The following is a 518,364-nucleotide window of genomic DNA, read 5'->3' on the forward strand; positions in this document are numbered from 1 at the left end:
TCTACCTTCATGACGTCATGAATACACCCCTTTTTGCCCGTCTGTATCCCGCCTATTTTTCTTTTCTGTTTCCCCATACAAATTAAGGAAGCTGAAGTCTTGAAGATAAGGAGGTCAAACATATGGTGAATTTTGGCATGCGTCTTATTATGGCAGTGCTATTATAAAGTGATCAGGTTAACTAAGCAGTATTTTTGAAAGAGGAATTTAGAGAAACAACTACATGTATTATTCACAGCTCTTGGTTCTTGTGGATTTTTCAGCTGTAAACTCCACTTCAAAAACTCCTCTATATGAGGATCATATGATCCAATTTGAAATTGGTACAATGAACCCACTATGCATTATGATGGGCTGAAGAACTCAATAGCTGTAAAACAAGATTTTGAAGGCAATTTTTGTTTTTGTCATCTTAGCATCAACTGTTAATCCCTTGTAAAATATTAGCATGCAATAATAAAAATGTAATGTATAAAACTTTTACAGGCTTTTGTGGTCATGACGTGTAGTATGAATGATTAATTTTAATTTCATGTTTAGAAATCTGCGTTGATTTCCTTTTATGAGTAGTGAAAGCACTGAGATAGGACTTTTTTTTTTTTACAGTGCAGATATTGAGATCAGAATTAAAAAAAAAGAATGCAAGCTGGGAGAAGGTTTCATTTATTGGAGTACATTTTCCCTGATACATTGAAATCAAATTCTCATCTTTTAGAAGATGATTACAAACATCATAAAAGAAATCCCACTTTTCACCTGTCTCATCCACCAAACGTGCTGTCTGGCAACCCATCTAAATGGAACTGCCAATCTTGGCTGTGTTAGGCAAGCCTTTTGACGTCTGTCGTGGGATTATGATGGGGCCGAGGAAGCTGCACTGATAAACTCAAATGGAAGCTTTTGGCAGCTCAGCTTCTTGGAAAGGTTTAGACTGCAGGTTCAAAATAATAGCCCTTGTCTCTTCACATAGTCTTGTTATTGGAGATATTTAGTGCTCAGACTGGGCTTTGGGGCTAGTATCCAGGACGTGATAATGTTTCTTCGCACATCAGTGAACACTGTATTGATTGTGAGCTGACATGGCTTGGACACACTTTATGGTACTCTAGTAGGCTGCCTTCAACAATGAATCACGCCATGTCTTAACATGCACCACATTATCTAAGGCAACCGTAAGAGTAATCTCTTCTGTCTTAAAGTCCCCTGCCCTTAATACACCCCTTGAAAATATCTCTAGCTCTCCTGAAGTAAGGCAAGCATAGAAGAAATGAGACAAACTTCTCAGGCATAGTCTTTTGTAATGCTCTTATCAAATCTTGGATTATTGAGGGACCATCACCAAAGAGTTTCAATGAACCTTCTTTTCCTGGGGCAATGAGTTAAAATTTCTGATACCAGGTCAATAAAGTGTAGACCCTTCTTAAGGAAAGAAATGGATGTAACCATCAATGATGGAATAAGAAACCTTGTTCCTCCCAAGCCTTCCTAGCCAATACTCGAACCTCTTTGAACAGATAATCCCTAAACAGAACTTTGATCATGTCCAGCCAATATACAAAAAGCCTGAAAATCTTCAGATTCTCCTCTACCAAAGTCACAGTTGAAATTCTTACACTAAAAAAAAAACAATGCACACACCATTCTACAATTGTTCAACTGTGAATTAAAGCTAAATGGTCTGTCTTCTATATCAACCACCCTGGTCAAAAGCTTGGCAGAGACAATTTTAATAGCATTTGTAATGGCAAAATTATAACACTTCTGGCAGACTGGAATAGTTTGTTAGTCAATAGCCAAATAGGAAGATTCCTGTCCAGAAACTATGATTATAGTTTAGATTAGGAACAACATATAGTGTTTAGGATCACTCATCTTTGTGTTGCCCTCTTAGAAGCATGTGATACCCCAGATCAGTTGATTTGTTTGTTCATGATAGGCTTCTCTTGGGGAATCCTCCTAGCCTGTGTTCCAAGCCATGTCTTGAACTTTTATTTCTGGCTGCACCGTACTTTTAGTATCACTGTCAAAGCCTCATCTTGATCATTTCTGCTACCCCCAGTAAAAGTAGATAGGCCCAGGTGTTTTTAAAGGGAGAACATGGGATGATAACACAATAGCAATAAAGATGATCAGAAACAATCCTATACTCTGTGGAGTATAGTGCTGGTCCTGAGACGAAATAGTATTTCATGTGTGTGATCAATACAGCTAGGATTGTCTACCTGGTGTACAAGTCATCCCAAATGAAATGGATGATCTATCTGAAATTAACAAGCACTTTCTTTATATGTGTAAATGTTAAGATCAGCAGTTGGTTGGCACATGGAAAGTCCATATTTTGAGCACAATGCCTGAGAACCACCATGCAATGACAGGAAGAAAAGTGTCTAAAAGGAGCTTTTTGCTCCTTGACATCATGGTGGCCATATTCAAGTAAGAATAATTTCTTCCCAGCCCATGGCAATGTATCTTTTCAGTCTTCATTGTCCCTGAGTTCTTATGTATGGGATGCTCTCTAGGGGCCCCATGATGATGGGAGACAATTTGGATCCCAGAGCTGCATGACAGAACACATTTGGGGTGTTAATGCCTGCAGAGCAGCAAGCACCAGTAAAAACCTCCATGCATGGCTTGAACCACAGGACTTCTGTTAAATATTCTGAGCTAACTCCAATGTTAGTTTTGCCTAGGACAAACCCACTGAAATAAATGAGACTGCTTAATTTCACTTAAGTCCCATTGATTTCCGCGGGTCTGTTCCAAGATCCAGCCCTCTGACAAGAGCACTGTGCATTATCTGGCAATTTATTTTTCAATTTTTTATACAATTTCCAAATGTGGTTTATGATGCAGTGAGAGCAATACATGTTAAGAGGCAAATTTATCTTGCATATCATTGCACATATCCAAACAGAATCTTTGTTAAATCTTTAAAATATGCATTTCTCTTAAGTCTTTAGCCTTCCTTTAGAAAGCCAAAATACACCTCCAGATACCAATAACTAGTAACAAGCTATAGGGCATGGCTACCATTTTCCAATGTCTTGTTTGTGAGTTTTCCCAAGCACATTTGCCTAGTTGCTCAGTGCTGCATAATAATATATATTATTTTATAATGCATTACCTGATATCAACCAAAGCAACCTCTATAGTCTCTCGCTCTCCAGTACACCACTTTTCTCTCATATCATAGGAAAAAATGTAAGGAATAATAGTGAAACAAGAGGCTTCTAATCTAGATGTTGTTCTTGGTGTGAACAAAGCCCTTTGAGTCTGCCAGAGGGATGAGCTTAGGGCCAATTATTCAGGATCGGGTTCCTCAGCATCTGGATTCAGACACTCCACGTCAGATTACCTAGGAGACAAATTTTACTTCTGATACTGAAGTGTGGGCTTTTGTTGGTTTAAGAAAAATGACTCATTTACTCTTCTTATTTTTATCATTTCATTTTTTTTTTAAAAAAGGTCACTCCTGAAAGCTGTTGCTGTAATAAATGTATAAGCCAGCATACTTTTTTTCCTGCAATCATTCCTTTAAACAAGACAAAATGTCTATTTTGCCCCTGTCCTGAGCAGTCTCTTGTGAAGAGCAGACAGGGTGTTAAATAGTCTAATAACAACAAAAAGCTGCGTTCCAAATAGTTGAACTTTCTCATGTTCCCCAGACTACTACATCAGTGTTCCCTTCCCAGGTTCTGTGCAGCCTCACAGCAGTCTAATGTCTCTTGAGGAAGCTGTGGTCACTGTTTGGTTTATCAGGTGGAATTGCAGGCAGACCAGGGTGCCTGAGGCAAGGCTTCAAAGTATCCTTTACTGGAAAATATATATGGACATTCTTCTATGCTTCATGGCAACAATCACAAAGACTGGAGCGATTCTTGCCCCACTTTTCACAATCAGAGAAAATGCACAGCACACTGATCTTCAAAGATCTACCATGTCAGAGAAAGTAGTAAGTTTATTTCTTGTAAGAGCTGTTCTCTGGTTGTATTTTCTTTTCTTTTCTTTTTTTGGAAAATCCCTCCACCCACCCACCCACCCAAATACTGACCAAATAAAGATGGGACCTGGTTTATCCTCATAGCAGAACAGGAGAGTTTACCATGCAAAGACGAAGAGCCATTGGTAGCTAATCTTCAAACTGCAGAACCATGGACAACCTCTCTTAGAAAGCAGCCAGGCGATAATAGCATTATTACATGTTGGTTTTAGTTGGGTTGTTTTTAAATGCCATAAATAAGCAACTTAAGATTCATTTCCCCCCTTAAAATTGGAAAGTGGCGAGGAGGAAGGAAATCTCTACTGGAATAAATAAATAAATAAATAAACCATAGTTTAAAAATACATACTAAAAAGGGAGAATAAGGAAAAACCCACAAATATACACTGATGACATGCAAAAAGATTAAAAGACAGCAATTTTGAGTTTTCCCATCCAAAGCAAAAGTAACATCAAAAATAAAATAAAGGGAATTGCAGAAGAAAGCTCAGATTCATTTTGGTTTGCAAGTTATCACATTTTGGAAGCATTGTTACTATGGTATTTTGTATACCAGCAAAAGGCACCACAGGATGAACACAGCCCAAACTATACAAGGCTGATTATGGGGTATGATGGCGGAAGGTAGTTACCTTCAATAGCATACATGTTTGTTCATAAATAATGAACCTAAATATTGCCATTGCAAGCCTTTTCTCTTCTTTTTATACCCCATCATTTTTTTTTCCTGTTTGAGGGCCTTTCCAGACAATAAAAAGGGTCCTTCTTCCTCTTCAGGCTAACAAGCACCAGCCTGGATCCAACACTAGCAATGCAATGTCCTGTCCAAGGACCATGGAAGGAAAGCAGCAGGAGGAGCTCAGGGGTGTGTGTGTTAAATACAGGGATAGAGCTGGGTTTGTGTGTGTGTGGGTCACATGCATGCAAGTGGATTTCCCCCCTTCTTTAGAGAAAATTAAAGAGGGCTGCCTTTGAGGGCTCCAACACTGGAGCCAAATACAAACAGAATGGAACAAATGTTAAAGGGGACATTACAAAAATTGTAATTTGGACACCGCTGTTCATGTATTGGGAAGGGCTGGTTACCAATTTTGAGGATGTTTGCCAATTCAAAAAGGAAGATTTTGGGCTTGAATAGTACAGAGGAAGAGTATTCAGCTTCTCACATACTTAGATTCAACTAAATAAAAACATTTTTGCAGCCCACTGATTTCAATGGAAGAGTTAACCAAGTGTTTTAATCTGTCCCATGGATGTCAATGGTGCTTAAAGTCTTCAGTTCTGGCTGGATTGTTCTCTCAGGGGGAAAATAGAGCTGGGAAAAGTTTATTTCTCAGATGACAATTCTCAATTGATTCTGGGAGCTGTAGTCCCCAAAGACAAATTTCCTAGTCTCTGTGAAAAAAAAGTTATTGGTCTGGTCACAGTGGAAGCATATGTACCGATCACCACTGGCATCCACAGATACTAGCCAATACATGTCCATGACACTTGTAAAGCTACAGTACACATGGCACTTCAAATCCCTCCAGCTGGAGGAGAGTGGAAGTAGAAACTTTTCCAAGATGAAAATCTTGTGGTTTTGCAATGGATGTATTAGGCGGGGCAAAAAGGTATTTGCACTCTCACAACAGTTTAGCTATACCCTAACATTTGCTGTTATGATAAATTATGCACCATAAATGATCATCTGGAAAGGCCCTGAGTTAATAAAAAGAATATATATATATATATATATATATATATATATATATATATTACAAGAAACGAACTTGCAAAGAAAAGTGAATTCCTCTTTGGGGACAAATGTAAAACAGAAGGGAAAGCCCCCAAATAATAATAATAATAATAATAATAATAATAATAATAATAATAAAAAATCAGAATGGCTTAATGTAATGCATCCTTGTTTTATGGCATTGATCGAGTTTCTTCTTTTTGCAAATATATTACTATACTCTTAAATTTATTATAAATTGGTAGGTGTCTATATCAGTATTCTTAAAAGAAACAAAATCTTCTAGAGAGTATTGGGAGGAAATGAAAGCATAAAGTAATTCAAGCTTGCTTTTGAATTAATAGTGTAACTTTGTAGCTCTTAATACTCAGAAATCAAATATTCCTAATAGGCTTTGCAGAGCAAATTTCATAAGATGTGGGGGAAAGCAATAGACACTGGAATCTGAGTGCTTACCTCTACATAATTAATGTCTGCAGAGGAATAATAAAACGAATGAAAAAGAGGAGGAGAAGAAAACAGAAGAAACATTTAAAAACTTGTGTTTGCTAGTATTCAGTACATAAAATTCCTAAGGAATAGTGTTTTTTTCCCTCCTAGTTAACCTTGTCCTGAAATATATACAGGTTATTTGTTGCTGCCACTGCTATGATATTTTCTGTAGGATGCCAAGCTGTATGCAGAATCTTTTTGCTAAAGTCCAAACTGTCCACGCTAATTTCATCTTTTCTCCGTTTGCCTCCTACACAAACTTTGCGGGGTTTCAGGATGGCACGGGGTTTGCTGTTCTCCCTTGAGGCCTCCAGGGTCACATCACGCTTCGTGTTGCGATCAAACATTCTGAAGAAATTGTTGTAGGAACCTGTCATGATGACACTGAAAAGTGAACAAAGAGTTTGAGTGAAAATCATACCAGATGGTGTACTTGGTGAAATTTAAAGCCATTTCTCTTTCTCCAAAATCTGTTCTTTCCTCCTACTGCCACACATAATTTTACAAAGGCTTAGAGAAACACTTAAGAGAAACACAACTGACAGGAAAACAGGAACAAGGAGGCATCTTAGCTGTATATGATAGAACTTCAATCTCATCCATCCCAATCTGCTCCAGGTGGTAGATCTGCACAGCTAAAAAGTCTCACTTCTGACCACCAAACATATATGGTCAGCTAAGTCAGCACTGACAGCACTAATCAAAAGGTGGCCCAATTATTAGGCAGGGTGAGATTGTCACCTCTGGGGGTATTTACTGGGAGCAAGGTGCTGAAGGAGAAGGCTGTATATTACACAGCTTGCCTGGTACCCTTTAAGCCTTCTTGCTGCCTTCTACCCTTGAATAGCCACTTGAAAGAAAGAAGATTGCACATGGAAACAGGCTGCAAGTTCCTACAAAGTCACTTACTAACATGGCATCTTTCTGTTGTGCTCAGTGATATCTAGGTAACAGTGATAACATGCAAGGAAGGATTTTAATCATCCTGAATGCTATTAGGGCATTTTTATGTGTCCAAAGAACTGAGAGCACTGTCCTCTCTTCATGATACTCCCTGTTGTACTTGCCATGTTGGCGTTTTCAGCCAATAGTTTGCCACCTTTGGTCCTCTAGGTACTTTGGATTTCTAAACCTGGAAGTTCCAGATCTAAAAGTTGAATTCCAAGGCCATGATCCTGTTGGCTGGTTTAATTTTGCCAGTGTAGGTGGTTGTGGCAGCATATGTAATGGCAGAGCAGCAGGCACAAAATGTTTGGAAGTGCTGCGATGATGGGTGGAAATGGCAGTGAAAATTGTCTGCATCACCACAGAAGCCAGCATTTCTGGTCCCCAAGGTGCTGAGGGGGCTGGCCGGCCAGTTTTCTTTAAGTAATGCGATGGCATTCTCTACTTTCTATCTTCCCACCCACACCCTCATATTGCTGATGTGACAAATGAATACATCAAAAATATTTTGAAGGACAGAGAACATCTGGAAGACCAACAGCTGAAAATCATTGTTCTGGGCCATTAGAGGAGTTGCCTACTGGACCTGCCATAGAACTGTTGACAGTTGTGTTCCTGTCTCTTCCAATAAATAGATTTCAGGTTTCATTTAGCTTCATGTTTAAAAACAAATGAAATAACAGGTAAGACAGTGTAAACACTTGTGGGAACTATCAGCTAAAAAGAAAATTTTCCATATAACCATTGATGATGCTCCTCACCTGTCAGACCCATTCCACACACATTCAAATTTATCAAAAATGCAGTCGTTCTCGTAGAGGGAACACAGCTTGCTTCGGAGGTAATCATGAACCTTAGAGAGAGGTAAATAATATTCAGTGGGAATTATGGACAGCATTCAGTTAGTAACATAAGTGTGCAGAAATATTGGTGCATGTAACCACATTTAAATGGGGTACAGGGAGCTGTTCTGTATCCCATCCAAACCACCCAGCAATTTACTGGTAGGGAGAGGAGGCAGGAGGGAAACAATTTACAATGAAGATGCAGCTGCTCTGGGCTCCCAGGAGAAGGAAAAGGGGGGCACCATCTTTTCCATCTGTGACGGCACTGTCTTTTCTTCCCTCCTCCAAGCTGAGATCAGCTGCCTCTTCCTCATCTGAATTGCCTTCTCCTCCCTCCCTTCTTCCTGGTAGGTAGCAGCAGTGGACCCTCCTGGGCTTTGAAAATTGCTAGAGTAGCAAAAGATACAAAACTGCACAAGGGTAGTGCTACACACCAGCACTCCACCTGCTCAGCCTGTATCTTAAAGCTTGATTTCAAAGCCCGTTAGACCAAAGCAGAATTGAATCTAGTTCTCTGCACAGTAGCATCTTACAAATTTACAGCTCTTGCTGTACAATGGATATACTGAGTGGTTCAGTGTTCACCCAGGAGCATGAATCACAGAAATGAGGCTGATGGCTATAATACTAGAGAAGATCAGAGCTTTCTTCCATGAAGTAAAGCCATCCCATTAGCTAAGTGGTTGAAAAGCCTAGAAAAGGGCAGTGAGCAAAGGAAGATTACCTGAAGATCTTATTTAATGGTGAAGATTCACAGATGGCAGAAGCCATCTTTGGCCAAGATGACCACTTGAAGCTGTGAAGTGTTATTACTGGGAGATCATAGAATCATAGAGTTGGAAGAGACCACAAGGGCCATCCAGTCTAACACCCTGCCATGCAGGAACTCTCTATCAAAGCATCACCAACAGATGGCCATCCAGCCTCTGTTTAAAGACTTCCAAGGAGGGAGATTCCACCACTCTCTGAAGGAGTGTGTTCCACTGTAGAACAGCCCTTACTCTCAGGACGTTCCTCCTAATGTTGAGGTGGAATCTCTTTTCCTGGAGCTTGCATCCATTGTCCCAGGTCCTAGTCTCTGCAGCAGTAGAAAACAAGCTTGCTCCCTCCTCAATATAACATCCCTTCAAATATTTAAACAGGGCTATCATATCACCTCTTAACCTTCTCTTCTCCAGGCTAAACATCCCCAGCTCCCTAAGGCATTCCTCATAGGGCATGGTTTCCAGACCCTTCACTATTTTAGTCGCCCTCCTTTGGACACGCTCCAGTTTCTCAACATTCTTTTTTAATTGTGGTGCCCAGAACTGGACACAATTTTCCAGGTGGGGCCTGACCAAATTGGAGAGTATACTTATATGAAGGATTCAGGAGGGCAAAGGTGAAGGGATACCAGCAAAAAATGAGAGAGAAGGAGGCCAACTTGCAGTACTGGAAACCATGGGGCAGAGTTGTGCCTGTGTACCATGCACAGCTTTTCCAAGCTACTGCCTAAAAAGATACTGGATATATCCTTATACAATGTCAGAAATAGCAGTTGCACTGGCTTATACCTTGGGTTGAACCAGCTTAAAACACCAAAAGGATTCTAGCCCCAGAATCTATTCACTCTACCATGTAAACGACAGTTTTCAGTACAAAGCATGAGGGTGTGAATATTTTTTTTAACAGTCATCTGAACACCCACACCTAAGAAAAAGCCAAATCTTCCACTTCAAAGTACTTTATATTTGTAAGCTTTAGACCCCGCATCCCACTGATTATTCCAATAACTTGGAGAATGAAGTACCTGGTATGTCTCAATAGGCCTGTTCTCCATGTTAAGGTCCCAAACCTTGACAGTGAGATAGTCTCTGGTCATGATGAATCTCCCACTGTGACTGAACTTAACATCAGAAATTGAAGAGATGATCTCAGAAAAAAATGACCTGTTACTTGGGTCTTCAGGCTCTTCAAAAACTGCAATACACAAAAAGATAAGCAACATACAATTTATTTATGTATTATTTCAAGGTTTTATATTTTGTTCTTCTCCCACAATGAGATTCAAGTTGAGTCACGGCAAAAGTTAACATGGTTTAGACCAAGCATTCATATGTGGACATATTTAATGGCAAATTTTGACATTTAGGACAGCATTATATATTATACTGTAACTGTCATTTTATAGAAAGAAACAGAACATAAGCCCTGTAGGCACAAAAGAAATAAAAATGAAAGTAGGTCTGCAACCCTATATATATTTAGCTGAGAGTAAACTGCACTGAATTAAATGGAACTTATTTCTATGTAAAAACATATAGAATTATGCTGCAAGTTCCACTGAAATGAATGGAATGTGCATATTTAAATGCTAAAGTGCCATCATAGAATCATAGAGTTGGAAGAGACCACAAGGGCCATCCAGTCCAACCCCATTCTGCCATGCAGGGACTCTCATACCTGACAGATAGCCATCCAGCCTCTGTTTAATGACCTCCAAGGAAGGAGACTCCACCACACTCCGAGGGAGGCTATTCCACTATCAAACAACACTTACTGTCAGGAAGTTCCTCCTAATGTTAAGGTGGAATCTCTTTTCTTGTTGCTTGCTTCCATTGTTCTGTGTTCTAGTCTCTGGAGCAGCAGAAAACAAGCACTTAGGTCCTCTGGGAGGTTGCAGACAGTCTACTTTTTAAAGGTTGCAGCAAATTCTTCCAAGAGGGCCTAAGTGCAGAAGAAGGGGGTCCCGGGCATAGGTTGGACCCAAGCCATTGAGGATTTTAAAGGGGATAACCAATAGCTTGTATTGGGCCCAGAAACTAATGGGCAGCCAGTGAAGTGATCTTAAGATTGGTGTTATATGGTCTCTTCTGGATGTACCTGAGACCAATCTGGCTGCCACATTCGGTACTAGTTGAAGTTTCCGGACCAAGCATGAGGGTAGCCCCATGTAGAGTGCATTACAGAAATCAAGACGGGAGGTTACCAGTGCATACGCCATGGTTTCAAGATCCCTAACTTCCAGGAAAGGGCGCAGCTGGCGTATCAGCCGAAGCTGATAACAGGCACTCCTGACGGTCGCATTTACCTGATTTGTCATTTGGAGTGATTGATCTAGGAGCACCCCAAATTGCGAACACAGTCCTTGAAGGAGAATGTGACCCCATCTAGGACTGGAGGTTGTATCCCTATACGTCGGTTCGGGGCTGCTACCGTGAGTATCTCTGTTTTGTCTGGATTCAGTTTCAATCTGTTTTCCCTCATCCAGTCCTTAAGTTGAAGAATTTTTTTCAGTGTTTCCTTCTTTACTTCCCTGATCTCCTTTCCAAGGCATCCACTCTCATCTGCTGTTTCTCTGTCATGGAAATGTCCTCCTGTATATTGGCTTCTGCTTTATCTTGTACATCATTTACAGAACTTATGTCATGCTCTTAGGACAGAGAGGTCATATCAAGGTGATGTGAACACTATAAGCTGATTCACTATGTTCTGGTGAGATCAGTTGAGCGAATGACTTGAGAATGTGAATGAAAACACTCAGTCTTGGAAAGAAGTCACCATTCATTTTAACCAAGAGCCACCAAGCCATCAATGAGTGGAATAAGAAGCACTTGTATCAACTCTGACAGCGGTCTAAGAGACAGAAAGCTTTATGGGCCAATCAATACATTGGGCTAGCTAATGGAAGTCAATACAGAGCAATACAGAGCAGCCACAGTAATCTGGTTTACTTTGTGTATAAATAAATCAGGATGTGTATTGCCCCTGAAAATGGATTAATGAAGCACTGTAGGCAAGGCTCTGTTTTTAAATTATTTCTCAAAGATCCACCAAATGGACACATGGCTTTATCTGAATCCTGTATGTATCCAGGTAGCTGTTGTTTTAGATAAAATGGAAAGCATACTACAATTTATTTGACAGAAAATGTTACCTACCTCTTTGGTTACTGTATTATATATGATATATATAATGAGAGATTTCATATGATATTACGATCATTGGTAACATTGTGAAAATAATAGTAATCATCATCTCAATGCAAATATAAATTCTTGCAAATGTTTTATCACAGTAAAGCTTAAAAAACATCCTCTATTGGCTGCATATCTTTAGGTATGACATGAGTTTTTAAACATCCACTGTACACTGCATCATCTCCACAAAAGAGACATGAATCACTGAATCATAGAGCTGGAAGGGGGGGTCTCATAGGTCATCAAGTCCAACTCTCTACTCAATGCACTATCGAAACCCCACTTTTCCTTGCAGAATTTGAACTCATTACAGGAATCATCTAATGCATATTAGTATAATGTGAAGTTAGGGCAAAACAAGTTGATGCGTAAGGAAAATTGCCAGACTTTAATAATCTCAGGAACAGCCATTACTAGCAGTTGTAAGAAATTGCCTTATGCAGACTTGGAAAAGTGACTGTTGACTCTGACTCCTAGATCCCCTACCCAACAAGGTTGGGGATTCTGTGAGACGCAGTCCTAAAAAGTTACCATTCATGCTTTGGCATCAATGCTATACATTTGCTTTTAGAAGGGTAATGACCTACACAATAAACATACTGGCATCAAGAAAATTTTGAAAAACCCCCAAACAAAACATAATTCTGAAATTGGTAGTCAAAGTTCATGTCTGAAAAACTAAGAAAACTCAACTAAAGCAGGATTTCCTTCCTCAGCACAAACATTTGGTTAGTCTTATTACCTTCTGAATAACTGAATGCTGAGCTATGAATTCCTAAATTTTGTGCTACTGTGCATGCAGTAGAAACAGAGGGTGAAAATTTTTGAAATGCCAAGATAAATGATCTCTCAACAAATCTGAAATGGCATTCCTCACAGCAGTTTCCAGCTTGCGGTCCTTTAGCTGCCAGCAGGAAATCTGATGACTTGTGGGTTTTTCAAGAGTAAAATAAAAACATCAACAGCAGAAAAAAACCAAGATCTGAGGTGGCTTGTGCAAAGAATCTAACTTCCATGAGAGCCTGTCGGGTCTGTAATAATTATAGGCTCAGGCACAGCAGGGGGCAGGATTTGGGAGGAATTTTTAATAGCTGTATCATTTCTGTGAGTTCTCTTAGGTGTTAGCTTGAGTCAAGTTTGGCAGCACTAAAATGACATGCAAAAGCACAGGGCTGATAGCAAGGGAAAGAGAAAATTTGCAATCACCACCTAAATGTCAAAACTTAAATCATGGGAAAAAATTTAGGTGATGTGGACACTATGTGTAGCATGGGTGATCTCCAGAGGGTTTTAAAAATATATATTTACTTTAAAACAACCAATGCAGTGGCTTTATATCTGAATAGGGCTCAAGCAATGTTGTGGTGGTGGCTGTAATCTTCTCCCTGCTCTATTTTTCTGATCTAAATCCCCCTCAAAGCTGCTGTTAGCCCTAAAGCTGGTATTACTTTCCAGTAAAAAAAGATGCAAGTACCGACTCATCTTTCAGTCATGCGTATTGAATGCGTAACACACACACACACGCTTGTATAAATGTCATTCTTTGTGTATAGGCATGTAATGCAAATTAGAAAAAATAAGATAAAAGAAAGGGATATTTATATATAGGGCACAGGATTATATACTGAGGAAAGGTTACTCGATGAAAGTGAAATTCAAATAATAGGTCCACTCTTTGTAAATGGCTCCACTTGCCAGAATGCCATTTCTCACTCTGCCCAGCAGGCCAGGACAAGGATTATATGTACAGACAGTAGGATTTAGAAGTGGGCTTGAATCTAGATTACCCTGAATTGAACCTACATCCGAATTCTGTTGCAAAAGCACCCTCTTCACAATATGTTTACCCAAGATCATGTTAAACCAATCCCTGCTTTGTGCTTTGTTCTTCAAGCGACAAAGATGAAAGAACTTCCTCCCCACATTTTCTGTCTTCATTATTTGCAATTACTACCAATGTAAAGTGAAAATTGGAAACACGGAAACCTGTGAACAGCCTAGTTATCAAAGACCAGATGGTGCTCTTTCTCTCTCAATCTCACTCTCTCTAAAAATAAACCTCTTACTATTGGAGACTTGAGAAGTGCCTTGACAACTAGTGTACAGGAAGCTTTAAATTCCATCATCACCTATTAATGGCCTGTTCCAACTGGCAGGATGGTATCTTTGAGCAGACATCAATTCCAAATCGAGACAGCAAGTTTGGGTCCCAATAAAAATAGCTACTAAGTAGCAGTAGCTACTTCAAATGGAAGAGATAAAAGGACCCCCCCCACACACACACACACTTTGTGGATAAGCGTGGATAATCACCAGAGTCTTCGCACAATATATTAATTGGGTCAATTGAGTAAAGTTGAGTAAATTACTTGGATAAACTCCACATAGGAAAGTAGGGGCATGAGAGACATGCTGGATCAGATCAAGGGCCAATCAGGTGCTCAGAGAGTTCCTTATGGAAACCCACCAGCAGGACAAGAGTGAAGCTACACTCTCCCACTCATGCTCCCCAGCAGCTAATCTATGAGGACTAGGGGCATACTGTTATAAAACAGTATGCAAGCATTTGTATTCTTCAACAGGATGTCTGATAACTTCTCTCTTTTACAGGAGAGGTGATTGAGCTCTCAAAATCTTCCCCAGAAAGTGAGAAGATTTTCAGAATTCAACATTCTTACTTGTGAAAATAAGCAAAGATGTTCATATCTAGGCTAATCAGGGCACATTTAAAATGGGGAAGAAGAGGGGACCACTATTCCAGTGCTAGTCTGAAGGACAGTCCTTCCTATCACAGTGAAAGGAATAAATAGCTCTTTCCCATATTTTCTTCAGAGTCTTCTGAAACTATCCCATAGGTCTATATAGTTTTATAAACACACAGTTCAAGTGCTTTGAGAAGCCATATATTATGTTCCTATTTATTTGCTAACCAGACTTTTCTCTTCTTGTAGTGTTTATGGCCTCATCATAAAGGCACAAAAGTCTTGTCCTTCATAGTCTTTCAGGAAGTATATGACAGGGCTGAGTATCTCAGAGAAATAAGGCTCATCCCTCTGCTAAGATGACATTTCATTCTCTCTATATGTAGGCATGGCTGACAATTCCCTCAATAATGGGACAAAACCTGGCAATTTTACTGCAGCGCAAAAGAGATAGCAATTTTTCATTTCAGATGGGTGGTAAGCAGCAGTTTCCCCCCAGAGAAATTGCACCGCTCCTAACATAGTGGAATGCAAAACAATATGAGCGTGCAAAAATCCTATGAATTTGCCAAAGAGGGTAGGCAATAAAACCCTGGCTTTCCAAGGAGTATTTTTCTCCCTGGAGGGAGTGGGGGGCGGGGGGCTGGAACTTTTCCAGCAGTTTAATTCCTGCAGCAAACGTATCCAGAGATGTGACCTTGATACTGCAGTACAAGAAAACTGGCTACATGTTTCCTTGCTGCTCCCTCTGCAACAGCCACCTGCCAAGAATGAAACAGTTCTGAAAAGAGTGACTTTTGTCTAGGAGAAACAGAATGGGACATGCAAGGCTAAATAGCACAGGACAGGCAAGGTTGAGCAATGGAGTTACTTTCAGGTATACAGGCAGTGGATTAAGTGTGCTTACTATTTTATGTTGTTCAGCTTCCTGTCAAAGCTACAATAGTATAGAGAGCTTCAGTAAATACTACAGCACAATATATTTCACTCATATCCAGCTGTGACATTTTATAGACAGTGTACTGGTGTGTGTTAAGCTACCATCTGCATTTCCATTAAATGCAAACTGTTATTAAATATTTCCTCTGGATAAATTCCAGGCCAGAGTTGCTTTTTTGCTTTGAATCCTGATGAACTGCCTTCATTCTGACTTGCATGTGTGCTGAACCACAATTGACTGAGGGCCAATGCTTCTGAATGATAGGGAAAAATCAATATCAGACGTCAAGGGAGAGGTCAAATTGAACGTGTTTTCACAATTGGCTTGTATGCGCTCTAAAGGACACTGCAGCAGCAGAACAAAGAAAGATACCAAGCCAAGGTCTTTGGTGCTGAAAAGCAAAGGAAATTAATCTAGCTTCCTTCTTAATACTTATACCTGTAGTATGAATCCAAACTGGACCCTGGTGGGGTACAATAATCAGTACTAGAAGCAGGGAGAGAAAAAGTAATAAAGGAAATCCAATAAACTCTAGTGCTAGATATCAGGGTGTATTCAAACACTTGGAATCATAAAATAATTGGCTTCTATGACATTTTCCACTAAGTGAAAGAGATAAGACTGAAAACATCATTTTTGTAACTTGTTTATTAGGGGTTAAGGGATTGCTCCATAACTTCACACTACTGCAGTGTTCTAGATGACAGAATCTGGTGTTTTCTATGGAAATATTACCTTCAGAATTAAAAACTCTTAAAACAAACTTTTTATTTCTCACTTGCACTAGAACAAAATAAAACTAAATAAATAAACAGAATACAAGAGTATTTAGGCAAATGCTTCCTATCTGAACCAACTATTATGAAGTCATTATGAAAGTGTTCATGTCTGCATAGTAAAATCATTAATGCTCTTGTAAGAGTCAATGAAAGAGAGATATCATCCCACTTCAGGAAACAGAACTAAGATAACGTAATGGAGGGGTCTAGCTGCAGAAATAGTAAAAAAAGGATAGTGAAAAAGAGGAGAAAACTAGATTTGTAGAGGTGTATTGTGTTCAGCTAAGGTGGGACAACCAATAGTTACAGGAACAAGAGGTGCCTAGTATCAGGCTTCCATGCTTGCTCTACCGTTTAATTTGCACAGCTGCTACATTTGGATGAAGTGTTTTCCTGTAAACTAGAATGAAAATCTTGTAATATTCTCTTCTTGGGCACAATAGAGTGATAAGAAGATGCAGTCTCAAGGCTTTCTAGTGCTCATTCTTGTAACAACAAGCCATGGTTGGTCTTTGTGTGAAACAAACCTGTAAATGTCTGTGCTTGCTTGGACATGTGAGCTGCCGAATAGTGGATAACTGCCTTAGGGCTCAGAAAACAGGGCAAATGAGGAGCAGTTTGTTTAAAGTAAATAACACCTCATTTCAAGATATAATGCAGTCATTCCTTGCAAGCAGTTATGGCTTGTTTATATCAAATAATCACTCTAATTAGATTAGACTGGGGGCAATTCACCAGAAGGAAGTTCACTAGCAGACAAGATCCTAAAGGGTGAAGATATACTGTATAACTGAACACTAACGTTAGAATCATCTAACCCACTGTATTCTCCATCACCAAGTATGGATGTGAGAGCTGGACAGTGAAGGAAACTGATAAGAAGAAAATCAACTCATTTTAGATGCGGTGTTGAGAAAGAGTGCTAAAGATACTTTAGACAGCCAAAAAGATAAACAAATAGATCCTAAAATGGATCAAACATTAACTTTTCCTGGAAGCTGTCGTACTTCAGCCACACCATGAAAAGACATGACTCATGTCTTGGATTTCTCAGTGGCTTTCGATACCATCAACCATTGTATCCTTCTGGAACACGTGAGAGAGTTACATATTGGGGTCGCTGCATTACAGTGGTTCCAGTCCTATCTCTCGGGAAGATTCCAGATGGTGATGATTGGGGACAGTTGTTCCTCTAAAAGGGAGCTTAAATTTGGCATTCCTCAGGGCACCATCCTGTTCCCAATGATATTTAACATCTACATGAAACTGCTGAGAGAGATCATCCGGAGACATGGGTTGCGGTGTTATCAGTATGCTGATGACATCCAACTATATCTCTCCATGCCCTGGACCTTAGCGTCAACTAAGGAAGGCATCTCCCTTCTGAATGAATGTCTTGGGGCAGTAATGGGCTGGATGAGGAAAAACAGATTAAAACTGAATCCAGGTAAAACGGAGGTGCTCGTTGTAGGAGGTCCAAATCCAGTTATGGAGGTTTGTCAACCAGTCCTGGACTGGGTCACACTTCCCCTAAAAGACTATGCTCGCAGTTTGGGGGTGCTCCTGGATCCTTCACTCCAGATGTCAGCCCAGATAAATGTGATGGCCAGGAGTGCCTGTTATCAGCTTTAGACTTGAAAACTATGGTGTACGCGCTGGTAATCTTCACTTTTGCAATGCGCTCTACATAGGACTGCCCTTGTACCAAGTCCAGAAACTTCAACTAATCCAAAATATGGCAGCCAGAATGGTTACTGGAAGATCTAGAAGTGACCATATCACATTTATATTAAAATCTCTTCACTGACTGCCTATTAATTTCCAGGCATAGTACAAGGTATTGGTCATAACCTTTAAAGCCCTTCATGGCTTGGCTCCAATGTACTTATGGGATCACCTTGTTCCCTGCACATTAAGGTCCTCTAGTAAAAACTTACTGCAGCCAGCCAAAACTAGGCTGGCCGCAGTTACTCAGAGAACCTTTTCCTCAGCCACTCCAAAGTTATGGAATAGCCTGCTGGAAGAGATCCGATATATTACCAGTCTTGAAAGCTTTAATAAGGCAATCAATGTGTATGTCTTCCGGCAGGGTTTTCCAGCCTAACATTCCAACAATTGCCTATCAATTTAATTAATTACTTAGTAACTGCCCATTGCCTTTGCTCTGTTTTCAATAATCTTTTTTTAAATAATTGTTAATAATTTAATTGTATTTTATTGTGAATTGGAAGGTTGGGAGGGTTTAGGATATAATTGACAATGCTTTTTGTATGTTTACTGTATTTTAAGGATGTTTTATTGTTAGCCACTTCGATCTTTTTGGAGAAGCGGGATACAAATAAATAAATAATAATATAATTAGAATAATTATTAAAGAGAATAATGTTAGGGAAAGTAAAATGGAGGAAGACTGAATGTCAGATGGCTAGACTCAATGATGGAGTTTCCCAGCAGACAATGGATCTCTAATTAAACAGACACAAATCCTCTTGCATATCCTCCCACCCTGAGGCCTTGCCATTCAGCAAGAGAACAATCCACAGATTAACATGGAAATTACTCTTCCCAACCCAGGGTTACACAGTATGTGTATGTGTGTGTGTGTGTGCGCGCACACACACACCTCACTTCCATCCCAGCATTCTCTGAAGATGCCTGCCACAGATGCTGGCAAAATGTCAGGAACAAACTCTTCTAGAACACAGTCCGAAAAACCCACAAAAAAATCTTTTTTGTGGCAGTGTTGTAAACGACTGGGAAGTTGTTAACTAGAAAAGTTATGAAGATGTTGCACAGCACAACTGCATCATCATGTGCAGAATTCTGCACTATTTGTGCCCTCACATCATTTTGGACGTATGGCTATCTGAAGGCCAACGTATCATAGGTTTTTCTCAGCAAGATTTGTTCAGAAAGGATTTGCCACTGCCTTCCTCTGAGGCTGAGACTGTGTGACTTACCCATGGCCACCCAGTGGGTTTCCATGTCCAAGCAGGGATTCAAACCCTGGTCTCCTAGATTCTTAGTCCAGCACTCATACCACTACATTACACTGGCTCTGAACTTTGCACAGACCCAGTTCAAACACCCATATTTGATCATGTGAGAGCCTTTAAGTATTTATAATCACTTATCTTTGTTCTTATAAAAGCAGTATCTGTACAACATTTGATTTACAAAATAAAAAGCATAGTAGTAATAATTAGTTGCCAAGTCCCACAGTGGAAAACTTCTAAAGCTGCTGAGAGATGAAAACTGGATTTCACCAAAATTTTGCAAGTGAAAATATAGCTGAATTCAAAACTAATTTTTTAAAGTAATTTTATCCGCTTTGGCCATGAGAAAATCGAACCATTTATAACCACTGTATATTTCTCTTTTATCACATTTCAAAGTAATGGGGTGGCCACGTTTCCTATGAATTAAAGCAAGTGTCCATCAATGCTTATGGCATTCTCCCCCTCTTTCCACACCCAGGGATTTCTCATGTACTTTGAACTTTCCATTTGACATTAAACAATCCCTATAAAATATCAGTGAATCCAGTGAACCACATATTAAAGGATGCTCTGGGTGTCGCTCATTCCAGGAGAAGGGCAGGGTTTTGTTTTATAGACAGGATGAGACACTAGATCAATGTAAAAAAATATGTTAGTTAAGAAAATGGAAGAGTGTTTTAGCATTTGATACTGCCAAGCACAATGGAAAGAGGAAATTTTCTATTAAGGTCCTCAGGTATAGCTTACACATGAAAAAAGTAGGAAACTAATGAAGAAGGATGCTTTTCCTTCTTTCTTTTGACAGGAAAGAACCTATTGTACAAAATAACACAAAATCCATGTCATTCATTCCTCCCTCTTTTATTTTTCAGCACATGGTAGAACCCAAGAATACTCACATTTGGAGTGCCTGTCACACAGGGCAGAGGCTCGCATGTCACACAGTCTTATTGTTCCCTTGCTGCTGCTGTAGACGAAGGTGTTGCAATGGTGTGGGTGGAATTCTGCAGCTGTTATCACTTCTGTCAGCTCCTCCATGTTTGCTGGTTTTATATCTACAATATCTGGCACAAGTGAATTAAGGCAAAGCAAGCAGTACATAGTAGATTTTCCTCAACACTAAAATCCAGACTAGAGTAGGAGAGGAACAATGTCCAATCTGGACTCAGAAGCCATGACATGAAATCTTCTGCAGTCACTATTTCTTACGAGTTTTAACATTTGGACTAATCTATCTCACATGAGTATTAAGATAAAACATTATAAGTGAGAAATGAAATCTAGCACGTTTAGTCTGCCCTCTGAACCCAGCTAGTATTTCACACAAGGCTGAAGTTCTTTACACTTTCCCAGATCCTTGTTCAACTTCATGTTAGAAACAAGCACATTTCAGCACTTTATATGGAAATGATTCTGTTGCCTTTCACTTAAATATTGTATAAGAGTCATTTTATAAATGCCTGCTTTTTATTATGGGAAAACTTTAAAAATGACTTGCACTGGGCATAACCCTTTACAGAAATGAACATTTAAATGCAAAACCCTTGGTCACACATCTTGTATGTGGCCTCTTCCTATTCCCAGAAAAAGAAACACATTTTCCACCATTGCCCATCCCTCAGAAACTATCTCAAAAGCTATTCTTTAAAGTACAGATTTCATACATGAGCCCAGTTAACACAAACTGGTTATTTCTTCATCATTTTTGGAAAAGAAGGATTCTTCATGTTTTGCTCATAACCAGGAGAGGAAGAGGACTGTAAAAAGGAAGCAGGGTTCCACCCTTTCAATGTAGGTACATGAAATGGATAGGGATTTCAACTTGACAGTGAATTCTCATTCTATCACATTAATTAACAGAAAGTACATGGAACACCGTGCAGACTCTCTTCTGGCAATGTAACTTTGAACTGCAATATCACACATACTATTTAGCCTCTACCACTGTGAGCACCTCACACATTCTCCTGCTTCATCATCCCGTAGTAATGATGGATGTTGGTTTAAAAGTGCTTTTCTTTAACTACCATCAACCATGTGCTTAGGCATTGACTCAGAATTATTCCTAACTCATTAGTCAACTAGGTTGACCCCTGGCCGATGGCTGGCTGATGCACAATAGATTTTTCTATTTTAGAAAACAAAATCAGTTGGTAACAACAGGGGAAATAGACTGAGGAAAATAAACAAATCAGTCATATGATATGAAAGGAAGAGGAATGCAATTGGAAATACCAGTCATTTTCCTTCATGAAAATTAGGAGTTAGTAGTTCCTTGCATTCCTTGCATCTTACTTGGCTTACTTTAAATTTTATGCTTGTATAACCCAGCATATGTAGACAAACATTTCCACAGATCCTCAGTAGGGTTACATTCTGGTAACTGTGCATCTCCATTGTAAGGAGGCCAAGGAAGCCCAAACACTAGTACCTTATGTTTGAAACGGAGATTGCATCTATGCTTGTTGCAATGATAACTAGGAGTAGAGAGGGAACTTCCTTAATTGCCTGCCTTGTTTATCTCTCTATGCTCCTTTGGTCAGGGTAATTTTTCTGAAACTATCTCCTCCCCTTCCCTCCTAGAAAGTTAAAATGGGAGTTTTACAGTTCTTTGTTCTTCTTCTCCATGCTTCTCATAGAGGCGAGTATCTCTCTGTATATCCCCCACCCCTACATGGGGGATCAGCTTTATGAATTCTTCTACCAGGTATAGATAACTATCTCTATGGACTATACGGCTTATGTCCAGATGATCTGAAGAACTGTATCTCCTCATATGAACCTGCCATATGAACCGTATCTCCTCATATGAACCTGCCAGAAGACTAAGATCTTTCAGAGAAGGCTTTCTATTGGTCCCACCACCATTGTAGACTTGCTTGGGGAGGACACGAGAGAGAGCCTTCTCAATGGTTGCAAATGCCCTTCCATGGGCAACTATGCTGGCCTCTTCTCTGATTGCATTTTGTTGGCAAGCCAAGCAGGCGTTTGATATATAATCATATTAACTCCCAAAAAACAGTGATTTACACAAAAAAAATATTTGCCCAAAATCGTTTTTCTTCAAACCCCCAATTTTTTTTATTATTGATGCTACTGATCAAAAATGTCCTGCTGTTTTTTGCTGTTGCATCAGGGTGAAAAAAATTCATGGGAGCTGACACTGTTTCAACAGCATATCTTGTGTCAAGGAGGGGAACAGCTGTGAATATTCTTTACTAGTAGATCTGTACCTGTAGGGGTGGTGAATCTACTCCCCTGGCCGCTGCTCTGGGTTTTATGGAAACCATCCAAATATTGAACCCTGTTCCCAAGAGACATTTGCCACAGGAAGAGTCTCTGTACAACTTGGAGCAGCTGCAGGAGGAAGGGCTATAAAACAGAGAAAGCATTTGCTTTCCCCATTGACTGACCATCCCTATTCTTTATATACCTCGGTGGTCCCTAAAGTTTTTTGGGCTACCACCTTCTTTCCTCTTGGGTGAGAATCCTACCATCCCCCAAAGGCTGTTTCATGAGATGAGGTCTTCTGTTTTTGCAGCAGCCAGCCAGCCAGCCAGTGACTACCTGAGCTGTACCCAGCTTACCAGTGCCTCTTCATCCTTCTCCTCCTCTCAGCAGCAGTGGTCCATGCCTAGTCCTTCCTCCCACCCACATTGGCCTTAAGGCAAAAGGAAGGCAACCTGGCTGGCTGCTAGGATGCTGCTCCCAGACTGCCAGGTGCAAAGGGAGCAGTAACTGAGTAGTTGGTTGAGCAGCGACTAAGAAGTCTCTCACCCATGCTGACCTTGCAGCAAAGGCCAGAGCAAGCAAGAGGCTTCTCTGTTACTGCTTGACTGGCTATTGAGTCACTGCTCCCTTTGCACTTGGTCACCTTCAGAGCAGCAACTAAGCAGATGGCTGAGCAGCAACCAAGAAGCCTTTCACCCATTCAAGCCTTGTGGGAAAAGCTGGTGTAAGAGGATTCTCAGTCCCTGCTTGACCAGCTGCTTGGATGCTGCTTCCAAGGCACCTGGGTGCAAAGGGAGATGCTTCTCCTCAGCAAGGAAATAATCTCAGTCCTTTATCACTTGGGTGGAAAGTGGTATAGCCAGCTTTCTACTTCTGTACCTGGTGAGGAAGGACTCTTAAACCAAGAGAGATGGAGGACTCTTTTGAATAATTGATCCTGGATACTCATCCCTCCTTTGTTTCTTCTTTTACTTCTTCTCTCAGCCTGTCTAATGAAAGAAAGCAGGAACAGTAGTACAACTGCCAGTCAAGTCCCGGCAAAGCTCACAAAGCTTAAGCAGTGTCCTAAATGTGAAAGCCCCCTTTTGCCACTGTTTCTCCCCCACTGCCACATATTCTAACTCCTCATCCCCACCATGGTCCTAAAGGCTGCTGGTTCCCATTGTCTTACTTGTGCAGTAAGACTTTGACTGAAAGCCCCCTTTTTCTTCACTGCCCCTTTTCTGACCCCTTTCCCCACACCGGGTCATGCCACACACTTTGGAAATCACTGTTATACCTCCTTTGGGCAGGCAACATTCTGGTTGATTCCGCTGGTTATGATTACACTTTTCCATTATCCACACATTTTTCTTTTTTTCACATCTATTTGTTCACTACAGGAACTTGGTGAATTCTCTTAATTGTAGTGCATTTCCATACATGTTTATGCATCATTTTCAATGGGCCAATTCCATAGAGGGCATGTTTACCCTGAGAACACTAGATCACATCTGATCTTGGAAGCTAAGTAGGGTTAGGCCTTGTTAGTACTTGGAAGGGAGACCACCAGGGAATACCAAATACTAGGAAATGGCATTCCACCTCTCATTATTCCTTGCTTAAGAAAGCCCTAAGAAATTTATGGGGTTATCATAAATTGACAGATGAGCTGAAGGCATGTACTCTATTTTTACTTTAAAATAGAAGCCTTATCTTTCTTTTCAGCCAGGGAGAAGGATATTTCAAGACTTCGTGTTATTCCAGTTACTTCAGAGACATCTCAAAGTTCACAGTTCCATAGAGACATCTAAAAGCTCCCTCCTACCTTTCCATTTTTCACACCTCCAGCAAAATTGTCTAGCTGTGAGCACATCTAGCAGTATTATTTATACTGAATCCATACATCTCAAGAGGGTAGCTCATATGTACAGAAAAAGGTAAAAAGCAGGACAATGAAAGATACTGAGCTAAATTGCTAAATTTTTAACACACTTACACAGACATTAAAATCTGGCCAGCATTTTATCAACACTCAGATTTTATGGAAATATGTGATAGACAGTTTGAGATTCAAGGCAAAAATCACCAGAGACAAAAACCTAGCAGTATAACCATGATGCAATGTGGTGCTTCCAGGCCATATTGTTTTCAAATAAATAAACTGAAACAGAAAAATCTAGCTGAGATTTTCTTTAATAAAAGATCTCACAGAAATAATTGTGTCCACACTAATTAAATGGTACCTTATGCTTCTTCACCTATTTTAGGTCATCAGATAAAGTAAAAGTATACTAAGAAATGACAATACCTTTCCATGTTGGTGTGACTGTGTGCTTCTGTGGGGCAAGAGGCTATGCTGATGGCAGCAGTGCTGCTGGTAGGGTCTTCCACATCAGACAGCCTTTTGTTGAGGAACCAGTCTAAATCTGCCAAATAGTTAATGGGTGGTGGCAGCAGCAGCAGCAGTGTGTGTGTGGTAGAGGATCTCTCAGAGACAACAGCAGTGGCAGCATAGCTAACAGTTGTTAACAGTGCACAGAGGGAGGCATTGAAAAACCTTGTTTTGAAGATAATTTACCATGAAAACTCTTTTCATGGGAATCCAAAATGCAATAAGAGATAGTGTCAGAATAAGAAACATCCAGGTTGGATGGCACTTAATGGGCTATTAGGGAAGAACAGACGGCAGCTATAAGTAGTGCTGTGACTAATGACACAACTGGCCTCAAACCAAAAGGACGTTCAGCTACTGATGTGCTCAGAGGTAAAAGGAAAGTAAAGGTGCACAACATATATCATAGGAACACAGAATGTGAAAAACATGAGGATAAACATGGGAAAACATGAAATGGAATGTACTGTATAAACATTGCAATATTTTGGATGAGCCAGCTAAAGTGTCCAGGAATGGGACATTCTGAGTCAGATAATTACACTCAGGAAATGAAAATCTAGAGGAGACTGGGTGGCATTATCAGTGACGAGAGATATAGCAAAAGTAGTCAAAGGATACAATGCAAGGCCTGACTGAATCATATCAATAAGACTTCAAGGAAAGCCCATCAACATAACCTTAATCCAGGTTTATGCTCAAATACAGAGGCAGAAGAAGAAAGTGAAAGATTCTATGCAGGAGGAGGAAATTGTTAATCATATGCTATAGGATTTGTTAATCATAGGCTATTGGAATGGAAAACAGGAAACAGAGCAGAATCAATAACTGTAGGAAAATTTGGCCTAGGATCAAGTACATGGACCTCATTTGATGGCAAATACAGAAATCCACTACACTACATCGCTGGAAGCAGAAGATGGGAGAAGCTCAATTTTTTCTGCAAAAACAAGACCAGGAGCAGATTGTGGCACAGGCAATAAACTCCTAATATCAACAATTAGAGCACACCTGAAGAAGAACACTAAACCAACCATCCTGCTGAAATGCTATCTGAAGAACACCCCCATAGACTGTAAAGATAATGTGAAAAACACAATTGCATCATTAGGGCTAATTGTCCAGGAGGCTGAAGACAGAAGCCAGGGACACTGTCAAGTAGGAATGGAAAAAGAAACTATCTGTATCCAAAAAGAAAGAAAGTCTCAATGGATGACAGATGAAACTCTTGAAGCAGACAGATGAGAAGCAGAAGTAAAAGGAGACAGAAATAGAGTTAGAACCCAGAATGCAACTGTTCAATGGCTTGTGCACAGGGACACAGAGAACTACTATAATAAGCCATGCAGAGAAATAGGTGACAACAAAAAAGGATGAACAAGAGATCTCTTCCACAAGATCAAGGGGAAATTTAAACCAAGATGGGGATCCTCTATGATCAACAGGGACACACATTACATGACCATGCTGAAATAAAAAGCTGATGGAATCAAACACTGAAGAACTATATAAAAGAGATGAATGGGTAACGGATTCATTCAAGGAAGAACCATATGAAGACAAACCTCCAGTTTGAGAAAGTGAAGTGGAAGCTGCACTCTGACCACTTGGGAGAAATAAATCACCAGGAACAGATGACAAACCAAAAGAGCTGTTTCAGTCTACCAAGGCAGAAACTACTTTAGTTCTAAATAAAATCTGTCAACATATGTGGAAAGCAATGGTCCACAGACTGGAAATGCCAAATGCACATTCCATTCCCCAAGAAAGAGGACGCCAAGAATTGCAGTAACCAGAGGACCAATGCATTAATTTCCCATGCAAGCAAAGTAATGCTCAACATTCCACAACAAATGCTTTTATCATATATAGAATGATAAATGTTAGATATCCAAGCTGGGTTCAGGAAAGGAAGAGGCACCAGGAATCATATTGCAAACATATGTTGGATAATGAAGCGTATTTCAAAAGAAAATCAGCCTGTGCGTTATAGATTATAGCAAAGCCTTTGTATAGATAATGAAAAATTGTGGATCGCTCTTATAGAAATGGGTGTGCCACAACATTTGACGTGAAACCTATATGTAAGGGAAAAGGCTACTGTTAGGACAGACTATGGAATAACAGAATGGTTTCCAATTGGCAAAAGGTACTAGGCAGGGCTACATTTTATCACCCTATCTGTTTAACTTGCATGCTGGACATATCATATGTAAAGCAAAATTAGTATCAGAGGAAGGTAGCATGAAAATTGGAAGAAGAAACATTAACAATTTAAGATATGAAAATGACACCATGTTACTATAAATAACAATGACATGAAACAATTACTGAAGAAAGTCAAGAAAGAGTGCAAAGGAAGGTTTACAGCTGAACATTAAGAAAACAGAAACAATCACTGAATCACAGAGTTGGAAGAGGCCACAAGAGCCATCGTCCAACCCCCTGCCATGCAGAAAGACACTGTAAAATCAAGCCTGAATTCTTCTTATAAGCCAAGATGACTAAACTGAGAGTGCAGCCATATCATGAGAATATATGATGCACTAGGAAAAACAAGACAAAGAGGAAGATAACACTCCAGATGGATAGACTTAGTCAAGAAAGCCATGGCCCTGAATCTGCATGACCTTAGCAAGGCTGTTGATGACAGGATGACATGTAGGTCTCTCATTAATTTGGTTGCTATAAGTCTAAATCGACTTGATTTGGGTCAAAGCTAACAAAATGAAATTGAACACGGAGAAATGTAAGGTACTGCACTTAGGGCAGAAAAACGAAATGCATAGATATAGGATGGGGGACGCCTGGCTGAATGAAACTAAGTGTGAAAGGGATCTAGGAGTCCAAGTAGACCACAAGTGTTATTTATTTATTTAGCGCTATAGATTTGTTGAACACGAGTCAACAGTGCGATGCGGCAGCTAAAAAGGCCAATGCAATTTTAGGTTTCATCAATAAAAGTAGAATCATAGAATCATAGAGTTGGAAGAGACCGCAAGGGCCATCCAATCCAATCCCCTGTCATGTAGGAAATCTCAATCAAAGCATCCCCAAAAGAGGGCCATCCAGCCTCTGTTTAAAGACCTATAGTGTCTAGTTCAAGACAAGTAATAGTGCCACTCTATTCTACTCTGGTTAGGCCCCACCTGGAACACTGTGTCTAGTTCTGGGCACCACAATTCAAAAAGGATGTTGAGAAACTGGAGCATGTCCAAAGAAGGGTGACTAAGTGAAGGGCCTGGATACCATGCCCTATGAGGAACGACTTAGGGAGCTGGGGATGTGTAGCCTGGAGAAGAGAAGGTTAAGAGGCGATATGATAGCCCTGTTTATATATTTGAAGGGATGTCATATTGGGAGCAAGCTGGTTTTCTGCTGCTCCAGAGACTAGGACCTGGAGCAATGGATGCAAGCTACAGGAAAAGCGATTCCACCTCAACATTAGAAGGAACTTCCTGACAGTAAGGGCTATTCGACAGTGGAACACACTCCCTCAGAGTGTAGTGGAGTCTCCTTCCTTGGAGGTCTTTAAGCAGAGGCTAGATGGCCATCTGTCAGGGATGCTTTGACTGAGAGTTCCTGCATGGCAGGAGATTGGACTGGATGGCCCTTATGGTCTCTTCCAACTCTATGATTCTATGATGTTAGTTAACAACAATGAATATTGAGAAACAAAACCTGCTTTTTGCCCTATGTTACCTATTTAGTTTCAGGCAAGATAAAAGACAATCATTTTGTTTCTCCTTCCTCCTTTGAGTCAAAGTGAAAATGCTAAAAAACATTCAAAGCACCATGATATAAGGAACCTTTAGTATTAATCATTTGGGGGCAATGGAAACTGAGGTTTTTCCTCGTTATCTTGAATGACACAATTCAAAGAAATAATTCTATGATTCATGGCATCATAGACATTGCAGCATTTTTCAGTTAGCAATACCATTTAGAGCAAAGGTTCCGATTTGAGCAGATGATCTTTTGATGATTGGCTCTGTTGGTCATGCTTTCAGATGGCAGCCAGTAGTGTCAAGCAGTTTTAGATTTCACACTATGGAAAAACTCAGCATGGGACAATTCTATTGGCTTTGTGAGACCTTACTTTGGACAAGGGGAAGAGAGAGAGCAAAGCACAGAGGTTTTGTTGCCCCATATGGACAACAAATTAAGTTCCTGCTGTTAACAAGAGTGAATGGGAGGGTGGGAACATCCCATTCCTGGAGGGATTACTGATGATATGTAGCTGTGTGAAACAGACTTTCCTTAATGTTATATGAAGGTGGAATTGAATAGTTGACTCTAATTCCCTTCTCATCTTCTCACAAATGAAAACTCTGTTTGAGAGAGATAAGGTAGCCAATTCACTGGGCATGTTCCCTGCGGAAGACTGAATGAACAAGTGACTTTACAAATTCTAGACTCGATTTCCTTATTGATAAATTAAAAATTAACAAATCATTGGATTTGATGGTATCCACATGAATGTTTATATAACTCACATCTGAAATTGTTAAGAAAACTATGTGATGTGCTTCTAAGATTAGCTTTAGTACTCGAGGATTGGAAACCAGCCAGTGCAACACCATTTTATTTTATTTTATTTCATTTTAAAAAAGAGGACCAAGTAAATTACAAGCCAGTTGGTTTACCATCTGTCCCAGATAAATTGGTGGAAATTCTGATTAAACATATATATAAGAATAAAAAGACAGCTCCTGCAGAATAATAATTAACATGGTTACTGCAAAGGCAAGTCCTGTCTAACTAATTAAACTTTGCTGTTGCTTTTAGCTTGTTGTAAATAAGCTTTAATGATTGCTGTTTCTATATTTTTTTATATCCTGTACAATTCAACTCTTTTTTGAAAGAGGAATGTGAAAGTATATTATTATTACATTATAATAAAAAGTATATAATAGCCTTTTAAAGATTTTTGGGAGTATCAACCAAAGATTAGAAAGTTACCATTAAAAGTATTTTATTTTTGGTTCTAACACACACACACCTCCTCAAAGTAGCTAGTTTCAATTAGAAGCTAGGTCTGTCAATCCAAAGTACAGTACTGAACCAATAGAACTTATATAAATGTTGATTTACCAAGTAGTTATTGATTCAGTGGAGCTTCTCTAGCTGAGACTAATCTTTGGATTTAGGCCACTGTCATACATTTTAAAAAGTAACATTATAAAGTACTTCCTTGTTAAGCAAAGGCAACACAAAATGATACCTTTTAAAACAAAAACTGAAAACTGCTACAATAAATAAACTGAAGATATGAAACCATACCTATAAGTGTAACTAAAACAATTACACCACAATGAAGTGATAGTCTATATTACATTACAATCATGATACACTCATTATGTCCCATTTATGGTGGTGGTGGTGGAATTAATTACAACTAACTTTCTATTCTAACTACCAGAAGTTATTTCCAAGCTGTAATACCACTTAGCCTGTGGCTACAGCTGATGCAGTACACTATGGCCTAAATCAAATTGTTAGAACCACCAAAAGTATACCCACTGAATCAATGTAACTTTCATAAGTGTTGACTTACAATTCAGAAAATGATTCAATGGGTCTTCTCTAATTGGAGCTTCTAATTAGATTCAGGTCATTATATACATGGACTTAAAAAAAGCTTTTTAAAAGTAGAAAGTGAGCATTCATGGAGTAAGAGGACTGACAAGTGACTGAAATGTAAGGAGCAGAAAGCAGGAATAACTGAACACTTCTCATAATGGAGGAAGAACATCTTAATTGGGGCCAAGGGCTTATCCACTACAGAATTGTAGCAGTTTAATATCACTTTAAATGCCATTCTTCCATCACTTGCCTTTCTTCCAGGCTGGGATTCAAGGCAATTTAGAAAAAGACAGAGAATATAGTGGACCCTTGTTATACACTGGGATTAGGTTCCAAGATCCCCCATGGATAACAAAATTCATGGATGCTCAAGTCCCATTAAATATAATGACATAGCACAATGGTGTCCCTTATATAAAATGGAAAATCAAGGTTTGATATTTGAAAGTTATACTTTTTAAAAACATTTTCAAACCATGGATGATTGAATCCGTGTATAAAAAATCCATGGATAAGAAGGGCCGACTGTACAATGTTGGACTATAACTCTTCTGAACAGGGTTCAAACTGCTCATGTAAACCTGCTGGGTGACCAGCCTAAGAGAATGGGAGTGACAAGCCCCCCTGAAGAAACTTGCCAAGAAAACCCCATGATAAATTCACCTTAAGTTGGAAATGACTTGAAGGCACACAGCAACAACAACATTAAATAGCAGAATTAAAACCAATTAAAATCTTACTTTAAAACAGTTCCTGATATGGATCCTACTGAATCTTGGGATTTGTAGCATGGTGAAGTATTGAGAAATCTCTGGTACAGGCCACTACCCCTACCACTAGCACACTCTTTTAAACTACTACACTCAAAATCCATAGAAGAAAGTTTAAGCACTTAAAGCAAACTATGGAGCTCAGGATTTTATAAGGTGGAGCCATGGCAGCTGAACTAGTGCCAAGGTGTTGTAACTGCAATGTGAATACACCACAGTTCTATTAAATTTGTTCATACATGGCTCAGTGTTAGGAATGAGCAGTGAAAAGTCTAGGTTTATGAGAGGAACTGAATTATTCAGTCAGGGGAAGGCAACGGCAAACCTCCTCTTAACAAATCTTGCCAAGAAAAGCCCCTTGATAGGTTCGCCTTAGGGTCACCCTAAGTTGGAAATGACTTGAAGGCACCTAACAACAATAAACAACAAAGGTACATCAGACGTTCAAGTGGATCTTTCCAAAACAGATCAATGGATAAGAGAATGACAAATGTAAAGTAAATGGTGTAAAATGATGCACACAAGACCTCTGACTTTGTACATATACTGGCACAGTTTGAGCTGGCAGTGTGGGATATTGGGGTCATGATGGTAGCTCAATAAGAAACCAGCCTGGTGTGCTGCAGCTTTAGAAAAAGGCAAATTTCTTATTACGGATCTTTAGGAGGGGCACTGAAAATAAAACTGCCAATATCATAAAGACTTTAAACCATCTATATTGTGAACAGCTGTGTTTGCTGCATTCAACAGGTACTGTACATAGAAAAGGGGCTAAAAAGAAAAGCAAAATTTCAGTTGACTTGGGCAGCATCTACACTGCTTTAACTGCCATGGCTAATGCTATGGGATTCTGGGGAGGTAGTTTTATGAGATATTTAGCTTTTTCTGTCAGAAAGCTCTGGTGCCACAACAAACTACAAATCCCAGGATTCTATAGGATGCAGCCATGACAGTTAAAAGTAGTGTCAAACTGCATTAATCCATCTCCTATAGTCATGTCCTCTGGGGACATTTACTTCAACCGGCCAGGACTAGACTGGCAATTGTCACCCAGAAGACTTTTTCATCGGCCGCCCCAGAGTGTGGAATGTCCTCCCAGGAGAGATTCAATGTTAAACATACTGTCTGAATTTAAAAGAGCATTAAAGACCTCTCTCTTCCAGCAGACCTACCTAGTTGATTTTAAACATGAATTTAAAATTCAGATATTTTAATTTATACTGGACAATTTTAGTGTGTCCTCTGTTTATGTGTTTTAACAGTATTTTTACAGTGTTTAAATGATTTTATGTGTTTTAATCTATTTTGTACCCTGCCTCAACCCTTGGGGAGAGATGGGTAAGAAATAAAAAATATTATTATATTATTAATTCTGTTCTGTGGTAGCAGCCCATGTCAAATTCCCCAAAAAGACAGGTCATATCACTGGTGCCTTTTAATTTGTGGAGGGGGGAGTGCAAAAAGGGAGACATGCTTGAGGTTTTAAAATTATGCCTGCTATAGAGTAAGTGGATAAAGACATTCCTTCTCGTGTAATATTACAACCTGGGGTTATCCAGTGAGCATGAATAGGGGGAAGCTCAGTAAAGACATGAGGGGGTATTTCTTCACACAGCACATAATCGAATTATGCAATCTGCTGCTAGAAGACATGGTGATGGTTACAAGCTCAGATAGTGTTAAAAAGAGATGGGACAAATTCACAATAAATAAGGGTATTGGTGGGGGTTAGTCAGGATGGCTATAGGGTACTTCCAGTATCAGAGGAACAACAGAGGAAGCTGCTTTTCTCCCTCACATCACATTTATAGACTTCTGGTAGAAATCTGCCTGGCCAATACGGAAATCAGAATGCTAGAGTAGGTAGACTTTTGCGCTGTTCCAGCATGCATCTATGTTTTATTTTTATCTAGTTTGTATCAGTCGGGTCACTGTAGTAATGCAAATGGTCCCTTATGCCATGATGAAAGGCAATGTAGCATTGTGGTTAATAGTACAATCTTGAATATGTTTTCTTCATATATAAAGCCTCAGTGATCTCAACAGATCATTGAGCTCAATGGGACATGCCACCATGTGAGTGTGCATAAACTGCAGCCTAGCTTTAAACAATTCACTTTTTCTTAGTCCCCTAGATAAAAAATTGGGATAACTCTGACCTATATTAAGATGCTGTCTGAGGAGTAGTAGTGAGATTATGACTGTAAAATGCTTTGTATGCTCAAAGAACGTTATTAAATGGAAACCATTTTAAACACACTCTATATCGGATACCTATATGGCCAAGACCCGAATGAGCACTGGCACACACAGCAATCTTATCCAGAAAATTCAGCTTCTGCTCACACAGCAAGGTCCTGAATGACTCATTACATGTGCAATGAAAATGTCAAATTGCTTGTTCTGTGGTTTATCCCATGAGCAGTGTGACTCAAGAGGATGTTGGCCAGCAACTATAAAAGCGCAGAATGGTTTGGCACATGGATCTCTGGGTGCATCTACACTGTAGAAATAATGCAATTTGACGCCACTTTAACTGTCATGGCTTTATGCTGGGATTTATATTTTTGTGAGGAACAAGCAGAGTGCTGTGGCAGAGAAGGTTAAAGACCTTGTAAAACTATAAAGACCTGGATTCCATAGCATGGAGCAACAATACTTAAAGTGGTGTCAAACTGCTTTATTTCTACAGTGTAGATCAGGGGTAGGCAACCTTTTTGAGCCAGGGGCCGGGTTGCTGTCCCTCAGACAACTGGGGGGCCGAACTCAAAATGGTGCCCGGAGCGGCGCGGAAGCTGCGGCAGGGGCGGCAATCGGCGGCAGGACCGGGCTGGGGCCAGTCCCAAGGCCTTGCCGGGCCAGATCCGGCCCGTGGGCCATAGGTTGCCAACCCCCTGGTGTAGATGCACCCACTGTCATTATATTACTGCTACAAGTGAGGAAACACTTCATGCAGTGTTGATTGTGACTATGAGGAAGGTAGCAGTGTGAGCAATAAGAGCTTGCTTAGCTGTAACCACTCTGGAATGGCTTAGGCAGGAGATGAGTAGTTGTGACTTCCCATTTCTCTCCTCTAGTGGTTCTCTTAGTGGTCATCTGTGAGCTTACAAATATGGGATACTCCTGTGCCTGCACAAAACCTTTAAAATTTTTCAGATCTGACCTAGCATCTTTTGGTAGGAACCCAAGCCCTTTGTGTAGGAGATCTAGCTTGTTCTTCTCCTGAATCTAAGATCTTAAAATTTATTTAATTCAAGGGAACTAAGCAGACACGTATGGATTGTTGATCGCAAATTGGATACCACCATCTGTTATTACGCAGACATGCATCATCTCTTAGGGAAAGAGAGAAGTCACATATTTTGCACACAAAAGACCCCTAGGTTCAAGCACCAACATATCTATTTATGTCTGGAAATTCTGGAGAGCTGCTTCCAGTGACTGTGGACAATGCTGAGCCAGAAATGTCAATGGTTCAGCTCCGCTCTATGCAGCTTCCAAGGCCTCCTCTTCCCTACATTTTAATAGAGCATATAGTTACTCAGGTTGGTTGACTGGTTGCAAGACAAGAATTAAATTGCTTTACTACAAACAGAAGTTAAGTGCTGCCATAGCTAAAGAAACACAGTCTGGGAGGGCCATTTATTTATGTGGATGGCCCTATTTAAAAAGAAATAGGGCACAAGAGAAAGGGGAGTAGGCTGCCCCTTCCATCATCAGAACCCCGCTCTAGGTTTCATATTTTACATCTTCTCTCATGCACCTGGCCAATTAGATACTTATACTGTATTTAGAATGCAATCTTTGCTTAAGTTTTAAAAACTTTGTATTATCCATTGTTTTAACTGGTATTGTGAGCCATCTTGTGTTAGGAGAACAGCAAGATATAAACTAAACTGTAGCAAATGATCTTTCCCCACTTCTATCATATTTCAACATTGGAGGTTAGTTATTAACTGTAAATAACAAATTATTCTTAGATATCAATAACAGATATGCCAAACATGAAGTGTACAGGATTGCAGCCATACAACTGATTCCCTCATTGCCTGTGTGAACACATTGTTTTGATGGAGTGCTTAACTGACTGTATAACAATAAACACACACATAAGAGATGACAATGCATCTTGTGAGAACTGCAGGCCTGTATTCAGGCAAAAGTAGCCCACCTGTTGTTGTGTGCCTTCAAGTCATTTCTGACTTATGGCAACTCTAAGGTGAATCTATCATGGGATTTTCTTGGGCTGAGAGTGTTTGACTCACCCATGATCACCCAATGGGTTTCTATGGCTGAGTGGGGAATGGACCACTAATTTCCAGAGTCGAAGTCCAGCGCTCAAACCACTACACCACACTGACTACCCTTGATGAATCATCTGCTTTTGCTATCTTCCTAAAACATCTCAAATATTTTGGGACCTCAGATTGTGTGGCCTAAGGTTCATCTAGCTTCTATCCTGTTACTCATGTCTACTGTATGTTTGGAGATGCAAACACACAGATATTTCAAAATATCTGCATGGACTATGGCAAGCACAGGTAAATCATGTACTGTGTGAAGCAGTTCTATGTTGTCTGTAACTTGGTTGGGTGAAGAATCAGGGAAAGAAAAATGAGAGATTGTACCTCTTCTCCAGCAATAGCTACCTCTAAAGAAAAATATTACATTGTTCTTCTCTCCGTAATCCTTAGATATTAAAACAGGATTAAAGGGGCTTTCAAAATCAACTTATTTGCAGAAGGAACTGTGTTTTCTACTTCACAGAACCAAAGGAAACAACAATCCAGGTGAAGTAGGTATGTGCATAGCACCTCCACTTCTTAAAGTAACTGGATCTTTAACTGAGCCTCCATATTTTGTATTATGCAAATACCACATGTTGATACTCTTGTTATTAAAAGTGCTTGACTTTAAAAACCATCACAGAAGAAAAAAAGCAAAGTATAACAAACTATTACACAGTGTTAAAAAACAGAGATATGGAACAAGACATGAGAAAACATACGATGATAAAATGGTCGCAAAACATTGGAGAAAGCATATAATTGAAGCATTGGGAAGAAACCTGGAGGAACATAAATAAGTTCATGTTCTGTCAAAATTATAAGGAAAATTTTATAAAGATGATGTATCGTTGGTATCTCTCACCTACAAAATTAAACAGCTTATATAAAACTGGCAACTCAAATCGCTGGAAATGCTCAGATCCACAGGCAGACCTTTTCCATGTATGGTGGAAATGTAAGCAAGCTACAAAAATTTGGATTATTATACATAAAAAGATGATGGAAATCTTACAAATTAAAATCTCCCTTACACCTCAATTTTTCCTACCAAACATGACATAGGAAATAAAGAAAAAACAACATAACTGCATTTTATTATATATGATAACCACGGCAAGACTCCTCTTTGCAAAAGACTGGAAAAAAATAGCACTTCTCCGATTGAAGATTGGATAATAAAAATATGGGAAGCTATGGACATGAACATTTTATCTGCTATGATCAGAGGGAAATCAAAAAAGGAAATTGAAGAGGAATGGTGTGTAGTTCAATCTTATTGGAAATCACTGGAGGAGGCCTAATTATTATTTATTTTACTTCTACTGTTAAATATTATGATTATTTTAAGGCTGAAAGTTTATAAAGAAATATAACCTGTGTTGAGATTAGACGATAAAAGATAATGCATAAAATGTTTCTTTCTCTACTCTATAAGCCCACTATATGAGCTATGGTTATACTTATGTATATACTAAAAGATCTTAATCAAGATTTGGAAGGATGAAATAGTAGAAAAAGTGGAGAAATTTAATAATCTCTTTAACTTTTTAGCTAAATACTAAAGACTACAAAAGGATAAAGAATTGGAACTGCTTTCTTCTTTAATAAAGAAGACTTTATTAATAGAACTTTATGCTATCAATTGTTTAATATAAAAACATAATAAAACAGCATAAAGTAAATAAAAACAGTAAAGACTATGATATAACAAAACGTACAGAAAACCGGAAATATTTTTCTAAAGAAAAAGGATAGTTGTGAGATACTAGGAAGTTTATCCTAACTAAATAAGCTATACACAAATGAAATATGTATACATGTATTGTTATGTGTTTGTTCTAACTTTCCCCCCTATATTTTGTATGTATATGTGTTTATAATAAAAAAATTTAAAAAGTGCTTAACTTTGGCAGGACAATATCCAGCATATAATAGTTATCACAGTGTTTTCCCATTTTGTAAAGAAAAAGTGAGTGCCAGTTTTTTAACTGTTCACTGTCCTTTCTTGGACACAATTCAACTGGGCATATATATACTGTATACACACAAAACACTCCAGCCAGGCAGCTGTTTTAGCGAAGGGATCGGAGTTGTCACATGCTGACATGTTCCATCTTTGACTCACTGTCAGACCAGAAGGCCTCCGTCATTTAGAATATACTCAACTGGCAAAAGATAGGCTGCTACAAACCTTGTGTGTGTATGTGCCTTCAAGTCACCTGTCGTCTTATGGTGACACCATGAATTGCATAGGATTTTTTTAGGCAAGTAATCCTCAGAAGTGGTTTTGCCAGATCCTTTCTCTGAAATATAATCTACAGCACCTGACATTCATTAGCCAGAATGAAATGATGAAAAGCTCTGAAAGGATAGACAGCCAAACTGGTTTGGCATATCACAGCAAACATGACAAAATGAAATATGAAGGTCAAAGTAATGCTATATAATGGGTAACAAACCTCAAGCAATAAGTTAAGTGATAGACTAATACATAAACCTGGGTCCTTTGGGTCAGTGTTGTTTGTATGTATGTTATGTCCCATTGTTATATAAGACATATAACTTATATGTCTTCAAGTTGATTTCAACTTATGGCAACTCTATCATAGGAGTTTCTTGCATGATTTAGTCAGAGAGGGTTTACCATTGTCTTCCTCTGAGGCTGAGAGAGTCTGCTCAAGGTTTCCATGGTGTTTATCACACTATACTCTTATAGTGCTACTATTCCACTTTAACTGCTCTAGCTGCCTCCTGTTGCATTCTGGGAGAACTTCTCTGCCTGAGAATTCTAAATACCCCTCCTTAAAACTGAAAATCCCAGAATGCAACAGGAGGCAGCTAGAGCAGTTAAAGTGGAATAGTAGCACTATAAGAGTATAGTGTGATAAACACCCATGACTGAGTAGGCATTCAAATCCTGGACTCCTGCAGCCTTATCTCACAAGAAAGAAAGGTGGAAATAGAGCTGGAGAACAGCAGCTTTCTTCATGACTTCCACATAACACAATAGCACTTCAGTTCTTCCCACAGGAGATGGTTGTAAAAGCATGTCTTCTGTCAAATGGATTTTTCCAGCTCCAAAAATAATGCACTTTTACAACCGTCTCCTGTGGGAAGAGAATTGAAGCACTACAGTGTCATAGTGTAAGGAATGGAGAAAGCTGCTACTCTCTGGCTCCATTTCCGCTTTGTTTTCTCATGCGATAAGGTTTTTGGAATCTTGTCCAATTTTCAAACCATGATACTACACTGTCTCAGTTTTGACATTGACCTGGTACACACGGACAGGAAGCAGCGTGGCGGCACCGATTCTAGGATTATGGAGCGCACAGCAACCACACGCTCTGGAACCCTAGTCTGTATGGACACCGGCATCATGGCAGCCTCCTGTCCACAGGAGGGCTGCCATGATGATGACACTGCCATACAGCGACCAGAAGTCGCTGGCAGGAAGTGGCATCATGGCGGCGCCCCTTCCTGCTAGCAATGCCGCAAAAAAGAAGCAGCTTCTTTTTTGTGGTGCATCGGTGCCTTGCAGTTGCTACGGCAACACTGAGAAGATGAAGATCCACAACATACCAGACAAACAAATCATCATCCACTGGCCAGAAAGGAGAAAAGGAAGGGGGAAGGAATGCACAGACTTCTTATTATCAGACAAGTACTTATGAACACATCTAGGACTGGATTTTTTGAAGTTTTGTTTCTGTGCTTTCAAATCTTCAGTGGATGGTAAACAAACCTTCATTTATCTATTTACTTGAGGGGAATAGAGATCAGCATGAAGCATTTTGGTGATGTTTTAGGCATACCCACTATAAGAAAATTATTGTCACTGGTCCTATTATTATTCTTGTTGTGGTTTTTTAAGGTGATTGGCATCATCTCATTTGTATGCCTGTTTCAGCAGCCTGTCACACATCTGTAGCATATAATGAAAGCTAGCTATTAATATTTCTTCTCCACATGCTCCTCAATGGCACCTGTCTTTTCAATTACACCTTGCTATTCCAGGCCCCCCCCCCCCCCACAATATTGTTCCTACAAGCAAAATCCAACAGCTTATCAACCAAGCTGGAATGCACCACCTTGCAAGAACAACCAGCTGAGCAGCCATCAGATTTCTGGCTACCTAAGGAAGTGAAGGCCTGACTGGTCAGTAAAAAGGACATGTAAGTGCCCCAAAAATAAATTGACATTTTAAATGTAGGACCATTTAAACAGTACAAAACAATAGAAAAGAAATACTTCTAAAAATCACTTGGCTTCAATTCCAGTTTTAAACCTTGTTATAAATGCATGAGGAAGGCTGCAGCCAAAGGGGTTTGGCAGCTAAATCCTTAGTCATACAATTTCCTTCTCTGCCATAGAGATCATCGAAGAATAGCCTCTCCAAAGGCTTCTCCTATCCTTCCTTATGTGGCTTTGCTTTATCCATTCTTCTGGCCCCAGATCCTAACTCTCAACCAAGCTTCTCTAACTTCCTCCTCCTCCTCTTTCTCCCCCCACTCTTCTCTCTCTTCCTCAATGCATATGTTATCTTTCTATCCTTTCATCCCTCTTTTTTCCTCCTTCAAGCATGCTGCATTGTTGGCAGAAAATAGCCAATAAAATAAAATCATTCAGTGGACTTCAGTGGAACATGCTTCAACTAAATATGCACAGGATTGTAGGCTAAGCTGAAGGACCATAAGGCATTATTTGGATACATGTCTTGTTGAAAGCAACAGCACCTATCAGTCTGGAGTGTCAGAGCAGGGCAAATTTACTGGATAAGCAACTAAAAATAGCTTTCTATTTTGTTTGCATACCACCCTGAGATCTTGTGATACAGGGCAGGATGGAAATATTCTGACAGTAGAATAATAAAGAATATACTTGGGCATAGAGTATTTAACCTGAAATGTTCACAGCAGACAAGAAGCTGCCTCCCTGTGGCATTTCCTCCAACATAGCACTGGAAACTGTTTGAAAATGGAGTATTGGCTGATTATCACTCTTGAAACTGTGGTGAAGCCTAAGAATTCTTATAATCCTTGACCCAGAGAAAGACTTATATGTAAGCAGTAGAGGACAGCATGCAGCCCACAGCATGAGATTCCTCCTGGCTGTTTTTATTCTGCTCCCACTGACAAATTCTGCCACCACATACAAGAAACAAACATGTCTAGATGGGAGGGGATCATTGCCCTACACACTGACAGGGCTCTATGTATATGTACAGTATAATATAAAATATAATATAAATATATAAATATAATATAAAATTAAATATGATACATGAGGCACTCTGGTATCCTCTTGCTCCATAGAGAGGTGTTGCATTTCAACAGTGGTAAAGCCCTTGATGGGTGGTTTAAGAACTCAAACCAGTGCTTGCTCTAGCACCTCCTCCTCTTCTTAAGCCTTAAGCATAATCTGCTTCACCTTTAGCAAACATCTTGGCTGCCAAAGTTCCCAGCTGTCAAATTCTGTAACAATCCATACCTAAAATCGAAATGTTCCCAGTTGTATTTTAAGGCCTCAGAAATTCCCCACTTTTTGTTGTTGTTAATTGCCCTCGAGGTAATTTCGACCCATGGCAACCCTGCTGATGAGTCATCTCCAAGACTCCAAGTCCTAACTGCTCTGCCCAACTCCTGCAAACTCATACTCATGCAACAGTACTAGACACTGCACAGCCTTACATCGAATCCAACCACCACGAAAGCAGGAAAAAACAACTGCTGAGCCAACAACACCTCAACCAGAGACAGTAACTTCTTCAGAAGTCAAGACAGCAGGTACCAGTTGTACAGCCCTATGTCAAGAACCAGGTAAAGTGCGATCATGCCATCCAATATGCCTGGCCAAGGTGTTCCCAAATGGGCACCCTGAAGCCTCCAGAAATATGTACATTGTCTTAGACATACAAAGTGATACTTCATTAGCAGCTCCAGAATTCTTTGACCTCTTTGATGTCCAGACTCAAGAGAAAGAATATGTCATGACAACTTGCACAGGAAATCAAGTTATGGTGGGGAGGAGCACCTCAGGTTTCATAATAGAGACATTGCACAGTGGCGAAAGATTTGAGCTGCCTATTCTAATGGAGTGTAAGTCCATCCCCAGGAACAAGGACCAGATTCCAACCAAATCGATTGCTCTTCACCATCCTCACTTAAAATAAATAGCTCACAAGATTCCAGAGTTAGATCCTGAAGCAGAAATCCTATTACTAATAGGTACAGACTGTCCAGATTTATTGCATATCAAGCGGCAAATGACAGGCCCAGCGGGAGCACCTTTCGCTCAAGAGATGTCTTTAGGTTGGGCCATCATAGGTCCAGTTTGTTTGAATCGCAAAAGAATACCAACAAGAATAAAGACCTTTGCGACAACACTAGTGGACAGAGGTCATCCCTCTCAGCCGGAGGAATGTTCTGCTCACATCCGTATACACCAACTGGACACCACTAACTTCGAGTCTACACTCTTCCGGTCCACCTTACGTGATGAACAACTCACCCCATCCATTAAAGACAAGCAGTTCCTGAGCATCATGGAACAGCACTGCCAGCAAGACGACAAAAATAACTGGATTGCCCCATTACCTTTTCGCATACCCACAGACCTCAACCCTGCCGACCAGGGATCCAGAGCCATTCCAGCAGGCAACCTTCAAGATTCAAGCTGGCTACACGGTCCTTCATTTTTGCTAGATCCAGACTAATTTGATAAACCAATATCGGACTTGGTATTTCTTTGCAATGACAATGTTATTTAGAGACTTGAACTTTAATATGTGTTTATTGAAATATAAAGCATACCAATGTTAGTATTTAAAGTTAATATAAAGTTAGATAGAAAAACTCATTAAGAGTTTTGGTGGGGAGTGTCATGCCTCCAGAGCATCTTTGATGCTCATGAGACATATATTTAGTTGAGATTATATTAGCTTTTATATGTATTAGTTTAGAAGGGAAAATACATATCTATAGCTTTAAGAAAGGCAAGGATTGTGGGAAATCCCAGGGTCTTATGCTGTCTCCCTCTAGCTAAGTTTTAGTGTGTAGTGAGATTTCAGCCAAGTCAGACCTGGAGAGAGTATTTTCCTTTGACAAAAAGATAAGTCCACAAAGGAAAAAAGATAAGTCCACAAAAGAAGAAAGATAGTCCTCAGAAGAAGAAAGATAGAATCCACCAAGAAGAGAACAAGGTATTTAGGAAGGACTATTAAAAAAAAGGAGATCAGTTTCATGTTTGTGTTTATAACCAGTAAAGATTTTGAAACTTAAGAAATTTGTGGACAAGTCTTTTGTTCTGGCTGTGATCCCGAGAGCCAGAGGCCTTACTACACCCAAAGTCCATAGCATCGCTCTTGGGACAAAACAATCCAAGAGAGGAAGGCATGCGGCCTTCCTCTCTTTCAACTTCCCTCTACCTTTCCTAGCATTATTGTTTTTTCCAATGAATCATGCCTTCTCATGAGGTGTCCAAATTATGACAACCTGAGTTTTGTCATCTTGGCCTCCAAGGAGATTTCTGGCTTAATCTGCTCCAGGACCCATTTGTTTGTCTTTTTCGCTATCCATGGAATCCTTAGCACTTTTTACTCTCTTTCAAAACCAGAAGAGTTTCCCACTCAAATTTTCCAGGGCAGCTGCCAGAGGGAAACCACCTACATGTCCAGACAGTGGAGATTATCACACGGAGGAGGCAAGGTTCTCCCTTGGTTAAATTGTGTAAATCACACAATCAGGGTGAAGGTGATCACACCCCCGCGAGCTTATCCCATTCTTCTCCAGTCCTTAAGCAGTAATGGATCAGTCATTTGGTATTAATGGGAGTTTCCATTAATATCAAATGACAGGTCCATTACTGTTTACAGACGGAAGAAAAATGGGATAAGTGTGCAGCTGAGTGATAATCTCCCCTCCCCCCCGATCACACGATTAATATGATTTAACAATGGAATAAGGATGCTTTCCTCTCGTGTGATAATCTGTAAATGAAGAAGGTAGTCCTTCCTCACATACCATGTTGGGACAATGCAATAACAACTACCCTTGGGGAATGAGAAATCCCCCTTTTCTATCTCTTCACAATATTTTCCCACTTCCCACTTTTGTTTGCCATGTGGCTCTTTCAGGAATAACTGGTAGAAACATTACAGGTTCCCTCAACAGGTCAGAATTCTTGTATAGGTGCATCCAGTAGTACAAAATGTCTCACGCTCAGACTCCTGTATTTCACAACAACGGAACCAAGCTGGGCAAAACCACTGTGTGAATTTTTCCCATCCAGTTGTCATCATAGAGGAAAAGGACCTCCTGTTTACCTGATTCCAATATTCAGATATGTACTAGAGAGAGGTGGGAAGAAGCCAGGAAGAAACCTCTTCTGCTACTAGAATTATATGAGAATGGGATCTATGCCTGTCATCATCCTAGCAGCTTATTGGTTCAGAATCATGTGTAGAAAGGCTTATGTAGTAGATTGCCAAGCTATAATTACACACAGCTCATCATCCCTGATATTAATAGTACATGGCCAATTGAAAAACAATTTCATGATGTAGCTGTTCTTTAGCGACTATCATAAACTTTTCAAGAAACCACTTGTCAAGACATCGCCATATACGAGTGATTAATATTTGCCCAGCTTCTAGTCTCTACATGTGTGTTAATGCTTTGAAATGCAAAGCAAAAACACTAGCTACTCCCTGCATCTAGATAATTCACAGAGTCTCTTAAAATGCCATACTTTCTCATGTTCTTCCTATATTTCTTGGTATAAACTAATATAACAAATATACTTGGCTTCTGAGAAGAATGACTTATTATTCAGTGGTGACATACAGATATAATAAATAAATTATAATCTAGGGAGAATCATATCAAGAAAAACAGACAGTAACCAAGGTCCTGAAACCTTGGCCTGAGACAGATGGGTGGGAAGCGGTGTGGCGGTGCGGATTCTAGAGTTTGGGAGCGCGCACCAACCACACGCTCCCAAATCCTAGTCAGTATGGATGCCATCATCATGGCGGCCTTCCATCCACACGGGGGGCGCCATGATGATGAAAGCATGGCGGCACGTCCATACGCTGGGGCACTGCGCTTGCGTCTTTGACACACCACAATGTGCTAATGGCGCAATGATGGTGTTGTCCGCACACACCAAGAAGAACCCGTTTTTTCCTGGTTCTTTTTGGTGTGGCGGGAGCCCATGAGATTTGGCTGCTGTGGGCTCCCTCAGGAGCTAAAACGGATGGCTCCAGCCCGCCCTTTTGGGGCTGTCTTTCAAGCCCCCTTATCATGTATAACATCCACAGACTAAACCTCACTTTTGGGTAAATATTTGTGAGCAGGCTAAAGGGTGATGTAGGACCAGGGCAAGTACTTACAAATTGTTTTTTATGCTTTAGAACACAACAAACCAACCATTCTAGAGATGCAAGCTTGAGGTTCAGCAAGCTGGTTCTTCATAAGAGCAGCCTCTTCTGCTTGGATGATAACTCCAGCCAGGTTCATGAAGGAAAGGATACTAAAACTTTGATTGGTTATTTCAAAGTTCCATAAGTTTATCCTCAAATCATCTGCTGACATGTAGGTTTCATAGTCACTGTTCACAGATATGGAGTTGATGTGATATGTGTGTGCATTTGCGAATACTCTCCTGGGAGTTGCCTCCACCATTAAATCCATGGGCCTTAGCACAGGTACCTAGCAAAGACAAGAAAGAAAAGCACTTAGTCAAACAGGGAATAATTCACTATAAAATCCATCCTATAAAAGAAAATATTACACAATGTATTGCATTGCAACCATTTGATTCTAAACTGCATGTACAGCTCTTGATTCCTGTACTTTTTAGGTTTAGTTGCTGTGTACGGTCTTCCTATAGTTATTCAGTCTGTACCGTAATCACCACTGTTAGGTGGCACAAAATAACTTGGCTCTAACATTTGAAATCTTGCTTTGTTCATCAACATGTAGGGAATAAAAAAGGCTACTGTAGAATAGGGTTAGTTTAGAGACAGTAAGTGGACATAGGTTAAGCACTTCTCCCCCTGCTTCTTGATTCAAATCTTTTCCTTTCCAAATATGTTTTTTACAAAAGGTCAGCCAAACCATTGCAACTTCAAGGGTCTATCACAAAACTTGGTGCATAATATTTAGTGAATTGCTTTGTCTTCAGTAAGAGAGGAGAACATACAGCAAATAATATATTATTGGTGGACATATGGCATTACCAGAAGGAGTTTCTAGCATGGAGATAAAATAAAAGCTGAACAGCAGGAAAATTGGAACATTGCTTTCAGTAGTAATTTCAAGATGCTTTATATTTATTTATTTACCCAGTTATTCTTAAAAAGCTCAATTCAGCAAGCAAATTTATTTATTAAAAATAAAAGATCTAAAGAGTTTTATTGGAAGAAAGAGATTGCTGCTCCACATCTGGGTTGTTTTGCTAGAATATGGACACCATGGTCATGATGAAACTAATTTATGATGTAAGGCCTAGAACAAAACAGTGGTCTGAAAATCCACTTCTTGAAAGGGTTTTTCTGACTGTATTTTTAAATAGAGATGGTTGTTGTATGTATTTTTATTACAGAGAAAACAAGAATACTAAAGATTCTTGAAAAAATCAAAACTAAAATGCATGCCTTTATAGGCTGGTAAAACTGGTTTATCATTTTAAAAAAAACCCCACACTGATGTGTCTGACCTGCCTTATTTTTAGGTTTTCATTCCTTGCTTATTACTGTTTTATTTATTATATTACAGTGCACCCTTGCCTTATGCGGAGGGGTCCGGAACGGATCCCTGCATAAGGCAAGGGTGCACTGTAATATAATAAATAAAACAGTAATAGTACATATGTTCGAGTCCCATTGAAAATAATGTAGCTCGTGCATGACGTGTGGTGCGCTGTGAGCGTCATTGAGACGCCCATCACAAAAAAGGCTCATACGTATGATGCGGGTGCACTGTAGTTCATTGTATTTGTATTATTATTCACCATCTTCTCCATTTAGTAGAAAGAAAGGATACAAATTGAACCAACCAACACATATTGGGTAAGATCACTGATGAACACAGACTCCAATGCAATCTTTTCTACAAATTTCAAAATTCTTGGGCAGAGATTACAAACCAAGATCCTTTTACATGCCAGCGCAAGCACCAAAATATTTATTTGAAATCTAGTCACAAGGAAATTGCATCTACCTTGACTGGCCTCTTTTCAGTGAGGAATGGGATATCCAAAGTACTAGATCTGTGCAAGTACTTTTGAAAGATTTGTTATTTTTGGATTATTTTGATTTTCAAACTGCTTTTAAGTACAAGGAAGCTCTATGCAAAGCACAAAATCCTTGGAAGAGAGAGAAAAGGCTACAGACCTTTGCCCAAGCAAATTAATCTTGGATCAGAGAATATTTCTAAATAATCTCTTATTAAAAATAAGATTTAGTATGGATGGCTTCTATCCCCTTGTCACCACACTTCAATGCATCTCATGAAATAAAAGAAGTGGGGGGATAAAGAGCAGAACGGAAAGGAGGTGGACAAAATACTAAGACATAACGGCATTTTATCTTCTTAAGAATAATATAGCAAGATATTCAATAGTAAAATATTGATTAAAGAGATCTGTTCAGTGCTAGAAGACATGAAGAGCAGTATAAATAATATCTTCAAATATATAACACCATAAGACCACTTAATATAACAGAAAGGTGTCAGCCAATGGTGGCCAATGCCAGCAAAGTATTTCCTCCAGCCACTTCCTTACTGTGCATTATTGTCAGTATGCCACCCAGGGAGATTTCTCATGGATGTGGAGGTGGGGACAGGATTCTGAGAGCCAGGATCAAGTGGCACTAGAACATAGGAACTGCCAGCTCAGACTCTGAGATTAATGTGATGAGCCTGCTGTCTAATTCACCCTGACGTATTCAATGATGCTTCGTTTGCTGTTGAAGGACTTGGCACAGGCATCTGGGGACATGGCCTAGCATTTTGCCCAGAGACTACAGGGATCAAACACTTATTCAGACTGTCAGAAACATGACGGCTTTCAAAAGGTAAGGGGTTCAATGGTCACGCACGATTCCCCTGAAAACAAAGAAACGAACACAATTAAAGACTTAAGCATAAGGTTTTACTTAGCTCGGTGAAGTTATGTAGGAAAAGCACAAGTACCACCTTACAAACAACTCTGCTGTTGTGTGCCTTCAAGTTGCGTCCGATGTATGGTGGCCCTAAGGTGAATTTATCATGGGTTTTTCTTGGCAAGTTTTGTTCAGAGGTAGTTTGCCTTTGTCTTCCTCTGTGGCTGAGAGTGACATACTAAGGTTCAGTGGGTTTCCATGGCTGAGCAGGGATCTGAACCCTGGTCTCAAGTCATAGTCCCAACACTCAACCACAACACTATGTTGGCTAGTAATCTGTACCCTTTCTCCCCAGCAATAAAGACATCATTACACTATGACTATAACATAATAAGGGATAAATCCACTCTTTCTGCATTATAAGTAACTTTTTAGTTACTTTTACGGTTATGGGGACATGGAATTGTAGATTAGAAATATCACACGGTTTAAGTGCCCGCTCATTCTGTAGCTTGTCCTCTGTTGTCAGACACTGATGATCGGTGGGGACTGTGCTTTGTGTATCACGCCAGCAGTTTGTACTATTCAGGGTAGCTATTTAGTTGAGAACAGGAAAGCAAAGAATTTTTTTAAAATGTAATCATAAAAATAACTACTTATCTTTGACTTGACTGTAGTACTAACTGCAACTATCATATATACTTGACTATAAGTCGGCCTCATGTATAAGTCGAGGGTAGGTTTTGGGGTCAAAAGTATAGATTTTGTCATGACCCATGGATAGGTTGAGGGTAAACCTTGGAGGCTCCTTCAGTGTGTGTATGTGTGCATGAGGCAAAAGAGACTCTGCACCCCCCTAACCCTAGTACGGACTGAGTCCATACAAAATGGCGGCTCCCCTTCCACATGGGGGCCGCCATGACGACGTCACGACCGCGCCGCCTCTATACAGGGCGGCGCAGACATGACGTCGTCAGTCCACGCCAGGGCGCTTAGTGCGCCCTTTCCGCGGACCAGGAAGGAGCTCCGTCTTGGAGCTTCTTCCTGGTTTGCAGCGCCGCTTTGCGTCGCTGGGCGCAGCCTTCAGACGGCTGCGCCCAGTGAAGCAAGGGAGAAAGGGGCCAAGCGGCCCCTTTCTCCTCCTCCCCGCTGCCGTGGGGTGTCCTTGGGGCTTGAAGCCCCAAAGGACACCCCTTTTCAGGCTGTGGGGAAGCGGCGTTTTGCTGCTTCCCTGCAGCCTGAAAAGCGGCGGATCGGGGCCTCAGCGGCTGCCGTTCTGGCAGCTGAGGCCCCGATACACCGATACAGCGGTCTGTAACCCGACATAGTGCAGTGTATTTGGTACGTATTTGGGAGACATATGGTTTCTCAAAGACAACTGAAACTAATATCAGGACAGTTTAAGCACCCAAAGAGAAAAGAACACATTCACCAGGGCAGCTGAAAGAGAATAATAATTTTAAATGGTTACTGGTTTTTCTGAGTAACACTGAGTACTACAGCTAGTAAATAATAAAGCCTGCTCACTTCTACAAACATATCTGCCTCTTTAATGCCCTAAATTCAATTGTTAGTTCCAACTAGAATGTACCTACTGAATCAAGGAATTCATAAAACTCAGCTTCCCATGGATTCAACTCTCTCTGATTGGGTCTAACAACTGGATTTAAGCCCATATCTCCTTTGGCTCCTAAGATCATTCACAAATTTCCAGTATGAAGAGGTATGCTTTGGGAGGGGGAGGGAATGTGATATGTGAACAGGTATCATTTAAAAAGAAAAACTATATACCAGGAAAAGAGCACATATTGCTGTTCAATATGCTCCAACTATCCTGATTTTGCATGGACAGTTCTGATTAATCCTCTGCTACCTCACTTTTTCAGTTGCTTTTAAAATGTCTGTTTCTCCTCTTCCTTCTTTCTCCCCAGCTTACTGCCAATGATGCAAACCTTGTTCAATGAGGAAATAGTTTGCACTGAGTTTAAGTTAGTGGAGGGGAAGGGAAAGAGGAGGCAGAATCTTGCCCTTCCCAGTAGGCTTGGCCAAAGGCAAATTGCTTCAGCCTCCACGAGCTTGCATGCTCTTCCTCATTAATAGCTTTTGCCATCTTGACTACAATCTGATTCTGCTTAGCTACATGTGCCCTGGTTTTTGTCTGTGAAATGTTGGAGGGTATGTTTTCTGTTCTGTGCACTCAGATCCTTCAGTTCATCCATTTACTGCTCTTCTCTTTTAACACTGGAGTGGATAGCATATGAAGTGGCTTTCAGATCCATAGTATTTGTATCTTTCCAATGAGTCACAAGTCAAATGGGTGTTTATTGGATAGCAATTAAAAATTACTTAGCATACAGCTTTTATCATTAGGCTTCTACTTAAGACAACTACTGCCTACCAGTACGGTCATGACAATCTTAACCGATACAGACAACTCCTTAAATACATCCCTTATTCAATTACTGAAGTCACCTGGGGCTATATCTAGTATTCTATATGCCCATTATTAAAGGGTAATTCAGTGTAACAAGCCAAATCAAGAATCTACAAAGGCTGTCAAGTAAAATAAACCAACTAACAAATTATATTAATTTGTGTTTTCAGAAGGGGCCAAAATGCCAATCATTTTTCATTTTTAAATATATATGTTGTCTTCCTTTTTCAAGGTGACAAAAAATAACACAGTGTAAAGAAAAGGAATGTTTTTGTGCAAATGGCTTGCAGGTGATGACTGCATGGCTACAAACACAGGATGCATTCCCTTTCTTCTTTGTCTAGTGAAGATTTATCTCTTTCCAAATTTAATGCAACACTAATTCTCTTTTGAGCAGCACAACAGCAACAAAATAAATAAATAAATAAACAATTAGAAAGTTAAAAAAAAAGAAGGGGTAGGAAGATTTACATCAATTAGGGTAACAGCTGTTGTTTTATGACCTTTCTTCCGAGTTTTAACTCTGCTTCCTTTATGGGGCTATGTCAATTATTAATTATTTAAAAAAAAAAAAAAAACAGACAGAGGAAACTTCTGGTAGCTAAATGCAGATTCTACATCTGACCCAATCTATATAAATCAAATTAGTTTTGTCTGTTACCATTACTATATGAAAATTGATGACTGTATGTTTTCCAGTGAAGTTTTGCCCCAGGCTGTAAAATGTCTCAAGTGCATGCAATGTGCTAAAAGGGAAATGCTGACTCAGAAGAAGCTGATGAATCTTCAGCATGGAGTTGTGGTATAACAGTTCAAAACTGCACAGTCACTGTGGACACATGACAGGAAGATGATGAAACACTAGCAGGGGGATCAGAATCCTAGCCTGTATTTGTGTATATAAGGAAGAATGCTCCAGTACATTGTGCGTTAGGTGGATGTTGGTTGGTGGTGGAGAATTATGTTGGGTGGTATAAATATTGCTGTATCGTGCTTGTAAATATTTTGCTGCAACTAAGATTAAAAGCCTCTTTGGGAGAACCTCAGCAGTTATGAGTGAAACATTGTTCAGAAGCAGGAGTTTCTGTTTCCAGTTACTTCCAGACTCAGCAGTGGTGTTTGCTTTCCTGGCTGGCAGTCTTCTGCATATGAACTCAGTTTCCCCCAGCGCTAACAATGTACACCAAATCTGGGGAGTGGAATACATGAAATTCACTTTGGGGGAGCACCTCAATTATTTTTTTCATTGGATTTTCACCGTATTTGGAAGGTATATCTGGGATGGTCTGACTTAAAAATCCAGGCAATTTGGAATGAATGAAATTTAGTTTTGGAGGAGCCTGAGGGTGTACCACAATCATTTCCCCCCATTTGATGAGAATGCCTGGGATGGTTCGACTTGTAAGCTGTATAAGCTCCTTACTTTGGAAGACCTAGGAGGCACCTTAGTTATTTTTTGATTCATACAGAATTCTATGTTTGGTTACTGACTGGAAGAGTTATACTCTCACAAGGGCAACTGAGATTGATGTGAAACATAAGGAATATTTGAGCACCTCCAGAGCAGTTGAAACCGAACAGTCACTAAAACAGTTAACATTTCTAACTAAAAATGTAAAATACTCCTGTCATCATGAGGATTAAAACCTAAAAGGCAGAAAGCCAGCAAATTTTGAAAGTGGCTACTAGTATCTTCCTATTCATGAGACTTCTTTTCAAGCTACCCAGTTTTATGTGCTGTCATTTACTTCTAAAAGTATTTTTAGAGGTAGTGACAACATGTGAGTGAGCACATGTTTTTAACAATGCAGCAGTAGATGCAGAAATTGATCTGTGTGCCACCAGATGCCATTGATCAAGCTCCCCTTGAGCTTTATTTTGACCCCATTAACTTTAGTGGAAAATGCCATCTATAGCCATGAAGCTACTATTTAGTATGCCTAAGTGAACCTCAGAAAATGGTTCAGCGTGCTCAGCAGTAGCTGATACCCCCCTCCTATTGCACTCAACTGAATCATTTTAATATAATCACAAGTAAAATGTCACCTGTCTACACAAAATGTCTCTTTTCTAAGTGTGGGAAGAAATGTGGTGGGATAGTAACTGCCAAATCCAGGCGGCACTCCTGGTGCTAAGCCTTTCCTTTCTCTTCATCTTGGCTACCAACCATAAGAATAACTGACCAGAACTGCCTGGGGATTAATATTTTGCAGAAAGCATATTCATCAAAGACTATTATCAAGGTAGGCTTACAATCTTTTATGCTGTCTGTTACCACTCCCTGGTTATTCTCACGTTCTCCCTCTTTTAAAACTGTCATACTCAGTCTAGTGCTATTTCTTCTGCTCTTTGTATTTAAGAAGACTACTATAATGAGTGGGGATTAAATTATTTAATACAGGGCCTAAATCTAAAGGCAGCGGATCCTGTCTGACCCTGGAAGCTAATCAGAGTCTGCCCTGGTTAGTACTTGGAGAGGAGACTTCCAGTTAATATCAGGTGCTGTAAACTATGGCCCGGTACATACCGCCATGAAAGGGCGAGTTGGAGGCAGCTGATTTTCCTGCAGACGGACGCCGCAGCAGCCAAAAAGCACGGCATCCCTCTGCTCCAAAAAGAACCCGGAAAAAACGGGTTCTTCTTGGGATGCAATGCGCATGTCACTCATGACATAAGCGACACACAGTTATGTCTATACACTGCATGTCACTTACGTCATGATGGTGGCCCCTGTATGGACAGGAGGCCACCACTATGCCGCCCCTGTGACGTCCTACTAGGGTTAGGGATCGTGTGGTTGGTGCATGGTCCCTAACCCTAGAATCGCTGCCTGGATGCCACTTCTTGCTGTTGTGTACCGGGCCTAAATTTCAGGCTGTATCTATACTGAAGAAATAATGCAGTTGGACACCATTTTAAGTGCTATAGCTCTATCTTATGGAATATTGGGACTTGTAGTTTTGTGACTCAGCAGCGAGCTTTGGTAGAGAAGGCTAAATACCTGGTAAAACTACAAATCCCAGGGTTCCAAAAGATGGAGCAACAGCACTTTAAGTGATGTCAAATTACATTATATCTACAGTGGATGCACCCTCAGAGGAAGGAACTGGCAAAACCAACTCTGAGTACTCCTTGCCTAAGAAAACCCTATGAAATTCATGGGACTGCCACAGATTAGCAGGCAACATGAAGGTATATGTACACAAACAGTACTTTGTAGGTTGATAAATATTTTTTAAAATACACAACAATTTGTGGAGATCCCCCCCCCCCCCATTTACAAATCTTTCAAAGAGTATGACAAAGGGGGAGAAATGAGGTCAAAAGCAGACTGGGTAATTTTTGTGCAAAACAGCAAGAGAAGGGTTTGCTTATCACTCTTGCTCACATGGAACTAGACACCTGAGCTGGCTTGCTAGACTGAATCTTCCAAGATACCCTTTTCAGACAGCAGCCCCAGTGACCACGGACACAATAAGGATGGCAAAACTGAGCAGAAGAGGGAGTGTTGTTTGCTTTAATGAATGTGCTTAGCAGTTCTTGACAGACCTACCAGCAGGAGTCCTGTTGAGCTTTTCAATTACCATTTCACTAAGGAGCATGCTCTTGGCACATGGAACTGCTAAAGCACCAGAGCACATGCAGATATTCAGAGCCCACCTACACCTAATAAAATAAAACTGACTGCACAAGAGGAGGAGAAGAGAAAAAGCAGCATTTCACTGTTCTGCCCTGAACCAGCCTCCTTCAACTCAAAGCCTAATAAGATATTCTGAAAGGTGGCTGAAAAGGGGAAGAAGGAAAAACTGACATCATAGCTCTCGTTGCACACTGCCAGTCCATGCTCACAATGGGTCTATTTACAGTATGGTGAAGTGAAGACAGGAGATGGTGAGGATGTCTTTGCGTAATTCATGAGCATGAGCATTGCATGAATATTGCAATATTACGGAAGGGGCAGGAAAGATGCTCACAGTCATTTCATACTTCAACTGGTGTACTTTCAAAGCAAATAGTGTATATGAAATGTACTGATACAGCACCATTTATTAAATGTATGATTATCAGTCACAATTTTGCTTACAAAATATATGTTATGTGGTCTTGTCCTGTGTATTTTCTACAGGTGAAGCTGTGAAGTAGGCATGCTTCCTAAGTGAGGTAACCAGTGTGCTCTTTATAGCTAGGAACTTCTGTTTTTTGAGATCATGGCATCAATAGCATAGCACTGTATGTGCACACTGTCCAGTCCAGTGAATTAATGGATAATTATTTAAAGAACAACAGGTATGTAGTAAATTTGTAGTCAATTGGGGTGGGTTATTTTCCTAACTTTAACCCCCCTCCTTTTGTTCAAAGGTTGACTGTCAGCTTTTCTAGAAGTAAATACCATATATACTTGTGTACAAGTTGACCTCATGTATAAGTCGAGGAAAGGTTTCAAGGCCAAAATCCTGGGTTTTGATGTGATCAGTGGATAAATCGAGGTTAAAACTTAGGGGGCTATAAGGAAGGATGGAAAGGGGGAAATACCAACTGATTTCCAGGTGCTGGAGAAGAGGTTTTAACATCGGATTCGGAAAGGAAGCAAGTGTATTTAAATGGAGTGTGGTTTCCATAGGAAGCCAAGTCTTGCAAAATGGACTGGAGAGATGGTTTTAAATGGAGAGGGTTTTTTTTAAATAGGAAGCCAGGTCTTGCAAAAGGGACCAGAGAGAGAAGCAAGTGGATTTAAATGGGGAGATTTTTCCATGGGAAGCCAGGTCTTGCAAAACAGACCAGAGAAAGAAGCAATTGGATTTAAATGTAGAAGTTTTTCCATAGAAAGCCAGGCCTTGCAAAATGGACCAGAGAAAGAAGCAAGTAGATTTGAATGGGGAGATTTTTCCATGGGAAGCCAGGTCTTGAAAAAGGGAGCAGAAAGAGAAGAAACTGGATTTAAATGGAGAGGTTTTTCCATGGGAAGGTAGGTTTTGCAAAATGGAGCAAGAGAGAAGTAAGTGGATTTAAATGAGGAGTTATTCCGATAGGAAGCAAAGGCTTGCAAAACAGACTGGAGGAGGAAGGAGTTGGTGTTCAATGGAGATTGGGGCATCAGGCTTGCTTGCTTTAGGACCCTTCTAAGCACTACTGGTTTATTGACCTTTACATACTGTAAGTCTACCCAAGATTTTAGGGGCATTTTCACAATACAGCCTACACACAATAGAGCCTACATTGGCACAGACACACAGAGCCTTTCTTAAAGCAGTATAATATAGTACCTCCAAATGAATGTAAGATAGGTCTCAACTCATGCTAGTATATCGTTTATAACAAGGATGGGTCCCAAATATCTCTGTTTTCCTTTGCAGGCCCTTCTAAAATGGAGAGAGGATGTGTCACAATGTCACTTCCTGTTGTCACATTAAGAAGGACTACAGAGGAAATTTTGGCTTGCCATGAAGAAGTAGACTGTAGCAGGTCTGGGAGGAAATTGGCTCCTGACCTCCACACAGTTGTCCACCCCAATTTAGAAAGCTATATAATTTAGAATGTCATCTGCCAAATGCAATCAACATATTTAGGCACCCTAGTTGCTTTGCGCTGTAACTGCGTACAGTGAGACAATGAGCTTGTGTCTGGAAGAACGTATAAGGTACAGGTTCAAATATTAACTGTGTGTATGCTGGAGGGGGAAATATGACAATATCTCTCCCACAATCTTCTTTACACTTGTTGTTTTTGTTGTGTGCCCTCAAGACATTTCCAGTTTATGGCGATCCTAAGGCTAACCTATCACAAGGTTTTCTGGCACTGAAAGTTTGTGACCCGTTCAAGATCACCCAGTGGGTTTCCATAGCAAAGTGGGAATTGAACTCTGGTTTCCAGAGTCATGGTCCAATGCTCACACCACTACACCATGCTGGCTCACTTCACATCCATGCCACCCACAAATGAATGCATATAGTTGTCTGACTGAAAATGCGTTTATTCTCTGCAGAAGCTTACACATTAGAAATAGAGTTGACAGACTGAAAAACAAGATAGCTCCTATATCTCTATTGGTTAAGTAGAAGAGGGAATTTCATCAGGTATTGCTTGCTGCCTGGTTGCATGACAAGCAACACCTGCTGAAATCTCCACTGTACCATTAAAGGTGCAGGAACCCTCTCCAGTTTTCAACCTGGCAACCGTAGTTAGGAGGAAGGTAAAACTTTTAATGCAGAAACCATTTCACAAATACGATCTGAGGCTAAATCGTTATGAAGAATCCTGTACCATATATGTCTCCCATAGCTGGAGCACGTCTATCCAGCTGCAAGCCACAGTGCTGACCCACATTTGTCTCCAAGGCAGGCAGAATTTATGCTCCTCCGTATTAAAGAGAATATTGCATTCTGATTCCCTCTTCCACAGACTGCATATTGCAAGCAATTACAGCTGAGGCATTGTACTTCTCTTCTTTGACCCCCTGCAGTGTTTCAGAGCCTCTCAGACATCAACTGAAGTCCTCAGATTTCTTGAAGAGAAGCTTTCACTAAAAACTCTTCACTGTCATGAATTTTCAAAAGGGCCCTTTTCTTTTGGTTTGATGTTCTCAGCCCCTTGTGTTCCCTTACTCTTTTGACGGCTCTGAAGCCTTCCCACACAGATGTTCAGTAGCACAGGCTAATCTCCAAGCCCTGCAGTTCAGGCTATTGAGCATAAAAGCTGGCTAAATGTATGTGTGTGTGAGAAAGATACAATGATGCTGACAGCCACAAAAATGTCAGAAGAGCCATAATTTGTTTGATTCAGTTCATCTTAAAGGGAAGTTGAAATAATCCCTGCAATGAACTTCTTTATATTAAGTGTAAAAGATGATCAATAATTATATTAGATTATTAATAAGGGAAGGTCTTTGGCAGGCAGAGAATGTGGCATATCAGTTTGTAGGCAGCAAACTACAATATATAATGCAGTTACAGTGGGCCCTCCACATTCGCTGAGGTTAGGAGAACAACTGAAAATTTTAAAAAATGTGGTTTTTTTTAAACTGAGAGAACACCTTTCTAGGAATTGCTAGGTCACAAGTCTGTGGTCAAAATCTGGCAGACATTGACTATAAAATCATGCCAGAAGACCTACAAATGCCCAGAAAAACGATTTCTCTTAGAATCTCCAGATCCTCCAATGTCACTCTATTGTCAACTTCTGGCAGAGTTAAGCTGGAGGACTTAGGGGCTGTACAGAGTGACCATTAAGGCTAGCCTGGGAACAAAGTCGGGGTGGGGACTCCACCCTCAGGCCAGCTTGATGCCGTGCACGCATGGTGCTCCTCTGGTGCTGTGTCTACATGAAAAGTAAAGGCAAGATTAGGGCCACGGTATATAATTGCTGTAGCCCTGATCTGGTGCTAAAAGGATAAATAATCAGATCAGTGATCAGTCCATTGAGGACAAAGCTACAAATGTGGAAGGCCAACTGTAGAATGATGAATTGCTATCTGTGTGTGAACACAGGGTTAAGCCCCAATATTAGGCTTTAAGAAGGTCCATTTTCCAAGTAGCCCAGCTCTGGGATCAAGGAAAGGAGGCCAAGTGTCAACTAGCAGAGCCAAAAACTGCCCAAAATAGGAAGGGGCCAGATTTTTGAGAAGCAAACAGGGACTGGAATGGTGAAAGCAGGTTCAAGTTCATAACCCAAGGCAGGGTGCACAGGCTTAGGTATTGTTGGTGCCTCAGGGGCTAATGTAAGGACACTGGTTTTGAGAAGTGTCAAGGTTAGTTGACTAACTCTGGTTCTGCCAAATCCTCAGTAGGCCATAGCATCTCTTACGCTTTTTAAGTTGGTTTTGGATTGTTTTTGAGACCTTTTTTGCTGTTTTGGGCGCGTTGCAGATGGGCCCCTTGAGGCGCCGTCATTACGCGCAAGGGGCGGCACTTCCTGACGCGCCTTGCCCCTCGTTCATGAGTGCGTCAAATGGCGGCGCCCTATACAGATGGGCACCGCCATTTTGACGTCGCGGACGTGCAGCATCCGGACATCACACACCGGAAGTGGCGCTGCGAGTGCGAGCCTCTCACTTTGTGGCGCCTCTTCCAGGGCCCAGGAAGAAGCGCCATTTTGGCACTTCTTTGTTGCTGCTCCTGGGAACCGCGCGGTTTGGCTGCTGCGGTTCCCGGACGCAGCAACTGGCAGCAGTGCGAGACCACCCGTTTTGGGCGGTCTGTAACGCGCCTTGGTGTACCCTGGAAAAACCTCCTTTGAGGCCAGAAGGCAAAGACCTTTTTATTTAACCTGGTCTTTGGTCTCTACCTAGACACAGGAGAAGGATCTTGTTCTCTGGGGTAACAAGACTGGACTAAACAGCAACCTCGGAAGCTATGGATTTATAGGACCTGTGGAACAGAGAACTGCCCTAGGAGCCAGGCTAGACTGCGCCCTTGAAACACAAGGGTCACTCCATCTAATTTACAGTGGAAAGATGGGACATGGTGTTAGCAGGGGAGGGGGACTCACTCTACAGAAGTGAAAAGTTGTGCCTTCTCACTTCAACCCCGAGCAGCTAGTGGCAATGAGGTATTGCCCTCAATTCAATACCCAAATGCTCCTGGGTGGTTCCTGGAGGAAAGAAGACAAAATGAGGGTATCATGATGTATTATGCATTTGTTGCATGGCAAGCAATCACTGCTGTATGCTTACCCTTTGGGACTGGTGCATCATCTAAGCAAAGCCTTGTCATCTTCTGCCAAGTGAGACTGGTACTTCAGCTCACAACCACCTACCCATATTTGCCACTTAGTGCTACTGGCAAAGGGGCACACCTTTCCCTCACCATGTTGTTATTGTGTGCCTTTACAGGGTTTTCTTGGCAAGTTGGCCATTGCCATCCTCTGAAGCTGAGAGACTGTGACTTGCCCAAAGTCACCCAGTGGGATTCAAACGCTAGTCTTTACAGTCACAGTCCAGTGCTGAAACCACTACACCACACTGGCTCCCTCATCAACATAAACCACCAGTGAATGATGGCCAATTTTATTGGAATTATTACTACTGCAATTGATGTCTTAGGAACTTGGATTAAATGGATATGGAAAGAGACTATTATTTCACATAAGAAGTTTCGAGTTCACTCTGTACTATTTGCCTCCCTGCATTAACCACTTTTGATCATTTCATGATGAGTTCAAAATGATCTGCCAGCAGGGACAGCCACTGAAGTGCTTCACAATGTGAAGGATTCAGTCAACCTATACCTTCTGCAAATACCACAGGCATAGCTCTTATGTTGCTTAAAGGAAACATGATGCACTTGCCTTAGACTGAATCTTTAGGCAATTTGAGCCATTGCCCCAATTAGTGCACTGCACTAACACCCAACAGATTGCATACCCACTGCCATAGCACCTCACAGACTGATACTGATACTATGTCTTAGATGCTCCTCAGATGCTTGGGACTGGAATGTGGAATCATTCTTACTTTCAGTGTCATTTACATCAGTTCATTTGCTGTTAGAAGTGCTTTTTGTTTAATTGCTGTTGTTCTGTGCTTTCTACTTGCCTCTGACCTATGGCAACACTATTACAGTATTTTCTTGGAAACCACTGGTCTCAAAGTACCAGAACCTGCCTGATAAAATAAATAGGACAATAATTGTATTAGTTTTTAAGGAGTCATTTAATCAAAAAGTTGAAAGGGACCTCAGATGTCATGGAGTCCAGCTAACATCTCAATGCAGGATTTGCAAGCCAGTCACAGTATCTCTGAACAACTTCTATCACTGACCTTGCCATAAATGGGGGGAAAACAGACACAAGTTGCTTACACCCACATTGTTCCTGCTTAGAATCATAGAGTTGGAAGAGACCACAAGGGCCATCCAGTCCAACCCTCTGCCATGCAGGAAATCACATTCAACGCATCCCCGACAGGTGAAGAATACAGTGGTTAACTCAGACCAATGCCCTAATCTAATGGTTCTCAATTTTTTTACCCTTGTAACCCAATTTATATCTACACATGAACATCATGCCTCCCCTTGATGCTCTATATGAATAAAATATTTTGTTTAGAGTGCATATTTTCATTCACACTTTCATATATGTTCATATTTTAGCATTTTATGAAGAAATAACTTCCCCCACCACTATCAGAGGTGGCTGCTCCTAGCACTATCTCTACCTTTCTCTTCCCCTGTAGGACAGTGAAAGTTTGAGAAGTAAAGGAGGAGAGTTATTTTACATTGGTTTAGCCAGCAATAGGGCAGAGGTGTTGCAGAACTGGCCTTTCCTTGTGAAGATGGTCAACACTCGAATTGGGGCTTTAGTCCTGTGCCATGAAGATTGGTTGTGGTGAGGACAGGGGGAAACCAGTGCAGTTGCTCCATGTAGACATGCCCTCAGTGCAGTATGGATTAAATTAAGATTTTAAATTAAATCCTTGTTGCCGCCTCTCTGGACATTGTTTCTCACATTCCTACTACAAGGGACTGAAAATAAAAATAGAAGCCTGAAAAATTATACTGGTGTACGGGTGGAGGGGGATCATCTGTAACTTTGGAAGCACAACTTCTTTGAAAGTGAAGATGTTTCAGCTAAACATGTGTAAATTCTATTTACAAAGACCTGGTAAAGAGAAATTCTCTTTCTGGTGCTTCAAAACTATCTGGAATGCTTCTTTACCACCAGGGAGACCTGGTGGAGAAGTGGTTGAATGCCAGTACTGCAGCTACAACGTTGTTAATTTGATCCTAAAAGAGGGTTCCAAGGTCCACTCAGCTTTCCATCCTTTCATAGGTCAGTAAAATGAGTACCCAGCTTGTTAGGGGCAATTGGCTTACACATTGTAAACTGCTTAGGGAGTACTAGTTCACTGATAAGCATTATTGAAATGTACTTGCTATTCTTATTTACTCTTTCCTTGAAAACAGACTGACATGGTTACTCAGGAATTTGTCTTCATCTCAACCTTTATTCTAGAGTCTTGAAAAAATAGAATCAGTACTCCTTGCAAGAGTATTAAGAAAACTCAATCTACTTTCCAACATAAAAAAATTAGGGAGATAAATCCAATTGTTAATCCCAACTAGAGCAAAACCAATGTATCAATCCAAATTTGGTAAGTCAATACTTATATAAATTTTACTGATTCGATAGGTCTAATCCAGTTGAGGCAATGGGATTTATCCTCTAAGGTGGTATTCAGACCAGCACAAAGCGCCGGCCTAGATATGTGCTAGGTTTGCCTCGGGGCATCCTTTCCAGACGCCCTGCAACCCTAGCATGTAACTGCAGTGTTATAATGGCGGCACCCTGTCTACATGGGTGCCGCCATTATGACATCATGGCCGCGCCACAGCCAAATGGCACAGCGTGGATGTGACGTCCTGATGCCGCTGCAGGGCGCTTGTAGAGCCCTTTCAGCGGTGCCAGAAGGAGCTCCATTTTGGAGCTCCTTCCGCCACGCATATCGCTGGTGTGGCCTTTAAGCAGCTGCACCAGCGATACAGAGAGAAAGGGGCTGAGTGGCCCCTTTCTCCCTTTCCCCACCGCTGTCGGGGTGTCCTTGGGGCATGAAGCCCCAAGGACTCCCCTTTCCAGGCTGTGGGGAAGCGGCATTTTGCCGCTTCCCTGAGGCCAGGAAAAGTGGTGGATCGGGGCCTCCGGGGCTCTCGCTATGGCAGCTGAGGCCCTGATCTGTCGAGGAAAGGGGCGGGTGCAAGTCACCACAAAGGGGCGGTCTGTATCCCACCTAAGATATGCTTTCTGAAATTCTGAAGTTCTTTTAAACACACATAGGAGCAAGGCAATAAAAACATATCTTATGACTTCCAAATTAGTATTACTTGCGCAGGTTTGAGTGTTGGACTATGACTCTGAAGACCAGGGTTTGATTTCCAATTTGGCCATGAAACCCACTGGGTGACCTTGGGCAAGTCACATGCTCTCAGCCTCAGAGAAAACCAATGGCAAACCTCCTCTGAACAAATGTTGCCAAGAAAACACTGTGATAGGTTTGCATCGGGGTCTCCATAAGCCAGAAACAACACAACAACTACCTGTGCTTACAGACTAGTATTGCCAGACAAAAGACAATGTGCAGTAATTCTATCTTTTTTTTTATCTTTGCAGGCTGCATTTGTTAAGGAGAAAGTTAGATATACACGGGAGGATTGCAAATTGTAGATGGACTACCATCTCCATCACCACCACTGGGTAAACATCCATGAGCAAGATCAAATCTGGCAGCTTCCGTGACCCTCTTGAGTCTCAAGACAAAAGTCTAAATATAATAACATATGTTTTACTTTAAAATATAAAAAGAGAAACAAGCTAATCTTAGCTAGAAAAGAAAGAAAAAATTTTCAGCCATGCAAATGAGCCAGGGATCAAGCAGGAACATCAAGGAAAAGGAAAAGTGGAATGACCTCATCAACACCCCTGAAAGCTCATTCAGACATACCCTACCTTCTTCCTGCTCCTCACATCTTATATTCTACCACTTGAAATAGTTTGGGGCAATGTTTTTTTTTCACATTCTAAAATTTCTGCAGCACTGCAGTAACTGGAGCCAGCTTAATGCCTCCCGCTTCCCGACAGCTATAGATTTATGGTCTGCTTAGCAATTCAGTCCCTAAAAGACATGATCTTCCAAGTGATCTCACTAATACATTTCTCCCATCCAAAAAGAGCCAGAAGACAGAAACTCATCTGCCAGATTGATAGTTTCCACTCGTTTCACTAATCAGGGAGAATTATGCAAAAGCACAATTGTGTTATCAAATGCAAAGTCATAGCAATCTAATTCCACTTGATAATTCCGTTGAGCACATTGTTTTTACAGTATGCCTAGACACAGATACCGACAGTGTAATTGCTGTAGAAAATCAGATGAATAGGAGAAAAATTCCAGGAGGTCAGTTCTGGTCAAGGAAGGTCCAAGCTGAGTTTAGAAGTATTAAATGGATGAATAATGAGCCTGTAGTGTGTGTGTATGTGTGGGGAATCCAGCTCACCACAAAAAGGTGTGTGTGTGTTGGGAAGGGGATAAAAGACTCTTTTTTGTATGTCCCCCCCCCCCCCCCCAGTTCAACAAGAATTTCACTGTCATAGCTCTTATTCGAGCTGGTACAATATATTCCTTTCTTTTGTAAAATGAGTGAGTGGATGGAAAATATCAGTTAGTAAAATCATGCCTTTGAAAAAAGTCAACTGCAGTCCTTCTGTTGTAAACTATGGGCATCACCTCCTCTCCATCCCTTTATAACCCCACCAACATTAATCTGCAGACTTTACTATTCCAATGAAAGCCTCAAAAACATAACTACAGAGCATATAAAATAATTGCGCGCGTGCACGCACATACACACACACACATATAAACTGCAAACAATATGGCAAAATAAATGCACAAATGTTCACGCTGAGGTTGCTTATGTGAATTCCCCAGACAGCCAGGAGTGGGGATTAGTATGCTTTTTAAAGTACATACAGAGAAGGGTCAAGGAGTCCCTCTTTGTTCCACCTGGATTCCACTGCATTTTGTAAGGGATGTGAGGTGGGGATGGCGGGGCGTTACCATAACTAAGGGGCTGTGTACATTCCCATTTAGACTCTTCAAAATGATAAAACAACACCAACTCCTCTATCTCTAAACCAATCCCTTGACCTTTGGAATAAGTAAATCTGCTACAGTTCAGAAGCTGTACGTAAGATGAAAATTTAGAAGATAATTTCTCCTATTGCTTTCAACAATAATTTTAAACAACTTCAGTGAAAATTGTAGAAATTAAAGAGGTCCTAGGTTTACTGTTTTTCTGGGTCAAAATATCACAACTGGCCATTACTCTATTAAAAACAACACATTCTGCTTCTAGTCCTACCTTGTTTCACATATTACCTCAATCTCTCATGTTTTAAAGATTTTTTAAACTGAATTCTCCCCCCTCCCCTGAAACATTTATTGATAATGTTTGGTGAGCATGACTCTCAACCTACAGGCTCCCCTCACATATATTTCCTACCTGGGCTTCCCCATAAGGATTTTTGAATGGGGTTGTATTATCTTCTTTCTAGTAATTATTATTCTATCCTACTGGATTCTCTTAAGCAGCTATGTTTCCAATCCACTATTTTGCATTTACATTTTATTTTATTATATTTTAGCAGCAGGACTGAAAAACCCATTGACATCATATCTGGTAGTTATTTCAGTTCATTACTTTCTTCCAAAAGTTGTCCCTTTGGCAGTGGAACTACATTCAAAATCTCAAACGCAATTCCAGCTCATGTAAATGCTTAATAATTCTTACAAAAGTATTCCACAATCATTTATACATACTGATTTTCCCAATAAACAAGCCATTGATTGTACTTCTTCAGTCACAGAGAGTCTGATCATCTGTTATGTAAATGACAAACTGAAGTGAAAACAACTGTTGACTTTTGAAATGTATGAGCTACATCAGTTAGTCCAAAACCATCACATTGCATAGAGTAGATCTTAGCAGGAATCTGAGATATTCCAGGTTAGCCAAAGTATGTCTATCTGTAGGGACTGCATTTCTACATGAGATCAGTTGAGCATGCAAATGCTGCCCATTGAACTTTTTGAGAACCATTTTAAGTGTTTAGTACAAATGGAGGAAACCTCCCTCCCCCTTTTAATTACCTTTGTTGCAACGGTCTGATGATGATCTGATCATTCAAAATTGATTAGTTCTGCCACATGAGTTTTATGGCACTTCATTCTTTTAAAAAGCCAACTGTTTCAAATTACCCTATCTGTCATTAAAATGATAATGTTACCAAGAATGTGTGTATCAGTGTGTGTTTTTGTGGTAATTGTCTATGCTGCAGAATAAATCCTCATCTGACAAAAAAGACAAAGCATGATTCTTGCAGTATAACTCCTTTTACTACTAACACTATTAACATCCACTTCATGGGTGTGGTTGAAATATAAAGACTCTATAAAGGATATAAATACTACAGAAAGCACCTGATGTACAGATCCCACAAATTTAAGAATATAACGCAGGAGTAGGCAACTGCAAAGGGAGAGCACATTCTCTTCCCTTTCAGCCCTAGCAGACCACACTGTTGTACAAAACAGAAACTTCAAGTGATGTGACATCACTCCCATTTTCATTTTCCGTCAATTTTCTATCAGTCTTAGGGATTTTCTTTTTTTTGGGGGGGGGGGGGCAGGGGAAGACAGGTCAGGGGTAAAAATGCAGATTTTTTTTTAATAAGTGAAGGGGTCTGGAAGCTTATGTACCCCTAGTCCCAACCAAGTTCCATCCTTAGTGTCTCCAATTAAGTTTAAGAAATACTCCTGTCTGAACCTCTAGAGAACCAGTCTGTGTACACAACACTGAATGGCAGTTCCTTAAGTTCCCAAAAAGAGACAAGAAAATTTTGTGCTGAAGGAAATAAAATCCCTATAGTGTGGATCCTTCCCATCCAAGGGGATTCGGTTCAAGGGTTTCTTGCAGATGGGGGGAAAAACATGGAAGCTCAAGCCACATACAGTATTATTCAATAGGCAGGTGTGTGTGTGTGTGCACACTCATGTGTGCGCATGTCCATGTCAGCACATCCACAAGTGTGTGTCACCACTGGGGTGTGGAGAGCCACGGATGAGTGTGGCGAGCCATGGACAGCAGACCCATAGTAATAATTTCAGAGAAATGAACTAGCAAAACCAATTCTGAATATTCCTTGTTTAAGAAAACTATGAAATTCTGCCATAAGACAACAAACAACAAAAGCACATACACAGTGCTTCAGTACTCTGAAAAAATTATTGTTTGTACCATGTCTGAACACCATGAGATCTTTTGAACTCGTAAACTGTGGAGGTATTAAAACTCAGTTTGGAGATACGGGGGAAAACTTTGGAAACTTCCTCTCCTATTGCCAAGGGAATACCCATCTCTTGTACTTAAGCAAAGCAGGCAATGGGTTATGTTGTATTGCAAAGAACATCTATTACTTGTTCACTCATCTCACATGTCTCTCCAGATTACTTGGTGTTGTATTTTCACTGCATTACTATAACCTACTTTCCATTTCTTCCCTTGCATCCCAGAGGATTCCACTGGCAGGAGGATGGCTTTCTGGCATATTTTAAGACAAGGAGAGCAAAGGAATAACAAGGAGAATAAAAACACAATCCCCCTCCCCTCGTATGGCCTCCTTTGTACAGATACACTAGCATGGTGATTCCTTAGACAGCTACTGCCTGGCACCAGAAAAAATGGAGATTATGAATTTACTCTTCTGAAATGTGGAAAGAAGACAAGCATGGATACAGTCACACCCTCCTTATCCATGGTTCAAAAGTTCTACAGTGCGGACTATACATTTAACAGATATGTCTGCCTCAAATTAAGACCATTTAAGATTTCTGTCCCAAATCAAGATAAAAAGAAAAATGCACCACACGAATCAGAGATAATCTGCTTAGATTGCAGCCCTTATTTAAAAAGCAGAAAATATTTGTGAAATAGCACTACAAATGAAGAAGAGGAAGGGGCTTCATGTTGCACTTTATGAAATCTGTTTATAAATCCAGGATTCTACTGCAGTTTACAGGATGAAGAACAACTGATGACAATGTAGGAAGAGGGAGTAAAATGTAGGTAGAATAAAGTCAGTCCTCCATATTAACATTCATGGATTTAATTAATTGTGAGTTAGACCATGCTCCCCCTTGCACAGCTCAGAAGGGTGCACATGCACTCTCGGCGGGAGAGGGTAAAAGCTGAGAATGGGAGCGCTTTGGAAGGGTGTGTGCACACTCCTCCTCCTCCTCCTCCTCCTCCTCCTCTATCCTGGGCTTTCCCCCATATTTGCTTTTTTCACATTTGTGAGAGTCTTTGCCCCTAACCTCCATGAATGGCAAGGACAGACTGTAATATACACAAGGCCAGTATTAGCATCCGACATCCTTGGGTAGCTGCCAGAGGGCCAGTACTCCAGCAGGGGCCACTGCTCATACCTGCCTTGGGCCTCTCATTCAAAATAAATTTTGGTCTGGTGCTCTGAACAAGGTGCACAGGTGGGACTACCAAAAACTTGAAAATATTACTTTTTTTGGACTACAATTTTGTAAAAATGTTTCCAAGCCAGCATGGCCTTTAAAGCTCTCCAATGTAAAACCCAAGAAGAACAACAAATGATCAAAATAAGCTGAATCACAATGAAGTATAGGTTATCATGATGAGAGTAGTGGCAAGTCCTGGGCTGTGTAATGTTAGCATACCCTAAATCCCTCCTATTGGACAATGTTGACCTGTAGAATATAAACATGTGCAGGAGTCACACTAACCTGAGGATGTGCAGAAGACCCAGATATAAGGAAATGGGTTTGCTGAGCACCTTGCACCCTCACAGGCCTTTTGCATTACTTCCTGCAATGGTGACAAAGGGAGTCCCATCACAAAGCAATCAGAGACCATACCTTTCAACTCACCTCATGACATGTTCCCATTTATCCTTCCTGCATAGTCATTGAGGGATTGCCTCAAATCTAATCAATGTTTTGTTGCCCTGGAGCTAAAGCTGTCCACTCCAGATCCCTTTTGTCAAATCTCTGAGAAAGTCATCAAGGCTTCTTTCACAATGAATATCACACCAAACAAGGGTATGAGATAGTATATAAACATCCCCCAGCCCTAGCCATGTTATTCCACTCTCTCTGTGTAACCCTCAGCCACTGTCTCAGCTACTCTGTTTTCTGTGGACCTCTCTTCAGGATTGATAATTTACCCACCCAACTACTTTCCTCTGATGGTAGCAGAATGGGTCTTTTTGATCCCACTGCTCCCACCAATATGTCATGGGGTGGCAACTATCCCACCAGTTTGCTGCCTAATTTGTGACACAACACTCAAACTAATTTCTCACCTCTAGTGTCTCCAACACTATAACTCTCTTCAGATGCCAGCCCTCTAGCATCATTGGATAACTACACACCTACTCTCTGATATGCCCAAACGTTTCTCTTTCTTGGTAGTGTTTTGAATATGTTTCTTTAACCACTTCAGACAACTGCTTGTTGAACAAACAAAAGGAGTTTGTTTACATATCAGGTTGATACAGTATCTTTCTCAGTGAATGGCATTCAAGACGGATACAATGTATAAATACTTTAGTAGTTACACAGTTTAACAATTTCTTTTGCTTATCTTTCTAATTGTTTCTTTATAGCCTTAAAAATGTTCCTATACAGTCTAGGTTCTCACAGAACCTTTATCTATCTTCTGTATCTTTTAACCCTTCTGGTTATATGTGACTCCACTAGTCACCAAGCACTATATCTCCCGCAGGAAAATACCACAACAATTTAATTAAGAATTTTCCTCGTCCCTATGTTGGGTGCCTAAAAACCCTTTCCAACTGCCCCTTTCCACAGCAGCCTATCCTAGCCTTAGCGGCCCTGAAACCCTCAGGGTACAATCAACATCTTTCCCTATCCTAGGTACATAAACTTCCTTCTAATTGCACCTCATAGTAGTCTCCCTCAGCCTGGATGCTAAACCCCTCAGGGTAAAATAAAACTCCTAATTAACTCCAAATATTGCTCTGTCCCTCTATTTATACTCACTCCTGGGAGCAGCCCCCACCCTTTCCTGGCTTAGCTCCCAAGGGCTGTTGCCAGCGTTCTAATCTGCCTGTGGTCTCTCCACAATTGCCTTTTTAAACTCCTGATTCCTCTCTATCCAACTGTTCACACCTTTCTTTCTGATAGCCTTGCATGGTTCTTAAGGTTGCACTGTTTTTTGTATGTTTGCTTGAACACCTGCATATTTCTAAATAAAACACTTCTATTTACTGAAACCGCAGTGCTCTCTGCAGCTAGTACTGGTATACACAGGTGAAAAGATCCCTGAAGTTATCATCTTGCAGGCCTCCTGTTGAGCTATAACTCCCTAGCGATTTCAAAGAGACGCTGGCTCTGCTGGTGGGGACCCCCAATGTCCTTCCACCTTTGAGAGTAACAGTACTCCCCTCTCTAGTATGGCCATGAGGGAAAGGGTTTTGTTTGTTTGTTATTGTGTGTAACATGTTTTCTTCTGTTATAACCAGGATTAGCCACAGCATGTTGTTTCATGCAGATTCAATACATGGTGGTTAATCTTGACTATGATTTGTTTGAAACACACCATTCAAGACTTTGGCTAGCACACTGCAGTTAAGAATGAGACAATTTAGGTTCTTAACACAACAATAAATTGTAGTTGATGGAAGTGAAAGCTTTCATTCCTCTATTTTCTCTCATTCTTATGAAAGCGCAAGGGGACTGTGTGAACCAAGGCTGGGATTCACTATCATCATGATAAACCATGCTAATCCTGCTCAAGACTGCAGGGATGTGTTGGGAGCTTTAGCCTGGTACTCTTCCCAATAATACTGAGCATGATGATTGGGGATAAGAAGGTTAACACCTTCCCACTGCAGTGACCTTAAGTGGTATCTCTGCAAATGGCAATTCTGAGGCAGCAAGCCTATGGTCCCAATTGTCTTGGTATTGCTAACCACAATCTTGTGAAAAGAAGGTGAAAAGTAGGACAATCATTTTTTTTTTCAAATTTTGAGGTAAATATTTGGGAGTTACAGTTTATTATTTCAAAACAACTATGAAAATGTCTAGAAAAAATCAAAAGAAAATGGGGAAAATTAAATTTATCCCTTTGGGATGGTATTGAGGTAATAAAGGCAATTGTGTTCTCAAGACTTTTATTTCTCTTTCAAATGATCCATATTATAAGAAAGGCTACTTCACAGGAAGCCTTTTTTAAAAAAAGAATGGGTTAAAAATGGGAGATGTTTGTGATATAAAGATCTTTTGCATTTTGAGCAAGATAACTAAAGGCTTAAATCAATATTGGCCCAGTACAGATGGGCCGAAAAGGACACCCTCATCACGTGCGAGGGGAGGTGCTTCTAGACACTCCTCCCCCCTTGCCCGTGACGAGGGTCTCCTTGCTGCGCGGCGCTGAATAGACAGCACACATAGCGATGACGTCACTGCTGCATGGCCTTCAGATGGAGCTGTGCAGCAGCGACGTGCTTGAGCCGCCGCCAGCTAGTTCTGGTGCAAAAAGGAGCCACTTTTTAGCACTCCTTTTTTCTCACGTAGCCACATCATACAATTTGGTTGCTACGCGGAAAAGAGAGGCGGCTCCTGTTCACCTCTTTCTGGCGGTCTGTACCCCGCCATAGATGATTCTTAAGAAAGGTAAAATTCTTAGTCGGTTTGCTTATATGTAACTTATGGGCAGATTTAATAAAGAACAGAGAAATACAGCCATAGAGGTTAGAGAAAATGAGTTTTATTCAGAGTTGTGTAAGGACAATGACCACATAACTAAAGAAGTGCATAAATGGTTTCTGGAACTTGAGACAAAAGATGAGCCTGTAAAAGAGTGCTTTGTGCAGTAATTTAAAAGCAAATCAATAGTCGGCTCTCAATATCAATGGGGGTTTAATTCTTGCTCCTCCTGGTGGGTATGAAATATTTCAGGATCTCAAGTCTATATGTCTGTGTATGGTGACAGACTTGGCTTTGGTGTGGTTTCTGGACTCTTAGGACACATGTATCATTTAAACAGCATACCTCCAAAGTGACTCGAAGCAGCTTTATTTTGGCCTATCTGTATCAGGCCTTTGTGAAAGAAGTTGTAGCATAAACTCTTGTAGACTTGATATTCCAGATTTAATACGGCTATGGCTCTGAATTCTACCCCCATGCAATTTTACTGTGTGCCATGACAGCCTAGGCTGTAAACACTCAGAAAAGGAAGGAAGAAATTTGCACAGAGAAGCAAATTACAGTAATGAGAAACACTAATATAATCTGAAGGAAGGGAAAATCCATACCACTAGTGGCCCATTGCTCTAAATTGCACTTTAGAGAAGTTGCTTTTTGGACTCCCACAATCTCCCAGACAGAAAGTACACTTCCAAGCTTTGTCCTAGGACAGGCAAGTCTTCTGTTCTCCTTAGGATCAGAATTCAAAAACACATATTATTTTTCTAGGATTGGTATTCAAAATACTCTACCAAAGTCCTTGCAAGGCAATTTCAAGAAGTAATATGTCTGAACAGATGATCTTTGATCCTTGACTTGAATTCCAGGTCTGTACCTGGCCTTCCTACTTTTGTATCTTACATCTGTAATTGTGTGTCACATGTTTTTCTTCTGTTATAACCAGCATTTTCATTAAAAGATTTATGATCCACAAAAAAAATTTTTCCACTGATGCTCCGATGAGATGAGAAAGTAACAGCACTAACACAACTAATATCCTGTTTCTGCTTTGAGCCAGTGTTACATATTTCAAATATATTTTAAAAAGATAATCCTTTCTGATAGAAAAGCTCACAATAAGACACTGCTTAGACATTCAACAAAAGTTTGTTTAAAAAAAAAATAGCAGCAGCATCACATTGCTTACTATAAATTGGGCAAAATCTTCAGTCAGAGCTGAGAGCCTTACCTGAACAAAACTGGATTGAAATTTTTATTGGGACTCTAGCCTTTTAATAACCAATCTTGTCAAGGATGCAATCAGTACTGGAGAGACTCTATAGTTCAGTGGCAGAATAGGGGTAGGGGGCCGGTTTGAAGGTATATCGGCCAGAATACACGGAGCTGGTCTAGACCTCCCCTGTGCTACATACCTTTCATTCACGCAGGTATTGAATTCCCTGTCTATTTCTCCACTGCCTCCCTGGCCTCTACCTTTTTTTTCCTTTATTTATGTAGATAGATTGTAAGCCTATAGAAAGATTTCTGTTTGTGTTCTGAATTAAAGACATTGAATTAAATGCATCTGAGGAAGTAGACTGAAGTCTACGAATGTTCATGCTGCCATTTCTTTCTTAGTCTCAAAGGTGCTACAAGATCTTTCTACATACCGATTCTACAGACTAACATGGCTATATCTTTGAATTCTACCACACTGAATTAAAGGCATTGTTGTTTGTAAAATATGTAAATAACGTTGGCTCTCCGTATCCATGGATTCAACCATCCACAACTTGAAAATATTCAAAAACAGAACCTCCCCCCAAAACCCCAAACCTTGAATTTGCCATTTTATACAAGGGGCACCAATTTATTGTGCCATTGTATATCATGGGACTTGAGTATTCACAGATTTTGGTATCCATGTGGGATCCTGGAACGAAACCCTAGTGGATATCAAGGCCCCACTGTAGTAGTAGTAGTACAGTGGGTCCTTCCTTTATGCAGGGGATTCGCATAAGGGGAATTCCGTGTAGGCTTGAGCCCCATTCAAAAAAATGGGGCTCATGCTCACAGTGCAGCGCGGCATGGCATATGCACCATTACGTTTACTGGGGCATGCCAAGCCTTCTTTCGGCATGGCTTTCAGCATATGCTGAAAACCGTGTAAGTCGTGCCCGCATCTAACACAGGTGTACTGTACCAACAACCACAACAGTAACTGTTGTTGTTACAGACCGACAGACTAATAATCTGACTCTGGGCCAACTAGGATTCTTAGATTTCAGGCTCATCATGGTAAACAAACTGCAGGTGAGATGTCTGTGGTTTGTTTACCCACTGGAAGTGGGAGCAACTGGCCAGCGTGTTGTTTTCGTACAAGAAACCACAGTATTTTAGGATTCTGGTTTAGTGTGGTGTCTTGGAGGACTCAGAATGAAACGACTGTTGTCATCATCCCATCTTTCCCCCAAAAATAGGAGTTTACAAATTATAAAGTAGTTTACAAATTAAAGTTCAATATAGTTAAAACTTACAAAAGGTCTACAATATAATGGAATTAAGCAACATTTTAAAATAGCTGAAATATATACTTAAAAATAAAAAGCAGTTTTCAAACACAGTACAGTTTAAACTGTAACATGAGTACATCATCCTTTAAAAAACCCTCTCTTTATAAATCCCCAGTTCTCAGAAACATGTCAGAACTAAAAAAACATTTGCCAGTTGGTGGAAGGACTGTTACGAAAGGGACATCCCAGCCTCTCTAGGATGGAAGTTCCAAAGCTTAGGGGCAGCCACCAAAAAGGCCTTCTGACACATCCCTTGTAAAAGTGGTAGTGCTGAGAGAAGCACTTTGAATTTTGCCCAAAAAACACCAGCAGCTAGTAGAGCTGTTGCAGTAGGGGAGTTGTATATACCCTGTACCTTATTGTTGTTGATGTTAAGTGCCTTGAGTCAACTGCAACTCATGGCAAACCTCGAGGTGAGACATTTCCAAGCCCCTCTATCCTCCACTGCTCTGCTTAGGTCCCACAAATTCAGGCCTGTGATCTTCCTGATTGAGAGGCTATACAGATTGCCCCTAAGGGGTGGCATGCAACCATCCCTTTCCTGGCCGAATCAGGGCTGTAGCAACCTCACTCTTACAAGTACTGGACTTATCTGTTGCAAATGTCCATGTTGTGGTTTTCCTCTGTTCTGTTGAACTAGATTTCAGAGGCAGTAGCTTTTTGTCTAGCTAATGAAATTTAAATTTTATTTCCTGGACTGAATTTGTCAGTACCCACATGGCCAGAAGAATGAGGGACCCATCTGTATGGACACGCTTTCATACCATCTAAACTGAGGACAACAGCAACATCTAGACAAAATGCAGGGCTGTGACTGACATCAACATTTCTTTCTTTCTTTCTCCTGTATCATTTAAATACCTTTGCTTGAGGAAGAAGCCAGTGGAGCTTCAAAAGCTTGCAATGTGTATAATGTATATTGTGGTTGGCCCCATAAAGATACCACTGTTTTGTGGATTTTGGATGATACTGTACTTAGGGAACAAAGAGGCAGGCAATCCTGATCTTTATGACACAGTCCAATCCCTGTGTTTTCATAACCTGGCACAGATCACCAACAGTGCCACTTATGCTACCTCAAAAGTTGGAAGACAGACAGGATTGACTGTGAGTCATGTTTATACCTCATATCTTGCTGCTTTCCCTAATATTTGTTATTTGATATTCAAATATCTCATGCCAAGAAGCAACTAATGTGGACTGTAATGTAAGTGGATTCCATTTACTAAAAATCAACTGAATTTATGGATTTAGTTGTCACAGAAACAGTGAACTTCAAACCAACTAACCTTTGGTAGGATAGGATCATTTTATATATACATTAATATATTCACTCAGCTGTCACTTTCAGAAAACACAATTTGCTATCAAAATAAAAAAGCATGGGGGGGGCTGCTAACAATTTTATTACTTTCAAAATCTGATTTTCTGCTACTAAACCTAGAAGTTATTTCATTCCCATATTTCCTCCCCCCACCGATTTTTGTTGTTGTTGGTTCATCAAAGGAAACAGAAAGTATCTTGCTGTGCAGAACACCTCAGGGGTACATTTGCAAGCCTTCTCTTCTAACTGGAAGAGTAGTTAAAAATGAGGGGGGAAATACTTCTATCTGTGCTTTTGTTGAATGCAGGATCAAAGTCAAAACATCTCTCCTTTAAAGAGACTGTAAATTCTAGATATTATTTGTGCTAATTATTTCTTGCAAATATTATCTAGTATACATTAAACCACATGCACAGAGTCACTTTAGAGATCATAACCATGCTAAATTTAGCTCTAGCACAAACCCAAAATCAAAGGTTTTAGGATAGTTTTACAAAGAAAACATGCAAAAGGTCCTGTTGGCACATTACAGGGGTAAAAAGCAAAGTAGCATAATACTATTATTAGCATGCACTGCCCACCTTTTCCATTAATCCTTTACTCCTGCCTTGCATTGTTGTTGTTATGTGTCTTCAAGTCAACTCTGTTCCAGCGTTGTCTTGGTAAGACTGATTCAGAGGAGGCTTGCCATTGCCTTAGGCAAGAGAGAATATGGTTTATCCAAGGTCACCCAGGGGCTGAGCAGATGGGCCAGGATGGTCTGGATATTCTGGCCCCAGTTCTCATCCAGATCAGTCCCCAGGTCAGCTTTGGAATTGGTGGGTGTTTACACACCTGTCCCTGTGCCAACCTGGGACTAACTACTGGCACATGCTCCTTACTTTGCTATGCCATTGCTGGTAATGAGAAACCTCCCATCATGCATCTGGTGTGGAAATTGGGTGCTTGGCTGCATCCATGATGTCAGGCACCCCACTTCCACATCAGACAAGGTGATGGGGGGCTTCTCAGCACCAGTAATGGTGTTGCAAGGCAAGGAGCACGGAGGGCCATATAAACAGCTGGTCAGGCAGGACTAGGCCTGATCCTGGCCCCATGGTTTTGGTCAGCATCATCTGAACTGGACAATGTAAGGAACTCTGACTTTTTGGCCTATGCAGACAACCCCCAGTGGGTATCCATAGCTGAACGGGGATTTGAATCCTGGTGTCCTGGAGTCTTATTCTAAGTCCAACACTCAAAGTATTACACTATGCTGGTTATCATATGCTCTAGTTATAGAAAACATGTCTTGCTTCTCTGTTCTTCTCTTGCTTCTTTTTCTTCCATTCCTCTTTAATTTGTAAAGCCCTTGGGGAAGAGGCTTGTCATTTTCTACTCTGTAAAGCACCATGTACACTTGGAGAGTAACAACTGCTTGTACTGTGGAATTTCTTTTTCTACCTTGTCAAAGATCTTATGTTAAGCCACAAAAAGCAAACTTATTTCAGTAGCAAGCCCAAACTTAAACCCAGACTGAAATGGGTCTAGATTGCAATTCTGAAACGTGAAAAGCTACAGTAATTAAAAGAGGGTCTAATATTGTTGTTGATCTCTGTGGAACATCAGCTCCTTGAAATGCCAGCAGGTCTGTGTGGAAAGGCAGCAGAGAGACAGCAAAACACACTTAAGTATCTGTTTTTCCTGTATGCCATACAGTAACAGAAAACAATTTGCTTGAAGGCATCTTATTGTTATTATTTTTTTACATATAGGTGACATTACCTGTGCCACATAATGAGCACCATCCAACCTGGCATTTAGTAAGCATATTGCTTTTTCAAAATGCTTTAATGGAAGCAGTTACGTATTCCCTTAGGGTTGGCTGCTATAAATACCAGAAAATTGTAGCAACTTACTTACTATACAATCTATGCTAAGAGAGGGAAAATGCAGACAGTTAATGCCAGTCTGATTGTGTTGGAATTGTTTGATCTGTAAATGGATTAAATGTATTACTAAAGCTTTAAAATTTGAGAGGGATGCTATATTTGTCTGTGCAGCAAAAACAACCAAGAGCTAGCCAGTTTATTATGACATTCGCTAAAATCCACTTTATTAAATGCCTAAAGTGTTTCTTTCAGTTAGCAGGTATCAAGGAATTCAATTCTGTCACCTATGGCCTGAATCACAAAAATGATTTCTTATTCTATTGAGGTGTTAATTAACTGAGCAATCCTAGGATGTTTGTTTTATCATTAATTACTGTTGTTGTGAATGGCCACTGCACTTATTTTGCATCCATTAAATTTTAATGTAACTGTCAGCTTGTATGTGTGTATGTGTGTCTGGGGGGGGGGGGGTTGTGTTCACATTTGTTTTCCATCTGTCCTTACTTTTTCTTCAACATCCTGTTACTGAAGCATATTTTCCTTTGTATTTGATGAAGTAGATAAAATACAATCACACCTCTGGAAATGTGTAGTGGGTCCCAGGTCAGCACAGGGACAAGTGTAAATGTCTGGTCCCTGCACAACCTGGGGCTGACCTGAGTCATTTTGAGTTTGACTTCAAGATTACACAACTCTTTGTTTTAAAGATCTTAAAATTTATCTCCAAAAATTCCTTTAGAAAAAGTGCATGGCACTGAATACTAAAAAAAAAAGGACAATTGGTCAGAAACCGAATAACTGTGCCTCCACTTGTTTTTTAATATGAGTGTTTCCTCACTAGCTATTTCCTGTAGAATTGATAGAATTTACTTATTCAGTTCCTACAGAGAAATTAGATAATGTTTCTGCCAAATGGCTGCACATCAAAGCTTTTTCTTTGTCCTCCTAGCTTTTAAATTGACTGATTTATGACAATTCTGATTTTCAGTACAAATGCAACACCAACATTTTACATGTAAGCTGGTAAACCACCACTGCCACATCTAGTAGGAGAGATGGTCAATGAAGCATTGGTTACACAGTTGGTACCGAAGCCCTGCTTTTCTGCATGGCTAACCCTGAATTTTCTGGTTGCATTGTCACAGATCCCTGAAATATGCAGACAAGAAACACAAAAATGGATGTCATGGAGGTCTAGCAACACAAGGTCACAGAGCAGAGACAACCTATCAATGGGCCAAGTGGATCTTAGTTGAAGGGTAAACTGGGCTTAATGAGGGGAGGAAAATGGAAGCAAGTATCCTATGGTCTTAATCCCACCCCCTCTTCCCTGCACGTCAGGATCCTTTGAGCTGTTAGGGGATCTGCTCAGCTCCTCCTTTTTCTCTAGGGTTGCCATAAGTCAGGACCTCCAAACCGGGACAAATGTAGGACAAATGTAGGGCAACATTTTCAAATGTAGGGCACGGTTTTTAAAAAATGGAGGACACGCAAAAAATTGAGGGTTTTTTTAAAATGTTAATATAAATGCATGTTTTTTAGGCATGATCAAAATGGAGGACATTTTTGGCATTATTCCTAGACAGATGGCAGAAATGGACTTGCCCTCAGGTTCACTGTACTTCTCAGAAGTGTGTACTTGGTCAAGGGACTGTGGTTTTTCTTCACTGCGCATGAGTTTGTAAAAATCACAGCAAGTTACATTGGCCGTGCCTCAGAGGCTTGTTGATATCAATATCACCATCATCATCATCATCATCACTATAATTGTCCAGGAAAGGCAGACTTGTTAGCATTCAAAGTGCCATAAATACACAGAAAATGCACTTGCATATATTTAATAATAAAAAATAATGCTGAAAAAATAAAAAACAAGGCAGAGGTGTATATATTTAATAATAAAAATTAATGTAATAAAATAAAAAACAAGCAATAATAAAAATTAATGAAATAAAATCAAACTGTGAGCGTGGTGTAATGATTTGAGTGTTGGACTATGACTGTGGAGGTCAGGGTTTGAATCCTGGCTCAGCCATGTGATGTAAGCGCAGTGGGTGACCGTGGGCAAGTCACACTCTCTCAGTCACAGAGGATGGCAATGGCAAATCCCCTCAGAAAAAAACTTGCCCAGAAAACCCCATGACAGGGTTGCTGTCTGCAAAGAGGTCTCATAGTGGGTGATTTCTGCAGAGCAGCCATAGGGTGAATCCACACTGTAGAAACAATGCACTTTGACACCACTTTAAACTGCCATGGCTGAGTGCTAGGGAATCCTGGCGTCTGTAGTTTCTTGTGGCACCAGAGAAAAAGAGAAGGCCAAGCAGCCCACAAATCTACAAAATCCCAGAATGCCATAGCACTGAGCCATGGCAAAGCAGTGTCAGGCTGGATGGTTTCTGCAGAGCAGAGGCAGCCATAGGATATAGCTATACCAGTGGTCCCCAGACTGTGCCCTTTAAGGGATTTGAGACTTCAGCTCCCAGAATCCCAGACTGTTGCCTTCTGGGAGTGAAGTCCAAAAATCTCTTAAAAGGCATAGTTTGGGGACGACCACTGATCTCCACTGTAGGAACAATGCAGTTTGACACCACTTTAAAACTGAGTGCTGGGGGACCCAGAGATTTGCAGTTTTTGTGGTGGCACCAGAGAGAGGAGGCTAAGCAGCCCACAGATCCACAAAATCTCAGAATGCCATATACCACAGTTAAAGCGGCATCAGACTGCATTAATTGTTCAAGGTAGATGCAAACTCCCTGCTTGCTGGAGGGAAAAAACCAAACACTCCTGCAACATCTCTGGCAGAATAAGCAAGCTGCCCAGAAGGATGGCAGGGGCTTTGGGGGGCGGGGGGGGGGGGAGTGATGAGCTAAAAAGGTGGGCTAAAACACCTCCCCTCTTACTTTTTGACAGCCTCTATAGATCCAGGGATGGGGACTCCGCCTCCTTGCCTCCACTGTACTCATAAAGGACCCCACTGATGTCTAACAGCAGCCCTTTAATGCCCGCCAGGGCTTTTGCCCACTCAGCCATAACCCTGAATGGAAGCAAGAGCTGAGCAGGGCTATGGAGACACATGCTCAGAGCTTCCCTGCTCGCAATGGCCTCTGGGAAATGTAGTCCTCCAGGGACCAAAAACTCCAGTCCTCCTGAGGAGACTCTGGCCCTAGTGAACTCTGCGACCTAAATAATAATAATAATAATAATAATAATAATTTATTTATACCCTGGCTCTCCAATGAGATCAAGGCTGCTTACAACAATATTAAAAACACTAAAATAATAACCACAAAGGAGGACAAGGCAATGCAAAATGAATGCACCACATTCCCAAATAAAAGCTCAAAACACTCCTATAAATAAATAATCATGCTTTTTAGTCAAAAAATTAATGAAATAAAATAAAACAAGCAATAATAAAAATTAATAAAATTAAAAAATTAAAATTAAAAAGCAATAATAAAAATTAATAAAATAAAATAAGTATTTTATATTTTTAAAAATAATTTAAAACCCCCCAAAAACCAAGGCAGACCTAATGGACACTGACTCAGCTTTCCTCCTCCTCCTCAAGGCTATGGAATCCTGGGAACTGTAGCTCTGAGGACCATTCAGCCCCCTTTTGTCAAGAGAGCTCTGGTGCCACAAGAAACTACAATTCCCAGAATCCCATAGCACTGAGCCATGGATGTTTAAGGGGGGGGTCAAACTATTTCTGCAGCCTTTTGCTACCCCAAAGCCCTTCCTATTTACAAGCAAGGCAAAATCTTTTCCTTCCAAGTCATTGAAAACCAACCCAAATGGAGGGCTGATTGCTTCTTTCCCATTGGTCAGCTTCGGGAGAAATTTGCATATTACAAGTAAAGGTGTTTAGGGCCTCAAAAACGATCCTGTGATCAAGAATTACAAGAATACTGAGTGCTATACATTTAAAAGATGAGGCATTTAGACTCCCAGTGAAACAGGAACAATTTAGGGCCTTTTTTTTTCCTCACTGTAACCTGGAAAGTAAGGCCTCTTGCAGGGTATATATACCAAGTGGGCTGGCAATAGCTCTGAGTGGCAGGTCTCCTGAAGACCTGCTCTCTAGGTTATCCCAGGCAGGGAGGCGGGGAGGGTGGCACACAGCCACGGGGAGGGGTGGAGCTGCCTCCAGGGCCTTGCTGGGGGGGGGGGGAGTCCCGGGGCGGGGCCAAACCGGGGCGGGACCGTGTGGCCCTGCCCCAAACTGGGAAAGTCCCGCCCCCAGGTGGGATATGGCAACCCTATTTTTCTCACATGACCTTTCACTCCTACACAAGGACACACCACTATTGAGGTTTGATGCTGGAAGAGTAGCTGACTCTGCAGCCAACACAGCACAGAAGGTGATGTTTTAATTCCCCAACACGCATTTCACAATAAACCACAACACTTAGTTGAGATCATCCACTGTTATTGCCTTTAATTCCATTTGAAGATATTACCACTATAAGTAGGATGTTACAGTGGACCCTTCCCATCCGCAGGGATTTGACTCCAGGGTCTCCTGCAGGTAGGAAAAAATGCAGAAGGTCACATCCCATATTATTCAATGGTGGTGACATGCACATGGAAGTGCCACCACTGAATAATATGGGTGTGGCAATCTGTGGGTGGATAAAGCCGTGGACTGCCAGAGCACTGATAGGAAGTCCACTGCAGTATAGGCCATGTATGCTGTGCTAATTGGACACAAAATATGTGTCCACAAAAAATCTACAGAATTATGTTTGTTGGTTTTTTTATTCCACCTTTGCACCGGTGTGTGACACCATTCTCCATATGTCAATGTTAGCTGCTGCCAATGGAAAATTAATGTAATTTCACATGCCATAGACCTGCACTGGTCCAATGGTTAGAGTGCTGTAACAGCCAAAAGGATTGAGCCATGAGAACTTTTCCCAATATATAACATCTGTTTATTCAGGGAAAGTTCACCTTGGTGAATAGGAAAGATCTTTTTGACAGTGATAAATCACTGACCTCACAGGCATGAAATATCCCAGTATTCTGTTGCTCAGTTCCTCTTCCAAGTCTTTGACCTTCACAGTTCTGCCACTTCTGTATAATTTAATGGCTTTTAAAATAATGCTAAGAAAGGGGAATGATTATATGGAGAAACCTGAACATATACCCTGAACGGAGGCACCAAAAGCCCTTGCTGCCTTTTAATAGAATAAGCTCACATCAAAAACTGATTCTCTAGCATGCATAAGCCCAGACCCTAAGTAAATGGGAGCATGGGGGGGGGGGAGCTAAAGGCAACTCTTTTGAACTGCGCTTCACAAAATGATGATCTGTGGACTGGTGCCACTTGGTGAGCTGTTGACTGCTAGTCTGTGGCAGGTTTCCAACAAAGAAACAATTGTAGTCATTGGGCACAAATATGGTGCCAGTCCCTGGCACAATGAGGGAAGAGAAATCTGCTAGTCCTTCACATGAGACAGCTTAAGAAACACTCCTCTAGTCTACGGAAATGGATTCATATTTTTGTACTTTTCTCTTTTGGAAGAAGCTTGATTAGTTTCAGCTTCATATGTTTGAATGTTGAACTAATATTAGAGATGAAATTTTTAAATTTCAGAATGGCTAGATGGATGATCCACAGTGTGGTGGTACTGCTGTCAGAAGGGTGAGGAGGTTCATGGGCAGTTGTCAAATAGGAAACTCTCCACACAAGCCTTGTGTATGTGTAGATAGTATGCATATAACTGGTCTATATTCATTATTAGGTGAAATCATCATTAATCACACTAGACTACACTTCTTTTATGTCTCAAATTCTCTCTCATTGGTTCACAAAAACAGAATTTGTTTTAAGGAACAGAAAAAAGGTAAAAAGGAAAAAGAAGGCAAGACTTGGAGCCACTGAAGAACTTTTTGAAAACTCAGCAGTCCAAAACAGTCAGATAATGCCAGTAAACAGTAGTAAAGATAAACATTATTACTGTGTATTTGTTTTGCAGCAATATAGTACACAGAGCTAACTGGGATGTCATAAATTTCGTTTTTGTTCAGCTACATCCACTTGACCACAGCTTGTTAATATCTGGAATAAATTCACAAAACGTGAGATATTCCCTGCAAGGCGAATAAACAGTGTTGCCCTTAGAATGTGATCCTGCTGAAAAATCTCTTTGAAATCTTAATCTTGTCTGTTGTTGTTTTTTTTTTTTAGTTACATCACTATTTGTAAGAACTGTATAAATCTACTATTGATAGTAAAAGAGGTAAAAATGGTAAGGGATGCGGTGGCTCAAGTGGTTAACACACTGACTCTGTTGATTGAAACAAAGTACTTTAGCAAGATGTTTACTGCTAATCAAGTGGGAAAGGAAAATATAAAGAATTGTCTACAAAAATGTCAAATTCCAGAGCTAGATGAAGAGCAAATAGAAACCTTAAACAGGTAGATAACACAAGAAGAACTAAATGAGGCTATCCAAAGTACAAAAATGGACAAAGCCCCAGGACCGGACGGCTTCACTGCCAGATTTTATAGGACATTTCAAAACGAAATTAATAAGCCTTTGTTAGAAGTAATGAATGCAATCAGTGGGGACAACTACCTCCGACTTGGGAAGAAGCCAACGTGGTACTGATACCCAAGGAAGGACGAGATCAACAAATGCTTCAGAACTATCGACCGATGTCACTGCTCAATGCAGATTACAAACTCTTTGTGAATATAATGGCTAATAGATTGAAAAAGGTTTTGCAACATATCATTCGGGAAGATCAGTGTGGTTTTCTCCCAAAGAGACATTTAAATTAAAACTTGTGAATTATTTTGGATGTTAATGAACATTTTGATTGCCATAATGAGAGAAAACTGGCACTGATCTTCCTCGATTTGGAGAAGGCATTCGACAGCCTTGAATGGTCCACGATAATCAAAACACTAGAGTCTATTAAAGCAGGCACTAGATTTATGAATTGGGTAAAAGCAATTTATACTAAACAATCGGCTAGAGTCATAATCAACCAATAAAGAACTAATTGCATCCCTTTGTATCATGGTACCAGACAGGGCTGTCCTTTGTCACCATTGTTGTTTATTTTAGTTTTAGAGATGTTATTAATTAATTTGAGAAATGATAATGAAATAATGGGGGTTAAATTCAAGGGGGAATGTCTGAAAATAAGAGCGTATGAGGACAACATAGTAATTATGCTACAAGATCCAATAGTAAGCATCACAAAGCTGATAGAACAACTAAAAAAGTTTGAAAAGATCTCTGGTTTAAAAATTAATATAGAGAAATCGGACATGATCACAAAAAACATGAACAAAGAGGAGCAGGATAGCTTGAAGCAGATGTCGGGTTTCAGTTTAAAGGACAAGGTCAGATATCTGGGAATCATTTTGACAAATAAAAACTCAAATTTATACAAGAATAATTACCAAACAAAGTGGACAGAAATTAGGAAAGACTTTTAAAAATGGCAAGAATTGAAACTTTCTTTATTAGGCAGAATTGCCGCAGTCAAAATGACAGTTATACCTAAGTTATTAATTTTGTTTCAGGGCATACCGATAATTAAATATGATTTTTTTTTAAAGAATGGCAAAAACAATTGGCAGATTTTGTTTGGGCAGGGAAAGATGAGCAGGTTGGCAGTTCGAGTCTCGGGTGCTGCATGATGGGGTGATCGCCCATCACTAGTCCCAGCTTCTGCCAACCTAGCAGTTTGAAAGCACACAACTGCAAGTAGATAAATAGCTACCAGTCTAGTGGGAAGATAAATAGGTACCACTCTGGTGGGATGCATCTGAAAAAAAGAAGCTCTCAGCATGAGCTTTTGTAGATTTTAGCCTACTTCCTTAGATACACCCAAGAAAGTAGGCTCAAGTCTACAAAATATCATGCTAACAGCTTCTTTCTTTCAGTTACTCTCAAAGATGATACAAGATTCCTCTGTATATTTATCTTAGGCATATGATTTATGATTACTCTCAAAGCACTTCTGCCTAAACATGAATGCGGAGACAGCATGGTTCTTGCCAGTTCCAGTTCATTTCATACAAGCCGTAGAACTTTGTCTCATTAAGATTCATCTTTCTACCACATTTAATGATATCCCAAGTCTGCTACTGAGGTAACTGCCTCACCTTTCCTTATAGCACAGCTGCCCCTGGATCTGGGTCTGAAATGCATGGAATGGACTGCTGTTAACAAGCTAACTGCTGTAACCAGCAGAGCACTTTACACATTGTTTTACATTTTACACAGCTGTGTAAGGTGTGTCTGATAATCTTCGTGTCAAATAAGTAAGCAGTAAGACTTAGCAGTAAGGCATATTGTGTTCAATGGTTAGTTCCTCCCATGTCAGTGTGCATTGAACAATTAATTGAAATGGTCACCATCACAATCTGTGATTTCTGGGCTTTATGCGACTAGGATCAAGCAGGAACCTCTGCCATATGATGAATCTCCACTTGGATCTAGATGAAACAAAGACTCCAGTTCTGAATCACTGTGTTGTGGTCTTGTCTTTTGTGCATTACATTCCTCCCTCCCTCCCTCTCTAATGCAGTAAGATGAAGAGAGAGGCCACTTTCTGGTAATAAACTTTCCATAATGCTCTTTAAAAAACCAAAACTAGACCTGCTTTGTATCAACACACTGGTTAAAACAGACAGAATCTTTGGGAAATTATTTAATAGGTCTCTGAATGACAGTGAGAAAATGCAGCTGTCCAAATGCCAAATTCAAAATGACAGCAAACAAACACATAATAAAGTAAAAACGTTTTCTCACTGTTGAACAATGTGCCTACTAGCAAGAAGGGACAATGCAATATGGAAAACATTTGTTTCTTAGTGAAAATTAATTAGCTGTCTGGAGTTATTAAAAGCCCTCGCTGGCCTGGCTGGCAATGAAAGCAGGAGCTATAAATGTGGGCCAGAGTAATCACAGTACCACAAACAAAACTGCTCAATATTAATATTGCACACCCCTATGTTAGACTAATATGTCAAGCAAATAAATGAAGTTAAACCAGCCATTGTGTACAAGAGGAGACAACAAGATGAAGAAACACATTTCAAGTCAGCCTAGGAAATGTAACTACATTCTTTATAAAATACATATTCTAGCACAAAGCCTCATTTCCCTGTGGCGGTGAAAGGATGTATAGCCGTTTCTCTGCACAGGAGATATATGTAATAAACAGACCCAAACAGATAGTGGTTAGGATTTAGGCCCTAATCAAACATGTGCCTAAAACACTGCACACATATTTCCCTACAAGAAGTACCGTTTTTAACCAGAGTTCCTTCTGGGGACATGGGAGAAATCACTTTGTTGAATGAGACTGAAAGAAAAGTTATACAATACATAATAGTGCTGGTCACTTAATTCTAATGCACCTCCAGCAGACCCCTGATAAATATACACATGCTACCTTAATGACCCTGGAGTCAGTATAAATTGCAGCTAAAACAGCCTGAAGGCTTACTAATATATTGCCACTTTAAGTTAAGAGTTAGAGGCTCAAACAGGCAGCCTAATGCTCTTTCAGGGTTCTTGTAGTACCAGCTAGATGATAAATCCCATTACTACTGACACAACCTTCTGTTCAGATGAGAACTACTGACTGCATATGCATAGCCAAGCCTTTTTACAGTCAGGCTTGGGAAATTGTTTTTCTTTCCATCTGAGCATCTTACTGCAGATATATAATAATGACACTGCAAAATATGAGTGTGTAAACTGCAGTGCAAGTATTTTACCACATTAATACCTCAAGCAGGCAGTGCCGCAAATAGATAATCTCTACACAAGAAACCTGTTATATGGAAAAACCCCTCTGCTTGGAGCCAGTTAGAAATGCTCAGCAGACATACCTCCATACCCTCCAGTTAGCTGACCTCCAATCAGAAAGGGAAATAAATGGTGGTAACTAAAATATGTGACTAAAGCTAACTGAGGATTCAAAACAGACAATTTGTTTTACAACTGTATTGTCTAGTTTTATATTTTTGTTATTCCTTTCTTCCCTCTCTCTCTCTGTGCAGACATATATTTTACATTTTACACCTTTGGCAGGATCCACTACTTTTGATTGTTTTACTTGTAAAGTGCCAGGTACACTGATGGTACTATATAAACAACATCAACAGTAATATCTTGTTGGTATAAGCTTCACTGATTGCTCTATTCATCACAATGAAAAATAATCACAGGTGTTTCTGGAGGACTGCCTTAAGTAAGAACAAAGTTTTGGTCCTCAATATGGTGCCATCCAACATAATTTTATGGCTGCCACATGGACAGTTAATATTATGGCATCTATGTATATGTAAAGAAACAGAGAATTTCAGACAGCAATTTTGGGATGCGTGCAGAACTACTGTGTGATGATATCTACAGCAATACATATGTTAAAGTATATTTTAAAAATCTGCCCTCCCCTTCCACAAAAAGCAGGAGCAATGAATATGGAAAATTGTATTTGTCTTACCCGTAGTGTGGTAATTGTAGAGGGATCTCGCAGCCTTCCTTCTTCATCTTTGAGATTGTAGCCCTCTGGTCTTTTGTCTCGTTCACTAACTTTCCATAGTTTCACAGTTTTGTCTGGGAGAAAACAGGAACAGGCAATTGAAAAGTTCTCTAAGACACTGAATTATACTCATTTATGAATTTAATATTGAATGATATTCACCAGTTACTTATCAGTTACATATCTCATACAAATGTAAAGTTGCAGCTGATAGTACAGAAAGTCATTGTGGCTGTGTGCACCAAAGAAATCCATGGCTATAAGGAGAGTGTGTGAGAGAGAGACTTCTATTCAAACCTCTACCTACTGGCTCATAGTATCAAACTCAGCTCTCACACAGTTGGATGCCAGTGTCTCTGCAGGGAGCATAAGCAGGTTGAGTTCTTGTTCAGACTAATAACCAAACCTGGCCTAGAACTGATTATGGGTCAAAGGGTATCACACCTTATTACACCTTCAGGAACTGCTAAGGGATTCTATGGGCCCATACAAGCAGACTAAAATAAAGCTGCTTCGGGTCACTTTGGAGGTATGCTTTTTAAATAATGCATGCATCCTAAGAAGCCAGAAGCTGTGCCAAAGCCACACTCCAGTCCTATATTCCATAGGCAGAGTATGCATAGCTCCTTGCCCTGTAGCAGTGCCTCTATGAATGTGACAAGAAAGCCTTACTTGAAACAATACCACTTCATTTCTCAGAACAGGCAGCCCTTCTCCAAAATGCACTGTGCACATTGAAAGAGCCAACATTTTGAAGGGTGGCTGGTTCTGAAAGTTAATCAACTTTTGCATATCCCCAGGCTGGAGACCTCTTACCATCAGCACTTTAATGGAGAAATGGAAATCTAGTCTTATGAATATCTGTTCATATAATCTATTCTGTGCTAATCTGTAATGGGGGCTGGGGGAATGCTCTTATTTCAACAACAAACTTAGCTTCTCAGGATGCTGCAGGTTAAGTTCCCCCTTATCCAAAATGCTTGCGACCAGAAGTCTTTTGAATTTTTGAATTTTTTTATTTTGGAATATTTGCCTATACATAATAATATATCTTGGAGATGGAACCCAAGTCTAAACATAAAATTCATTTATGTCTTGTATAAACTTTGTACACATAGCCTGAAGGTAATTTTATACACAGTATTTTTAATAACTTTGTGCATGAAACAAAGTTGGTGTACACTGAACATCAGAAAGAAAAGGTGCCACTACTTGAGCCATGTGAACAATTTTCAATTTTAGAAGTTTTCAGATTTGGGAATTCCAGATAAGCGAAACTCAACCTGTACTTGCTGAAGTCCAAAAAAGAACCACAGTTTTTCTGAGACACTGCTCATCCATTCTGCGTCTTTTGCTCTCTTGAGTACTACTAATGTTAGCTATTATGTCTCAGGAATCAAGGGACAAATCCCTCCTGTTTCAGATGTGAAATTCCAAGTCTAGTTTCCATGCCCTAGATGAGTGGCCCTGTCTCTAGCTAGCTATCCTTCTTCACTCAAGAAGAATAGACAGTCACAGATAAGACCAGAATCTTTGTTTCTGACTGTAGTGTATTGGTGTGAGAAAGCCTCCTTGGCTGGGGCAGTTCCCTTCTCTGGCTAGAGCTGAACGCACCCACACAGCCCGCAGCCCTGCCTGTCATCCCTCAGGTCACCAGTTCAAGCCCTGAATGGAACTCTTAATACAACAGTGATTATAATCTACAGTCTGAACTATCCTTCTGTCAAATGATGGGAATGATAATGTTACTAAAGTTGTCTTCCATGAGCAGTTTCTGAACCTGTATGATGGATGGTTTGGAAAGTTCAAATTCCTCAAAGAAGCAGAAAGCCTTAAAATGGGAATTTTATACTCACTGAGAAAAATAATAAATTCTCCCTCCCTCCCTCCCTCCCCATTGTCCCTGAACCACACAAGATGCCAACAGAATTCAAAGACATAACCGTGTTAGTCTGGATCGGTATGCAAAGGGATATGGTGGCATCACTGAGACTAACTGAAGACTGCTGACATTAGCTGCTATATCTGAGGAATGGAGAAATCCTTCTTGTCACAGATGAAATTCCAAGTCTAGTTTTCGTGACCTAGAAGAGGGAGCCTATTCAAAAAGTAGGAATGGGAACACTTCAATCTTCCTGCAAATTCCACCATAGACATCAGGACAGCAGTCCCTGACCAAAAAAGAAACTTCAAGAGAAGACTAGAAAGAGAAACCAAAGGACTGGGATATATTCACAACCTAGATTGAACAGGGACAATTGTTTCTTGGCACACTAAACTTATTAGTTAATACTCCAGCCATGTGAGGGCTCTCTTGCTCATTTTATCACATTGCCTATCTGGTTCAAAGCCAGCAACAAACTATATTCCACTCCCTCCACTATTCATATGGGTATCTACTCATCTTGGCTTTAGGCAATATCTCTCCTCCCACCCTGTCCTCCAATGGCCATTGTTAAAATTGAACTTGCCACCCCATCACTGTACCCACAGGCTTTGCATTTCTATTACTATTCACATACACAGCCTGCTCGTTCATGGGTATAAATGTCTGTCCCTAGGCACTTCATTCCATGCATCTGATGAAGTAGTCTACAAAAGCTTATGCTGCAAACTTGTTCCTCTCAATTAGTCCCAAATGTGCTACAAGACCCCTTTGTATACAACATGCCATTGTAGATATTTTTCCTTTCTCTACATTTAAACGTAATCAATTTTGTCTATTTCAACATAGGAAATGGTGACCGTACACACTTATTTGGCCAAACTGAGGTTTTAAATTATTTACTCTCTGATCCAGCAATGACTGATTATTCTAATTTAGTGCACATGCATTTTCTCTAAAGGAACATTTTAATAGAGTGTGGTATTTGATTTAGTTATAAACATAGTCTTGTGTAAAATAAAAGGTGTAAGCACAAAGAAAACATATCTGGTTTCTTACAAAACGACATGGCACTTATAAAACCTGCTGCCATTTGGAAAAGAAGGAATAATATTCATAACTATTCAATCTATGTATCATACCTCTGAATATTTCAACTAGATTTTGAAATCATACACTACAAAGCTAGATTCCAATGTCTGCTTTGGAAGGATTCTGATTGTAATCGAGATCCCAAAATTGAACAACCTACACATTGCATATGTCAACCTTAATTAAATTTACTTTGGTCCAGGCAAAGGGAACAGCTTCGATAAGGAAACTAGCATGTGTGCCATTCCATAAAAGCAATTTAGAGTTACATGAGAGCTAACAGCTTTAGCTGAGTTTTGATTGCAACAGATAACAATGCAGGTGCAAAGGGTGACAAAGTACAACCCAGAAAGGAGTCCAATCATGTCTGTAATTTACTCAAAAGTCAGTTTTCCTTGCCTCCTCCTTGTAACGAAAAAAAAAAAAAACCTGACATTTTATCATTGACAGTGAATGTACGCTAAATTCCACAATTGCCAGCTTGCCTGGCAGGTGGATATTTCCATTGGCTTCATCATTTTGCTGTCATCCCATTTATCCTGTGCCATGAAGTCCTTCAGGGAAAGAGCCTCAGGAACATGTGGCTTTTATTCTGAATAATGGTGTTTTCTTTTCCCCTTCCTGGCAGGTGTTCTATCAGCAGTTTGTCACTGCACCCACCAGCTTTTAAAGACCATCTTATTCATCTTCATTCATACATAACCCCCCTTCCCATGGCCCTTGCTTTCTGGGGATTCCTTTGACTTCCATTAATATTGTTGTATCAACTCATTTTGATGTTGGGGCCTTGCCATATCTTATGCTGTTTTGGGAATACTGTAGGAAAATTTGGAGACCAATGGTAGAACATGAAACATTTTGAGGGTTTTTTTAGCATATGAAAACACTTTCTACAATAAAAAAAATTCCTGTTAATAAAAGAAAAACTATTTAAAAACCCAATTAACCAAACATTAAGCTACATAATTAATCTTCATTGTGTTTCAGGGAGTCTTCCCCTCACATGATCTTAATAACTCTCAGAATTTTTATTACAATGATCAATAGGGTAAATTCTGAAACACAAAGTCAGTTGACTAAGAAAGATAATTAGACCTTCCTCTTTCCCCTGTACTAATTAAGTCACATCCATCTTAAGGCTTCATTCATCCGAATAACATAACTGGATTTTCATTATATTTATCTGAAACATAACATGAAGCATAAGCTTACAGAAAACTGAAATAAATTAGGAATATTTCTACCCTCCATGTTATAACAATGCAGTGCAATTCTGCCATTGGCTTCCTCATAACAATCATGAGGTCTAAAAATGTTTCTGATAATTGGGGTCACTGCATTTTGTGTCCTTAACCTGCTGTCATGGTAAGATTTGTACAAGAGAAGCACGCAATTAAGTTCTACTGATGGATTCTCCCATGCTTGGGATCTAACTGATCAACATGTTTGTGACCAATTCTTCTAACAATTTCCTCCTGAGTTTGTTTTTTTAGAGTTTGTGTCTTATCTTACAGAAATGCCTCTAGTTCATCTAATGCATTTTTATATGACTTTTTCTGTTAAATATGCTAATGTGTACAGACCCACAGCACAATTCCCTGTAATTCTGTAATCTCTAATAATCACACAGACATCCAGTACACAAGCCACATTGGAAAAAGCAAATAAGTAAATAAATGGTAGCAAATGGCATATCCAAAATTGCTGTTCATCTTCACTGCTGTACATTAAAATATTTTATAAACTGATAGGTCCTCCCCACACCTCCTACGAGGAAAAGGGGCAACTGAAACTTTATGATCTCCTTTCACTATGGTCCCTTCTGGCAGACACACCATCCAGATTTTGTTCTTTGAAGTTCATTTGCACTGCCCTGGATCCAACCAGTGGCACCACAACTCAGCCCACATCATGAATAGAAAAGGTTAGCCTCACTGTAAGATGACAATATTTCTTTTGATTTAATACAAATGTAAAAAATGCATGTTTTTACATTGGAGATAGGAAGTCACAGAAGAACTGCAGAGCGAAAGGAAAAAAAATAAAGACAAAGAAATGAAAAATTCTTGGTGTATTTTGCCTTAGGTCATACATTTTCAAACTCTTTTAGTCTCCCCCTTGCAACTCAGAAAGATTCCTGCATATACAAATTGCCTAGGAGTCTTGCACAGCTTCATTTAAAACTACATTAGTTTAAATAATGTATTTTTCTCTTCTCATTTCAATGTAACTATTCACCAGAGGTTACATGGCATTTTTCTGGCATGATAAACCAAATTTTTTCAAACTCAGGTATAAACAGTATTATTTATATTATTCTGAATAATATAGTACATAAAGTACATAAAGTATGACAAATTGTGAAATATGCTTCTTCAGCACACTAATCATCACTGACACAATAACACCAATTTTCAAGTTATATGACTGAATAAAAAAAAAAAACCAATTCCAAGGAGCACAGAACTGGGTGGAAAGACAGTTTGCCTTTATTTGATTCAATTCCCACCCTACCCCACCCCCAGAAGGACAGATAATGTACAGAAAGTAAAAATGCTAGGAAATGTCTCACACAGTATTATTCATTTACCAGAGATTTCTAAATTCTTCTGAAAATTGCTATGATCTATCACAGAGCTCTGTGTAGGTATATGGCTGAGACCCTGTGGATTGATGTAGAAACACCAGCGCAGGTAGCAGGCACAGCAAGTGGCAGTCAGTGCAGCAGCAGAAGTAAAAAGAGTGTGGCACAGCCAAGGAGCAGCAGGGTGAGCTACCTTGGTTTCCTTTCAGTGACATAGCTGCATGTTCCCATGTAGACAATCTCCATCACACCACAGATCCGGGGTGGGTTGTTGCAGCTAAAAGCATGGTGGCAATACTGCCTTGGACTCCGAAACTGTCTTTCACTTCAAGAATCCACCTAGAGAACAGGCAGTGGACAGACAGGCTGCTTGGGAACTAGGAGCTTCCTCTCTGGATGAAGGTGGCTTTCTCTGCTTTCTCCTCTGCCAACAACTCCCTGCTTGCCTTATTATGCAACCCTGGAAAATGTGCACCTGAACCAGTGTAGTGCACCATCAGGATTCTAGCATGAATCATGCAGGCTTCTTCACACTGACAGTAAACATTCAGTTAGTAAGATTGTGCATAAGCACAGCAGACAGTGTCAGGGGTTGGGGGGCTAGCCCATACATTTGTGCTGTCTCTTTCTTTCATTTAGTACCCATGATCTCTGATGCCCAAATAAAGTTTTAGTTAATCTAGTTCTATGACCAGCATGCCTTATTTTACATAACCATCATGGGTGATGAAGGTATATTGGTCAACACATTGTCAAATGTCTGTGGCCCCACAGTAGATCAGGAGGCAATTGGGGGTGACAGAGGTCAAAAGTTAGGCAGAAGTGCATTTAGCACATGTATCATTCACCTCTGTGGTAGAGAGGACTGCAGATAGACAAGGTAGAATGCTGGGGGAAATGACAGCTTTTCAACACTGTGAAGACTGGGAGAAAGTTTCAAGCACAAAGGTATTTCTATAGCAAAAGCATGTTATGAGTGGGAATTATGTCAAACCTGCTTTCTGCCTCCATCATCAAATTGCCCTAGAGGGCAGAATTACATGTGACAAAGAAACACAGGGTTTCTGTGGAGAATGTTTCCTCATTCTCAATCTCAGTATCATAAAGAGCTTTTGAGGCCTAAGGTTACCAGGTTTGGCTTTCTCTCACCACAGAACAGTGGCCAATAAAATACAGTGTGAAGATGCCTGATACAATTTAGGACACATTGCAAACGGAGAACCTGACATAAGACTTATACCAAGGGTTGTAGACTTAGGTCATTTTTTTAAAATTCAGTCACTGCTGTGGTCTCCTTTGCTTACAACATCTGTGTGCCTCTGTTGCTGCATTTAAAAAAGAGATAAGAAATGTACTTACCTTTCCTATAGAGGGATTACAAATACAATTATTACAGCCCAGCAAATCATTGACGGATCTTTGTCTAGCAATCAAAGAGTTATTTCTTATTATTGCAACATACCATTGGTGGAGAGAAGAAAGTAGGCTGCATTTTGCTGGGGAAGCCATCGTATTTTATTGATCTTCTCCTCTATCTCTAAGCTCTTCAGGTAATCGAACTCAGGTTCATGGCTCTGGAATGTGCTGTAAACATTATATTCTCCCCTGCGATGGGGCTGATTTTTGCTCTGCAGGCAGTGGAAAAGAAACAATAAAGAAGTTCTTAAAAGAGCCAGAGCTAGCAAATTTTCAATTGATTCTTTTGTTCTCTGAGGATTGTTAAAAGACAGGGAAATGTCTGATTATGGTGACACATTACAGTTTAGATATCAAAGCAGACATAAGAGATCTTTCCTGCACAATGCATTCTCCTTGTGTGTCAGTTTATCTGTACGCTGGTGATAGGAAGCAAGAGGCGCACCTTTTTTTATTTTGTTTTGTTTCATTTTAGGAGTGAATGAAGGCTTCCTTATCATTTATCTCCAGGACAAATTGGCAAGACCGAAAAAAGCAGCTCAGATCAAGGGACAGATACTACAGGCTTGGCTTAGACACAGAATCAGATGTATACTGACCAATAAAACAGGGGCAGGTGGCTTCCCCAGGTCCTGTGACTACACATGCCCCTTTTCAGACCTTCTGCATCCTAAAACAATTCTGGGGGGTGATTACTTCTAGGGGACAGAAGACTGAAGATAATGCCAGCTTCTTGTACTGAACCCCATAAAGTTGGAGATGAGAATTTCATACATAGGGAAAGCGTATAACAGGAAGCATGGGGCTTCAATTTTTGATACATTAAATGTGGCTGTACAAAAATGCCTTTCACAGGAGGCTAGGCTGGCTCTTTCTCTGCACTCTTTTCTCTGGCAAGACAAAGACCTTTTTATTCAAACAGGATTTTAATGATTCATTGGTGGCAGGGAGCCTTTTGGTGGGAGATGCACTGCATTTGAAACTTTATTGTTATGTTTTTACATGCTTTTATACTTTAAAAAAATTAATGGTGTTTAATATGATGGTTATTTAATTGTGTTTTAATTTTCACATTACAGGCATAACTCAGTTGACAAAGCTGCTGACAAATAAGCTCCTTTTTATTAAGTCTTTTTACAGAAGCTCAGCCAAGCCCCTCCTAGCAGGAAGTTTTTTGTTTTTGCAGCATTGGTATTAGGAGGAGGGAGGGTGAATGAGGGCTGGAAAAAAACCAGACTTTCAGTGTTAGGTTGCAGCAGTGTGTCTGCAGTAAGCCATGCAGTAAAGCTTGACATGGGTAAGAATGGAATTCTACTGTAGGTGATCCTGCCTTTGAAAACTGCTCAGAAACTTCAGCTGGCCCAAAGAGCTGCAGTCGGGTTGTTAACTGGAGCTGGTCACAGGGAACACACAACTCCCTTATTGCTGCAAAGTGTTTGTTTTGACCTATAAAGCCCTATATGACTTGAGAACAGGGTATCTGAAGGACTGGGCTTCCTTTATTTGAGCCAGCATGGCATAATGGTTTGGGTGTTGGCCTATGAGTCTAGAGACCAGGGTTCAATTTCCTGCTTGGCTATGAAAACCAATTGGGAAAGTCACATGCTCTCAACCTCAGGGGAAGACAATGGCAAACCTCTGAACAAATCTTGCCAATACAGGGTCTCCTTGGGGTTGCAATAAGTCAGAAATGACTTGAAGGCACACAACAATAACAATCTCCCTTTACAAGCTTGCTAGAACACTGAGATCACCACCTGCTCAGGTTTGTTTGGTGCAAACAAGAAAAAGGGCCTTTTAGGTGGCTGCTCCCAGAGAGGCCAGGATGGCCCCAACCCTGCTCTTTTTTGAGCAGCAGGGGAAAACATTTTTGTGCCATCATGCTTTTTAAATTAATAAGGATTGGACCTTTAGATGCTGTGCAATTCCAGTGAAGTGAAGTCGAAGGCTTTCATAGCCAGCATCCATAGTTTTTTGTGGGTTTTTCGGGCTATGTGGCCATGTTCTAGAAGACTTTTTTCCTGACCTTGCGCCAGCATCTGTGGCTGGCATCTTCAGAAAATGCTTGCCTGGAAAGAACTTGGGTATATATATTGTGTGACCTGGAAAGGCAGGAGTGATTTGCATGTGTATTGTTTTGTTGCTAATGGCAGACCTCAGGGTGGGAGGGTCTGCAAAAGAGGATTAGTGTCTGCTTGATAGTGCTCATTGTCTGCTGGGAGATTTCTCATTTGCATTTGTTGAATCTTGATCTTACTATTTAGGACTGGTAGCCAAACCTTGTTTACTTTAAGGGTTTCCTCTTTTCTGTTGAAATTGTCCAGGTGTTTGTGGATTTCAATGGCTACAGGAAGCCACTGAAATCCACAAACACCTGGACAATTTCAACAGGAAAGAGGAAACCCTTAAAGTAAACAAGGTTTGGCTACCAGTCCTGAAAGATAGCAAGACAAAGACTCAACAAATGCAAATGAGAAATCTCCCAGCAGACAATGAGCACTATCAAGCAGACACTTATCCTCTTTTGCAGACCCTGCCACCCTGAGGTCTGCCATTAGCAACAAAACAATACACATGCAAATCACTCCTGCCTTTCCAGGTCACACAGTATACTGTATATACCCAAGTCCTTTCCAGGCAAGCATTTTCTGAAGATGCCAGCCACAGATGCTGGCACAACGTCAGGAAGAAACTCTTCTATGGCCACATAGCCTGAAAAGCCCACAAAAAGTAATTCCAGTGAAGGTTTGTATATAGTTTTTAATACATTTTATTTTTAATGTGTAATTGTTTTGGTTTTTTAAATTCTTTGTTTTTAAACTTGTGCTATTAGAGTCCCAGAATCTTTAGTAATGTCTTTTGTGCTAATGTTACTCATAAATTGTAATTCCAAATATAATGGTAATAATTGTGACATAAACACCCAGCAAAATTAATATTATACCTTTAAATTACAATATCATAATCACATCCTAAATGTATTTACATGAATATAGTTTAATGTGGTTAAAGTGAAAATTTGGTAAGATGTTATGTCTTTAAAAAAAGTTTTAAAAGATTTTTTTAAAATTATTTTAAAATATTTTTTAATTTTTAAAAAAGTGACCTCCCCCCGCCCCACCTCACTGGGCCTTGTCCTAATCACACCATCTCTCCAGCATTTTAAAGAGACATGATGAACGCTACAGCTCATTTCGGCCAAAAGGCAGATTTTGGGAGCAGTGGTGTCAACCCCACCCCCCCTTAGGGTGTAACCTAGTGTAGTCCACATAACCTGCACCCACTAGTGATGCCCTGCTGAGCATGTTTGAAGAGCAAAACAGAAAAAAAGGGGGGAGATGCAGATTAGCCTGCCTCAACAGCTACCCTGTCATACTGAAAAACTATAGAATTATAAGTTTTGCCACCACAATAGAAATAATAAGAGTGAAGGATGTTGAAAAAAAGAAACAACCAATTCATTTTCTACACTGTAGAAATAATGTGATTTGACACAACTTAGAAGTCGCTCCATCCTATGGAATCCTGTGATTTGTAGTTTTACAAGGTCACTAGCCTTCTTTGCTTCACAAAACTACAAATTCCAGCATTCTGTAGAATGGAGCCATGGCAGATAAAGTGGTGTGTGGGTTGGAACCCTCGAGGGCCACTGCCAGGTGATACTGTATTAGGACTCAGTATAAGGCACTTTCCTATCTTCCTGTATTTAGAATGATCCCTGAGATAATCAGGGTAAAAAGCATCAATGTTTCACAGACACATATTATAAAACTACAGTGCGCCTGCGTCATATGCGGGCACGTTTTATGCGGTTTCCAGCATATACTGGAAGCCACGCCAGAAGGAAGGGATCCGTGCACCTGAATAAAACAATGGCACACTGTGGTGTGTGCCCCGCGCGCCACTGCCGCACAGCCGCGGGCATGTATCCACGTTTTTTCTCTTACGCGAGGGGAGGGGGGTCTGAACAGATCCCACACATAAGGGAAGGGACGACTGTATGAATAGACTCCCAGCCTGTTGTTTAAAGACTTTCTGTTTTGAACATCTGTCTGTAGAGGAAGGTCTTAGCCTGTCGGCAGAAGGACAGCAAGAAGGGGGTCATTCTGTTCCTCCTGGGAAGGGGGTTTCAGAGTCTAGGGACAGCCACTGAGAAGGTTCTGTCTCGTGTCCCCACCAACTGTACTGGTGATAGTGTTGGGACTTAGAGAAGGGCCTCTCCTGAAGATCTCAGAGCCAGATACAATCTACCAAATAACCAGAACCTAAGCCATATAGGGCTTTATAAGTCAAAACCAGCACTTTGAACTTTGCCTGGAATCAAACTGGCAGCCAGTGTCATGACCATATGCTGTCCTTACCCCCAGAAATATCTTCTTTTTTCAAATGTGAAAAATCTGTCCAGGTTGATTTTTAAAATATCTGGGGATTTTTAAAATATCCACTGTTGCCTTGCCTTCTGCTAACCGCAACTGCCGCTCCCCCCCCCAACTTCCTCACTGCCTTTACACCAGCTCCATTTAGAGGAGGGATGGAAGATGTCCCAGCAGAGTATTGAGAGGGAGAGAGAGACTGTGGCTACACAACAGAAATAATCCAGGTCAACACCATTTTAACAGCCATGGTTCAGTTGAATGGAATTCTGGGATCTGAAGTTTGTTATGGCACCAGAGCTCTCTGACAGAAAAGGCTAAATGTCTCCCAAAATGACAGTTCCCAGAATTCCATAGCATTGAGCTATGGCAGTTAAAGTTCTGTCAACTTGGATTATTTCTGCTGTGCGGATGTGATAGAGGGGGAAGATGAACTAGCCAAGAGAGGCAGTTGAGGGGAAAAGGCAGCTTGGTGGAGAAGGTAAGGTGGCTGTCAGAAGAACTGGGAAAGGGGGAAGGAAGGAAGGAAGGAAGGAAGGAAGGAAGGAAGGAAGGAAGGAAGGAAGGAGGCTAAACTGTTGTTATTTAAATACAATGATGATTAGGAACATTAGCATTTATCACAGCTAATATAGTAAGGGTGTTTAAATTGAAATTTGTCATCTCAATCAATAGTTTCAAATAGCCAGTTGGTAAACTTTTTTGCTTTTCAAAATATGGTAGCCCTGGGATAGAATATTATATGAGAACCAGACTCTGTGTGCTTACTGGTTCTTCTCTGTCTGTGCCTTGTTGGCAGTGCAAAGATTGTACTTTGAGTATGCATATTAAAAGTGTACATATGGCAGGCATGGACACATGAGTATACCACCTATATGTCCAAGCTGTGTATGAGCCAGCCCTTAAATGCTCTGACAGCAAACAGGATGTATTTTTTTCCACTGTTGTATATAAATATATATTTTTAAGAATTAAGAAAAATATATGATTTGTGGGCAACTGTACTAACAGAAAGAAATTATAATTATATACTACACTCCAAATATGATGATAATACGTAAAGGCTTAGCCTTTTTGTAAAACTTTTCTTTTTAACAAACTGGCATAAATCAAGACCATCGCCACTAGTGCTCTGCATCAGTATATCCCATAATAAAATCTATGCAAAGCCAAGCCAATCTGAGGCAAGGAAGCCCTGCTAAAGATGAAACTAACCAGACTTTAAAAATACTATTTGGCTGAGCAAATATAAAGCAGTTGGTTTTCTCTGAATTTATGATGCTTCAGCAGTATTTCGGTTACATTGGATTCTGAGCCTGCAATAACTGTTAAAGGAAGCAAAAGGATGCAGAAAAAAACGACATTTGCGGGGTGCTTTTGGAGATAGAAACTGGCCTATTGATGTTAATGGCCTTTTTTGCAATTTTTAGTTTGCAAGGAGAGAAGCAGGGTGAAGAGTGACACACAAAGATTAGGAAGCAGCAGGAAGCGTCTTTTAAAAGGATAAAAATGGGCATTTTTGCATTCACCAGCACTTACCTCCTGCTCACGTTGAAATATTACAACGCGACCCCCCTTGTCCCCTGTCGCTAGTAATTCTCCTGTGTGGTTGAATTCTACCGTAGAGATAATATCAGCTGAAAAGAAAAAGACAAAGGCAATTTAAGTTAACTGCAGACTGGCTTTGCACTAGCATCTAAAGGCCTCATTGCCTATATGGTTACAGGAACAACAACTGTCAGAGCTTTGCCTCCCCAGTGGAATTTCTATGGAGCACTTAGATTTTCTATTGTACTTGAATATCATTAAGGGAATTCACAGACATCATTAGCAAGAAACAGTCAAGACTTAAAACTCCATACTAGCACTTTTCAACAGTTGAACCTTGTGATCCATTTTTTGCCACCCACATAAGCATCTAGAATATTAACATTGGCTAAGAGGCTGAAGGAGTGGTGTGAGGACAGCACTTTTCCTCACACCAGACAGCACTTTACAGACACTACTTTAGTAGTGCTAGCCAGTAAGGTTCCATTTTCATGTCCCCATGGAATCTATGGGAAGAGTAGCTTTGCTACCACGGAACAGGAATTGCTTGGCTGCAAATGGATAGGTGTTTTTTTTTTCTGTAGAAAGGATAACTCTACTACTACAAAGAAGGAGAGAACAGCTTTAAAATAATACTTTGAAAAGAAAGCAAAGACCCGAAAACAGCAGGGCAGTGCTGACAATGAAGGAGAAACCCTACTGATGTTCTGCATTATTTTGCTTGCTTTTTAAAGGACTATGTGGGACACTCCTATAACTTCAGAGACAGAATTACATAAACACTTTTGAAAGTTGTCCCACTGATATTGGAAAAACCCAGGGAATTATCATGTGTACTATCCAATAGAGCATCCAAGACATGTACAGCTATGCACAATCACAATCAACATGAGGGCTGGAGGTCAAGCTCAGGTTTTGAGCATTTTAATACTACTGTTTGACAGGATACTATCCCTCCACAAAAGAGATATGTTCTAAAGAAGTCCACATCCTTCATCACAACTGAGCAAACCCTGCAGTATCCTGTGCTTGTCTAGAAAGATGTGATGTCTCCTCCAGCAATTATCTCTTCTACTTCAGAGTTTACAAGCATGAAACAAGTTAGAATACTATGCCCATTTAACAATGCCTCATATTTAGATTGTTAGGAAACAGTAACAGGTAAATGCAGCAACAGACAACATGATCTTTACTGCTTTGCATTCCACAACCATACAACTTCAATGCATTTCAAAATTCAGGCTGTAAAATATAATCAACCTAGGCAAAACCACAGAAAGTGAACATGGATATGCAATCTTATAATGCAAATTAAAACTAATGGGAACAACACAAACATTACCACTATACAGTCAAACCTCTGTATCGTCGGGGAATCCATTCCAACCCCACCCCACCCCCTGGATTAAAAAAAAACAAAACACAGGATCTCAAGTCCTGTTCTTCCTAATAGTGGTGCAATGTACATATATCTGCTAGTGTGGCCGTGTGCACATGTGACCACTAGTGACAATGGGGCTTTCCCCATTCCAACAATGAATGAAGAATCATTTCAGCTATTCTGCAAGAGAGATCAATTTTGATCTCCTGTTTTCTGGCGGAAAAGGGCATCAGACATCAGTGGAGGAAACAGAACCAACCAACTACCTACCAAAGTCTGTTGTAGGAATGTTGTTGGGTTGTTGGCTGGTTGGCTTGGCCTTATTGTCACTGGATTCATGTGTCAAGGAACATAAGTGCTAGTTAACAAAAAAAAGTGCGGGAATGTTGCATCTAATTTTCATCTTTCCCACCACCACCACCACCACCACTGTTACTGTGCCCTCAACCCCAGTCTAGAAACAATCAGTGTAAACTGATGGCTCCCATGTCAGTGGGGTGCTCTGCTCTGGGTTTCAGTCTGAATTTAAATGGGCCTATCTCACATGCCAAACCTGTTTTGGGACACCAGAGAGAGATCCTTTAAAGTTTAGACCAGTGATTCCCAAAGTGGGTGGTATACCCCCAGGAGCCTTGAAAAGATCCAGGGGGGCAGTGAGGGGAAAGGGGGCAGCAGGGCAGGTGATCAGTCAAATTATTAGTGAGCACAAAAGACAATGGGAACCAGCAACCTTTAGGACCATGGTGGGGATGAAGGTTGCATAAAAATTCTTTTCAGGGTCCCTTAAAACCACCATGATGGCTCACTGATTGCTTCATGTTGTGGTGTCTACTGCTCTTCACCTGCCAGCGTGAGCTCATTCCCTTAGCCATGTCTTTCACTAGTAGGGGCAGGAAACATGTGAGCCTTGGGTGCAGGGCATCATTTCTGTGGCTTGGAGTAGCACTATTTTGGGACAGACTGACTGATTGGAGTGAGGGGTTAGAGCAGGTGGAGAGAGAGAAGTGGTGCCAAAAAGGAGCTTTCAAATTTGGGACCCTGGTTAAGCTTTATGAATCATACCAGGACTTGGGTGGCTGGTTGCAGCTACACTGCTGCTCCTGCTTTCTTTCATAGGATAGGCTGAGAGAAAGGTTTAGCAGTGTGTGTGTGTGTGGGGGGGGGGGGAGAATACTTAAAGCTGTGTGGGGAAGATAGTCTCTGGGGAAGGAGGGGGAAGAGTATCTAAAGTTGGTTCTTGGAAAGACTCCTTCGCCTTGGAGTGGCTCCTGTAGTTAAAACATCTCCCTGCCCATACCAGTCTCTAGTCCAGACCATGTAGCTTAGAATCATAGAATCACAGAGTTGGAAGAGACCGCAAGGGCCATCCAGTCCAACCCCCTGTCATGCAGGAAATCTCAATCAAAGTATCCCTGACAAATGGCCATCCAACCTCTGTTTAAAAACCTCTAAGGAAGGAGACTCCACTACACTCCGAGGGAGTGTGTTCCACTGTCAAACAGCCCTTATTGTCAGGAAGTTCTTCCTAATATTGAGGTGGAATCTCTTTTCCTGTAGCTTGCATCCATTGTTCCGGGTCCTAGTCTCTGTAGCAACAGAAAACAAGCTAGCTCCCTCCTCAGTATGACATCCCTTCAAGTATTTAAACAGGGCTATCATATCACCTCTTAACCTTCTCTTCTCCAGGCTAAACATCCCCGAGCTCCCTAAGTCGTTCATCATAGGACATGGTTTCCAGACCCTTCACCATTTTGGTCACCCGCCTTTGGACACACTCCAGTTTCTCAACATCCTTTTTAAATTGTAGTGTCCAGAACTGGACACAATATTCCAGGTGTATATATAATGTATATACCCCCCCCCCCCTCTCTCTCTCTCTCTCTCTCTATATATATATATATATATATATGTATGTATATATATGTGTGCATGTGTGTGTGTGTGTATAGCACTGGCTGTACTGCTCTCCACTCCATCAAAGAAGGATTGAGAGTTCTTCCCAGTTTCTCCCTTTTGTCAGGAGCAACACCAAGCTGCTGGCTCAGCACCTCCTCTGACAAGAGATCCACTGGCTGAAAATGAATGGGAATGAAAAGGTAGCAGTGAGTGAAGCTGCCCAGGACCTGGTACCAATCCCTGGAAGGGGGCCTGAACTGAGGAAACCTTTAGGGTAGGAAAAGAGGAGGCTGAACAGACAAGGGGAACAAAGAGACTTCCATCTAAGGCTCCCCCAAGATCTGAAGCCAGTTCTGACACTCTTAGGAAGTTTCTACAGATTGAGTCTTCCTTACCAGGAGTTCTAAAATCCAAAATACTCCAAAAAACCCAACTTTTTTCACTGGCTGAGACAGTGACACTTTTGCTTCCTGATGATTCAGTGTAAACAACCTTTGTTCCATGCACAAAATTATTACAAATAATTGTGTAAATTTACCTTCAGGCTATGTGTATGAGGTGCATATGAATTTTGTATTTAGCCTTGAGTCCCAACTCCAAGATATCTCATTATGTACATTATGTACATACAAGTATTCCAAACATGTCTTGTCCCAAACATTTTGGATAAGGGACACTCCACCTCTGCCACACTCTTGAAAAAGCGATGTACTTAGAAATCCTAACAAGGTTTAGTCAGAAATTAAATCCATTTGAGTTTAATGGAAACTGAGCCCTAGGGTGATGCCCAAATCCTCCACATTCCAAAGGGCCTCAATTTTATTCTTGTAATTTGTACAAATATATTTTAAAAGCATTTTAACATTTACAGTTCCAAAAGTGCTATTCTGTTTTGACCACCCCCCAAATTCAATTTTATACTGAACAGCCTATTAGTAAATATTGTATTACTATTAATAATTCCTCAATTAAAAGTAAAATGCATTTATTAGAATAAACATATATTTGAGGAAGGGCATGGTTAACTTCCAAATGCTTGACTTTCAATAGGTGAGGTAGAGAGGTATTTATGCTGCATCCAGGTAAACAGGTAACCTGCTGATGAGTGGATTTTTCAAAGCTATTCTTAGGGGGGAAATGTCAGAGGTTAATTCCTTTGCAATTATTCCCTTCTTGTCTTCAGCAATTGCATCTCAGTGCAGTTTTCAGTGAAGGCAAGTATGAACAAGAAAGAAAATGGCTTCCAGCACAGCAATATTACTAGCTAAGAGCTTCTTCTTTTTTTAATGGAAGTGTTTACACATTTTTAGCTTTCGGCATTCATGTTCATTTTCTAAGAGACAAGGTTTTATGGAGTTATAATTTGTGTTCAGATTGTGACTCCCATATACTTTCTCAGTTTCTTCACATGATTTTGGTACTGCTTTTAAAAAGAATTCAGGAATGTATGGAATTGATTTGATCAATCATGTCAAACAGAACTGAGTAGATGGTGAATGACTGGCTACAAAAGGAGTACCTTTGTTAACTCTGAAGAAAGTTGCCATTTAGGAGGGCAGGAAGGAAGCAGATGTCTCACCCCATGCATGTTTCAATCAAGATGGTTTTGACTCAACCCTAAACTATACTTTACCTAAACAAACCAGTACAGACATTAGACCCATGTGTTTCCCTCTAATGCTGTCTTCTACTGGTTTGGTGTTGCCCCAAGGAGACAGGAAGCATCATTCTCCAGTTTTAAATCTTTTGCAGCATCAATTTCATCTACGGCTAGTTCCTGCCATCCTATTCCTTTATACAGCAGCAAGAAACTTTTTTTTTAACATATAACCAAAATGCATTGGATAATGGATAGAGATTTTATAGCATCTTTGAGACCAACTGAAAAAGAAAGAAAGAAGTTTGCAGCATGAGCTTTTGTAGACTTTATTCTACTTCTTCAGATGCTTATGGTGGAGTGGAAGCCAGGGACAGACAGGAGTGCAGGAGTTTAACTGAAGAAAACTTAAAAGGAATGTTGGCTACTGCAGACCCAGTCAGCATGACTAGAACCCATGAGCTCTACACGGTACTCTGGCACATTACAGATGGGCCCTTCTGGCGCCCCCGTCACGTGCTAGGGGTTGGTCGAGGACCTAGCGTCCACACCGGCCTCACCCCTAGCACGTGACGGGCGTAATAATGGCAGCACCCTATATACATGGGCGCCGCCATTATTACGTGCCGGACACATAGCATCCGCACGTCGCGCCCTGGATATGACGTTGTGAGTGCGCGCCTCGTGGCGTCACATCCGGGGCACAAGAAGAAGTGCCATTCGGTGCTTCTTTTTAGCTGTGCTGGGAAGCTTCGCGGTCTGGCCGCTGGGGCTTCTCGGCGCAGCTAATGTTGGCGCAGGGAGAGCGCTCCTTTTCGGTGCTCTGTAACGCGCCGTAGTTTGCAAAGGGCTCCCTACACATAGGTCCTTAGGAACGACATCCCATTGTTGGCACTTGTTGGATAATGGAGCACACCAAAGAATTTGAGGAGAAATTCAGCCAGTGCTTTATGGATCACAGCAAAGTCTTTGATTGTGATGAAGAATTGTTGATCGCTTTTAAAGAAATTATCCTGATATTTAACCTGTACTCAGGACAAGAGGCTAAACTCAAGGCAGAATACAGACAAATGGGATGGTTTCCAGTTGGCAAGCAGGCCTGGTAAGGGTGCACCCTATCTGTTTAATTTGTACAATGAAAACAATTTATGGAAAGAATGATTAGGCTGGTTACTTCAGCTCAGACCCAGAAAAACCCATAGGAGTGAAGAAAAACAACCACCAAAAGGGAAAGGTTTTTTTTAACCATACATCAAAGGAGTCACAGATAGAACAGGGAAACTGATGAGGAAGCACAACCTCCAAATGATGTACAAACTGACCAAGAAAATCCAGCAAAGGACAGGAGAGACCCAGTACGCAGGAGTTTAAGGCATATCATGCAGCTACGGACAAGTCTACATCACACTACTAAACAGTGTTCAAACACGAATCAAAGAACATGAGAGACACTGCAGACTGGGTCAGCCAGAAAAATCAGCAGTAGCAGAACACATTATAAGCCATAAAATGCTGTTTCAAAACACTGAAATTCTGGACTATGTGAACAACTATCAGGTCAGAATGCACAGGGAAGCCATTGAAATCCACAATTATCTAGACAGCTTCAACAGGCCCTTAAAGTAAACAAAGTTTGGCTATCAATCCTGAAAAACACCAAAATCAAGACCCAGCAAGTGCAAATGAAAACCACCCAGGGTCAGGGGTTTTCCCAGTAGACGATGGATCACTAATTACATAGGCAACCTGAAGCCTTGCCATTCAACAATAGACCAACACACAGATTAACATGTAAATCACTTCCTCTCAAACAAGGTCACACAGTATATATACCCCACTCAGCTCCACGCCAGCATTCTCTGAAGATGCCAGCCACAGATGCTGGTGAAATGTCAGGAATAAACACTTCCAGAATATGGCCAGATAGCCTGAAAAACCCACAAAAAACTATGGATGCCTGCCGTGAATGCCTTCAACTTCATATGATTAGATTCTTTGGAAGGAGGCAAAAAAATTGGAGGAAGGAACATAAACAATTTAAGATACCATGCCAATTGCAGAAAATAGCTTGGAACAATTACTTTAAAATGTCAAGGAAGTTAAGTACCAAGGCAGATTTACAACTGAACATTAAGAAGACAAAAACAATGACAAAAGATTACTTAAACAACTTTAAAGTAAATGGTGAAGACATAGAACTAGTGCAAGATTTTCTACAGCTTGGCTGAATCATTAATCAGAATTGAGAGTCAAGAAATCAGAAGAATAGGGCTTGGATGGCCAGCTATGAAGTTCCTAAACTGTCAAGATATACAGTGGAACCTCGCCATACGCGGGGGATCCGTTCCGGATCCCGCCGCGTATAGCGATTTCCGCCTATGCTCGAGCCCCATTGTAAACAATGGGGCTTGTGCGCGGCGGCACGGGTGCGTGCGGGGCACAACGGGCGCGTGCCCATTCAATTGAATGGGACACGTAGCCCGTTCTGCCCCCCGCGCGCGCCGCGGCTTAAGCACATATGCTCAAGGCCGCATATGGCGAGGTTCCACTGTATAACTGAATACTAAATTTAGGATTGGCCATACCATCGTATTTCCAATTTCTATGTATTGTTGTGAAAGCTAGACAATGAAGCAAGTTGATAGGAAGAAAATAATCTCACCGGAAATAGAGTGCTAGGTATGAGTTCCACAGATACCGTGGTTTGCTAAAAAGACCAATAAATGAGTTCTAAAGCAAATTGAGACTTAACTCTCCCTAGAAGCTAAGATGATAAACTGAGACTGTTGTACTTTAATGCTTAGTAAAGTAAAAGGTAGTATGAAGAGAGGAAAAGTACATTCCAGACTGACAGATTTACAGTGCACCCTTTTCTTATGCAGGGGATCCGTTCCAGACCCCCCCCCCCCCCCGGTAAAGAAAAAATGTGTATGCTGGAGCCCATTAGAAGTAATTACTTCTTCCGGGCGTGCTGAGGCTTCTTCCGGTGCAGGCTTCCAGCATATGCTGGAAGCCATGTATGGCGTGCCCACGTATCACCTGGGTGCACTGTAAATCATGAAAGCTATGGCCCTGAGTCTGCTGAGAAGGAGCCCTGGTGGCGCAGTGGTTAAATGCCTGTACTGCAGCCGCTCACTCAAAACCACAAGGTTGCGAGTTCAAGACCAGCAAAAGGGCTCAAGCTTGATTCAGGTTTGCATCCTCCCGAGGTCGCTAAAATGAGTACCCAGACTGTTGGGGGCAAATTAACTTACAGTTGTAAACTGCTTAGACACTGCTTAGGCGGTAAAGCGGAATATAAATGAGGCTTGTTTGTTTGTTTGTTGATAGGGTGACTTGGAGGACTTTTATTTATAGTGTCACCATAACGCGAAGGAGCTGAGCAGATAGGCCAGGATAGCATGGGCTTGGTCCATGCTATCCTGGCCCAGGTGTTCACCCAGGTTGCTCTCCAAGTCAGCGTAGGGATAGGTGGGTGAAAAATCCTCACTCCAGCCTGGAGTAGGAGTAGTTGTAGGCTGTAGGAAAAGAGGAAGAGCACATGCTCCTTACCTTGCCATGCCGTCACTCCATCACCTGATGTGGAAATGGGCTGCACCCCGTTACTGTATCTGATGTTGCTACAGCGGGCTTCTCAGTAGGAGAAATGGCATGGCAATGTAAGTAGTGTAGTGGGCCATTTAAATAGGCAGGTAAACCAGGGGTCAAACTGACCCAAAGTAAAGGTTGTTTATCCTGGGATTGGGCTGGATCCACTAGATCTGTGTCTGGTCTGCCAGGATCCAAACTGTGCAGCCAACCCTGAAGTCAACATAATGGCAATCAACAAGCATGAAATAATCAAACAAACAAACTGAATGTATCAACACCACATAGTTATACCAGCTTGATACCACTTTAACTGCCATAGCTCCATCCTATGGCATCCTGGGGTTTTGTGGTTGTTTTTTTTTTTTACTTCCTTATTATAGAGATCTAGTGCTGTAGTTCAGTCCATCAGAGCTTCCTAGCAGAAATTTCTTAAAATCTCACCAAACTAAAAATCCTTTTTTCAGATTTTTTAAAAATCCATTCCTTAGGGTGAAGATATCCATTCCTTAGGATGTAACCATAGTAATGATGGTGGTATCAGACTGCTCTACATTGTAACAGTCTACTGTAGACACACTCAAAACCTTTGTGCTCTGAAGAAATTACCTTGTGCCATGTCTATCAAGAAACATCTCACAAGATGTGCACTGTTTTTCTGCATTTTAAGCCCAATGTACCTGTATTTTGCAATAATGCATTTTAGAAATCCATGGTGCAAAAACAGAAAGGAAGAGAACAGAACTGCTTGCTCTCACAAGCAGTCTCAACTATCAGAATTTTGTTGTAGAGAGCAAGTGGATGCTACAAGAGATACAGAACTGCTGCCACTGCATGTTGCTTTCTTTCTTTCTCTCCCTCTCTCCCTCCCTCTGGATATTTGCACATGGATGGCTCTTCATGCTAGCAGTGAAAAGGCATAGTGCAGGTATTTTTTCCTCCTTGGCTGATTTTTCACAGTAAGAAAAAGAAAGACGGAAGAAAGTGAGGGAAAAAGAAGGAGGTGTTACAAGTGAAAGATGATGATATCTGAATTATACAAGCCAATGAATGAGGCAGGGGCAACAGCAAGATAACTGCTGACATATAATGCCTTATAGAATATTATGGAACCCCTCTCAATAACATCTAGTAGCAGAACACAATGTGTGACACATAATTGTCACGCTGGGTATTGGCCTACCCCGTCTCATAATTTGGGAGTCAAAATTTAGGTGAAACCCATTTATGAAAGTCCAATGAAGATATTTCACCTATTAAATTGTGGTATTATAAGGAAAAGATATGAAGCAGTGGCAAATCCATGTCCCTCAAATTAACCTCTGGGGATTTTATCACACAAGGCTTGGTCTCACTTCAGTCTTGCCACAATCATGTTATTCAAAGAGAATGGAAACAAAACAGTTTTGGAGCTTTTATTATCCCAATCTCTTAAATAGCATGAATTTTGTGCCATTGCAGGAGCAACTTAGCACACCTTGAAGTAGTGAGGTGGCCACACAATTAGCTCAATGAAAAGATGTGCTCTAACAATGCTTCAGAGACACAGCAGCAAAATGGTGAAGGCAACATAGTGCAATAGATCTTGCTACGACTGTAGTTTAAAACCCACATATGATAAAGTCCTGGGCCACTACCTATTGGGGGAAATAAAGCTTCTCCTGCTGCTAAAACTGCCCCCCCCCCCCCAAAATGGCAAAATATCCTCTAAGTGCTGCTGATCAATATAACGAGGGGAAAGATTCACCTCTGGGGGGAATAGTAGGGGTGCCTCTCAAAGATTCCCTGGAGGCCAGCATGGCACCCTAATGCTTCATGGTTGCCCACTCTGAGATCATTAGTTTACCAGATGGTGACATGCTACTATAGCAAATTATACTTGACTAATGGTAATCTGTAGTCATTTCTTGCATAGCTTTCCTTTATGTCTATTGTTCTATAATTTGAAAGAAACCCTTGAACTCCATGGATCCATCCACTTTCTATGCAAGAATCCTGTCCCCTACTTAATTCCCCCCACCCACCCAGTGTCTGCTGGACCATGAAAATCCAGATGGCATCCAGCAGGTGAATAATGAGTTCCATGCTGCCTCAATTAATATTTGCACAATTTTCTCCATATTGTCCTGTCTCTTCAGCACTAAGCATATTTACCAAGACATGAATGCTTTCTGAAGTTTGTCTTAACTAATTTCTAGCATTTGCTTTCTATGAATAGATTTAGGAAGACAATTTCATTGTTGACAGTTCTGTGACAACAGCTAAGAGGCCCACAAGGTCTGCAGTAGAATTGATACACACCTTTCTGAATAAGTACATATGGAGTGCCTAGGAAGGAACTTGTTGCATGATAAAAAAGCATTTTAAAGCAAAAACTATTGAATTTCATCACACTATAGGTTACTGTTCATCATGCAGAGCAGGTTCTGCAAAATTTCTACTATCTGCTAAAAAAACTTGCACTTGCTGGTATGATAAATTATCTAAAGAGCTAAATTTCAGTTCAGTTCCACTAACATAAAACAAAGAAGTGGAATCAGCTATAATGTTGTCTCAAGAAATAGAGAGAAGGCACATGTCCTTTTTAGCTAGTGCATCATCATTAGGAGCAAATAAGCATATCATTTGCCAGGTCACACAGAAGATAATTAAGACCTAATTACTACTGATAAAGTACTTAGTCCATAATACAAAAGGGGAGTCAAGGTTCAGCAAATTACTGATAGTCACAAAGAACATGGCAAGAAATAAGGAAGAGCTTCACATGCTCTAAGCCCCAGAGGCAGTCAATGGCAAACCTTCTCTGAACAAATCTTGCCAAGAAAATCCCATAATAGGGTCGCCATAGGGTTGCGATAAGTCAGAAATGACTTGAAGGCACACAACAACAACAACAAGCTTTTTATGTCAAGTCAGTTACCAACAAAGGTATATGCTGGTTAATCTGAATAACTATATGCTCAATATGATCCACAATTTATTTAAATAAAATTCACCTTCATTTCAATCATTCTGTAAAGTGTCTTGAACAGATATTCTGAGGGTACCAAATAGGAACTTTTTTCCTTCACTGAATGGTTAATGTTATGTCAAAATTCTTGACAATTCTGTAAAGAGAAAGTGTCTGCCACACATATAACACAGCTTTGAAATAAAAACAATACCAGAGGATGTTTTAATGTGGATGGGAATACCCTATATACAATGTTTGCATGGGGTGTGTGGGTCCGCTCTAATTGCACACAAGGAAAGGGGAGGCACTCCATCATAGAGTCATAGAATCACAGAGCTAGAAGACCAACCCCCTGCCAAGCAGGAACGCGCACCCCCCCCCGACAGATGGCCATCCAGCCTCTGTTTAAAGACCTCCAAAGAAGGAGACTCCACCACTCTCTGAGGCAGCATATTCCACTATTGAACAGCTCTGACCATCAGGAAGTTCCTCCTAAGATTTAGGGGGAATCTCTTTTCCTCTAGTTTGAATCTACTGCCCCCTTTGCCCTAGTCCAGTGATGGCGAACCTATGGCACGCGTCCCAGAGGTGGCATTCAGAGCCCTCTCTGTGGGCACACATGTTGTCGCCCTAGCACAGAGTTTGCCAGAGTTTCTCACTAGAAAGCCAGAGGGACGTGGCACTTAGCAATAAACAAGTGGTGTCCAGGTTGCAGTTTGGGCACTTGGTCTGTAAGACAAGCCTCTTCCCTCTTCGATATGACATCCCTTCAAATATTTAAACATGACTACCATGTCCTTTCTTATTCTTTTCATAAGGCTAAACACTCCCAGTTCTCCAAGCTGCTCTTCATAGGGCACGGCTTCCAGACCTTCGTGTCCCATCTTGGGTCACATCTTTCCTGTTACATTTGGAAAGAATGGATGGGAGAGACCAGGTGACTGATGTTTTCCTTGAGAAGATGCATACTCATGCACATAGGGTTATGGGGGGCAGAGGTGGATTTGATGCAGTAGAGAGGGAAGAAAATTAGGAACATCAGAGTTACTTGACCCCTCTAGCCCAGTAATATCAACACTGCTCAGCAGTGTCTTCTTACCAGTTCAGACAGGTTTTTCCCTCCAGCTCTATCTAGGAGATGCCAGGGACTGAATCTGAAGCCCACATGAAAACAAAACACTCTCTTTTCTTCTTTTTATTATGGGAAACATTCTGTCTTCCTCTAAGTGATATCTGCAAATGATTAAAATGCATACAAGCCACTGTGGAGGCTAACCTGTTTTTCAGGTTAACTTGTGACACTCTTAAGCATTATAGCCTGATCCTGTTGCCTGCTATTTCAAACCCTCCTTCATTTAAAAGCCAATGCACTATGATATTAATTTGAATTCCACACAGATTTATATTTGCATGATCTATAATTCATGACTCTTCTCTGTAAGATTCCAGCCGCAGTTTTGTGGCAACAGAGGGGAAAGAATAAGAAATGTCCTTCTTTTCCTTACCCCTCCCCTTTTCCTTGCTTTCCTACACATTCAATGCCTGGAGTGCACAGATTTCAACGAAAACAGTTTCCATGGTGATCCTTCCTTCTCCAAATGGAAGATGATACCAGCTCTGCTGTTCTTTCCTTTCTGAAGTAAATTAATGTTCTTTATTGCTCTCATGCTAAATATGTTGAAGACTGGATTTGATTTCTTCAGGAGCAATATATTTTTATCAGGAGAAAAAATGGAAAGTAAAAAGTAGTCATAGAAATCAACATGAACAAAAATATATTTTTAGTTCAGGCAGATAATAGACCAAGGTTGGCTAACCTAGAAAATGCCTTGGTGTGGCAATATTGTTGGGGCTACATTTGGATTTTTGTGGAGGGATCTTGGGTTGTGGAAACATTCCCTACTCATTTTATTTCACTTACAAATGGAACTGAACTGAAATGAGGAGTATAGTCTGTGACTATTTTCCCTCCTTATTCATGAAAACCTTTCACCAATTTTCCCCAAGGCTACTGGAAAAAAGGAGAGATGTCATATGCATCTCTCACACAGGGTCACTATATTCAAGTTTCCTAAGTCTGAGTGGTTCCATTTATATATTACAGTGGGTACATTCACTGGGGTTAGGAACACAGGATCCTGTAGAAGTAGAAAAACCACAAATTAAAAAAAAAATTTTTTTTTTAAATTTGTGGTTTTTCCACTTCCACAGGGTCCTGCAACCCTAACCCCAGTGAATGTGCCCTCTGGGCACATCTTTTTAATCTGAGAGAATACCTCTCTAGGAATGTTTATGTCCTCCAGTATAACTATATGGTCAATTTCCACTGGAGGATAACCAAAGAATTGAGTTGGAGGACCTACAAACATCTAGAGAAGAGTTTTCTTTAGGAAACTCTACATCCACCTGTGCAACTTCTGGCAAGTGGAGCACAGAGTAATACTGGAGGACCTAGAGATTCCTAAAGATCTAAATAATCAAATCAACAAAAGTCAAAGCCGGAAACGTGGAGGGCTAACTGTATACACATTTTTAATAAGAATGAAAGAAAGAGTTCCACATGACAGCTGCACTGTTACTCTAACAAAGTAACTCTCAATTCACTTATCAAGTAATTTATTCTTCCTTTTCTTATACAGGCAATGTCTTTATCAAATTCCTTCCTGTATGTATATCATGGTTATTATAGGCCTTCACATGGACTCTGGCTTATGATAACCCTATCACAATGTTTACTTGGTAATTTTTCCAGTATTCAGAGGAAGTTTGCCAATGCCTTCCTCTGAGGTTGAGAAAGTGTGATTTGTTCAAGGTCGCCCAGTGGATTTCCATTGCCTAGAGGGGTGTCAGACTTTGATCTTCCACAGCCCTAGTCCAGCTTAATCCACTGCAGCATGCTGGCTCCCTATTTCATGTAAATTAGTGTTTACTCTTCCTGGTCAGACTTGACACTTTCTGGGGCAGTTTATCTCAGACTTTAATACTGGAGCTACTCTTCAAGTTGGACTTTCCTCTTCAGAAAGCTAGTACAGTTGACCCTCCTTATCCACGGGTTTTTATTCACAGATTCAAGCATCCACAGCTTGAAAATGCTAAAAAAAAAGTATAAATTTCAAATAGCAAACCTTGATTTTCCATTTTATATTGGAGACACAATTTTCCTTTTCCATTATATTAAATGGGACTTGGACATCCACAGGTTTTGTTATTCACAGGGGGTCTTGGAACCAAACCCCAGTGAATAACAAGGGCCCACTGTACTGCAAATGTAGCTTCTAGCTAGACAGATGAGTTGTCAGTAATACTTCTTATTCATCTACTACTACTACTTCTGCTATTCACCTTAGGTAATGACTCCAAATCTTCATAAAATAAATTGAGAAGTGCCATTTTAAAACAATCCTTCAGTGAACTGTGCTGCCAAATTATGAAGTGTTTAGATCATTTGGATTCCAAGCTATGAGTTGTCAAATCCAATTTAATGCTGATAAATTTGAAATAACAATTCAGTGCAAATGGTAACTCTTACCTGCCAAACTCACCATTTAGAAAAAGGCCAAGGAAAGATTTATTGAAGGAATAAGGATGCTACACACTGACTAGACTGAGGTACTGTACAATAATTCCCCTTGTCCCACGCCTCCTGTGTGGTTCTAATAAAGGCAACCAATAGGATACTGTGTGGCTCCAGCAACTAAGGAAAAGAACTTAAATTAATGACTAAACCTTTATGTTATGATGGATAAAGTAAATATGCAGAGGTAAAGGGAAAAGTACAGGGGATGAGGGGAGGGATAGGCACAACAATTGGTGCTGCTCAAATCTCACCACTGAACTCCACAATTGAAAGGTTCAGAGCATATATACCTCTGCTCCCTGATTGTTTCTTACAGACTACATGTGATTATAGAATCCCCAAATAATAAGACGGCTAGCAATATAAAAAGTAAAACAAAGCCTTTTTGCTTTTGATTCAAATTCCAGAAAGTAAAATACTGTATATACTCGACTATAAGTCGAGAAATTTTTGCCCCAAAATAGTCTCCAGAATCCTTGGGTAGACTTATGCAAGGGGCAATAGGTCTTTCACCAAGCTTCTCCCCAGCTGGGCTGCCTCCACAAGGGGCAGCCCAGTTGGGGAGAACCCGGGAAGGGCGCACGTTCGCCCTGGAGTTTGCTGGGCTCCCTCCTCAGAGGAAGCCCAGCAAGGGACAGGCTTCCCAGAGTGAGCCTTCACCCTGGAGACCTCTCCTTCGCTGGGTTGCCTCCTCGGAGGAAGCCCAGCGAAGGACAGGCTTCCCAGGGTGAGCCTTCGCCCTGGAGACCTCTCCTTCATTGGGCTCCCTTCTCAGAGGAAGCCCAGCGAAGGACAGGCTTCCCAGGGTGAGGCTTCACCCTGGAGACCTCTCCCTCGCTGGGCTTCCTCCGCAGGGGAAAGCCCAGCTGGGGACAGGCTTGCAAGGGCGCGCGTTTACCAGCAGCCTCTCCCCAGCTGGACTCCCCCTTAAGTCGGACCCTCGACCTATCGACGGGTCATATAAAAACCCACATTTTTGGCCCCAAAAGTGGACCTCGACTTATACACAAGGTTGACTTATACACGAGTATATATGGTAACTGTCTTGCAGCCAAATATCTTTGCTGAGCTCATGAAACTATCAGTTTTAAAAATAAAGTAACATAAAAATTAAAACATTATTATTCAAAGGATATATATTCATTCACACACAAATTCTCTCTCTCTCTCTCTCTCTCTCTCTCTCTCACACACACACACACACACTTTTAAAATAAAATCTGATATGTACTGAATGTGAGGCATGTGGAACATTGGCCCCAACTCAAACTGTTTGAAAACTGTATTCATGGTTTTGTAGACAGATCATAGAAATAATAACTGTGAGTTTACCAGTCTAGTGACTTGATCTTTAGAAACAGACTGACACTCCAAATGAGAAAACATGATTCACCATAATTATACTAACTGTTTGAAGACCAGTTTTTCAAAACAAGCAAAATTTATCATCTGACAGCATTATGGAAGATCTAGGTTTAAAAGACATATTATTTCGCTCACCTATCCCAAGTACTGTGATACTCAGTTATTTGTGATCATACAAAGGAAAGCCATAGAAATGCCATTTTTGGAAAGATCTCAATCTCATAGTTTAACCCCAATTGAATAAAAGTCATCCCTTTCTATCTCTCTGGATGTAACCACACTCTAGAATTGAAGTCAGATACCACTTTAACTGTCATGATTCTATTCTACAGAATCCTGGGATTTGTAGTTTGATGAGGTATTCACCCTGGTCTGTCAGAGAGCTCTGGTCCCTCACCAAACTAAATTATCCAAGGAACAGAGTGATAGGTGTTAAAGTGTTGTCAAACTGCTTTAATTCAGCAGTGTGGGTACAACCTCTTTCTTCCCTCCCCTCCCCTCCCCCACACTTGCATGGGTATCATGTTTTTTGAGCATCCTGCATGCTCTGATCTTTTAATAGATGAAATTCTTGCTAGTCAAAATGATTACTTGCATTAAGATTGCAGTTTAAATGAAACTATACTTTACACACTACCTCTGATCATTAAAGTCAGCCCAAATGTAAAGATCTCATAACCTTTCAGATATTGTTAAGAAGAACAAAACTTGCAAAGGGAGGAGCAATTCTAAGTGTCAGCTGGTCTCAGAGGGACTCAACAGCATCTGATGAAGAATCTGTTGTTTATATGCATTTGGCCCAGGCTGTTAGGTCAGGGTTAGCAGGATTACTTATTCTTCCCATAAAAGTTAATTTACTGAATTCAGTTTCAGGGTTAATATGCCAGCATGGCCCGATCTGACTCCTGCCCATAATTCCAATTTCCTCAGAAGAAGAATGGCATAGTTCCAAAAGCCCTGTGTGCCATAATTAGGTTAAAAAGTATTAGGAAAGGAGGTAGGACTTCTAATGTTTCAATGCAAGGGTCATGCCCAGATTATCTGAAGCAATCAATCTTCTATCATACTGTGTGGTCCACAGTAGGGGAGGGGGCTACAGAGGTTAAATCAGGATCTAATGGCATGCAAAATCACACATGATTGATCTGTATTGATTTTCCCCTGCTGAGGGGAATGATAGGCTAGCAAACAGAAATCAATTCCACTGCATTAAACTCAGTACGCATCTGGTCTCATCAGCAAAAATGGCTAGAAACATTATTGCCCCTTCACCAAGATGAGTGTGTATATTCATATCATTCTACTTGCTTCTGCTACTGAATCTTCTTATTTCAGCTGGTGAAAGTTTAAAGAATGTTCATGTTAATACTAAATGTAACATTACACAATGAAGAATCTGAAACAGTAAACGCCTGAACGCTGTGAAGAAGGAAGGTGTGAATGAAAATAGTTTTGCATATTTGAAAGTACCTGACAAAATTCCAAACTAGACAGAAAATTTTACTTGAGATTCTACCCCATTTGCTTCTTGGAACACACTGATCACTGCCCACATGACTTGACTACTGTTACCATTATTGTAAATGGAGAACTGCATAACAGGCAGGTTACAAATATGAAAGTTATCATCAAGTGTTGCACTACAAACTGCTGTAACTTGTTATTCAAATATTTGGTTAGAGGATCACATACTCTCCAATTTCACCAGTTCAGTAGAAGAATTACAGATTAATCATCTGTCATCACACTTTCTCAATTGCTTCGAAACCATCTCAATTTCAATCTCCCTTCCCCGCCCTTTTTCCCATATCCGCAGCTTACTTCAACTGCTGCAAACTGAGTTCAAACTGCAAAAGCAGTTAACTCAGCAGGGGGGAGGGGAACTGAGGGGGCAGAATCTTGTCCTTCCCAGCAGTTTCAGGCAAAAGCAAACTGCTGCAACTTTGCCTAGCTTGTGTGTATTTCCTTATTAAAACCTTTTGCCATATCAACCAAACTCTGATGCTGCTTGGCCAAGACAATGGGACCAGGCCCTGTGTATGCTGGATTTTACTTAATTTTTGAGTGAAAAATATGCACACTGGACCACATTTATAAAAAGTATATAATTAAGAACAAATCTTGGTATTGCAAAATACACATGGAGAAACCCCGAATTTTCCCCCAGTGTAAATTTACATGCAAAGCTAGGCACTATCCAAACCCAGATAGAATTTCCAGTGGTCATGGAAGAGAGGAGTGTCACCACCCAGTGTAACTCCTCTATAACAAATAAAACTGCATAAATTATTTTTTTTTAAAAAAAATCTAATATTGTTATTGTTATGTGCCTTCTGATTTCTGGTAGTCCTGAGGCAAACCTATTATGGCAAGATTCATTCAGAGGAGGTATGCCACTACCTTTTTCTAAGGCTGAGAGAGTGATTTGTCCAAAGATCACACTGTGCGTTTCATAGCCATGGGGTAATTCAAATCCTGGTCTCCCAGAGCTACTCCAATGTGCATACTTACTCAGAAGACAGTCTTCCTGCTTTCAGTGGTGGTTATCCCTTGTGCCCTAATATTTACTGTATTGTTGCCTGAACTGATTTAGCACATGGAACAGTTCCTAAAAATGAGAGCATGAGAAAGCTAAAATAACCAATAGCAAGTGAGATAGGAAAATGTGTATAGAAAAACAAAAACAAAAACCAGCACTTAAACTGGGAGTGGGAACCAGACAATTTGTGAAACACAAGTGGCTGAAGGAAGTCCCTTCATGTGGCTCTTTAACTTCCCACATCTCAAAAGAATTTTCCCAATTACCTATTTTTTTAACATCCTCAACTAAAAAAGCAAAACTTTCCCCATCCAAAATATCTCTAGAGGGTGAGGTTTTCCCCTTAAATACTGTTTGCTGAGTGGAGTCCAACATAGGGAAAAAATAAATTAAAATGTGACTGTAGTAACACTATGGGTTGCTGGAAATGGCAGTGGGAGCAGCCCCCTTGGGATCTGGAGGTGTCAAAACTGGTCCTACAAGTTTTGGTGTATGCCCACTCCAAATGCAAGGAATCTTGTCATTGGATAACTGACCCTGGCCTGTTAATTTGAGAATTTAGACTGTCTGATTTATAATTTCTTAGCTTACACAAAGGTATATCTTTTCTGTTAAGTAAAATGCAAGCCCTCTTTTCTTCTTCTACACACTTTTTGCCCTAGAGAGGGATTAGCACATCACAATATGAATATTTGTCCATTGGTTCCTGGACTGGAGGGCCAAATTTTCCAAGAGTTCAAGCTTTGATTTAGGCCACATGATGAGCAAACTTTCAAATATCTGGGACACTCAGCTGAGTCTTTAACAGATCCCTGGAATAGAATTTCATCTCCATTCATTTCTAGCTTTCCCCCTGTGACCAGATGAGCTTTTTGTCCCACCAGCTCACATCAGAATGTAAAGCATGTGTCTCCAGGCCATACATATGTCCTTTCTAAAAAGAGATCAAAAGGTCAACAAGCTAAGGGTTGAAATTACAGCATTCATTTTTTATTAAGTCTCTTGTTCTCCTGGCATCCCCTCCTCCCCTTTGTCAGGAAATGATGGAGGCCTACATTATCAACTAGCAATTTGATGGGCAAATGGTGGCCATCAAAGTCCCACATTGCTTTCAAGTTTTTATCTGTAATGAAATGGCATTAACTTTCACAGCTACAGCACATAAGATGTTCTCTTTTGAATAAGCAATCATTTTTAATTGGCCATTTTTAAATGGATTTTCTTGATACTGTAAAACATCCAGCACGGTAGTGGAAATTAACAAATGTCCTAAGTCTCCATTTGAATGAAATCTGGAATGGGTCTGCATGCATGTGAGCTGCACACTTCTTATGAAAGAAACATAAAACATCTAATAACTAAGAAATATTAGTTATTTTGTTTTCAATTTGAATCAGTTTTATTCTGCAGAGTCTAGGAAATCATCCCAATAGCTGCCTCATGGAAGGGAGTGAGGGATGGAAGTGTTCAGACCTCTGCAAAGAGATTTCTAAAAGAAAGATGGGCCAAACTCAATCTATGAAAGTTTTTACATTATCCACAGCACGTTGTTTAGTGACAAGAGCTTTTAAACTCATTCAAGAAGGCTTCTGATTACTCTACTGACAGCTCAGTTTAATGTACCAATTTTTCTAGCTAGTCATTGTAGCATAAATGTGTTAAGACTCCCTGTGCAAGGCTAAAATGCACACAGTATTGGCCTTTGAGAAGAAACATGCTGAAGAAATACTAATACTAATATAATGAGCCTGACTGTTGGCTGATCTATGCACTACTGCTGATACTGATTGGCAGATGTTATTTATTTATTTGTTTATTTTGATTTATATCACACCTTTCCCCCAAAATGGGATTCAGGTTCTCCAAGGTTTCAGGCAGGAATCTTTTCAGACCTGTCCAGAAATGCCATGGAACCTTTTACAGAACTGGAAACTTTGGCAAGCAAAGCAAACCATTAGGCTAAGGAGCCTGCCCATCTAAAAAGAAGAAAGCATGTTATCTGTGATTGTTTTACACACATGCATTTTGTTGAATATATCCAGACTGGGAAAGCACAGGTTGGCAGCCTATTACATACCTATAGCCAAATAAAACCACATACCATTCTCACAATTGTGATGTCCATATTGCCATCTTTTAAATACTTATCTTATGTCTCTGTTGTTAATAACAGTCTGAGACACAGAAATTAAGCAGAGCTTTTTCATATAACACATACTGGAAGAAAAATATTTGCCACCACCAACAGAAGCTTTCCTTCCCTAACTGGAGGGAGGGTTGGGTAAGAAGGGAGGGTTATATCTCACTATCGTTCACTGTGTAATCCCAATAAATATTCCCTAGCTGTGCAATCTAAATCCTGTGAAGGACAATTCTAGCAATGAACAAATAATTCAAAGAGGGACTCAATAAGAAGACTGGAGGATATGGCTTCTGGCAATTGCCCACCCCTACAGTGCAATCATTCATTCTGCTGCACATATATGTCAAAGGCTACATCAGCATACAACATTTTGACTGCCATGGTTCAATGCTATGGAAATCTGGAATTTACAGATTTGTGAGGTATTTAGTCTTCTCTATCAGAGAACTCTGGTGCCAGAACAAACTACAAATCCCAGGCTTCCACAGCATTGAGACATGACAGTTAACATGTTGTCAAACTACATTACTTCTGTAGTGCAGATGCAGCCTCTGTTTAGACTTATCATCCTGTGAACCAGAAGCAGACACAATATGATGAGCAATGTTTTTAAAATCTCATGAAAAGCATACTCATCACATTTACCAAACTGCTATAATGCTGAACACAGAATATTAAAGAATGTGTTTTCTTGATAAAATGTATCCAGAGACTTTCTCACTGTATGTATGCTTAGCATAATTAGGAAATATGTTCTTCGTAATGCAATAAATCTGAAACAAATGATTAATCACACAATTATGAAAATCCATTTTATATCACTTTCAGTTTGTAATTTCCACTGTTACATTTCTTTCTCTCTCATGCATATCCACACAAATTAGAGGAAATCTGTTTGGCAAGTGATGAAGTATCACATTAGTTCTTCAGTATTCAAACTGGCTCTTATTTATCAGAACATTCTGATTTGCTTCACTGTATTGGTAAGCTAAAAGAAGGATTTATTGATCCATTTCATTTCTGCATGGTTTTCAGCAATCCATACATGGCAGAAATGTGATAAGATTTGCTTTTTGTTGGCTATTGTTATTATCATCAGAGTTCAATAGTTTGTGAAAGTCATTGGCAATGGCAAGGCAAGCAGAGGGCAGGAAGACTTTTCCAATTATCCAAGCAAGGATCACATGTTTAGGGCATGAATGGAACTTATCCAGGATTTGGCTGCAGTGTATGGATGACTGGGCACATTCTTTTTGCAGTAATTTCAAAACCCTGTATATTTAAACCAGCAATTATTTTTCACACTGAAGAACAATGTAAAATGATTTACAGTCAAGAAATCTTTTAAGAAACACAACATTTACTACTGAATTCCAGATGCTGTGAGAAAGGGCTGGCACTGGAGAAGCTCTATCCATTCATCCATAGTGTCCTCAATGTGCCTTCCTGATGTTTTAGAGGTGCCACATCTTGCAACAGGAGGGAGAGCAAACAGATGTCTATGAATTAAGCTGTCTGGGGCCTGTTCTGTTATGCCACAGTGACCTTGAGCGAACTGTTCCAGTTAGTATTTTCAGGTCTTAGCATCCAGTTAGGCACCTTGATAAATACAGTCCCTTATATTTTTCTCTCCGTTTGTTCTTTCAGCCCTAAGAGAACTCCTGTGTCTTTAAGAGTTGTATCACTGGCTAAACATCAAGAGTGATGGTGTCTCCAGCGTGAAAATTTCATGGTAAGAAAGCTTCTTGCACCTTGCCAAATTACTGCCTGTTGTGCTGCTATGTAAGCCCAAGAACTTTTATTTTTAAAGGTGGCAATCCTACTGATAAGTGAATTCAATTTCAAAATAGATCCTTTCTCTGTGGAGAGAAATTGTTACTTTTATGCCTTCTTGCCTCAGTAAACAAGATTAAAAAGTGAAGACTGGAATGACCGGCAATAAGCACCAGCTTGGGAGTGGCGTGGGGGTGTGGCGTTTAGATGACATACAGCACCATGATGCACCCAAGCCAGTGTCACGTTGCCTGCCCACCCAGACAGCGGGCAGCATTGAGGCACTCTGGCAGTGCAGTGTTTATACACGGCATGCTGCAGGAGCACCACAAAGTTGCTGTAGTGGCAGAAAATGGCACCCTTTTTCCGGCTCAGAAAGGAGTGGCATTTTCCACCTCTTTTTGAGCCAGCAAGTAACCAGATCAGGGCCACGGTGTGTGGTTTCCACGGCCCCAATCCAGCACTCAAAGGGGCAACATCACACCACCATCTGTTTTGGCCCTTCATCTGCAAGTTACAAAGGGCAGTAAAAGAAAAGATTTTGTTTTTAGCTCTGCTGGTGTCACCATCATAGGTCATTAAACAAGCAAAAATGATTCCAACACACAAGATTAAAAAATGTTCCAGGTGTAGTAGAAGATAAGTCTTAGCAACATGCATAGAAGACAACAAAGAAGGGGATAATCTAACTCCCTTAATAATAATAATAATAATAATAATTTGTTTTATTTATATACCGCTATTCCAAAGATCATAGCGGTGAACAGCAAGTAAGCTAATTAGCAAGTAAGCTAATTTGCCCCCAACAATCTGGGTACTCATTTTAGCGACCTCGGAAGGATGCAAGCCTGAGTCGAGCTTGGGCCCTTTTGCTGGTCTTGAACTCGCAACCTTGTGGTTTTGAGTGAATGGCTGGAGTACAGGCATTTAACCACTGCGCCACCACTGCTTAGGAAGGTGTCTTATAATGAATGGGGCTGCCACTGACCAAAAGGAACAGTCTCATGTCACCACCCACCACATTACACCTCTGTTTAAGGTAGATCATGGTGCACAGGGCTTCTGAAAGCAACAACAAATTTACAAGGCTACTAAATTGAAAGTCTATCTGAACTTCAAATGTTCTGAACTCCAATTATTTAGGGCTTTTTGAACTGATCATGGAACCCAAAGTGGGTGCAAATGAAAAACTGAAAGCAAGCACAAATTAAAAAGGAGCTATGAAAGGATCTGTGAAAAAGGATTGGTATACAGAGGATAAAAAAAGAGAGAGAACACTAGAAATCCTGGCTGGAGCATTTTGTATTAGCTGCTGTTTCTAGACACATTTCAAGGGTAGTTCCACACAAAGTGTACTACTGTAATCTAAAGTGAGCATGGTTAAATCTTTAACAGTGGCCCAATCTGCTTTCTCTAGGGAGAGCTGATGTCATTTTTTTATCTCACCAAAATCAACGAGAAAAGTCCATGAATTCATTTGCACTTTTTAAATTTTTTCCAGAGCAGCATTTTTAGAACTTGGAGACTGATGCATCATGACAAAGAAGTTATGCTTATCAAAGCATAACATCTTCCATTATGCTTATCAAAGCAGAATTTTACTCTATGACCTATAAAAGCAATTCCTGGTTAGCGTTATGCTATCCTGGGCTGATAATGCTGTTCATAGGGACAAAAATCATGGGTTTTATTGGGACGAATAAAGCATCATTAAAAAGGTAAGCTTTTGAATTTTTCTCAAGTCTTCACTAAGCTTGATGTCAGAAAAATTGGGTTGGAGGTTGTTGGCTAAAAACATCTGCTCTATGATTAGGGATGTAACCCTGAAGGTACCAAAACCTTTCTCATCTTGGCAGCTAAGCAGGATCATACCTGTTAGTACTTGGAAGGAATATCATCAGGGAATACCTAGTGCTGTAGGCTGCATTTCAGAGGGAGGCAATGGCAAGCCACTTCTGAGAATTCTCTGCCTAAGAAAACTCTATGGAAATTGATGGGGTCATCGTAAGATGGCAGGCAACTTGAAATACTTGCCATTTTTTCTTGTGTCTTCTCCTTCAAAAAATGGCCAACTGCTGGCAGGCAAAGATTAAAAACTGTTTCTAATGCTCTACATTATACTAGCTACACGGATAACTAGTGCATGTAGCTAGTCTTTCTAGTGAATCTGGGTCTTCAACAGAGAACTTTCTCATTGCTCTTTTTACCTGATTCTTTGAACTAGACATAGCACAAGCCCCTCTCTATGCAAGGTATATGCTTTGCCGCTAAGCTATGACTGAGCACAGGCAACGCTCCTGTCATTTCTGTGGTGAGCATGCATGAATTACATTAACTTTAACAACTAAGAGCATAAGCTATCAGCTACAAGTTAATTGATATGCTGTCCTTTGACACACCACCCGTTTCACAACCTCATCCTCCAGAAAGAAAACTGGGAATTATACCATTCCTCTTTATGTGGTGATCATTAGGATAACTAAAAAAATGGTGTCTAAATGCTTTGAACACCTTTGAAAAGCCCTGTATAAATAAACTCTAGCTGCCCAAGACCCCCTTTCAGATTAGCCTTGATAAACCTATTAATATGCAGGTGTGAAGTGACATTTTCATGCAACAGAGTTTTTAATTACTGAAAGTACAACTTAAAGGAGACAGGACTTTATATTTTCTTATAACAATGAGACATAACAAGATCTTTAATTTCTGCTATTTGCACAGCATCTGCAGTGGAAGAGATTCTATAATTTATTTGCTCTATAAAACTGCACCTAATATAGATGAAATTGATCTCTAAAGGTCACATCTTATGAGCCTAGGGATTTTTGTGCTGGCCAGCTATAACTCCTGGTTTATAATACTTTGTTTAGCTAACGCATAAAAACTTAAGCACATGTACCACAGCAAAGGCAATCTATAGTTGTCACAGTTTTTATTTATTACTACAAGGTTTAGTGGTTGCCACAGAGGGTGCATTTGGCTATCCAAGTGAAGCCATCTGGTAGCCTATCAGGCAAACCTATTGATTTTCTAAATGTTTTAATGAATCGTACCCAAATGTCAGCTAAGTGAATGAGTTAAAATTTGGAAGCAGCAAGCTTCCTCTCATGCCCAGCAGCTGTTTTTAACATTTCATTGCTATCATTTTACGATTTTGCCATCTTGTTCTCTACATTATCATATTAGACTTTGATGCATATGCCATGTGCTTTTAAAGACAAATGCAGGCATTTACATGATGCATTTTCTTTTAAATTAAACTGCATACAGTATTTGCAGTAGATCCAGGAAAAATGGACACCCACTGAGGACTATATATGGAATTATATTATAATGTAATTACTGCTGCTGCTGTTGCTGTTGTCTCATTCTAGGTAATGAATATCATGCTAGTGGCTCATTCATCCTGGCCACAAGCTTCTGAGGAAGGTTTGTATATAGTGCTGTAATGCTCATTATAGCATTACAGTGAGAAAAAGAAGGTTGAACAATGTTGACTTACTGAATGGGTGACCAAGGCTGACATTCCCAGATTTAATGTCATGAATCATGAATATAGCTGCCTTGAGTCCTTATACTGGGAGGAAGGTGAGACAACAACAACAATATAATCAGAAATACCTCTGATGAAATAATCAAGACCTGGTTCTTAGGTTTTCTTTCATGATCTATTTAGTTTTTCCACACAAAGGAAGGAACTGGATGTATTTGTTATCTCAGCTTTCATTTGTCCCATCTTCCCCTTCAATTTTATTCCTCAAGAATGCTTCAGTTACATTTCCCCACTCCAGAGTACCTTTGATGTCATCTCTTGTATCCAAATTTGGTAATAAAATATCTGAAAATCTATTGCCTTTATCACACTAGATGAATCCCACTCAGAAATGGGATTTGAAAATAGAAAAAAAAACCACAAATGCAGGAGGTTTTTCAGATGACGTTTCTCCAAACAGAAATAGCGTGAAAATAAAGCAAATGGAAAGTGGACAAAAATGACACTTTTTTTATTTTGGGGAAGTTCCCGAAAATAAAAAGGTGTCATTTTTGTCCACTTTCCATTCACTTTATTTTGCCTTATTTCTGTTTGGGAGAAACATGTCTGAAAATCAGCCTGCATTTGTGGGGGTTTTTCTACTTCTAAAATCTCTATGTCTCCCAGGCAAGACAAGATAAAGATATTAAGTGCCACTGTTTTCAGTGGAGCCTACTTCAGATAAATGCATTCAAGATCATAGCCCTACAATACAGTCTTATTGAAGCCCGTGGGGCTTATATCTGAGCAGGCAGGTATATGACAGAATGGCACTGCAAATTTTGGAAACCCAGGAGACATATATGTCTTTCAGGAGGCATGTGGCCTGTTCAGGCCAAAGATCCTGTAGCTATAGAGAATGGATGCTGAAAGACAGCTCCATGTCACAGATGATTTACAGCAATTCCATCAATATTTTTTTGTTTCTATGCTATGTTATTCCTTGAAAATTATAGTCTGACCCCTATATTACAAGGGATACATTCCCAGACTTACTGTGGATAATGAGAACCACAGATAATGGCAAAACGTATATTTCTGCTGGAAGCTGACCATAGAGTCATCCTAGAGGACCTCAGATGGCTATAGAGGTAGTCTTTCCAGGCATCTGGAGGTCCACTAGCCTGACTCTATGGTCAACCTCCAGTGGCCATTGACCATAGAGTCATGCAGGAGAACTTCCAGATGCCTAGAAAGATATTTTTTCCTAATGTGGGTAAGTGAAACCACAGTTTGCAATGCTTCAGATATGCAAGTCAGACTGTAATTACCTCTTCAGTACAACAGTTTCATCCCGTATTTTCATCCTAGCAAGAGAATGCAGAATGGACCAAACATGGTGGTCTCAAACCTCAGAAATTTTAATATTTGTTTTGCATCAAGGAGCTAAGCAGGATCATGTTTGCACAATACAGTGAGAACTGTAGTCTATCATCCAGTTGGCATTTTTATTTAGTCACTGGATAATTTGAAGGCCACAATTTCTGTTCTAAAATCCCCAGTAAATCTGGAGAAACAGACAGAAACCAGAGACATGAGTGAAGAAAAGCCAGTAATGTATTTCAGTGAATCAGCAACCTATTATTTCTATACTCACTAAAATAAATGAAAATAATGTGTTGAACTTCTTTGAAAGAAGGCAGACACCTTTTCAAAACTGCAAATACTAGTTGAGCAATCACAAGAGTAATCTATATTTATATAATGCTAATTTATAAGGATTTGTGTAATACCACAAATCTATATTTAGGGATAAGTAAGTCTAAAGCTACAGACAGACAGACATCAGATTTTGCTCTGAATTTAATCAGCTAAAGGCAGCTTAGCCAACTTCTGGAATGACATCGAGTAGAAGAATGTTTTTTAAAGGGATTTTATTTATTTTTGACTAAAACATCTGCAACTTTGTGCCATCTGGCAACCTTTTGAAAGCTTAAGAGCTCTTTTATCTCTTTTATTTTCTAAAATGAACACATTTACAGTATATTTCACAGGCTCCTCAAAAATAAAATAACAGGGTGGCAAAAGCTTTGCATTATTGCCAAACAAGAACACCAGGCTTATAGCTCACAAACAAACCAAGGATCTAAAACCATCCACAAACTTGGATCATTATGGAAGCAAAAAACTAGGAGTCACTATACAAAATTACAGGTTAAAAATCCCTGTGGCTAAAAAATATGAAAATCATACAAAAATGTAAGATTAAAAAAGAATTAAATGGGCTATAGAATTAAAAGCATATAAAAATTGATATAAAAGTAAAGACAAATCATAGAATTTTAGAGCTGAAGAGACCACAAAGGCCATCCAGTACAACCTCCTGCCATGCAAGGAGCCACAAAGTACTCCCAACAGATGGCTATCCAGCCGCAAAGACTCTACCATGTTCTGAAGCAGTGTATTCCATTGTCGAACAGTTCCTACCATCAAGAGGTTTTCCCCCAGGTTTAGGGGGAATCTATTTTCTTGTAGTTTGAATGCACAGCTCTGTGCTCCAGACTCTGCAGCAGCAGAAAACAAACTTGCTCCATCCTCAATAAATCATCCCTTCAAATATTTCAACCTGGCTATTCTGTCACTTCTTAGCCTTCTCTTCCCAAGGCTAAACATATCCAGCTCCCTAAGCTTCTCCTCATATGAACATGGTTTCCAGATCTTGTACCATTTTGATTGCCCTCCTCTGGACACACTTCAGCTTGTCCACATCCTTTTTGAATTGGGGTGCCCAGAATTGGACACAATATTCCAGGTGTCAGGAGTGCCATCATTCAGCTTGCCTGCCATGGTTTTAAATGTTAACCTAAAAGTGTGCAGCTGTTCACGCACTTTGGAATTTCTTCCCAAGGAAAGCTAGGATAGCTCCTTTATTGTCCTTTTTAACTACAGTGGGCCCTTGGTATCTGCTGGGGTTTGGTTCCAGGACCCCCCGGGGATACCAAAATCCATGGATGCTCAGGTCCTATTAAATATAATGGCACAATAAAATGGTATCCCTTATATAAAAGGGCAAAATCAAGGTTTGCCTATGGGAATATAGGCGGGATACAAACCGCCGCTTTGCGGCGCTTCCCCACCGCCGCCGTTTGCTTCACGCGGGAGCTGCAGCAGCCAAACCGCGCGGCTCCCGTGCGGAGCAAAAAAGAAGCTCCAAAATGGAACTTCTTTTGGAGTCGCGTTTGCGACGTAGCGAGGCGCCAGGGGCGCACTCGCTACGTCACAAAGGACGCGACGCGTACGGACGCTCAGTGTCCGATACGTCAAGATGGCTGCGCCCGTATGAACAGGGCGCCGCCATCTTGTACGTATTCAATACGTATTAGGGTTAGGGGGGTGCGGAAGCACCGCCCCTTCCTAACCCTAGTACGTATTGATGACGTACTATTTGGCGGTTTGTATCCCGCCTTATATATTTTTAAAGTATTTTCAAGCTGTGGATGCTTTAATCCGTGGATAAAAAACTGGATAAGGAGGGCTGACCATACAGGTATATCTGTTTTTATTGCATTTTCTGCCTTTTTATAAGCTGCTTTGAGTCCCAGGAGTTTATCGCACCGGGATGGATTGGGAATGGAATAAAAGGGGCTGGGAATGAGTGCGGAACAAGTGGGGGATGCATTTTACCGCACACAAAAGTCCCCGTTCCGTTCCCCATCCAACCCACAGGAGGCATTTTTTGAGAACAGTTACAGTTCTCAAAAATCGCCGCCTATGAGACGGATGGGGAATGGAACGGGGACTTTTGTGTGTGGTAAAATGCTTCCCCCACTCGTTCCGGCCCCATCCCGGCCCCTTTTGTAATGCATAAGGCCCATTCCAGGGGCCTGTGCGATAAACTCCCCAGTATGGGAGAAAGGCAGGATATAAATAAAGTGAAAGATGGATGGAAAGAATAAAAGTACAGTAGTTTACCAAACATATATCTAGATACATTACAGGTAGATACCTAAGTAAACATCTAAATATTTTATCTATTTAAACATTATAGAAATAGAAATCTTTGGATCCTTATTTTGTTGATGGTTATTTTAGCTACTTGGGATGGTGAAAGGAGCCAAAGGGAAGCAACTAGTATTGTGTGTTTATCTCATCACTCCTTCCTTTCATTTATGTTTATAGACTTTTCAGCCATGGCCCGGTCACTCTACTTGCTTTAACAAACCTGATTCCTAAGCTCCCTGACATTTTACTTTCTTGATTAATTAATGTCTCCCCACCTAGCAATTTGCCTGCTGTATTATCTCTTTCTTACCTCTAGCTCTCCATGGCACGTTTACAAAGTCACAATCAGAGCAGAAGTAGGCTGGCACAAATTGGAAACAGAGTATTTTCACCCCCTCAAAGCACAAACACAGCCAAAAGAGCCAGGAGGAAACCATATCCCTGGCTGTACATAGGCTACCATTGGGACATCTGAACAAGTTTTTACTAGGGACAGGATGGGGTGGGATGGAATAATCTCTTTAATTAATGTATGTTCCTCATCATGTGCAAATACATGCAAATTCTTTACAATGACATAATTAAAACATACTAGACAGTAAAGTTTTAAATCTCTGCCTGTAAAATGTTTCTGTTCTCTCAGCAAAGTAATCTAGCACTTCCCATTCTAAAGAAATAAGGTATATCTTTTAAAAGATATATCTTTTAGTATTCTTAATAATGTATAATCTTAATTATATATTTATCACATCTTTTATCTTTATTGTAATTTATTATATTTTTAAAAGTTATAATAATATGTATTCTAAAAGTTTTTTAAAAAGACTTAAACTGATCCAGAAAATACAAAAACAAACATACAGGCACTTCAGTTATTTTTGAAGTGTGTAAGACTCTAATGCAGCATTGCTATATTGCTTCACAGAGGAATCATATAAATCTTTTTTCAACCATATCTCAAAATGAGAGGTCATGGGTCACATTGGTGTTAAGATCTGCAGACTACGATAACAAGAATCCATCTTAAACAACCAGGGAATCCTAATATTTACACAGTTAACAATATCTAGAGTTAGTGGACCATATTTACACCTCAGCACCATCTTGGAGTTGCAGGAGCAGTGGGGGAACAAGGGGAAGATGATATTATCAAGTCCAAAAGGTGGAATCATTTGATAACACTGAGAGCCCTGAAATGGCTGGGATACAAACTGTTTATCACTTGCAAAAGGTCATTCATACCAGTGTAAACAGCCACTTCTCTGGTTGGCCATGGCAAAAAATAGTCACTCACCTCTGTGCAATTTTTTTTCTTTTTTCTTTCTTTCTTTATTTGCTGGAAGAGGGCTGCTTATTTTTGACCAACAACATATAATGAAAGGTATGGTTGGTATAATACATCCCAGTTTTGGCTAGTAGACAGGGTATTAATAAAGCTAATAACGAAACAATTGTATTTGTAAGTAAATGGGCTAATAAATAAGCTATGTGATCTAATCTTTTTTTTTTTTTTTTTTTTTTTTTTTGTGGACTTGAATTTTAAGACTGATAAAGTTCATACTTTACATATTATTTGTAGATTTACTGTATTTCCCAGCCAAACATTACCTTCCCAAATAGCTAATTGGGCACCTTTGATAGTCTAGAATAGGGGTGGTCATCTTGTGGTCCTCCAAAAGTTGCTGGATTTGAACTCCCATGATCTCTTACTACTGGCTTTGCTGGCTATGACTGCAGGGAAATGAAATCCAACAAAAATCTAGCAGTCCACTAGTTTCAAATGAATGTTATCATTTCAAAAAACTGGCAAATTTCAGAATTTTGAGGCTGGGCAAAAGTGTTGCAGACAGCCCTCTTCCCTTTTTCACTCATCAACAGTATAGTCTGAAACATGCTTTGGACTTTTCACAGAATCAGAAAGAGAGGAAATATGAGTTTCATGTGCTTTTCCTATTCCCAAGAGTTAAAACCTCAACACCAAGTGGCTTTGAGTGGGGAGACATGGAAAGAGGAAGCACAGATCATTTAAGCCACTTTGGCTCAGAAACTCAGAAGCATCTCTCTAAAGAATCTTCTTACCCAACAGTCCTTTGTTCAATGCCACTCTCTCATTTACATTCCCACCTCAGAACTGTCAAAGAACCCCCAAATTGCCCACTGCAAAGAGTTAGAGAGTGTGAATGAAGTCTTCTATTACTGAGATAGCAGAAGTAGAAGAACAGGAAAGCCTTTCTAATACTCCTTGTTATGGTTCAGACTCAGGGGTCCTTGGGGCCCCCAATAATCCAGGTAGATGTCAGATTATCATGTTCATGCCTCATAACAGTGTTTCTGATCTCACATCCAGTCATGCCAGAAGTATTGTATTATGGTTAAAGTGTGATGGATGGTGATATGGGTAGGGTTTCCTACTGTCCCCATCCTTCCCCATGCAGCTCAATTTCAGGATTTCCTGGGATTATTTTTTAAACTCACCTCCTGCCCTCGTTTTCAAAAGATCATGCTGGTCCTTAAGGATTGAACTGAGAAAGGACATACATTGTTTGGATATTTTTTTAAAAAGATTTGCAAACCTTTTGGCCAATCCAGACGAGCCCTCAGGGGAGTTATATCTAGCTTGTCCCCTAAATTCAAAAGACATTTGGGTCACAAATTAATTTTCTAATATGGATGTTAAATTATACATCTCACTATATTGGAACACAATGTAGTGTTACCTGCCCAGCTTTTAAAACATGATATGCAAAGAGGCAGGAGTTACATATTAATTTTTGGATTCTTGATTAAACGCCAAGGGCAACATTCTTTAATCTTTTTTTTACTGGACCAGCTGTATGGTGACCTACTTTCTGTATAACTGGAGTAAGGGGTTTGTTCCATTTAAACATACGTTGTACCTCAGAAACCCTGAGCTTAAACTGTCAATCCTACAAATCCAAAGTGTTCATTTGAATTCCATTTTTAGCTAATCTCAGTACTATGGATTACATGTACATATCCCACCCACGCAACAGGATGGCTTGCTTCTGGATCATTATTTATTATTTGCAAGTATCATACCTAAAATTGCATGATACTGGGGTGGAGAAGGGAGTGATATAAAGTGATTCTTTGCTTTGCTGGTGAAAATATAGACAAATTCAGAATATAATAAATGTCCAAATCTAGAGTCATGTACTTATTAGATTACTTTTTAAACAAAAGTCAGAGAGGATTTAATTAAGTTCATTCTCAGAAGGAATTAAAGAGCTTTGCTGGAAGCTTCACTGCTGGTGTTGGGAGATGCAGCTCTGAATCTAAAGATAGAGCTTCTCTCAGACATTATTAGTACTGAAGCACTGGAGCAAAATGGTTAGATAAACCTAAAAGCAGATCCTTGTTTGCTGACCACAGATCAAGAATTATTCCCTGCTCTAGTTGCCTGTGGTGATGCCCTACTGGTATCTGTGTGCAAACCACACCAAAGTTAATTATCATGTACTAGGAATATGCATTATGTATTCTCAAATTTCCTAATTCCAAAGGGATGGGAGAGAGGAAAGAAAATGATGCTATTAAACTGTGTGACTGCAGAATAGTTGCTATGTGTATCTAATATAAGCCTCTGATAAGTTTTAAATTGTTGTTGTGTGTCTTTCCAGCTTAACTCTAAGGCTTTTTACGTTTTCTCTTGGTATGTTTTGTTCAGGAGGGGGTGGCTTTTGCCTTCCTCTGAAGCTGAGTTTGACTTGCCCAAGGTCATCCAATGGGTTTCCATGTCCAAGAAGGGACATGTACCCTGATCTCCCAGTGTCCAGTTCTCAAACCATTACACCAGGCTGGCTCTCAAATTTTAAAATATCTCCTTTAAAGACAGCAGCAGGTAAATATGTGCAGTTAAACAGTCCGTATCTTACATAAAATGTTTGACAGCAAATCGGGTTTCAAAGACTGTCTTCATTTGATCACATACAATTATGATTAAAGCAGAAGCTCAAGTGAGTTTAAATCAGGAAAGGTGAGATTTTCCATTCCCCTTTAATGGTGGTATCAGTTTTTAAATACGACAAATGTTAAGCGCAGCTTCATGATCTCTTCCAAAACCTATGTTCTCCACTCTAAAATAAAGTCTCCCCCAATGCAAAAATATCTGTCCATGAGACAGAATATTAAAAATACCATATTATATCCCCCTGTAGGCTAAGAAAGTTGAAATCAAGGTGTTATGAGGCCTGCTTCCACAGATGGATGGGCTAGGAAATGCTCTATTGCCTTTCTTAGCAATATGGAATTTCATCTAGATAGTCTGGAAAGCTATATTTCAAGTAATCCCTTTCCATTACGGACTGCAATGTTTGAGAAGCAGCCAGTTATAGACTGAGTCTCCCTTATTAGACATGCTTGGAACCAGAAGTGTTTTGGATTTTGGATTTTTACTTTTATTTTGTAATACTTGTATTTGCACTAGGCTCAAGCCACCAACACTATCACCACACAACACAAGGCCATCTCTGCTTCCCTCCTTTCCTTTCCCACCTTTTGGGCCTGCTGGGGGAAGCAGGGGAATATAAGAATAAGGTGGCAATGCTACACCCGTACAGTAGCATCTGGAGCCTGCAGGGTGGCATGAAGCTCCCGCCAGTTCCAGACTTCTTGCAGAGTTTCCTGCTTCATCACCACTGCTACATTTTAAGCTAGTCATCAGCCTGTGATGAAGGAGAAATTTAGGATTTTACTGCTTCAACTGGCCCAGCCAGCCAGTTTAGTGCCTTTAATCCAGGATTTTCCAGGTTTTCCAAGACAAATAGCATCCCTAGTTGGGAGCCACATCTAAATACAAAAAACATATATGTTTCATGTACACCTTCGACACATAGCCTGAAGGTAACTGAATTCAAAATTCTGGATAAGATTCAACTTGTACTATTTCTTGTTGGAATGTTGGAAAATTGTACTGATTGTTATGGAAAAGTGATTTCTATTGCTTTATGGAAGGAGGGAAACAAAATGTAGATAAAAAGGTATAAAGATAGAAAGGTTTGTGTCAAAATCCTTCTAACATGGCCCTTAAAAGTACTGTTTGAAAGCAACAAGAAACAATAACTTATTATGCAAAAGAAATAACTTTCTCATACTCATTATATTGAATTTGAAAAAGACCATCAAAATTACTTCACAATTTCCTGGGAGTGTTGATCATATATTTTGGAATTTTTGTCAGCATTTATAAACTGTATTTGTACAGGCTTGAGTTTATAATGAGTTCTTCCAGACTATGGCCCGTTACAGACCGCCCAAAAGGGGCGGTCTTGGGCCGTTGCCGGTTGCAGCGTGGAGGAGCTGCAGCAGCCAAACCGCGCGACTCCTCCGCGCTGCAAAAAAGGAGCGCGGAAATCGTGCTCCTTCCGGCAACCCGGAAGAGACGTCGCAAGTGCCAAACCGCGCACTCACTACGTCTCTTCTGGGTTGGGATGTGCGGAAGCAGAGCGTCCGCTACATCAAGGTGGCAGCGCCCATCTGTATAGGGCGCCGCCATTTTGACGTATCGATTACGCACGAGGGGCAAGGCGCGTCTGGAAGCACCGCCCCTCATGCGTAATCGCAGCACGATGACGGCGCCTCTTGCTCCCGTCTGTAACGCATCTATGTTATGAGTAGAGTATCTTTACAGTTTAATGCTAATGCTGTGAGTACATGGATATATTCCTGCATCTCTGTGACTGTTAACCATTGTTTACCAGTTGTCTGCAGTGGCTGTTTGAACATATTCTGTATTTTTTGCTAGTATTCATAGAATCATAGAGTTGGAAGAGACCACAAGAGGCATCCAGTCCAACCCCCTGCCATGCAGGAAATCACAGTCAAAGCATCCCTGACAGATGGCCATCCAGCCTCTGTTTAAAGACCTCTAAGGAAGGAGACTCCACCACTCTCCGAGGGAGTGTGTTCCACTGTCGGACAGCCCTTACTGTCAGGAAGTTCCTCCTAATGTTGAGGTGGAACCTCTTTTCCTGGAGCTTGCATCCATTGCTCCGGATCCTAGTCTCTGGAGCAGCAGAAAACAAGCTAGCTCCCTCCTCAATATGACATCCCTTCAAATATTTAAACAGGGCTATCATATCACCCCTTAACCTTCTTTTCTCCAGGCTAAACATCCCCAGCTCCCTAAGTCGTTCGTCATCGGGCATAGTTCCAGACCCTTCACCATTTTGGTCGCTCTCCTTTGGACATGCTCCAGTTTCTCAACATCCTTTTTAAATTGTGATGCCAAGAACTGGACACAATATTCCAGGTGGAGCCTGACCAGAATAGAATAGAGTAGCACTATTACTTCCCTTGATCTAGATATTATACTTCTGTTGATGCAGCCTAAAATCGCATTGGCCTTGTTAGCTGCCGCATCGGACTGTTGACTCATGTTCAATTTGTGGTCTTCTTGGACTCTCAGATCCCTTTCACATGTAGTTTCATTCAGCCAGGTGTCCCCCATCCTATATCTGTGCATTTCATTTTTCCGCCCTAAGTGCAGTACCTTACATTTCTCCGTGTTGAAATTCATTTTGTTAGCTTTGGCTCAGCTTTCTAATCTATTAAGGTCATTCTGAATTTTGATCTTGTCCTCAGGGGTATTCAGGTAGAACTAAGTTTACCATGCATTTCTACTAGTTTATTACATGTTTCTATAGTCTGTGTTATGAGTAGCAATAATTGCATTTAAGACCTTCATTTCTGTGAATCTGTACCATTATGTATTTACTATCTGTGTGGGCTGTATTTAATATTGCTGAACTTGTTTGAAGTTGTTGTTCTTGTTTATTTGTTTAGCCTTTATCTGAACAAGCCTGTAGGCTGGTTACTCATATGAGGAATTATTCTATAGTTTTATATACATGTTAAATACATTACATACAATTTCCATTATTTGTTCTAGGCATTTTCATTAGTTATGGCCCTGATTAGTATGAGTTCCCTATTGTTCTTGGGGTGCTTTTGAAAATGTAACTTTGTTACACTAAAATAACACAAAAAAACCCCATACCTAGTTGTAGTTAGATCATGTTGAATGCAGTCCTTCCAAGCTCTAACTCAGAGAGACCCATTTCAGAAACTGGTACTTCAATTAAAAAAATATGTAAGAAGTGGGGAAAGGAGCTTTTACCAATTTCAGCTACAGAAGGGCATATCCTTTGATTTGGGAAGGCTTCAGAGGAGCTTGGAATCCATTAAATCCTATGGAAAACTTCCAGTGGGACTTATTCCCTCAGAGAATTGTCATCTGCCTCTAGTCTATCCAGGTGATAAATTCACTTGGTTGCTCTTGTGAAAAGACTCTTAAAGGACCTGTATTTCTTCTTGATAATTATTAAACTATCATTTCATCCCTAGCTCCCAGGAAAGACAAATGGCTGAAGTATGTTCTGAATTAATCTCACCTCAATGTCACTGAAACATTGCAGAGATTAATCTCAATAGCAGTGACCTTATTTATATACTAAAGTGTGGTATATGGTTTCAGCACTAGTCTACAGCTCTTTAGACTAGGTTCTGAATCCCCACTCAGCCATGGAAACCCACTTAGTGACCTTGGACAGGTCACACCCTCTCTCCCCATCAGAGGAAGGCAAAGACAAACCCCTCTGAACAAATCTTGCCAAGAAGACTCTGTGCCTTGGGGACATCATAAATCAGAAACAATTTGAATGCATACAACAACAACAAATATATAATACAACTTCCCTACTAAACATTTTCCTCATTGTACTTTTCTGACATTTCCCCTTCCAGAATGGAAAGACCACCCAGTAAAAAAACTGTGCCACATTTCCTTTAAAAAATAATCCCCTTTTATTTGGATTTGTTTCTTGTTGCTTTCAAACCTTACCAGCCATTTTCCTATGACTTCCATTACAAAGGAGGTACTCGGAATAAAATGCAACCTTGACGGATTGGCCTGCAGATAACATCAACCGGTAAAGCAAGCTGCAGTGGCTAAAAGGTTATTCTCTTATGTCTCAAACCTTAAAACCTCCATTGCTAATATTGTTGGACTAATCCAATAGACCAGGCTTCATCAATGAATAAGAAGACTGAAAACAGCAAGTGAAATGCTTATTTGATACTCATTCATGCCTCTTTGCACCAGCAGAGTGTGAGTGGATACATCTCAAAGGTTATGATTAAATGTCTTGAGAACCTGGAAGTTGATGATAAGGTATTTTTTCCTCTGCTAGTAGAAGCAGAATGCATTCTCTTGAAAGGGGGCAGTAAGTTTCTTAGAAGAGGCAGCTTATTCCTAGTTTCATTTAATGTCAGTTGCATTTTGGCACTTAGCCAATTGAGGTGCATGACCAAGGTATTATTAATCAGATTAAAACATTTAAAACTCAGCAATACACCCACACAGTTTTCTGGAACAGCTGATGGAACATCAGTGTATCAGATGGCATTTCCTTCCTATATGTAGTCTACCTGGTTACAGATCTGAACTTTGAACAGCAATTTTCTTTCAATTTCCAGCACCAGACCTTTAAAGTAATCCAAAAAAATTTAGAAGCTTTGTTCCTATTGGAGGCTTCTGAAAGACAAAACTCACTATTATCATCAGAATAATCTCACTTGTGCTGAAGAAACACAGCCAGCTCCAAACAAAGGGCCTTTGTTCACGGAAATGAATTCCATTCTGAATACAGTAAAGCCAATTTTTCTTATTAATAAGCTTGCAAAAAGTAAATCATTTTCAAAGGGCCAAAAGGGAAAAGAAACAAAAGATGCAGAGGAAGTCACCTAGAACTACTATGCAATAAATCTTGCCACAACTATTATCTGTTTTAACTAAAGCTCATTGCTCTGGAAAAGATGTCAGAACCCACTTTTAATCTACATCTCAAAGATACTTCAGGTGGTTACAATAAAGCCTGCTGTGCAGGAATCAGCCTACATGTTTCAGAACTATGTCACTTTCAACAATATCCCTTCCATGTACTTTGATCTCACTGTATAGCACATATACCTGCACACGGGTCTATTCCCAAGCATGAGAGAAAGTACACAAAGCACAGGCAAGACTTTCTTTGCATGCCAGCATCAATGCATTTGAAGAAAGCTCTTCAATATGTTACCCACATTCTCTCAGCTATTATGGCTGGCTTGTAAGTAAATTCTGCCAAATTTCTAAGTAGTTTACACATTCAAAAGGCACAGATGGCAAGAGTGCTTAGTTTCTTGGAAATAAGATTGATACCATCATGTTTCAAATTCCATTTATGTAGGTGTTGTCTTTTGTCAGAAAATTTCAGGAGGGGCCTGAATTAGATAGGCTACAATCTTTGCATGCATCTGATGTGACTGTACAGTGTACACAAAGATTTTTGTATATTGTTTTACTAATATGGAGGCGAGTGTAGAACACTGCATAAGGAATTTGCAGTCATGATATGTACAATGAGCACTTCACAGGGTTGTTTTTTTTAAGAACATGCAGAAGAAAATACATGCAAATGAACTGAGAGAGGTGAAAGTTACAATAAATTGTACAGTACATGCCCCAATTCCAGTAATTCTTCATTAAACTCAAATTTAGAAGGAGTGGAATTCAGGGCAGAGTGAACCCACAGCCTAAAAAAGGAAGAAGTGGGAAACCTTTTTAGCAACTGCACAGGAGTGTTCTTTAAAATCATCTTACAATGGATTGCTTGTGCTTCCCTAGATTCTCCCACCATTGTTTTGAAACTGCCAACTTGTTTCTTAATGGCCATCTCATTTAGGACTATGGAATCTTCCTGGTCTTTAGAGAGGCAGTATTTTATTGCACTGAACTTCAGTTAAAATCATGGTTTACAAGTAGAAAGAGTTTTCTTCCAGTTGTGTAGACTAACTTTGACCTCTGCATCTGAAATATATTTTTATCTACATAGAAGACTGGAAAGACTGCCCAATGAAGAAATTGATACTGTTCATCTATGAGAAAAGCACTGTTGCAGAAAGAGAGATGCATCTTTGAAGCAGGTCATTCCCTCCCACGGCAGCATTGGGGGCAAGCTGCCCAGGGTCAGTGGCATGTTCTCTTCCACCATGTATTCTCACCGACATTCATGGGTGAAAGTTGTTCATCTGGGTCCCTGGTTGGATTGCCAGATAAACATTGTTCCTGGCCTGAACCATGATGCCAACCAACAGGTTTATGTCATCAGAGAGCTTTGGAAAGTTACTTTTTACACTACCAGAGTGTCCTACCCAGCAAAATCACTTGTAGCCATGCTGGCTGGCCATACTAGGAGCTGCAGTTCCACTCAAAACCACCATTTCCAAGCTCTGATATTATATTATGGTCCTCAGTCTTTGGTCTGCCAGATGTTTTGGACTTCAGATGTGAACCACTGTCATACCAATCAAGATGGAACCACTTTCCTAACAACCAAGATGGAAAGTAAAAACAGTGCAATTGTGAACATGGGAACAAAACTTGTCCCATTTCCAAATCAAAGTCATACGTGTGGAAGCACAAGGCCAATCAATATAAAAACTGTTGTGAAATTAGATAAGGTTTATATTTTTATATACAGTCAGCCCTCTGTATCCATGGATTCCTTATTCACGAATTCAATCATTCACAGCTTGAAAATACTCAAATATAATATATACATAAATTCCCAAAAGCAAACTTTGATTTTGCCATTTTGTATAAGAGACACCATTTCACTATGCCATTCTATTTAATGGGACCTGGATTTTGACGTTTCCATGCCAGGTGTCAACTCATATGAAAAGAGGTAATAGGGGGTCAGGAGCAATGGCCAAAAAGGTATGCTGGCCATCCTGGCTTTGCCATGTCATCTGCCCCTCCTGCCCCAGACTTTTTCCCCCAGGAAGAAGTCCAGGTCAGAGCAGCCAGCAAGGTTGCATGCACACCCCTCCTGCTCCTCCGGTACTGGGTTTTCGATGTGAGAGGAGCCCGGGGCAAGGGCATGTTGGCCCCTTCTGCTCCTCTGGTTTTGGGCTTTCTCCATGGGAGGAACCCAGGGCCAGAGCAGCCAGCAAGGACATGTGCATGCCCCTCTGGTCCCAGACTTTCTCCCTAAGAGGAAGCTAGGGGTCAGCGCAGATGGCAAGGGTGTGCATGTGCCCCTCCTGCCCCCAAGGGGAAGAAGGGCCCAACCAGGTCCAACCCCTCATCTGGATGTCACTCAGTGAGGTGTGCACCCCTCTAGTGATACGTGTCCATGGGGATTCCTGGAACCAAACCTCAGAGGATACCAAGGATGTCACCATAATATAATGTGAAATTAGATTCTGTAGAACTGCACAGTCATGATGTGTGTATGTTGCACGTGTGACAAAGCCAGGACATCTGGTGATAAATGTCCTTGAAATGGCCAGACACTTACTTGTGTATTGCACACTGTACCTGTAACTCTGTATGATATAATGTCTAATGCCATGTACTGTAAGTTTGCATCAGCCAAGTGGATATGAGGCTGAACCTAATGTAAACAAGTGTGGGTTATAGTTGTGGAGTCATGGGAAGTCAGTGCAGTTGGTGTTTGTTAGTCAAAGAGAGTTCTAGTTTTGCTCTGTGTTGCTGTGAGCAGCTAAGGAGGAAGTCCTAGTGTTTGCTTCCATCCTAGAAGTCTGTTCTGCGTCTGTAAATAGCATCTCTTTATCCTATGTAAATTCATCTTTCACCTGGAACTGTCTGGTTTTGCTTCCTGATTTCTAAGCGTATCTCAAGGTCTGGCATAGATACTGAAAATCACATTCACACTCAGCATGACAAAGGGCCCACTGTAGATGTTCGCTCATCAAAAGAAAGAGATACTGTATTATTCAGCATCTCACAAAAGGTAAAAACATAAATAAGGACCCAGCATGTTTCTTAGTTTAGCTGAGTTCTGAAGGATCTATTGTATATTGATCCCAGGTTTGTTTGTTTGTTTAAAAAAAATCCCTAGTGATCTTAGACATTATGAAGAACACATGGGGAATAGGATTTTATTAGGCATTCTGTATTATTACAGTTCAGAAAATAAGGTACCATTCTATGAATGAAATAGGGGAAAGATTCCTCAACCATTTCAACCTGAACAGAACACATGCAATAAAACACAATGTATGTATAAGGTAAGGTATCCAAGGTTCTTGAAACATAACTTTCTTATACCAAGGGAAAATAAAATGGCTGTAGATTTTTTCTTATGCTAGACATTATACAGAATACCAAAAGAATCCATGCAAACATTCCAAACTGATTCTAGTAAAGTGCACTTGCCATTGAAATTCACCTGCAGATATTACTAATTTGGTTTTATTCATTATTTTATTCATTTTTTCAAAAATAGAGTGTGTTAACTCCTAAAAGACTCCTGTAATAGCAAAGATAAAGTTAATCCAGTAATGTTTTTATAGAGTAAACCCCAGAACAGAAACACATTACTTTCCTCTGATGGAATTTTTAAATCAGCATAAGAAATTAAACAGCATTACTGTGCTGATTATAGGGACTTAGGCAAACACAATGGTTTGTGGGTGATGGCCATTATTTGCTCTGCTATTTGTATGCTAGGAATAGTGTTTAACTGTGCAATGGGAGTTACTATGAAGGTTAGCAGGGCCAGGAATGGATGGCACCGTACAATTGGTATTTCACTCTTAATTCTTGTGATCGGTTTAAATGTGCATGCTCACTGAACAAAGGTGTATACAATTCCTTGAATGATGCATTATTGGAACAGTAGTGTAAATGGGCCAGGGAACAGGTGTGTGGTGTCAAAATCAACTTCTCATAAGCTAAAAAAATGTCTGGCTTGGCTCACATTGTCCCTGGACGCTTTAGCCTAGGCTTACTTGTACAAATGCTAATCAGCAAGGGCACTCTAAAAGGCTTGCTACCCAGTCACCATGACAGCCCCACTGGCAATAAACTAGCAAATTCAGAGTCCCAGGAGCCTAGTGAAAGCACACTGAACATTCAATGTTCCTCAAAGGTAGGGCACCTTGAAATTGAAAAAACCTCCTCAAGCTTGCTATTGCATCATGTGCTAATCCATTATAAGAAAAAGAATGACAGATGCATTGTAAATTAGTGTTTGGATTTATAGAGGTCATAGTTTTTGAGGTGGGACAGTGACAGCACTACTGACTGCAGAAGGTATTGTATTCAGATATTTCAGATACTACTGCTCCCTGCTGCAGAACGGCACCGAAAACAACTGCAACATAAAAACTAGCAAATTCTCTCCTTGGGCAAAAGTAGCAGGGACAAAAGGTGAAAAATGTAAATGAAATTCATGTTTTACCACAGGGGTGAGCAAAGGTTGACCCCCAAGAATATTTTTATTGCCTCTGACACCTCCAGAATCCCCCAAACCAGCCTTTTTTGCTGCTCCTTTTAAATAGGTTTCAAGGCATTCCTGTACCTTTTAACATCAAAGAATGCCCATTTTGAAAACCAAGAGTGGGCATCCAGCCACTTTACATTTGGTTATTATTTTTCAGTTCTCCGTGATGCTTCATGAGTGTCCTGAGGCATTAAAATGGCACCTAGACCTGGTGTGCACAAAGGGTGGTGCTAAGTAACTAGAGCTAGTGCCTATCAATCCCCTCTGGTGGAATAACATTTGCACATAATATACATTTGTATAAATGAATACAAACACCAGCAGTGTCATAGCTGCAGAACCTTTTGAAAAACAATTTGCTATAGTTACAGTTCTATGACTATATCCCCCAAAACAGAAAGTTACCCATAGCTACATGGTTAAAGTAACTCTCCATTGCATCAGACGAAGCAGATTCAGGAGATTATCACATGAGGCTAAAAAGTAGCACTTTAACAGTATAAAAGCATTTTGGCCAGTATTTATCACCTGATATCATGACTGTCCTGCTGCCCCTTTGCATTCATTTCTTTACTGTTTTGCACCTTTTCCTTGATGAGATGTAATAACTATTGTTTCAAATGTCGGTATATTCTTCATGTGCTACCAAAAAACACAACTGCTGCACTATAGAAGTCTTATGTGATAATCTCCTAAATTCACAAAAGTTTATGCCACAACCTTCTTTCTCTCAGTTAGTCTCTAAGGTGCTACAATATCCTTTGCATACTGATCCAGACTAACATGGCTATGTCTTTGAATTCTCTGCTGCTAGTTGTTTAAAATTCAAAAGCCCGAATGATATGACCCACTGGCTTCTAGTACACAACACACTCTTCTCCCACCCACCTTGCTGCCAACTTATTTCCCACAATTGAGCATGAGGCAGAAGCATGAGGCACAGCATGAACTAGCGTTTGGACTACATGATACTCCTCCTTCATTAGTGTGGCCACACCCTGTAACTATAATGGTAATTAAAAGTTAAAGTTACATTTCAAAAGGAAGAAAGTTATCCTCTGTTGAACACTGATTGTAACATAACTAGGGCCAGTTACAAACTGGCACTTGGGACGTCCGCAGGACGTCCCATTTTAAAAAAGGGGCGTCTCTTCTAGACGCCCCTGGGTCTAATACGGACTCTGTCCGTACAATATGGCGCCGGCCGTTCCACACAGCCGGCGCCATCTTTACGTATCGAACGCTGTGCGTCCGAACGTGTCGCGGCGCCTGTGACGTCGCAAATGCTCCCCTGGCGCCTCGCGACGTCACAGAGGCGCCGCAGAAAGAAGCTCCATTTTGGAGCTTCTTTTTTGCTCCATAAGGGAGCCACGCGGTGTGGCTGCGACGGCTCCCTTACGGAGCAAACGGCAGCGGCGGCAGACCACCTCAAAGCGGCAGTCTATAACCCGCCCCAGTTATGGCTTACTCACTTCAAAAGGGGAAATAATTACAACTAAGTAGTTATATGTTTCCTAGTTCAGAGCAGGTATGAGAAACAACCACTGTGCTCTATTACATTTACTTCCTGAAGAACCCCATGGTTTCTTTGCCCATGTTCCAAGTTTAGTGTGACATGCTATTTGTGCGCATGGTTGAAATACTGAATTATTACTGCAGGTATTCTCACAATGCAGTTGAGGGATGTTTCTCTGAAACTAGTCTTTATTTCTCCACCAGCAAAATAAAACTTTATTAGATGAACTGATTCAGTGGGCCAGCATCTATTTAAATGGGCCTTTTGTATTCACGCCTGACTCGTCCTTCCAAATACTTCACTCCTTTGTCATATTTACTCACCCAGGATTTTCAGAGTCTGCAAATGTCAGAATGTATCAACAAGCCTTTGTGCCAGCTTCCCACGTGATCTAGAAAATGAAATGTTTCTGGCACTTCCTTATAAGCCATTCCAGGGACAGACACATGGACATGAATTATGAAGGAGCTATGGAAAGCTTCCCCATTTCAAGGGTATGCTACTCTTATCTCATTACTTACAGTGTCTGATTTGAAACGAATGGCAAAGCCTTTTTGTATTTATCACTATAAGTTATTTATAGAGCATGTTTAAAGTGCAAATCCTTTATGTGACTCTGTGTATAATTTACAACACCACTCTGAGTGGGCTCTTCCCATTATTTAACCAATGGGAAATTCAGGGTTTCAATAAAAAGAATAAGGGCAGATCATGATATTTGCCAAAATAGGAAGCATGTAAGTTGCACTTTCTGGCATGATCCAAGGAATAACTCATGCACATTCAGGAGCTTCAATTGGCCTATTTTTATTTGGGGGAAAATTATTTCCTCAAATCAATTTTATCTCCCAGCCACATTGACAGCCAGACATTATGAGCCCAATTATGTGAGTGGGTTATTGTGAAGCTAAATCAGAAGAAAGAGCCATGCATGCCACCCTTATGAGAACAGCAGGATGTAAATACAATGAACAAACAGCCCATTCTACTGGGTCAGACCCAATTTCCACCAGCAGCTGCTGATGGGGTGAAGGTGCTGCTGCCTCCCAGCAGCCCATTCCAGGACTGGCATGGCTGCTGGGTGGGCAAGAAATGGCAACATCCTTTCTCTGTTGCCCAATAGCTGTGCCAGTCCCAGAAGGGGCTAGTGCATGGCAGCAGCACCCATCCCCATCAGTGGTGGAGCCAATGGGCAGCAGGGGTGCCCTGGCTGGCAAAGGAGGGCAGCTGGGTGGTATTTTGGGATGAATGGGAGTGTTCACTCCCCTCTGAGGTGTCACTCAGTGTGGTCCACATCTCTTTAGTGATGCCTTTGGCCCTAGGGCCATTACTTTATTGATGACTCAGATGATGGGGGGACGAGGGAATCCTTATCAAGTTTGCAGATGACACAAAATTGGCAGGGGTGGCTAACACATTTGAAAATTTGAACAGAATTAAAAAGGACATAGATAAACTAGAAAATTGGACAGAAATTAATACAATTAAATTTCAATAGAGAAAAATGCAGAATTCTACTTTTAGACCACAAAACCCCCCAAATGCATACGTATATAACCAAGGATATACAGTATTGCTAAGTGAGAGCCAGTGTGGCATAGTGGTTTGAGTGATGGACTATAACTCTGGAGACTCGAGTTTGAATTCCTGTGACCTCATAAACCCACTGGGTGACCTTGGGCAAGTCACATTCTCTCAGCCTTACAGGCTTAGTGGAAAACTTTCCCTTAAGAATCTTGCAAGAAAATTCCATGATAGGTTTGCCTCAGGGTTGCCATTAAGTTGGAAACATCTTGAAGGCACACAACAATAACAACATAGATCAAGGGAAGTAATAGTGCCACTCTATTCTGCTGAGTGTCAGGCCTCATCTGGAATCCTATGTCCAGTTCTGGGCTCCACAATTCAAGGAGGACATTGACAATCTAGAGTGTGTCCAAAGGAGGGTGAGTAAGATGGTGAAGGATCTGGAAACCATGCCTTATGAGGAGGAGTGACTTAGGGAGCTGGGTATAGAGAAAAGAAGAGAAAGTTAAGAAATGATAGCCCTGTTTACATATTAGAAGGGATGTCATACTGAGGATAGAACAAGCCTGTTTACGGCTGCTCCAGAGAATAAGACACAGAACAATGGATGCAAGCTACAGGAAAAGATTCCATCTAAACTTCAAGAGGAACTTCCTGACAGTAAGAGCTGTTCAACAGTGAAACACACTCCCTCAGAATGTGGTGGAGTCTCCTTCTTTGGAGGTTTTCAAACAGAGGCTTGATGGCCATCTGTTGGGGTTGTTTTGATAGTATGTTCCTGCATGGCAGAAGGTTGGACTATATATGATTCTATATAGCTAAGTAGTACTACATGTGAAAAGGACCTAGGGGTTACTGTTGATTGTAACTTGAACATTTCTGTGTGACACTACAGAAAAGAAGGTGAATGCTATTTTAGCCTGCATTAATAGAATCATAGGCGTGTTCCAGATGCGTAAAAAGTACGTAATAGGTACATACTAGGGTTAGGAAAGGGCGTCCGGAAAGGACGCCCTAACCCTAGTACGTACCTAGTATGTACAAAATGGCGGCACCCATTCTACATGGGCACCGCCATTGGGACGTCACGACTGTGCCACCTCCAAACAGAGCGCCGCGGAAGTGACGTCCTGATGCTGCGTGAGGGCGCCTGGGGCGCCCTTTCTGCGGCGCCGGAAGGAGCTCTGAAACAGAGCTCCTTCTAGGTTTGTGTGGCTGGGTGCAGCCTTTACACAGCTGCGCCAGCAACACAAATGAGAAAGGGGCCGAGAGGCCCCTTTCTCTTCGTCCCTGCCACTGCTGCGCTGTGGCAGCTGAGGCCCCGATCCGGCAGGGAAAGGGGCGGGTACAGGCTGCCCCAAAAGGGCGGTCTGTAAACCACCATAGTTTCCAGGCTGAAGCAAGTTATAGTCCCACTATATTCTCCATTGGACAGGCCTAATCTGGAGTACAGCATTCAACTCTGAGCATCTTGTTTTAAATAGGATATAGACAAGCTGATCCAAATTCAGATAAGGGCAACAAGGATGACAAGAGACATGGAGAACAAAATGCCTGAGGAAAGGTAGAAGCAGCTGGGTGTGTTCAACCTGGTGAAGAGAAAACTGTGGGTGACATGACTGTACTGGTGACAATTAGTTTCTGGGCAAAGTACAAAGTGTTGTACAAGATCAACTCCTTCCATACAATCTGCTTTGTACACTCAGGTCCTCTGGGAAATGTTTGCTCCAACTGACTAGGACTAAACTGGCAATGGTTTCTTATAGTCTCTTATGAGTCTATTTTAACAGCTTTATAGTATTGTATTTTAACTGTAAGTTTTGTTTTTCATTGTCTATTGTATGTTAATGTGCTGTACTCCACCTCGAGTAACGAGTAAAGTTGGGAGAGAAATAAAATTTATTATTATTAGTAGTAGTAGTAGTAGTACAGTGGACCTTTGTTATATGCTGGGGTTTGGTTCCAAGATCCCCTGTGGATAACAAAATCCATGGATGCTCAAGTCCCATTAAATATAATGACATAGCAAAATAGTGTCCCTTATAAAAAATGGAAAATCAAGGTTTGATATTTGAAATTTATACTTTTTTTGAACATTTTCAAACCATGGACCAGGTTGCTTCAAGGCAAGCCGAAGACATTTTGCAGCCTGAGGCAAATGGCACACTTCCTATTATGGAGGTTCATAATAACTAAACCCAATCATGTTGCTTTGACAAATGAGGGAGAAAATCCCATAGGCTTCCCTGCCTCCCCACACCTTGCCATTGCTGGCATTCAAAATATTAGTAGAACAAAGAACAAAGAACAAAGTTAATCACTAACAATTTGTAGTTGTTATATTATATATAAAACCTACTGCATCAGTAGCTGTTTACTTTACCTAATAGAACCAAGCATAGAACTGGCAGTCAACAGACTAACTGGTCAGTTAAACTGGAGTGCTGGCAAGTGAAAATTTAAGAAAGAAAAAATCTTAAAAGACTTACAGATGAAGCAACAATAGAATAATTCCTTCTAGTCAACTGATGCTATACAAAACTGTTCCAAGCCTGCAAAACTGCATATGGCAGCTGATGCTCGGATGCTCTAAGGGACCCACCCAAAAACTAATTATGGATAGATGTATTAGACTATCTTCTGTTGATTCTTAGTTGCCTGCTTTATCTTAAGATCTAAAACTCAAGGGTCTGCTGCAAAGTGAGGCATCCTATCAGCATTTTCAGAAATCTTGCTTTCTTCTATCAGGGTATTATGATAGCTGTCAAACAAAGGATCATATGGAAACACTGCTTGGCCTGCGATAAGCACCCAATTATTACTGTGCACAGTTTCCTCATGTCTGAAGCTTCATACTCTTGGCACTCAAGCATGTAGGAGAGAAGATAAAATTTAATTAATAATTTTGACAGCCAGGCCAATAGCCTATTAAATGGCTGTTCCTTGCTGTTTTCTACCATGACCTTATGGCTTGTAAACATTACAGACCTTGACTGGTCATGAGCCCATCCTGAGCTTTAATTTATGGCACAGGTTGCAAGACATAATTAGCTACACTTAAAGGAGGTTTCTCCATAGCCCCCACTGAAAGCTTCATATGCTTTGCATAAAGAGATTCTCCTTTAGCTATGCCCTGTGCACAAAATATAAAATGTAATTTCCCAAGGGTTAAGGCCATGTCAGAGAAGAAAGGTAGACAAGTATTTTCTCTGTACTTCCAAAGCTTATAATTTGTTTCAATATAATGTTGGTCAGTGGCAACAAACGATAGGAATCTACAGCATAGGGAGAAAATCATAACACTTCTCATCCAATTATTACTGTTCTTGCACTCAAGAGAAGGTAAATTCTGAAAACTCTGAATAGTAATGAGAACACAAAAAGAAAGGTGCCTTAGATGTTGTCAGACCTCCAGATAAGCCAAGGAATAGATAATGTTGCAGTTCTAAGCACACAGCTAAGAAAATAAATTTCATTGTAATACTGTATCTATTTCCAGTAATGAGCTTAGCCAGTGACTTTATCAATACATTCAAATTAAAATGAGGACTAATTATGTATCTTCCAATAAGACAAACAAAACAATAAGTGCTATATAAATGCTGCTTCTTCTTATATTACTGAAGCACTTTAAAAAAGAATTGTACAGTTACCTCAAAAAAAGCCACACAGTTAATCTAATTAAAGTTCAGTAGTAATAGATTTGTCAATTTAATGAAGAACTGCAGTGAATAATTAACAATGAATAATGGTACATACCTTATAACCACTGAAACATGCTATTTTGTTTTAAGCACCATGTGATTAAAAGATGAACAGGGATGTGGAATACCATTATTAGAATTTTTGCTTTTATAGTTGCTTTTGGTAGGTTCAAAGCTTACAAAACTCCCCCCCCCCACACAATACCACTTCCAGAGCCTTCAGTTGTAGTTCCAAAAAAGCAACTCTTCCAAGCTTTAGATAAGATTCTGTATTAGGCAGGATATTAATGGGATTCAAGAACAATGTAGATCTACCAAGGAACTCTGCTTTCTCAGAAGCCTGTTAAGATTTCCTCAACAAAATGTTGAGCAATGCCAGGCAAACGCCACAGAAAGACAATCTGCCCAACAGAGCTGATATCTCCCTAGCAATACACAGCTACAAAGGGAGAGGCTGTGTAGGTTTTTGAACACATATTCAGTTCAAGTGGGGTAAATGTGAAGCACTGGTAACTGCTCTGCCTGAACTAAGAATGTACCCTATAAAATTTCCCAAAATCTCCTACAAGAAACAGGAATCATTTATATGCTGTACTACCACAGGAAACAGGTTTGCAAAAGAAGTTCAATCAGCACTGAGCACTGTAAAAATATCACAAATGCACTAATGTCTTAGGTAAGCTATTTATCTCCAACATAAGACTTCACTGCAATAAAAATTCTTTCCCGAATATCCGGGGCTCATTTAATTTTTGCCCTTTTTAAATATAAACTATATTATTTCTTATATCAGTGATGGATACAATAATGACACATAGTACAATAAAATCACTATAGATTTCCTTCAATGAGTCAAGAGGCAGTATACTGTTTTCACTTTCACATGGGTAACAAACACGCTAAAAGGGACATAAGACATCTGGCCCATGTTTGACTAGGCAAATGATCTCCACTCTGTGATCTCTGTTGGAAGTCTGAAATAAACCCAGAGGTTGCTGTATGAATTCTAACAACGATGGGGAGAAATGAATAATTTTTTTAGCAGCAGAGACTAGCCAGTTTACACACAGCTATTTTACACAGTGGAACCAAGGAGCTGGAAATGCATCATGCCAGCTGGAACAGGTAGAGAGGACAAGCTGATGAAATATTCCTTGACACTTCTTTTCAAATACAGCCTAGTCTGGCTTACGGCACTGCACTTGAGTACATCTATCCTATTTTTATTTTAAAATGCCCTTTATATTTCAGAAACCTGATTATTCCAGAACACTAGTGATTCAAGGACTTGGTCCATTTGTTTTATTCAAAAAGATTGCAAGGAGATAGACTGATATGGGATTTGTTAAACTAATATGGGTTGAGCTCCAAATGAGTCATTCACAAGTAAGGGAAGCAGCCAAAATATAATTTATTTCCCAGATCAGCTTCTTTTGCTCCCAAAAGAAGCAAATTTTTGTTCAGCATTAAACAGGGTTGCTCATAAATGGTTTCTTTCTATCGTTTTAGGGGCAAAACAGACCAACTAAAAACACCAGCATTGGGGGTGTAGTGGGGGTATAGCGATTGCATGCCGCACACCCTGTCTCCTCCCTGATGCAGGTGTCACACCTTGCACCCAACCACACAGCGGACGGGTGTCACGGTGCTACTTTGGCACATCATTTAAACACGCTCCACCAAAGAAACACCAAAAAGCTGCCGCTGCAACAAAAGCAGCTTTTTGCCAACTCTAAAAGGAGCTGCATTTTGCTGTTCTTTTTAGAGCCAGCAAAGTGCCGGATCGTGGCAGAGTGTGCAGTTGCCACAGCCCCAAACCAGTGCTAAAAGGGGTGGCAGGAAGCCGCTCTTTTGGGGTCATTTGTCAATCCCCTTAGAGCTCTAATCAATTTGTGTTTTGAGACAAATGGGCTGTTCTGTAAATTAGTTCTTGATAAGTTATCTTTTTGCAAATGCTTTATTGTAATAAGACAGCCATACTTAACAGGCAGTGTGATCTACTTCTGAAGAAATCTGCGTACAAGTGAGGTGCATGGGTGCTGGACCAACTTTGTCTGCTTTCCTGTTTAAGTTATTTAAACCCTGATTTTTCAAACTAATTTTCCAAAGCAACCTATTCATCAGGGAGCTGCATCTTTTGTAGTAGGGAAACAGGCTTGTAAATCGTTCATCCTTATAATAATGTCATCATATGAAATAAGAAATATTATCCATATTTTAAACAAGGGGAACTAAATGAAAACCAGTGTAATGAAAAACATGTTCTTCTTTGACAATTTAGATTGAAAAGAAAGCCAACAAATTCTATTTTACTCTTCACTGTGTGCCATTCCTCCTGCCTTATAATTCTTGCCATCAGTCACTAATCCATCAGACACCAGATGTACACCAATGGCAATGGATCAAATCTTTCTTCTAGTCCCACCTCTGCTAGTCGAAAGTCAGGAGCAAGACAAAAATCAGGGAGATTATATATATATATATATATATATATATCCATCCATCCATCCAGCTGGCTAACCAGCTCCTCTCTTCTGCCTCAGGCAATGCTGCAACATAGGTACATGGCCTCAGGTGCTGTCAGGTAGGTAATTGGATGTGATTGGACTTGGGAAAATGGTTGTTCTTCTAAAGAAGGCAGTGGCCTTTCTCTCCAGGCATTGGCACTATTAGGAATGTAAAATCATCACCCCTCATCAAGAGGATAAAGGATAAAGAGACAGAATGGCACAGTATTGCAACGTGTGTGTGTAGTAATGGCTGGATGGCTAAATACCACTGGTAAGTGGGGGGCATTGGTCAGGTTTACTCAAGGGAGGAATGAATGGATGTGTGTACCCAGAGAGAAATCAAGCTCACCCACAGAGAAAAAATGTAAATAACTTACAAGGCCACAAGCAATGCCTTTGCAAATCAGCTTTCCCAAGCCAGGTCCTAGGGGTCTTAGCCTGAGGCAGGAGGAGATTAGCAGACATCTGAATAGTTGAGAGACCACTCTGTCCAATAACTTAGCTAGACATCCCCATCAAGTATCACTTTTCATGTCCTTCCCAAGAATCCAAAAGGGAAGATACCAGTTTATCAAAGACCTCACTGAAATGAGGGACGTCAAAATGAATTTCTTACAAGGGTTAATGCATTAAGTTTTCAGGGCCAGAAAGCATGGGAGTCTGTGCTGGGTGAATACTGGTGGTTTTGCCCTATATACAAATCAAAACAATGCCAAAAGAAGGCCTGTGATTACGGAAGTTATTACATTTTCAGCATCATGGAATACCACACCAATACCATTGGATATTTCAAGATCCCCCATATGTAACGCACATAAAGGCTGTTATTTCCAGAACAAAATGAATGAGATACTCAGAAGACTATGGGAATACATGTTTGTAAAAAGCAAGTAAGTGGTATTCTATACCTTGCAGTGTATGTATGACAAATTTCTTCAGAGAAAATTAAAGAAAACTTAAGCATTTTAGAATGCATTCATGAAAACACATCCTAATTTCCACACAAATTAGAAACTACAACAGTGGGGAAAAGGCAGGGAGCATTATCCTCAAGGCACATTGCAAAACTCTATAGGCTCAGAATTCCTGATTGCTGTTGCTCCATTTGTCTGCAGATACTAATTTCTTAATACTCTTCCTCCAAAGCAAGGCAACTGCAACTGCAATCCCCTTTTCAGGAGGCTATGCACATCCTAGAAAGAGGGCTGGCAAAACAATATTTGCAGGCAGCCTGTTTAGGGAAAAGGGTCCACTTAATTTTAACAGCACCCCATTCTGCATACTCACTGGCACCAAACAGAAGATGTTATTTTCTGAGACGCAGCAACCTAATATGTGTACAAGAAGGAGATTTAAACCATTCCATCAAACAAAGGAATTTAAAAATATGAACGACATAGAATCAAAGTATTACCTCCCCAAGGTAATATTCAGGGCCAGAGCACATTAATTACTCATAATTAACAAGAAACCTGTTGAAAGCGAATGTTCGACAAAGAGGAAACATTTTCAGGAGTAGCCATGCTGGTCACAAAGTACAATAACATTCAAAATGCACAAAACATTGATACCCTTATCCAGCAAAGCAAAATGCACAAAATACATGATGCAAGCTTTTGCCTAACAAAGGGGGTTGTGACCTCACATGGAAAGGAGACATCTTGCATCTCAGAAGAAGTACCATTTTGTATTGCTAGTGAGATTCAAAACTTATCTCCTGGACTTTGGAATGCTTTGTTCCCAGTGCCACATGACCAGAAGGAGGAGGGGACTGCCTGCATAGATTTCCCTCCATGCCATCTAAACACCAAACAACACAACAACATCATCTTGACAAAATGCAGGCCTGTGAACTAATATGGTTATTTTTAAAAAAATAAAATAAAAATCCTCCTCTGTGATTTTTAACACCTTTGCTTGATGAAAGTGCCAGTGGAGCATCAAAAGCATGTATCATTTAATTTGTGCGTTTTGGTTGTCAAAATAAAGATATCACTGTTTCGTGGATTTTGGATGTTATTGTTCCACAAAAAGTTCATCTGTCCTGGTGTGTTACATTTAGGATGATATTATACAACAGTAAAGATACTGCATTGTTAGATGTCACTACAATGGCAGTGCATAACTGCCATAGTCATGTCTCATTACGCCACTCCCCCCAAATCTTTCTTTTCATCCTGGCAGTGTCCCAAATGTAGCATCTGCAAGGCACTGTAGACTGGGAAATTGGGAAATGATACCTATAATGCTCTCTCAGTTAGGAGAGCTGGAGAGACCCCTCAGGTTCTGTTGCAGGTGTTTGTCTCAATGCGCCCCATGACTGGAAGAGTGCTACCAAAGTCATTTTAGAATCATAGAATCATAGAGTTGAAAGAGACCACTAAGGCCATCCAGACCAACCCCCTGCCATGCAGGAAATCCAAATCAAACCATCCCCGACAGATGGCCATCCAGCCTCTGTTTGAAAACCTCTAAGGAAGGAGACTCCACTACACTCCGAGGAAGTTTGTTCCACTGTCGAACAGCCCTTACTGTCAGGAAGGTCCTCCTAATGTTGACCTGGAATCTCTTTTACTGCAGCTTGCATCCATTGTTCCGGGTTATGTTCTCTGGAGCAGCAGAAAATAAGCTTGCTCCCTCCTCAACATGACATCCCTTCAAATATTTAAACAGGGCTATCATATCACCTCTTAACTTTCTCTTCTCCAGGCTAAACATCCCCAGCTCCCTAAGTCGTTCCTCATAGGAGATGGTTTCCAGACCCTTCACCATTTTAGTCGCCCTCCTTTGGACACGCTCCAGTTTCTCAATGTCCTTTCTGAATTGTGGCGCCCAGAACTGGACACAATATTCCAGTTGGGGCCTGACCAAAGCAGAATAGAGTGGCACTATTACTTCCCTGGATCTAGATACTATACTTCTATTGATGCAGCCTAAAATTGCATTGGCCTTTTTAGCCGCCACATCGCACTGTTCACTCATGTTCAACTTGTGGTCTACTTGGACTCCTAGATCCCTTTCACACGTAGTTTCATTCAGCCAAGTGTCCCCAATCCTATATTTGTGCATTTTATTTTTCCGCCCTAAGTGCAATACCTTACATTTCTCCGTGTTGAATTTCATTTTGTTAGCTTTGGCCCAGCTTTCTAGTCTATTCAGGTCATTTTGAATTTTGATCCTGTCCTCTGGGGTATTAGCTGTTCCTTCTAATTTGGTGTCATCTGCAAATTTGATAAGTATGCTCCCAATTCTGTCATCAAGGTCATTGATAAAGATGTTGAATAGCACTGGGCCCAGGACAGAGCCCTGTGGGACCCCACTGGTCACTTCTCTCCAGGATGAAAAGGAGCCATTGTTGTGCACCCTTTGGGTTCAGCCGGTCAACCAATTACAAATCCATGTAACAGTTACCTTGTCTAGTCCACATTTTACAAGCTTGTTTGCAAGAATGTCATGGGAAACCTTGTCAAAGGCCTTACTGAAATCAAGATATACTATATCCACAGCATTCCCTTCATCTAACAAGCTGGTAATTTTATCAAAGAAAGAGATTAGATTTGTCTGGCATGACTTGTTTCTCTGAAACCCATGTTGACTTTTTGTGATTATGGCATTGCCATAGTCTTCTGGGTTTTCTCCTGTTTTCCAGGAGTTTTCAAAGATTATTGCCAATGGCTCCAATATTACATTTGCCAGTTCTTTTAATACCCTTGGATGTAGTTCATCTGGTCCTGGAGACTTAAATTCTTTTAGATTAACAAGGTATTCCTCTACTATCTCTTTACTTATTCTGTGCTGAAATTCCCCTATTCTGTCCTCTGCTCCATTATCCTCAGGTTGAGCTCTGTTTTCCTTTTCTGAGAAGACTGAGGCAAAGAAGGTATTGAGTAATTCTGCCTTTTCTCTGTCCCCTGTTAGCATTTTGCCATCTTCTCGCTGCAGTGGCCCTACCATTTCCTTCTTCTTACTTTTGCTGCGGACATATCCAAAAAAGCCCTTTTTTTTGTTCTTAACCTCTCTAGCAAGTCTGAGTTCATTCTGTGCTTTAGCTTTTCTGACTTTACCCCTACACATGCCTGCTATTTCTTTGAATTCCTTTTTCGTGATTTCCCCCCTTTTCCATTTCTTATACATGCTCCGTTTAAAACTTACCTCAGTTGAAAGTTCCTTAGTCATCCATCCTGGTTTCTTGAGACACCTCCCATTTTTCTTTCTCACTGAAACTGTTTGAAATTGTGCCTTCAGTATCTCCCTTTTGAGAAAGTCTCATCTGTCCTGAACTCCTTTATCTTTTAGTATTTCTGACCGTGTGGTCACCCTCAATATTTCTCTAAGTTTACTGAAATTCGCTCTCCTAAAGTCTAGAATATGTGTCTGACTATGCCTGACTTCTCCTTTCCACTGTATTACAAACTCCAGGAGAATATGGTCACTTCCACCTAATGATCCCACCACTTGCACCCCTTTAACCAAGTCATCCTTGTTGGTTAGGATCAGATCACCCTGATGTGCAGCATCTCACAAACCCTTCAACTGGGGCACTGACAGGCTGAAAAGGTAGGTTTGGGGATCATGTTCAGTTATTAATGACTATAAATGTGAGACCCCAACAGCTACAAGATTGCAAATCTGGTATGATCTTCTAATTACTGAACAGGATGCCAGCCACAGATTGTCACTTCCCACACCACAGCCAGAGACCTGGATTTGGGGCACAAATATACATAACATGATCATACCAACCCATATGGTAAGTAGTTCTAAGCCAGAGATAGGTAACCTTTTGTCCTACAGATGTTTTGGACCATAACACTCATTGACCCTAGCCGCCAGCAATGCTAACTGATGTTTTTGTACTGGGTCATTTCCTTTCTCCTGTATTATGGGACAGACCGAAGAGAATTTATCATCAGGTAGCTATTTTCAGTCCCATCCCAGCAAATTATGAGGCTAACTTTATCTCTTGCTCATAACACTGCTGCTTCAGAGCTCTTTACACTAAGACTATTTAAATATGAATTTTTCTGAAGATTAGGATGACATAGGAGAAGATTCTACCAAAGACAGCTAAAGGGGGATTTTTGGAGGGCAGGGAATTCATAAAGGAACCAGGAAAATCTGGCAAGATAATTAGATCTGTGAAACAGTGCATAGAGCTGTAAATAACCTTCACAGCATATAAAGCTAGTAGAATTAAAACCGTGCTGTAAGTTGTATGTGTATAATCTTCCATGAAGCAAGGGAAAAGATTTTTAAAATCCACACAATATCATTATTATCGTGCAATAGAAATATTATACAAATATTAGAATTTCAGAAGAAATAATTTTATTCCAGTAAGATAAAGGAAGCATATTCAAAAGAAATCTCCATCAAAAGAAATAAACGACTTTAAAAATGCTCCATATTTTATCACCACCTATTACCCCCAGGCAGAAGCAGGCAGCACCCAGACATTGCAATGGGAAGCCTCTCTGGGCTGTAATAGGAACAAGGGGATTAGTTAATTCAAAATGGAAAATGTGAGCTGTTCCATGGGTGACAAGCACTTGCCTGAGCTTCTCTCTGAAGGGGTAAGAGTAAAAATGCTAATTAACCTCAGATGTTGGAATGATGCCCTAAAAGAAACGTGACTCAGAATAGGTTGCAAATCATAAGATAATAATAAAAAAGCCACAGTGCTCAGGGGACATTAAACGATTACAGAGAGTTGTTATTTGGCTGATTTTCACACTTCATTAGCATATGTATAATTTAACGAGTGAACATGCCGAGGATTGGCAAGACATAAGAGACCCCTTCTTGAAATGTGAACTGTAAATTGAGGTGGCCACACTTAAGAGATTTTAATCATGGTGGAAAAAGTAACGAGATCAATTATACTAGATAGCAACTGAAAGAAGTAAGCTTTATTCTAGTCAAACAGGTCAAGTTTTCAACCAGGACATGATTTGAAAAGACATTATTCCTAATCATTACTAGTAGGTTTGGGACAAATCAATATGAATACACAACATACAGTATGTTTCATAGTATATCATGGTACATTTATAATGAACAAACAGCTAAAGGAACCCCATGCCAGTCTAAGCATCATCCACTCAAGAACACTCTAAACAGCAGTAAAAGTCTTCTTTACTGGGTTGGGTTGGACAATCAATCCACTCCACCAATGAAAAAGGACACCACTATTGTGATGTCTAAATGTATCAATCCGAAGGGAACAGTACAACAATAACTGGGCCAGGGACCACACTACTCCCCTGTTAAAGCAGCTCCTTTGGCTCTCAATTTGTTCCTGTGCACAATTCAAAGTGCTGGCGATGACCTATAAAGCCCTGTATGGTTCAGGTCCAGATCATCTGGCAAATCGTTTCTCCCTATATGAGCTGGCCTGGACTCTGAGACCATCAAGAGAGGACCTTCTCTCAGTTCCACCACCATCACAAGGACAGCAGGTGGGGATGCAGGAGAGGGCCTTCTCAGTGGCTGCCCCTAGACTCTGGAATTCCATTTCCAAGGAGGAAAGAATAGCCCCCTCCTTGCTGTCCTTCCATCAGAAGGGAAGAACCTTTTTATTCCAACAGGCTTTTAAAATGGGAAGGTTTTAAAGTATGGGTTAGAGAACTGGCCTTTTTATAGCTTTTTAATCTTCTTCATTGCATTTTATTCTTTTAACTAGAGACTTCAAGTGTTTTACTATTGTGACTAATTTAATTTTACTCTAATGTTCACTTTTTGTGTATTTTATAGCTATATTGCTCTTTCAAATCGTAAACAGCCTTGAGTTTCTGTGACAAATTAAAAGAGGTAGGGGGATAGTACTTCAAACAGTGGGTGTGGGGGGGGGGGGATAACAGAAATAATTATATGCGGTTTTCTCTAGAACTGCTTTGGCTTCTTGCTGGTTAAAAATTTATCTCATTCCTTTCTCTGCTATTCAGTGTTCTCTTGTACCTTCTCTTCCTTTGTTTTGTTCTCAGTAAACAACTCCACAAAGACCACCATGCCCACCATCTGGTGGTTTGGCTGTTGCCACCATAGGGTTCCAGCAGTGACCCATGCTGCTGCACTGGCACAACATACTGAGGTATCACACTTGATTAATGTGACACCACAGATGCTTAAAAAACGTAGGAACAACAACAACAAAAAGACACACCAACATTCAACATCTAAATATCTAAACAGAAGTGTGGTGCTCTCTTTATGAAAGCTAGAAATTCATAAGACATTATCACATCTACCAATTAGTGCAAAAATCTTTGACCTGCCATTCATCAGAAATAAATCCTTTGCTATAATCATGTTAGCTATCTTCTGTGCTGCAGTGGGCCCTTGGTATCTTCTGGGACTTGGTTCAGGACCTCATGTGGATATTAAAATCCGTGGATGTTGAAGTCCCATTATATACAATGGCAGAATAAAATTGTGTCCTTATACAAAATGGCCAAATCAAGGTTGGCTATTGTAATATTTTAAGTATTTTCAAGCCATGGATGCTTGAATACGTGGATTAAAAAATCCACGGATAAAGAGGGCTGACTGTACCCTCCTCTCTAAAATAAAGTATATTTATCAGTATAACAACTGTATTTCCTTCAGGTGCTAACAATCCAACACATGCTGCTACTATTTTACAGCTTTCTTTGTCTGTAAATACAATGAGATTATTTTCAGACTTTTAGCATGGTACAGGTAAGTGCCCCTTTCCATTAACATGCACCTATTTGTAGGAAGAATGCAACAGCAGTGGAATACTCGTTGTTGTGTCAGGGTTGGGTTGGCCAGAACACAGACTAGCCTCACCCAAAGGAAGGTATGTGTTGGCAGTGAGAGCATGATCATTACTAAGAGAATGCATGTTATTAATCTAAGATGTACCACGGGATTCCAGGTGGCTAGGGCCCAGGTTCAATGGTCACTAAAATAGAATAAAAGCAATAGGAAAAGAATGATTATTCAGCAATTGCAAAGAAATATGACATGCTGAATAGAGATCGTGGTTGGGTGAGGAGCTGACAACTCATCTGATGGGTAAAACTTCCTCTGTGAATTCTAACAAGGGATTTCTCCTTCCCCCTAATATGAATCACTCTATTTCCTTTCAGTTATTCTTCATGTTTTCTCTTCATTTTAATCCCATTTTCACTTTTCTTTTGCTCCAATAGTGCCCCTGGGCTAATCTATACATAAGTACACTATGTGAATCTTTATGCATTTTTGCACATTTGCATTGATGGTTAATTCACTTTCCTGCACAAATTCACATCCATTTGTATCTATTCACCTTCCCTCTGCTTAAACTGTGCAGACATCTACATGCATGAGCAGATAGATGGCCACACATGCAATAATGTGCATTTCTGCAAATTTCTGTGGATATTCAGGTAAAAACCACCAATACTTTTTCCGCTATCTTTAAGGGGTTTTTTTGGGGGGAGGGGGTAAAAAACCTAAACTCCCATGAATCATGTGTGGCTGGATCACATTCTATTCAAGTGAAGGAGGAGTATTTTAAATGTGTAGATTGGTCCCTGACTTCTATTGTCTTTCCCCCATTTCTATTACGCACCTGTACAAATATTTCCTAGGGCCCCAAAACCAGGCACTAGGAATCCATTTATACTCTTCTCCATTGACAATGTACCAGATTTCACTTCCTAGATATGTGTTCAGTGTTTCCTCTCAGTTTTTATCTCTAGTGCTCTTTTAACTGTCAAGCACGTTCACTCTTCTCTTCTTTAGCCCTTCAAGTGACTTTTCTCATATCAGTTATATTACATAACTTCTGCATCAGGACCACATTGAATTCTAGCATATCTTGCTTTATTGGAGACCTCTGTGGCCTCTTTCACCAATTTGTAAAGATTTGTGATTTGGCTATTCTCTCTCATCATGTATTCCTGCATTGGAGCATATGCAGAAGAAAAGGAAGAAGAGCTTTAATGAAGCCAATCACAAGGCTTTTTCTGCTGGTTTGTCCTCATCCTCTATTCCTGAAATATGGGTGGGGAGGCACAGCCAGAAGTCTACCTTAAACAGCTATAGCCTGACTAGACCTTCTGTGCCAGTAACTCTGGGTTTACCCAGTGCACTAACTCTACATGCCAAGGGGCTGGCTTGCATATGGATGTCCATCTGGAACAAGTTCAGCATACGAATTTGGAATGGGAAGTGCTCACAAAGCATTATCAAATCCTCTCTGCACTTATTATATTTCATCCTATGACAAGCCCAACCCAGTTTTTAATACAACATCTTATTCCTGTCTATAACTGCTTTCACTGACTGCCATTCCAGGGAAGCCATGCTTCCTCTGCCTTTGATCTGTTAATTGGCTTTCACCCTCTGATCCTTTCCTGCCTCTTCAACATGCAAATTGGATGTTTCAGGCAGCCTAATTTGCCCAAACTTTTTACACTCTGCTGCCTCATCTTCTACAATCCCCTCCGGTCCACCTCCTTAGTGGCCCCTTACCTCTTTTAATTTGTCACAGGAACTGAAAAAGCCTCAGGGCACCACTGATTAGTTTGGCCTTGTTGCCTTTCTTTATTTTCAGTAGGTGGGTCATATTCCCTCCAGTGACTCTGAGAATTTTAGGACCCCTTTCAGGGATTGTAGACAAGCAATTTTGCTCCAAAGCAGCAACCAATGCTGATGGGGAAGGGAGGGTTGACTACTCTCATTTTCAAAGTCTTCAAGCTTTCAGTTGTTGTTGGGGAAGGGGAAAGTTTTACAGAATCTCCATTCCTTACGCCCATGATTTCTACAGCACAAATTAAACTCACCAGATGTAATGAGTAGAAACGAGTACCAGTTCAATCAAGACTTTAAGCAGTGGAAATGGTCACAGGGCAATGCCAGAACATGCCACTCAGCAGTTTTGCAGACAGCAAGCAACGTAGCATCAGGTTATGACAATCTTTGTATTCCCCTAAAAGCAGAACCACCTCCCTTGTGCTCTCCAGAACACTGTTCACTATACACTATGACACAAGATGATGGACCTAAGCCTGGTTTACTACACATGTTGATAAATAGAAAATTAGAAGACCAGGGAGAAGGATTTTAGCTTAGCTTGATCTCTCTGGAGTCCATGCTATGCCAGTTTTAAAATTTCAGGTAGCTTTTCTCTTCTTTTCCTTTCTTTTTAAAACAGGCATTTACAATGTGGTTCTCCTACCCAAAGATTTAAATCTCTAGATTATTCTAATTCTCCTTCCATGCTGCATTGTTGGATCAGACTTTATTTAGCGATCAAGCAAGTTCATCCAGATTGAATGAGAGGAGGCATAGAGACCATGGAGCTGGCAACCAACTGACCCCTTGAGCCCACAGCCTAACCTACCCTGTTGTACCAAGAGTGATTTTCATACAGCTGGTACAGAGAGAAATGATTCCTCTTCTTACCAGCACCATAAGGATATATTCAGCTAGGAATATTTGTTTTTGTAAGTTAGGAAGTCAAATTTTAAGCAGATGATAATGGATTTGTTTCTCTGTCAGAGCGAATGACCTTTAAATGCCTATCTAAATGCCTGCAGGTCTTTACATGAAGAGACTCATGAGACATAATAAAATGGAAGTTTTTCGTAGCCAATATCATTCCATTTAAATGAAAAAAAGGAAAACATACCAAAGCAATGAGGGAGGTGTTTCAAATCAGCAAAGGTTCACATACCAATGGCATGAACTCCCAAAATATGTTTAACAGGAAGGTTAATTGCACCTGCAGGCTACATGAATATCAACACAGAATTTTAACTTGGATAAGTTGCAAAGCCCTGTTCACGGTGCATTAGCATCCAAGGTCATGAAAGAAATCTTGCTCCTGGCAACATAAGGCTGAGCAAGCTAAATACTAGTTTTCAGACCTTGGGACAGCAAACAAGAAGGAAGAGGAAGATGGTGTCTGGCTATTTTACAATCAACTGCAGTTCCATCATCACATGATCTGAATTATAGATTAAATATGTGAGGAGGAGGAATATGCAAATCCTGCCTCCATTTTTAGTAAACGTTCTTTGCTCTCTTTATGTGGAGATGTGCTTTCTCGTATTTAAGAGAGCCAAAGGAAAGAAATCTCTTTGCTTTCTGAAAAGATTTTCCAGCATTCTGAATTGTGCAGCGGGCCTCCATGGACAGAGAAGCTTTTCCCCTTCAGAAAGATGCTCTTCATGTGAGGAGAAAAAGGAAAACCCATGAGGAAGGGGCAGGACTTGTATACAAGGTTTTATCTGTTGGCCAAATGGGGACATATATTTTTCTGCATTTAAAACAGAAATGAAGAGGTATCAGAGAGTATTCACAAACAAAAATATGGTTCCACAGATAAAGCAAGGCTCTTCCAAAATCATATCATATACAGTCAGCCCACTTCATACATGGTCTTCCCTTCTGCAGCTTTCAGCATGCTCTACATGAATGGCACACACGCTGCATATTGTTTTCAATGGGGCACGAGGATACGCAGTTTTCCCCCACATAAGAGAAAGGAGGATTATATACATATACATACATTAAATTGCGTAAATCCTAAGCAATCTACAAAAATTCATTTGCACCAATAATCTGCAGCTCTAGTTTCTCAATATTTTAACAGATGTTGTATTTATGAACTACATGAAGATCTAGGGCTTACAAATAATTCTCTCCCATCCCAACATATACCCTAGATGTTTCTTTATATGATTAACTGACCACAGGCCATTTGTTTTACAACAAAGGTGGTCAATGATCCATACACTCTGATTTATTCAAGCCCCATGCACAGTAATGGTTGATGCCTCCCTAGTACTGTTCATTAACATCCAAAAGCCGATTGGAGGGATGCAGATTATGAGAGCAGTCCTCCATTGCTCTACATGATAGTTCATTATGTACAAAAGCACTGACTGGTAGAAAAACGAAACTCTTGAGGAAAAGGAGAAATATGGAATATGATAAAGTTCAGTTTCAGGAGTAAAAGGGTAGAACATTCCCATCCCAGTACTGTACTGGCATTCTGATTAACATGAGGATGTTTATAACTGAAAATGTAATAGTTATGAAAGTGACTTTTTACAGGCTGAAGAGCATGGGCTTAATTTGCATCATTAAGAAGATCAATTAATTTGGGTGGCTTTATATATTTGTATGTCATGCAAAGTTAAAATAAAATGAAATTTAAAAAAAAAAGATCAATCAATCATTAAAAAAACTCACTGTGACAAATGTAATTCTTCATTTCCAGCCCTCTAAAGTAGAACAGATTAAGGGCGGGTCTATACTAGCCAAAATACTTCAGGTTGCTCTTAGAACATTCTGGCACTGAAGCTGCCTTGGATTCCCCCAATTTCCACCATACTCCAGAGTGATGCTGGGTGCCTATCTACATACATGTCTCCACTGTGTCACCCAGTGATACCACCGCTGGCACAAGCATTTCCCTCTGAGATCGAAAATGAGATAGCCAGAGGCAATCATATGGCTGAGTGCTTTGTTGTGACCTCAGAAGGAGCGACTCATGCCAGAAGTGGTGGCACCCAGCTGCACAGCCAGATGCTATGTAAACAGCTGCCCAGCATCACTCTGGAGTACTCCAGATTTATCTGAAAATCCAGAGCAAAATATAAATCTTTTTTAATGCAGTTTAAGGAAGAGATGACCTGCATTTGATGCAGAACTGGTCTCATGTCATGAAAACAGTCAACAATTGAATTGGGGCTTCCACAATGTGTTGCGAAGACTGGTCACCATGAGGACGGGGAGAAAACAGTTCATTTGGCTCATGTAGATGTACCCTTTAAAACACTCTTTATTGTGTCTCTCAGAGTGCCACCACTTGCAAAATCTCTATTAACAGCCACAGATGAGACATACAAGAGTTCAAGTTTACAGTTTGACATTATAGAAAAAGACTTGCTCACTTTCCAGAGTTTTCTTTCTATGTATGTATGTGACTTTGAGTCTCCTGTTAATTTATGGTGGCCCCATGAACTTGATAGAGTTTTCTTAGGCAAGGCATCCTCAAAGGTGGTTTTGACAGTTCCTTCCTCTGAAATATAGATGACAGCACCTGGTATTTATTGGTAGCATTTAAACTCCCTAAAAATCAGGTCAGAGTGTTTTTGTGTCTAAGGCTGCATCTGCACTGCAGAAATAATCCAGGTTGAGATCACTTTAGGTGCCATACTCAATGCTATGGAATTCTGGGACTTGTAGCTTGTTGTGGCATCAGAGTGCTTGGATAACGAGAGCTAAATATAATTATTTCTGCAGTGCAGATCCTAGGTCAAGGAGCAAAAAATACCAACATTTCTGCAGACCAAAACACAACAACAAACAAACGAACAAAAACAATCTCCTCTAAAAGCAATTCTCATTTCCAATTATTTTATTCAAGAATAAATCAGGCATAAGTTCAGAAATGGTTAGTTGCTTTAAAAAAGAAAATAAAACATAATTGACTGGCTATGAGTTCACGTATCAAAATCCTAAAATTAATCACTCACTCCATATTGTGATTTAGTCCTTCCGTGATTATTTACCAGCCTCACAGAAACAAAGCAAGATCTCAAAAAGCAGAAGCAAAGGTGGGAGCTGGTGAGTGTCACAGACTATTACTGAAACTGGCCAGTGCCTGTGATGCCCTGGTCACAGGCCTTTAAAGAGATTACTTCACATACCCACTTACCATAAAACTGAATCATGAGGTGTGACAGTCAAAGAGAAGAGTCAGCCAAGTCCATGTCATTTAAAAATGCAGGTTTTGATGCCTAGTCATGTTCTTTTCTGAGAGATATTTATGCGAGAAATGGGGTGGGGCAGAAGGTTGTGGGGTGGTGGTTGTCAAAAACAGTTAAGAAAGCTAAATCTGAAGTTGTGAAGCAAGAGGATTTGGAAGTAAACTAAACTATGTAACTTACATTAAATGGAATTTGAACTTAGCCCATTTGTAAAAAAAAAAGTTATATAAAGTGAGGTATGGTTCTATGTTGTTGTTGGTCTTATGTGCCTTCAAGTCATTTCCAACCTATGGTGACTCTAAGGTGAACCAAAAATCAGGGTTTGTTTCTGGAGCTGAGAAGGTGTTGAGAAGGTCATCCAGTGGGTTTCCATGGCCCAGAGGAGATTCAAACCCCAATCTACAGAGTCCTAGTCCAGTGCACAAACCAATACACCATGCTGGCTCTCATGGTTCTATAACTAGCATTACATATTTGTAATGAGAACAAGTGTAGTGGTTTAAGTACTGGACTAGGACTTCAGGAAAATAGAGTCCAAATCCATGCTCAGCTACAGAAACCCACTGTATGACACTAGGTAAGTCACAGTCTTCCAACCACCTAAGAGGAAGACAATACCTCCCCTGAATAAATATTGTCAAGAAAATCCTGTGATAGGTTTGCCTTAGGGTTGTCATCAGCTGGAAAGAATTTAAAGGCACACAACAATATGTTCCACATTTCTTCAATATGCAAATAGTACAAAGTGATGATACACTGGTGCTCACATGAAATTGTCTGGAGAATGTATAAAATCTTATGTTTTATTATAAGGAATTATACAACTGCAATGCAATAACTTCCACTATGAGGAATTATAGATCAATTTTGCTACAATCTCTAAATTAGTCTTGCCTGATTAGTTCCATGAAGCACCTTGAAATGTTAAGAGGGACATTTGCTTCATGCAAAACTGAACAGTGATTTCCCCACTGTAAGTTTTTCTTAAACTTAAATGAAGACTTGGAACAAAAATGGGGAGAAATCCTTGTTTCATTTTGACCTTCCAGGCTTCTTTGTGACTTTAGAAGGGCAGGGGACCTAACCTGAAGGCTTCAGACAAACCTAGAACCAACTGTCTTACTAACATCCATCACAAATAATTAAAACTAGGGCAAGGCCTATGGAAAGGATGTAACAGTATAAGCAACCACAGCAAGAGTAATAAATTATGCACAAATCATTTTCACTCAGAATTTCAATAGCCTCAGGTGATGCAAATAGGCACTTCTGAACTTTTCCTGAAGCTATGGGACCAGAACATATGGTTGAGATTAATTTCCAAGAGGAAGCTTAATTCCAAAGCCTGCACAGATTTGATCAATGAGTTTATGAGTAGGTTTGCATAAACAGGAAGAACAATGTCAGAAAATTCTCTATATTTCTGTTCTATAGAAAGGAAGGAAAGGAAAAAAACAGACTTCAGGGTGAAAAATGAAGCTGTGGCACTTTTGTGGCTGAGCAAATTAATTTATTGGAAACATTATTCACCTTTTCCAAATCACTTCTGTTCTCTCTCTATTCTGTGTAACTACTTAGCTTTCAAAATAAGATTTTAATAAGGGTTAATGGAAAAAAAGAGTGAGCTCTGCTGTTCCGGGAATAAATTCAGAGTAATAATATTCAAAGTTAAAATGATAATCCAGATTTAGATTGGTGCACATGAGAGTTGATGCCAAGCCTCTAAGCCATATGTTTCCATTTGATTTGACAAATATTCCTTTGGATTTCCAACCAATTCTGACTTAGATGCATTTGTTTCCTTTCATTCATTAGCAGCTACAGTAGGTTAGTAGGTAGGCTGAGACACAGGCCTTTTCATGATAGGAATATTCAGCAAGTCAATAAATTAAAGTCTTGTTGTTTTATTTCAGGCATTCACACTGGTGTTTACTCACTGAAGGCATTCACACACATTTGTAATGCAGGCCAACACATCCTAAAAATGTTCTTGTTCTATTATCTCAGCTAGCCAGCCTTTGCACAAATCATTATTCTATTGTTTTCCTAATTAAACTGATGCTAGGAGGCTTTACTCAGGAGATTATAGATCTTCTTTCCTGTTGTTGGGGGGGGGGGGGTATGTACCAAATCAAGTACCATAACATCACTGAACTGTTTCTGTAGGTCCATAGGATTTTCCCATTGAGCTCTATAAGATGTTTGGAATCTTCCAGAACTAAGGCCAATTCACAAGGTAAATGCATCTGCTGAAGGTTCACAGGATTCTCCCACTGTGCACTTTAAGACATTTTGGAAACCATCAAGTCTGTAGAGGCAGTGTGCTGGCTTTCCACCACATATGAAGACATTTGCCACAATCACATGCGTGAATTGTTTTAAAACACATTCCTTAATCTCTCCAGGACTAGGAAGTATTAAAAACAGAAAAATGCCTCTAGACTATGTGTGGGTAAATTTTGCTGGGTGTGGGAATCAAATTTTCACCTTGTGCACTTGATACAGGCTGCAGCAGGCCTAAAAATAGCAAGGAAGTGGGGAGGGATTGAAAGAGAGAAAAAAGTCAAAGTGGAAATTGGTTGTATGGCCACTTCAAGTTTTGATTTTTGGATTGTTAGGGTGTAGGGGTGGATTTGCCATTCCTGCTAATCTGTTTAATTCCCAGACAACTGCTCCTGGAGGCCTCCGAGACTGGCAAAATCATACCCTCCATTTTTCTCAGCACAGGTAGAGAGGAGGCTTAAAAGATGCCAAAAAGGCCTTTGGTGACAAATTGGCCACAGTGCATCCAAGCCCTGTTCTAGGCTTACATAACAAAGGAATTTATCACACAACATTGTGATACCACAACTGTACTATGCTAGTTCTGTCTTTACTTGGAGGTATTGTACTTGCTGTGGTTCTCCTGGCGTTGCACTATGCTGTACTGCTGATAGGTCATTTGGGTATCAATTCTTTTCCCACTTGAAATCATCTCTTAATGAAACTATTTTCTTAATCTATCCTATGTTGACGGGGTTTAGAAACCACTTTGGGTGCAAATCTCTTATTCCACTTCATTGTAATATTGGGAGCATTGTGGTTATGGTGTAGGGTGTGTGGTTTCGGTGCTCCTTCCTTGAAGATCCACCAGAGATGACTTCTGGTGATTGGGTGGGGCAGACACTGAGAGTCTCAAGCATTCTCAAGGGCATTGCTGTACGTTTTGGTCTCCATTCTCTGGAACACTATTTTACTTTTTAAAAAAATAAAACAAGAGGCTTACTAACACAGTTCCGATGTAATCTTATTAAGGATTAATGTTCAGAGAAACCACAGGGTTCAGGAAAAGTTTAATGAGCAAATAAAGAGTAAATGAACAAAAGTTTAAAAAGTAATATATAAAAGTGAATCTAGGAAAGTGTATGGGTTTACAGGAAAAAGCATAGAAAAAATGGTGGAACTGGCATAGTGTGTGTTCAACTTCCTGATGTAATGAAGGTGGTTCCATAAGAGTATAATAATGTAATTGTGCAATTTTGCAATTATGGTTTCCTTTCTTTAAAACACACACAAACACAACACTGATAACAGAGTATGAAGTAGGGTAAACAGGGTGGTGTACCATCATATTTCTAGTGTTAAAAACATGAGAACTAATGTCACTGAAGTGCAAATAGGGGTGAAAGAGTTCATTACCATTCTGCAAACTTGCCAACGGCAAGAAGAAATTATTTTCAAATGGGGAGCAACCTGAAAACAACTGACTAGTATGGTAAGCACCACAAATAAGTAAGAAAAGCCATCTATGTGGTTTACTGCAACAGAGCCTGGGTTAGAACCATGGAGATTAGAGCTCAAACCTCTTAGCTCACAATTGCTTTCTCTCTCTTGGTCTAAAACCTATTTTACAGGTCAACTGTGGATCTGTACAGACCGGCACTTTGTGCCAGCCTGTATGCGTAGGGAGGACTGAGCATCCGCATGCTCAAAGTCCTTACCACGCTGCCTGGCCACCATTATGGCACGCACCGTGATGATGCACACTGGCTGCAGCAGCCGAACGGCACTGCGCAGAAGGGGCTGCCCCTATGTACAGACTAAGAAAGGCTTTGGGGCATCATGTACACTGCCCTGAATTCCTTTGAAAAAGAGTAGGTTAAGAATGAAATAAATAATAATATATAGTTCTGATTTTAACCATATACCCTTTCATCAATTTGCTACTAAATGAGATACGCACTAAGTAGAGTCTATAAAAGGTAATTTGGTAAATAATGAATACATTCCTGGAAGTAATGTAGAAGGAATAATCTATTGAAATTTATAGAATATATTAGTTCTTATGAATTATTCAGCAGCCTTTACTGCAGATGCCTTCACGCAGCTCAGCACTAAAATCACAACTGAAACACATTCCCAGCTAGCACTGCAGTCCATCTCCTACTAGAGTGCTGCAGCTGCTGCAATGCTAAACAGAAATTTCATGCTGCAGTAGTTGAAGCAGGATTTTCTCCTGAATCAAGGGAAAGAAAGCCCCAAAATGGCACTGACTAAATAACAAGAACGGCAGTTCTGGGCACTGTGCTGAGGCCACACAGTGAGCACAAGATTACTAGGCTATCACTTTGGATGTAAAAGACTGCTGCCAATACATGCATGCACACATGCATGCACATGCCCCATTCTACTTCAAACCTCTGTTCTATCACCACATTTTATTACAGGTTTGGGCTAGCAGAAGAGACAGACTGTCCTTGAGTTGTGACAGTTACCTCTGGCTATCTTTCACTACATGTCTGGCTGTTTTCCACTAGATCTGTGCTGGGAGCTTTACTGGATAAGTTATCATATAGCAAAACAGCAACCACTTTGGGTACAAAATCCCCCAAAAATAAAGGAAATGGGAGAGAGACAGACTAATTCAGTTTTATCATGATTGCTTCATTACATGAGACAGTGTTTTCTTTGGCAATGATTATAACATATATGAGATTGTAGTCACAAGCCCATCTTTCTATCAGTTATATACCGTATACAGTTTGCACTGTCAGCAAATCTGTCTGATCAAAATTGAATTCAGATTGAGTTCACCTGACCTGGAATCAAGATGGGATCAATCACATCTTTCACTTGGATAGGTCAAGCAGCAGCACCAACCCATGGAAAGATGAGAGAGTATATAGCTACAACAGTTCTTTAGGCACAGACTGGAAAAGATTCAGCATCACAACCTACCTGCACATCTCCACTGTTTTGTACTCCATCATCTTGCTTGAATATGTAAGTATAATCTCTCAAGGCCAAGAAATATATAAATAAAACAGGACATAACATTTTCAGACCGTCTCTTTCAAAACCCACAAAGGTCCTTAATGGGTGTAACAATTGGTAATGGCATGGACAAGCTTCATTTCTGAAACGTGTAGGTGCTTCAATTTCCTACATATATTCAGTGTATACCAGGCAGTGGTGAGGATCCACCTGGCTTGGCTAGCATGTTACTGGTAATGAGAATGTATCCTCAAACAAATCCATAGTCTGTGCAACATGCAGAGAGGATACCATGTACCTCTTCAAAAAACTAGCTGATGCAGTAATAGTTTGCTAAAAGTGAAATGTTTGTAAACTTACATAATACAGTATATAATTTCTGTCAGTTATAGAGCTCAAGTTGTAGACTGACAACATAGGGCCCAAACAGACAGGCCAAAATAAAGCTGCTTCGGGTCACTTTGGATGTATGCTGTTTAAATGATTATGCGTCCTAAGAGGCTGGAATCCGCACCAAAGCCATGCTCCAGTCCTAGGGACTGGAGCTCCGCTTTGGCATTAAAAGGTACTGATCCTCTGAGTCTATGACTTTGTTCAGTTTCAGTGAGAGAGATTCTAAAGGAGGAAGATTCAACATATAAAGAATACTGCCTGTGCAGTTTTTGTACTTTTAACCCTTAAAGGAAGGCAGATCATACTGTCAGTTTATGTATGCTCTAAGTGACTGATGGACTGGACAAGCTTTGAAACTTTGCAACTCTTCAGCAGGACAACAACATCTAAGCAAAGTACACATTCTGACAAGCTACACTGCTACTGAAGCAACAAAAAGACGACAAAATAAACCAATTATCATTTCTATAGCTAAAAGAGAGATAGGAAGAATCTTCATGATCTAAATAAAAGTTTGCAACTAAGACTTACCAGTGTAAATAAACTACAGTGGAAGATTACAAAAATGAATCATACATTTTTCTAATAACCATGAGGAACACAGGCAATTTTGACCTTACTGCACACTGATTTTAACATTTGCCCTAAATTAAGATTTTAAATTGCTTTAATTCTGTTAGTTTAATGCAATTTTAAACTCTACTGTTGTATGTTTTAACTATAAGTATTTTCATTGTATTTTTCTGTCTTTTATAAGCTGCCTTGACAAGGTGTCTGGGAAAAAGATGGAGTGGAAACAAAGTGATGGATGGGCATAATAATGCTAATCACATATCAGGTACAATCTCTGTCTTGCCATAATCCTGCAACTATCCCCAAAATTCTTCCAGTAGCATGTGATTTCTGCCTAGAATCAAGAAAAATAATGTGACTATACTCAGGACTCAAGGCAGACACTTTCATGGCACAAACTAGCATGATAGACATTCTAGCCTAAGGACACAGGCAGAAGTTGTCTATGCCATAGAACCAGCCATGAGAAATGATACCTATGATCTTATGCTCCATTGCTGAATTTGAGAATGACTGTCCACCCTACCCCCATCCCCACAGTCTAGCATTTTAACTCTGCCTCTTGGCTAAGTCGGCCAGAGATCTGATTGATACTATTGAGGGAAACCTGGATAAGTCAGGCCACTGGAGAAGGCTTGAACCTGACCTAATTGACAGCATACCTCTGAAAGACATAAACAGGGACCTCTCCGGTCAGCTGGGCACCCTGTCAGTTCATGTGGTACTGAGCAAGATGGAACAGTGACTTGTTAGAGGCTAGGTTTCTGTTCTCATCCAGTGCTTCTCATAGCCTCTTGATTACAAATGAGAGAGAAGTTTTGTATGCCGGTTGCTAATAAAGGGTAAAATGATACATTTCAAACTAAGGATAAATTAGCACCCATTGTTATTTAACATATTTCCTACAGCATTCTTATTGTTTATCCTGTTTGGCTGCTTGGATGGCAAAGGAACACAAGAATAATCTCCAAGAGAATCATTTGTCAGCCCTTATATCATTTTTTTAAAAAAAAATCTTGCTAGGTTTCACAAGAAAGACTTGAAGATGGCAGCCGAAAAGAGGAGCAGATGTGTAAACCATTCCTATACACAGCCCAACCCTATGCAAGTGCAAACCATTGAATTCAGCTTGATTTACTTTCTGATATGTATGTTTATGACTGTAGCCTTAACTGATATATATGGGTGTTTGTGTATATGCATGCAAATTATGTTCGCATACATTTGAAAATAAGTTGAGCCAAAGGTGCATGAAATTCCTTATGACAAGCTTTTTATTTTGAATGGTGATGAATGATTTTAAATGGAAGATCATTACATGAATGAATGATGATGAGCTAGCTGCATTGAATGAGAAACTAGAAATTTGCATTACCTGAGACTCATGGTGCTAGGTACCAAGGCAGGTGCTACAAATAGAACTCAATTAATTCTGTTGCTGACTGCAGTTAACATAGTAGAATATGAATGCATGCTCCATTTCCCAAGGGAAGATGTTAACTTCTTCTTATAACTGCTGGCAAATCTGGAGAAAGCTCTTGAATGTGTAAATGTTGATTACACAAACTTGGCTTAAGAAGTTAACACTAGATAAAGTCATAGAGCTGGAAGACACCACAAGGGCTATCCAGACCACCCCCATTCTGTCATGCAGGAATACACAATCAAAGTACTTCTGACAGATGGCTATCCATCCTCTGTTTAAAAACCTCCAAAAAAAGGGACTCGCCATACTCTGAGGCAGCGTATTCCACTGTTAAACAGTTCTTACCATCAGGAAGTTCTTCCTAATGTTGAGGTGGAAAAGCTTTTCCTCTAGTTCGAATACACTGCTTCATGTCCTAATCTCTGAAGCAAAGAAAACGAGCTTGCTTCTTCTTCCATATGATATCCTTTCAGATATTTAAACATGGCTATCATATCACTTCTTAACCTTCTCTCTCCTAGGCTAAACATATCCAGCTTCCTAAGCCACTCCTCAAAAAGCATGGTTTCCAGCCCTTTAACCATTTTGGTCACCCTCCTCTGGACACGCTTCAGTTTGTCAATATCCTTTGTCAATATTTCCTAAAACACCAATGTAATCAAAATAGGATTGCCTTTAGTGTTCAAGATCATTTTCTTTTTTTGTAGTAAATAAAATCTTTAAATTTATGTTGCTAATTTTTTTTATTAAAGCATATTTGTTCTACCAGCATTCCCAGTGAAAATACTCAAGGTGGGCCACAGTCATAAAGCTGAAAAATATTGAATTGGATCAAGACTTTGTTATTCTTAGAATACACTCACTGAAATCAGTTGGAAACTAGTTTAGTTATTACTAACTTTCCCGACTCAGCCATGAAAACCCACAGAGTGACCTTTGGCAAGTCTCACACGCTCAGCCTCATAGGAAGGCAATGACATCCCCACCCCATTCCCAGCGCAAGATACATGCCAAGAAAACCCAATGAGAGGGGCACCTTAGGGTTGCCATAAGTTGGAAACGACCTGAAGGCACACAACAGCAACCTACATTGTACTGATTTTGATGGGTATGCTGTTAACATGAATCCCACTCATTAAATATAAAGTAGGAATAAAGCAGTCAAAAGAGTGAAGGAAAACAAGAAATTCAGGAGCTAATGGGCAATAAAAATTAAATGAAACCAATAGGCCACCTAACAGCGAGACAAGTGGTAAGGTAAATAAAACAGGTATCCTTGTGGGTACCATCTAGATACCCCTGTTAAAAGAGCTTTGTCTTGTCTCCCTCCCTCCTGGCCATATTAACATTATGGAGAAGAGAAAGGAGACAGCAAATTGTTGAGCCTGGTTAGGTCCATATGGAAGGAAGTGGTCTTTGCTGTGGCCTCACCATGGGTGGGAGTCCTGCAGTCCACAAGCTACTTGTGGCCACCTCACATCCTTTTTTATGATCACCAGGCTCTGGGCCTGCCTGAAGCTCCCCTGCAAGATCGTATGTGTTTGTGGGTGGAAAATGCTATTTCTATTCTTTAAAGCTTCTAGGATCAATCATTTTGCATTAAAACAAGGTGCTGGAAGCTTCTACAGCTTGTCCTTTCACAGGACAAAATGTGGGTTTTATAAAACTGGAAGTAACCATTTCCAGTTTTGTCTTATGGTCCCTCCCCCAGTTTTTGGGGGGTGGAGGTGGTAGTGGTGTCTGTTTCTCCAGACCTTGCCTGCTCCTTTCTTAAAGATGTAAAACTAGCACTTGAGTTAATTTTGGAAGAAAACTGGTGACTGGAGTGCCTGACCTAACAGGAGAGTGTTTTTTTTTTTTTTTAATCTGTTTTTTCCCCTTATGTCCTTTAATTTCCACAACACTGTCATATTGGGAAATATTATAGTGTATGCTGTTATAACTGGGAATAACATTTCAGGGTCTAGAAAACTTATTTGCCACTCCTAGCTCCAATATCCAATATGGAACAATACCTGAGTCAGCAGGTTGTCATTGATTTATGGACAATACTTGCTCTCCCCAATTTAGGATCATGTCTTGTTCATGTCAAATGATTTGCAATACATCCCCCAATCCACCCTCCCCAAAGCTTTGGCTACTTTGTGTTTAAAAGAAATTGCTACAATGGCAAACTGAGCATGGCTTGTTCTGTGTTTCCATTGATCACAAGCACTTGGCTAATCACTTCCTGTAATTAAATTCTTTGAAGCAATAATGTTAATCTTCTTAGTGCACGTAAAAAGCTGACCCACAGCTTGAACTATAAGACTTGCAGTTGTTTATAGGCATGCATTTTTGAGCTCAACACTTTCGTTCTACACCAGAAGCAATTAATATAATCAAAATTTCTTTCCTTTGTCAGAGAGACGTTAATGGTGATATTTTGTACTGATCAAATAGATTTGGGAGGAGGGGAGGAGAGGGACTTTTGTCCCCAATGGCAGCATGCGTGCACGCGCGCCACCGTTGGGGACAATTTCCCCGGATTTGCCATGCGTGTATGCTCAAATCCGCGTATAAGGAGGGCCATCTGTAGTTTACATTCATAAGCCTTGCACGGTATTCACCATGCAGAAGCTAATGGGAATTGTGATTGTCATGGGTATAGTGGACATGGGAAAGACTTGAAGTTGGCTGTCACTTTGTGTCTGTGAGCAATTAGATTAATAACTGGCAGTGTCATAGGTATCATTTCTGAGGAAGTAAACTAAAGTCTATGGTAGCTCATGCTGCTGACTTCATCCTTTCTGTTGCTCTCAAAGGTGCTACAAGCTCTACATGCTGATTCTACTAACTAACATGACTATATCTTTGAATTCTCTCACCATTTTGGTTGCCCTCCTCTGGACACGCTCCAGCTTGTCAACATCCTTCTTGAATTGAGGTGCCCAGAACTGGACACAGTTTTCCAGGTGACACACTGATTGCAGTGATGTGATAAAATGGGGCTGGGAGAATTCAGCAAGTAATTTTGAAAAAAGAACTAATATACTTCTGGAATGCAAAGGATGAATGTGCCACAAGATTACTGTAATTCTGTCCTTAGCTATTCTGAAGTACATTCAGCGATGCCAGATCTACCTCTGAGGCTCATACCCTTTTATGTAAACATTTGCAGTCCTCCTTAACCTAGCTTTATTATCTCACAAACAAAGGCACAGCACTGAAGAACCAGCTGCCCTAACTTTTAAAGGAAAAAAAATGTGCGGAAGAACAGAACTCACTAAAAGAGCCACCCTGCCTATTCCCATTTCCCTGGTCTCAGGAGGGAAGAATAACCAACTGCTGCCTCAAAAGCCTTCTCAGTGGGGTGGGGCAAAAAAGACCAACAGAAGTCCACTGACTAGCACTAAAGAGCTAGAAGGCAGAAGCTGTAAGACAGCAGAAGGTCTGCAAACTTCGTTGGAGCTGAGTTGGAAAGAAATGAAGCACTGTGAGTCGAAGGCTTTCATGGCCGGCATCCATAGTTTTTTGTGGGTTTTTCAGGCTATGTGGCCATGTTCTAGAAGAGTTTCTTCCTGACGTTTTGCCAGCTGGCATCTTCAAGATGCCAGCCACAGATGCTGGCGAAATGTCAGGCAGAAAATCTTCTAGAACATGGCCACATATCCCGAAAAACCCACAAAAAAATGAAGCACTGTAGCTAAGGATGTGTTTAAAAGCTTGTCTGAGGTTTTGTTTTCAGTTATTCTGGTTGCTCACATTGAGAGGATATTTTCAAGAGCTGTATGCTGAGAAGGACTTAGGACTTGTCTATACAAGTGGGAAAACCTATACTCACACCACAGCCTCTCCTTACCAGGCACACAATGTTTCTGTGGATTCTCAGGCAATGCGGGGCTTTTTTCTGAAACTCTGGAGAAAACAGAACTGCCTCTTACTCTACATTTGTCTGGAAACACTGGAGTGGTATTGCAGACATAGCTGTGACGCAGGAAATAAACCACACTGCAGGTTTCATGATCATCATATGACTGTCATTCTCTTCTGGGTTACTCCAATCTCATCACAGTGATTGTGGCATTCTTGGGTTTGCCACAGAATGGGGAGCTGTGCGTTCAGTAGGGACTTTCCTGATGATGTAGACAAGACCTTGGAGTTAGCTGGGAGATGAACCCCTATATAAAAGGAAAAGCCAGTTAAGTTGGCAAGGTTAAGAGAGGTTTATTGTTGTTTTGTTTACTCCTTGGGACTCTAAATTTCCCAGTCTATCCCTTTCTGGGCTACTCATCCTGCAACTATTTACCAGGATCCTACATGGTCCTTGTCATGCAGCCACTTAACTGTGTATCACAGAAATTCATCCTGCAGCTATTTTCATGGGTGCATTTTCCAATTTCCGATACTGTATGAGGACTCTCTAAACTTCAAATAAACACTCTTCTCTCTATGTGAGTGGCTCTGGCCTTGATTGAAAGGGAAGCAAGTTTGATGTACCCCTTTCTTTGGAGGCTATAGCCTCCATGACAAACTGTTTACTCATTATTTGTTAAGAGGAACACAAAAATCCCACTGAGAAATAGGCAACAGTTTAAACTAATACAACAGAAGATAAAAGAAAATGTACACTCCTACACACACACATGCACACACATAAACACTCCAGCAACAACAACAAAAAAGCTTTCCTCAAGAAAGAGAATAACCATTTCGAGTGTGCAAACGGATCTTGCAGCATCTTTGAGACTAACTATATGAAAGACGTCGTAGTCAGGAGAACGTTGATATCCATTGTGGTGTGGTCCAGGACCCTTCGTGGATGTCAAAATCCATGGCTGCTCAAGTCACATTATATACAATGGCATAGTAAAATGGGGTAATACAGTATGTAAAATAGTAAAATCAAAATTTGCTTTTGGGAATTTATATATTTTTGGAATATTTTCAAGCTGTGGATAGCTGAATCTGTGAATAAAGAATTGGTGAAAATCCATGCAAAGTGAACGGATGACCATAAGGTTTCATAGACTTGGTCTAGTTCTTCATTGTAGTTTGTGTACGATATTTGTTGATAATGTTTTATCACACAAAGGTGCTACAAGGTCCCTTTGCATACCCCTTTTGCATACTGATGGTCATGTCTCTGAATTCTATACCCTTCTAGAGTACCAAAACCTTTGGTACTCTAGAAGGCAAGAGAGCAAGCTAAGTAATAAGACAGCAAGTTGATAACCAATAATCAGACCACTGCTTTCTGCAGTTGATCATATCAGGTGGTTATGAGGGCCATCTGTCCTGGCAGTAATCACACTACACCAGAAAAAAAAGAGACTGGTCTCCATGTGCTTACTGATGGTCAACATTTATTCTTTAAAAAGCCCATTTCAGGCTGTACATAAATTGATTGGTCATCTTCAGGGGCATTAATTAAAAACAGCAGAAATTTCTGGAAATTAGTGGACTAATAAGCAATCATTCTGCTGTTCATTTGGCCCCTGAAGAAGGCCAATCAATTTATGTATAGGCTGAAACACATTGTGCTTTTTAAAGAATAAACTTTGATGATCAATGAGAAGTGGAGACGAGTCTTCTTTTTCTTCTGATTCACAATACACTCAGCCCTCTATATCCACAGATTCTTTATCCACAAATTCAACCATCTGTGGCTTGAAAATATTAAAAATATATATTAATCCCAAAAAGCAAACCTTGATTTTACCATTTTATATAGGGGACAGCATTTTATTATGCCATTGTATTTAATGGGACTTGGGCATCCATAGATTTTGGTATTCATGGGGGCCAGATCCTACAACTAAATTGCAGTAGATACCATGGGCATGCTGTGCATTCTTTCCAGTAACTATTCCTGCTCCCAGTAATCACACTACAAATACGTCCCAAAGAAGCATCTCAGTAATGATAAAAGCTGAAGTTCTTTCCAGCTTCATTATGCTTCCATATCTGCTCTCCAAGCTTAAAAAACAACTGGATGGGAAATTGCTATAACAGATAGCAAAGGGTTAGTGGAGGAGGAGCTATTTCTTTCTTTCTTGTAATCAAAATTGCCCTTAAAACTACTACTTTACCTATCCATGTGGGGCAATGAATCTTTCTCTCCCAGAGCTAGTCTACACCTAACTGTACTATGCAAATATGCACAGCAATTCACAGACAGTAATTGTCTTCACTTTCCTGTACAAATTTTCTTCTATCTGCATCTGTTCACCCTCCCTTTGCCAAAAATGTGCAGCCAAATCCATGTGAAGTGAATGGATGACCATACATGCAATAAAGCATATTTCTGAGGATTTATGCAGCTACTCCAGTAAAAACCATGAAGCCTTTTTCTGCAAAGTTTAACAAATTTTTTTGTGGGGAATCACAAAAAGCTCAAACTCCTGCAGTTGGTGCATGGCCAGATCACATTGTATTCATCTGGAATGAGGAATGTTTTAAACATACAGACTAGCCCCCAGGCTACTTCCCATTTTGGAAGAAGGAGGAGGAGACTACTACACTCACCAGCCCTTTGGCTGTCAGTCTCTTAAATTAGAGCTGAAACAAACAAAAATGTCATAAACACCGAATAATTTTAATGAAAACGCATCTTTGTAACAACCATATAATAAAGCTGAGTTGTTTTTATTAATTAACCCAGAGAGGACACCTGGAGAATTGCTGCATTTTAAAATCAATAAAATTAATAGGAAGTGATAGGTTTGAGCCCAGAGGCACAATCATTAACATGTAGAACTGGATACTGGCACAAGCCAAAGCCTGGGTACAAAGCTAATGAATGGAAATGACTGAATGAACTATTTAACAAACAGAACCATCTATACTTGCAGAGGTTTCTTGTCCAGCATGCTAAGCAGAAAATGTTTGTAATGTCTTCTACCTATCTAATGAATGAGTCTGTAGCTATGTGAAATATTCACCAATTCACATTTTTTTTAAAAAAAATACCTCGCATTAGTTCCAGGAATTTGCACACATTTCAGACAGAAAAGATACTTGAATGCAAATATCTGTTCTTGGGAATTTAAATTTATAAGGTAAAGCTAGAGGTACTGTGAGTACTAGAAACAAAGCATTAATACAAGATTTAGATCTCAGGTGAGATGGCTAATAATCACTCAACCTTATCTTCTGGATATGGTGAAAGGGATTAAGAATGCTGCCTCACCAAGTGAATCAATTTAAAACAGAACAAGCAGATGGTAAATTCCTAGACAGGAATAAACTTCTGCAGCTTCTCTTATTGTTGGTACATACACTAGAGTTCCATTTTTGAATGTCAGTGGGATGGAGTTGGAGATCAAGTTTACCAAAAAACACAAAGGTTTTTCTATTTCCCAATACATAAAGTAAATACTGTATCAGGGTTATTCACATAAGCCAAATAAAACATTCTTCCCTATCCACTGGACAAGCAGCATGGACAATGCAGGGCTCAACCCCCATTCTGGTGTGAACAGTTTGGATGATGTCTGGTCAGTTCAGCACTGAACCCACTGTATACATCCCTGACACTGATTCTTTTAAAAGTCATCTTTTGCTCTGGATCTTGAAAAGATCTGGAGTAGGTGAGATGCACCAGTGGAAACAGCTCCAGGCAAAACAGTGGGATTCATTGTAAACATTGTAATGTGGGGCACATGTTTACAATGCGTTCTGTATGCCACCTGGTGCTCCCATCGCTGGTGCAAGCCACTTACCCCCAGAGTATCCTAGCCCTTGTAGACCCAGCTATAGATCACAGACATAATTCTTCAATTACTTTCTTCTTGAAGGCAGGAAGGAAGGAACAATTTTTAGAAATTTGTTCCTGCTGAAAGAGCATCTACTAAATTTCTTCCTTCAAAAAGAAATGCTATATAGAAATATTTATTGCACTGATAATGCTGTTTTCTCCACAAAATAATGATGTATGAATTTTGCACAAAGTCAATCCCAAATAATGAAGTTCTTCATGAGTTCAGGACTTTCCTTGTTAGTGTTTCCCAATAAACCTGTTTTTCAACCATTTTCCAAATATTTTCAAATATTCTTTCCATCCTTAATACAAACAAGCTTTTTACCAATCAGTAATATATCTCAATAGGGATACATTTATGAGGCATTTATATACATTTATTAAACAAGATGTTACTCAATGTCATGTAGTTGTGAGTCCAATTAAAAACTCACCAAACAGTGGCGGGATACAGACGGGCAAAAAGGGGTGTGTTCATGACGTCATGAAGGTATAGCCTTCAGACGGCCCTTACCTGAATGCCGCCATGAACACGCCGCCCGCACGCCCCAAGCAGGAAGAAGCGGCATTAAAAAGGCGCTGCTTTTCCCCGCTTCTTTACTATATACTGCGCAACTGCGCAGCTCCGTCTATAAGCTGCTGCACCGGTACGCCAGAATTGTTACGCCACTAATTTAAGTTGCCCATTTAAAAGCTCCGTGTCTGCTGCGTCGCATAATGAGTTGGGGTCCTGGAACATGCGCAGTTTGCACCGAGGCTCTAATTAGAGCGTCAGATGCCATGCAGATGTGGAAGCTGCAGCACAGCTGCACTCTATTTTAATGCTCGTAACCCTAACCCTAACCCTAACCCTAACCCCTAACCCTAGAGCAACATGTACACATGCGCTGCTAGAATTGGGGAAAGTTTGGAATTTAAAGTGAACCCCTACACACATTCCTGTGCCATTTTCACCTAACAATAAAAAACCCCTAAAACTTTAAATATTTACATATGTACAAGGGAGGTGATGGGGGACGGCAGGGGGACAGCGGTGGCAGCGGCGACAGCTGTGGCTGTGCATTGCAGATTCAGCAAGAGTGTGGGGACCAAAGGAGAGGAGGCATCCATGATGCTGGTGACACTACCAACGTGCAAGCGGACAAGGATGCCAACACCAGCTGATCACCAGCTGGCAGGAGACCACCATTGTTCTTGGGCAGGGTGAGGGAAAAAGTTTAAAGGGGCCTGGGCGCTTTAAATGTGCACATAGGCTTTCTGCCGCCGGTGCTGAGCGCCGCAGCTGCGCAGCTGCGCATCCGCCAGCCAGCAAAAGAAAAAAAAGCCCCGTTTTTGGCCGCCCGCCCGTGCAGAAGCTGCCTCGCTCTTTGCAGCATCCTCCGAGGCGGTGGTATGGAAACTGCGGGTCAGAAACGGCCCCAGGTGAGGCGTCTTCACTGCCCCCCTTGTGGAAGCCCCATACACCTGAGCCACACCCCCGGGGCAGGCGGTCTGGAGGCTCCTTATTCAGCAGAATACACCTCCAAGACGTCTTCCCCTGCCCGTCTGTACCCCGCCAGTGATACCTTTACTGGCCAACCAAAATGCACAATATACATGTTGCAACATGTATATTTGAAACATGCAACATGTATATTGTGCATTTTGGTTGGCCAATAAAGGTACCACAGGATCCATACAGACAGGCCAAAATAAAGCTGCTTCAGGTCACTTTGGAAGTATGTTGTTTAAATGACACATTCATCTTAAGAGGCCAGAAGCTGCGCCAAAGCTGCACTCCAGTCCTTAGGACTGGAGCATGGCTTTGGCATGGCTTCTGGCCTCTTAGGACATATGCATCATTTAAACAGCATACTTCCAAAGTGACCTGAAACAGCTTTATTTTGGCCTGTCTGTATGGGCCCACTGTTTGGTGGATTTTGGATTGGATTTACTAAATGGCCCAGCCACAGAATGACTGCCCCTCACATCATGTATCAGCCCACCGCTCTGTCCTCACTGTATATTTTTTATTGTATTTTTAATAGATGTTTTAATTGTAACTTGTTTAATCCTGTTTTAAGGGGGGGAATTTGGGACATAAATTTGTAAATGTGGATTTTAACGTGTTGTAAGCCGCTTTGATTGTCTTGTCACAGAAAAGCGGGATATAAATAAAAGTTTTATTATTTATTATTTATTTATTAAATGGCTAACACGGCTACCCCTAGATGTTATGTGATTGTGAGGGTAAGAGATCTCTAACAGTCCCCCGGCCCCCTAGAATTCTAAGAAGGTTTGGGCATGTGATATAAATAGCTGTAAAATTAGTGTCACCATGGTAAAATTATCCATATTTATACACACACTGCATTTGGGACAATTTAAAAAATGGCAGAATGAGATTATCCTCATGGATCCATCCTTAAATATCAGAATCGGAACAACTGTAATGGGTGATTTGTGGCAGACTGTTTCTGGAACTTGGGTTCACATTCTTCTGTGGCTCTAAACCAGGGGAGGCAACTGTCGGGAGGATATGTGCCTGTTGTGTGCCTTCAAGTCATTTCTGACACAGCAACCCTAAGGTGAACTACCATGGGGTGGTTTTTTTTTTGGGGGGGGGGGGTGGGCAAGATTTGTTCAGAGGAGGTTTGCTACTGCCTTCTTCTGAGTCTGAGAGCACGTGACTTGCCCAAGTTGACCCAATGGGTTTCATGGTTGAGTGGGTACTGAACGCTGGTCTCCAGAGTCATAGTCCTATGCTCAAATCACTATGCTACATTGATTCTGTGGAGGCTAGGGAGGCACATTACTCCCCTAGGAGAACCTGGTGGGCTAACCCCCCCCCCCCCACACACACACACACAAATGCCACCAATGTCTCATAATCCCTTCCAGGATCTGCTGGGGCATTTTCACCAGATTTTTAGGCTCCACTGGGTCATTTTCAGCCCAGGGGAGGCCTTTCTTCAAAACAGGAAGTGACTGGAATTAGCTTCCAGCTTACTTCTAGTTTTAATCAGGGACTTTCTTCGGTCTAAATGGTTCCAGAGGGCCAAAATGTGGCATGAATGTCCCCTAGAGAATATTTGGAACAAAACCTTCTTTTAAAACATTTTTTTAAAGGAACAGTTTTGACTCCTGGGGGCCATATGCAGCCTTTGGGCTGCACTTTGTCCATCTAAAATGTGCAACAAAAGAGCAAAATAATCTACAACATGGTGAATGCTTCACTGAAACAAGGGGATGGGATGTTTTGCCTTCCATGTAAACTGATGACTCATACGTAATCAATGCAGCTGCACAATGTACTCTCCTTCATCTCTGGCAGTTTCTCAAATGAGATAACCTTCCACTGAATATTAAAATGTGACAAAAAAGACAGAGGACATTTGGAAACATCACATTTTAAAAAATAAAACACAGCTGAAATGATGCCTCCTTTCAAGTGAAAACAAAAAAAAACCCTCATTTTTGTAATAAAAGATCATGACATCATTTATACTTATCATTTATACAAAGATTATTGTTATTATTGTAAGATTGTTGCATGCAGTTACTAGTGGCAATGTCATGTTAATAAAAGTTTCTGTGCATTGCTTTGTACTCTTTGCATTGCCACCCTGACCACTTGAATATGGCAGCTCTGTCCTTTTTAAATGTACACCTGCTTTGGGGCATTTATATCCAGCTTTGGTGTTAGGGTTAGGATGGATCGCATCTTTAAAAAAGCTCTGGTGTCAGGGCATTTTTATGTAAGGTTGAAGGTGTGCATTTTCTGGGCTAAGTCTGAACATTCTGGATTCTTTTTGCTCCAGTTTTTAGCTCTGCAGCATTGCTTTGATACGGTTTCTGCCCAGTTTGGAGATGTGCATCATCTAAATGCCCTGCCTCCAAAGTGGTTTGAAATCACTTTATTTGGCCCATGTGTTTCACCCCACATTTTCAATAAGTAAGAAACCTTAATTTGTTTGTAATATAAGGGCTCATGTTTGGAGATCTGGAGAAAACACAATAAATCTTCTTAATTTGTTTGTAATGAGATTGTTTTTTAGCTCAGAATATTCTCTTTCACTCTGGTCAGACAATTTTATAATGTTGTCTGGTTTGTTTTTTAGAAACCATATATGATCTCGAACCAACTGCACTGGCTTTCAATCTACTTCCCAACTCAGTTCAAAGTTCTGACCTACAAGGCTGAAACATGGTTTCAGGTCAGGATATCTGAAAGACTGCCTCCTCCTACATAAACCCACCCAATCTTTACCAGTCCTCTGACATGTTCCATCACTCCAAGAAGCTAGGCTGGTGAGTATGCAAGACAGGGCTTTTTCTTAACTTTAGAACTCTCTCCCAAGGGAAAGCAGGCTGGCTTCATCTCCACTGAGCTTCTGGCAAGTAGCCAAAGTATGGTTTTTGATCTTCAAAACTGGTTTTTAACACTTTAAAAATATAAATCTATTTTTAAATATTTCAAATCTATTATACTGTACATTTCTTTAGGAGGTGTGATGAAAATCAATTCATGTAAACAAAGAAATAAACAAATAGGATGATTCAGAACTCACATCAGCCATGAATTTAGTAGATGGTGGTAAGCAAACTACAACTGTTTCAGTTTCAAATTCTCATTTGGAATTCTATGGGGCTGCTGTGTGTCTGTAATATATGGCATACAATGGAAAAAATATTCTAAAGCTAAACACAAAAACTGTTTACATTATGTTTTTATCTAGGTATCTCCTCGATGTTATTCTTCCTCAGTGCTAATTGGTATAATTACAATCCTTAGCAGTGCACTTTGGCCTCATTGCCCATTTGCTATAAATATTCTTGCTAGTGTTGCCTGATAGAAGTTAAATTCTGAAATGTGGATAAACCAGCATGGCCTCTGAAAATATAAAAGCTTGAGTATCAAGAACGGCAGCTCTGTTTCAAAGTACCGAGTCAGCTGCTTGAGAGAGTATCTTCTATTTAAGCAACAAAATGTATATCCCCTCCTTTATCAAAGAAACATTTTTAAACAAAATACTGTATTATTCTGGGGCTATTCTTAGATTTCCACATGCATTTCAATTCTCTGACAATTTCACAATATGATTTTCTCTGTGAGCCAAGTATCACACTTCCTCCTATCTGGTCTGGTTTAACATGGTCTGCTGGTCCTCCCATTCTCCCTCTGCCTTGGCACACATGACGCTCTGCATATCCTATCAACACCTTTCTTGTTTTCTCAGTACCGCTGAGATCTGCAAATCAGCCAGCCCTGAGAGTCTGAATTAAGTAACTATTTGGATTAGTCTGCTTTCCACACCTAATCATTCTATTTCATGGCTTTAAACACCTTTTCCCTATCATATTATATTATCTGCTTTTGACTTTTAATCCCTAGCAGAGTCTACCCAACACAAGAGACAATCTTACACGATCAACCCAGTCTTTATAGACCACATTAAAAAATATTATTTGTTCAGATTCCTAGATATTTCTCTCTGTCTTAAGACTAGGATAGCTGATGTTCATGAACAGGGAACAATCCCAATATCATCCAAGAAAAAAATCCCACACGCCACCAGCTGTTCTGAAGATATGATTCACAGATCTAACATACAGTGACATTTCATGGTCTCATTATGTGGTTCTTCCTTTTAATACAGAATAGCAGCATTATTGTACCCGCCTTTGAAACTAGCAGATCTAAGAGGGCATAGAAATAAAGAACAATTGCCCCAACCCAATTCATATTTCAGTCTTATTCAGACACCAAGTACAAGATGCATATCCTTTAGTACTAAATGCGCTCCATTGCAGGATGTTAGATACTATGCAGCAGCCGTATTTAGATTTAATAAGGGCAAGCTGCGCTGAATTAAAATGTGAATATGAATAGTACAATCAGTACCTTAAGTCTTCCATGTATACGGATATCCTGTTCATCTCATTTCAAAATGTTCTCACAGTAACCATTCCAATGTGGTGAGATTTTAAAATCTATAATTGAGTCACCAAAAGCAACACTATTAGGGTTTGATGCTAAGAAGAAAAGGAACAGCTGTGACTTCCTGCATTCAACATGCTACACAGTGTATGTTTTTATTAAGCAGTCCCATCCTATCCCCTTGCAGCACAAAATATACAGTCTCTGCAGTACAAATATGAGAATGGTTTGCAGCTTTCTTCTGCAGATAGTAATTTGTCTCAGAGCTTTTAAAGGAGAAGTGCTTGTTACATATACCAATGGTAGATTTCTTAATGAGATAGGCAAGCCATCCCACCCTATTTCTTCAAATACATGTTTCAACTATGTTCTTCTCCCGGGTGACAGAAAAATGAAGAAGAAATTAGGGCAGAACACTATTCTTCCTCATTCTCCCTCTATTGATCTTTTAAAATCATAAGTGGGTCATTTTTCAAAAGACTACAAATCCCTCAAGGACCCCATTATGGGTTTTTTAACAAAAAAAATCAGTTAACAAACTCTAGCATTTGTCCAGGACATAGCCAATATTAGTACAATTCTAACAAAATAAATCCCCACATAAAAGAACTTGGTATCATCTTAAACGGTCCTATTTTGTAAAGTGGAACAAAGTCTCACTGAGATCCCTAGGCATTACAGATGTGTGCCTTAAAATAAATATGCTGAGATGCTTAATCTGACCAAATCCAGCGAATCTGGACAAAGAGGGTATTTTTCTGCAACCAGAAAGTCAATATACAATATAGAGCATTTCTTTGGGAACAAAAAAAATTAAGTAAATAAAATAAGGGCCTGCTGTCTATCTCAAGAGGCTGTTGTTGCCAGGAGGGGGTCTTGCTTTCTTTTTAAACAGTCTATGGATGGTATTAAGAGACCACTCTCTCTGCCACATGTTGTTTCTTTTTGTTAAGATTTCACAAGAATGTCTCATTTTTCTTGAAGGCTTTCATGAATTCCTACCCTGTGCTCTTCACCAGCCAGGAATCAAAATGATTGAACAGCCATTGAGCTCTCCGTGGTGCTGAAACATGAGTTCCCAAGATTCAACTAGAAATTTAGTTTTTCGGTCATGAAATAGACTTAGAATGAGGGCTTATGTTACAGCAATTATCCTAAAAGGTTTAATAAAAATCAGCTGAATATATATTGGTAAAGAACCAGCTTCAGGACAGCCTGTTAATGGACTGCTTCTCATGGACATAAAGATAAAATGACTGTATCTGTGATGGGATTCACATGCACACACACACACCCCTGACATGTTATCCACTTGGGGTATGAGAGGATCCATGCATGTGACCTGACCAATTTCTATAATTATGTTAAACATTTTATATGATGGAAAGATAAAAGGATATGGTATATTGATGTACACATTATGCATACATGTTGTAGCAGCCATGCAATATTTCTACATTTCCACTGTATGAAAACTAATATCTGAAGCCTACTAAAATAAGAGATGTCCATTTAAGTGCTTGAGTCAACTTATTTTAGTGCATTCTAATAAGCCATTACATTAGAAATGAAAGCATGGACCTGGCATTTCCTGGCATCCACAAGATAACAATATTGCACATAGGAAGTGAAATATTTGTTATGTTCTTATGAATTTATTTAACCAAGCATTTATTTTGACTAACAATGATGTTTTTCTATGCAATCACATACATGAGGGATATCACATGAAAGCAGTAAGTGGCTGATTAGCATGTGGAAGCATGCCCTAGTTTTCACCATATGACACTTTAGAAATGGAACCTATTATGTAACAAACCTCTAAAGGCAAACATCCAGTGAGTTTCCTTCCTTCATAAAATAATGCTATAAAATAAAGCTGATTTAATTGAAATACTTATTTCCCATGTGAAGCTTTATGCCATGTGGGAGCAATTTGTCTAGCGAAACCATTCTTTGGGCTAGTAATTAGGTATGGCAAACACCATCAAAAAATGATGACTACTTAGTTTTGCGCACATGAGGTCAACTGCCATTCTTATTATGGACAAATTTTCATTTTTCATTTTGAAAAGCTACTGCATCTTACTACTTTCTTTTTGTTGACAGATATTCTTCCACCAGTTCTTTTATATCAGTGGAATGCCCCTACGATGATATAGAAAAGTAGATTCTTATTTCTTTACAGTGATATACTATAGGCAGTTGAGGCATTTATACAGAATCCATTACTCCCAACACATTATTTTCCAAAGAAAACAATCCCATGTACAGTGGGTGGTAGAAGGAGGAAGATATGGGAAACATGAACAGATCTCTCCCATTCCTTGTAATGGAACTATAACACAGCAAACCCTTGGGGCTGAGGGGGGGGGGGGGGAGAAGAAGGAAAGCAGAGGGTTCTTCCATCAAGCCCTATGGGGAACCCTGCCTGTGGAGGTACTGCACCTGCATAGACAGATCACACCAATTTTATTTCTTTATCTGTAATGAATTTCTATGGCTTTGGGCTTTAGAAGCACAGAATACCATCTGTGACAGCAGATTGCTGCAGGATTTAGCTAATAATAGCTGCTGGTATATACTTCTTATTTCCAAATGAGGAGCATGAGTGAGGAACAGACAAGCAGATGGGTGGAAATAATGTACTGGATGACTTGCTGCCAATAAGATGATGTACACCCATCCCATCATAAAAAACAAAATGAAAAATACCATATAAAAATCAAAAGCAGCACCTCTCTGGAATTAATCATACCTTTCAGCTACCAAGAAGTTGCTTTTATAAAAAGAACTGAAGACCTATTTGCACCTTATGATTCCAACCAAATACTGTACAACAAATCCAAAATCCACAAAACAACAATACCTTTACTGTGCCAATCAAAAAGCACAAAATACATCATACAAGCTTTAAAGGCTTCACTGGCCTCTTTCATCAGGCAAATATGCTAAAACTCCTACAGAAGAAGAAAAGGGGTGATGTTAGAGTCACAGGCCTACATTTGTCTCAGACATTACTTCTGCTGTCAGTTAAGATGATCTGGAGGGATATCGATGCTGGCAGAGATCTCTCCCCTTCTTGACCATGTGGAGATCGCGGACAAAAAGCAGTAAAACACAGGCAATAGACGTTTGGCTGTTGTACAGGTAAAACTTGCCAACTGTAGTTCAAGTGACATGTTTTACCCAAATATTACTTAAAAGTTTTTCCAGATATAACAGTACAGAGACTGTACTGGGAAAGTCAATTTTCTCTGCTTAAGAAGTAATTAGCCTCACATGGGACAGAGACTGCTTGGATCTCAATGGAAGTTATTTTGCTGCTGCTAATAGTTTGGAAATTTTATTACTTGTGTTTTACTGCCCTTTGTCCCTAGTCCCCACATAGCCAAGAAGGGGAGTGGCATCTGCCTGCATTGAGGTCCCCCTAGGCCATCTTAACTGACAACAAAAGAACATCTTAAGACAAAATGTAGTCCTGTGACTCTAACATAGGCATTTTTTTCTTCTTCTCCTGTATGATTTTTAACATTATTGCCACATAAAGAAGCCAATAAAGCTTTGAAAACTTGCATGGTGTTTTTTCTGCATTTTGGTTAGCCAATAAAAGCTTTTTATTGGCTCTTTTGTGGATCTTTTGTTTTATATTCCTGCATGGCTAACATGGTTACTCCTCCATATGCAACCAAATAACATAAGACACCTGGACAGAATCTTAGAAGGTCAGTTGCTTCTGCATGACAAAAAGGCATGTCACAGCCACAGGCTGGTTGTTCACTCATAGTTGAAGCTTACTGTAATGTACATATCCACCCTCTGAAATTAAAGTTGCCATTAGAGGATTAAGTCTGTAGATGTTATTGAACAAAGCAATAAAAGAGGCAAGTAAGGCCTTTTGATGGGAAAAGTTAATCAGCAAGAATGCAGGCGCTCCTAATCTAGTCCAAGGCGCGTTACAGACCGCCGAAAAGTGGCAGCCTGCACCCACCCCTTTCCCTGCCGGATCAGGACCTCAGCGGCCACAGCAGCAGCTGCTGAGGCCCTGATCGGCCACTTTCCAGGCCGCGGGGAAGCGGCAAAAGGCCGCTTCCCTGAGGCCTGGAAAGGGGTGTCCTTGGGGCTTCCAGCCCCAAGGACACCCCGCGGCGGCGGGGAGGAGGAGAAAGGGGCCGCTTGGCCCCTTTCTCTTCTGCGTCGCTGGGCGCAGCCATCTAAACACATGTCTCCATTGAAAAGAACAGGACTTAAGGTTCCTGCCATGGCTAGTCACGAGGAGGATTCAGAGGATGACGAGGAGGACTTGACCCCTCAGGTGCAGGGGGGGCCTGAGGCTGAAGCAGGTCCCAGCTCTGCTCTCCCAGAGTTGGCTCAGCCAGGCCCTAGCCCTGTTGTATCACCTCCAGTGGATCCTGTGGCTCAGCAGCCCAGCCTTCCCCTAGCAGAGGTTCCAGACATGGAAGACATAGAGGAGCAAGATCCTGAGGTACCTACCTTCAGCCAAAGAAGGACTGAAAGGGCGGGCCTTCGGTGTTCCCGAAGCTTAGCCGAGAAATGTTCATTTATCACCCATCAGCTGCGATAAGGAGCTGGCCTGATATAAACACCTGGCAGATGCCGAGCTTCTTTGTCAGAGTCTATCTGCATTCCTTTGGTGAAAGCTGCTCTTTCTGACTCCCTCGGACTTTGTTGCTGGACTCCTTGCTTCCTTGACCTCAGACAGACCTAGACCTCTTGACCTTGGACTGGACTCTGGAACCCTGGACTGGCTTTTGGTTTTGTTCCATTGGACACTGGACTGGTATTTTCATTTCAGAACAGTTTCTTTGCTGCTATAAAGCCTTGCTTTTGTTTACCTTTGCCTGGCACATTCTTATCAGCTGTCCATTGGCAGCTTTCCCGGACAGTCCCACGGTTTTGGCTATCCATGGCGGGGAGGGGGTCTGGAACGGATCCCCCATGGATAGCAAGGGACTGCTGTACTGTATCTGTACTGTAAAACCCAGATCATAAAGCCCTTCTTAACAAAATGGAGAAAGTAAAAGTAACTTTTTAACATACAGTATTAATAGTTTTTTGTGGCTTTTTCGGGCTATGTGGCCGTTTTCTAGAACTATTTGTTCCTGATATTTTGCCAGCATCTCTAGCTGACATCTTCAGAGATTTCTGAAGATGCCAGCCACAGATGCTGATGAAAATCAGGAAAACTCTTCTAGAACATGGCCACATAGCCCAAAAAACCACAAAAAACTATGGATGCCAGCCATGAAAGCCTTCGACTTCACATACAATATTAAAATTCTTGGATGAGTATTTTAAACAAAGCCAAAAGTGACAGCAACCTACAATATGAAATAAATGCAGGTATGAGTAATCTGAGGAGGATCATACTACTATGATACAGATGCCATCTGTAATATCAATCAACTGTATACAAATCAAGATGAACAAGTACTTATTAATTACTCTAGTTAATTTATTTTAAAATTTAGAATTGCATAATTGTTAAAAATACAAACTATATTGAGCACGCTATTGGAGACAAAAGTCCCTCCCCCTACTTCCCTCCCTCTCTTCTTCCTTCCTTCCTTCCTGCCTTCCTTCCTTCCCTTATCCCGCTCTCCTTCCCTCCCTTTCTGCTTACCTGCTTTCTCCGAGGCTTCTGCCCCGGTTTGGCTGTGGGGGCAGAGTCTGACGGGGCCAGGACCAGAGTCGAGGCTTGAGTCTTATGGATTTTTGTATCCGCGGGGAGTCCGGAACGGATCACCCACGTATACCAAGGGCCTACCATACCATTAACATTTTAAAATATGGCATTTGTGAAAATATGATACAACAAAGGCTTGCCCCAAGACACTGTGGACTTTGGCTGGAATGTTGTTGGTGAATTACAATTAGAATAGACCTCTGTAATCAGATGTTGAAAGGTGAGTTAACACTAACTCAATGGGTTTCCTCTAGTCAGAGGTAACGATAGCATTTAGACCTTTGTAACTATGAAGTAAAAAAAGCCTTTTATAGACAGAATTCACATTTTCAAAGAAATCAAACTTCACTCAGCTATTTTCTAAATATCCATTTCTTTTCTTGATGGATATTGATTAAACTGTATTTTTGAAGGCAAACTTCAGTAAAGGAACTTGCCTTGTCACGATGCAGCTGCAAAACAACCTGGGCATAAGAAACAGTATGTTAGACTTAGGTCCTGCCTACTTGAAACCAAAACTAACTCTACTGAAACAAGTCATGGCAAGTTCCTCACTTGTGGCAACTTACTATTAACTGTTCTGGCAGCTGGTTTTGCCTGTCCAAACAAAAAAAAATGACAAGACAAAGTTGAGGCGACAAATGCTTGCATCACTAACAATAATGCATGATGCATTTTGATGGCTAGCTCTTTTGTCCATTTGGGAAATCAGTATGGAAGGCAACTTGCAGCAGGGTTTTTTGTTTTGTTTTCTGCCATGTATTTGCTTTTCCAACTAACAGTCTGATTCTGCTATCATTCTGGGGCACAAATTCCCAGCAGAGCAAACAAATATAGGGCCTGGTAAAAGGTCAGTTTTCTACTCTTCCAGGTCACAAGCAAGTTCATGAATACAACAGCTACATTCTCCCCTTGCACAGAACTGCATACATTACAATCACAGGCCAAAAGATTTATCACGGTGCTAGTTTCAGTCACACAGTCACTAGCTAAAGCTGTAGAAAACAAGATTTGTAACAGACGTTTCACTACAATGGCCTGAACATACACCACTGGCCATGAAGCAGTATGGGTGACAGCTAGAGTAAAGCCTGATGTACTGTGCACTTTACAGTTGTGCACTTTACTCTAGAAAAGCAAAGTAGGCCATAGTGTGCCTTCCCAGTAGGGTTGTATTAGGTCCTACTAGCTTGTTAGAAGCATGATGTATTGGTTTGAGTGTTGGGCTAAGACTCTGGGGAGACCAGGATTCAAACCCCTGCTTGGCCACGGAAACCCACTGACTGATATTGGGGAAGTCACACTCTTTCAGCCTCAGAGGAAGACAAGGCAACACCCCACTCCCGAACAAACCTTGCCAAGTAAACCTCATGATAAACCTATCACAGGGTTTTCTTGCCAAGGTTTATTCAGAAGGGGGCTGCCTTTGCCTTCATTCACCTAGTGTTAGTCATAAGTCAGAAACTATTTGAAGGCACATGACAACAACAAGCTTGTTTGAAAGAAAACACCAACCTGGGTCTCCAGGACAGAGCCAGAAACAACATTCTGCCTAGAAGGTTATTTGGAAAGAGACAAAAAGGCATATTGTAAACTGTTCACCTGTAATTCTTCCTTAACAAAATATAAAATTGGAATGACTAACCTGGCACTTGCAACTTTGTTGTGCCAGTAAGAAAGCTGCCTAAATTAGCAAGAGCATAATTTGTCACATAGCTAAGATCTTTCAAACAATTAACTATTGCCAGTAGAATTCTCTGGGTACATGGGCTGATGCTATGATGTCCTCCACACATGTACACATACATGTGCATGTGTGTGAGTGAGTGCACATGTGCACACACAAACATACTAACATGCATAATGTCCAAGTGCCCAACACCCGTGTAATTCAATCATATGTGTGTTTACTCAGAATTAAGCTCATTTTTGTTCATCAGAGTAGTATCTAAAGAATTACAAATGTTTCCTTGATTCAAAGGAAGTGGTCATCATTATTTAGACAGGAACACTCTATGGGATTTTGGCTGTTGCCAAACCAATAAGACCCTGAGTATGTGCATTATTTACATTCTCCAGCTGAGAGACCTTCCAAATTGCTCTTCAAGACCAAAGATAATAACAAGCAGACATCTGGCATTCCATTTCTTTGCTAGCCAGAAATGTCCAGTAGGGAACAGGCCATAAAAAAGCACTGCTCTGTAATTAAAGGTTCTGCCAGTCTATTGCATTCTCCAGTAAGTCAGGTTAAGAAGCATACAGAGCATCATATTCATCCTGCCCTTGTCTTATATCTTCAATGCAGGTACATATCTGCAATACTAAATTTGCTTCCACCAGTAGCATGACAAAATTCTAACTTGGGCTTGAATGTACAGTCGTTCCTCCCAATTCATGGGGGATCATTCTGGACTCCCCCCCCCCAACATGCAAATCCGAAAAATCACATATATCCAAATCCCATTGATTTGAATGGTGGTGCACGCCATTTTGTCCTTCCTTGTTTGCTGTCTGTGAATGATGAGATTGCAGACTCCAAGTCTGCTAATCAGAAGGGACGACTGTATTTGAAATTTTAGTGCAAGTATACCTTAAAGACACAAGATCCTGTTTCATCTTGGAAGCTAAGCAGGGTCAGCCCTGATTAGTACTTGGATGGCCAATGAACCCCAAGTGCTGTATTTGAGAAGAAGGAAATGGCAAAATCACCTATGAAATTCATGGGGTCACCATAAGTCAACAGGCGACTTGAAGGCAAATCGAAACACACATGTCCATGCTAGAATCTTGACAGGTCTAAGGCTATAGAATCCCAAGAACTGGTATATTAGTATAACAAGAGCCATCAGATCTGACCATGAAGATCTAAGTCTCAACTTATATCACCTTGGATAACTGGAACACACTCTTTGTCCAATATGCTCTATTTCTAAAGATTGTTCAGAAACATCCAGTGCTTGAGAACTGTGCTGTAAGGCTGTTGACCAGGATGTAACAGGAAACATGGAAACTGCAGGTGAAGCTAGTCAGTTGATATAAAGGCACAACTGATACTGCTGACAATGAGCTATACAATCTCTAAATGGGTTGGGATTTAGTTACCTGAAAAAATACTTTATATTTATGCCTGAATTTTGAGATTTTCCAGGGAAGCCCTCTCTGTTCCGCCAACTTCTGATGCACATTTAGCAAAAATGCAACTGAAGACCTTCTGTGGAACTCCTTGCCAAGAAAGCACATAGAGTTTCCTGTTGATATCCTTCTTGCTGCTAAAATCTAGCAGGAGAAACTCCTTTTTAAACTGAGAAGGCTTTACTGCCCTGAGATGATTCACTCTTTACTCTCAGTGTTGCATTTTAATATGCATTTTAATGTACATTTTAACATGTTTTAAACTGGCTATCTTATTTAATTGTTACACTGATCTATATTACTGTTTTTCATATTCATCGTTATGTTAATTGATATTTACTCTCATTATTTTACTAAACTTTGTGAGCCACCCTGAGAACAATATATGCAAAGGTGGGATACAAATTTAACAAATACTTTGGATGAAACTTTTAGAAGCATGATTGATTTGCAACTAGATACTGGATCATTACTGTGATTTTAACAAGCTTAATAGTTCAAACATAACTGTATTTGTTATCATGTTGGCAAAAGAAAGTTTTTGGGTTACTGTTCCTTGGAAATGTTACTTTGCTGTCATCTACTAATGAACCTATCTGTTTAACAGACTAAACTAAACAAGGTAGGCTGTTTCACATTCCAAATATTTCCCATTCTTAATTATACACACTTCCTAAATAATTATCTACCTCTACCAAATGAACTATCTAATGATACTTTGCCATCAACATCTCTATCAGTTATCTAATACTGAATCATCAATCTATGATTTTCTGTGCTTGTCAAAATACCTTGTAGGATTCTTTACTGCCTATAGTCGATGAGACAATTTAATGTTGTCAGTATGAAAACTAATGTAAAACTATGCTGTAAGAAGAGAAAGACATGCCCATTTTAATTGATGGCAATATTCCTTCCACATCTCCAGTGTGATGATTATTTTAAAGAGATGTTGCAAATAATATCAACCCTTCCCTTACATTCTGTACCTAACCATGTGTATGATGCAAGATGTTACTGTATTCAATACAATAAATTTATATTTTTGTTGAGCTGTCCAACCATATATAAATTCATGCACTTCCAATATCTGAAACTGTTATTCCACTGACAAACTAGACATCAGGGAGATAAATGTATTTATCTCCATTAACATTTTATTGTTATTCAGAGACTACAGACACAGACCAAACTAAGCATAGGAAAGTTGCAGTAATATGTTCAGAGATTCAGAAGGCTCCATTAATAGCTGAGCTTTATGACTGTAGAGAGGCCAGCCCAAATGCTGTAAAACAAAAATCAAATTGAGAAGTTTGCTGTCATTAAGGATAAAACCATTCTTTGGTTATCTTTTTGTTCAAGACACTTGCCCTTCCATGGGAATTACTGCTGCTTCAAAGTTTGTGCCTATGGCCTGCTATCTAAACAATCACTTTGTTATACCAGCGTGGGGAACAAAATGATTAAAGGGACAATTATGCCAATAAATGCTCTGGAACAGAGGAAAATCTAAAGGGCAGATTCCAAAAGTGGCATGATCTTGGCGAGCATGCTAAAAGAACAGCTTGAGGGCTTGTAAAAATGATATGCAGGTACCCAAAAGCTATTAGACACTATTTGTTTAGCTGAATTCATAATGCCTCTCAGCTTTACACACCACATGTGCCTCTGATGTGTCTGTAAGAAGAGATAATATTTTAAAAATAAAATACAAAATAAACTTTATAGCGTAGAGCCAAGGGTGAGAATGAATTGAATAAATGCAGGTGAAGAAAATTCAGTAGCTCCAAGACTTCATAAAAATATATTTTTTAAAAAAACAATCAAAAAGGCAAACAGTCTGTAGCCTTTACTGAACTTCAGTCTCAGAGACAATCTAAGATTTCCTTCTCACTTGAAATCAATTCATAATCTATTCTCAAGTCTCTCAGATGGATGCTGAACTATCTTTTCACCTCCTCTTGACTTCAGGTAGCTGTTAAGTTGTTACAATCATTACAAATGCCAAGCATTTTGATAAATAAGGCAACATACCTCCAGACTGGAATTTTAACCACTCAAACCTGCAAACAATGGTTAATGTATAACATACAGTGTCAGCTTCTGATTTTAAGTACCAGTAAGTACTGACACAACTAGGAACTTAACAAGAAACTCCCATTTGCATTCAATTGTTTTACATTACCTGCATGTATAGGCACATGGAGAGGGAAAGGGGCACACAGCAGGACTGGAAGGGATACACCTCTTCTCCCCCTGAAATGTCCCCAAGTTTGCAATTTAGGGATGGGCAAGGTATTGCCCTGAGGCATCATGCAAACCCCCATAAAGATGTTTTGGTTGCCCCAAATGATAGGACCTCCCTTTCATTGGCAAAAATAAGAAAAAGTTCCTCTCTTGGATGTCATCAGATTTGCTTTTTAAACAGATTTTAGCCATGGCCTAAATCAGGCCGTGATCCCCCCTCAAATAGCCTCTGGAGTTGCTGAATTTGTAAACCCCTGTTGTAGTTAAAGAAAATTGGAAGACCAAGCTTCACACTACTCATTCACACAAATCTTTGAAACGAGACTTATCTGATGACAAAAGGGACAATTTGCAAATATGTTTTCATGCACAACCTCCCCTGAAAATAATGGTCGCTGACCCTCCCATTGGGCACTGAAAAGAGCCCATGGGATGGGATAAGAAGCAGGAACAGATAGGGTGGAACAGAACAGAAGCCCCCAAAAAACCAGTCTGAAAATTCACATGACTGGGATTGTTTGCCTTTCAGCCATTGCCCCTGCATTTCCATGGTCTTCTTCACAAAAGCAAGGCCTTGAAATATCAGCTGGTATTTCTTCAAGCACAAGACAGAAACCAAATTCCACCACAATATTATATCCACATAGGTATTTCATAATTCTTTCTCAAGATGTATATTAGACATGCAGAAAAATGAAGATTGGAAATCTCCCCCCCCCCCAAAAAAAAAAAGCCAATTTTCTTGCATTTCACAATGCAGATCTTTGCCCCCACCTTTGGTATATTTCACATTGCCACAGGTACACAATGTGTTATTGGTGATAACAAAAGAAGGGAATGGGATACACATATCATGTGAATAACTGACCTGTCTTGCCCCTGCAGTTCAGGCACATCTGAGAGTTTGTGAGCTGCTGCATTATTTGTACATCTTGTAATAAAGCCTCCTTGGCAATGCTCTTTTCCCTCCGTCTTTAATTTTATGCAGAGGTTTGACCAGTGCTCTATAGGATTCTGGGCACAGGAAACCTCCTGGGGGTTGTCATGGCAACAAACTAGTACTACAGGTTGCTGTCCATTGAAGGATGTTTGAGACAAATTACTTGTACACACACACACTGGTTGCAGCAGCAGAAGCTAGCCAACAAAAGCCAACAAAGACAATATTTCTATTAAAGCTGCATTTGCTGCCCAAAGTGACAGGAAGGGAGAGGAACCAAATTACAGCAAAGCTTGTTTTTTCTTCAGCTATATCCAAAAATTACTTTAAAGGAAGAAGAAATATATTTTTTGTAAGACAAAAGAAGCATCCCGCGATAACCAATTCTTTTGTAGAAATGTTTATAAATGTTGCCCATGGGGATTACATGTATGCCCAGGGTTCAGAAACAACAATGGGAAAATTAAAAATATCCATGTTTTTAGCATAACCCAGTAGTAAGAGGATATGCTACATTACTTTTGGTGTAGCAACAGCAATGCTTTGGAAAACAGCATAACTATAATAACACTGCTAGTAAGAATTCAAAATCATAGCTATGTTAGTATGGATCAGCACGCAAAGGAATCTTCCAGCACCTTTGAAACTAACTGAAAGAAATTGGTAGCATAAGCTTTCATAGACTCAAGTTCACTTTATCAGATGCATGGAGTGAAGTGCCTATGAACAGATCTTTATAGCTATGCATGAGCAGGTTAAAAGTGTATGTTCCTGCATGGCAGGGGGTTGGACTGCATAGCTCTTGCAGTCTTTTCTAACTCTATGATTTTATGATTCTATGATTCTAAGTGGGATAGAAATAGAAATGGAGAAACTTGTGAGTATGGTGATGAGGTGACAAGTTCAGTTTTAATTTAATTATAGTCATTGTGGGACAAAGGCAGGAGAAAAGATCTTGCCTAAAGCCAAGGTGAGCAGATAACCATATGAACAGTGGAGGAAGTTATTGGAATGTACTGTGATGCTGGCTGAAAACCAGAAAGATGTGCTAAACTGGCCAAGAGAGACTTTATGAGGCTGGGGTGTTAACTAACATTATAATTGTCTAGTATGCCAGGAAAGCATTGTCTCTGTTCAGTCCATTGCCTCTGTTCAATCCACTGAAATGGAATTTGTGGATATAGACCAGTTCTGCTGTTTCTTTTTCTAATCTTCCTTTGTAGTTTTTTTTTTTTCTTGTTGTTCTGCTGTTATGGACTCTGAGATGGAATGCCCAAGAAGACTGAGGTATTCTGTTACTGGTTTTTATGTATGCCCATTTCTAATATCTGATTTATGTTTGTTTATCCTCTAGCTCGGCCATGTAGAGCCACTGGATGACCTTGGTCAACCCCCCATCTGAAGAAAATTGCCAAGATAGGGTTGTCATAAGTTGGAAACAACTTGATACAACAACATCCTCTGGTGCAGAAGCTGGCCCAGAGGTTTGCCCAGTGTAGAGTGCTGAAAGGCACTGTTGACAGAGGAAGATATATATTACATTAGAAGATGAGCAAATGAAAGTAGCTCTAATATTGTGGGTGATGTGATGATGTCCTATGACTACATTTCCCAAGTAGATGTATGGGCAGAGTTGGCATCCGGGTTTGTGGCAAGGTCTTGTACTTGTCTCCACATCTATGATCTGTGGGTAAGTAACTGTCTGAGATTTCCTGTCTGTAGGAAAGTAAAGGCTTGCCAACAAGACCCATTGAGAGGGCAGCACCACTGGCCATTGATGATATAGCATAGTGATCTCAGTTAAGAGCTGTATGTGACACTAGTGAGATTCTGCCATTTCCTATCTTTAGTCTGTTCTGTAATAGATTAGTCCTGGGTACAAGTCTTGCCTTGCTTATTGGTTATTGTTGTTGTTTTTACTTATTTTTGTTGTTGATGTGGTTTCCATTCCATCCAGCGCTCTACATGGGGCAACCCTTGTACCATACCCGGAAGCTACAGATGGTACAGAATATGGCAGCCAGACTGGTCACTGGTACTTCCAGGGCCAGTCATATTACACCTGTACTCAAAGATCTGCACTGGCTGCCTATTCGCTTCCGGGCGCAATACAAGGTGTTGGTTATAACCTATAAAGCCCTACATGGCTTGGGCCCAGGACACCTAGAGGACCGCCTCTCCCCATACATTCCGCCCCGCACCCTCAGGACATCTGGGCAGCAGCTACTGAGGGTCCCAGGGGCTAGATTGGCCTCCACAGCAAGGAGGTCATATACTATCATTGCCCCGACCCTCTGGAATACGCTGCCCATGGAGCTCCGCTCGGCCACCTCCCTGGCCCAATTCAGGAAGGAACTAAAAACCTTCCTGTTTCAACTGGCCTACCCAGACACAAGCTCCAATTAACCCTCCCCCCCTCTGACAGCAATGGTACTTGGTTGAGTGGTTTTAATACGGGTTTTAACAGTTTTATTGTATAGTATATGTATTGCATTTGTCGTGATTTGATGTGCACCGCCCTGATCACAGGAAGGGCGGTATATAAATAAAGTTTTTATTTATTATTATTATTATTCTATGATGGGTTATGTAATGTAGCTTATGGAATGCTTGTTGTAATTTTTTTAAAAAAATTAAAATTCATTTTTAATAACATATCAATTTACAAATAATTTTGTTCTTTTAACCTAACATTCCATGTCTAAAACATAAAAAGAGACTTGTCTATTTGTTTGCCTAAATCTTTTCTTCTTCTCTCTGACTTCTTTTCTTCTCTCTGCTTGTTGTAATTTCATGAGTTTGGCATCCCTGTCTTGTGGGTCTGAACATATGAAATTGTATCACAAGGTTTGGCTGTGAACTATGGATATGACAATATGTTCAGGGTGGAAACAAGAGGCACGTAAGTACGAATAGCAGTCAGTGGGTTTGTGATACAGTGTGGTGCTTGCTCATTGTGTAGTGTATTGTAGTGTCCAGAAAATGAACTCATTCTGCCGATAGTTGCAGACTGAGATTGATAGCAGAGTGGAAGTTGTTGAAATTCTAGCAGAATGTCTTGAATCATCTCCATGAGTCCAAACTATGAAGATATCATTAATTAGATCTGCCAGATCTCTTTGTACAGTGGGGCCTCCGCATACGCAGACTTTTTTTAAGCGGCTTTGAGCGTACGCGCTCAAGCTGCTGGGCGCGCGCGGGGCGGCACGTCCCATTCAGTTGAATGGGCGCGCGCGTCCATTGCGCCCCGCGCGCGCCCACTGCACGCCGTGCACCTCCGCGCTGCCGTGCACGAGCCCCATTGTTTGCAATGGGGCTCGAGCATAGGCGGAAATCACCATACGCGGCGGGATCCGGAACGGATCCCCCGCGTATGGTGAGGTTCCACTGTATAACTTTGTTATGTGTTTGCTGTTAATGCAATGAGTAACGTTTACTTGCTTCTTTAAAATATTCATTTGGAGGACTTTGGGGACTTTGAATTTAAAAAAAAAAGAAGAAGTGATATGGCCGAGATTACAACTCATGAGCAATAAGCAAGTAATTACTTTTTTTTTTTTTTTTTGGGGGGGGGGGGGTAGGGATTCTTATGTCAGCTTTTGCACAAAGATTTCTAACCTTCACATTGACAACATTGATAGAAGGCAGTAGCTGCTAGCCTTAACTCCCTCCTCCCCTCACCCAATTTCCTCTTAGAATCACTGAATTTTTCCCACTTCACCCCTCCCCTCAACCTCTGTTTATTTGACTGGTTTTAAACACTAAGCATTTATGTCAACATTCCTAATACAGTGTAAAGCCAAAGTAACAGGAAGGTATTCATTGCACATCTGTGCTGACCTTTCCTTATCTTTGTGGAGTGGCAAAATCGACAGCAGCACTAGGAAGAACAAAACCTCTAAATCATGGGAATGTCTGCTCCTCCAAAGTGTTTCCCCTCAAGAAATCCAGCTCACGGTATAAAGGAACAAAGGCCCCAACAGAATAATTGCTCAGAAGGGGATACTAACTGTAATAGCTCTATTGTGTTTGTGTTAGAGAGGAAAATATAAGACTTAAATACAGATGAAATCACATGTGCTTTTATGGAATGGGTTACAGCTTATCATTTGGACAGTTCTGCTTTCAGGCAGCACACAAAAATTTTATTCTATGCTAGCAGAAGAACAGGCAGGTCTCAGAAACCTAATCTAGTGAATGCTTCTCATTGGCACTCATCTGCTACCTTCTAGCTATGTTTGTTTCTATTCCCAAAGTTCTGTCATAGGTTTCAGGAATTAATTGATCACTGACACAAATCTGGGCTAAAACTAAGGAGAGCTACTTTTTAGACTACAACTTTCAGAATGCCCTAGCCCAAAGTGGCCATTGCCCCTATAGGCTGGAAGGTTTCAGGAGTTGTGTTCTAAAAAAAGGTAACTTTTCTAAGCTTTGACTGAAATCATTAGGCTACTACAGGGGGACACAAGTGTGACTTCCAATGTATGTTGGTGTTTTGTGCCTTCCAGTTAACTGTAATTTATAGTAACCCTATCTGAGGGCTTTCTTGGCAAGATTTGTTCTGAGAGGGTTTGAGATTGGCTGAGGCTGAGAGGGAGTGACTTGCCCAAGGTCACCCAGTAGGTTTCCAGGACTGAACGAGGATTTGAACCCTGATCTCCTGGAATCCTAGTCTACGAATCCTAACTCCCCAACATAGTGTTTCCTTGGGGGCTCCATTCCACCTTCCTCACATGCCCCAAGATTTACTGCTTATTACTAAAAACGAGCAGTTAGCCAACGATGGGAAACATTTCACTTTGTTGAAATCTTAGAGAACTGCTGCAGGTACACAACACTGGACAGACAAATAGTTCTGGTGTATCAGTCTCCTAAAATGCTAGTACACTTAGATTGGGATCTGGCTGTCACTCCTGCTAGTCCCTACTAGAATAGACCCATTGGATAAACTGTGAAGCACTAAGTCTACACATAGAAAAGTCCCATTGATATTATGAGTCTACTTTAGACAAGTACCGTATATTTAGGCCCACAGTCTGAGTTTACAGTAACCAATTTGTTCCCAACCTGATGAATGATTACATAGAAATGTACAGAATTTGAGGGCAAAACAACCACTGCTAACTTTTCATCTGAAAACTGCACTGTGGGCTAGCATGGAAAACAGGAGTTCAGCAGGTACTCCCCAAAGAGGCAAAAGTTGTCCCCAAAGATTTGCTCACAATTCCTAGAGTTCTCTAGGTGCAGTAATTCACATTCTAACCCCCCATTCCCAGGCCCTCAAAATAAAAATCTTAAAATCCCCAAAATCCCAACCAGAGGTGCATCTATATTGTGGAAATACAGTTTGACACCACCTTAATTACCATAGCTCCATCCTACAGAATCCTAGGATTTGTAGTTTTGTGAGGTATCAGCATGCTCCAGCAGAGAAGGCTAAAGACTTTGGATTCAATAGCATGGAGCTTCAGCACTTAAAGTTGTGTCAAACTGCATTATATCTACAGTGTAGATCCACCCTAAACATGACTTTTGGAAACTTCCATGTCAGATTTCTGGGTAATTGTCATACATGGATGGATGTCATACATGATTGGATCTACTGTTGGGTAATTAGATTTGAACTAGTCCTATACTAGAGATTTTTGTGTTGCTCTAATGTATTTTATGAGACTATTATTATGTCTTTCTTCTTCAACAGCCCTTTTCAATAAAAAGAGAAGCTAGATGCATTTATTTTTAGCATACCAGTCAGCAATGTGTCATAATTACTGAAGCTTTATTTCTGGTTCATGATATAAAGTTCTTGGCTGAAGTGCACTGCCCAGCTTTCAGAAACATAACATGTAATTTTTAGACACACAGAACTGGAATTGTAGTTTGTGATATGGACCACTTAAGTAATTTGCTCCACCTCTTGTATTTGAGAGAGGAATTGACTGGCATATAAAATTTTCTTTTACTTTTGATATTTAAGATCAAATTCCTGAGTCACAGATTTAGAAGCATGAGCAAGTTGTTTTGTATCCTTTGTACTCCACAGTTCCTCATCTGTGAAATGGGAATAATAATGATGTACTTAACGAATTCTCACAACTTGACTATAAGGTAAAGATTTATAGTTTGCTGAGTTATTCAGCCTGGTCTGTCAAAGTGTTCTGGAGCCTCACCAAACTACAAATTGCAGCATTCCACAGGATACAGTCATGACAGTTAAAGTGGTGTCAAACTGCTTTGTTTCTAGTCATGGGGATACACCTTCAGTATTGAATTGGATCTGTGTGAATGTACCTTGTTGTACTGACCTCTGGAAATTGTAACTTTCAGAGCAAAAGGTTGCTTGGAAATTCAGTCAGCCTCATCCTCTCAAATTAAGTTCAAGAACATAGGGAGCTAAAACTAATTTTTGAAAAATGACGCAGATCTGGAAAATTCTTACTATGCAAACATCTAGACATGTGGGTGATAACATGAAATAACTTTTATGTCTGTATGAATATAAAGCTTTGGTTACTTTGTTTCCACATGCAAGAATGAATAATTTCAGCAATTTTCTCCCCACTCTGAAGAGAATGTTGCTGTACAATTTTTAGCAGTATCCCAATTTTAGGACTCTGTGGGAAAATACATTTGCATTAAAATGCTTTTCCTGTGCCGGAATCATACCTTGTAGCATAAAAATGTGTATTTTGCATAAAATACATTGATTCCTGCAGAAGAATATTGTATTCTGCTCAATACATACATGCAGGAATACAACACAGGTTTTCTGCTCAGGATCCATGTGTTTATGTAACATGTGCAACCTGCATGCCATTTGTGTAAAAAGTTAAACAATTTGCAAAAATATTTGTATTCCTGCAAAGAAAAAGCATGTGTAGTTTTCCCATATGTATTTTCTGTGCAGAACACAATGTGTTCTTGAACAGTGGCACCACACATTTTTCTTTATAGTTACAGTTGCTTGCAGTCATATTACTGCAGGACATTCCTGCTCTGTAGTTATCAGTCAGAATACAAAGACAGAGAGGCAATAATTATCATTAAGTCCTTGGTTTTCTTTGAGGCCTGATTGGTGAGAGCCGATGAGGAGGCTTCCTGCACAGCACATCCATAATGGCTTCTGCCTATTTTGGATTGAGTGGTTAAATTGGAACTTGTAGCCCTGATTTAAGCTGTGGGTGAGCATATTTTTGTGGGGGGGAGACAAACACTAAGCAAATTATGTTCACTTTCTAGAGAGAAATTGGCATTTTTGAAGACTAAATCCTTGTTACGTACAGATTTGCCAAGCTCATCTTTGGAGTTACAAAGGCTTAAACCTTCCTACTGTGCTCCCCAACTCCAAAAGGTAAAATTCACAGGTGAATGAATTCTGAAGAGACTACTGAATACTTACATAGTAAGCAAGACTGTTGTACACCCACAGCCCTGGGCCCTCAAGTACATGCAGCAGGGCACGTTTCTGATATGCGAGACTGTGCAAGTTCCAAGATTTACAGAAATTCTATTCAGGCAGAAAAGGGGTGGAGGTGAAAACAGCTTTCTTCATTTATATAACTATTTGGCAACTGCAGTCATACAGCTCTGTTCTTTAGTTCAAAAATATGAAAATACTACAGTTAATACAAGATTTTCTGCAGAAGCAAGTTTCTTTAAGAGGAAGAAGCTACTATCCTAGTCATATAGAGCTCTTCTCATACCAGATTCCAGTTTCTTTTCTTTTCTTTTTTTTAGCTTTTAAGATTCCAGCACAGCAAAACCTAGCCCTTTTTAGAAGACTAAACTTTTCAAAATTCTGTCAATGTAAGGAAAACGCATTCATTTCTTCTCTATAGAACAGACTGGAACTAGAGTGAGCAACTGTGGCGAGTCTGGTGTATGCTGTATCTCTGTACTGTAGAAATGATGCAGTTTGATACTGCTTTAAGTGCTGTAGCTCCATCCTATGGAACCTTAGGATTTGTAGTTTTACAAGGTTTTTAGCCTTTTCTGCCAGAAAGTGCTGGTGCCTCTCCAAACTACAAATCCCAGGATTCTGTAGGATGGAACCATGGCAGTTAAAGTGGTGTCAAACTGTTATCTCGACAGTATAAATGTACCCTAAGGGCCAAAAGTAGCAAAAGGAATCTCCTCCAATAAATAAATAAAATAAAACAAAAAATGGAAGTTGCCAAAGATGCACTTCTAGTTTTGAACAGTGGCGGACTTATGTCAAACATAGGAAATGGAATTCAACCTATTTAAAGAGTAAACTATCTTTCCAAACTTTGTTCATATCCGGCCTAGAACATTTACCAACAATATATGTCATACAGAATTACGGAACCAACAGCAAAAAGGCTGTAGGAGCAACCTATACAGGTACATGTAGTATAGAACAAGATCTAAACACCTGCCATCTTCAAGAAATCTTGGCTCTCTCTTTAACAGCATAGGTCACTTGCAGATCACTCTCTTTTCTTGCCAGAATCAAGTATGTGAAGCTCTCCTTTACAATACAAGAGGGAAATATTGTGCTACTGAAAGGTTAAGGATACCTTGAGCTATCGTCAGTGTGATACAAGTTCTATATATGTGTTTTAAAGGTTGCCCTGAGGCATCTGAAGGTAGAAGAGGATGCAGCTGAAGGGGGAATTCATGTTATGAAAGCTTTCTAGGTAAAACTGGAACACTCAGCTCACACAGGTCAGGAACAGTATAGACATTAAGATGGGAGAATAAGGGACTCAGGAGATAATTAAATATAAGAAAGGAAATATTAGGTTTTGCAACTGATTGCAAGAGAGGGATAAACGTGTTAAAGTGCATTTGACTCCAGAATATATGGCCTAGGGGAAAAGTGGAGCAATGGGTCCGATTATCAAGGAATAAGAAGGGAGACCCAAATAAGAAGGAGGAGGAGGAGGAGAAGCAGCAGTATCAGCAGCAGCATCTGTTCAGGACTTGCTTAATGCTTTCCAAAGAAAAATACAAATAAAACCCCTTATCTACCTATATCATCACTGACCTAGGATATTTCTTCATTTAGACTCTTATTTTCCCTTCTTTCATGCAGTTTAAGCCAATCCCTTTACATATGATGATCAACTGATGGAATTAACAATTGTTCTTCCTCTTCTGACATTCTCCTACATCTTTCAAACACGATGTACACTATCAGTTTCTACCTAAACCACCATTCTCCACACAAAACACATTGTCCTTTCATAACAGCACTCTACCAACATACCTGCAAACAGACTTCATTTTGCATGGCTCAGCTAGCTGAGGTAGAAGGATCAATGTTCTCAGATCAACACAACTCCAGAGCCATCAAACTAAATTATCTTACATTTAATAAGGGCACAAAAGAAGGGTGAAATGAACATAGGAATTCAAAGAGTGTAAATGACAACTTCCAGTTTATAACTAACTTTAATAGGCAAGACATGAGGAACTTTATCATACCTGCATCAATGCAGCATACCTCACCAGTGGCCGGAATGGCTAGAACTGGTGAGATCCATGTACATTGATAGTGCTAAATATATCATCATCATCATCATCATCAACAACAACAACAAGTACCTGGTGGGCATAGGTTCCCCATCCTTGATAGAGATTGATTCCAGTGTGCCTATTTTCTATTACAAAAGTTCTTTGAAACAATATCTGTGTTTCCTAAAATGTTCACATAGCTTGTTCAATCTCTTGTAACATTTTCCAGATAAATTCATTATGAAGTACTCTTCCTGTAGCAGAAACAACTTTACATTGTTCAATTCTGTCCTGAGAGAAACAAGTGTATATGTGTGCGCGTGTCTGTTAAATGAATAGAAGTAATAGATGGCTACATGTTGTGATATAAAGTAGGAGTAGCTGCATAACAACAACTGGGCTTCTGCCTTTGGATTATATGGTCTGTATTCCCAATAAAATTTTATTGGTAGAGTATGGCTTCCTCTAGGGAGGGCCACCTAGTGGCTGACTCCATAAAAGTCAATTCATTTCTTACTAAGCTCATAATAGCCTTTTTCCTCTTTGCCCACTCACCAAGAAGTCTGCTTACATAGTTATGTCCCTGATCCCTCCCTCTACAATTTACTGCTAATTTATCAAGTGACTCGCATGTTACTTATTCTGTAAGCTCTTGCCAAAACAATTATACTGCACAGCTGCTTGGGAGCAGAACAGAAGAGAAAGGGTTTATTGTTTCATATATGATTTCCTGGCATTCACACACAGTTTTTGACAGACCACAAAGCTTGCAGGTGAAAGCAAAACCTTGTAGGCCTCTGCTCTCAGGATCAGGTTCATTTTTGTTTCCAAGCCAACAAGCGAGTTCTCAAGTTTCTTGCTCATTTTTATCTCCTGTCCCTATCTCATCAATAACTAGAGCCATTGAGTTAAGCCCATTCCCTTGGTATGATTGGTCTAATCCTAGTTGTTCACTATTTACTTTAGTAATTTCTTTAGGAGGAGACACAGCAGCCAGTCAAAGATCTCCCCCTATTACATGTGATCTGGTCCTGAGAAATCAGGGCAGCTGTCCAGCCATGTAGCAATGCACAAAACAAGTGGCTGAGTAGAATAGGTGTTGCCACAGCATCAGCAAGAAAGCAAGTGACATTATTTCTATCAGATCTTGTGCATTCTTTCTAGTACATCTGTGGAGTTTCTGTTCCTATAGGCAGTAGGCAAGCCTGTAACTAACTGTTAATCACTGAACCTGAAAGATCTCTTGAATTCTCAACTGATTTCCTATATGTCTTTTGTTGGGTTTGCTGGGAGATGTCTTAAACATCTAAATGCTCATAACTTCTAGCTGGAGGCCTGTTCAAACCCATAAACCCTGGATGATACTCAACAAGGGTTTTGCAACAGTATGCACAGCTTTTGTCTGGGTTCCTGGTTTTCAATGTGCTCCTATTCTTTTTCCTCTACTCCCACACTGAACAGATTGTATCTGATTAAAGGTCCACTAAAAGCATGGACTGTTTCTCCTTTTTTTAGCTTTCAACTTGGACATATCCCTGATATAAGGATCCCATTACCCCTTTACTTCTGGAAAGTCTTTTTTCTATTGTTCTCCCAGTACTTTATGGGAGCACTCCACTGCCTTTACTGAACAAACCAGAATAAAGGACTGTGTGCTTTCAAGTAATGCTTCCTGGAACAGCTCTACTAGACAACAGCTGTCTTTCAATACAATAGAATCAGGTTCAGAGTAGGAAATGGTTCCCTTCAAACAGGGGTGGGAATTGTGTGCTCTCCCAAAGGATCTTTTTCAAGATCCCCAATCTTTCACAAGACCACCCACTCCCACTTGGAAAAAAATCTATTTTTTTTAACTCCACAGTGATAATCTTTATTCTGGAAACCTACAAGAGCAATGTATTACCTTTAACCTTCATTCTCCAAATCTCAAAAAAGCAACCATATATAAACTGCAAAAAGTAACTCCAATCATAGGGGTGATAACTGGTCTTTGTTCTTGCAATGGCTGCCCGCCCTTGCCCTAGAACATTAGAGCTAAATTCCTTCAGCCATTTATGTTAAAAAATGTTTAATCCCTAAAACACACCTCAAAACATGTATAGATAAAATGCAAGTAGGCCAGCAAAGACATTATTATTGTTAGGGTACCCAGAACCAGGAATATGGTCATTCAAACTACAGTAACTGTTCCCACAATGGTGTTTGTCATATTCAAAAGTGTAGCTATAACACACACACACACATAAAAAGCTCAGTTCTGAATGTCATGAGGCACTTGTGAAGCATTCATGACCACATATGCTGGGAGGGGGGAGTTGTTTTTGGAGAACAACTGTTCCCACAGGCTTCAAATCAGGAAAGAGCCCCTGGCATGGCAAATCACTGTATGCCATGAAAATATTAATAGTAACATTTCTCCTTTGCTTTGCTTCACCAGAATTAGAGGGAGGGATGAGGTACCAAGCAGAAGAAAACACACTTAGGTCTGTTTAAGAATCCTATAAGGCCTTATTCAAACAAAAAACATGGACCAATCGGGCACAGAGAATACCCACAAAGCAAGATATAAGTCTATCCACAGCAGAACTGGAATGAAGACTCTTTGGGAGCAGGAAAGACATTTAGCAAACAAATATACCTAGAATACTTCACTTGGTAGAATCAACTTTGGTTTTGCCAAAGGCTCACCAAGAACCCAGTGCAAAAGATATGGCTACACTCTTTGAATATGACAAACGCCATTATGGGAACAGTTACTGTATTATGTATATCCATTTTCCTGGCTATGGGTACTTAGGCCAGAATCCAGACCTATTGTGGCACTGTGGACTTTCATGGGGTGGGGGGCGGGGGAGGAATCATATTGCCTGAAATCTTGATGGGCCTTTTCCATCAGTCCAAGGACCCAGTGGGATCCTGGCATTAAAATTAAAGTATTATGATTCCAATCTTTGATACAAAATTAAACATATATTCCTGGTTAATGCAGGAGTTCTTTATTTCAGCAATACAATGTAGCTGAGGATATTTTTTGGCTAAGTTCCTGAAAGTCAAAATTACTTCCTGATGTACTGAAAATCACCTAATTACCAGCAGATCTGGATCTATCTCCAATCCATGCCTGGGGACATGTCAATCTTGCCTCCTACCACCAGTGTCTCATGGTCTCAGTAGGGAGGGGGAATCACTTTCTCATGCTACGCTGAGCCCCTCCCTTCAGTTGGACCATGGGCTACCTCTGCCTCCTACCCTTGACAACATGAATACAGTCACCCCTTCAAGTTAGCGGACTTGAAAATCCACAGAGGGGTAACTGCCATGGGGGGCATGCCCCATTCAAACCTATAGCGCTTGAATATGTGTGAGTTTTGGAACTTGAGGGGGGTCTGGAACGGATTCCCCATGAGTTCTGTTGAGTTCGATGAGCTACAATATCCAGAATTAAGAAGTGATGGATATTTGGTAACCGCTCACAAGGCTGATGTACTGTACCCAGGAAAGAAGAAAAGAAAAGAAAGAAAAAGAGAAGAGGAAAAGGAGAAGATGGAGACACAAGCTGTATAGAACCAAAGTTGAACCTACATTTGTTTGATAGACATGTGTTTCAAAGAGATCTTTAAAGCTTTCCAAATTTCAGAAGTGGATTTCCCCAATGACACCTTGAGAAAATCTTATCCATACAACAAATTAATGTAACTACTTCTTGTGTAACATGGCTATCCCTGAAAATAGGTGGATCTGAAGCATTGGGTTCACAAAGCAAATAATTTCTAGCTCATGGGCATCTTCATTTGAAAATGATCCATCACAATAAAAACTTCTGACAGATGAGGAATCATGCTATGCCAGAACCTTTGTTGAGGATAAGATCCAGCACCTTGGTTTGTGCCATCAAATTTCAGACTAAAATCTGAAGCAGATTTTCCACTTCCATGATATGGAAGCCACAAGCTACCCTTCATTCCCTTAATGACAAACCAAAGGCATAAACATCTGAATAGTAGACACCCAAATTCAGACTAGGTCTCTGAGAGCTTCTCCATTTCTTGGCCTACACCAGCCACCTCCACTCAAGAGAAGCTCACCTTCAGCTTTTCCTCAGTTGTGTTTTTTAATATAAATATAAATCTGACAGTCAGCCAACATTTTTTTAAGTAACCATAAGATTTGCCAGCTCTTCCTCTGAAATATAGCCTACAGCACATGGCAGTGGTTAGTGGTTTCCTATGCTTAGCTTCCATAAGCTAAGACCCAGCTTAGCTTCCAAGATTAGACAGGATCTAGTGCCTTTATCTTATGACAATTGAAATACTGTACAATCTTACAATCTTCTAAGGGCTTCTTATCTGTTTCATTATGGGTAAATGAAACATTAATGTAGTCATTTCCTTCGAGCCAACAGCTGCCACATTCCTCAGAAGAGGTGGATTTTGGATGCTATTATACTCAAAAGAACAGAATGTCATACAATATAAGACAACTCAAAATGCTTAACATGTTGTTGTTCATCCTTTGGCTTAAGGCTGGTTTCCAGTCCATCGCATCCATTGTCAACCCTAAAGATTTCAGCTTTTAAAAGAATGCAGGAGGTGGGTGCCACAAGAACACACTATGTGTACCAAGCATACAATGTCGTTTCCCACATTTGCGATGCATCTAGTTTTGTTGCTCTGGACAATCAGCAAAGCTTTGCAGAGAAGGCACATAGACTGGCTCCACCCTATTCCACCTATTTCTGGTAACTGCATCCAGACTGGGGAGATAACCCAGTTTGGCACTGTTTTAACTGTCCTGGGTCAGGCTATGGAATTCTGGGAGTTGGGAGTTGGTTGTGGGACCGGGCTCTGGGCCCCACAACAAACTCCAGCTCCCAGAATTCCATAGCCTTGACCCAGGACAGTTAAAACAGTGCCAAACTGGGTTATCTCCCCAGTGTGGATGCAGCCCTTGTTTCACTCTCCGTAGCCATCCAGCCTCTCCATTTGATGGCCAGCTACCTTCAGTCCTCCCTTGCCTAAAAAGGGGGAAGAGAGCAAGCCCCCTTCTCCTCCTCCCTCTCCCCTGGGCCCCTTCCCCTCCCTTCCGCTCCCGGTTGATTCAGCAAAATCCGAGTGCTGCAGGATCCCTGCTGCTGCATTCCTTCCCTCCAGGAGCCTGTCGCCACCGCCACCTGTCTTCACCGCAGCAGCCTTGCCCTCTGATTGGAGGCGGCTTGGCTCTGTCATCCTCAGGGCAGCAGCCATGGGCCTTGGCTTAGGGGAGGGTGGGAAGAAGGCTGCATTGCCAAGCATCGCAGAGCCCCCCACCCCACCCCCCAGGGACCCCAGCCTTGCCTCCCTTGAGCCCCCCTGAATGGGCTCCACGCTCCCTGGCCCTGGGCACAGGAAAGGCCACCCAAGGGAGGCGAGGGCTGGCTTCCAAGGGGGGGGGGGCAGCCAGTGAAGGGCAGGGCCCAAGGCAGGTGGGCTCCTCGACCTCAACGGGGGCCCAGGGTCGCTCCCTCCGGATCCACCTGCTGCTGCTGCTGCTGCTGCTGCTGCTGCTGGCGACGATGCTCTTCCTTCCCCCTCCTGCTCCTTGGGGCCCAGGCTTCCCCGGCATCACCGCATTATGGCGGGTGCCTCTCCTCCTCCTCCTCCTCCTCCTCTGCCCCCAACTCCAAGGCGCATCCGCCAAGGCAGCGCCCCTTCCCCGGGGCTGGATGGCGGGAAGGAGCCGCGGAGGGCTTCCCAGGAGGAGTCCTGGCCGGCGCCTGCCGCTGCTGCTGCTGCCATGCTTCTGCTCCTTGCCTCTCGGCCCGGCTTACCTTCGGTTGCATAGCTGTGGTCGCGCAGGAAACTGTTGTTGATCTTGCGGGTATCAATGTCCTCCTCCATTGACAGCGGGCTTGGCGGCGTGGCAAGAAGGCAGAAGAAGCGGGCAAGTGGCCATCATCGCATCGCCTCGGCGCCCCGGGGCTCAGCGGAGGGGAGGGCAGGCCGGACGGGGCTGCTCCTGAGGCTGCTGATCCTGAGGCTCCTGCTGCTGCTGCCCGGGAAGCCCCATCCTCGAAAAGAAGGAATCCACCCCAAAGGGGCAGGCAAGACAAGCCTCCGCCTCCTCCTCCTCCTCCTCCTCTTGCTGCTGCTGCTGCGGTGGCCAAGATCCAGAGCCCTTGCCTTTGCTGCAAGACTGGCGCCAGCCCCAGCCAGGGAAGGGGCTCCTGCTGCTGCTGCTGCTGCTGCTGCTCTTGGGGCCTCCCAAGCCTCCCCTCCCTCCCTCCGTCTGGGCCAAGGACCACCACCACCACCAAGGCGCCCAACAGGTCCCTCCCTGCCGGCCCCCTCAGAGCCTTCCCAGCCCCCCCGGCGCCAAGGAGGCACCCGCAAAAGGCTCTCCTCCTCCTCCTCCTCTGCTGCTGCTGCAAAGCGCAACGCCTTGGCCTCCAAATGTCAAAGAGAAGAATAAAAAGGCGACCCCTCCTCAGTCCCCCCCCCCCTTTTTAAGGCCAGCCGAGAAAAGGCGGGATGGGCGGCAGAGAGAAGGCAGGCAAGGAGGGCTCCTCTCTCTCAGTCTCTCAGTCTCTCTCTGGGGGCCGGAGAGGGGCCGCTGCGGCAAGACAAGCCAAGCCGAGCAGGGGCTGGGGCTGGGGCTGGGGCTGGGGCGGGCTTGGCGCTGCTGCTGCTGCTGCCGCCTTCTCCTCCTCTTCTGCTGCAAAGCCTCTGGCGCGGAGGAGGAGGAGGAGGAGGAGAAGGAGGGAAAGGCACCGGCGCGCGCGCTCTGCTGCCGCTGCTGCTGCTGCTGCTGCCGCAAGAAGAGCCAGTCCGGACTCGGCTCCTGGCTGGAAAACCTGGTGCTGCATTAAAAAGAGGAGGAGGAGGAGGAGGAGGAGGAGGGGGCACCCCTGAAGCCCCGCCCCTCTGGAGTCGGGCAGCAGCAGCAGCAGCAGCAGCAGTCTCCCTTCGGCCGGGGAGGGACTCTCTCTCTCTCTCTCTCTGCGGCCTCAGCTCCAGCCCTGCAGGGCAGCCTCCTCCAGTCCTGCCCCTTGGGAGCAGCGGGACTCGGCCTGGTCCTCCTCCCTCCAGGGCCGCCTTCTGTCCAAAGAGCAAAAGATTTTGAGCTGGACCAGGAAGCCGGCAGACTGACCAGACTCGGACTAAAACGAAGCAGGGCCACACTTGGTCCTCCTTTCAACCGTCTTCTGTCCCAACTCCAGAAGGTGACCAGACTTGGTCCTCCTCCTCTCCCCCCCCCGCCCCCCGCCAAGGCCTGTCCTCCATTTCCACCTTCCTCTGCCCAGGAGGAATTCCAACAGGTCCTCCATTTTGAGCAGGACTAAGAAGCATGAATGCCTAATTACATGCATGTATTAAGCTTCTCTGAGGTCCTGTCCCACATTTTTCTTGCAGGCCCTACCCCTTGCGTTTGCGGGTCTTAGGACACATCTGGCCACTCTGCCCTGGGCAGCAAGGTTGGCAGTGCAGTGGCAGTCTCTCCCAGGAGGACCACCACCACCATCTCTGGAGAGACGTGACTTTGGCCAAAGACGCTTGGTGGCAATAATGGGGAGGAACGGGGCAAAGCCCCCTTGGCGGGAAAGGCGCTTCAGGGGCACAGGGGTCTTTCTCCCTCCCTCCTTTCTTACCCCTGGCTGAAGCCATAAAGAAAGAGGAAGCACAGACAGACTCTTTGAAGCACTGGGGGGGGGGGGGGGGGAGGTCCAGTGCTGGTCTTGCTGCAAGGGAATTTGGGCAGAGGGGCTTTACTTTGGGGGTCTCTCCTGGTGGCACTGAGACATCAAGCAGCCTGACAGGATGCAAGTAGATTGCTATAGAGGTTTCCCTCTTCTCCACTCTCCTGTTTCACCCCATTTCTTTCCATTTTAGCTTCAAGGGGAAAAGGAGAAGGATGCTATAAGCCCTCCTACATTTCAGGACAGAGCCAGCATGGCACAGTGGTTTGTGTGTTGGAGACCAGGAAATGATTCCCCACTCGGCCATGAAGCCCATGGGTGACATTGGGCAAGTCACACTCTCTCAGCCTCAGGATAGGCATTGGCAACCCCCCTCTGAACCAATCTTGCCAAGAAAACTATTACAATGTTTGCCTTAGGGCTGCCGTGAGTTGGGAAAGACGTGAAGGCGCACAACAACAAACATTTAAGAGTATATTTAAATGCAGGATAAAATCATCTAAGGATGCATCTATACTGGTGAACTAATGCAACATCATCCCACTTTTAAGTGCTGCAGCTCCAACCTATGGTTTGTAGTTTTACATAAGTCTTTAGCCTTTTCTTCCCAAGAGTCCTGGTGCCTCAGAAAACTACAAATCTCAGGATTTTGTAGGAAGGACTAGCAGTTAAGGTGGTTTCAAGATGCATTAGTTCTACAGTGTAGATGAACCCCAAGAGTCCCAGCATGCTTAGTGGTTTAAGCATTGGACTATGACTCTGTGGAGACCAGGGTTCAAATCCCTGCTCAGTCATGAGAAACTGGGTGATCTTGGACAAGTCACACTTTCTCAGCCTCAGAGGAAGGCAAAGGCAACCTGCTTTGAACAAATCTTGTGCGGAAAACTCCATGACAGGTTTGCTTTAGGGTTGCCTTAAATCTGAAACAACTTGGAGATGCACAACAACAACAACTATACATCTAATAGAAGATAGAATGACAAACACAGGTCTCCCAGAAACATGAGTCTCCCTGAGCCCTGCACACTAATAAAAATTGTTGTCTGGAAGGATGAAATGTAGCACTGGCCTTAGACTTTTCTATATTTGTTAGGAGAAGTAAAATATGAAGCCCGCCCTCCTACTTTGAATCTCATTTTATTTTAAAGGCATGGTTAGAGAAAAGGAAAATGGCAATCATTCTGTAATCTGTTACTTGAACCAAGCTGGCCCAGCCAGGATAGATGGGAGACCTAAACTGAGAGCAGAGTATTCAATGCTAGTCCTCCTTCTGTGTCCTTTTAGGACATTGGCAGTCCTCCTCCTGTTGCAGTCCTCCTTCTGGGTCCCTTTATAGCCCTCAGATGGATGACAACCAAGTAATGATTCATTAGGTTGTTATTTAACTAAAGCCAGAGCAGTATAGTGGTTACAGTGTTGGACTAGGACTGGGTAAACTCTTGTTCAGACCCACTCACCCCCAAAAAAGGCTCATTGAGAGACCTTGAACCAACCACTATCTGTCAGCCTGATTTATCTCGCAAAGCTAGGAGGGTAGAACTAGGGAGGAGGAGAATAAACATCACTTCAAGCAGAAGGAAAAGCATGGCGTACGTGGAAATTAAAAAACCTGAAGGCGTGCCTACTTGCAAAGAAAGTCTCCTTCAATAAGAAAGTACAAGAAGGAAATCTATACTGGAATATGCTGGGAAAGGAAATTGGAGCATGGGTGGTCTTCCTTGAGGACAGGCACCGGCTTGTTATGTATCTTGCATCCTATCTGGCCTACCTATATAGTAGCAAATAAAGAGATATAAAACACCACTCTTCTCCAGTATGTTTCCTCACAGGGAAACTTCTAGTCCTTCAAACCTGCTTTTCCATTCTGCTCAGTAGACCTTTTTTTACTGCATCACACTTTTGTCTGGTTAACCTTTATATGGAAGAAAAAGGGATTGTAAATTTGATGAATTTGCTGAGTATACAGTGTTTTGGTATGTCTTAATAAAAGCATTACATGACACTGGTGTTTTGATTATTTTTTCTCCAGTGAAGCATTTTGTTCACCTTGAACTGCATAAAGGCAAACCTGGATATAAAGGCAACAAACCAATGTGACTACTTAGAATACAAAAAGAAGGAAGGAAGTGGGAGGGAAGAAAAGAACAAAAAATGTGGCGGCACCTGTAAGGCTAAGTGGTTTTTATTTTCACATGAGCTTTCATGGATATAAACCCACTTCTTCAGTAAGTACAGAATGAAAATAAATGCTCAGGTATAAAGAATACCTCCTCCATAGCTAGCTTGTAAGCCAGTGCAGTGTAGTAGTTTGAGCATTGCACTATGACTGGAGAATAGGGTTCAAATTTCCACTTGGCCATGAAAACCTACTGGGCAAGTCACAGTTTCTCAGCTTCAAAGTATGGCAATGGCACACTCCTGCTGAAGGAACTTGTCAATAAAAGGGTCACCTTAGGGTTGCCATAAGACAGAAACGTCTTGAAAACAATCAACACACATACACACACAGAGCTAGCCTGGGACTTTTCACCACTCAGGAAAGAGGGGAACATAACGTAATAGATTCTCTCTAGCACTCAAATTTTCTGTCTCATATGTTCTTTGCAAATGTTAACATTCTGCCATTACGTAAGCGTTTGATGTGTTTTACTCTTTCTGTATTTCTCAATAGCTGTAAATTACAGACTGGTTTAATAATAATAATAATAATAATAATAATAATATGTATTTTCCCACATCTCCTGGGTGGATCGAGGTGGGATTACAACATAATATAAAATATGACAGAATAATTACAAATCACGCAAACAATTCATAAAATCCAAAATAAGCAATTAAAACCAAATTTCACAAGCCACAGTTGGGCAGAGTGTGCACATCCTGTACAAGGAGCAGATCTATGGAGTTTATCACATGAGAGGAATTTCTCTTAAATTCAAATGAAAAGAAAGTGGGGCCAGAACGCATTCACTTAAAGTCGCTAGTTTTGCACAATTAAGTGAATGCGCATTGCTTTCAAACTGGCTCCCCATTGCCTGAAAATACGGTAGCATGCCATTGCCTGAATTTGTGTGTGGCAGTCTATCACGCAATAACGTGAAACCACATGATTGCGTTCAGACTGACTTCCCATTGCCCAAATTTGTGTGTAGTGGGTTATCACTCAATAACGTGAAACCCCATGATTGCGTTCAGATTGCCATTGGATTATACTCCCAAGTCCCCTTGTCTGATAAACTCCTATGTTTCACATAAGATCAGGTGGATATGCTCGCCAGAAGCGACGGTGGGACAGGGTGCTTTCAGGGAACAGATCTATATTTCACATAAAGTCAGGTTGATATACTCGCTGGAAGAGCTCCGTCTTAACCGCCCTCCTGAAGGTTTCCAGGGAGGTGGTAAGACGGATCTTCTCCGGGAGACTATTCCACAGTCTTGGGGCAACTATACTAAATGCTCTTTGAGAAGTTGACGTGTATTTAGTTGTTGATGACTCTAGCAAATTCTTCTCCATTGTTTTAAGGGTGTGGGGCGGATTGTATAGGGAGATGCGTTCCCATAAGTAACTCGGGCCCAAGCCATACAGGGCTTTAAAGGTAATAACTCTAGAGTAAATCCACTGAATCAGTGACATTTATATCATATATATATAAAACGCTGATTTTCAATGTTCAGTAGCTAAACAGTGATTTTAGTCCTAAAATTTGTTCTTCCTTGTAGATTAAAACTATGGTCTATCAGTCATAAATGGAACTCAATCTGTCTATCATCCCTCTGATTTTGTGACACACATCTGAAAGGAACAATGAGCACTATTTAACTGTAGTATGGCTTTACTCAAGTCAAGTTATCCATTATTTAATTGGTTTTTAATGAACTAACAAGAACAAAGAATGAGCATGGTGTCATTTCTACTTGCTGCAGAAGCATTCTCCTGCAGTTTTGCAGCCAGAGGGCCTAATACTGCAGTTTGAATACAATTGACACCTTAAAGGTTTTAACTTGGCCTGCAAATGTAGTAAAACTGGAGGATTAGATCTGAAGCAATGTGGGAGAGCACTGAGGAGGCAGGAGGGTGGTGAAGTGGGAACCCCTAGAGGACTATGTTATCACTTACCAAATAATTTTAAAAATGCACTACTGTACTTTTTTTGCTCTTAAATTTGTACACCTATATTTGAAACTACACTTGGTAAAAACTTAAGAGTTGAAAATGTTACTTAGAATGCTGATTATTTAGGAAATATACTTTTTAGATTAAAAAAAGCCTGAAACCACTCTAAATTATGCTTACTTCAGCACATGTCTTTAAGCTGGAATACAACAACATGACCACTACAAAAGTTTCAAACACTTCTATAAATCATGCCATATTTTCTCCCCTGAAAGAACATGTGGTAGAACATGCTTTTCCTTGTTTTCATTCATTTGTTTAGCGTTAATGAAGTCCCAGGTTTAGTTTTGAAGTTAAAAGGCTCTGAGGTGGGGCTCTTGGACTACCACTCCCAGAATTTCTGACTGATGTACCGATTAGATAAGAATTCTAGAAGCTGACTGTCAAAAACAACTGGAGGCTTAGATTTGAGAACCAGTGCACTTCCTTGAAATCTATCCTGCCTTGCCTTATCTTCCCCAAAATATTCTACTGCTGAATCTCAAATATTGTGTGCTTCCTAAGACAAAGAAATGTGTGTGAAATGGTTTTTGCCTGCTGCTCTGCTCTTAAATCGGCTATATTTAATTATTATTTATTGTGTGTTCTTTTTAATTTTTATGTTTATGCTGATCATTCTGATACTATTTGTACTTACCATAAGGATATGCATTTGTATTAACAATAACACAGGGGAAACTGAAGATTTTCTGCATTCTCTCCCATCATTCCTGGGAATGAAGCAGTACAGAGCCATGCAAGCAATCAACAAATACAAAAGCCAACTGAGAAGGAAGGGTGATCTTAAGAACAACTTTGCCAAACATCTGGTGACATTCAAGTCCATGACAGCCAGCACAGCTGGTAATTTAAGTGTTGGATTAGAATGCTGGAAGACCAAGGTTAGAATCTGCACTTGGCCCTGCAAACCCAGTGGATGACCTTGGGCAAGTCACACTCTCTCAGCCTCAAAGGAAGGCAAACAAAACCCCTCTCTGAACAAATCTTACCATAGCAACCATGAATCCCATTTTGGGAGAAAAGTTGGATATAAATCCATAAATAAATAAAAGAGAAAACCTCCATGGTATCAAGGTACACAACAACAATAATTAAAATCCATAGTGAGAATCTGCATTTCTGAACACAAAACAGTCAATGTGGTGAGGCAGAACAGTAACTACTATCAGAGGAAACTCACCCGTTCTGTGGCTATGTGCAAGAAACACATCAGATTAGCTAAGAAGGATGATGTCTCTACATCAGTATTTGGAGTAAGGAGCTGTCCCAAGAAACCTTGCAATTGTTGGTGCTGAAAACAGTTCAAGCAAAGAAACTCTTGCCAGACTATGTACTGCAGCACTCCAGGGTTATCACCTGAAGCCTATGGCCAAAAACACAGTGGAAGTTATGGGAGCTGGCCTATACTAAAGCAGACCACTGGTCTATTTAAGGTCAGTATTTTCTTACACTGACTAGCAGTAGCCTAGCAAGCATTTCTGGCTTTTCCAGAAGTACCTGGAGGCAGGAGGGCCTGAAAGTGGGACCTTTTGCATACAAAGCACATTCTCTGCCACTTAGCAATTTGTCCTCTATGATGGCCCTTTTGTATCAAAGCTAATTCATACAAACAGACAATAGGACAGGGGGCATTTGAATGAGGAGCCCTCGTTTCTTCTGAAGCCACTTATTATGCCAATATATTGTAAGCTGCCTGCAAATAAAATGTGTGGGCACATAATGAATACTGCCAGAACCACATGGGGGACAAACTATTTCTGCAACAGGTGTCTTTTGCTATCTATTTTCTGATTGGTCAACCTAATTGGTCATTCCTTAAGAAAACAGAGAACAAATTCCAGTCACAATCTTCATGTGTACAATCACACCCTGTAGATGACAGTTTCTCTCCGTGTCTTTCTGGGTGTGCGAGCATGAAAACAGTGAAACCCAAGGATAAGCTATGGACACTCCTGCTTTGGTTACAACTGTCTGTGAAGCAAACTGTGGTCAGAATGGGCTGTCAACATTGAGAGGATTGATGTTTGGTGTCTACTGTCCTATGGTGCACACTCTTGCAAAATCTTTGGAGGACCCCCCCCCCCCCCCGTTTGTATCCCAATTTTTCCTGCACATTTCAACCTGGTAGCTATCATAGTAAAGTAACAGGCATAAGGCCAACACAATGCAGTATTCATTCCCTTTTAATGGTTACTAAGTGGATAGCCAGTCTGCTAGCGTCCTTAGTTCTATTCAAGCCAAGTGTATCTGTGCCAAATAACCAGATGCCCACACTGGAAAAAAATAACTTCCAGGGATGGGCATCTGGACTATAACTGCCAGCCAAAACAAATCCAGAAGCCATACATGGACTTGAAGTCAAATGATAGTTTCAGGACATTTGGAGTGGCATATTTTGGGGTGTTTTTTTTGTTTGTTTCAGTGAGTGTCAACAGAGTGACCTTGGTGAATAGCAGGATTTGTCCTGAATATGCATATTGACAAACAGTATCAGAACTAAACGAGAGCTACTTCACACATGACATGTCTCCTATAGAAAAACATCTCTCTGTAGAACTCCCCCAGCATACTATAATGTGTTAAGAGGGTTGTGATTTACTTGGCATGAACATGTGGATCAGTCCAATTTTACTCTTGGGGATAACCTACCAATTATCTATTTATCTATGCCATTAAATTTATACCCTTCTGTTCAGGACTGCTGACAATACTAAAATACAGTATTACTGTAAATGTGTGTCTCTGTGTATCTGTATGTCTGTGTGTGTGTGTGTGTGTGCGCGCGTGCACGCATGCGCACACACACACACCCATGGCTTTTGGCATCCGGGGGGGGGGGTGGTCCAGAATGGAACCCGCCACAGATACAAAGGGCCAACGGTACTTGTTTTTGTGTTACTGTTGTGTAATCATGTTGGCCAACTCCAACAATGCTGTTCTATGTCAAGCAGCTCTGGGAATTCCCATGCTTAGCAAAGAAAGATGAGGGGAAAAAACAAAACCCTGAGGTTTGTTGTTGTTGTTAACTGCCTTCACGTCATCTCTGACTTATGGCAACCCTGTGGATGAGACATCTTCAAGACCTTCTGTCCTCCACTGCTCTGTTTAAGGCTTGTAGATTCATGCTCATGGTCTCCCTAATTTTAGAGAATTATAAAGAACTAGCTAGGCTGCTAGCTCTGCCCCCAGTGACTCACAAAAGTCCCACCCCCTCAGCAACAAATATTCCCAGTTAAAAAAATTCACCCAGTCAAAATGGCTGCCCAGACCTCTCTCTCCTTCTTCTCCTTGTGCCGAGACTGAATAGAATCAATACAGATCAGAGGAAGTAATAGTGCCACTCTATTCTGCTTCAGTCAGGCACCATCTGGAATACTGTGTTCAATTCTGGACACCACAATTTTAAAAGGATGTTGAGAAGCTGGAGCGTATCCAAAAGAGGGTGATCAAAAATGGTGAAGGGTCTAGAAATCATGCCTTGTGAGAGGAGACTCAGGGAGTTGGGTATGTTTAGCCCGGAGAAGAGAAGATTAGGAGGTGATATGATAGCCCTGTTTAAATATTTGAAAGAGTGTCACATTGAGGATGGAGCAAGCTTGTTTTCTGCTGCTCCAGAGAATAGGATCAGGAACAGTGGATGCAAGCTACAGGAAAAGAGATTCCACTTAACATGAGGAGGAACTTCCTAAGAGTAAGAGCTGTTCGACAGTGGAACACACTCCCTCAGAGACTGGTGGACTTTAAATAAAGACCTTCTTTGGAGGTCTTAAAATAGAGGCTTGATGGTCATCTGTTGGGGGTGCTTTGACTGTGAGTTCCTGCATGGGCAGGGGGTTGGACTGGATGGCTCTTGTGGTCTCTCCACCTTTCCTAGCATTTTCTTTTCTAATGAGTCATGTCTTCTCACAGTGTGGCCAAACTATGACAGCCTTAATTTGATCATCTTGGCTTCCAGGGAAATTTCTGGCTTCAACTGCTCAAGAACCAACCTGTTTTATCTTTTTTAGCTGTCTATGTTATCCTCAGCACTCTCCTCCAGCACAACATCTCAAAAGAGCTGATTTTCCTCTTGCCCAGTTTCTTCACTTTCCAGCTCTTTCATCTGTACATGGGCGGGTTACAGACCGCCCATTTGGGGCGAGCTGTACCCGCCCCTTTCCCCGGTGTATCGGGGCCTCAGTAGCCAGAACAGCAGCCGCTGAGGCCCCAATCTGCCGCTTTTCAGGCTGCGGGGAAGCGGCAAAACGCCGCTTCCCCGCAGCCTGAAAAGGGGTGTCCTTGGGGCTTCAAGCCCCAAGGACACCCCGCAGCGGCAGGGAGGAGGAGAAAGCGGCCGCTTGGCCCGTTTCTCCATTGCTTCGCTGGGCACAGCTGTCTGAAGGCTGCGCCCAGCGACACAAAGCGGCGCCGCAAACCAGGAAGAAGCTCCAAAACGGAGCTCCTTCCTGGTCCGCACAAAGGGCACACTAAGCGTCCTGGCACGGAGCGAGGACGTCACGTCCGCACCGCCCCGTATAGAGGCGGTGCGGCCATGATGTCCTCATGGCGGCAGCCATCTGGAACGGCCACCGTCATTTTTTACATGCAGAGCGCGTATTAGGGTTAGGGAGGTGCGTACTTTAATGGTGCGTACTTTAATGGCGGTGTGTAACCCACCATGGTGATGGAGAATACTATGGCTTGACCATTCTAGCTTTAGTGTTCTGTTGTTTATCTACACACTAATACCCTCTAAAGTTTGGGTTTTAAGATTTGATTTTGTTCTTGTGGTTTCTGAGGATGGCACATGCTATTCAGGGTGTGTTGGATGGCTAAATAAACTGCTTTGCTGGCTAGGCCAGGACAGGAATAAGAAAAGATTCTCAGGGAAGGACTTTTTTCCTCTCACAAGGATCCCTACTTGTTTGCCTCTTACTCTGCCTACAGAGTTCTCATGTGGGCTTAATTCAGAAGGGGAGAGTTGTGATTTCTCCACCAAACAACCCCCTTGCAGCCAGCTATTCCTCTCTAAGGCTAAAGATCATTAGTCAGACACTCTGAGGTGAGGCCTCTTCCAATATCATTGTGTCAGGCTACTTTGGTGCGGAGAGCCCCTCCTTTCCCCTCTGCCACTCAGCCCTTGGCCCTTTTATGGGCAGATGTTACCATCCTGCTTTGTGCCCATTCCTCCTCAACAGATTCACATCTTTGGCTTTTCTGGGCTTGAATTCAGATGTGGACTCCTGGTGCACTTGTATGATGTAGTCGTATCTCCGTGTCTCCTGTCCAGGAGTGCCTCTGGTGGTCCACAATCACAATGAGGAAAATATTGCACAGTCCCTGGAATAGCCAGTGCTGATCACACAATCTCCCTTGTTTCTCATAGTCTTGGCATTTCTTTTGGCAGAGAGTGAACTCTTATCCATAGCCACAAACATTCCTGTAGCTTTCAAAAGAAAACAGATGCAGTTGATCTGTATCAGTTATTGCCCCTTTTTAATCTTTGTTTTGAAAGATATATATATTTCATCTAGAAGTCACAGTGAAGATCTAGCCCTTCCATTTTTAAAGGCTTAGATGAGATTTTGTCTTCCTTCACTGATACTGTCATATAGCATGAAATGCTATAACTTTTGTGGAAGCAGGGCTAGCATTACAATTGTATTATTTGGAAAAAATAGTTATTGTTGCCCATGGAGAAATAAAAATATGTGCAAGCCCCAAGAGGGCTATTTGTTGTGAACATAAAATATAATCCCAAGAAGCTGTGAGGAATCCCAAGTCATTAACAAGATACCCAATGGGGAACATTCTGTGATCAGTAACATAACTGAACAGGGAAGAAGAAATCAAGAGCAAAACGAGGCCATTTGGAAACAAAGAGGAAGCTCCTTTGTAGCTTCATGGTAGCAGGAAGTAGACTGGTAGCAGAGAAGTCTGTCTGATTTGCCAGACTGCTGCTACTTCTCCCTTCAGGGATGGCTGCAATCAAATTTCCCCTGAAAACTGCCTTTCTTTTAATTTGCCATGTTGGCAGAGATTTGATATGTGCTGTTCCTTTTGGGCTATTTGGCATTCTTTTCACCAAAGCAAAACCTTTCCCCCTTAATTATAGGAATGTTAGAATTCAAGATTAAGATTCAGTTTGCCAGACCAGGTTATCTCTTTTTTCCTTCTATATGAGTATTGTATATATTCTATATTCATTTAGTTCTACTGTGGGAGTGAGACACACATCTATCTTTAGATACTCCCTGCTTACCTATGCCACATTCTTTACTAGGCATGTTTCCTTTTTTCAGATTCTCAAATCCCAAAATCATTTGCTAGGAACATGTCTCCTTGGTCAGAATTAAAGCCTTTGAGGATTGGTAAAAATATTATCCTAATGAGAAGAGAGGGAAAGACAGCCTGATGTAGTGTTTTGAGTATTGGACTAAGACCAGGGTTTGAATCTCCAATCTGCTATGGAAACCCACTGGCTGACCTTGGGCAAGCCACATTCTCTTGGCCTCAGAGAAAGACAGTGGCAAAACCACTCTGGACAAATCTTGCAAAGGAAACCCTATGATTGAGTCTTATGGTTGCTATAAGTCAGAAACAACTTGAAGATACACAACAACAAGAGGAAAGCACATAAAGCCCCAAATCAGATCAAATTCCAAGCATTAGTTCCTATCCAACCATCCTTCCTCTTAACAAAGTGAGCTTAAACTTATGGTGACCTAAATTCTGATTATTGCTTCTCACTTTCCATGTTCCTATTACATTCATCCTTCCACATTTGCTGGGACCCCTATGAATGTGGAAAAACTGCAAATAACAAAAACACTATGTTTTTACCTGACAGAACACCTCTCTAGGAATCTCTAAATCCTCTAGTACAACTCTGTGGTTAACACCTGCCAGACATTTGACCATAGAATTGCACCGGAGGAACTACAAATGTCTAGTGGAGTGCTCTCTCTAGGAATCCCTAGGTCCTTCAGTGAGACTTTTGTGCTGGAGGACCTAGATATTCCTGGAGATAATAAAATCCATGAATAATCAAATCCACAAAAGTCAAAGCCATAAATGTGGAGGGACAAGTGTATATGTGTTGTGCAGCTTCAAACTTTGCTTTCACATCTGAGCCTGGCAGTAAGTGAACACCTTTTCCACTTGAGTCCAGTTGCATGATTAAGACAAATTTCTACTCTTCTCCAGCAGCTGTTTACCACTGCCTTCAAATCTAAAAGTCTCATATTCCAGTAATATCTCTTATTTGATTTGGACTGTCTCAACACCTTAGGGTTTTCAAGGTAAAATGCATTTGGGAATAGTTTATTATTGCCTTCTTCTGTGCAGTACTAATAAGAGTTAGTTAAAGTATCACTGCCAAGTGATCCTCCACCAGTCTCTCACCCACCCCCTGTTGCTGCCCAGCAGTTTCACATATCTATTCTTGTTCCTCAGCAAAACCCTGTCTCACTTGGAAGACACTACCTGTAGTAATGTCACCATCAGCATAGCTTCATACCCCATGAGAGGAGCATGTATTCCTACCACCATGGAATGTTAGGGCAAACCTCTCCTACTCCCCTGCAAGCACCCCTCCCCAAACCATGCTGCTTTTCCCTACCTGGGAAGTGGTGATAGAAAGCAGCAGTGATGACATTTGAGGAGTTAAGATGAATGAAGGCTACTGTCATCAGGAAATGTAATATATCTGAAAATATCTGAAGGTTGCCCACACATCAAAAGCACCAGAGTGGTGCAGATGGACAGTTGAAAAAATGTGCTTCCCTTTCCATGTGTCATCACTGCTATCTTCACCACCATTTGTCAGAAACGGGAATGCTGAGTGCTCAGGAGTCTTCGTGTGAGAAGGTATACTTCAGGTTGCAAGGAGAGCTGAGAGAATGGGTATCATTTTCCAAGCTTCCCAATCATCTTGGAAGAGCTACCTGAGGCTGCATCCATGCTGCAGAAATAATCCAGTTCGACACCAGTTTAATTGCCATGGCTTACTGCTGTGGAATTCTGGTATTTGCAGCTTTGCTTTGCGGATGTAGTCCGAGTTCCTCCAAGTCTAAAATGGGAAAATAACTCATGCCATTAGCAAATAAAGTGAGGATAAATAGAGGGGAATTTGCACATCATCACCAGAAATAAATTAAGGATGCTCAGTTTGCTCTTTCATTGACAGAATCTGTCAATCGAGTAGTACTTGTCTTTGAATCAATGGGATGATTCAAGCTTATCTTTTGCCTCCACATATATTTCCTTTGGATGTGTATATAAGTACAGATCACATGAATGGCCTATTTGCACAAACAGCATAACAGTCGAGGAACAAATGCACACAATACTGCAATCAGTGCTTGTGAGCAGGGGGTCCTTAAACAAAGGGAAAACTGATCTGATGTGAAGGAGCAGTGGTAAATAAGTATGCCTCCCTCTCTTACCCAACTGCTTATGAGGACTGCAGCTGAGCTCGGGAGGGAACAGGAAAATTGGAGGGGGAGGCACAAATGATATCATCATTCCTTCTTATCACTCCCAACACTCATGTCTTGCAGGCCGTGGCTTTGCTGAAACATAGGTCAAAAGTATTGTGAGTTTGATGCTAATTTTTGCTGATATGAATACAGTGCAGCTCAAGAAAATCTAATTCCTCTTTTTTATCTGCACCCAATCAAACTGTTGAACCTCCCTGCAAATGGATGGTGGGAAGGTCCTTAAAAATAATATGAGGAGAGGGATGAACTCTATTAAAGTTTTGACTTAGGCCCTGTATACACCAGCCATTAAGGCCGGCTTGGGGGCAGAGTCGGGGCATAGCATCCTCACAATGCATGTCTGACTCCGTCCCCAGGGAGCCCTGATACTTCATGCCATTCCACATGGCACGCAGTGTCATGGCGCTCCTCCGGCACTGTGTCCATAAGATGCATCCCCAAAGGAGAGCTGTATAGCCGCGGCAACACAGCTATGGCACCCTTTTGAGGGTGCAAAAAAGGAGCCACTTTTTGTGGCTCCTCTTCGCATCCCTCAAAAGGCTGGATTGGGGCTGCAGCATGAGGTTGCCATGGCCTCGATCAGGCTAGGAAAGGGGCAGCATATCGCCACTCCTTAGGGGCTGTATGTTTCCCAGCAGAAAATAAGCACTAGTCGAGGAAACACTAATCCTCTTTTGCATACCCTCCCACCCTGAGGCCTGCCATTAGCAACAGAACAATACACATGCAAATAACTCAGGTTCAACAGTATATATATACCCAACTCCTTTCCAGGCAAGCATTCTCTGAAGATGCCACCCACAGATGCTGGTGAAACATCAGGAATAAACTCTTCTAGAACATGGCCACATAGCCCAAAAACCTCACAAAAAAACTATGGATGCTGGCCATGAAAGCCTTCGACTTCATCGCCTAGTGAGTTTCCATGGGCAAGCAGAAATTGAACCCTATATCACAGTGGCTCTCAGCATCCCCCTACTGTTACATTTCTCTTCTCTCTTCCAAGAGTTTCACTGTCCATATACAAAGATAACTGTTCACACATCGCATGCATAACATCCTCCCCCCTCACCATTCCCCTCTCCTTTTGTGTTGTGTCTTTTAGGTTGTAAGCCTGCAGGCAGGGAACTGTCTGGTTAAAAAATAATAAATGTAAGCCGCCCTGAAGGGCAGGATATAAATACCTAAATAAATAAATAAATAACATCTACTTAAGCAATGAGCCCCCCCCCCCCCACATCATACATAGCTAATGTTTGCCACCAATGTTTCAGCCATAGATTTCTAGATTCTATTTGTTCCTGATAATCTGAGTTTCAAAACAATTCCTTTTGAAAGATGTAGCCATATCTGTCTCTTGCAGTGTAAAAAAGGGTGAGGGAGGAAAGAATGAATATAGCAGCACCTTTAAGACTAACTGGTTATTATTTTAGTATGAACTTTCATAGATATAAAGCTACATCTTCAAATGTAGGACAACATGTTATCCATATCTCAGGATATAAAGCATATCTATGGTTGTGGGAGTGAGATAGAATGTAATAGAATCCAGAGAGGTGCAAATCCTTAAATGTTATGCCTTCTAGAACAAGCCTAAATGAACATTATGCTCTAGGGTTAATCCCCAGTTAAGATTCCCTGTTACGTGTTACTACAGGTCTCTTCAGTGATGGAACTGAAAAACCCATAGACCATTGGATTTTCTCCTAATTTCTACTTAGGAGCTAATGCTCTTTGATAAGTATGATGCTGCAGTTCTGAAGCCAGCACAGCTCTTCTGTTGATGCAATTATCCTGAATCTTCCTTATGGTCTGATTTTATCCAATTTACTTTTTGTCAAGAAACTATAATTGACAGCTGGATATGCAAACTCTTGCACAAAAAAAACAGAGAGAACAGGAAATAGAGAGAACAAAACCTACCAAAAGTGCAGATGTTTGTTAATACTGAAACAAACTTTCAAAAGGATATGCACTCCTGTTGACAAATAATCAACTTGTATGTGATGGTCTAATGTTATCATGCATATCAGTTTCGGCACATTTCATTTTTTTTAAACAGGAAAGAAATCAAGACCCACATATGCAAGCATATTTTAAAAAGTATAGTAATCTGTGAGGGCGCCTTTTTGTGTGCATTTGGCCTAAATCCTATTGGTCAGTCCCAGCTAAATAGATCTGTTTAATCAATTGCTGAATGTTGAATCAAAACAGGTAATTAATTAAGGTCACAGTGTGCTTATCTACAAGCAAGATGAAATAAAACTAAAAAACTACAAAATAAAAAAATAAAAAATAAGGGGCAGCTTCATATATCATATATCATACAGATTGTCTATAAAGGTACAAAAGAAAAAATGACTGCCTGTGATTTTATCTATGACAAAGTAGAAATCATGCAGACCTCCAGATGTTATTGAACTTCAGCTCTTAGCATGTCTCACTCTTCACAACTATAGCTGTGATTTTTGGGACTTATAGTTCTTCTTCTGACATCTGGAGGGCCACATGATGCCAACTTCTGATCTAGCACAATTATTAACAATATTTTACTTTTATTTGAACTTCAGTATGATGTTTCTCAGCTAAATTACAAGCCTAACATCTTAGTTAATTTAAAGGAAGGAGTAGGGCAAGGATATTCAGTAGGTAGTTTGAAACTGGAAGCTAGCAGTTATTACTTTGTACCCCAAGTAGATTCCCAAGTCCTCTTAATATTCAGAATTTATATTTCTCATACAGTAGATACTTTATTAGAAACAAACGGAGCACTAGCACAAGGAAAAAGTCAAGGATTCTCTGAAGCTCCCAGGAGTGTCAGTTTAATTTTATGTTCCTTTCTATCCCTCTCCCCCCCTGCTTCAGTCTTAATCCTGAATGAATTTATAAAAGCAACAGCCCAAGAGATTAATTTGTCAAGTCTGCTCTCAAAGGAATTTTTATCAGTTGCAAATTGTCATTAAGTTTTGATACAAAGCTTTTGGTATATTGCCTTTCAAGTCAGTTTTTGCAAGAGCATACTTTATGTTAAAGCCAGAAGAATTTCTCCTACTGTTCTTTATTTTCATTATTCATGGCCAACCTCCAGGAAAAAAGGCAGTCTTACATGCAGCCAGCTGCTGAAGTGTGTCAAAAATTGAGCTTTATACCACAAGAGCCTTGGGCATCCTAATTCACATGCTATTGCTTGATAGGTAGATTTTCCAGTTTTCAGTATCTATTCCATTTCATACCCTTAAAGCACACTGCCAAACAGGACTAAATTGATAGAAGTTCTTGCCTTCAAATAGGCCTTTCTTCTCGTCACTTTGTGGTTGGAAAGACTCCATCTATCTACCCATGCTTCATAACAGTAGGAAGGACCTGATGTGCAAGACATTCTGGACTGCATTCCAGTTGATGTTTTAACAGCAAATGAAGTGCTGTAATTGCTGAGAAGGTGAGCACAAGCAAGGTGATGTTCAGCTGCATTTACAGAAATGAATCCACATGATCCTGACTAGGCGGGCCTCATGCAGGGCAGACACCTAGCAGACCCAGTCCACAGGGTAGTCAATATCATCCACCATTCCAACCAGTCAAAAATTCCTCTAGCCTTACTTTCACTTGATACTTTGACAGCCTTTAACAGGTTGGAATGGCCATTTCTTTTGGTGGTCCTTCAAGGAATGGATTTTGGAGTTGGCTTCATAGGAACACTCTGCCTTATTTATGAGAAATCAGAGTCAACAGTGTTGGTCAACGGCCTCAACTCAACACATTTGCACTTTCCAGGGGCACCAGACAATGGCGGGTTACAGACCGCCCATTTGGGGTGGGCTGTACCTGCCCCTTTCCCCGGAGTATCGGGGTCTCAGTGGCCAGAACGGCAGCCACTGAGGCCCCGATCCACCGCTTTCCGGGCTGCTGGGAAGCGGCAAAAGGCCGCTTCCCCGCAGCCTGGAAAGGGGTGTCCCTGGGGCTTCAAGCCCCAAGGACACCCCGGGGCGGCGGGGAGGAGGAGAAAGCACAATCCTGGCAGAGCAGGATTAGCACCTGGTGTAACCTCAATTACTCCTTGCACTGGAGGAGCCCCATCCTCATCCTCATCCTCCGAGACCTGCTCTTGGCTGGCCATGACACCTCCGGTGGAAAAACAGGCGCTGACAGGCCACTGTTTTTGGCGGTCTATACCATGTCACAGCTGCCCTTCCCTTATTCTTTTTCTGATTTCTTCTCATTTCTTGACTGCAGTCTCCATTCTGATCAATATTTGAGCCAAGGTATAGGAACTTTTTTACTATTTCAGTTTTCTTGTTGCGTAGGGTAAATTCTTGTAGTTCTTCTGTGGTCATCATTTTTGTTTGTTTTTTAATGTTCAGCATTAATCCAAGCTTGGTAGTGTCTTCCTTGACCTTCTTCAACAATTGTTCCAGGCCTTTGTTTGTTTCTGCTAGTAGGATTGTGTTGTCTGAGTATCTTAGGTTGTTAATATTAATTCCTCCTATCTTCACTCCTCCTGTTTCAGAGTCTATGCCTGCTCTGAGTACAATATTTTCTGCATACTTGAATAAATACGGTGATAGTATATAGCCTTGCCTGGCCCCTTGATGATTGGGAAGCATTCTGTTTCTCCATATTCTGTTCTGATTGCAGCTTCTTGTCCTGAGTACAAGACAATCAGATGTTGTGGCACACCTATGCAGTCAAAGGCTTTGCTATAATCAATAAAGCACATGCAGATTTTCTTTTAAAATTCCCTGGTACATTCCATTATCCATTGAATGTTTGCAATGTGATTCCTAGTGCCTTTTCCTTTCCTGAATCCTCCTTGCACCTCTGGGATTTCAGGCTCTATAGGAGTCTTTGCTGAAGAATTTTGAGCATGACTTTGCTTAAATGGGAGATTAGTGTGATGGTTCTGTAATTATTGTAATCTCCTGTGTCTCCTTTTTAATGGATGAGAATATACAGTGCGCCTGTGTCATACGCGGATGCACTATATGCAACTTTCAGCAAATGCTGAAAGCCGCGTGGGAGCATGCGGGGCACAAGGGGCGGCACATCCCATTTAGATTAGAAGGTACGTGCTCATGGTGTGCACGCACTGCCACACCACCGCCACATGCATGAGCCCCGTTACTTTCAATGGGGCTCGAGCATATGTGGTTTTTTAATGTGAGGGGGTCCAGAATGGATCCCCCGTGTAAGAAAAGGGCGCACTGTATATTGATTGCTTCTACTCTGTGGGTCACAACTTTGTTTTCCATATTTGTTGGTACACTGGTCAAAGACCAAATAAATTTTATTACTCCATATTTGTTGGTATATATTAGTTGAAACTAAGTTTGATTCTGTCTTTGTGCATTACAGTAGTTCTACTGGTGTGTCATCTGTTCCTGGTGATTTGTTCTTTTCAATTGTTCTACTTCACCAAGCATTATTGTCTTTTCTAGTGACTCATGTCTTCTTGTGATATATCCAACGTACGACAGTCTCAGTTTGGTTATCTTGGCTTCTGAAAAGAGTTCAGGCTTGATTTGCACCAGAACCTGCATTTGTATTTTTAACAGTCCACAATATCCACCAAACACCACAGTTTTCCTTTCAGTTTTCACCATCCACTACTCACATCCGACATAGTGACAGGGAATACAATGACGTGATAGACTGACCAAATATAAAACATATCCCTAGTCTGGGCTCAAATTATGCTGTGTGAAATGTGTGTTTTTCAAACAAAATTCATTGCCAGTCAGAAAGAGAAATGTGTCATATTTCTCAGAGCAGAAAACCCAAAATCTTTTCTCTTTGTATATTCCTTCATTGTACACAGTCTAGTATAACATCATACCCAGTTCACCTTGACCCAATAATGACCATTATAATTTAAAGAATTTATTAGCTTATCAAGTCACTTCACATTCAAGGATTTTGTAATATGAAAATTACTGGCATGGCAAGCCATAAGTATCCTGCTGGAAGTGTTCCACCTCATAAACCCTAAGATAGAAATTTCACATACTACAAAATTCATGTTTTATCACTGGTGGAAAACAGCAGATTCAAAGCAGGCTGAGTATAATTCCACCGAGGAAACTATTCTTTTGCCACTTGTAGTTAGTAAATTTAGGCATATCAACAGTAATTTCAGTATTCAGGTAATTTTAATGTCCAAAATACTATCTTTGTGCTACAGGAGTTACTCAGTTTTTGAAGTTAGGATTCTATACCTTTAGCAACTGCACAGATGGAATAAGGTTGGCAGATACAGTTTTTTTTCCCTACCCAAAAGAACCTACCAAAATTCCGTCTCCTTGCTCTATGAGCTCTAAGTCTAACAGTGATACAGACCTAGATTGTAATATGTATTATCATTCATTTGTATAACTGTGCATGAGTTATTAGAAACATAAATTGTACTTATTACAAAATCATTCATTAAAGATTGATCGGTTTATTTAAAGACGATACTATTACAGACACAATATTGTGCTTGGGTGCATGTGTAAGCAGATGCATTAATTTCATAATATGAAGAACATTTTGCAAGAACTTCCTGCTTTACCTACAAATCTCTACTAAAAGGCAGAAAGCTACTGACATTAAGAGATCAAAAACTTATTCTCCAACAGAGAGTTGCTAAGGACCAACTTAACTTAATATACAACATTTGTTTTTCTGCATGAAGATTGTAGGTGCAGTTTCACTCTCTTTCAGACTACTTAAATGGTAATGAAGTCAGCAGGACTCAGGCAACCTAAAAGACCAAACTTGTGTGTATGAACAAATAGTATATCCCTTTGTGAACTAATACATGCAAGAACTGAGCTCCCATTCTGAACCACTTCTAGTTAAAACATCTACTTTGAAGTGTTCTAAAACATTTTCTGGAAGGAGGGGAGTAAATGCTCTGATTGTTTATTATACAAAGAACTTCACTGTTCCTAATTACTGCATATTATTTACTACGGCAAGATGTAATGCATTCCCTTCAGAATTATTTTATGGTAGGTATGCTGGGCTACTCCTCTCTTTGAGATTTTGCCCTTATCATTCACAGAATGTTGAAACTATGTTACATATTTTATTATCTTGTGTTTTTTATAACCAAGGTTGCAAACAGTTGATCTCTCCTCTATTGATCCATCCACCTGGCCAAACGGATTATTTTTTATGTTAAAGATCTGTTAGAGGATAAATGTTCTAACGTCACCCCGTCAGTCGCCACATGTCCGTCTTTGGAAATTAAGATTACAGCAAAGTAAACTCCTAAAATTGTCCAGAGCAAGTAAAAGCTTTTAGTAACTATGTCTATTTTATAGTGTTTATGGAATGTTAAATTGTATCCCATCTGATATTGTACAATTTTTGTTTGTTGTTGTTTGCAATGATGGGTCTATTGACTGTAAATAATAAGAAAAAGAATAAGATCTGTACATTCTGCATAGCTCCCGTTTTAGAATATTCATAATCTAGAGTCAATTCAAGTCAGCAGAAATCACTTCCAATGTCTGGCACAGTCTTTATATCAAGCTTCCATGTGACTCAGGCGTAGCTATGAACAACCTGTTTGTTATGCAATGTGCATAGCTCAGATTCGTGAAATTCATTTATTCTCAGCTCTCTTAAAATCAAGCATCAAGCCTCAGCAATAACAAGTAGCATTAACAGTTCCCAGAACAAATGCATTTGCAGATTAAAATTCACTAAAGGTCAGCATGTAACTGTCATTGTTGTCCAACCTCCCCAGGTGTCCACAATGTCCCATTCTTTGGCATGTCTTGTAGAGGCTCTTTTCACTCCAGTAGTTTTTATTTCCATTTAGAACAGCGTTAAGAGTCTTTGTGCATTAACTTGCACAGAACTAAAAAGAGTGCAATAAAATTATTATTATAACTCTCAACAAATGAAAAATAGCTCCAGTTTCATGTTTTTCATTATAACACAGAGCGAATAAATTTGATTGAAACTAGCAAAGGCAGCTTGTTTGAGATGGGTGACAATTATTTTCGACTTCACATGACATATATTCGACTTCACATGACAATTATTTTAATCCCTCCTTCCATTTATACACTATTTACCATGAATGCTGTACATCTCTTCTATTTCAAGGCATAATTTCCAGCATTTAACAAAGATAGTCATCATTTTTTACATTTTGATAGCTCCTCCTGACCTGCAGCAGTAATTTAGCACTGACAGACTCAGGTCCAAACCACACTGCAGAAATAAACCAGTATGAGACTGCTTTAACTGTCCTGGCTCAATACTCGGGAATTCTGGGAACTGTAGTTTTGTGTGACATTTAACCTTCTCTGTCAGAGAGCTCTGGTGCCACAATAAACCACAGTTCCCAGGATTCCCAAGCCAGAGCAGTTAAAGTAGTCTCAAACTGGATTATTTCTGCAGTGTGTTTTGAACCCAAGGCGACAAATCTATGCACTTCTACCTGAGAGCAAGCTTCACTGAACATAATAGAATTTATTTCTAAGTAGCCATGGTTTAGACTGTGCTGTTAAATATTATTTTATTTTCAGTTATATCTCTTGGTAGCCAATACTAATTCTGAAAAGGACTGTTAGAAGTCCAAGCAAGAGACTTTTATGGCACCTTAATTTAAGGGGTTAGGACCATGCAGCTACATGAAAGCCTCCAAGACTACTTTAGGTTCCAGAGGCCTCCAGCATCCTGCCTCCCCATTTTTTATTTAAAATAACAAAATTTGTTCTCTTTGCTTATATTCGAGACTGTTGTAAGTTCATGAGAAATGTTTGCCAGGAAACACACTAAAAGTTAACTTCCAAAATCCATCTCAGTTTTAAAAACAGCCTCTCCTGGGCATAAAACAGTCCAGTGAAGTCTACAAATGTGAAATTTTCCACATGGCCCATACATTGGAGCTTCTTGCATATTTAAAAAACAAAAAAGGACATGTGACAGGAAGGGGTGCACCTCTCCAAGATCCCATGAGACACCAATGAAATCTTCAAGGCTTGGCAGTTGCCTAGCCATTATAGATAAAGCATTTACTACAGGCTGAGTCTCCTTTATCCAGAATTCCAAAATATTATAAAAATCAAAACCTTTTTCATGAGTGGTCAAGACAGTGACATATTTGCTTTCTGATGGTTCAATGCACACAAAATTATTAAAATTTTATATAAAATTACCTTCAGGTTATGAGTATAAAGTATATATGAAACATAAATGAATTTTGTGTTTAGACTTGGGTCCCATCTCCAAGATATCTTAGGCTATATGTACAGTGTGCACACCCTGAAAGAAGTAATTAGGCATGTGCCTGTGGCACATGCACTGCACTGTGGGCACAAGCCCCATTATTTTTAATGAGGCTCCATCATATGTGGGATTTCCCTTACACCGGGGGGGTGGGGGTGGTCCGAAACAGATCCCCATGTAAGGGAAGGGCTCACTGTATAAGCAGATACAGGTATTCCGAAAATTTTAAAAAATCCAAAATTCAAAACACTTCTGGTCTCAAGCATATTGGGAAAGGGAGACTCAGTTTGTAATCACACAAACTTTAAGCACTCAGAGCACTTCATGAGTGAAGTGGAATGTTCCACAAATGTTTATTCCCTAGTATATTTGTTAGTCTGTAAGGTTTCCCAAAACACTGTAATTTTTTCCACCCTAGCAAACTGTTCTGGAAATTTCTTGTCCAAGACTTCTAACATAATGCAACATAGTGCCACCCTTTAAAAAAGAAAACCAGACTGGATAGACGATGCTGGAACAAATCTGCTCTATTCTTACAATAATGACTAGAAGAGTCCCCAGTCAAGCTAAAGCAGCAGGAGGAACAAGGTCATGTGGCCTTCCAGAGTTTTATCTTGCAGTTAATTGCTTGAGAAAAGATTTGCCAGCTGTTGAGATGGCATCTGGGGGGATCACACAGCAGCACCTTAGGCTCTGCCCTCTCAAGATGCTAATGGTTAGCCACCTCTTTTGCCTCCTTACACCTTATTCTCCTCATTTGACTCCTTTTGTGGGGGGTGGGTACTTCCCTTAGTAACTCAAGGTACAAGTCCCTGTTCTTGCAACCAAACCCTCTGTTTTCAGGTGACTGTGCTCACTCTGTCTCTCTTCCCTCCTCTTCTTTTTTCATTTGGTGTCACATCTTTTCAGCTTTAAGTCTGAAGGCAGGAATACAGTGGACCCTTGTTATACGCTGGGGTTTGGTTCCAAGATCCCCCGTGTATAACAAAATCCATGTATGCTCTAGTCCTATTAAATATAATGACATAGCAAAATGGTGTCCCTTATAAAAAATGGAAAATCAAGGTTTTGTATTTGAAATTTATACTTTTTTTGAACATTTTCAAACCATATATGCTTGAATTCGTGTATCAAAAATCCGTGTATATATTTGCAAGCTGCTCTAGGCACTTTTTGGGGGAAAGGACAAAGGTAAAAATACTGCAAATAAACAAATAGTTGTGTTAGAGGTCATGTTGTGCTCTCTCATCCATGCCAGGACCCATTATGCCAACACTATATTCAGCTATCCCAATGTAGCAATTCATAAGAACAGAAGCCATAAATCAAATGAAGTGCAAACATACCAGCTGAAATGGTTTGTAGATAATCATGTCCTGAGGCTTTAGGCAGTTTTCTTAAATATGCACACACGCGCACACACTTTTACTATAGTGGATCTATCTTGAAGATTTTTACCAAATTGTCTGTTCTCTTCCCAGGAGCACATTAGTCTGAATGCTATTAGGCTCTGTTACATATGAAATTTAAGGCATATGACATATGGTGGTGAGCAGGTGGGATTGAAGGAGAGGTATTAACTATGTATATATGAAATCACAACAGGAATAAATATTTAATGTCATGCATTGGAGAGCGAAGTAAGGTCTTTCATGACAGTGGACTTTAATGCATATGTAAATTAATTAGAATTCCTGACATTCATTGCACCAATTATTATTTCATAAAGCAACGCAATCATTATAAACCAATATTGACTTTCTCCTCCTAAACGAAAGTGTAGCTTTGACAATGTAGCTAAGTATAGGGAAGGCTTTCACTTAGACAGAACCAGAATATTTTCAAAGTGAATTGAAAAGTGCAAATGTTAATCACCCCAGTTTGTGTTCACTATATTTGAATGAATCAAGGGTCCTTTCAATAGAGCAAGTAGTTGAACGTCAACGAGGATTATGTAGATGGTTAACTGAATTGGTTGCTTACTAAGACTTTTAGCAAGTATAAAATTCACGTTAGAAGGTACATCTTTAAATACTGTGATTCTTGTGCACTTCTGTTGTGTACACAAGATTAATTCTTAAATTTTGTCTGTTTCCTTAGCATATTAGCATAAAAGAAATGACTAGACCCCCTTCTAACTGAAATCTAAGAAGCATTACAATGGTAGCATAGATCTGCAACAGATCACAGAATTTTTGAATTTAGTCAGTATTAAAGAATAATCAACTGCAGTGATGATTACCATGTAGACACAAGTCTAATTTGCACTGAAGAAATAATGCTGTTTGATGTTACTAACTTGCATGGTGCAATGCAATGGAATTCCGGGATTTGTAGTTTTGTGAGTTTTTTTAGCCTACTCTGTCAGAGACTTCTCGTGCTGCAACAAATTATAAATATCTACTTAGGATAAAAGGCTACTGTTAGAACAGAATATGGAGAAAAAGAATGGTTCCCAATTGACAAAGGGGTCAGGCAAGGCTACATTATATATATACATGATTCAACTTGCATGTAGAAAATATCATCTGAAGAGTAGGTTTAGACTTAAAAGAAGAAGGGGTGACTTAAAAGGAAGAAGAGGAATGTCAACAATCTAAGATATGTGGATGACAGCATACTACTAGCGGAAAACATCACAGACTTGGAACAATTAATAAGGAAGATCTAAGAAGAAAGCAGGCTTACTGCTGAACATATAGGCCCTGGACAGACAGGCCCTTTAGCAAGTCCTGGCGACGTGCTAGGGTTGCCTTGGGGCGCCGTTTCCAGATGCCCTGCAACCCTAGGACATCACCAGGACGTCATCACTGCGCCCCCCGTATACACAGTGTGCATAGTGATGACGTCACTGCTGCATACTGTCCAGATGGGCACACACAGTAGTGTCATGCCTGCGTCGCTGCAGGCAGTTTGTGGCGACGCTAAAAGGAGCCGCTTTTCAGCGCTCCTTTGCTTTCCGCGTCGCACAATTTGGTTGCTGCGGTGCAGCTACGCAGAAAAGAGAGGCAGCTCTCGGCCGCCTCTTTCTGGCAGTCTGTACCCCGCCATATAAAATAAAAACAATGAGGATCTACATAAATGCAACCCAGACAATGAGGAAATTGAAATAGAGTTTCTGTACATTAACTCAAATATTGTTCAGAATAGTGACTTGAGTCAAGGAATCAGAAGAGGACTAGCAATGAGAAGGACAGCTATGAAAGAACTAGACAAAGATAAGAAGTCCTGTTTTTCCTGGACATGTCAACATTATGTTTGGGGATCCAGGAAGAATTCCAAAACGTCCTCTGTTTTGAGCCATAAAACATGTTCTTGTGGATATCCAGTTTGTCAGCAGGCAAGCAAAAGATAACTCAACAGATTTATTACTGCTGCAGCTGCTGCAAAGGGCTTGTTAGTTTTTGCCAAGCAATAAACATGAGTGAAATGTTTAGCCTGCAACAATACACCCTATTGACAACATAAAAACTGTTGAGTGACACAATCCCAGCATATAGGGAGCAGAGAAGGGGTGATAACACTGTCACTGATCATGTGGAGGTTTTGTTTATGTGTGTGTGTGCTTTCTGACAGAGGTGTGGAAAGGAAAGGAGGATGTGGGTTGCTGAAGCAGATCAGTGGCACCAAGGGGAACAGAGGGGTACAAGTGTGTGATTTGGATTGAGGAAGAAGCAGGAGAGATAAGAGAGTAAATGGGGAAGCTACAAATGAAAGTAATAATTTAAATTCAAGGGTTTGTTGTAAATTAAGTACAATTTTAAGCATCTGTTTTGCTCAGAGTTCCATAAGTATTTTGCAAACCACCAAGGCATTTTCACAAAGATAAGTTTATGAGAAAAATATGGTTGAGTACATAACATGAAATGAATTCATATTACTGTTCTTAGCTTTTATTTGGTAATTCCTACATTTTTCTTGAATGTCTTATATTTTGCGGTGCTTTGTCACCTTTGAGGTTATGACATCTGATCACCCTGACTGGACAAGATCCTAAAAAGCTATACAACTGAGCACTAAAGTTAGAATCATCCAACCCATTGTATTCTCCATCACCATGGACAGATGTGAGAGCTGGATAGTGAAGAAAGCAAACAAGAAAAAAATCAACTGGAGAAGAGTGCTAAGGATACTGGGGACAGCCAAAAAGACAAACAAATGGGTCCTTGAACAGATTGAAGTCTCCCTGGAAGTCCAGATGGTCAAATTGAGGCTGTTGTACTTTGGCCATCACTCACTGGAAAAGACAATAATGCTAGCAAAGGTGGAGGGAAGTAGAAAGAGAGGAAGACTGCATGCCAGATAGATAGACTAAATTAGAAGGATTGCGGACTTGAATTTACAGGATCTATGCAGATCAGTAAAAGACAGGGGTTCTTGGAGATGTCTCAGCCACAGGGTTGCCATGAGTCTGGGTTGACTCAAGGACAGTTAACAACAACAACAACAACAACAACAACACATTTTAAGTATTATACTGGAATGTTTGCATAATCCTATTATTTAATAACAGTCTTTCTCAGATAGCCATGCATCTTTTATATAGAATATCCTTGTTTCTCTGAAGGAATCCACTAGAAAAATGAAGAAAAACAATGATGTTAGAGAAGACTGAAAATTTTAAAGTGTAGAAAATTAAGGATCTGAACTCCCTGAATAACAGAAGCCAATCACATAGTTGACTTTGAGTCTTCCAGAAATGTCCAGAATCTAATGATGTCAAGCCGCTATGAGGTTAGGAAAATTAGGAAGTCAAGTCACACAAAGGGAGAGAACTCCAGTACTTCTGCTTCGCGGATGTGAAGAAGAATGAGGGTCAGGACCCTCAAACAGCACAAGAAAAGAATCAGTTCACTGAATGCAAAATAGGTACAGATTTTCTACTTCTCAAAGGTCATATGATAAATAGAACAACTTCACAGTATAAAGTTGGGTATGATAAACGGTGCCCAGCTAATGAACAGCATTATGAACTCCCCACTATTCTGGCTTAGAAGATTTCCAGGCTTTGAGGGTTTATTTCACACTTCTATTGAACAGGCCATTGTTCTCTGACATTTTGTTCATGCTTCTCCTCATTTGCTCCCGTTCACTGCTGTGTGTACACATGGGAGCAAATAATTTATCTCACTGCAGTTTTGAACAGATTTACCAGTTACTTGTCAAGGTTCCACTACATTCTTTCCCTTCCTTTAGCTGGTCAAGAACTTTGTTTTGTAGGCAAGTAGCATTTGATAAAACAATTATCATTACATAAATGTAGTTTGCATTGTAGCACTTATCTAAGGCAGAAGGTAGGCAAAGTGTGGCCTGTGGGCCCCCTGGGGTAAAACTAAATGGAAGGGGGGAGAGAAATTGACATCAATGGCTCCTTGGTGGTGGGTGAGGTTGCACCACATTTCGGGCTCCCACTGGTCCATTTTAGGTTCAAGAGATGGCTTTAAAAATAAAACAATAAACATGAAAGTGAACAGTCATTTTTGTTGTAAAAACAACACTTCTCCTGGGCCTGAAACAGCTGTGTAAGACAAAAATGTGACAAAAAATTCCAACTGGCCCCTAGAAGTAATTGGGGCATGGATTGTGTGCGTGCGTGTGCGTTGTTTTTCTTGCAGGAATATGGTAGAAGGCATTGCAAAGCATTGATATCATAGTTATTCAGATAATTCTAGTATTTTGTGAATCTGGTATGATAAAATGGGTGCATAGAACTACAGAGACTATTTACATGAGAGGTGTGTATGAAATACTATATTTGTACTATTTATTTCCTTTATATCCCTCTTCTCCTTCAACAAGGAACAAAGGCAACATCCATCCAGGAACTGAACAGATGCAGACCTGGTTAGGTGCAGGAAGGTACCTATATCATACACCTTCAGGCTTATTCCCTGAAATTTGAAACTGGCATTAAAGCTTTATAGTGAACTTTGATTTCCATTAATGTTCAATAGGAAGTTGTATGACTGCCCATATAGCTTGTGAGGAGAAATAGGGATGCTAGAACAAGAGTCTAGATGGAATAATAGAATCATAAAATAGGAAGACACCACAAGGGCCAACCAGTCCAACCCCCTGCCACGTAGGAATACACAATAATGAGTGGGAGAGTCGTGTAACCTTCCAGATGTTTTGAATGGCACTCCAAGCAATCCTGGCCAGCACAGCCAATGGCGAGGGGCACAGGGTACTGCAATTCAGCAACATCTGGAAAGCTGCACAACTCCCACCAATGAGCTAGACACCCAGGAATGGAGATTCTCATGGCTTCTGCTGCATTCAAAACCGTGACCTGGCTGCTGTTGAATTTCATGTAATGATCTGAGTTCTAATCTGCACTGCAGAATTAATGCAGCTTAACCATGAAAATGAATCTTGGTGAGTTAAATAATATATAAATAATAATATATAATAATAATATAATAAAGTATGGATTGGTTTATAATATCAAAGCTCTGCAGCCCAAGAATTGTTTGGGCTTAATTTACACTGCAGATATAATGCAGTTTGACATCACTTTAACTGCAATGGCTCCATACTATGGAATTCTGGGTTTGTAGTTTTGTCAGATATTTAGGCAAAGTTGGGGTGTCTCATCCAGATGACACATGCCCTGACTTTGCCCCAGGGAACCATGACTCCATACACCGCTTCACATAGAACGCAGCATCATGATGCTCCTACAGCACTGTGTTCATATGATGTGGTGGCAAAGGAGCGCCATATAGCCGTGCTGCCACAGCTATGGTGCCCTTTGTAGGGTGCAAAAAGGAGCTGCTTTTTGCGGCTCCTTCTTGAGCCCTTGAAAGGCCAGATCGGGGCCATGGAACGAGGTTGCCGTGGCCCTGATCTGGCTAGGGACAGTCTGTCGAGCCCCTTCTGTTAGAAAGCTCCAATGGCAAAAACAAACTACAACTCCCAGGATACCACAGTATTAAGCCAGGACAGTTAAAGTTATGTCAAACTGCATTAATTCTGCAGTGCAGATTAGAACTTGTATTATTACAGGAAATTCAGCAGCAGCCAGGTCACAGTGTTGAATGTAGCAGAAGCCTCAAGAATCTGTGGCTGCATTTAAAGAATGCAGGCATCTGATTTATTATAAATAAATCCATACTTTATTACATTATTAACACACTCATATAGATTAAAACGTGCACATTTTGCAAAACAAAATTTTAAGTCAGAGATTGTAGCTCATCATATATTCAGACAAGAAGTAGGAAATACCAGTAGTCTGATGCAATTAACCCTTCAACATCAGAAAACTTTTACAAATGAAATATTCAGACTAAGCAAGAATGAAACAATAATTTATTAGTGGGCCAAGCATTTGTAGAAAGAGAAAGGAATGATAAATGTGCTGTTAAGTAATGAACTACAGTGTTCCCCTGTCCCTGTGATTTACCATTAGAGACATTACCAGCACACATAAACTTGAGAGTTTTTAAAAGTAGCATCCTGCCCTTTTTGGCTGTGAATTCTGGATTTTAATTTATTTCACATCCCAATTGCCAATATGAGAACATTCACATATAGAATCCAATTTTTGTATTATTTTATTCAAATGAGAGTCCCAGTGTATTATTCAGCTGACATTTTCTTTCAAATCACAGTTTTTGCTGATACTTTATTGCTCTTACAGGAGTGGGTTTTAATTAATTTTCTATTGATCTGATTTTGAAATAAAAGCCAGCTGCCTTGCGCAAAGGACTGGGTGGAAATGTAAAAAGATATAAACCACAGCCATGAAATAAATCATATTTCATGGGACTATTATTTAGGAAATATCTTCTTCCATAACATGCTGACTATAAGATGAGTAGCCTGATCTACAACTACCTTACAGCACAGTCCTATACATGTCTAGTCAGAAAGAAGTCCCTGTGTGTTGGCTGGTGCTTATTCAGATAACAATACAGGATGAAGCCTTAAACTAAAATCCCTTCTGCACATTTCAGAAAATATATTTCACTGAACTAGATGTGCATAGGACTACACTGTTAGTCACATGGCTAAAGGTCTGCACAGCTAGAACAATCATTTTCAATGGCCAAATCCTTTACGTCCCATCACACTTGGAGGGCTGCAGCTGAATCTCCCTTCAGAGCACATGTGTTGACACTGGATACCACTGCACATGAAAAGCCATTTCCAATATGCAAAAACCAAAGCAAGCAAGAACATGCATCTAATCTAGCCAATATGTTCCCCACTGACAATGCATTGTGCAAAGGATGATAACACTCACATCAGACTCATCATGAAAACAGAAATGTATGTCATCTTCTACTGACTATGGTTATTATTCTATCCACATATACACTTATTATCCACACATGAGTAACTGCCATGTACATGACTGTGGCAGCAACAGCTACAAGTCACCACTGACTTGAAAAAATGGCTAAAAGATATGGTACTTATGATAGTATACAAAACTACACAAGGAATTAAATCAAATCATTAAAGCAGGGGAGTTAAGAATGCAGTCTACAATCCTCATTTTTCTCAGGCTACAAATCCTAGTCTGTGCAACACATCAACATTCTAATTGCTTCCCCAGAGAAAATGTGCCCAGGCAAGCTCCATGTCCACTGGCAAAAGAATCTTTTTGAAAATCTGATCAGACAACCATTCCAGTAGCCTTCATAGTCTATCCCACACAAAAAGCAGACACTAAGGCATTATGAGTTGGGGGAGGGTTGCAGAGAAACACCATACTGTATGCTTTCAGTACAGCTATAGAAATGAGAAGGCTTCTACAGTTGCTCAAGAGAGCATGCACAGCAAGCTAAAAAGAAAAATCATTATCTCTTTTACCGAAGTTCTTTGCTTAGCTCTAATTTTATTATTTTATGGGTGCAATATAGGAATGTTCTCACCATTTGTTCCTTCTGCCACATCAAATATAGCTATATCTATCACATTTATGCCTAATCCTTTCCCCAAAATTCAAAACATTATAGATAGCTTGTTACATTTTATACTTAGATTAACTTCAGATACTGTATACTGGTGACCAAGGTCAGTCACTGAGCTAACAGGACTTAAATCTAGTTCTTTCAGTGCAAGTCCAATGTCATGTTGACTATAACCAACTGTGACACTATCTGGATAGACTTAGCTTGGTATTATCTATTGGCTAGATACTTTGTACTGTGTGTTGGGATACCTTTGCAGATGATTCTGAAAGTTCCATTAGTTCAAAATAAAGTTTCTGGGCTGCTAACTGGAACTGGTTGAGACAACACATGATATCATCAATCATCCTCATCTGTATCCTGCTTTTCCCCCCAAAATGAGACACATCCAGTCCATTTCTGAGGACATGCAGTGGTTTAAAATGAAGACAGTGGATGACCTACACTTGGAACTGGATGGGAGGAACTGGATGGGACTGTACTGCCACGGAGTGGGTCTTCAAATAGGTTCTAGCCTGTGTTTGACAGGCTTGTACTGAGTTTTCCACCAACAATGCCACCAACTCCCTGGAAAACCAGAGGCTTGGTTTGGGTCCACACGCAGGAGTTTTTATGTCCACTGGCCTGGCCATTTCCCCATTCTAGAGGTCAGCCAGAGTTTTGATAGAATTGCTTGCCAAGATGATAGGACAATCCACAAAAACCATCATGAATCTGTCTGGATCCCTCAGCCTCCAGGGTGGACCATCCTAATTGGTCCCCCACCACTGCAAAGGTTCTGAGTCCCAGTGAGTCTAAACCTTACTAGTGGAACTGCAGAAAATTCCTCCACACCAAGATCATCACCACTCCATCCAGCACAGAAAATAAGATCCACAGTGTGCCAAGCAGACTCATTGAGACAGACTCATGGTTGGCCATGGAGTCTTAAGCTACCCCTAATAGGGATAACTCAGCATGGATATTGATGTCCCCAAGCACTGCTAAATCTCCAACCACAACCCCAAGACCACCCTAGCTAGCTCAGGAAGGGAGACAGTTGAGCAATCCCTGGAAATATACATTAAAAACTTGTAGACAGTGGGATAAGGCACCTGGTCAGGGGGACGTAATCATGATGTAATCATGATAGACCACTGCAGTTCCATCTCCCCATTCTTCAGGTCTCACCTCCTGCTGTACAGAAAAATCTGGTGGGCACAGCTGAGAGAAATTAACTACCCTGGTGTGGTCTGCCAGAAACTGTGTTAACATCTAGAAGGCTACACAATTCTATCTCCTATTTTAGATAGTTATATATTTTCAAACTTAGATGTTTACATTTTAATACTGACTTAAATCTATCAGTGCTTCATATTATATTGTATTATTTATAATAATTGATTTTTCAATCTGTTTCATTGTACAAGACACCCTGAGAACTTTTTGGTCATAGATCAATATGTAAACTCCACAAATGCCGTATATAATCGACTATAAGTTATCGTGTATAAGTCGACAGCAGGTTCTGGGGCCAAAATTAGGTATTTTGATATGACCCAAGGATAAGTTGAGAGTATCCCTTCTTCTCCCTCTGCTGTGCAGCTGTCCCTTTGGAGGACAGCCAGGCTAAGGAAGGAGGGTAAACAAACATTTCCCTCTCAAGCCTTTCCTCAGCCTGGCTCTCTTTTTGGAGGACATCCAGAGGACAGTCAGGCTGGGGAAGGAGGGGAAGCAAATGTTTCCCTCCCAAGCCCTTCCTCAGCCCAGCAGTCCCTTCAGGATAGCCCCATGTATACTTCGACCCAGGTTTTGGGGGTTACTTTTGGGGCATAGATTTCTCAACTTAAAGATGAGTATATACAGTAAATGAAAGCATTCTACATAAAAGTATCAAATATGATAGACAGACAACATTCAAATAACTTTTTTGTTTTAATAAAACATGAATAGCACCTTTAAACATATTACATAAATTACTGCATATGTAATTTTATAGCGTATGCTCATTCTCTGCCTGGTCGGTACACTGCTAAAAAGCCACATAATCCTTGCTAATCAAGCAAATGATATGTGGAATATTTCCAGTGGATCAAACAACACTTTAATGCCTTTTAGAGGGGATAGTGCAAACCCCTGTCACACACACCCTTGCATCAGAGAAGTAATTAGCTTAACTACTTATAGAGTAAATAGGATTTGCTATTTGCAAAGCACAAAGCCCTATGCTGTTGTACCCATGCATCTGAATGATTGAAACATAGGTTTCTTAGCCTAAGCTTATCTTTTGCTTTCAAATTGCCCTTTCTAAGCACTTCCACAAATGAGGCCTTTTGCTTTCTCTATTTATTTGCCAGCCTCCTTGATACTACAAAATGGGAGAATAAATAGCTTCATGCTTTTCTTTGGCCTCAAATATGGGACACATTTCTCCTATTATACCACCATACTGCCAACCTGACCCCTTATAAAGTAATGTTCCTTAATAAGTACGTAGTCAGGAAAATGTACGTAGGAGTTCACATGGTATAAATTCTGGCCTCCCGTTGCTAAGTGCATTTCATGTAATTGAACTGTGATACTTCAGCCAAGAGGATATAAAGTGCATGGAAGTTGCCCTTCAGGCAACAAGGAGGGGTGAAAAGGACTAGCAGTACAATTAAACAGAGCACATAGTAGAAGACACCTGTGGCAGGTTTCCATGTATGCTTTTTGCTCAGAGAAAAAGACTCCTGTTTTCCAGGACTCAACAGACTCACCAAGCATTTACTGATTGATTCCATTCTTAAACCAACTCTGGGTCAATATGAGACAACTCTCTCAGGAAGCAATGGAATTATAATGGGAAAGTACTGTGAACAAAACTGAGCCAAACCAATTTACGTAGTTTGGTGCTCATTTTTGCAGGGGAGAGGGGCATCTTTTATGTTTTACCATTTTCCTCATTCCTCAGTCACTTCACATGGTTTCAGTTATGTTCAGCACTCTCCTGTTCTACAACTTCTGTTGTTTTCCTCACCATTATTTCTCTCTTTCTCTCTCTGTTCATTGCCACAATTGGCCTAGCTGTTGTTTGATCTATTTGACATTGATGAAACCATGTGGGCCACCACAGGCAATGGTTTCACAATGTTAGATCTGATATAATGACATTACAGAGAGGCCACAGGAAAAATAACACAACTTACTACAACCAAACAGATTAAATGGCAGTTAGGGAAATGAGGCCAAGGACAGTAAGGGCAAATAGATAATCAAATAAACAGTGCTGAGAAAAAGCCAAGTTGAAATGAAAAAGTACTGAGCAACACTGAAATGATATGAATGTTAACAGCTTGGTATTCCCCACCCCATTCCACCCCCCAGCATCACTTCATTTGATTACTAGAACTGCAAATTTAAAAGTGTTATGTTGATATTAATACATATTTGGCACAACCATAAAAATCAATCACAGGCCTTCTCTTCATACTAGAATTGTGGTTTCATGTTTCAGTTTCATCCCATTCAAACAACCACCACCACACCCCAAAATCTGAAAAGCTAGAGGGTCAGATACAAGGCACCACAGTTTGTGAAGGATATTGACAAAAAGATCTGGAAATCAAGACCTACAAGAAACAGCTTAGGGAGTTGATGAAGTTTAGTTTGGAGGGGAGAAGGCTGCAAAGTAATACGACAGCCATCTTTAAATAGCTGAAGCTATTTTGGTAAGTAGAAAATGGAGCAAGCTTGTTTTCCACTGATCCATTTAGAACACAATCCAATGGATTCAAATTACAAGAAAAGAAATTCCATCTAAAAATTAAGACGAACCTTTTCTGGGTAAGAGATGTTCAACAGTGAAACAGACCACCTTGGAGCGTGGTGGATTCCTTGGTGGGTCTTCAAACAGAAGTTGGATGCGCATCTTTCCATATTGGTTTTGTTGTGTATTCCTGCCTGCCAGGGAGTTCGATTAGCTGACTTTTGCATAATCTTTCAATTCTATGATTCTTTAATACAAGACTAGGCTCTAATTTCTGTTCCCAATATTTCCCCAGGAAGGAATTCTTCACATGGGGGAAAACCATTCACTGTTCTCCGAAACACTAGTAAAGTCCTGGGAGTAATGTATTACATGAGGTCTCTGTATATTTTAATCAGCTCTGAGATGCTTTAGAAGGATATGAATATAAGCCACATAGTATTCTCTTCCACCTGATAAGTTGAACAGAAGGATTTCATTTTCACTACCATGTGGTAAATGCTAATTGCATTTGATTACCTTATTTTTCCTCTTTTCCTTTGCATTTTTATTAGAAGCATTTTGTAAGTCTGTGGGCAGGATCCAAAGTTGACCTTTGGCTGAAGGAAGAGCAATAGGAGGACTCCACATGCATATACCTGCAGCCACTCTTTCACATAACCTATAGACCCCCTCAAAACATATTCTGGAGCATCTGGGAATCTTCCAGAGGAGGTTTTTGAGCACTGTACAGACCTCTGGGGTGGGACGGGGGTGCTGATCACGCATAGGCATCTCCTAATATGACACTGGATTTTGGCTTTCTACTACTTTTGCTCTCTTATTCTTATTAGAGAAGGAAAGAATATTAACTGTTATTCATTTCTTTGCTAAGAAATGGGTTTTGTAACACTCGTCAAATGTGGTCAAGAACAATAAGACAGTGAAGAATTTTGCAACAAAAAAAGCAACACTTTTTGCAGAAAAATTGTGAGGTTGAGGGGTCTGGGGTACAAACTCCAGAAATTTTGTTGGGGAGGTTTGCAAAAATGGTTGGATTTGTGCGAAATATACATTTTTTGTATAAAAACCCAAATGTGGTTTTGGAAAAATGTTATTTTGCCTGAAAAAAAAATACTTAGATTCTTGAGGTGGTTTATTACTGCACTGAGTAATTTTGCAGAACACTTCAGGATATGTGAACAATGGGAAAAATCTGTATGGAAATATTAATTTTCCTTGCGATAGGGAGAAAACTATGGAAATATTAATACAGCAGTCTCTTTGCTCTTCATCAGTTTCAGTTTTAGATATCCAGCTGCTGCATGGAGAAGAAAATAAAATCAGCTTTATCTCTACATTTTTATTTACACTTGCACTGAGCTGAAACAGGTGGGCTGCTTTTTCTGAAAGTTTTCTCTCCCGTGAAAAGCACATTCCTATTTCTGCCATCACTCAGAGGATAAATAAACAAAGCAAACAAATGTATTTACTATATTATGAGGGGGCAATGCATCTCCAAGGCAATTGGGTGACAATCCCTATTTTCCTATTCTGTGCTGCTGCAGTGGTTTCACTGCCTTCTCCTCGCAGCACAGCTTGGCAAAGCTGGAAATGCATTTTAATGTTGCTAAGGCAACTGAGCAACACTCCCTTTATTGTCAGCCTGTGAGGGCAGGCAATTAAACCATCACCAGGACATAAGAAGAGGAGCTTCACACAGTTGCCCTGACCATGTGTGGACATGGTAATTTTCTTTCCTCTTTCTGAATGGGATCGGTGACACTGCCTATGTAGGGCATTAAAGCTATCATACCTGATTAGCTGTTTGAGTAGCCAACATATAAAAAGCAGTAATTTAAAAAAAGATGTCACTTAATAAACTGCCAAGAGGGGCAGCAAAAATGTAAAACAAAAACATGGGAGAGGATGATCTGAAAAGTCTGCCTTCAGTTCACCCACATAAGGATGATGTTTAGTGCAGCGCTAATATTGAATGTAGTGTCCAAAACTTTTAGAAACATCACAGATCTCTCAGGGAGAATTATGACTTTATTGTTTTAGCATGTATGAGTTTGTTGCAAAGCAAGGTAGATGAGAACAAGTACATGAAAGAAAATATATTTGAAAGAGAAAATAGCCTAAGGCTTCCAACTTTCGTGTTTTGCTGACATTCACATTATACAAGAACTCCAAGCCTGCAGTCGAAGAACTGGCTGGTTAATTCAGATCAATATGTGAAATGCTCCTTGCTAAATCTTTAGTTTTTCCAGATCACAATAATAGCAGTAATAGCAGAAGCTACAAATTCTACAATCCTGTCAAGAGTCTATATTTTATTACACAAACTCTTTCCCTCTTTGGTTCTCCAGAAACTTCAGACTTCCATTAATCCTAATGTTAAGACTTGTTTTTGTTCTTGTTGTTGTGTGACTTCAAGTTGTTTCTGACTTATGAAGACCCTAAGGCAACCCTATCACAGGGTTTTCTTGGTAAGATTTGTTCAGAGGCAGTTTGCCATTGCCTTCCCCGAAGCTGAGAGCATGTGATTTGCCACAATCACTGAGTCGGTCTCCGCTGATCTCCGGAGTTACGGCCCAACACACAAACCACGACACCATACTGGCTCTCAATGTTAAGACTACTACTGTTTTAATGTATATTATTATTTTTATTTTTATTTTCTACACAAATGTGCCAACTCTTCTTATAACACAAGAAGAGCAATACAAGTACAGTGGGCCCTGTGGGGTTTTGGTTCTGCCCTCACACTCACACTGATGGGAAAAATGCAGGCATTCAATCCCATATTAGTCAATGGGCGGAAACATATACACATCCAGATCAGCACAAGCATGGCCATGGGTTGCCATTGGCTAATATGGAGCAGAGCAATATAGCAGGATCACCACATACATGTCTATTAATATTAATATTAATATTACTAATAATATCTTATTACCAATACTCATACAACTGAAAAGGCATGCTGTTGTTCTGCTGAAAAATAGTTTGTTGGACAACACAATCTCTGATGACAGCTGCAGAAACATGGAAAAATGTCCTTTCCCTTGCTTCCTTTACTAATTTGTAGGATTAAAGCTTTATCTTCCTAGCTACTGTACCACTCTCTGTCTTTCACCTCTGCCCATCCCCACTCACAATTTTTACAATCTATTTCAATCTGTTTGTCCTTGCTGCCCCCAAATCCACCTGTTTTTTCCTGCAAGAGGCTAACACAGCTCCTCTTGCAGGGTAATCATAGATTTAAATATAAAGGAGAGCTATTTACATAGGATTACACTGACAAGGCAGACTACTCATATGACCTTCCGCCACATCTAGACATGCATTGACCAAATCTTTATTAAAGCGGCATGTGGGGTGAAATACATCATTCTTCTGTGATAGTGTACTACAAGGGTAGGAAACTTGAACTGGACCATCATGTGTTGGCAAGTGGCATTAATCATGTCTATCTGGAATAGGGATATCCTTAACCCTGAACATGATTCCTTTGGGTCAAGTGAACAAAAGCTCTGTAAAGTCAGATAACTAGTAGTTTCTGATAATTGAGCAAGGGCTGATGAGTGCTGCACTGCATGTAAACAGGACTGTACCTATAATAGTCTGAATACATACTGGCGGGATACAAACCGCCATATAGTACGTATAGGATACGTACTAGGGTTAGGAAGGGGCGGTGCTTCCGCACCCCCCTAACCCTAGTACGTATCCTATACGTACAAGATGGCGGCGCCCCTTCCACATGGGCGCCACCATCTTTACGTACTGGACGCATAGCGTCCAGACGTGTCGCGTCCTTTGTGACGTAGCGAGTGCGCCCCTGGCGCCTCGCTATGTCGCAAATGCGACTGCAAAAGAAGCTCCATTTTGGAGCTTCTTTTTTGCTCCGCGCGGGAGCCGCGCGGTTTGGCTGCTGCAGCTCCTGCGCAGAGCAAACGGCGGCGGCGGGGAAGCGCCGCAAAGCGGCGGTTTGTATCCCGCCACAGTCTTCCAAAAAGTTTACAGCTGTTTCCCAAAAATATAAACCATTCAACTAATATCTGCATGTTATCAGTTTGTATGCAGCCATGTCTTGGAGTGAGGTGGGGTGGGGGTGAATCCAAATGTTGAAAAGTGTTAATTAATAAAAGATATCATGTCTTATTAATGTTCATATCGTAATTACTGAAATCACAAATCCATCTGTTATGTAGTCAGCAAACAAGACAAATGACTATGTTCTGTTAAACCGATTATCCAGTGCCTCAGGGAAGAAAAATCTAATAGCCACAGCTAAATCAAGAATCAAGCAACAATTTCTCTTACTACATCATTTATATAAACAGGCACACAGAGAGGCACATACCTACCCATCCACATAGCTTAATTTATACACACCAGCATTGTAAAAAATGTTACTATGGTATAAATGCAATTGTAATCCACACATAGGCAACAGGATCCAAGATGCTACATTTCAGTCACTAACATGTCATCCTTTTACTCTTTAAAGTCAACAGTTTTTTCCTCCTTGAAATGACACTAAATAACAAAGCATTTACTCATATCACAGCTATTTTGTTAAATAATATCAAATCCCTTTCTCTTTTGCTACATGGTAATCTGATTTGTTTGATCCAATTTGATAAATCACATTAATATCAACTTTTGCCAGTGATCTGAGTTGCTCTTTTAAAATTGAAAATGAATTTTCATGTTTTAAACATTTAGCTTGTGAAAGCACTTGCATGCCCACTGAACAAAACAAGATTTTGAGTCATGTCCCATGCTGGAACATGTGTACAAATGCAGTACACAACTGGTTTAATGTGAGATTATCTCTAGAAAGAACTCCCATTATATGCATCTCCCTGGAGCGTTACAATACCTCTGTCAAATAAAGTTAGACAGGTAGCCAGAAAAGAAAGAACCTTTTTACTCATGGATCCCATCTATTCAAGTTCCTGGGCAGGGGGGGATCACTTGTGCCCACACTGTTCTATATTTGAAAACCAGGCAAAATGTTTTTTCTTAGCCCTGACATTTTTAGTTCATGGAGGGAATTCCACCCCCACCCCCCAAAAATTACTGAACTGCAATTCCCAGCATTCCTGATCTGGCCAAGACTGCCATTGTTAGCTGTATTAATATCTAGAGGTTTATACAATTTCTTCCCTTATTTTAGATCTTTGCTTTTCAATCTTAGATATTTTTAAATTTAAATCTGTCAGTGCTTTTTATTACATTATCCAAAACTCCAGCCAGTAATACCACATAAACTGTGGAACAGACAATTTAAAGAAATGGTTGGACCAAGACTAAAAAGGGTTGAATAAGTAATTTGGTTTGCAAGTACGTTTGGACTTTGAGTAAGATTGTTGTAACTTTTTTTTTTTTTTTTTTTTTTTTGCTTCTTCATGTCCCTAGAGTTCCATCTGCTCTCAAAAGATGTAATCTCACCAAGGGAAAGTGATGCCAAAAATGTACAACCATGTATTATTTATTTATTCCAGTTAGTAGACCACTCTATTCTATTGGCATATACAATGAAGTGTATGTCAACCCTGGTTTCTTCCCCATTCTTAACAAAGGATGCATCTACATTGTAGAAATAATGCAGATTGACACCACTTTAGCTGCCATGGCTCCATTCTACAGAATCCTTGGATCTGTAGTTTGCTGTGGCACTAGCACACCTAGGCAGAAAAAGGTAAAGAACTTGTAAAACTACAATTCTCGTGATTCCATAGGATGGAGCGATAGCACTTAAAGTGGTGTCAAATTGCATTATTTCTACAGTTTGGATACATCCCTAGTCACTGCATTCCAGCCAAACAGAATTTATTTCGGAAAACAAGAGATTGCTGCAAAGGAGTTCTGTGCTGCATCATCATCACCACTACCACAATTATCATTTCTTCTATTTGTACAAACATATGGAGCGGCCAATATGAATTCTCTCAAATGTATCACAATTAATTGCATTTTATGAAGCTCTGATAGTGTAATGTGTGACAATGGGGGAAGGAATTCAAATATTGATGCCCTTGTCAAGTATGGGATGGAAGGCTGGATAGGTAAGTGGAGGGGATAGGTTAGTGGAGGTAATTCCTCTAGGGCCCAGTCAAGACAGATTCTGAATTAAATAAAGTGTCTTGTGTTATAATATTACAATTTCTTGATTGGACACAATTGATATAAGGATGCATAAAATGTTTAATAAAAGCAAATTAAGTCAACACAGAGCCCCTAGCTAATGGAAGCCAAAATTCTTTGCACCTGATAGTGGAACTGGTCTGCAGAAGTGTGCACAGTAACTTGCCTACAGGCCAGCAAATTCTTGGGCAGACAGTATGATTCCTTTTCCCCATGGTGAAAAAAAGTGTTGCACTCTTGCTAAGATCTTGCATAGGTTTCCCCTTAGTTACCAAGATAAATTCAGACTTACGCTGAAAGCCACTCACCATAAAAGGCAATGACATGTGCACCTGTGGCACATGCATGAGCCCTATTGTTTTAAATGTGGCTTGAGCATCTGTGGAATTTCCCTTACGCGGGGGGGGGGGGGAGTCTGGAATGGATCCCCCATGTAAGGAAAGGAAACCCTGTATAGAGGCACATTTAACAACTATTATAGTAGCTTAAACATAAATCTAATACACCCAACAATAATGAAGATGACTGGGGCCAGGTGAACCATGTGCCTGCCTGCTCTTCCTTCTCTTATGGTGCCAACTGTTGAGGGGCATATTCAATTCCTCTGCTCCTCCTCCTTGTGATTCTTCAGCTTTAAACTGGACTTGGGATGGCCAGCCTTTTGAACAGAAGCTTAGGTTCCATAAAGAAAAGACACATTGTCACAAAGATTTTGATTACACCACACCAAAGCAACAACTCCAGCATTAATTTTTACTTTGAATTGGTAAAATCTACTGCTGATGCAAGACAGCAGTAAGGAAAAGACAATCTTTGGTCCTCGCCCACAGATATACTGGAATTGCTGAAGCTGACTGGGAACAATGCTGTGCCTTCTGTTTTAAATTAGTAAAGACTATCAAGAAGGAACAATCCTGTTTATTATCAACTGAATTGTTTCTCACGCCATTATTCCACTAGTTTAGGATGCAGAATTAAAAGACTGAACCATTAATAGGAACTCAAAGTATAATTAAGTCAAAGCAGTGGAACAAACTAATTTTAATTATCAAGCAGGAGGTAAAAATATGCATTGATTATTTTGCAATCAGGACTTGCTGTTTCATTGCTACTTCCACATTTCTTTTATTCACTCCGTTGAAAGAAATAAACCTTTCTTAGAAACCTATCTTCTTGAAGTTATTAATGGCCACTTGGTTTTGTTATGAAATTTCTACTTCAAGACTGTTACTAAGAAACCAGATTGTGTAGAAATAAACAAAGCACTGGGGTGGGGATTGCACACATACATGAATACATGACAATCAACACTGCTGGGAAGCAAATACAAAGCTTTCTACTTTGATTTATAACAGATTGAATCTGCATTGTATTTGTGATCAGCATGAGTGCCATTTTAGGACGCTTGCCAATTTCTTTGAAAGATCAGAGGTCACAGATGTGCAACAGTGTAATACATTCAGAAGGATCAGACCTCCATACAAAATTGCAGCTTTTTAGTTTAAATTTCACAAAGTTTAAAGTAATTTAATATCACAATAAGAGAGGGTTAGCTGGAACATATACAATGACTCAAGAAGGTAGTACAAAGTCCAAAAGGTCATTAATATGGTTAAAAGCCCTGGTAAAATGCTACATGAATCACTGTGCCTATATATGTAAGCAAAGTGATCTTGTAGCACCTTTGAGACTAAGGGGCTGTGCTCAAGGTTGCCCCTTGGTGCCCCGGATGGAGGCTGCAGCAACCGCTTGCCATGGCCTCTGGAGGGAGCAAAAGAACCCTCGAAAAGGGGCTTCTTTTTGCATCATGGAAGGCGCGTCATAAGTGCTGTGCTGCAGCACCATAATGCCCCTTCCGCTCAGCGCCATTTGGGCAGTGCGCCTGGTGTGCATCATCATGACGCATGCCATGTGGATGGGCGTGCGCCATAATGGCGGCCAGGTGGTGCAGCAAGGGCTTCAAATATGCAGATGCTCAGCCCTCACCACACGTATAGGCCAGCACAAACTGCTGGTCTGTACAGCTCCTAACTATGCAGTAGAAGTTATAGCAGTGATGGTGAACCTTTTACAGACCGAGTGCCCAAACTGCAACCCAGACCCCACTTATTTACTGCAAAGTGCCACATCCCTCTGGCTTTCTAGTAAGAAACTCTGGCAAACTCTATGCTAGGGTGACAGCATGTGTGCCCACAGAGAAGGCTCTGAGTGCCACCTCTGGCACGCGTGCCATAGGTTCGCCATCACTGAGTTATAGCATAAGCTTTCATAGACTTAGTCTACTTCCTCTTACATCTGAAGAAGTAGATTAAGTCTGTGAAAGTTTGTGCTACAACTTATTTCACACATTTAGTTTCAAAGGTGATCCAAGGGCCCTTTGCACATTGATATTCCAGAGTAAGATGGCTATATCTCTGAATTTTACCCCTATAGATGTAATGATTGCAGAAGGCCTACAGTTCTAGAGTTTCTATCTTCCAATCTGAAAATTAAGTGCCCATTATTATCCAGTCTTTACCACCAGACTGACCTGGAGTTCATGCAGTCTCTATGGCTAAAAGTAGCACTAACGACACCCATGAAGTCATTTTCTTAATTCATCAGCTCCCTAGTCTTTCTCTTGCTACAGCTGCCCCGAGTGCTTAGACTGTTTATAATCATAGCAGTTCATGTAAAGCAATAATTCCAAATTCCACAATAATATGCCAAATGAAGCTAAAGTTTAGGTGAATGGGAAAGCAGGAAGAAAAACTATCTTTCTATGTAATTATTATGAGCAGAGCAGAGAAGGGGGACAATGGCAACCTGTGATTAGTTTCTCTTTCCCTGACAAATTTAAGACCTGGTGAGGAAGACTGGAAGTCCTTTTTCACACAAACAGGTGGCTGTTCAAACATAAATTAACTGCAGGTTAAACATTTGACTGCCTTTAAATGATGAAGCAGAAGCCAGAACCATAATGGGCAAGTTTCTTTGCACACAACTATTTCCAAGAAATCTAAAAATAAATTGCTGTGAAAACTGACAGAAGCTTTGTATTTATGCTTCTTTCGTGGATATAATTGTTACAGCAAGCATTTCTGAGAATAATTTACTGACTTCATAAGGAGTGGAAAGTAGTATTCACAAGGGAAAACAAAGATTGACAACAGCCCACCTCCTTTGCCACACAAATGAATGGCAAAAATGAACAAACATATGTTTGATCACATACTGCTTTCTGGCTCATTGGTATCTAGCTGACCTTTTGTGCTGAGATGCCAATATGTAAGGGACTTAATTTTCCTTTCAGCTGTTGGTAGAATTATATTTAATAAGAGGCTCCAGAAACAAGTAGTCAATACTGGAATTTTTCAAAGTGCTGTTCAGACAATGTAACTTCAGAGAATGCTCAGTGGTGTCTTTGATATACAAAACAAGGGAAGAAGGTAGGATCATAAAAACACAAAACAATGTATTTTCATTTAAAAAAAAAATCTTTTTTATAGTACACCGTATTCCTTGGGACAAGTAAAATCCTACAAAGCTGTGTGAATGCAAGCACAGAGTTACCACATGATTAGCACTGAAATGCAACCTGATTATTGGTTGTCATGGGCTACAGTCAGGTGCACCATGATCGGAAAGCTTTTTCAGAGAGTGATTTTTTTTCCCTTGTTCATATAACTAGTCCATTCACAAATACATGTCCATATGGGCAGATCCAATGTGTTTATCAGGCAATTGTTAATTATAGGACATTAACTTCTAAGGTCATAGAGGTAAAAACACCCAAACAAAATGATAGCAGCATAAGTATGTGAAGGGGTGTCAAACTGAGGATGGAGCAAGCTTGTTTTCTGCTGCTCCAGAGACTAGGACATGGAGCAATGGATGAAAGCTACAGGAAAAGAGATTCCACCTAAACTTACTAGCTGCCACATAATAACCACTTCTCTCCATTGTATCACACATTTTAAGAGTGGCAGGTATATAAGCAAGACAACATAACATAAGAACTACCTTGCATATATCACACTTTGCCTCAGATTGAGTCAGATCATTTATCCACCTAACCATAGGCAGTTCATGACTAGAGGAGGAAAGGAGTGCTCCCTCTCATGGCTTGCATCATTAACAGTTCCTGACTGGAGTGGGAAGGGAACACAGCCTAACACCACTAAGTCCACAAGCCACTCATGTATTGTCTAGACAAAATTTGTGGGGGAAGAAAGTTCAAAATGCAAAATTCTCCATCTTGAAAAGGAAGTGTAACAAATCCAACCTTTCCCCTTCATTCTTTTTGGAAAAATACCTGAATATTGAAGTACTTGTACTTCACTTTGTAGGACACAGTAGGATACCCTTCCAATGGATCTTAATTTTTGAGTTAGGGAGAAACGTTCCTTAAGTTCTTGATGTCTCAAGCCATTTATAACTTTAAATTTCCTCACTAGCACCTTGAATTCAGTCCAAACATACTGGCAGGCAATTTCTTCAGGTGTTATATGGTTTCTGTATGATTTGCTCTTATCAATCTAGCTGCTGCATTTTACACTGGCTGCAGCTTCTGAGTTGTCTTTGAGGGCAGCTCTACAAAGAATACATTACATAGTGTAACTAGCACAAGAACTACTGCAGTTGAGTCCAGAAAAGGGCATATCTGGTGGACTAGCTGAAGCTAGTCACTCTGATCCACAGACTTCGCCTTGACCCCCAGTGACAGAGACAGAACTGGGAGTACAGTTGGGAGGACAGATTCTTTATCCAATGATTCAGCCATCCAAGTCCTAAAATATTAAAAATAAAATTCTAAACAGCAAATCTGGATTTTGTCATTTTGTATAAGAGACACCATTTTACTAAGCCACTGTATTTAATGGCACTTGAGCATCCACAGATTTTGGTATCCACAGAGGGGGGAGGGCCTGGAACCAAACCCCTGCAGATGCCAAGGGCCCACAGTATTCCCAAGCTATCTACCTGTTTGCTCAGGGGGAGTGCAACCCCATCCAAGTTGCTTACCAGCTCTCAGATTCAGGAACCAGCAATCCACAGAGCCTTCATCTTATTGGAATCTGGCTTCAGTTTGTAATTCAACCCATTACAGCATACAGGTACTGGTCCTGCACCTATACAACCCAAATTGACTCAAAGTAGTAGTTGAACAAGTGTAATTAGATCCTGATGGCACAATACCTGCAACTACTGAAGACCTCAACTATAAAGGTATTGAACAGCACCCCTCATCTTAATGAACATGGGACTGAACAAGTATCCCTCAATGCCATTCTCTGGAACTGATCCCATAGACAGAAGCTTCACTCAGCCAAGGACCAGAGAGACCCTCTCACAGCCGCAGGAGTTTACTACACACCATGCAGCTGCGGACAAGTCTACATAGGGACCACCAAATGCAGCGTGCAAACAAGAATAATTGTTCCATTCCCCAGTTCTCTGGAACAAATACAGTTTAACTCACAGGACAAATTCTTAGGCATCTATGTCCAAAAATAACTTAAAGAGAAAGGAGAAAGGAAAGAAGAGAGCTTTTTTAAAAGGAGAAGAGCAAAGGAAAATATTGCACTTTACAAAGAGAATGTGAAAGACTGCCCCTGTCATCAATTTTCATTTCACAAAAGACAATGATCGTCATTATGAGGAAATGTAAAATGTAAGTCCTCAGAGCAGGCTATACATGATGTATTTTGTTTGGCTTTCATATAGAATAACATGATATTTATAACAAGCATAGCTATTTTTATTAAGAACCACATGGGAGAGAATAATGACAAAACTACTGGGTTACTACTGCCCATATTTGCTTCTCATGCTCTTGCCCATGATATTATTCATAATGTTAACTTTATAAATTCCCCATCTTGCTGCCACTGAACAGGCATGTTAATCAATGACAAGTAATGATCCAAATTCATTTCAGTTTTACAGCTCTTGATAAGAGGATATTGCAGTTCAATATAAACAATGCTTAGGCAGCCATTCATTTAAACCTGGGATAGTACTGATGAATTTCTCCTTAAAGACAAAATGACAAGATGTTTCAATAGCTAAATTGCTACAGCACATCCTCCTCCAAACAGGTACCCTGGTAACCATAGTGATGATGTCCCTAGGCTGGAGGGAGGATGGGGAAGAAAAAGAAAACAATGAAATTTCTTTAACTAGTTGAGTTGTGGGGGGGGGGGGGTGACTGGGTGAGAACTTTCTAGGTGCAAGTTAAAAATAAAGAAAAAGAAATCATATAACATTTTAACAATATGACTAGACTTGGCCTTTCCATTTAAAGTAGTCAGAATCACAATGAGAAATGATCTATTAATAAGTATTATATCATGTTTTTCCTCTAAGATTTGATGAACCAGATTGTAATACAGTGGCCCTTGGTATTCACTGGGGTTTGATTCCAGGACCCCCTGTGGATACTGAAATCTATGGACGCTCAAGTTCCATTAAGAACAATGGCATAGTAAAATAGTGTCTCTTATATAATATGGCAAAATCAAAGGTTGGTTTTTGGAATTTATATACTGCATTTTCTGGCATATAAGACTACTTTTTAACCCAGTAAAATCTTTTCAAAATTCGGGGGTCGTCTTATACGCTGGGTGTCGTCTTATAGGGCAGGTGCTGAAACTTCCGAGCCGGACTGGAGAATCTGCGGTCGCTGCATATGGTGGGGGGAACTCAAAAATGGCCACGGCCACATCCCTGCCATATGCAGCGATCATCTGAAAGCAGCTACCACTCTGATAGTCTTGGAGACAAGGAGGGCTGGGCAGGCAGGAAGAGCTGACCAATCCAAGCAGGCTTTGTATACAACGTTTCCTGCTAAGTACCTGCATGTCATAAGCTTTTGAATTAAAATTACCATATTGAAATCAAATGTTTTTTTTTAATTTTTATTTGGTGTGAGTTAGGGTAGTCTTATACGGTGAGTATATCCCAAACTCTATATTTTAACTGGAAAGTTTGGGGGGTCATCTTATACGCCCAGTCGTCTTATACGCTGGAAAATAGCAGGTATTTGGGAACATTTTCAGTCTGTGGATGCTTGAATCTATGGATAAAAAATCCATAGGTATGGAGGGCCGATTGTTCAGTTTGAGTAAAATTATACAATCTTTGTTGTTACTATTGTTGGATGCTGCAATTAGTGGTGGCTGGTGGCTTTCTTGTCATCTGGGCAATGAATCAACTCTAGGTTTTAGTTAGATCTTTAAAGGAGAAATTGGAGATGTTGAAACCTAGACCCCAAACAGATTCAGAACCTATTCTAGAGAGTCTAGAGCAGATTCCCTGATTCCCTGAGATGGCAATCACCAACCACTACTGGTTGCATTCATATCAGATATCTGCATTATAAGACAAGCATATAACAACAACAACAACAACAACAACAACCAGCAGATACATGTATTTATAAGCACTAGCAGCTTTATTAGGCAATAAAGCTGGCTGTTAATTATTATAAATACATATATCTTTATTGGTGTTCTATGATTAAAACTGAAATGTACTTAAGAATGTGTCAAGAAAATAAATTGTTCGTCACCCTTGAATATTCATATCTTTGAAATATTTCTTCAACACACCCTTTTTTACTTGTGTGCTTCCTTAAAACTTCTCACAGCTATCATACACATGTCCCTGCCATCAGTTTCCCCAAACATATAAAGCATCTAAATTAACACCTGATGTACCTCTATGACTTTGGGTTCATTATTTATTTCATCTCGCACCAGCTCATACTTTTGCAAGTTGGCTATACTGTATTTCATGGCTAACTTAATCAGGGATTTAATATTTTGCTATGATTTTAAGGATGTGCAGGTCCATACAGGAAAACTGATCATGCATCTTTAATAATAATAATAATAATAATAATAATAATAATAATAGGATTTATTTATATGCCGCCCAATCACTGGGAATCTGGGCGGCTTATAACAGAGGGGATAATAGACAGTTCCCTGCCCTCAGTCTTACAATCTAAAAAGACACAACACAAAAGGAGAAGGGAATGGGGAGGGGCGGAGGGGATCAGGTCCAGCATTCTTCTCTTCCTCTGAGGCCTGGGCCAAGGCAGATGGACCGAAAGGAGGGCTCTTCTTCTTCAGGCATGTACTAAGGCTCTTAGAATCAGCAAATCTGTAGACTCATGCATGTCATCCCATGGCAACAGAAAACCTGGGGAAACCAAAACCTGTCTTCCCCAACACCCGGACTCACCATATCTAAAAACCCAACTAGAAGAAAACGTCTTGGCAGCTTTTCTCAGACTGAATTCAAATGCAAAGATATGGACCTTCAAGATTGAAAGCTAATAGCAGGAACCATGCTTATTTTCTACATGGATTCACCAATACAGTATCAAACCTTCTGAAATATATAGCAATAACCAGCCCTTTTAAAATGCACATGCAGCATTAATATTCTGTATTAGCTGCTACAGACCTTCAGAAATGGGTAAATATTCACTAAAGAGAGGCTGGCTCATACAGGACAGGCAAGAAGATTAGCAGGCACAAGCCACCTGTACGTCCAAGTGAGAGTGAATAAAGCACAACTTGAGAGAAAAGGCATCTGGAGATGGCAAGTAGGATGAAGAACAAACCATATGAAGTTTCCAGGCCACATAACCTTGGCTATTATACAGAGCGAGAGCCAACATGGTGCAGCAGTTTGAGCACTAGACTACAACTGTGGAAACCAGGGTTCAAATATCCACTTGCCCAGAAAAACCCACTGGGTGACCTTGGGCAAGTCATAATCTGTAATCCTCGGAATTAGGCAAATGTCCTCTGAACAAATTTTGCCAAGAAAACCCCAAAATAGGTTCACATTAGGTTTGCCTTAAGTCAGAAACGACTTGGAGGCACACAACAATTGTAGGGAGTAATTTGCTTGTCTCAAGTTAAGTAATTTCTCATCTTCTGCTGCACATCCCTGATGCATAAATCAAGTCTAAGGCAATAAACAGGCTACTTGAGTAATGGAGAAAAAGCTACACAGAGTCTGTAATATGTAGTACAGCAGATAATTTTAAACCACAGCATTGAGCCATGGCAGTTAAAGTGTTATCAAACAGCATTATTTCTGCAGTGCAGTTGCATCCAGTATATAAAATAGCCTCTAATTTGGTCCAGTTTTATAGGAATGCGATATGGTAAATAAAAAGGGGAAAAAAGAAAAAATAGCACAAATCATCTGCTAATAAATAAAACTGACCATCTGACCCCCTCGTAACCCAAAGAACAGATGCAGGGGACTGGGGGTCCCCACCAGGTGTCAGCGATACTTCAAACATTGGGGAAATTAGCTTTGCAAGGGGCTTGGGTAACCTTAGACCAAGGAACACCAATATATACCAGTACTAACTGGGAGGACTTCAGATTATTGGTAAATTAGGAAATCTTTATTTAAAGATATGTTGAGTGCAACACACACACACACGCACAATAGCAATTCAAATACACACAGAGATAACCAAAATGGAAAGGTGAAAGGGGACAGGAGAGTTGCAATTCAGTTATATTTATCTGTCGAAAAGAAGTCTGTGGAAGGCTGGAGTGACTCTGACTGGGGGGGGGGGGGTCTGAGGGCAACACAAAACATACACAGAGTGCAAGCACGTATGAAGGCTGGGCTGTGTGTGCAGCAGCTATGTTTTGAGGAAATATGTATCCCTTAATATTAGCCCAAGGCTACATAGCTTGCCCCAGAAATCAAAAAGGGATTTTGAGCTGGTCGATAGTTTTATCAAAAGGGATTGGGATGGTCCTGGGAAGGATAGATGGAGAAGTTGAGCTGGGATCACAACATGGGGTGGTAGGGAGGCTGACTTACTGCTTTAGGTGTAAAGAGTTCTTTTGTCTCAAGTTTAGACGGGAAAATGCAGAATATTTGGGGGAAGGATGAAGCACTTTAAATTTGATAATTTTGTTTAGGATGTCTACATGCCTGGGGAAGTGACTTCTTTCTTCCTGGGAACTGGATGTTTATTGTTCCTGAAAGGTAATCGATCTCTCAAAAATATGCTATCTCCAAATATGAGATGTCAAAATATGAAGAACCCAAAATGCAGTCTGGGGTATGCAGAGATGCATAACACCACCCTTCTTTGGATACCCACCACATGGAACTTTTATTCTGAACTTACATAAAGTGTAAATGGGATGCAAGCTGTATAATCTTTGTATTTTGTGCAAACCAATGAGAAGAAAGGGTGAAGAGTAAAATGACACTGAATCCTTGTGACCTTGTAACTATCAAGCTTTTGAGGAACTATTAAATGTGTACTGCTACCTCTCTGACTATAGAATGTTTCTATTCAAAAGAGATGGGGCATAGATACCCCTCTCCCACCATACACACATACTTTATGAAACTACACATCTCTGCATGCAAAGCATTGTCATCCACTGCAGCTGCCAGAAAGGCGTTCTTTCCATCACACCCAGGAGAGTGCTAGGAGACATGTCTAGCTAATACACTGACTCACATACCGTGTCTCCCAAGGGTATGGGGTCTTCACAAGGAGTGTCATATTTAGCCCCCCTCCCTCTTCCTTCTCCACCTCCTCCTGCTGGCACATATGTTACCAGCACAGCAGCAAGCATTAGGACAGCAGATGGTGGGGCATGTAGGTTGCTCAAGCTCAGAGCAGCAATAACGTATTCCACTCAGCAGGTTGCCCCACATCAGCCTTTGGAGTTTGTCTTCCTGACAAGATTATCTCTTAGAAGATACACTTCCAAGCATCTCTTGTCTCCTCCCCCTTCCACTGCAGTCATGACTTGGTCCTTGTTCAAGTGGATGGACATATCAAGATACAGCCAAGCAATTCACACAACTAATCATATGTATGTGTGAAATCTTTAGTATTATCTGGAATTAAAGTGCAATGTTGTCTTAACATTTGCCAAAAACGAAGGCTAAAGCATCAAATAATAAAAATATTGGGAGGAGGGGAGGTTGGGAGGAGGGAATAAATAAACATATGCACACACCTCTCTACATACACACTTCTCTATGTTTTATCTTACTGCTGTTCAACCTGATTTCCTATATTCCCCCTATTATAAGTTAGCAGAAAACTAGTTGGCTTTGCTGCAGTATGCCCTGGAGGAATTTCAGATTAAATATTGAGAGATAATAAGCTGCCAGTGACATCAGTGGCAGAAGCAGGCATTCAGGACTCCTTAGCATATGGCCTTTAGCATGGAGGTAATTGCTGTCTGGGAAGATCTTCTTGCCATACTGGGGGAAGAGATGGGGAGAAAGGGACGATACAATAGGTTCATTGCCTATTAAACATCAGTTTCTTAAGGCAAATATACTGTATATGCTTCTGGTTTTAGCTGAATGTTTTGCAAATTATTCATTAGAAGGATGGTTTTTAGTGTTGCTATTTCCTTCAATGATATTTTATCTTTGGGAAAAGGCGCATTCACCTTTCAGGCTAAAAATAGCAAGAAAGGTCACTTACCATTCTTCATTGGATTAGCTCCATCTCAAACATATTGATTAGTCCTGTTTGTAGGACACCCTGTGAACTTCAATCAGCAGGCAGCTTATTCTAGCACAGAGAGGCCTGTTTATTGTATTAACTGTTTATGGTTTTGTGTAGACGAGGGAGAGGTTTAGTAGGAAAATAAAACACATACGTAATACTTGTTCTATAGCTGAGATCTAGCATTTCTGAAGTACTCTGAAGTATTTATTCAAATATCTATTACACAATGACACATAATTTAGGGCAAGCTAGACCAAATACCTATGGTAAGGAAGTGTGATTTCTTCACAGTGCACCCAAGTTATATTTTGAAATTCTCTGCTGTTAAAAACAGTAGGGATTCCATGTTTTCATCTCTCTGAAGATGAGGGGATTACAGTAGGTATAACATTTTTATAACCCAGGAGAACAAAATCTCCTAGCTTCCCTCTTCTCTGCAATTATTAAAAGGCACAAGAGATCTGTACATCGTTGAACCTGGTCATTTTATTCATTCCACTACTGTCTGGCTCCCACAGCTTAGTTCATTGGATATGGAACCCAGAACGCTATTAACTTACATTTCAGGACATTGTCAGAGTCACTGAGTCAGTTTTTACACTGTCCTAAACTACTTCCATTACAAGGATGATAGCCTTTGTTCCTATTCACACTGTCAAACTCCTCCCTAGAATCAAATATTTAGAAATGCAACTGTCAAAAAGGGGGTGGTTTGAAGCATTTAAGATTGCCATGGCTGGAGGCAGGGGGCAGACTGTGCTCAGAGATGGCTATTGGCTTATTGTGCTTCCAGTCTTCCCCATATTGCTGCATACTGGCATACATAGTGTCAAGAAAGAAATAAGTAGTATGAACTGCCCCTTAGACTTTCTTTGTTACCATGGGCAACCTCTTCCACCAAACCATAAAAAGCCCTCACAAAATCCAACAATTCACTCACTGGCCAAGTCAATTAAGGCAGTAATACAGAGAAACTCTAAAACCTACAGCAGTATACAGTCACATTAGCAATAAAGCCCCTTTGCTCACCAGTTATATAGTAAACCAGCAAAAAATTAAATGTCAACCATGCAGCTTTGGTCTATACAAGCTATGGAGGATGGGCAGGGGAAGGGGTACCACCACAGTGATGGATCTCTGTGACATCAAAAATTACAAATAAAGCAAGCAGGAATCACTGGGGAGCCACTAATGTAAACAATAAGTAATATTTCAGCCTATGTACTGTGCAAACAATGGTCAGTGTAAAAAATTACAGAAAGCAGAGCCCTGCTGAGTCACGTGGGGAGAGGGGAAGCATGCTGTGTTGTATACAGGGAAATTTATTACCAAGAACCATGAACTTGCATTTGAATAGAACTGCTGATTATGAACAAAGCTGCCATGGATTCTAAAAAAGCTGATAATACATTTGCTTCTCAAATATAACGAGATTTGCCTGTGGCAGTCTGATTCTCATTCCAGTTCAAATGAAAAAATCATTCAAAGTGCAGAAGGAGGAAGCCATGTGTTAGATTGATATCAAATAGTCGATTCTGCAATTGGAAAGTTCCAATAGACCACATGCACTTGTGAAGAGAAAACAGGGTGGTGTTTATCCTGATCTGAACCCTTGGCATAAATCTTTTTTTGTTATTTTTAGTTTTATATTTTCTATGCACCAGCATGGTGTAGTGTTTGAATGTTGGAAAAGATCTCTAGAGACCAGAGTTCGAATCCCCACTCTGCAATGGAAACCCAATGTGCTGGCTGACCTGGGACAAGTCACATTCTTTCCTTCTCAGAGGAAGGCAAAGGAAAATCCTCAATGAACAAATCCTTCCAAGAAAACCCTATGATAGGTTCACCTTGGGGCTGCCATAAGTCAGAAACGACTGAAAAGCACACAACAAGAACAATGCACCAGGAGTGACCAAACCAAAGGGAAAGATGAAAAATCATAAAGGTCCGGAAGAGATGGAGCACCCACACGCCCAGCAGCCTTCACACATGACGAGGGTGCTGCAGCTGCGGCACACTCACAAGACGTGGCGTGTAACGGTGACATCACAGCTGCGCCGCTTCCAGACGGGGCGGCACAGCTGCAACATCTTCACAACTTATCTCACGCTTTGCATCATCGCAGCAATGCTGCAAAGAGGAGCCGCTTCCAGGTGCTCCTTTTTTGCTCCCAGGAGCGTGGTGCAATTTAGTTGCTGTGGCGCAAAGAGGTGCCGGGGAGGCACCTCTTTCTGGCGCTGTGTACCCCCCAAAGTCTTTCACAAATGAAGCTAAGAATTTACAGAGCCACAGAAAATGGAAATGCTTCACAAATTAAATCATTGCAAGCAGTGCAAAACTGTACTGACATATTACTTTAGGATTGATATGCCTGATTAGGAAAAGAAAAACATGGAGGAGGGAAACAGAAAATATCAGTTTGTTAGCTTTACTTCTCCCTCTTTTCCCTGTCTTGTTTTTCTTTCAACTTCCTCTCTCCTTGTCTAGATTCAGATGTATGAATCCCTGAGGAAATTCTTACACTTCTCTGAAAAATGCAATGGGTACTATTCCCAGAACAATGATGAGGTTTCACTGATACATTGCTTAGCCTACACACATTAAAGAATAATCTTTTATCATTTGAATTATTTCAATGTTTTTGTACATGTTTCCAATAAAAGTGCTTGTGAAATTTTTCTAACTATCATTGGATGACAGTTTTGGGAACAGCTTCTTAGTTGCCCAACAACTCCAAACTGAACATTAGCAATGATTTCAGTGATGCATTAGTATAATCTGGAGTGATATCCACCCCCCTCCCCGCAAGCAAATAATCACGTCTTTATAACATCTCAGGAGCCTGGGAAAGACAAGGTTTCTCACCCTCTGCAATATTGTTATGTGCACTGAGCAAGTTTCATTCATTCTTATTGTTTATTGTTATATTCTGGGTTCCAAATACTGTGTGCCCCACCATTAACTAAACTGAAAGTGTCCATAGAAAGTGCCACAAAATAATAAGATTATAGTACGGCTTGGGCCCAGGTTATCTGAAGGACCATATTTCCCTTTATGAGCCAGTTGGAGTTCTAAGATCTACCAGACAGGCCCTTCTCACTGTGCCACCACCCTCTGAGGCTCATTTGGTGGGAACAAGAAAGAGGGCCTTCTCAGTGGCTGCTCCCAGACTTTGGAACTCCTTCCTTAGAGAGGCCATAATGGCCCCATCCTTGTTCTCCCTTTGGGGGCAGGTAAAAATATTTTTATGTCATCAAGCTTTTTACTGATCAGTGTTCAGCTTTTAAATACTGTGTAATTCAAATGTTAAGGTTTGTACAGAGTCTTCAAAATTCATTTCACTGTTTTAATGTTATTAACTTTATAAATTGTTTTTAAAAAGTTATATTTACAGTTTCTAATGTTTTTGTATTGTTTTAAATTTGTATGGTTATAAATTTCCTGTGAGACTGCCTTGAGTCCATTTAATGAGAAGAAAGGCTGGATGTAAATAAATAAATAAATAAATAAATAAATAAATAAATAGTACTTCAGTCCTCTAGCCCTCTGCTGGAAACGAATGAAAGTGCACAACTCTGATCTAATGCAGGGGACAGGAACTTTTGCCAGCTGTAGGGCTTGATTTCATTCTCCAGTGCCCTATTGTGATTATATTCATCGGTGCTTCTTTATAGCCAGAAGTAATTAGAATGTACACTGCATTAAAAGGATTGTGTTTATTGGATTCACATTAAAAGCAACCAAAATTACATTTCATATTTTAGATGTACCAATTTTAAATTGCATCTCCTTTACTTGCTGCTGCTGCTGTTGTTGTTGTGTGCTTTCAAGCAATTTCTGACTTATAATGTCAACCATCAGTTTTTCTTGGCAAGATTTGTTCAGAGGTGGTTTGCCTTTGCCTTCCTCTGAAGATGAGAAAATGTAACTTACCCAAGGTGACCCACTGGATTTCCATGGCCATGTGGAGATTTGAACCCTGGTCTCCTAGTTGTAGTCCAACGCTCTAACCACTACACCATGCTGGCTCCCTTTCTATCTTACTTATTCAAGGAACACTAGTTGAAAACACACACAGGCACCAAAACACACCCCACATGAAGCTCACTTTTAAAATAACCTCTGAGTTTGAGGAGGAACATGAGATGTTCCATTTTAGCTGAACTCTTGCAATAGGCAAGATGCAGTGCTGACTAGGCATATGCCTGTGCTACAAATAATTGGTGTATTACTGCATATGTGCTGTTGAGTACATACAGCAGAGGGCAGTGGAATCACTCTAGTTTTCAGTGCATCATTTTGTGAAACTGTCATCTAAGTATTTCTAATGCACAAACCTTTGTAAAACAAATGTTTTCTTTACTATAAAAGAGTAAAAGACATTTCAAATTCAACATCTGCAGAAAAGAAAAAGAAAAAAGCTTCCTTCACGGGGAGACAGCATGGGGTTAAGATAGCAGTGTTTTAAAACTATAGATTTAAAATAGGAAAAGGTAGCAATTCTATAAACACTTTGCTAGGAGTAAGGTCTATTGAGCTCAATGAAACTAACCTCTGAGTTGGCATGTGTAGGAGACTCAAATTTGATCTTTAATGCAAGGCAGGCACCCCAGAATTGTTTTCAAGGTGGGGAGTGGGCTCAACATTGCCAGGCAGGTCATTATTAATTTTGACTTCTTTCAGGTATGTTTTTATAAAACAACGAAAAGACAGAAAAGGGCCTGGAACAGATGGCCTGGAAGGAATGGCCAGAGGCCCATCCAGATATGATTGAGCTGAGACCATGGCGACTACATGGCCTGCTTCTTTTTTGGGCTGGCTTTTCCCTCATTAGTGCGGCCTCAGAGAGGCTTCCAGAAACTTTTGGGGGGGGGGAGGTGCATCATGTAAACACCACGCCCCCAAAGTGGCCAGAAATCACCTTATTTGGCCCATGTGTTTCAGGCCAAAGTTGCATTAGAAAAATCATCATCATCATCATCCAGGTGAAGCTGGTCACAATCCAGGTACCATGAAAGCAATTGCAAAATAATTATCATTTAGTACACTTCTGAGTAATAATGCCTGGGGCTTAATTATATAAACAAAAAAAAACAAGCTTCATTTATATACTACTTCATATCGCCTAAGCAGTGTCTAAGTGGTTTACAATTATAAGCTAATTTGCCCCCAACAGTCTGGGTACTCATTTTAGCGACCTCGGAAGGATGCACGCCTGAGTCAAGCTTGAGCCCTTTTGCTGGTCTTGAACTCACAACTTTGTGGTTTTGAGTGAGTGGCTGCAGCACAGGAATTTAACCACTGCGCCACCAGGGCTCCTTATAGGAGTCTTGGTGGCCCACTTTTGTATGGTAATTTCAGAAGGGCTCAGCCCCCATCAGCCTAGTTGCAGGGAGGCCTTTTGCTCCCACTGCCTCCCCCCGGGTCTGGGATCCATAACACAAGGCTTTATTTTAATGACTCTGATTAAAATCCTGAAAAAGATCCACAGAATCGAATTGATGTGACAGAAATGGGCAGGATACAACCTTGATAGCTTCCTTGATGGCACAGAACAATGGCATTGATCATAACTGCGGGCAAATTAGCCTGTTCTCAAATGCCTGAGCATCTGACATTAAAAACAACACAGGAGGAGAGCTTATACATAATAAAATGACTTTGATCATCTGTTTGATCTACCTCCCTTATACAAAATGCATGAATACAGTTATTTTCTCTGAAAGAGCAATATTGACAAGTCATCATAATGTTTCTGTTCAGAGTACTTTTCTGAAAACATTGTCACAGCAGGGTGCACTGCTTGCTTGCCTTAGCATCCCTAGGCCAGCTCCCACGATTAAGGTAGCCTTGTTTGTCTCCCTTATTAAGTGAGCTGCCAATATATTATATACACATTAATGCTCTCTCCACACTTGTCCTTTCCAACAGTGTGCTGTCATTTAAAATGAACTTCTTGCCACAGCCAAAGTATGCATTGGCTCCGCCAAGCCAGCTAAGGTTTCTGTGCCAGTGTCAAGGGAAAATGCTAATCATTTGCCCCACAGGCTAATGTTTTAAAGATGAAGATACAGGAAGTGTCATGTTTACAAATTGGTTAATTCATTTCAGACATAACAAAATTTTCTTTAAAAAAAACCTCCTTTCTAAAAAGTTGCTTTATGAAGTAACATTGAAGAAATGTACATACATGTCTCCCTCTCCCCATCTTCAGATTTAAATCAATCAATCAAACAGACAAACAAACTGTAAAAGGCTTTTCTTTCCTTTTGGCAGAATGTTGCTAACAAAGAATAATCCAGGCATTTACAGGGTGAGCTAGAATGATCACTGAATGTTAATGAACACCACCATCTTGTGGATCTCTTAGGTAATGGTAGCAAACAAATGCTCTCTTAAATAAATCACTAGGATCAGCAGTGTATGACACCAAGACCAAAAAAAAAAAAAAAAGGGGGGGGGGTAAGTACTTCTGTTCAGCAACCTCCATTTTGTTTTTGCATCAGAACACATAGAAGTCACCAGGTAATTCTGCCACACTTCATACTGTCAAAAAAGAATCTTTTTTTCCCTTACAAAAGCTAGAGATAGGAACATCTAGGAATGAGAGAGAAATTTGTAAAATACAGTTTGTGCTTTGGAATCAAAACATGAATCAAAACGCAGGGATGCTTTACCTTTTACACTTTTCCAGAGTTTTGGTTTGCAACTGTTTGAACAAAAATGCATACAAAATTACAATGATTTGCAACAGCTGCATGTATGTCAATGAAATAATGTAGAAATTGTATGATTTTAGGAAAACTGCTTGGGGAAAAAAATCATTAAACTGTCCTCTCCTCTTCCCCACTAGTTTGCTGAGTGCCTTTCAGCCTGAGAATGTCATCTTCAGACACTATCTTTTATTTCATTTTGGTTTGTCTCATCATAGACTTTTTATGGTAAAAGATATTCAAGAGGGATTTACTGTGCCTCCTTCTGCACAGTACTTACAAGTGTTAGCTATGTGACTACTGAGAGATCCTCTGCCAGTGTCAGCTCCTGCTGCGACCCATTAGTTGCTTGGCACATTTAGTCTGTTTCCTAAGTAGTATTAGCCTCTTACCTCAAAGGAGCATGTAATCCCACCACTGTGGAAAGGTAGTGCCAATGGTGGGACACATCTCTTGTTTCATTTTGGATTGTATCATCATAGGGTAAAAGATCTTCAGAAGGAGGTTTACTGGTGTCTCTTTCTATGAAGTACTAATATGAATTAGTTATGATGCCACTACCATTACCTCTGAGTGATTGATTGATTGACTGAAATTTTATTTATATACCGCCGTTCCTATGATCACGGCGGTTTACAAAACAGAATAAAAATACAATACATTACAGATTACAGATATAATACAATACAGATCACAGATTAAAAATCAAAATTAACAACAAAAATCCCTCATATAAAACCATACACTACTATACATCATTAAAATCCGTCGTTAAGACCAGTCGAGATAATAGAACAGTCTAAAAATACAATACATAGTATACAGGAGCAAAACAGTCAGGACATGTGAGGGAAGGCTTGACGAAATAAATGAGTCTTAAGGTTTTTCTTAAATGACTCCAGGGAGGGGGCTAAGCGGAGCTCCTCAGGGAGAGCGTTCCAAGACTGCGGGGCCACCACAGAAAAAGCCCTTTGCGCAGTCACTGCGTATCTTGCCTTGGGAACACTCAAAGGTTTTTTCCCACGAGACCTGAGAGTGTGGGGCGGATTGTATGGGGAGAGGCGGTCCTCCAAGTACTCTGGGCCCAAGCCATTTAGGGCTTTATAGGTAACAACCAACACCTTGTATTGTGCCCGGAAGCGAATTGGCAGCCAGTGCAGATCTTCCAATATAGGTGTTATGTGGCTGGCCCTGGAGCTACCAGTGACCAGCCTGGCGGTCTTTCACCAGTGTCACTGCTGTTGCCTAGTAGTTGTGTGATACACTTGGTTTGCCTCCTCAGCAAAGGTCTGTCTGACATGGAAGACCCTACCAGCAGCACAGCTGCAATGGCATAGTCTCTTGCCCCACAGAAGCACACAATCCTACCACCAGGGAAAGGCACTGCCATGATGGGTTTGAAACAATGCATATATTTGGCAAAATTGCATAGGAAGTGTATAGAAATCAACACAAATCTGCATGTAGATGTTTGCAAATTTTAAAAAAATGGAAGGAGAATGAAGGGCCTAAAGATGTCTTAAAAGAAGTAACCTAAAAAGGGTTAGAGAACCTAAAACTAACAAATTCACCATTTTATTCACACACAATCTCTGTGAGGTGGCAGGAGGAAAAAGTGACCAATTCTGGAGCTGGAAAGGGAAGTAGAGCTCAAATGCATCTTAAGCCTGAATATATATTTAAAGGCAGGAGGGGAGAAGATATGAGCTCCTTCTGCATGCTTTCTGAACACATAGAATCACATACAAAGATTTTAATGTATTGCACCAAAACTCCAAGAAATACTCCCATAGATGTGTATGGGGGGAATGCTCGGTTCTAGGTGGTGAAAATAAGTGATGCAGAAGCATCGAGATACATTCAAACTTGTAATTAATTGCAGCCCTCCATGCTAATTAGTTATTTCTCTATCTTAAAATCCATTTTGGAATTGGACACTTCCACTATCCAGCATCCATTAGGATGGCTTTTATTTTTAAAATATTATAGAATTATATATGAATTGTACCATAGAAGTACTGAATGGTTTTTTTTTTTAAAAAAAATCCAAAATTTAAATTTAAATTGTCAAATCTACACAGAAAACAAAAACAACAACAAACCAACAACAACTGTAAGGAATTGCAATTCAAAGTAATCATCTGGCCAAGCCTTTATTTATTCACTCATTGTTAAATAAAAGCTCATACGACTATCCATTTTTGTCATCTAGCTTGGCCTCTCTCTCTTTCCCTCTCTTCTCCCTCCCCACCCCCCCTCTCTCTATATATATACAAACAATAATAATAATAATAATAATTTGTTTTATTTATATACCGCTATTCCAAAGATCATAGCGGTGAACAGCAAGTAAGCTAATTAGCAAGTAAGCTAATTTGCCCCCAACAGTCTGGGTACTCATTTTAGCGACCTCGGAAGGATGCAAGCCTGAGTTGAGCTTGGGCCCTTTTGCTGGTCTTGAACTCGCAACCTTGTGGTTTTGAGTGAATGGCTGCAGTACAGGCATTTAACCACTGCGCCACCAGGGCTCCAATGACCCAAACCTAAACCCCTACCCTGTAGCCACATCCACTGCTTTTCAGAATGTCCTCCAGACCCAGCTAATGGGAATGGAGAGATTATATTTACAAGGAAACACACAAGGGATTCCTTTTATATCCAGATGTCTGCTTTCCAACATGAGATTCCTGCATTCTTCCCCTAGGCAGAATGAACCAATGCCCCCCAAAGAGTTAACACATCTAAGCCTAGCTTTTGAATTTGGCTCTTTTCCAGCAGTTTATTTCTATAGCTGGGCCTGTCACTGCCCCTGAATTTACAGCCAATAATATTCAACAAAGTAAGTCCCCATGTGCTGCAATCAGATGAGAAGACTTCATATAATGTCAACACTTTAATGATCTCACAAAAGAGTTGTGTTCTCACACGGAATCCTTAATCAGACTAAATAGGCCCTGAGGGTGCATCCAGACTGGCAGGTTTTTTTTTGTGTGTGTGTGGGATCTGTGACAGATATTTGTTCAAAGAAGTGGCACAGCTTGCACAGTATCTATTAAGTTTCACCATTTCCTGGCAGAGTTAAAATATCCTGAAGGCACCAAATCCCATCTGATCTTGGAAGTTAAACAGGATCAGCTCTGGTTAGTACTTGGATGGGAGATCAACTTAATATCAGGTGCTATGGGCTATATTTCAGAGGAAGAAACTGGCAAAATCACCTCTGAGTATTCCTTTCCTTAAAAAACCTTATGAAATTCATGGGGTCACCAGAAGATTACACTCACCTTGAAGGCACATACACATACACAGATATTTTGCATAAAAGAAACCATAAATTGACAAGCAACAGACATGCACAGATACCGAGACACCTACACAAATCTCCAACAACTGGCCTACACTGAAGTTTAATTTTGTCCTTTTTCCTATTTTCCCACACAACCTCTCACTTTTATCTTTCATTTTAATTTGTAAGCTGCCTTTGTGCCTGCTTACAATTATTACCCATATACCCACAAGGGGATGCTCACATGCAAAAGAAGACAGGGATCCCATACTCTTTGACACTTGTGCAGAGGAGGCATGCAAGCAACACCTGCTGATATCTTGATACAACTGTTCTCTTTTGCAACTGACCACTCTAACCCACATGTGTTTGTGGGGGGAGAGAAGCACGTTCCTTCAAGTTGGCTGTCAACTTACGGCAATCTCATGAATTTCATAGGGGTTTCTTAGGCATGGAAGTCCCTCTATACTCAATTACTTTAAAAAACGGTGGGACTCATGCCCCCCTCTGCATGTTGCTGCATTGCAGTTCCTACCATTCCTCACCACTGGCTAAACTGGTTAGGCTGCTAGAGCTTTGCTAGACCACAATATCTGGAGACCCATATGATTTCCACCTCTGTTCTAACCAGAAGCCAGAGGTGGCTGCAGGCTCCCACAGTGAAAACATGGCACTATCCAAAGTGCTGAATGTATTTGGGCAAGAGGATTCGAAGCCTCAGATAGCTCCACTACAGTCTTGATTAAAAACTGGCATAGAGTCACAACCTTACTAATATGGAAACTAGCAGTCACCACTGAAAGAAGCTAAGCCTGGCTATTTCACTGTGACTGAATCCAGATAGCTCTTCAACCTTTTTGAATTCTTTTTTTCTTTCTTCTCCCAAACGCTTTAGTATATTAGATCATGTTGCTGCTGTTGTGTGCCTTCCAGTCAGATTCCAACAGAGTGACCGACCCTAAGGCAAACCTATCACAGGGTTTTCTGGGGCTGAGAGTATGTGACACACCCAAAGTCACCCAATGGGTTTCCATGGCCAAGCGGGGAATTGAACCCTGATCTCCAGAGCTGTAGTCCAATGCTCAAACCACGACATCACCCTGACATTCAGATTAGACCATACTGATCAAATTAAGTGAACAAGTGCAACTGTTCATATTAAGCATTATTTAAGAGGGCAAAATATCAAAAATCATACCACTATATGAATAAGGCAACCACAAATAATGTACAGTGCACCCTCACCATATGCAGGCGCACTATACATGTCCTCAAGCTTGTGCTGAAGCTGTGCAACAATTAAAGAAATAAATGATTGTTTGCAATGGGGTGCGAGCATATACGGATTTCCCCTTACGCAGGAGGATCCGGATAAGGGAAGGGCCCGCTGTGTTCCATTCCTTCTAAACATAAACAATAAAGCTTTTATACATTTCACATGACAGTGCTTTTTAATTTAAAGAAACTCACAGATTTTTGTTGGCTGAAGAAAGAAAAAAATAATCTAAATTGCTTTCTTGGTAAAGTTTATTAGTCTCCTTTCCAAACAACACTGCAAGGCATTGCATAAAAAATAAATTACACAATAAAACACTGAAACAAATAAATTATAAAACAAAAGAACTAGTACAAATAAAACCCCATAAAATAGCATATGCAGATATTTTTATCTTGTGCTCTCATATTATTAACTTGAGATCAATCAATTAAGTTAATTTGTGTTATGTTTCAACACAAAAAAGGAAAGAATTCTTTTGCATGCATAATCCTTATAGTTTTATCAATCTGTTTTTATGCTTGGACAGAAAAAGAATTAATTTCAGTTCTAACAAAAATCTGCTAACAAACAGCAAAAACAAAACAATGGCCCACAGATTGGAAACAATCAATATACATTCCCACTTCTAAAAAAAGGAGACATAAAAGAGTGCAGCAACTACAGGACCATTGCACTAATTTTCCACAGTAGCAAATGCATGCTTAAAATTTTGCAGCAGAGACTCTTACCATATATGGAGCAAGACATTCCAGAGCTGCAAGCTGGGTTCAGAAAAAGAAGAGACACTAGGAATAACATTGCAAATGTAAGATGGATAATGGTATACACCAGGGAATTCCAGAAGAAAATCATCATGTGCTTTATAGACTATAGAAAAGTCTTTGACGGTATATGAACTATGGAGTGATCTTAAAAAATGATGTACCATTGCACTCGGTTGTTCTGATGTGTAACCTGTATTCAGGACATGAGGCTACTGTTAGAACAGAGTACAAAGAAATAGAATGATTCCCAGTCAGAAAGGGGGCCAGACAAGGCTGCATTCGATCACCTTACCTATTCAACTCGTATGCAAAAAATATAATGCACAGAGCAGGCTTAGACATTGAGGAAGGAGCAGTGAAGATCGGATGAAGGAATATCAACAATCTAAGATATGCAGATCACACCATCATACTAGCATAAAATATCAAAGACTTGAAATAATTACTAAAGAAGGTCAGAGAGGAAGTTGCCAATGCAGACTTACTGTTGAACATTAAGAAAACAACAATAATCACTACAGAGGAGATATAGGAATTCAATAGAGACAAAGAAGAACCTTTTAATAGTTAAAGATTTATTATTATTATTATTTATTTATATAGCGCTGTAGATTTATCGTACCTTGGATCAGATTGAAGACTGCAGTCAAGAAATAAGAAGACTGGGACTGGGAAGGGAAGCTATGAAAGAACTAGACAAAATCTTAAAGTGAAAACATTTCAAGCTGAACACCAAAGTAAGGCTAGTCCTGGCCATTGTATTTCCCATCACACTATGTATGGATGTGACAGCTGGACAGTGAAAATAGCCGATAGAAAGAAAATCAACTCATTTGAGATGTGGTGCTGGAGAGGAGTGCTGAAAATACCATAGAGAGCCAAGAAGACAAACAAACAGTTTCTAGAACAGATCAAGCCTGAACTATCCCTGGAAGCCAGGGTGACTATGTTGGAGTTGTCATACTTTGGCCACATCATGATAAATGATGACCCAGTAGAAAAGACAATAATGCTAGGATGGCAGTAGAACAAGAGGAAGACCACACACCAGATGGACAGACTCAATTAAAGATGTCACAGCCATGAGCCTGCAGGACCTGAATAGGGAGGTTGAGGACAAAGGGGGTTGGAGGTGTCTCTTTCACAGGGTTGCCATGAGATGAGGTTGATTTGAGGTTAGTTAACAACAGTATAGGGTGGGACAGACAAAAGGAAATCAATCTTATGTGGGTGTAATTCTTATATTCACAATCATCTATTAAAAAGTTAATGTCATTTAGTATTCATTTTCTCAACTTCTCCTAAAAGGTGTTTGGTGCTGTTAGAGTGGTTTGACTGTGTACAGTCTTAATGTGACCTGGACAATGATGCACACAGCATTGAACATTAGACCAAAGGATCAAGCATTGTCAGTTGTTGTTGTTGTTGTTGTGTGCTTTCAAGTCAATTATGATTCATGGTAGCCCTAAGGTGAATCTATCATAGGGTTTTCTTGGCAAGCTCTATGTGCAGCCACCTCTGCATGTGCTGGTCCTGATTTAGAAGAGGATCAGAAATCCAGCTATATAATTCGTAGAATCAATGCCTTCAGTACACCTCTGACATCTAGGTTCAGGAAACCATCTAGTGATTAAGGATGGTATGGCAGGCTTCACATATACATTCACATACACCTACACAAATAAATAATTTAAAAATAAAAATAATCCTCAGATGCATGTCCCTAGGATGCCCATGCAAATTGTTTTGGAGCTATATCTAAGACAAACACACATCCCTTATTATTATTATTACTATGGATATTTGTCACCTATTAACTCATATTCCATGTAACAACTTAAATAGAAATTAAAAACATAAATCAAAGAATGAAAAAAAATTCAAATCAAATACATTCACCTAAAAGACTGTGGCACAAATGACTTTATTACAAAATCAATCTAACATTAACACCAAGAAAAAGTAGGTTTGTAACTATTTTATAAAGGTAGTTTTTATTAAAGGTTTTCCACATACAGTAAAAATTCCAGATATTTAAAGAGAAGAAATACAGAGAAAGAAAAAATATATAAAGAATGAAAATGAAAAAGATAGAAAATGGCTTCCGAGTCTTCCGCAGTTATACATCTATATAAAATATTCAGGGCTCTCTCTCTATAAACTACTTCTTACACTTCTGTTAATCTTTTGTTACTGATTTTCAAAACCAACAATCATTAAGTCATTTTCATGTTTTTGCACTTGCGGCATCATATCCGGGGCACGACATGTGGATGCAGAGCATCTGCTACGTCAAGATGGCGCGGCAGCCATTTCATATGGACTCAGTCCGTGCTAGGGTTAGGGGCGTCTGGAAGAGACGCCCCTTTCTAACCCTAGCACAGACTGAGTCCGTCCTAGGGTGCCCGTCTGTAACAGGCCAAAGATTTTATAAAAAGTCTCTTTAAGATCATAACAATGTAAATTTCCAACCCTTTAGCCACATTCTTCCCTGTTGTTCTATCAGTTTATTATACCCAATATATAGACAATGAATTCTGTTTTGCAGAATAAAAAAATTCTTGAAAGCTGAAAAGAAGTGAATACAGAATTAAGGATGAGGACTTGATATACACAAAAGGTACAGGCCAATATCATTATTAAATAATGATTACAAATTATTTACAATGGTTTTGATTGAAAACTTGAAAATTACTCTCCACAACTTTATTCATGAGGATCAGTGTGGATTTTACTTAAAAGAAATTGCAAGATAGCATTAGAAATGTGTTAGATATATTGGAATATCTAGAACAATATAATGAGATGCAAGTTACATTGATTTTTCTAGATGCACAAAAGGCTTTTGACAACTTAAATTGGTGAAAAAGATGAATGTGTTGCCTAGAATGCTATTTTTATTTCAGACAATACCAATTTTGACAACGGCAAATTTAAATGGCAAAAGATCTATCCAATTTTATATTACAAGGGAAAAGGCCAAGAGTGAAACTTAAGGTGTTCCAAGATGCAATGCAAAGAGGACTGAGTTTAACAAATTTGAAAATATATTTTGCTTCCTGTTGTTTGATGTTGATTGATGTGGCTGAAAGAATGGATGATGGGGGAAATAAAAGATTATTAGAATAAGAAGATCACTATTTGAGGTTTGGGAGGCATAAATATTTATGGAACTATAAAGTTAAAGTTAATATAGATTTTAATAAATATTATGCGAGATGTTCCTTATTTAGAATATGAAATAGATGCAAACTAGAAAATGTCTTTATGGGTCTCAGCACAATACACGTTTTATAGAAGGGAAAAACACAGGCAAAGAGAAATTATTAAAGTACCAAGATTTTCTGGAAAATCACGTAAGGGAATGAGCCCTGGTAGAGCAGTGGTTAAATGCTGGTACTGCAGCCACAACGTTGTAAGTTTGATCTTAGAAGGGGCTCCAAGGACCAGTCTGCCTTCCATCCTTTTGTAGGTCAGTAAAATGAGTATCCAACTTGTTGGGGGTAATTGGCTTACACGTGGTAGTTCACATAAGCAGTATAGAAATGTACTTGCTATTGCTATAATTAAAACAAAATATAAAATATATAATTAAAACAAAAGAACAACTACTATCAGAGAGATATAGTTTTCTATAGTTTTTCTACTTGCATTTATTTGTAAGATCTAAGATAGACAAAAAGAGTTACAATTTTGAATAATTTGAACAAAACAAAATAAATGAATTGAAATTATGTATAAATGATGAAGATGTGACTGGTAAAATATATAAACACTTGCTAAAATTTGATATGGAAGAAGAACAAGTGAAAGACTGCATGGTAAAATGGGCCAAGAACCAAGCAGATTTGTAACTAGCTGATAATCTATGCCCAAAGAGTGCTCATAAATTGTTTGTTTGTTTGTTTGTTTGTGGTATTTATACCCCGCCCTTCAGCCCTAAAGGCTATCAGAGCGGCTTACAATTATTATTTTTAATTAGACAGTTCCCTGCCCTCAGGCTTACAATCTAAAAGACACGACACAAAAGGAGAAGGGAATGGTGGTGGGGAAGGGGATGAGGTCCAGTGGTTATTTTCTCCCTCTGAGGCCTGGACCAAGGCAGATGGACTGGAGGGAGGGCTCTTATTCTTCAGGCTAGCCCTGGTGGTTAAATGGTTCCTCTTTGTCCTGGAGAGAAGTGACTAACAAGGTGCAAGTAGGAAACCATTGAAAAATCTAGCAAATGCTGTGCTCAGGAGGGACCCTCACATGAATGCAGGAGTTTACAGCATACCATGCACCAGCAGACATGTCTGCATAGGGACCACCAAACGCAGTGTTCAAACACAAATCAAGGGACATGAGAGACACTGCACACTGGGCCAGACAGGAAAATCAGCAGTAGCAGAACACGTTGCAAACCATCCTGGGTACAAAATGCTACTCGAAAATATTGACATTCTGGACCATGACAGTAATTATTGGGTCAAGATGCACAGGGAACACCAAAATCAAAACTCAAAACATGCAAATGAACACCACCCAGGGTCAGGGGATGTCCCAGCAGACAATGGATCACTAATTAAATAGACACCTTGAGGCCTTGTCATTCAACAACAGACCAACACCTAATTCACATACTCTCTGACCTTGGGTTCTCAGACTCTGTTCTCGACTGGTTTAGATCTTACTTGTCTGGCAGATCTTTTGCAGTAGTTGCAGGTGGTCAGACTTCTTCTCCTGTTCCCTTATCTGTTGGAGTTCCCCAGGGCTCTGTTCTGGGTCCCCTTCTGTTTTCTCTCTACACACTGTCCTTAGGAAAACTCATCAGCTCTTTTGGCTTTTCCTACCATCTGTATGCCGATGACATCCTCACCTTCCCACCAGGGCCCTCCGTCCTGATAGTCAAGGGTTCCTGTCTTAGCCCAGTTCCTGTCTGCCCCATCCCGGATTCGCCCCTTTTCACTTGCTGCCCCTCACTCCTGGAACCTTCTTCCCCCACAAGCAAGAACCATCACTTCTTTAACCAGCTTCAAAACGGAGTTGAAAACCATCCTTTCAGAGAAGCCTTCCCAGGCATTGCATAATTGTCGCTTACTATCTGATGTTCTTTTGTTGCCTGTTTATCGATCCATTTCCTGTATTGCTATGTATTGTATATGTATTATCCTACTTGAGAGTATGTATTTTCCCTGGAAAATGATTAACCTTCCATTTTGAAGCCAAGCCCTCCCTCCAGTCCATCTGCCTTGGTCCAGGCCTTGGAGGTAGAGAGGAACTGCTGGACCTCTTACCCTTTCCCTCCACCACTCCCTTCTCCTTCTGTGTCATGTCTTTTTAGATTGTAAGCCCGAGGGCAGGGAATCGTCTAACTAAAAAGATTGCATGTACAGCGCTGTGTAAATTTACAGCGCTTCATAAATAAAGGTTAATAATAATAATAATAATAATAATAAATATGTAAATCACTTCCTTCCAACCAAGGGTCACACATACCCCATTCACTTCCATGTCAGTATTCTCTGAAGATGCCAGCCGCAGATGCTGGTGAAACATCAGGAATAAGCTCTTCTAGAACACAGCCACATAGTCTGAAAAACCCTCAAAAAACTATAAGTAGGCAATGTTTGCAAAATATCATATGATATTTTCTATTTTTACAAAAGTACATGTTCTCCCTTCCAGGATAACTGTCTTCACCATGTACTGCAATTTTCCATCTCTTCCAGTTTCCCAGCCAAGCAATCTCTTAGAAGCTAGATTCTAAGAGTGGCAGAAATCACATGAAGGAGCTGTTATGCCTTTAGATGGCAGAAAACAGAGGAACACTTGAGATATGCAGAAGTTTACTTGAATAGTTTGTTCAGGTTGACACAAAATGCACTAAGATGGTGTTGCTATAGCATTCACTCTAGGAAGCCTCTTCATTATGCAGGATACAAATCCTCAACCAACAATTTCAGAATGAACATGTTTGGGACGTTTATGAAAAAGGATCACAACTGCTTTCTTCTTTTTTTAAAGAACAACAGAATCTAGATATATTATGCACTCTAAACAATGTTTTATGTGTCTCATTCTATACAAATAAATCTGATTTCTATACATTTTAAAATTATCTCACAAAACCGTATTAAGAAAAAGATAGTATATCTGCAAATGTAATTAGAAAAACCTTTTTTATTGCAATTCTCTTCTTACTTATCTAGGAGCAAGTCCCAATGAATATGGGACTTTGAAGCAGATATTTATAAGACTGTGTTCTTAACAGGCTATTTTCAAAGAGCAAAACAATATAATTACAAGGTATACATTGTGAATCATATAGCTCTGGTTATGCTAAGGCATAGTTTTGTTTGGATGATTGTTTTGAATCTTCCTTTGGTTTGTAATATTATCAGCCAAGCATAACAGGCATATAGGAAAATTAAAGGAGTCATTCAGAGTACTTAGAAATTCTAAAGATGTAAACGCTTCCAGTATTTATTTATAACTAAATAGATTCATTGAGCTGAGAGAATCTTCTATTGTTGTCTCATCCAAAGTCCTGTAATGAAGCAGCAAGACTCATCAGAATTAACCCTTCACTAAATGATGCTCATTAAGTTTCCATATCCTTAAAAAAAGAAAAGAAAAGTGAATTACTTCTACAATGTTCCCCTGCCCTTATTATTTGTGACATTCTGAGAACTCATTGTGCCTATTTGTGTCTTGGCTGTCCTCTGAAAAATAATCACTTTCCATTTCTCAATACAGCAGTATTTTACACAGTGAGATGAGCAAGTCAAAGCAATACACAAAGGACAATTTCTTTATTATGGACAAGCTGCAACTCCATCAGTCACTGAACAAGTAGCTAAGCTTCTGAATTTGATATTTTTTTCCACACCATTTACAATTCCCTGTCCTCATTTCTATCAAATGTTTAGTACGCTTATAAAAACAGTAATTTTTTCAACCATTTTGGTATGAGTTTTTATTAAACGAATGTACTGAAGATGATGTTTTTAATGTTTCAATGGATTTCTGACTGTAAATAAAAATTGACTTCAGCCTGAAATGGGAAACAGTGCTACTGCAATATGACTAGTCAATCTTCTTGTTAGGACTTGTTGCTTCCACATTCAATGCCCACACTTAAGATCACACAGTGAGGGTGGGGGTGGCACAAAGAACCTTATGAAACAGCAGCTAGCTTCCATAGATTAGGGTATAAAAACTCCTGGAACAAACAATGCATCTGACAAAGAAGTTCCTTTTAACAAATCTTTTAATGCCTGCCAAGCCTCACTTTTCCCATTCCTCCTCCTTCCAACTGCAGTGTTTTAAACAGAATCAGCACTGGGAGGATAGTAAAGTAGGGCTTGAGAAACACAGGGGTCGTTCCCACTTACCTATAAAGCAGGTCATGATCCGAATTTAGGGTGCATCGTTCCCACTGAAGCTCGAATTTAATCTCCATTAATCTTCATTCATTCCCACAGCATCTCGAATTAGAATTGAATTAAAATGTTTAAACCGGATTATCAGCCTATAATTTGGTTTAAAAAATTAGTAGTTTATAACGTGAGTTATTTTTGAAAGCGGGGTACGATTCACTGTATCCAAATGGGACTGAAAGGGTGTCTGATTTGGGAACCTGGAGATGGGAGGAGCAGCGCTCAAGGGGCTGGCCTGGGGGTGTCACCCTCTTTGGTCTCTTTCTTCATCGCCAGCGCCATTTTCTTCAATTTGCATAGACTTTCCCCTGGTGGATTGCAACCTCCCCTCTGCTCTTCATTCATAGACCGATGTGTGAGGAGAGCCATTGAACACCATTTTAAACTATTCTTTTTTCTTTTTTCACCTCTGCCTGAGCACCTGAGCAGCAGATGGGCTTTGCAGTACATGTCTGCTTGATCACCCTCAGACAGCTCAGTGAGCATTGGGGGAGGCAAAGCGATTTTGGGGAAAGGAGGCTCCTTCCAGAGGAACTATGGGATGGGCATTGCAGGACATCCCTGCTTGATCGCCCCCCAGACAGCCCAGGGAGCAATGGGGGAGGCAAAGCGATTTTGGGAAAGAAGGCGCATTCCAGAGGAACTATGGGATGGGCATTGCAGGACATCCCTGCTTAATCACCCTCCCAACAGCCCAAGGAGCAATGGGGGAGGAAAAGTGAGTTGGGGGAATGGAGAGTCTGGATGCCCAGGGATCCGAGGGGGGGGGGGGGAATCGAGCCTTATCTTCTCTCTTCCCCAAAGATTCTCTCCCCATTAATGAAGCCCGCTGCCTTCTCCTCCTTGATCCGATTTGCCAAGCCTCCTTCTAGCCTGGGGAGACACAACAGAAGAGCCTTGGATGCAGTCAATTTTCATTGGCTGCCCCCCCCAAAAAAAACCAAGACTTGTGACGTCTGAAGCCTATGCACATGATTGACAGCTTGTGGACACAAATGGGAACGGGGAGCAAGTTAATACGCTTTAAAATAAAGCGATTTAAAATAAATGGGAACGAAAACAAGGTTTAAATGAATCAAGGTAATTTGCCCCTTTTGGTAATGGAAACGATGGGAAAAATTTGAATTATTCCCGGAACATAATCCGAATCAGAATTGCGCCAATATAATCCGTTTTATCTGCCAAGTGGGAATGCCCCCACAGACTTTCAGTGTCTGGTTGCAGTACCAGGTCTTCAGTAAACAGGGCAATATGGCCTGAGCTTGGAAAGAGGAGGGTTCTCCTCTAGCTGATCCTGCTTTAGTCATGTGCACCTGCTTACCACAGGCAAGGTAAGCAGAAGCTGCTTCCAGAACCCCTTACTGAGCATGCATGAACAGCAAAACAAATAAAAAAGGGGAAGAGCAGGAAGCATGTCTCATCTGCTACCACCATCATGTTAAAGAAACACAGCTCTGTAAGTTCCAGCTATCAAAATGAAAATCATAAGAAAAGTAGAAAGTGTTGGAAGAAACAAATCAGCACTGGATGCTTTGAAGAAGCTTTCAAGTAGTCTCTGTTAGGTTCAAAATGTTTTTGTTTATTTATGCTAGCCTTTCCTGACCTGGTAGTCATATCACATGTGTATATTCTTAGTTTAGGATAAAATATTTGCTAAAAAATGTTGATACCAACTTTTCTGTAAAAGAAACACATTTCTTTTGTTAACTGTGGTATACCTGTAGCTCTTTTCTGTGAGACTATTATTATTTCCTACATTTTGCCACACTCAAACAGCACAGCTTATACATGTTCATTAGCCTCTAACCTCCAAAATATCCATTGAGCATAGGCCATCTTCATACTGGTAGGAGATTAGAGGGACTATAATTCAAAAAGAAAATGAAATAAAAATCCAAGTGCTCTTTACTTGGCAGAAAAATCTGTGTGTTTTGTACTCACTGAAATAATCAGAGTCAGCAAAAGCTGACTCAGAGGCAAAACAGTTGGGCAGGAAAAGCAGCTTGAAGTTGCCTTTTCCGAAGCCCCATTGAAACCCCACCAACCGCACTGTTTGCTCCCAAGGCAGCTGGAGTGCACATGTCATGACTACATGACTTTAAGCCATGCTGCTGGGTACTTTTTTTAAATTGGTTACCCCCCCCCCCCCCATCCCTGCACACCTTTGCAGGAGAGAACCGCTGGCGACTGCCATCCCATTGGATGGCTGTCCCTGTGACCCTGCACACATTCACATGTGCAGTGCTTCACTGGGACAGGACATCGGAGCAGATGTATGCCCATTTAGATGCTGGCAAGGTAAAACCATGCCCCCCCTTCACCACCCCTTCATCCCATTCCCCCTCTTTGACTGTCTGTTTTGCATATGTTGTACTCATCTTTATGACAGTTGTCACAGTTTCTCTTTTAGGCATTGCCTCCCTCACTGCTTGGGTATGGCAGCTCCATCCCTTTTAAATGTGCTCCTGCGATTGGGTGTTTACATGCACAATTAGGGTTAGGGTTTGGAAAGAGCATCTGTTTAGAGCTAACCTGACATTAGTGCATTTATATGTACATGTGAAGGTGTGCAAGTGGAAAAATACCTCCTTTTTTAGTCCGGCTTTTCTCTCCGTAGCACAGCTTGGGTGCACTTTCCAGCTGGCTTCAAGGTCTAAATGCCCCACCTCAAAGCCAGATGGAAACCTGCTTATTTTGGCCATCTGTTTCAGCCCTCAGTCCTGAATGACCATGAGACAATACAAAAAAAGTTATACAGTATTCAGCTTTAGGTTGAGTCCATTTCAGACATTCTTCACATAAAGAGAGCAAGTACAGAAGTGGTAGAAATGGGGTCAATTCAGTTGCCCCACCCCCAAACATTGCATACAGACCTAAAGTTCTGAAATATGCACATATTGCACATATTCAGACCTTGAATTCTCCTCATGGAGATCAGGGGTATTGCTCATTGTATGATCTCACCCCCCCTACACACTCCCTGAAAACAAATATGTGTTCAGAATATTTGAGTAAGTCAGAAAAGGGCTTTAAGGTTTCAAATATTTGGCAATTATATCAAAGGTAAAACTAAATGATGTCTCTGTTACATCTCATTGATCAGTCCATCTTAGCCAAATCTTTCTGAATGATTTTGAGATTGAAATTCTATATCTGTATGATAAATTCTACTGAACTCAATGGTGCTTAAATCTCTATATAGTTGTATAGGATTACACTACTGATTTGCTACCTTCCTCTGAGGCTGAGAGAGTGTGACTCGCTCAAGATCAGCCAGTGGGTTTCCACGGCCAACAGGGATTCGAAACCTGGTCTCCCACTGTGCTAGTACAACACTCAAAACACTATGTCATGCTAGCTCTTTTGAGTTGCTAATACAGTAATCAATTAAATGAAAGATAGCTATTATGAGTTCATCAAAAGAGACAACGGAAAAATAGTTTTGGCCTAGGCTTATTTCATTTAAACACACACAGCTCTCATAATAATGCTCTTTTGGTTCTGATTCTATTCTTCAGGTTTTGATATAGATTAATGTCAGCATTTTTCCTTTATTAATTTAATTGACAGAATATATTTATACTACCCTTCATCAAATGTTCTCAGGGCACTTGGCAATCTCCAGAGCAATAAAGTAAAACACATAAGCACAAAAAAGAATTATAAACAGAAGCTTAGAGATTGATCAAAGGAAAGCTTGTAAAATACTTAATATTCCAAGACTCTCAAAGACTAAAAACACACAAGAAAAATGGGAAGGTAAATGTTGCTCATCTAGACTAGTTCTGCACTACTGTTTATTCAAACTACAATCAATACTGCAATCTAGTTTCCTCCAACTTGGGTGGTCTATAGCCACACAGACAAAACATTTACTTTACAATTTAAATACACAAGACTAGATCATATTGATTAGATCAGTGATTCCCAAACTCTGGCCTTCCAGGTGTTTTGGACTTCAGCTCCCAGAATCCCAGACTATTGGCCAAGATGGCTGATGCTTCTGGGAACTGAACTGCAAAATATCTGGAAGGCCAGAGTTTGGGAATCACTGAATTACAAGGCTGTCTATCTGATTTAACTTAAGGGTGGTGTAAAAAAGAGAAAAAAAGAAAAGAAAACTTGCTCAGAGGTTCCCCTAGGTTAAAAAGGGTATATTTGGAAATGACCTTAGGTGAACATTCCTATCAACACCCACTGAAAAATACAGCTTAAGGCTTCCATCAATCGAAATATAAGCACCTTGGCTGCAACCCTGTTCCATTAAAATGAGTAACCCAGTGCAATCATACCACGTGTCTAGTCAGATTCAATCCCCTCCAAGTTCAATGGAACTTACTCCCAGGCAAATGAATGAAAATTTGAGGCTATTGCACTGGTGTGTGTGTGTGTGTGTGTGTTTATATCTTCAAGTCACTTGTCAACTTACAGCAACCCCATGAATTTCATAGTGAGAGGAACAACTACCCAAAAGAGTCTAAAGGACAGTTGGGCAGTTTAATGATTACAGCATAGCATGGCCAAGCAATCCAAACTAGAGATGGAGAGGAACAATGGGATTGTGAAAGATTAACCAGAACTGTGGAAACTTGCCAGGAAGGCAGGAAGATAGGAATTAGTCAATGAACTAGTTCTGGAAATTAAGAAATGTTAAAATGTAACTTGAAGAAAGGATGTTGTTAAAACTATGCTTGCATTTTTGAGTGTATAAAAGGTTTGAAGAAAGACAATTGGGTGTGACAGTCTTGGAATTGCCATCTAGGCAGCTGTCACCCCGTACGGAGAATAAAGGTGTGCTTATTTTGAGCTACAGTTCGGACTCTGGACATTCTTTGTTGCTGGGTGCTCCAAGGACCCTTCCGGCATAGGTTGGGAGGGCTTGCTACCCTCCCCCTTCAATAGGGTTCTGTTCAACTAGGAATACTCAAAGGTGGTTTTCCCAGTTGCTTACTCAGAAATATAATTATTATTATTATTATTATTTATATACTGCTTTTCCAAAACTGATCAAAGCGGTGCACAACAAAGAATACAAAATACAATAATCAAAAATAACAACACAATATATACATAACATTAAAACTTGACAATAAAAATTCAATCGCAATTTAAAACCATAAAAACCATATCAAAGCCAGCTGAGTTGATAATCAATGGTACAAGATACATATCAGGGGAGAAACCACACATATCAAGGCACAACATGGGGGAAAGCTTGACGGAACAAGAAGGTCTTGAGTCTCTTTTTAAAGCGATCCAGGGAGGTGATGGATATCCTACAGCATCTAGTATTCTTCAGCCATTTCCGATCCAAGAGAGCTGAACCCAAGACTGAAAGAGGAAGATACTGGGTAACAGCGGGGTGGGGGGGGGTGACACTGGCAGACAATCTCTAAGTTAAATTGGAACTCCAATATAAAGCCATTCCAAAGGGAAAGGGAAGCAGAGTCTATTCGAATCCAAGGCAATTCACGGGATTAATTATCACACGGGATATTATTACAAGGGATATAATGCAAAATCTGACTGAATAATATCAGTAAGACTTCAGGAAAAAAACAATATGACCATAATCCAAGTTTATGATTCAACTACAGACACAGAAAAAGTCAAAAATAAGGCTTTTCTGCTGGCACGCAGGAGGAAACTGATCACACACCAGAACCAGACATGCTGGTAATCATAGGTGATTGGAATACCAAATTAGGAAACAGAGCAGAACCCTATATCTGCAGCCAAAAAGAAAGAAAAACCTATAATGAAACTTTTCAAAAATGGTTGTGTATAGGTGATAAGCAAAAGGTGATACAAATGGAGTAAGAATCCTGAACACAACTATTCAGAAACTTGTTCTCTTGGTTCCACCATTTTCACAAGCGCATTTGGTGAGGACATGGGAGAGAGCCTTCTCTGTAAATGTTCTCAGGCTCTGGAACACTCTTTCACAGGATTTTTTTAACTTATATATTTTTTTATTTTTATGAAGTTTGTACAATATAAAGCTTCCAATAAACATTCACCATTCATCACACATATCAAAGCGTCACTCCTGCCAAAGTTTTCCTATTTCTCCCCATTTTTTCTTGTTTTAAATTACTGCAATTCACTTTGTAATTCTCCCAACTTAGAAGAAAGGCAGGGTACACAATAAATTCAATAAATAAATAAATAAATAGTAGATAGGCATAAAGAGAACCACAGGTTGATTCTTTCTCATCCAAAATGTTTTGGACCAGAAGTGTTTTGGATCTTGGATTTATTTTTGTTCAGATTTTGGAATATTTGCATATACATGATGAGATATCTTGGTGATAGGACCCAAAACTAAATATGAAATTCATGTAACCTGAAGGTAATTTTACACGAGTGTCTTTAATAATTTTGTGTATGAAAAAAAATTGTGTGCACTGAACCATCAGAAAATAAAGGTCTCCCTGGCTGCATCCACACTGCAGAAGTTAATCAGTTTGATACCCCTATAACTGCCATGAGTCAATGCTATGGAATTCTGGGATTTGTAATTTGTTGTTGCATTAGGGCTCTCTCACAAAGAAGGCTGATTGTCTCACAAAACTACATTTCCCAGAATTCCACAGCACTGAGCCATGGCAGTGAAAGGGGTAACAAACTGGATTATTTCTACAGTGCAGATGCAGACACTATCTCAGCCACTCATGAGGACAATTTTGGATTTTTGAATTCTGGATAAGGGAAGCACAACCTGTTTTATAATAATGAATGCAAAGAAACAGAAGAAGAGAACAAAAATGGTAGAACCATTTCTACCTCTTCCACAAAATCAAAAGGAATCAAAAGGAATTATAAACCAAGAATAGGGATGCTATATGACCAACAGGGGAATATACCATATGACCAAGATAAATAAAACATAAAAAGGAAACAATGTACCAAAAACAACAACAACAACCCTGTAAGGGCTGACAGATTCCCTCAGGGAAGAACCTTTTGCTGATGAACCCACAATTTGAGAAAGTGAAGTGGAAACACTTGGAATAAATCAGCAGGAACAGGTGTCATACCAGCAGAGCTGCTTCAAGCTAGAGAAACAGAATCCATTAAAAGTCTAACTAAAATCTCCCAATTCAATTAGTACAAAAATAAAACAATGACCCCCCACATTCCAGTTCAAAAGAAAGGGGACAGTAGCAATAGTAGGAACCATTGGGCCATTACAGTAATATCCCATACAAGCAAAGTGATAGTCATGATTTTACAATGAAGATTTATTTTTTACCATTTACTGAGCAAGAAATACTGGATGTCAAAGCATGGGGTTCGGACCCCCCGTTCTGTTAGATACAATGAATGGTGTGTGCTGCCATGCCGCCTCTGGACCCCCCCCCCTTCCCCAAATCCTGGCTACATCCCTGACCATCCCATCAGCGGGACTGCTCCTCTCCTCCCTTCACCAGGGCCAGTGGGACAAACTGCCTGATGGACAAGAAAAGGAACAGTTAGGTGATCCATCATGATTTGTCATCACCTCTTTCAATTAGTTATTATACTAATTTATAAAATAACACATGCCCTTTTTATTGTTTTACGGACCTCATGTAAGCTTGAAAAATAGGAGTGTAGTGTGTAAATTGAGGGAAGTAATAGTATCATTCTGGTCTCCTTTGGTAGACCTTACCTGGAATACTGTGTCCAGTCCTGGGCACCACAATTCAAAATTCCTATTGAGAAGCTGGAGCTTGTCCAAAGGAGAATGATCAAACTGTTGAAAGGTCTGGAAACCATGCCCTATGAGGAGTGGCTAAGGGAGCTGGGTTTGTTTAGCCTGTGAAAGCGAAGGTTAAGAGGTGACATGATAGCCCTGTTTAAATATTTGAAAGGATGTCATATTGAGGATGGAGCAAACTTGTTTTCTACTGCTAGAGACTAGGACACAGAACAATGGATTCAAACTACAGGAAAAGAGATTTTATGTAAATATTAGAAAGAACTTCCTGATGGCAAGAGCTGTTCAACAGTGGAACACACTCCCAGGAGAGTGGTGGAGTCTCTTTGGAGATTTTTAAACAGAGGCTGTTGGGCCTCTGTTGAGAGTGCTTTGATTGTGTTTTCTTGCATGGCAGGGGGTTGGACTGGAGGGCCCTTGAGGTCTCTTCCAATTCTATGGCCCGTAACAGACGGGCACCCTAGGACGGACTCAGTCCGTGCTAGGGTTAGAAAGGGGCGTCTCTTCCAGACGCCGCTAACCCTAGCACGGACTGAGTCTGTACGAAATGACGGCGGCCATTCCACACGACCGCCGCCATCTTGACTTAGCAGACACACTGCGTCCGCACATCGCACCCCAGAAATGACGCCGCGAGTGCGCGCTTTGGCACTTGCGGCGTCTCTTCTGGAACGCAGGAAGGAGCGTGATTTTCGCGTTCCTTCTTTGCAGCATCTGGGAACCGCACCGTTTGGCTGCTGTGGTTCCTGGACGCTGCAACCAGCAGCGGCACGAGACTGCCCCTTCTGGGCAGTCTGTAACGCGCTTATGATTCTATAAGTTACACTGGAAACATTATTGTATGAACAGTGGTGTAAAATACTTGCAACAAACAAACCACTAACCAAAAATGAATGTTCTATGGAGGGGATGCTTATGGTGAAATATGTTGTTGTTGTTATGTTTATTTATATCCCGCCCATCTCCAAAGACTGAGACTCAGGGTGGCTTAAAACATTAAAAAAACATACAGTTAAAAACATACAAAAACAATATGTTAAAATAGGATTAAATTACTACAACAATTAAAACAAATTCAATGCTAAAATATCAAATACTATAAAAAAGATAAAAATGCTTAAAATATATTAAAACAATATAGTGTCACAGGCCATTCTTTAAAAGCATTCTACTTTGAATGCCTGTCTGAAGAGGAATGTTTTCGCCTGTTGGCGGAAAGGCATCAAAGAAGAGGCCATTCTGGTCTCCCTGAGCAGGGAGTTCCAGAGTCTAGGGACAGCCATGGAAAAGGCCCCCTCTCTTGTCACCACCAACCGTGCTTGTAATGGTAGTGGGATGGAGAGAAGGGCCTCCCCTATGGCTCTTGGAGCCTGGGCCAGCTGATATAAGGAGATGCAGTCTGCCAAATAGCCTGGACCTGAGCCATATAGGGCTTTATAGCTCATCACCAGCACTTTGAATTGCGCCTGGAAACAAACTGGCAGTCAGTGGGGCTGTATCATCAGGGGCATTGTGTGCTCTCTATAACCTGCCTCTGTTAGCAGCCTGGCTGCAGCTCTTTGGACCAGCTCAAGTTTCTGAACACTCTTCAAAGGCAGCCCCATGTAGAGTGCATTACAGTAGTCCAAACGTGATTTAACCAAGACATGTACCACTGAGGCCAGGTCCAGCTTCTCAAGGAACAGGCACAGTTGGTGCACAAGCTTTAAATGTGCAAAAGCACTCATAGTCACTGCAGAGACCTGGGCCTTCAGGTTCAAAGCTGAGTCCCAGAGTACCCCCAAACTGCGAACCTGCATCCTCAGGGGGAGTGTGACTCCATCTAACACAGGCTGGATCCCTATTCCCTGATCTGTCTTCCAACTAACCAGGGGCACCTCTGACTTATCTGGATTAAGTTTCAACTTGTTTGTCCTCATCCAGTCCAGTACTGATGACAGATACTGGTTTAGGACCAGGACAGCCTCCTTGGACTGAGGTGGAAAGGAGTAGCAGAATTAAGTGTCCTCAGCTTATTAGTTACATCACACCCCAAAACTTTGGACAACCTCTCCCAGCAGCTTCATGTATATCTTAAATAGCATAGAGTACAGCACAAAACCCTGAGGAACCTCACAGGCCAATGGCCACAAAGTCGGGCAGGAGTCCCCTAGCACCACCTTCAGAGTTCACTCCTCAGGAAGGAACAGAGCCACTGTAAAACAGTACCTCCAAGCCCCATCCCAGAGAAGCGGTCCAGAAAGATACCATGGTCAATGGTATTGAAAGAGAGGTCCAGGAGAACTAATAGGGACACACTCCCCCTATTCAGTTCTCTGCGTAGGTCATCCACCAAGCTGACCAAGGCTGTCTCTGTTCTATAGCCAGGCCTGAAACCAGATTGAAATGGATCTAGATAATCTGTTTAATCAGGAAGTCCCTGGAGTTGGGAAGCCAGCACACATCCCAAAACCTTGCCCAAAAATGGTAGCTTGGATACTGGTCGATAATTATTCATTATTGTGAGATCCAGGGATGGCTTTTTTTTAACAGAGGCCTTACAACTGCCTCCTTTAGGCAAGATGGGATTGTACCTTGTTGTAGGGAGACACTGACTATTTCCTTTACCCATTCAGCCAGTCCCCCTCTGTCCTGTTAAATAAGCCAAGAAGTACAAGGGTCCAAGAAACATGTGGTGCTTTTACCTCTCCAAGGATGCTGTCCACATCATCAGGCTGCACTAGTTGACAAGTATCCATTAACACTGGACAAACAGGAGTCAAGGTTACATCCTCTGGCACTGCATCAACTACAGCAACCAAGTCAGAGCGGATCTGAGCGACTTTATCTACAAAGTGCTGTGCAAACTCTTCACAGCATGCTGCTGAATGGTCTGTATTTTCTATTTGAGAGTGAGTGTGTAAGAGACCTCTGATCACCCAGAACAGTTCTGCTGGATGGCTTTGTGCAGATGCAATGATGGCAGCAAAAAATAATTTATTTGCAGCCTGCACTGCCATGGAGAAGGCCTTCAAATAGGCTCTAGCCCGTGTTTGGTCAGATTCACTCCGAGTCTTCTGCCAACATCACTCTAGTCTCCATCTCACTCACTTCATCACCATCAACTCACTGGAGAACAGTGGGCTGGTTTGGCTCTGCTCCATAAGAGGGGAGCAGTTGGGTTCACAACCCTGGCCATTTCTCCATTCCAAAGGTTTGCCAGAGCTTCAACAGAATTACCTCCTGAAGTGATAGGAAACTCCCCAAGAGCCCTCAGGAATCCATCTGGATCCATCAGTCTCCTGGGGTGGACCATCCTAATAGGTCCTCCATCCCTGCAGAGGTTCTGAGTCCCAGTGAGTCTAAACCTGACCAGATAATGATCTATCCATGACAATGAACTGTGGAAAGCTCCACCACACATCATCACCCCACCCAGCACAGAAAACAGGGTCCAGAGTGTGTCCAGCAATGTGAGTAAGACGAGACCCATGGTTGTCATGGAGGCCATGAAGTCCTGTGCCACTCCTGAAAGGGCAGTCTCAACACGGATGTTGAAGTCCCCCAGCACTAATAGACGAGAAGACTCCAACACCAACCCTGAGACCACCCCGGCTAGCTCAGGAAGGGAGACTTTTGAGCAGTGAGGTGGATGGTACACCAACAGAATCCCAATGTTATCTGACTGTCTCTTACATTTAAGAGAATCAAAATCCTCTTTTGATTATCTAAAGTGAATTTCTGATTATCTAGAAATTAACAAATCCATAAATTGACTGAAATCAACTGTGAAAATTAAAACTTGTATCTGCCTTGTTCATCCTCATCTGTCTTCCTCAAATGGGCTATGGCCTCTGTCCAATTCCACCCCCACCCCCCGCCGCATTTAGTAAAGATTTTCATAGTGTATAGCACATACTCTAACCCATTAGCCATTTCATGGCCCCAAGAGAAATGAAGCCGTGCCACTCAGGACAGAGTTCTGAAAATGCCATCTCTCAAATGAGATTCAGATAACAATCAATTGCCTGTTTCCATCTGAAGGTTATAGTTCATGCCAAAGAAATCTTTCTGAGATATCAATGTCTCTGACTGTTTATAACCCTTAAAAGAATGCTTATATTTTCTTTTAATACAGATATATATTAAACTAACTGGCTTCCATCCATATGCATTCAGCTGGCTTCCACCCTCTCTTGTGTTTTGCATTTAGTAATAGAATGAAATGGCCTTAAATATTTAAGTAACTTCTGTTCTGATGTCAAAGCAATTCACTAGAGCAATAATTTTATGAAGGCAAAGATAAACAGCTAAGAGCCTTTGAACAGTCACATTACATATTCCCAAACTCTACCATGCTGTGGGTGGACTGATGCTTTCTGCCCACCACAAGTTAAGTGGCTGCTCCTCCCAGTTTCACACAGTACTTAGTTCTTACTAAACCATGATATTCATTGGTTAACCCTGACTAGCATCTAGTCATATTTATACTGACCACAGGGTTGTTATCAAAATGAAGTGGGGAGATGAAAAGCAATGTCTGCTGCCTTGAGTTCACTGAAAGAACAGCAGGATGTCAACGTAACTAACAATAATACCTGAGCTGAAACCCTGTTGGGTAACACCACAAGCACAACACTCTGTACAAAATGCATGCCCAGAGGGAGGTGATGACAGCAGTGATGGGGAGGAGGTAAATTTGCTGGCTTTGGGCAGTGTATTTGCTACAACTGCTTCTTTTTTTTTCCTGGAAGCTCACTATGAACTGGCAGTCTATGATTTGTGGACTGGTACCAATTTACAGACCATCATACTGATTAGCACTAGCCTAAATAATTGCTTGCCTCATGGGACAACCCATGACTGTCCCAAGGCACTTTGCCTCTAATGATCTCCACCTACAATCCAAGAAGCTACAATTACTGTATTTTCCGGCATATAAGACAACCTTTTAGCCCAGGAAAATCTTCTCCAAAGTCGGGGGATGTCTTATACAGCAGGGGAGAAAAGGCCTTACCAGCCGGTTGGGCCCTGAGGAGAGGCCATGGCGGCAAGACCTTCTCCCGAGGCAGAGGAGCTGTGCGGCATGTCCTCCACCTCTGGAGAAGGCCTTGCCGCCGTGGCCTCTCTCTTTAGGGCCCAACTGGCTGGCAAGGCCTTCTTCGAGGTGGAGGACGCACTGCACAGCTCCTCTGCCTTTGGAGAAGGCCTTGCCAGCTGGTTGGGCCCTAAAGAGAGAGTCCGTGGCGGCAAGGCCTTTTCTAAAGGCAGAGGAGCCGCGCAGTGCGTCCGCCTCAGAGAAGGCGTTGCCAGCTAGCTGGGCCTCAAGGAGAGAGGCCGCAGCAGTAAGGCCTTCTCCAGAGGCAGAGAACATGCTACGCGGCTCCTCTGCCTCTGGAGAAGGCAGCCGGCTAGCTGGGCCCTTCTTCTTTCTCCTCCTCCTCTTCCCCTCTTCTTTTTCTTCTCCTCCTCCTCTTCCCCTCTTCTTTTTCTTCCCCTCTTCCTCTTCTTCTTTCTCTTCCTCCTGTTCCTCTTCCTCCTCCACTTCTTCTTCCCCTCTTCCTCCTCCTCCTCTTCTTTTTATCTTTTTCCTATTCTTCTTCTTCTTTCTCCTTCTCCTTTTTTCTCTTCCCCCCTCTTCCTCCTCTGCTGCTGCTGCTGCTGCTGTCGTTGTTGTTGTGTGCCTTCAGCTCCTTTCTGACTTATTGTGGAAGAGAGGGGTAGTCTTATACAGTGAGTATATCCCAAACTCTATATTTGAAGTTGAAAAGTTGGGGGTCATCTTATACGCCCAATCGTCTTGTACGCCAGAAAATACGGTAAGACAAACCCGCTGCTCATGCAGACTTCTCCAATTCCAGCTTCCACCAACTTCCCACCCTTCCCTCACAGCAGTTTCACTTTGAGCCATTTTAATCTGCTCTCTGATACCATCTTAGTTTCTGTTGTAGTTAAGTAGGAATAGTTACCCAACAAAATCCTGGCCAGTTACTGAGGAAACTGACAGATAACTCAGCAACTGGGGAGGTCCTTGGGCAAGAGACCCATAAATCAGCAAGGAGAAAAAGCAAGGGCATGTTAACTGAGCAAGTGTTGTTAGGGGATTCAGAAAATGAATAAATACAGTCAGTCCACACTGCAGATACAGAAAGTAGCCACTGGTACCCAAAGAAAGGTGGGGGAAGTGGAAGGTCCCCACCAACAGTGTTAGCTTCTCTTAAAGTGTCCGAACAGACAGGCCAAAATAAAGCTGCTTCAGGTCACTTTGGAGGTATGCTGTTTAAATGACACATGTATCTTAAAAGCCCAGAAGCTGTGCCAAAGCCGTGCTTCAGTCCTTAGGACTGGAGCGTGGCTTTGGCACAGCTTCCAGCCTTTTAGTACGCATGCATCATTTAAACAGCATACTTCCAAAGTGACCCAAAGCAGGCTTATTTTGGCCTGTCTGTTCGAGCCGAAAAGTTGGGGAAATTAGCTTTGCAAGAGGCTGGGTAACATGAGGATTGTTGGCACCTGTGTATACTGATACTAATGTGAGAGAACCCCAGGTTTTGAATGAATAAAAGAAGGTTTTATTTAGAAATATACAGATATGTGGTAGTAAATCAGATAGACACAGCATTAGGAGCTAACAGGAATGGAAACTTGGAAACTGGACAGTGGAGTTTGATATTTGCTGAAGGGTGATAATTACCTGTCTAAAGAGTAGATCACAGAAAGTAGGAGTGGCTCAGACACAGGGAGTGGAAGAATCTCTCTGTACAAGCCTCTGTATTGGTGCTGAAATACTCTGTGGCATAATCAAGCAACATATGGATACTCTCTACAAATAAAAATCAGTGTGTAAGTAGTTCCTCAAGCCTACATCCAGCTCCTAGTTTCAAATAGAGGAGAACTCAAATTGAAACAGTTGGATTTACATAAGAATTCAGAATTCATGCCATAGATCTACTCTATTTGAGGCTAGCAATTGTTTTGGGCCATAAATGACTGTGAGGACAACAGCAGTAAGGGATGGGAGCAGCTCACCAAATTAGCTGTACAGTGGTGCTCTGGGGTTTCAGACAGCTGCTTTTCCAATTTTACCCAGACATGGCAGTCACTGGACCAGAAATCTGTTGCATGCATGACAGATTCTCTACTGCTGAACTATAGCCTTTCCCCAGCCTTGAAATGAGAGGAAATAGTCATAGCTGCTAATCAAGAAAGAAGTGTAAAAGAAACAAGATACTGTATCTACCCGTACCACTTGCACTTACATTTCTATATTGCTTTATAAGCACACTCTAAGCGGTTTACAATGCATTAGCCAATTTCCCCCTGCAAGCTGGATACTCATTTAGCAACCTACGAAAGGATGGAAGGCTGAGTCAACCTCCAAGACCCTCTGTGCTCCACTGCTCTGCTCAACTCCTGCAAACTCATATTCGTGTTCTCTTTAATAGAGTCCATCTACCTTGCATGCGGCCTTTCTCTCTTTCTACTTCCCTCTACCTTTCCTAGCATTGCTGTTTTTTTCCAGTGATTCATGCCTTCTCATGATGTGACCAAAGTAAGACAACCTAAGTTTTGTCATCTTGGCTTCTAGGGAGATTTCTGGCTTGATCTGCTCCAGGACCCATTTTATAGAATCATAGAGTTCTGTGACTTCATGTATATAAAGCAATTGTGAGTGGCCAACCTCAGCAGGTCCATTTTTTCACGGCTAAAATTTCCCCACAAAAAGCAAAATTGGTTAGCTATGGAAAAATGAGTAACTTTTGATTTCTAATAGTACAGAGGTTGCCTGCAATCTAATTAAAAGGTGGAATCCTGGAGGCTTCCCAGAGGAGCAATGCACCCTTTATTTTATTTTTTATTTTGACCAGAAACAAGCCAAAGGTTTGGGAAATATGGACGTGTTAGGGCCCACACAAACACTATCTCCAATCCTGCATAAGATGGGACCAATACGGTAGACAGTGGGATATACTGTATTTTCCGGCATATAAGACAACTGGGCGTATAAGACGACCCCCAACTTTTCCAGTTAAAATATAGAGTTTGGGATATACTTACTGTATAAGACTACCCCTCTTCCAACGCACACCAAACAAAAATTTAAAAAACCATCAGATTTGATTGCAATATGGTAATTTTAATTCAAATGCTTATGACATGCAGGTACTTAGCAGGAAGCCTTGTTGTATACAAAGCCTGCTTGGATTGGTCAGCTCTCCCTGCCTCCCCATCCCTCCCTGTCTCCAAGACTATCAGAGCAGCAGGGATGCGGCCGCGGATGTTTTTGAGGTCCCCCCACCATATGTGGCAACCACAGATTCTCCAGTCCAGCTCGGAAGTTTCAGTACCTGCCCTATAAGACGACCCCTGACTTTTGAGAAGATTTTCCTGGGTTAAAAAGTAGTCTTATATGCCAGAAAATACAGTAATTAGCTTCAACCCATATACATGAATATACAATGGGATATCATTAGCTTCATCACGTATACAGGAATATACAACCTCTTATGGCCTGTTGATATGGCATAATATTCTGAAAGCACAACATTTTTCACTGATTGACTCATACCACGGATGCAGGAGAGGGAGGGGTCATGATTATATGTCTTTAATTAGGTCTATAGAGATTGGCAAGAGTAAAGCTATCTCCATCAAAGTCATGCAAACATGTCACTTCATTAGTTGGTCTGGTATCACTTTACTTATAATAAATGCATTCATGAACACTGACTTAGTGGATCAGATGAAAGAATTTGAAACTTCCCCCACCTTATTAAGAATTCTTCATGTTGGCAAAGCTTTTCTTCTATAATTCCTTTGGGTTTTCATGGCATCTACAATACCTAATACAGGCATAACATTTCTTCCTCTACTCTGAACATTTCTACATAGGGATTTCCCATATTTTCCTTTGTCTAAAGTCATTTTGTATATGGTATATGGGTACAGCAATTATCACAATGGCTCCCATCAAAAAGTCTTAGATTTCTTAAACTTTATGAATTGGCAGGGTTTTCTTTGCTTCCAAAGGTTTTCTGGCAAATAAGAAAAATTATAGGAACCTGAGTCTTGTATAAATTTTTAGTGACTTCAATTGGCACCTCAGCTTACTAGATATGTACCTAAAATCTGTTTTGGAAACTGTGGTAGAAGTATAAATACCATATTTCAATAAAGAAAATAACTCTTCAAAAGTACTGAGGATTCAGGTGTACAGTTATCCCATTCATACTTTCCTGAGGGTATGCCACCTTGGATCCCATGTTGGGGGAAATGCAGAGCATGAATTCAATGAATGAATGAATGAATGAATGAATGAATAAGCCTTGTTGAAGTCAGTATGGCTTACATTTAAACAGATATATATATAGTTGCAATGTTTGAAAGAACTTTTGATCAGCTAGGCCTGTAACTCTGAAATGTAGCTTAGGAACTGAAGTATTCAGTCATCAACAACTTTAAGGGTTTTTTGTTGTTGTTGGGATGTCACCTGAAGTTACATTTATTTGACTTTTTTTGCTTTTAACAAATGAATTGATTGATTGATTATCAGTCAGATTATATATTACAAAACCTCAATAAAAACGAGATTTCAGTAGATGGGAAACAAGAAGGAATGGAATAAGGTTAAATTAGGCGATTCACTTGGGCAGGTTTGAGTATTCTAGACCATGTTTAAAAAATAAAATAAAAATGAGTAAGGCACAATGTACTTTTCCCCACAAGGATTAGAAACAAATAGTAAAAGAAAATACAGTCATCCTTCTGGATTTGCTGACTTCCCATTCACAGTTTTGAATTCCTGTGGACAGGAAACCAGGAGGGACAAAATGGTGTGTGTACCTGTGGCGTATGCACAGTGCTGCACGCAAGGCCATTAAAAACAATGGGGCTCCAATATTGCGGTTTTTCCACATTGTGGGAGAGTCCCATCCAAGTTCTTTGACCACGATGGAGAATCTGCAATATACCATTTACTTCTATCTTCCTATAATAAATTACTCAGCCAAAAGTGCATTTAGCTTGAAAAGACAGTTCAATATTGGATGGTGCTGCCAGTATGGCCAGGATAGTTAACATTTAATTAACAATAAAGCTATGTTTTACAGGGAGCAAGTGTGCTGTAGTGATTGAACATTGGACTAAAACCCTGGAGATCAAGGCTCAAGTCCCAACTTGGCCATGGAAACACACTCGGTGACCTTGGGTAGGTCACACTCTCTCAGCTGCAGAGGAAAGCAAGGGCAAACTCCCTCTGAAAAAATCTTGCCAAGAAAACCCTGTGATAGTTTCAGCTTAGGGTCACCATAGGTCAGAAGCAACTTGAAGGCACACAACAACGAGGAATGAAAGATATGCTAGATGATATGATTGCATCCCTTGCACCAGCTGTACAACTGGGTTTTGGCAGCATCAGTATTAGAAATACATACTTATGTGCCACTTAAAAATATCCTCAGGAACAGATCTAGAATTCAGTTTCACAAAACTTTTGAAACAATCTTGTAAACACAATAGAACACCACTCACGAACTAACTGTACTGTATATCTAAATTCTTCATCTAGTAAGATGTTTATTCAAAACTGGCTTTCCTCTTCAGTCATGATGTATGATAAGGGTAAGGAAAGAATTCCAGTAAATTGTCTGCAAACCATTAACAATGGGAAGCACCTCACACAAATGGACAGGAAAATCATCCAAGAAAGGCAAAAGTTTATGGACTTCACCTTGAAGCTTTCCCCTTCAGTCTGCCATACTTAAAACTTGCTAAGACATCTTAGTTATACTTAGACATGTTTAGTTATATTAACTCGTCCTGATCCACACAGCTATCCTCTGCCTCCCAACCGGAGAGATATGAAAACAGACTGGTACAAATGGGTGAAAAAAAGGAGAAACAGTCAAGGCTGTTAAATGTGTTAGAACAAATACAGTATGTGACTGGGGGAAACAAAACCAAACAGTGACATACATTCAAATCTGCAGTGCAGTCATTAAAATCTGTTGTTATTTTTTTATTCTGGCTGCAACACATAAAACATACGTGCAGAACTTCACAGCAACATTTGTGGAGGCCCATAGATAGTCAGACCCTGTCTGGAACATTTTGGATGGTTGTGATAATGATGATGATGGTTTCCAATCCAAAACAAAACACACACACACACACAAACCCAAAACAAAATTACAACACAAATCAACCCACCAACAAAGTTTAAATCATTCACATTCTATTCCCTTCTGCAAATTTTGGCAGTGAGATTTTTTATTTTTATTTTTTGCAAACCAAAAGCTGTAGAGAAGAGGAAGCAAGGACTGTGGTCTGGACCTTTCTTTCTTTTTTCCTCTCCCTGATGTCCAGTAGCCCTTCCTACTACTAGTTCCTGCAACGTTTTGCACCATTCACCTTGACCAGTTCTTGCTGATCCAAGGAAAAGGGTTGGTCCACAAGGCCAGCCTTGGTCCCTGAGATCATCTGAGGAGGCAAGCTTTTTGCAACTGTGTTTTGTTTTTTAATGGGACTCCCCCACCCACTGCCTGCACAAGCCTGGGAAGGGAAGGGAGGGGAAGGGAAGGGGGGAGTAGCTGTGTTTCCCTGCCCCTCCTCCTCCTCCTCCTCCTCTCTCCCTTGGCCCCATCCCATCCTCATGGGTACCTTCAGTGTGGCAGCTGGAAGAGAGGATGGTGCTCGGAGGTCTGAAGAGGTAAGGCAGGTAGCGAGAAAAGCATTTCATCTTCTAACCCAAGAAGAGCCCACAACAACAACAACACAAGGAGGAAAGAGGCAGGTCCACAGTCCCTCTCTCCTTGGGCTACATGCTGCTGGTAGTGAGGATGATGGAGGAGGGGGCATGGGGGCATCCATCCCAAGGCGGCGGCGGCTGCTGCTGCTGCTGCTGCAGGGCTGAGTCCCCTAAGTCACCTCCGTGGCCGGACCCCATTTTGCCATCAGCAGCGCCAGGGAGAGCCGGGCAGCGATGCCCGCATCCAGTGCCAACTCTGCAAGCCCCCAGGCAGCTAGGCAGGCAGGCAGGGCGCGGCGCCTGACTGGAGGAGGCTGGCCAGCCCAGGATTTGCTGAGTAAGTCCCTCCCGCCTGTAAACAGGGAGCCTGGCCCAGGAGGAGGAGGAGGAGGAGGAGGGGGAGAGGAGCATCCCCATCTTGGGAAGGACCAAGGGAGGGCCCTGCTGCCAGCTCAGCATCCCCACTTGCCAACCAGGCCAGCGCCTTCAGCCTTCCTCGCTGGTATTTTGGTTTGCTAGTCATGATGGAATTATAATAGAGCTGGAAGAGACCTCAAGGATCATCCAGTCCAACCCCTTCTACCATGCAGGAGCTCTCAGTCAAAGCACCCGCTGGGACAGATGGCCACCCGGCCTCTGCTTAAAGACCTCCAATGGAGGAGACCCCAGCACTCTCCGAGGAAGGAGTGCGTTGCACTGTCCAACAGCATTCACTGTCAGGAAGTTCCTCCTAATGTTGAGCTGGAATCTCTTTTCCTGCAGCTTGCATCCATTGTTCCAGGTCCTGTTCTCTGGAGCAGCAGAAAACAAATTTGCTCCCTCCTCAATATGACATCCCTTCAAATATTTAAACAGGGCTACCATATCACCTCTTAACCTTCTCTTCTCCAGGCTAAACATCCCCAGCTCCCTAAGTCTCACCCCATCTTGCAGGTGCATCATGCATGGTGGGGTGAGTTCCCATCACTAGTCCCAGTTCCTGTCAACCAAGCAGTTGGAAAGCATGCAAATGCTAGTAGATAAATAGGTACCACTCCAGTGGGAAGGTAAACAGCATTCTGTGCCATCATATTGATCACGGAGTAGTCTCTGACAGCGCTGGCTCTTTGGCTTAGTAACAGAGATGAGCACCGCCCCCTATGGTAAGACACAACTTGACAACCTTTTCTCAACAGGGAATACCTCTACCCTTTACCTTTTACCCTAAGTCTCTCCTCATAGGAGATGGTTTCCAGACCCTTCACCATTTTGGTGTGCCCTCCTCTGGACACACTCCAGTTTGCCAACATCCTTTTTGAATTGTGGTGCCCAGAACTGGACACAGTATTCCAGGTGGGGCCTGACCAAAGCAGAATACAATGGCACTATTACTTCCCTTGATCTAGACACTATAATTCTATTGATGCAGCCTAGAATCGCATTGGCCTTTTCAGCTACCACATCACACTGTTGACTCATGTTCAACTTGTGGTCTACTAGGACTCCCAGATCGTATATGCAAACAAATGCATCTTATAGAATCATAGAGTTGGAAGCGAGCACAAGGGCCATCCAGTCCAACTCCCTGCCATGCAGAAAATCACAAACAAATCAAATGTGGATCACCATGTTGAATGGAGGTCAACTTCAGACTACCAGCCCCCCCACTTGCTCTTGCCAATTGTTTTTTTACTGTAGAAAATAATTTAGAATAGAATCGATGTTCCTATATCCTTTGCCAAAATTGCTTAAATCAAAGTACCCTAGCATTCATTGGTATCAGGCCAGCAAAAGATATTGGAAGTTGGCTTTGATTAATTCAATGGACCTAATTCTCATATCTTCATAACAAAGATGCAATCCGGATGTCTATGTATTTTGCTCTAGGAGAAGTTCTACTTTATTCAGGGGCACTGTCAGGAAGGTGCCATGGAATTGCAGCCTAACAGTAGTCATATCTCTTATCTACGCCAAGATGGATCCTAAGCGCTCGATTTGACTTACCGGTAATCCCTCTTGTGTGTCAGATTATAAACTCAGAACATCCCTGTATTAACAAGTCCCACTAAAAGTCTTACTCCCAAATGAATATATGTAGGATTGGAGTTCCAGTTAATTTTAGTATTACATTTTTGTTACTCTTTATGCTAGAGTTGCCAGATTGAACACTGAAGAGGGCTCCTGTACGTGTAATGACTTTTACCAAGTGTTGCTTGACACTTGGTTGTGTGACAAGCAACACCTACAGAAAATGTGCCCCTCTGCATCTTCATTAAAAGTACAGGAGACATCTCCAGTTTTCAGTGTCGCAACCTTAATTGGTACAACCATAATTAGAGTAGAAATATTCATACCCAGCATGTATATAACAGCATTTTCTCAGTAAACCTACCAACAGTGTGTTTTGTTATTGTTGTGTAGCTTCAAGTTGTTTTTGACTTATGGCATCATGGGGTTTTCCTGGCACAATTTGTACAGAGCAAATCTAAAGCTGAGAGAGTGTGACTTGCCCAAGGTCACCCAGTGGGTTTCATGACCAAGCTGGGAATTGAACCATGGTCTCCATAGTCATAGTCCAACATCCAAACCACAATGGCAGGCTGGCTAGGTTAATATTACTTATACAGGGCAGGAGAGGCAGCTTTAAAGCATGGTTATTAATGAAATTTACAAACTCTTGTTAATTTTTTTATTTGTTTACCTGCTTGCATGAAAGAAGGAAAAAATGAAGAGTGAATAGAATGTGCACACCTGTAAACTGTTGCTTCTGCTTTTCCATCTACTGTACTATATACTCTGCAGCAAAATGTCCCATTTAGCTAGCTAGCTCACCCCAAACATTGCAATGTTTATATGTTCCATTTCTTGTTTTACTATGCCCAGGTTCCTGGATTTATGCTTTTCACAATTGTGTTCCTATAATATCTTGTGCAGCTTCAGACTTTCCTTTTCTCACTGAGCAGGTCAACAGCTGAATTTCCTTTCAGCTTGAATCCAGCTGCACCATTAGCCACAGTGGTACTTGGAGTACTACAATAGCTTTTTGAGGGCTTTCCAACCCAAGAGTGTCATGTTCTGACACTATCTCTTGTTCATTTCACATTGTCTCATCATAGGATTTTAATGGTAAAAAAAACATTCAAAAGGGGTTTACTGTGCCTCTTTCTGTGCAGTACTAACAAGTATTAACAACAGCCATTGCTGTTGTCTCTGACAAATCCTCCACAAGTGTCACTCTCCACTATTGCTGCTGCCCAGTAGCTGTTTGGCCCATTTAGTCTGGCTCCTCAGCAAAAGCCCATCTGACATGGGAGACCCTATCAGCAGCAATACCATCAGCATAGCCTTGTGCCTAGGGTTGCCATGTCCCGGGGGGGGAACATTCCCACTTTTGGACCGTTCTGCACGGTCCCGGTCTGGTTTTGGTTCTGTCCTGGGTGCCACCCCGGGTTTTGTTAGGGCGCCACCGCGGCGGCGCCTTTAGCCACTCTTACTTGCGGCTGCTCTTCCTTGCCGCTGCCGCCACCAATGTGGCTGTACCTGCAGCCCCTCTTGCTGCCACCGCCGCCACGGCTTTCACCGCAAGCCCCCAGAGTTCTGCACGGGCGCGCGCAGGGCTTAGCAGGAGCCTGGAGCTCCTCTGGTTGGCTGGCAGGCTGGGCTGACCAATAGCGGAACAGCCCGCCCCCTGCTTCAGGAGTTTGTGTCTCCTGGCAGGGGGTGGGGCTGTTCCAGCTCTCTGCCCCTATTGGCCGCCCACCTTAAAGAGGAGGAGCTCTCCTCTGTTTACTCCCCGCGGGCCGGCGAGGAACTTCTGAGGCGGTTGGAGGGCAGTGGCGGGCAAGCGAGGGCAAGGGGGAGCAAGGGAGGGCAAGGGAGAGCAAGCAGGGCAAGGGGAGCAAGGGAGAGCAAGCGAGGGGAATATTATTGTTATTAGGAGGCGGCTCTGCAATCGCGGGGTCCTCCAAGGCCTCCACGAGGCTGGGGAGGAGGAGGAGGCCGCTTGCCACCGCGGCGATGGCCGCGACGGGCGGCCCCTGTGCCCCTTCCCGTCCTGAAAGGAGGCAGAGGCTTCCTCCCAAGCTGGGGAGGAGGAGGAGGACAAGCTTTTTAAATGTAGGACCTTTTTTTAAATTTCCTGGCCAGGAAATTTAAAAAAAAAAAGGCCCTACATTTTAAAACCTTGTCCTACATTTGTCCCGGTTTGGAGGTCCTCAGGTATGGCAACCCTACTCGTGCCTCACATGAGCACACAATCCCACCATCACAAAAAGTACATATGTTATTTAATAAAACAATTATACATTTAAAACTATTTAATATTCATTAAAAGGCAATATGAAAAAAATGAGCTAAACAGCACTGCACACCATTAAAATCCTATCAATGTCAGTTCCTAAGAACTTGATGGAATAGGGAAGTCTTCACCAACCGGTGGAAGAAGAGGAAGAAGGGGCATCTTAGCTTTGCTAGGGAGGGAGTTCCAAAATCAGCCATCAAGAAGGTCCCCTCCCTTGTTCCCACCAAAGCAGCCTGAGAAGTTAGTGGAACAGAGAGAAAGGCCTCTCCCAAATATCTAAGGGGTCAAACAGACAGGCCAAAAGAAGTGGTTGCAAGCCACTTTGGGGGCTTGGTGTTTAGATGACACATGCCCCTGAAGCGACTTGAGAGGATTTGTTCAAAAAGGGTTTCCCTTCTCCTTTCTCTGAGGCTGAGAGAGTGTGACATGCCCAAAGTCACCCAGTAGGTTTCCATGGGTGAGCAGGGATTTGAAGCCTGGTCTCCAGAGCTGTAGTTCTGCGCTCAAACCACTACATCACACTGCTTCTTATGTAGTGATAGCACTGTGTTTTCACTGGAGAAAGCTTAGAAAAGAAAAAGAGTAACATTACCTTAGTAGTTTATAGCTATCTTGCTGCCTCTCATCTTACTTTTGTAATATGATAAGGCTTCAGGTCTCACAGGTGCTACAAGAGCCCTTTAATACTGATATTCCAGACAAACACAGCTATTCCTTTGAATTCTAGTTCCAATAAAATTAAATAGTATGCATGTTAATTGTTTACATGCAAATTACATGACATCCAGTTTGGAACTAAGGAATTCATCTTAGTTTTGAAAATAATAATTAATTATTCAAGACATGGTCAAAATTATCTGGATTATTCTAACCATGTCTGGAATACGATAAACCCATGGCTACATACTGTGTTTAGAATATGCATAAATAAGAAAAAATGTGATTAAAAGAACAACTCTGCAGTAAACCCATGAATTAATGCTTCTTGAATTGGCACATTACATTGCACACAGAATGTATGAAATATTTCATATAAAGCTGAGTAAGAAATTACATAGAATGATGATATTCAACCTTTTCTCCTTCATCTTTCAGTGCTATGCACAACATTGCCTCAGCTTTCCTGGCAAATAAATGTGTAATGTCAGCTCAAGAAAATTAACACTACTTGAATCTCATTTGTTTAGCATTGTCAGCTTTGAAATTACCTACAGTATGTGATCAACTGAAAATGCTAAGAATACTTGCTAAAGACTTTTTTTTTTTGAGGAAATTGCTTTAAAAGTCTATTTCAAATTAAAAAAAGTTAAGAGAGAAAGTAGTGCTTGAAGAAAATGTAACTAGCATAATTTGACAGCTTTTGTGCTGTTTCCAGTCTTTTATCTCTTCAATCAGAGATGGATTTCACTGATCCTCAGTAATGTAAACAAAAATTCTCCCATCCAACCAGAGATGAAATCTTACTAGCCCCTTCTTTGAGGCCACTCAGTTAACTACGTAATTTCTTGTGAGTGTCACTATCTACCCTGTCTGGTTTCCTGCCATCAGGTTGCATCAGCCACCACATAATAGTGACACTTTTGTACCAATACAGTATGCCTTTGGGTTTCACTATGCTGGTCCTTTGTTTACATTGCCTCTCTCAGACAAATTTCTCATCTCTTTATTTTAAGTTAGATTGGTTTCTTGCCTAGAACTAGCTGCCAAGCTTACCCTCATGATATTATGCTGCCTAATACACAAAATCCTACTTTTGATTTTACACATACACACTTATTTTTGTAATATCCAGGCACCAGTGGCTTAAATTTGGCAAAATATAAACCAAACTAGAGCTCATCCTATAACATTACCCAGGCCAGTTTTGCTCACTCCTTCATAAATTAATTTATGAGTAGGAGGTCAGTCTTTGGAAGTGTTAAATATATGAAATTACATTTCAGAAATGTGTTTAAATTTAGCAAAATTAATGGATGCTGAAGAGTTTATTCGTAAGAGTATAATTATACCACTTTATAGGCCCTACACAGAAAGAAGGAAACACTGTGCAACAGCCAAGGGGGAACTTGCCAGTAGTCATTGCACCTTTCTCTCTATATGCAAGAAAAGACAGTAAAATGGTGGAGAGATGGTGGAGGACAGTTAGAGAAGTATTGGACGTAGCCAGTTGTCACAGACATGCTTGGCTGTGAAGGGCAGGGAATCAAATTATTATGAATGTAATGGTGCAGACAATACAGATTTTGTTGGGACCACATTGTAAGATAAGTTTAGATGGCCTCAGAAACTTTTGCTCAATTAAATAGTGAAGATTAATTTGTTGGCATCCACAGGGATGGGGGAAAGCATGTCTGCTAGAGTAGTGAATTATTATATATTGTTGTTTTTATATAGCGCTGTAGATTTACACAGCATTGCACATACAAATAATAAAACTGATAAAAATGAAACCTGCCAATGGCGTACATTCTACAAAATACATATAAAACAATAGGTAATAATACAATATAGAATTAGATAAAATAAGCAGGCAACAATTAAAAACATCAATATCAAATCAAATATCAGATAAATAATCACACAATGCATGAGAACGCTTACCTGAACAGGATGGTCTTCAACTCAGTTTTAAAACTTGTAAAAAAAGTGATGACCCGTGCTTGTGGGGGAAGAAGGTTCCAAGAGTGAGGGGTAGCAAGTGAGTCTGTGTACATGCATATACCATAATACTGGTTCGTGCTACATCGTATTTATTGATTGTTGATTATTGTTTTCCCCCTAAAATAAATATATAATACACTCATCCCCCCATATTTGCGGCTTTGATATTTGTGGATTTGATTATTCACAGATTTGATTAACATGTTCTCTCTAGGAATATCTAGGTCCTCCAGTGCAGCTCTGTGGTCAACTTTAACTAAAAGTTGCACTGAAGGACCTAGAGATCTCTAGAGAGAATACTCTACTAGGCATTTGTAGCTCCTCCAGGGCAGTTCTGTGGTCATTGTCTGCCGGACGTTGACCACAGAGTTGCACTGGAGGACCTAGAGATTCCTAGAGAGGTGTCCTCTCAGGTAAAAAACATGGTGGTTTTTTTATTTGTGGTTTTTCATATTCACAGGGGCCTTGTGCCCCTAACTCTGGCAAATATGGAGGGACAAGTGTATATAGTTTAAGTTGCCTCGGGAGTAAAGAAAACCAACTCTACTTTTTTTAAAAAAAAATCCCATCAGTCTTATAGTAGTTTGGTAGTTTCAAATTTTAGGTTGCAATTTAATAATAGAACTTTGCTTTCCATGCAAACAGCAGGATGCAATGGCTGTGAAAGCAATCACAGTGCCGCAAGAAGGAAAACAATGACATTGAGCTCCCACTCAAATTTAAAAATGCTGTAGAAAGTTATCCAAGATTTAAAATGCATTTACACAGACCATTCCATCTGCAGAACAACATAACAGATGGAGTTAGGAATGACTGCCAGGAAAGTGTGGTTTAAACCTCTGTGGTGATAGCGGTGATGTGTATGAGGGAAGGTGACATCTAAACATCACCTTCCTGGTAACATCTCCTAACCTATAGAACACATAAAAAGGAGGAAGAAAGAGAGAGAAAAAATGTGGCAGCATCTTTACTGTTTTTTTTTTAATGGGATTTTGTGGATATAAACCCACTTCTTCTGATGTAGTTTTAAGGACTTAAGATATAAAGCATATTTATACAGTTGAGGGAGTGGGGCAGAATGGAGAATGCAACAGGATCCAGAAAGATGTGATTGCCCTTTGAAAATGTATATCCAAAGAAAACAGAACAAAAGAAAGCTATTGCAAAAATAAAAACCAGCTAGTCTTAAAGGTGCTGACATTTCTTTTCTTTCTTTTTTTTTTTACTTCCTCTTCCTTCCTCCCTTTTTATGTGTACTATGTAGACACGAAACCACAGGTCAGACTGGAGGCATTATCAGAACACCACACCAGCAAACAAAAATTTATGCCACGTGTGTATATATGTGTGTTTTTTCCGGCACAAAACAAAACTGACAAAATAAATGTTGGTGTTTTTCCTAAATGTCTTGTCTTGTCTGGAATTAATATTTTTGTTTTTCTGGAGAGTGTGCACATACTACACAAGGGATGAGGACAGCACAAATGTGGGTGAGGTGAGGGTGAAGATGACCATGTGGTGGCAGGAAAAAGATGCAGAACACAGCATCATTGAGCCTTCCCAAATTTAAGTTCTTCAGGGGAGGGCTTTATCTCTATCTGACCACCATCACATGTACCAGCAATGAGAACACTTCTTTGTGGCTGCTTCCTCACATTTGAACCTCTTCCCAGAGGAGACTAGAGTGTATCGCATGCACTTTTTGACTCTCAGCTCGATCCAGGCATGGGACAGGATCGGGCTAGAATGGAGGAAAACGGATTTTAATGCACACAAAATTGCTGCTGCGCTGCCACCTGACCATCACCTGTCCCCCATCTGTGCTTCTCCCAGTGATTTTGCTACCACGAAAGCTTTCCATATACCAAAATCGGCCAGGAGAGCACAGCTGAGGGATGAGTGATGGGCAGCAGTGCAGCAGCAATTTTGTGTGTGATAAAACCTGTTCCCCCCTTGATCCCGTCCTGTACCCGCCCGGATTGGGCTGAAAAGTATATGCAATAAACTCCTATGTTGGCCACCTCTACTGTATTTTCATTGACAGGCAAAAACCTTTTCATCTAACTAGGCATAGCAGGATTGTTTAAGGGAGGGTGTTGTATCTTAATCTTATGTACTTGCTATATTGCTTAAACTTATGTTAATATGTACAGTATTTTAAACCAGGGGTAGGCAACCTTTTTGAGCCAGGGGCCGGGTTGCTGTCCCTCAGACAACTGGGGGGCCAAAGCCAAAAAATAAATAATTAAATAATTTTTAAAAAATTTAAATAAATAAATAAACTGGGATAAATGTAAGACAAAATTTTCAAATGGTGGACACTTTTTTTAAAAAAGTGGAGGACACGTGAAAAAATTTGCTGATTTTTTAAAAAAATGTTAATATAAATGCATGTTTCTGAGGCTTCTATAGACAATTGCCCCTGCGCGCGAGAGGCCAAAGGCCCCGGTGGCAATCGGCGGCAGGACCGGGCTGGGGCCGGTCCCAAGGCCTCGCCGGGCCACATCCGGCCCGCGGGCCGCAGGTTGCCTACCCCTGTTTTAAACTGTTTTACATATTTTAATACAGTGAACCCTTGGTATCCATTGGGGTTTGGTTCCAGCACCCCCTGTTGATACCAGAATCCGTGGATGCTCAAGTCCCATTATATACAGTGGCATAATAAAATGGCATCCTGTATATAAAATGTTGACCAACTCAAAGATTTGCTCTGTGTGTGTGTGTGTGTGTGTGAGAGAGAGAGAGAGAGCGCTATGGCTGGTTGAATCCATGGATATAGAGAGACAACTTATTATTGTATGTATATTTATTTTCCACTTTTGTACCTTCTATTTTTGGATTTGATCTTATACTGTAAGATACTTTGTGTTTCATATTGGGAGGGAAGTAAATTTAATTAAAATAACGGTCTGTTACAGACAGCCAAAATAAAGCTGCTTCGAGTCACAGTGGAGGTATGGTGTTTCAATGATGCATGCGTCCTAAGAGTCCAGAAGTCGCACCAAAGCCGCACTTCAGCCCTAAGGACTGGAACGTGGCTTTGGTGTGGCTTCTGGACTCTTAGGACGCATGCATCATTGAAACACCATACTTCCACTGTGACTTGAAGCAGCTTTATTTTGGCTATCTGTAACAGGCCAACGTGAACATGATGACAGAAACGTAGGGTCTGGTGGAGGAGGATTTCTCCTTAACCAACAGACTACTCTTAGCTAATAAATCCCTGTGAAGTGCTTCAGATGATCAGACAAAAAGATAGAAAGATAGAAATGAGACATTTGTCATCATGGACATTTAAATTTAAGTTTAATATTAATAGAGTACCCCCCCCCACTCACACACACACACCCAATCAACTGGAATTTATAGCCTTTGGATTCTCACTAGCTACAGTGGGCCCTTGGTATCCACTGGGGTTTGGTTACAGGAGCCCCTGGTGGATACCACAGTCCATGGATGTGCAAGTCCCATTTATATAGTAGTAGAGTAGTAGTGTAGTAAACTGGTATCCCTTATATAAAATGGCTAAATCAATATTTGCTTTTTGGAATTTAAAAAAATATAAATTTTGAAGCCCTGGATGGTTGAATCCATTGATGCAGAATTCATGGATATGGAAGGCCAATGTAGTTATATAAAATGGGTGGGCAAAGAGCAGCACTATTATTCTCCCACAGCCTATCCTCATATTTTTTAGAAGCAAATAGTATGTTCCATGAAAAGGTGATTCCGGGACTGCCTATTTCTATTGCAAAAAAAGAGAAAGATCTTTTGCGACAACATCATTTGTTACTGGTTGGGACTCCTTAGAAAAGCATTTTAAATCCACACTGACCTCTCTAGCCAACAGGGAAAGAAGGGGGATGAAGGAAGCTGGGTAGACAATTTGGCCAATTACTATCCAGATGTCATGGGAGAGTCAGCACAGTGTAGCAGTTTGAGTGTTGGACTACAGCTCTGGAGACCAGGGTTTGAATCTCCACTCAGTCATGAAAATACACAGGGTGACCTTGGGCAAGTCACACTTTCTCAGCCTCACAGCAAAGGCAAACCCACTCTGAACAAATCTTGCCAAAATCAAAACAAAAACATAATAGGGGTGTCTGAGAGTTGCTGTAAGTCAGAAATGAAGGGACACAACAACTGTAGAAAATTGGCCCGTCAGAGATCTCTGCTGTGTCCTTTCTGACTATTGGTACTGAAGACCTGGATGAGTATGCCATCTTTTTTAAAACAGTACAGTGCTCCAAAAATCTTACTGTAGTAGCATAAAGGCCCTGTGTTCCCTTTCCCATCCAGCAAAGAGAAAGAAAGAATGCCCTTTTATCAGAATTATTAGACTACAACATGCCAAAAAAAAGGGTGGAGTCTTTGACTGTGATGTATCCTAGAATTAAAAAGAACCCAGTCTCTAGGTAGAACTAAAACATGTCTGTTTGTGCTGGGAACTGTTCTGTGAAAAAGGCATCAGCATCTGGGTTGTTGTTTTTTAAAGACACATACAAGAGCTTTAACAAGAAATAAAGAAACCAGCCGAGACATTTCTTCTGTCTGTTTTCCCTATGAGGAAAATATCATTTATCTTATAGAATGACCCCAAATTACATGGTCATAAAGAGTTTCTTAAGTATTCTCATGCCTGACATTTCTGAGCAATGCTTGAGACTAACCCTTTCCCATAACCTACGGCATGAAGTGCAATAAAATGTGTGTGCCACAACAGTTGGTACAATTATTCATGAAGAAATAGAAGGAAATTATTCCTCCATCCAAGCAGATAAACAAAGTTGAGACATTGTTTCTGCTTACATTATTAATGCTTGGAATCATTATTGTACATAAAAGCTGTAAAAGCAGAAAGGTTTCTGCTGTTCACATTTAACTGGACAAACTAATAGTTCACCTTTTAAAAATTCAAGCTACCTGTTTGCAGGGAATGTAGTACTATGTGAACAAGAGAAACAAAGCCATCATTGACTGGGCAATTGGTACAAGAAAACAAGTTCTCTTTGATTCCATTAACAAAAGGGAAAATAAACCTACCTTCTGTGAATCCTATGTCAGTAGTTCCGTTAACTTGACTGAAACACCACAATACATCTTGTATGAGATCCTCAAATCCTGCAGGTACACAGATATTCCCCAAAATAAGAGAGAAATAAACTGAGCAGAATATTCAGAATTTTCTATTTATATATATAAAAATATAACAAATACATACCTACATTTATAATCCCTGCTCCCCTCTAAATACAATGAAGGAAATCTGTGTACTCACCTGGAGTCATGCTGCACGGCAAAGCAAAACCTAGTCCCCTGGGAATGTGGCAACATTATGACCACACTGTGAATTGCTTCTCTGTCTGTTTTCTGTGTGCCATCTGAGGCTATTTTGAAAATGGTGCAATCGGAGTCAGCTCCCAATACATCATTGGCAGCAGCATTGGAAAGTGAGAAGGCCCGCAGTCACATTCTTTATCACAGCCTCTCTTTATCAGAATATGACTACACATTCACTCAATCATGTCAGTTCTATCTTGTGGACATTTTCTTCTCTTTTTAAAAAGTTCAACAAAGTAACATTCTTTGTTGAATTAACAGCTGGACTTACAGAATTAAAGTTAGATTTAAAGAATACATTCCCACGTTCTTCTCTTTGTTATTCTACTCCAGTTGCAAGCATAACTACAGACATACCTACACACTCATGTAAGTTGAGTATCCCTTATCCAAAAGGCTTGAGACCAGAAGCGTTTTGGATTTTGCCTTCCCCCCACTCCCAGCCCCAGATTTTGAAATATTTGCATTGCAATGAAATATCTTGGGGATATGTAATGAAATATCTTGGAGATTTGTCTAAACATAAAATTCATTTATGTTTCATATACACCTTATACACATTGCCTGAAGATAATTTTATGCAATATTTTTTAATAATTTTGTGCATAAAATAAAGTTTGTGTATACTATGTACATCACTGTCTCAGCATCCCATGAAAAATGTTTTCGATTTTGGAGCACTTCAGATTTCAGCTAAAGGGTACTCAACTGTCAAATAGACTGTCAAATTTGTGTAAGAGGGACCAACATTTGTGTGTGTGTGTGTGTGTGTGTGTGTGTGTATGTATTCATTTTCACAGGTCCTGGCACATCAAGGCAGAACATGTTACCTGGTGAAGTGTCATATATGTTAGCAGTAGTGTGTAAAGCACAGTCCTGCTATTAGGTGTGGAGACTAGAAACAGAAGATGTGCTATTACACACCTAGCATGATGTTAGACTTTACATACACAGAATAAGAGCATTGAAGTATACATTTAATGTATATTATTGCAAAAGTGGTAAGCTACTAGGGGGAGGCCTGTGATTATTCTGCTAAGGTGACCTATGTACTTCTGCCCCAAATTCCTGGACACCACTACTGTACATGAGAAGGGTTTGTCCCAGCTATCACTGGACATTTTACACTTTTACACTTTGGATTGTTCAGTTCTGATGAGAGGACATCTATAAGGACTTTCAAACAGTAATCACCAAGTTGCAGCTTTTTTTATGACAACAACATAACCCAGTAGTGTGTTACTGTAATATTAACTGAGATCTAACATTAAAGACTTTTCTATTAACTAGAGTGGTTTTGGCTGAATATTGACTAACATTATTTTACAGAGTTTGTCACCTCAAAACAGTTTCCAAGGTGGCTTATGACAGAAAAATAAACAAAATAAAATGCAGTATAAACAAATGGAAACACAACAATAATATATAAATATAAAATCAATAGATACAAAGTTACAGAGTTCCAGTATTTAACTATTTAATACAGTCACATAGAATTAAAAGGCCTAGCAGAATTAAAAGAGTTTGTCTCAAAGTCTAATATTCATGACAATAGTGTACCACGCATACAGACTGCAGGAGATCATTCCTAAGATGGGATGCCATCATTAAAACCCAATATCTTATTATACAGGCAATTACCAATATGGACCTCACCGCATGAAGCCTTCATGAAAAGAAGCAAATTAGGAGGAAAGGGATGGTTGAGGTATGAGGAATTAACGAAAAACCGAAATGGGAAGATTGTTATGAAAAGTAAGGAACAACTAGAACAGGAGGACATAAACTTAGGGTGGTTTACATACAGACAACTCTGGGAGAAATTTAACGAGGACATGAGATGCACAGGAATATCAAGGGAAAGAACAGAATTGGATACAATAATATTAAAGAGTGATAAGGATAATAGGGGGCTTATCTCAGAACTATATAAATTATGTCTAAAGACAGAGCTTGAAGAAGAAGTGATTAAAACAAACATGGTTGAATGGGCAAGAAATATTGGAAGAAACATAAAATTGGGAAATTGGGAAAGAGCGTGGGGGAAGGATCTGGATTTTACAGTATGTATTGATATAAGAGAGAATTTTATTAAGATGTTACACAGATGGTACCTCCCACCGGCAAGAATAGCGAAAATATATAATACGAATGAGATAATGTGTCGGAGATGTAAAAAGGAATACGGGTCCCTGTTTCACATGTGGTGGATGTGCCCCATAATTAAAAAGTTTTGGTGGGAAGTATATAAAGCTATAAGAGAAATATATCATATAAAGGTTATATTAACACCAGAAACCTACCTCTTGAACATAATTGAAGATAAGGAAATAAGGAAATACTTAAAACCAGTATTATATCTTATCACGACGGCAAGGATAACAATTGCTAAAAATTGGAAGAAGCAGGGGAATATTGAGGTTGATGAATGGCTAATAAAGGCTGTAGACGTAATTGAGATGGATATGATTACAATGAGATTAAGAGATGAAGATGATTATGAAAGTAGTATTGAAAAAACGTGGAAACCACTGTTAAAGTATTGTGAAAAAAGATGGCTTTAGTCAAATACTTGAAAGATCAATAAGCTTGTATTTTTTTGTGTATATATTGAAATATCGGTTTCAAGGAGTAAACTGGGCAAGGGAAAAACGAAAAGAAAAGAAAGAAAATAAAAGAAGTATAGGGTGAGGACAACTCTGGTAATAAACAGAAGAAAAGAGCAAGATAATATTTGATAATAGAGATCTAACACATAGTCTGTAATAAGTAAGCAAAAAGCTTGGGGAAACATTGTGGAGAGATGAAGTCGGATAAACGGACATATGAAACGAGGAATGTATATAGAAGAGCCGTAAAATGAGTAATCCGAATTGATTGAATAGTGGGAGGTAAGACCGGAAGACAAGGACTGTAGAAAAGAAGAAATATAGTATAGTATAAGATACAAGGTGGTACTAGGGGGGAGGGGAAAGAGGAATATAAGAATATGTACAAGTTTCTTAGTTTGTTACTTTATTTATTTATGAATGCATTTATACTGTAAGATCTATTTTAAAAATAATTAAAAAAAAACCCAATATCTTGTTACCACCTGCCAAAAGTAAATTGGGGGGGGGGGGCACTGCCTAGATAACATACTTTATAGCATAAAAAATAAATGAGTAGGTATCCTCCAAAATTAAATAGCTTAAACCTCCATGGTTTAATTATCTTAAATATTTTAGTAATTTAGTAACATTTTATCTTAACAACATTCATGTGAGATACACTGGGCTGAGAGATTGAAATGAGCTGAAGCAGACACAGTCACCTTTCTTGTACTTATATATTTCCCTTAGTTTATTAATATTTCCATACAAAATATTATTCATTACTCCTCCAATGTTTCTTACAATATTCTAGAAATAATTCCCATCTTATTTCTTCTCCCTTGTTTTTTTCTTTCAATAAGTTCGTCAAAGTATCCATTTTTATCACCTCCAAAGATTTGATTAACCATCAATTTCTAGAGCTCTATTTTTTTTCCATCTCTGTGCCACTGTTATCCTTGCTGTAGTTACCAAATATATAATACTTGTTTCAGTTTTTTCCTTACAATTACGTCATCTACTATGTTTAATAAGCATGTCTCTGGTTTCAGCTCAATCTTAATTTGAAGGATTTCTTGAATAATTTTGTGTACCTCAATCCAATATTTTCTAATTTGTGGGCATGTCCACTACATATGATAGAAGGTCCTGGGTTGTTTTTTTACATCTCCAACATATATTTTCTTTACTTTTATATATTTTGGCTAATCTTGTGGGGGATAAATGCCATCTATATAACATTTTAATAAAGTTTTTCTTAATGTCTGCACATAATGTGAATTTGAGATCTTTTGGTTACATTTGTTAATGTTCCATTGGTGGTAACGCCTTTCCAAAGAATGTCAGAATTTTGGTTCATTAGGAGCCTTCTTTGTAACTGGTTAATTAGTCTAGTAAACATAAATAAATATGCATATCACCACAACTCTGTTTCAGATTATTTTTAGATATTGAAAGAAATGTAAGATAATTTAAAATATAAATATAGTTTAATCAAAGGCTACAACTCTTAAGAGACCATCTCTAATACACTCTTTATCAAATACATAATGACAGTAATGTCTATGAACCAAATTACCATTAAAAATGTGCATGTGAGTCCCAACCCAAGTATTTTTCCCCTCTTTCAATAAAGGTTGTTACAATTAATTTTAATATAGATTAAGTTAAAACATAGACCTAGTAATTAATTGCTAGTAATTAGTAATTAGCAACAAGCAATGGCTGCAGTTGCTCAGTTATTGATAAATATCACTTGATTCCACTTTAGCTTACTCAAATGTCACCCACCTGTTTGAAGACAATTTAACATGTTTCTATGAGATGAAGTAATGTATTTTCCTTTCCTTTTTGAATTAACTCTTTATACAGATTTTATGTTTACTCCTGAACTGTCTCTGCCTTGCACCTAACAGCTGGCTGACTCACGCTGTGGGATGAAGTCATCCTCCTGTTCTTTTGAAGAATTTCGTAGATGATAAAGACAAGCCGCTATTCACACTCCCCTTCAGACTAACATCCATAAACAATAATGATTTTTCATTAACAGCAACAGGACTAAACTAGGAGAAGTCCAATACTTGTTTAATGAGACTTTCGGATCATATTGTTTAGTTCTTCTGGGATGCATATAAGGAAATGCTCATAAAGCATGCAATTTGAAAGTACTCCACCCTTTTGAAAATAGTTTTCTTGGGGGGGGGGGACTCTTACTAGAGCCAGAGCATGTTCCTAATGTGTATGTTCTCTTAAATTCTAGTGTTTGTAGGGATATAATAGACTGAGCTTTCTTTGTGGATTTCCTGTCTTCTTTCAGAACAGCTATGGGTATGAATCCAGGATTCATCCAGGATTTTTCTGAGTACATCCATCAAATTTCCTGATTACTTTGTGGTCACACACAGATAGCTAATTATAGGTTGAGTCTCTCTTATCCAGAGTTCCAAAATTTGTAATATTCCAAAAACCATTTTTTCCAGCTGAAATAGTGACACCTTTACTTTCTGATGGTTCAGTATACACAAACTTTGTTTCATGCCCAAAATTATTGTATAAAATTACCTTCAGGCTATGTATATAAGGTGTGCATGGACATAAATGAATTTTGTGTTTAGACTTGGGTCATACCTGCAAGACATCTTGTTATGTATGTATATGCAAATACAGGTATTCCAAAATACAAATAAATAAATAAATTTACAACATCCAAAGCAGTCCTGGTCCCAACCACTTTTGATAAGGGAGACTCAGCCTATACTTTGTCGTTTACATGTTTCCAAGATTAGTGAATGCAGGTGGTGCTGATTTTTTAAATTAGAATGATGCTTCAACTGTACACACTGATATGAACTTACTGAGATGTTTCCATTTACAAGAGAGATTTCTAAAGGTATTGCGCTTCAAATCAAGGTATGAGAACTGTGTTGGATTCCACACTTGGAGAAAAACAAAACAGAAATTCAACAAATATATACAATCACCCCTCCATTTCCCCAGGGGATCAGTTCCATACCCTTCCTCCCCGCAAAAACGAAAAATCACCAATATTCAAGCCCCATTGGCCTGAATGGAGGCTCACGCCCCATTTTGTCCCCCTCCATTTGACACCTGCATACGGGTGAGGGATGCTGATTCAAAGTCTGCGAAAACAAAGAAGCGACTGTATAACCATGGCCCTTCAGAAGTTGTTAGGTTGCAAATCCTATTAGAAACAGACAGTTTGGCTAGTAACAAGAAGTGATGGGAGGTTATGATCAATATGAGGAAGGATCATCACTCTATTTTAAAACTATTGTTTTGTTTCTTTTAAATGTATGGATCAAGCTAGGGTTCATTGGAAAATACAATAATGCTAGGAAAGGTAGAAGGCTGCAGAAAGAGAGGAAGATCACATACCAGATGGTTGGATTCAATCAGAGAGACCATGACCATGAGTCTGTAGGACCTGAGCAGAGCAGTGGAGTGGGTCTTGGAGATGTCTGATCCACAGTGTCACCACAGGTCTACTCAAGGGCAGTTAACAAAGGGTTCATATGTGAAGGGGGAAATGTTGTTTTGAATATACCGTATTTACTAATTTTAGCAAGTCAAGGCTAATGGTTCCCATGTTAGTAGAGTGATGAATCTCCTTGTTTTAGTCTAGATCTAAAAGATGCTGGATTCATAATGCAGATTGTAGATTCATAACCCCATTGACATCTGAGACACTAGCTGACATTGATTTAAATTCCAGCATTTCACTCTTCAACAGAGACATCAGCTTTAGGTTCTGCTTGCTGAGCTGGTTATCTCTCCTACTAACACATTCTTCAACTAACCCAAGAGGCAGCTGTATGTATGCACATCATCTGATGGCCAAAATAGTCATAGCTATCAAATAGATTATAACATTGGAAGCAGAAGATAGAGAAGCACTATTTTCTCTGCAAAAACAAAACCAGGAACAAATTGTGACACAGACCAGGAACAATTAATATAAAAAAAGAGAATAAAGTGAAAGAACACTACACCAACCATCACTCCAAAAGACAAAGACGAAATCCAAATATAATACATAATTTTAAAGGAGACAATGAAGACATTGAAATAGTTATTTCCAATCATTAATCTGAATGCAGACTGCATTCAAGAAATCAGAAGAAGACTAGGACTTGTTCAAGATATAGCCGAGTTAGTCTGTACAATTGGTATGTAGAGAGATCTTGTAGCACCTTTGAGACTCACTGAAAGAAAGAGGTTGACAGCATGAACTTTCCTAGTCTCAAGTCTAATTTTTCAGATGCATTTGGACTTAAGTCTAGTAAAGCTCATGCTGCCAACTGCTTTCTTTAGTTAGTTTCAAAAGCGCTACAAGATCTTTCTACATACTAGAACTTGGAAGAGCAGCTATGAAAGAACAGGACAAGATCTTGAGGTGCAAAGATACAGATAATTGAATACCTAAGATTATCCATGCCATTGTGTTTCCCATTTCTACATATAGTTGTGAAAGCTGGACAGTGAAGTTAGCTGATAGGAAGAAAGGCGCAGGACAGACCGCCCAAAAAGGATGGTCTCCCGGCGCCTAGTTTTGGTATGTGGGGAAGCCACAGTTTCCAGACCGCAGGGCTTCCCGTGGACCAAAAAGAACCTGCGAAAAGCAAGTTCTTGCAATGCCATTACAATGTCGCAGTGTGCCAATGGCGCACTTGTGATGTCGTAATGGCGCTGTGATATGTGGATGCTATGCGTCCGGCAGGTCACAATGGCGGTGCTTGTCTGTACAGGACGCTGCCATTTTGACTCCCTTGTCACGTGCAAGGGGTGTCTAGAAGTGCTGTCCTGAGGCACCCCCCGCACGTGACGATGGTGTCCTTTTCAGCCCATTGGACTGGGCCAAAATTAACTAATTTGAAATGTAGTGCTGGGGAAGAGTTTTATGGATACTGTGGATTGCCAAAAAGACCAATAAATGGATCCTAAAACAAATCAGGCCTGACCTCTCTAGAAGCCAAGATGACTGAACTGAGGCTGTCTTACTTTGGCCATATCATGAGAGTAAATGACTCATTAGAAAATAAAATAATGCTTGGTAAAGTATAGGGCTGTAGGAAAAGAGGAGCATTACACATGGATGGACTCAAGGAAGCCATGGCTCTGAATCTGATGACGGGGGCTCTTGGAGGTCTCATTCAGACACCAGAAGTCAACTTATCAACAATTAACAACAAAACATGATATCTCAAAGGTAAAGGTATTCCCTGTGGACGAGGTTGTCAAGTTTTGTCCGACCATTGTTTTTAACAATTAACATGAAAAAATAATATGTCCATACTGCAGAATTAAAGCAGTTTGATGCCACTCTAATAACTCCCATGGCTCCCTCATGTGGAATCCTGGGATTTGTAGTTTGGGGGAAGTATTCAACCTAGTCTGTTTAAGAGTGCTGGTGCCTCACCAAACTACAAATCCCAGGACACACTCAGATAGTTTTTGTAGTTAAAGTGATATCAAAATGGTTCAATCCTGCAATGAGAATACACCCAAAGATTTTCAGGGAAGAACAAGAGTGCCATATATTTCCTTTTGGTAGACAAGGCCGGCAGGCAAGAAAGGTGCTTGGTGGTGAAAAGGGTTCTTGAGATAACATTTGTACGTTTATATGTTTATACAGTATTTATGTTTAAATTTATGTTGACAGTTTTATACCATTCCTGAATTGTAATAAAATAAATTTTGGAGGGGGGAAAAGGGTTTTTTTGAGGTGATTTGTGAGGGCCAGCAACTTCTATAATGTTGTGGTTGTTGTATGGCTTCAAGTTGTTCCCAATTTATGGCTACCCTAAGGCAAAATTTATTTAGAGGTTTGCCATTGCCATCTGATGCTGAGAGAGTGTGACTTGTCCAAGGTCACCCAGTGGGTTTCATGGCTGAACTGGGAATCGAAATCTGGTCTCTGGAGTCATAGTCCAACACCGAAACCACTACACCACGCTACCTTAGGGCAGTGATTCCCAAACTCTAGTCCTTCAGGTTTTCGGACTGGTCTGGGATTCTGGGAGTAGAAGTCCAAAACTCCTGGAGGACCAGAGTTTGGGAATCACTGCCTTAGGGGATAGGGAGACATGGGCTGGCACTGCAAAATGTGGGACACAGGAGAAAAATCAAAATGGAGGACATTTTGGAATACTTCCAGGACATTAATAATAATAATAATAATAATAATAATAATAATAATTAACCATAACAATATTTTTAAACTGCCCTTCCATACGGATCTAGGTGGCTTGCAACCATGGTAATACATACAATATAATACAAAATAAACCTCTATATCCCCTCCCTCCCTCTTCCTCAACAAACAATATCAACATAATAATAATGAAAATAATTAAGATACCATACAGTCATTAAAACGGGTATTAAAACACATTAGAGACTGGAGACCAGAGAGATTTCTAATAATAATAATAATAATAATAATAATAATAGTTTTGTTGTTGTTATTTAACAATTAAAATATTATGATTTAATAATAATACTTTACTATTATTATTATTTAATAAGATACCACCCTTTTCATATAGTAATAAAAATAGTTGTTTTTTGTTGTTATTTAACAAGTAAATAATTATTATGATTTAGTAATAATAATTTATTATTATTATTATTATTATTTAATAATAATTATAATAATATATCACCCTTTTCTTATAATAGTTGTTTTGTTGTTGTTATTTAACAATTAAGTAATTATTATGATTTAATAATAATACTTTATTATATTATAATAATAAACCACCCTTTTCATATAAGTTGTTTATTTAACAATTAAACAATTGTTATGATTTAAGAATACTTTATTATTATTATAAAAATATGTATTATATGAAAAGGGTGGTATATTATTATTATTATTTAATAATAATAATACACCACTCTTTTCATATAATATATATTTATAATATATGTATTATATATATATATATATATATATGTGTGTGTGTGTGTGTGTGTGTGAAAAGGGTGGTATAGTATTTAATAATAATATACCACCCTTTTCATATAATATATATTTATAATATATATAATTATAACATATATATATATATATACACACACACACAATTGTTGTTATTCAACAATTAAATAATTATTATGATTAATTGTTATGATTTAATAATAATAATAATAATAATAATAATATAATACCACCCTTTCCCCAAAACTGGGACTCTCAAGGAGGCTCCCAACATTAAAAAAAACACAAACACACACACACACAATGTGTGTATATATATATATTTAATAGCATACAGAAAATAGTACATTAAAGTTGAACTGTGTGTAGGGCTGGTCCTGGAAAAGGAGGACCAAGTGTGGCCACCCTGTTTTTTTCCTCCAGAGGGGGTTTGCCGTGTGTGTGTGTGTGTGTGTGTATCACTCTCTCAGCCTCAGGGGAAGGCATATATATATATATGCGCCTTCCCCTGAGGCTGAGAGAGTGATAGAGGCTGAATAAACAGCGCAAACGTGAGTGGTCTCTTGGGGGGAGGAGAGGGGTTTGTGGCAGCCGTTGGGGAATGTGAAGGGGGCGCGCGAGGCCAGGGGAGCTGGGAGCACCATGGCGGTCCTCCTCCTCCTCGTCGTCGTGGGTGTTGAGGCGCCATTAATGGCGGCGGGCGGAGGGTGGGGGAGCGAAGGTAAACCTTGGGGGAGCGAAAGGGCTGCGCTGTGGAGGACCTTGGCTTAAACAAGCGCACAAAAAGGCGAAGAGGGGCCGCTGCTGCCTAAAAGCCCTAAAATCCACACTGTAGACATAACCCGTTTTGCCAGCGCTTTGGCTATGGAATTGTGGGAGTTGGGAGTTTAACTTGTGGGACAACTCCAGCTCCCAGAATTCCACAGCCTTCGGCCAGACAAAGAGTTACCAGGAATGCTTTATTTAAAAAAAAAAAAAAAGGGGGGGGGAGGGAACAATTAGGAATACAGTACTCTGTGTGTGTGTGTGTGTTTTGTATATATATGTGTGTGTGTGTACATATACATACACACAAAGAGTATTCCTAATCGTCTTTTTTTGTTTTCTATACAACATATATATATATATATATATATATGTACATACATATATAGCTCACAAACACACACACATAAGAGGGATTGTTTTTTCTTGTATGAGTGTGTTAAACAATTAAAAATTGGGGGGGGGGGGTTGCAGTGTTCCTTCAAAGTCATTTCTGTCTCATGGTGAACCTTTCACAGGGGTTACTTGGGACGTTTCTTCAGAGGAGGTTTGCCACACTGTCACTTTCTGAGGCTGAGAGAGTGTGACTTGCCCATGGCTGAGCTGGGATTTGAACCATGGTCCCCAGAGTCATAGGCCAACGTTCAAATCACTGTGCCACACTTGCTCTCTAGATTAATGAACATTAAAAAGGGGGTTGAAAGATATAGCTGTGTGAGTCTGTAGAAACAGCATGTAGTGAGATCTTGTAGCACCTTTGAGACTAACTGAAAGAAAGAAGTTGGCAGCATGGGCTTTCCTGGACTCAAGCCCAAACGCACCTGAGGAAGCAGACTGAAGTCTAGACAAGCTCATGCTGCCAACTTCTCTTTTTCAGTTAGTCTGGAATGGGCTACTACATCTCTCTACATATTAAAAAGGGTGTTTACTGGAGCTTAAAACAACATAAATACCACACAACATAATAAAACCTACATAGTACATATATAAACACCACAAAAACATCACAAGACCAACAACATCATACATAACCCTCTAATACATCAAAACCATTAATGAGATGTTTTTGCACTTCTTATTGAATTTAACTATGTTATTAAACTGCATTCTATAATATAAATGACTTTTTATAGTTATTATCTGCATTTTTCTATCACTTTCTGTTTAGCTGTGTGAATTTTAAAACGGCAGGTCAGCTGACAGAAACCATACATTGTTTTATTCTTAGGCCTCTTAAAAATTTCTAAATGTTTGAATGAATGAGAAGAGTTAATACAACGAGGTAGATATGGTAGAGGTTGCCCAGGTTGGAAAGGTCACTTTTTGGACTATATTCCCTATAACCAACCCATCAGTCAACATGGATAATACTTGTTAGAGACTTCTGGGAGTTGTAGTCAAACTAACCTCTGTGGGCATGCTGTTTGTGGAACTTAATTCCCTGCTATTGCTTAGTAAAGAAGCTCAGAGTGGATTCAGCATTATATCAGTCTGATACAGCCTTACTGCCCTATCTCTATCATGTGGTATCCTACTGTAATAGATTTGTAGATTGGTGGTATACTTAGAATCTAGTGGAGGATCCCACATACCTAGGGTTGCCATAATTGTCCACTTTTACCAGGGACAAAATGTGGAACAAATTCAAGACCAAACTGTAAGACAACTGCAGGACAAAACTCAGCCCAAAATGTAGGACATTGAAGAAAAATGGTGGACCTTAAATGTCCTACATTTTGAGCTGAGTTTTGTCCTGCAGTTGCCCTACAGTTTGGTCTTGAATTTGTCCTACATTTTGTCCCTGGTAAAAGTGGACAATTATGGCAGCCCTACACATACCTCACAAATTATACCTCTGGCAGAAGATCCCACACGTTGTTGTTGATGATGATGATTATGATGTTGCTTTTAACTGCCTTCAGGTCAAGTCATGTCAACCTTTTCTATGTCCTACATCTCTAGAAAATGTTTGATTAATAGTCACTTCCCTAAAAAGTAACATTAATAATAATATTTGTTTGTTTGTTTGTTTGTATCCTGCCTCTCCCTGTATTGGATCGAGGCAGGTAACAACAAACAAAACCAATAAAATCAAACATGACTATCAATAGATAAAAGCATAACAGGACATATTAGATCCTAGTTCCCCAATCTCCCTCACACCCTAAAATACCATTAAAACCAATTCCCAATAAAATGGTTAATAAAATAGATTGAGAGCAAAGTCCGGTGGCTAAACAGCTAAACCAATGGAGAGTGAAAATTCTGAGGAGATCAGTTTGGGAAGGCCTGCTGGAAAAGATCCGTTTTTATTGCCTTCTTCAAGGCCTCCAAAGATGTTAGATGGCGGATTTCATCCGGCAGGTCATTCCAAATGTCCTCTGGGAAGTCGCCGTCAGTCTAGTTCTCTCTAACTGCAGTAGCTTCTTCCCAGAGGACCTGAGAGTGCGGGAAGGATTGTATGGGAAGAGGCGTTCCCTCAGGTAAGCTGGGCCCAAGCCATGCAGGGCTTTATAGGTAATAACCAACACCTTATACAGCGCGCCTGCGTCATACGCGGGCGCACTTTACGTGGCTTGAGCATACGCACTCAAGCTGCGGGGGCGGAAGGGGCAGCGCGTCCCATTCAATTGAATGGGCGTTTGCGCCCTGTGCGCCGCCGTGCACGAGCCCCATTGTTTATAATGGGGCTTGAGCATAGGCAGAATTCGCCTTACGCAGAGGGATCCGGAACGGATCCCCGCGTAAGGCGAGGGCCCACTGTACTGTGCCCGGAAGCTAATGGGCAGCCAGTGTAGGGATTTTAAGATAGGTGTAATAGGTTCAAATTTGGAACTCCCTGTCATCAATCTGGTTGCCATATTTTGTACCAATTGCAGCTTCTGAACGTGACATGAGGATTGCCCCATGTAGAGCGCATTGCAGAAATCGAGATGAGAGGTTACTAGTGAATGTATAACCATTTCTAGGTTTTCCCGTTCCAGGAAGGGTCGTAGCTGGCGAATCAGCCAAAGCTGATAATGGGTGAAGTTGAAGGCTTTCATGGCCGGCATCCATAGTTTTTTGTGGGTTTTTTGGGCTATGTGGCCATGTTCTAGCAGAGTTTCTTTCTGATGTTTCGCCAGCATCTGTGGCTGGCATCTTCAGAGAATGCTTGCCTGGAAAAAGTTGGGTATATATATGTTGTGTGAACCTGGGAATGCAGGAGTGATTTGCATGTGTATTGTTCTGTGCTGATGGCCAGCCTCAGGCTGGGAGGCTAATGCAAAAGAGGATTAGTGTCTGCTAATTGGTGATCATTATCTGCTGGGAAAGTCCCTGACTCTGAATGGTTTCCCATTTGCATTTGCTGAGTCCTTATTTTGCTGTTCCTCAGGACTTTTGTTTCCTTTATTTTTTGTTCACTTTAAGGGTTTCTTCTTTCCGGTTGAAATTGTCCAGGTGTTTTGTGAATTTCAATGGCTTCCCTGTGCGTCCTGACATGGTAGTGGTTGGCATGGTCCAGAACTTCAGTGTTTTCAAACAGTATTTTATGCCCAGGATGGTTTGTGGCATGTTCTGCTACTACTGATTTTTCTGGCTGGCCCAGTCTGCAGTGTCTCTCGTGTTCCTTGATTCTTGTTTGCACACTGCGTTTGGTGGTCCCTATGTAGACTTGTCCGCAGCTGCATGGTATGCGGTAAACTCCTGCGATTGTGAGAGGGTCTCTCTGGTCCTTGGCTGAGTGTAGCATTTGCTGGAATTTCTTCGTCAGTTTGTAAACCATTTGAAGGTTGTGCTTCCTCACCACTTTGCCTCTTCTGTCTGTGACTCCTTTGATGTATGGTAAAAATACCTTCCCTTTGGGTGGCTGCTTGTCTTCACTCCTCTGGGTTTTCCTGGGCCTGGCAGCCCTTCTGATGTCTGAGCTGGAATAACCATTCGCCTGTAGAGCCCGGTTCAAGTATAATGGGTGATAATGGGTGCTCCTGGCTGTCGCATCCCCCTGGGATGACAGCTGAAGTGACGAGTCACATTTGAAGATGAAGAAGTCTAATTTCTAAGTTTTGAACCACAATTTGAACCACATACAATACTGCCGGCGAACAAAATGCTTAAAACAATAAGCTTTTAACTCGGTGAGTAAAATTTCAATCTAAATCAAGCAATCAGATTCTAATTTATTCAGAAAAAAATTGACTGATGACTTGTGACTCTTCACTCAAGGACACAGCCCACTTTTGTCACATCCCCTGAAATCCCATCTTGCACCCCCAGGGGTAGTGGCACCCCAGGTTGGGAACCCCTACTCTATTTCTGTAGTTGTCATCCTTCCTAATGCCACAACCCTTTAATACAGTTCCTCATGTTGTGGTGACTCCCAATGGATAGAGGAGCGGTGTATCGGTCCCTAAGACTATCAGAAATATGTGTTTTCCGATAGTCTTAGGTGACCCCAGTGAAAGGGTCATTTGACCCCCAAAGGGGCTAAGACCCACAAGTTGAGAAGTGGTATCGCCTGTGCATACATCTGTATCATCTTAGTGAAAAACAGTCCAATTTATTATACATATTTTGGAGATATGTTTGAACCTGAACTGAGCCCCCCCCCCCCTTCCCGGTTGTAAAAACTCCTTGGTATCCAAAAATAAAGGAATCTAAATCTCCACTACATGTTATTTAAAACCTCTAAACTAGAAAATCCCCCCCAAAGACTGCTGGATTGTAAATGTCCTAAGAATTGTAATGTCAGTGTTTCAGTAGTATCTAATTTATGTTCTTAGCTCAGCATAACTCATTTCGATCTATGTGAGTGAGGGCATAAATCTGAAACAAGATGCTTTATTTTCTTTTTGTTATTGATTGATAAAATTAAATATGTCCATTTGTCTCCATTAAGTGTCTATCTATTCTAGAAGCTAAGACTAGGTGTCCTTTTGGGCACATAACTATTACTTAGAAAGGCCTTGTGGTTGTTGGAACTAAGGGTGCTGGAGATATACAATGATTTCTCTACATCTTGTGCATATCTTCCTATGAAGGTAATTAGCCTTTAAAGAATTAAGAAACTACACAGAATCTGCAAAGTAACTCTGTTGTTAACTGCCATTAAGTCAAATCAACATCAACATATGGCAATCCTATGAATGCTAAACCTCCAAATCATCCTATCTTCAACAGCCCTGCTCAGGTCTTGCAGACTCAGGAATGCAACTTCCTTGACTGAATCTATCCATCTGGAATGCTATCTTCCTCTTTTTCTAATGTCTCCTGTCTTATCATGCCTTTCCTAATGAGTCATTTCTTCTCATGATATGGCCAAAGTATAACAGTCTCATGTGAAGTCAAAGGCATCCATAGGATTTTTGTGGGTTTTCCTTCAGAGAAAAGAATATGCCAGCCACAGATGCTGGTGAAATGTCAGGAATAAAGCCACAAAAAACTAACAGTCTTAGTTTAATCATCTTGACTTCTAAGGAGAATTCAGGCCTGATTTGCTCTAGGGTCCATTTATTAATCTATTTAGCCATTCATGGTATCCATAGAACTCATCTCCAGTACCCCATTTCAACTTATTTTATTTTCTTCCTATTAGCTTTCTTCACTCTCCAGCTATTACAGTCATACACAGATATTAGAAATATAATGGTTTGGGCACTCATAACTTAAGTTTTCGATGATAAATCTTTTCACTTCAAGATCTTGTCTAGTTCTTTCATAGCTGCTCTTCCTAGTATTATTCTGATTTTTTGACTGTAGTTTCAATTTTGATTAATGACTAGCCAAGGTATGGGAAATTTTGAACTATTTCAGTGTCTTCATCAGCATTAAAGTTATGTAAATCCACTGTGGTTATTATTTTTGCTTGTTTTTTAAATGTTCAACTGTAAACCTGTCTTTGCACTTTCTTCCTTGACTTTCAGTAGTCTGCTTGAAATCTGAGCTATTGTCTGCTAGTTGTATGGTGTCATCTGCATATTATATAATGTTTATGTTTCCTGTATCTTTCATGCCTCCTTCCTCCAAATCTAATCCTGCTTTTCGTATGGCATGTTCAGTGCACAAGCTAAAGAAATGGGATGATAAACTAAAGGCTTGCCTGACCCCTTTGCCAAGTGGAAACTATCCCATTTCTCCATATTCTGTTCTGATTATAGCCTCTTTTATGCATCAAGACAGAAAATTTTGTAGCATATTCATTTCTTTAAAGGTAATCCATATTTTTCAAAATCTCTACATAATCAAAGGCTTTGGTATATTCTATAAAGCACACACTGATTTTCCTCTGAAAACCTTTGGTGCTCTGCATTATGCAATGTATGTTTGCATTATGATCCCTATACCTCTCTCCTATATCCTGTTCATATTTGTCCTCTGGAAAGTCAGAGAACTTCTGGGTAGTAAAGAAGAACTTCATATTCTGCTCCTGTTTTTGACAAAACCTATGAAAAGGTAGTTATTTAAGGTCCTGGCTGTGATGAAATGAACAATTTTCACAGCAATAAATACTTGTTTCAGGATTGTTGCTATAGTGTTAAATGCCAGCACATGTCAGTGCAGAAAGCAGCGAGTTGAGATAAAATGTGAAAATGTACACCTGGGATGTAAACTGTGAGCTGACTGCACTGAGAGCAGTCACTAGATTCAAACAGATGATGACATTTGACAGAGGCCCTTCTTCATGCTTCTTTCTCTACTACAAAACAAACTGGTTCAACCATTTCCAGGATACATGATTTTATCAAGGTCTCTCCAATCATCCAATTCTATGCTTCTATGTATGACTTGTTTTGCTTGGCAAAGCAAGTAGCCTTGTAGGATGTTTCATGACAAGGCTTTTCTGTTGGCACAAATTCACATATCGGTAAAATGCCTCTTATGATATATATCAACACTGTGCAGTATTTTTTCATAATGGGAGATGATGATGATGATGATGATGATTTCTTTTCTCCTTGAGGCTTGAGTTAAGAGTACAGCATGTTAAAATACAAAACATAACAACAACAACACCACTGTAAAACCATTAAAATACACTCGCATAATACATTCTTTAAAACATACCAGTTAAAAAGTCATCATTTAAATTGACTGGGTAGGCCTGTCGGAAAAGATATGTCTTTAATGTTGTTCTAAATGCAGTCAGCATTCTCAGCTGTCGTATCTCCTCAGGCAGATCATTCCACAGTCTAGGGGTAGCAGATGAAAAAGTCCTCTTGGAAACCATTACAAGTCTAGTCCTGGTGGATTGGCGTAAACATTTCCCAGAGGACCTGATTGTACTGGGCAGAGTGTACAGGTGAAGGTGCTCCATCTTTGATGGAGTTATACTTGGACTGGAAAGAACCTTATCACACAAGAAGCATCTTTGCCTCTGTGTGTGTCCCATCCCAGCAATGGAAGTGAACCCAAAGGATACGTAAGTTTCATTGTTTCTTTTGTTTGGCAATACCATAATAACATACTTGGACCCCCTCCAATATTGTTTTCACAGAAATGGATTTTAAAGTCACAGGAGAAAATTGAAGAAAAACTAGTTTTTGTTCTTGGTTCATGGGGCTCTTTAACCACAGGTTAACTTTGCAGTCCACATAGTAAACAAGAAGGAGCAGAATTGTACATTGACCTAACTTGAGAGAATAATAAGTATAATTAGAGGACACCTAATTTTTTAAATCTGTATTACTTTTGACTATTTCATTTTCTGTTTCTTTGGATCAGTCTTCCCCTTTAACATCCGTTGTGCAAAAGAAAAGTGGAAACTTTTTGAAGTTAAAAATAGGATGCAGTAGTTGCAGAGTATACATACACAAAATGGCTAGAATTCTGTTGGTTAGAGTAGACACATTCACTCAGTTGTTGAATGATGTGTTAATACATAGGTCTCAAACAGACAGGCCAAAAGGGCTGCCGTCAAGCTGCATTGGGGGCGTGCCATTTACACCACGCACTTCCTGAACAAGCCCAGAAGGTGAACTGAGCTGACCCCAACCTGGAAGAGCAGGACCAAAAGGAGCAGGAAAAAAGACGTTCCTTTTCGGTGGCGGCTTAGATTGGGACCAGGCAGTTGCCACGGTCCCACAGCAATGGGGCGGTAGCAGCGTGTGGCCACTCCTTTTGCGCCATCTGCTTGAGGCCATAGATAAATCCAGTCGATTAAGTGAACCGTCTTTAGTTGTGGTTTAAGTCAATATTTGTTTTCATTTTTGTTTTCTTCCCCTTTTCTTTAAAGGCAATCTTAGTCAATGTGTAAGGGCTTTGGACCTTCAAGACATAAGTGGGCATAAATAATAATAAATCATTTATTTGTAGCCCGCTTTTCCTGGGTAGATCAAAGCGGGTAACATGGTTGTATACAATATACAAATTGTAACAACAATCAATCAATACATCAATATAAAAACAATTAAAACAAAGTTAAAAAATACAAGCTAAAACATACAGACTAGCTGACTGAAAAGTGCATATGCAGTGTGCAGTGGGGAGATAACAGATACCTGCATAAAGAAAAGAGAACTTCATTTAGTTAGACTATTACAATTAAATAACCTTTCCCCCCTACATCTACAGACAGGTTCAAACTGCACTGTCCTCAGGCTCCCTGCTGGCATTATTGGAATGGAAACTGTTATTGCATTGAAGCAAATCAAAAGGGAACTTGGACGGAAGCATTAAGGTTTTGCAAAAAATATAGATATACAGAATTAGTAACATTCACTAGTTCTGAGGAAAAAGTAAGTTGTATATGTCTAAGTTTATATAAATGTAATTTCTGTAAACCTGAGTAGGATTAATAATTCTTTTAGACATACATCCACTTTTTTGTGTGATGCTTGTTTTCTTCCTCATTATTCCTTAAATCTACTGTATTAGTTAAAAACCTATTGCAAAATTTGTAGATATACATTTTGTAGCAGTAGGCCAGATAGTGCTATTTTGAGCTATATAAGAGTAATTTATAAAATATGAAATATCTAGAATGTAATTTTTTGCAAAATACTGCTTTAGTCAAACATTGGCCCAAAGCAGACGGGTGGCAAGGAGCAGCCTCTGCTTGCTTGTCTTGTGTTTTACTGATGTTAGTCTCAGGGATTTATGCTCCTGCTCATTTCCTGCTCATTTCATTTCACTGAGCGCTTTTCTCTACAAATTGCTAAAGGAAGCTACCTTTAGACCCCTTTCAATTCTATGTTTTTAAATTAATATTATGTAAAGTTTAATTCTATAGCCAGTTCAATATTATTTTAATCTTACACTTTCTGTGTTTTTGGCTATATTTGATTTTACTTGTAGTTCTTTTTATTTTGTAATCCACCTTGAGTCACACTCTTGAGGAAAAAGTGGGATATAAATAAAGTGATCGATTGATTCTTTGACTCTCTCTTAATTGGTCCCATCTTCTCCTTCCTAAAAGCCGGCTAATATCCCAGGTAACTACTGCAATCCAACATAATTCAGAGTCAATTCCAACTATGAGTTGTTAACTCAGATTTGTCCACCTCACTGAGCAAAACGCGAGGAACCAGAACTTCCAGATTTATTGAATTTATATTCTACTTTTATCTCAAGATGGGATTTTAGTCTCAGTTCTCTCATAAGAGATCACAACATTTCATATAATAATTTAATAATAATTTGTTTTATTTATATACCGCTATTCCAAAGATCATAGCGGTGAACAGCAAGTAAGCTAATTAGCAATTAAGCTAATTTGCCCCCAACAGTCTGGGTACTCATTTTGGCGACCTCAGAAGGATGCAAGCCTGAGTCAAGCTTGGGCCCTTTTGCTGGTCTTGAACTCGCAACCTTGTGGTTTCGAGTGAATGGCTGCAGTACAGGCATTTAACCACTGCGCCACCAGGGCTCCCATATAAACTGGGAACATTAATGTCTTCAGAAATATCTAGAATACAATGCAAGTAGATAAGAAGGATAAACCTAGATTATTTGAGATCTGAATGATCAAGTTTTTTCTCTGATGTTTGTCCAAGAAATCCACTTAAATTTTCTTCCCCCCCCCCCCCCACCACCACAGGACTGGATTTTAGACTTAACTTTGGATGATTTTTGGATTGGATTGAATAATTTGGAAGCAACAGACCGCTTTTCATGGTCTGAAGGAACCCAAGCAAATATGAGCCTCCCTTGGTAAGACGTTCATATGAAAAGCACTTGTATTGTCACAGATTCACTCAAATGCTTTCACCAACTTTCAGTTTGTGAAATCTGTTTTCTTTTTTCTTTTTATATTTTATATATTTTTTTATTAGAATAATGAGATCTATCAACCAGATCCAGAAACAAAATATTGACTCAAGAAACAAAGTAATTTATTTAATGTAGACCATGAATAACTTGATATGATATATGTCAATGATTTACCATAGTATTATACACATCTGGCTAATGGAATGTGCTCAAGAATTTCAGAAGAAAACCTATGCTTCGGATTACACCAAAACCTTCGATCATGAAAAACTGGATCTTTGTGAAAGGCCAAAACATGTAATTGTTGAGGGGTGTCACCTATGCACTGGACAAAAGGGCACTGTCAGGACAAAATATGGATAAACAGGTTGATCTCTATTTGCAAGGGAATCCTGCAAGAGTGCATCCTGTCACTTTAATTTGTATTAAGAACATCTAATGTGGAAAGCAGGATTAGACTGGGGGGAAGGAGGTGTGAAAACTGAAGGAAAAACACACAGAGAAGAAGATTACACAGATATTACTGACAGAAACAACAAACATTTGGAGTGACTACTGATGACAGTTAAGGAGGAAAGTGCAAAACACAGGGGTGCAGTAGAATATCAAGAAGATAAAGCTAATGACCACAGAAGGCTTACATAATGTTAAAATAAATGGTGAAGATTTCCCATACATTGGCTGTCATAAATCAAAATGGAAATCAAAATGGAGAAGAGTACAAGAAATCAGAAGAAGAAGACTAGAGCCCAAAGCGGACGGGCCAAATAAAGCACCTTCTGGTTGTGCCAAGCCACAAAAAGCTGGCCTAATAAGGAGTTGATTTAGATTGACTCTTGGCCTGTGCAGCTTGGGACTGTGGTGGCAGCCCGCTTTGGGAGCTGACCATATGGTTGCTGCAGTACTAGCCCGATTTGGGCTGGAACGGCCTCTGGCTGCTCCTTCTTGCCCGTCTGCTTCACTCCTTAGATTTGGAAGGGAAATGCTGAGGGAACTTGATGAGATCCTGAAGTGAAGGATATATAATTGAATACCAAAGTCAGGATCTGATTGCTGTGTAAGGATGTGAAAGTTGTACTGTGAAGAATGGCAGGAAAGGAATGAGCTAATTTGAAATGTTCTGAAGGAGAGTTCTGTGGATACCATGTGCCTCCAAAGAGACAAATGAATGATTCTGAGAGCAAATAAAGTCTGAACTCTCACTAGGAGCCAAGATAACCAAACTCAAGCTATCATACTTTGGACACATCAAGTGATGAGATTACTCTTGGTAAAGAAGGCAATGCTCAATAAACTTGGAGGCAGTGGGGAAAATATAAAACTGCAATACAAATGAATTGAATCCACCAGGGAAGCTATGCCCTGAGTTTGTAAGACTTGTGTTAATAAAAGGGCCTCTTGGAGGTCTCTCATTCTTAGGGTTAAAATAAGTTTAGGCTAACTTGACACTACATAACTAACTAAAATTGGCTAGGACACTGCAGCAAAGACCTGGTTAAAAATAACCAGATAGTGCTGTAGTTTTACAGATGGGGGAATACAGGTTGAGAAATAAGCAATTAGCACAAGACCAGCCATGGCATAGAGTTTTTAAAAATCTTCTTCCCACTGAAGCAAGAAACATTTGGAAATCTATCAGTAAATATTTTACCCAGGGATGCATGGCTTAGAAGGTTAGCAGATCAATGCCTGAGTGCTGGTTGATGGGGTGAGTTCCCATCACTAGTCCCAGCTTCTACCAATCTAGCAGTTCGAAAGCATGCCAATGCAAGTAGATAAATAGGTACCACTTTGGTGGAAAGGTATTTGGTGCAGTCATGCTGGCCACCGGAGTCATCTTTGGACAACACTGGCTCTTAGGCTTAGTAACAGAGATGAGCACCGCCCCCTATGCCCCCCATTACGACTAAACATTCATATCAAAGGACTACCTTTACCTTTATATTTCACCTGCAAACATGTGCACACACCTACATGTTTTTCCCTAATGTTTCTGTTTGGTTAGTCACTCTTACATAAATGATGTTAGATTTTTTCCTCTCCTTGAGCAGATCTGTGAATAAACTATAGAAAATAATTAAGAAATCCAGGAATATAGTTTGCCTGTGAAAAACAGTAGCAGAATATAGTAGAAAAGAGAATTGGTGCCCTTTGCAATTGGTCTTAGTTCATATGGGATTTTTTAAAAAATTAATGCAATGTAGCTATATGGAAACTCATAGAACAAAGGCCTATGGTATGCAACTGAATGCTAGATTTGGGTAGGCAGCAGCAATGTAAGAAGACTGATTTTTGCTGCAACCTAAGGGGTCTTCTCTGTGGCATATGGAAAATAGAAAATTGCCTGAGCCCCAGCTCTGACTTGTAATCTTAGTAGTGCAATATGCTGCTGGGTTATCATTATAGGAAATGATTGCAGTCATTCATATTACCAGAGGATTTTAAAAAGGTTTTAAATGCCAAAGAGTATTGTCAGCTTTAGGTAGTAGAGGGGAGCTGAGAGTTAGGCACTGTACTAGAAATCAGAAATTGAAGAGCACACTAGAGCCATTAAGGCAGTTTGTACATGTTGAGTGTTCTCCCACCACACACACACACTTGTTGTTATGTGCCTTCAAGTTATTTCAAACTTATAGCAACCCTAAGTCAAACATATCATTGGGTTTTCTTGGCAAATTTTGTTCTTAGAGCATTTGTCTTTGCCTACCTTTAAGGCCAAGAGTGTGTGATTTGGCCAAGGTCAATCAGTGGGCTTTTATGGCTGATCAGGGATTCAAAAACTGGTCATACCTTATATTTGAAGTCATGTAGATATCATTATTGCAATAGTGTCTCCAGAATTTTCTCTCCTTATTTTGTTTTATTACAACTGAACTGAAAAGGCTTCAGCTATCTCACCCAATCCAGGAAAATACTGTGTATTGTGTGAAAATTTCCAAACGCAGCTTGGTTGGTTTGCACTGTAATAAAAAAGCCCACTGGATCTGCAAACGAAATACTGGTGAGTATGCTTTCTATACTTGACTTTAATCCCTTGATGAATGGTAAGATTAATTAGACAGGAAAATGATTTTTTTCTCAGTTACATAGGCACTGAATTTTCTCACTTGTTGAGACCTGTAATTTGCAAATGGTATCAGATTAGGCATTCTATGCTTTTCACTTGTGCTCACGGCCTATTCCCTCCCCTTTCTTTAGAAATAAGTTTTAGTAAGTGTTATATCTATGGCATTTTAAGTTCTTCAGTCAAAGTCGTCAAATTGTTATTTATTTCTTTTATAAAATATCCCATCCTATATCTAAAGGTTTCAGGGTAGGGAAACATAACATTGATTTGTCCAATTTAAAGCAATTTAGTATAGACTTAATCTCTAGACTGGGAATTGTAGTTTATTATGGTACCAGGGCAGACAGAGAAGGCTAAATGGTTCACAAAACTACAGTTCCCAGAATTCCTTAGCATTGAGCCAGGGCAGTTAAAGCGGTCTCAAACTTGATTATTTCTGCAGTGTGTTTAGACCTTAAAACAGTAAAACAATTGTTTAAACAAATGAATAGTGTATTTTAAAATTCAACCAGTAAAAACATGACCATTTAAACTAGGTAAAACAGATTAGGACAATTAAAAATCATGCACATTACAGGTTTGGAGGAAATCAATTAGCTCCCAAAAGCTTTAATAAAAAGCCATGTTTTACTTGGTGCTGTAACAACACCAGTATTCATCAATTGGGCTTCTGAGGAAAAGCTATTCCACAACCAGGGTATCACAGCAAAAAAGGCCTCCTCTCACATTATGTTGTTTCCACTTCTGCAGCACAGAAGGTGGCCCTTATAGGAAATGTCAAACCTCAGATGAGGTGTATATATAGGGAAAGGCACTCTCCGAAGCAATTTAGGCCTTTGAATATCATCACCAGTCCCTTGATTTCAGATTAGAAACATATCAGCAATCAGCGCAACTGGTTTAAATCTCTTGTAGCATGGTTTCTGTGCAATGTTCTTTTCAGTAGTCCAGCTGTTGAATTTTTTTCTGGATGCAGCTTTTGAATCATCTCCAAGGAAAGACCCACATAGACTGCATTATAGTTATCTAATTAGAATGAACTACTATGGCTGGATTATCCCTGCCCAGGAATGTCCATAGCAGGCAGATATCTGAAGCTGGTGCTAGGCACACTGAATCACAGTCCATGTTGGCCTTCAGTTACAGTGATGATTCTAGGGATATACCCAAGTATCCACTTGATCTCTAGGGAGGAGTGCAGCTCCATCCAGAACAGGTAAATTATCCATTTCCCAGAAGCACTAGCCCATAGGCCATCCATATCAGGATTCAGTTTCAACAAGTTAACATCATACAACTAAAATGAATGAAAATCAACTTTAAATCCATCAAACAGACAAGAGAATTATGGAACATGATACAGTGACTTGTCAGTTCCTCTCATCTCAGTAAATATGTAAAAATATTTTCCTTCAGGAGTGCTTTAGTTGTGTGTTCCTACCTGGTAAGGAATTGGATAAGATCACCATTGTGGTCCCTTCCAACTCTAAGATGATGTGAGTCTATGAATAATTTCATTTTATCAATCCAGTTTGTCAATGCTTATGTTATTCCAGTGCCAAGCCTAACATGGCTTTTTATTAAATCCTTTGGGAGGGGTCTAATTGGTTTTATCCAAATCTGCATATGGGTTTTGATTTTGAACTTTTTAATTAATTTGTTTTCACCTGTCATACTGTCTAATTTGATTTTAGTCAATTTAAATTATTTTCAGTTTAAAAATAATAGTTTTATATTATTGGTTAAACTGATTTTATCATATGCTGTACTAAAATCTTATGAAATATAGGTTTAGTATCCGCATAAATAAATAAATAATAAAACTTTATTTTTACCCTGCCTCTCTATCAAAAAGACAATCGAGATGGTTTACAATTTAAAAAATCCATACAATACAAATAAATAAAGCAGTGACTGCTAGTGGCACTACCTATGTATAGCTTATTTCAGCTGGCTGCATTGGAGCATGAATTTTTTTCCTATTATAGATGTCGATCGGTATCAAGAGCATGTAGGAAAAGTGCTTCTGTCACCACCAGGCTCTCCATCTCAAGTACATGCAGATTTAATTTCTGCGAAGGTAGCATGTTTGGAGCTTAGGGAACAGTGTACAGGAATCAGTGTCTGGAATAAAGCCTATGCACTTGCCAGAGGAACTGTCTTGATAAAAAGTGAGGAGCGCCAGTCTGCAGCATATGTCAAATCAGGTAAGCAGAACATTCCTTTAGTTTCCAGCTCACATATTCCTGCATTATGTGACACCCTGACCCTTACCATTTGCAATGTGGGAGGGAGGCTGAACTTCTGAAAGATGTAATACAAATGTGAGTGAATGCATCTTAAATGAAATGGAGAGTCAAGTTTCTCTGTGGAATTAAATAAAAGTGGTAACTAAAATTCTGCATGAATGAATTTAGATAACATACACTAGTTATTATTATAATTTTTCTGGTGATGTGATAGGTGACTGAGAGAGCCTGGTGTAGTGAAGTGTGGAATTTAATGATGTCATTATTTGTCGACAGGAAGGGGAGTATCTGTGAAAGAACAAGTTAGACTTCTTGTTACCTCACAAATATTCAGCTCTGACATAGCTTCCATCTCAAAACTACAGTTTAATACAGGGTACATGCATTCACATGGAAAATGGGGAATGAAACTGTCCTTCGCTTGGATTTTCTTTAAATGAGCAATGTAGGAATAATGATAACATTTCCCATGAATCAAGAGCCTATAGATTCATAAGAGTATTAAAATTACCTTGCAAGATTGGCCTGGAATGTATCTAGGCCAGATCCCACTGATGCTCAAAAGGAGAACGTGAAGGTGACATTTTATCCTATTGTGTTTATGGAATTTGTCAGTGAGAGCCTATGAACTTTAAGACTTTATGTAGTTATCTAGTAGCTGTTAACAGACATACCCAATTTCCCTTTTATTTAAAATCGGATTATTGATAGTATATCTCAAAAGAGTTTTGTGTGAATGAATCATGAATAAATTACTAAAATATTTGAAAGGAATTATGAAGAATAAACATTAATGATGCTATCACATTTTCTTTCTTTTTTGTAGATTGCTCCTTTGGCTACTTTGGAGTAAATTGTTCCTCTGTTTGCAATAGATGCTATGGTGATGAACTGTGCAATCCTTACACAGGAACTTGTGAAAACTTTCATTCATGCAGAGCTCAGGACTCACCTGCTGTTTGTGAGCAAGGTATTAAAACAACAACCTGCCTGTGTGGGTGGGTAAGTTGGGAAAAGACAGAAGGAAACACTTTATGTAACGCAAAATGAAATGTAGACAATTGGAGCTCCCTACAGTAGTGCCAATAATAGTATTCCTATAGTGTTTTCCTAAGTGTACATCCTGTACTTTGCCTCATTTTTTCTTATACTGTAACAACTGACATTATTAAGAGTGAAACAGACTACCCAAAAATGACAGATTGGGGTTGCTGCAGCAACTGCACGCCGTGGTCCTAATCTGGCTATTTGCCAGTGCAAAAAGAAGTGACAGAAAGCCTTGTTTGAGCTGGCAAAAAGCCAGCTTTTCTGCTCTGACACGGCTTTGCAGCACTCCTGGGGCATGCAGCATCTAAACACTGCCCTGCTGGAGTACCATAAAGCAGCTGCTGTGTAAATGGCCAGGTGGCATGACACCGGTTTCCTGCCGGCTTGTTGGCATGCGTTGTGCATACGCCACACCCACTAGCTGCCAGGAAGCCAGCTTTTTTTGCTGGTCTATTCTGGCCCTTATTTTCATATTAATAGCTGCCTGAGTGTCTTCAAAAAATTGGATTAAAAAAATACAAATGTGAAGAACAGGGAAAAAGAGAATGAAGAAATACATACTGCAGAAATAATCTAGTTTGACACTACTCTAATTGTCCTGGCTCAATGCTCGGGAATCCTGGGACTTTAGTTTTGTGAGACATTTAGCCTACCTCAGAGGTCTTTAAACAGAGGCTGTATGGCCATATGTCGGGGATGCTTTGATTGAGAGTTCCTGCATGGCAGGGGATTGGACTGGATGGCCCTTGTGGTCTCTTCCAACTCTATGATTCTGTCAGAGAGCTCTATAAATTACAGTTCCCAGGATTTCCTAGCACTGAGCCAGGTCTCCTACTGGATTATGAGACCTGGTAACCTCTTAGCTTGATTTCTGCAACGAGCTTTACATGAGGCTACCCTTGTGCCAAGTTCGGAAACTTCAATTGGTACAAAACATGGCAGCCAGGTTGGTTACGGGCACACCTAGAACTACCCATATTACACCTGTCCTAAAATCTCTCCACTGGCTGCCTATCAGTTTCCGGGCAAAATACAAGGTGTTGGTTTTAACCTTTAAAGCCCTACATGGCTTGGGTCCAGACTACATGCAGGAGTGCCTCCTTCCATATAACCCACCCCGCACACTTCGGTCCTCTGGGAAGAATCTGCTACAACCTAAGAAGACTGGGTTGTCTGCCGCTCCCAGGCTCTGGGATGACCTGCCAGACGAGATTGGTCATTTTACCACCTTGGAAGCCATTAAAAAGGCAATCAACACAGATCTCTTCCAGCAGGCCATCCCAGGTCAGCCTCTTTGACCTGCCTGCCCCTGCTACTACTATTACTGTTGCAGTTGTTTCTACTGCTCCTAACATTGATATTGACATTGGTACTGATATCACCATCTCTGCCCCCTCTCTCCTATAGGATAGCCTCTCCTGCACCCACAAGTTTTTTTTATTTTCTTTCTTATTATGCTTGTATTGGCAAGTTTTATACTATCTGCTGTTTAATCCTATTTTATGGCTTGGACTTATGCTTTTACGATTGAGGGGAGGGCTGGGTTTTTGGGATCTGTCTTTTTAATTGTAATTTTAATTGTATGCTGTGTCATTTTACTGTTGTGATCCACTTTGATTCCCTGTGAAAAAGTGGAATATACATAAATTTTAACTATAGTATTATTATTATTATTATTATTATTATTATTATTATTATTATTATTTCTGCAGTGTGTTTTGGATCTATATGTGCACAATTGCATTTTCTTGAAACTGACATGTATAAAACATATGTTTATTCATAACTAAAACTATCAAATTTTCTGACCATTGATAGAATGAATGATAAGGGTTTAACAACAGTCAAATCAGATAGGATTCAACCATATTGACCATAACTAAAATTCCAAATTGTACAATAGATTTTAAATGGAGAACATTTGCGTCCATAAATATCAAAATTAATATGCTGTAACAGGTTCCAACCAACAGTGTAATCACTGAAGATGTCTGTATCAAATGCCACAAGGAACATTATCTGCTTAGCATTGCAACATTTAGTTGAAATAGTAAATTTAAAAAAAACAACAACAACAAACTTCTTTTTTGATCAGCTTTGCACAGTGAATGGTGTCCACATTTTCCTGGCTGGAAATACTGGAGAGGCAACTGTTATTACTTCAGTACTGAGCCTAAAGCCAGCTGGATAGATGCTCGGAAACAGTGTAGAAGATTCAGAAGTACAGACCTCTTATGGATTGAGAGCCAAAGTGAAATGGTACATTTTTGTGAGGAAGTGCAGATAATGTGGATTTGGGGCTGATGCTCAAATTTATATATGACTGTGTGCCTTGGAATAACTACTAGAAAAGCAAAATTTGTAAATTAATGTAAATGACAACTGTTTTTGTTTGTTTTTAAAATCAAAACTCACTTTGGACATCAGTTTTATTATTTCTTAATATCTTCACTGTCACTGCAACAATTCTATGTTGAACTTCTTGCAGATCATCTATTTGGCATCCATAACAGCTTCAAAGGTCATGCTTCTAATGTAAATGCCCTTACTGTGTGTATTATAAAAGATACACATTATTAAGTTCCCCGGCGAAAGTTCTTAATTTTGGCTTCCAGGTCTGACATACATTAGTATTATTGTTGCAGCCTCATTTTTTGGTCTCTTAAATATATTGTGGATGTCCATGGATGCTTTACTGGGGAACTTTTCCATACTGGCTCACTTTTCACCTCTTCTCCACACTCTAATACAGAATCCTCTGGTCCTTTTCATGAAGTTTTGATAATGTGTTTTAGGATGCCTCCTTATCTGTAGTACAGGTCAGAGAGCCCCTTCTCATCTGGCTTTCACAAATCTAGTAATGGCAGGAAAGTCCAATATTTATCTGTTTTTCTGTCCATTCATATCTCCAAATTTTGACATCAAACTACCTCTCCTACTCCCTACCATGCCTTTTTTTTTTAGAAATTGCTGATAATTGCACTTTCTATGCTCAGAGCGACTTATGTTAGTGTGTGTGTGTGTGTGGGGGGGGGGTGCTGGCTCCTTTTAGAATGCCTTGCTTGCTTCCAGTGCTTCTGGCACTTTAGAAGGACCAGAAACTGTGCTTTCTTTGCTTGGAGGAGGAGAGAAGGTGCAACTTCTGCTCTGAACTGGAAAAGCATGGCTATCATGTCAGGGGATGATGAAACTGGCTCTCTGACTCTCCAACCATGTCTACTCCTGCATTAAAGGAAAGTACTTTTTTGTGTGTATGTGCCTTCAAGTCACCTCTTATAGCAACCCCACGGATTTCATAAGGTTTTTTTTTTAGGCAAGGAACACCCAGAGTTGATTTTGCTAGATCCTTCCTCTGAAATATAGTGAACAACACTTTCTCTCCTTAATTTTGGCAGGACTGGATATTCTCTTCAAATTCATCTGATATTTTGTGGACTGGATTGAATAGCAGGAAACAAAACTCTATATGGGTTTGGTCAAATATAAAATCTGCAGCTAAAGAATTAAACTGGTACTGTTCATTTTATTTTCTAGATGTTGAAAATTTTCACAGCTGTAGTTCACTATTGCTGTTGAGAATCAGATTCTGACTCACACAATATTTATCATTTTTTGAACTCTTCTTGGAAATCTGTCTTGATCCTTATTATGAATGCATAAACACCAGAGTTATGGTACTGTGCAGTGACTTCCATCCCAGTCTGCACAGTCTCCACTTAGCAGGCAACAGTTGCTGTGATAAATGGAGTCTGTTCCCCTGGCAATTGGGAAGCAGCTAACTGACATTCTCACCCACTCCTGCGAGTGATCTCTGGTGTGACAGGCAGAAGCAAGGTCTCTCTTGCAGTTCCCCCTTATTCCAGAAATCACTTGTATGAGCAGGAGAAGAGTAAATCAGACACTCACTAAAGTGATAGTAGCACACTGGAAATAGTGGGGCCTTCATGTATACCTTCATGATATCCTAATCAGATCTGATTCTCATCTATAAGGTGTAATAGATGTCAAGTTTGTGTTTTCCTTCCTATCCAGACATGGTTTTCTGGTAATTCATGGGAAAAGCAACCTAGTTTCATTTCAGAAACTACAACATTTTGGAGTGGTTGTAGACATGTTGCTGGGGAGGGATCCATGAAGAACACCCTCATGCAGATAGGTTGTTCCCAGTTATCAGGCCTGCTGTTATTGGCGCACCCACAGTGCCTGATTTGCTTCAGTTAATAGTTTGACATGGACATGATTTCACGCCAGGAGCCTGCAGTGTTTCCTCCTGCTGAATCCAAAACAGGTGGCACAAATGAATCACCTGTAGCAAAATAAGTTAAAACACCTTTTGAATAGTGGTTTGTGCCAGCAATCATAGAATCATAGAGTTGGAAGAGACCACAAGGGACATCCTGTCCAACCCCCCTGTCATGCAGGAACTCTCAATCAGAGCATTCCCCAACAGATGGCCATCCAGCCTCTATTTAAAGACCTCCAAGGAAGGAGACTCCACAGCCCTTACTGTTAGGAAGTTCCTCCTAATGAATCTCTTTTCCTTTAGCTTACATCCATTGCTCCGAGTCCTAGTCTCTGTAGCCGCAGAAAACAAGCTAACTCCCTCCTCAATATGACATCCCTTTAAATATTTAAACAGGACTATCATATCACCTCTTAACCTTCTCTTTTCCAGGCTAAACATCCCCAGCTCCCTAAGTCGTTCCTCATAGGGCATGGTTTCCAGACCCTTCACCATTTTGGTCACCCTCCTTTGGACACACTCCAATTTCTCCACATCATTTTTGAATTGTGGTGCCCAGAACTAGACACAATATTCCAGGTGGGGCCTGACCAGAGCAGAACAGAGTGGCACTATTATAGTGGACCCTTGTTATACACTGCAGTTTGGTTCCAAGATCCCCTGTGTATAACAAAATACATGGATGCTCAAGTCCCATTAAATATAATTACATAGCAAAATGGTGTCCCTTATAAAAAATGGAAAATCAAGGTTTGATATATGAAATTTATACTTTTTTGGAACATTTTCAAACCGTGGATGCTTGAATCCGTATATAAAAAATCTGTGTATAAGAAGGACCGACTGTACTTCCCTTAATTTAGACACTATACTTCTATTGATGCTGCCTAAAATCGCATTGGCCTTGTTAGCTGCCGCATCGCACTGTTGACTCATGTTCAACTTGTGGTGTACTTGGACTCCCAGATCCCTGATTTGGGCCCTGCTGGAGTTCCAAATAATGATGAGTGCCAGCTTCGGGGGACGGAGAGCAGTTAGGGATCAACAAGATCTACTCCACAGTATAAACTGGCTTGAGCCAAAAGCAGTAAGGTTTTTTTTTTTGGGGGGGGGGGCATTTCACCCACAAATACAAGCAGCTTAATTCTGATTCGGATGGACAAGGTAACATTAAAGGTGCATGTGAACCACAGTGGACAGACCAAATCCAGGTCACTGGTGGCAAAAGCAACATTTCTAATAACTTGGTTCAGGAAAAGATTTTAGCATCTTTTTGTTATAATCAAAAGAAGGAGGGGAGAAGCTTGACAGAAGATGGAGCAGCAGTGAAAACTACATCCTCCTGGCAGATTAAAATTAAAATAATTAATTCCTGCTCTTACTTTAAAGCAGGTGTAAGTCCAACAGAAAAGAACTGTTAATGAAAGTTTTAAGCAAAGGAGTGTGACAAATAATTGGACAGTGGCAGATATAAAGAGCAGTTAAAAATTACTTTCAGTTTTGGAGCCAGAACCAGTGAGCAAATGTATAAAAGCAGTAAGTAAACATAGACCACACTCCCTTCATAAGTCAGATGTTAAATCCACAGATGTTACTGTGAAATACCTCAATATATTGAATTCAGAAGAAATAATTGATTTGAGAGATAACAGAAAAAAATACTGTAAATAGCAAAATAATGGCAGATACAGTGAAAGTTGGGAAAGGAGAAAAGCAATAAGAGCCAGGAGTTGAACAACAGCCAACTCCATGAGCTCAGACAGAAACACAAATATCTGAACTGAAAACATGGCTCTCAGATGCTATGAAAAAAATGCAACAGGACAATAAAGTACCTATTAATCAGATGACTGAGAAGATAGTAATAGAAATGAATAAATCTATGGGTGAAATGAAACAGTAGATAAAGGAAGTCAACCAAAGAATGGATGCTGTTGAAAAAGAATAAGCAATTTAACATAAGATCATTCAGGAGCAATCCATTCAGTTTTTAAAAATTGGCAATTAAAGATGATTGATCTGCAGGATTGGGACCAATGTTCTAATATTTGAATTCATGGCTTCTTGGAATTATCTAGAGAAAATCCTAAAATTTTAAAGAGAGAGTTCTAGAATGGATCCAAATTCTGGTTCAAGAAATCAAATGGGTTCAAGAAATAAAATGGGAAGCTGCTTTGAGTCCCACTTTGGGAGAAAGGTGGGATAAAATTAAATCAATCAATAAATAAATTAGTAGACATAGAACGAATTCTTAGAACAACATTCAAAAGAGAGGTGCTGACCCCGAGAGATATTGTTATGAAATGTGTGAGTTATTATAAGAAGGACCTACTTATGGGGGGCAGTTAAAAAAAATGGATGGATGGCTGAAGTGCCAGTCGACCATAGTGAAAATTTATAATGATCTTTGCCCAGAAACAATACAATGGAGAAATGCTACAAAATAACTTCTCTACAACAATGATTGGATCTGTACATGAGTTGAAGTTGGAGACGCAAGAAAAAATCGTGAAGGAGAAGAACAGGGAGCTACTGGAGGAACTAAGAACTCATGAAGACGGAAAGAGGACATTATTACATCAAAGTAGATTAATAATAAGAAATGGGATGAATTAGAGATAAGCTGGGGGGGGGGGGGTTGAGGATGTATTTCTCCTCCAGAAACTGTGAGAACCTCTCCTCCCCCAGGGTTCAGGGTAATAGGGTTCAGAAGGAAAAAAGGGGGGATACTGTGGGGGGGGGGGATGGGGAGAGGGAGGGAAGGAAGGAGTAGAGAGGAGGAAAGGATAGGTGCTTCACAATAAGGACCAAATAAGAAAACTTTTACGATTATGATGGTTAATAAATTAAGAGTTACAACGTTAAATGTTACAGAGTTGGGATCCATTATGAAAAGGAGGAAAATGGAAGCTTTATTAAATAAGGATAGGGTAGATATAATCTTTTTACAAGAAACACATCAAGTGAAAGAAGGGGCTAATGAATTAAGATTAAGGTGGGCAGCTATGTATGAGAAAGCATATGGGATTTCTAAAGCAAGGGGGTAGCAATCATTATATTTAAAAAATGGCTTCCAAGTTTCTAAGGTTAAAAAGGATGAAAATGGAATATTTATACCTCTGCAGGGAAAAATGGAACGAGAAGAATATACATTGGTAAATATATATGCTCTGAATGAGAAACAGGTAGAGAAGGTATTTAAAGAAGTGGAAAACATAAAGAAAGGTGTTATAGTAATGGCAAGGGATTTTAATAAAGTAATGGATAAATGGAAGGACAAATCTATTCCCGCTGTAGGAGAAAGATATAACAATATTAGAGACCTGAATAAAATGATGAATAGAAAGGAGTTAAAAGATGTTTGGAGGGTATTAAAGCAAGATGAAACAAAATTTACTTATTATTCACATAAGAATTATCTAAAAATTTACTTCCAAGGGTAAGAGAATGGATCATTAATTAAATAGATACCCTGAGACCTTGCCATTCAACAACAGAACGGTACATAGATCAACATGTTAATCGCTTCCTCTCGACCAATAGTATATATATATCCCACTCTCTTCCATGCCAGCATTCTCTAAAGATGCCAGCCACAGCTGCTGGTGAAACATCAGGAATAAACTCTTCTAGAACAAGGCCTCATAGCCTGAAGAACCCACAAAAAACTATGGATGCCAGCTGTGAAAGTCTTCGCCATAATAATAATAATAATAATAATAATAATAATACTTTAATTTATATCCCGCTTTTTGTTACCACAATCGAAGCAGCGTACAACCTTTTTAAAAAACACAATATATACAATCCCCCCCTCACATTAATACTTGCTGTTTTCCCATTAACGCCAGTGGTGATAATGGAAAAATTCCCAACAAATTTAAAGACAGAATTGGAGAAGAGATTAAGAAAACAGAAAATAATTAAAACAAAAGACCGGGTAAAAAAAGATGGGTAAAGGGGAACAAATAAAAGAGAGACTACAAGGGATAAATGTATCTTGGTTAAATTGTATACAACTAGAACAATGGATAATGAAATGGATAAGGGAAAATAATGAATGCAGAGAATATACAAGATTTGAAGACATGATTATACAAAGGGAAAATAAATAACAGAATGAAATGTTAAAAGGTACCACAAGTGAAATTTATAAAATATTATTGGAAACTGAAGAACTAAATGATTTCTTTAAAGAAATATGGGGTTATGATTTGGAGCAACCAATAAGTAAACAGAGTTGGGAAAAATATGGGATTTGCATATACTGAAAATAAAAGAGAATTATTATAAGTTGGTTTGGAGATGGTACCTGACTCCACTATGATTAAGTTAAATAGGAAACTGGCTCCTATATCCACATGTGGTGTAGTTGCTACAAAGCTAAAATCATCCCTCTCTATATATTCTCTATTGAAATTCCATAGACTTCAAGGAGGTCATTCAGTAGCACCTACTATCAAGGTTTATCAAAGAAAAATTGTTTCTCAGTTATTATACGGAGCAGAAATTTGGGGCTACAACAGTGTCTCAGATTTAGAAACTGTTCAGAACTTATTTTTAAGATCCATGTTGGCTGTCCGTAAGTGTACCCTTGTCTCTTTTCTGAGAGCAGAAAAAGGCCAAACTACTCTTCAGGCTGGTATTGTTATCCATGAGTGATTCCAGGCTCCCCAAAAATGTTTTTTATAACAATTATCTGTTAACGCTCCAAGCTCCTGGGTATCTATAGTTAGAACAATATTGCAGAGCTATGAGCTTAATGTGGACTCACTTCCAGATTATGCCACCCATACAGTCAAGCAACTGATTAAAGAGAAAAGTCATCTTGCTTCCAAATGGGCCGATCTTCAGTCACTCTTGAACTCTTCTTTTTCTTTTTGGTACCCATTGTACGAGACATCGTACAAGACATCGTTTGGGCTAGAGCATTACTTTATTAATCTTACTCTGGCCCTTGCTAGAAAAGCATTTATAGCTCTAAGGTACCAATCTAGGCCTTCTGCCTATTTGACAGGAAGATATAATAACACTCCTGTCCATCTAAGACTATGTATCTGCAAAACCGGGGAAGTGGAGAATATCGAACATTACCTTTTACATTGTCCTCTGTATATATCTCCTAGACATAGGTTTCTTGAATGTATTTTACATTCCCTTTCCGATAGATCTTGGTTCCCGCAGATTTGTGTTCTTTTGGCCAGCAACAATGTATTTGTTACTTCTATTGTAGCAAAATTTGGTTTAGCTGCTAGCAAGATTAGAATCAGTTTTCTCTATTGGAATGATGGCTAGAACTGTTCTAGTTTTATATTTTTATTATTTTATCATTTATGATGTATTATTGTTTTTTGTTGATGGGTCTCTCTTAGTAATTTTACTATGTTGTTTTATTTGTGGTTTTTGTGCCTTTTTTAAATACTGTTTTTGTATTTACTGTTTGGGTCTATTTTATATTGTGACTGCTTTTAGCTTTTAACAATAAACTTCTATTCTTCTAATAAAACCCATAAGTACAGAAATTCTGGCAAATGGTATTTGAAGAAATAAGAGATAATGGGACACAGTCTTGAAATCAGCCCAGATATCACTTTATTATCAGTTTTTGATAAGATTAACCATACTTAAGCTATCAAAGATTTGATTACAAATTTATTGACAGCAGCAATATTAATAATATCAAGAAAATGGAGAATTCAAGGTAGCTACCAAATAGAAGAATGGTCTAAGAAATAAAAGAAATTTGGGATATTGCTATTCATGATAAATTACAAGTAGATTTAAAGTTAAAAAATAGATTATGGAAGAGGAATGATTTTGCAGTGGTATGGAATACATTTATAGAGGATGTTTTCATAAGAAAAAAGAGGTATATGAGAGTCATTGCAATTTTGGAAAACTGATTAATTCAATGGTATATACAGTGCTGGAAGTGGGGTGCACTTTGTAGTAGGGTTGAAAAGATGTATCTATTTTTAAGTTTAATTATGTGGTTTTTTAAAATTATAAATAATTTTTTTTAAAGAAGCAGTTGAGAAAATTGTGGCATGTCTTGGATGCATTTTAACATGCTTCAAGAAGATTGGGAGATCTCTGTTGGGAGCAGCTGTTGATCACTCAGTTTATAGTGTAGCTACTTCCTCTGCACTAGCAACAATTGCACCACACCCTCTTAGATAAATGTAGGACAGTGACATGGCCTTCATCTTCCACATTGTATGCCATTGCTGTTAGGTTGCCTTTGAATCAGAAGAGGCTTCCTTTGGAAGATGCATATTATATCTTGAGGTACTCATGTAAGTGATATGCCTCTGTTTACCCACCCATTGGTAGGGGAGCTTTGGTATGTCCCATGCTAGGATGTTTCCACCTCCATTGCTGGAAAAAAAATGTAGTTGGAAATATCTTCCCCACCCAGAACAGAGGAGGCTGTTTCCATTGACTCTGCAAGGGTGGTTGTTGGTTACTTTTAGTTTGAGTTTATGGTAGTTTCTATTTATTATACTTATATTTGCATTGAATGCTCTCTGAGTCTGTTTTGTATCCTTGGCTGTAATATTGACTGAGGGATGGTAGGGGTTGTTCCCTCTGGTGGTGACTCCTTCAAGTCTGTTTTCCTGCCTACCAGAGCGATCAACCCATGTTAGGATATTTCCACCTACATCACTGAAAATGAACATCTCACAGGTAAGAACCAATGTTCCCTTTTCACGTACTACACTAAGGGCTATTCCAACTCATGCAAAACTAGATACATTTGCTGTAGATAAAAACCCTTTAGTAATTCACCAATCATGTATTTTTGCATCCAGGCTAAGACTGAGTGGAAGCCAGTTTGGAAGATGTGTAAGCCTTGATTCAGCTAACCATACTGCTCTGAGGCTTGAATGTGATAAAAAACACAAATGGATTTGTAAGAGGCAAGAGTGTAAGTTTTATAGTATAGTTCTGAAGATGAAGAAGATATATATTTCAAAGCGTATTTATGTTGCTCTTGACAGAATGTGAATAAGGTATACTCCTTTGATTAATTCCTATTCCCTGATATGGAAAGATGCCAGGCTGCACATGTATCCTTCATCACATTTAAAAATCAAGGACCTCCATATGAAAAAAACAGCCATGCACCCTGACAGAGTTTGCCTAGCAGATTAGTCAAGTTACTCCTGAGAAGAAGAGGGCTTTACCTTGAGATGCTCTGTCTGTGGTGAGGTAACAATCAGCAGGGCATATCCATCCTGTGTGAAAAATTCTATAATATTCCAAAAAATGTTATGACAGAATTACAGATTCCCTCTTGTAGTTGTGCCTTTCTTCACACTCATTTCCTCCTCTGTCTATACACACAAGGTCACTGAACACAAGAAGGCCAAAATAGTGTTTAAGAAAGGCATGAGACTTCTTTTGGTTTTGTGGAATACAGTGGTGCCTCGGGTTACGAAATTAATTCGTTCCGCTGTCAATTTCGTAACCCGAAAGGCTTTCGCAAGCCGAATTCCCATAGGCGCTAATGGGGAAAAGCCGCGATTCCGTGTGAAATCGCGCAGAAAAGCACCAAAAGTTTTTTCGTAACCCGAAAAAACTTTCTTAACCCGGAACAATAATTTCCTATGGGTTTTTTTCGTATCCTGAAAATTTCGTAACCTGGGTATTTCGTATCCCGAGGTACCACTGTACTCTTTATTCTGCACCCAGAAACACACACACAAAAATCAAGTTATTTTAACCCCTGAAATATACTGGAATTTCCATGGGGTCAGAAAATATCCCAGAAGTAACTCCTTTGGTTCCTGGTGTTACAATATAAGAGGCATGGGAGAAGACAGTGGCATACATGCTTACAACCCTTTCTTCACTGTCCTATAGTCCAGCTGCCACTCTGCTGTCTGCGTGCAAAACTGTTTTCTTCCCTAAAATATTAGCATCTCTGATTTGAACTACTAGTTAATGTTTGTTCTCTTTGCTTAATGCAAAAATAAACAATACACACATCTCCCACACACAATCAGAAGCATACAGTTCTGTGATTAATTAATTATACTTGGAAATTGTTACCTGATGAGATGTGTGAAAGGAAAAAGAAAGCTATAAAAAGCCATTCAGGCAAAATGGCATAGCCAAGTATAAAGAACATAATTTAAAACATATTTGAAAAATTCCAAAAGCATCCTTGTGTTAGAATTCAAAGTGGAGATTTCTTCCCCCCGCCTTTTTTTCTTCTCAGTGGAAGACCTTTTTGATGTCTATACTGATCAATTTTTGTCAGGACCTCTAGACCCAACGTTTTATACATCTCTTTCTAATGCTGTAATGGACTGCTTAAGTAATTCAAACTGCACTGGGATAGTGCAGGATTACCAGTACTTCAGAAGAACAACAGGCATTAATACAATTATTACTTATGATGAAACTGCAACTTCATATGTAAGACGAGGTATGTTGGTGTATTTGAAATGAGGATCAGCAAAAACCTTTATATTTTTAATATACTTTTATTATTATTATTATTACTATTATTACGATAAAATATTCCAGCTTAATTCATATTTGTATTCATATTGTTCTTACAATAACATATTTTCTTCTGTTTCCATTTGTTCCTATCTTCTATAAGACTTCCCCCCCATATCTTTAGTTTCCCTTCTCATAACATAATCATGCTTTGTTGTCCCTTTCCCCTTCCCAGTACTTGTTATACAAATTACCTTTAGAATTCTAAATAATAAATTTCTCATCATTTTCCACAATAAAGTGTAGCATGTTATGCCTTTTTCGTTCCCCTTTGCTTATATTTAGCTTTTGATTTTAGTATTGTCATTAGTCATCTTTTCTTTTTTGTTATTAATTTCTCATTAGTTGTTAGTGTATCTGATGAAATCCTGTTTTTCCAAATGTTTCTTATTTCCTCATTTTTGTTTTGTTTTTTTCAACTGTAATTTTAACATCTTTCTTTCTTTCTTTCTTTCTTTCTTTTTTTTTTTTTTGGTTGGTTTTATCTTTTGTCCTGTCCTACTAGTCATTTCAGTTTTTTAAGAGATTCTTATTCCCTATGTCCCTTCCTAGTATTCTAAGGGCCTGAACAGACAGGCCGAAATAAAACTGCTTTGAGTCACTTTGGAGGTATGATGTTTAAATGACACACTCATCTTAAGAGGCCAGAAGCTGGACCGAAGCTGTACTCTAGCCCTTAGGACTGGAGTGTGGCTTTGGCGCAGTTTCCAGCCTCTTAGGATGCATGACCCGAAGCATCTTTATTTTGGCCTGTCAGTTTGGGCCCAAAGATTGAGTACCAAACTCTTTAAATTTTAGATGTTAATCTGTTATTAATCATAAATGTTAGTCTGAAAAATCTTTATATTTTACAAAAATAATTTTTAAAAATATCTACAAAAATACTTAAGAGAGGTTAGGTTTTAAATGCATGTTTTCATTGTCATTGGTATTCTAATGTGATCCATTTTTTAATTTAAAAAACCTAACATGTATTTCTATTTTATTCTTATTTTTTCTTGTATCTTGACATTAATCTTTGTGAAATCTAAACTCATGATGGCTTAGAATACCATTTCTTGATCCCATTTAGTGATAGAATCATAGATTCATAGAGTTGGAACAGACCACAAGGACCATCCAGTCCAATCCCCTGCCATGAAGGAACACAGAATCAAAGCATCCCTGACAGATGGACCATCCAGCCTCTGTTTAAAAATCTCCAAAGAAGGAGACTCCACCACACTGCAAGGGAGTGTGTTCCACTGTCAAAACAGCTCTTACTGTCAGGAGGTTCCTCCTAATGTTTAGGTGGAATTTCTTTTCCTGTAGTTTTCCTGTAGTTCTCTGGAGCAGCAGAAAACAAGCTTGCTCCATCCTCAATGTGATACCCCTTCAAATACTTAAACAGGGCTATCATATCACCTCTTAACCTTCTCTTCTCTAGGCTAAGTATACTTAGCTCCCTAAGTCTGTCATAGGGTTTTATGGTTTCCAGACCTTTCACTATTTTGGTTGCCCTCCTCTGGACACGCTCCAGTTTCTCAACATACTTTTTGAATTATGGTGCCCAGAACTGGACACAGTCTTCCAGGTAAGGCCTGACCAAAGCAGAATAGAGTGGCACTGTTACTTTCCTTGATCTAGACACTATATTTATATTGATGCAGCCTAGAATTGCATTGGCTTTTTTAGCTGCCTCATCATACTGTTGACTCGTGTTCAGCTTGTGGTCAACTTATAAGTTTATGTCTTTATTCTTTCCTTCCATGAAGAGAGGTGGGAAATGTTATTATTTATCTTGCTTCTCTGTGGAGAACAATATATATTCAACTCAGTCACCTTTCCCAGGCAAGGAAATCATTCCCAACAAATTCCCAAAGTATGAGGGCTATAAAACACTCTACTGACTTTCCCTCTCTCCCGTTTCTTGCAATTAGTGGTGTTAACCATAAGACTCAGTTTGCAGTCTAATACAGAAGGATGGCCTGTGTTTAGCTATACAGTGGAATTCCCTTTTACCTTCCCCTCAAATTGCCTTGACTGAGATTCACAGTTAAAATTGAATGACTGTGGCACTGTTACTTTTGTTACATAAGCAAAAGAAAAACAAAATAAAAAAATTAACATCCCAATCAATTAATTTCTCACTGAAGTATCTTTTTAACAAATGAAGTATTTCAGTCGAGCAGGTGTCAAATTTCAGAGCTCATAAATACTTGAATTGATCATTTAGAAAACCAAAATTCCAGTATGTTTAATGAACAGCAATGAGTTGTCACATTTCTAGTTATAGCACACTCAACCAGATCTTCTGCAATTTCAGGGGCATATTCTTTTTTTCTTATATATTTTTATTATCAGTTTTAAAAGTACAATAAAACTTACAGAAATTAAAAAGAGAAGGAAAATATACTAATGTTGAAATTTCTGTGATTTTTTTTTTAAACACAGAATGCTCTTTTGGTTATTATGGTTATAACTGTGCCTCGTATTGTAAGAAATGTTATGGAGGATTCAGATGTAGTTCAGTCACTGGCCAGTGCCCTGAAAGGATGTACTGCATTGGTCGATTCAAAGGTGAAATGTGTGAATTAGGTACTGTATTATTTTAGAAAACTTTATTTATATATTGATCTTTCTGTTTATGGCATAAATCAAAATAAATCTGAATTAATTATTTTGAAAGGATGTGTTTTTTAATTCTATTTTATGGGAAAAGATTTGCTAATTTTAAACTTCAGTAGAGGTTAAAGAATGAATTGAGCATATTTTTGTAGGCTTACATCTCTCAGGTAGAATCAAAGGCCTTCTGAAAGTACTTGCTTAAACAGTAATATGTGGTGGTGGTGGGGAAATCCCTCCACAGTTTATGTCTCCATCCATCCACTCAGCATGCATAAGGTGGGGTGTGCTGTAACCCCTTTATACCCAACCCTTATATCCATTTACATCTTTCTCCAAGTTTCTTTTCTTGCTTCTTTATATTTTGGAGAAATTGCACAGCCTATGAATTTCCTGGATGTGCTTCATTAGTCTCCATGATAGAAAATAATAGGAAAGACAAAATATACATATTCAAAAACAGGTGGATATACTAATATACTAATATTATTACTAATAATAATAATAATAATAATAATAATAATAATAGTATGTTCAAACCCAACACAGCAATTTCCCCCTCCACAGGCTCCCTTCCCACCCCTAGGCAGGTAAAAGAGAGCAAGAAGCCAAAACTTTCTTGATAGCATGACCTGTTTAGCCAGCTGGTCACATGTAGTATTCTCCCTTTATTTTTGTTTACTAGTTGTCTTTGCAGGGAGTTGTTTCAGCTGCATCACTTGAATGATGTTAGGTGGGCTGCTCTCTACAGAGGGTATGCCAAAAAAAAACTTCTGTTCCATTCTTGCCTTTCAGGCTGAGAAGAGGAGCAGCTCAACCTTTTACTGCTGGAAGTGAGCATCTTAAAAGTAAAAGCCAATGTTACTTTTGCTTTCACTTCCCCCCCCCCCCCACCTCTCTTGGCCATTTGCTGGCAGGTGCGTAACGGGGTGCAATAGAGAGTCATCCCACTTAGTTCCTATAGCTTGACACAGTGCACTCAAGGATGACATCAGATTCAGAACCAAAATCTTCTTAATAATATAATTATACATATTTAGGCATGAAATACATTTTTTTTAAAAAAATGCTCTGATGGTAACTGATATACTGGCAATTACATTTCTCTATAATTAAACTAAAAGTCACAGGAAGACCCTGTTCCTGTGCTTAAACATATTTACATTCGTTTCTAGAATGTATGATAACTTCCCTGACATGAATATTCACTAAGCTTTCATTCACTTAATAAGCTTTAATTCATTTTAAAAGAGCCACTTGGTCTAGAGCAGTGGTTCTTAACCTTTTCTTTATCAGGAACCCTGTAACAGTGGGAGTCCTCCCCATTGTCTGATAATCTTCTTCCTAGGTAACAAAGGGATAAATGTGTGAGGAGGTAAAGTTGCATTGTAATGAGGCTGAGTATCACAGAAATGATGAGATAGCAATTGCCAATAAGATGTCCAGACTGGCAGAAGCACAAGGGAAGCTTTGAGATTTTTCTCAACAGAGGTTATAAAAACCCTTAAAAAGACCATGAGGGGTTCTTTAACAAAGGGAGCTTGGGGGATGGACACTCTTGACCCCCCAGGAAGCTGGACAAGACTCAACAAAAGGGTCCAGACTCAGCCATGAACATCAAGGACTACAAACCTATCAGATCTGTAAATACAATAGGAGAATGTATTAGCTAGTCTTGTCAGGTTTTGGTTATTTTTCCTAGTTTGGCTGAAATGGCCTAATCTGTATCTAACCTGTAACTTTCAATCAGTGCCTGAAGGACAAGATGGTTCTTCATATGAAGAGATGCCCCGTTGATGTGAAGCTCCTTACATGGAATGAAACCTTTTCCTTTAAAAGTACTGCTATTTCTCCTGTTCCTCTTTCACGTGTCTTGGCTCGGTATTCATCTCCTCACCAAGGATGGGGAGGAGAGGAGGAAAGTCTTTGCAGCTTCAGAAAGTACCCCAAAGTAACTTACTACTGTGTTATTAGAGAAAAGGAGGGCCAATTCAGTAGGTGGTGGAAGCTTAGTTCATTTAAGATGGTCTCAAGGGGTCCTATCCAGCTAAGGCAGAAGCAGGAGGGGGGAAAGAGACCCCTCACAGATCCTCTAAATATCTTTTGTTACCACAGACCCCAAAGACCTAATTCAAGATTTAAAAGAGCAGCAGCAGCAACAACAACAACAATAATAACTGAACACTGAACCATTAATAATTGCACCATCCATTAAATCTTTACTCAGAGGTGCTAGAGGGAAGACTTTTCTCCTGTTTCATCCCATCAGTTTGCAGCTAGAATGGATGGAACAGCACTGCAGAAAACCACCCAGCCAGCCCTTGCCTTGGCTCTTGTCACTTGGGTGCTTTGCTGTGGGGAGGTGGTGGGTTGAGCAGTCTTCAACCCTTCTAGCTTTCATGTACCCTCTATAATGACAGCCCCCTAGTAGTCCATGGACCACAAGATAAGAACCAGTGGTCTAGAGTCTTGGTAAACATGCATATTCCAAAAGCATCCCAAGGAAGGAAGGGGGAGTTAGCTCTCCCTAAATTTTGAAGTGAAATCTATTTCTCAGTAAAGAGTACAAGACTTTCCTTTGACTCTTAAAATGAGTTTAACGAAAACAAGTTGTGGCATCTTACTTGAAGAGGGGATTGGGAATCCATATTGATATCCTCTTATCTCCCCCCCCCCCCCCCGAGAGTTGGAGATACAGTGTTCACAACAATACTTTAATATCAAATATAAAATGAAAATATGACAAAATAATTTAGAAATCCTGATCTGTGTCACATAGATTATAGCTCTTGTGTGCTTTCAGGTCACCTCTGATTTCTTACAAAACTATCATAGAATTTTCTTGACAAGCTTTATTCAGAGGAGATTAGCCATTGCCTTCCTCTAAGCCAAGAGGGTATGAGTTGGCTGAGGCTACCCACTGGGTTTCCACATCTGAGTAGGGATTTGGCCCTGGTCTCCCAGAGTCCTACCCCAATACTCAAACCACTACACCACACTGGCTCCCTATAACTATCATAGGACATATTAATATTTGGTGATATAGAGAGATACATCTCACTTGATCTAATGACTGTATAAACAGTACATTTCATTATATAATTAAAATATTTTTCTCTTGCTTCCAGGCATCAGGCATCCAAAATGTCCTCACAATGCCCCATGGTGGTATTATGATGGACATTGTTACTATTTTGAAAAGGAAATGAAGGGGCCACATGCATGGGCAAATCTACAGTGTTCCTATTATAAAGATGGTAAACTTGCTAGGATTGACAGTGCAAAAGAGAAGGTATTGTGCATGAGCAAAGGGATTATTTGGGGGCAGTGCCAAGTTATGTTTGGGAAAGTTTATAAGCTTTGGTTATTTTCTGTTTTCAAGAAAGGGTGTCAGAGATACTTTGAAAAGCAATCACCACCACTGTTCAGCAATAGCAATAGCAAGTACATTTCTATTCCACTTATCAGTACACTTAAGCACTCCCTAAGCGGTTTACAAAGTGTAAATCTGGATGCTCATTTTAGGACTTCGGAAGAATGCAAGCCTGAGTTGAGCTTGAGCCCTTTTGCTGGTATTGAACTCGCAACCTTATGGTTTGTGAGTGAGTGGCTGCAATACAGGCATTTAGCTACTGTGCCACCGGGGCTCCAGGGTTCAGTTCAAAATTATGTGTAGTAAGGGATGCCAGTGTTACTACAGAAGATGGTTTTTGTTTTTTCAGCTAATCTACTCTCTAATAATAGGATTTTCTTGGCAAGTTTATTCAAGGGGGAGGGGTCACCATGGCTACTCTCTGAGGCTCAGAGAGTGTGACTTGCCAAAGGTCACCCAGTGGGTTTTTATGCTCGATTGGGGAATTGAACCTTGGAGAGTCCTAGTTTAATGTTAAAACCACTACACCACATTGGCTCTGGATTGCCTTAGGATCACCATAAATCAACAATGACTTGGAGGCACACAACAACAACAGCAACAACAACTCCTCTCTAATTATGAGCTTAATGATATTTGAATCCTACAGACAGCGCTACCTATTCCATTTTAAAAATGGTTGATGGAATTGTGCCAAGGTCCCAGTAGTAGCCCTTAGATGACATGCACAGTACATGTAAGACATTAACTCTATTCTGAATTATATATAAACAAATCCTTTGACTAAAAGAAGGTAAATTATATGGAGAAGAAAAGAAAAGATTACTTTTTATAAACTTAGTTTATAAACTTACACAATGCTACCTGTACTTGTCTTCTGCTATTCCTGAATCTCATCATCTAGCACTTCTTGCTTCATTTTGTATTGTCTCCCATAGAGTTTTCTTGGTATTAGACATTCAGCAGTGGTTTACTAGTGTTTCTTTCTGTGCAGTACTAACAGGAGTCAGCTGTGGTGCCACTGCCTTGCCTCTGAGAGATGTTCTGCCAATATAAACTTCTATTACTGCTGCTGTGTTTGGGGCGTGCAATGTCTAAACACCATGCCCCGGATGCACCCCAATGCTAGCACTTTTTACCTGTCTGTTTCAGGCCATAGTTAATCTTTAAAAGATAAATGAATTATTAAAAGTCATTACATATATAATTAGAGTCTAATGATTCAAGAACTAATGAATCCCTAGAAAAAACTGATTTAGCAAAATTCTTTTGGACATATATATTTTAAAGCCAGCATAATTCTCCTGATTAACCGCAGAAAGCCATTAAAAACCTAAAACCAAATAAGATTAGATGATTATAATTCCCCCCCCCCCCCAAAATGTTTTAAGAGCAAATTTCTCCTTAGATACTCATCTGGCAATTAAGATTGTACTAATTTTAAATTTACATCAATACACAAAAGAAGTGGACTCATAACATTCCATTATTTTACCATACCATGATGCAAAATTATTCATTAGTTAGTAGATTGATTAGGCACTCCTGAACAAAGTGCAATACAGCACACAGGTACATTTTAGACTGCTTTCTGTTGCCATTTGTTACATTGAAATGGTCTTATTAATTTAAAACGTGCAAGAAAGTTGAGATGCGGTACTCTTTCTTTAAAATGTCATGCTAGCTTTGTACTCAACAACAGGAAATAATATATACTCATGATTACAACTTATTTCCCATTAACATCTGCAAGAGAAAAAACAGTTTGCATCCTATCTACATTGTTCATTGCAGCAGAGTAAGAGGCTGGTGAATTAAGAACACAACAATTATTTCAGACACAAGATGCCCTCTGTGAGAAGACTGAGTTGCTACCCATTTTGTTTTAGAAGGTTGGGGTACACTAAGCAGAGCATCTGAAGATGGCCTAAATAGCTGGACAAATTCACATAGAAGCAAGTATTTTGGGCCCTCAACATGTGCTGGAGTTTGGGATGCAGGACCCCTGTGAAAGTGGGAAAAATTTGCAGGTCCTCCAGTTCAACTCTGTGGTCAACAGCACAACATCTGGTGAAAGTTTGTCATAGGACCTAGAGATTCCTTTGTTGTTGTTAACTGCCCTTGAGTTGATCTTGACTGACGGTGACCCTGTGGATGAGACAGCTCCAAGATTCCCTATCCTCCACTGCTCTACTTAGTTCCTGTAAATTCATGCCTGTGACCTCCTTCAAAGAGTCCAACCATCTAGCATGCTATCTTTCTCTTTTTCTATTTCCTGCCACCTTTCCTAGCATTGTTTTTTTTTCCCAGTGAGTTGTGCCTTCTCATGATGTGACCAAAGTACGACAGTCTCAGTTTAGTCATCTTGGCTTCCAGGGAAATTTCCAACTTGATCTGCTCTAGGACCCAGTTTGTCTTTTGGTTGTCCACAGAATCATTAGTATTGTTCTCCAGCACCACATCTCAAATGAATTTATTTTTTTCCTATCTGCCTTCAGCTCTCACATCCATACATGCTAAAAGGGAATACAGTGGCTTGTATGATTCTAATTTTCATGCTCAATTATATATCTTTGCATTTTGGGATCTTTCCTAGTTCTTGCATAGTTGCCCTCCCCATTCTTAGTCTTCTTCTGATTTCTTGGCTACAGTCGCAATCTGGTCAATGTTTGATCCCAAGTATGAAAATTCTTTTGCTACTTCTGTTTCCTTATTGTCTAAGTTGAATTTGTGTAGGCTTTCTGTGGTCATTATTTTTGTTTTCATTATGTTCAACAATAAGTCTGCCTTTGCACTTTCTTCTTTGACCTTCCTTAGTAGGTGTTCCAGGCCTATGATGTTTTCTGCTAGTAGTATGGTGTCATCTGTACTGTGTATCATTGGCGCACTGTGACAAGTCCATGACACAACCATGGCACCTGGTCATGCGGATGTGGCACCGCGCTTGTGTCATGCATGCGCGCGCCATATGGATGGCACTATGTAAAGATGGAGCCATATATACGTGTTAGGATTCTGGAGTGTGCAGATGCTGTGAGCTCTGGAACCCTAAAATTGGCTCCAGGCCACCGCAAACCATCGGTCTGTACTGGGCCTAAGATTAATCTTACCCCTCTTGCTTAAGTTTCCTGGTAGATCATTCAGTTGATACTTGGTGTACCTGTTAAACAAGAAAAATATAACAGAAACAGTGGCAAAATTCTTCCTCTCTGCTGCTAAAATTTGTAAGACTGACGCACCCTCAGCAATTAGCCCTGTCTAATGTCTACTAAGTACTCATACAAATATCCATCTGTTCTTGTCTCATGCAGTCATGTAACATCTAATGTGTCTGTAAATGATTTTTATATATATATATATATATAAATACATTTATATATGCTAAGCCACTATAGTAGGATTGTAAGCACGTCTGTTATGAATATTTGTTCCTATAGTGTTATTTTAACATTTAAATATTATTTACAATATGTATACTATGAACATTCATTTTATGCTGTTATTTTAACATGTTTCATATATATTTTGTGTTGTCTAATGGCCTGTTGGCTGAAATAAAGGTACTGTTGCTGTTGTTGTTAGTTTGTTTTTGGTCAGGTTAAAATAAGCTGAATTCCATGTCGACTCTCACCAACCAGCAGTATCTTTTGTTTTATTTTTTCTTGATTGAGGTACAGTAGCCTGGCCCTCATTTTATGTTCTAAACATCTATTCAGCCCTCAGAAAAGTTTTAAAAAGACATATTTTTGTAGGACTGGCTTGGTGATATGTTGGAAACTGAGAGCTGGATTGGTTTGCTGAAAGGAGGAAGTGCATGGAAATGGAGTGGTGACAGTAATGATATTGACCCCACAAAATACACTTGGTAAGTATTCAATTCCAACAATTCCAGTAAGCATATAATTCATATATTTTTACTTAGAGAAAGAAAGGGGGGGGGGAACCCCAGCTCTGTTTCTGAATGAGCTGGAGAAAAGTAACTCTTATTTGCAGTATGGAGAGAAACATAATATATATTAGTGTTTTTTCTTACTGTACAGCAGCTGGTTTAATGCTACAGAATGCCTTTTAAAATGGTATTTGCTTTTGTTCAATGTGAAGATAATTAAATAAAGGCTCTCAAATATTCTGTTTAATAAACTCATTATGTATGGTTTGTCTTTGATACTGTCTTTTGAAAGAGGACAGATATGAAAGTGAGAAAAGATCGTAGTCACAATTGCAAGAAACCCCGTCACTTGTGCTTAGGAGCAAATAGAGTTCTCAAACCCATAGATGTGAGATTGAACAGGAGCCATAGTTCGTACCAATAATAGGAGGAAAATTGGTGAGAGAGATGAAATAAATATTTTATTAACCTAACCCATTTCAAAATTCACTTCTTAGAGTTAGTACAAATAAGAAGAATTAGCATTTTTCTATAAAACTAGCAAAAATGTCCATTGTCATGGATTTATGCCAAAGATGGCACACCAAGTTGCACAGCACATACTGTTCACATTTCATCTGATATGGGAAGCCCCTGAGAGAGAAGTCTGTCCACTCAGTGTCCCTTGGGAGGCCCATTCCACAGCAGTGAAGGAGGGGTGCCCTATGACACATTGTACCTTCCCCTATCTCCCCTATCATCTGCAGGCCTATCCTCTCATTAAAGAAATCAGCTTGTGACCATGTCCCCTAGTGAAAATGCCTCAAGCATTGTAGGGATTTAAAGGTCAAAGGTCAAAATTATCACTTTGAATTCCTTCCTGAACTAGGTCCATTGAGATTCAGAACCTCTGGGAAGAGAAAACCACTGTGGTTCCTGTAGTGCAGTGCTTCTCAATTATTTTCTGTCATGCCCCCCCTAGGAAGAAGAAAACATTTCGCGCCCCCCGCACGACTGTAAATAGTATCATTTGTCTATAAAATTGTTATTTGCCGAGGTCGAACAAGTCCCCCTTTACGGAGCCTTGCGCCCCCCCCGGGGGGCGTGCCCCACTATTTGAGAAGTACTGCTGTAGTGATAGGTGCTCTAGGAGCAGTTCCAAATGGACTGACAAAACATCTGAATGAAATTGGCATACATACATTACAAATATTTCAGTCAATGACCAATAAAAAGGGAGCAAAATAGGACAAATAAAATGCAATGCATACATCAAAATACAATATTAAAAAAGAGCCAAAAACAAAATTAACTGTAAAATACTTGTGTTACAATAATCTAAAAGAAGAAAAAAACCAAACCCCCAATACAAAATGATAATACCTTTAATATTAAGATAACATCCTATGCCGACAAAGTATTGCTGCTGCACAAAAACTAGCACAGATAACATCACAATAGCACAATTACAAAAGTGACACTGCTTGGAATGTGACTCATTGTCCAACAATACCTGATCCATAAATGTTTGGATAGAATCTGAATCATTGATGGTCCCAAACTCCAGTATGCTGTGAAACTGATACTTAAAAAGGTATATAAGAGCAATGAGAAAGAAGGATGAATGTTTAAAAAATAGTTTGTAACATGTATATAAACACAGTTGGGGTTCAATTCATGTTGAGGCTGTGCATCTGTACTTGTAATGTAAACTGATATTGGTATAAATGGGGAAGCCAGTTCCATAGGGAATAATAAGCAACACAACACGGGAAATGTTCAGGTTTTCCAGCATTTAAACAATTGTTTAGGGCCATTTCAAATAGACTTTTTTTTGCTTTTGCAAAGAATTTCAGATAAAGATGTTTCTTTTCAATTGATGGAAGATACATTGATGCACTGATGGCCAAAGAGCTGCCATTATGATTTTGCACAAGCACAGATTCTGCAGATTCGGCACAGATGCTTTTCAGAGTTCAGTAAGATATAGCATCTGTGATACCGCTAGCACCATAATGGCTCAGGAGGCCATGGTTTCCCTTACTAGTACAAATGTCAGTGAAACCTCTGTGGAGGTTGCCAAAATGTCCAAACCTATTAGGTCAGGGAACAGTAAATTATTTGGATTGGGAATGACTAGACCTAACTGCTTGGGTTTTGGAAAGAGTGCCTTAGAATTGTAGAGTTATTCATCAGACACACCTGTACTAAAAAGCATGCAATTGCTCCCTAGTATGTATAAAAAGCTTTAAAAACAGGCATTTTAATTTGCCTAATTCTAATATTTTCCATGACTACACAATTTCATATCTTCGGTAGCTTATTGTTAATTATCTCAGTAACTGAGAATATGATCCACAGCATAGAGAAGGGAATGGCAGAGCCATGCAAATTTAGCCAAAGGAAAACAGATTAATTACAGTGAAGGTAATTTCTAGTATAAGGATGCCCATAGATTTCAACAACTTATTCTACCCCATACTTGGCACAGAAAGCTGCTTTACAGAGAAAAAAAGGTGTATATTTTCAAGTGCTGAGGTCATTTTGTTTTGTACAAAAACGGTGAGAGGTTGTGAAGTAGTAGCTTTCCAACATGTTTATGCACAACATGATGTACAACAAGTATACACAGAATCATAGAATCATAAAGTTGGAAAAGACCACAAGGGCCATTCAGTCCAACCTCCTGTCATGCAGGAACTCTCAATGAAAGCATACTCAACAGATGGCCATCCAGCCTCTGTTTAAAGGAATAGGAGGCACTGCACTTCAGTGGTTCCATTCCTTCCTCTCGAGCAGATTCCAGAGGGTGGTGCTCGGGGACAGTTGCTCGGCAAGGAAGGAGCTTAATTGTGGCGTCCCACAAGGCGGCATTCTGTTCCCCGATGCTTTTCAACATTTACATGAAACCGCTTGGAGAGATCATCCGGAGGCATGGGGGCGGGGTGTTATCAGTACGCTGATGACACCCAGAGATATTTCTCCATGTCTCAGTTTTGAGCTTTGACCTCAGATGGCGTCTCGCCTCTCAATGACTGTCTTAAGGCAGTAATGGATTGGATGAGGGAAAACAAATTGAAGCTGAATCCAGACAAAATGGAAGTACTTACGGTATCGGCTCCGAACCCAGGCATCGGGATACAACCTCCAGTCCTAGAAGGGGTCACACTCTCCTCAAAGGACTGTGTTCACAGTCTGGGGGTGCTCCTAGATTCGTTGCTTCACATGACAAATCAGGTGAATGCGATGTTCAGAAGTGCCTGTTATCAGCTTCAGCTGATACGCCAGTTGCGCCCTTTCCTGGAAGTCAGGGAACTTGAGACTGTAGTACATGTGCTGGTAACCTCACATCTTGATTTCTACAATACACTCTACATGGGGCTACCCTCGTGCTTGGTCCGGAAACTTCAATTAATTCAGAACATGGCAGCCCGATTGGTCTCCGGTACATCCAGAAGAGACCATATAACACCAATCTTAAGATCACTCCACTGGCTGCCCATCAGTTTCCGGGCCCAGTACAAGGTGTTGGTTATTACCTTTGAAGCCCTAAATGGCTTGGGTCCAACCTATCTTCGGGACCACCTCCTTCCATATAATCCTCCCCGCACACTTAGATCTTCAGGGAAAAATTTGTTACAGCCTTGGACAAGGCTGTCTATGACCTCCCAGAGGACCTTCTCAGTTATTGCGCTCAGACTGTGGAATGGCCTGCCGGACGAGATTCGTCATATTACCACTCTAAACAGCTTTAAAAAAAGCTATAAAGATGGATCTCTTCCGGCAGGCCTTTCCTGAATAGTTCTCCGGCTATCAGAAGGAAAATCTAATTGCTGACCTCTGACTTCAACACAGTTATTGTATTGTTTTTTTGTGAGTTTTTCAGGTTATGTGGCCATGTTCCAGAAAAGTTTTCTGGAACCTGGCCACATAGCCCAAAAAAACCCACAAAAAACTATGGATGCTGGCCATGAAAACCTTCGACTTTACAGTTGTATTGTTTTTAAGCATGTTTTACATTTTAAATTCTACATTGTTTAATTGTATTTGGGGGGGGGGGGTGAGGGTTCAGACTGTATATTTTAATCTTGTAAGCTGCCCCAATTGCATTTTGTAGAGAGGCGGGATATAAAATTTTATTATTATTTATTATTAAGGACTTCCAATGAGGGAAGTTTTCTTATAGTTCTCCAGGCAATGAGAGAGGTGATTTTGTGACCAATTTGGTTTCCATAAATAAAGTGAGAAGCCCATATTTTCTTCTCTAAGTTGTGTGTGTACTTTCAGAAGGTGAGCTTGAAGTGGAAGTTCTGATGTTCTGCTTAATCCAAGGAAGCCAATTTTGCTCCTGGAGTTTTGCTGCTAATACTGGAGTTTTGAGCAGATTGACAGGCCTTTTTTGGCTTGGCCAGCAAACCATCACTAAACACTCTAATTTTTAAATGCATATCTTATAAAGAGATTAACTATAGTTTTGCTAAAATCACTTTGTTTTTATACTCATAAACAGGCTATGGGATTTTCCTTTGACAGCAAATGGATGTGCTCTGATGGTGGGAAAAGGAAGACTTCAAGCATTGCCTTGCAGGGAACATTATTCCTATATTTGTGAGAAAGAAATAGGTATTACTAAGAAGAACTGCTTGGTTTGTGTAACATGCAAGTTGTATATACCATCTTATGTATACCAGGCAGTGTGGCAGTTTGAGCATTCTGCTACTATCCAGTCACATGCATTACAGGACTATTTTGTTTCTTTTTCTCCCTGAAACAGGTGATAAAGATGAATTTGAGATCCTGTGAAATGTTTAATACCATATCTGCTTTCACCCAATAAATTCCATAGAAAGAGAGCAGTGCTACTAGGTCAAACCCGTAATAGATGTTATAGCTATGGCTCCTCAGTAGACATCTGTGTCAAACAAGAAGCTTTGCTTCAATCTAATTTGTTTAAAGTGAAACGAAACAAAAATGTTACAATCTCAAATTGATAAAAGTATCTGGAATGGGGAAGGGAATATGTGAGTAAGTGACTTGATGAAAGACATCAAGAAATGTAACCTTTTAAAAATAAAAGGCTTTGTTATGGTTTTTGTGGACTTCCTTAAAATGCAGTTCCAAAGGTTATTAGATGCTGAATACAAAAACTGTTAAAGTAAATGGATAAAATTATCTTAGGAGAATTTTTAAATTTCCTGTATCCTCAAGGAACTCTGGTTCTGCATTTAGTGTAATTGTAGTGTATAAATTAATATATGGCTAAATTTCCTTTTCTTTACCTTTTGTCAGTAATTCACAATGATTGTTTCCAATAATCTTGTAACAAAATTATTGTTTTGTTTTCTAAAAGCTGGTCTTGACCTTTTCATTGATTATCCTGGGAAGATATTGCTTGCTGTTTATCCACTGGCTATGTATAAAAATCTTGATGAAGCAAGATTCAATTGTTTATTAAGAGAGAACTGTACTGGAATAAGTAGTTGGCCAAATGCACATTTTCTTGTCAGAGGAATGGAAATGGTGTCAGGTGCAGCTCATCACATTTTTCGCCTAAAAACAAGTAAGAATTCATTATTATTTTATGGTGGGTAGGGAGAAGAGGTTCAAGGAGAGTGAGATGGATAGGGAACTTGCGATGGGCTGGATTTTGTATTAGATCCAGGGGCTTGAAATTTCTCTCTCCATCTTTAAATTGTTACCCATATGTTACAATGATATTATGCATTTGTATATAAAATTGTTGCTTGGTTGATTATGAGATAAGTAGCTTTGGGAGTGGAGTGTTGAAGTGAATTGAGTGTTGAAGTGAATGCAGTTTGAGGAGATTTATATGAGGCAGTTGGTGAATGGCAGTAGAAATTTACAGCATTGAATGTAGAGGGGTGGTGTCCTGTTGGGGATAAATGTAATATAAATCATCATAGGAACCTTGGGGCCATTTTGACTGACCCTGTAGTTGGTGTCACACAAGGGGGAACTGGATGAAGTCCTTATATATGGCAGAGGTTGGGATCAGGGAAAGCCCTCACACAGAGTGTTTGCAGAGAACAGTGTGGAAGTCTTAACATTGGATGGATTAAGAAGAAAACCCATACATTTGGTCTCAGTGGTGAGATATGAGCATAGATCCGCACATTGGATGTAGGTGACAGTGGGATATAAGTAACAGTCACTCATACATGTGTATGAATAAGAAATTCTATCTTTTAAAATTCTTAATTTGCCATGCACTGTGTGACTTTCAGATTGTGTTATGCACAGCCCAGTTGTCTTTAGTGCTGATAAATTCCAGGGATGCATGTCTTGCCTAGGTTTAGTGTTCTTTTGAACTAACGAGATCACTGGAAGCTTTTTTAAATTTTTTAATTTTGTTAAAATACAATATTCTTTTGAAATTCATATTTGCCTCCTTTTTCCAACATCAGCTGCAAAGTTATTTTACATAAGTTGCAGCAGAGGAAAATGAAAACAAAACACTAAGTCGAGGCAGAAAAGGCTATTTTAACATTTATATGCCTACTATTCGGCCAGGTTATAATTACCTTTTCTCTCTTTTAATGTATACAGAAACGCTTAATTGCTCATGATATGATAGTTGTTCTGTAATATAGTCAATATAAACAACAAAAATGATAAATTTGTTTGCCTTTTCACACTTGCTTAGCTTCATCAGTGTAATATTTAGGCCACGTATTGTCTGTGGCTAATTATGCATGTAAAGAGCGTATTCTTATATTTATATTTATAAATTTCCCCTTTCAGATTAACTTAAACCCATAATTTATTAATTTTTCCCATTTTCTTTGAAATTGTTGTTCTGATTTGCCATTAACCATCATTGTTAGCTTATCCATTATCATAAGATCATTTAATTTAGCTGTCCATTCTTCAAGCATGTTAGCATTTTTCCCTTTCCAGAGTCTTCCATAGATTAAATGGGCTGCTGTTAAGAACAGCAAAAAGGGCTTTTTTGGGTATGTCCGCAGCAAAAGGAAGAAGAAGGAAATGGTAGGGCCACTGCGTGGAGAAGATGGCAAAATGCTAACAGGGGACAGAGAAAAGGTAGAATTCCTCAACACCTTCTTTGCCTTAGTCTTCTCACAAAAAGAAAAGGGTGCTCAACCTGAGGAAAATGGAACAGAGGACAGAATAGGGGAAATCCAGCACAGAATAAGTAAGGAGATAATACAGGAATATCTGGTTAATCTAAATGAATATAAATCTCCAGGACCAGATGAATTACATCCAAGGGTATTAAAAGAATTAGCAAATGTTATATCGGAGCCATTGACAATAATCTTTGAGAACTCCTGGAGAACAGAAGTCCCAGCAGACTGGAGGGGGGCAAACATTGACCCCATCTTCAAAAAGGGGATTAAAGAGGATCCCAATAATTATTGTCCAGTTAGTTTGACATCTATACCAGGAAAGATTCTAGAGCAGATCATTAAACAGAGAGTCTGTGAACATTTAGAAAGCAATGCCATAATCACAAGAAGTCATCAAGGTTTTCAGAGAAAGAAGTAATGCCAGACAAATCTAATCTAATCTCTCTCTCTCTCTCTCTCTCTCTCTCTCTCTCTCTCTCTCTCTCTTTGGTAAAATTACCAGCTTGTTATATGAAGGGAATGCTGTGGATATAGTATATCTTGATTTCAGTAAGACTTTTGACAGGGTTCCCCATGATATTCTTGCAAACAAGCTAGTGAAATGTGGGCTAGACAACGTAACTGTTACATGGATTTGTAACTGGTTGACTGGCCGAAGCCAAAGGGTGCACGATAATGGCTGTTTTTCATCCTGGAGAGAAGTGACCAGTGGGGTACCACAGGGCTCTATCCTGGGCCCAGTGCTATTCAACATCGTTATCAATGACTTGGATGACCTAATTGGGGGTAAACTTATCAAATTTACAGATGACACCAAATTAGGAGGAGTAGCTAATACTCCAGAGGACAGGATCAAAATTCAAAATGACCTGAATAGATAAGAAAGCTGGGCCAAAGCTAACAAAATGAATTTCAACACAGAGAAATGTAAGGAAAAATGAAATGAACAGATATAGGATGTGTGACACCTGGCTGAACGAGACTACGTGTGAAAGGGATCTGGGAGTTCAAGTAGACCACAGATTGAACATGAGTCAACAGTGTGATGCAGCAGCTAACAAGGCCAATGCAATTTTAGGCTGCATGAATAGAAGTATAGTGTCTAGATCAAGGAAAGTAATAGTGCCACTCTATTCTGCTCTGGTCAGGCCACACCTGGAGTACTGTGTCCAGTTCTGGGCTCCACAATTCAAAAAGGACATTGAGAAACTGGAGCATGTCCAAAGGAGGGCGACTAAAATGGTGAAGGGTCTGGAAACCATGCCCTATGAGGAACGACTTAGGGAGCTGGGGATGTTTAGCCTGGAGAAGAGAAGGTTAAGAGGTGATATGATAGCCCTGTTTAAATACTTGAAGGGATGTCATACTGAGGAGGGAGCTAACTTGTTTTCTGCTGCTCCAGAGATTAGGACCCGGAGCAATGGATGCAAGCAAGCTACGGGAAAAGAGATTCCACCACAACTTTAGGAGGAGCTTCCTGACAGTAAGGGCTGTTCGACAGTGGAACAAACTCCCTCGGAGTGCAGTGGAGTCTCCTTCCTTAGATGTCTTTAAACAGAGGCTGGATGGCTATCTGTCGGGGATGCTTTGATTGAGAGTTCCTGCATGGCAGGGGGTTGGACTGGATGGCCCTTGCAGTCTCTTCCAGTTCTATGATTCTATAAAGAAAAACACCTATCTCTTCTTGGTCTAATTTCCCCTTCAAATCTTCCATAATGTTTAATAAATAATGTTTTAGATTCATCTAGAAGCTAATTTGAAAAATATTATGGACTTTTATGTGGATCGCTTTCCAAAATTATGTTGCATCATTGCATACCCACCACATATGAAAGAGTGTAGTGTCATTCTTTCCGCATTTCCAGCAGTTATTTTCGTTATTATTTTTTCATCTTTGCCAGTTTATATGGTGATATATGCCATTTGTGGAGTAATTTGTAGTAGTTTTCTATCAGATGGGTGTTTTTAGTAAATTTTAAGGTTTTTTTTCTCATTTTTTCCCAGCTGTTAATGGGTATTTGAAATCCTATGTCCTGCATCCATTTTACCATACATTATTTTAATGTTTCTTCTTTTAGCTCAATGTCTAGTAATACCTTATAGATTTTCGATATTATTATTATTATTATTATTATTATTATTATTATTATTAACCTTTATTTATAAAGCGCTGTAAATTTACACAGCGCTGTACATACAATCTTTTTAATTGGACGGTTCCCTGCCCTCAGGCTTACAATCTAACAAGACACGACACAAAAGGAGAAGGGAGTGGTGGTGGGGAAGGGACCTCTCTAGTAGCATAATACATATAAAGTACATGGCAATACAGGAAATGATTCAATAAAACAGGCAACAAAAGAACATCAAATAGCAAGTGACAGTTATGCAATGCCTGGGAACGCTTCCCTGAACAGGATGGTCTTCAACTCCGTTTTGAAGCTGGTTAAAGAAGTGATGGCTCTTGTTCGGGGGGGAAGAAGGTTCCAGGAGTGAGGGGCAGCGAGTGAAAAGGGGAGAATCCGAGATGGGGCAGAGGAAATCCTGGGCTGTGACAGCAGACCTTGACTACCAGAGCGGAGGGCCCAAGTGGGAAGGTGAGGAGAAAGAAGGTCTGATAAGTAAGGAGGGGCCAGCCCATGGAGGGCTTTAAACATCGACAGCAGGAGCTTATACTGAATGCGGAAAGGGAGGGGGAGCCAGTGAAGGGATGCCAACACAGGAGAGATGTGGTCAGAGCGGTGGGCGGATGTGATAATGTGTGCAGCTGAATGCTGGACAGAAATTAAAGGACGGAGGTGAGAAAGAGGAAGCCCAGCCAGGAGGATGTTATAGTAATCAAGTCATGAGACCACTAGGGCATGGAGCAGGATCTTGGCAGTGGAGGCGGAGAGATATGGTCGGATTTTGGCAATATTGTATAGAAAGAATCTATAAGCCTCGGCTGTGGTCTGGATCTGAGGGATACACGACAGAGAAGAATCAAAGATAAAACCAAGACTGTGGGTTTGCTGGACTGGTTGAATAGAAGTGTTGCACACAGAGACAGAAAAGGAGTGTTGAAGGGTGGACTTAGGAGGAAAGACCAGAAGCTCCGTCTTGGACATGTTGAGCTTCAAACGCCGATGGCGCATCCACTGCAAGACAGCTGTGAGGCAAGACGAGACTTGCTGTTCAAGCCTTGGAGAAAGGTCAGGGGTGGAAAGATGCAACTGGGTGTCATCGGCATACAGATGGTAGGAAAAACCAAAAGAGCTATTGAGTTTACCTAAGGACAGTGTGTAGAGAGAAAACAGAAGGGGACCCAGAACAGAGCCCTGGGGAACTCCAACAGATAAGGGAACAGAGGACGAAGTCTGACCGCCTGCAACCACTGCAAAAGATTGGCCTGACAAATAAGATCTAAACCAGTCGAGAACAGAGTCTGAGAACCAAAGGTCAGAGAGTATGTCAACTAGGAGACAGTGATCAACGGTGTCAAAGGCTGCAGACAGATCAAGGATGAGAACAGAGTAAAGGCCATTAGCCTTGGCCCGTAAAAGGTCATTCGAGATCTTAGTGAGAGCTGTCTCTGTAGAATGCCTTGGGCGGAAACCAGACTGAAAGGGATCAAGGTTGGAGTTGGCTTCAAGAAACTCAAGACAGCGAGAATAAACAACCCGCTCCAAAACTTTAGAAAGAAAGGGAAGAAGAGAAATCGGACGATAGCTAGACAAAGAGGAGGGTTCAAGAGAAGTTTTTTTCAGAATTGGGGAAATGAGAGCATGTTTGAAGTCCGACAGGAAGGAGCCTGTAGAGAGAGAGAGATTGAAGATATGGAGAAGCGAGGGCAGAAAAGAGGGAGCTATAGAAATTAGAAGACGGGTAGGAATTAGATCAAGGGAACAGGTTGCAGGTTTGGAAGATTTCAGAAGTGTAGAGAGTTCATCCAAAGAAGCAGGAGGAAACACAGAAATTTTTTTAAGCGAGGGCAATAGAAGATTGTGAGCAGAAGAAGAATCGGGAGGGACTATCTCAGAGCGAATAGTGGTAATCTTAGAGATGAAATAGTTAGCAAAGTCATTAGGAGAGAATGATGAAGAGACAGCAGGAGAGGGAGGTTTAAGCAAACTGTTGAAGGTGGAGAACAAACGCTGTGCGCGCCTCTCATTGGTGGAGATCAATGATTTGTAATAATTCTGTTTTGCCATAGACAGGGCACATGAGAAGGACGAAAGAACAAATTTGTAATGGATAAAATCAGCCCACTGTTTGGACTTTCTCCAAAGACGTTCGGCCGCTCTGGAGCAGGACCGGAGAAACTTAATGAGGGGGGTAAGCCAGGGCTGAGGCCTAGTCTTGGAGGAAGAAGTGCGTACAGAGAGACGGGCAAAGCAGTCAAGAGTTGAGGAGAGAGTGGAGTTAAATAAAGACATTGCTGAATCAGCAGAATCCCCGAGATTTAGGGAAGAGAGAGATGAATCCAGGGTCTGATCAAGATGGTTAGAGTCAACAGATTGAAGATCACGAAAATAGCGTTGAACAGTGTGATGAGGAGGTGGAGTATAAGATATCATATGCTTTTCACCCCTGGATAGAATTTTCTCTATTTTCTTTATTTCAATTTCAGTTCCAGAGATCACTAGAAGCTTACTGACATTCTATAGTGTTTCAGTATATCTATCTGCCCAGTAAATAGTACATCCAGTATATAGTATTTCAACATATACATTGAAGATAGGTGTGGGCACATAGCTTAAATACTTCAAAAAAGTACCAAAATAGTGACTCAAAACCACGTTTGAATTTATCGTCCATCAAGTTGTTGATAACATGATTCTCAGCTGGTAAGAGAGAAAATGATTTTCCTTTGAGATATTTCCAGGCTATTTAAAAGGGAGGAGGTTAGTTTTGAAACTGAGTGAGTAAAGGAGTCCCTGTAGTGAGAGAAAGGCAGGATATAAGTGAAATAAATAAATATATATATAAAGAAAGAAAGGATGATGGGGGGAAAGCTGATAGAGGATCTACAGTTTTCCAAGCGAAGGGAGTTCAAAACAGATGAAAGAGAATACTTCCATGATTTATGACAGGCTTTCTGGATCAATTATGTTATTTAAAAATCTTCTGAGATTCACAAGCAAAAGAGTGTATTTAGAATTAAAGATTCTACTGAGGCATTCAAGCACTGAATGAAGCTCACAGTTCATCCACATAAGATCTATCCCTAATTACTACTAGCTTTCTTCTTTTCAGAAGCATCATAAGTTAGGTATTTGGAGGAGGGTGTTATTGTTGCCTTTGTTAAGAAATTGGAAGCTGTTTGATTTCCTTGCTACCAAATGCTTATTGCTCAGAGATCTGCCAGTAGATCCAGATTTACTTTTTGTTCACTGCAACAGTAGTGTGCCCATATCAAAGGTACTATGATGGTCATATATAGGATTTAAATATGGAAAAGAAAGCTTTTCTGCTGTAAAATTGTGGTCCATATTATCTACTTATATTGTCTAAGGTTTTTTTTGGATAACGAGAATTGATTTGAATTCACTGAACTGTAGGTTGTTCACCAGGACGTCATGGACATCTGTGTAGTGAACAATGCCCAATGTGCAGAGATAATCTACGTTGTAATATGTTGACTGGCTTCTGTGATGAGAAAGCAACATGTGTGGACCAGACATCTATAGAAAGTTGTTCAAGAAGTAAGTTTTTAAAAAATACTACAGAATTTAATTAGAAGATATTGCTGGTTTTATTCTGTGGTTGAAATGGCTGTTGACAGTGTGCCTAAATGCTTCACAGTATAATAAAAAACAAAAACAAAATATTGTTGATTTAGGCTCTGTACAGACCAGGCTGAAAAGCCAGCCTGGGGGTGGAGTCAGGGTGTCACATACTGATGACACATGCCCTGACTCCACCCCCAGGGCACCATGATGCCGTGCACAGCTCCACATGGTGCGCAGTGTCATGACACTCCTCCAGTGCTGCATCCATATGATGCAGCACCAAAGAAGCGCCATATAGCCATGCTGCATCAGCTATGGCACCCTTTCAAGGGCGCAAAAAGGAGCCACCTTTTGTGGCTCCTCTTTGCGCCCTAGAAAGGCCGGATCAGGGCCGCAGTGTGAGGTTGTCGTGGCTCCGATCTGGCTAGGAAAAGGGTGGTCTGTCGAGCCCCGTAGAGTACTTAAAATGAGTCTAATTCCAAGTCTGAAGAGTCAGTTATTGCATTTTTAAAGCAAGAGGTTATCCAATGTATATAGAAATTCTGAATGTAGTCTTTATAGAGTGAGCGTTTGATTTGTAGAAAATAAGCTCCCTGAAGATTGTAAGAGTCTGAGAGTAATTAGTGAGTTTCCACTCTCATGTTGGCATCTTTGGAACTTATGGCAGAAAGATGTTAGGAATATTTGAGCAGAAGATTGTTCATTCTGCAAATGAATCAGGATGCAATTAAACTTCTGAAACCTGTTTGAGGAAGATAGCATTTTCTTGAATTTGGAAACCCAGTCCCTACCACTCCCACCACATGCCAGCTTATATTGATATGCAAAAGGAACAGCTTACATTTGGGAGCCAAGACCAGAATGTCAAATATTTGTTCTAGTATAAGGGTGAGCAACGAAAGAGTATTTTTGTATGCGCACACAAACACACACACATCAGTATTGCTGAGTTTAGACACCAATCCAGGAAAACCTATTTCAAACAAACGTCTCCTCTTTGTTTCAATGGCTTTTTCTGGTTTGCCACCATGTTTACCTTTAGTGGGACATTAAAGAGGAACAGTACTTGGGGGGGGGGGGACTTACTCATTTGCAAGACACACAAGAATGAGTGATGTCTGAGCAAAAAGGAGGGGTTGCTGCCTGAACAAAATAAAGGCTACAAAGAGATAGATGTCTCTAAGACAGGATCTAGATTTTAGATGATTTTTGACATCTTTGATTTATGAAGAAGCCAGGGAAGCTTCAAAAGTTTGCATGATGTATAGTGTGCATTTTGGTTGGCTAAGAAAGGTACTGCTCTTTTGTGATTTTTTTAAAAAAAAAATTCTATGTGTTGTCTGTGTGTCTGAACATCCTTTAAAACTCATGGGCCCCATTTACCACCTCAGTGCATTTGTAGGATTTATTTTTTGCTGGCTGTGCTGAAATGTGCATCCACCTTGGTTAAATGATATATCTCTTCAGGTTCTGTATTCTCTGTTAAGCATAAATGTTATGAACTGGGAAGAAAAGGATTTACAGGATTATTTTGCAAAGACTATTATGTGAATAGGGCATGGTTAGACTCATCCTATTGAGATGCTTTAAGGTTAATTTTGTTTCAAATGATATAAATGGATATAAGTGGATATAGTGGATATAAGTGGATACAGTTAGGTCAGTAATTAGGGACCCCTGGTGGCACAGTGATTAAATGCTGGTACTGAAGCCACAAGGTTGTGAGTTTCATCTCAGGTAGGGCTCCAAGGTCAACTCAGCCTTCTATCTTTTTGTAGGTTGGTAAAATGAACACCCAGCTTGTTGGGGGCAGTTGGCTTACAGATTGTAAATCGCTTAGAGAGTGCTGAGTTCACTGATAAGAGGTATAGAAATATAAATGCTAAATACTAAAATGCTAAATACAGTTGTTCAGGGGCAATCCACATGTAAAAAGATAACCCACAGTTAAAATCATTCTTCCCATCAGTGCATTCAACTAGTACACATGAACAGTTTTTTAAAATGGCTGAATTTTCTACCCTGCTTTCATCTAGGATTTTCTCAGTTTCCCCCAAGAATAGTTGTTAGCCTTTCTATTATAGTCGGACCTTGGTATCCACAGAAGATCCATTCTGCCCCCCCCCCCCCCGCAGATACAAAAAAACCATGAGACCTCAAGTCCCGTTCTTCCTAATGGCAGCACAACATGTGCACACCCACTAGCACGGCTGTATGCATGCACCGCCATTGGGCACAATGGGGCTTGCTGTCCTCAGATGATTAAATCCGTTAATGGCAAGGCCGCAGATAAAGAGGCTACATTGTATTTCATTCTTTCTATCACATTTATTCTGTAGATTTTTTTTGTGCATAGAAGATTAATTTGGAAGAAAATGAGGCTTTGTGTTTGGATATGAAAATGTATGTCATTAATTGACATTAATGATACTTTATTTGAACATTAGTGTATAGTACTTATTGAACATTTATTTTTTAAAGGCACTGTCAGTGAAAGATGCCCAGATATGAAAAAATGGCGCTACTGGAACAAGCATTGTTACTATTTTTCAAGTAAACTTGGCAGAAATTGGCAAGAGGCAAATTCTTCTTGCAGTCGGTTTAGAGCAGCTGAACTTCTGTGGTTTGTCGAAGAAGATGATTTGGTATAATGATTGCTTTCCCTTCACTTTTGGCAACTGTTGTTAGTTTAACTGACTAGTACTTACAGAATCTGAGCACCTGTGCAGGTGTATTACATTGCGAAGTTTGCACAAGTCTTTGCACAAACACCATAGGTATTATACTGTATAAGTAATGCTTTTATATTGCACTTAGTGTGTGCATTTGTTCCAATATTCATAGTATCAAGATTTTTTGTAAGAATGTAGAGACCTTCTGTTTCATTTTGAAAAAGTAAGACCTGACAGTGTTTGTCCATACTAGCCAATGTACTGATCTGTGTGGTGGATAAAGAGATACATGTTATCTTCCTCACATATAAGGGAATGTGTGATCTGGTTGATCAATGTGAAGATTTGATTCATACATTCACTTCAACAACCTCATGTCCCATTTTGAAAGGGAATAGATTCATGTATAACATCTGTACATCTGTGAACCAAAATGTAGAATGCCTTAGAAGTCATGCCTTAGTAGTCAAGATATAAGAGCCTGGACAGATCAGATTATGTACAGATCAGAACTGCAAACAGAAGCTTTCTAATGATGCAAATCCAAGACACTACACAACTATAATCAGAAGTATACAGTCTCTGGATTGTGCTGAGGACCAGACTACCTATATTGAGTTATCCTCTGTACTGCCCTGAAGTAAGAGTAACATGATCTTTAGAACCTTTATGTTGGATCTTGGCTCCACTCAAAACATTTTTCTACCTGTATTTGACTGCAACAGATCCAATTTTTTATGGTTGCTTAGGTGGGATACAGACCGCCCAAAAAGGGTGGTCTGCCGCCTCCCTGGTTTGTTGCGCAAGGGAGCTGTGGCGGACAAACCGTGCAGCTCCCTTGCACAGCAAAAAGAACCCGCAAAAAGTGGGTTCTTTCTGTGGTGCCGTTATGATGTGGCGTCACAAAGGCGCCAGGATGTGTGGATGCTACATGTCCGTCACGTCAAAATGGCGGCGCCCATATGTACATATGGGCGCCGCCATTTTGACACCCTCGTCACGTGCGAGGGGCGAGTTGCGTCTGGAAGCGCTGCCCCTCGCACGTCACGACAGCGCCCGTAGGACCCGTCTATCCAGCGCCTTAGACATTCATAGGCTGTAGCTGATCAAAGAAAGTTAAGGTCCAAGGCTGGGCCTTTTGGCCTGTGGTTAAATTCACAAAGGCCTGTTACAGACAGCCAAAATAAAGCTACTTCGAGTCACAGTGGAGGTATGGTGTTTCAATGATGCATGCGTCCTAAGAGTCCAGAAGTCGCACCAAAACCACACTCCAGCCCTAAGGACTGGAGCGTGGCTTTGGTGTGGCTTCTGGACTCTTAGGACGCATGCATCATTGAAACACACTACCTCCACTGTGACTCGAAGCAGCTTTATTTTGGCTGTCTGTAACAGGCCAAAGTCTTTTTTTCCCATTAACAAATGTGCTGAGTCAGAAGGATGAATCCTTATATAAATCACTCTGGATAACATTTCCTGAAGCCTGCCCAAATTATGATCTATGCTTTTTGTTGCTATTAGTTATAGGGTTGAACAACTATAAGGTTAGCATTATAAGGCAGCCCAACAAATGTTCTGGCACCAGAGTCATTTGGGACATTTGATGTTTACCACATGATTTAGCACATTTCATGTTTAGTACATGGTTCCCTTCCCAGTAATTGCAATAACATGCACATCTTTTTAAATAAATGCAGCCTTCTTATTTCTGTTTTGTGTTTAATCTTGTTTTCAATGGTAGAAGTGGATAACAATGTTTTTCAAAGACCCAATATGGTTAGGACTGCAAGACATGGACCGTGATGACATCTGGACTTGGTCTCATGGAGACACTGCAGCAAGTGCATTGGCATGGTATGTATAATGGTAGCCTAGATTTCCTGAAGCATCTGAACCAATCCATAAAACCTGGCACTTGAAGCAGATTTTTGCCTTGAATTTATTCATATATTTCATATGTGTAAATAGCTATGGGAAAGTTCAGCAAGGACTATTTGGAACTATTACGATGCATATTACACTTGATATTAGTATGACCAATGCTTCTAAAAGCACTGAGACCAATTCAGAAAAAGTCACGGAGAGGTAGATGTTGTGAAGCAAGTTGTACAAGTATCTGGAAGCTCTCCTAACCTCCACTGCTCTGTTTAGGTCCTGTAAATTCAGGTCTGTGACCTCTTTCCACTGTTCTCTACCTTTCCAACATTTATTGTCTTTTCTCAAATTGATCATTTTGGCTTCCAGGGAAGAGATCAGGCTTCATCTGTTCAAGGACCCAATTATTTATCATTTTGGCCATCTATGGTATCCTTAGCACTCTTCTCCAGCACCACATCTCAAATGAGTTGATATTCTTCCTATCCAGTTTTTTCCACTGTCCAGTTCTCACATCCATACAGTGGCATCACTAGGGACTGCAGGGTGATGCATGTCAGGGATGATGGGAGTTGTAGCTCTTCACCTCTGGCTCGAACTCACCACCTTGTTGCGCACCGACGCTGACCAGTTTTGGCCAGTGGATAAAGCTTTGCTCTAAAGCAGCAGAGTTACAGAGAATAGGCTGAAGACCCTGACAAACTCTCCAAGCCTTCTCACTCTTGCTTCCACAGAAGTCTTCCCACTTCTTCAGGATCCAGCTGGCTCTTGTATCTTCACCCAAGACACCAGACAACTCAGTAGTCTTATATAAAAGATCTACTTTATTCTACTATATACACAGCTCCAAACTATCCAACACAACTCCTAACTACTACCCACACAACACACTGGGATTCATAGTCATTATTATAGTCAAAGCAAGGTACCACCTACTGTGGCCTGTTTCCACCCAGTAGGCGTGTACATCATTCCCATTGGTTCTCTTAGTTCTATCCAGATTTGATGATTTCATCATCTCAGCCTTGACCACTTAACAATTCTCAGGTGTTTCCAACTATCCACTTTACATTTCTTGTCCTTGGCACTCAGGACTTGTTAATTGTATTACCTTATACACCTGTGTGGTTGCTACTTGCTTCTGCTGAGTCACCCTGACTCACACATACATGTTTTATTTCAATCACTGTATGTCCCATGTTGCTTTTTCCTTAACAATGCAGACCACAGCGGGTGTCACCCCAGAAGAGGGGTGACACCTGGCTAAGTGCACCCTTCTCCTTGTCGCACGTCATTTTAATCATGAGAAAGGTAGCACCCAGAAGGGAGGGAAGGTGCCTGGAGCACTCCCATCCCTGTCTGGCACCAGTTTACTCATGAGTAAATTTGATTTCCCAACAGCCAATCCTGGTTCAGGCTGGCTGTGGGAGGAGTGGCTCAATGGGGAGGAGTCAGTAAGAAGCTAGCTTTGAGAAATGACAGTCAGTGAGTTGAGAGGGAGATAAGGGGAGATTAGATTTAGTTGAGGTTTTAGTGCAGAGTTCTGTTAAAGGAGGAAGGAGTTAATAGGAAGAAGAACTTAATTAAAGGCAGAAAGGGACAGTTGTAAGTTTAGAGAGTTAAGAGTGATAAGCAGCTGAATAGAGAAATACTTGTAACTGATGATTTATTGTCACTATTGTAATATACCATCTACAAAATTATACTAAATGGGCAATATTCTTACTACGTGTTTGTAAATGAAGTTGAGTTTGTTTGTTTCAAGATAAGCTTTAAACTGAATGATTTAATAACAATAAAAGTACAAGAAACATGCTCCCGGACAGATTTAAAGGTTATAGAAGAAGGGCACCGAGGGACCCTAACCTCTAAACATTTATGGAAGCTGTGTCGGGTGAAAGTTGGGCTAGCGTCATTCACAAGGAGCCTTCGGATGTTTCTGAAGTAAAAAGGTGGCCTCAAAGCATTGCCAGGAAGACCTTGTGACATAATTGGTGCTAAGTAGTGGGATCAAGAGATCCAGTGTGGATCAAGAGATCCAGTTTAGAGATAGATAGATTCAGTGTGGAATCTACTGATTCAGTGAAAGAGTTCAGAGATTCAATTGAGAGTGTGTGTGAGTTAGAGTAATCCCTGAGGTATTGCTTGAGGATAAAGTAGGGGATTGCTTAGAAGCTGATAGTACTGTAGTAAAGAGTTGCAGAAGTGTTTAGGAACAGTCCCTGAGGTAAAAGTGTTGGTGTAGTAGGGGACTGAAGTGACATGGCTTGGGCGACTCTCATTTTAGTGTTTAGTTGTATATCTTTGCACTTTAGGATCTTGTCTAGTTCTTTCATAGGTGCCCTTCCCATTCCTAGCCTTCTCCTTATCTCTTGACTGCAGTCTCCATTCTGATCAATGTCTGATCCAAGGTATGGGAAGTTTTTAATTGTTTTGATTTCTTCATTATCTAGGTTGAATTTATGTGTATCATCTGTAGTCATTATTTTTGGTTTTAATTGTTGCTTTGCAATTGTCACAAGCTTAAAAAGCAGGATCGTCACAAAAGGACATCATCATCATCATCATCATCATATTTATTTGTATCCCACTCCTTTCCCAGGACTGGGACTCAAAGCGGCTTCACAACATTTAAAAACAATACAATTAAAAACATAGAAAAGTGATACATTAGAACAGAATTAAATTGTTAGAATATTAAAATAGATTACAAAAATACAGTTAAAAAGATAAAATTTTAAAACACTTAAAATGATACAACACCCTAGTCTTTAGTGGAAGGCCAACAAGGAGTGAGCCATTCTGATCTCCCTGGGCAGGAAGTTCCAGAGTCTAGGGGCAGCTACTGAGAAGGTGCTCTCTCGTGTCCCCACCAAGCTTGCTTGTGATGGTGGTGGGACAGAGAGAAGGGCCTCTTCAGAGGCTCTCAGGGCCCGGGCTGGTTCATACCGGGAGATACGGTCTGCCAAATATCGTGGACCTGAGCCGTGTAGGCCTTTATAAGTGATAACCAGCACTTTGAATTGTGCCCGGAAACAAACTGGGAGCCGGTGGAGCTGTAAGTAGTAACAGTAAGTAAATAGTTACAGTAGTAGGGTAGATCCTTTTGGCTTTGGTTGTATCCATGTATAATTTGGGATAGTGGAAAAATTCAAACGTTTCACATCTGAGAGCTGTTAGCAGACTCTTCTTCACTTTCACACCAATCAGTATGTTGCCCAAATGCTAGGCCTGCTCAGACAATAATCTAAAGCATTGTTCCCCAGTGTGATACCCTCAAAATATGATGGATTACAGTGCCCATTATTCTTTTTGTGTTTGACTACAACTCCTATTATTCACTGTTAACATTTCTTAAATATAAGCAGAGATTGTGTTTGAACCTCAAATGCCAAACCATACTTGAAACTTCAGAATGTTCAGTGGCTCTCCCTAGGGAATAAACTTAATTATTTGTGGACAAATTTTAATTTTAAAATAGAGTCAAGGATCTATAAAAACTCTTCCTTTTTTTTTTTTTTTTGACAGAATAATCTTTTTCCACATACGTATTGCAGTTTTGAGTCATAATCCATGATTACTAAAATGTCATTCTCTCTAGTTTTCAGTATATTACTTCGATTTTATATCAAGGAGAGCCAGCTTAGTATCGTGGTTTGAGTGTTGGACTATGACTGTGCAGACCAGGGTTCAAAGAACATGGCCATATACAAACGTTTAACTCTCTCTTATTAACTCTCTTAATTTATCTCGTCAGGATGAATCTCCCCGTGGGACGCAGGTGGCGAAGATGTACTGATATGACAAACACAGGTGTTATCAATAAAATTTCCTGTAAAGAAGAGAGAAGTTGGGTGTGCAAAAAACTAGCTGAACGAGGTTTGATATAATAATAAATAATAATTTATTACATTCATTCAAAGTCTGCCTAACAGCAGTAAAGCAAAATAACTTCATACATGTTGCAGATGCACTCAGCTTTTACATTCACACTCTCTTAGCTTTTAGATTTAATGAGTGCGCACATATAGATTCCACTGCTGGTACATGCATTTGAAATTGCATGAGTGAGAACAGGGGAGGTGCATTGCTTTCTGTTGTTTATGGGAAGTGCAACTATACAGTTTCACCTACAGATTCAACAGCTACATAGAGTTAAATGTGGAACTGTCAATAGCAGAGAGTGAGGCTGCCCACTTGCACTTGCAAGGAGGTAGAGCTGCTGGGAAATAAGGAGGCTGAAGAATGGAAGCAGCAGTGGTTCCAAGAACGAATGCTAGAACCACCACATCCACTGCCTCATTTCACATCTTCCTGTCTTTTATTCTGTGTTCAGGAGATTGTGGAATTTTGGCCATCACAGAAAAGCAAGAGTGGAAGTAGCTGCAACCTTTAGTTGCAGCTTAATTTACCGTGACTGACTGCAAACAATAAAAGCAAGAAACATTGGGGGGGGGGGGGCGAGGGAGATAAGAGGAACATTTTAAACACTCATTGAGAAAAGAATAATACAAAGGGTTAACATGGCTGATTGGTGGCTTTTGAGCATATGGCATCAAGTCACTGTCACATTGTGTCCATTCACTACAGTTCAAACTCAGGGTTGTTGTTTTGACATTTATGGAAATCTTTTCAGGTTCTTGACCCTTATAGGTGCTGTGATCACCTTGACTGCTCCCCAGACTGAGACCATCACTTGATATTCAAGATATAAGAAACTTTCTTGGTATAGACAAATGCTGCTCAGGTGGTCTGGGGTGGGATTATTGCTGCTGTCTCCTGCTTAAGGAGTTTTTCACACAGCTAAAAAAGAAAACCTGACTTACCTTTCCTGGTTTGAATCTTCTTCCAGGATGCAGCTGGGTATTATCACTTTGTTGCCAAAGCTGCCTACTGTCTAAAACCTGCCTAAATCCTGACTGCCAGCTGCACCCAGCTGGCCTATTTGCAAAGTCAGGAGCTTTGAAAAACTCTTTACTCTGTGCTTTATTATATGGCTGCATCAGCAATCCTTTAAAACTGAGGGCCCATTCACACTACATTTTAACCTGGATTAGGATTCGATCCTTGCACGTGAAGTTCATATTCACCCCGAATCCCCCACAAGCGAATCAGAGGCTTGCACACCCGTTCTGTGGCAAATGCCCCTTAGAGCGGGTTAAAAGAAATCAGGGCAAATAGCATTTATTTTGGGAAACCCCAGGTTCTGCTGAATATGAACTTGCCCCCGATCATGATTGGGTCAAGTTCAGGGAGGGATTTAGGTCAGAGGGCGGGCAAAGGGCAGGGCATTCCCTCCCCTCTCCTGCCGGCTTTTTGCAAGCCGCTTTTTCCCTTTTTTGTTGTTGTTGTATGAAAGATTATGTGCATCCTGCGGCTCTTCCTTCTTCTTCCCTACCTTGCCCCCTCCTTTTATTCCCCCTCCTGACGCTGCTTGCCCTCCTTTTTTCCTCCTCCTCTTCCTCTTCTCCACTCTTCCTCATTCTCCTTCTCCCTCCTCTTCCTCTGCCAATGCCACCTCCCGTGGGCTCTTTCTCCTTTTCCTCCTCCTGACCTCCTTTTTCTCCTGCTCTTCTCCCTTCTCTTTCTTTTCCTGTTCCTCTTCTTCCTCCTCTCCCCACTTCCTCCGCACCTGCAGCCAAGGAAGAGCAGAGCAGAGGAGGAGGAGGAGAAGGAGGAGGAATGCACAGGAGGCGGGGTGGGCTGGGAGAGACGCCCGGGAGCCAAGGACCCTTGGCCCCCAAGGCAGGCAGGCAGGCAGGCAGGCAGGCAGGCAGGCGAGCGTCTGCAGTGAGGGAAGGAGTGGGGGGGGGGGAGAAGGAGGAAGGGAAGGAAGGAAAAAGGGAGGGAAGGTGGGACAAGGGAGAGAAGACGAAAGGAGGGAGAGAAAGAGAGAGGGAAGGAGAACACGGAAAGAGGGAGAGAGAAGGAAGGAGGGAGGGATAAGCAGCGAGAAAGGGAGTGAAGGGGGGGGGGCAGAAACCGAATCTGCCCAGTTCCTTCCAGTGCAAAAGTACCAGTGGGAATGGGGCCTGAGTAGGAAGGCAGTACCTACTTGTGTCTGCACACCAAGGTTTGGGATACCAACACTGTCTAGCCTAACTCTAAAAAGTCCTGAACATAGCTGTGTGCAAACACACAGTATCTAAGGCCTGCGTGTATTAGGGTTAGAAAGGGGCATCACTTCCTGATGCCCCTAACCCTAATACGAGTGGAGCGTGCAGAAAATGGCGGCGCCCGTTCCACACGGGTGCCGCCATCTTGATGTAGCGGACGCATTGTGTCTGCACATCGCGCGGTGCAAATGAAGCCGCGAGTGCGCCATTGGCACCTCGTGACATAAGCGTGCCGCAACAAGAAGCGCCATTTGAGGGCTTCTTTTTGCAGCGCAGAGGAGCCACGTGGTTTGGACACTGGGGTTCCTCCGCACTGCAAATGACAGTGGCGGCAGACCTCCCATTTTGAGCGGTCTGTAACGCGCCTATGTCTCATTGCACTTGAAGACACACAGAAGTAACCTGATTTTTCTTTAGCTGACTTCATATAAGCTTCATATTCACACTATGCCTAGTTTTTGTGGCACAAAAATGGATTTTGTTCCAAGAATGGAGTGAAAAAAAGGGATGATATATACCCATGATGGCGTGCCACGGGTGGCACGTGGCGCGGTTTCGCCAGGCACGGGGGGCAAGGGAGAAGGCGGAACGGGAACGTGCCTGTTCCGCCTCCCTGCCATTTTCGGGCATCCCGCTGTCTCTCTGAGCCAGTGGGAAGCCAGAAAATGGCGCCTGGGAGGAGGAGACAGAGGCGCGTGCGCGTCTGTCTCCTCCTCCCAGCCCTCTTCCCTCCCGGCTTGCCTTGGCTTGCCGGGAAAGGGCTCTGCAGAGCCCTTTCCCGGCTAGTGAAGGCCGAGGAGGAGGCAGCTGGGACGCGTGCCCAGCCGCCTCCTCCTCCTCCCAGCTTGGGAGGAAGCCTCGGCCTGCTCTCAGGCCGGGAAAGAGCGCGGGGGCTGCCTGGCATTGCAGCGATCGCCATGGTGCCAAGTTGCCTCCTTCTCCTCCCGGCTTGGGAGGAAGCCTCGTCCTGCTCCCAGGCCGGGAAAGAGCGCGGGGGCCGCCTGGCATCGCGGTGATCACCGCGGTGCCAAGGGGCCTCCTCCTCCCGGCTTGGGAGGAAGTCTCGGCCTGCTCCCAGGCCGGGTAAGAGCGCGGGGGCCGCCTGGCATCGCGGCAATTGCCGCGGTGCCAAGCGGCCTCCTTCTCCTCCCGGCTTGGGAGGAAGCCTCGGCCTGCTCCCAGGCCGGGAAAGAGCGGGGGGCCGCCTGGCATCGCAGCGATCGCCGCAGTGCCAAGCGGCCTCCTCCTCCCGGCTTTCCTTGGCTCGCCGGGAAAGGGCTCCGTGGAGCCCTTTCCCAGCGAGCGAAGGCCGAGGAGGAGGCGGCTGGGACACGTCCCAGCCGCCTCCTCCTCCCGGCGAGCAAAGGAAGGGTGAGGGCCCTTTTGCCGGCCTCTGACGGCCCCAGGAGGGACCCTCAGGGGCCAGAAAATGCCAGGGGAGGAGCCAGAGGCTCCATCCCTCTGAAAAGGGGGTCGAAGCCCCGCCCCTGGAGGGCGGAATCCCGCCCCCTGGAGGGCGGAAGCCCCACCCCAGCACCCACCCCCCATCCTGGGGGTAGAAGCCCCGCCCCGGCACGCGACCTCAAAAAGGTTCGCCATCACTGATATATACTATCACACTAATACATTTTAAGAGCAACAAAACTTCCATGGTTTACAACCAGTTAAAACTGTAGCTGAGAAAGGCTAAAAAAATCTAAGGATGATTTTCAAGATCTCAATCTCTTTGAGACTGAAATTGAATCTTGTAGGGCGTCTTTTTGGCATTGAATCATTCTCAGAAAAGACCCAGTCAGTTGTAATTAAGAAGTTTTCATTATGAATTGATTTACTAAACCAGATTACATTGTCTAATATGAGCTGCATTTAGGTTCTCATTCCCAACTAAAAACTGAATTGAAGGAACATAATAATAAAAATAGGATTGCCCACATGGTGTGACTAGGATCAACCTGCTGGGTCACAGCTTATGAGCATGTAGTATTAATTTTGTGGCCTTCATGTATATCAAAACACAGATTTGAACATACCTCAGTATATATTTTTTCTCTCCTCTCCCACAGACCTTGATGTATATACAGGCTTTTGGGATTCAGTAGTGATATCAGAAAAAAAAGCTTTATCAGCAAATTATACTCACAATACAGCAAGGGATGAGTGCATTAAACAGGCATCTGCATGTCATGGCTATGGATTATGGCAAAATGGCTATTTCCTACTAAATGGTCCTGTATTAGTTGGTGGAGGCTTTGGTCCAAGCGTAACATTTTTAAAATCAGGTAGTCATTACTGTCTGAGTTCTTTCTCAAATCTAGTATTATTAAACGAATAATGTCTCTCATCATGTATTTCAAGTATTAAAATGAACTTCTATAGTTTATTCTAACATGCTGAAACTTTAAGTAACTTCAGTGTGCTAAGTCTAATATATAAATTGCAATCTAATTCCTGTTCCATATTGAAGATTTCAAAATTCCTGGCAGCTTATTTTAAAATAGCCAGTTTCTTTCTGTAAGTCTTTGTGTATCCATACCAGCAAACAAGAATGGATACAGTGTTTTATGCAGCAAGCACAATAAATTTTCTTTTCTCTTAATTTCATTCCTCAAACCTCACTTGTATAATGGCTGATTTAAATGTTCCTTTCTTCCAGGTTGACTGTCACCCTTTAATACCATTTTTATTTAAAATAACAGCACAAAACTGTAGGGAACACATGTGTTTCAACATTTTTGGTGCATTATCTTCTTTGTATGTTTTAAAATCTGTTTTCTCAAAAAACTGAAAAACAGTTTTGTTTTGTTTGATGGAAATTGGGGCAATGGAACTCTGATCGTAAAACTAGCCAATAAGAATTGTGTACTGCCACTTTTAATAATAGCAGAACCTTATTCTCCTAAATTGGAAGATGTCAAAAACATGAGCATCTAGTCAAAACAGGGTTAATGTGATTCCATGACAGTCTCTACCATTCCAATTCTGTTTTTCTGCACCCTTGGCCTACTACAGGTCTTTTACCATGAGTGTTTGATTTGTCAGCGCTAGGAGACTGATGAGTTAGGAATTTACCAATTTGAGTCTCAGTTCTTCCACAAATCTACTAGGTGTACTTGGGCAACCTACTCCTCCAGTTTCATATGTATGTGAGGATACTATTCATGTATCCTATAGAGTTGTTGTACAGGATAATATATGTGAAATTTTATGGAATGCTACAGAATTTCTAATAATTGTTATTATTTGAAAGCCTGTGATTATGGATATTATGGCTCAGAGTGTGAATCTGGTTGCCCACGCTGTCATTGGGACAAACCATGCCATCCCATAACTGGAACATGTGAAGGTCCTGTTGTTTGTGCTGCACCCCAGGATGTGGGTAGATGTTCTCTTGGTAAGTTTCTTTTCTTTTCTCTTTCTTGCTTGTAATTTGCATGTAGACATTCTCTTATGGTATATCGCTGTGCCCTCTGTGATGAAGTATACTGTAACCTGTTTCAGAGAATGACTGTGAAGATAATGTGGGATTGTGCTGGTGAAGAAACAGGAACACTGGGCTTCTGGATAGTGCAACAATTATAATAAATTTGTATTAGCAAATCACTATGTTTTTCAGTATATTTCATTCTGATGTTGGTGTCACCTTACAAATCTGGAGCCAAATTTGGAATACTGAATAGTGGAGAATACCTCCTGTGGGAAGGAAGCCAGCTGGTGCAGTAGGATTCTTGTGCCACACTTTGTGATTTGATTCTGTAACAATATTTGGGATTTATGTTAGCAGAGTGGCTGTAAAACAGGATATTTGTCAAATAAAGATAAAAGAAAAACTTAACATTTATTTGCTCAGGGCATGCACCAAAGATAGGACAGTGGGGAAAAGGGAACCTAGGTTTGGTAAGAGGAAGCTATATGAGTGCTACTGTACTGGTAGCCTCCGTGGAATCCCACATGTGTGGTGGAGATGACACAGGGGTGAATCTAGTGCACCCAAAGGCACCACTGGCATAACTTAACAGTGTTGCAGAAAAGACAGAGAGGACCAGCTGGGAGTAAATAAATAAAAAATGTAATATAATAAATAATATAATATAAATAAATAAATAAAGGTAGAGCTATGCCAGAACATCACACTAAAAGCACAGAGGCTTGCTGTGCTAACAAGGAACTGCTTGCATAAGGAGGTCTCAGAGACCTTTTTATGCAAGGCTGTCAAACATACATTCACTAGGGCATCCAACAGTTATACCACTAGTTTGTTCTAACAGGATTCTGTTCTTAGGCTTTATGTAGATAAAGTCTAAGGCCAGAATCCTGTTGGAACAAATTAGTGGTATAGTGGCAATACTGTTGAGTTATGCCAGTGGTGCCTGTGGGTGCAATAGATTCATCCCTGTGCCCAGCTAGAAAGGAGAAAGTAGAACAATCAGCATAACTATGACTTAGAAAAATGATTTTACCTTGACAGCAGAGATCTTATAATTAATTGTGTAGGAATACCCTGACATTCCCTACACTGGTTTGCTGACCTGGACTGCCTCCTTATACCACTGCTTTATAATTTTATTCATTGGCTAACTTTTGTAGTAGAAAAAGCAGCATGTTTTATCTGAGAGGTCCACATTTCTCTGCTGTAATGATTTGGGCATCAAGGTACCTTCTAGGCTTTAATCTTGGTCTAGTGTTGCATGTACACTGATGCTAACCAGTTTCTGTTAAAGAAGATTAACTTCAGCCCCTTGTTTCCAATGGTTTTAAAGATGGGACTCCTGGTTCCTGGTTCAAATGAACAATGAGGAATGGTATTACGACAGTTGTTGAAAATGAAAAAAAAACTAAGTCTTAAATTGCCAAAATGAGAGCATTTAGTTTTGATAGACTGAAATAAACCCAAAGCATTTAAGCCAAATGTATAACTTTGAACAAATTACTGGAAGACCCCAAAGCCTACTTTCAGAGATGGCAATAGCAAGTACATTTATATATCCCTTATCAGTGAACTAGCACTCCCTAAGTGGTTTACAATGTGTAAGCCAGTTGCCCCCAACAAGCTGAGTACTCATTATACTGACCTATGAAAGGATGGAAGGCTAAGTGGACCTTTGAGCCCTGGCTGAAATCAAACTCACAACCTTGTGGCTGCAGTATTGGCTTTAACCACTGTGTCACCAGATCTCTGCACTATTTTTATTGCAAATACAGAGGACCCTTGTTATATGCTGGGGTTTGGTTCCAAGATACCCCGTAGATAACAAAATCCATGGATGCTCAAGTCCCATTAAATATAATGACATAGCAAAATGGTGTCCCTTATAAAAATTGGAAAATCAAGGTATGATATTTGAAAATTATACTTTTTGGAATATTTTAAGCCGTGCACACTTGAATCAGTGTATAAAAAATCCGTGTATAAGAAGGCCCACTGTACATGGTTTATTGCAAACACTTCTACTCATGGCAACCTTGTGAATGAGAGATTTCCAAGTCATCCTGTCATCAACAGCACTACTCAGGTATTGCAAACTTAGAGCTATGGCGTCCTTGATTGAATCTTTCCATCTATACTGCAGTTCTCTTCTTTCCCTACTGCCTTCTACCTCACTAAACATCATTGTCATTTCCAGTGAATCATGTCTTCTCATGATATGGCCAAAGTATGACAGTCTCAGTTTAATCATCTTGGCTTTGAGTTTGAGGAAGAAGTCAGGCTTGATTTACGCTAGGCTCCATTTATTGGTCTTTTTAGCAGTCCACGGTATCTGTGGAACTCTTCTCTAGCATCATGTTTCAAATGTGTTGATTCTTTTCCAGTCAGCTTTCTTTACTGTCCAACTTTTAAAACCATACATAGAAATTGGAAATACGATGGCATGAACAATCCCAACTTTAGTATTCAGTGATGTAATTTTACACTTCAGGATCTTGTCTAATTCCTTCATAGCTGCCCTTCCAAGTCCTAGTTTTCTTCTGAACTCTTGATTGCAGTCTCCATTTTGATTACGGTATGGAAAATACTGAACTATTTCAGTGTTTTCATTGTTTACTTTAAAGTTATATAAACAATCTATGATCCTTATCTTTTGCTTTCTTCATGTTCAACTTTAACCCCGCCTTTGCACTTTCTTTCTTGATTTTTTAGTAATTGTTCCAAGTCTTTGTTATTTTCTACTAGTAATATGTTGTCATCTGCATATCTTAAATTGTTGATGTTCCTGCCTCCAATGTACATGCCTCTTTTCTCCAAGTTTCTGATTATATATTCAGAGTGCAAGTTAAACAGATAGGGGGATATAATTCAGCCTTGTTTGGCTGCTTGCCAATTGGACACCATTCCATTTCTTCATATTCTGTCTTAACAGTAGCCTCCTGCTCTGATTACAGAAAGCAATCTTGTAGCATCTTTGAGACTAACTGAAAGAAAGAAGCTGGCAGCATGAACCTATGTAGACTTGAACCTACTTCATGAGAAACATGCATCTGTGTGCCTCACTGCATGATGCAGCATGTACATGCGCTGTGCCAAGGAGCACTGAAAAGCCATGGCACCAGCAGCTATGGTGCCCTTTCAACAGCGCAAAAACGAGCCACTTTTTGCAGCTCCTTTTTGTGCCATGGAAAGGCCAGATCGGGGCTGCAGCATGCGGTTGCCGTGGCCCTGATCCGGCTGTACAGCCCCTTAATCTCAAAAGTGCTACAAGAACCCTTTGCATAGTGATTTTCCAGTCTAACATGGCTATGTCTTTGAATTCTGTCCTGAATACAGATTGCACATCAGGACAGTCAAATGTTGTGGCATTCACTTGCTTTATGAGCTTTTTATAATTTATACAAACAAAGGCTTTGCTATATTCTATAAATCACAGGTGAATTTTCTTTTGAAATTCTTTGGTGTACTCTGTTATCCAAAATATATTTTGTAATATGATGCCAAGTGCTTCATCCTTTCCTCAACCCAGCTTGGACCACCAGAATTTACAAAAAATGTAAGAAATAGATTTGATCTATTAAGCATAATTGATAGGGAACCAGAGGAACTATGGTCAGAAGCCAAACACAGAGTCAAGATCAGATCCATGAATGCAACTATTAAATGACTTATGCACAAGGATAAAGAAAACTACTATAATGATCAATGCAGAGAAATAGAAGAGGGGGGGTGAGAAAGAACAAGATGATAACATGGGGAAAGAACATATCCCATTCAAGCAAGATTATGGTAAAAATTCTGCAGCATAGACTCCAAACATATATGAAGAGAAAAATCCCAGAGGTGCAAGCGTGGTTCAGGAAAGGAAGAAGCACTAGGGACCACATTGCAAACATACAATGGATAATGGAGTGCACCAAAGAATTCCAGAAGAAAATCAGCATGTGCTTTATAGACTATAGCAAATCCTTTGACTGCATGCCTCATGAAAAGCCATGGAAAGCTATTTATGAGATATCCCATGAATAGTTTGTTCCCTTTCCATTCCTGGCTCTTCCTGGGATAATGGTTGATTGAATGCAATGTCGTCTGAAAATCTGACACCCAATTGTGGAATTAATCCAGGATTTTGCCTTTTTCTTCCCTCTTTTCCCCCGTGTGATAATAAGAAGTTCTGTTTTGGTGTGTGATCAGTTTCCTGCTGGACACCAGGACAGAAGCTTTCAATGTCTTCTTTTGCCTCTGTTGTTCAATCATAAACTTGGATTATGGTTATATTGATGGGTTTTCTCTTAGGTCTTATTTATATTATTCAGTCAGACTGTCCATTATATCCTTTGACTTCTTTTGCTGCATGTCTTCTTACTACTATTGCCACCCTATTTCTTCTTATATTTTTCATTCCTGAGTAAAATGCTGTGAAATTATCAGATTCAAAATGCCCCATTCCTGTCCACCTTAGCTCACTGAATGCTTATACACAGCCTGATACAACAGGCAAGTCATCTGTGGACTGGAGCTTCCACTAATTGCCCCATCCCTCTATTAGCCAATGTTGGTGCATCTCCATGGGCTTGGCACATGCATATATGAGCTTGAGCTCCTGCAGTTTTTCCCATTTGCAGGGAGAGGGGGTTGAACCAAAGCCTTGTGGGTGGGAAGGGCCCTTTGTACATTTATTTTCATTTTCTACTGTGTCTACCTTCTCCTGATTCTTGTTTCTCACATTCCATGTTCCTGTAATATGTGTTGTACAGCTTCAGACTTTCCTTTCGTCTCTGAGCATGTCAACAGCTGAACTTCCTTTAGGCTTGTGTCTGGTTATATTGTTAGCTACAGCACTACTTGTAGTTATCCTCAGTTGTATCACAGTAGCTGGTAGAATGCCTTCTGACTTGGAAGTTTCATCTTCTGGCACTATCTCTTATTTCATTTTGATTGTCTCATCATTGGGTTTTCATGATAAGCGACATTCCAAATGAGTTTACCATGCTTCCTTCTGCATGTTACTAACAGTGTTAGCAGTGGTGCCACTGCTGTTGTCTCTGAGTGATCCTCTGCCAGTGTAACCTCATGTCACACTGCTTCCCAGTAGCTGTTTGGCACATTTAGTCTGGCTCCTCAGCAAAAGCCTGTCTGATATGGGACATCCTACTAGTAGTACAGCTTTCATCAGCATAGCCTCTTACTAAAGAGAAGCACACAATCCCTTCATCATGGAAAGGTAGTGTCATTGGAGGGTTACAAACACTAGAGAGGACGAAAGTGTTTGAGATTTGTGGCTTTTTCACACAGGTGTCTTAAACTACAATTTAGTTGCAATGGGAATATGCTGTTGTGAGCGCTGCTGTAGATCATCCCTGCCAATTTGTCGTAATTGTACTCCTTTTCTTGGTTTCTATCATCATCATCATCATCATCATCATCATCATCATCATCATCATCATCATCATTTCCAGCTGGGTGTTTGGGATTGAAATAAGATTTGCATTACTGTGACTCAAAGAGATAAGGGAGTTACAGAGGCTTCTGCACACACGTGCGCACGCACACACACACCTTTACTCTCAGAAATATTTCCTGTTCAACAAAAGTTTGAGTTAACAGTTTCTCCAGCATTTCTCTACTAAATAAAGTACATAGGTGTGCCCAAATACAGCAAGGGGAGGTTTCCAAAATTTCCACACGTGGGGAAAACAGTGCATAGCTCCGTGATGAGGTGAAAGTGTGAAATTGCACTACTTTTTTTGAAATTACAGCTCATGATATGAAAAGAGAGAATCTATAATGGCAACAAAGACAAAAAACACTTGGTATCGCAAAAAAGGACTCATGTGAAAAGCTCTTTGCCTACCTTTGTTTTTATTTATTGGTAGATTCCTGCAGGATTTCCCCCCCCCCCCCCCATATATTTAGAACAAATTGGGATATCAATGCAGAATTACATCAAATGAGGAGAAATAGGGAAAGGAGGGTGTTAGAGAACATCCCCCTCCCCATGACTCTCAGCATGCTTACCATCACTTTCACTTAGTAGGCTTTTCCCATCACTAATGGGAAAGTGGTCAGATTTCTCTTCACTTTCCAAAGGTTACAGAGATATGTTTAAATATGAATAAGAACAATAAAAGGAAAACATAGTAAAGAATTTCAAGAAAATAATTATCACAAATTAATATATTTACAAGAAACCTTTTTTCTTTTTCTCCCCCCTCTGCCAAACATCTTCTGTTTTAATGTTACCAGGTCTGTATAATTTAAAATGCTCTCTTGGTCCTGGCTGGTGGTATTGGCAAGGAAAATGTTATTTGATAGAAAAAAATAGAAAAGTGACCTGGAAGGATGCTCAGGAGCTATGCAAACGTTTTAAAGAAACAAAGCTACTCCAGTTGGAAGATCCTGAAGAAAAGGTTGGAATTTTTTAATGCAGAGGATTAGCTTTTTATAATTTTAAATAAAAAAATATATGTCAACCTTGCAATGACTAGCACTAATATTTTGGACAAAGATTTTGAAGAGAAGCCAATGAACAGAAAACATGAAGATAGGTATACACTGGTTTCTTTGTTTGTATGTTGAGTGCTTATCTATAAGTGATGTGTGGCTGGAGAGCAAGACAGTACTATTCACCATTTTGCTTTTGTTAGAAGGAGAACTGAGATATTCGACAACCCTGTTCAGTGTATTCAGCTGTATTCAAAGAATGTTTTGAAGCTGTGCCCCCAAATTTTAACAATCTTTAACTGTCTTTCAGTTTCTAATAGGCTATATCTCTTTGCCTTACAGTCATGGCTGAGACAGATGATAACTGAACAGATGTGGATAGGAATGCAATGGCATTCACAGAAAAAAGAGTGGCAATGGGGTGATGGAACAGCAGTAAATACTAAAGTTTATTGGTAAGATTTTCAAACTTCCTTTCATGGATCAAATACTACTATTTAGGTGTGCTGCTACTATATTTGCTAAACAGTTTAAATACATTTTTTGATCCTTAGACAAGAAAAAGGTATGAAATGGACTGGGGAAACTCCAAGGTTTGCAGAAAACAACCTTGGAGGGATTCTGAAGGTGAATCCCTAAAAGAGTTAAATAAAAACTGAATATGCTGACTAAGGAGTCAGTGAAAGGGAGGCATACACTAGAAAACAGACAGGAGAAGCTTTTAGTAGAGTATTCTGGAAGGTGGCAGGTTGAGCTGGCTGAAAACCTTGAATGGAACTACTCCATATTTTCATAATTATTATCTTTATACTGCAGCATTATCAGATTTTTGTGGTTTTAGAGGAAGACATTAAAATGATTGAATGTGCTTGGAGACTTAAACAGTAAAGACAGGAGAAAGAAATGGTGGCATTTTTGTAGAAGTCTTTGATTGTGTGAATTGGAAGGCATAAATTTGGTGTGCTGCAAAGTATTTTTAACAACATTTTCTTGCAGGTTACTGAGGCTTAACTTTTCTTAAAAACACAAGGATGATTAAAGGAACTATTTTGTACAAGGCGTATACCCCAAAGGGCACTAAGTTATCCAAAATAATTAAAATTTTAGTTGCGATCTCTTATCCACTGGGTCTTGGTTTGCCATTATTATTATTATTGGTTTTATTTATATATTTCTTGCCTCTCCCTACGGATTGAAGTGGGAGTACAACAACAGATTTAAAATTACAATTCAGTTAAAACACATTCACAAAGCACAGCAATAGATCAATCCTATTTATATTCAATATCAACATATAACTTCCTATACATGCTCAGAATGAAGTATCATCTTATAATTGTTATAGCAGATCAGGGGAATAGGCTGCCACTGCCTTCTGAGTTGAGAGAGGAACAGGCCATTTTTAAATAACCTTGGCTGTAGAGGTAAAGGTCAAAACATAGGGTAAGATATGTTACCCATGAATCCACTCAGACCAGATTTCATAGAATGTTTATACCAATTGTTGTAGTTATTTGGGGAATGTAACAAACAGAAGGCTGTGATCCCTTAATAAACCACACAAAATACTTTCTCTACTTAACTAAGTGACAATTTCCCCTGAATATCTTGAACACCAGTCCTTATACTGATTTGTCCTTGTTTTCTCCATTTCTTTGTGGCTGCTCTAATTTTTTTAAACTGATTTTCTCAACTGATATTCTCCATCTGTCACTCTCTTCACTATTCTGTCTCGCTTACTATCATGCATTCTTCTGTTCTAGTCCTTCTCTAGAGCCTGTTGAAGTACACATCACTTTTTTTAACCATTCTGGCTAGGACTTGTGAGATATTGTAGACAATACAATATTGTCTGCATAATTTCCACTCTTCCCTAGGACAATTAGCTGTGTGTCTTAAGTCAGCAAGTGACTTATGAAGATTTGAAGTGTGAAACAAATGATGACAATTCATGGCTATTTCTTTGTAATCTTCTTTACCCTGTTTCATAAAGAGATACTGACATTTGAATGTACATTCTGATCTCTGAATGTCTGTCTGCCTTGAGACAGCCTTCTTGGAAGACGTCCTTTATATTCTCAGGCTATTGGTAAAAATTACTATTGACAGAGGACATTATAATTTTTATTCCTTTCTACCATTCTTGCTACTTCTATTTACAAAAAAACCAAACAAACCCACAAAGCACCAATCCTTCTACCCTCTGTTGTCCCTTTACTATCTTTCATTCCTCCACTCTGTTACTCTCATTTCAGGGCTAATGGAAACAGCGGAAAAGAACAAGACAAATTACCTGTTATCTTTTTATTACTCTTTATCAGTGAAAATAAATACATAATTCAAGATTCGGCTGTGTGATCCCCTGGGTCAAAGATACCCCTTGAGTAATGCAAAAAGATTCAAAGAGTGAAGGCCCCAATACAAGAAGAAAGAAAATACAGTGGTGGTAGCCCCAAACAAACAAAGGTCCAATGCATTTAGAAAATACTCTTTGTCAAACATTCTTACATATCCAACACTGCACTCTGTTGTCTTTCTCTGTGATCAAGTGCATCACTGTGAACATCACATACTAGTTCCACCACTAGTTGCTGAAATAGAACTATGCAGTGAATAATAATAATTATTATTATTGCACATTCAAACAGACATACACCTTTCACATATAAACATATAAACATACATACATCATTGCGACATCATAACATTAATATTTACCATAAATACGTAGACATTTACTCCTTCAAAACAACCTTACACCCCCCTTTACCCTATATTCTTACTTCTCATCCTATCTTCCCTTCCATGCAATTCCTTCCTTTCTTTTCCCTTCTACCTTCAAATATTTCACTCATCCTAACCCATTCTTTCTACATCTCTCCTTACTTCCCCTCCTCTTCCATATCTCCACCTGTTAGTTTCTATTTCACTAACCTTCCTACATACTCTAACCTTCCACAACATACTAAAACCTTCTTTCTTCTATCCATTCATACAACTTCCTCCTCTCCCTTCTTGCTAGTTGTTTTGTCCTATATAAAGTCTAGACTTTCATTTTGTTTTCTTTTTGAGCCAGCACTTACTTCTTGGAGACTTAAAACAAATTCAACTATTTTGTGGAAATTGTACAAATCAGATCCTGCTTGCTAAGACTTATTTAATTTCAATTATTTCTCCCTCGCGATATCTAACTCCATTACAGTACATATATTTGTGGTTACCTGTTTTATATGTTTGTTATGTGTTCCCAATCTCTTTAAGATAATCAAGTACTTTCCCCCATGTTTGGTCTACTTCGTTTAATGTCTCTAAATTTCCTAAAAGTTCAGAAATTGGGGAAGGAGTTTATCTCATCAGCTAAGAACAGGAAAAAAGGAGTAGTAATATATGCGGCAGAGCATCTAAATCCAAAGGAAATTATTAATGATCCGGATGGACATTATGTGGGAATAACCATTGAACAAGATAAAGAAAAGACATTAGTAATAGGTGTCTATGGTCCCCAAACAAATAAAAAACAATTCTACAAAAGACTAAATTGCAAAATTAATGAATATGATTACATGAATGTGATGATGATGGGAGATTTTAATGGGGTCTGGGATCCAAAATTTGATAGAAAATCAGCTAAGAAAATTGAAAACAATCAGGGGAAATTACCCAGATCTTTCTTTAATTTAATACAGAATATGAACTTACAAGATGGATGGAGATACTTATATAAGGACAAACAGGGGTACACTTTCTATTCTGAGAGACACTATTCATTTTCCAGAATAGACATGTGTTTTATGACAAAATACTTAATCAATAAGTTGGTTAAGATTGAAATACTCCCGAGGATAAACTCGGATCATAATCCTTTGGTTATTGAGTTTAAGGAAAATGAGAGAAATTATAGTTGGAAATTAAGGGATGAGTTGCTACAGGAGAAGGAAGTTATCGAGTACATCAGGACAGTTATCTCCAATTATTTTAAAGAAAATAACAAAGAAGATACAAAAACTATAACAGTTTGGGAGGCGGCTAAGGCTGTGATTAGAGGACATTTAATACAGCAGAATTCTAGATTAAATAAGAAAAAACGAGAGAAATTATCTCAGTTAACAAAGACATTAAAAGAAAAAGAAACAAACTTGCAAAGGAAGCCAACAAATAAGAAGATAAGGGAGGATATAAAATTGATTCAGAAACAAATTGATTTGGTAAATACAACCGAAATTGGGGCTAATTTGAAAAAGGTGAAACAAAACACATTCGAACACTCAAATAAAATTGGGAGATGGCTAGCTACAAGATTAAAGGAGAAAAAACAGAGATCAACGATAACAGAAATTAGATCTAAAGAGGGGGTTATGATACAGAAAGATGGAATTAAGGAGGTCTTCCAGGAATATTATAAGGATCTGTACAAGGAACATCTAATACAAGGTAACAGTATTGGTGAATATTTGGACAAGATTAAATTTAGCAATCCTTCGGAAACACAGCTTAAATTGCTAAACGAGGACATAACTGCAGAAGAAATTATTGAGGCTGTTAAGAAATGTAAGGATGGTAAAGCACCAGGCCCTGACGGTTTCACGGCAAAATTTTATAAAACTTTTCTGGAGGAATTGATCCTTCCTCTGAAATTAACTATGAACGCTGTGATTAAGGAAGGAATTCCCCCATCGTGGAGAGAAACAAATATAGTGGTGATCCCAAAAGAAGGTAAAGATATAACAGACCCCAAAAACTTTAGGCCAATTTCTCTCCTTAATGTAGACTATAAAATTTTCTCGCACATTTTAGCCAACAGACTTAAAAAATGTATGCAAGAATGGATAGACGAGGATCAGAGAGGGTTTTTACCGGGAAGAGTTATGGGGGATAATTTAAGGATAATTTTGGACATTTTAGAATACTATCAACAACACAGGGATAAAAAACTGGCAATCTTATTTGCGGATTTTGAGAAGGCCTTTGACACAGTAAATTGGGAAACCTTAGGTAAAATAATTGAGAAAATGAAACTGGGAAATAAATTCGAGACATGGATAAGGGAGATTTATAAAAATCAACGGGGAAAGATATGTGTAAATGGGCAAAGCTCCCAAGCTTTTCAAATCGAGAGAGGTACCCGTCAAGGGTGTCCTCTCTCCCCCTTACTATTTCTCTTAGTGATCGAGTTACTAATCAAATCTATTAAAGAAGATAAGGAAATTAAAGGTTTGAGAATTAAGAAAAATAACTATAAAGTCAGGGCGTATGCAGATGATCTGGCAGTAATATTGGACGATCCAAATGAAAGTGCAGAATATCTGATAAAACGGATAAAAGAATTCGGAGATATAACAGGATGTAGATTAAATATAGAAAAATCTCTCTTCCTTACTAAAAATCTATCCAATTCAGAAGAAATGGAATTAATCAGCCTAACGGGAATAAATATTCGGGAATCAGTAAGATACTTAGGTATTCACTTAACTAACAAAAACATAAACTTATTCGAAAAAAACTATAAAGTTCTTTGGGAAGAAATAAAGAAAACTCTTCACAGATGGAGCCGATTAAAACTATCATTTTTAGGAAAGATCTCAGCAATAAAAATGACAATATTACCTAAAATAATGTTTCTCTATCAAATGATACCCATCTCAATTTCAAGAAAAACATTTATGAATTGGAACAGAGAAATATCATCTTTTTTATGGGAAGGGAAGAAAGCACGTGCTCGACTTAAAATTTTACAAGATACAAAACAGAGAGGGGGGTTAGGGATTCCAAATTTAGAACTTTACTACGATGCATGTTGCCTTACATGGATAAGGGAATGGATAACATTGAAAGATTGTAAATTATTAACACTAGAAGGCGAAGGCCTAAGATATGGATGGCATGCTTATCTTGCGTACGAAAAAGAAAGTGTGAATAAATTTTTTAATTGTCACTGTATTAGGAAATCACTTTTAGATGTCTGGAAAAGGTATAAGAAAAGATTAATGATAAAATTACCAAATTGGGTCTCCCCTCAGGAGGCCTTTCAAAGGAGAGAAATGTTACAAGATGAAAATTGGCTTACATATAAATTATTACTAAAAACATCTGGAGAAAAGACAAAGTTAAAATCAATGGAGGAACTGGCCAAAGAAGGGTACGAGATACATTGGTTTCCTTATAGGCAAATTATGGAAAGATGGCAAACGGATAAGAGAAAAATTGGATTTGTAAAAAAAAACAACGAACCCGAAGTATTTAAAATCATTACATCATATTCAAAGGGTACCATTGGAAAATTATACAATTTGTTATTACAAGAGAATTTAGAAACTGAGGTGGTTAAAGACGTCATGGTCAGATGGGCAAAAAATGTAGGACATAATTTGGAGTTAGCAAAATGGGTAAAAACATGGTGTAATGTCCCCAAATATTCGGCTTCACAAAGGATGCGAGAAAATTATTATAAAGTATATCTGCGCTGGTACCTAACACCTGAAAAAATTTCGAAAATATACAAGAACAGTTCTCCCATTTGTTGGAAATGCAAAAAAGAACAGGGCACCTTCTTCCACTGTTGGTGGTCATGTGAAAAAATAGGGAAGTTCTGGGATATGGTAAATAAAACTTTGTCAGAAATGCTGAATATTACATTACAAAAACATCCAGAATTATACCTGTTGAATATAATGGATGATGTGTTAGAAAAGAAATACGGTAAAATTCTTTTTTACGCAACTACTCTAGCAAGGATATCCCTGGCAAGATGGTGGAAGACTGAAAAAATTCCCGAAAGAAGTGAATGGTTAGAGAGTTTGTACGACGCAGTCGAAATGGACAGGCTGACTTTAATTTTAAGAGGAGAGACAATAATAATTATTATTATTAACCTTTATTTATAAAGCGCTGTAAATTTACACAGCGCTGTACATACAATCTTTTTAATTGGACGGTTCCCTGCCCTCAGGCTTACAATCTAAAAAGACACGACACAAAAGGAGCAGGGAGTGGTGGTGGGGAAGGCCAGCAGTTCTTCTCTACCTCCGAGGCCTCGATCAGGGGAGATGGACTGGAGGGAGGACTTGGCTTCTTCGAGCTAGCCTGCCTTCCTCTCCCTCAAGATGGTGGCTGAAGGGAGGGCTTGTCTTCTTCCAGGCAGGCCTGATGGAGCTAGTCTGCCTCTCTCTCCCTCAAGATGGTGGATGAAGGGAGGGCATGTAAGAGAATTTGCCCACAGGCCAAAAGAGGATATGGTACAGATACACTATTCTATTACTAAACTCTGTTTTCAAAATAGACCTCCAGAAGATGAATTATTGACTTGTGATGTAATGGATTTTCCACTGAAGATACTATTTCATCTTTATTTAGGTTAACGATTCAAGGACCTAAAGATGATAGCTGTGGCACGATTCTCAATAATATGTTATACTTCAAATCAGCAAAGTGCAACCAAAAATTATACTTTATATGTGAAAGAAAAGAATGTAAGTGTTAACTTTTCATTCTGTTTTTCTGTTTTTATATTCCTATTCACTATTCTATCTTTGCTAAGGGTAGTTCACCCCATTACATAATGCTTCTGTGGATATAGGGGACTTCCATGATGGAATCTCAACCATTATGTACATCAGAGGAAGAAGTAGGAAAATGCTGCTAGATAATCATATGACATGATAATATGTCCACTTTTTAGACGTCTGCACAGATGCTTCATGAGCTAACAGTTTAGTAACAATAAACAAGTGTTCCATGTAATGTGCCTAAAAACATTGTCTCTCTTTGTACTTCTAATAATGGATGGGAATTTCTGACTACTGTATATACTCATGTATAAGTCGACCTCATATATAAGTCAATTTAATTCGTTTTAATGTGTATTTTTAATATGTGAATTGTGGTACTGTTTTTACTGACTGTCTTTACTGACACTTGTACACCGCTTTGATCTTGGGAAAGCGGTTAATAAATAAACTATTTATTTATTTATTAAGGGAAGTTTCAGGGTCAAAATCCTAGATTTTGATATGACCTGTGGATAAGTCAAGGGTAAAACTTAGGGGGCCATAAGGAAGGATGGAAAGGGGGAAATACCACTTCCATTCCTCCCCCTCCTTCTGTGCATCTCTAGGACGCAAGTGGATTTAAATGGAGAGTTGTTTCCATAGGAAGCAAGGTCTTGCAAAAGGGACTGGAGAGATGGTTTAAATGGAGAGTTTTCCCCATAGGAAGCAAAGGCTTGCAAAACGGGCCAGGCAAGTGCTTTTCAATGGAGAGTTTTCCTCATAGGAAGCAAAGACTTGCAAAATGGACCAGACAAGCAAAGGCTTGCAGATGGACCAGGCAAGTGCTTTTCAATGGAGAGTTTTCCCCATTGGAAGTAAAGGCTTGCAAATGGACCAGGCAAGTGCTTTTCAAAGGGGAGTTTTCTGATAGGATAGGAAGCAAAGGCTTGCAAATGGACTGCAGGGGGAAGGAATTCAGTGGAGACTGAGGCATCAGGCTTGCTTGCTATAGGACCTTTCTAAGCACTACTGGTGCATTGACCCTTCTATAAGTCTACCCAAGACTTTATGGGCAATTTTGGGGCATAAATTTCTCGACTTATAGTTGAGTATATATGGTATATCCCAATTCATCTGTTTGTCTTGTCAACCCTCTCGGGTTTGTTGTTGTTGTTGTTCTAGATCTACTACTTCAAGGTCAGTGATTGCATGTTTAAAAAATTACAGTGTTCTGCCACTGGTTTAGGGGTGCTGACATTTCTAATATCAGATTTATATCTATTTATCCTCTTGAGTAGACTGTCCCATTTGTCCAGTGTAGGTTGCAGAGTGGCACTGCTGACAGGAGATGTATATCACATTACAGGATGAGCACGTTGTCTGTGATGTTATTAGAACCAGTAATAGTGCTTTTAGAGTAGCAGCTTTACAGTATATTAGCATTTCTCCCTTTCCTGTTTTATGCTGAAACAGACTGACGTGGCTATCACTTAAAAAATTATACAAAGTTAAAGGAATTTGTGGAGACATCGATACAATTATGGCTACAGCTGTAGTTGAATAAAACAATCTCAGTTGATTATCCTAGTGGGCTCAATTAACTTATAACAATTATTATTATTATTATTATTATTATTTCATTTCTTACTCGCGTCTCATGGCTCGAGGTGGGTTACAACATAGTTAAAACAGAGTCATTACATAAAATATATATATTAAGCTGTATCTCTACACAATATTTATATTACAGTATTTAGGACAATAATTAAATATAAAATTCATGTTTAAAATTCATGATTAAAAACTGCCTGGATAGGCCTGCCGGAAGAGATAGGTCTTCAAATGTGTTTTATATTCCGACAGCTGGTTTAACTGTCGGATCTCTTCCAGCTGGTTATTCCACAGTCTTGAGGGCAGCCGATGAGAAGGTCCTCTGGGTAATGACTACCAGTCAGGTTCTTGCAGGCTGCAGCAACTGCCCCCTAGAGGACCTCAGTGTTCAGAGCAGATTGTACAGGAGAAGGTGATCCTGTAGATAACCTGGATCCAAACCATGTAGGGCTTTAAAGGTCAAAACCAACACTTTGTACTTTGCCCTGAAACTAATTGGCAGCCAATGGAGTTGAATATGGGTGTAATATGTTCACTCCTGGATATTCCTATAACCAAACTGGCTGCCATATTTTGAACCAACTGAAGTTTCTGAACTAGGCACAAAGGTTGCCCAATGTAAAGCGCATTGCAGAGGTCCACCCTTGAGGTTGCCAGCGTGTGCACCACTATCTTTAGGTCCTCCATATCTAGAAAGGGGTGCAGCTGGTATATCAGCTGAAGCTGATAGTAAGCACTCCTGACCGTCCCATGTATTTGGGCTGACATTTGGAGAGGTGGATCCAGGAGCACTCCTAAGCTGCGAACATGGAGTGTAACCCCATCCAGAACTGGTTGACACACTTTCATTGCCAGATTAGGACCCTTGGTGGCAACCACCTCTGTTTTGTCTGGATTCAGTTTCAATTTGTTTTTCCTCATTCAGCCCATTACCTCCTTATTCAGAGGAGACACGCTATCTTTAGCTGAGCCTATTTTGGAAAGCATGGAGAAACATATTTGGGTGTCATCAGCATATTGATAATACCCTGCCGCATGCCTCTGGATGATCTCTCCCAGCAGTTTCATGTAAATGTTAAAAAGCAATGGGGATAGAATGGCACCTTGTGGGATGCCACATAACAGCTCCATTTTTGAGGAGCTACTATCCCCTGGCATCACCATCTGGAACCAGCCTGAGAAGTATGACTGGAACCACTGCAGTGCCTCCAATTCCCAAAGCCCCCAGGCATTCCAGAATGATACATATATAGCCATTCATTATAGCCATTCATTCTAGTTCTAAGCAAATCTGTTTGTTTTCTAAAGAGATGGAAACCTTTTCCGGGCATTTCAGGGACAGTTAGATCAATTTAAAATGTTCAGTCTTAACAAGACAAGGATGATGGAACTCTCCCTAGAGGTCAAGATGACTAAATTGAGACTGTCAACACAAGGTTGATGCAACATCTCATTATTCTATACTTTCTTCATGTCATGTACAGTATATATTAGTCCAAAAATTATTGGTTACTAGTACAGAAATTATAGTGAGCAAGGCCTTGTTAAATCATTGTTGTCCTAAAAGGAGATGGACATCTCATTTTAATGCATTATTTTGAACTGTGATTCTTTTTGTGTACAGATGTGAACATATTCCAGGAGTACAAGGGCCACATAATACCACAGAGACAAAAGACTTTGCCCAAATTGTTCTATATTTTAGGATTAGCTCAAGAGGATTGCATTTTTGAGCGAACTACATGTACTGGTGTAGTCTTTTCACAGGGGCAATATTATATGGTCAGTGGAAAGAAGGTATTCAGAAGCCTCAATGCAGAAGATAGATTGTATTTGAAGTCAGGTGAGTTACTAAAGCAACGTCTACACTCATTGGCCTAGGCTTAGTAATAATTCTGGTCCTGTGTGATGGTGCCTGATTATTCTCTATACAAATAGGAGCAAACCATGGTTCTTTTACTGTTGCAAATGAATTGGAAACCTTAACTTATGTTTGTTATAAGCCAATCACAAACCATGCTTCATGGTTTTTCCCCTTGGGGAGAGATAAGCTAGACATCTTGAATAGTAGGTAATGAGAAACCACAGACCAAAGGTCTCTGTTTAGCTTAACTACTCACATTTGCAGGAGGAGCCAAAGCAAGTGGCACCCATTAACACAGAAATGGATTCAAAATGAATTGTGATGTGTGAAGGGGGCCATCACTGAGCTCTTTTCATGAGCTTGGGAAATGCTTGAAAACATAACGGATGAATTCACATCCCTATTTTCTTAGTACATTTGGTATCCTGTTTTCTTTACTTTTAATTAACAAACAACAACAACAAATTGTAATCCTAACTATTAGAATTTTAATTAGTTTTAAGTAACATTTCAGAATCTAAATAATTCTAGGACTGTTTGGTTCCCCAAATGAATTTGGTTATTTGGGTCACCTTTTGGCAAAAAGAAATTGTGATGTTAGCATCAAACTATATTGTTAATAAGTATTTTTGCTCTTTTTATCCTTCCCAGTTAAACTAGACTTAAAATCAAATGATTTTTCCTTGATTAGCAATTTAATAAGCTAGTGTAGTGCAATTGTTGAAAGACTGACTAGTGAGCAGCAAACTCAAAGCAGTTTTAACTCATTGTATGGATTTGTGTAAAAATCATTCTCTTTTAAATTGATGCCTCCTCCTGGGATGTAATACAGAGATGTCCTGCATTTGGAGTATGATTACGAAGCATGAATTTATATTTATATCAATCTTTTTAGCTTTTATTTGTTCATGTCCTCCATTTTTCCTTAATGCCCTCCATTTTCCCTTAATGTCCTCCATTTTGCAGTGCCTTGTCCTCCTTTGAGGTTATGATTTCTGGTCACCCTGGGTCTAAACTCTGAATATATCTGTATATTCATGCTATCATTAATGAGGAGCCAGTTAGAAAACCGTTCATAGCAGCAGTTTAGAAGACAGTGTTAAAAATCATTTGCTACCACATTTTTAGTCTTATAGGAAATTTAGCCAGTGTTTCCCTGGGTGAATGAATAAAATAAAAGTTTGATGCTAGCACTTACAATCCTTAAAATCTGCTTCACACAAAGCTTCATACAAAGCAGATCTGTTTGCCGAAAAGGCCAATGCTTGCTGACCAATCCCAAATGTGTAGAAAAATCTTCCACATGTCAGCAACAACCTGAATATCAGGTCTGTCAAAATCTGTTTTAAAATATCCATTACTGAGAAAAAATACAGCAATCTGAAGTGTGAGTTTAAAGGAGATACCTGAAGTATTTGACAGATCAAGTTCAAAATCTTACTATAGTCTTTGTATTAGATTCTATTAGGTAGCACACTACGGTTGGTAACTCTGTGATCAAGTGTATTGCTTTGTATAGCATAACAGACAAGCAATTTTAATTATAGTTTTTGTGGCTTTTTAGGGCTATGTGGCCACATTCTAGAAGAGTTTATTCCTTCTTGAAGGTGCCAGCTACAGATGCTGGTAAAACATCAGGAATAAACTCTTCTAGAACATAGCCACATAGCCTGAAAAACCCACAAAAAACTATGGATGCCAGTCATGAAAGCCTTCGACTTCATAATTTAAATTATAATACAATTTCATTGCTATCTTATTTCTGAAATTTTGTTCTAGTTTGTAATCCTGGATTTTATGGCACAAATTGTCAGTTCCATTGTCAGCACTGTACCAATAACCTTCCTTGCCATGCTGTTACTGGAGAATGTGTGGGCACTGGCCTAACAAAGTGTGGTTTAGATTCTCCAGATCCAAAGTGCATTGAAGAAGGTAAAAAATGCAGCTGTTCCTGGACAAGTGTTATGTTTTCTCCAATTTTATATGTTCTCTTTGCCTTCCCTTTAATACCTCCTTTCATTTTTCTTGCCTTCTCTATAAAAATAACCTAACCTTCCAATTGTTGTTAATTGCTGTCAAATTGACTTTGACTTATGGAGACCTTATGAATGAGAGACCTCTCTCTCTCCCTCCCTCTCTCCCTCCCCCCCCTCTCTCTGTGGTGACATATATATAATCCATTGATTCAGTGGGTCCACTCTGAGTAGAATTAACAATTGGATTTAGGCCTGAGCCACAAACCTAGTAGGTTATCCCTAATCATGCCACTCTTCTTCAGCTGTTAGTGCTAATTTGTAATATGAAAACTATAATGCTGCTTTACTTTGACAGCTATTGTGACATTTTTTGAGGCAGTGCCTAAACACCATCTTGAACTTTTTGAGATGCTATAGAAATGCCATAATTACTCTTTGGTTTAAGATGATTGATTCACAATTAGAAGAGCTTTCATTGAAGTTCACACCTGTGCAGTTATATCTCTTGAGTTATTTCTTCAGTTGCATACCAAATACTATTTTGATTTTTAAGTTTCCATAGACCCATGTCCAAAGAAGCCTAAGTGGTACTATTATTCAAAATCATGTTACTATGTGGAAGATTCAAAAATTGACACATGGGCCAATGCCAGAATTGCTTGTCAAGGATATAAAGGAACAGACCTAGTTATAATTAGAAACAGCCATGAAAAGGTATGACATACAATTTTAAAATTCTACTCTTTTCAGACTAGGGAGGGTTTTCATAATTTGTTTATGTTTATTTTGTGACTGTTCTCTTTTGTGCTTTTTGGAAGATATAAAATTATAGAAGTTTCTATTTTCTCCCTTCAAATAATAAGCAGTACTATTCCATGTTTTCCATATAGCTGAGGCAAGATGTGTAGTTCTTTTTGAACCTAGCAGTATCTCAGAATAAGCCTGAAGTAAGACTAGAGAGAAGCAATGCTTTCACCAGATTTCTCAGCTGACTATCCCTCAGATCTTCTTCAGATATCTAACTGATTTGCTGGTGTATTTGCAATACATTTTCATTTTTAAAAAAAAAGAAAAAATCATAAATAAATTCAAATGTAAAAATATAACGAGAATGTTTAAACCTGTTCCTTGTGTAATATTTGAAATCCTATACTATTCTTTTCTAAACGAAACGAGTTTGGAGAGAGGGAGATGGACAGGGGGATATAAAGGAACATAAATTTTATGACCAGTGAGAACACGAGGAAAGCAATTTCTTGTTTATGGTCTCTATGACTCACACATATGAATTGTTGTGTCCCTGTCAGAACTTTCCACAGCAAAGTTTAGCATTTTTCTGGGGGAACCACACCTCCAGATTGTGTATGCCTAGACAGGCTTCCCACCAGTCTGCTCAGTTCTGGGTCCACTGCAAAGAGAGAACTAATAAGAAGAATGAAAACTGAATGTAGACTAAATATGGATTAACCATCTAAGAAGTTTGTGTTAACATGTGACCACTCAAAGAACTGCAGTTACTTGCAAGTTCTTTGTGACTCAGTGTGCAGGAACTTCTCAAGAAAGCCCTATAATGAAACAACCCTAAACCAAACCCAAGACAAGACTGGAACATAAACAGCTAAAAAGGAGCCTCAGGGGGAAACCACAAACAGAAAGTGACCAAGGAAACAGAAGATCTCAAAAGATGGGAAGACAAGCAGTACACACATTCAACAAAACAAAAAATATCTGAAGCAGAACCACACATATTGTAGGGATGTGGAATGTTAGAAGCTTGAGCCAAGGGAAGCTAGACATAGTTTAAAAGTAAATGGAACCTCTAAACAGCAATATTAGGAGTGAGCTAAAATGAACAGGAATTGATAATTTTGACTCAGATAACTACACAGTGTACTACTCAGGAAAAGAAAAGATGCAAAAAAACCGGGGTGGCTTTTATAGAGAGGAGAGATGTAACAAGAGCAGTCAAAGGATACAGTGGAAAAACTGGACTAAATCATATCAGTAAGGCTCCACAGAAAACCCATAAACATAACCATTATACAAATATATGCGCCAACAACAAAAGCAGAGGAAGATATCAAGTGATTCTATGATGGAGTTCAAGAAGAAATTGACAACACACCAAAACAGGGCTTATTGACACTGATAGACAACTGGAATGCTAAAGTAGAAGAATACAAAAAAACTGTAGGAAGATTTGGACTAGGTACAGGAATTCTATGAGGCCAATGATCTATTCATCACAAATACCTTCTTCATACAACCAGATAAGTAACTATATACTTGAACATCAACAGATGGTCAGTACAAAATCAGATAGACTACATAACTGGAAGCAGATGGAGAAGGTCAATTTTTTTGGCCAAAACTAGACCAAGTGCTGACTGTGGCACAGATCATGAGCTATATATATAAAAAATTAGAGTAAATCTGAAGAATAAAAAGCCAATCAACATAACAAAATATGATCCGAACAACATCTCAACAAAATTTACAGAATATGTAAGAAATGTATTTCAGTTCTTAAGTATAATTGATTGGGAACCAGAAGAACTATGGGCAGAATCCAGGGATATACAGTGGATCCTCGTTATATGCTGGGGTTTGGTATCAATATCCCCTGTGGATAACAAAATCCATGGATGCTCAAGTCCCATTAAATACATTGGTACAGCAAAATGGTGTCCCTTGTAAAAAATGGAAAATCAAGGTTTGATATTTGAAATTTATACTTTTTTTGAACATTTTCAAACTGTGGATGCTTGAATCCGTGTATAAAAAATCCATGTATAAGAAGGGCCAACTGTAGTTAAGGATGAATACAGGAAACTCTGTTGGTGACGAAAAAGAAAGAAGAAACAGTGGATAAGAGATGGAATGCTTCAAGTGGTAAAAGAAAGATGGGAAGCTAATTAAAAGGGAGATAGAAATAGAACCAGATCTATGAATGCAACTGTTCAATGACTTATGCGCAAGGATAAAGAAAACTACTATAATGATCAATGGAGAGAAATAGAAGGGGGGGGGGGGAGAAAGAACAAGGGAATATGGAAAAAGAAAATTTCCCATTCAAGCAAGATTCTGCTCAAGATTCTGCAGCATAGACTCTAAACATATATGAAGAGAAAAATCCCAGAGGTGCAAGTGTGGTTCAGGAAAGGAAGAGGCACTAGGGACCACATTGTAAACATACAATGGTTAATGGAGTGCACCAAAGAATTCCAGAAGAAAATCAGCATGTGCTTTATAGACTATAGCAAATCCTTTGACTGCGTAGCTCAGGAAAAGCTATGGTCTAAAGAAATGAGAGTGCCACTACATTTGATAGTACTGATGAGAAATCTGTACTTAGGACAAGAGGCTACTGTTAGAACAGAAAATGAGAAACAGAATGGTTCCCAGTTGACAAAAAGGGTCAGGCCAATGCATATTATCTGCATACTGTGCCACATACTATGCAGCATAGTATGCATACTGCTGCATATTATCACCCTATTTGTTTAACATGTATGAAGAAAATATCAATGAAAGACAAGGTTTAGACTCAGAAGAAGGAGACGTGAAGATAAGAGGAAAAAACAAGCTAAGATATGTAGATGACACCATAATACTAGCGGAAAGCATTGTAGACTTGAAAGCTAAAGAAGAAAGTGCAAATGCAGGCTTATTGATGAACGTAAAGAAAACAAAAATAATGACCACAAAGGAACTATATAAATTCAACCTCGATAATGAAGAAATCAAAATAGTTAAAGATTCTCTGTACCTCGGATCAAATATTGCAGTCAGGAAATCAAAAGAAGTCTAGGAATGGTAAAGATGGCTATGAAATAACTATATAAGATCCTAAAGAGTAAGATATACAATTGAGCACTAAAGTTAGAATCATCCAATCCATTGTATTCCTCATGACCATGTAAGGATGTGAGAGCTGGCCAGTGAAGAAAATGGCTAAGAAGAAAATCAACTCATTTGAAATGTGGTGCTGGAGAAGAGTGCTGAGGATACCACAGATGGCCAAAAAGACAAACAAATGGGTCTTTGAACAAATCAAGCCAAATCTCTCCCTGGAAGTCAAAATTACTAAGATGAGGCTGTCATACTTTGGCCACATCTTGAGTAGGCACAACTCTTTAGAGTGAGTCATTAGAAAAGATAAGAATGCTAGGAAAGGTAGAAGTAGTAGAAAGAGAGGAAGACGGTATGCCAAATGACTAGACTAAACCACAGATCTGAATTTGCAGGACCTAACCAGAACAGCGGAGGATAGGGGATCTTGGAGATGGCTCATATGCAGGGTCACCATGAGTTGGGGTTGACTTGAGGGAAATTAACAACAAAACAGTTTTATGATTTGTATAATCTTTTAATGAATGTCAATGTTTTTAATGTTTAATGTTTTAACTTTATATATTGTTTAATTGCTTTTGATTAACTTTTGTATTTATATTTTTATCAAAGCTTCCGTATAGTTTTTAAATCTGTTTTGTTTTTAAAATATCATTAGTCACATTGTGTCCCTTTACTGAAGGAAAGGAAAAATATAAATGAATAAAATTATCACCATCTAAAGGCTGCATCTTGCATATTCTCAACAACTGCTCAACTATTTGAGGTCAAATTAAACATGGAAGGAAATGCATATTTCCAAGGATTAACACTGAATTCCTTTGAGATTGTCAGCTATCTGATTTGCAAAGTTAACCAGTGTTTATCTTCCAAATCACATGCAGTCTTCCAAACCACATGTTATGAGAAACACTTTGCTACTTCAGGAAGTCCTCTTTATAAAAACATGCAATGTGTATTGTCAATTTAGGACCAGTACATACCGGCATGAAGCGGCGTGGCGGCAGCAATATAGGGGCTCGGTGTGGCTCAGCTTCCACATTCGCCGAGCCCTTTTGCCTAAGAGGGACGCCGCCGCGGACACAAAGAAACCACAGCATGTTGGAGGAGAGGCCACAACTTTATTAGCATAACAAAAGGACCACAATGCAACATGTAGGGTTGGCTCCAATGCATGAGGTCTGGATCTGTCATCCATCAGCCCAGTACTGAGTGGATGAACCAAAATGCTTGGTCATGACCAAGCTTCGGGATGGCAAGAGATTATGGGTTACCGCTTATATCCCATTGATCGCATATCTGCAACTGTGCATCATCGCATAACTATCCCTTGCCAACGGGGGACGCTGTGCTGGTGATGCCCCCGCAATGGCAACACCGCCTCGTTCGCAGCGCCCCCGTGTCCGGATGGACTCCCGATCCAGCACTACGCAGCCCTGGAAACCACGCCCACCAGATCTGAGACCTATGCAACCGCCACAGAAGGCAAGCCTGCCTTCCACCAACCCTACAACCCTGTAGTCAAAGAGGTGCAAGCATCTCTGTTCAGGCGCATGTAGCCCGCAAAAGCCCCCGATTTCCACCTTCCCAGCCTTTTTATAGTGTCCACTGGCAGACCGCATTGAGCAGCAGATGTGGCAGCCCCAATCCGGAAGGAATGGTTGCCGAATTCATCTGGTGGCAGGTTGAGGCTCCCCAGGGCCATCCGCAATACCGACACCAGCTGGTAGCATGTTAGCGAGGTTCCATCGGCATGAACAAACAGTGGTCCATCTTTCAGGGGGCGGGCTGCCACAAATCACTGAAGAGTTTTTACTGGGCACAGACAAGAGCCACGTAGCCTCAGCAGCTCAACGGTTTGTCCCTTTCCAAGTTGATCACACTTGGACCTGCGAAGAACTAAATAGACAAAATTTCAAGCAAAGGACACATCACCAATCTGTAAAGCCCGCCCAGATATATCAGCCCTGGAGGCGGGCACCAACTCTCCCACCCTGAAAGCCCCAAAGAAAGCAGTGATGAATGCCGCTTTGAAAAAGTCAGCCTCGTAGGAGGAGACACAAACCAGGGGCAACTGCCCAACGATATTATTGGGGAGCATGAAACAAATGGGCCTCCTTCCATCCTGGTTGGATCGGTGTGCTCTCCTCCACCCTTCCAGCGTCCTCCTGACCCGGAAGTTGGCACAAGGATCCGGGTGCCCCTCAGCTTTGGAGAAGAAGGATATCCCCGCCAAGTGGACAGACATGGTCCAAGGTGACGTGCCCATCCGTCTCAGCCACACCAGGAACCGGAGGACAGTTTGGGACTGAATAAGCCAGTGGGGCTGCAAATTTACCGACTTGAAGAAGGCCTGCAGCTTAGCCATGGCCCTGTAGTAGGCCCTGAGAGTGGCAGGGGCCACCAATGTCAAAATGCTCTGCATCACATCAGCTTGCAATCTCCCACAGTTCCTCCGGGAAAGGCGTGGGTGAGGGGTCTGCCTCGGGCACCAGCATGCGGAACCTGGATTCCTGAAAACGGGAAAGAGAGTCTGCCACATTATTTTCTAATCCTGGGACAAAACGAGCCTTGAAGGTGATGTTCCGTTGCAGGCAGCAAAGCACAAAGTGCCTGACAAGCTGCATGACCCTCTCTGATTTGGAGCTCTGTCGGTTAATGATGTTCACAACCACCTGGTTGTCACACCAAAAGCAGACAGCCTTGTTGCTGAGCACTCCGTCCCACAAGTGAAGGGTCACAACGATGGGGAAGAGTTCCAAAAATGTGAGGTCGTGGCAGATGCCGCTGCTGGCCCAATGGGCAGGCCACCGCTGGGCGCACCAGTGCCCTTGGAAATAGATCCCAAAGCCCATACTACCCGCTGTGTCCGAGTGGACTTGTAAGCTCTGACCAAGCTCCCAAGGCCGCTGCCAGATGGAAACCCCGTTGAAATGGCTTAGGAAACCCTCCCAGACTGCTAAGTCTTGCTTGATACCCCGCGTCAGGCGCACATGATAATGGGCAGCCGCAATCCCAGTAGTGATCCTGGCCAGCCTGGCACAAAAGGCCCGGCCTGGTGATACCACCCTGCAGGCGAAATTGAGGTGCCCAAGCAAGGACTGAATGTCCTTCAAGGTGGCCTTGGTGGCTGTGAGCATGGCCCTGATTTTGCTGTGAAGTGCCTCCAGCTTGTTGGAGGGGAGCCGGGATGTCCCAGCCACCGAGTCAAGCTGGATGCCTAAATAAGTGAGGGACGTGACGGGGCCCTCAGTTTTGTTAGGGGCCAAGGGTACACCCAATTCCCTGGCCAGGTCTTGGAAGGTGAGCAGGAGCTTCGCACACATACTGGAGTGTGCCTCGCCCATGAAAAGGAAATCATCTAGATAGTGCATGACCAGGGGTGAGGTGGGCCTGCGTTTTACCTCCCACTCTAGGAATGTGCTGAAGGTCTTGAAGGCAGAACAGCTGACAGAACACCCATGGGCATGGCCTTGTCGAAATACCACTGGCCCTGTACCCTGAAGCCCAGCAGGCAGAAGTCATCAGGATGCACCGGCAGCAGCCGGAAGGCCGATTGGATGTCACACTTGGCCATGAGGGCCCCCCGCCCGCAAGAGTGAACCAGCCAGACTGCCTGGTCAAAAGTGGTATAGTGGACAGAGCAGAGCTCAGGTGGGATGGCATCACTGACCGATTCACCAGGAGGGTGACGTCCACTGAGGCCTCGTGGCCTTTTATAGGCCTGTTGTCCAATGGGTGCCTGGCATAGGGTGGCAAGACCCACCCCCAGCCTCCGTCCAATCTCGGGCGGCGCCTGCTTACGATGCCGCCCAATCAGTGGGCCCCTTCCGCCCGCAGGGGCCGCTGGGACTTGTAGTTCCCAGCGACACAGGCAGAAGGCCCGCCCTTCCTCCCCTGTCCTGGCCAATTGAGGCTCAAGCGGCCCCGCCAAGGCCTCTGGGAGGCCGCCCGAGCCAGAAGAGGCCTGTAGCCTCTGCGGGGCTTCCCCCAGCGGCAACCGGGCCGTCCCGCCGAGGCGGGTGGCCCCATATATCGGCACTGTTAGGTCATAAGGCTGTCGCCCCGTCCACACGGGGCACAGCTTGGTGACATAAGGGCGCCAGAGTGCCCAAACAGCTCTAGGCGGAAGCAGTCATAACACAGCCCTTATGACGGTGTGAAAAGGAGCTCCGTTTCGGAGCTCCTTTTTTAGCCAGATCGTTGCCACAGCCATGTGGTTGCTACGAGAATGATCTGGAGAAGAAAGGGATGGCCTCTGGTCGTCCATTTCTTCTCGTCTGTCTCTTGCCCTAGATCTTAAATTGGGTTTGGCAAAGTGCAACCCACAAGCTGCATGTAATGTCACCCCCACACACACACACACACACATCTGAACCCCACATGTGCCCCATACTTCCTAATTGATTGCTTTCACTGGAACAGCTCTCCTACACTTAGTAGAGGTTGTGGGAGCAATTTTGTCAGGTTTTGCAATCTCATGGCCTATTTTGGGACTAGGGATACTACAGAATCAATGGTGGTGCAGTGATTAAATACTGATACTGGAACTCAGGCTTCCATCCTTTTGTAGGTTGGTAAAATGAGTACTCAACTCGTTGGGGGCAATTGGCTTACACTTAGTAAACTGCTTAGAGAGTGATAGTTCCCTAAAAAGCAGTATAGAAATGTACTTGCTATTGCTATTCTAACCTTTCTATTCCCTGTATCATTTGGTTTAAACATTGTCCCTCTATGCTTAACTTTCTGGCAGATACTCTTGCAGGTCTCTGTGGCCCTATGGCATAGATTATTCTGCAACATAAATTTGTTTCTTTGATGATGGAATACACAGTGACCATTTTTAAGGTGCAAATATTAAAAATTAGCTAAAATTAATTTGAACCAGTTTTTAAAAAATGTTAAATAAAGTATAAGGTCAAATATAGAAATAGAAAGAGGTAAAACAGAAATGTGATGATATGATACGTTGAATCACCAGCAGATTTGAAGTAGTTTTTACTACTAAGCTGTTGGTCCATGAAAGACCATGGCCATATCTTCTATTTTATTTTATTTAGAAATGGGTGCAGCTGGCAAAAAAAGCTGATAAAGGGGATGACTCCAGATACATCTGCTCCACTTGCAAATGGGTAATGCTCACATCATGATTGCCACTGAGCTACAATCTTGTTGCATGCTCTGGCTGTATTTGTCTGGCTGTATTTTATCTGTGGAACTTGTAACATTATTGATATATTGGTATATCACTACTAGTTGCATGTGGGCACATGCAGATGTAGAATAAGCCATTTTAACCTGTTATCAAATTGGATGTGATTATTTAGATGTTTGTGGTAATGTAATTTATTTTGTGATGAAGAGTTGCTTCTTACAATTATTTAACTTTATGTCTGAAATGGTTTCTCATTACTCCCCCCCCAATCATTTTTCAGCATTTTTATTATAACAGACTTTAAGAGCACCACTGCATATTATTGCTTAAAAGAAAAATAATAGAATAAAATAAAATACAAAAAACTAGCCTTCTTTTTAATCTAAACTTCCTATTCTAAACCCATTTTTAAAAAATGCCTCAGATAAATTGTTTCTGTGCTTTCAGATGTGGGTGCAATATAAAGGAGATGACAGCTGGATTGGTTTGACCTTCTGCAAGCAGTTATATCAATATATTTGGGTAGATAATTCGTCTACAGTCCTCCAAAATGCATGGTAAGACTATTTCAAAAATAGTCCAGCATCAACAGAGAACCAATCTTCCAATTTTTAAAGTATAAGGAGAGTGAATACTTTCCAGTATTAGACTCATTGATTTGCCATCATGATCTTTTTGTTCTTCTTTTAGCTGAAGAGTGGGGCAAAATGCTTCACATTAAAATACTGATCTAATTACAATTGCCAGTTATTACAATAAAGCATGTTTATTTTGTTTTCAAAATGATTTAGAGAAGCTCTAGTTCTTCTGACTCTCATGTCTCTAAAACTATGGTGGCTTGGACAACCATTTCAGTTTAATAAGCTGAGATGTCAACAAATATTTTACACAGAGCCATTTGCTCCTCCTTTTGTAGAGTAAGAAATCAAACCAGGAAGTCTCTCATAAACCATTATTTGTTGTTTGTGGTCTCTCTGACACACAATATGGGCCTTGTCCCTAGACAGAGCCTTTGACAGAACATTCCAGAGCTGAATAGCCTTTATCTCACCTCCATCCCTCAGTGCAGTTGCCGAAGTGTGCCAAATTTCTTTTCTCAGTTCCTTTTCAGCATCCATGTGCCAGTTCTCAGTCAACCAAATAGAACATCATTGCTGAGCAGGCTATTCCTTCATTTGTGTCTTTACATTTCCCTTTGTGGTTCCTTTCATGTTTTTATTATCTCATCTCTATCTTTTCTTCTTTCTTCAACAATTCTCCATTTTTACTGGGACTGTCAATGGCCTCTAAGGCCCTCTTCAAATGGTGCACCTCCTAAGATAGAAAGATCAACACTCTACGTGCCTTTTTGCCTTGGAGACTAGCAAAAAGTACTTTTTTTATGATCTATTGGGAATTCATGAAGTCTAAGTCTCTTCAAAAGGACAAAGATGGGGATTTGAGGTGTCACATACTGGATCCCTAACAAAAAGGCTGACAAGGTTGACTCACTTTCTAAGTCACAGCAGGAAAAGGAATCCAGCCACATCAGAAAAAGGAGTCTGAGCCCTGGAACAGATGGGCCAAAAGCACTACCTTCGAGCTGATTCAGGGGCATCGTGTACAGATGACGTACACCCCTGGATGGACCAGACTGAAGTCACGCTGCAGCCACCTAAGGTGACCCAAACCCAGTTGCAAAAGGAGTGCAAAAAAGCACTCCTTGCAGGTGGTCTGTTGCAGACCATGGCAGCAACCAGCCTAGGGGCTGTAGCATCTGGTCAGAGTGGTCCTCATTGGGAAGCAACCGGTGCTGGAGCGGCCAGAGGCTGCCCCAAGCTGCCGGCCTGCTTGACCCTTTAGGCTCCCTATTTGGCTTCATAGTGCAAGCTGAACCTACCCAGGATCCCAAACTGAGCTTTTGGTCCAGTTAATTCTGGCAGAGATTCTTTGATGGCTCATTAACTCCAGTGATGGTGAAGTTCACTATGGATGCTCAGTAGAGACCATGAAGGAACTCCATCACTTCTCCAATAAACTTTTTTTTTATAGTGCATCCTGTCCTGATGGTGGATTTGTCATCTATAATTCTCCCATTACAATTCCAGTTTAAAAATATTACTCCATCTTTCCAGTCTCAGTGATCCTCTCCATCACAAGCTCAGGATAGAATCTGGTAAAGGTCAAATACACTGGGTATCACTATCACTGGGAATCTGCATGTCAGTCTTCTTCCAACTTAATGCTAATCTTTGAGTTGAATATCTCTTTTTTTGCTCATTAGGCCAGACATCTTGATAGTCCCTTCTCTTGATCTTCACATAGAGACTGGAACTACTATCATCTTTCATAATATTGGTTCTATAATTGCTTCTTTCAATCTCTTTATCAACAGGGATTGACCAGACATTTACTTCCTCATCAAGTTTTATTGCCCCAGATTCATCAGTTCTAGTTACTAGTAAACTTCTACCAGTGGTTCTGTTACCTCTTGACACTACTTCTACTTTGATATTTATAGTGGCGGATCTCAACAACTTTGCTCTGAACAGCAACACAATATCTATATCACTATTACCCTTATCATCCCAGATGAAGTCTGATATGTTGTCATTTCTTGTTGTACCAGGTGCACCTTCAACCCAGACTGCAACTATGGTATATATATATATCAGTGGTGGTTCAGAAACTGTTGATTAGTACTTAATCTTCTACAGAGACACAGAAAAGTGCAGTTCATGATCCTACAACCTCTTCTGAAGATGGCTTGGATTGTGAATCCTCCTCCCTGTCTCCCTTTTTCCTAGCACCATCACCAGACTTTGATATAATGGATACTAATTCATTGTCTCCTTTGAGGACATTCAGCTGTACACTGAGCAGTTCCTCAAAACTGACAAATCTACGACTGTTGAAGTAAAAGCTCAACTTCATCAGTTTTGAATCCAGTCTTTCAGAGGGTGGACTCCAGTGTGGTACAGCCAGTCAGCCCTTTTGCCATTGTTAGCCTGCTTGGTGCACCAATCATGGAGTAAGCCCTCCTCCATGTCAACTACATCAAGGTTCATAGAGAGTCTGTATTGTATCTAACATGCTGTTTTTCTTTTCTAATATCCTTTGTAGAATACTGTTATAGTGGGGGCTTCTTGAACAAGAAGTAAACTTTATCCTAGTGAACAAGAGGGGACATGAACTCTACTATATGAAGTGATATTTCTGTTCCTCAAAAGCACTGACTGTGTAAATAATAGGCCCACATGGCCACATGTCAAAAGTCCTTATAGAAGAAATTTTCATTCTTCCTCCTTTATCTTTCATATGACCATAAAAACACACAGTCTATTTTGTCTTAAAAGTTATGTCAGACATTTACTTCTAGGAGACATACATGGCTTCTCTTGGTAGCATTTAGAATATGCGTAAAAAGGAGAAATGGAAAGGGACACAATATCAGAATATGCATTTTTACATACAGAAGGATTTATGAATGGATATGTCAACATTAGGAGGAACCTCCTGACAGTAAGGGCTGTTCAACAGTGGAACAAACTCTCTCGGAGTGTAGTGGAGTCTCCTTCCTTAGAGGTCTTTAAACAGAGGCTGGATGGCCATCTATCAGGGATGCTTTGATTTAGATTTCCTGCATGGCAGGGTGTTGGACTGGATGGCCCTTGCGGTCTCTTCCAACTCTATGATTCTGTGATCTATCTAAATTTGGTTCTTTAAATGATCATGTATGAATTCACCAACCAACCATCTTCCTTCTTTCTGTCTTGCCTTGTATTGTCGTGTGACAGATGCAAAACTGAAGTGAATGGTTGGTGCACCTGAACATGCACACTGGGGTTGATGGCAGGGCTCCTACTAAAAAGCAACTCAGCTCTGAAATGTTCCATGTGCACAGATACAAAACTATATGTGTGAATTCACAGATGACCACCTGAAAAACCAGTTAAAGGTGATGAATCTATTCTTGTTTTGGCAAAATGTCCAAACTGTTTAAACCAACCTCAGACTATGGAACAAGCCAGATGTCACATCTTGGCTTGATCCAAAGTTTTTAACTGTAGTATTCATTTTAATTTAGACTGGTTTGATTGTTTAAGCTGAGAAAGGGATCTAGGAGTCCAAGTAGACCATAAGTTGAACATGAGCCAACAATGCGATGCGGCAGCTAACAAGGGCAATGCGATTTTAGGCTGCATCAATAGAAGTATAGTGTCTACATCAAGGGAAGTCATAGTGCCACTATATTCTGCTCTGGTCAGGCCCCACCTGGAATGTTGTGTCCAGTTCTGGGCACCACAATTCAAAAAGGACATTGAGAAACTGGAGCATATCCAAAGGAGGGCGACTGAAATGGTGAAAGGTCTGGAAACCATGCCCTACAAGGAACGACTTAGGGAGCTGGGGATGTTTAGGCTGGAGAAGAGAAGATTAAGAGGTGATATGATATCCCTGTTTAAATATTTGAAGGAATGTCATATTGAGGAGGGAGCAAGCTTGTTTTCTGCTGCTCCAGAGACTAGGACCCGAAGCAATGGATGCAAACTGCAGGAAAAGAGATTCCACCTCAACATTAGGAGGAACTTCCTGACAGTAAGGACTGTTCGACAGTGGAACAAACTCCCCGGAGTGTAATGGAGTCTCCTTCATTGGAGGTCTTCAAGCAGAGGCTGGATGGCCATCTGTCGGGGATGCTTTCTTTGATTGTGATTTCCTGCATGGCAGGGGGTTGGACTGGATGGCCCTTGCGGTCTCTTCCAACTCTATGATTCTATGATTCTATGAAAGAAATAATAACGGAGGCTACATTTATAGGCAAACTTATTCATGTCTTTTAAACATTTGATTGAGCAAGGCCAATTTTAGGGTAGCTTGAATTCCTGTAAAGCTCCAGAATCTTTGAGTTGTGCATGGAGGTTTTCAATAAATAATCTTGTATACAAGAGGAGTGCTGTTTTTCACCAGGCTGAGCACATCTAGTATCTCTACATGTATTTCTGGGTTATTCCTTATAGCAGTTGGAAAACACTGGCCAAAACTGCGGTTTTTAAAGATTTTGTATAGCATTGTTAACATTAGCTGGTCTTAATAATAAATAATAAATAATAAAGTTTTTATTTATATCCCGCACCTTCCTTCGATCAGGGTGGCTTACAGTATAAAATTTCAAACAACAATACATACAATAAAATCCAAAATACATCACATATAAACAATAATAAAAAATACAGGCAAAAAAGCCCCAAAGCCCTTCCTCTTGGCCACGAAAGAGGAGGGAGGCCCACAGGATTTTTAATCGGGGAATGCCTGTTGGAACAGGAAGGTCTTCAAATCCTTCCTGAATTGGGCCAGGGTGGTAGTCGAGCGGAGCTCAGTGGGCAGCGTATTCCAAAGGGCTGGGGCAGCAGTGGAAAATGTCCTCCTTGTGGTGGAGGACAATCTAGCCCCAGGCACCTTCAGTAGCTGCTGCCCAGATGTCCTGAGGGTGCGAGGCGGAATGTACGGGGAGAGGCGGTCCTTTAGGTAACCTGGACCCAAGCCATTTAGGGCTTTATAGGTAATAACCAACGCCTTATATTGGGCCCGGAAGCGGATAGGCAACCAATGGAGATCTTTCAATACTGGTGTTATATGGCTGGTCCTGGGAGCACCAGTGACCAGCCGGGCTGCCATGTTCTGAACCATTTGCAGCTTCCGAGTTTGATATAAGGGTTGCCCCATGTAGAGTACATTGCAGAAATCCAATCTCGAGGTTACCAGAGCATGTACAACAGTTTCTAGGTCCCTCTGGGCCAGGTATGGGCGCAGCTGGCGAATCAGCCGAAGCTGATAACAGGTGCTCTTGACCGTCGCATTCACCTGAGCAGTCAGGTGAAGCGACGAGTCAAGAAGCACCCCCAGACTGCGCACGGAGTCCTTCACAGGGAGCGTGACCCCGTTCAGGACAGGTGGAACCACCGCCATTCCTGGACCAGGGGAACCTATAACTAGTACCTCCGTTTTCTCTGGATTCAATTTGAGTCGGTTTTCCCTCATCCAGCCCATTACTGACTCCAGGCACGCCACGAGAGGAGAGACCCCATCCCCAGTCACTGCATCAGTCGGAGACATAGAGAAAATGATTTGGGTGTCATCAGCGTACTGATAACCCCGCGCCCCATGTCTCCAGATGATCTCTCCCAGCGGTTTCATGTAAATGTTAAATAGCATGGGAGACAGAATGGCCCCTTGAGGGACCCCGGTTTTAAGGGGCCTCTCGTCGGAGCACACGTCTCCCAGCTGCACCATCTGGGACCTCCCAGAGAGGTAGGACCGGAACCACTGCAGCGCAGTGCCCCCGATTCTCACCTCTGCCAGGCGTCCCAGAAGGATACCATGGTCTATGGTATCGAAAGCCGCTGAGATGTCCAAGAGCACCAACAGGGACACGCTTCCCCTGTCAATGCCCAGACGGAGATCATCGACCAAGGCGACCATGGCTGTCTCAACCCCGTAGCCCGCCCGGAAGCCAGTTTGAAATGGGTCTAGATAATCCGTTTCATCCAAGACCGCCTGAAGCTGGATTGCAACCGTTCTCTCGATCACCTTTCCCAAAAATGGTAGCAGCGAAACAGGCCGATAATTATTATGAACCAGGGGGTCGAGGGAGGGCTTTTTTAGAATAGGTTTTACTATGGCCAATTTCAGTTGTGATGGAAATTGCCCATCCCTCAAAGATGTATTAACTATCTGGCGTAACAAAGTTGTTACCGCCGATCCCCCCTGGGCCGCTAACCACGAGGGACAGGGATCGAGAGAGCAGGTTGTCTTCCGAACACTTCCGAGGATCTTGTCCACATCCTCGGTACTTACCGACTCAAACCGATCTAGTTTAATAAAGTCCACGGAGGCTCCGGACACCTCTACCTTAGGTTCTGCTAAAATGTCGGCGTTCAGACCTTCGCTTATCCGAGAGGTTTTATCCGCAAAAAAGTCGTTAAATAAGTCACAGCAGGCCTTAGTAGGTTCAAGGATCTGGTTCTGAGGGGGAGGGAGCTGAGTTAGCTCCCTGACCACCCTGAACAACTCTGCCGGACGCGACTCTGTGGACGCAATACGAGCACCATAGAACAAATTCTTTGCTGCTCGTATTGCTTCTCCGTAGTCCTCTAACAGTTGGTCTAGGAGAGCCTTGTCGTCTAAGCAAAGGTGTTTCCGCCAACGGTACTCTAGCCGTCGCAGTGACCACTTCCATGCCCGGAGATCTTCCGTATACCAGGGCTTGCATTTGGAAGCGGGCCTGAGAGGGCGCTTAGGAGCGATACTGTATATAGCCCTTGAAAGACCGGTATTCCAGATAGCGGTGAGGGCATCAACAGAGTCGCCGTCGCTTCCAACCATGGACCCCTCTAAGGCTTCCTGGAACCTTTTGGGTTCCATCAGCCTTCGAGGGTGGACCATCCTAACTGGTCCGCCACCCCCGGGGGGGATCTGGGTAGAGACCTTGATTTTCGCCTCTACCAGGAAATGATCCGTCCATGACAGGGGGGAAACATTAGCTATTTCCACCCACGGATTCTCCGCCTCCGAACAGAAGACCAAATCGAGAGTATTACCCGCACAATGCGTAGGACCCTGTATGAGCTGGGACAGGCGCATGGCCGCCATGGTATCCATGAATTCCCGAGCCGCACCGGATGGAACATAGCTGGCCGTGAGGGAGATGTTGAAATCACCCAGGACAAATAGCCTGGGCGTCTCCAGCATCAGCTCCGCGACCAGCTGTGTCAGCTCGTTAAGGGAGTCCGCTAGCGCACGGGGTGGCCGATACACTAACAGAATCCCTAGACTGTCCCTAGCCTTCAGGGTCAGGTAAATACACTCAATATAGGAGGTCTGTCGGATGTGGTTCCTGGTGAGGGATACGGTGTTACTGTGTATCAAGGCCACACCCCCTCCCCGCCCACCTAACCTGCGCTGGTCCTTCACCGAGAACCCGGCAGGCAGGGCCTGAGCCCACACAGCATCCCCTTCAGGCCCAAGCCAGGTCTCGGTAATGCAAGCCAGATCACACTTTTGGTCCTCCAACATATCGTGGAGGATGTGGGTCTTGTTGTTTATTGATCTGGCATTGCACAGGAGCAGCGACAGGGTTTGTGGCACGGTTGGAGCGACCCTCAGGTCCCTAAGGTTGGGAGGGGGACAGGAAGGAGAGATAGATATGATGCATCGATCCCTCCTTCCCCTGGAACGCAAGTCCCTTCTCCCACCGCCATACCTCCCCCTGCCCCACACTACCTCAATTGGAGCTCCGCCCGTGAGGATGTTATCCCCGGCCCAGGCATCCCCCACATCCCAAGCCTCCCCCCACCACTGTATGGCCATTTAAAGAGCAGAGGTTAGCCACCCCAGGCATCTTCTGCTCTCGGGCTACCCAAGCCTCCCTAGCCCAATAAAGCTGCGCAGCTGCGCAGTTCCGCAGCAGCGGTGCTCCCCAGTCCGTGGGCGGCACTCCCGGGGCGGTGCCGGGAGGAGGCCGCCCGGCAGAAGGCGCAGCTCTGGTGGCGAAGGTGGTCCGGTGAGGAGGCAAAAGGGGGCGTGTCAGGGAGGGTCCGGTTGCCCGGCATTTAAGAATTTGGTTTGGGTTTTTAAAACATCTTTTACAGTTTTCCTTCCTCTTAACTGTTGACAGGGTGGTTAGACGAAGCAGAAGATACAAACAATCTTCTTTTGACTGTGGAGTTGCTTTCAAAAAATATCTTTCTGTGACAGATTGTTCCCCTCTAAGAAAATGGATTTGCAAAAGAGAAGAAGGTAACTGATAGAATATAAGAAGCAGATGAAGGATATCACACTTGCTAGAAACTGATCATTTTGGGTGACGGGAATTTGGAGAGTTAAGCATGGTATGATAAACTTCTAATTCTTATGTTTTGTGTACTTATTATTTTTATTTTCATTTGGTAGAACAGTTTTCTATAGTGCTTCAGAGACATGTGAAACCGGTTTGACAAAAGATGATCATTGGATAATAAATGAGTCTGTGTATCAAGAGGTTACAAGAGAATTCTTAAAGAAACTTTTCTGTTTCTTAAAACATACAGTTAAATTATACTTTACTGGTTTCAGTAAAGCTTACCCACAGAGCAGGGTGTGAACATGATGCATGCCCCAAACGTGGCTGGAAGTCACCCTGGGCACAGATCTTTTCCAAAGAACTGACCCAAAACTGGCCTGAAATGGAGTGGAAAAATCTGCTCCTTTTCGGATGACCAGTTGGAGACTGTGATGGTGGCAGCAGTAGCCCAAATTGGGGCATGTGGCTGCTGTGGCCCCGACACAAATGGAGCCTGCGTGAACCTGGGGTGTCCTTTTTGGGCCATTTGTTTCACCCCATAAATATACAGTGTCATGCCTCCAGAGCATCTTTGATGCTCTTGAGACATATATTTAGTTGAGATTATATTAGCTTTTCTATGTATTAGTTTAGAAGGGGAAATAGAGATCTACAGCTTTAAGAAAGACAAGGATTGTGGGAAATCCCAGGGTCTTATGCTGTCTCCCTCTAGTTAGTTTCAATGTGTAGTAAGATTTCAGCCAAGTCAGACCTGGAGAGAGTATTTTCCTTTGACAAAAAGATAAGTCCACAAAAGAAGAAAGATAGTCCTCAAAAGAAGAAAGAATCCACCAAGAAGAGAGAGCAAGGTATTTAGGAAGGACTATTGAGAAAAAGGAGATAAGTTTCATGTTTTTGTGTTATAACCAGTAAAGCTTTTGAAACTTAAGAAATTTGTGGACAAGTCTTTTGTTCTGGCTGTGTTCCCTAGAGCCAGAGGCCTTACTACACCCAAAGTCTATAGCATCGCTCTTGGGACAAAACATACAGTCTTATTCAATTTATTTGTGGTTTCAGTGATAACTCGCTTACCTTTTTACACCCAAGATGCACTTAAGTCATAAATAAAAACCTAGCATTGAACAAGTAGCCTGCAATTAAAACAGATCCCAGAGACTATTTTTTTTAAAAAAAAAATATTGCTGAAATAAAACCATCTTCACTGTCTTCACCAAAATAGGTGCAGACTATTCCAATGTCTGAATGCCACAACTGAAAGTTGTCTTTCTTGTGCAGCATATCTCAGATGGCAAAGGGATACAGGAAAGCCTAGAGTTACAAAGTTACTGGGCAAGTTCACATGATAAGGGGCAATTCTGATATTATTATTATTAACCTTTATTTATGAAGCGCTGTAAATTTACACAGTGCTGTACATAGGACTCTATTCCCAAGGCATTTAAAACTGCAGGCCAATACAGTTTACAGAGTACTGTATATACTTTGCTCTCTGATGGGCACACTCTGGACTGATTGAGGAATCAAATAGGGTGAATCCATTACAGTCCAAGATGGAGGTGATTTCTTCAAGTTTTCCAGTTTTTTTAGACTTAATTTGAGGTAAGCTTGGAGAGCTTGCCACAATTATTGAGAAAATACAGAAACATAAAAAGATAATGTGAATAGACAGACTAAAATGAACAACTTGCATTTTTCCTATTTTCAGTACAGGAAAGGAAATAATTTTCGCTGTCGTTCATTTTGTGGTCCAAAAATGGGTTTCCTGACAGTTGGGAAACCTGGTAAGGAAGGATAAAATAGATGTGAGAATTTTGTTCATTTTCACCCAGTATTTCACCCTAATCTCTCGTCTAGATTTCTGTAATGCGCTCTACATGGGGCTACCTTTGTACCAAGTTCAAAAGCTTCAATTAGTTCAAAATGCAGCAGCTAGATTGGTCACCGGAGCATCAAGGTTTGACCATATAACACCAATATTAAAATCTCTACACTGGCTGCCAATTAGCTTCCGGGCACAATACAAAGTGTTGGCTATTACCTTTAAAGCCCTAAATGGCTTGGGTTAATTGAGGGAACGCCTCTCCCTACACAATCCGCCCCACACTCTCAAAATATCTGGGAAGAAATGACTAGACTATGTAACAACCAGGCTAGTGACCTCTTCCCACAGAGCATTTTCTACCATGGCCCCCAAGTTGTGGAATGATTTGCCAGAAGAGATCCATCTTATTACCACCCTAGATGCTTTCAAGAAAGCACTGAAGACGGATCTCTTCTGGCGAGCCTACCCACCAAACCTGCTGTAAAATATCTCACCTCTGTTAGTATTATATGTTTTTTACGGAGAGTCGACCAACTGTATTGTATTGATAGTAATGTATATTTTTATGCTATGTATTTGATATGTTTTTATTTGATATGTTTTTATTATTGAAATTTGCTGACTGCTGTAATCCCGCCTTGATCCACAGGGAGAGGCGAGAAATAGAAATAAATTTTATTATTTTATTATTATTATCATTATTATTTTTCACCCCAGTTTTTTGAGAAATTATCTTGTGCGGATATAGACGTGTTCTGGGGGAAAATATTCTTATGCAACAACTACTTTTCTTTTTCCACTAATTTTGCATGAATGCTTTTACACAATTTTGTGTAAACCCACAAACCTACATTTTTAAAATCCAAAATTAGTGGTGTTTGCACAAAATTGTGAGGTTTTTTAAAAAAAATTCAAAATCCTGCCTGTGTGTTCCTTGAAGGAGTGGTGGGTTTTGTTTGTTTGTTTCCTTTTGCAAAAAGAAAGTGATTTTTGCACACAAAAATAATTTTATACCAAAAAACACTCATGTGCATTTCTCCAACTGGGATGTGCAAACACTTGGAGAGTTTATATCCTTATATCAATATCATATTTTAATGACTATACAATTAGTCCTTGTACTACATTATGAGATCAATATTTTACAATTTAAGATAAGTAGCATATTAATCCATATCAGCTAAACAGTTCTGTGTTTTTCACTGGGCTTTTTCATGTCCTTCCTTATCTCATTTTTAATACTGGTTCAGTGCTCCTGAAGTTAAGGGTATTCTATAGTAAAATGAGGGAATTATCTAGGTTCATGCTTTCTTTAGCACATTTTTGAAGGTTTTATTTCCCATATTTTTCTGCAATGCTAGAAAGTTTATTTCATGGGCAAATAAACATAACCCTGTAAAACTATCTATTCTTCAGTCTTCAGATCCAAATTTGATCACAAGTAATAATAATATATATTCCATCTATTTCCAAAAGTCACAGAGGGAACCAAGTCAGGTAGCCAAAAATCAATGATAGGTTCTAACTAATTAAAGTCAATTAAGTTACTAATCATTTTTTAAAAATTAAAAAAGGAATTGTATAATTTAGAATGTAAATGTCACATCTTATTGTCAATAAAGAGATTTTTAAAAAGTTATTAATCATTTTAGAAGATTTCTAACAAAAAATGTAACTCAATAAATTGATTGACTTCACTTGGATTGTCAACAACAGCATAAATTCAGAATTAAGTTATTAATTGAATGAAAGACTATGCTAAAGAGCCAACAAATTTTATATTTCCTAGCTGGTTCTTAAATAAGTGCAATATCTTATATGGAATCTTTATTTTTCTTCATGATTAGAGCATGATAATTTAGTTAATTCCAAGATTAATGGATAGGGACTTCTAATCTAACCCTGATTTAGAATGGATGGGATGAAATTTTGAAGCTCTCTTTCTTAGGCCTTTTGCTGGGATGCTGTGGAAATAAGTAAACTAAAGAAAGGGAGGTTAAGGATATGAGATTAAAAGAGAGAAAAGGAAAGAAAAAGAAGGATTGGGGGGGGGGGGTTTGGATGTGAATTGGGAGTTTCAGAAATCACACAGCTATTTCCTTCTCTCCCAGGCTCATCAAGACAGATACTGGGTGCAGGGTGAGGAATGGTAAAGAAAATCACCAATGGCTTTTTCCAGCTTAATTTGGGTAAAGGTTCCAGTTCAGGAATCTGACTAAATTTAAACAGCAAATAAATGTAAACATAACAGTTATATTTCATCAATTCCCAACATAAATCTAATTGAATTAGGTGTTAATAATCATATTAATAATTAACTAAACGCATCAACACTTTTCTAATAATTTTCCTACTATTAGGGTTGCCATAAGTCAGGACCTCCAAACCGGGACAAATGTAGGACAAATGTAGGGCAACATTTTCAAATGTAGGACACTTTTTTAAAAAAATGGAGGACGCGCAAAAAATTGAGGGTTTTTTAAAAATGTTAATATAAATGTGTGTTTTTAGGCATGATCAAAATGGAGGACATTTTGGCATTATTCCTAGACAGATGGCAGAAATGGACTTGCCCTCAGGTTCAACTGTACTTCTCAGAAGTGTGTACTTGGTCAAGGGACTGTGGTTTTTCTTCACTGCGCATGAGTTTGTAAAAATCACAGCAAGTTACATTGGCCGTGCCTCAGAGGCTTGTTGATATCAATATCACCATCATCATCATCATCATCACTATAATTGTCCAGGAAAGGCAGACTTGTTAGCATTCAAAGCGCCATAAATATACAGAAAATGCACTTGCATATATTTAATAATAAAAAATAATGCGGAAAAAATAAAAAACAAGGCAGGGTGTATATATTTAATAATAAAAATTAATGTAATAAAATAAAAAAACAAGCAATAATAAAAATTAATGAAATAAAATAATCAAACTGTGAGCGTGGTGTAGCGATTTGAGTGTTGGACTATGACTGTGGAGGTCAGGGTTTGATTCCTGGCTCAGCCATGTGATGTAAGCGCAGTGGGTGACCATGGGCAAGTCACACTCTCTCAGCCACAGAGGATGGCAATGGCAAATCCCCTCAGAAAAAAACGTGCCCAGAAAACCCCATGACAGGGTTGCTGTCTGCAAAGAGGTCTCATAGTGGGTGATTTCTGCAGGGCAGCCATAGGGTGAATCCACACTGTAGAAACAATGCACTTTGACACCACTTTAAACTGCCATGGCTGAGTGCTAGGGAATCCTGGCGTCTGTAGTTTCTTGTGGCACCAGAGAAAAAGAGAAGGCCAAGCAGCCCACAAATCTACAAAATCCCAGAATGCCATAGCACTGAGCCATGGCAAAGCAGTGTCAGGCTGGATGGTTTCTGCAGAGCAGAGGCAGCCATAGGATATAGCTATACCAGTGGTCCCCAGACTGTGCCCTTTAAGGGATTTGAGACTTCAGCTCCCAGAATCCCAGACTGTTGGCTAACATGGCTGAGGCTTCTGGGAGTGAAGTCCAAAAATCTCTTAAAAGGCATAGTTTGGGGACGACCACTGATCTCCACTGTAGGAACAATGCAGTTTGACACCACTTTAAAACTGAGTGCTGGGGGACCCAGAGATTTGCAGTTTTTGTGGTGGCACCAGAGAGAGGAGGCTAAGCAGCCCACAGATCCACAAAATCTCAGAATGCCATATACCACAGTTAAAGCGGCATCAGACTGCATTAATTGTTCAAGGTAGATGCAAACTCCCTGCTTGCTGGAGGGAAAAAACCAAACACTCCTGCAACATCTCTGGCAGAATAAGCAAGCTGCCCAGAAGGATGGCAGGGGCTTTGGGGGGCGGGGGGGGGAGTGATGAGCTAAAAAGGTGGGCTAAAACACCTCCCCTCTTACTTTTTGACAGCCTCTATAGATCCAGGGATGGGGACTCCGCCTCCTTGCCTCTACTGTACTCATAAAGGACCCCACTGATGTCTAATAGCAGCCCTTTAATGCCCGCCAGGGCTTTTGCCCACTCAGCCATAACCCTGAATGGAAGCAAGAGCTGAGCAAGGCTATGGAGACACATGCTCAGAGCTTCCCTGCGTGCAATGGCCTCTGGGAAATGTAGTCCTCCAGGGACCAAAAACTCCAGTCCTCCTGAGGAGACTCTGGCCCTAGTGAACTCTGCGACCTAAATAATAATAATAATAATAATAATAATAATAATAATAATAATTTATTTATACCCTGGCTCTCCAATGAGATCAAGGCTGCTTACAACAATATTAAAAACACTAAAATAATAACCACAAAGGAGGACAAGGCAATGCAAAATGAATGCACCACATTCCCAAATAAAAGCTCAAAACACTCCTATAAATAAATAATCATGCTTTTTAGTCAAAAAATTAATGAAATAAAATAAAACAAGCAATAATAAAAATTAATAAAATTAAAAAATTAAAATTAAAAAGCAATAATAAAAATTAATAAAATAAAATAAGTATTTTATATTTTTAAAAATAATTTAAAACCCCCAAAAAACCAAGGCAGACCTAATGGACACTGACTCAGCTTTCCTCCTCCTCCTCAAGGCTATGGAATATGGCAACCCTACCTACTATCCATCCTGCAGAACTATTAAAAAAATACCACATGCTGTAATTTTCAAAAGTAATGCTCATTCTGACAAGGGAACAATGGAAGAATAGCCCAGTGCTTATTTACTTCCAAATGCAGACTAAGTGCTGTGGAATGGGCGCAGCAAGTGTATTGCTGTCTCAGATAATAAATTGGAGTACTCTGCACTACCAGTTTTTTTGCAAATCCCAAATCCCTATTTTCTTTGTTTTCATGGTTTTTAGAACGTCCCACATATGGGACTGTGTGCACAAACCAAAACTTCAGAATTTTTCATATATATGATGGTTCAGATAAACCATTCAAAGAATACTACTGCAGTGAGTTAAATCATTAACTGTTAGATTCAAATCTAGTACTTCTAACTTAATGGATTTCAAATCTAATACTTCAAATTTAATATATAGTGTCAGATCATTTACTTTATTATTTAAAAATCTGTGCTGTAGAGTTGACCAACAGCCATCTTTATTTTGGAAATGAGCATTTCCTGCTGATTTTGTAAGTTTCCTGAAAGTTTAGGTCCTTATAGCATATCATTTTGGTCAGTTATCTGTTATCTTCTTTTAAAGAAGTGATAGGCAGCTATGGAAGGCTAGTGGGCTGCATTAGCCCCTTCCTTGAAGAGCTTGGAGAAACTCTCCCCACCCCTGCAAATATATATTTTATATATAATTTATTTTAATTCTTTGCATCCACATGCCCCCTAGAGAACACAGGGAATTTTCACCATGTTGTTGGGGCCTTCCTGAGCCATTTTAATCCCAAGAAATAAGACATTTCCTGTTTCAAAAATGGCCTCTCTTAGGCCTAAATTGGCCTGAAGGGGCCCACAACATAGTAGAAATACTCCATACACTTTACAGGGCATTTTGGACCCACTTTTTTTTTTACTTGAGGTGGCCTGTAGGCCCAGATTTTGCCGACACTTGTTTCTAAAGCATAGCTTAATTTAATAAATCATGCAATTTGTAAAATAGGTTTTTGAAAAAAAACACACACATTTTCTGCATATATACACATCCCAAAAAGATGAATCAACTTGTTAATCAGGGTCTGGGCCCTCAAAGCAGAATACAGTTGTCTGCAGAGTGCTTGCATCCAACTACTGATTTTGTAGGTCATATATTAGTCATCAGATTAACACCCTGATCTCCAATGAAAAAAAGGGATACAAATCAAGTAAATCATCATGTTACCATTATATGCACAATAATTAGGCTCATTAGTATTTTATGCATTTCCACTCAGTTGATGTACATTTATTTTAAACAGTTGTTGATCTCTTTACTGAGCATGTTGGAAGAGCCATCTACTTGCCAACTGGAAATCCTCCTAAATATGCTACTTTAGATAAAGCCAAAGAAGCCTGTTTAGTTTTACAAAAATGTACTGGAGTGGTAGAAGCAGCAAGTGATTTCATGTTGCATACTGGTATGGAGATATATAACACTAGGGACAAAAATGTGAAAACCTGGATCAAATCAGGTATGTACTGGAAATTTATTCAATATTTTTATTTTGTTGTTTGCTGAAATTTATATAATTTAACACAATGTGACATATACATTATTTTAATGGTAGCAGATTTGGGTGATTTGGATGGGTGTCCCATTAGGTGTTGAAACAAAATGGGATCTCCCAGGGATAAAGCATTGGCTTCTTCATGCTGGGTGTGGCTTTGAAAAGTGGAGGCTATCCAACTAAGGGGAAGATATACATTTTGGAATTAATAGAATCTTATGAAAGCCTTGACTGGGATTACTCAAAGAAGCAAAGATAATAAAGAACGAAAGCGTAACAAATATTACATCTGAATATACCATCAACTTGTAATATAGCAGAATTTTCTTTTTCACAAAGATATTGAATGTTATTTAAGATTCATGCTGATATGATTCAAGCAAACTTGACAATTGTCATGTCCTAAAGTTAAATTTTTAGGAAAATGTTTTCCAAATTCATTTATTATACAGCATATTATGCCGATGTCTAGCATTCCAAATAGTTCTTGATAGTGTGTGAATTTATAGCTCATCTTGTGTTTTATGTAAATGTAGCCTTTTTGTTTCTTCTTTTGAAGATTGTGCTTCTGGAAGATTTGGCAAAATGTGTGAGCATATATGTCGAACGTGTGATGACGATGTTTCATGCAATCCACATACAGGATTGTGTGGGGACAGTTTGTTCTGCAGCGTAAATGATACAACTTACACTTGTGAAAAAGGTGATCTGCAAACCTATATGTGTTGTCATCCCTTTTTATATTGTAGTGTTCATGTGACTATGAAAAATTTAACTGTGACAAAAGCTCTAGTATAAGACAAGGATGGGAATGTGTAGTGCTCCTGTTTATTGGACTAGAACTCCCATCAATTTTTGCATTAGAGACTATAACTCCCTGGCGGGATACAGACGGGCAAAAAGGGGTGTATTCATGACGTCATGAAGGTAGAGCCTTCAGACGGCCCTTACCTGAATGCCGCCATGAACACGCCGCCCGCACGCCCCAAGCGGGAAGAGGCGGCATTAAAAAGGTGCTGCTTTTCTCCGCTTCTTTTCCGTTTGATGTGCAGCTGCGCAGCTCCGTCTGTAAGCTGCTGCACCGGTACACCAGAATTGCTACGCCGCTAATTTAAGTTGCCCATTTAAAAGCTCCGTGTCTGCTGCGTCACATAATGAGTCGGGGTCCTGGAACATGCGCAGTTTGCAGTCAGGCTTTAATTGCAGCGTCAGCTGCCATGCAGGTGTGGAAGCTGCAGCACAGCTGCAGCGCATTTTAAGACTCGTAACCCTAACCCTAACCCTAACCCTAGAGCAACATGTACGCATGCGCTGCCTGGAAAGTTTGGACTTTAAAGTGAGCCCCTATACACATTCCTGTGCCATTTTCACCTAACAATAAAAACCGCTAAAACTGTAAATATTTACATATGTACAAGGGAGGTGATGGGGGATGGCAGGGGGACAGTGGTGGCAGCGGCGACAGCTGTGGCTGTGCATTGCAGATTCAGCAGGAGCGCGGGGACCAAAGGAGAGGAGGCATCCATGATGCTGGTGACACTGGCAAAGTGCAAGTGGACAAGGATGCCAACACCAGCTGATCACCAGCTGGCAGGAGACCACCATTGTTCTTGGGCAGAGCGGGGGAAAAAGTTTTAAAGGGGCTTGGGCACTTTAAATTGCCCATAGGCTTTCTGCCGCCGCTGCTTAGCGCTGCAGCTGCGCAGCTGCGCATCCGCCAGCCGGCAAAGGAAAAAAAAAAGCCCCGTTTTTGGCCGCCCGTGAGGAAGCTGCCTCTCTCTTTGCAGCGTCCTCCGAGGCGGCGGTATGGAAACTGCGGGTCAGAAACAGCCCCAGGTGAGGCGTCTTCACTGCCCCCCATGTGGAAGCCCCATCTCCTGAGCCACGCCCCCGGGGCGGGCGGTCTGGAGGCTCCGTATTCAGCAGAATACACCTCCAAGACGTCTTCCCCTGCCCGTTTGTATCCCGCCCCTGTTAACCTATGTTGTGGGACTATCAGAATTTTATAACTCCTAGGACTGCAAGTCTTAGCTTTCCAACACAATATGGGACTGATACTGCTTCAGTCTCCTTAGCAGATTACCTACACTGATGACTTGATACAGGCAGCTTGGTCTTACTGGTTCTTCAGAACCTCAGTAGATTTTAATACTGTCACCCACTGCATCCTTTGGACTACCTGGCTGGATTGGTCTCTGGAATCACTACATTGCAGTGGCTCCAATCCTTCCTGTAAGATTACACCCAGAAGATGGTGCTGGAGAATCATTGTTTGATACCATGTCCTTTTATGTGTGGTATGCATATTCCTAAGCATTCTTTTCTGTACCACATGTTTGGTATCTGTATAGGGCTGCTTCAGAAAGTTGTTTGGAGCTTTGAAAGGATGTGTCACCAATAAGTTGATGGTAGCCAGTTCTATTGCTGCTTGTTATCTATCACCAGGCAAATAGCTTGTATCCTTGAATAATGCCTGGATTTACTCATAGGTGTATTCTGAGAATACTGTGAAATTAAACTCAATATAACAGATGAACTGCTGGTGAATAGGAAGCCTGGCTACCTGTTCTGAAGAGGGTTGCATTCTTGCTGGAAGATCAGATTCATAGGACTTTATTACATGGAGGAAGTTGGGAGATTCAAAGTTCAAATTGGCTTCTCCATGCTGGGTGTGGCGTTGAAGGGTGGAGGCTCTCCAACTAAGGGGAAGATATGCATTTTGGAATTTGTATAACCACTCTTTTACCCATGTCAAACATGATGCCTTATAGTATAATTTGAGGTTTGGCAAAGCAAGCCTGCATCTTGGAGATATTTCAGTTTTATTCTGGGTTTTTTTCCGTTCCAAATAAAATTAGTGATTCCTTTTTGCCACTCTCTAAATGGAGCATCATTTTTTTTTTATCATTGAAATGGTCAGAAACAAAACAAAAAAAAATTTCGACAAGACACTCACCTTAATTGTTGCCACTTTCCCTAAGAGAGATAGTTTCAAATTTCCCCATTTTTAAAACTCTTATTTTATAGTTCCCCACAACTTCTTATAATTATTGGCAAATAAATCAAAAATTTTATTAGTAACCCTTATACTCAAATATTTTACTTTTTTACTAGGTTATTAAACTCGTCTTCTTTGCCAATATATTAATCTCCCCCTGATTCAAATTTTTAGTTAATATTGCAGTTTTGTCATTATTGATTTTCAACTCTGATATTGATCCAATTTTTTTTAGCTCTCCCATTAATTCTTTAATGTCGTATATTGAATCACTAATTGAGACCATAAGGTTGTTAGCGAATGCTCTTGTCTTATGTTCAGTACCTTTGATCTTTATCCCTTTAATACTATGGTTACGCCTTATATTTTGCAACAAAACTTCCATAACGATTACAAATAAGAGTGGAGAGAGAGGGATGCCCCTGTCTTGTCCCTTTACATATCTTTATTGAATTTGTCCTCTCTCCGTTAATATTTATTTGAGGACATTGCTCTGAGTAAATTGTTCTAACTCAATTAATGAATCAATTCCCCATTTCCATCTTCTCTAACACTTGAAATAATAATTTCCAAGCTACATTGCCAAACACCCTTTCAATATATATAAAAAATACAGCTAATTTTCTATCATTGTGAGCTTCATGAAATTCAATCAGGTCTAAAATGTGCCTGATGTTATCTTTGAGATATCTTTTGGGGATGAAGCCTTTCTGATCACTGTTTATAATAGATGTCAGTATTTTTTTCAATCTGTCTGCTAGGATACTTGCAAATAGTTTATAGTCATTGTTTATCAGGGAAATCGACCTATGATTTTTCATTTGTGTACAATCTCTCTCTTCTTTAGGAATAAGCATTATTATTGCCTCTTTCCGTATATCAGAAAGCTTCTCCTTTTAGACTGTTCATGACGTCTTTCAGTGGTTCCACTAACCATTCTTGCAATGATTTATAATACATTGAAGAGAAACCATCAGGTCTGAGAGCTTTCCCAATTTTCCTTTTTTGTTGGCTTTTATTAATTCTGAAGCAGATATAGGTTGATTCAGAAGAGCTCTTTGGCCCCATACAGACAGGCCAAAATAAAGCTGCTTCAAGACACTTTGGAGATATGCTGTTTTAATGATGCATGCATCCTACGGGGCCAGAAGCCATGCCAAAGCCACACTCCAGTCCTAAGGAGTGCAGCATAGCTTTGGCTCAGCTTCCGGCCTCTTAGGATCATTTCCGCACAGGTGCCTCCAAACATCTATTAACTTAAACTTTCCATAAATCTGAAAAAAAAAATCTCGAGGAAGTTTACCTTCGCTGTACTTTCTTCATTTTATAACTGTTCTATCTAATTTTGGGTCTAGGACCACATTCTAGTCGCCCATCATGACTATAGCCTGATGGTTCAATTCTTGCATAATATTAAATAATTTTACATAGTATTTTTCTCTCTTATTCTGTAGTCCATAAACTCCAACTATCAAGGTTTTTTGGTTCTCAGTCACGACTTCTACTCCTAAATATTGTCCATTTTCATCCTTAAAAATTTCTTTAGCTTGTATTGTCTAACATATATCACTACTCATTTTTTCCTTTTGAGAGAAAATGACACAAATTCAATTCCCAGCTTTCTATTCTTCAACAATCTTATATCTTTTTGTTTGATACATGTTTCCTGTAAACAAACTATATCATTATTAAGTTTTCCCAAGTAGCAATAATTTTTTTTATTTTCTGTGGTGAGTTTAATCCTTTTTTGTTCCATGAAAAAATATTTAAACCTAAATTATTACTTGCCTTGTTTACTTTATTCATATCTCCCCCTTCTTTTAACTCATTTATTAAAATTTAATTTACCTTTGTTTCTAAATCCAATAATTCTTCTTCATCTGTAAGTAGTAGATCTTTCTCTTCTTTCTCATTGTCTATGCTTTCATCCTCTCCTCCCTCATTTAGTTGAGCATTTTCTTCATCTTCTGTATCACTTGTTTCTATTTTATTATCTGTGTTCTGGTGAGCTTGAATTCCATTTATGTTTCCTTCTTTTCTAGGTTTCTTATTTTTTATTTCTTTTCCATATTTTTTCCCAGAATTCTTTAGCTCTCTGCACTGTAGTTGATTTGTTCCATTTTACAGTTATTCCCTCCAGTTTTTTCCACCTATGATTTTATTTCTACTCAAGATAGTTGTAAGGAATTTATAATCCCCTCTCTTTTTAATAATTGTTCAGGCTGTCCTTATATATTTTAACTTCATTTCCATCTATAATCAGATTTTTTGTTGTTGCTAGCTTTGAAATAGGATCTCATCTCTCATCTTTTTCCTCACAAAGGAAATGACAACATCTCTCAGTAGATTTTTCTCTGTTGCTATTTGCAATTTGATTCTGAAGGTCTTATGCACCTCTTTTATAAATTCTAATTGTGGGATCTCTACATAGTCTGCTAGAGCCGGTACTAGATGTTCGTACAAATGCTTATGTTTTATCTCTTTCAGACCTCTTATCTTCAAAGGGTTTTGTCTTTGTTTTAACTCTTCCAGAGCTTTCAAATCCAATTTCTTTTCTTGTTGCTGAACTATATTAGTTGCCTTAACTTCCAAATATTATGTTTTCTCTTCCAGTTTATTTATTCTGGTAATATCTTGGTTTATATCTTTTGTTACTTCTTCTAACGATTGTTTGATGCCTTTTAGTTCTGTTTTTAATTCTGACCTTATATCAGGTTTCAAATCCCTTCTTAAAACTTTCATTTCTTGTTTAATTTCCCCCCCCCAGTTCTTTTCCATTCTTTTCCATTTCTGCTGTTAATCTTCTAATCTCTTCCATTATTGAGAACTGCTCTGATGAATTTTTTCTTTGAGATTAGGCTGCTGCCTTTATTGCTGTTGTTGACCTACTACTCATTGTTGCCATTGTAAGGTTTTTATTTCAATACAGTTTTTCTTCTTTCAAATGTATATTTTAAATCAAATTATATTATTATACATCCAAATAATTGAATTATTCAGCATGTAGGAATCTCTTTGATCAGTTTAACCAAAGTTACTTCCTTTAGATTGTTTCAGTTTAAATCAAATTATATCTTCAAAATATTCTCTTCTTTTCTCTCTTTTTTATATTTTTTATCTCCAATGTCCAATTTCCTTAAATTGATAATTAACAAGATCAAATTAGCAGACCAATTATAGATTTGAAGTAAGTTGATAATATAACACAATGTTGTAATCCTCTTTCCTTCTCTATTAGGCTTGTTGAGTTTTGCTTCTTTGAATTTATCTCAAGAGGCCCTTATTTATCCTTTAGTCTTTCTTCCTACTTTGTCTCTTCTTCTCCTTTCTTAATTGATTTGCTCCTTCTCTTCACTTATGTGAAAAGAGAAAAGGGGGGGGGAAGCCCCTAAACGAGAGCTTTTTTGACAGAGCTCCATCAGACATTCTTCTCGTGCCTCCGTTCACCAACCAGAAGTCCCCAGATACAATTTTTTCTAAGTTGGTATGATTTGCAGTAGTCACCCATGCTTTAGTTACATTGCATCTTTACTAATGTATTGCGATCTATGTGGGGCCACTCTTGAAGAGCATCACTTGGTGCAAAATGCAGCAGCTAGGTGATAACTGGTCCACAATATTGGTATCTTATTACTCTAGTACTAATGGACCTCTTCTGGTTGGCTCAAGCTGTTTTACTAAAGTCTTAAACAGCTTGGGACTGGCTATCTCATGGTTATCCTGTTTTGTTATGAATTTGTCTGGATATTAACATCTTCAAGAGGCACCATCTTGAGAATAACATGACCTGCAAGGCCCACTTGATAGGGACATGAAAGAGGGCTGTCTCTTGTGCTGGTCTGAGATTAGGGAACACACTTCCTTCAGATTTGTAATCAGTTCTTGCTGCTTTCAGAAAAGATGCGAGAACTAGCAATGTTCTGAGTTTAATTATTTATTCAACAAAGAATAAGCATTAAACAGATCAAATGGCCAGTTTGAAGCAATGTATTATCTTTATGGAAAGAATATTGAAGTGTTGGCAGGGGAAAAAAATGAGAAAGAGGTTCTCCAGTGTCCAATTCCTCCTCAACCTCTTTCAAGTTTTTTTCCCCTCCTAGTCCTCAGCTGAGGGAATTATTTGTTCCCACATGGGCGAACAAGTAATTTAATCATTTTGTTGTTGCTGATGAATCTCAGAGGTTCAGCAGTGGGAAGAAAGTCTCCAGTGGCAAGACAAGGAGATGGCATAGAGCCCTCCTTCTGACCACCATCTTGCGGGGGAGAGAGGCCTGGCCTGAAGAAAAAGAGCCCTCCTTCCGACCACCATCTTAAGGGGGAGAGCAGCCTGTTATGTTTTATTTTGACTTTGGATATTGTATTGTACTTCCTGCTTTGATCTAATTTGGAAAAGCGGTATATAAATAAACATTATTATTATTATTATTATTATTATTATTATTATTGTCTCTTGGCTCCGTCCTCCTGTCCTCATGCAATTTTGAATGGGGAGAGGTGAATGAGACTTCCTAGCCTGGCTTCCTTCCTCATGTTGTGTAGGGTATAGGCAGGGGTAGACAAGAGAAGATTGTGGATCTCAATAGTATTCCACAGTCCAATCTTGGCTTCTGCCATACCCACCCTCAGCATAATATTGGAAGGGTGGGGGGCGGATGTTGGGCAAGTAATGGGGAAGTTATAGCCTCACACTCTGTGTTCTGAAAGCTAGTTCAAGATGATTCCAGTATCATCTTCATGCACTGGCTCTTGGAACACAGGCTGTAATGATCTTCTTGAAGGACTGCTACCCCAACCCTCCCACCTTGAAGTTGCAGGAAAAAGGTGAACCTGGGCTGAAGGGAAGCAATGGCTGCCTTTACCACTTTTCACTACCCAGTGTTTACAAAACAGCTACTTGTGGCCCACTGTCTACATTTATCCATCACTGTGCAATGGACAGTAAATCACAGTCTGCTTATTCATTTGGAAGGGCAATTATTGCATCATTTCCTCATGACTACTCTCTTCCAGATATTATTAGCTCACAGGTGTCCCATTTGTGTGGGTCACAGAGACTATGGAGAATACTGCACTGCACTCTTACTGTGCTGCTGTTCATCTTTTACTGCTCTGGCTGCTTCCAGTGGCATTTGTAGTTCAGTGAGGCTTAAGAGCTCTCTGGCTAAGAATTCTAAATGTCTTTCCCTGAACTGCAAATCCCAGGATTCCACAGGAGGCAGCTGTAGCAGTAAAAGTTGAACAGCAGCACTATATGTGCAGTATTCTCCTTTAAATAACAACAGGTTGCTTATCTGCAATTGTAGTTCTTTGGTTATCTATGCACTCACACAACTAACCCGCTTCTGCTCTTGAATTCTGCCTTTTATTGTGAAATATATGTTTTGCTGGAATGGACTTGGAACTAAGAGAGGGATACATCACTGAGGTAGTTATATAATTAGGGCAGAAAGGGTGGGTACTGCCAAAATGTGATCTTTAAACTATAGAAGCTTCCAAATATTGCATTGCACAGGTACAGCTTAATTCATTTGTGTGAATTCATAAATGACCATTTGCGGATACAGCGCCTGAACAGACAGGCCAAAATAAAGCAGCTTCGGGTCACTTTGGAGGTGTGCTGTTTCAATTATGCACACGTCCTAAGAGGCCAGAAGCAATGCAGAAACTGCATTCTGGTCCTTAGGACTGAAGCACAGCTTGTGTGGTTTCCGTCCTCTTAGAATGTGTGCATCGTTTAAACAGCACACCTCCAAAGTGGCCCAAAGCTGCTTTATTTTGGCCTGTCTGTTCAGGCCCACAGTTCCAGGTAAGCAACCTATTCTGAGCTGCAGCATAAGGCATTCACTCATGTGACCTTTCTCCCTTCCTGTTCCCAGTGTTCACACATGCCTGCTAATGAGTGACAAACAGAATTGCTATTATATTACAGTCCGTCCTCGCCTTATGCGGGGGATCCGTTCCGGATCCCTCCGTGTAAGGCGAATTCCGCCTATGCTCGAGCCCCATTGGAAACAATGGGGCTTGTGCGCGGCGGCGCGGGCACGCGCAGGGCACAACAGGCACACGCGCCCATTCAATTGAATGGGACGCTCCGCCCCGCACGCGTGCCGCGGCTTAAGCACATATGCTCAAGCCTGCATATGCCGCGCCCGCGTATGGCGCAGGCGCACTGTACTGTGAAAAGTACGGAATAATTTATTATTGCATTTGGCCTACATGTGTAGCAAAACATACCTGAACTGCCTCTAATTCAGCATGTCTTTCTGTTCACATTTCAGGGTCCTTGATTGGTGGGAGGTGTCCTCTTGAAGAAGGCTGGTTTTACTGGTATGGCAGTTGTTATTACATTAGCAGAGGAAATCCCCAAAACTGGATACAGGCGAGACATATGTGTAAACACTATAGGGACACAGACCTTGTCTGGATAACTAGTGCAAAGGAGAAGGTATCAAATTTTGTTTTCACAATGAGTACCTTTTCTTGTACGATATTAGATATGTCATAAAGAATCTCTGATGGAAAATATCAGTCTTTAGCAGTTTTGTTCGTATATCTTTTTAAAAATTGATGTGCAGTATTTTATAGAATAGTGCTCCATTTCTGTCTCTCATATTTTATACCTTTCCCCCCAAAGAAAACACTTCTTTCTTTACTACCCAGAGGAGTCTACTGGAGTGGTCTTCATGGGAATTGGTTTTGTAATCATTTACATTGGACATACCCAAATGCTTCATATACAGCCCCAGAATGGTGAGTTGAGTGAGATCTGCTGCCACTGGCAGTGATAGACCTCCAAGCTCTGAATCATACAAAATAAATAAATAAATTGAATGAACAAGTCTAAAACAATTAATTTTATAATTAGTTTTCTGCTCCTTTTCCTCATACTTAAATTTCAAAAGTCTCTCTGCAGATTCATGAGAGCTTAGATGGAGAACTAGCTATCTAAATTTTACCTAAAACCCCATTTTAAACATACTTTTTTCAAGCTTTTAAAGTTTGTGTCTGTAAAATATTCTGCTATTTGAACTATTAAAACATACTCATACTCAAGTCTTATTATTTAGCAAATGTGTTATTTTTAAAAACCAACTGTGCAGAACAGAAGTAGAAAATGTTGACAAGAGGGATTCCCCAGCACCAACCTAATATCTCTATTTATTTGTTATACAGTCGGTTCTCCATATCCACAGATTCCTTATCCACACACTCAAGCATCCACAGCTTGAAAACATTTTAAAAAGATCTCAATTCCATATACACATACACACACACACACACACACACACATATATATATATATAGAGAGAGAGAGAGAGAGAGGAGACACTGTTTGACTATGCCACTGTATTGAATGGGACTTGAGCATCCACGATTCTTGTTATCCTCGGTGGGATCCTGGACTCAAACCCCAATTGATATCAAGGGCCCACTGTACATGAGGGGATTCATCTGAAAATAATTTCTAGAGCAGAGAGAGAGATCTCAAGCAAGTAACACTCTCTATGTGTGGCTGCCCTTGACAAGTGTTTGAAGACTACAGCTAGACCAAAATGGTGTCAGGTATGCATTTTATAGGCAAAGTAACAACAGTTTTAAAAGAACTGCACTGGCTTTTGATTTGCTTCTGAGCTCAGTTCAGGGTGTTGGTTTTGACCTACACAGCCCTAAATGGCTTGAGGCCAGAATATCTGAAAGACTGCCTCCTCCTATATGAACTGGCCAAAATTTTGAAATTTTCAGAGGAGGCCTTACTGTGTGTTTCAAAGCCTTGTGCAGTCAGGTTGGTATGTACATATAACAGGGCTTTCTCTCTGGTTGCACCCTGACTGTGGAATGGAACTCCCTGCCCAAGGAAGTTAGGCTGGCTCCATCTCTTTTAAGCTTCTGATGGGCAGCCAAAGCAGTAATCTTCTGCATAGCCTTGGATGTCCAAAATGTCTCTGTTTTTATATTTATTTATTTTTTAGGATTGTTTAAAATGGTTATAAAAATTCTTAAAGGGTGTTTTAATATACTTTTAAATGTTTTTATCTTCGTACTGTTTTTAATTTTCTTATTTGTTGAACACTTTAGGAGCTGTTGTGGTCTGTGAGCCAATACAGAAATATCTTAAATAAATAATAATTAAAACAAAAAACAAACACATTTAGTTATTGGAGGCCTCAGTAGCCTTATCTGGGAAGTTATCAGACAAGGGAAATTGGAAGTATAATTCAATGGCAATCTGAACGCAATCATGGAGTTGAATGTTATTGCATGATAGACTACCACACACAAATTTGGGCAATGGGAGGTCAGTCTGGGCGCAATCATGGGGTTTCACGTTATTGCGTGATAGACTATTACACACAAATTTGGGCAATGGTATGCCATTTTCGGGCAATGGGAAGCTAGTTCGAACGCAATTTGCATTCACATAAATTCGCTGAACTAGCGAATTCACATGAATGCGTTCTGGCCCCACTTTCTTTTCATTTGAAATTAAGAGGAATTCCTCACGTGTGATAAAGTCCATGGAAAGACTTTTCACCAGCTATAACTGCTGAGCCAGGAAATGACCTTTCTGGAAAGACACACTGTAGTGATGACTATCCTCTGGAAAGTCCCATGTGAAAAGGAAAGACTGTATGCTCATTTTCTCTACTTTCTCTGGCCTTATTTCTTCATTTAAAATACCTTTTTCCCCTTCTTTTTCCTTCCTGGATCCTATAAAAAAGAATATTTTTAAATATCCTATTAAAAAAAGAAAGAAAGAAGCCTTTAACCTTTGGTTCCTCACATTAATTGTTCTTCCTTGCTACTTCACCCATTCTTTTCTATTGTTTTTCTCCCCCTTTCATACGTCTCTAACATGCCCTAGGGATGGGAACAGTTAAGGCCATATCTATTAAATGTGGCTCTTCTTCTCAGAGCTGGCCTGTCCCAAGCATGTTCATGTAAAGTTGAAGGCTTTCATGATCAGGATCCATAGTTTTTTGTGGGTTTTTCGGGCTATGTGGCCATGTTCCAGAAGAGTTTAGTCCTGACGTTTTGCTAGCATCTGTGGCTGGCATCTTCAGAGAATGCTGACCTGGAAGAGAGTGAACACACACACACACACACACACACACACACACTGTGTGAACCTGGGAAAGGAGAAGTGATTCCCATGTTAATCTGTGTATTGTTCTGTTGTTGATGGCTGGGCCTCAGGGTAGGAGGATATGCAAAAGAGGATTCGTCTCTGCTGGGAAAGCCCCTGACCCTGAGTGGTTTCTCATTTGCATTGGCTGAGTCCTGGTTTTGGTGTTCTTCAGGAATGGTAGCCAAACTTTGGCGCGGGACAGACTGTCCAAAAAGGATGGTCTCCTGGCGCCCTGGTTTGCTGCATAGGGGAGCCATAGCAGACAAACTGTGCAACTCCCTCACGTAGCAAAAAGAACCCACAAAAAGTGGGTTCTTTCTGCGATGCGATTGTGATGCTGCAGTGCGCCAATGCCGCACTCATTGCGTCACAATGACGCCGGGGCATGCGGACGCTAGGTGTCCGTCACGTCAAAATGGTGACGCCCGTGTGTACACGGTGGCGCCATTTTGACGCCCTCGTCACGTGTGAGGGGCGAGGGGCATCTGGAAGTGCCGCCCCTCACACGTCACAACGGCACCCCATAGGACCTGTCTGTAAAGCGCCCTTATTTGCTTTAAGGGTTTCTTCTTTCCTGCTGAAATTATCCAAGTGTTTGTGGATTTCAATGGCTACCTGTGCATCTGACCTGATAGTTGTTGGCATGGTCCAGTTTTCAAACAGCATTTTGTGCCCAGGATGGTTTATAATGTGTTCCGCTACTGCTGATTTTTCTGGCTGACCCAGTCTGCAGTGTCTCTCATGTTCCTTGATTCGTGTTTGGATATTGCATACGGTGGTCCCTATGAAGACTTGCGCTATACTAACAAAGCTGTTGAATCTATTTGCACTGAAATGAATCCTTCTTGTGCCTCCAACATTAAAATGGCTGAAGCACTGGAGTCAGTTTCCTTTTAGCAACAATTAGAAATAGAGGATTTAGGCCCTGTACAGACCAGCACTTTGTTTTGGCCTGTGGGCAGAGTCAGGGTGCAGTGTCCTGATGCTGGACACTCTGACTCCACCCCCAGGGCTTCATGATGCCGTGCACCTTCCAGATGACTCATGGCATCATGACGCAACTCCAGCGCTGCATCCAGATGATGCAGAGCCGAAGGGGCACCATACAGCCATGCTGCCACGGCTGTGTCACACTTTGGAAGTTGCCGTGGCCTCAATCCAGCTGGGAAAGTGGTAGCTGCATGCCGCCCCTTAGTGGCTGTTTGTACAGCCTTTAGTTCTCCAAGGACTACTGATAAGGAATATTCAAAGGGGACTATGGAAATGGGAGCTGACCCTGACAGGGCTGCTTCCACTCCAACTCCACTAATCCTTGTCTTAGTAGCCCCGTATCTGTAACAGCACCTCTCAAGCAAAGAGAGTGTGTGGACATGTTGCAACCTTTCACAGCAGCCATCCTGAAGCCTGCTTTATAGATGCCAGCCATTTTGAGCAGTACCTGTGTCTTTTTCCTATGCCTATGCCCTTATTCAATCAAAGTTCATAGATTAAGTATATTTCCTCTATAGTGGCTAAAGAACAGAAAGGAATGATCCAACCTCCTCCCACTAGTTATGGAGCCTGTAAAACACTCAGAAGTTTATCACACAGGGAAAAATTGGAAGTTTAAAATGGTCAAAACCCGTTATTAACTCACAATTGCGCAAATGGTTTTCACATGCAAAGCACTGTTATCCTGTGCAGAATCTGAGATCAGTCTGCACTTATGCGGAAATCGTTTTCACACGACAGGACCAAATGTGCCTCCATCCTGGAAATTATAAAAGTGCGTGCATCCCGAAAAAGCGATCAAATGCGCAAATTATTTTCACAAGAAGACCTCAACAAATCTGTGTGTATGTGTGCCCCTGCCTTCCCTCAGCAGCTGTTCCTTTAAGAGCCCTGGCTATGGGGCTGAAGCTGGAGACAGACAGACATACACAGGAAAGAGCAAGGGGAAACTCAGCCTTTTCTCTATCTCGCTTGCTCTGTCCCTGCCTTTGCCTCAGTAGCTGTTTCTTTAAAAGCTCTGGCTTGGAGGGAAGGCTGAAGTGATCCCCAAACTGCCCCCTTATGGATTTTGGACTTCAGCTCCCAGAAGCCTGAGCCGTGTTGGCCAATAGCATAGAATCCTGGGAGCGGAAGTCTAAAATCCCTTAAAGGGTACAGTTTAAGGACCACTGCGGCTCTCTCTCTCTCTCTCTCACACACACACACACACAGAGGAGTGCCCCTGGACTCAGACTTCATTCTCCCCTCTCTCTCTCTCTCTCTCTCTCTCTCTCTCTCTCTCTCTGCCCTTGCATCAGCTGTTTGTTTTAAGAGCTCTGGCTACAAAGAAGGGTGGGTAGTTATTTTACTTACTCCATGGCACTGGAAGTAAATTCACCCCAAAGAACCATGGGAAATCTGACAACCGACAAAAAAAACCAGGCAGAATCCCATGAACAAACCGCAAGTAGCTTTCATACTAGAGCAACTGTGCAAAAAAAAAAGCGAATTCATGAAAGAAATGGAAATGAATGTCTGATATTTTCCTGAAAATGCCTATTTCCTGGTTCATGTCATTTTCTTGTCAGATTCTAAGTGGTTTGCGTTTAACGTTGTCTGAAAACCATTTGCGCAATTTTGCCTAATGTGCTGGATAACTGTGGGTTCTGATCCTTTTAAACTTCCAGTTTTCCCTGTGTGATCAACTTCTCAGACTGAACCAGACTCTCCTCTCCCCCTACCTAGAAAAATAGCAAGAAGGCTAAACAGTTTATGTTTCCAGTACTGCCTCTGGTAGGGATCATGGGGAAAAAATACCTTTTCACATATTATATCATGAGATTCTCTGGCTAGCCCAGCTAGTCCTCATTTCCTGACACGTTTCTGTTTAGTATGTTGGGTTCCAATTATATATTTGCTATGTGTATTTGCTATGTGTATACAATAATTGGAAACCAACTGGCATCGTTTTTTGTGGGTTTTTCGGGCTATGTGGCCATGTTCCAGAAAAGTTTCTTCCTGATGTTTTGCCAGCATCTGTGGCTGGCATCTTCAGAGAATGCTTTGCCTGGAAAAAGTGGGTCAATATATACTGTGTGAACCTGGGAATGCAGGAGTGATTTGCATGTGTATTGTTCTGTGCTGATGGCTAGCCCCAGGCTGGGAGGCTAATGCAAACAAGGATTAATGTCTGCTAATTGGTGATCATTATCTGCTGGGAAAGCCCCTGACTCTGAATGGTTGCCCATTTGCATTTGCTGAGTCCTTATTTTGCTGTTCCTCAGGACTGGTAGCCAAATTTTGTTCACTTTAAGGGTTTCTTCTTTCCGGTTGAAATTGTCCAGGTGTTTTGTGGATTTCAATGGCTTCCCTGTGCGTCCTGACATGGTAGTGGTTGGCATTGTCCAGAACTTCAGTGTTTTCAAACAGTATTTTATGCCCAGGATGGTTTGTGGCATGTTCTGCTACTACTGATTTTTCTGGCTGGCCCAGTCTGCAATGTCTCTCATGTTCCTTGATTCTTGTTTGCACACTGCATTTGGTGGTCCCTATGTAGACTTGTCCGCAGCTGTATGGTATGCGGTAAACTCCTGCGGCTGTGAGCGGGTCTCTCTGGTCCTTGGCTGGGCGAAGCATTTGCTGGATTTTTCTTCGTTGGTTTATAAACCATTTGAAGGTTGTGCTTCCTCACCACTTTGCCTCTTCTGTCTGTGACTCCTTTGATGTATGGTAAAAATACCTTCCCTTTGGGTGGCTGCTTGTCTTCACTCCTCTGGGTTTTCCTGGGCCTGGCAGCCCTTCTGATGTCTGAGCTGGAATAACCATTGGCCTGTAGAGCCCGGTCCAGATGCTTCAGTTCATCTTCATCTTCCAAGAAGTGGGGTTCGCAGATGCGTTTTGCTCAGTCTACCAGTGTTTTGATTGTGCTTCTTTTTTGTCCTGGGTGATGATTGGAGTTCTTGTGCAGGTATCGGTCTGTTTTCGGTATACTGTGTGACCCAAACATAGTCATAGCTGGCATAGTGGTTTGTGTGTTGGCCCATGACTCTGGAGACCAGAGTTCAGTTTCCAACTCAACCATGAAACCCACTGGGTGACCTTAGGCAGGTCATATGCTCTCAGCCTTAAGGGAAGACAATGGCAAACCTCCTCTGAACAAATCTTGCCAAGAAAACCCTATGACAGGTTCACCTTAGGGTCACTATAAGTCAGAAACAACATTAATAATAATAATAGGATTTAATAATAATAATAATAATAATAATAATAGACAGTAAGGCATACAACACAACACAAATTTGCATATGTGTATAAAATATGTTTTCTAAAAAATGTAATTTGTGAATTCATCCTTAATATAATAGTAATAGACAAGAGTTATACATAATTCTATACACTGTAAAAGACTGGATTTTTGCATGGCAGTCTCTTTTCTAAAACAATGTTTGTTTGTTTGTTTGTTTGTCAATTGAGGTTGCGAAGAGGACACTGGACAGTCCGCTGGAGGTGCTGTGTATACCTGACTGTTCCTGAAGGTTCAATGCCCGGAATTGATTGTAATGAGAAAACATCATGGGTTTGCAAGAAAAGAGAAGATGGTAGTACAAATGAACACTCTTGGATTATGTTAAATAGAAATTCCTGAATTATAAACTCATTGAGTTTAAACTGAGAATAAGATAAGTGTGTGTGTATATGTACACATATGTGTGTATTCTTTGCATAGTTCCTTGTCAACTTATAATGGCCCCATGAATTTCATAGGGTTTCTTAGGCAAGGAATACTGAGAGATGGTTTTGCCATTTCCTTCCTCTGAAATACATCCTACAGCACCTGGTATTCACTAGTGGCCTCCCATCCAAGTATTAACTAGAGCAGACCCTGATTAGCTTCAAACATCAGACAGAATCTAGTGCCTTCAAGGTATTTTTTAGACTATGGCAATTTCAATTCAGCTACTTTAACATATTAAGCCATGGGATGTTACTAAAATCACTGTATCTGCAGTTGAGAATATTAAGCTGAATTCAAGCAAAATGTAATTTGAGCATCATTACCTTTTTTAATGAGTAATGTCTTCTCATGATATGTTCAACGTATGACAGTTTCAGATTAATCATCTTGACTTCTAGGGAGATTTTATGCTTGATTTGCTCTTGTTGCCATTTATTTGCTTTTTTAGCAATCCATAGTATCTGGATTGAAGGCAAACCTGTTAAATTCCTGTTTTTGCATATGACAATATTGATGAGCTCTTCCTTGAGAATGTAAGAAGAACCATGATCAGAGATGGGGGAAGTTAACAGGAAAAGGTTAACATGTGTTTATTTGTTCATCACCTGGGGAAGCTTGTGGCCTAAAAGGCAATATAGAAATACCTCAATTAAATAAATAATAAGCATGTTAGGTTTACTATTGATATGCTTTAAAATCTAATTCAGTTGCATTCGAAAGGGCAACATTTTATTGAAACCTAAACATTTTTAACAAACTGGGAAAGTAGGCTTGCTGTTGCTGCTGGATTTATGAACAAGCAAAATAAGCTAGTGTCAGATTATGTGGATCCTACATACAAACACACACACTCTCTCCTTTTATATTATGAGAATGGCCCAGTACAGACCGCCTCTTCTCACTCTGGGTTGGGGGCAGGGTAGCCTCACCAGCAGACCTGCGGCCCCAATCCAGAGTTTTTCCGGACCACGGAATGCCGCTTCTCTGTGGCACAGAAAAGGGGTGTCCTTGGGTCTTCATGCCAGGGCCACTGGGCCCCTTTCTCCCTGGCGTCGGTCCTGCAGCCGTTTGGTGGCTGCGGGAACAAGGTGTGCGCAGTAAGCATCCTGGGACAGCATGAAGATGTCACGCACGCATCACACCATTTGGACGCAGCACATGGGTGATGTCGTCATGGTGGAGGCCACCATGATGACACCACCGCCACATAGTAGGGTTGCAGGGCCTGTGGATACTCCACCCCCGGGCAACCCTAGTATGTGTCCAGCCCGGCGCATCAGGCCCATATTAAACATTTTTGGCAATGCAGTGAAGCCTGTTACATTTGATAGAACTTTATGGCTTCAGCAGGTCCCAGTTCATTCCTGTTTGCCACCATTGCCATTCCTCAGCACTTCCCCTTTACTCATTGGCACCTGAGGTCTAAGCAAGGAGGGAGGGGAGGATTTGTCCTGCAATTACAATATGAGGTTGTGATAAATGAGAGTACTTCCAATTATCAGAGTCTTCTCCCCAAATAACAAAGTGTTAAATGTGGGAGGAAATACAGTTATATTTCAGTGAGGCTCAGTGACACAGTGAGATAGCAACTGCCCAATGAGATGGGTAGTTGTGTGGAAGTGTGAACTTTCAAGATAATTCTGAGCAGAGGTTATAAAAACCACCATGAGCCTTTGTCTCGGTTCTCCCAAAACAGACTATTGAGAGCTGAAACAAAAAATAATAATATCTGGAATGGGGGCTCCATTTGAAAGGCTAGTTGAAGCTGGAAAATGGGTTCCCATGAACATCAAAGACTACAAATACTACCTGATCTGTGAGTAAGATTAGGAGTGTTGGAGTAGCATCAGTGTTTGTAGCTCTGTGTTTATTGAGAAGGGAGTTGCCTTCCTCACAGATGCCTTGATTATATCTATGGTCATTTTGGTCAGTGAAAAAGTCACTTAGAATGATAGAATCACAGAGTTGGAAGAGACCACACAGACCACCCAGTCTAACCCCCTGCCATGCAGGAATTCTCAATCAAAGCATCCCTGACAGATGACCATCCAGTCTCTGTTTAAAGACCTCCAAGGAGGGAGACTCCACCACTCTCCAAGGAAGTGTGTTCCACTGTCGAACAGCCCTTACTGTCAGGAAGATCCTCCTAATGTTGAGGTGGAATCTCTTTTCCTGGAGCTTGCATCCATTGTTCTGAGACCTGTTCTTTGGAGCAGCAGAAAACAAGCTAGCTCCCTCCTCAATATGACATCCCTTCAAGTATTTAAACAGGGATATCATATCACCTCTTAATCTTCTCTTCTCCAGGCTAAACATCCCCAGCTCCCTAAGTCGTTCCTCGTAGGGCATGGTTTCCAGACCTTTCACCATTTTAGTCGCCCTCCTTTGGATATGCTCCAGTTTCTCAATGTCCTTTTTGAATTGTGGTGCCCAGAACTGGACACAATATTCCAGGTGGGGCCTGACCAAAGCAGAATAGAGTGGAACTATTACTTCCCTTGAGCTAGACACTATACTTCTATTGATCCAGCCTAAAATCGCATTGACCTTTTTTGATGCCGCATTGCACTGTGAACTACTATGAAAATGTTCAACATGTGTTCTACTAGGACTCCAGGATCCCTTTCACACATAGTCTCGTTAAGCCAGGTGTCCCCCTGTAGCCAGGTGTCCCCCCTATATCGGTGCATTTCATTTTTCTCCTCTAAGTGCAGTACCTTACATTTCTTCATGTTGAAATTCATTTTGATATCTTTGGCCCAGCTTTCTAGTCTATTCAGATCATTTTGAATTTTGATCCTGGCCTCTGGGGTATTAGCTACTCCTCCTAATTTGGTGTCATCTGCAAATTTGATAAGTATGCCCCCAATTCTGTCACCCAAGTCAATTGATAAAGATGTTGAATAGCACTGGGTCCAGGAGAGAGCCATTATTGAGCACCCTTTGGGTTCGGCCAGTCAACCAATTACAAATTCATGTAACAGTTACCTTGTCTAGCCCACATTTTGCAAGCTTGTTTACACGTATGTAAAAAGACCGATTATTACTACTTTATATTACCACACCTCTTATATAATTTGCGTTAAACATTTTAACGTTACTGTCCTATGACCAATATTCCTTGCAAAATACAATTAATGCATCCCAGTCTTTGTTAGTTTTCTCAACCCAGTTTCCTTTCATTAAACTGGTTAATCTGTCAAGCTCTTTCATCTCCAGTGATTTCCTTAACCAGTCATCCAGCGATGGTGCCTCTCTATATTTCTAATTCCTTGAATATGTTATCCTTGCCGCAGTTATTAAATATAGTAAGATTTTTAAATGTTTCCTTTCCTCCCTTTCTTTAATTATGTTTAATAAAATGGTTTCTGGCTTGAATTTGATTTGGGTATGTAAGATTTTTTGAATAATGTTATGGACTTTTTTCCCAGTATCTGTTTGCTTTTTCGCAGGTCCACCATATATGGTATAATGATCCAACTCTTCTATGAAATTTCCAACATTTTCCTTTTTGTTAATTTTTGCTATCTTGTTTGGAGAGAGGTACCATCGGTGGATCATTTTATATACATTTTCCCTTACATCCATTGATAATGTGAACTTTATATCCTGACCCCATAATCTTTCCCAATTTTCTAATTTGATAGGATGACCTGTATTCCTAGCATATTTAATCATGCTTTCTTTTATAGTTTCATCTTTAATTCTCTTTTCAATAGTAAAGAACATAGTTAGGAAATTGTGGAGTTGTTAGAATCATAGATCATAGAATCATAGAGTTGGAAGAGACCGCAAGGGCCATCCAGTCCAACCCCCTGCTATGCAGGAAATCACAATCAAAGCATCCCCGACAGATGGCCATCCAGCCTCTGCTTAAAGACCTCCAAGGAAGTAGACTCCACTACACTCCGAGGGAGTTTGTTCCACTGTCGAACAGCCCTCACTGTCAGGAAGTTCCTCCTAATGTTGAGGTGGAATCTCTTTTCCTGGAGCTTGCATCCATTGCTCCAGGTTCTAGTCTCTGGAGCAGCAGAAAACAAGCTTGCTCTCTCCTCAATATGATATCCCTTCAAATATTTAAACAAGGCTATCATATCACCTCTTAACCTTCTTTTCTCCAGGCTAGACATACCCAGCTCCCTAAGGCGTTCCTCATAGGGCATGGTTTCCAGACCTTTCACCATTTTAGTCTCCCTCTTTTGGACACGCTCCAGTTTCTCAATGTCCTTTTTGAATTGTGGCGCCCGGAACTGGACACTATATTCCATCTGGGGCCTGACCAGAGCAGAATATAGTGGCACTGTTACTTCCCTTGATCTAGATACTATACTTCTATTGATGCATCCTAAAATCACATTGGCCTTGTTAGCTGCCTCATTGCACTGTTGACTCATGTTCAACTTGTGGTCTACTTGGACTCCTAGATCCCTTTCACATGTTATCTCCTTAAGCCAGGTATCCCCCATCCTATATCTGTGCATTTCATTTTTCCGGCCTAAGTGCAATACCTTACATTTCTCCCTGTTGAAGTTCATTTTGTTAGCTGTGGCCCAGCTTCCTAGTCTATTCAGGTCATTTTGAATTTTGATCCTGTCCTCTGGAGTATTAGCTATTCCTCCTAATTTGGTGTCATCTGCAAATTTGATAAGTATGCCCCCAATTCTGTCATCCAAATCATTGATAAAGATGTTGAACAGTACTGGCCCCAAGACAGACCCCTGTGTGACCCCACTGGTCACTTCTCTCCAGGATGAAAAGGAGCCATTGTTGAGCACCCTTTGGGTTTGTCCGGTCAAGCAATTACAAATCCATGTAACAGTTGCCTTGTCTAGTCCACATTTCACTAGCTTGTTTGCAAGAATGTCATGGGGAACTTTATCAAAGGCCTTACTGAAATCAAGATATACTATATCCACAACATTTCCTTCCTCTAACAAGCCGGTAACTTTATGAGAGAATGAGATAAGATTTGTCTGGCACGACTTCTTTCTCTGAAACCCGTGTTGACTTTTTGTGATTATGGCATTGCCTTCTACATGTTCACAGACTCTATGTTTAATTATCTGCTCTAGAATCTTTCCTGGTATTGATGTCACACTAACTGGATGATAATTGTTGGGATCCTCTTTTTTCCCCTTTTTGAAGATGGGGACAACGTTTGCCCTCCTCCAGTCTGCTGGGACTTCTCCTGTTCTCCAGGAGTTTTCAAAGATTATTGCCAATGGCTCCGATATAACATTTGCCAGTTCTTTTAATACCCTTGGATGTAGTTCATCTGGTCCTGGAGATTTAAATTCATTTAGGTTAAACAGGTATTCCTGTACTGTCTCTTTACTTATTTTTGTGCTGAACTTCCCCTATTCTGTCCTCTGCTCCATTGTCCTCAGGTTGAGCACCCTTTTCCTTTTCTGAGAACACTGAGGCAAAGAAAGTGTTGAGTAATGCTGGCTTTTCTCTGTCTTCTGTTAGCATTTTGCCATCTTCTCCACACAGTGGCCCTACCGTTTCCTTCTTCTTCCTTTTGCTGCGGACATATCCATAAAAGCCCTTTTTGTTGTTCTTAACCTCTATAGCAAGCCTGAGTTCATTCTGCGCTTTAGCTTTTCTGACCTTATCTCTACATATGCTAGCTATTTGTTTGAATTCCTCTTTGGTGATTTCCCCATTTTTCCATTTCTTATACATGTTCCGTTTAAAATTTAGCTGAGTTGAAAGTTCCTTGGTCATCCATCCTGGGTTCTTGCGACACCTCCCATTTTTCTTCCTCACTGGAACTGTTTTAACTTATGCCTTCAGTATCTCCCTCTTGAAAAACTTCCATTCATCCTGAACTACCTTCTCTTTTAGTATTCCTGACCATGGGATCACCCCCAGTATTTCCCTAAGTTTACTGAAATCAGCTCTCCTAAAGTCTAGAATGCGTGTCTGACTATGCCTGGCTTCTCCTTTCCACTGTATAACAAACTCCAGGAGAACATGGTCACTTCCACCTAAGGATCCCACCACTTGCACCCCATTGACCAAGTCATCCTTGTTGGTTAGGATCAGATCTAAAATAGCTGACCCCCTTGTTGCCTCTTCCACCTTTTGGACAATGAAATTGTCTTCGAGGCAAGTGAGGAATTTGCTAGACCTTGAGGATTTGGCTGAGTTTGACTTCCAACAAATATCAGGATAGTTGAAGTCTACCTCTTCCAACCTCCTACCCAAAGCCTCATAATCCCTTATGATATTCTGAAGGCTATGCCTTGCAGTATCATTGGTTCACATGAACCAAAAGAAAGGGGTAATGGTCAGTAGGCTTGACAAGTCTTGTCAGCCTCTCTATCACATCACGTATCTTTGCCCCGGGAAAACAACACACCTCTCGAGACATCTTATCAGCCCACAAACCACTGGTTCAGTACCTCTCAGCAAAGAGTCCCCGACGACCACCACCCGCCTCCTCCGAGGCTTAGCAACGGCTTTTCCCTTTGGTGGAGCTCTCTGGGTCCCCTGCTCTGTCCCTGAGGTCTGTCCCTGGTGCTGTTCCTCATCATCCCTGATAGTAGAGAGAGATTGAAATCGATTCTGTAGCTGTAAGCTTACAGAATGTTCCCTGGTTTCCCTACTTCTGTGGGTGACCTTCCTCCAACTGTCTATTTCTGTTGTGTGTGAAGTGACCTCCTCCCCAGCAACTTCCTCTGTGTGTTTCCTGTCCAGGACCATCTGGTCCATTCTGGTCAGGAAAACCTCTTCCTCCCTATGATGCTGAAGTGTAGCGACCTGGGCCTCCAGCTGCTGTACTTTCTCTTCTAAGAGGGCTGCCAACTTGCACTTGGGGCAGGTGAAGTTCCCCATATCCCTAGGCAAGAAGACAAACATCCCACAGGATTTGCAGGTGACTGCAGCAGGGCCTTCAGTGTCCATATTGAGAAGTCTTAAGGAGGCTCTGAAACAAAACTGGGTTTCCCCTGCTGAACACCAGTGTAAAGAAACCCTGATGGCTTGGCCTTTGTCCCCAAACTCTGTCCTTGAGTTCAATTCACTGGCCTTATAGTTATGTAGACTAGCTCCTTTCAGAGAAAGTCTCTGACTCACTTCCTCTGAGCAAAAGTACCCACAAGCCCATTAAGGAAAAAGGGAAAAGAAAATGTGGAAAATTAAAGGGCCTCCCTCTAACAACGTTCCCAGGCCAGGTTCTCCTGTGTACTCCAAACCCTCCTTGACTATATAACAATTTTTTAAAAATCAAAATAAACAATTTGCGTGCCATCAGGCGCACGCCTCCCCCAGCATTTAAACAGAATTAGGCTTCTTGCCACTCCCACCAATGATCCACAGCAATATCCCAAGTTTAAAAAGGTCAGATCTCACCAAAGCACATGGAGAAAGAAAACCAGCTTTCCTCCTGGAAAGAGTGAGCTAGAATTCTAGTTTTCTTGTTATTATTATTGTTAATGGTACTTAATTAGTCATTACTCTATCGAAAGTAAGATGTAATGGAATCAAAAAAGACACTTTATATCTCCGTTGTCTCCTCCCCTGTCCTCTAATCCGATGCACTCTTTCATTTTTCACTTTAAATCCCACTCATGTTTGGCGCTGCGTCGTCTTGTCCCCTTTCCTCTCTTCCTTTCTTCCCCTGTGTTGTTCTTATTTTCTTGTTTCTTATTATTCTTATTTTCTCCTCTCCACTGAGAAGTTTGTAAAGTTGTAAAGTTTGTATTATTGAGATACTGGATGTTTAATTCTATGTCTGTTTCTATTTTGATCTTCTTAGGGGACATGTGTAACTCTTTGTTTCTCTTTGGCGGGTTACACACCGCCAAAAAATACGTATTCCATACGTATTAGGGTTAGGAAGGGGCGGTGCTTCCGCACCCCCCTAACCCTAGTACGTATGGAATACGTACAATATGGCAGCGCCCCTTCCACATGGGGGCCGCCATATTGACGTAGCGGACGCTGTGCGTCCGCACGTTGCGTGGCGGTTATGACGTCACGAGTGCGCCATTGGCACCTCGCGACGTCATAAGAGCGCCGCAGGAAGAAGCTCCATTTTGGAGCTTCTTTTTTGCTCCGCGAGGGAGTCACGCGGTGTGGCTGCTGCGGCTCCCTCACGGAGCAGGCGGCGGCGGTCTGTAACCCACCCAAGTATCTTGCAACAAAGTTGCATCAGCTCCCCTCAGCTATCTTCTGAATTGCCACTAATCCTCAGGAAAAAAATGTGCTTTCCCAGAGAAGAGAAAAAAAAGTGCTTTCCAAAAAGAAAAATAAGAGATATTAATAATACTGTCTATAGTCAATTATAATTTTACTTCTGAGATATCACTCTAAACTGATCAATCTTTATTTCTTTGTAACTCTTCCAATATGTATACTACGCCATCTTAACTTCCGAATTTTAGATCCATGTAATAAATGTCCCAATCCTCTCACATCAGACTTTATTTTGCTCCATTTCATACTTAGTTCTCAGTATTCCAGGATGTAAACCGCTATATTTTCCTGTCATTGTTATATTGTCCCCAAAACTCTTTTAAAGTATTTATAAAGTGGTCTCTCCTGTATGATCTAAGTCTGCATGGCTTTTTACAAGTCCTCCGCACAAAAGGGGGGTTTCACCAAAATTGCCCATAAAATGGCTCTAAAATGCTCAACATATATGACACAGATCTGAGTCGGAGAAACTTGTTGTTTGCCAAACTTACTGTTATTAATCCAATGTTGATTCTTTTCCCCTTTCCCTAAAACTGGCGGGGCGAGAATCTGCTCAGTTCTTGGAGCCCCGATTTGCATCTGCAGCAACCCTCGATCACAAGCCTCTCTCCTCGGCAAAGACAACCACCACTCCTTTGGCTGCAGAGAAAAGTTTTGTATGCTGATCCATGAGGGCCCGTCTGTACCCCAAGTAATGACGGGGATTTTCCAGAAGTGTAAGGGTCCCCCCCGCAATCTGTCTGAATGCAATCGGTCTAGCTAGGATCCTGCTCAACGATCCCACTGTTCTCTTCTCGCCATTTTTTACCGGAAGTCCGTCTAGTCCACATTTTACAACCTTGTTTGCAAGAATGTCATAGGGAACCTTGTCAAAAGCCTTACTGAAATCAAGATATACTATATCCACAGCACTCCCTTCATCTACCAAGCTGGTAATTTTATCAAAGAAAGATATCAGATTTGTCTGGCATGACTTCTTTCTCTGAAATCCATGTTGACTTTTTGTGATTATGGCATTGCCTTCTAAAATGTTCACAGACTCTCTGTTTAATGATCTGCTCTAGAATCTTTCCTGGTATAGATGTCAGACTAACTGGATGATAATTGTTGGGATCCTCTTTTTTCACCTTTTTGAAGATGGGGAGAACGTTTGCCCTCCTCCAGTCTGCTGGGACTTCTCCTGTTCTCCAGGAGTTCTTGAAGATTATTGTCAATGGTTCCGATATTACATTTGCCAGTTCTTTTAATACCCTTCGATGTACTTCATCTGGTCCTGGAGACGTATATTCATTTAGATTAATCAGTTTATTCCTGTACTGTCTCTTTACTTCTTGTCCCCTTCCCTTTGTCCAGGGGTTAAGAGCTTTTATGACCATTTGTTCTCCCTTCTTCCACTCTCTGCTTTAAGTCAGCATGGATGGTGATTTTTCTCTTACATTCCTGGGGGTCAGCTCTAGGAACCCTCTTACACTTATGGGGGTCAGCTCTAGGGACCCTTCTACCAAAATATAGGTGTTCTCTACTGGTTAGTTATTTTTCTAGAACCTAGATGTAACAATAAAGTAACTTTTATTTTACCTCCCTATGTATTCTGTTTATTTACTAGAAGTTCATATCTGTTGAGTACATGTTGCTGCTACTGCTGCTAAACTAAGTTTTACTATTTTTTAAAACCACATTTTCTAACAAGGAGAATGTAGTAGCGAGTTGTGCTAGGGATTTTGTTTCTTTTCTTGATTTGATTAACATCAAGAGGGAAATTTGCAATCCTTTTAGCAGCACAGAGACAATGGATCCCCCTCCCCTTCTTCTCTCTATCTCAGACCAGGAAGCTATTTTTCTTCTTTCCCTGGAAAGTGGGGAAATGTGCTGAAATTGGGGGGCTGCTTTGCTACCTGGTGGCTGGCTTGAGGAAGCTGAATGTGAGAGTTAGCTCAAGGATTCTCTTGCTCTGTCCTGTTGCTCCGTCCCTCCCCCCCTCCCTACTATAAGTGAAGGCTGCTCTGATCTACTGTCAATCAATTCAGCCAAAATCTGGGTTTTATGGTGTGTGTGTGGGGGGGGGGGGGGTTGGTCTGTTTTTGTGTGTCTGTTTGTTTGTTTTTTGTGGTCACAATTGAAGCATAGTCAGACAGATTAGATATCTCGGAACTGTACATGTGACTTTCAGCATGGCTTTAGCTGCCTTCTGGGAATCACTGCTGAGGTTTTGAATTGATTTTACTCCTTAACAAAGTACCACACTAGCCCAGCTTGCCTTTGCAGATGTGGGACTGTGACATTCACCTACAAGATCTCAAAAGGCAGGAATGTGAGCTTAGTAAGGCATTGACATATGACCAGGCAGAAAGTGCAAGTGGAATCTCTAGCAATTGTCCTGTTGCATTGCCAAAGAGGGAGGACTCAAATCAAGAGGTGGTGGCAGAAGTTAATTAGATAAGAAAGGTGATGTCAAGAGTTCCCATCCAGCTGAGGCAAAAGCAATAAAACGTTTCTATAAAATGGAAGGCTGACTTGCCAAACCAATTATTTTCATGTTGTAGAAACAATGGATTTCCATATGTTTGGTGGCTATTACCTGGTTGGTATTGCCAAGGATATTAAAGCAGTCATCCACAAATCATTAAGTGAAGCTTTTCAACACTGCAGATTGGAAAGAACACTTTGTACTGGAGTTCAAAAGATAAGAGACAGCTACATAACGTTTCTTGCAAACCGACTGGTGCTTGTCAGTGGATCCTTTGCAAATTTATATACAGCATACTTGAAAAGTGGTATGTATGTCTCACAAGGTACTTATTTGATATTATGTAAGTGGTATATTTGAATTAGGCTTTTTATATCTCCAAGATGTCACTCAGATATTTTTTTTTTAATATCTGTAAGTTGTAGCTCAAATTTAAGCCTACCTAATGTTCAGGCCTGCCACAGAGGTGGTACTATACAGCATAAGAAAAGCCCTGCTAAACCAGAATGAGATCTTTCTAGTCCAGCATGAATTTCAATAATAGGTATACAAACACTTCAGGTAAACTCACAAGCTCAGTTTTGCTACTTGTATTTTAGCAACTGATGCTCAGGGTGCACCGTTTCTGTGTAGTTATCATGACTAATAGACCTATTTTTTTCAAATCATTTACTTGTCTAGCTGGAAAAGCTTAAAAATGGTCCAACCAGACCATAAATATGTACTCATGTTGTTGTTGTTTTTTATTGTTAACTGCTGTCAAGTTGACTTTGACTTATGGCAACCCTAAGACTGAGAAACTTGCAAGTCACCCTATCATCAGCCCAGCCTAGCCCAGGTCTTGCAGACTCAGGGCAGTGGTTTCCTTGATTGAGTCTATCCATCTGTAATGACTGAGAGCCACGACAGACTGGCATACAAAGCTGGCATCTACTTGACTTGTGAGAGTGAGGTATGCACAATGCACACCCCCAAGACACCTGGAAGCTGGCTTCATGCCACCCAGCTGCCCACATGTAGGCTGGCTTCTGAGCACTCCTGTGGTGCAGCATTTTAAGGTGAGCGCCTTAAAGCTACTGCAGGGTGGAAAAGCCGGCTTTTTACCAGTGCAAAAAGGAGCAACAATTCGCTGCTTCTTTTGGTGCTGGGAAAAAGGTGGATTGGGGCCATTGTGTGCGGTTCCATGGCAGTCCCAGTCCACCATTTTGGGGCAGTCTGTTTTGCCCCTGTGTCTATCCATCAGTCTCTTTTCCTACTCCCTTCTGCCTTACTAAGCATTATTGACTTTTCTAATGAGTCATGTCTTCTCATGATACGGCCAAAATAACAATTTTACGTCTGGTACAGACCACCGATTTGTGGCGGCCTGGAGCTAATTCTAGGGTTCTGGAGCATGCAGCATTTGCATACTCCAGAACTCTAGAACATAGGGACGGTGCCATCTTTACGTGGCGCCGTCCATATGGGGCGTGCATGCATGCATGCCACAAGCACAGTACCACGTCTGCACCTCCGGGCGCCACGCTTGCATCATGGATGTGTCAGTGCCAAAATGGTGCACTGATGACAACATCCCCATGTGCCAAGAAGAACCTGGTTTGAGTGCTGCAGCGTCCTTCTAGAGGAAAACTGTGAACCTCCAGCCTGCCCTTTTGAGGTGGTCTGGAGAGCCCCTTAGTTATCTTGGCTTCTGGGGAGAGTTCAAGGCTCTTAGACCCATTTGTTGGTCTTTTTATCAGTCTGTAGTATTCATAGAATGCTTCTCCAGCTGCACATTGCAGATGAGTCAATTTTCTTCCTAATAGCTTTCTTTACTGTCCAGCTTTCACATACGTGGGTGCACTGTACGTGGCTTTCAGTTTATTCTGAAGCCATGTGGCAAAACAACGAATGGCATGCACACCTGTGGTGCACAAGCTCTGCCACGCCACATGCACAAGCCCCATTATATTCAATGGGGCTTGAGCATGCACGCTTTTTGCCTTACGTGGGGGGGGGGGGGTCCTTAATGGATCCTTGCCTAAGGTAAGAGCCCACTGTAGTATGGTGTCATATGCATATCTTAAATTGTTGATCTTCCTTCCAATTTTCATGCTTCCTTCTTCCAAGTTTAATCCTGCTTTAAGTACTGTATTTTCAGCATACAAATTAAACAAATAGGGAGATAAAAAGTAGACTTGTTTTACCCTCTTATTTGTTTTCTTCGTATTCTGTAGTGTCTTGTCCTGAGTAAGATTATGCATCAGGACAGTCAAATGTCGTGGCACACCCATTTCTCAATCCGAGGTGTGTTTTTTTCATGATCTGCACAAGTTCAAAAGGGATTTACTGTGCCTCCTTCTGCACAGTACTAATAAGCATTAGCTATGATGCAACTGTCATTGTCTCTGAGAGAGCCTTCCCAGTACCTGTTTGGCACATTTAGTATGGCTCATCAGCAAAAGTCTGTCTGACATAGGAAACCCTACCAACAGCACTGCTGCCAGCAGTATAGCCTTTTACATACAATCCCACCACTGCAGAGAGGTAGTGCCATAGGTGCATTAACACATAACATGAAGTACATTATCAGTGAGCTGTTACTAGTTTTTGGCTTGTTTTGTTCAAATAATAATTTTAAAGTAGCTAATATATAACTGTAGCAATGAGCTAATCATTATGTTCTTTTATAATTTGTTGTGATCAAATTGTTCCCCTTTGAAGACTGTACAAGGATTCTTACTCTTCTGGAAAGATTGTTTACTTAACATTATTTTTGTCATAATGAATCTCCTAACCTAAGGAAATCTGAGCTGTTTAGTTTCATTTTTACTGTTATTAAAAAAAAACACTTCAATTTTTCATTGTTTCCAGTAGCTAAGAAATGCAAGATTTAAGTGTGAAAATTGAAATCTGCTAGGTCAACTAAGTCTTTGCATTCAGCAATGAGCTGTTTGTGTATATTTTTAATTATTATTGATTTAATTACTATTCTTGTTGTGTTATAAGATTGTTCTACTTTTTATTGCTATTACTGATATTACTATCCTAGCCCCCCCCCCCCCCCCCATGTTGCATTTCTTTAACTTGCTGTGTTGCTTGACCTTTGAAATCTCTTTTGGCAGCTTGTACACCAGGATATTATGGTCCTAGATGTCACATAACTTGCACTTGTAATGGTACTGAAAACTGTAATCCATTAACTGGACAATGTGCTGAAAATGAGCAGTGTAACGAAGATTACTTAACAACAGATTGTGAAAAAGGTATTCCATTTACAGCTGTATTAATAATCTCTCCCTTTCCCAAATTCATCTGGAATGGAGAAGAACAGATTCTGTTCACCTGATTTGTAACTGTAGTGGTCACAAACGCAAAATAAATAGTCACAAGCTGTCCTCATGAAATATTTGTACATGCCATGCCAGAAACTGATGTGCATATGCAGGTGTTACTTTACTGCATCTAGAACATAACTACTAGGCCGGAACTAGGTTTTTCACCTCATGTATAGTACTCTAGAGATAAGGTACTTCACACACTTCTAGTGGGGAACTTAGTTGGACTTTCTGTCATCACTCCCACCCCCACCCCCACCCCATTTTGAAGCCTTTGAAGCAGTAGAAGATATTTCACTGTGCCTGTTTTGTTTATGTGTTCTGATTACTTGTAGATGCATCAGAGGGACATTTAAAATCCTCAGTCTTGCTGCTCCATACTGGCTTTTATCCAAGAGCCCGGAGTGCACAGGTACTGGGGGAAATTTGGCCTCCAGAACATGTTTGCCATTTTTGGGAGTTCCTGTGGCAGAAGGAACATATTGTAGTTCTGAGCTTTTTAAAAAAAATCTGTATTCATTTCTTACCAAAAATGCTGGGGTCCCGAGAGGGTACCCACAGATTAATATGCTTAGGGGAATTTTAATAGATCAAATTATGTTTTCGCTGGGGCAACAGTAAACTTCTGTGATTGCCAGGGGCAATTCCAAATAGGTTTTTGTAATTTTATTAGGGAGAAAAGCAACATACACACAAGCGTGCACGTGCACACACACACACACACACACACACACACACACACACGAACTAATGATGCAACGATGGGAAAAGGTAAATAGTGCAGGCTTTGCTAAAGGTGATTCGTTAACCATCTTGAAGTATGGTTCAAATCAATGGGTGTCTGGATTAGCCAGTGAGGCAAGTGGGATGGCCAGCTTAATGAGGTGCCTAGTAGAACTGGCACAGTGTCTGCCTGATTACAAACTAGACCAAATTGCTAGTGTCTAGGTAGTGATATATATACTGAAAATCATGTCCTAGAACAGTATTCTTCAGGATGACTGGATCAACTCTCTGCTAAATGGTCTTCCAGGAAAAAAGAATGGTTGGCAGCTGTAGTAAAGGTTCGGACGATTGGTGTGGATATCTCAGACAAAAGCAAACCCCTTGCTGTTGGAGAACTGTCCTTTGTCAGTGTATGCACAACCATCTCCTTTGGCCAGAGTCCCATCATTACCCTCCGTAGACAAAAAGGATTATGTTGCTGTCTTGGGTGATCTCACTGTGGTGGGTGCCTTGTTTACCCCCTTGCTGGAACCACCCAGATTATGGCCAGATTTCCACCTTGGGGTTGCCTTTACAGGTCACACATTGGTCACTCACCTCAGTGTACTTTTTAATATTAGATTGATATGAAATGTGAGAGGGGTGATTGGGGCCTGGTCCCGAGGTAACACATTAACCACTATTGTACTTGATCAAATCTGTGGGTATATCCACAAAGTAGAATTAAAGCAGTTTGACACAACTTTAACTGCCATTATTCTATCCTACAGAATCCTGAGATTTGTAGTTTGGTGAGGTACCAGAGCTTTCTGACAGACCAGGCAAAATAGCTAAGTGCATCAGATCTCAGGGTTTTGTTTTGTTGGGGTTTTGTTTTTAAATCCATTCTCAACTATGCTTGTATTTGTTGAGAACATAAGTGGGTCAGATCTCAGGTGAAGACAATAACAATATAGAAAATCTTTACAGAAAGCATCAATGTGAGAAATTAATTGATTAGATAATAGTTTATATTATCTAAAAAAAGTCTAAGCCTATGAAATTGTGGAAAGGAGGTTGTTACTTACCTCACCCTATTATTTATTACCCACAGCATATCACTCATGACAATAAAGGGCAAAAATGAGGGAGAAAGTGAAGAAAGGAAATTTGGCATCATGCAGGGGAAAGCTGATTTGACCTAGCCCATTAAAATTCCTGGACACAAGCTTTGGGATTTTTGCACTGAAATATTTTTCAGCAATAGCTTTTCTTTTGCTGATGGGTTACCATCAAAATACAGTTGCAGCCACTGCATGAATATTTCACCATATAACTGGATGCATGTCTGGTCAGTGGTGCTGACCTACTTGGCTTTGTACTACCGACTATAACAATACTAACAATACCAGGGGGCAATGACATTTGATATTTGTTATGTTCCCTGGTTGTTTAAATGCTGATGTTCATTTTTCAGGGGTGATTAATCTGAAATGCCCAAAAGATCCTGGATGGTGGTTTTGGAAAAACAACTGTTACTACATAGAGACAGCAAAGCGCCGTACCTGGGAAGAAGCAAAGAATTTCTGCTTAGCTTATCATCAAACTGAACTGATGCCACAGCCACAAAGTGAACAGGAAAAGGTGGCATTCATTATAACATGGCATAGTGTTAGGCCTTGGACTAGGACACTGGGAAGCCATGGTTCAAAATCCCACTTGGCCATGGAAATCTGGGTGACCCTGGGCAAGTCACACTCTCTCAGCCTCAGAGAAAGGCTAAGGCAAATCACCTCTGAAAAAAAGTGGCAAAGAAAACCCTATGATAGATTCACCTTAAGGTCACCATAAGTCAGAAACAACTTGAAGGTGCACAACAACAACATATATTAACTTTTAGTCCCAAAGTATGAAGTCTTAGATAGTGAAATTAAACATAGCATGCATTTTGAAAGCAAGCGCTATCTGGAATACCCATTTGCCATTTACAACCTGTCTTGTGACTCCAGTATGACATAAAACTTTCTGTTAATACTAAAACATTGCAGCAGGTTTTTCTAAATCAAATATATGATTATATTAAACCCTGATTAGGTAGTACTGTGGGTATGTTTAATCCAGTAGGAAAACTACAGTCTTTGTTCACAAACCTGGAGAAATGCAATGATATGAAATAGGTTTCTTTTTCAAGGGCAAGAGAAAACTAACAGAGAGCCTTCTGTCCTTGGGTTAGGTAGGCAAATTTTTCATCGTTTTCTAAAGATTACCCCCACTCCCACACTTGTGGAAAGTGTTTTCTCCTAGCCAACTGTTGACTTCACAGAGCAACAAAGCCAAAAGTGGACTGGACTTTAGCAGTAGCCATGCAGTGGTAAAAGCAAGTAGAAAATGCGTACTGTGATGTTATTAATCAAATCTAAATAATTCTTTGGAGATCACTGGAAGAGTCAACAGAATTGATGGTGGCTTTTTCACTGAGGAAGATGGTTGTACTATCAAAAAAGCTTGAGAAATATACTTAATATTCTGTCTATGATTCAAAAGGGCATCCTGGAGTTTCAACATCTGTAAGACTGATAGCCCAAACATTCCCCTTTCCTCACAAAGACAGAAAAATATGCACCCTGGAGAAAGAAATGGGAGAGCTCTGAGGATGCATCTGCAGTTGTGGAAATGGAACTCTAGTTCTTCTTCGTGGTCTCTGTGCCTCACATAATAGGGTTTTGCACTTACACAGAGACTGTATTTGGAAGCTGAAAACCTAAGTAGATTGGTGGGTAGCCCCTCCCATCCTGTGAGCATGCCCAATCCCACCAATCTAGCTCCACCTTCATTTCTCGTTCATCCACCGCAAGAGAAGCTTCTTTTGGATAGTTCTCTAGTTGAGTCACTCCAGGTACAGTCAGATTGTTTGATTTATTTCTGATTTATGTTCTTATTTTTATTCTTTATTCTTGAGTTGCCAAAAAGAAAAAAAAGAGGAGACAGCAGGGAGAGGTTGATTTATTTTTTCCTGCTTTCTCTGCCTGGCTAGGTCTTTTATGGCCTCCACCTCTCTTTTCAAACTTTGTGTCTCCTTTAATAGGAAAGTTGCACTTACTGATGGACACTCTCTGTGTTTTTTTAATCTCGGTGAAAGCCATATTGCTAAGCACTGTTCTATTTTTCATTCCTTTACTCCTCAAATGCCCTGCAATAGAGCTCAACACTTAATTTTTTTTTGTTGGGAGCATTCGTTGTCCATAGCTGAATGCTTGACCTCAGGATCCTTTGACTCTTATTCTGATTTCTAAGCTTTCGAGGATCTCAAAGATTTCAAGGAAAACGGCTTCTTCTTTAGCTTCTGTCACATCGATATCAGCTCCCTCAGTATTGACTGCCCTAGTATCATTCCCTTTGGGGCTGACAGCTTTGATATCATCTGAGGCCAGTCTGGACTCTATGGCGACCCTTGCTGCTCGACTGCTTCTTTGCAGGATGTTCCCTTTGTTTCTCAGGACAAGCTACAATACTCATAAGGCAAAGAAGAGATCCACGACTACCGCAGGTGAATATGAGGTTGATAAGCCTAAGACAAACCATAAGACCATGCTCCCCCCCCCCCCCCCCCCCCATATCAGACTTGATGATCGCAGCTTCAGCATTGACAACTGTGGTACCAGCCGTCCTTCTTCCCCTCTCGGTCCCTCAGGTGGACTCAATGCTGGGGAGTGACACAGTTGGCTTCAACGTGTGCAGCTTCGATATTGTTACCTCAGCCCACTCCTTCTACTCTGACTTTGCTGACTCCGGTGACTGCAGTCTCACTGTTACCACCAGTCCCTTTGTTGGTGTTGTCACAGATCTTTGAGTTTCTGGCCAGGATTTATAGACTGTAATTCTCGCCTCCACCCCCTTGGTCTTGCTCCTTCTCACCTGCAAGATCTCACCACTCTCAACGCTGTATAGAGATCGAGCTGATTTATCTGCATCCTCCTCAAGGCTTTATTACTGTGATTCTCCATATACTTCTGCTTCATACATAGAACAATACAGAATGGAGGACCATTGGAGAGAATGTCCTTAATTTTGCAGGTCCTACTCTCCTTTGTATCAAGATCACTACCATCACAGGGAGCTGTCTTACCACTCTCCTTCTTGATACCGAGTGTGCTCCCAATCTCGATCCCACGCTTCTACTCGATACCATGTCTCCCAGTCCAACTCTTGTTTCAGACCTTCCACTCCTCCATCACTGTTCCAGCAACCAAAGGAGTGAGACACCAGGGTGCCTTCTCCACCTCCTTGCATCACTATGATGGTATTGTGTTCTCCTCCAACTCCACCTCATTCTTCGGCCTCAATGACAGCGATACGATACCGCTCACTACTTCAGTATTGATGCCCATCCCTACTGTGATTCTTCTGGTATCAACTATACAAGCCTCTTCTAGGGTACCAGCTGCTGTTACAACACAAGCTGTCCAATCTACCATTCTGTCCCACCACCAACAGTCTAATAATAATAATAATAATAATAATAATAATAATAGGTTGGATTTGTTACACTTCCTTTTCAAGATGGAGAATTTTGCATTTTGAACTTTCTTCCCCCACAAATTTCGTCTAGACAATAAATGAGTGGCTTGTGGACTTAGTGGTGTTAGGCTGTGTTCCCTTCCCACTCCAGTCAGGAACTGTTAATGAAGCAAGCCATGAGAGGGAGCACTCCTTTCCTCCTCTAGTCATGAACTGCCTATGGTTAGTTGGATAAATGATCTCACTCAATCTGAGGCAAAGTGTGATAATAATAATTATAATAATTTGTTTTATTTATATACCGCTATTCCAAAGATCATAGCGGTGAACAGCAAGTAAGCTAATTAGCAAGTAAGCTAATTTGCCCCCAACAGTCTGGGTACTCATTTTAGCGACCTTGGAAGGATGCAAGCCTGAGTTGAGCTTGGGCCCTTTTGCTGGTCTTGAACTCGCAACCTTGTGGTTTCGAGTGAATGGCTGCAGTACAGGCATTTAACAACTGCGCCACCATGTGCAGCATTTCATAAGATAGATGCTTATAACACCGAGACTTCACCTGTCTCTCCCTCCCTTTTGATAGAATCACCTCAAGAGGAGCTTGAAGATACTGGACCCCACTCTCCCCCCTGAAGACATTCAACTCTTCTCAGAAGCCGCTGGGAGAGATCATCCTGAGGCATGGGTGGGGGGGGGTGTTTTATCAGTACGCTGATGACACCCAGATATACTTCTCCATGTCTCAGTTTTCAGCTTTGACTTCAGATGGCGTCTCGCCTCTCAATGACTGTCTTAAGCCTGTAATGGATTGGATGAGGGAAAACAAATTGAAGATGAATCCAGACAAAACGGAGGTACTTACGGTATCAGTTCCGAACCCAGGTATTGGGATACAACCTCCAGTCCTAGAAGGGGTCACACTCTCCTCAAAGGACTGTGTTCGCAGTCTGGGGTGCTCCTAGATTCGTCACTTCACGTGACAAATCAGGTGAATGCGACGGTTAGGAGCGCCTGTTATCAGCTTTGGCTGATACGCCACCTGTGCCCTTTCCTGGAAGTCAGGGACCTTGAGACTGTAGTACATGCGCTGGTAATCTCACACCTTGATTTCTGCAATGCACTCTACATGGGGCTACCCTCGTGCTTGGTCCGGAAACTTCAATTAGTTCAGAACATGGCAGCCAGATTGGCCTCTGGTACATCCAGAAGAGACCATATAACACCGATCTTAAGATCACTCCACTGGCTGCCCATCAATTTCCGGGCCCAGTACAAGGTGTTGGTTATTACCTTTAAAGCCCTAAATGGCTTGGGTCCAACCTATCTTTGGGACTACCTCCTTCCATATAATCCTCCTCGCACACTTAGATCCTCAGGGAAAAATCTGTTACAGCCTTGTAAAACAAGACTATCTATGACCTCCCAGAGGACCTTTTCAGCTGTACCTCCCAGATTGTGCAATGGCCCGGCGGACGAGATCCGTCATATTACCACTCTAAACAGCTTTTAAAAAGCTATAAAGATGGATCTCTTCCGGCAGGCCTTTCCTGAATAGTTCTCCAGCTATATCTAATTGCTGACCTCTGACTTCACCACAGTTATTGTATTGTTTTTAAGTATGTTTTATGTTTTAAATTCTACATTGTTTAATTGTATTTTAAGGGGGGTGGGTTGAGGGTTCAGATTGTATATTTTTAATCTTGTAAACCACCTCGATTGCATTTTGTAGAGAGGCAGGATATAAATTATTATTATTATTATTATTATTATTATTATTATTATTATTATTGGTTACCAGAATGGCTAGGGCTCTGGGCCTTCAAGTAGACACTCCTCCGAAGCCAGCATGGGATCCAGTGTTCCAAATTGTTGATTCCAAAACAATTGCACCAGCTGTATTACCTTTCCTGGCTTCATTGTCTGATGTGATGCATCTCCTCTGGATAAAACCTGCATCTATAACACCTCTAAACTTCTGGAGAGCCTTTACAAGGTGCAGCCCGATAAAGCTCCATACCTCTTCACCCACCCTACTCCTAACTCTCTGGTGGTTGAATCAACATGTAAATCTTCAGGGAAGATGCATTCTTCTCCCATTGACAGGATGGCCGACACTTGGGTATCTTTGATCAACATTTCTATTCTTCAGCAGCACTTTCTGCTAAATTCAGTGACATGCAAGCCTGCATGGTGGCCTATCACAAGTTTCAATGGGACAGGATGGCAGCCTTTATCCCTAGTCTCCCTGAGGACCAGAAGGTCTTGGACTTTTATGGTGAATCCCTTTCACTGATGAACCAGCAAATACATTAAGCCAGACATTCCATGGATTGCACCTCTAAGGTCATCTCTGGTGCTATGGCTCTCTGACGTTCTGCCTGGCTAAAATCCACTGACCTCTCCGACACAGCCAAAAGGCATATTGAGGCCCTTCCCTTTGAAGGGGAAGGTCTTTTCACTGCCAAAACTGATGAGTCCCTGGACCACCTTTGCAAAGCCCAGATTACAGGGAAGAAATTATATATGACTGGGCAAAGGCAACAATATCACCCATATCAATTGCGTTCCAGGCTTGCTCCATCTACATATTCCAGACCTTCTTTCTATATCTTCACACTTCTGTGGATCTTCTCTGCTCTCCACATCATTCTCTAGAAAACCCTTCAGGCCACAGCATTACCAACAACAGCAGCAGCAACAATAATAATAATAAAAGGCATCTTCTACATAGTCACGGATTTGACCTGTCAGCAAGAGTAACACCAGTATGCCATTTGACCCTTTCAGTGCCAACTTGTTCTCGGGGTCTGAAGCTCTGCCATTTTTACAACGCCTGGTGGCAGATCACCACAGATTTTGATGGGTTCTTACCATCATTCAACTTGGCTATGCCATAGAATTTTCAAATACTCCATCTTTTGGCGTATTTCACTGTACTCCATCCTCTTCTCCTCTTCAAGAGGAAATCACCTCCCTTCTCGACAAAGGTGCTATTCAGCACATCCCAGACATGTGCAGACTGGATGGCTACATCTCCAGGTACTTCACAGTTCTGAAGAAGGACAGAGGCCTCCTTCTTATCTTAGACCTGAAAGGAGTCAATCATTACATCTCTCCACACAGGTTCAGGATGGTGGCTCTGCAGTCCGTTCTGCCCTTCCTTCATCAAGGAGATTGGTTTGCCTTTATTGACCTGAAAGAGGCTTATTTTCACATTGCAATTTGGCCCCAACACTGTAAGTATCTTTGTTTCACAATAGAAGGAGATCTCTATGAATATACCATTTTGCTCTTTGGCCTCTCTACCACCCCCAGGGTCTTCACGAAATGCATGGCAGTGGTAATCTCTCATCTGTGAATTCAAGGGATAATTTTTTTTCATATTTAGTGGATTGGATTCTGGTGTTGTCCTCTTGCACACAATTGTTTTGAGATGTCCATCATACGCTCTCTCTCACCTACCTTGATCTCACCATCAATCCCTCCAAGTCCATCTTGAACCGATCAAAGTGATAGAGTACATTGGAACACCTCTGGACTTTGTCATGACTTTGTCTCTGTCTCTCTACTCAAAGGGCCAAGTCTGTCTGGTCTCATATTCAAACTGTTGTTTGTTTCTCCCATCCATCAGTGAGAGACATCCAGTGACTACTGGGCCTCATGGCACTGACGACAGCAATCACCTACCTGTCATGCATGAAATTCTGGCCTCTTCTGGAGTGGTTCCTGTCTCTCTTTGACCACCTGCACGATTGACAGACCAAAAGATTGACTTTTCCAACAGAAGTGTGGGCCCCACTGGTGGACTGTTCCTCAGGATGTTCTTGAAGGGATTATTATTATTATTATTTTCTATAGCACTGTAAATGTATACAGTGATATGCATACAGATAATCAAGTCAATAAAAATATAAAACCTGCCAATGGCATACAATCTACAAAATACATATAAACAGTACATAAAAGGGATGCTATTCCAGTCCCCGCAGCCTTCCAGGATTGTCACCACAGATATCTCTATGACAGGCTGGTGAGCTCATTATGAAGATCTTCGAGTTCAGGGATGCTGGTCCCCTTCCGAATCACGGATGCACGTCAATTGCTCTCAAACTCCTAGCTGTCGTCAAGGCTTTCAGATCATTCAAGAATCATCTTTGCCACAAGGTGGTCCAAGAAGTCACAGACAATACCAGCATGGCTATATCAACACTCACTCTCAACCGCTTCTTCACCTTGCACTGCAGTTTTAGAGATGGTGCAACATTTTCTCCATCCACCTGGTAGTGGTCCACCTAGCAGGCAAGGACAATGAACTCTCTGAACCGAGACAGGGCTCTGTAACATGAATGGACTCTGTCACCCAAGGCATACGACTTCATCACATCTCAATGGGGAATTCCCCAGCTGGATCTCTTTTCCTCTTCAAAAAATGCAAAGTGCCCACTTTTGCACCAGGGCTGGAGAAGAGACCTACTCCCTAGGCCAGTGATGGCAAACCTTTTACAGACCGAGTCCCCAAACTGCAACCCACAACATATTTATTTATCACAAAGTGCCACGTTCTTCTAGCTTTCTAGTAACAAACTCTGATGAACTCTGTGCTGGGGTGACAGAGCGTGTGCCCACAGAGAGGGCTTTGAGTGCCACCTCTGATATGCATGCCTAGTAGGAAAGCACATTAGGAAAAAATCACAGTTAATTCATTCTTGTGCTGTATTGTTTCTCTGCTTACAGTTTCAGATATTTTTTGTTAAGGGAAAGTGGGAAGTGGGGCTGGTAACTAAATGTGCTGTTGATGTGCAAATCAGTTACTGTATAAATAAGTGTCTTTTTAACCTGCAGATCTGGCTAGCATCCATGCTAATGGATAATACATGGCTTGGCTTAGCAGTAAAAAAAGCAAAGGACACAGCTAACTTGTAAGCGAAGTTGTGATAATTTCATAATGCATAGGTTTAAATTGAAAATTCTTACTGGAGGTCTGGGTGGCATAATAGCACCAACATTTTGGAATCAGAAAAATATTTTATTTGAAGTGTTACCATTTCAAGGTCTGTATTTTTTCTCTCTGGGTTTGTTTCAGTCAGTATATTTCAGTGTCCAAGGTTCAGTTCCTGCAATAAAGATGTACCCAAAGATGTAGCTTATCAAAGTGATCAAAAATTTCTTTCACCTAAGACCATACAAACATTAATTAATTTTTCTGAATGTATTGTCAAATAGCTTGTTTTAATTATATTTATACAACACCCTGGTATTTATTTGGATGAAAGGCAGTTATAAAAAGTAATAATAATTAATTAAAAATCCACAGTGAACAGAAAGGAAAGCAGCCCAGAGAGAACTACATTGAACATGTTGTGGCAGCACCTCCTGCAAAAGACCAGTTTTGCAGGAGTAATGATAGATTTTACTGTTATATTTTAAAGATTTAAAACTGGCTTGGGATCTGTTTGGGCTTAAAAGAAAATTAGTTATTAAGTAAGTAAATATAATAGCACCATCTTTTTGGTGTCAGAAAAATATTTTATTTGAAATTTTATAATTTGAAGGTGCTTGGTGGTCCATTTCCTCTCTCTGCAAGTTTATTTGAGCCCCAGTTTGCACTGATTTGTTTTTAGTCTATATTTTTGCATATCCATGTTAATCAGTGGCATCACTAGGGTTGGCATCACCTAGTGCAGTAACTCATGGTGTCACCCCCTCTCCCATACCACACCATACAGAATCCTTATTAATGTTTGTTGTACTAATGTACAGTCCGTCCTCGCCTTACGCGGGGGATCCGTTCCGGATCCCTCTGCGTAAGGCGAATTCCGCCTATTTTCAAGCCCCATTGGAAACAATGGGGCTCGTGTGCGGCGGCGCGGCGGCACAGGCGCGCGCAGGGCACAACGGGCGCGCGCGCCCATTCTATTGAATGGGACGCGCCGCCCCTTCCGCCCCGCGGCTTTGCATATGGTGTGCCCGCGTATGGCGCGGGCGCACTGTAATTCATAAATTGTAATTTCTGTATATCACTGAATATGATGGCAATAGCTGTGATGTTAACAACTAGCAAAATTAAAATTATATCTTTAAGTTGCAATATTATATGCATAGCCTAAAAGTATTTACGTGTACATAGTTTAATGTGGTAAGATGTGCTTACAACATTAAATTATGTACATAAGATAATTAGGTAAGATGTGCTTTTTAAAATATGTTTAAAATAAATTATTTAATAACAAACTTAATAAAAGAAAACACCGAGGGCTGTCCTTTCTCCTCCCATTGAGCCTTACCCCACTCACACGATCTCTTCCACTGAGCTCCAGCATTATAAAAGGACACAGGAGAATGTCACAGCCTTCTTCTATAAAAGGCAGATGTTTGGGGAACACTCTAAGAGTATGGTATCGCCCCCTTTTAGGGCGTCACCTGGTATGGGCTGAACTTCAGCCGCCCGCCCCCCTACCCAACATCCTCTACTGATGTTCCTGATACTACCTGTAGAATTCAGAGACATAGCTATGTTTTCTGAAATATCAGTATGCAAAGGGATCTTTTAGCACCTTGCTACAACTTATTTCACACAGTCTGAGACATATTACCCGTAATGTGTTATGATTTAAATAATTTTTAAAATGACTTTCTGTTCTTGTGCTTTGGATTTTTAGTGAAGAGATTTACAGAAGAGCTCTTCTAACCTGCCCACAAATGAATAGGAATGGAACCATTGAATATGTTAAATGCTCTTCTTTGGCTGCCTGGGTTTGTAAAAGGAGTGTGGGTAAGTCAAAATTTACTGGAGCTTCTGGTTTAAAACTTATGGAATTCAGTCTTTGCATTTTTCAATTCGAACTGACCTCATCAACACCCATTGTAGTAATGTACAGATTAGAACCTAATTATGCACCAGTGTTTGCATCTTACAAATTTTCTGGTGCAGTTCCTAAATAAACAAAAAATCAAAATACATTTTCAGATGTGTATTGTCAGAGAAAATACATTTGAAAATATTTATTTCTTGTAGTGTGCCTGCAAGTTGACTCCAGCCTATGACAATCCTCTCATAGAGTTTTCTTGGCAATATTTTTTCAGAGGTTTACTGCTGTTTTCCTTTTAGGCTGAGAGAATGTGACTTGCTCATGGTCCTGGGGGGGGGTGTTCCCATGGCTGAGCAGGGATTCAAATCCTGGTCCCCCAGAGTCCTAGTCCATCAAACAAACCATCATACCACACTGGCTCTTCACTTTTAAAAATTATTGTGGCTAGTCTTGTTTTCCTTCATTTAGCATATTTACTTAGATCACCCAAATTCTGGGGTTAAACATTTCAAAAAATGTTTTACATACACTTTCAAAAATGTAAAAAAGGGGTGCAAAAGGATTCCAGAGTAGGGATCCTAATATTGAAGAATGTAGAACAGTATTTAACGTCCCTCTCCCACTTTTATTTCTCTGTATTAAATGTTAACATATTTCTTCTTCCCCACTCCATTTATTTTTTGCTGCACTTTCCATTTCACTGCTGATGGGCCATGCTGCCATACTGTCTTCCCAAAATACCTCTAGTATGAATGGAGAAACTACAAAGAAATAATGGTGGCAGGGATTCGTGGTGCTCTATTGTTGCAGCCACTTGCTGGTGCTTAACAAACAACTGTTTGAAAATAAAATAAATACGGGAGGTTAAATCAGAACTCAAAGAATATAATATTATTATTATTATTATTATTATTATTATTATTATGCTTTATTTATATATTGGTAAAGGCTCCTAATAAATAGTAAATATATTTCTATTACGCCAGCAGACCACTTTGACAGCAGCATTTACTACTTGTCTCAGTGGATTGGTGGAAGACAGATTTAAGTGATGGTTTACATCTGAAATCAGTCACCACTGATATACGACTATCACTGTTTCACCCTTCCCAGATAGTGAATAGTTCAGTTTTCAGTCTAATTATTATCAAGACCAATAGCAGTTCAAGGTTGAAGAGAAAAGTGCTCCAGGTTTCAGGGTTAACAGTACTTTGTCGTGAAAAGCAATTATTTATTCAAGAATATTCTTTCAAATGCAACGTTCATATTTCTTTGCTCTAGTCACCAGCCACAATATTATGTTATCTCGTCACTAGCCACAATATTATGTTGAGCATAATGAGGCAAATCAAGCACTTCTGTATTTCATAATACATGGACAAAAGTGAAGAAGTCTGAATTTTCATTACTCCATTATTATTAAACATATTGTTCTAGTAAAGTGCAAAGCAAAAAAAAAAAGAACTTTTAAAAATCTTTCAGATGCCAAAATGTTTTGGAAATACAATAACAGCATACTCATCTTGCCTTTGGGAAACAAAATGTATAACTATAAGGCACATGCAAAATCAGCATGCTTCTTAGAAGAAAAATGCACTGGAATCACCTACTGGAAGAAGAAATATGTACCTGTTCGTGGTAAAGAACTGATATTACCCAGGTCAAGCCATGATACTACATACATAAAATCTGGTAACTATCCACTTCTGAGTGTATTATTTTGTCAAAGGATTGTATCATAGAATAACAAAAACACATAACTAGAAAGAGAAAGTTCTGTATCATTGTTATTGCTCATTAACTTAATGATCTATTTATATTCATGCTTCATAAGTTCTGTTAGCCATTGAGATATGGGAAGTATTGGCTGTGGACCACAAGTGACATCCCGACTCTGCTTTTGCTATCTTTGACACATCATGGCAGTCACTGAAAGTCACTTGCCCACCCAGTCAACTTTTGAATGATTTTCTGGCAATTTTCTGTGTCTAAATGGCCCCAAGCTTTTATGCACGCACGCATCACGCACTCAAACACAAACATGCACGCACACACAAACACACACACATGAACCACCATCCACAAATGTGGTGGTTTAGCTTTCCAATACATGCCTAAAATCTCCAACCTCCACCACAGAAAAAAAACAGCATGGTTTTGGTAAGACTGACTGAAAATGGAAAGTGGAAATGATGCGTTGTCACTTCTGCTAATCCTAGACAGCCCAAGGCAAGTGTGAAAATTTCCTCTCTATGAATTTGCCTACCCTTAGTTTAAAGCAGTGCCTCAAGCCTGAAAATATAAGGAACTTGTATTGCTCTGACTGTAGACCATAATATCTTTATCAGTATTTCCTAATATACTGTTATCTGGTAGCATAATCATAATTTAAAATAATTCCAGATTTAAACAGGATAAAAACATATTTGTCAACTGGTCCTGGACGGGGTCACGCTCCCCCTAAAGGATGAAGTTTGCAATTTGGGAGTACTTCTGGACCCGTCTCTTCAGCTGACATCTCAAGTAGATGCGACGGCCAGAAGTGCTTGGTACCAACTTCAGTTGATACGCCAACTGTGTCCTTACCTGGACAAAAAGGACCTGGAAGCAGTAGTACTTGCATTGGTAATCTCTCGTCTCGATTTCTGTAATGCGCTCTACATGGGGCTACCCTTGTACCAAGTTCGGAAGCTTCAATTGGTCCAAAACGCAGCTGCCAGGTTGGTCACCAGTTCATCCAGGTTTGACCAAATAACACCTATTTTAAAATCTCTTCACTGGCTCCTGATCAGCTTCCGGGCGCAATACAAGGTGCTGGTTATTACCTTTAAAGCCCTACATGGCTTGGGCCCAGGTTACATTCAGGAACGCCTCTCCCTACACAATCTGCCCCACACTCTTAGAATAACAGGGAAGAACGTATTAGAACATGTTCCAACTAAGCTCATATTGACTTCTCAAAGAGCTTTTACAGCGGCCGCTCCAAAACTATGGAATGACCTCCTGGAAGAGATCTGTCTTATTACCTTCTTAGACTCTTTCAAGAAGGCACTTAAGAAGGATCTCTTCCGGCGAGCTTATCCACCCAACCTGTTGTAATATCATCATTATATCACTGGACAAATTGTTGCATTACCACTCGATGGACTTAGTTTTTATAGTAACTGTACTATTTTATTGATGTATTTAAATGTATTTTAAATGTATTTTATTCTGATTATCTGTTTTAACTGGTTGTAATCCCACCTCAATACGCTCGGGAGAGGTGGGAAAACATAAATAAACCATTATTATTATTATTATTATTATTATTATTATTATTATTATTAAACAGTTCAACTAGTTAAAACAGTTCAAAAGATTACAATTTAAAACCATGTACATGTGTAAAAGTAGATTAGTCCCCAAGGGTTTTAAATAAAAAGGTATGTTTTGTATTAATGCTGGAAAGAAACCAGTGCTAGCACCAGCATAACCTGTATAGGAAGGCATTCCACAACTAGAATGTTAATGCCGAAAAAGCTCTCCCCCATTTCCTTCCACTTTATATTGCCCCACTTGGTGGGACAGAAAGGTGGGCCCCTTTTGGATACCTCAGTTTTTGGACAGCTATGGAGAGGCATTCCTTTAAATGCCAAGGTGTCAAGCTGTTTAGGACTTGGAATGTCATCACCAGTACCTTGAATTCATGCTGGAAGCATAATGGCAGCCAATGCAGGTCCTTCAAAGTCAGTATTATGTAGTCTACATGGCACTCTGATCAGTAATATTGCTGCTTCATTTTGCAGTGATCACCTTGAGTCACCTTCAAGGGCAGTCCTATGCAGAGTGCATTACAATAAACTAATTTGGAAGTTACCTGTGCACAGACTGCTGTGGTTAAGTTATCCATCCAGGAAAAGCCAGAGCTCTGAACATTCCAAGCCACAGAGACACCTTGTGTCTCCAGTGACAAAGACAGATATAGAAGTAATCTCAAGCTATCCCCCTGCTTCAGGAGAAGTGCAATTCCATCCAGGGCAGTTAGCTTACCCAATTCTTAGATTCAAGAACCACCAAACCACAGATCCTCCATCTTATCAGGATTCAGCTCATTGCAGTATCCAGACACTGGTCCAGCACCTTCACTACCCCAGCTGACACTGGTGACAAAGAAAAGTAAGACTGAGTGTCATCAGTATACTAATGGCATCCCCCACACCCACCCCAATTTCCATATGACCATACCCTGCAGCTTCATATAGATACTGAACAGCATGGGGAATAAGATGGAACCCTCCATCACACCACAACTTAATATCCTTAGGGACGAACAGGAATCAGCCTGTGCTACTTTCTGAAACTGTTCATATAGGAGCAGAATCAGCGTAACACAGTACCTCCTCCCATCTATTGGAACTGGCCTGATAAGGCAACATGATCAGTTGTATTAAAAGCTGCAGAGAGATACAAGATCAACAGGGTAACACTCTACTGTCTTTCACACAGAGAGGATTGTCATTTAGGGTTTCTTAGACTAGTTCAGTGCTGTGCCCTGGCTTGAAACCAGACTGAAATGGGTCCAGATAATCTGTTTCTTCCCAGAACATCTGAAGTTGTGCAGCCACTGCATGTTGAAGCACCTTGCCCCCAAAAGGGAATATTAGCGATGGGGTGGTAGTTTACACATACCTCTTGATCCAGGGAGATCCTCTTCACAAGATGTCACATCTCCCTCATGGAGGGCCCATGAATATCAAACCAAGCTTCACAAGGACGTTATCTTGGTGGCTGCCCCTAGATTCTGGAACTCCTTCCTCAGGGAGATCAGAATGGCTCCCTTGTTGATGGCCTTCTGCTGGCAGGTGAAGACTTACCCGTTTACACAGGCTTTTAAGGAATTGTTATAAGGACAGGCTGGGAAGTTGTACCATTTCAAAAAAAATGATACAGTTTTTTACATATATAGTTTTATCTTTTTAAAATTTGTTTTATTCTTTTAATTACTGTTTTAATATTGTAATTATTTAATTCCTTTTTAATGTACTTTTTCTGTGTTTTTAATTGTATTGTTTTTTAATGTTGTAAAGCCACTCTGAGTCCCAGTTTTGGGAAAAGTGCGGGATACAAATACTACTACTACCACTACTGCTAGTAGTAGTAGTAGTAATAATTAATAACCATAACTGTCATGCCCCTATTATTATTATTATTATTATTATTATTTCTATCCCGCCTCTTCAACAAGATCGAGGCCACCCCATCTCCTCCTCCTCCTCCTTCTGATCCTGAAGTACCTGTTGAAGGTAGTTCAAGGGCTTGGCTAGTCTTCAGGTATCTGTGGGGCCTCTTCAAGAAGAAGAGGAAGAAGAAGGAAGATAATTTGTCAGCTGAAAAAACTCAACAGATGCCTGAAGAGTAGCTAAGCACTCTTTCTGATCAACAGGTCAGCTCAAAATCAGACCAGGAAAAGGAGAAGTCACCAACCCAAGGAAAGGTGAAGGTCAGGCATCTGGCCCAGATTCTGCCCCTCAGATGCAGTATGGGGCTGCAGTCAAGGTCTTAGGAAGAGGACACTGTCTTTGAATACAGCTAGGGATCTGGTCATTCCTCTCTGGTTCCTTCAGGAACTCCAAAATAAATGGGCAGGAAGACACACCCACAGCAAAGATTCCTGCAGTCCCTCTTTCCTGCCTACCTCCTTTCACTGGAGCAAAAAACATGTTGTGCTTTGGGACTGCCAGTGTGTGCAGAAATGGAGGCAAAGGGAGACAGTGAAAGGTGAGCAGGCAGGCTGGCTGGTGTAACCAGATATGGAAGGAGCAGCAACAGCAGCAGTTTGAGAGCAAAGGGAGCTGCATTCTAGATGACTGTGAGCAAGGGAGTACAGTATATGTATGCATATATGTGCTTGCTCCTGTGTGCCTTCAAGAACCTCCCTCCACATGTGCATCAAAGCAGTGAATAGGGTGGAGGAATGAAAAGCAAGCTTGATCCCCCCCCCCCCCCCCCGTTATGCACACACACCCAGGCCCAGCATGTAAAAATATAATGGGAGTGTGTGCATTTGCTTGTGTATCCCTTTTCTTCAGATTTAAAAATCCTTGATTAACAATATTTAAAGTTGTTCATCAAAGATCTTTAAATCTGGAGAAAGGGTAGAAACAAGTAAATGCACAAACTCCTAATATATTTTTACTTGCTGGGCGTGTGTATGTGTGTGCATAACATGTGGTAGGAAATTATGTTACCACCAAGACTTAACTCAAGATTTAAAATCCTAAAGTGCATCCAGTTCTTAACCTTTTATTTATTTAAATACTAGATGCACTTTAGGGTTTTAAATCTTGAGTTAAGTCTTGGTGGTCCCAAAAAAATGCATTTAAAGGAGGTCTGTGGTTTAAAAAAAAAGGTTAAGAATCACTATGATGAGAGGATGTAAACTGTGTTGTATCTAATAAATTCCATGTATCACTTTCAGCACAAATGTAACTTCACATAGCTAAATGTATGTGAACCATGACTTAATGTATGCAGAATGGGGTAAGCTGCTGGTTTTGGAAAGGCAGTGGGACCAGTAATGTAACTTTGTTTTATTGTGTTTTCAGCTTGCAGTGAAGGACATTATGGAGCCTATTGTCAGGAAAAGTGCCCAGACTGTCCAAAAGACAGACCGTGCAATAGATTAACGGGAAAGTGTGCGGGTGAGGTGTCTTGTCCAGAAAAAAAAGATTTGTGGCTCTGTGAAGTCAGTAAGTACTGAAGTATAAGGAAAGAAGGAATCTTTCTGACATTTGAAGCGAGTTTATATTCATTTTCCCTTAATCTGTTCATTTTAAGGGTAGTTCCTTCAAATAAAAATGATAACTTTCAAGAACTCATTCTGCAACATTTAATCATAGTACAGGACCAGCAGCAAAACATATGGCTACAGATGAAAGTCCTCTCTGTTTGGAAATTACAAGGCAGCAGTAGGATCTAGTGCATTTTTGTAACCCACAAAAACAGTTTATGGGGGTAAACCTAGATTATACAGTTACCTTTCCCCCCCTTTTGGGGGGGGGGATAGAGTTGTTCCCCACAAAGTGAAATATGTCTGTTTGTCACAGCATGGGATTTTCCTTGAAACAGGCACGGTTCCCCATCCCTTTCTCTTTAGACTGAGGGACTGTGGGTTCTTTGTTATTTGTCAGCTAATTTGTATCTGTCTGGGCTGCCTTTAATCACCCCCAATTTGGGTCATCCAATTTTGGTGGCAGCAGTAAAAACCAGACAGGCAGAGTTAACATCAGTACTCCACTTAAGCATTCTTGAGTATTGGAATCTCAGGATATTTGTAATGAGTGTAATGAGCTGGCTTTCTGTTAACCTTTTAGGGTATTCATTAATACAGCCATAGATACACACTCCCCTTAAGGATAAACATACTGGATTACCACACTACACTCTTATAGAGCTGGTATTGCACTTTTACTGCTCTGATTGCCTCCTGTTGCATTCTGGGATTTGTAGTTCAGTAAGGCCTAATCTCTGGCTGAGAATTCTAAATGCCTCTTCCTAAACTGCAAATCCCCAAATGCAATAAGAGGCAGCCAGAGCTGATAAAGTGGAATAGCACCACTATAATAGTGTAGCGCGGTAATCTCCATAGACATGGCAGCATTTAGGTACATTCCTTTCATTACATTGCATTGCATGTATGGCATCACACATTCGTCACATTATGCAAGTAAAGTGTTACTCTTTTGTAAGGATGGAGCCTTATACCATCTGCATTTCTTCAGCAAGCTTCTCTGCAGCTACACAAAGAAGAACACTACTACCTTAAACATGTTAACTTAGTTTTTTATCCACTAAGGAATACACTCTCATCTGTTGAAGAACTATACATCTCTAAACAGGCATCTGTGAAAGTGGCAGGGCAGGCATCGAAGAGATTGCTATCCCAGGGCATTGCTATATCTATAAACATTCATAACTAACATTAATTACAATCAGAATGAGAAGTACTGTATATACTAGACTATAAATTGACTTCAGGTATAAGTCAAGGGCAGGTTTTTGGGCTAAAATTATGGATTTTGATATGACAGATAAGTTGAGGGTAAAACTTAGGAGCATGTCAAAAAGGATGAAGCAAGGAAAACAATGCCAAAGAAGTTACAAAATTCCAGCAGGCATAACTGTTTGTGCTCATACCAAAGGCAGGATAGATGAGAAAATAGAGGAGAGTCAGTGCTTCCAGATTATGTTCTTGCCTTTCATCAGGGGATAGCCCCATTTTTAAAATAAGAGTTACAGTACGTACACTGACCCGTAGATAAGTCGACTCAAGATTTTTGGGTCAATTTTTTGACTAAAATTTCTAGATTTATACATGAGTATATACAGTATATCTATTTAGCATAGCCTAGTTGACAGCAAAGATTCTGTTTTACCAATATGGCTGGTCTTTATCAACCAGGAACAGCACTATCCGTTTGGGCTGCTTAACACCCACATCTATGGGGATCCATTTTCTTTTATCTTGTGTTATATCTTTCCTAATCTCCTCCTCCTTAACACTTATAACACCCTTTTCACCAAAGGACAGAACAGCAGACATATATAATCAAGAATGAAATAATAAAACACAACACTATAATTGATTAAAAATAAAATCATCTTCAAATAATTGGCATTGCTGAATGCTTGATTAAGAAATGTGTGGAAGTGTTTTTCCTTTTCAGTTTCTGAAGGCTTCTAAAGACCTCCATTGTCAACTGCTTTCTTGGTTAGGACAACTAGGAGTTTATCACACGTGAGGAATTTCTCTTAATTTCGAATGAAAAGAAATTGGGGCCTGAACGTATTCACGTGAATTTGCTTGTTCAGCGAATTTACATGAATTCAAATTACATTCGAACTGGCTTCCCATTGCCTGAAAATAGCATGCCATTGCCCAAATTTGTGTGTGGTACTCTAGCACGCAATAATGTGAAACCCCATGATTGCATTTGGATTGCCATTGGATTATACTTCCAATTTCCCTTGTCTGATAAACTCCCTAGGCAAAGTTTCCCTGGGAAAGTAGGAAAAACAACTGAAGAACCAACTGTTTTGAGAGCAGTGAAATGTTTCAGCCCACCAGTTTTGTGAGGTGGAACTAATGCCTTTCAAATCCTTTTATTTGATGTACGTGTCCTTAGTCTTTAGTTCTGTCCAAAGATGCCATACTAGCCACTTCCACTCCTCTATGACTGCAGAAATAAACAATTTACTGATCATCCACAGAAGCTTTATTTACTGTGTCTGGTGAGGGGGTGGTGGTGGTTTCAACTAGTTCTGACAGTCACCATGTCTCCTCTGACTCAAAAGTCCTTTCTTTTAATAAATTATTCCAGAACATCACTCTCTTCAATATTAAGTCCCTTGCTATTCCCATATCCTTCCTTTTTCCTCTCTTCTCTTAAGATACAGGATCATCCTCAACAGTCTGTACATTCCTCTTTTCAGCATCCTCCGTGTTCTATTCTTTCTGTTCAGGTCCTTCAGTTTCTGCCATCTCTAGAGCTGCATTTCTTCCCCATGAATCCAGTTTTTGCGTTCTCTAATTAATCTTCTCAGCATCATCATCTCCATATAAATCCCCTGCCAAGTTACCCAAGTGTCTAGCATTTGCGCCTCCATGCCATTTTCCCCTCACCTATGATTTTTCAAATCTTCAGTAGGTGGCAGCAGAGTAGTCTGATTTCAGTCAGTTCATAAACATTCAATTTCTTCTACAAATGCCATTATCTATTTTCTCTTCCAACAACTCTCACAGTAAAAAAGTTTAACTTTTCTTTCAGACCTTCATTTAACATCAATTCTACTTAAGCTTTAGTTTTAAATCCCGCCTTAGTGTTAAAATATAGTTACAAAATAATTCTTTAAAAAACATGTTTTTTGCTACATATATGTTTCACTCCTCCACCCTCCACTCTAGTGTGCTTAATGTAGTTTACAGAATAAGAGGACTTAATGGACTTCCAGTTCACCCCTGCAGGCAATACAGTTTATTTGAATCGGTCCAAACCTCAATACAATAAATACTGAAAGAGACCGGATTTTGGATGCTCTTACAGTCCATTAAAGCAACAGCTTAACTCCAGTAGACAGACAAGTTGTTGCATCCACACACACGCCACTCTGTCTGTGATGATATCCACTGCTGGTGATCTCCCCACAAGGAGCTGGGTTAAAAGCAGGGTTGGTATGGCTGATCCCACATTTCCCTCCCGGACTGGAGGAAAATTTGCTGCCAAGGTCATCCCCAAGAGCCACATCACTCTCACAAATGTCCAAGCACCAGAAGTCTTGTAATGGTACTAGCAGAAGACTTAAGTAATAAAGGATACACAAATCAAAAACTCGGTCCCTCATTGGTTCATTTCATATTTCTACATTATTTCAGATGTGGTTCTGTCTCTCCTAGATATTTCATGTTGTTGGAGCTGCTTGTATTCTCAAGGCCTGATCTGCCTTTTCTCTTCTTTTCTTTTTTCTGTTCTAGGAGGAACAGCTTGGGCAAGGTCTTGCCAGCCAGTCATGGTGGCTCATCTAGCACCTATTCTGTTGAACCCATTCTTCTTCTTGGATTATAAACAAGGGATCTCATCTTCCATCTTTGAATTTCTTCTCAACTTTTGTGGAAGCTTTTATGTAACTTTGCTTTTATCTACAAATTGAATTGTTGATTTTCCCCAGATGCTATGAGTTTCCATTTCATCTGGGTGCTGCTCTATCATTGTTTATCTCTTTTTCTTTATGCCAAGCCCACTCTTATTTTGAGGAGGTGGGGGGACTGATAGGAATGTGATTCATCTCTCTATCTCACACAAATGGGTGGATTCATGCCTGCACAGAGCTCCCAGTCAGAAAGTTCCAGAGCTGAGTAGCTTGATGGGAACTCCCCAGCCCCTCCCATCTACTGCACATGACAAATCCTGCCAAGCTACCTTCTCAGTTTCTATTCATCTGCCCCAAAAGCAAGTTCCCTGTCTCCAATTCTGTTTTGAGTAGCTACCCTCAGACCTCTCTTTCTCCGCTTCTTTTTTTTGTCTCCCTTTACTGTCACTCTGTCTACTGTTAAAAAAACAAACAAACTTTTGTTTTATTTTACATTTTTACTGTTTGTCCTCTCCTCTCCCCCCTCTCCCAGTTCTATGATCTCTACTGCCCTTTTAAAGCTCTGTGCTGGCTGTAGCAGAAAGCTTTCTCTTTCATATATGCATTCCTCTGCCTTTCTTATTTTGGGGAGGACACATCATAGAGAAGTGCCACATTTGCTAAGGCTTCACCTTGCAAGCCCTGACAAATTGAGCAAGATAACTTTGTCTGCATTGCTGAGAACAACCCCTCTGCAGCAAGGCCATTCAAGTGATCTCAGACAACACCACAGTGGTTTGCTATATAGATAGGCAAGGCAGGAGTCATTCTACAACGCTTCTGGACCTAGCCATAACCCTTTGGCATTGTTGTGTCCCGTGACATGTTCACCCTGTTGATGTTCATCTGTTAGGCACAAACAACACATTGGCAGACTGTCTCTGAACCGAGCAATGGTCATATACTGCAACATGAATGGACTCTTTCAGATACACCTTTCCACTTCGTAATGTTCCTCTGGGGTTATCCACTCGTGGATGTATTCACTTCAACTGTGAATAAAAGATGCCTATTGTTTAACTCAAGAGTGGGAGTAGGCCACGGCTTCGTAAGGGATTTTTTCTTTCACTGGAACAGTCCTCTACTGTACATATTTCCTCCTTTTCCATTGCTGGCCAGAAACAAAGTGAATACCATTTTCATAGCTCCATATTGGCCAAGGCAGCCTTGGTTTGTCCCTCTGTTACACCCTTCCAAGGGCAGGAGGGTGGTACTACCTTACAGTTGGGATCTACTGTGCCATTCTCAAGGCCATGTTCTCCACCCAGACCTACGAATGCTCTGCCTTCCACATGGAGGATAACATAATGACCTCACCAACATTGCGTTTGGTTGGTCTTGGCCATCTCTAGAAAGGACTCCATGAAGCATTCTTATGCCTACAAGTAGAAAAGGTTCTGTTCTTTCACCAAGTCGACATCATTCTGCACTTCCCCAACAGATGTGTCCACTGTTCTGCATTTCCTTCTTCACGTTCATCAGAACGGATTATCCTTTTCTTCACTGAAAGTTTACCTCTTGGCTATAGTGCCTTATAGAGCTTTCACATTCAACTCTTAAACGTTTCCTCAAAGACTTGCCCTCCTATATCTTCTTGTGCAGCCATCTACCCCATCTTGGTCATTATCGTTGGTTCTTTCTCAGCTTGTTCGTAAACCCTTTTAGCCTCTGGCTTTGGCTGATGAATGGCTACTCCCCTGGAAAGTGACCTTTGTTGTTGTGAACATATTGGTGAGGAGGGCAAGTGAACTAGTAGCATTACACTCAGATGCTACCTTTCTGGTTTTTCATAGGGATAAGGTTTTTTATGCCCTGATATTTCCTTCCTGCCTAATGTAGTATCACAGCTTAACATAAATCAAGATACAATTCTGGCTACATTCTATCCACAGCCTGGAAATTACTTGGAAAAGTCCTTCCACTGTCTTGATGTCTGCTAGATAAGGTTAGTTCCAAAGGCCACTCATCACAGCTCTTATCAGAGATGAAATCTCTTTTCCATCATCCCAAAGAAATGAGGGCATCTTGTAGCAACTTGCCCATTCTGGTATTTGCTGGAGGCTCTCCAAACATCTCTCCTGCAGTTTAGCTTCCTACTTTGTTGTTCTTGCCCCTTGTGGTTTGATGCATCTGTAAATCATAAGCATAGCTTGTCCCAGGCACTCTTCTTTCTATGGCTTCTTCATATTTTCAGCAACAATAAGTGAATCCAGATGGACATTCTTATACAGCAATTGTAATGGGCCATACATAAAATGATAAACATAGAAACCTTTAAGCACCCTGCAGTTAGGAGGATTCTAATCCTGCTAGACTGTATCCTTCATGGGAAGACATAATACTCCACTTGCATGACCTCTCAAACATATCCAAAATCTCTTACATAGGGAGAAGTGCATTTATTTAAGGTTAAAAGCCAAGTGGGGTATAAACTGCACGCAGTACCCTGCAAGCCTTAAGAATTGCTGTATATCTCTTTTGGGTCATCCTCCGGGTCTCCTCCAGTTCATCATCAGGACCCATCTTATTTTCCCACCCTGTGGGTGCTCCTTGGAACAAGGGTGTTACTCAGGTACTAGGGTGGCCTTGCATAATGCCAACCCCCTGCTTAAGTAAATGTACTGGGTATGTTATTGTGGTGTAAAAATCTGCTCAGGTTAGGGTTGCCATAATTGTCCACTAAAACCCAGGACAAAATGTAGGACAAAATCTAGACCAAACTGTAGGACAACTGCAGGACAAAACTCAGCCCAAAATGTAGGACATTTAAGAAAAATGGAGGACCTTAAATGTCCTACATTTTGGGCTGAGTTTTGTCCTGCAGTTGTCCTACAGTTTGGTCTAGATTTTGTCCTACATTTTGTCCCGGGTTTTAGTGCACAGTTATGGCAACCCTAGCAGGTACTTGTGACTGATGTATAGCCTATTGTCATAACATCTGCTGTTGCTGCTTAGCATACCAAGTAAATAGAACTTCCTGGAAGGTAGGTTCTCCCTGGGCATTGCCCATAATTTCCACAACTGTCACAGAGACTGTATCCTCCAAGGGAAGGAGTGCATCAAATCCCCCCACTTGTGTGATCTCTCGAGCACTCCCTTAGGTAGGGAGAAGTGTCTTTATTTAAAGTTAGAGTCCTCAAGTAAGCAAAATGGCCACTGCACCCTTGACAACATCTGCAGCACAAGTTTCAATGGTACAATTAAGTAGAATATACAGGTCTTGATAGGCTCCTGGTAAGAGGTTGCAACTCTATTGGATGTTCTCCCAAGTCAGGCAGCCAAGAAAGCCTAGCTGTCAGAGCTACACATTACCCATGGTCCTTCTCTGCTAGCCTTAGCAGTGCTATCAGCACCTACAATTGACCAAGGTGTTAAATAAAAATGCAGAGTCTCCAGGTACTGTGTACAGATCTTTACTACAGAGTATTTACAGCACTGTATACAAATCAACTACTATCCAACCAACCATCCACTAATATCAGCAACCCACACTGAACATAGACCATGCCCATATTAATACATTTTGTCTATGGCAAGATCTTCTCACATGGGTCTCTGCAATAGTCCTCTTGCATCAGCCTCTTGCATTGTGTCTGCTGTGTTATCCTAAGTGTATCCTATATGGTGTGATGATGACACTCCACGTCAGTCACCATGCCACAACCTTTTCTATGTGTTACATTGTCCAGCATCCATATTTAGTGCCATATTCGGGGGGGGGGGGGGGGGATCCAGAACGGATCCCCTTTGGATATGAAGGGCGGACTGTATCTCTCTTTTTGAAAAATTTGGTTTCATCATTGAGAACTAAGATTGTCTAGAAATCTCTAAAAGCTGGAATCCTTTTAGTTAATTTTTAAAAAAAAGATAGTAAAATATATATATTTAATTTCATATATTATGTCATTTCCTGTGTTGATTGATACACATCCTTTAAATACCGGTGACCAACAGGCACAGCTTATATTGTCCAGTGCTTTGCCACACACCATTATTATTTAGTCTTCCAAATACTTACATTGTACTTTTTCTTGCTTAATGATAATTGTGTAAGTGTATAATATTTTCTTCATTTGTCTTTGTCTGTATTGTCTGAAAAGAACTGAAAAGCCAATTTTGTTATCACCAGTGGGTATACTTCAACAATCATTGCTATTATATTTCTACATATGGGCAGATTAATAAAAGTGACGCAGAATACATGTGCAGCCAGTATAAAGGAGCCCAACTCATACATCTGAGTACCATTGAGGAAGAGGTCAGTGAGTTAGGTATAAGCCATGTTCATTTTAAAAAGAAGACTATATTTCTCACTTTTCTTAACATGGTTTTTGAAAGGTGCACTTGGAAGTACAGGCTGAAAGAAATCCTTGAGCCCAAGGAATTCAATAAGTCTGTTTAGAAGTGGGTTAGTGTTAAGGGGGGAGGGCACACCTCAACTGTTCTCCTTTTTCTTTTGTTCAGTTATTCAAAGGTTTAGTTTGAGATAATACTGAGATAATATTACCGATATTGTCCTTAAGAGGTGATGAATTGTTTAGATCTTTAATGATACTGGATGATCTTAGCCACAATGTCTTTCCATAGTGCCTCTGTTAATCTTTTGCAGGAGTGGCTGACTAAAATAATTTCTAAAACAATTTGGCTTCACAACGTGAGTCCAGTTTTCCAGCCAAAAATATGGCCCGTGCAATTGGGAAAATCACTACTTAGGTAAACTTGGAGCTGGTTCATAAATTTTCATTCATTTGGGATGATGTTACAGTGGTTACTGTGGTCTCATACCTATCAAAAGGGGGCAGTTCTGTCACATCTCACTGCATCAGGTCCTGCAGTCACTGACCTGTCAGGACAACTAAGCAAGATCAAAGACTAAATCCAGGGGACTTTCACAATCAGCAGGGCTATGATGACACTTGGAAGCCAGCCCTGGCAAATGCATACTAGCAAGAACATTGTAGAGTCACTTTCCTGTTCAGGGCCAGTTTCTGAACAGCCTTATCTTCTGTCAGGGTCCAGAAATACTGGCAGTAATCTATGGTTTTGACAGCAATCCAGTTGGTAGTATTATTCACAGCATGGGCCTTTATGTGGAGGTAGAGGGGAGTCTTGCTATAGGAACTGAAAGGGACTGTTGGCAGCCATGTGAGGCTCAGTTTGGTTCAGTTTGACAGTTGGAAGGAGGGAGGGGAGAGCTCTTCCTCTTCAGGCCCGATGGCATTGCGCCTGTTGTTTCACTCCCTCCCTCCCTCCCTCTCTCTATTGCTTATCAGTGAACTAACACTACCTAAGCAATTTACAATGTGTAAGCTAATTGCCCCCAACAACTGGGTACTCATTTTAGCAACCTATGGAAGGATGCAAGGCTGAGTGGACCTTGGAGCCCTTGGGATCAAACTCACAACCTGTCAAAGAGCTCTGGTGCCACAACAAACTACAAATCCCAGGATTCCATAGCATTGAGCCATGGCAGTTAAAATGGTGTCAAACTGCATTAAAAAAATACAGGGTCACAGTCTTTTCCTCTTTCAAATCAAGGAAATTCTGCACTTAAACTTCTGTAGTTCCTCTGACCAAAAGCACATTCAGTAGTGGAACAGATCTGCAGAGGAGCCAAAATAAGCAGCCGTCCCTCCAGAAAAGGGAACAGTGTTTACCAGAAATACTTGCTGGATTGTTCTGAAGATAGTGCTTGTGGTCATGCTGTCATAAAAGAGCCTTGAACAAGGCTTATAGCTGCTTCATGCAGACTTTTGGCAAAAATAAGGTTTCAGGCAGCAGAATGTGTTTGCAATAGAGAAAAAGAATGACCAAGCTCTCTAGTAAAGTCTTGGCTTTCATGGCTTAAAATGATTTCATTGTAGTATTTTTAGCCTAAGGAATGCTGGATATTTTATTATTTTATTTGCACAGGTATTATATAACATTTTATAGAATACTAGAGTATTATGGTCTTTAAAATAATGAAAACAAAGAAAGCAAGAATAACTTGTTCAGGACAGAGACTAATCCAAAATTCAAATCATGTCAGAGTCTTCCTATGGCAGCATGCTCCTGGGATGGGAGCCTTCACTATTTTAACAGAATATTTTGGACCTGCACCTCTTAAGCCAAGTATGTTAATACTTATTTTTTGCATTGATGGCTCCCTTTGTGTTTTTAGTTAACCTACTGTGGCTAATTAGGTTATATTGCTGCTGTGTTTTGTTCTGTAAGCATGACCAAACATATGTGAGCCATGGAGTCAGTTGTTTTTCTTGAACATTTCACCTGGAAGTACAAAGCCACAATGGTCTTTTGGAGCCAGACAGGAGCAACTGTTATGCCAGCATTAGTATTATATCCAGTATTGAGGAAGGCTTTCTCCCAGGCTCTAATAATCATCTTGCCAGAGCTTCTTTCCTTTATTGCTTTACTCTACTGTACATTTGTCTTGCTGCTGCTGTTATTACTATTATTATTTTTTTGGTGCTGTAAGATATCAGTAGGTAACTATCATACAGCTTGGACAAAGTCTACCCTAACTACAATCTCACACTGTGAGATATATTCAGTCTAATCCAACTCATTACAATATCACTTCACAGTATGTTGGACAACTTGAATATCAGACAAGGATATATAATATTAGGACTTGACCAGGGCCGGCCCTACCATATAGGCGACCTAGGCGTTCGCCTGGGGCACAAAAAGACCAGGGGCGCAATTTGCACCCCTCTGCGTGTGCGCACACGCGCGCATGCAGCCCCATCCCAGCCCAGGGCGCCCGCTCTTCTGCTGCCCTCCCGGCAGCTCCCGGGACAGTCCCATTTTTGGAGGAAGTGGGCCCGCCCCGGCCCGGTTCCCCCCAAATCCCGGCTTCAGACCCGGCCTCCAGGCCGGGCGCGCTCACGCGGCCATTGCCGTGGCTGCTAATGCGGCTGGCCGGCCACCCTCCTCGGCCACACCACCCTCCTCCTCTTCCTCTTGCGCAGCTGCTGCGCTGCCCGCAGCACTTGCCTGGGCGGGCCGTGGCCGGGAGCAGCACGTGCTCGCCCCTCTTGCGCACCTGCGCATGGGGCTTAAAGGGGAGCGCTCGTCCCCAAAGCTGGCTGGCCAATGGCAGAGGAGCGGGGGCTGGCCTGTTTCCAGCCCCAGTCTGCCATTGGCCAGTGTCAGGCGCTTTGGAGGAGGAGGAGGAGGAGGAGGAGGCAAAGGAGGAGGAGGAGGCGGACCAAGGAGGCCACAGGGAGGGAAAAGTGCCATTTCCTGGCACCAAATACAATCTATGATGATGAGGAGGAGGAGGAGGCGGGGAGGTGAGTGGCCATTTCAGGTCTGCCTTGGTTTATTTATTTTAAATTTATTTATTTATTATTTTTATTTATTTGTGGTACTTATACCCCACCCTTCAGCCAAACAGGCTATCAGAGCGGCTAATAGTCTCAATCCATATTTATATTATTAAAAATAAACAACCCTGCCTTTTTATTTTATTTTATTTTTATTATTAAAAATAAACACGTCTGTCTTGGTTTTTTATTTTATCTTATTTTATTTTTATTATTAAAAATAAACAAGTCTGTCTTGGTTTTTTATTTTATTTTATTTTTATTATTAAAAATAAACAAGTCTGTCTTAGTTTTTTATTTTATTTTATTTTATTTTTATTATTAAAAATAAACAAGCCTGCCTTGTTTTAACAATGATAGTGATGATGATGAAGATGGTGATATTGAGATCAGCCAGCTTCTGAGGCCTGCGCTCACTCTTTCTGAAGCCGAGATAGTGTGACTTTCCAAAGTGCCTTTTCTGTGTGTTTTTGGTGCTTTGAATGCTAACAAGCCTGCCTTGCCTGGACAATGATAGTGATGATGATGAGGATGGTGATATTGATATCCATCAGCTTCTGAGGCATGCACTCACTCTTTCTGAAGCCGAGATGGTGTGACTTTCCAAAGTGCATTTTGGTGCTTTGAATGCTAACAAGCCTGCCTTGCTTGGACAGTGATAGTGATGATGATGAGGATGGTGATATTGATATCCATCGGCTTCTGAGGCATGCACTCACTCTTTCTGAAGCTGAGATGGTGTGACTTTCCAAAGTGCATTTTGGTGCTTTGAATGCTAACAAGCTTGCCTTGCATGGACAAAATAATTATGTGGGGCGACGGGGGGGGGGGGGGGGGGACCAAAATATTTCTTGCCGAGGGTGTCAAAATACCTAGAGCTCACCCTGGACTTGACTATGAACACACTTTCTGCAAACTAATGCACACTTCATAGTGCTTGTAGTTTAAATTGGGTTTCATGTCTAGATTCATATCTCCACTTTGTGTTTCAGGATTCTCACAGACATTGAGGAGTTGTGCATTCAGCTGGATCCTAGTCTGGAACACTTGATATCTATTCCGTGTTCACATATTGCTTCGTGGGTCTGTAAAGCCGAATTAGGTGAATCAATTCTTGTGTTTAGTTACACATTTCTGTATTCAGCAATATACTGGAGTTAGGGAGAAGGATCTTGAGGTTCTTTCAAACAGAGCAATTTTTCACTGCCCAAAATCTGCACTAAGATAGCTTCTTGAGTTTGCATTTGAGCAGTATGTCTATACAGACCTAGCAGACAATAATTAATAACTGTCATACTGACAGTAGAATCAAACCATTGTTTTATAAGCCTTTTTCTTTGCTTAAGCCTATTTTTTGTTATATGCTAATGTTGCAAATAATAATAATAATAATAATCTAATGATTAACATTGGTTTCACCTTACACTGACAGCCAAATATGAAGCATCTTTAATCATGTTACATTTTAGTCAATCTCTCAAATGGCAAACTCCTTTTATAACTCTTGGTGACAGCTAGTATTAATTTCATTTTGTGGGTCTGTGAATGAAAAGTTCATACACAAGGGAACTTTAAAGAATCTTGGATTCAATGAATATGCACCTCCATGACAGTAAGGCAGTAAGTCCCTTCAAGGCTAACGTCTGAACTTTAAAGGAACTATCCAAGGTGCTGGACTTATTTTGGAGACTGGAAAGCCATCAGCTGCCATTGAGTGCTATGATCTGAAACTTTTTGCTTTAGCAGTAAGCAGTCACTGGTAAATAGAGAAGTTTCTGCTACTCTCACTAGAGTGTCAGAAGTTGTTCTTTAAAAAAAAAAAAAGTGCCAGTGAGACATAGCATTGTAGGGTACCTTCCTTACAGGATTGCAACAAGGAAAAATTTGGGATGTGTTAAATAGGCTGGAAACAACATCTCTAAAGGTAACCAGGCATAACCCAAGGTGATAGAATTCAAAAATATAGCTGTGTTAGTCTGGAAAATCAATATGCAAAGGGATAATGCATAAGGTATAACCTGTTGGCAGTCTGGGTGGGGGCTTGCTGGATGTCCTGTGTAAAAGCAAGATATGTATATGAGAAATAGATGCTTTATTCCCTAATTAGCAATATGGAACTGGAACATTTCAAGCATCCATCCCAGGCTAACCTTTAAAATGAACTGTGGACTTAGTATGGTGTTTGTTTATTTGTTTTCACAGCTTCTGAGCCAGTGGATGCTCCAATAAAGTGGTGGGAGTCTTTGGTCGCTTCCCTTTTAGTAACCATCATTGTATTGGTGGCAACTGTATTTCTTACATATAAATATGGATTCTGGGCTACAGAAGCAGCAAATGAAGTGAAACCACAACCTCTTTAGTTAGATGGCTAGGGCCTTTCCTATGTAGAAAGAGCAAAAACTATTATACATTATTATTAGGCTATAAGAAACCGGCTGATTGAACTCTTGTTGCTTTGTTCTTTAAAATATATGTATGGACTGGAAAGATGAATAAGGAGAAGACATTACAGTAATACTGAAAAAAGAGAAATAGGAAACGGTCTTCAGCTTTAGAAAACATTTAAGAACACCAATGAAGTTGCATAATCTAGATGAGCCTGTAATGATTTAGAGCAGTGGCAAAAATTAATGTAATAGTAATGGCTTCTTTAATACAAACCCTTGAACAGTTTTGCAGTCATTGGAAAGTCTTCCTTGTGTCTGTTTTCTTGTTTCTTTAAATAAACTTGTGAAAAAATATGCATGTTCTTTTTTTCTTTTTTAGCAGATCATCTACAGATAATGAACCTTCGTGTCTTGAAGTTTACTTCCCATATACAGTATTTTGAGTTTGTCCCTTGATTGATTCCATCAAAAGTTTAATTTTGGATTCCCTACCCCCACTCCAAGACCTTACTGTCCAAAAGTGTTGGTATAATCAAAGTTAGATTGTGGATGGGTTATATGGTTTACACTATGTCACACGGGCTCTCTTCAGCATAATTATGGCCCCATACAGACTGCCAAAATAAAGCTGCTTCGGGTCACTTTAGAGATACGCTGTTTAAATGATGCATGCGTCCTAACAGTCCAGAAGCTGCACCAAAGCTGTGCTCCAGTTTTTAGGACTGGATTTTGGCTTTGGCATGGTTTCCGGACTCTTAGGACACATGCATCATTTAAATAGCATACCTCCAAAGTGATCTGAAGCAGCTTTATTTTGACCTGTCTGTATGGGGCCTAAGTCAACTAAATTACCTAACTGCATAAAACAGCACTCTCTTTTCTGCAAAGTTAACATTATTTCATATAAATATACAGTTCTCCCTCCATATTCATGGGGGTGAGGGGAATGAGATCCCCATGAATGTGGAAAAATCATGAATAACTCCACCCCCCACCTAGAAGCCAGTTAAAGGGAAGGGTGAACAGGGGGAGAGGAGCAGGGTGCACGGTCCTTTTCCCCCACCCTCCTGTCCCTTTAATTGGCTCCCTGCCCCTTCTCCTCCTTGATCCTCTCTTTGGGCAGTCCAGGGACAGGATGGGGAGGAGAAGGCAAGAGGTGCCTTGGCCCCTCTGAGACCCTTCCCCTTCCTGATCCTTTCCTTGGGCAAACCAAGGAAAGGATGGGGAGGAGAAGTCAAGAAGTGCCTTGGTCTCCTCCAAAACCTTTCTCTTCCCCAATCCTTTCCCTAGTCAGCCCAAGCAGAGGATGGGGAGGAGAAGGCAAGAGGTGCCTTGGCCTCTCAGAAATGCCTTTCTCCCCATTCCTTTCCTTGGGCTGCCCAAGGAGGGATCGGGCAGAGAAAGGGAGGAGGAATGTTCACAAATAATTGAAACATGAGTTTCAAGACCATGAATATGGAGGGCCGACTGTAGTTTACTGTGGCACCCAAGATCTGGTGCCACAATAAACTATAATTCCCAGGATTCCATAGAACTGAGCCAGGGCAGTTAAAGCAGTCTCACACTGGGTTATTTTTGCAGTGTGTTTTGGGCCTCTTAAGCATCATCCCTCCCAATGGTGACAAGGTTATTTGCTTTTTCCCATTCTGCTGCCTTCTCCCTACCATTGCTGTTTTCTACAAAGGTGTGATTATACAAACATGGTGCACCAATAGGATACTCAACAGTATTTTAAATAATATTTAAAGTATTTTATTGTACATCAGTAATTACATTGTTGGACACAGAATACTGCTATAGTCTGTATGTTTCCTCCAAATGAAATTAGAGGCAAATATTATCCTAATGGTTATGACAATTTACTTGTCTAGATCTAAAATTTGTAGGATTCTCTTCACTCATTCTTTTTGGTCTTGTTTACTCTCAAGTACCCAATATCTAGAGGTGTGGTGTTTTGTTTTTTCAAAGATCAAAATATTAATCCAAACTCTTCATCTTATTTTTTAAGACAGCAGTCCTATGCACACTTAGGATGCTGCCACACTGCAAAATTAATGCAGTTAGACACCGCTTTAGCTGTCATGACTCCATCCTATGGAACCCTAGGGTGTGTAGAAGTTGTGGCACCAGAGCTCTCTGAGAAACAAGTCTAAATATATCTCAAAACTGCAAATCCCAGAATTCCATAACATTGAGCCATGACAGTTAAATCAGTGTCAAACTGCATTAATCGTGCAGTGCAGATTCAGCCTTATTCAGAAGTATACTACCAAAGTGATTCTGAGGAGTAAATATACTGACAACACACTACACAGTACAGACTATGGACTTTTTCACATAGTGACCTATGTGCTTCCATCCTGTAAATGGTTAAAGTGTTGGCATCCCAGAAAAGCAAGCAAATTTGCTAATGCTTATCACACACAGAGCACAACAAGGGGTTAAAAGCACATTACTTAGGCAAGAAAATGGACCGAAAAATTTGGGTTTCAGTCAGATGAGGACAAATCCCATTGCTAGCTTGGAAATAACTTTTTTGTGCATGCTCCAAACTGTCATTTCCACAAGTGCGCGCACACACACACACATGCTCCAGAGAGGGAAGGAAAATAGGGAGGAAAATCCTCTTTGCCTCAGAAGCTGTTTCAGAGGAAGGAAGGCTGAGGTTTCCTTATGCAAACTCTCATAAGACCACACACACACACACACACACACACACACACACACACACACACACACACTAGATAGATAGAAAGAGGACAGGGCTGGTCCATAAACTCGCCTGATTTCAGAGAGGGCTGAAATTCCCAGATGTCCTCCTTTCTCAGGACATATCCTCCATTTCTCCCTCCTGTACAGGAGGAAGTCCAACACATCCTCTCTCTTGCTCTCCCACCAGCTGTTCCCTGCTGCAGGAAGAGGAGAGCAGCCGCGTGAGGGGAAAAGCTGTGTGTGTGTCCCTTTAAGAGCAAGTCTGCTCCCTCTCCTTGGCACAGGAAAGAACACTGGGAAATCTGGGAACAGAGAGAATCGGGGACATGGTTTTCAGACTGCTGTAATTATGTGAAGAGTGCAAATTCATGAATGAACTGGAAATGAAAAAACTGTATTTTTGCAAAAATGCTTATTCCCGATTCACCTCACTTTCTGTCTGGATTCTGACTGGTTTGTGCACAGTGTCATCTGAAAAGCAATTGCGAAATTGTCCCTAATGCCTTGGATGACCCTGCATTGTGACCAGTTTAACCTTCCAATTTTCCTCGTGTGAAAAAGTCCCAAGAGGTGATTCTTCCCAAAATTTAGAATTCAGAGTATTGTTGGCTGTGGCTCATTCAGTAGCTGTAGAGGAAAGAATAATTGCTTAATCTGTTATAGTATCCAGGGGGCCAGTTGCTGAAAAATGCACTCCTGGAAAAACACCAAAAATTCCCCCATGGCTGATATGATTGACACTGGTGTTCTGCTTTCCCAGCAGCTGTGAATACATTGATAGACATATCAATAATTAAACAGTTCCCAAACAAATATATCAATAATTCAATTAGGGTAATATATTGACAAATAAACATTCATAGACATTTTATTGAATGATGTCTCTCCACCAAATATTAGCATATCAGCCAGCCAAGATAAAGTAGTAACAGCAGAATTCATAACACGAACACAAAACAAGATGGTATGCAAGTCCTTGCCACCCATGATATCACAAAGACAGAATCAGCCACCTTCTAGTTCAGTCTAGTTCAGTCAGATTCATGTTTCATGGTTGAAGAATAAGCATTTTTTAATATATATTACTGTAGTGTTCCTTGGGTCGGCTTTCATTGATACCATAAGTGTGTATTTTGAGACTTTAAAAGCAAATATATTTCATCTATATCCCCCAGAAAAAAATAGTTGTTAGCATTTGAACAACTGCAGTCTAAGGTTATGTATATATGTCCCACCTCTAATATCCTTTTTGATCCCTTGTTTCATGTATGCCTAAAACAAGATTGTCCATCTATGCATATGGATGAGAATTCCCAGCAGTGAGGTGGGACCCCTGAGTTGCCATCTGAGATAAAGAACTCACCATAGCTCCAGGCCGACTGCCAAACTCCAAAGGCAGAAACCAGCAGAAATAAAGAATGACTGGGAATATGGAACTGGAGCAGAAAATGAGATTCAAACCTAGAGATGCAGGCAAGCAGGGAAAGAAGAATAAGGGGTCAGAGTGTCTCCATCCAATATGTGGAATTTCATGGAAAATATGTCAGTTGTGGTCTGATCACTGCAGCATGGGCAATCCTAAAGGGGCAATAAGGGCCAAGAAGCAGGCATGTCACACATTATTTTGCTAGCAGAGGCAAAATAGTAAGTGCTGCTCCTCCATTCACCCAAGTTAATGTGCAACGTATTCAAAGGAAGCCAATTTTTGTTGGCACAAAAAGCAGAAAAGCCCATAAGCATCTCTCCCCACCTTGGCAGTAAAAATATAGTAACAAAGAATTTGCTATCCATTCCAACACCTGAAATATTTTGCCTGACAAAAGCTTTATTTCTCTGGTTCATGGTAAACCTGGCCCAGAATAGAGGTTGGGATGAATTCTGTACTAGTCATCCATTTTTTTTATCCTAGGCTTTTAATTGTTCAGACCATGAGAGATCTTGTAGTCTTAAATTCTCAGACAAATAAATATATACACTGGTCATAAATTATTTTTCAATTATTTTCAGATATAGATGCTCCTAATCTAGTCCATTTTATTTTCAATTGCTGTAAATTCACAGACCCCAAATCTTACTGTTGATTATGCTGTAAATTATGTTGTAGATTATTCATCTTCTGAAATTAAGGTAGAATCCACACTGGCAAAATAATTTAACTTCAGTTCATAGTATCCTGTACTGGTTAGGCCACATTATTGCCACACTCACCCCTTTTAATCTGAACTCAAATGGATTGTAAAACCACACATTTCTCCAATGAAAGACATCAGTATAAAAGGAAATGTCTAGCTTGATCCACATGTTAAAAAATACAGGTTATTTTGGAGCAACAGCTGCGCTTTTTGTGAATATGTCAACTAATAGACTTTCTTGTGTTCCTGTCTATCTTACCACCCTCCTGTACTCCTGTTTGAAGGCTCTTCTATCCATCCCATCCTTTCCCATCTCTTTCCCCCTTCCTGCCTAATTAAGGGAGGGATGAAACTTTAAATATTATGGCATAAATTAGTAGGTATTTAATTCTCCTTACACACACACACACACACACACACACACACACGGGATGGGGATGGACATAAAGAGCAGGATGTAGGGGGGGACTAAGCCATTGCCATAGCCCCTTCCCAGTTCCCTTGATGCTTGTACAGTCCCTATTAAGCCTAGACCCATTGAGGACAACACTGCAAGGAAGGCAGGAATAGGCTACATGGTTCTCTCCTCCTCCTCTACCCATCTCCTGCTTTCTCCTTCTGTCCTGATGATGTTCTGCCTCTATAAATATTCAGTAAAATACAACACACTGGCACACATAGCCTCCATAACTGCATATTCAAATAACCAAAGGCTTGCAGGGCTTCTGAAATGGAGGGATCCCTTTGAGTATCTGAGATCTGTACACTTAACCAGAACTATTTTTTAAAAGGGCAACATCACAGTTTCTGGACCTATTTAACTACCCACCAAATTGTCCCATCCTCCACCCCACCCCACTTTGATTTCACCGCAATCCTGGTTAGGGTGCAGGACATATCAGTTTTTCCTAAAACTGTGAAGTGGGTTTTTCAAAATAGCATTAAAGCCTAAAAGTAGCCCCTTCACTGCAAAAATGGTTGTACTCATATGTTGTGTGTTCCAACACCACCAAAATCAAGATGGGTATGGATTTTTACGTTTATTTATTTTTTTGCTAGTGAGGATCCATCCTAAGATTCTCACTTATGCATACAGAAATGTGAAAATGTATTGGAATACAAGTAGTGTACTGTAAAAGCATTAATTTTTCTTACCATTCTGTATCTCAGAATAATTACAGCAATTTTAATGATGCAGATATAACCACAAATATGCATGCACGCATCTCTTAAGTAAAAGGCTTGTTATCATAAGTGTATCTAAATAATAATAATAATAATAATAGGAATTATTTATATGCCGCCCAATCACTGGGAATCCAGGCGGCTTACAACAGAGGGGATAATAGATGGTTCCCTGCCCTCAGGCTTACAATCTAAAAGACACGACACAAAAGGAGAAGGGAATGGTGAGGGGGGGGGGAGGGGATCAGGTCCAGCATTCTTCTCTCCCTCTGAGGCCCGGACCAAGGCAGATGGACCGGAGGGAGGGCTCTTCTTCTTCTTCAGGCTAGCCCTGATGGAGCTGGATCTGTCTGGTCAACTCCCTCATAGGCCGGAAGATGACAGTTATGGAGGGAGGAGTCTCTTCTTCCAGGCTAGCCCTGATGGAGCTGGGTCTGTCTGGTCAACTCCCTCATAGGCCGGAAGATGACAGTTATGGAGGGAAGAGTCTCTTCTTCCAGGCTGGTTCTGATGGAGCTGGGCCTGCCTGGTCAACGCCCTCATAGGCCGGAAGATGACAGTTATGGAGGGAGGAGTCTCTTCTTCCAGGCTAGCCCTGATGGAGCCGGGCCTTGCCTGGTCAACTCCCTCATAGGCTGGAAGATGACAGTTATGGAGGGAGGAGTCTCTTCTTCCAGGCTAGCCCTGATGGAGCTGGGCCTTGCCTGGTCAACTCCCTCATAGGCCGGAAGATGACAGTTATGGAGGGAGGAGTCTCTTCTTCCAGGCTAGCCCTGATGGAGCCGGGCCTGCCTGGTCAACTCCCTCATAGGCCGGAAGATGACAGTTATGGAGGGAGGAATCTCTTCTTCCAGGCTAGCCCTGATCTAAAGCTGTAATACAGTACTTAGCACCTAAACTGCACCATAGAGAACGTCACATCTCAGTAATCTTTACAACTACTATGTTAAATATGTCACTAATACTATCCCCTCTGTTGCAGATGTGATGGTGGGGTGTCAGGTTGAGAGACAACTGCTTTTATATGTCAAGCAATAAGTTCTTAGTTGATAAGGCTTGAATCAGTGATTCTGGATATTCAGTCAGCCAATGAGTCATTCAGTTGTCCAAAATAATACGTCCTTGCTGATGGGTACTGAACCAGTGGTTTGTGGACCTGACAAGATGTCTCGAGAGGTGTGTTGTCTCACTGGGGCAAAGATCTGTGATGTGACAGAGAGGCTGACAAGACTGGTCAAGCCTACTGACTAACTCCCCTTCCTTTAGATCCATGTGGGAACCAATGATACTGCAAGGCACAGCCTTCAGAATATCATAAGGGATTATGAAGCTCTCGGGAGGAAACTGAAAGAGATGGATGCACAGGTTGTCATCTCATTTCTTCTCCCAGTCGAAGGGCATGGTCCAGGAAGGGAGAGGAAAATAGCAGAGGTGAATAACTGGCTCCGCAGCTGGTACCACCAAGAACGGTTTGGATTTTTAGATCATGGGCTGCGGTTCCATGAAGGAGGACAGCTGGCAAGGGATGGGTTACATCTCACACCAGTTGGCAGGAAAGTTTTTGCCAACAGTTTCAAGAATTTGATCAGGAGGGCTTTAAACTGAGATATGTGGGGGATGGAGACAGTATTCTGGAAGGCAAAAGGAATGGGAGAAAACAGTCAAACTGTCAAATTGTCATAGAGAGAACAAGGTAAACAGTGCAAAGATCCAACAGTAGGAGGCAAAAAAAACTTGCACAGGCAGCAAGCAGGGAGGCCCCACGGTCTAAAATGTCTCTACACTAATGCACAGAGCTTGGGAAATAAGTAGGATGAACTTGAACTCCTACTACAACAAAGCAAATATGATATAACAGGCCTCACTGAAACCTGGTGGGATGAGTCTCATAAGTGGAATGTAGAAATAAAGGGGTATAACCCTTTTGAGGGAAACAGGCCAAACAGGAAAGAATAGCCTTATATGTCAGTGATATTTACACCAGTGAAGAAAAGGCAAAGGGTGCTCAACCTGAGGATAATGCTGCAGAGGATAGAATGGGGGAAATTCAGCACAGAATAAGTAAAGAGATTTTACAGTAATACCTGGTTAATCTAAATGAATATAAGTCTCCAGCACCAGATGAACTACATCCAAGAGTATTAAAAGAACTGGCAAATGTAATATCGGAGCCATTGGCAATAAGCTTTGAAAACTCCTGGAGAACAGGAGAAATCCCAGCAGACTGGAGGAGGGCAAACGTTGTCCCCATCTTCAAAAAGGGGAAAAAAGAGGATCCCAACAATTATTGTCCAGTTAGTCTGACATCAATACCAGGAAAGATTCTAGAACAGATCATTAAACAGAGAATCTGTGAACATCTAGAAGGCAATGCCATAATCACAAAAAGTCAACATGGGTTTCAGAGAAACAAGTCATGCCAGACTAATCTGACCTCTTTTTTTTGATAAAATTACCAGCTTGAAAGATGAAGGGAATACCGTAAATATAGTACATCTTGATTTCAGTAAGGCCTTTGAGAAGGTCCCCCATGATATTCTTGGAAACAAGCTTGTAAAATGTGGACTAGACAAGGTAACTGTTACATGGATTTGTAATTGGTTGACCGGCTGAACCCAAAGGGTGCTCAACAATGGCTCCTTTGCATCCTGGAGAGAAGTGACCAGTGGGGTCCCACAGGACTCTGTCCTGGGCCCAGTGCTGTTCAACATCTTTATCAATGACTTGGATGACAGAATTGGGGACATATTTATCAAATTTGCGGATGACACCAAATTAGGAGGAGTAGCTAATACCCCTGAGGTCAGGATCAAAATTCAAAATGACCCGAATAGATTAGAAAGCTGAGCCATAGCTAACAAAATGAAATTCAATACGGAGAAATGTAAGATACTAAATTTAGGGTGGAAAAATATCAAATCAAATTTTATTGTTTTTGACCAAAGGTCATTGCAAGGTGGAAAAATGAAATGCATAGATATAGGATGGGGGGACACCTGGATGAATGAAACTACATGTGAAAGGGATCTAGGAGTCCAAGTACACCACAAGTTGAACATGAGTCAACAGTGCAATGCAGCAGCTAAAAAGGCCAATGCGATTTTAGGCTACATCAGTAGAGGTATACTGTCTAGATCAAGGGAAGTAATAGTGCCACTGTATTCTGCTTTGGTCAAGCCCCACCTGGAATATTGTGTCCAGTTCTGGGCACCACAATTCAAAAAGGACATTGAGAAACTGGAGCGTGTCCAAAGGAAGGTGACTAAAATGGTGAAGTTTCTGGAAACCATGTCCTATGAGGAATGTCCTAGGGATGTTTAGCCTGGAGAAGAGAAGGTTAAGAAGTGATATGATAGCCCTGTTTAAATATTTGAAGGGATTTCATATTGAGGAGGGAGCAAGCTTGTTTTCTGCTGCTCCAGAGACTAGGACCCGGAGCAATGGATGCAAGCTGCAGGAAAAGAGATTCCACCTCAACATTAAGAGGAACTTCCTGACAGTAAGGGCAGTTTGACAGTGGAAAAAACTCCCTCAGAGTGTAGTGGAGTCTCCTTCCTTGGAGGTCTGTAAACAGAGGCTGGATGGCCTTCTGTCGGGGATGCTTTGATTGAGATTTCCTGCATGGCAGGGGGTTGGACTGGATCGCCCTTGTGGTCTCTTCCAACTCTATGATTCTATGATCTCAGATCCCAGTTATTTGTGCCTCTTGGGGCAGACTAAAAAAATTAAAGAATACACTCTCTGTGGCTACAGAACATTGCTGTGGGATGGGTGGGGAAAGTCCTTCTTCTCAACAATTCCTCCAGCTTGTGTTTTGGTGCCTCAGTATTATGCAGCCCTGCATGTCCTGCAAAGCATTTTGGACTCCTCATATTTTGATACGTCTACAGTAATTTGGAGATAGCTTGTTTTTGAGGGCTCAATGACCTTTCAGGAAGATTAGATTACCAGCAATGTAAGATTTATTACATTTTATATTGTGGACATCCAAGTAAACAAAACTATCAAACCTTCACCTGTTATAGATTATAGATTATAGATTATTTTATAATCAGAATTTTAACCAGAAATCAGGAGGGAGACCAAGGAGTCGATTGGAAAGGAAACATTTTTATTATTGCTGCAGCATCTGTTCCCAGAGGAAATTCATATTCCAAATTCTGGGACCATGATTCTAAATTGAACCTAGTTTTTATCGTATTTTGAACAAAGGAAACTACAAAGCACATTTTCATTGGTTACATTGAATTAAACATTTACACCCCTGTATTTTCATTGGAATGTCAAATATTACACCTAACATATGTCTCTATCCCTCATGGTACCCATGAATAACTGTCTCCAAGCTGTTTATGCAATACTTCCTTTGATTTGGGTTAAAAATTCAAATCTGGAGCCATTCAAAATTGTTTACATTCCAAAGCAGAGAATTTGACATGACCAAATTCTGAATTTTAACCATGCTACCACACACCCTTCCCCCAAATATTCTGCATTTCCTCTCAAAACCTGAGAAAAAGGAGCTCTTTGCACCTAAAGCAGTACAGTCTCTTTACCTATGCCCTGTTGTGATCCCAGCCCAACTTCTCCATCTCTCTTCTCCATCTATCCTTCTCAGGGCCATCCTATCATTACTTTTGTTAAAACTATTAACTAGCTTGGAATACCTTTGTAGATTCCTGGGACAAGCCATTCAACCTTTGTTACCCGGCTAGAAAGCCCATTGCCTCAGGTTATTTTTAAGGCAGTGGTCCCCAAACCCACTGGGTGACTTTGAGCAAGTCACGCTCTCTCAGCCTCTCAGGGCTTCCCTTTTCTTCCTTTCTCCTTCTCTCTCTTTTCTCCTTCACCCTGCATTTTTTCTTTCCTTCCACCTTCTTCCCTTCCTTCCTTCCTTCCTTCCTTCCTTCCTTCCTTCCTTCCTCCCTTCCTCTTCCTTCCCTTCCCTACCCCTCTTCCTTCATTCTCTAGTTCTCTCTGCCTTCTTCAACTTCCCCTCTTCCTTCCTCCATTCCACCCTTCTTTTTTTCCTTTCTTCCTTGGTCTAGGGCTGCCCACCCACTGTGTTGCCCAGTGGGAGTTGGGCGTTGCTCTCCACATACTCAGAGGCCCTCTTGTTCACTCCTTCCATGGCTGAGGAAGAGGGTAAGTCTCTTGGGGAGGGGGGGAGGGGGGACCCCAGAGGAGGTGCCTGTGGCAACATGGCAGGTGGGCAGCCCTGGACCAAGGCAGGAAGGAAGGAAAAAGAGGAGGAAGTAGAGGGGAGGAGAGGAGGAAGGAAAGGGCTGCCCACCCACCACATTGCCACAGGCGCCTCCTCTGGAGTCCCCCTCCCCTCCCTTCCCTTCCCCTCCCCAAGAGACTTACCCTCCTCCTCAGCCATGGAAGGAGTGAGCAAGAGGAAAAAGAGAAGGGAAGGGAGACAGAAGAGAGATAGATAGAGAGGAGGGAAGTAAACAGAGAGGAAAGGGCTGCTGCTCCGCTCGCCTTGTCCCCCGCTCTGGCTGCTCTCTCTCTCTCTGGCCTCCAGGCTCGCTTGCCACCCTGCCACGCCAGCGCCCCCTACAGTTTGGCGCCCTAGGCAGCTGCCTAGCTTGCCTATATGGGCAAGCCAGCCCTGGTAATACCAACTATATACTATAGTCTAGAAGACAGACTTAAAGCAGTGTCAGTCTTCACAAATGTTTCAGGAGAGGATCTTGAAAAGCAACCAGGCAGAAACAGCCAGGCCAAGCAATGCATGCGTGTTTTGCTCTGTTCGCTGAACATATATTGGCATTGCTACTGCACTGCAGCATTTGGACAGCAACCAAGTGGACAGGTGAGCTAGCAGTTAGCAAGGTCCTGGAGGACAGCTGCGTGGGCTTGTAGAAGTTTCAGTATTTATTTTCTTAACTGCCTAAGGTCTTCTCAAGGTATCATAAAGCAAAAAATATATATGATAAATTCATGTTGAGTTCATTAATGCATTGAATTCATATGAATTTAAAATATCTAGCAGCAGTTTATACCATAAAAAAATCCAGGTTCCAAGCCATTAAGTTTTAAAGGTAATGATTAGCATCTTGAGGTGAGCCAGGGAACAATCTGATTTGGAGTTCTAATTAAACCAATGAATTCCAGAACTTTAGGTGCCACACTTTTCACCAGATGTAATTTCTGAGGTTTTTTCCCCCTAGAGCAGCCTTGTGTAGCATGCATTGCAGTAAGCAATCTAAGGGAATGTAAAAGTATAAATTACTTGAATATAAAAGTGTTTAATTTGGCTGAGTGTTGGCAAATGTCTCATGTACAGTGATGGGGGCAGCCTGGAGTTACTTTCAGCAGAGGTATTCCAGGAAGGATTGTTACTGCAGCAACAAATATATAGAGAAATTAAAGACCAGGTGCTAATTTTTCTCTATCATGTCTTAATACTTTACAGCCATTAGAGGGCACCAAATATTTCCAGAAAGAGCCTCCAAAATCTTTCTAGCGTTCAAAACAGTTTGGGACAGAGATTCTTAAGTGTGTTTTAGGCAGCATTTACTATTTGAGAACTATGTGGAAAAAGCTACCATTCCCATTTTGCAGATAGATGGCTGAGGCTTATTAGAAGAACCTTTCTCACAATAACACACAGATAAGAATGATTTCCCTGGCAGAGGGATATCTCTGGGCTGGCCTGGTGCTCAGTGTAGTATTTTTTGGACTATACTCTGAGCCTTCAATCCCATGCATATTTATCTGGGTGAAAGATCCATTGATCACAAATTCCTGCTCAGCCTTGGCAGCCAACTCAGTCACTTTAGGTAAGTCACACTATCTGCGTCTTAGGGGGAAAACAATGGTAAACCTCCCTTGAACAATTCTTGCCAACAACTCACGGAGTCAGCTTGGACACAGCAACAACAGCTAATACCCCAGAGGGCAGAATCTGGACTCAAAATAACCTTACTAGATTAGAGAGTCACAATATGAATTTCAAAGAAAATACATGTAAGGTTCTATATTTAGGCAGGAAAAAATGAAACCCACAAATGCAGGACAGGTGACAACAGGGCACGTGAAAAGTCCATAGCCTAAACATGAATAAAAAATGTGATCTGGCATCAAAAAAAGTCAGTGCAAGTCTAGGCTGCATCAACAGGAATATGTCCACATTGAGAGAAATAATACTATATTAACCTGGGAGTGGAACTTACACCCTTTGGGAACTGGACTTATGCCTTCCAGGGGCAGGACTTATGGGGGTGGGATTTCCCAGAGACAGCTAAAGGCCAGGGAGGGTGGGGGGAAAGAAAAGGAACAGGCATGATCCTGTTCCTCTTCTCCCCTGCCCTCCTGGACTTTTAGTTTCCTCCAGGGAAGTCCCGTCCCCATCTCTCCGCATGCCCTCCAAAATGTCTTCATATGCCAGAGAGGGCATGCATGCCATATGTTCGCCACCACAGGGCTAGGCACTTTCTACCTCTTGTGTTGAAGAAAGCAAGATAACATCTGAAAAAGGCTTTATTCTCATGTAATGGAATACACATGTGTCTGTATACAGGTTGTGG

At 40.6% G+C, this 518,364-nt stretch overlaps 2 protein-coding genes across 11 annotated transcripts; one reads left to right on the forward strand and one right to left on the reverse strand.

The window, feature by feature from the left end:
• Positions 1 to 5,872: 5,872 nt before the first annotated feature.
• PPP2R2B (protein phosphatase 2 regulatory subunit Bbeta) lies at positions 5,873 to 307,864 on the reverse strand. 3 transcript variants are annotated; one of them, XM_089531373.1, is made up of 9 exons: positions 307,662 to 307,864; positions 99,595 to 99,692; positions 93,729 to 93,894; positions 86,667 to 86,779; positions 45,179 to 45,356; positions 20,299 to 20,463; positions 9,810 to 9,979; positions 7,937 to 8,028; positions 5,873 to 6,614 (listed from the first exon to the last, which is right to left on the reverse strand). In XM_089531373.1, the coding sequence occupies exons 1-9, from the start codon at positions 307,738 to 307,740 to the stop codon at positions 6,335 to 6,337; spliced, it is 1,341 nt and encodes a 446-aa protein (XP_089387499.1). In that variant the 5' UTR covers positions 307,741 to 307,864; the 3' UTR covers positions 5,873 to 6,334. The 3 variants fall into 3 exon arrangements, with proteins under 3 accessions (XP_089387499.1, XP_089387507.1, XP_089387516.1); XM_089531381.1 differs by lacking the exon at positions 307,662 to 307,864 and adding an exon at positions 214,808 to 215,395; XM_089531390.1 differs by lacking the exon at positions 307,662 to 307,864 and adding an exon at positions 199,450 to 199,498.
• A 22,405-nt stretch (positions 307,865 to 330,269) lies between these two features.
• Positions 330,270 to 505,070, forward strand: LOC149321921 (uncharacterized). Of its 8 annotated transcripts, none has more exons than XM_089531403.1 (45): positions 330,270 to 330,302; positions 338,897 to 339,060; positions 340,362 to 340,474; positions 343,417 to 343,535; positions 345,590 to 345,808; positions 346,677 to 346,820; positions 348,993 to 349,156; positions 350,293 to 350,408; positions 357,953 to 358,068; positions 359,365 to 359,574; positions 362,085 to 362,228; positions 365,384 to 365,547; positions 369,381 to 369,493; positions 374,007 to 374,119; positions 374,847 to 375,056; positions 382,146 to 382,289; positions 384,798 to 384,961; positions 386,727 to 386,839; positions 390,618 to 390,739; positions 395,040 to 395,255; positions 396,224 to 396,367; positions 402,647 to 402,810; positions 403,187 to 403,299; positions 410,195 to 410,310; positions 413,564 to 413,782; positions 415,583 to 415,735; positions 416,333 to 416,493; positions 425,234 to 425,343; positions 433,443 to 433,564; positions 441,318 to 441,530; positions 442,126 to 442,269; positions 450,843 to 451,009; positions 451,199 to 451,314; positions 458,135 to 458,259; positions 469,142 to 469,372; positions 472,170 to 472,310; positions 474,565 to 474,731; positions 482,445 to 482,521; positions 484,262 to 484,374; positions 485,894 to 486,103; positions 490,999 to 491,142; positions 499,180 to 499,337; positions 499,689 to 499,792; positions 503,403 to 503,512; positions 504,613 to 505,070. In XM_089531403.1, exons 1-45 carry the CDS (start codon positions 330,272 to 330,274, stop codon positions 504,768 to 504,770), a joined length of 6,579 nt encoding a protein of 2,192 aa, XP_089387529.1. In that variant the 5' UTR covers positions 330,270 to 330,271; the 3' UTR covers positions 504,771 to 505,070. The 8 variants fall into 8 exon arrangements, 7 of the variants coding, with proteins under 7 accessions (XP_089387529.1, XP_089387538.1, XP_089387548.1 ...); XM_089531412.1 differs by having other exon boundaries at positions 382,158 to 382,289; XM_089531422.1 differs by lacking the exon at positions 442,126 to 442,269.
• The last annotated feature ends 13,294 nt before the right edge of the window (positions 505,071 to 518,364 follow it).

This window comes from Sceloporus occidentalis, unplaced genomic scaffold (genome assembly GCF_023333645.1).
Source record: "Sceloporus occidentalis isolate IW3139 unplaced genomic scaffold, rSceOcc1.0.p SCAF_1, whole genome shotgun sequence".
Taxonomy (NCBI): Eukaryota; Metazoa; Chordata; class Lepidosauria; order Squamata; family Phrynosomatidae; genus Sceloporus; species Sceloporus occidentalis.

Coding starts and splice junctions, on each gene's coding strand:
- LOC149321921 (XM_089531403.1), top strand. CDS start 330,272: ATGGCGGCGGGCGGAGGGTGGGGGAGCGAAG. Junction 382,290..384,797: donor TATAGAAAGTTGTTCAAGAA/GTAAGTTTTTAA, acceptor TATTTTTTAAAG/GCACTGTCAGTGAAAGATGC. Junction 472,311..474,564: donor AACAACAGATTGTGAAAAAG/GTATTCCATTTA, acceptor TTCATTTTTCAG/GGGTGATTAATCTGAAATGC.
- PPP2R2B (XM_089531373.1), bottom strand. CDS start 307,740: ATGAAATGCTTTTCTCGCTACCTGCCTTACCTCTTCAGACCTCCGAGC. Junction 45,357..86,666: donor CTACAATTACCACACTACGG/GTAAGACAAATA, acceptor TGTCTTTGCTAG/GTACCTGTGCTAAGGCCCAT. Junction 8,029..9,809: donor GGCCTATTGAGACATACCAG/GTACTTCATTCT, acceptor CCTCTCTCTAAG/GTTCATGATTACCTCCGAAG.